This window comes from Carassius auratus, chromosome 27 (assembly GCF_003368295.1).
Source record: "Carassius auratus strain Wakin chromosome 27, ASM336829v1, whole genome shotgun sequence".
Taxonomy (NCBI): Eukaryota; Metazoa; Chordata; class Actinopteri; order Cypriniformes; family Cyprinidae; genus Carassius; species Carassius auratus.
The window spans coordinates 23,699,814-24,134,188 of NC_039269.1; the positions used below are offsets into that span (position 1 = coordinate 23,699,814).

Sequence of the window (434,375 nt, forward strand, 5' to 3'; positions counted from 1 at the left end):
TATTAGACTACATTTGTAATAAATCTGTAAAAAAAAAAAAAATGTTTATTAAACGGCTTCAAAATGATTAAATGTTTAGGCACAGGTCATTTTCGGGGTGCAGTCGTAGATCATTGTCAGAAAGATTTTTAAATCATTGAAGTTATGTGATTTATTTGTGATAGCATACTTTTATCAAATGTCAATAACCTATATACGCAGCTTGTTTGGCGACACGAGCTATCGGACATTTTTTATATTATTATTATTATTATTATTATTATTATTATTATTATTATTATTATTATTATTATTATTATTTTAAATAGGCCTAACGTATCGTTTCCGAAACAACAGGTGGAACCTTTTGCTGCGTGTGTGAAAAGACAAAAAATATATTGCTGTAGGCCCTGTGTTATGTAATAGGCTATTTGTTTTTAAGAAATTAAAAGGAATGAACTTAATTAACTAATTCTGTCGTTTCAAAAAGTACAAAGTTCACATCACAAATAAATTTTTACAACAGCAGTGACAGACAGCGGATTATAGTCTAATGAAACTTTTAATGATAACGCCATTCACAAGTTGAATTATTTTAACTTAATCTGAGGCTATCGACGGAGTTCTGTTGAAACCCATTGTATCTTTTAGTATAGCTGAAGTTTCTAGTTATATCTATGCATTACTGGCCGTGTTACATGTGTGCATGTTATATTAAAAAAATGCGATTAAAATAAAAATAAGAAGGTAATTGCAAACTGTAACTAATAGTAGGGCCTACTCAAAACAACAAAGTGGATATCATTGTGTAAATTTAATTAAGAGAAAAGAGTTGCAGAGGAAACCAATAATCACATCTGTCATTAATGCTATTAGTCTGTTACAATGTGTCATGTCTGCGCAATTCATTTGGCACACACTGAAGTTGATGGTGAATGTGTAGACTGACGGGGAACTGTCTGTGTCTCAGATCTGCTCGAGGACATGATGGAGAGCCGCGAGTGCGTCAACTGCGGCTCCATTTCCACCCCGCTGTGGAGACGCGACGGCACGGGTCACTTTCTCTGTAACGCCTGCGGTCTGTACAGCAAAATGAATGGACTCAGCCGACCATTAATTAAACCTCAGAAGCGTATGGTGAGCACCGACTCGATGAGCTACTTAACCACTCAATTTCCTGCCTATTTATTTCAAACAATAGCCAGAGGTTATCTGGGAACATCTTCACAGGTCTACTCCCATAATAAACGCAATTTTTATTGGCGAGACGAGTTTGCATGCATTGAACATTAATTGTTTAGGCTACAAAATATATATAGTATTGTAATATTTTTTATGTACATTTTTTCAAAATATATTTGTGCAATCGAACCCCTTTTTATTTTATTGTCTATGATTATTACATTTATTTTGCATTAAACATCAAGTTAAAAAAACGATTTAAACTAAATACATTTAAATAAATTAATTGAACATTAATTTAATCTGCCAGAAATGAAAAGCCAATGTCTATTTAATTCTATTACTTAGGATTCATGAATATAAGTGACTTAAGCTTCATCATGATCGATTAGTGATATTAATGTGATGTTAATTGTTTTTGTCCCCAGTCGTCTTCAAGGCGGATTGGCCTGTCCTGCGCGAACTGCCAGACCAGCACTACAACACTGTGGCGCAGAAACGCAGACGGAGAACCCGTGTGCAACGCATGTGGACTTTACACCAAGTTACACGGGGTAGGCTATATTAGATGATTTGATACTATTGAATATATATATATATATATATATATATATATATATATATATATATATATATATATATATATATATATATATATATATATATATATATATATATATATATATATATATATATATATATATACATACATATATATAAATTCTATTAAAACAAACGGGGGAAAGCCACAGGTTCCATTACTGTACTTTAAAATAGGATTTCATGTTTTAGGTGCCCAGACCCCTTGCCATGAAGAAAGAAGGTATTCAGACAAGGAAAAGAAAACCTAAAACCTTGAACAAAACAAAGGGATCATCTGGTATGTTAAATAACAACAACCATAAGAATAATAATGAAATAAATACTCAATTGGACGAAAAGTTCCAAGCTTTAATGAATAATCCCACCAAGGTTAGGTTTGTGAGAACTAACTGATTAAAATTATTCGCAGGAAGTAGTTCTGTCCCCATGACTCCAACTTCTTCATCGTCTTCTAATTCAGAAGAGTGCACAAAGAACAGTCCTTCATCAACGCAGGTGCCTGTAACATCAGTAAGTTCATATACCCTTATTTTATTGTATTTTTTGCAGCATTTGTGTAGCAAATATTCAGCATTTAAATGAGTCAACAATGTACCAAAACTTACAGCTTTTTCTGCATTACTCATGAAACTTGCAACACTTTGTGCTTTCAAGGCATCATGCAAATAGTCCATTTCATTAGAACGCCTGGTTTGCTTTTGATTTGTCATACTCACATTCTCTGGTTTGATCCAGGTCAACTCTTCAACGCTGGTGGGCCAAGTCGATGTTCCAGGCACGACGGGATCCATGGTGAAATACCCCGGCCAGGAGAGTCTGTACACTAATGTAGGCCTGACGTCCACAGCTGACGTGGCAACCTCCGTGAGAGGGGACACTTGGTGCCCCATGGCCTTGGCCTAAACCCTGGCATTATGGGATGGGAGCCATTTGCTGTCCTTCAGCTCTCTAGAACGTCCCTTAAAATCTGGCAGGGTGTGGGGTGTCATCTGTTTCTGGTCTGTGTTAGAGACTTGATCTGTTCCAAATACTCCCGTTTTTGTTTGACCCGTGGAATACTGGACATCCACGATGGAGATTACCTTTTCTACTCTGCACTAGAGGACGACGACTGCTTTAACACGCCTTTGGTACTCTCAGAGCACACCCTGCACCAGGAATGTTGCTCAGAGGAGTAAGCGGATCAAAAAATGATTTTTTTTGAAAGTAGAGTTGTACATATTAATGCTAACGGATACTTGGCCCATCTGGAAACACCAGGTTGTTGATTGGATTGTGGTGATCTGAAGAGAAAATGGTTGATCTGTCTGAAACTGGAATTGAAGATGAAGTGTCGAGGTGTTCTTTTCGATGAATGCAAACATATTTATGAAGCTACGGTTGTTCAAATAATGCATATATTTGTCAATAAAGATAATGTCAAATAGAGTAGGACTGAAGCCTTGCCCTTCCTTTGATATCTTTTGTTTCAAGCATCATGTTGTTGCAGTGGATGTTGCTCACTAATCTGCACACCTATGTGAAATTTAAAAGAAAAAATGAGAAAAAAAAAAAGCTCTTAGAAGACTTCACTGTTTTGTGATGGTTTAACACAGGGTATCAAAGATAACATGAGACTTGTAGTGTTTTGTTCGATTACACGTTTTCCTATCAAATGAAAATGGTCTAATCAAAATCCAAAGTTTGTTTTTTCGAACCTATGTGGAGAAATCCAGCTGGAGTAAATCATCAGCAAAGCATAAAGCATAAATAAAACGAACTTTATATCTCTGTTAGAACAAACGGCGCTCAGGATTTCCTTTTCTGTTGCATTTTTTTTTTGTTACAATAAAAAACTGCAAAAAAGTTTTGCTGCCATGATTTTGGATGTAATACTACCTAACCTATGACACTGATGTGTGAATATCAGTGCATATTGCTGTATATTTCAGTTTTTTTACTTACAGCGTGATACACTTCTCTGGTCACTGCTTTAGCTGATGAAGGAACAATGTTAAATCTGGATCTGGCTTTCACTATTTGTTGAATGCTTTAGAGAGTAGTGAAAGTTTCTTGTGAGTTATCTAAACTAAAAATATAATGCACAATGACAGTAATGAATGAGCTATCTAAAGAGTTTAATTCACCGATGAAAGAGTCAGTCTCAAGTGGTGCCTCTGATCTGTTAAACAGTTCCCCAACTACAAGTTTTCCATGTAAACATCTCATGGTTTTGAGACTGGGGGTTAAATGAGCACCAGAAGAGCCTTAGAGCAGCAGAGTAATTCCATGACAGTGACATTTTTGTGTCATAGAGACAATCTGTGAATAACACAAGAAACATTTTGCCATCATTGTGATTCTCCACTCTTATAACCTCTAGAATTATTTATTTCTGCAATGTAGTGTGTTTGTTAGAGGTGTTTGTTTATTTGATTTGAATTAACGTATTTGTATTTGACGGTTGTATTTTTTCCCCCCCCGCATAATTTCAGTTCCAAATTTATTTTGATCATTGCCATCCGGGTTAAACAGATTTATTTGTTATGGTTTTGTCTGGAATTATTCAAATTATATGTTAAAGTGTTTTTCCTGCTTTTTTTTTTCTTTTTTGTAGATTTTAAGGTTCAAACTTTCCATTTCTTATGAAAGGCTCTTCGTACTCAACCACTGGATCCACATAATTTGTACTTAATCAAAATGATTTTCCATTTTTATTGTCATCACCAGTCATGAAGCACATTTTTTATGGTAAAAATGTTCTTAAACCGTTGACTCTCCCTATTGTTTTCCAGTGAACAGAGTATTAAGAAGGACCTCATTGTTGGATTTTTCCTTCTTTTCATCACATTAGTTAATCAACACTGGAACAATAAATAAGAGCCATGACTAAAGTGGTTGTTTTTCCCATCCGTTATTTTGGTTGCATTCAAATTGTTTTAATTGAATCAAATATTAATCAATATTGCTTATTTTGCATTGATTTTCTAGTCGTTTTACCACTCATAGGCCAGCTGTTTGCTCATGGATAAGACTGTTTTTGTTTGTTGGTACACTGATGCAAATTAAAACTTTAGATATATTTTTATTTCTTTTGTTTCTTTTATTATAATCACATTAGTTTAGTTCATGAATGATAGGCAGGATCACAATATTGATCTAAAATGGCCAGACTTTAATTTGGGTCAGTAATGAACATTATCTCTGTGTAAAAATAAAATATTGTGTGACATGTTTGTAGTGCATCTGAAGACTTCTTAAGCCAGAGCTCAGCCGAAATGAGTTATTGGTTTATGTGAACTCTTGACATTTGAATGTGCTGATCTTTGCCTAAAGGTTGCACTTTGATGATTGATGACGTCTCAGCTCCGATAGATTGCATCTCTCTGATGTCATTTCTTGTTCTGTTTGTGATTCTGGTGAATCAAACCAACACACACGGCATGCTTTGACATACTGATACACCATGTTGACAACATTTCTTTAGCTTAGGATCACTGAAAGGATTTTATTCAGAAAGATCAGAAACCCAGAACAAGTTGATGTACAGTATTGTTTTTTTTTTTTTGTCAAAAATGTCTATTTGTAGAGAACATCAGTATAAATTATCATCTCATTTGTTTCCAATCTTTCTTTAGATTGTTCAAATTCTGTAAATGTTTCAGTTTTGTCTAAAATCGTAAATCGCTTTGTCTGTTTGTTGGTTGCAACACCAGCCAAGACTAGTATTTCCACAGAGCAAAAGTTGCTCCCTGCTGCCCTTCTGAACTACATTTGCCCTCTTTGCTTCAGAGAGAAGTACCAGCCACAACATTAAGCTCAATAACTCAGAAACACACTCCATTAATAACAGCTTTGGCACAGCCCAACAGAATTCACTTAGACTGCACTAACATCACATTACATTCCAGCTCCCCGATCCTGTCACCTACCGCTCCAGCGTTGATTAAGATTTATTCTTATGCATTCTGGTTATCTGCCCAGGGTGTATGACATATTGCTATGCTATGGGATCTGTGAAGGATTGCAGCAAATTCTTCTCTTTGTGATTGAGGGCTGGGAGTGGCAATCTGTGCCAAGACGCTCCATGTAAGCGCTGTTCTGGAGGTACAATTTGATATGGCATATCCCACTGCTTGTTTCAATATGTAATAACAACACACAGCAAAACAAATCAAATTATTTATGAGTATTTTGCCTCAGTATGTGTATGTGAGTATATGAGAGTGTATGTTTCAATTGTTGTCAATTTTTTACCTAAAGTGTCAAGTGTAAATATCTAAAAAGATACATTTAGTGGAGAAGAAACACTGCTTAAGAGCTGTTTTCAGAAATATCTTCTACAAAGCAATATTTTGTCTTACTCCACTGGAAGATTTTTAATTAAATGTTTTATGGGTAAACAAGTAAAATCAGACAGTACAGACAGACAAAACAAAATGTGGTAAAAATGCAGTATTGAAAACCTGATGTAAAAAGCAATGCTACTTCTCATGTAAAGTTTTAAGCTTTTTTTTTTTTTTTTTTTACAGTTTTTTTTTTATTTATCTCCAGAGCCAGAGCTCTTTTTTATCCATGGGATGATGCTTGAGACATTTAGCAGACACTTTTATCCAAAGCGACTTACAGTGCATTCAGGCTATCAATTTTTACCTATCATGTGTTCCCGGGGAATCGAACCCCAAACCTTGCACTAGCTTGCTTGCTAACGCTACCAGTTGAGCAACATGGAACACTATATATATAAATATATACTTTCATTTCACTTAAAAATTTGTTAGAACATTTTACAAATAATCGCAAATAAATGGCAAGTAACACATTGAATTAAATGTGACATTTTGAAGTAGAAAGATCAAAAAAAAAAAAATCTTATAAAATGTTTTATTTACAACTTAAGTGTAAATGTACCGTAAAAATGTTAATTGTTTAATGGTAAGTTCCCTCACTCTGCTGAACTGTAATATAGATCTCATGGGACATTTCATGGAATTTTCTGCAAATACAGATGATAAATACCAGTAAATATAATTTTTGAAAAGAAAAGGATATCTTATAATATATAGTGAAAGACAATTCATTGACATGATGGTTTTGAAATAACTATAATAACTTAGTTCCCTTTCAAGGGAACTTCAAACTGCGTCCTCTAGGGAGTGCTATGGGGAACACCTTGTCGTGACCCATATCTGAAGCATATTGAAAAAACACTAACAAGTTAGCCGGCGACAGCCTCTGACGTCACTATCGTAGTAAGCAGACTAAAAGCAGGAGAACACGTCATTCTCTTCTTCATCTTCACTGACTGTTCTGTTTGAAGTGTGCATCTGAAAGAACCGGTAAGAGCGAACTTTCTCTGTGTATCATGGCGACTACTAGCAAGCGGTTAGACAATGTGTGCATCTCTGTCGGCGTTATTTGACGCCCGATGACACATGCGATCTTTGCGTCATTTGTTTGGGTGAAGAGCACGCACGCAATGTCTTTGAGGAGGCAATCTGCGTGCATTGTGAGGGTTTTTTCAAAAGAAAAAGCTCTGCTCTCGTTCATCTCTCTTTGCGAGGGAAAAAAAGGCAGCCATCGGCTTCCCCTGGTTCAAGACCCGCCGCTGCTGAGGCACAGAGGAGAATGAGCTTGTGAGAATTTCAGGTGGATCTGTCTGAATGTTTAGAGAGGGACTTTCCCTTTCACACTCATAATGGCGGAGGACGAGAGAGAACCTCGGGAGGATGATGTTATATCTTTAACACTTTCTGATACTGAGGTTAGTGCTCTGCTGGGTTTTTTACCTAGGAAAAGCAGGAGATATTTGAGGATGGTGAAGAAGCTGAGGCTGAGCCTTCTCAAACCTCCTGCCCTGTAGAGCTGTTGGAGGTTATGGATCGTGCCACGGCACAGTTGGACTTGCCATGAAAGTGTGCCAACAAGGTGCTGCCGCCTTGATGAGAGTTATATTTCTGACCATAGCACTCCAGCTCAGGTGAGAATCCCATTTCTGCCTGATCTCCATAAAGAGAAAGAGTTTTCTTCTCGCACCCATCGGTTTCTGCATTAAAGTTGTGCCAACATCGAGGTGATGCGTGAAAGTGGCTATGAGAGGATGCCCTCTGTAGAAAGAGCTAAAAAAATTATTTCTGCGGGGGAGACATCCTCTCTTAGTCTTCCTCCTTGCCATCTAAGCCCCTTCAAGAAATACATCTCACTGAAATGGCAAGGTATACGCAGCAGCAGGTCAGGCTGTGGCTTTATTACACATGATGGTGGTGATTCAAGCATATCAGACTGATCTGCTAAGAGACCTGGATAGAGGCGAGGTGCTCCTCCCCCACCTGCAAGCAGGGGTAAGAGGAATTGTGGGCCACAAGGAGGTAAGCAGAACCTAAGGGATGTGATCCAGACAAGGCAGCGTTCTCGCCCGAATCAGAGCGATGGTGGGTGAGTGTGTAACCCTTTCCTCATATACTTGTGAATTAAATTGCTGGTTGTTATGTGTCTACTAATAAACTCTGTGAGTTTCCTTTGCAGTGCTCAGTTACAGTGTTTACACTCCACCACCCATCCGGCTTCATGTTCCGGTATTATGTGGCTGAGCTCACAGGTGTTTGTGAGATCCTCCTTGATCATCAGGCCTGGCACAGCACTGCAGAGAATTGCATGGATGTCTGGCCAGGTCACCCTGAGGGGTCTCCTGGCCGCTCAGTTGTGCTGTCGCATCCAGCGGGAAGTGGAGGTGGCAGTTACAGAAGTCTTCTTTTATATGCTGCCTCAGGTGATGCTCCCCTCGCCAGAGGTTTGTAAAAGTTGAGCTTGCCTCTCCCGTGCGTTTCAGCACCTCTGCGATGCTTAGGAACCTTTAGGTACACATTCAAAGCTCTGTGTACATTCTGAAAAACACATTGTGGTTAATGTGCATGTAAACACTTTCTAAAATCCACGTAAGTGGTAAGTGTGCAAGCAAGACACTTTCTGAAAACCCGTGCGGTAAGGGTTACACGCTCTGCCTCGTTTCTTGAGATGATTAGACCTTGGCTCCTTGGGCTCCATTCAGCCAGTGTGTATTTGTTTATACACTTCAAGCATCGCTTCCCTCAACATGAGGGGCTATTTGGGCGATTCTCATGGTAGTTTAGCAGGGCTCCCCTTTTCCAAGAAGGGCCGCCTGTGAGTGCGCTACTCTGAATTCGGAGTTCTCCTCTCATATGAGACTGAGTTCTCTGTTTTTTCCCCAGAGCGCTCCAGCATTATTTCCACAGATCGAGTTGATGACTCTCAAACATACTGTTTTGAGATGCACCATTCCATCTATGAGCTGCTCTATCAGAGTCCCATGAGAGCCCTTCCTTAAAACAGTATTTGAAAATCTATGATATGGTAAGTGTGCACGTGAAGTCTTGGCACCTTGGGCACCACTCCACCTATGTATCCTTGGATACCTACCTAAACAGGGTGTTGCTACTAGGGATCTGTTGAGACCGCTTATGCAGAAGCAAGCGGTAGCCCCTGTGTGACAGGCAAGACGTGGTATAAAACGCTAGGTTCTTAGCCATGTCCCTTTAAAGGAATCTTTCCTGATTCCAAGCCTTCAGCTCTAACCTGGACCAAGGCCCTAACGATTAAGTTGGGTATGTAGCTTAGGCCTTTGGCCGTAAGGAGTACTGTCACAGACAGCCGTCTAAACGTCCCAGGGGCAACTCCCAGCGAAATGGTAGAGTTGGTACTTAGTGCTCACCATGATCCTGACCTGCACTCCCCTCTGCACTCCCCATAGCGCCCCCTACAGGACGCAGTTCGAAGTTCCCTTTAAAGGGAACGTCTCAGGTTACGAAAGTGACCATGGTTCCCTGAGTAGGGAACGAGATATTGCGTCCTCTAGTTCCCTGCCATTCTTCGGACGCAAGCTTTGGATGAAGAAGTGAATGACGTGTTCTCCCGTTGCCTGTTTATAGTTGCACCAGTAGTGATGTCAGAGGCTGTCGCCGGCCAACTTGTTGGTGTTTTTTCAATGTATTGCTTCAGATACAGGTCACAACAAGGTGTTCCCCATAGCGCTCCCTAGAGGATGCAGTTCGAAGTTCCTTTGAAAGGGAACTAAGTTATTATAGTTATTTCAAAACCATCATGTCAAAGTCAAAGTCACCTTTATTTATATAGCGCTTTAAACAAAATACATTGCGTCAAAGCAACTGAACAACATTCATTAGGAAAACAGTGTGTCAATAATGCAAAATGATAATTAAAGGCAGTTCATCATTGAATTCATTGATGTCATCTCTGTTCAGTTACACAGTGTCTGTGCATTTATTTGCAATCAAGTCAATGATATCACTGTAGATGAAGTGACCCCAACTAAGCAAGCCAGAGGTGACAGCGGCAAGGAACCGAAACTCCATCGGTGACAGAATGGAGAAAAAAACCTTGGGAGCAACCAGGCTCAGTTGGGGGGCCAGTTCTCCTCTGACCAGACGAAACCAGTATTTCAATTCCAGGCTGCAGCAAAGTCAGAATTGTGCAGAAGAATCATCTGTTTCCTGTATTCTTGTCCCGGTGGTCCTCTGAGACAAGGTCTTTACAGGGGATCTGTATCTGGGGCTTTAGTTGTCCTGGTCTCCGCTGTCTTTCAGGGCTGTAGAGGTCCTTTCTAGGTGCTGATCCACTATTTGGTCTGGATACGTACTGGATCTGGGGGCTACGGTGACCTCGGAATAAGAGAGAAACAGACAAATATTAGCGTAGATGCCGTTCTTCTAATGATGTAGCAAGTACATCGGGTGGTATGGGAAGTTTTCCCACTTCCGGTTTACCTAATTAATGCAGCCTAAAAATCCTTTAACGGATTTGGATATTAAAAGCATATTATGTGTAGCATGTTATGTGTAAGCCAGGTTAAAGAGATGGGTCTTTAATCTAGATTTAAACTTCAAGAGTGTGTCTGCCTCCTGAACAATGTTAGGTAGGTTATTCCAGAGTTTAGGCGCCAAATAGGAAAAGGATCTGCCGCCCGCAGTTGATTTTGATATTATAGGTATTATCAAATTGCCTGAGTTTTGAGAAATTAGCAGACGTAGAGGATTATAATGTAAAAGGAGCTCATTCAAATACTGAGGTGCTAAACCATTCAGGGCTTTATAAGTAATAAGCAATATTTTAAAATCTATACAATGTTCGATAGGGAGCCAGTCCAGCGTTGACAGGACCGGGCTAATATGGTCATACTTCCTGGTTCTAGTAAGAACTCTTGCTGCTGCATTTTGGACTAGCTGTAGTTTGTTTACTAAGCGTGCAGAACCGCAACCCAATAAAGCATTACAATAATCTAACCTTGAGGTCATAAATGCATGGATTAACATTTCTGCATTTGACATTGAGAGCATAGGCCGTAATTTAAATATATTTTTGAGATGGAAAAATGCAGTTTTACAAATGCTAGAAACGTGGCTTTCTAAGGAAAGATTGCGATCAAATAGCACACCTAGGTTCCTAACTGATGACGAAAAATTTACAGAGCAACCATCAAGTCTTAGACAGTGTTCTAGGTTATTACAACCAGAGTTTTCAGGTCCTATAATTAACACCTCTGTTTTTTCAGAATTCAGCAGTAATAAATTGCTCATCATCCAGTTTTTTATATCGACTATGCATTCCATTAGTTTTTCAAATTAGTGTGTTTCACCAGGCCACGAAGAAATAAAGAGCTGAGTATCATCAGCATAACAGTGAAAGCTAACACCATGTTTCCTGATGATATCTCCCAAGGGTAACATTTTTAAACGATTTAAACATTTACATTACATTACATTTATTCATTTAGCAGACGCTTTTAACCAAAGCGACTTACAGATGAAGACAGTGGAAGCAATCAAAAACAACAAAAAGAGCAATGATATATAAGTGCTATAACAAGTCTCAGTTAGGTTAACACAGTACACGTAGCATGGGATTTTAAATAATATAATAAATGAAAAGAAAACAAATAGAATAAAAAATAGAAAAATAAAAGAATACAGCAAGCTAGTTAGAGGTCTTTACACATACACACACACATACATATACAATTGCATAATAAATTTAAAGAAAATAGAATACAAAAAGATTAGAAAGGTAGTTAGATTTTTTAAAGAATAGAATTAGAATATTGAGTGTTAAAGTTAGAGGGTCAAACAAAGATGGAAGAGATGGGTTTTAAGCAGATTCTTGAAGTTGGCTAAGGACTCAGCTGCTCATATTGAGTTGGGGAGTTCATTCCACCAGGAGGGAACATTTAATTTAAAAGTCCGTAAAAGTGACTTTGTGCTTCTTTGGGATGGCACAATCAGGCGACATTCACTTGCAGAACGCAAGCTTCTAGAGGGCACATAAGTCTGAAGTAACAAATTTAGGTAAATGGGTGCAGAGCCAGTGGTAGTTTTGTAGGCAAACATCAATGCCTTGAATTTTATGTGAGCAGCTATTGGAAGCCAGTGCAAATTGATAAACAGAGGTGTGACCATGCCAATGCACTTCCACTGATGCCAACAAAGTGTTCAAGTCTATGCAAAAGAATGTTGTGGTCAATTCTGTCAAACGCAGCCCTAAGATCCAATAAAACTAATAGAGAGATACACCGACGATCAGATGATAAGAGCAGATCATTTGTAACTCTAAGGAGAGCAGTTTCAGTACTATGATACGGTTTAAATCCTGACTGGAAATCCTCACATATACCATTTTTCTCTAAGAAGGAATATAATTGTGAGGATACCATCTTTTCTAGTATCTTGGACAGAAAGGGGAGATTCGAGATTGGTCTATAATTAACTAGTTCTTTGGTGTCAAGTTGTGTTTTTTGATGAGAGGCTTAATAACTTTGAAGTTGAACTTTTATTTGAAGGTTTTGGGGACATATCCTAATGACAATGAGTAATTAATAATGGTCAGAAGAGGATCTATGACTTCTGGAAGCACCTCTTTTAGGAGCTTAGATGGTATAGGGTCTAACATACATGTTGTTGGTTTAGATGATTTAACAAGTTTATACAATTCTTCCTCTCCTATAGTAGAGAATGAGTGGAACTGTTCCTCAGGGGGTCTATAGTGCACTGTCTAATGTGATACTGTAGCTGACGGCTGAATGGTTGCAATTTTATCTCTAAAAGTATCGATTTTAGAAGTAAAGTAGTTCATAAAGTCATTACTGCTGTGAGGTTGAGAAATGTCAACACTTGTTGAGGCTTTATTTTTCCGTTAATTTAGCCACTGTATTGAATAAATACCTGGGGTTATGTTTGTTTTCTTCTAAAAGAGAAGAAAAGTAATCGGATCTATCAGTTTTTAATCCTTTTCTGTAGGATAGGTCACTTTCCCGCCAAGCAATACGAAATACCTCTAGTTTTGTTTTCCTCCAGCTGTTCTCCATTTTCCGGGCTGCTCTCTTTAGAGTGCGAGTATGCTCATTATACCATGGTGTCAAGCTGTTTTCCTTAACCTTCCTTAAGCGTAAAGGAGCAACTTTATTTAAAGTGCTAGAAAAGAGAGAGTCCATAGTTTCTGTTACATCATCAAGTTGTTCTGAGGTTTTGGATATTTGGATACAAGGAATTTGGATACATCAGGAAGATAACTTCAAAAGCAATCTTTTGTGGTAGAAGTGATGGTTCTTCCATACTTGTAACAAGAAGTAGAATTTACAATTTTGGCTATATGAAGTTTGCACAGAACTAAATAATGATCTGAGATATCATCACTTGGCTGAATAATTTCAACACTATCAACATCAATTCCATGTGACAGTATTAAATCTAGAGTATGATTTCGACAATGAGTAGGTCCTGAAACGTGTTGTCTAACACCAATAGAGTTCAGAATGTCTATAAATGCTGATCCCATTGCATCTTTTTCATTATCAACATGGATATTAAAATCACCAACTATTAAAACTTTATCTGCAGCCAGAACTAACTCGGATGTAAAATCACCAAACTCTTTAATAAAGTCTGCATGGTGCCCTGGTGGCCTGTATACAGTAGCCAGTACAAACATAACAGGGAATTTATCATTAACATGAATTGTCTTTCACTATATATTATAAGATGTCCTTTTCTTTTTCCATTTCAAAAATTATATTTAGACAAGACAATGTGTTCCCCATAGTGCCCCCAAAAGGATGCAGTGTCTCATTCCCTACTCAGGGAACCATGGTTGCAATCAGTTATGCACATTTATGTTAAATCTTGTTGTTACATTCATGTTTAATGCATTATATTAGCGTTGTGTGTGTTACCATGATGGTGTTTTGTAATTATGTGCATGACTGTGCATTTTCTATATATTGGTATTTACCCTCATCTTGTAGATTCATCACATTTTTTATTTCTGTATATTACAGCTTAGAATGTTGCTCTTTTTTTACTGTAAAAGTCTAGCAACCACAACTGCTTTTTTTTTTATTATTATTATTTTTTTTTACTGTGAATATTGCTTTCAACATGTCAGCACCAAAGAATATTTTTGTTTCAACCCACAGCTGAGGGCAAGGTCTTCACAATACCAAACATGCTCTGAATATTTCTTTGTCTGTGAACTTGTGTACTGGTGAGTTTAGGACAAGACACACTGTATTCCTCAAAAATAAGTACACTAGCATTAAAAAAACACACAAATCACACCACTTGAGACTATAATCTGAATATTTATTCAGAAGGATAAGGAACTGACTTAAAATATATGGTCAATGATCAAGCATTCACATGTGTGTCATCTTGGAGCTTCAAGAGACTTTTAAGAGATTCGTCTTTTCATCTGGCCTTGTAGAGTTTCAGATGTGACCTGGAGAATCCAGTTTAAATTTCTAATTGTCTATTGCACTTTAATCAATCAGTTTTCACTTCACTAAGCACTACACTGCAGATTTGCACATTATAATGTTTCCCAAACACTTAGTTTCGCTTCTCTGATGTCCAGCACTGAACTCTGTATTCGGACAGTGAGTAAAAGGGTCAGTGTCACCCTCTCCGCTCTGGGGTGGAGTTGAAAGTCCACCCTGTGCCAGAGTAAACATGGAGGAGGTCTCAGGACGAAGAGCTGAGAGCCTTAGGCTGTTTGAAAATGGGTAAAGAATGGTTTTTCCCTAGGGGGAGTTACCCAACGGATCTCAGTGAGGCACTGTCTGTGTCCACAGGCTCCGGAAGAGATGGGATCACTGACGCAGCCCTTGAGGATTTCTAGTAAAATTCAGCCCAATTTCCAAATGATCTTTCCCTAAACAAACAGGACTCACACTCTGAAAAAGGAAATCCTGGGGATATTTCCTTCAAAATATGTGTAACAAATTTCTATGACATATTACAAAGGAATGATAATATAATGAATTAAATGAAGACATGGCAGTTGTGTGAAGTCTTTATTTTTATCACATAATTCTCATCACCACATTTTTTTTTTTTTTTTTTTTTTTTTTTTTTATAATGTGACAATAAATAATGTATTTCTTATTATAAACTATGGCATGTGTATGGAATGTGCATTGCATTTTAAAAAGGAAAATAATTAGTTAAAACATTAACAGATTTCTCTGCATTATAAACATATAAAAGTGTGATTGGTTTTTCAGCTAGATATGACCTTAGGTCCTGCTGGCAGATGCTGTAACTACATGATTGTGTTTTGAAAACAAAAAACAAAACGAAAACAATTTTTTCACTGACAAGTAACCAAGTAACCATGTAATACTGAAAATAATTTCTCTTGAATTGTAATTAATTATTATTATTTTATTTTTTTTGACAATCAGTTCCATGGCAAGTTTCCAGAACTGTATGCCCATGAAGTAAAGATGAAGGCCTTCAGGTCACAATCTTTTGAGGGGTCCCTGAGCCAGCCGAGCAACTAGATAAATAGGATTGCTAATGGATAGCTTTCTCTGGGTATTTTAGATATCCTTGGTTATACCTACAAAATTAGAATTTTGGCTAACAAAGAAGTTTGATGAAGTATGACTGTGGAAGGAGATGAGTGAGCGATTGAAGAAAATGCAGGAAGCGAATGTATTAGTTCTGTTTTTGTTTTTGGTGCTCCTCTCCAAATGTCAAATATGAGGAAGTCAAGGGGAAGGGAAATTAGAACGAACATAGAAAGAACTAGGTATACTGTGGAACATGAGGGAAGGGCAAAAGTACAGGTCTTTAGTCTTGAAGAGCGGAAACACAGGCATTTTGTCATAACTGACAACTGACTTCTGCATGGCCTCCAATGATGATATGGAGGATATGACACTTACACTTCCACAAGCTCTGTTTGCAAGGGTAATTGTGTATAGAATTTGTCCCATGAGGGATACTAACCTTCCTGAGAAGCTCTTAATTTTAGAAAGGCACGTCTCAAATAAAAACATTGCTTTCATTGTATTAGTACTTTTCTTCCACACCAGTGTGATTCGGAAAACTCCTATTGAAAAACCAAGACTGCTGTTTTTATTCTAACAATAATTTGCCAACACTTCAGCTCACTCTCATCTTAAATATTGAGAACATTAGAGGGTAAAATCAGCTCAGTCTCTGAGTTATGCTTCATTCATATTCTTAATGGATAGACACCAAGTATTGGACAGTTTATTAAAATAAATCAGCAATAAAAGCAATAATTAATGTTCAAATTGCCAGCATATTTAGTTTAAACCTTCAAATTCCAAAATACGTTACAAAATATGCATTTATAATCTAAAAAAAAAAATTGTATGAATGTAAACAGTGTTTTAAAAGTGTATTTTGTACAATAAGAATATATTTGATTGAAAATATATGAAATTTGTCAAAAATAAGAAAATATTTGTAACTGCTTATATCAAAAATATATATTAGCAATATAGTTTTTTTTTAGTATATTGTGTAATTTGACTTGCTTTTCTTTAAAGATTGCCCATTGCAAAGAAAACAGGGGTAGGTTTTTTTCTCGTCATTGTGCCAAACTAGACATGCTGTTTCCAAGAGTAAACACATAAAAAGCATGAAACAGAGATTACAGTAATTTTTGACTTGTTTTGAAGTCTCTGAGCACTTTTAGTTCGAAAATGCACTCATAGGCCAAAGCGCAGCAGTTTGACAGTCAGACGCACTAGCGGCTGTGTTTTCAAGAGTGATCCTCAAATGTTATTTTCCCAGTTTCCTTTTCACCTTCTTTCCCATTATTTCAGAACCGTGTCTGTGAGCCGCGCCACTAAATCATGAAGCTCATTTAAGTATTTTCTCTGAATACTCCAGACATAATCCAAGTTTTTTTGTAGGGGTTCACAGCGAGGTCACTGCTATCTCTCCTCTCCCACTAGCTCAACAGTCATCTCACATCCAAGAGGTTTGGAGCTGAGTTCAACACATTGGTCTATGGGAAACTTTGCTCGCCGCCAATTGCAATACTTCCCGGCGTATTTCTGTCGAAGCTCAAGCCTTTTAAAAACAACACAATCACTGAACTCATTGGAGCCCCATTTGAATCAGTTGCCTATGTGTCAACATACCAAATTCTAATCATTCTTAACAGGGGAAGGGGATTGTTGTCGTAAGCAAGCCATGCCTAAGCGGCAGAAAATGAGATAGATTAATCAATTGAAATGTAAATTTATTTAATCTTTTTTTGTGTGTGTGATCTTTTAAAGGCTACTGTTCTAATGATAGATAGTTAGGACGTGAGTGAGGTATAATCTTGTCTGATTTTGTAAATGAAAGAGTTTCAAACTATTGTCAATAAACAGAGCAGGACCTGAAGTTTTTTTTTTTTTACCGATTAATGGTGTATAGGTTAAAAACCTGTGTAACTTTTAAGATATTTTTTGGTAGCACTTTATTTTACAGTCCTGTTTCCCATGTACATACTATGTACTTATTATAGTAATTACAATAACTATGTAATAACTAGGTACTAACCCTGAACCTACCCCTAAACCTAACCCTACCCCATGTAGTTGCCGTATTAAATACATACACTGTAAGTACACTATAAGTACATGTAAGTACACATACAGTAAAATAAAGTGCAACCTATTTTTTTTTTTTTAACTCTTTGATTAGTTTTAGCATGTTAATAGATATATGACAATGTTCATGCATTTGGTCTTGGCAGACAAGATCTGCTAAAACACTGCCAGTAGATATATACAGACATGCTGTTGTGAGCATATAAAATATGCTGCTGCTGCTGCAACATGAATAGGCCTATATAGAAATCCTGTAGCAGATCTAGACAGGTGGTGCTGGGGGAGGTGGGGGAACTCTAACCAGCTTGTGTTAACTCATTTTTCTAAATTATGTGACTGCTAGCAGATTGCATGTAAAGGACCATATCTGTCTGTGCCATCTAGTGTCATTAATGATCTAAATACAAGGTAGTTCATCCAAAAGTTCATAATGAACGTCATCATTCATTATTCAATTTTGTCTGCAGAAACATATTCTATTTGTGTATTTAATGTCATTAAATAGAAAAAAAAAATAGTTACACTTTATTTTAGGGTGTCCTTGTAACACATTACTTGTACTTACTATTTTAAAAACGATAAATACATTATTACATGCAAGTAACCCTAAATGTAATATAACCTTATAGTAAGTACATGTAGTCAATCAATATTACTCAGTACTTAAATGTATAATTACACTGTAATAGGGACAGCTTAACATTTAGTGTAACCAATTATTTTTCTGCAAATTATCTCTTTAACACACAACGAACGGCTGCTTATTCCTAAATGGTTTATGAGATGACCAACTAATCTACAAATGAATAACAAGGGGCTCCTCTGTGCTCCGTATAAGCATGTTTATCACACTGCCAGTTACACAAAAAGCAGCTTTGGTTATTTGTGGCTCTTGCGATAGAGCTGTTTCTGTGTGTGAGATTCTAAGTTGTCCTATGCCCTTCTAAACTATCAGCAGTCCCCCGGGAGCCAATTATAAACTGATAACAAGACAAGAAACCAGAGTAAATCAGGGATGACGTAAGACAGGATATAGCTCAGAGAGACACACTTCAGGAACTATGGTAAGATACACACACAACCTGTTGGCTGCAGAGTATGGACACTTTTAAAACCCCCTTGTTTACAGCAAATCTTTGTTTTTTATCCAAATCTTATGATTTTATGATGTAATCATGCATTATTCATTTATAAAGTGTTATGTATTTCAGTAAGGTTCTGTTTTGAAGATGTGCAGGTTTTATCAACTATATATATATATGTAGAGTTTCTTTTTTCTTTTTTTTGTGCCAAGTTAGACAAATATACAACCTTTTCCTGGATCCTTACAGAGAATGACCATGCAGACCTCTTGGCCAAGGCTGCCTATTAATTACCCACAGGACTTAAAAATTTCCTGTTTTCCCCTCCTTAATTAAGCTAATCTGCCCTGAACTTTAAAGAGAGGAAATACCTAGAAATAGTTCCCAATTTTCAGCACATTCAATTATTTTGTGCCATGTAGCAGATTGCATCAAATCGTGTCAACGCAGAGATCAACAGTGCTTGATCCGAGGGGGAAATGATGTCTGTCATTTCTTCCTTTGCCATGAAGGGTAATGTGGGAATTTTTTCAGAAGGAACAGCGCCTGCCGTGGGCATGGCCAGTGCCCAAGTTGTACGTGCTCAAGGTCAGGGCCATCCACAATCGATCTCTGACCATTATGTTTATTATCATTACTTGCACTTACATAGTGAGTGTAGAGAAGAATTGTTGACTTATGCTCCCTGTTACTTTTCCTCCCTTATTCATAATGTCTCACACTTCCAATGAAAAGTCACTGGGTGATGATTAAAGAGGGACTTTCTTGTGAAAAACAGGGACTTCCTTCTGTCAACATAAAGCAAGAACATTTCTCCAACTAGTTCCCTCAGAAAACACCTGCTTAATTGACTATGACCCTCAGTTTTTTTTGTCCTCCCATTCTGACAACATTCTCATAATCACCAAAAAATCATTAGTGGGGTCTCCACAGCCTTTCTTAAATGAATTTCTTAAATGCAGTATATTCACACTTTTAAACTGATATACATCTCCAGCCTCATCCTTCTGTTACTCAAAAGAAAGTTATAAAAGACAGTAGGAAGGCACTTGTACCACACTGGAGTTTTCAAAGTTGAACAAAACAAGACTGACTAATACAGAATCCATTAATAATTATTGACAGCAATTTTTTGTCATCATCACACAGTACCTTTTGATTGAGGGAAATAACATTACAATAGCAGTTACCAATATCATTTTGTTTTGGTTACAGCTGCCATTAGTTCCACATTCTAGATATGCTCCAATGGAATTGGGATTTTCCAATCAAGGGTGTTCCAGCATTCCCGTTGTCCTACATAGGACAATGTCTTGGAAAATGGATTAATGGGATTGGTAGTTAGACTTAGATTGGTAGTAGGATCCTAGAATTAGTTCAAATGATTAAATAAGACTTCTGAATACTGCTTCATGAGGAGAACTTTATTCACATAATGTCAAAATGATTCACGTACAGATTTTTTGGTGGAAAAATACTTTGTCACTACAATAATTCACCTCAATACAAACAAGGTAGCATATGCTTATAATATCACAACATATTAAACCAAGAAACATATTAAGTTAACCACCTGGCAAACTTAAATCTTGAACTGCCAACGTTTAGAATTCGATAGGTACAGTTTTAAGTAGTTGGAAACTGGTAAATATGGTAATCCAGAAAACTGCTTCATTAGGGATCTAATACATAATACATAATTCAAATTCTATTCTGAGAGGTACAAAATAAAAATAAGAATGTGAACTGTGATGGCAGTGTGCACCCAGTCTGATGGTGGAAATCTGCTACGTTCTGTGCATCACAATTATTTAAAGCCTGCCTGCCCCCTACAGAAAACTGGCGGGTTATCACATCACTAACATTTATTTAACCTCTTTCTCCTGTGGAGAGCTAAAGAGGAGGGTGCAGTAGGGGCTATACCATTACATTACAGTCCACTAAAAATCTCCCATACAATATTCCTTGTCTACAATGATGCTTACTCTAACAGGTTCATGTTCGAGTACACAAAAACTTGCGGTAGCCTAACACAACATAAACATTATTCAGTTTGAATACAATGAAACATTGCTTTGCTGCTCTGTCCTAAACTGCAATTTCACATTTAGTTCCTTGCTTTCCACTGGGAGTCATACAATACATGAAACAGGAGGATGATTTCGCCACAGTGAAGGATTCTCATGTGCATTTATGTCGGCCTGTTTTGGAATTAACGGCAAAACTCCCCACTCCCACATATCCCTGTGTGCTTGCTGGGACATTTTTTTTTTCATCACTCACTAGCCAAAAAACTAAGGCTGATACCAAAATAAATAGTGGGTGTTTTGAGTAGACAGATTTTAGAGCTTTTAAATATGATGCTGTAAATATGAAAGAAAATGAGAACCATCATTTAAGTGTGGGGAGTTTCTCTAGTATGCTTTAGAATTGTTTAATTTGTTGTCCTAAAGCTCGGAAGAGAACTATTCAAGCCATGAGCTCCTTACGGAATTTCAGTTGGGATTTTAGAATAGCATTTGTTATTGTACAAAAGTTTCAAAATTGACCAGTCTAATATCCCATATAAATTCCAGAGGAAGCCCATAGCAAATGCAAAAATAGCCCTGTGGGTAAACGTGTAAAATTACTGGATAGCACTCCAATTTTCATGTCTTCAATCAAGATAGGTTAGTCTGAGTAGTCTTCATTTATAGTAGCAGTCCAATATAAACATAAAAACAATAAAATGATTTATTGAAGTTTTATATACACTGTAAAAAATAAGTGTAATTTTAACTGTAAAATTTTGTAAAAACGATACGGAAAAAAACTGATAATAGGTTAACAGTAAGTTCCCGTACTATATACAGGGAAAAACTGTAAAAGATCTAACAAAGCATTTAATGTAAATTTACAGTAAAATTCTGTTAATTATACAGCTTTTAGAAGTAAAAAAAGAACAAATCAATGTATAATTTACAGTCTAAAACTGTAAACTGATATTCCCAGAATTCCCTGCGTGACACTCCACGTTTGAAAGTATTTTGTTTAAATAATCATGTTTTTAAATAGTTCTTGTTATCAGTTATGTACATTTGAGCTTTATGTTACATCTTCTGTTGCTTAATGAAAGTTTTTTGCATTATTTAAGTATCACGTGTGTTACCATGATGGTGTTTTGTGTTTCCATAAATGTGCACCTTCTATATGTTAATATATACTTCTGCTTGTGGTGAAGCTACTTGTGATGAGCTTTGATACTTCATGTGGCTTTCTCTTATACAGTACCATCTTTATTATTATGGTGGTTGTCAGTATTTTCAAGATACAAAACAGATTTAATTTTGTGTGTTGTTGAATTTACTGGTTTATATTCACATTTTCTTGTTTGTAAATTACAGCTTTATATTGTAAAATTAACAGTTTTTGACGTAAATGTGTTTACAGTTTTCTGTATTTTTACAAAATTATTCTGGCAACCACAGCTGCCAAAAAGTTTTTGTAAAAACAACAAGAAATTTTTTACAGTGTACCTTATACATTAGAGAAACAAGTGCAGCCATCTTTAGAATTGGTCTTTTACAACCCGATCTCACGGCAATTTGTACATTTTTCACAAGGTGGCTTATTCGTACAAATTTATACGACCACACTCGTACCACACATACAATTTGCACAATTCGTATGAATTTGTACGACTGACCTTCACCTAACCCCACCCCTAAACCTAACCGTCACTGGGGTTTATACAAATCGTATAAAATCATACGAGTGAGGTCGTACAAATTTGTACGAATAAGCCACCTCGTAAAATACTTACGAATTGGCCGTGAGATAGGGTTGGTCTTTTAACTTACTTTTTTGGATTTACTTATTGTAGAGTTAACGAAAGTGGTAACACTATAGGGACTGATTTTCACTGTTAACAAGTTGCTTATTAGCATGGCTATTATTAACATGTTGGCTGTTTATTGGTACTTATAAAGCATATATTCTACATGACTATTGTACATCCCCAATCCTATCCAATACCCAAACTTAACAACTACCTTACTAACTATTAATTAACAGCTAATTAGGAGTTTATTGAGGGAAAACAAAGTAATAGTTAATGGCTTGTTAATAGCGAGAATTGGACATTAAAATAAAAAGTGTGACCACAAAAGTTATTTTGTGCCTTGTCGTGTTTGAAGCTGATGTCATAGCAAATGTGAGTAGACAGGAGGATGGTTCATTCATAAATGTGTACACTCTTACCTTCACACTGTGCAAATACAAACTGAAGACAGAAGTGAGCGCAGTGCTGAAAAGGGGCAAAGTTACAGTACATGAGGTCCTATGTCTATAGCTTTGACGATACCTTCATGCTAGCACACCACTAAAATTCATCAAATTTACTATTTTAGTACATGTACACATTAAAAGTTGCAATGAAAATGGAGTTTCAACAGATTTCTTTTTTTTATAGGACTTGGTTCCGTGGTTGACTGAATGGAGGAAGATATAAATGGCAGCTTGTAGTTGATTTTAAGAAAGAGGCAGGGTTTAAGTGGACTAATGGGGCCATGGAACAGTTTATTTTTCTCCCCATTCTACTGCACTACTTTCCAATGTTTTTCTAGGTAAACATGCACTTTAGACAGATGTGTTTGACCATTGTGATTGAGTCAAATGTCTTTAGAATTGCCATTCTCAAAAAAAAAAAATATTTCGTTTGACCCTCATTCCACTCACAGTGTATAAAGCTAAAAAGTGTTCTGTGTGAATAGCCTGAAATGACTGGAGAAGTCCAGAACATGTCACCAGAGAGAAGTCTGTCATTTCACATGAAGAGCAAGTTATCACATTTTTATTGAAAATATTGAAATCCCTTTTTCTTTACTGGTCAAAACATGTTAAAATAAAACGTCAAACCAATTGTTCACAATATCATGCATTTAGAAAAACAGATGGACCACCAATATTCATGGCTCGTCTACCACTGCACAAATCTATGCTAAATTTCCATAAAATACTGGACAGAAAATAACCCCTCGTCAAGCAATTTCATGGGGTCTTCAAATTCAGTGATCTTTGCCACATTCCAAAATTGTATGTTCTCTTTTGGAAATCAAGCCCCAACAGCCTTTTGAATGTCTGTGCCTTACTAAGACACTCACCTCTCGTGCCTTCCACTAGGCATCCTCTTGTATTTGTTTGGCTCTGCTCCTAAACACCTGTCACTCTGCTGTAGCACTGCGGTCCCCGTGTGAGGTCCCCTTCCACCGTCTATTGAACACTCTCTCAAGCAGAACACTTCAGCAGATCCCCCTGCCCTCCCATCCTTAATGGCTCAGTTCCAGGCTTTAACTGCAGGCTGCACAGGTCTCTAAAACATCAATGATTTGTTTATAATTAGCCCTGGCACCTCTTCGCTACTTAGAGAGTACTTGTTTTTCAAAAAGGGCAGGGGGGTCGGTTGATGGATGGGTTGAAGGTGGGTTGAAGAAGGGTCTTGAGCTGTAGCGAGGTTGGTCGCATTCCTTGCAAGCCTCCCGGAGTCGTAGCTGACAGGGCGATAGCGATAATAACCAAGATGGTCTTTTGGGGCTACTCAGCTGGGCCCTGCATTCAGTCACTCAGTTTGAGTATGCAGCAGAAGAGGACCTGAGAGGAAACATGGTGCCCAAGCCCGGCAGTCAGGAACGTTTATGCTCACTGGATGCTCGATTAATAAACACAGGTGTTTATATCAAGATGTGTGAGGTATAAATACACTTTGTGTGGTCCCTGAAGTTTACATGGCTGATGGGGTAAAGTACATCTTTGCACCCTCCTCTGATTGTTTACCAGCAAGGACAATATCCATGGGAACATTACACACAGCCTGTCAGCTTGGTAAATGAGCTCGTCTCTGGACAATTAATCATTGAGTATTTGGGACGTTTAACAGGATGATGTTTGGAGGACGTCACCTGAGATGGTAAATGCTATTAAATACATCATATGATATTTACATAGTGCAACTCAGTGCTCACTTTGTAATTGTGTCATATTGCATATAGAGAAGGCAGTAGAGACAAAACCAGTGTTAGACAAGCTATTCAAAAAATATAATTAAGCAACGAATTGGAAAACCAGTTAAGCTAAAATGAAAACTTACATGGAAAATACAACATAGCTAGCTAAACACAGCTTGCTACATTTTAGTTACTTATTGTTTTGACTTAGTTCATGCTGTCAGTGTTTGGGATTGATAACCACATTTACTTACAGGTGTGAGTGTGGAAATGTCCTGTTTACACAGCAGCTTAAATACTGTCTGTATGTAACATGCAACAGAAGTCAAGCACGAACTATTGGATAATACCACCTGTAACCAACAGTGACTAAAGTAAAACTGTACGGTCTTATAACACATAACACCACCAAAGTCCAGTAGAGACGCAAGTTCATCCATCATTTCTTAAAAGCAGATCATATGTGAATACCAAAATTGTATTTTAAGGTGTCTTCGTTACAGTTTAATTATACATTTATGTACTGAGCAATATTATTTAACTACATGTACTTACTATATGGTTAGGGTCGGGATTAGGGTTATTTGCATGTGATTTAGGCATATTTTATTGTTATTATAATCGTAAGTACATGTAAGATGTGTAACAAGGACACCTTAAAATAAAGTGTTACCCAGATAAATGTAATAGTAAGAAAATGCAATTCAATTACAGTTACTTATGAAAATGTTAACAACTACAGAAGGGGTTACATCTTATTAGGAACGAATGAGATCCAGAAGCTGAAACATAGTTCAACATCGGTAAATGAACTGTCCTTCTTATACTCCTGATGGCCACCTGTTTTCACTGTTCGAGCAGAGCCCCACAGCCCAGGCCCACAACACCCCCCCCCCCCCCCCCAATAAAATGAGACTTCAAATTAATATGCTATTATAATCATTATTTATATTATAAAAAATAATTTTATAGGGTTTCAACCATTAGTTGCAGAATGGGTAGGTTTTAGGTGTAGTGTGGTTGTCCTGGTTAGGTTTAGGTGCGGTGTGGTTGTCCTGGTTAGGTTTAGGTGCGGTGTGGTTGTCCTGGTTAGGTTTAGGTGCGGTGTGGTTGTCCTGGTTAGGTTTAGGTGCGGTGTGGTTGTCCTGGTTAGGTTTAGGTGTGGTGTCGTTGTCCTGGTTAGGTTTAGGTGCGGTGTGGTTGTCCTGGTTAGGTTTAGGTGTGGTGTGGTTGTCCTGGTTAGGTTTAGGTGTAGTGTGGTTGTCCTGGTTAGGTTTAGGTGTGGTGTGGTTGTCCTGGTTAGTTTAGGTGTAGTGTGGTTGTCCTGGTTAGGTTTAGGTGTAGTGTGGTTGTCCTGGTTAGGTTTAGGTGTGGTGTGGTTGTCCTGGTTAGGTTTAGGTGTGGTGTGGTTGTCCTGGTTAGGTTTAGGTGCGGTGTGGTTGTCCTGGTTAGGTTCAGGTGCGGTGTGGTTGTCCTGGTTAGATTTAGGTGAGGTGTGGTTGTCCTGGTTAGGTTTAGGTGTGGTGTCGTTGTCCTGGTTAGGTTTAGATGTAGTGTGGTTGTCCTGGTTAGGGTTAGGACTATTTCTTGTTATAGTTTTAAATAGATCTCAAAGTAAGTCTGATTTTGTTGGATGTGATTAAAAATAAAATTATAATAACCTTATTTAAATGATCTTTAAAGTCTAATGAGTACTACTATGAGGTTAACCCTGCCTGGTTTACGTGTTTGGATATGATTTAGAAAAGTAATCAAAAAGTAATCAGATGTAATCAGTTGCATTACATTAATAAAATAGTTACAATACTTATTTCATTTTGCATTACTTGGAATCTCTAATATGTTACATTTCCAAAGTAACCTTCCCAACACTTTTTATGGGGATGGGACATGTTTGGTTCACGTTAGTAACTGAATGTGGTTGTCACTTCCATAAAACAGCTGAACTGTGTATAACTGAATTAATAGCTCAAATACAGAGCAGACAACTTTATTCTGCTGCTCTGTGAATGTGGCCTAATTAGCAGTAAACCTGTTGTCATGTGTTTGATGTCTTCAATAAGAAGATTTACTTCGGACGGCAGAATAAATATTTAAATATGTCTTTTTCACTTATTTCTATTAATTACATGCAACTGGCAAAGTTATGGACATGGTGACTCACTGTCCTAACAAAAGGTAATGCGGGAGAGCTAGAAAGGTTCAAGTGTGAATGTACAATCCGCTTATCTGCTGGAAGAATCGCTCAAATGATTCAGAGAGTAAGTGAGTCATTTATGCTGGAACTCAGCTAATAAATCCAAACTCAAACTTTTGACCTTGATAATTCATATAAGTTTGATTAATTGAATTGAATATATATATATATATATATATATATATATATATATATATATATATATATATATATATGTGTGTGTGTGTGTGTGTGTGTGTGTGTGTGTGTGTGTGTGTTAACAGTATCCAGCATTAATTCTCTACTCACTGTCTACTGATAAAAGTAGTTAACATAATAGCTTTACTACTCTTAGTCATTTACACTAGCAATACACAGAACATTTAAATGGCCCAATTATTTCACTATATTCTCCAAAAAGAACATGACACAATTTATCTGTATCTATTGGGTAGTTTTACTATGTCTGTATCAATATAAGTCAAAAGCTGATGCCAAATGATGATAAATGTCATACCTAATGGCACCAGTTTGAAGCCTGTGTCTACAAATCCAGGAAACGAATCATGCCCGGGCAACTCCTTAGTGTATCGCTTAGTTTGTGTTGCCATGTAATCAGCTTTTTTTGTTTATTTAGCAGTATTTTAAGAGTAAAGAAGTTCTCATTGATTTAAATGTGAAAAAGTTTGAGTATTTTCATTTCGGGAGCATACCATGCTGAAATAATAGCATCTGAATGAGGGTTTATTTTCATTTCCATTCCACTTCCTTCCTTCCCATGGCAGTTAAATGGACATCTCACGTGTCACCTGTTGCTGAACTCTTACCTGTAGATGCCCTCTCACTCTCTTTCATCTAACAAGAATCTGTGTGTACAGTAGAGGTCACAGACACACACACCCTCACACCTTTCCGTGTAACGTAGTGTCGCATACAATGGTATATTTACCCGTGTTGTCTGATGCTTAATCAGGGATTAAACATGAAAGCGCAGCAAGTGTGAAGTAAATACGTTCAGGCTGTATTTGAACACTTCTAAGCTGTGGATATTAGTGTCAATACTGGTTTTTTCCAGCCTGCCACCAAATGTTTGTCTTTTTCCAAGAAATGAATGCAGTGGGAGGCTAGACAGAATCACTATCAGGAGCAAGGCACCATAGTAGGCGGAAAAGAAAAACGAGATAGTGGTAACTTTAAGTGAGTTGCTTTGTAATGGTGTCTGTTGGATTTGAGCAGCCACACCATGTTCCAGAAATGAGGAACTGTCACCTTTAAGCACAGATCAAAACAGCTTCATGTCAAGGATAGGAATTTTATTAACAGACTTAGAGAGTACAACTTCTTATACAAATACCTGCGCATACAACTGACATCTGGGGGGCACTGTAGCTCCCCTTTCTTTTATATATGCCACATATTTTAACTAAACAACTGTCATTTATAAGAGCCTATGACATACTTACCAAAAGGACACGTTTCTAAAAAATTTTACAGTTTTGTTGCTCAGTGGTAGAGCATTGAATTAGCAGTGCAAAAGGTTGTGGGTTCAATTCCCAGGTAACACACGTACTGGCAAAAAAAAAATGTATAGCATGAATTAAATACATTGTAAGCTGCTTTGGATAAAAGAGTGTGATAAATGTAATATAATTTTCTTTAGACACAGTCCGATGTGTAATCTTTTGTTATTTATCTTATGTTTTATATTGATGCTAATACTGATCCTAACGGAAACTGTTTATCTTTTTAAAATGATCATTATGTAATATTAAAACTGTTTATTATAATGTAAGAAATAACAATTTCCTGCCCTTAAATAAGATTTCACTTTATCTGATCTCATTAGAATTGGGGTTTTAAACATTTGCTTCACTTTGTAAGTGCATTACAATTTTGGCATGTTGAATACAGTATATGCATAATGTGTATGGGAGACATAGCCAGGAATGTTTTATTTTTCTTACTTCTCTGAACAGGCTTGGGAAAAGAGGCACCTATCTTGATTTTAATTTTTCTCTTCATAGCCTCTAGTATTGTAAAGTCAAGTTTTATTCCAAAAGATTTTGTTTCAAAATGTTCATGTTGATAGATGCAAGAGAGCGAAGTTGAAAAATTCCCATAACAGTTGGGAATCAAGTTACTTGTGTGCTGCTAATGTAGTGTAGACTTCAACAGAACACCCTCACAGGAGCTTTGTAATTCATTATCAAAACTGGAGATAAAACATGAGTTGGTTTTTAAAAGCACCCATTTGTCACAGTGATAATTATAAAAATAAAGCAGTTGTGTCACACCGAAATAGAAAGAAAAAATTCAAAATATATGTATCCTCACAGAGCCTTCCACTGTCTGTTTTTTTTTAAAGCATTGTCCACTAGACTAGAGGAGCTCTGTTATGGTTTATTCTGGTCCTCATTGCATCTCGATTGCATCTCGACCTAGTGGTTAATAGCATTTATGAGAGACACAGGTTCGAGTATGGTCTCCATCCTTCTTCTTCTTCTTCTCTTTACCTAAAATAAAAAGTGACAGAAGGACAAGAAAAGGTAACTGAAGTAAATTTTCCCTGTGACTGGGCTACTTTAGAATTTTGGACAAATTTGAATTATTCGTTATTATTGAATTATTCATTATTCGCAACGTTTGTCAATCTTATACCTTACACACACACACACACACACACACACACACACACACATATATATATATATATATATATATATATATATATATATATATATATATATATATATATATATATATATATATATACTTTTTTTTTTCTAATAATGCTTGTTTAACCTACCTTTTTCACATTTGATCTCTGCATTGGGGCCAAATTTCAAGATGCAGAGTTCTTGCTCATTCCAAATACTTCTGGCTGTTTCATTTAGGTGACACGTGTTGATGGTGTTAAACAATGGTAGGTTTACTCTTGGGGACTCTAAACACTTTCGGGTTGTGTGTCATTTGTCAGATGCTCAGGGAATTTGCTGTAGCAACATTACTTTACAGGGCCATGTGGAGGGGTTAGTTAAGGGGTGTTAACTATTATCCAGATCTATAATTTATATCTAAACATATCACATTCACTAGTTTTCGTGGTAATTAGCACAGAGGAGAGGAGAAAGTAAAAAATGTGGTGTAAAGCCTGCGATTGAGGAGAGAGTCCAGATCCAGCTTGGAAGAATTGTTAGTAGTGAGGTAAGCTGCTGTCGTGCATCTATTGTGTTGCTATTGGCTAGAATTCTCTGATCATGCTTCTTCAGTGGCTTCATAATTCTTTGTATCACATAGGCTTTATAAAATCCTATGTTTTGGGGTTTGTCGTGTACCAGAAACATACTTTGATAAGTTGAGTTAAAGGATAACCAAGCCAAATTTGTATTGAATTATAACAAATGTCTTTACTAAATGATATCATTGTGAAAAATTGAAGGAATGGACAAGCAAATAGGGAGGTAGGGGTTTTATACAGTGCACGACTAATGTGCATATAAGGGTAAATTATCTATTAGTGTCTCTTTATTTTCTATCCAGTGCCAGAACTGAAGAGTGGGAGGTTTGCTCAAGTAACTGCATAAAGTAAACATGCTGAATTCATAATGATTCACAATGAAATTATTGAAAAGGCAATCTTGCAGAAACAAAAAAACATAATAGAACTTCTAAATCACTAATTCATATTTTTGGACAACTACAGTACTTATTTGAAGTACATTTGGTATACAAGTGGTTTAAAAAAAATGGAACCAGCAAGAACCTAATTTTTGACTTAGATTCATCATACTAAAATCCTACTATACTGTAGATTACTCCCACTGTCGTGGCACACTTTATAGCCTGTCAAGATAATTATGTACAAATGCCTTGCAAAAGTATTAATTTTTTTTTCACTTTTATTTTATTTTGTTGCCTTTTGTTAAACTGCTACACTCTGCTGAAGCACGGTGGAGTGTTGCAGTGATGTTTGTTGTAATTTTTTCCTATCTCTATAAATAATCATGGAGCTAAACAAGCATGACCATCAGTTTCTTGATCACCACTCTAACCAAGGATCTTGTCCATCGATTGCTCAGTTTGGCAAGGAGACCTCCTCTAGGAAGAGTCCTGGTTGTTCCAAACATGTTCCATTAAGGATAATAGAGGTTGTATGCATCTGTGACTCTTCACTGAAGCAGAATTTTTTTTCTGAACTCTGCCCCAGAACTTTGTCTTGATACAATCCTGTCTCTGAGCCCTATCTGCACTTGTGCTGTTCTTTTGACCTAAGGGTTTGGTTTTCACTCGGATAAGCATTTTCAGGTGTGCCTTTCCAAATCACGCATATTCAATTGAATTTGCAACAGATTAACTCCACTCCAAGTGTATTAACATCTACAGTATAAACAAGATGAATTCTCAAGGCCTAAATTTCAAGTGTCCCAGTCTGAATACTTATGCAATGCAATCATTTCAGGTTTTTATTTTTAATAAATCTGCAAAGTTGTTGCAAACTATCTGCAAACTATATTAGTTGTATCCACCTTGGATCCACGGGGGTATAGTTTCCAATGGGCAGCAGTGAGTAGTGAACAAACAAGCACACCCATAACAGTGGAGAGCCATTTTTACTGTGGCACCTGTGAAGTAGTTGGGGGTTTGTGCTTTGCTCAAGGGTCTCACATCAGTCATGGTACAGAAGGTGGAAGAGAGTGCTGTACATTCATTCTTCCCACATAGAGTCCCTGCCAAGTACTGAGACTCAAACTCTTGACCTTTTGGTTACAAGTCACACTCTCTCACTATTAGGCCACAGTGAAGTTTATAGTCACCAAAGTATCTGTATTATTCTTTGTCCCTGAAAAGATTAGATTTTTTATTTCAGAGTTGCTTTGTTTTCTCAGTGTTGCTGGACATGTGCACGGGTCTTGTGGGACCTCTTTAAAAAATAATACCCACACCCCGGTACTGTGTAAAGTAAAAAAAATGTAAAAGCTGTCACATTGCCAAATGGTGATTTGTTCTGTTTGGACCAATTTCCTTATTTACCTTATTTAATTTCAGCTTGTCAATTTCCCACAGTTTTCAAAATACTCTGCAAAGGTTAGGGACAAATTAATAATCTCCCCCAGAACACAGTTCAGCTCACATAACATTAAGGAATAAACTAGGACTAGTCTCCTCCTTTGTTGAATAGGATTTTATTCCAGGTGGTCAAAAGAGCACATGAAATACAGCCACCTCTGATGAAGCTACTATTTTAGTTCCACTGTTTTCTTGGAATGCAGGTTTTTTTTTGGCTTCAAGGTGAACTCCATTTTGCCTTCAATCCCTTTTCGAAAGGCAAGGTAACATAAAGTGTCGTCAGTAGAGCTCCATTGCATTTTGACTAATCAGGCCACAGTGCTTTAAATAAACTCTGTGAAGCAGATGTACAGTAACTGCTGAAAGCCCAATTAGGTTCACTTCAAAGCAGTGTTTTCAGTACTTCCCGTTGGCATTTCAAGTTGTGCCAGTGCTTTCATCTTGTCCTGTGTCCCAACTGGTCTCAGCTCATAGACAGAGTCAGGAAGTCATCGGGAGCGCCTGCCACATTAATGTCCCAGGGACGGCGTGACTGTGTGACTAGTATCTTTGTAGGCTGGGAAGAGGATCCAAAGACTCTGAAATCTTAGATAAGACCCTAAAAGTCATGATACAGTGATTCTCTATGTTTGTACAATATGATTTATACAAAAATGTGTGATAAAAAAAAAGTATACATGAACATCCACCGCTAAAGACACATTTACAGTTACTGTGAATTTTGGAAGGCGGAATGCAGTATTTTCAAAGGGATTCCATGTGATTGGGAGTTTCTTGTTATGAAGAAAGATTTGTCCATGCAAAAGGTCTTAGTCTTAAAGGCTAGATGTATCGTATCAGGTGGATTTAGAAATAAAGCCCAAATAGATTTTAATTTAATTTAATTTAATTTAATTTAACATGCCCCACCACAAAAGAAAAAAAAAGTAAACCAAATAAATGCCTAGGTCTTTCATGATGGAACGGGCTGATGGTGCAGGCTGATGGGTTCTAACATTACTGATGATATTCATAGCATTAAACGACTTGGCACAAGCTGATTGGTTGTTGCATATGCAGCCAATGAGGTTACTGCTTTTACATAGCCGGTTAGCATCAATTTAAGCATTTTGCAGTATTTTGCATTAGAGTTCCTCTAAAACCCTCCACCTTCCCTAGCTCCACCTGTATATCTGCTATTGGTTATTTTATATGGTATTTCTGCAGCAGCAGTATGTATCAAACACTCACTGCACCGTATAGACATTTGTATTGGCAGTAGAATTCTCAGGTTATGGATTTGGATGTAAAAAACAAAACAAAAAAACTTTCTTTGTGGCTCAGGGCTCTATGGACCAGATTTTGCTTCTCTTTCCAGCCACATATCCATTCTCAACTGCAAGCGAAAGCTTTCTTCAGTTACTCTAGGAGCTCCAGCATGAGAAACTGCTGATGGAGTGTTTTCGAAAGTACTCCGACGTCGTTCTCACACATCTCCATCCATTAGTCCGGTAGGGAGAGGGGAAATGATGCGGGCCATCATTGTGTGTCGGCAGAGCCTGAGAGAGATTGCGGGGTCGTAGGAGGTGTTAGCGAGCCTTACGCTGCTGCCGTAGAGGAAAGCGCTGGCTCCACAGGGCTTCCCTCCTCTCCGCAGGGCCACGATAGGCTGGGTGGCAGGAGGGCCGATTGGAGGACGAGGCCGCAGCTGTGGGGGAGGGTAGCGGCTGTGCCGGGCTCCCTTCTGCCCTCTCTCTGACAGGATCTGGTCAGTGTCCTGCCGCTGAGGGTCACGGCCCAGCTTACGAACACAAACTTATCTTCCGTACATCTGCCGGGCCGCCTGCGCAGTCAGTCTGTCTCCACGGCAGGCTGTGCTCTCTTTCCTGGTTGGGGGATGCTTTGGTTGAGAAGAGCGACAGACAGAGGGAGAGGGCCAGTGGGAAGGGGGGACAGAGTGGGAAACCAAGGATCTAGACCCTGCCAAGACGCTGAGCTACATGGAAAACACGAGCTGCCTCCAGGGTAACAGGCCCACTTCTGAATTTCGGCAAACAAAAATAACTCCGGCGACTGGATACGTCCATTCCTCAAGAGCTGTGCACTTTTTTCTATCTGTCAGCCAGAATTCCCAGAAGCAGAGCAAACTCATTCTGGAAACTGGACTGTCTTTGAGGACTGCTAATTTGCTCTACTGTTACAAGAGAGGAAGAAACTCAATAATACTGTTTTGCCCCAGTTATTTATCATTCCTCTCTCCACAGATGGAGATGACCTTAGAATGACCAATGGTGAAGCTCAACCCTGGCCCTTTCGGTGACTTATTTCATCATTTGAGCGGCGTATGATTAAATTCTCATGACCTAATGCATTGTAGAATGCCTTGGAAGTGAAGTTAATGTTTTTTTCTTTCTATTTTTTTTTTCATTCTACTCCCACCCTTTCCTCAGCAGAGCAGGGGAATGCTGGCTGCGTCTGCCCAGGAGAAAATGACAACTTCATTAGAAGGGCTTGGATAGAGCAGAGAGTGGGAAAATAAATGACTGTGAATGGTGTAGATGGAGTGCAATGAGGCTAACTCAAAGGGGTTCTACCTGCCAAAACCTTGTCTGCCTAACCTTAACCCAGACGAGAGAATTAGAAGATGATGTACAGCTGAGAGTGTGCTATCTGATGGGAGGGGCGCTACAACAGGCATGATTTGGGTCTTTTCTTTTTTAGGAAGCTGTTTTGGTTCAAAGTGCTGGTTTTTCAGTGAGCCTTTGACACATGATGTTCATTGTTTTTTTGTCCATGAAAAGCATGTTTTAATTTCTAAAATAATGCATTTTTATTTTTCCACTGCTTTACTTTATTAAAATTTGAAAAACTTTTGTCCACCAAATCAAAGTGGTGCAATATGCAGAAAAATGAAGAAATAAATGAATAAAAGGTAAAAAGGAAAAAAAAGGTAAAAGGTAAAAGGTAAAAAAAAATTCTAAAGTTGACAAATATTTTTAAACTTTCTCTGTTCCATATTGTATGAAGAATATATTTTATTCCTTTTTTTACTTTTACACCTGATTTTGAAACACTTTTTTAAAAACTTATGTAAACGTGAAAAAAGAGCAAAAAGAAAACACAGAAGCCAACATGAATAATTACTTTTGTAATATCTTCCATGTGTTATGAATTACATTTTTTAAAGAATTTTCTTTTGTTATAGTAAACACTGCATATCACTGACCCACATTTTATACTACATTAAACAAGAATTAATAATAAAAAAAAAAACTGGAGACATTGTAAAAAACGTTTTTTTTTTTTTTTTTATTTAATTTAATTTAGATGTTCAGATCCTTTCTGTGGTACGTTGCATTGAAAATTAATAACTGTCCATTAATCCTTTAGAATTTTTGTTGCATTTTCATTATTTACTTCTCCTTGTTAAGTTTGTTCTTGTGCCTTTAACATTATAATAACATGATTGTCTAATATTTCACACGTCTGTTTTCACTTTTTATGATATCTCTGTTATGATCAATGACACTGAGCAAACATTAGGAGGTTGATTAACCTGGATTTCAGTCTATGGTGCTCAGGAATGCCACAAACAGGGTAGAAAAGGTTATTTGTTTCATGTTTCCTGATGTGAAATACAAGTTGGATAAGGCAGAGGATCAAGCTGTGTCAAAAAAGACCACTAACCACAGACTGCCCTGCATTTCCTAAAGCCCCTCTGACAAGACACTGTAGACCGAGCCATAAAACCTGTAGCACATCACTCACTGCTCATCCACTGCACCCTATCAGCCCTTCTTAATACTGAACACCATACGAAACATCTGCCCTGCTTTGTTCCCACTTCAGTAGGTCTTCCTAAAATGTCTAAGCACGTCTAAACTTTAACCAGTTAGTCTGTGTGCTCTAGACTGCTAAAAAACTTTATGATGCACCATATGATCAGACATCAGGTGATAAGCCCGGTGCATTGCACGTGATACTGAAAACGTTTGAATACTTTTCCTCCATGCATTGGATCTGCTAAACTTTATGATGGTTCCAGAAACAGCCGTAATGAAAAGTACTTTTACAGTACCAACAACAAAATGTCAGTTTAACAGATTTCATATTGTTTGTTCTCCACATCAGTGCGTTTCATGAATTATCGTAGCCGTTAAACACGGCTTGATCTAATATGGGGAAGCTATAATAAAAACGTCAAACCACTTCACAATTTATGAGTCATTTTAGTGAGCTATAACTAACACCTTGAACCTGTAAGCCGTGACTCCTTACAGACTTGCTAACATTACAAAAAGACCTCAAAAACAAAGCACAGGGGTGTTCCCAGCATGCATTCCCTAAACATTGTTCACTTCTCTGCTTCTAAGCATTGAGAGCTGGGGGAGAGGCTCGGATGAAATAGGGGGTGTTCAGGCTCAGCGTACATTCTGTCCTGGCTGCCTCTCTCAAGGCTGGCTGGGGCGTGTGCTGCGTGGTTTCCACACCGTCCGTTCAAGCAGGTGCCAGGCACGGTGAGAGGCTTCAGTCCTGCGGCGCTGACCCAAGACGCCCTCAGCCAGCCGTGATGGATTCTCTCCTCCTCCATACAGCTACATGTGCCAGAAGCATGAGCTGTAATGGGAGCCTCACATTCCTATTTATCAGTATTTGCGGTAAATGCATGCATGTGCGCAAACACAGCAATATTAAAGGGAAAGTTCACCCAAAATTCTGTCATTAAGTACTCATCCGCATGTCGTTCCAAACCCGTAAGACCTTCGTTCATCTTTGAAACACAGATTAAGATATTTTGGATAAAATCCGAACGTTCTCTGACCCTTGCATAGACAACAAGGTTACTACCATAATCAAGGTCCAGAAATGTAGTAAGGACATCAGTAAAATAGTCATCAGGGGTTCAACTGTAATTTTATGGAGCTGCGAGAATACTTTTTGTGCATTGTTTACACAAAGCAGAAGCAAGCACATGCGTCATGATACTCTCTCCAAATTGGTGTTATGCCACAGCATAAGGGATGAGATGGAAAATATTTTTTTTAATAAAGTCATTATTTTAGTTTTCTTTAAGCACAAAAAGCATTCTTTTAAATTTTTAAAATTAAAGCTTAAAGCTGAACCACTGATGTCACTATTTTACTGATGTCCTTGCTACATTTCTGGACCTTGATCGTTGTAGTAACCTTGCTGTCTATGGAAGGGTCAGAGAGCTCTAGGATTTTTTTCAAAAATATCTTAGTTTGTGTTCTGAAGATGAACGGAGGTCTTGCTGATTTTGAATGTCATGAGGGTGAGTAATTAATGACAGAATTTTCATTTTTGGGTGAACTAACCCTTTAACACAGTGACCTGATGTAAGTTTCGCCAGAGGCTCTATTTAGAAAAAGAGATCTTAAAAGTATAGGGCTTTTTATTAGCAGTCCCCAAGGGTTAACTTTTCTTATGTAGACTTGACATCAGACAAGCTAATGTTCCGTTTTAACATGTAGAATAATAAGATGTAGAATAATAAAGTTTTTCATTTCATCTGTGAAGGATATAGACATAATACTTTTTAGGTTATTGCCAGTGAGATGTGTTTTTAGCATCTTGCTACATAGCTGGTTGACACTAAGTTAGTAGCAAACAAATCTGAAAAAAAAAGCATGAAACATAGTTGCAAGTGCACTTAAAAATGCTTTATTTTGATAAGTATTTGCATGTGTGCTATATTAAAGGGGTCATTAACTGCATTTTTTTATTATTTTGCACTGTTCTCTCAAGATTTTTTCTATTTTCTGTCCTTTTGACCCCGTCATCAGAAACGCTCTGTTTGAATAGGTGTGCCTAACAAGCAGTGATGTAGAAACGGCTGTTGAGCATCTTAAGCCACACTATTACATCATAGAGTAGAGAATCCCACAAGCTGTCATTTTGGCAGACTGGCTTCAATATAAGCTGTTTTAGACTAACAAGAAAGTTTTGAGTTCTGAAACATACAGGATAGGACAAAGAAACTGTATATATCAAAAGATCAAAGGCATTTTCATGACCCCTTTAAAATGCTTATTAGATTATCGTTTTGTTAGCCTAGCATCATGTTAATGCCAATATCTAATGAACTCAATTATAAGCCATGTCTGGGTCTCACTTACAGAACTCTTTTAGTGTGGCTCAAAGTTGCTGCCTATGTTAGAGCATTTCAGTTTCATGACTCATGGGTTACCGACAAGGTGCAAATTTTTCCCCTAAATGGTAACAGATTTTAAAAAAATTATAAAAAAAAAAAAAAAAAAAACCCACAAGACTTGAATGCACATTTCAAGCTCAGTACTTGCTTAAATAAGTAGAAAGTAGAAAGGGGGTTATTAATGCAATAAATAAATGCAATAAATGCAAATTAAAAATGTTCTGTCCAGGCTGGACTATTGCAATGCCCTCTTGGCAGGTCTTCCAGCCAGTTCTACCAAACCTATACAATAAATCCAGAACGCGGCAGCAAGATTAATTTTTAATGAGCCAAAAAGAATACACGTCACACCTCTGTTTCTCAATTTGCACTGGCTTCCAATAGCTGCTCGCATAAAATTCAACGCATTGATGTCTGCCTACAAAACTACCACTGGCTCTGCACCCATTTACCTAAATTTGTTACTTCAGACTTATGTGCCCTCTAGAAGCTTGCGTTCTGCAAGTGAACGTCGCTTGATTGTGCCATCCCAAAGAAGCACAAAGTCACTTTTACGGACTTTCAAATTAAATGTTCCCTACTGGTGGAATGACCTCCCCAACTCAATCCGAGCAGCTGAGTCCTTAGCCATCTTCAAGAATCAGCTTAAACCCATCTCTTCCATCTTTATTTGACCCTCTAACTTTAACACTCACTATTCTAATTCTATTCTTTAAAAAATACTACCTTTGAACTACCTTTCTAATCTTTTTGTATTCTATTTTCTTTTCATTTATTATGCAATTGTGTGTGTGTGTGTGTGTGTGTGTGTGTGTGTATAAAGACCTCTAACACTAGCTTGGTCTATTCTTTTTTTATCTGTTTTCTTTTCATTTATTATATTATTTAAAATCCCATGCTACGTGTACTGTGTTAACCTAACTGAGACTTGTTGTAGCACTTATATATCATTGCTCTTTTTGTTGTTTTTGATTGCTTCCACTTTCCTCATTTATAAGTCGCTTTGGATAAAAGCATCTGCAAAATGAATAAATGTAAATGTAAAAATGCAACACTTTTTATAAGTCATTTTGTAAGTTTGTAAGTTTGTTACATTTGACATTGCTGAATTTGTATTTTTTTTTTTGTAGTCTCCTCATGCACACTACTCAGGTTAGGTTTAGGGGTTAAATTTATTGTAGTTATACCTACAAATATTTTCAAGTTTTCAAGTACAATTCATAAGAAATTGTAAACTCATACAATTTTATGAATTCCCAAGAGGGAATTCATGGCAAGGTACAACTGATAAATTATAAAAACTATCAACTATAAATATTCAAAGAATGAAAACACTACTACAAAGTAATGTGGCATATTCTTTTAATATTTCTGTTAAAATATATATATTTTGTTCACTATGCAATGCAAACCACTTTGTGTGGAATTAGCAACATGCTGAAACCAATATGCAGGAAATAATGCCATATAATAATACAGTCATAACTGTATCAGTGTTAAAAAATAAATTAATAAATAAATATGTAGATGTTATCTGTCAAGCTTATTTGTAAAATGTCATAAGGTGCTAATGTGATTATATTTATGAATTAATAATTACCTAGTTTTTACTGATTTTTTTTCACTTATTTATTTTTTATTTTTAAATACTGACCAAGCCGTGTACCTAAAATATGTTGTCACTTTTTACAATCTTGAAAATTATATAACAGAGGATTGTTGTTTAGAAAGAGGTTACACTTTGTTTTAAGGTGTAATAAATACATGGAGCTATATTAATTAACATGTTCCTACTATAGGTTAGGGTTCGGTTTACAGTGGTTTCAGTGTCAAAGGACAGGTAACGAACATGTTGTTTAAGATCAAACAGCTTTCGACAGAGATTGGAATGAAGGAATCATTGATCATTGACTTGCTTGTATTTCAGGGGAAAAGGTCATCATGTATAAATGTCAATGAAATGTATTACATGAATTTCTATAGGAGAACATATTTTTAAGCACTAAACCAATCTGACAGTTCTTTGAACACACACAGTACAGTCATCCCATGGCTGTGGAATGCACAGGTCTTCTTCCTCTCTACATGCTGACTCATAATATACTCCTTCCTCTTATACTGAAAGACTGCTGTTTTTGCCCACTCACTTGCGTGGGCTTTTCCTCAAAGTTATAGGCTGCTGTTACAGTAAACTTAGAGTCTATACACTGACCTTCCCAATGAACTGTTTTAACCTCAGACTTCCCCCAATAAATCCTCCATCATGTTTCCTCTTAGCCACCCAAATGTGGCCCCATTCTTGGCCCTTTATTGTTTCATCCAGTGTCCCCATCCTGCCATGCTTAATTTTACCTGAAATCAAAATATTCGCCAAACAGTAAGACAGGGTTGTGCTCTTTTCCCTAAAAAAGGGGTTTCTATGAAACAAGAGGTGTTTTTGTTCTACAAGTGTCACTATGTGTCCACATGTGTGCAGTCAGTGGCTCAGTGTGTTGTTTTCTTGAACGCAAAGTGAAAGTGGATGCCAGAACATCTCTTTTAAAGGCAATAGCTTGGATAAACAAATTTAGAAAACTGAAGTGCAGCGAGTGACATTAAATTAATGGAGCATGGGAAACATTCTGGGCAGATAATTTCTTGGAGAGGTCTGTGCTGTGCATTTTCACACTGAGACTACAGCTCTGTCCAAATCTTAGTCAGCTGCAGACAGAAATATATATTTTTTGTATTAATTAACTACATGTACTTACTTTATGGCTCGGGTTAGGATTAGGGTTTGGCTTGGGGTTACTTGCATGAAATTATGCATAATTTATTGTTATTAAAACAGTGGCCGAGACAGCTCAACATGCTGCAACTTAAGAAAACACATGCAAATTGAAAAAAAAAACATCAGCAAGTGAAGAAAACATCTTCATCAGTTTGACAACACGTGTGTTGCAAATCATCACAACACATGCATATAACGAAACGCGCTGCAAATACTTCACAACATTTGCATACAATGAAACACGCTGCAAATCATCACAACACATGCATACAACTAAACGTGCTGCAAACATTTCACAACACATGCATACAACGAAACGCGCTGCAAACATTTCACAACACATGCATACAACGAAACGCGCTGCAAATACTTCACAACACATGCATATAGCGAAACGCGCTGCAAATACTTCACAACACATGTAGCGAAACGCGCTGCAAATACTTCACAACACATGCATATAGCGAAACGCGCTGCAAATACTTCACAACACATGCATATAGCGAAACGCTCTGCAAATCATCACAACACATGCATACAACGAAACGCACTGCAAATACTTCACAACACATGCATATAGCGAAACGCGCTGCAAATACTTCACAACACATGCATATAGCGAAACGCGCTGCAAATACGTCACAACACATATAAATTAAGAAACGCTGCGAATCCTCACAGCACATACACATTGTGAAAAAATTTATGAAGCATTGCAAATTTATTTTCATTAACCTTGAAATTATATTTAGTTGAGAATGTTAAAGTTAGCCATCTTAAGTAACGTTTTACATTTAATCATGTAATTATTCAGCTTATTTGGGCTCATTTTTAAACACCAACTACTCCACTGACCAGTAGCCACTGCACGATAAACAAATCCAAGTTGGGTCCGACACTTTTTTAGGTCAGTGCTATTTGCAGCATGTTTGTTAATTGCATGTGTTGTGATGATTTGCAGCGCGTTTCGTTAATGCATAGGTTGTGAGGATTTGCAGCATTTCTTTATGTGTATGTGTTGTGAAGGATTTGCAGCGCGTTTGGTTATATGCATGTGTAGTGATGATTTGCAGCGCGTTTCGTTATATGCATGTGTAGTGATGATATGCAGCTTGTTTTGTTATTTGCATGTGTTGTGATGATTTGCAACACTTGTGTTGTCAAACCGGTGAAGATGTTTTCTTCATTTGCTGATGTTTTTTCAGTTTGCATGTGCTTTCTTAAGTTGCAACGTGTTGAGCTGTCTCGGCCACCGTAGTACATTAGTGGATGTAAAGTGTAAAACCTTTAAATAAAGTGTTACCTTTTTTTACAATGTAAAAGTAAAAAAAAAAAAAAAAAAAAATATATATATATATATATATATATATATATTTATTTATTTTTATTTTTTTACTTTTACATTGTGTTTCTTAATACCTTCCCACAAAATCCCCAGTACTCAATTGCAGCCATCCTTTAAAACCCCTGATTGATGCTGCCTAAGAAGAAAGTTGCCTATGAAGGCAATAGACAACAAGGCACCTCACTAGAGGTTTTGGAACACAGCTCATGTGTGCCAACTTTAGTGTCTCCACCAACTGCTTGCTTATCCTCTTCAAATGAATACAAATGAATGTTTTCATTTTGAGCCGAACAGTAAAGTATGTTATCACAGGCCTGCTTTCCTCCACGCAAGAGAATGGAAAACAAATACAGATTCAAACTGTTTTCAAAAATGCTATCCCATTATGACTAAATTGTTTTAATGTTGAAGTTGTGTGCAAGAATGATGTTGTGATTAATATGGTCAGCTCTCATCTGACAGCTTTATGGAGTGCCTCAGTTACCACATTCAAGAGGTCATGGACTCATATGTAACACATGATCATTAGACTAATAACTTACATCATGGAGAAATTTAGTATTGTTTAATTTTATTCTCATCAATGATGAATATTTTACATAATACATTTGTTATTATGCAGTTTAATTCCAGATGTTTTTCCCTCACAAACTGCCCAAGCTTCTTTTACACAAACTCTTTTCATAATTTTATTATAAGATAATGATTTTTACATTATTTTAAAATCAAATAATAATGATTCTAAAACTGAATGATTAACTATGAACTATTAAACCTTTAAGTAGAAACTGGTCAGTTGGAGTTGTTAAAATGATCTGATAATCTAATTTTCAAGGAATTCAGACTCATTCCAGGAACATGTCAGATTTGTGTGTTTTGGGGGGGCTTATATTGGGGGGAAGGTGGGACGGTTTCCTAAATGTTGAATGATCACATTGCAATGGCAATGTTTATATCACTAATAATATGATGCTTTACTGCTGCTTGATCTGAGTGTAAGATGAATTTATGAATTTGTGAAACAGTGAATTTGGTTTCATAAAATGTGTACATGATTAAAGGGTTAGTTCATCTTCATCTTCAGTTCTCTCGTCACAGCAGTTCAGTCGGTGGACTGTTTGAGTAAATGAATTACTCTGGGATATTGGTTTGTTTTAACTCTCTTGTTCTAAAACTCGTGTTTTAACTTTAGGGTGTTAAACAGCTTAAGTCATTTGTGTTAACAGCAAAAAGTTAACAAAAAAAGTTAACAGCTTAAGTCATTTGTGGATTACTGCTTATTGAAAACATGAACCGTTTAAAACAATTCAGTTTGATTTGGTGAACTGGTTCAAAAAGATCCGGTTACATTGAATGATTCGTTCGCTAACCAGATATCACAAACTGCTTTGTTTTGGACTCTCTCACAACAGACACGGAAGAGAAGACAATACTGAATAAAGTCATAGTTTTTGCTATTTTTGGACCAAAATGTATTTCCGATGCTTCAAAAAATTCTAACTGACCCTCTGATGTCACATGGACTACTTTGATGATGTTTTTCTTACCTTTCTGGACATGAACAGTATACCCTTCACACAGCTTCAATGGAGGGACTGAGAGCTGTTGGACTAAATCTAAAATATCTTAAACTGTGTTCCGAAGATAAACGGAGGTCTTACTGGTATGGAACAACATGAGGGTGAGTTATTAATGACATTATTTCGATTTTTGGGTGAACTATCCCTTTAAGAAAGGCCAATTATTATTATTATTTATTTATTTTACTTATTTTTTTAATCTAGTTTTTCAAGCATTTTCCAAGTTCTTAGAACTTGTACTTTTTGTATTCAGGTTTTATATAATTCAGAGGTGTATTTTATATCACTGTCAAAACTTTCAATTTAATGACATGAAAGTCTTTCAGTGGAACTATCAAATAAACTTAACATCTTCCTAATTTTTAAAGTGTACATTTCTAAAAAAAATTCGAATAAAATGTTCTTAATTTCTTCATTTTATTAAAAACAAATATAAATAATGTATATTTATTTATTCTAATATTATAATATCATACTTTTTTAAGGGAATCACTCCACATGACATTTTACAACATGTACATGTAACATGTATGTATATATATATATATATATGTACCATTATGTTCTTTGTTGGGTATCATATTTTTTACTATTATGTCTCATTTAGTAAGAGAATATGTTAATACTCACGGAGCAAATAAACATCTTAATTTTATTCAGAGGCCCAAACTGAAAAAAAAAAATTCAAATCTGGTACAGTTGCTGATATTTACATGGCCAAAGTAAAGAATATACATATCAGTGGTCAGTCATTGTGAATGAGATGATATATAAATGCTTAGTTTTATGATAAAAAAAAGGGTATTTGAGTACAAATATGCATTCTCTAAAATCCTCAAATATCCTATTTGATACTGACTTTTTAAATATGAATTTTCTTAAAAAATTATATATGGTTAATCAAGTAAATGGTAAGATAAAATAATAATAATACAAAAAAAATAATCAAATGAAATTATTAACAATATATAAAAGTATTCTTAAATTTACATCAGTAAATCAAAATCAAATCAAAATTCTAAAAAAAGTTTTAGAATGATATTAAAAGGATTTTTACTTGCTAAAAAATATGAACCACAAATCAGAAAGCATGCAATATATTTAGTACAAGATATCTCTCCAGTATTTTTGTTTCTTTAAGAGGACCAAGAAATGATGTATGATACATAGGCTTTATAAAGTAACAGTCATTGTATAAATGAATTGAATTTTCATCTGTCACATCAATAACCAATGTATTACTGAATAGTCTGGGAAAAAAGTATTCCATACACAAATTTTAATATTATCAATACTTTCCCAATATTTAGTCTCCACTCAACCCATCTCTGCCCAGAATGTGTCTTCAGCTAAAGTGGACTAATATGAATCTCTCCAGTTTGAGGGCCAGGCCTGACCTGTACTGTTGGCCCCCATGATCCTTTGTTTGGCAGACGCCTCTGCTTCTCCTTTCATCCTCCCTTGAGATAAATCCCTTGATGGACCTTCTCGACTATGGTTGAAAGTGCAGCGCAGCCGTCATACATCACAGTGGAGCTGGTGTGTTTGATGTGGGGCTGCTGTGGCCCTCGGGTGGGCAGGAGATAGACGTCCTCACAGTTCCCCCAAGAAACTCACTCATCAATTCTACAATCTGACCGCAGATCTCCCTCTGCCCAGCCACCTCTGCCCTCTTGACCACGGAGAAGCAACAACAAGAACGCTCAGCGTCAGACTGGGTGACGTTAGGGCAGAAGCAGCTATCCATCACTCCGATTAGGCTCCTGGAAGTATATAAATCACCACTTAAATTGGTATCTTATTAAAAACAACGTACATACATTTCTAACAAAACTGACTCATATCATGTGACTCCTACATTTCTTAGACACTCCCAAAACTATTTAAAAAAAACAACAACTTTATAGTCACATCACATGAATCACGTTTTGCTCCCTGAACCCAGCTGATAAGAACAGACTGATAGTTCTGATAAATCACTTTCACTTTCGGTTCCACAAGATCCCAGTTCTCCCAGGTTCATATTCCCAACCACCAGCTGTTAGAAAACCATCAGCAATATTTTCGTTCTTTTCTTTAAATCATAGTGAAGCTGTTGCCACAGCGTGTGCATCATGACTCACAATAAGGTGCCAAAATCACTTCAGGGGGAGGAAACCCCACACAAACACAGGAAGTGCTGCATTTCACACACAGGGACAGAGAGTCTGAGGTCTGTGCTCTGCTCCACTGATTCTGGGATATGATTAACCTGGCCGAGAGTTACATTATTGTTGCTCGTGACAGCGCAGCCTCAAAAAACACTGTGAAAAGCCGTGTTATTTTGGTGCGTCATGAGACTGAGGAAGTAATAAAACAACACCGAATGCGCAACCAATTGAGGATCTGTCAAATTAGGAATGAAAAGTGAAAGTCTTGTTTTATTGATGTTTAATGCTGATATTTGATTTTGTTTGTCCAACACAATAGTCTTTCCAACTTTTTTGTCTCTGAATACCATGGCTTATGTGCAGATTCTGGGCAACAACAACAACAACAACAAAAAAGGAAAAACAGCTTCTGTGATGAAGGAATTGCTAACGTATTTCTTTGCTTGAGTATCTGTCATTAACATGGTTAACTCAGCATGTTAGAATAATGTCATTGACCTGAGTGCTTCTGACAGAGGAAGGTTATCAGTGGGGAAGAATTCTGAGAAGATGACAGAGCAAAGGGACCACCCACTATAACTGGAGCATGGATGTTGTAGTCCACAGTTACAGGAATCTCCTTTATTTAGTTGGCCAAATTAGTAGACAATTGAGACTAGAAGTACAAATATTCCATGTAGTCGCCCAGTTTATACGAGCTCATAAAACTGTTTGAGATGGGAGTGTGTATATGATATAAAAACCACAATATTCCCAAACTGCACCACAGTGTGTTCACTTAAAATAAACCTTGTAACCCAGGGAACTGATTGAGAAATAATTCCTGAGTATCTGTTACAAAAGAGAAATTACCTTTAATCTCATATATTTCATCACAGGTTTATATCACCTCCCTCATTCATTTCATCACTGGAATCTAGCTCACTCGCACCATTATCTGGGTAATATATATATTTATTATTATTTTTTTTTATTATCTGAACTATTAGGCTAAACTCTGGAGCCATCTAGTGAACACTTTGAAGAAATCATTCTTTCATCTTCACATAAATTCTAGGCATATTGCGTGTAACTTGATTAACCACTAGATGGAGTTGTGATGTTGAAAACAACTGCTATTAAACGGAGTAGTTTTTTAGGGCAGCTAGTAAGTCACAGTCAGTGACCGTCTGTTATTGTAAGAAATTGTGCCATCATGTGGAGTTTCTTCATTTCAGCTTAGCTGGTTAGAAGAGGAATCCATAACACTCACAGTGTTTTATATTCATATGTGTGACGTTCAGTTACTAAATCACCATAGGCCACCCAGCTGGACAATCCAATTTTAAATATGCAATTTGTTTTGGAAACATGGATGCCAAACCAAGGTGGTCTGCAAGCTTCCCATTTAAGTATACTATGCTTGTTGAGTACTTTATAATGATGTTTTCTAACACAGTTGAGTGCACTCTTGTCATTACAAACACATTATAATGACATAGAAATTTCAATAGAAATGGCAGAAAAGTACCTATATTTTCGTTTACCATGAATGCTTGTGAGTACATTCAAGCTACACTTTTACCCTGGCAAGGGGACGAAGTTATGTAAAACTACCCAAGGAAATTCCAATACCTATTAAATGTTTAAAAGTCTTGAGAAGAGAGCAAGTCTATTTAAAGTTGTTTGAGGTGAATTGAAATGTTATTTGAACACACAACAGCGATGTCTAAAGGGACACCAAGACCTCGGGCTACCTCGGACTGTTCGTACCTAAGATGTTTACTTTTATGTAATTTTTTTTAATGTCCTGTCCAAGTGGCCCAGACGGGCGGAACAAAAATGAAGGCAAGGGGAAAAACACGCAGACTGTGTTTCAAAACGTGCTGAGCCGCCTGAGTAGACCGCAGTTTTAGCACCGAGAGCGAGCTCAGAATCCGTTCAGCTAAATGAACTTAACCGCTCTCGAACGTGCTGTCTAGAATTTTGAACTAAATTCCAAAAGCACTAACGTTACAAACTCTGTCTAGTTAGGCGACTCGCTATGTTTTGGAACACCGCCTTGTTCTCATGAATCCCCATTGGTCAGACTAAAGCTGCTGCTGCCACAATACTGCACACACGTGACCCAGGTTTTCTGTACACACACAGTAAAACACAGCAGGCACTTAAAAGCCAACGCCATGGCGCTTTGACCACCAATTTCACCCCATATCCAAACAATCACTATGAACCCTTTCCGTTGACAAACACGCACTATCCTACGGCTAATGGCGAGCGCGCTGCAGATGAAGCCCTCCAGTCTGGAGCACACACGGAAGCGCGTAATAGATCCACGACGGAGACAAGCTGCACTCTCATTCCTCAGCAACATCTCTCTGGACGGACGACCCGTGCAGGATGACGGGGAGAATCAGACCGAAGACGAGGACAGCTCCGGGACTAGACAGAGCCTGGTTTCTGCAGTGGGCCAGCAGGCATTGGCCGCAGCAGCGAACCAGGCTCTCAGCAGTGCCCGAGCTGCTGGTTTCATGGCTGGGATCACGGGTCCCAGCGCGGCCGCCGCCGCCGTCACTGCTACTCCTCCTCCGGCGTTCGAGGAGGATGCGGAGGGGGATGTGTGCGGTTCTCAGGTGCTCCAGTCCGTGTTCAGCTCCCCCTTTTCAGCAGTTCCGCCGGCTACGAGAGGGAGACTTCAGACGTACACTCAGGGAATCCTGCCTGTGTCCTACTCCAGGCAGTCCAGCCAGAACTACTGCTGTCTGGATGGAGGGCAGATAGCCAATTCTGCCCTGGAACTGCAGAGATCCAGGTAACCTTATGCACTGGGATGAGGACAGGTCATTAATATCAGTTATGCAGTATGGTGCTCCACGAATTATTAACATGCAAGTTCATTCGTGTTAATCAGTACTTACTTACATATGCAAATATGCACCAAACAAATATAATCCTTTAAATTTAGCTCACTTGTAGTATTGCATTTATATTGATGCATATAAATAATCTAACAAAAAAGGGAAACCAAGTGGCACATGAAAACAAATGATTTTAGAAATAAATGAACCTTTCTGAGTCAATTTATAAGCACTTTTAACAGACTAATGTTGAGTCTATTTTTTTGAAGATTTGTGAAGTCAATTCTTAAGTTTTACTTGCATGTCACCTCTGGTGTAGTTCCACGTCAACTACCACAAAGTGTCCGTCCAAATACATTTTATTCAGTATATCAATTGTATTAACAAACTTTATCTGCATTTCACCCGTGCAAGAAGTCACTAGTACCATCTCTAAAATAAAATGCAATTTGGGTTGGTATGTAGAATATTTCATAGAATTTCATTCATGCATTTTGTGGTGTGGGCCTGTCTGTGTTAAACATAGCTCTTTAATAATTTAAAATGATAATGCAAAATATTAATTGCAAAGTACAAACATTTGCAACTACGTTGTGATACGAACAGTCTGATATAAAGACACTTTTTTTAAACGAATGGCATGGCAACTTTCAGAACTATATTCAGACATAAATACTGTACATCACAATGTTTGTGTACAGTAATGGGTCCCACTAGGTGTCTTTAATTGTTTTAAACAGTGTACTTTTTTTATTTTATTGCAAAAGTGTTTCACAATGTTACTGTTGAGGTGGGTGGGATATAGGTATATTTTTTTAGAGAAATTCACATAGAAGCTGTTGTGAAGTGAGGGATTACCTAGAATTTATTGAATTGGGAGATTAGCTGCCATTGAACTAATGGCCCCATTAGACACATTAAACACAATCCCTGACAAAAATCAATCAATAAACTCCATTCAGACTTTTGTACAGTACATCACTCACTCATTAATATCCTAAGTGACCTGCATTCTGAGTGACACATGCCGATGACACAGTTTGCATGGCTGAATTTTTCAATTCACCTGTGCTTAACAAAACATTTTAACAAGAATTAAAAATATATTTTTACATTTAATATCAGACTTTTTTCCGCCATTGAATCACTGGGTGTTATTTAATCACTGATGTTTTTATTAATCACCTTTTTACTTGACAGCATTTAAAAAATAATCAGAACTTGTCAGAACTGTTTAAATGTAAAAACCTATTAATATGGCCCTTAAAACTCTTCAAAGCGTATTACTCTTCGAAATGTGAAGAAAAACACACAGCAGCCAGTATCTGTAAAGTACCAGGATCATATATTTAGCATGTTCATAGTGACAACTGTGTCTAATCAGAGATGAGCAGGTGGCAACACTGAAGTGTCTGCCAGGCACTTTAGTTTCAGTTCCAACCAACTTAACCACAACATTTCAATCTCAGCCAAACAGCCACAACACTGGTGTCTGTTGCTCTAACTGTTGCTTTATGAGGCATGCAAAGCATAACCAAATCTACAGTCATTAAGTTACAGTATATTTTACTTCCTCTTTCTAGCATATGTATATATAACACACACACACATTAATATATATAAACACACACACACACACACACACATACACACACACACACCTTCTGCACCTGCTTTGAGTGCTTTAATGTGAACATGAATGTGCTGTAATTTGAGACACTAGAGGCCATGCATGCAAGTTGGATGTCCTTTGTTCAGTTTTTTTTTTTTTTTGTCTTGGAGTCAGAGAGGCAGCAGGGAATGTTTTTGTGAATATAGATAGACAGTATGCAATGTTTTCTTTGGTGTTTGTAAGGAAAGAGTGACCCAAAAGGGACTTAAAATAGAAAAATTTATTTATTTTTCTCATGAAAATAACTGTTTTAGTGCTTCACTCTAGTACTGGCAGGCACTGGAATGACCTGAAACCTAATTCTTGCTTCATTTCACAGCAATAATTTGGTCTCCTGTTGGTTTAGTTGTGCAAGGTACTCAGAGATGGGTCAAAAAATGTCCCAACATCTAAATGAACTGGTTTGACTCCAGACAAATGTAAAATGTCTGAATTATTTTTAATATATTGGGTTACTTAAAAACAACAGTAATAATAAAAATAAACAAATAAATAAATAATATATAACGATTATTTTGAACTATTACTTAAAGAGAATGCGAGAACAGTATATTTGTAATGCCTATTCTGAAATACATTTCTCATTTAACTTCAAGATAATTTGCCATGTCTCAGTAAACTTCATTTGTTGTGAGGACAGTTGTATTACCACTCTAATCTTCCAATTCTGATCCAATGCACATTTGTACTTTTTATTAAAGAGTTAGTTCACCAAAAAAAAAAAAAAAAAAATTCTGTCATTGATTACCACCCTCATGTAGTTCCAAACTTGTTAGACCTTCGTCTTCTTCGAAACACAAATTAAGATATTTTTGAGAAAATCAGAGAGCTCTCTGACCCTCCATAGACACTGTAGGGCTGGGCAAAAACTTTTATTTTTTGATATATCGTTTTTTAAAGGACGTTGATTCAATATTGATTCTCAAAAGCCACAAATTAAACTTTTCCAGTATTTACTGTATTTCAGTACACATTTAAAACAAGATCTGGTTATATAATCTTATCATTACTCTTCTCCACTAGATGTCACATTTATTTACCTTTGAGCGATGTTACAATGGAAAGCCTGTCATTCATTCAGCACTTATCATGGTGGAGATACTGTAATGTAATGTAATGTAATCTTGAGAATCGAAATCTAATTGAATCTGGACATTTAGTCCAGCCCTAGTAGACAGCAATGCAACTGCAGTGTTCTCAGGTCCAGAAACATTGCAAGGACATCTGTAAAATAGTTCATGTGACATCAGTGGTTAAACCGTAATTTTACGAAGCTACGAGAATACTTTTGTGTTAAGTTTTGAGTTACCATCTTCTGCCATTTTGGAGAGTACCCCAGAATGTGATCAACGTAATCAGCATTGTTTACGTTCAGCACGCACATGCTGAGCATAAACACTGATTATTTTGATTACATTCTGGGGTACTCTCCAAAAGGGCCGGAAGAAGGTAATTCGGGGAGAAGAATTGTTTCTTAAATTATGTTGTTATTGTTTTCTTTGCACAAAAAAATATTCTCATAGCTTCATAAAATTACTCTTTAACCACTGATGTCACATGGACTATTTTACTATGCTACGTTTCTAGACCTGGGAAAATTACATTTGCATTGCTGTCTATGGAGAATCAGAGGGCTCTCAGATTTTATCAAAAATATCTTAATTTGTGTTCCGAAGATGAACGATGGTCTTAAGGCGGGCGTACACGGTGCGATTTTTGCTGTCGTACGAGTTTGCATGCGATTTTTTTCAATCGTGTGGAAATCGCGTATGCTCGTATGGTCGCGGCTCGTATCATTTGCGATGAACTACGAGCCGAGCAGAGTGGCTTACGGGGCCTCCCGATCATTTTTAAACATGTCTAAAAAGTTTGTGAGCTATCGGTTTGAATTCGTGCCATTTGTGCGGTTGAACGAGCCGATTTGTTGATTTATCTGAAGTTGACCAATCACGAACTAGGAAAACCACAGAAGACGAAGACGGCAGCGCCACGGCGAATGTGGGAGGATAAACTCGGTGAAGTCTGACAGGAACAGTGATCGCTGTATGTTTCTAGCAACGTATTCCAATGCCTTTTTAGTTCTCTCTCGCTCTCTCTCGCTCTCTCTCACACACGCATATGTAGTTTACAGGGACTCTCCATAAATGTAACGGTATTCTATACTGTTTATCCCCATACACTACCTCTATCCATCACGGAAAATGCATGTTTAAATTTTAAAGCCATTTGGTTTACGAGGGCACAGGAATTGTCCTCACAAACCATGTTTACATTGTAACACACACACAGGGTAAACAAACGTCCCAGTTTCCTATTGCTGAAAAATAACCTGTACGTGTAGGAAACAGTCACGGCTCGTATCAGTATTTTATATGCAGTTATGAGAGAGGGAGAGCAGTTATATTAGGCGTGTTCCACTTGATCACCTGTATGACATTAAAGTACTGCGAGAGCGATTCGAATGCATTGGATATGTGTGCTCTCTTATCGCTCTCGCGGTACTTTAATGTCATACAGTGATCCTTCTGTGCGTGCAGCGGTGCTTCAAGTCGAACGCGTCTATCGACTTCGTGCGATTGTTTCTGGAATTCGCAGGTTGTAAAATCGTGTCGTATATCATCTCGTCCGTACGATTTTCAGATAAACTCACTCGTGCCGTGTGCGTGGACATACGATCTTCCGACCATCCGAATTTGCACCGTGTACGCCCGCCTTTACAGGATTGGAACAACATGAGGGGGAGTGATTAATGACCGAATCTTTGGGTAAACTAACCCTTTAACAGTGGAGTGTATAATTTTTGAGCTAGCCAAAAAGAGTTTTATAAATAATGTTGGGTTTTAAACCGGTCTACCAAAATATCCATAGTTTACAATTGGTTGAACTAAATGGGTATTCCCACCCCAAAGCTCACTTCAATCATTTCAGTATGTCTCCAGAAGTCAACAAATAGCTAGCATCAAAAAAATAAATAAATATATATGTATATATATATATATATATATATATATATATATATTGATAATAATATCAGTAAAAGTTACAGTAAATCACTGTTAAACTTATAGTTCCTTTTGACACTTCACTCTTGATGGATATTATCTGAAATAGCAGTTTCTTCTTAGTTTTATTTTTTTCTCAGTTACGTACATTAGGGCTTTATGTTACAACCTAAGTTGTTAAATCAATGTTTAATTTAATGTCATATGTGGTATCATGATGGTTTTGTATTTGTGTGCATGACACAATGCATCTTCTATGAATTTTTTTACCTGAGCTTGTGGAAAAGCTATACAGCACTTGGGGTTACTTTTGAGTGTACATGCTGCCTTTTCCTTATCACTTGTGTTTGTGTTTTTATAAAGATACAAGGCTATTTTAGTTCTTCGGCAGCTTGTAGATCAAATCAGTTAATTCTCACCCAGAACACACAGCTCTGTTTTTCATTCAGTCCTCCAAGATCAAAGAATCAGATAACTTTTGAAATTGAGATGAGCTTTATGATAACATTATGGCAGTTAATTAAATATAGTATATATTTAAATTTTGTTTGTAAACTGTATTTTCATTCTGTAAAATGTATTTTTAAGGTGAATTTCTAGCAGCTATAACTGCCATTTTTTTAAAGTACATTTTTACAGATTTTTTGTTTTTTATAGTCATCTCTACTTATTAAGCACAGATAGGAGAAAGTATTTTAACATTACATACTTGTGCTTTAAACAGTGTAGGACTTGTTCTAAATGGGCAGCTGCTAGAAACAATCACAGGTTCCAGGCAGGATGCCCAGTCTCTGCCCTGACTCCCCCCGCCCCCTTCCTCCACTCCCTGCCTCTGACCTCCACTTCCTCTCCCAGACCCTCCTGCATGGGCTACCACTTTCCATTAGGAAGACCAAAACCTTTAGATGCACTGCCAAGAGCAGCCTGTGAAGAAAGAGTGTGCAATGTAGTTCTGTCTAATGTGCTGGCACATGCCTTCAAGAACACAATGTACACACACACACCCTATATGATCCTGCTCTTCAGGGCCTTCTGTTAAGCTACAGTCTGCCTTGATTGGTCGGGCCAGACAAAAGCATTATTGAAACTCTGTCAGGTCTAACTGTGTGAAGAGTGTGGTGTTATGTAATTCCTGAGCTCTAATTGGTGGCTATACATCTGTGCAAATAGCCTGTATCTTTCTGGTGCCGACTTTAATCTTGCCTCACAATGGCAATGTCCTCCAAGACAATTAAGTAGAGGGCTCTGAAATATTCAAGGGTATAGATTAGAGATTGACCGATATGGGTTTTTCTATAGCCGATGCCGATATTTAGCGGTCGGGGTCAGCCGATGGCCGATATGTGCTGCCAATTTTTAGGGCCGATATCTTGAAGTTTTCCCCTTCATTTGCATGCTAAAATGTCACACTAATAATAAGTGGATACACAACATTTCTAAACTTATCATCATTTGTTGAGCACTCGAACCATCTCTCGAATCTTAATTTTGAGCACTGCAATGGATTAAAATAAAAAATGTATCCAAAGTTAGCCAAATAAATAAAAAAAAACTGACCAAGTATTAAATATATAAAATGGGTAATATAGTTTTAGAGCATTTATCAGGCAGAATTCTAAGATTGAAACTTAAGTATACATTTAAATAAAATAAATACCATTTTATAAATAACATTTTTAAAATCAATTAAACTGAAAAATATAAAATGTTAAATATATAAAAAATAAATAATAGTAGAGATGCAAACACACTAGCAATCAGCAACATTTATGTTTGGTATAAATGACACAGAAAATCTAAAGTGCATTCTACTTTCAAACTTACATCGAAGTCTGTTCATTATTAAAATAAAGTACAAGTCAACCAAACATATAAAAGGTTACACTGGTCAATTTAAATAGACCGTAGTATACCGGTCCACTCATGCTCATGTGAAGAGGATGATCTTTTCCGTCTAGTTTACATTGAAAAAAATATTTTAGTTTAACATTCAGATACATTGTGAATATGGAAACATTTGGATATGTGCAGAACGAGATGTGAGCAGTAACCTCCAAAAACATCTAGCCAAACTCGCTCATCCTCGTATGCAAGCACGCATGCACTGTCACGATCTAATGCACTGTAAATGCCGGATTTTTTAAAACAAATAGGCCTAGCGGAATGCAAAAATTAAAAATCGATCAAATAAATTACTGGTCATAATACTTGCATAAAATGTTTCATGTGAAAAAAAGAGGTTCATTGACTGCGCAGCACAGCCACAAGTGCCACAGTTACGTTTGGGATAATTTTATTTTTAATATTATAATGTCATTTCAAAAGATTGCAATTGCATTTTAAAATACAACAACGAGCACCACAAAACCATTTAAAGAGGCGCATTCAGCAGTCTCCTTGACGGGAAACATTGAACAAAGTAAAATGGGGTCCTTCACATGCGGCAGCAGCATTTTCCACCACACCAATAACACAGGGCTGCCCTCCAACATGCCTGACTTTAAATCGGCACTACTAAACACGGATATCGGCCGGTGCCGATATATTAAAAAATGACAAATATCGGCCCAATATATTGGCCGACCGATATATCAGGCGACCTATAGCTGTAATTTACACCATAATACCGTATTCAATTTTGCTGTAGGGGAAAAAGGTAACTATATGCAACACGTTCTCACTTTTAACTATGTTGAGTCTTGGTCAGGATCACTTGGCATCGCATTTTGACACTCAAGGTACCCCTTTGGTGTAAGTTTTCAATGTGCAGGGTTCTCCATTGTTTTCAGTTGTTTGTCTTAATTTAATGGTTTGCATGCATTTTTTTTAAAAAGTGTAATAACTTAATATAAATGTATACTTTCATTAGATCACCTAAACGCACACGTAACCTAAGCCTACACACTACTGAACAATATAAAACACATAACAGGAAAACATAAGTCCAGTCACATGTAACATTATTTATTGCAAATGACAATAAACAAAAAGTATAAACAAGTCGTGTTGCATTCCAAGTCTTCTGAAGCCATACGATGTCTTTATGTGAAGAAGAATGGAAAACATAAGGTCTTAATCGCTGAAAATCTCATTCAAAGAAACACTCCGGTAGCATGTTGCAATCACGCAATTACACGAGACATACAAGAGCCAATTCACAACCAAGACTGACGTAAGGCTTCTTCTGCGACATTTTTTTAATTTGGACAATGACTGCATACAGGATCTATTTTTTCTTTTAACACGGATGAAGAAGGCAGTCGCATCTAGGTCTAATCCTCTCACAAATATGTCAGAAGACTTGGAATAGCAATACTTTTTAAATACATTTTGACAGTAGTTGTATCTGCTTGTTATACAGTATATTGTGTTTTATTGACGAATGGTAGGTTTAGGGGCAGGTGTTGGGTTACATGCTCACAAATGTGTAAATAGTATAAAACTGTTGTGAAAAATGTGTACAATTATGCTAAAGGGGTATCCTATGTGTCAAAAGTGATGTCAAGGGGTCCTGATCAAGCGTCAATATGTGACTAGTTGGAAGTGAGAATGTGTTGCAATAGCATTCTCTGTTATGTAAAATAAGTATCAAACATTTTCCATTATGGGGATTAGTGATCTGTAGCTTTAGGTTGGAAACATGTATCTAATTTACTTTTATTTATTTTTTTCCTAGATAGTATAAAAGTGTTACAGAACACAATTTGTTACAAGGCTTGGAGAATTGAACAGAAGTTAGTGTTAAAATACAGCAGCTAATAGCCAGGAATACACTGTGAATTCATTTTAGAGTACATGAATGTACTTTGTCCTTAATGTCATTGTTTTTCTTTTTCCACATATTCTAATTTATTCTTAACAAAACATGACATTTCCTCCCTACTCATTATAAGATATGTTCCATAACCATAAGTCATGTTTTGGATGGACCATGTCCTTTTCTTTTGTGTTGTGCGGTTAGCTGGCATTGCTAAGAGATTATGCTGGCATTTTTTCCAGTTAAATAAATGAAGTAGGAAAAAGTTTTAAACCAGGACTTTAAACCAGTATCGGATGTGGTAGGAATTGGCACCAGACAAATTCAGGCCAAGACATGATAAAAAAAAAACAAAGCATGGCCTGCTGTGGCTTGTTGCTCTGTTTTTATTCTGAGAGTTTTCAGAAACACAGGACTTTTACAGGATTATATCCCACAGGTTACTTAAAACAACGAACAGTGGTATTTTAAGGATTGAGGTAAAGGAAATGCTGTTGTGTAATGGCAAGCAGATGTGGCAGGGATAAAGGATGCCATGTATGTGAAAATGGCAAAAAAAGTTAGATTTTACTGCTGTTACAAGTCAGGTTCACAAACTAGTAACCTCATGTTTAGAAAGCTACTCTTTGCATGGTAAAGGCCCAATACAATAACTTCTGTGCTTTTACTATCATTGGATGATGATTGTTATTCATGCTATAGATGTGAGAATAAGTCTGAGAGAGTAAGAGAATAAACTGTGAGAATAAGTCTTTTATATTGCCTTATTGAGATTGAAAATCCTTTCATAAACATTAGACATGTTGTGTATTAATGTTTTGACTGAGGTAATGTATTTTTGTCTGGTCATGACCATTGTTTTCTTACCATTCCAATGGTGTAAAGCATTCTCACCCAGAACACACAGCTCTGTTTTTCATTCAGTCCTCCAAGATCAAAGATTCAGGCAACTTTTGAAATTGAGATGAGCTTTTGATGTTTTGATTCCTCCCTGTAAAAGCAAAATTAATCGTAATAGATTTGTAGTGTTTTTTATAAAAGAACACACTAAGTCTATAAACACACAGGTATGCAAGAACTTAAGCTTAACTTGTTGAAATTTGTTGAACTTGACAGTAGTTGAACTGAAATGGGAAAACTAGTTCCATCTCAAATGAGGTACTGTTCACTAACCAATAAACCTATACCACAAGAGTAATGTTGTGGAGTATATATATTTTACTAATATTTTACTGGTTTTCCATTTGAAGAAAATTACAATTAAAATGCACCTGGTGTGCTGAAGCTATCTTTCATTTCTTCAGGGAGACTGTGACTTGATTGCATAAAGTATGTGTTATTCCTTTTTTGTTGTTTCTTTTTTGCACCTGTAGTGCACTGACAATATTTTTTTTTTTTTAGTGTGTGAAAACACTATTTGCACGATGCACCTACTATACACACAAATACAGCACCCTCTTTTAACAATCCAAGAAATGACTCGTAACAGCAGTAAAATTTCACTTTATGCCATTTTCCACCCTACTGATGAATCCAAATACGTCATCCTTTATTCCTGCCACATCTGCTTGCCATTACACAACAGCATTTCTGTTACCACAATCTTAAAAATATACCACCGTTCATTGTTTTAAGTAAAGGTGGGACATAATCCTGTAAAAGTCCTGTGTTCCCAAAAACTCTCAGGATAAAGACAATGACATACAACAGTGGTCCTTATATGCACTTGAGTCTATTATTATTGATGCATAAACAAACTGTGTGTATGCTCTTGGTACACTGATTGCTATCACATTGCATTTTTGCACGAACACTTTTAAATATTCTCAAAATTCATGTCCTGCTAATATGTTAATTGTTGTTAAATGTTACAACATTCTATATAAATAATAAACAAATTCTAAAAATGTATTACTGTTTCCACTAAAGAAACAGCAAAACTGTTTCTTGAGCAGCAAATTAGCATAAATGATTTCTGAAGGATCATGTGACACAAGGAGTAATGGCTGCTGAAAATTTAATGTTACGTACATTAAACATATTCAGATCGAAAACAGATATTTTTAAATAGTAAAAATATTTTCACAATATTACTAACTACTTAGTTTTACTTTATATTAAAGCCTGGTTTCTCCCAAAGTTTTTTCCCAGTTTCTGTAACGTGATGGGTTTGCGTTGCTTGCCACTTTCGCCTTTTGGCTTGCTTAGTTGGGGACACTTACTATTTGGCAATAGTATTAACTTGACTGCACAGACACTATTGGATTAAAACTGAATTTAGCTGGATGGTAATTTTATTGTTTAAAGGTGAATTAAACTTGTTCCATAACTGAGGAGCATTGGACCATTATTGAACCAGACTGAATTAACAATGATCTGATTTCAGCTGAATATTGACTGTTTACTGTTGTCTTTTCAGGGATGCTTTACAGCAGAATTGAATACTGTTTGCATCACTGAATCATTATTTTACTTTTAATCACTTATAAAGCTGCTTCGAAACAATCTGTATTTCAGAAAGCTTAAATAAATAAAGGTGACTTGAGTTGAATGGAAAGAAGGATGAGCTTGAATGAACACTACATACAGTGTACTTTTGCAGTGGTCACACTCTTATCAGGTGTCTGTTATTGGTCTGATTTCAGAGCTTATTTGGCAGGAACACGAGCATTCCTCAGCCCACGTTTCCACAGATACAGGTCTCTGCAACAAGGCCATGCTTAACCTGGTTTTCAGTGCTGCTCTCTGCTTTTGAAAAGCAGATATGAAGAACTTGAGCTTAGAGTGTGTGAACTTTGAGGAAAAACTGCTTATTGATAATGGCTTGAAATAGAAACAAGAGTTGCTCATAAGGCTTTTTCTTAATCTCCCTGGTGTGTTGTACCATATCAGCAGACTACTAGATGTTCGTTATTACCTCAGCTTGTGAGAAGGAATGTGTTATGTGAAAGTGTAACTGAAATCTCTGCTGGAGCCATGGCTTATCCTCTTACAGGGGCTTGTTTCTGGAACATTCTGTGTGTGATCTCATATTACATCAAGAAAATAATAAAGCTGAACACTTGTGCTGCAACAGGTTTGGTATTGATGGGAAACTTTAAACTGAATTTAAAGTAATTTTCTACAGCCCTCAGTGCTGAGCACCAGTGTTGGGCAAGTTACTTTTAAAAAGTAATTAGTTACAGTTACTAATTACTTCTTCCAAAAAGTAACTAAATTAGTTACTCAGTTACACATTTTAAAAGTAACTAGTTACTTAAGAAAGTAACTATTGCGTTACTTTCAAGTAAAATTAAATTTTAAATGCTCAAATGTGACCCCACCTCTACCCCTCTTTAAAGGAACTTAAAATACATGTGCATGTTCAATTATTTATGATAAATCTGAATATAATAATGAAATGGACACTTAATACAATACATTATTAACAGAAATATGATACATTGTACACACATCTAAAAAAAATGTTGCTGTGGGACAAAGTGAGACTAGCCTCCAATCAAATGCCATGTATGTAGATATTATGTTTATATAGTGGATCAATAAAAATAACACGATAGATTTTTGGGAACTTTTGATATTTCCTTTTATTGTTTCTTTAATTTCTTGAAGGAAAAAGTAATGTCTATACTTCCATTTAGAGAAGGCTACTTTTGGATTATTTGGGCTCGTCGCCATACCTGTCTCTCGTTGACTGACTGGCTTGTGTTTTTCCTTGTGTGTCCTGTCCTGTCCGACTATGCGTTATGATGGGTTGTTCGCAATTCATGAGCGTTAGTGATGATGGGTAGTTCACAAATGAGCGTTAGTGATGATGGATCGACTCGTTCGCGAATGAGCTTTTGATGAGTCGTTCGCGATTCGTGAATGAGCCGACTCTAAGTTGAACTTCGGGAGCTGGCTCGCATATCTGAAGAGCCGACTCTATTTTTTCAAATTTAGCCTATAGATATTAAATAATTATGTAATAAAAATTGAAATATTATAGTCAAAGTCATTTAAAGAGCCGTTTGTGAGCCAAAGAGCCGGCTCTTTTCAGTGAGCTGAGTCAAAAGAGCCGAATTCCCATCACTACTATGCGTGCTTTCGAACACCCGCCCAACTCTACCTCTGATTGGCTTACAATGAAATTTTACTCTACCTCAGCCAATCGTCAGCATTTATGCGCTTGTCTCGTGCTCTGCCCACTAACCAAGGAAGAACAGTAAAAAAAAAGTATTTGCCTCTCGCTCAGAGATCTAGTTGGTCTGATAAAAAAAAAAAAAAAAACAGCTTCATCATCAGTTATAGTAACGCGCCGCATTTTTTGGCAGTAACGGTAACGGCGTTATTAAGATGAGAAGAGTAATCAATTAGATTACTTGTTACTGGAAAAAGTAATGCCGTTAGTAACGCCGTTATTTATAACGCCGTTATTCCCATCACTGCTGAGCACTCATTCAAGCTTTGTTTAGCAATGTGCTAAATTATAATAAGCTGGTTATATGTTTGACTCAATAAGTGGTGTGTGAAACTCAGCAGTTGCTTTTTTTTGTGCATAAGCCTCTTGTGTGATAAAAACTCTTGCTTGCATCATTCCCTTTTACCATTCCAATAAAATAAGCTTAGTTTAAATACCTTTATTTTGCTTAAGGAATATATGAAAATGTGAACTTTCTTCTAGAAATGTAGGATTGTGATATTACTAAATGGAGCACTAAACAAATCTTACTCTATTGTTCATTTGCAGGCGGAGACTAATATCCCAGCGTTCCTCACTGGAGACTCTGGAGGATATTGAGGAGAACGCCCCTCTACGAAGGTATTACCAGCAGGAACATATCTGTTTTGTGCTGAAACTTTTCAACGGCCAGAAGTGTTACCTGGTACACATGTGATTGTGACAGATTGTGATAAATACATTATTGCGTTGGTAACCCATCTGATTGTTCTTTCAGTTAACATTATGTAAACCTTTTTACTTTAAAAGTGATTTATTAAAAGTAATTGTAATGCTGTTCAGACTTATTTTTCGCATAGTTTATGTTTAACACAATTGTTTTATTTACTCTTTAACAAGCCTGGTCTCTTTAGACGTATTCTGATTTACTAACAGTGCTTGAAGTTAGTTACACTAGGATAAAGCTTGTAAATAAATAAATTGTTACGAGTCAAAAAAAAAAAAAAAAACACTGCACTTTGTTTCAGAGCAGCTTTACAGAAAATCATAATGTTATTGTTAAGAATAGTTTCTTAACGCAGCCTTATATTAAGCAGTTTAGATGATATTTTCTCTATTGTGTGTGTGTGTGTGTGTGTGTGTGTGTATATATATATATATATATAAATTAGGGGTGTAACGGTTCACAAAATTCACGGTTCGGTTCGATACGATTCACTGGTGTCACGGTTCGGTTCGGTACGGTTCGGTACGTTTTAGATACAGCAAAAAGAAAAAAATTGGCAGATAAATTTCCTTGATTTTTTAAAAATGTTTTATTTATTAAAACTAACAAAGTATGTTTTTTGTTGTTGTTTTTTTTTACATTGAACAATGATGGAGCTATTCTTTACCCATCTTCTATGGTGTTTTCTTAGCAGCATACTGTATAAAACAAAAACAGCTCCTTATAAAAAAAAACGAAAATGTTATATTGTTGTAGTAGTTATGAACAAATACAAAGATGTAACTTTTTATATGGAACTCTATAACTCTTTATATTGAGTGTGTTTTTACTCAATTCTCTATAGGGCTTATGTTTTTTGGAACAAAGCAGGAATTACGGTCTGGCTGAAATGGGCTCGTGAAGGAATGTTGTAACGGGGCTCAATTACATTAAGCATGTTCTTAAAAACCTGCGTTTTCCACTACAGCGTAATGTGCTCGCTCACTCAGTACGCGCTGAAGGCTCGTTGCAAAAGGGTCTTTCCCACAGGACGCGGTACGCGCTGCGCTGGACCCTGGGCTCAGCGTTGCCCTTCAGATACCACGCGATTTGCGCTGCACTATGCCAAGAGTAAAGTAGGTGGAGTTTTCAAAACTGCCCGTGCATACGTTCTATTTATAACAGTTCTTCTATCTAATAATGTGCAGGCCTGTTAATTGTATCGTACTGCTCAGGAAATTCCGACACAATACAGTACTAGTGCATTTTTGGTTTCCGTGCTTGTTTGGATGCCCCGATCGACTGGTAAAGTGCACCCAAACACCAGACCTGTTGGTTATTGGAGGATCTTTTATTTCTGGTCTGTTAACGCATTGGCCATTTTGGACTACCTTGTTGAACGCATCTCATTATATTAAATATATATATATATATATATATATATATATATATTTTCCAAATATAATTAATTAGTCCAACGAACCGTTCGGTACATAATGCGTACCGCGTACCGAACCGAAAGCCTCGTACCGAACGGTTCAATACGAATACGCGTATCGTTACACCCCTAATATAAATATATATATATATATATATATATATATATATATATATATATATATATAGCCATAAGAATAGCAGTATTTATTCCTCTAATGAACAGTGTTGATGCTGCTTTGTTTTATCTAGATGCCGAACTTTATCTGGTTCACCCCGACCAAAGAGCTTCAAGAAGGTCCACTTCATCAAAAACATAAGACAGCATGATATGCGCAATGGAAGGTATGCATACAGCTACCCAACGGCCCACACACAGACATCTCACAGAGAAATGCACCCACACATCAAGTCTTTCAGCAAAAGACTCCCCCTGAATTTATTAAAAGATTTTTCTTGGTTCTCTTTTTTTTTTTTTTTTTTTTTTTTTTTTTTAATTTGCACAAAAAAAAAATCCCTTTTTGATGACCTTTTTCCTGGAACACTTGAAGTTGTAGAACCTGGAAAAGGAAAGAATGTTTTTCGTTACTCTTATGCAGATGTTCATCTGTGTGTGTGTGTGTGTGCGTGTGTGTGTGTGTGTGTGTGTATGTGTGTGTGAGATTTTTATCTCTTACTGACCCTCTTGTATTTTAAATTGATAGTTGAAGCAGACACACTCTAAAACCCAAACATTTGGGGCATGTTTTTTTATTGATTCTAGAGTGTTAGCCAGATGCTCTCTTTTATCTGAATGGGATTTTGAATTGGTGTGTTGTGAAACAAGAGGTGTGACCAGCTTTGTTTTTTCTTTGGGCATTTGAGAAAATCCATAAAATAAACAGTTTTGCAGCCTTGCAATTAAGTCACTGACTTTTATTTTGTAAAGCTAACTGCAGTGTCTGATGTGGCTGTACTTTGATCCAACACATTGTTTTATTTATGCTTCAGTTATTAGCAGTTGATGAACTTCTAAAGGAAATATAAGCACTTGAAAAGCTTTGGCAGAATAATAGATTCTTAAATCCTTTGTTTGTTTGTAAACATGTTCAGTTCTTCTCAGATATCTCAGTCAGGTTTTAATTTACTTCAAAGATTGTTTTTATAAGCAATTTGACTTTCTTTTTGTTTTCTTCTGATCTTTGTTGGATATTTCTAGATACAGTCCTACATAATTTATGACATACTATTTCATGTCAGTTATTTACTGCGTTTCTCTCATCTTTACCTGTGGTCCTGACCTCTATATTGACAAAATTCTCTTCAATTAGTTTATGTATCGTTTTGTCTTTATAGGATAGTCCTTATCAGTGGCAGAAGATCCTTCTATAGTGTTTTTTCTGTCCTGCCCTATCGAGATTGTAGCCAAACAGGGTACGTATTCTTCAGCATGTAAATCTTCTTTTTATCATCATCATCATTTTTATCCCTTCACTTTCGAGCCCTACCATTTTTTCCCCCCTTGGCCTTATCAATGGTTCCAAAAATAAACATCCTGTATTCATCTTCTATATAATATGTTATATTTTACATAAAGTATATACACTGAATGTTGTTTTTTAACTATTATTTAGATTTTTTCACATAGTGTTCTCATTTATTCAGTTGTTTTTAGACTGTATGCACAGATTGTTTGGTATACATTTTGTATCATGCATGGCTCTCCTGATTTTTGGTAGTACTTTTAATTCAGAGAGACTGACCAACAAGCTTGTGCATGCTTTAAATAAACCTCACCCTTGAATTTAGTTTTTTTTTTTTTTTTCTTTAACTGGAGCTATACAGCTGCAGCTATACAGCTATTTCTTTGATATTTAAAAAATAACATTTCTATGCCTTTATTTCTAACTTCTAATGGGACGTTTTTCTTACCTACACCTTGGCATTGCCTGCTTTCCCAATGTTTAAAGCTGAAGCTTGTAATTTATTTCCGTAATACATTAAAATGGTTTCTCCTATGACTTTCTAATATGCAGAGAAAACTGTAGGTAAGCCATATGCAGGTTTGTTTATCTGAAAATTGAGAGCTCTGTGATGGTGCTTTAAAACACTTGTTTGAGTATCTTGAAAATCTACAGCTCAACCAATGGTGTTAATTTGAGGCGAAAACCTGTTAGAAAACAGTTTTTTTTTTTTTTTTTTTACATTCCATTTAGTGATGCTAATAGAAATTACACACGTAAGCTTTAACATAGTTTTGGCTTTTTTGAGGCCTGCTTAAATTTCTGTTTACGGAGTAAAAATGCAATTTAAACAGTTCAGCTTGCTTTGAGCATAAGAGTGAAGACACGTTGTTGGTTTGTTTTTAATGATAGCAACTTGAGGGAATCCCAATCATTGGATTTATTACTATCTGAGATTAGGCTCTGTAGGGGATGGGGTACAGTAGACCTGGAGTCTTGCTGTATCCGTATTCATATACTTTATTAATAATGACTTAATACTGAACGTTTAGATGTTGCACTGTTTCTTTCCATTATTCCATTCACAAAAAAATAAAAAAGTGTTAATATTAATGCTTTAACAGAAGAAAACTTGAATAATTTGTGATACAGATTGTGAAACCGTATATTAAGTGGACAAAGGGCAGCGTTAAATCCATTTAAATGTCCATTTAAAAGCTGATAAAAGCCTTGTAGAGATAAAAGCCTCTCTTTATTATGATGTATTGTATAAAAGTCCCAGACCACAAGTGAAAATGCATTAGTTCACAATTTGCATTATTTAATCTGAATATCGTCCTCAATAGGTGTATTATTGTTTTAATAATTTTTAAGAAGGAACATGAATGTCAAAATGACTCTTTGGTTAATCCATCTTTTGTTTCAGTGAAAGTAGAGCTGACATTAACTTCAACACTTACTTGTTAATATTCCAATGGAAGAAAGAAAATTAGGGGCCAGTTGCATAAACTGTTTAGACTAGTCTTAAAATTTTTGTCTTTTTTTTCAAGAATGGTCATAACTTCAGTTTTGAAAAGGTAGATTGGTCTTATTTGTATTGAAAAGTGTATTCCAAAATATATATTGGAAAATTATAGTTTGACCAACTGCTATTTTGTCAAACTAGTTCTTAAGACAGTCTTAACATGTTGACTAAGTTTATGCAACTTGGCCCCTGACTTTTTGGACATGGTGAAAAACTGATTTGGACATTTTGATTAGAATGTTAGTAGATAATTTGCTTAAGTGGTTGATTAAATTTGACCTTGAAATGCTGAATGCTTCTTTGTTTTTAATGTGATCTCCAACATTTGGACCCCCTTGTATATAGTATTATATAACTGAATCTGCTTAATTATGCATTCATTATGATGAATGGCTCATGGCAAAATTCAGCATGATTTATTCCATTGATGTTTTGGCTTGGCTGATTTGGTAGTAAAGTGCACAGTATTGACAGAGCAATCTAAGTGGGGTTGTCCTGGGTAGAGTGCCAAGTTTATGTTCTGCTAGCATCAGTGCCACCAGTGGCCAAAGAGTATTAGATGATCCTGTATTCCTGATTGAGTGCTAACAAACTAAAATACACAAGGTTTATGTCAGCAAACTGTGAGGTGAACTGATGATTAGCTATGGGATTTCTATAAAATGGATCTACGTGTTGCTATGAACTGTTCCTGAAAATCTGGTTTTGTTTTTTAAATATTTTTATGAAGACTCTCAATGACACCTGTTCCTATTAGTTCTTGCCTTATGCTTTTCCATTCACCACGCTACTTGAAGGGCTCCTTTGCATTTTGCCTATAACTGCTGTCTATCCTCATGGGATCTGAGATTATTGATGCATCACTGAACATCTCAAAAATACTCTGCGCTAATGCTAATATCTGTCTGTTGTCTACTGACAAGAGTCTGCTTCTAAGTCTGCACATCAATAAGTTATTTAGTTATGCTGTAGTATGTTTGGTCTTAACAAGTTTAGTTGGTATACAAGCAGCCAAATTAAAGTGGTCACTAGACTTGGTTGTTATTTTTATTTTATTTTTATTTTTTTTGCAGTGTTAATTTTTTGTATTTTGTTTCTCCACTTTAGTAATCCTTTATGCATTGACAAAATGTCAACATTATTTACAGATGACCTAGATAATATGGTTTGTATTTCTGGTTCATATCATCGCATGTCAAATATTTCTTAAATCCACAAGTACACTGCAAACAAATCATGATGTTAGCAGAATTCATTTAGATAAATAAGTTGCATCAATGAGAAAAACGTCCTAAATGACTAAAACACTTCTGCATTTACAATTTGTACATAAATGTGGCTTCTGGGTGCTACTAATAGTTTTGTAGACACTTTTTTAGCTATGTAAAGGTAACTGAAGGCTAAAGAGTTTAAAGTAACCATTTTATATTTTTAATTTTTTTGTACTTACACATTATTTCAGCTAGCTGGCAAGGAAACTTTTCTCATTTATGTTTTTTATATATATATATAAAAAATCAGCTAATCTTTATTTTGTTTCAAATAATTATTATTTTTTAAGGTTTTACTTTTAGTTTAACTTTATTTGACAAAAATAACCCTCGTAACATAAATTAAACCTTTCATAATGGTTTAATACAGCTGTTATGCAATAAAAAAAAAAAAAAAAAAAAACGTCTTACATTCCTGTCATTTTTGCAGGAAATCAAAAAGAATTCCCTAAATTCTTATTGTCATGTGAGAGGCTGAATGATTTTTTTTTTTTGGACCCTGAAAATAACCTTTACTGTATGTGCTATCTTAGCCATCCATCCATTCACTTTATTTACAGATCAGATCCTTTTTTACATCCTTTTGTAAATAATTATTTATACATACATTTAATTCAGTAAATAATGTTTTAAAATAACATTTACTACATTAAAGTTAAAGTGTATAAAAAGGAATTTAAGAATAAGAATTTAATTTGTACAGTATTTGGTTTATTAACATCAACAATGCTATATGAAGTTTTTTTTCTTCTTTTTTTTTTCTTCCTGTTAAAGTCAAACATTTAAAATGTTACATGTAATACTTCTTAAGCTGTATTAGAAATAAAATAGCCAAGCAGTGAGCACAGCAGTGGCAGTGGTTTAGCAGCAGGTGAATTATGTTTGTCAGTACAGACTCTGAGATGTGCTCTTGCCCCAGCAGAGATGTGAAGGCAGAAAGTGGACGCCAGCGACACCCCTCAGGTGGCATGAGTGCCAAGGAGATGGTGATCGGCTTGGAGGGGGTTGAATTGGGTGCAGATGGCAAGGTGACTGTACCAATAATTTATTTTATTTTTTGTTTCTTTAGTGTTATTAATTACAGATATTTAACTTTTTATTACAAAATCTGTACAATCTATGTTTTCTATGGAAGCCGGTTTCCCCCACTAAATAAAAAATAAAACAAGCTAATTTTGACTTTTTAATCTCACAATTGATTTTTTTTTTTTTTTTTTCGCGGAATTTCAAGTTTATATCACACAATTCTGACTTTATAACTTGCAATTTTGAGAATGTCAGAATAAATGTTCAATTCTGAGTTTTTTTCTTGCAATTCTGACTTCTCCTTTTTCCTTTTTTTATAAAACATAATTGCGTGTTATAAAAACAAAATTGCAAGATATAAACTGTTAGAAAGTATATTAAGTTATGAAGTCATAATTGTGAGTTTATATCTCAATTGCATTTAATAAAGTCAAAGTCAGAATTGCAAGATATAAAAAAATTGTGAGAGGAAAAAATCGCAATTACCGTGTTTTATTTTTTATTCAGTGGCAGAAACCAGCTTCCATAGTTTTCACCTTTCTTTCCTATTTGTATATTAATTTTATAGCAAGTTTTGTGCCTAGTAAAAATCTTGATGAATATTTGACTACAGTTTCTGTAAATGTCTATACAGACAGTGTCATACACACAGTTCCTTTATCCAACCAATGTCCTGGGTCGTCGAAACACCATCGACTCCACGTCGTCTTTCTCTCAGTTTCGCAATGCCAGCCATCGCAGCCTCAGCCTGGCACGTGCCAACAGTAACCAGAGTAGCCTTGATACTGGTGCGTGTGCCAACAACTTGTCATGGCTCTTTCACTTTGCCTCATTCTGCCTAATACGTGCTTGTTTGGTTTTAATGAGCATTTTGGTAAGACCTCTGTTTAATAATGTGTTATTTATTAAGAAGGCTTGAGAAGGTCATAAACTTGTTGATACAAAATGCTTACCATACAACTGCTTTTCTAAATGTAGTACAATATATTTATTAAGCAGTATATTTGTTTTGAGTATTATGTGATCTCAGCACATGTAAAATCTGTTTATTTGCCTTCTCTTTTCTCATAGGGAATGAACTGGGAGATTTGAGGGAGTATGACCCCAATCTCCTGGATGACCCTCAATGGCCATGTGGAAAGCACAAAAGAGTGCTTATCTTTCCTTCATACATGGTGAGTTATCACGTAACACAATGAAAGACTTGACCGATTCACGAGGTGATTTATATTAACAAATAAAATTAAATATTTTAATTCCAAGGATCACCAAATATGATAAAATATTTCCTTTCTTAAAAAAATAAATATAGCTAAATTTCATGTATATACTATAGATGAATCTATGCTGTTTAGTAAAAATAAATGTTATATTATTGGTACAAAAGCAAAATTTAAATATTAAAATATTTATTTGACATTCATTTAACAGCATATATTTTTAAGTATTTTTTAGTTTTTCTTATTACTATGAAAATAATGTATAAACATGAACATACATGTGACGAGTGGGGCGGGGCCGAGAGACGTGGGCACGAGGAGTGAGGCCAGGTGTAGTGATTTGAGATGAGCTGCACCTGCGCCCCACCACCTGGCTCGAGTCCCACGTAGGAGATGGAAGGATATAAAACTGTAACGATATAAACTCCATAATCATCGGGAAGAAGGAGGCGGGAACCGGCGCACAATGAAAACACTTTAATAATTCAAAAATAAACACAAACTAGCGCACCAGCCCCTCACGGCCGACTGGTGCGCATAAATAAAAAGCAAAACATAAAATAATATCCAGGCCTGGCCCTCTCTCCTCCTTCACGGTCGTCGATCCAGTTTTATATCCTTCCATCTCCTACGTGGGACTTGAGCCAGGTGGTGGGGCGCAGGTGCAGCTCATCTCAAATCACTACACCTGGCCTCACTCCTCGTGCCCACGTCTCTCGGCCCCGCCCCACTCGTCACAATACTAGGGGTGTAACGATACGCGTATTCGTATTGAACCGTTCGGTACGACGCTTTCGGTTCGGTACGCGGTACGCATTATGTATACCGAACGGTTCGTTGGAGTAATTAATTATATTTGAAAAAAAAAAAAAAAGAGAGAGAGAAATATAATGATATGCGTTCAACAAGGTAGCCCAATAACCCAAACAACGTAACAGGCAACGCCCCTGACACTCCCGAAGAAGAAAAAAACACCAACTTATATGTTTATGTTAGGCTACTCAGCCAGGCGCTCGCTCACTCAGTACGCGCTGAAGGCTCGTTACAAAATAGCCAATGCGTTTAACAGACTAGAAATGAGAAGATCCTCCAATAACCAACAGGTCTGGTGTTTGGGTGCACTTTGGATTCCCTTTAAGCTATAATGGTGATGGCAAGAGAGTGGTGGATAAAAAAACAACGGTATGTCGCATCTGCAACATGACAGGGTACACCAGCGGGAATACAAAAAAAAAAAAAAAACACCAGCGGGAATATCTGGGATATATGCGTCAGTACTATCTGGGAAAAGACGAAAAAAAGGAGAAACATGCACGCAGCAAACTATCCCTGCAGCATTTAGACACTATAGCTTACAGGGAATCCAACCCAAACACCAGACCTGTTGGTTATTTTAGGATCTTATATTTCTGGTCTGTTAAATGCATTCAACATTTTGCAACGAGCCTTCAGCGCGTGCTGAGTGAGCAAGCGCCTTAGGGGCCGTTCACATATCGTGCCTAAATACGCATGGAAAACGCTAAGCGCGTCTTTCTCCTCCTTTCCAAAGCGCTCGGGCAGAAGCGCTCATGAGGCGTCTGTCTTTGCTAAGCAACAATGACGTGCTCTCTCCATGAGACGCGGAAATTTCAGCGAAGGATAAATGGATTTGCAGCTCTAAAAATCGCTTGCAGTAGCTCTGCTACTAAATTTATTTCAAAATTGCTATCCATATACAACTATGATCAGCTGATCCTTCATCTTGGCTGAGCTCTCAACGTTGTTACGGGAAAGGATGAAGCTGATTGGTTGGTTCTTGTCACATGACCCGCGGTGCGCTTGCGGCATTCTGAAAAGTTGAGATGTTTTTACATTTTGCTGTATCTAAAAGTATCGAACCGAACCGAACCGTGACATCAGTGTATCGTATCGAACCGAACCGTGAATTTGGTGAACCGTTACACCCCTACACAATACACTTTTTAGTTGTTATTAAAATTAATAATGTTGTAGGGAGTGTGTTAAAATGTTACACGTATTTGCTAAACACAAACATTTGACAGCCCTAAAAATACACTTTTATTTTTTAATCTTCTTTAGCCCCTTTCACACTGCACGTCGGACCCGGCAAATTGCTGGAACATTGTCGGGTCGCCTTCTGTGTGAAAGCAAACACGTCCTGGGATTGATTCCGGCATTGAACCCGGGTCGAGGACCTAGTAACATTGCTGGGTTCAACCCGGGACTAGCGCTGTGTGAACAAAAGCCAGATCTCATGCCGTGTCGTAGTGATGACGCACGTTATCGCGCGACTCTTTTACCGGCTGTTTTGAAGGAAGATCAACTTTCGCGACAAAAAAAATATGTGCAAACTGTAATGAAGCAGAGATCAGATAGTTCCTCACTTTCTGCGTTGACGCTGAGATCGTTCGCCAGCTTCAGTGAAAGTATAACGTGCCTAACGTTTTAGATTCGTACATTACATGTCACGTCCTGATGTCACGTGCCGTTACGGGATCTTAACGGGTTGTTTTCTTTTCCTGTCTATGGTTGTGTGTGAACGCACGCACATATTCCGGGTAATCACCAGTAATCACTGGCAGTGTGAAAGTGCATAATCTAGCGACCCGAGAACAGTTGCCGGAACACTTTACCCGTATATTTGCCAGAATCGCAGTGTGAAAGGGGCCTTTATTTCAGATGTTTAAAACTAATCGGAATACATGAAAATAGAAACAAATGTTGATATAAATTAAGTGTATAGAAATATTAAATTAATATGGATAGCATAGCTGAGAAAATGTGGTCTTTTAATGTGAATTTGATGGGGAAATATTAACAGTAAGGATGGCTGACTTTTGATCGCAGCGTTTGGTATCTTAACAGATATGAGCACAGTTTGAGACATTACGTGAAACTAGAAACACATATGAGATGAAATCTAATCTGAAATCTGAGAAGCAGGAGACTATAAGAAACTTTTGAGATGCAAAGATTTATTTTCTATGAAAAAAAACAAGACAGGTCATGTCACATGTGGCTTTTATTGTTTACTGTTACAGACACATTTACAGTGTGAACTTGAGTCCCTAGTTGTCAGTTAATTAGTAATGAACATTGTGCAGCAGAAATACCAGACCGGTGACCTTGAAAAATGCTTGTCTTCCAAACACTTGAAGAAGGACTATGCCTTTGTTTGTCTTCATTATTTTTATTCATTCATTTATTTATTTTTGTGTCCTATTTGTTTCTGTTGTTGACAACTGTAATAACTAGCGTCTAACTGTGATTTTTATCATTCTTAGATTACAGAAAAATACATTTCCAATTCGGCTTTATTTTTTTGTTTTAGCATTGTGTAGTACAGTAGACACATACTTGAACTTAAAATCTCAGACGGTTCAGGAGACAGCCTTCCCCTTCCTTCCATTGGTTATTTAATGCTTGTAACAATCACTATTGTGTTCTATGAAGGAAAGTTACCAATGCGAATGTATAAAAGAATTTCCATGCACATTATTTTGAGATAAAAGAACAAGGCCTCTGACATTTGTTTTATTATATCATATGCAACAATAAACATCCATTATTTTGATTTGAAAAATTGGAAGTTATGGTTATTGTAAGCATTAAAGTGTAACTCTAGGAGCTCGATTGAGCATGGCCAAGAAAAACACCCATTTTGAATCTGCAAACCGTTTCCAGAACAAATCCAGTCCCCATGCTTTGAAACTGGGCAGTGACTCAGTGGAAAACCCTTGTGATACGTCTGTACTCATATGTATGTTTGACAGCCAGTCTCAATGAATTCCCCCACTTATTTCCAGACCACAGTCATCGAGTATGTCAAACCCTCTGATCTCAAGAAGGACATGAATGAGACTTTCAAGGAGAAGTTTCCTCACATTCGTCTAACACTGAGCAAGATCAGAAGGTAAGAATGTTGCTATCCAGTTCTTCTTGTGTTGATAAATCAGCAGTCTAGTGTTCATGCTAAGTATTTAAATTTGGCAGGGATGTACACAAAACCCTTGCATCACAACATCAAGTATTTTCATGGCCAATTAACACTGACATTTTTGAAATCTTGTTAATACTGAGTGACATGCAATACCGTTTTGAGAGTGATTTCATAAAGAGCCAATTATTGAGAAATGTTTTTTTTTAAGCAAAGCAATTTTGGACATTGTTTTATGTTTTTTATTTTTATTTTTATCGTACAATATTTTATTTGGAAATTCGAACAATTCATTTGAATTCGTTTTAAAATAATATTCATAATTCTTAAATGTTTGAATACACCTGTCAAATAAAATTTCTCAATAAATAAATCATATCTCAACATTGTTTAGGAGTAGAATAGAACATAACACTCAAAATGTATTTCTGGTTAAAAATAATTCAAAAGGATCATTCAGATTACATAAATGTTACATAATTTCTACGTATCCTAAAATATCTGAAACAATCACATTGCCAGTCCCTGGAAAGCAGTGAAGAAATGAAATAAGTCAGCAATTCAATCCAGATTTAATCCTTAACACTGGTCTTAATACTTTACAGAGTTAAGATTGCTTGTAATTTGGAATCAAACCAAACCAATGGCCAAATTAGTCACATGCAGCAAGTGTAAATACAAAAGAGTTTTGCCAGCTAAATAAAGCAGATTGTGCTTTCATAAACCATGAGATGCTAAGAAGAAAGGGTAGAATGAACTGGATGATATCAAGGGTTTCAACAAAGAGTTTTTGATGTATTTACTGTAACTTTGTACAATAACTTTTATAAATATTTAAATATTCCATAACATCTGAGTAACCTGAGGACTGATGAATTGTTGTAGCCTGAAGAGAGATATCCGTAAACTAGCTCAGGAGGTGTGTGGCTATGAGGAGTCCACGGTGGCCATGGCCTTCGTTTACTTTGAGAAGCTGGTGCTGCAGGGTAAACTCAACAAACAGAACCGCAAACTCTGCGCAGGCGCCTGCGTCCTCCTCGCAGCCAAGATCGGAGGAGACTTGAAGAAACACGAAGTCAAGCTTCTGATTGATGTGAGTTTATCTTTGCACAGACTCTTTGTGCTCCTTACCTGAAGCTCCCAAATCGAGGGACCTCGTGACCACAGCTTCTAGACAGATGTTATTTACATATCCAATGGTCCTTAAGACTGATGTTTTGTCTCCGAATAATGGCACATCTGACAAAATGAGCTCTCTTTAAACCTCATTACTGTTGAATGTTTCTGTGTTGTGTAACGATGATCTTGAATTGGTGTTATATAATGAGAACTCTTGATCTCTTCCTCTTTAGAAACTGGAGGAGAGGTTTAGGGTGAACCGTCGAGAGCTAATCGCCTTTGAGTTCCCCGTTCTCGTGGCTCTAGAGTTCAACCTGCATCTTCCAGAGCATGAAGTCATGCCCCATTACAGACGCCTTCTGCAGAACTCTTAGCGACAGCCCCATCAGGGTAGTCCTCCTTCTCTCCTGATCTTCTCACCCCAGAAACCCCCTATGCACATCCAACGTCCACTATCATCTCCAGATGTTGAAATAAAGACACTATTCCACTGTTCTCTTTTCAGCCAAAGTGACAACTCTATACTCCAAGAAGTTACTTTCTAAAGGGAGTACATTTTCCTGGACTGTTGATGTCTCAGTTTACTGAGGACATTTTAAAGTGTTCGGCTGTTTTCCACTTAAAGAGTTGTAAGCGTTAAAGAAATGGTAAACAATCTGTCATGATTTGCTCATCCCCATTATTCACTATTTGTATGCTGTTTTTCCCCCCTTGAAATGCCAAAAGAAAACTTTTGAAGAATCTTCATGTTGTTCTTTTCCATACATTTACAGTGTTCAGTGACAATGGCAGTCAAGCTCAGAAAACACATCATACAATAACTTTTTTGTGCAGAATATTTTAATTTCTGACGGATGGTTCATCCAAAAATTCAAATCATTCCAAATGTGTATACATTTCTAAGTTTTTGTCTATACAATGAAAGTCCACTGGGTCCAAGAAATTGACATTTTTCAAAAATATCAACTTGTGTTCCAAAGTGGTTTATAGAGTAGATGATGACAGGATTTTCATTTGTGTAAAACATCCCTTTAAACATTATTTACTGAAATAATCTCCCCCTTCACCAAAATTGTGTTCCATGAAAAAAGAACTGCATTTCAGTGTGAAAATTGCGTAAGACGAGTCGAGGTTGAGCAAATCATGATGGAACTTTTAGTAAATTTCTATCAAGTTTGATTTCTTTAGGTTACAGTATTCCTGAATTTTTTCCATTCTTCTCCATATTTCCTTAACACTCTGCCAAATCAGACTAATTTCACTGCACTCTCAGTTGAAAGCCTTAAAAAATAGTCGAATGATCCTGAACTCTGGCAAGTATGTGACTGTTTCTTATGTACGACAAGTGCACTTTTCAAGTCTTGTGAATGGCAGACCTTTATGGCATCTGCAGAAGCTGTAGGTGGAGGGGTTTTCATCTCATTTCTCATTTAAATTCATTTCAGCCAGCGGTCCCTCTGTTAGTGTGACCACCGAGCAAAAATATGTTGCAGACAGTTACAACGACATCTGTTGTGGGACTTTTATACAGTTCTTAAGAGGTACATTTGCGTACCCCATCGTTGTTTTTTTACCCTTGTGTGTTGACTTTGACAGTTTAGTGTGGTGTGGCTTGCTGCACTCATGGTTACTGTGGTTGTGCTCTATGTTAGAGTGGATTCTGAGCACATTTGTAGTGCTACACTTTATGAAGCAACATTTGGTCATACTGCTGATAATCAACGCTATTTTGCCGAGCTAGGCTCAACAGTGGCGGGAATATAATCTGTATGACTAATATGCTACGGTGTTGACTAATGCATGTACACCAAAGCAGTGTTAAACTTGCTTTTGACTTGTAAACACTTCTTTTTGAGAATATGTTTTGATTTGATGATTGTTTTAAATCTGTTTCCTCTGAACCAGATATTTTCTATCACCATTGGTGGTACAGTATTGTGTGTAAGATGAATTTTATCTCACAGTGCACGGACTGTGTTACTATATTCATAATCCCATTTTTTTATATGTAAAGTGTATAACGTTCACTATGCACTACTCCTTTCCATAAATCAGTTGTAAAGAACAGTTAGAGATTGATGCGAAATAAAAGCAGCTGAGAAGTATCTAATAGCTGGAGTTAAACTTTCTTTTAGAAGAGTAATGGCAAACTTGCATTTAACCATTTAACTCTAAAATAAATAATGCCTAGAATGTGAAGAGTTATAAAAGAACAAGATTTGGCCTTGTCAAATGCACTTTAGGATTTGTTAGCAAGTAACTGGGATGCCCAAAACAGATGAAACATTTGTGTAAATATGCTTCTTTGCTTGTTCAATAAAAAGCTACATTTTGAATATGTCATAAAATATTTTTTTTTATGTGTTCTCGATGCATCAATATAATTAATATATTGATATAACCTTCTTACTTGCTTAGTTAGACCTTTTAAATATTTTGCCTAATTTAGAGAAATTCTTTGGTTTGTTACATCATGAATGCTTTTTGGCTTCTGCACTTTGTTTATATGATCTCTATGCCTAATTTAATTCTTTGGTTGTAATCACAACAAAGTAATTTAAAGAAATCATCTCATTTATTATTAGGAGCTGGCTTTATTAAAAAAAGAAAAAATTGTGTGATTTTGTAAAATATACATAATAGGCCTTAAACCATGAAAAAACATGATGGGTTCGTTTCCGGTAAACAGGAAATGCTGTGTAACTCCATTCTTCATTTTTGACCACATGTTGAAACAACTTTAGAGAAGTTTCCCCAACACCCATCTTGGTGATTTTAACATTCATATAGACACTCTTAGCTTACATCATCTCCTTCAGCTGCTCTCTCTCCCCTACAAGTGTTATAGAGAACACTTCTACAATGGATTGTAGCGTATTATCTTACTGGTTATCTTGATACAGTATGTCAATACCACAGTATTTCAAACAATCACGATCTCTTAAACACCAGCTCCTCTAGCTCCTTACTAGGGACCACAAATAATCTTTTGCTTTAGTAGTCTGCAGTTTACCTGATAAATATATTTAAATGACATTTAAGTTAAACATGTTTTAGCCAACTTTACTTACTGAAGCTAATTTTGATTTATCAAATCTCAATTTTGATCCCTGCTTCTTACGTCACAAGAACAGTCTACTTCTGCAGATAACAACATCTACCCTGAACTCCACTTTCTTAACACGACTTAATGCTTAGAAAAGATGGCTACGCCCCTGAGTAGAAGAAAACTGTTGTTCCTGTGGCTCAGTGGTAGAGCATTGCGTTAGCATTGCGAAAGGTCATGGGTTCATTTCCCAGGGAACACACATACTGGTAAAATAATGTGTAGCCTTATATAAAAGCGTCTGCTAAATGCAGAAATGTAAATGTTCTGCTAATTCATGTTCCACAATAAAGAAGATTCAGTCAACTGAACTCAAGCTCAATTCCTTCTTCAATTTGCCACATTCCCTTGAAACATGCATCAAAGCAACTTGTGTTTGACGACTGCAAACTCTCTTATGTTATACCTCAACTGTACTGACTGCCAGAATCAACTTCAAGACGATTCCAATGGCATTAACTATGGTACTTCTAATCCTTCCTCAAACAGTAGCCAAGCCGATAAATACACTTGGTTATTCTGAATCAAGTCACCAGCCTCTCCCATCTGTCTACTTGACATCCAGTTCATCTATGAACTCCCAGACACAACAGAACATAGATGACTCCCCAGTAATATATTTCACACTCCATCTAAAATCAAAAATACTCTACACAAGTATGTGACAGCAGTCATTAAGGCTTGGCCAGTGCATTGCAAGTGTGTGGTTTTGTTACATATGTTGTTGTGTTAGTGTTGCAATAGAAAACCACTGTATTCTAAAGGAAAGATTAAGTTTCCTTCAATAGTCTGAGACGTAGTGTCAAGTAATTAAATACCTGTTGAAAACTTAACTTCCTCAACAATCAGAATCAGAATCAGAATGAGCTTTATTGCCAGGTATGTTTACACATACGAGGAATTTGTTTTCGTGACAGAAGCTCTGCAGTACAACAGAATGACAGCGACAGAACATAAAACACATAATAAAAGAATAAAAAATATAAAAAAAATACAAATAAGTAGATAGTGAATGACAATATACAAATTGGCAATTGTAGGCAGGTATATTTACAAAATGCAGTTATGTATGTACATGTATATTATGTGCAAAATTTAAGTGTATACTAAGTATGTGTGTTAGATAAATAAGTGTATGTGTATATAAATATAAAGTGTAGTGTGTTCGCAGTTGTTATCAGCTGTTCATAAGATGGATTGCCTGAGGGAAGAAACTGGTCCTGTGTCTGGTCGTTCTAGTGCTCAGTGCTCTGTAGCGTCGACCAGATGGCAACAGCTCAAAGAGGGAGTGTGCTGGATGTGAGGGGTCCAGAGTGATTTTGACAGCCCTTTTTCTCACTCTGGATAAGTACAGTTCTTGAATAGAAGGGAGGGTTGTACCAATGATTCGCTCAGCAGTCCGGACTACCCTCTGTAGTCTTCTGAGGTCAGATTTAGAAGCTGAGCTGAACCAGACAGTTACTGAAGTGCAGAGGATGGATTCAATGATGGTGGAGTAGAACTGTTTCTGCAGCTCCTGTGGCAGGTTAAACTTCTTCAGCTGGCGAAGGAAGTACAACCTCTGCTGGGCCTTTTTTACGATAGAGTCAATGTGAATGTCCCACTTCAGGTCCTGAGAGATAGTGGTGCCCAGGAACCTGAATGACTCCACTGTGGTCACAGGGCTGTTCATGATGGTGAGTGGGGGGAGAGCAGGGGCGTTTCTCCTGAAGTCCACGATCATCTCCACTGTTTTGAGCGTGTTAAGCTCCAGGTTGTTGAGAGTGCACCAGACAGCCAGCTCTTTTACCTCCTGTCTGTAAGCAGACTCGTCACCGTCCTGAATGAGGACGATGAGTGTGGTGTCGTCTGCAAACTTCAGGAGCTTGACAGAGGGGTCCTTAGATGTGCAATCGTTGGTGTACAGGGAGAAGAGCAGTGGGGAGAGAACGCAGCCCTGGGGAGCTCCGGTGCTGATTGTACGGGTGCTGGATGTGTATTTTCCCATCCTCACTAGCTGCTGCCTGTCTGTCAGGAAGCTGTTGATCCACTGACAGACGGAGATGGGCACGGAGAGCTGATTTAGTTTGGGCAGGAGGAGGTTTGGGATGATCGTGTTGAAGGCCGAGCTGAAGTCCACAAACAGGATCCTCACATAAGTCCCCGTTCTGTCTAGGTGTTGCAGAACATAATGCAGTCCAATGTTTACTGCATCGTCCACAGACCTGTTTGCTCTGTAGGCAAACTGAAGAGGATCCAGCAAGGGTCCAGTGATGTCCTTCAGTTGGGCCAGCACCAGTTTTTCAAATGACTTCATGACTACAGACGTTAGAGCCACAGGCCTGTAGTCATTTAGTCCTGAAATTTTGGGTTTCTTAGGGATGGGGATGATGGTGGAACATTTGAAGCATGAAGGTACTTCGCACAGCTCCAGCGATCTGTTGAAGATCTGTGTGAAGATGGGGGCCAGCTGGTCAGCACAGGATTTCAGACAGGCTGGTGTAACACAATCTGGTGCTTTTTTCCTTTTCTGCTTCCGGAAGACCTGGCGCACCGCATCCTCGCTGATCTGAATTGCAGGTGTGGGGGAGAGGGGGGATGCAGGAGGTGAGAATGGTGAGAGTGCTTGATTGGAGAGGTGTTCAGGATGGGTTGCAGGAGCGGTTAATGGTGTTAACTGTTGTTTGGAGAGGTGTTCAGGGCTGGTTGCAGGAGTTGTGAAGGGTATGAATGGTTGTGAGGGGAGGCGTTCAGGGCAGGTGATGGGTGTTCTTTCAAACCTGCAGTAAAACTCGTTCAGATCGTCAGCCAGTCGTTGATTCTCTACAGTGCTGGGGGGTGGTGTCTTGTAATTGGTGATCTTCTTTAGACTTTTCCACACTGATGCGGAGTCGTTGGAAGTGAACTGAGTCCTTATTTTTTCGGAATAATTCCTCTTTGCCACTTTGATCTCCTTTTCCAGTGTGTATTTAGCCTGTTTATACAAGACATTGTCCCCCTTCACGTAAGCATCTTCTTTGGCCTGACGGAGCTGTCTCAGTTTTGCAGTGAACCACGGTTTGTCATTGTTGTAAATTAGTTGAGTCTTTGTAGGAATACACATATCCTCACAGAAACTGATATATGATGTTACGGTCTCTGTGAGTTCATCCAGATCGGTGGCAGCAGATTCAAAAACACTCCAATCAGTGAGGTCAAAACAAGATTGTAAATCCTGCTCTGCTTCATTAGTCCATCTTTTTACAGTCCTTGATACAGGTTTAGCTGATTTTAGTTTCTGCCTGTAGGATGGTATAAGATGAACCAGAAGGTCATCTTATACCAATATAAGTAATACAAGTAGAAGATGCGTGAACACTACAGTGGAATCTTCAAGTTTACTCGGCTAGATTAACTGGTCCGCATGGACATAAACAGACTATGCTGATGCCAAAAATGATGTCATAGATGGTGCAAAGTATACTTCGGACTTTATATTATTATTATATTAACATGCAGAGTTCATCTGTCTAGTTCAGGGGTGTCCAATCTTGCTCCTCGAGGGTTAGAATTTAAGAGTATATTCACAAATTCCTTTTTTTGGTTAGATTGATTTGAACTCAAGTTTGTTTCCCCTCTTGGAGCGAATGTTTTGGGAAGGTGTGAATACATCAATCGCTCTTGTGTGCAGACCAAACAACAGTATCGAGACCAAGCTGAAGAAGTGGTCTCAGTCTGCTTCCAAATGAACTCTGGTTTGGTTGAATGGATGAACCAATGAATGGATGACCTCAAGCACACATGTGCTTTTCTTTACAATTTCTGGTTCACTAGCAAAAAGGGTAGTGTGAAACTGAACCACACAAAACAAAAAATAAATCAACATTGTATTTGGACAGGACTAAAGCTAGTGAACTAGCTGACTTTCCTGGTGTGAATACACCCTTAGTCCCGCAGAGTTTACCTCTAACCTGCCACAACACAGTTCCCTGGAAGTTTTTAGTACATTAACATTACATTTACATTAATTCATTTGGCAGATGCTTTTATCTAAAGTGACTTACAATTGAGGATTTACAAGCAATTTACCATAAGATGGCAATAAACACAAGAAGTGCCTGTTATACAAGGTTTCAGTCATCGTTCAAATTAGTTTAAAGCTAGGATAGTGATAATTAGATTACAGAAAAAAAAATGAAGGCATAGAATTTGGAGTTAAGCAGGTAATTTCACCAACAGGGCAAGGTGAAAGATAATTTCGTCTAGAGTGATTTTGTGCCTCTCTGCATTGGGACGAGCCGCCACTCGTTTACTGACCACAGGCTTCTGCCCATGGCTGTTCTATAGGCAAGCACCAATGACTTGAACTTGATGACCAGCTGCGATTGGTAGCTAGTGCAGAGAGATGAGAAACAGTGTGAAATGGGCTCTCTTTGGCTAACTGAAAACAAGACACGCTGCTGCATTTTTAGTCATTTACAGAGTAATCCTGAAGACCTTGATTAGATGGTTTATGTGTATTTAATTAAGACTGGAGCTAAACTCTGCTAAACTCTGCAGAACAGTGGCCCTTCAAGAGCAAGATTTGACACCTTTGTCTAAGAAATCAAATTTTTGAAGGATAAAATACATAGTGTGTGTCACATTCAATTGGGTTGCTTGTAGTATGATTCAACTTGTATACATGCTGGATGAAGCTGAGCTTAGACCCTGTGCTAGATGGCAAACTTTGTACTTGTATACTTTTATACAAAAGTATACTGTATATGCACATGTCCATTAAGTCCACAGGACTGAAAGGCAGGGCTCTCAAACCCTCCTCTTAAGCCCCTTTCACACTGCCATTCCGGCAAATACAGGGGTAAAGTGTTCCTGCAATTGGTCCCTGGTCGCTAGATTTTGCACTTTCACACTGCCAGTGATGACCCGGTATATGTGCGTGCTTTCACACACAACCCTTGAAGATCCCGTAACGACACGTGACATCAGCGTGTGACGTGTAATGTACGAGTCGACAATGCTAGGCATGTTATACTTTCACTGAAGCAAGCAAATGGTCTCGGATATGTTTTCGTCGCGAATGTTGATCTTCCTTCAAAACAGCCGGTAAAAGACTTGCGCGATAACGCGCGTCATCACTTCGACACGGAATTAGATCTGGCTTTTGTTCACACAGCGCTAGTCCCGGGTCGAACCCCCCAATGTTACTAGGTCCCCGACCCGGGTTCAATTCGGTAATCAATTCCGGGACGTGGTTGCTTTCACACAGGAGGCGACCCGGCAATGTTCCGGAATTGATTACCGAATTGAACCCAGGTCGGGCGTTATCGAGCGACTCTTTTATCGTCTGTTTTGAAGGAAGATCAACATTCGCGACTAAAACATATGTGCAAACTGTAATGAAGCAGAGATCAGTTAGTTCCTCACTTTCCGTGCTGACGCTGAGATCGTTTGCTTGATGTGGAGTCGGACAGTACTGTACTCAACTGTAGTAAAGCAGAACATTACTGCAATATGTTTGCAGATATTTAGGAAAAATGCTAACTTCACATATTTGTTTATTTGAAAAACAATGCTATAGCCAGTTATTCGCCTTTGAAACAAAGCAATAAGCCCCAAGAAGCCGTGGTTTACAGGTGAATTTATAACAGCTAAGGGGCATTGTTAGGCACAACGTGAACCAGCCCACTGTCAGTTTACCCAATAGAAGTTCAACATCCCAGGTCGCAAGCTGGCAGAAAATGGCTGCCACTGAAGCCAGGAAATGACCTCGGTCAGAGATTGCAAATTCTACTCGACCTAAAAAGTCTCCAAATCTATCTAACAAGCTCTGGTCTAGTGTTGTCTAGCTCTGCCCTTACAAAAAATACGTTTATTCAAGTGTGCTATTAGTATACTTCTTTTAAACTAAAAAATAGAGAAGTATGCTTTTAGTTGACTTTTTATGTACTTCTCAGAAATGGGCTCTATGGACTCCTCAGAAATATACTTAAATTTACATTTAAGCAGTGGCGGTTTCTCCATTAGGGCGATTGGGCGACGCAACACCAAAGGAAAGGGAGGGATTTTTTTTTTCTTTTACATTCAACCACAGTGTTAAACGCGTAGTATGGAATTTTTGGCCACCAGGGGTCACTCAATCAAAATAATAACATAAGACGTATTTTGATGACGTCGGGAAAGAGCGTAAGGCTCATGGGAGTTGTTGTTCATTGGAACACGCGCTCTGTCGCTCCCTATCATCACTCATTCTAACTTAGTATTTTGACAATCACGTCTTTTCGAAAGGAGAGATATAGACGGTTTCAACGGCAACAACATAAACAAACGTTACTGCTCATGAGCGCTTTTGTGGACCTAACTTAACTTCCTGTAGACTTTCAAAATAGAATCAATAACAACAGCCAAGTCCCTCTAGAGAAGATATTTTTTTGATAACAAACAAAATGTTTGCTGCGTGGATCAGGCGGACTTAATGAAAATGCAATTCATTATTTGCCAACAGTAGATGTTTTAAAGCATAGACATAAAGCGCGAGAAATAGAGGTTTCCCCAGTAACAGCTGTAAACAAAGCAGAGCTGGTACGCTCATACGCTGCTATCATATAACATATAACATGCAAGTCTTCCTTCAGAAAAACAGCGATATAAAAACACCTGTGCCTCGCTTTGATATTTAAACATATAAATGTAAGGAATTATTATTATTAAACGTGCAGTACTTAACGTTACTCAATGAAGCCTTTTTGAAAAAAAAAATCTGTTTTAAAATTGTGGTGAGTCTCCAAAAATAAATAAATGTATGGGAAAACACATCCCACAGCAACTGCGTTTGTAGATGGCACCGCAGCCAGACCGATATACACAACACAGACCGGAGGTTAACTTAGGACCAGGCGCGTGCGCCCAATGAAACCGTCTATATGAATTATGAGACCCCTATCAAATCAATATTCAATCTAGCTAGTAGTAATACATGTTAAAAAACACGGCCGCCTTTCGTTAATAATTATAATTACGTTATACTATGATATCGAACAAGTTAGAGAACTGCATTTGAAGCTACTTTATCCAGCTAGATATAGAACAAATGTAGATTTACATGAGAGCTAGTCCGTCTGCGTTTTACACAAGACATCATCGTTTCACAAAATATACGGATAGATAAAGTTAGCTGAATGGATGCATACCTGTTTATCAGAATGCACGCGAGTTCGGCATCTCTCTGTAGTTTCAGCTTGTCACGAAGCTCTCTCTATCTTCGAAATGCAACTCCAATATTTACCCGTGTCTTGTTGCTTCTCTTGTCCCAAAACCATCTCAGGTCATTTATTTCACCCGTGCGTTTGCGCTTCACAGAACGTGCAGGCAAAGCATAATCATGATCCATAACTAAGTTATTGATTGAGGTTTAAATACGAATATGAATATAAAATATAATAGTCTCAATCAAGGCTGCTACTACTTTTTCTTCTTCGTCTCGTCTTTGTTTCTAATCACCTTTGTATTTGGCGGTTCCGCAGGAAGTTAGATAAACTAGAGGGGTCAAAGTTTATATGACGCCATAGACGGTGGACAAAACGGAAATAAAGAAACGTGCCGTGTCTTCTAATTAAACTATAATTTTCTCCGGATTTGAAAGTTCGTGGAAACTGTCGGGATGATGTAAGTACACAACTAAAAAATATATATAACATAGATATAGTGATTTCTGCTATTTTTAAAGCATAAAAATTACATATTGCGCCTTTAAGCTAGCTTTCACTATTCTAGACTGTTTTTGCTGCCTCTAAATAGTCAAATCAGCGTCGAGTCACGTTCTGTGTAGTACCGCCCCTTTTTAGGCGATTTCTGTCAAACTGTGAAAATTGGCAATTAAAGAATTAGGACAACCAAGACCAAATTTAAACATCAAGTATCTACAAAGGGCGGGAAGTCGTATAAACAAGTATTTTCGAGGAAGTGGTATGAGCAGAGAAAAAGGCTAATAGGCTACGAAGTAGCTGATGCTTTATTCTGCTAATTAACAGCTGCATTTTGTTACATCGCGAGAGCCTGACGGACATTGCATTGACAACTACAGGTGTCACCGAAATGCATCATCTCTCGGAGAAGGTGAAAAAACACGAAAGAGCAAAGATGCATATGGATTGTAGGGAGCAGTGTAATATAAGTGAGTAATATAAGTAAGCAGTGTAATGTAAGTGAGGATCGTGATATAAATGAGCAGTAATATAAGCGAGTTGTGTAAACAGTGATTTATGTGACTTTAATTATTTCTTATGTAACCCTTATTACGAGGTAGTAATAACGTACATAGATTTAATAGTATAAAGTAGTCATAGACACAGCTTGAGTCATACCACACCAGAATGACAGTTTAGACAAACCTGTATTAAATTCACAGGGTGAAACATACATACAAGCAAAACACATTTATGAAAAATAACAAACTAAAATAATGAAGTGCGCACAAAAACAAAACAAAACGCCCTCGTATCAGAATCGTTGAGCTCAGTTCGTCCTCGGTTCGTTTTGCCTTGGTTGACAAAAGTTCAGTTTCACCGTTGGGGCCCTTTTTTTTCTTTTTTTTTTTTAACTCTGAGTTAGTTTTTTTTGTCCTACCACAACGAAGATGAAGAGGATGATCCAGGCAGTTCGTCTAAAGTCAGAGTCACAAACACGGTTGGCTCGCCACCCAGCCACCCGGACTGGGAATCTATGAATCTCTGGGAGAACGTCTGGAACGTGTAGATCTGTATCACTCCATGGAAAGGATCTCTGCACGATGTTTCCAACTCTTTACCAAAACCTGACCATTTTAACGGAATTCACTGCTTTTAGCTCCGTGATAACAGTGGATTCAGGCACAGCTTTCGTTTACACTCAAGCAGATAACGCAGCCTTCTATGCTCAAGTGCAAGCGCCAAAAGAACGTGCAGTGACACAAAACTAGAGGCGTAACTGTAACGGAGCCTAGCTGGCAGCTGATTGGTCAGTTCAGTACCTCATAAAATTCACCCATTGGCTCACTCACAAGTCCATCAAAGATACAAAATGAAAGTTAACCCTTTCGTGACTGGGTTAGACAGCTAAATAGGGTTTCTCATTATAAAACCTGGCTACACTCTCCCCCTTCGAACTCATGTACGTCCCTGTACATGGCAATGGTTGAACTGTTTGTATCTCAGAGTACAGGACAGAAGGATATGAGTTCTCACCCTCACTTAACATGTCAGCCACAGCTGTGGTTAACCCCTGAAAGAATGATTTAACAACTGTGACAAAAGGGTTTCCGAGTTCAGTATAGTCAAGTCTCTTTGACGGCTGACGGTTTCTCTCTGATCTCCTGACTGTTGTATCCTTTATTTCCTCTTCTGGTTCTTTACGGTTCCTCTCCTTTCCACTCTCTAACATGTCAGAGAACACTGGAAGCTGCTCAATTTGGATGTCATCATCAGGTAAGTTTTGTTCCTCCACAGGGTTTTTACTAGCAGGTAAGTTACTTTCGGTCATAACGATTTCATCCACTTGTTCATCAAGCATGACTTTTTCGGTAAGTAGGTCCTCAGTGTCATAGTGGTGACAGTTAGGGTCATTAAGTGTGAGAGGACTGTTTGAGGCACCATTGGACATATCAGGTGGCTTGTTAATCTCAGGAGTGCAATCAACATTTTGAGCATTTACAGGACTCTCAACAGGACAGTTGCTTGGAGGTTCAGTATGCTGTTTATCCTGCACAGTAGACATAGGTGGATCAGGCTGCACTAGACGGTCATGGACTGTGGGAAACTGAGCATTTTGGGGTTCTCTGAAATAGTAAGCAGGAATGATTTCATCTTCATCGTCTGAGAAATTATTTTCATCCACAGTAGGATTTGCACGGGTTGCCGGTCTGCGCCTTGTGGGCTGCTGGTCAGGCGCCTTATTGACCTCTGTAGACAAGTAACCACACGGAAAGAGTAAGTCCCTATGCAGTGTTCTCAAAGGACCATCCTGATTTTCAGGTTTGACTGTATAGACGGGCAGGGTACCTGCTCTCCTCACCACCACATGGACAATTGACTCCCACTTGTCTGAAATCTTATGTTTTCCTCGAATGCGAACGTTTCTGACCAATACTCGGTCTCCAGCTTCCAAGTCCGAAGCAGTCACATGCCTGTCATACCTCACTTTGTTCTTGCGTGCTATCTTTGCAGCATTTTCAATTGCTATCTTGTAGCTGTCTTCAAGTCGTGACTTAAGGTTTTGCACATACTCTGCGTGTGATGTTTGCTGACCCCCTTGCACTGGCAATCGAAACGCCAAATCAACCGGCAAACGAGGCTGACGTCCGAACATCAGTTCATATGGTGTGAATCCTGTCACCTCATTCCTGGTGCAATTATAAGCGTGGACCAGGGGTTTTACAAAATCACGCCAACGAGATTTTTCTGGGCTTTCAAGAGTACCTAGCATGTTTAGTAGGGTGCGATTAAATCGCTCAACGGGGTTGCCCCTAGGGTGGTATGGGGTTGTTCTTACTTTATGTATGCCGGCCACTCGACAGAGTTCTTTTATCGTGCTGGCAGAAAATGGCTGCCACTGAAGCCAGGAAATGACCTCGGTCAGAGATTGCAAATTCTACTCGACCTAAAAAGTCTCCAAATCTATCTAACAAGCTCTGGTCTAGTGTTGTCTAGCTCTGCCCTTACAAAAAATACGTTTATTCAAGTGTGCTATTAGTATACTTCTTTTAAACTAAAAAATAGAGAAGTATGCTTTTAGTTGACTTTTTATGTACTTCTCAGAAATGGGCTCTATGGACTCCTCAGAAATATACTTAAATTTACATTTAAGCAGTGGCGGTTTCTCCATTAGGGCGATTGGGCGACGCAACACCAAAGGAAAGGGAGGGATTTTTTTTTTCTTTTACATTCAACCACAGTGTTAAACGCGTAGTATGGAATTTTTGGCCACCAGGGGTAACTCAATCAAAATAATAACATAAGACGTATTTTGATGACGTCGGGAAAGAGCGTAAGGCTCATGGGAGTTGTTGTTCATTGGAACACGCGCTCTGTCGCTCCCTATCATCACTCATTCTAACTTAGTATTTTGACAATCACGTCTTTTCGAAAGGAGAGATATAGACGGTTTCAACGGCAACAACATAAACAAACGTTACTGCTCATGAGCGCTTTTGTGGACCTAACTTAACTTCCTGTAGACTTTCAAAATAGAATCAATAACAACAGCCAAGTCCCTCTAGAGAAGATATTTTTTGATAACAAACAAAATGTTTGCTGCGTGGATCAGGCGGACTTAATGAAAATGCAATTCATTATTTGCCAACAGTAGATGTTTTAAAGCATAGACATAAAGCGCGAGAAATAGAGGTTTCCCCAGTAACAGCTGTAAACAAAGCAGAGCTGGTACGCTCATACGCTGCTATCAGGCATATAACATGCAAGTCTTCCTTCAGAAAAACAGCGATATAAAAACACCTGTGCCTCGCTTTGATATTTAAACATATAAATGTAAGGAATTATTATTATTAAACGTGCAGTACTTAACGTTACTCAATGAAGCCTTTTTGAAAAAAAAAATCTGTTTTAAAATTGTGGTGAGTCTCCAAAAATAAATAAATGTATGGGAAAACACATCCCACAGCAACTGCGTTTGTAGATGGCACCGCAGCCAGACCGATATACACAACACAGACCGGAGGTTAACTTAGGACCAGGCGCGTGCGCCCAATGAAACCGTCTATATGAATTATGAGACCCCTATCAAATCAATATTCAATCTAGCTAGTAGTAATACATGTTAAAAAACACGGCCGCCTTTCGTTAATAATTATAATTACGTTATACTATGATATCGAACAAGTTAGAGAACTGCATTTGAAGCTACTTTATCCAGCTAGATATAGAACAAATGTAGATTTACATGAGAGCTAGTCCGTCTGCGTTTTACACAAGACATCATCGTTTCACAAAATATACGGATAGATAAAGTTAGCTGAATGGATGCATACCTGTTTATCAGAATGCACGCGAGTTCGGCATCTCTCTGTAGTTTCAGCTTGTCACGAAGCTCTCTCTATCTTCGAAATGCAACTCCAATATTTACCCGTGTCTTGTTGCTTCTCTTGTCCCAAAACCATCTCAGGTCATTTATTTCACCCGTGCGTTTGCGCTTCACAGAACGTGCAGGCAAAGCATAATCATGATCCATAACTAAGTTATTGATTGAGGTTTAAATACGAATATGAATATAAAATATAATAGTCTCAATCAAGGCTGCTACTACTTTTTCTTCTTCGTCTCGTCTTTGTTTCTAATCACCTTTGTATTTGGCGGTTCCGCAGGAAGTTAGATAAACTAGAGGGGTCAAAGTTTATATGACGCCATAGACGGTGGACAAAACGGAAATAAAGAAACGTGCCGTGTCTTCTAATTAAACTATAATTTTCTCCGGATTTGAAAGTTCGTGGAAACTGTCGGGATGATGTAAGTACACAACTAAAAAATATATATAACATAGATATAGTGATTTCTGCTATTTTTAAAGCATAAAAATTACATATTGCGCCTTTAAGCTAGCTTTCACTATTCTAGACTGTTTTTGCTGCCTCTAAATAGTCAAATCAGCGTCGAGTCACGTTCTGTGTAGTACCGCCCCTTTTTAGGCGATTTCTGTCAAACTGTGAAAATTGGCAATTAAAGAATTAGGACAACCAAGACCAAATTTAAACATCAAGTATCTACAAAGGGCGGGAAGTCGTATAAACAAGTATTTTCGAGGAAGTGGTATGAGCAGAGAAAAAGGCTAATAGGCTACGAAGTAGCTGATGCTTTATTCTGCTAATTAACAGCTGCATTTTGTTACATCGCGATAGCCTGACGGACATTGCATTGACAACTACAGGTGTCACCGAAATGCATCATCTCTCGGAGAAGGTGAAAAAACACGAAAGAGCAAAGATGCATATGGATTGTAGGGAGCAGTGTAATATAAGTGAGTAATATAAGTAAGCAGTGTAATGTAAGTGAGGATCGTGATATAAATGAGCAGTAATATAAGCGAGTTGTGTAAACAGTGATTTATGTGACTTTAATTATTTCTTATGTAACCCTTATTACGAGGTAGTAATAACGTACATAGATTTAATAGTATAAAGTAGTCATAGACACAGCTTGAGTCATACCACACCAGAATGACAGTTTAGACAAACCTGTATTAAATTCACAGGGTGAAACATACATACAAGCAAAACACATTTATGAAAAATAACAAACTAAAATAATGAAGTGCGCACAAAAACAAAACAAAACGCCCTCGTATCAGAATCGTTGAGCTCAGTTCGTCCTCGGTTCGTTTTGCCTTGGTTGACAAAAGTTCAGTTTCACCGTTGGGGCCCTTTTTTTTTCTTTTTTTTTTTTAACTCTGAGTTAGTTTTTTTTGTCCTACCACAACGAAGATGAAGAGGATGATCCAGGCAGTTCGTCTAAAGTCAGAGTCACAAACACGGTTGGCTCGCCACCCAGCCACCCGGACTGGGAATCTATGAATCTCTGGGAGAACGTCTGGAACGTGTAGATCTGTATCACTCCGTGGAAAGGATCTCTGCACGATGTTTCCAACTCTTTACCAAAACCTGACCATTTTAACGGAATTCACTGCTTTTAGCTCCGTGATAACAGTGGATTCAGGCACAGCTTTCGTTTACACTCAAGCAGATAACGCAGCCTTCTATGCTCAAGTGCAAGCGCCAAAAGAACGTGCAGTGACACAAAACTAGAGGCGTAACTGTAACGGAGCCTAGCTGGCAGCTGATTGGTCAGTTCAGTACCTCATAAAATTCACCCATTGGCTCACTCACAAGTCCATCAAAGATACAAAATGAAAGTTAACCCTTTCGTGACTGGGTTAGACAGCTAAATAGGGTTTCTCATTATAAAACCTGGCTACACTCTCCCCCTTCGAACTCATGTACGTCCCTGTACATGGCAATGGTTGAACTGTTTGTATCTCAGAGTACAGGACAGAAGGATATGAGTTCTCACCCTCACTTAACATGTCAGCCACAGCTGTGGTTAACCCCTGAAAGAATGATTTAACAACTGTGACAAAAGGGTTTCCGAGTTCAGTATAGTCAAGTCTCTTTGACGGCTGACGGTTTCTCTCTGATCTCCTGACTGTTGTATCCTTTATTTCCTCTTCTGGTTCTTTACGGTTCCTCTCCTTTCCACTCTCTAACATGTCAGAGAACACTGGAAGCTGCTCAATTTGGATGTCATCATCAGGTAAGTTTTGTTCCTCCACAGGGTTTTTACTAGCAGGTAAGTTACTTTCGGTCATAACGATTTCATCCACTTGTTCATCAAGCATGACTTTTTCGGTAAGTAGGTCCTCAGTGTCATAGTGGTGACAGTTAGGGTCATTAAGTGTGAGAGGACTGTTTGAGGCACCATTGGACATATCAGGTGGCTTGTTAATCTCAGGAGTGCAATCAACATTTTGAGCATTTACAGGACTCTCAACAGGACAGTTGCTTGGAGGTTCAGTATGCTGTTTATCCTGCACAGTAGACATAGGTGGATCAGGCTGCACTAGACGGTCATGGACTGTGGGAAACTGAGCATTTTGGGGTTCTCTGAAATAGTAAGCAGGAATGATTTCATCTTCATCGTCTGAGAAATTATTTTCATCCACAGTAGGATTTGCACGGGTTGCCGGTCTGCGCCTTGTGGGCTGCTGGTCAGGCGCCTTATTGACCTCTGTAGACAAGTAACCACACGGAAAGAGTAAGTCCCTATGCAGTGTTCTCAAAGGACCATCCTGATTTTCAGGTTTGACTGTATAGACGGGCAGGGTACCTGCTCTCCTCACCACCACATGGACAATTGACTCCCACTTGTCTGAAATCTTATGTTTTCCTCGAATGCGAACGTTTCTGACCAATACTCGGTCTCCAGCTTCCAAGTCCGAAGCAGTCACATGCCTGTCATACCTCACTTTGTTCTTGCGTGCTATCTTTGCAGCATTTTCAATTGCTATCTTGTAGCTGTCTTCAAGTCGTGACTTAAGGTTTTGCACATACTCTGCGTGTGATGTTTGCTGACCCCCTTGCACTGGCAATCGAAACGCCAAATCAACCGGCAAACGAGGCTGACGTCCGAACATCAGTTCATATGGTGTGAATCCTGTCACCTCATTCCTGGTGCAATTATAAGCGTGGACCAGGGGTTTTACAAAATCACACCAACGAGATTTTTCTGGGCTTTCAAGAGTACCTAGCATGTTTAGTAGGGTGCGATTAAATCGCTCAACGGGGTTGCCCCTAGGGTGGTATGGGGTTGTTCTTACTTTATGTATGCCGGCCACTCGACAGAGTTCTTTTATCGTGCGTGACTCGAAATCACGTCCCTGATCACTGTGTAACTTTTCTGGCATTCCATAGTTCACCATAAAGTTCTCCCACAGACACTTTGCCACTGTGCGGGCCTTTTGGTTAGGTGTTGGTATGGCAACCGCAAACTTAGTAAAGTGATCTGTAATCACCAGTATGTCTTTGGTCCCACTTTTTGACAGGTTCAGGTCCATACAGAGGAGCTCAAGGGGTCTGGTGGTGTTAATGTTGACCAAAGGCGCAGCTCTCTCAGGTAGTGCCTTCCTCCTTACGCACCTGCCACATGTTTTGACTTTTCTCTCCACATCCAAAGCCATCTTTGGCCAAAAGAATCTGGTCCTTACAAGATCCAGTGTGCGATCAACCCCCATATGACCCATGTGATTGTGTAGGCTGGTCAACACTGTGTCACGAAGTTCAGCTGGGAGTACAAGCTGATAAAAGGTCTGAGAGCCCACTTGGCGCCTCCGGTACAAGATGTTATTTCGGAGTTCAAGGCGATTTAACTCCCTCAACAACAGTGGAAGCTCAGTGAGTTCATGTCGCAAGGTTGGGGGTGGTTTTTCTCCCTGCTCGATCTGGGAAATGACATGCTTTATACTTTGATCAGCTCTTTGTTTACTCACAAGCTCTGTCTCAGTTAAGTGGGGGATAACTGGCAACCCACCAAGGTCATCTTCTTGCCCATAACTGTCAGGCACAGCAGTCGGTGAGATGGCAAGAGTTTCAACCAAGGCATCACCGTCTGTACTGACACTGTAAATGAGCTGTCTCTCACAGATTGCTTGCACAACAGCTTGATCTACTGCATCTATATTTTCTGGATCAGAGAGGTGACCCTGAGTAAACCGTCTTATGCGCTCTCTCTCTTTTTGAGATTTAAGATCATCAGCCAGCTCCCCATGAGGCCTGCGGGACAGTCCATCTGCATCACCATTTTGCTTTCCTGGACGATAGAGAAGTTTGAATGAGAAAGTGGACAGTGCTGCCAGCCACCTATAGCTTGTCGCATCAAGTTTTGCTGAGGTCAGTATGTATGTCAGCGGATTGCTGTCAGTAACAACGGTGAAGTGGTTGCCGTAGAGATAATCACTGAACTTTTCTGTCACTGACCACTTGAGTGCTAAAAATTCCAACTTGTGTGCTGGATAGCGGCTCTCACTCCTTGACAACCCTCTGCTTGCATAGCCTATGACTCGACACTGACCCTCCTGTTCCTGATACAAAACAGCACCGAGTCCAGTGGTGCTTGCATCGGTGTGGAGTACATAGGGCTTCTGGGGATCAGCAAAACCTAACACAGGGGCGGAGGTAAGGCTCTCAATCACCAGGTCAAATGCCTGTTGGCAAGCGGGTGTCCAGCGACTCCCAAAGACCTCCTTTGGGTTGCGGTACTGACCTGCTTTCTCATCTGACTTTAATTTCCTGTGAGAAGGTGGGTAACCAGAGGTTAGATTGTGGAGGGGCTTAACGATGTTGGAGTAGCCCTTAACAAACCTCCGATAGTACCCAGCAAACCCAAGAAAAGATCTCAGCTCTCGCAGGTTTTTTGGGACTGGCCAAGTCTTAAGAGCAGCAATCTTCTCTGGATCAGTCTCGACTCCATTCCTGGAAACTACATGCCCAAGATAACGGACTGACGTCTGGAAGAAGACACACTTTTCAGGTGTTAATTTCAACCCGAACTCTCTGAGGCGTGTGAGCACCTTCATCAGCCTTGCTTCATGCTCCTCTAGAGTCTTTGAGAACACAATCAAGTCGTCAATAAAGACTAGCACATCCTTTAAATGCATGTCCCCCATGCACTTTTCCATTAGTCTTTGGAATGTGCTCGGTGCATTAGTCACTCCCTGAGGCATTCGGTTAAATTCCCAGAACCCAAGTGGACACACGAATGCGGTCTTGGGTTTGTCTGCTTCCTCAACTTCGATTTGGTAATAACCAGACTTTAAATCAAGGACGGAGAACCACTGGGAACCACTGAGCACTGAGAATGTGTCTTCAAGCTTTGGAAGAGAGTATGCATCTTTTATGGTCTGAAGATTCAGACGCCTGTAGTCTATGCACAACCGGACTTGGCCATTCTTTTTCCTGACCACTACTATCGGTGACGAAAACGGTGACTCAGACTCTCTGATGACTCCTGCATCAAGAAGCTCCTGAATGTGTTTGCGAACAGCTTCGATGTCTTGTGGGTGTATTGGTCTTGCACGCTGTTTAAAAGGAGTTTCATCTGAGAGTTTTATGTTGTGTGCCACCTTATCCGTTCTGCCAAAATCCAAGTCATGTTGTGCAAACACGTCGGGCATGTTGTTGAGCTGCTGAGTGATGCGTTCTCTCCATTCAGATGGAATTGGGGACTCACTGAAATTGAAGTTTAAGTTGTGCTTATTGTTTGACTGAGCCTCTGGTGATTTTGGGAGGGGTTCTGATTGTTTTACTACACTGTGCACCTGTAACAAGATGCTCTGGTAAGCACTTATCTCTGCAATCGCACATTTAGCAGGAATGACTATATCATGGTCAGACTCATTACTGATGACTACTGGTAGCTTATAGGGCCGCTGCTGGGGAATGTCGACTAAGCTAGCGGTTACTAACAAGCCACCCGGCAAGGAGGGTAATGATGGCTGCTCAATGACTACAAACTTCTCACTCTGCAAACAACAACCTAAAGCAACTCCCTCAACTACTACAGTTTCACCCGCTGGAATGACTTTAGAACTTCTACCTTGCAATGTTACTACACTGGGTTGACTGTTGTTGGTCTGTTTTTGTCTAAGCTCAAGACATTTAAGAACTGCTCTATAGCCATGTGGGATTGGTTGATGGCATGTCAATCCGGCTTCGAAGTACATGTCATACAGTACATCCAGCGTATTGGTGCCTATAAGCACAAGAGACTGTGAAGTGGCTCGAATGTCAGGAACAACCAAAGCGAGTGTATTTACATCCATTGACGCTCCAATAAACTCTTTTGGAAAAGTTACAGTCATTTCTACGTAACCCAAGTAGGGTACGGACTGTCCATTCGCTCCTTCCACCTCCAAGAGATCATGTAGTGGCTTAATATCCTGCTCTGGAAAGTGCTGTTCATAAAATGACCGGGGGACTGTTGTTACTTGGGAACCCGTATCTAGTAGGCAGCTGACTTCTTCACCCTTTAGGTGGACTTTAACTGTACTCTTGGTACCAACCAACCCCTTAGGGAGTTTAAAAGGGTGGTTCTTACTTGAGTGTTTTAGATTAGCACATACTTCAGCCTTGTCTTCACCATTTACGTCTGAGGGACGTTGTTGACTCTCTTCAGTCCCTGTTTGTCCCCCAACAGGAACTGCTAGTCGTTTAAAGGTAAGTTGAGACTGTTTTGTGCGTCCCACAATTGCTGCTTCTCCTCTAACTTTTTTTTCTTTTCAGCTACTAAAGCAGAGTTTGCCCTGTCTGTGCAAACTGGGGCAATGTGCCCATCCTCCCCACAGTTAAAGCAGTACCAAGGCCTGGGTCTGTTGGTCTGCTTTTTCTTTGTCTGTTTTAGCATGTCTGTGTCAACACGATCAAGTTTTTGTACTCTGCCTGGACTTTTCCCTGCTGCTCCCCTGTTATCAGCCCCTTTTGTCTTTTTCTGTGCCATCAAATAGGTTAATTGGCTTTGTAAACTGGCTACTTGCCTCCCAAGATCCTCAATAACACTGAGACTGACCTCTGACTTCTCTCTTGACTCTGCACAGGCCCACGCACTTTGGAGCTGAAGCTGGCCACGTTGCCTGGTGGTGCCAATGTGTTTTTTCATGCGACTAGCTTTTGCTAACTGTCGGTCTTCTTCTGTTCTTAGTAACAGCAAGAGGTCAGCAAATGAAGGGGGGTGGCTTTTCTTCTGCTCAAGTTGCAGACAAGAAAGTAGAGAATTGTCCCAGCATCCTCTACAGAACTGTTTGAGTAGGTGTTTATCTACATCGGCCGGTGCAGCCCCACCCCTTCTCACAGCTAGGTTCAATGCTAATTGCAATCGATGAAGATAAGTGGAGGGTTTCTCACCCGGGTCTTGAAGGGTGTTCATAAACTGTGCAAAAAGTTCTTCCCCATCCTCAACAGTACCAAAGGCTGAGTCCAAGAGCTGCAGGTAAGCGATGGGGGGTGATCCAGGCCGTAGCCCTTTGACAACATCTGCTGCAGGCGAAAGTAGACATTCGAGTATTCTTCTTGAGATCTGAAGATGGGACATGCTAGGATCATTTAAAAGCAGTTCGATGTGTGAGCGCCAAGTGTCGTAATCAGCTTCGTTACTGGGTCTGGGAACTTTTCCAGAAAAAGAACGAAGCCTCATAGGAGATTGCAAGTGTGGGCTAACACCTTCACTCCTCACAATATGCTCAACCACCACCTTCTGTATCTCTGCTGGGTTTATGTCACTCACTGAAAGGGACGGAGCTTTCCCTCCATTAGTGAACAGGACTGAATCAGTGGCATTTAAGCGATTTCCTTCCCGTGGGGCATTCAAGAGTGAGACTAGGGGCTGTTGATGTTCAGGGGTAGGGGGTTGAAGTGTCACAACTGGGGTCTCGACATGTGAAGGGGAGACATCTATACCTACGGGTTTCATAGCTTCAATATCTTCACCAATCTGAGACATCATCTCTTTCAACACCTCCCCATAGTCTTTTCCACTTAGCTTGGCTAAGCCCTTTAACTCAGCTAGATACGTTTTTGTAGCATTACTGCCAATCTGCGTAGTGTACACACTGCTTAATGCTTTTACAACATATTTAGCACATGGATCACCCTGCACTGTGTGTGTGAATGGCAAAAGTGGCTCTAAGTTCACTAAAGCTGAACCGCTCGAAAACTCAATGATCAGGTTTTGGTAAAATTCTGATTTAGAATCATCAACGAGAATGGCTACTTCGATGGAACCGTACTCCCTAAGGAAGTCAACGACTTGCTCATCCTGATCTGCTACCTGTGTTACCCCACTAACGATCACTGAATTTGGAATTTTAACACCTGACTTCTGTATGAAATCCATTTTGCGTATTCTTTCAATATTGATATTCAATGTCTCTGGCTCCTGGCTGGCTCGCCAATAATGTAACCCTTATTACGAGGTAGTAATAACGTACATAGATTTAATAGTATAAAGTAGTCATAGAGGTTATCATAAATACGATTTGGACCAGAATCAGAAGACGCTAAATTGTTAAGAGCCTGAGAATTGAAGATCAATTAAAAAGGAATACCACACCAGAATGACAGTTTAGACAAACCTGTATTAAATTCACAGGGTGAAACATACATACAAGCAAAACACATTTATGAAAAATAACAAACTAAAATAATGAAGTGCGCACAAAAAACAAAACAAAACCCCCTCGTATCAGAATCGTTGAGCTCAGTTCGTCCTCGGTTCGTTTTGCCTTGGTTGACAAAAGTTCAGTTTCACCGTTGGGGCCCTTTTTTTTCTTTTTTTTTTAACTCTGAGTTAGTTTTTTTTGTCCTACCACAACGAAGATGAAGAGGATGATCCAGGCAGTTCGTCTAAAGTCAGAGTCACAAACACGGTTGGCTCGCCACCCAGCCACCCGGACTGGGAATCTATGAATCTCTGGGAGAACGTCTGGAACGTGTGGATCTGTATCACTCCATGGAAAGGATCTCTGCACGATGTTTCCAACTCTTTACCAAAACCTGACCATTTTAACGGAATTCACTGCTTTTAGCTCCGTGATAACAGTGGATTCAGGCACAGCTTTCGTTTACACTCAAGCAGATAACGCAGCCTTCTATGCTCAAGTGCAAGCGCCAAAAGAACGTGCAGTGACACAAAACTAGAGGCGTAACTGTAACGGAGCCTAGCTGGCAGCTGATTGGTCAGTTCAGTACCTCATAAAATTCACCCATTGGCTCACTCACAAGTCCATCAAAGATACAAAATGAAAGTTAACCCTTTCGTGACTGGGTTAGACAGCTAAATAGGGTTTCTCATTATAAAACCTGGCTACACTTATTAAACTGAAATCGAAGTAAAACATTTTTTTTTTTTTTTTTTTTTTTTTTTGGAAAACTACGTCCTGGCGTCAGTCTTCATTTGCTGCTGCTGTTAACATGCATATAAAAACATAAGGAGGGCAAGAGATGGATTCCTAATTTCAGTTTATTTTTAATTAATACTATAGTAGTTCAGTTCCCTTAACATCTTTAACTTGCTGTAAATTCATCAATTGAATGAGTGAACTATCCTCAATAATCGAGCAAACATGTGCCCCCCCTGAGAGAATGGCATGACAAGATGGTTTTCGGTGCAAAATAGATAATTTATTAATTAGCCAAGGATAATCCGTGCAAAGTACAAATTAATAATTAAGAAAAAAATACATGATGAATGCTAATGAAGCAGCACTAAAACCTTTGCAGATTAAACACAAAGGAAAATTGCTGAAACAGCTCTCTATCAACAATAGAATATAATGTTACAGAGTAACAGAGCAAACCACCAAAAAACCCTCCCTTCAATAAGGAACATTCTGCTTAAATACAGAAACTTCCTGCCAAACAGAAATGGAGAGTACAATTTGCACAGAGGAACCTTTGTTTCAATAATGTCTATTACAACAATGACATTAAAACAACCTCATCTTACTTAACCGAATAAATACCGTTAGTGCAACTTAAGCAAAATAATGTTACAAACATACATTAAACATTAAACAAAACAAACATCACAATCCCAACCTAGGTTATCTCCCCCCAAAATGTTATGACCGCTGCTATTATAAGCGCGTTTCGGGTTACGCGCACTACTTGAATGAGCAGAGCAGAGCAGAAATCAACGGGTAAATACAAACAATACCACAGAGCTGCACGTTTAAGTTACCAATAAACTGTCTGTAAAAACCATTAGACTCCTTGCGATTTATTACCCTTCAGCAAGTACTACAGTAAACAAAGAAATTGAACTTGCATGATATTACTAAATGTATGAATTGTGGAGTTGCAAACGCCCATAGCGAAATATAACAACATTTAACACTCACAGAGACATACTGAAATTGTGATGACGTCAATCACATAGGTTCGTCATCACACTTAACGTATTTTCCGGACTATAAGTCGCACCTGAGTCCGAAATCAGTCATGCTGAGGAAAAAAAACATAAGTCGCACTGGACTATAAGTCGCATTTATTTAGAACCAAGAACCAAGAGAAAACATTACCGTCTACAGCCACGAGAGGACGCTCTATGACTTCAGTGTAGACTACAGGAGCAGTGAGCATCAAAGAGCGCTCTCTCGCGGCTGTAGACGGTAATGTTTTCTATTAGTTCATTTCTCTCAGTTCGTGTCAAATTAATTTTGATAAATAAGCCGCACCTGACTATAAGCCGCAGGACCAGCCAAACTGAAAAAATGTGTGAATTATAGTCCAGAAAATATGGTACCCACATTAAAGTGTTTAAAAAAAAAGAGCGCATGAAGCTAGAATAAAAAGTTTTTGTTTACAAGCAGATAGCCTTTTCTTTCTTTGGATGGTTTGGATGTTCAGACATTCATATAACAAAATCTAAACAAGTTAAAACCTGAATAGGGACATAGAAGTATACTTAAAGTATGATGTAAAGTTCACTAGAGAATACCTAGAATATCAAAATCAACTGCGGGCGGCAGATCATTTTCCTATTTGGTGTCTAAACTCTGGAATAACCAACCTAAAATTGTTTGGGAGGAAGACACACTCTTGCAGTTTAAATCTAGATTAAATACCAATCTCTTTAACCTGGCTTACACATACCACACTAATATGCTTCTAATATCCAAATCCGTTAAAGGATTTTTAGGCTGCATTAAAGAGGGAAACCGGAACCGGGAACACTTCACATAACTCCCGGTGTACTTGCTTCATTATTAGAAGAATGGCATCTACTCTTATATTAGTCTGTTTCTCTCTTATTCTGAGGTCACCCGGATCCAGTACGTATCCAGACCAGATTGTGGATCAGCACCTAGAAAGGACCTGTACATCCCTGAAAGACAGCGGAGACCAGGACAACTAGAGCCCCAGATACAGATCCCCTGTAAAGACCTTGTCTCAGAGGACCACCAGGACAAGACCACAGGAAACAGATGATTCTTCTGCACAATCTGACTTTGCTGCAGCCTGGAATTGAAATACTGGTTTCGTCTGGTCAGAGGAGAACTGGCCCCCCAACTGAGCCTGGTTTCTCCCAAGGTTTTTTCTCCATTTAGTCACCAATGGAGTTTTGGTTCCTTGTCACTCTCACCTCTGGCTTGCTTAGTTGGGGTCACTTCATCTACAGCGATATCGTTGACTTGATTGCAAATAAATGCACAGACACTATTTAACTGAATAGAGATGACATCACTGAATTCAATGATGAACTGCCTTTAACTATCATTTTGCATTATTGACACACTGTTTTCCCAATGAATGTTGTTCAGTTGCTTTGACACAATATTTTTTGTTTAAAGCACTATTTAAATAAAGATGACTTGACGACTTAAAAAACATGAGTATACTTGCAATATGAAACTACTAAACTAGTAGTTTACTGAGACTATACTTCAAAGTGTACAAAGTATTTAATTAGAAAACTATCAGTATATGTAAGTTCACTTTTAGAATAATTGTAAAAGTTTGCTACTTTTATACTTAAAGTATACTTTTATATACTAGAAAGTGGGCCAATTTAGTCCCAAGGAGTATTGAAACAGTACAGTTACAAGTATACTACAAGAACACTGATTTTTTTATACTTGCTACATAAAGTATACTTAAAAATATACTTGGACTTTACTCAAGAATACTTAATAAAACAAACTTGAAGTATACTTCGTTTTGGTAAGGGTGGTCTAGTGAGTGCTGTTGCACAGATTCAGCACGTGCTCGACTGATATGACTGTGACTGGCTACAGTGATCATCGCTAAAATCTTAGCAGGAAATTGATGTTTTTAAAATTTCAGTACGGAATGGTATCGCGGTCTATGAACAAGTAAATTTTAAACACTAATAAAACAACTCATCACCTTACACTGTAAGGCTCATTGGCTAACATTTTTAGTTTCACTTGCATCTGGCACCCAGCATGAGCCTGAGGAGAAATGTCAGAAGAAACAATGCTTTCCATTATTTTGAATTTGGACTGTAGTTCCCATATTACCCACTAGCTGGTAGGTGATTTCTGAGAGGCTAGCTATGACAACCTATCTTTTAAAGCATAAGATCTCACCCTACCTGAATAATCAGTCTCCAAAGCCACACCTTCTCCAAAACACATGAACGTGCTCAGACAGGCCAGAGGCTTACCAGCGACATGATGACAGATGACGTTGGTCAAGGGTTGAATGCATCGCTGTCAGATTACCTCATGTCTCAATCACTGGAGAAAAAATCATCACAGTACAAAGTGCATAATGTTACAATAATAATGCCTTCCATTCTTACTTGGTCTGCAGGAGCTACTGTAAATGGGACATGTTGATGTACAGTATCATGTATCATGTCTGCGTGAACAGGGTGTGCAACTACATGCATTGACAGGACAGCCTACTGTAGCCCTTGGACTAAGGGTTCTGATTGGACAAACATTTTTATGGTCCTAAGCCTTCCACAGACAAAATGTGGTTGCACAGTGTCTAAAACATGCAGGACTAAAATATGAAACTAAATGGAACATTTAAAAGGTGTAGATTCAACAAAGATATAACAGTCTTGTCAACCTCACATTTCCAGCTTTCATGACTAGCCTTGCTCTTCCATCACGATTATTTGCACTTTCAAGCAACAGTGCCTGTTCTTGATGTTCTGTCTGGTTCTTAAGGCACACCCTTCACACTTGACTTATATTCTTAACGGCACGTTCTGGTAACTGGCACTGATAAGAAAACGTGCAAAACACAAATCCACTATTATTTTCAAAAGAATAGAAGTGTTTTCACCAGATTTCTCTTTACCAGATAGTAATAGATAAAGACATTTTTGAATGTAATGTCTGTTTATCACGAGTGGCCAGCTGATGTTGACAGATGTTGCAGAGATTAAGTCTGTTATTTGACAGGTGAGCAAACACTCCATTGTTCAGTGTTATGGCCTGATTTCATCAGCTTTCCTTTCATCCATAAACTCATAAATACAATAAAACCACACTATGCACATTAGCCAAAGGTGTAGGATTTGAACTACTTTTCATTTAATCCAAAAACATACTTCTATACTATTCAGAGAAAATGCTAAAAGCTATATATATATATATATATATATATATATATGTGTGTGTGTGTGTGTGTGTGTGTGTGGCGTATCCATCAGAACTTGCAATAAAATATAGTTCTTAGTTAAATGTGTGTAAATAACAAGTCACTAATAGTTTGTTATAAGAACTTCAGAGCAGCAGATGGGTTCTGGAAATGTTGTTCCCATAGCTCTGATGCAATCAAGAGAAAGGGTTTCAAGCAGAGAACGATTTCTGACACAGTTCCAAGGTAAACAAGGCCCGGTCGCTCCAGTCTCATGCAGCGATAAAAACAAACACACGGGCCTGACTGTGGACACGGTGTATGTAGCTTAGCCCTATCCATTCACCAACTAATTCCCCCTTCAGCCCGCAATAAAAGCCCTTTCCTGATTTGAAATTCCTGAATCTTTCCTGGGCACGCATCGGTCACCCTCATTGTGGAGAAATATGAGTAAACGGTTAAGGTATGCATGCGTCCGTTTGCTTTCTTTTCAAATGGTCGGAATTTTGGCTGAGGTGGCAATTTATCTCCTTCCTCTGGCCGCGGTGACTCTTGGTTTTACCCTCTTGGTTCTGCTCCATGTGCGTTTATAAGGCAGTTTATAAACGAGGAAGTGCTTGAAAGCATTTTCAGAAGACTTAATTGAATGTGGCTTTGTGAAGTTTGGCCAGAGGTGGCTCTGAATGAAACGACACAAACTGGTTTCCCGGGACAGCGCTGCTGATGGGCGCATGAATCTGATCCCTGCCTCCTTGCACTTGAGATGGCTCTCTTATTGGCTATCCAGTTCCTTTCTCTCCACTCGTGGCCTGTTCTCCTGTCAAATGACTCCAGTAACTGTGCTAATGATGCAAAAACGACACACTGAATTCCAGAAGCTTATTTATTAATGGTTCTGTGGCCCCAGATTACAGGTGCCGAATTCTGATCAATTGAATTTGGAAGAAGGAAAAGGTACAAGAATATCCTTGCAATTTGGTTTTGAATTACTGGTTAAAAATTTAAATAAAAGCAAGTACAAAGTGCATAGTTTAAACCTAATAATTGTGGATAATAATGTTGCTATTTTAAATACTATATTGAGAAGTCCAGCATGGGAGGGCGATTTTTTATTTTGATATCTGCAGCTTTTACACTTTATCATAATTAATAGCAGTAGTATTAGTATTATTGCTGTTTAAAGAATGAATCAGTTGGTTTTCAATTTTTACTTTAATTAAACCTATAGGGCCTTTCAAACACAGTTGAAATGTAAAATTGGTCATAGTTTCTTAAGACGATGAGTGGTATTGGTGAACATTGCCTGTGCAAGTGTAACATTTATATAATCAGCTTATGCAGAAGTGAAGTTTATGACTTTGCGTTCTCCTTTAACCTCTAGTTAACAACCAATAACAATGTTCTGAGTGACACCATGCAGGCCCTTTAGTGGCTTCAATGTATAATTATAGAAATGTAGAAATGTTACTTTTAGCTGTACATAAGTTATAGAATATGAGCGAAACATCTTACTTCCTGTCTACTGCTGTTGGCTAGTGAGGGTCTCAGAAGGGACAATCCTCAAGCTTACATTAAAAAAAGGGGAGAACCCGGTCTTTACTGTCAGCCTAAACCAGAGGAAATCAATATTTCATCGTCTCTCCACCACATGGGGCAAGATAGAAACATATTAATAAATGATGAATTGGCAACTAGTACGACAACAACTCCTCTTAGGAGGCAGTCAGCTCAGGTCAGGGACTGCCATAGCTTTTGTAATGCACGATGTCCAGTATGACTCGTTTTCAGTATTATTATAATGTTTGTGTTTTAACTGAAGGCTGTTTTCCATTAAAAGGGTGATGTTGGCATATCATAAAAGCTAAAAAAAAAATGTTTATAATGATATGCAGAATGGTGAATATGGAATGCATTTACAAAGCAGAGATATGTAGGTCATTATGGACGTGTGTAGGCACCGATGCATTTTTTCTCAGTTTGGCAGGTCAGATGAAAGCGTACGTACATGGCGCCACCACACGGTTAAAATAAAAACAGCAATTTGCAGAATACTGCCTTGGAAATCACCGAAAAAATAAAATAAAATAATATATATATACATATAGATAGATGCCTGCGTTTTCGTTTAACTGTAACTCGCATGCAAGTTTTCACAATTATATTCTTTTAAAAGTCTCCCTATGCTGAAGCGGACTTGTTTTACACAAGGGTGGACACAATTCCAAAAAAAAGTATATAATAAATATACACACACACACACACACACATATATATATATATATATTATAAATAAAACTCAATTTAATACAAATTAGTATATGTATTTTATTTCAAAAATTCTTCAAATCAAGACTGTTACCCATAAAGCACAAACTTGAAACTGTTAGAACATCCACGAGGCACACATAACCCAACTTCTTAAAAAACTATTACATTTTTAAACATGTCCATGTTGCAAATGCCAACCCCTGACAGCCCATATCAACCCAAACTCCTCTTTGTAGAAAATAACCATTTATTTGTATGCAAACACATTTTTGCCTTAGTCACATGTTGATTCAAAAGTGTTACGGTCCCCACCGCACTTACGAGGTACAAAACCTGTTTGAGCAGCCTTTCTAAAGCTACATTGTGTTAGTAATTGAAAAATAAGCAGGCAAAACACAAGGAATGTGAGTTTAAACCAAACGTCAGTGCCGAGGTGTACTTGCGTTTTGGTTAAAAAAACCTCAGGTTAGCCTAGTGGTTCAAGGCGCTAAACGTATGCTAGCACTCCCTTTCTTGGCATGTCAATGCTAGTTAATGCAGCACAGCTTCGCAAGTAAACATTTTAAAATGTACCACTGCATTCCATTTTCCCAAATTAGTTAACTAGCTAAGACTAAAGTGTGTTTAATGCTTGAAAACCACAGAGTTCAGGTAGAGCTAACAGCTAACTGATAGCCGCCTGTGTAACATGTCGTTCTTGTCATAGCATCACAATAAATCAACAGATTGTCCATTGTGGCTCATTGTCGACAGTTCTTTCATTATTTGTAAAGTAAATAAATGAAGCACACTAACAAAAAAATGAAAAAGAAAAAACACAAATAAATAAAAAGGATTAGTTATACATTGTTTTACACACATTCATCTGAAAACAATTTGCATTTGTTGTTTTACCACAGTGACTGCTGAGTTACATGTGGCTACAACATGTTTCTGATGTGATGAGACACATTTGAGGAAAGGACTGTCATCTTTTCCACATACAGACTCCACTTCACTGGATCACTTCAATACTGAAAGGATCTTCCAAACCGATTCTTCAGAGTTGAGGGTTTTTGGTTTATGTTGAAAGGGAAAGCTGTGAAAGTCCTTCTGTATTAAGTCTGTTGAAGTGTTACTAACTAGCATGGAAATGAAGAGCTGGTGCTGTCCACGGCCGTTCAGTTAGTAGATAAGCTGCTCTCTCTCTGTACCCACAACCCTTTTTCGAGCAGCCATGACTTTTGCCTTATTTGCCGATGGGCCTGTGAAAAGAAAGAGAGGGAGAAGCTTGAATTTCTTTTTCACATTTTCATATTTTATTTTCTGGCACAATCCAAATATTTGGTTTAGAAGACTTTATGTTGCTGGCTTCAGAAGTCTAAGTCTCTATGAAATCAATTTTTTCCCCCAACTTTTACAGGATTGCGTTTTTATTTCCTGTAGGGCTGCACGATTAATTGAATTCAATTGTCATGTGCATTTTGTTAGTAAAGCTGGTTCTGTAACCAGCAGTAAATCATCATCACATGCTTCTAGATGGAGCAGCATTTACTACACAGAGCTGTTGTTCACTGACAAGTTAAGCCAACAAAAAAAAACAATGACAACCAAAAAACCAACAACAAAAAGATTTTATTGCGCAATTATGAAATCGAAGAAAACATTCGCGATAGTGACAGCTGTTTGCGTAGTTTCTCAGTGAGCTACGGTTCTGTGAAGTAAATGCTGATCCATCTGAAAGCATGTGAAAATACCATATTTAATAATGTTTGTGCTAGTTCTTATACAGAATAAGGCAAGCAACATATTTCATAGTATTCTAAGCAGTGATAAAGGCTTTGCATTATAAATATAATTTATTTTAATTAAAAGTATAACAATTATAACTCCGATAAACCTTATGCTGTAATAATCATGTTTTTATTAGTCACATTGAATCAATAAAAGCAGTTAAATCTTTTGTTTATTCAGCTGCAGCGGGCTTTGCATTATAAATATAATTTATTTTAATTAAAAGTATAATAATTATAACTCCAATAAACCTTATGCTGTGATAATCATGTTTTATTAGTCACATTGAATCAATAAAAGCAGTTAAATCTTTTGTTTATTCAGCTGCAGCGGGTTCTTCTGCAAGACACAGCGCGAGAGCGCCCTCTGGCCTTCAGATGGAGATTTACTGTTGATCACAGAATCACGCGTTACTAAAAGATGCGCAAGAGAATCGCTGCTTCTGTTGAATCGCATTTTCAATTCCATTTCGATTTATTGTGCAGCCCTATTTTCCTGTATTTCATCTTAAAGGTAAAAAAAAAAAAAATTATCAAAAAGTGTCAAATTAAAGTCGTTTAACTTCAACAATTTATCAAAATGTAAACAAAAAGGCCCTACAGTAACATTATAATGGTTTAATAAAATTTTACTTTTTTTTCAAGCATGTCTAATCAATTGAATTAAGACAACTTTAACAATTAAATGGTTTAACATTTTGTAATTTTTTCAAAAACTGTTGTCGGTTTACATTTTTTTTTCCTGGACTAATGTAGTAATAAGTAGTAATAATTTAAATATCATTGTTATTATTACTTTAAAAACAATATTATAATATACAATAGTCATGTTTCATCAGTTTCTCCAAGTTGTAACTTATTTTGGCGGGAGGTCTTGAAGACCTTTGACCTTTCTATGAGTGTATCTGACAATGGTTTTAAGTGAAACGGTGACATTTTAAGTGTACGGCTATAATTTAGATTTAGTCATCCAAAACATAAATTAAGTGATATTCCACATAATAATATTAATTTCACTTGTAGAACAGGATTTTGAGACTCTCTCTGGCTATTCTGCACCATAGAAATCAAGGGGCTTCTTTTAGGGTATTTTTTTTTCTTTGTTCAAATTTGCGACTTTTTTTAAAACAAATATTGTGCTTTACCTGCATAACTGAGTAATACGGGCAGAAAGATGAGGCCGTGAGTGGCTCCTAGCAGGACTATTGAGAGATACATGCGGAAGTAGAAAATCTGGAAGATCTGGGATTTGGATAGGGCGAGAATCAGGATCCCACCGAATTTAGTGAGGGTGATGCCACTGAACACCTGTGGAGTCAAAGCAGCATGTAAGAAGATGCTTCACTGCACTCATAGATTCACACAGCTGCAGCAAACATCACTCACAGAGCTGCCCATGTGTGCCAGCGCCTCCTCTGCGCGATCCACCCTCGAGCTCCTGGTACTGACAGAGAAAGCCCTCACTATATGACTGCAGAACTCCACCGATATGCCACAACACTGCGAAGGAAATAGTTATGGTACATGATGTCAACAAGCATTGATAAAGTGCTTCAGTAATTAATGTTATACGTAGGTCACAAGCTTCAACAATCCTGTATTTACTGTACCACTATTCCTTCAACTCACCATGACAAGGTTGACCAATGAGACCGCGTTGAGGCTGATACCCCACAGCCACATGACTCCGAACATGTTGACCAGGATCATAGCAATGGTGAAGCACACCAGCACAGCCGACCACAGCTCAAAGCCCAAAAGCACCGTAGACACCACAAAGATGGCCATCAACGAAATACCAAGGTTAAAGGCAGCGTCATAGACGATCGTGAGATACTGTTCGTAGAAGACGTAGAATACGCTGTCCATGGGGGAGAAAAAATAAATACATTTATAGAAGACATAGAATACACTGTCCACTGAAAAAAAAAAAAAAAAAGAAATCTACAAACAGGTCAGGGGCCACAGCGTTTATTACTGATTGCAAGTGACAATCCTAATATGCATGCATGTGTTAATAAATAAAGATTTTGTATTACAACAATTCTAATAAATGTGACCGGTAACTGTAACTTATTTGGAATAAATGTGTTGAACTGACAAGCATACAGTTAAAAACATTTACACAATATCACCACTCTTAATGGAAGTAGGTCACGAAGGATGATTGTTCCTGAACATTCCACGCGTTTTAAACTGTTAAATCAAATCTCAAAAAAAAAATAAATAAATAAAAACAAACAGCAGCAAAATCAAGGAGAGTGAGATTTATTTGTTTCTGAAGGGCTTCACAATAAGGTTGGTTTAGAGTGTGTTTACCTGTAAGGAAAGACACTGTAAGTCTTGTTTTGTGGGCCGATGGCCTGGGTGATGTTGTCGGTAAGCTCTCGCGCCATCTTCAAGGCATCAATGAAGTCAGAAGATGTTTTCAAGATGCTGTGATAGCTCATGAAGTAGGTGGCACCTACGTCAGTGTTGTTCTCGAGGAGATCCAAAGCAGTGCTGTATGCAGCATGACCACTGTATGGGAAAGAAAGGAGCCAAAACAGAGTCAAAACAGAGAGTCCTAAACTTTTTTTGTGAGCTGAATTCACTTGAAGTGGATATAGGGAGATAGAGATAGATATAGATATATATATATATATGTACCCTAGATCCTGAAAGTATTAAATTAGCCAATTTGAGAATGCAATTTTGGCAAATGCTTGGAAATCTTGTGGAAAATACAAATAATACAAAAAATGGATCACTAAATGGATGGGTGGACAGGTACCGCGTGCATTAGATTTATGGGAAATCTGATCAATGGAAATTATTTAAACTTACCCTTTTCCACACTTGATATTTGGGATGTCTGAGAGAAACATGGGGAGGAAGTGCATGAATTCAGTACCATTAGGGTTCTTTTTCCCCAAAGAGGTCAAAGGTCTGCAGTGAACACAGCTCTTATCCACCACTGATGGAAGGAAAACATCAGAATTATAAAAAAAAAAAAAAAAAAAAAAAAGACAAAAATGTTAATTGTGTCATGACCTTTTGTTAAAAAAAAAACAAACAAACAAAAAAAAACTAATAGGTTTGGAATTGTGGGTGAGAAAAAGACAGTATTTTCATTTTTTGAAGCCATAATTTGATACAAAAAAATGCTTTGATTGTGATTGTGTGTGTGTGTGTGTGTGTGTGTGTGTGTGTGTGTGTGTGTGTGTGTGTGTGTGTGTGTATGTAATATATATATATATATATATATATATATATATCATGAAACATCATTTCCATTTAAACATGTTTAGGTTCAAATAGCAAAGAATAGTGTGATCTGTACAGTGACTTCTGAAGTGAAAATTCAATAACTTAAACAGCACTCTGGACCTTAAACAGGTTAAAACAGGTCTTAAACCGGTCCTCTGGGGCAGTGGAGGTCAGGGCTCTGTTGATTCGGTGGATAATGGTTTACCTGAAGCATTGCAGAACGCTCCGGTGGTGTTAAAATATCTGCAGCAGGAGGACTGCGGCTTCACCCAGTCAAAGTAGTCATCCAGCCAGGACGATGGAGCGTTGCTGATCTTAGTACTACATTAACAACACAAAATATGGCTTTATTGATCTGATAAAAGTTATTCAAAAGCTGAAAGCAACTCTTCTGGGAATTTATGACACTGACATGAATGGAAAAAGAAAGCAAAACACTATGCGTTTATTGCATGGTTATTATAGTTAAATAAAGCCCCCAAAAAATGGTCTTACTTGAAATACAATAACTAGGTTTTCTAAACTAGATAAGATGTTTCTTGGGAATTATAGTTCATTAAAAGAACGATTCTGTGACTTTTACGGCAGGAGACCTAGAAATGCAATGCAAGACCTTAAATGCAAATTTTCTTCAAAACCACCTCACACAAGCATAATTTTATTATATAATTTTTTTTTAAAGTATAAATGGAAACATGGCTAATGATACCACAATAAGACTGCTTTACTGAAAGAAAACTTTTTCCTCACTTGAAAGGTGCCAAAAAGTGTCACTCACTAGTTTTTCAAGAGCGATGCGGTATAAATTTGCTGGACTAGAGAGTTGTTGTTGCAGCCCACTCCGCCACACACCGCGTTCTGACCCTCTGAGGTTTTGTAGTCATGTCCGTCCTCTACCACAAAGTAAACTGGCGCCCCAGTGTGCAGGTACTCGCTCAGATTCCCGAAATAATCCAGCACATAGGAGTCCTGTATGTTCAAAAACACCTCTTTCAGGTTCTTCAGAATGCAAATATGTGTGAAGGGAAAGAATGGGTATATACGTACATCAGGCATGGACAATTTCTGATCAAGTCCAATCTCCACTTTATTAACAACGGCTATGCTAAATGACAGCATTCCCACAAACACAGCAACCTGCAAAATAGAATCAAAACTTGTGAGATCGCAAAAATGCAAAACTTGATCAAATCTAGGTTTATGTAGCTTAACTGTTATACAGCAGCAGTTGCATCACAATTATCCTTTTTTATTTATTAATACCATTTCTATTTTGTCTTGTTTCTTTACACTTACCACCAGGGGGCGCACCCAATCCTTCAAGATGAAAGGAGCATATATCTTCTTAAAAAAGCGGAACAGACAACCTTCTGACTTTTCGCGCTGTCCCTCAGGAAACTTCACACAGCAAAATATATCTGGACGATTTGCCTGGGAAACAAATAATAATAATAATAATAATAATAATAATAATAATAATAATGAAGAAAAGAAATTAAACCGAAGCATCTCAAATCACTACATATAGAAAAAAAGTGCTTAATAAAACTACTTTGGTTAATCATTCATTGTTTCAAATATTGTGAAATATAATCTAATATGAAACCTACTGCATATTTAACTTTTTTTCCTGTTCCTCTAATTCTGTTTTCTCACACAGACAGTACTGGTGTGACCTTTGACCTCTCACCTCTTGTCTTTTGATGTCCAGGCCGAGCAGAGACACAAAGCAGCTGATCTGCAGAAGGAAGTCAATGAAGACGGCCAGACCAGCGAATAGAGAGAACGTCCTCACTGCAGGCATGCTAGACAGACCACCTGGAGACATGTGCAATTCGGAAAACTACAGTCATCTGGGATAGTTTTATGTAGAAATAAATATCATTAATTTTCTAGAATAAAATAAATATAAAATAAAATCTCTAAGAGTTTGACAAGGACTCTTAATAAAAATGTGTTAATACCATACTGAAATTTGAAATAACTGTAACAAATCAAAACAAAACCCACGTTCTCATTCTAGTATTTATTTCTTATTATAATTGCAGTGGCATTCATCCCTTTTCATCTGCCATTTGTCAGAAATGTAGAAGTTAATCTGAGGATGATGGCATACCTAAAAAGAAAGCAACGGTCTCAGAGAAGGAAGAGAGGAACATGCTGGGAGCCACCTCTCCGAGGATACGTCCAATCTGCTGATGAAGCTCCTCTTCAGGCATCCGCTCATCCCTCTGAAGAAAAGAAAAATGGGTTACTTGGCAGTTTTGTGAAGGCAAACGATCTCATCCATCATCGATCTTAAAAACAAAACTACCATTTACAAACAGGAAGTAAAAGGTGCTCGTCTGAACTATTTCAGTGGAAGGAGTCAGCTGACATTAACAGTAGCTGGGTTTCCATCACCCTGCTTTTATGCGCATTTTGAAGTATCGCATCAGAATCGAGTGATGGAAATGCTAAATTTCTAATAAAAATGCCTGGATTCGTAAAAAAAGTTTTTTTTATGCTCACTTGACGTGTTTTTTGACTTGTGCAAAAAAGGGTTAATGCGAATAATGGGAGTTGGAAATGCATCCTGCGAATAAAAAAAACAACAAAAAAACATGTGACTTTGCACTATGGGACAGTAAATGTTGACTAACTAGCAGAGTGATCTTGTTCCACAGCATCTGAAATGTTGTTATGGTCATTTGAATGTTGTTCAGTGCTTTGACGCAATGTATTTTGTTTAAAGCACTATATAAATAAAGGTGATTGATTGATTGATTGATTTGGAAATGTCCGTGCAAAATTTGTCGTATTAGAAGAATAGAAGTATTTCTGTAAAATTGGCTCCCAGAACTGTTAAAAGACTGCGTTCCCAAACAGCAGCAACCACCTCCGAAAACAATAACCGCATTCATTGCGTTTCATCTGCTTGTTCTGATGTGCAAGTAATTTATTATTTATAATAATTATATTATTCAGTAGCTTCTCCTAATTTTATTAGTGATGTACAGTGGAAGTTTATCATTTTGTTCTCTTTGTGTGCTTTTTCACAAATGTTTTGTGCGATATTACACTTTCGCAACTTGGGATGGAAATCCAGCCAGTGTCATGTTGCAGCTGAATCTGCACGGAGGACGCACCACCCACCTGGTAGGTTTGTACAATGATGAAGATGTTGTCCACGCCCACAGCCAGCACGAGGAAGGGAATGACCTCAATGACAATAAGAGTTAGAGGGATGCCGATGTAGCTGAAGATACCCAGCGAACATGCGACTGAACTCAACACGATCAGGATACCGGCGATACCCAGAGAGACCTTAGAGTCCACCTGTGAAACGTGTACAAACGCAGAGTTTCCAATAATTAGGACATGCAAGGTCAGCCTAATGATGCTTGCACAGGTCAAATAAAAGATCATGGCTAATGTAGGGCTTAAGCATTGAAGAACAGCATAGCCAAGCACTGTAAATGTATATTGCTTGTATAAGCGCATAAGGTTTATACCATATTCTTTTGAATGAAGAAATATCTATATTAGTTCTGTCAAACAATTAATTGTGATTAAAATCGCATACAAAATATTCATTTTTATTCATATTAAATTATTTAATACACAAGCATGACATTTTCCTTAAATATATACATGCATGTGTACATAAATATACACGGTTCACATATATATTATGTAAAAAAAAAAAAAAACATTTCTTTTGGATACGATTAATTGCAATTAATCGTTTGACAGCACTAATCTATATACCGTATTTTCCGGACTACAAGTCGCACTTTTTTTAATAGTTTAGCTGGTCCTGCGACTTATAGTCAGGTGTGACTTATTTTTCAAAATTAATTTGACATGAACCAAGAGAAAACATTACCATCTACAGCCGCGAGAGGGCGCCCCCTCGTGGCTGTAGACGGTAATGTTTTCTCTTGGTTCTAAATAAATGTGACTTTTAGTCCAGTGCGACTTATATACGTTTTTTTTCCTCATCATGACGTATTTTTGGACTGATGCGACTTATACTCGGGTGCGACTTATAGTCCGAAAAATACGGTACTTCATTTTGCATCATTACCAAACTAACATTTCGAAATGCTGTCACAGTATCACAATTCAGGTTACATTTCAAATAAAAACATATGAGGGTCCTACCAGCACTGTCCAGAAGCTGTTAATGTGTCCCAGAGCCAGTGAGATGTAGACAAACATGATGACGTAGCTGATCACGATGGTGGTGACATCACTGCTGCTCTCGCGGTCGATCTCATCCTCAATGCTGCGCTCCGCACTGAATGAGATGGTAAGGTTGGGGTTGTCATAGTTCTTCACAAAGTCGATAAACCTGTAGAGGTATGGGCAATGGCGGTTACTCCAGAGTATACTGTATGTGACCACAAAAAAAGGGTTGCCATTCTAGAGCAAACTACTTATTTTCACATCTTTTTTTATAAATGATTTCGCCATAAGATATACTAAACAGAGAATTTAAATCAAACTTACGCTTTCTCCCATGCTAAAGCTTTGCCTAGTTTTTCTGTGTCATTCAGGTAGTTGTTGACAGGAAAGGTGATCACTAGAGCTGTGGCGTTGTTGTAATTATTTCCTATATATGAAACAGGACAAAACAGAACAAAAAATTAAGCTATTTTTAAGATTACAATGGAACAAAGGAAGCTAATATAATAAGCTAAAAGACAGACCATTACGAAAGTATAACTTACTAGATATGATTTGTGTCAAGAAAAACAAAATAAGAAAATTTTGATATAGCCAGTAAGAATGTGCTTCCAAAAGCACAGCCTCAAGTAGATGCTTGAGTTAAAAGTTCTAACAGAGCAGATTTGACTTGGGTTTTCAATTTTCTCTCAATTCACGATTTATGTTAGAATATATTTATATATACACACAGACAGTATAGATCAAAACTTTGGGGTCAAGTTTGGTGTAAGCATTTTATAAAATAAATAATTATTTCATTAAGCAAGGATGCATTGAATATACTGAATGCATCACAGTTTCCATAAAAATAAAAAATGTTAACACTGATAATAATAATCAATTTTTTCTTGAGCACCAAATCAAATCAGAATGATTTCTGAAGGATCATGTGATTTTAATTGCTGTTGAAAATCTAGCTTTGCCATCATCCCAGGAACATATTGCATTTTAAAACAGAATACAATAGAAAACAGCTACTTTTAAATTATAACATTTCACAGTATTATGTTTTTTCCCCCACAGTATTTTCTTTCTAAAAAACGGTTTATAAAGATTTGGTTTTGCTTTATCATTATAGGACAGTAATTAGACAGTAAGCGTAATGGGGGAGAGAGAGTGGGGACAGGATCTGGAAAGGTTCACGAGTCGGGACTTGAACTAGGGACTCCCGAAGTACAATATGTCGATGCACTGCCCATGAAGCTATTGGCAACAACTAAAAACATTCTTAAAGTCTATCTGACCTCAAAAAATAAATAAATAATAAAAAAAAAAAAATAGGATGCGTTTCCAAAATGAGATCAAAATGACATCTTCGTTCTATTGTAATTTGTTTATTTCAGTCAAACTAACCTTCATATCCACCAAGAGCAAGCCAGGGGAAAACTGGTCCTCCAAATGTACCCATGCAGGCATCATGGAAGGTGCTTGTGTCATCCAGGGACGTGGGAGAGCTAAAATAAAAACAAAAGAAACAATGAAAAAAAAAAAAAAAAAAAAAAAGGCATATTCAGAGTTCTTTCAGTTTAATTCAGGTTACATACATTATGAATAACAATAGAGAGCTGGAGGAAAATCATATTTTAGTATTTTGTATTTTTGCATTTTCATAGTCCTGAAGTTAATGGGTTTTTCCTAAATGCCGAATTAAGGTCTGTGGCCCACATTATTCTACAACACAAAAGCTAATATATATATATATATATATAAGTTTGAATTGCATTTAGGCTTTAAAATTCATAAAAATGAATTTTACTTGATACTATTGTCGTGATGAAGAAATAAGTCTAGAAACTGTTGAGCTTATTTTCTACAGGTAATCAAGGTAATACTACCGTCCAGGGTGTCTTACAAAATTACATCACCACTCTCACTATTAATAAAAATAAAAAAAAGAGCATAGCTCACCTGACACAATACATAAAGTGAGTGTGGTAGTCAAAGTAGACAAAGAAATCATCAGCATTCTTATGATTCAGGACTTCATGGCTGTTCTGGAAGTAGTTTAACACACTTAGGATGGTACAGTTGTCATTGTAAGGAGCCAGTGGAGAAACACAGATGTCTTTAAGAGTAACCGTCTCTCCCTTGTATTCAGCTGTTAGGTTTGTAATTTCTGTCTGAAGATCCAACACCTATGTCCAACAGAGCAAGAGTTTGATTGCATGTATAAAACTAAAAAAATATCATCAATGTGAATGATGCAACATGCAGTTTGAATGCGTTCAAAAAAATATATTTTATAATGTCTTCAAAAGTATTTGGACATTTCTGGTCACAATATAAAAATTACTTGCCTGACGGAGGATTGTTATGTTCAGAATCGAGGTGAAGGGGATGTCTGGTCCCAAGGTGGGTGAAAAAACGAATGATGCATTCACCGGGGTGGTGATGATGAGCTGCTCAGTGCGGAAAAATGGCCCAAAGTGCTGGTCGAAATAGTCCTTCTCCTGCCTGGCCCTACTGCTGGGAGACGACCAGAGCTCCACCGGGTTGGTTGTGATGCGCATGTAGGTCAGTCCGGCCGAGCAGATCGACACCAGCACCACGCTGGTCAGGATCACGGTTAAGGGGTGACGCACACACATGGAGCCCCAGCTGCTGAAGAGAACCCGGAGACAGTTCTCAAAACGCTCGCCCAGTGTCTCGCAGCACGTAGCATCACCTAAGAAATAAGGATGACATTTAATGAGGACCTGAACTGAGAACATCTCTGTTACACATAACCCACGTTTCCAGAAGGATGGAACTGAGATGTTGTGTGGACACGGAGTGACAGAGAACTTATTCTGTGTAAAACTGGTCATTTTGTTGGAGGTTAACATTATTAACAAATGCAATGAAATAAATATTAATTATAGCCAACAGTTTACACGGCAGCTTGTTGTAATGTAATTCAAGACTTGTAATTCAAATGTAATTCAAATGTAATTCAAGACTTTAACATCAGCAAAAATACAATTCCATATGTCCATGCAAAAAATCATACAATCAAAAAATAAATAATGTGTCTCAGATCATTATACTTAATTAAACTCACATTAGATTAGATTATATTCAACTTTATTGTCACTGCACATGTAAGGTACAAAGCAACGAAATGCAATAAGCATCTAACCAGAAGTGCAATAAGCAGTAAGTACAGAATTTACAAGGTCTACATCCGATTTGATATATATTTAAAATGTATATCAATAAAAAAAAATAATCAAACATTACTGTGCAATAATAGTAAAAGGTGTAAACGTGTGACAGGGTGAACCAGAGACCAACTGTAAGAGTTTATTTTGAATTAAATGTAAGATACAATTTATTACAGAATAACCAATATCAATAATGACCGAAACACTGCTCCTAAAATAGGACTTTTAATAATAAACAACCTCAAAATAAACCAGGACACTTCTAAAAAAAAAAAAAGAATAAAAAAAGATTACACTAAAAAAAAGTAAGTATTTAAAAACAATTATCATTACTCACAGCTGCTCATTCTGCATTTTTATAACCAACATATCAAAACATAAACATAATAAAATAAAAATCATAATTATAAAACAGAAAGTTCCAGTCCTTGACTCTGATTGGTTGAGCCGTGATCGGAGCTTAGGGATGCAGGATCATGATTTTTTCATGGCCGATTCCAATACCGATTTTTTACAAGCAAACTGGCCGACTGCGATACAGATTTATTATAATTTTTTTTTCTTTAAGCAACAAACAAGAAAGAAGGAAAATATGCATAAACAAGATGTTCATTTGGTATTTAACAGGCCAAACTGGCTTTTGGCTATTGAAAACAATAAACATAACCATCTGAAATTAACGGCTGTAACTGCACAGTAAATAAGAACGTATATTCAGTACAAACATATGGTACAGATATCAGCATTTAGCTTTTGTTTTTGGTTTTAAATTTAAAAAAGGTTTTTACCAGCGAGGCTAAAAAGTATGCTATATGAATAAATTATTCCAAAATTGTAAAATCAAATAATGTTGGTGGGAATAAAACAAAGATGCAAATTATTACATTCGTCCAATAAAAAAAAAATAATAATAGGGTAATGATTCACATTTATATTTTTTTCACTTGAGCCAATGAAAAATAAATAACTCAAGTATTGGCTCAAGTAAAAAAAAAAATATAGATGTGAATCATTACCCTAATTATTTTAATTGGATGAATGAATGGCTGAACGGCTGCCTGTGTCCTGCACACAGATTTCAAAATACTTCCACACAACTGATATGATAGCGAATGATTACAATGTAGCACTCGGGCGGGCACACTTCTGGAAAAAATCGGCCAAAAAACTGGGCCGGTCAACCGGTGCATCCCTATCGAAGCTGTTGTAAATTACTCTACAAACATACACCTTTGTTTACTTCTGTGTGTTGCTCAGCAACCAGTTTGTTGGAACCACAACTATTTCTGAGGAACTTTATTGTTTGGTGGAAGAATACTGTTTTTATTCATATCTTTAAACTTTATTTGCTGTATTTTAATCTGTGGAACCTTACTACGTACATGGAATAACCATTTTATAAAAGCAACAAGCCCTGTGAAGACATGGTTAACTGTGAATTTATAACAGCTAAGTGGGCTTTAAAGCACTCAGCCTGTGTCGTGCATAACAACGACCATTAGCTGTTATAAATTCACTGTAAACCATGGCTCCACAGGGCTTATTGCTTTATTCAACAGTAAAGCATAAAGTTTTGATTGCTCAGAAAGTGTAATAGAGAGATATGGCACTATCTCCAAAATCAAATCTTTTAAAATTAAAAATTATGTGATAAAATCACATAAAAATAAAAAAAGCACTTACCTAAGAAATCTGTGCCATCAGAGTTTATGGAGTGGGAGTGGTTGCTATCAAGAATCGGGCCATACTCAGATGTGATCATCCTTCTCCTGTAGTAAAATAAAGTAAAAGTAGGAGATACTGAACTTTGGCTAAATTTTAAGCACCCTGACTGAAATAGTCTGTTTGCCCCTGGCCTGATGCGTAGACCCACCATAAACCAAACACTATCTATTTGCATATTTCAAACAACAATCATGTATACATAAATGCATCCCTTATACTGTATATTTGATTAAACCTGCATGTTTCTGCTTAATAATTCAAGGAAATCAGCAGGGACCAGGGACCACAGACAGACACTAATGTTTAACACACAATACAAATTCTTTATTTTTATATTCAGTGTGCTATTCAAAAATGTAATCTACCATGACATTTTACTCACTGGTTTCATTTTCATCTGCACTGAACTTTGGTGTTTCAAGCAAGTGCATTATGAGTTTTGAGTGTGTGTTATGGTAATGCTACACTACATTTCACCTGTCAAAGTGAAACTTTAAATAGAAGTATAGATTCTTGCTGTTGATGCTGAATCATGAGGCTAAACACAAATAAAAAGCGCACCCTAACAAGCTTGCTTGTCTTTCTTTTCTTTTGTCTAAACCACTGCCACTTTAAGTATTCAAAATGTACAACAGCTTGTGCATATTACCATAAACTACCATTCATGGCAAAATACACTACGCATTTTCGAATCAAATAAATGCTTTCTGAACCTTCCCTCAAAAATGTCATTGATTTAGTGCATGTTTAGGTAGTTACCTGTAACACCATGCCCCCAGCACAATTCCAAAGAAGATGAGGAGGAAGGCTATATAAGAACACCACATGATGACGGCCATGGCGTCCATGCCAAGGATAATCCAGGGTGGAAGGGGTGAGGGGGGCACGGGTGTGGGGCCACACGCTTCACTGCAGTCCTGACATGAGCAGGGCCCCGAGCCATCATCCAGAGACTGAGTACAGTTAAACGTCGCGTTGTTCATTGGATTAAAACCTTTGACGGGTACATCTGGGGAGACCAAATATTTTTAAGACACATATTATACATTTTCTATGGAAGCCTGTTCCCGCCACTGAATAAAGAAAAAAAAAAGAAAAGGTTATTGCGAGTTTTTAATCTCACAATTCAATCTCAGAATTGCGTGGTATAAACTGACAACTGCAAGTCAGAATTGAGAGAAAGTCACAATTGTGAGAAAAACCTTGCAATTCTGACTTTTTTCCTCACAACTAAGTTTATAACATGCAATTCTGAGAAAAAGGTAGAACTGTGAGTTTGTATCATGCAATTATGAGAAGAAAAAAAGTCAGAATTGTGAGATAAAAAGTCGCAATTAACTTTTTTATTTTTTATTCACTGGCGGAAACCAACCAAATGTTGAGAATCTTTAAATGCTTTCAAGTACACTATGCAGATTTTGAGGTCACATTATAGTATGGAAGCAATAAAATGATTGGATTACAAGCAACAATTCTGCAGTTTTTATGTGTTCAATCTCAGCAAATGTGTTTGTGTGTGTACCTGAGAAAAACGGGTCAATAGCGAAGGGGACTTGGCCATTCTCAATATTGAACATGTACTTGATCCAGTTTTGGGGAGTACACTTGCTAGCTTCTCTCCCGCACAGGACATTGAGGGCTTTGATATTAGTGGAGGGGGCCTGAACGTCCTTGCAGGCGTTATACATGGCTGCAGAGAGACATAAAAGAAAAGGTTACATTTGTTACCTACAACAGTAGTTTAAAACAATGGTTAGTTACGGTCTTCTAATAATATTGGCTTTAATATAGGATTTTACTCATTTAAGATAAGAGTAAAAGTAATTTTATAAGAGTACCGTATTTTTCGGACTATAAGGCGCACCTAAGTATAAGTCGCACCAGTCCAAAAATACGTCATGATGAGGAAAAAAACATATATAAGTCGCACTGGACTAGAAGTCCGCATTTCCACCGAAATTACTCTGAACATTTGTACCAGGAACTTTTTTCCCCATGAACTGTTTTTATAGTCTGGTGACGTAGGTCTGCGTGCGTTTCGCAATACAAAGTATGCTAATTTTGGACGTGCATCCTCATTAGTAGGGCTGTTCAAAACATAGAATTGCACATTTCGAAATGCGAATTTTACCAAGGCAACCCTGCCAAAAAAACTTATATTTTAACCCCGGGAAGCAATTTTTAATCGGGGAACTTCCTGGAAACGCGATTGGGCTAGTTTTGGAATAGTTTTGGGAAACAACTGGGCAGGATTTGTTGTGAAAACCTGGCAACCCTGATCTGAACGCACCTGCTGGAGATGTACTTCTAATTACAGGAGCGTCTTTACTGATGAGATGCGCATGAAAATCGCATTCAATTTTTTGCACAGCCCTACTCGGTAGTTCAGACATTGTGCATCCGACTCAGGAGTGTGGTGTCCGCGACGATGCAAATCCGGTAATTCTGCCAACAGCAGCATGCTTGATAACATCAGTCAGCTCGCCTTGACTACTGCAATTTTCCTCACTGTACATTTACAAATAAAAAGAATTAGGATATCAAATACCACTGCCTCCTTTCATTTTCATTTAAACAAAATAATAGCTGCAGAAATGTACTTAGTCCAGGGATGGATATATATACAGCCATTACAAAATATAAAATATATCAATTTGCCTTTTTTATTTTCATTTTAACATATAGACAAATTAAATACAGACCAAAGATTTACCCAAAACGAATTATATTTTGTTTAACCACTAAAGAGACATCAAAGCCAGAGGCACGTATCAGAAGGACAAGCCGAGGTGAGGCTGCTCTCGGCAGATACATGAGGACTGAGTTCTCGCTGATCACGTCTCCGTAGATAAAATAGGCGCTGTCTTTATAAATAAACCAAAGATTTGAGTTTTAAACGACTACATTCTCGGCTGAAATACTTTTAAAATTCCATTTCATGACATAATAACAGTAATATTTTGAAAATGATCCAAATAAATGGTGGTCGAAATCACAATGCTGCATGCACTCAACCAATCAGGATGTTTAGCGCCCAAGTCCCGCCCCCGAAAGTTCCGGAACTTTGAAAAAGTATTACCTCACCAGCAGGGACTTTCTGAGGAATCTTTTTTTTTTCTTTCTTTATTTAGTTCCTGGTTCCTGCGGTGGAAACACACTGAGTACCAGCCCAAAGTCCCTAGTTCCTGGGTCAAGTTCTTGCGGTGGAAACGAGGCATAAGTCACATTTATTTAGAACCAAGAACCAAGAGAAACATTACTGTATAACGGCTGTAGACGGTAATGATTTTCTTGGTTCATGTCAAATTAATTTTGATAAATAAGTCGCACCTGACTATAAGTTGCAGGACCAGCCAAACTTTGAAAAAAAGATAGTCCGGAAAATACCAATGTGGTACCACATGGTCTGTTTACCATTTCTGAATTTAGGGGTTCACATTCAAGTAAGTCATTTCTGAATCATGTATCTGAAGCATCAGTAAATTTGTGATCTTCTCTCTAATCACGGTTCCTCACCATTGGCAAAGGTCAGGCTGATATAGTAGGACAGCTCAAGCACATTAGTTGTGCTTTGGTTAAATGGAGACGTGTCTGTTGTATTGAGGAAATCACTCTGTCTGGGACTGCAGGTAAGTTCACAGAACAGGGTCATGAAGTTGAAGAAACATGCCGGACACCTGACACACAAAAACAGAAACAACTTACAGCTTTTATGAAGGGCATATTATTTTACTGCCATAAACCGGGTGATTCTGTCACTGTTAACTGTGTCAGACAAGTACATGTTATTTGGTTTCAACTGAAAACGTGAATTGGATGAATAATTAACTTGCTCTGGACTCATTAATGGGTCAAAGTTCTTATGCCACACAACTATGTCAACTACAGTGCATCTTAAAAGATACATATCAGTCAAACCTGTCCAGGTACTGAAGGGGGATCTGAATATTGTTTCTCAGTGTCCTGAGCTGTTGGGTGTCACAGCAAACTTTGTTGTCCTCATAGACCAGTCCTGGGCACAGCTCCTGCAAACAGTGCGAGGTCACACAAAGGATTTTACTTTCAATTTAATCATTCTCTTAACAGGTTGTTAAAAAAGCAAAATAGAATCCACTTCTAATAGATACTAGGGCTGTCACTTTTGAGAAAAATCATTTTCGATTTTTAAGACATAAGGGTTGATTGAATCGATTGTAAAATCGATTTTCCATGTAAAAAAAAACAAAAAAAAACGCTGTTTCCTTTTTCAACGTCAGATTATGGACGAACATAAAGAGGGCGCTGGAAATGCACAAGTCAGCAATATTTCTTATTTATTGGCATGAAGCTTCGTGCAGAATAACAAAAAGCAACAGGAGTGCAACATTCTCGAAAAAATATATATGCAGAGGGGATGGCTGCCATAACAATAGAAAAATATCACTGCAGGCTTCAACCTGGCTGCATTTATGATTTAGGCAATTCAAAAATCTCCAAGATTATTTTAAATAATTCAATCTTTAAATGGACTTGAGAACAGGCCATGTGTGTTTTTTTTTTTATTGAACGTAACCAACACTTAGGCTAGGCGGCACTAGGCGGGCATAATGAAATGCGCAAAAAGGCTAGGGCCATTACAAATTTATTGGACAGGAAAACAAGTCGATCAACATTTCATCCAGAACAAAGCCTTTTTTATTCACTATATGTTCACCTGTTGAGAAGACACGCTCCGACCACACTGATGTCAGGGACACTCAAGTACAGCTGCGAAAGGTGGGGGTATTACTGCCAAATTTCCATCACAAAAGCCGGTCACTGTCAGCTTGCAATGGTCCTTTTCATAACTCATATGCGCGAATGAGGCGAATTCGTGTCAGCCGTGTCGCGAGACCTCCAGACGCGCGTAAACGCATCTTTACATTGACTTAACATTGAAATAATTTGCGCCAGACGCTCGATTCGCATTTGGTGTGGACGCAGCATAAGAGGACGCTTTCGATGTCACTGGGTCTTATAGGCGCGTAAAATTGCTGGTATTTTCTGTCTAGCTTTTGCAACGCCTACTGCACTTTCGGAATTCTTTATTTTCTTTTTCTGCTTGTTTGTGAGTTTTGTTACATCTATATTTTTTAATTGTTTAATTCTTTTAAAATTAATAGTGTACGTACATATTTGGTTAAAATCGATTCCCTATTTTCATTTTCAAAACTTTTTTTTTATCGTTGATCCGATCAATTGTGCTATCGATTTTTGAACTAAAAGTGACAGCCCTAATAGATACTGGTCAATTTGAGTGACGAAAAAATTAACAAAAAATGCTGTATACTTAAAAAACCTTCTTTTTAAATTTAATCAAATTTGATATATAGAATTAATAAAAAAAATCTTAATATTTAAAGATGAACACTCATCAAACATTCTCTTTTTCTTTAGATTTTGGGGTAAAATAGGACCTGGACATACGTTTGTGAACACTTGATGACAAAAACACTATCTCAAAAATGGAACAACGCTTACAATTTTTCTAAAGACAGACCCTCATTTTGGCATAGAAATTACACACTTCACTAAATCTTCAAATTTAGAACTCTGATTTCTTTCAAATTTTTTTTTTTTTACTTTTTTAACATCATGCCAGCATCAAGCATATTTTCATTGCAAACTATGATTAAATTACACACTGTATACAATTAACAAAAAGTAAAAAATAGGTCGATCGTTATGTGCATCTCGTTAGTAAAGCCGGTTTTCTAATCAGCGGTTAATTCCATCAGGTGCGTGATTTCACATAGAGCAGCTGTTACTACACAGAGCCGTTGTTAATAGAGAAGATGCGCAAATCACGTTAATTTTCAGCGTTTATTGGCGTATCTTCTCAGTTAACAACGGCTCCGTGTAGTAACAGCTGCTCTATGTGAAATCACGCACCTGATGGAATTAACCGCTGATTAGAGAACCGGCTTTACTGAAGAGATGCGCATTAACGATCGGCCGATCGTGATCGGAGCACCCCTACTAGATTTAGTAAAACATTTCTCTTACACTAGGAATTGTTTCATATAGCTAATTTCTGTGACATTCATCCCATTCCATCTGCGACATGTCATTAATACAAGAGGTTTGACATCACAGAGAGGAATCTGACACACAGGTTGAGGGCCTCTTTTCATTGATTCAGATCTCTCACTGCCTAGATTAGAGTATTTGTCCTTTTTGTGAGGTCTGACATGTGAGATAACAGAAAGAATCCCCTCTTCCAAAGGTCAAAGTGAAGTTTTGTTAAAGGGATTAAAAAAAAAAAAAAAAGAAGTCGGTTTTTGGTTTGGAAAGACCGGGTCAATAATTAATGACAACATTTTCATTTTTAGGTGAACTGTCTCATCTAAACACTATGAAAGGTCTTGAACAGCAGACTATAGGTTCTCTTACCTTTAGCAGGTCCTGTCCTTCCTGGTCAGATAAAGGTATAGGTGGGCCTGTGTAATTACAGTTTAACTTCTTCTCTGGAATTTTAGTGGAATTACCACATTCACCATACCAGATACAGTGCTGGCCATGCACCTGAGCGGACACACATGACAAAACAATTCAATAATACAATACAATTCATTATTTTCAGTCACTGAACCTATTTCTCAACACTTACGTCAGCTTTTAATAACTTCACACAGAGTGAGCACATCAGCAGTCTATGTGGGTGAATCGATGGATACATGAATGACTTTCAAATTACATTAATGTAGTTTTTGTCCCACTTCATGCTTCCTTTTGTTTGTGGAGGAGTAGTCATTGTATTATAAAGTGTAAACGGTAATCTTTCAGATCATCATCTCCCTGCTCCGAACGTGTGCTTAGCATGATATGTAACCACTGATATTTAAAATTAGATGTTCCTCAAAATCAGTTTTCTTCCCGTTTTCGGTTTCATTTGTGGGAGTTACTTTCAAGACTACAGAGCTTGTTGTCCTCTGAGATTTACTTAATTTCCTGAAGAGAAAAAAACCCCCCTTAAAACTCAAGTTACCACGTCACTAATCTAGGATGGCATCTCAGTGAAACCGGATAAGTGTACATTCCTCAGCGATTTCATCACTTGTGCAGTCCGTGATGTCACCCGGAGAGCGGGCCGTCGCCATCTTGACAGCGCGTCAGTACTTAAACCACACCCACCTAGTTCAACCGTGGTTATAATTTAAATGGATGAGTTATAAAAAAAAAAACTCACCCCCCCTCACAGTTGTAATGAATGGTCAAAATTTGCTATATAGACCAAAACCACTTTTTGAACCAGGCTGTAAACATGTTTTTTTTCTGCTGTAAAGTTGGGCATTTTAACATGGGGAGTCTGTGGGACTGACTCCCTTTTGCAGCCAGTCTCAAGCGGCCGGTTGTCACGCGTCTGTATTCAGAAGAACCGTACCTCCCACGAGCTGATTTACAATCAATGTAATCAAATTCAACAATGACGCACTGTGTTCAAGATCAACAACTATTTGATTTTAAATGGTAAACAGTACAAAGTGTTCCAAAGATAAAGGGTCAAGCATTTTTAGACCGAGTAACTTAGGCCTGCACAAATAATCGAATTTCTAATCGTGATTATAATTATGGATGCCACAATTACATAATCGTTGAAAGCGGCTTATGTTTCGTTTTCTTTCTACATGTTATCTTAAGGGTCTTCCCATTGTTTTAGTATAACATTATAATAACATTCATATTTTTGTTTTTTTAATAACTGTAAGAAGAAACCAATATGATGTTTATCTGACATTTGAGGCTTGATACTATATGAAAGCATTTAAGTTTTTTCAGTTAGTGTTTTCAGCTTGTTTATTTTCATACAAAAATATGGCATGCAGTTGCATCAAACAATGGTATAAACATCAATGTAAATTGTGATAATCGTAATTAATAAAATTGCAATTACAATTTCAATGGAATAATCAACATTTATGATTTTTGTCATGATCGTGCAGCCCTAGAGTAACTGTCTCTTGTTGTGCTGAACGGTCTCCACTCAACTGAAAACAAAAGAGTGTGACTGTGCATGTGACCGAGTAGTTGTGCCATCTCTTACGCAGGAAACTTTGGGACAGCGGAGTCATCATTTCTACCATTCCTTTTTCCCATTTGGTCTGTTATGTTGGACAGAAAAAGGCCAAAGTTATGACTCACTTCATGAAAACTATGAGTACCTGATACATTCAGAAACTATGCACAGATCACTCACATGAGAAATCCCCTACACAACTAAGGCTAAAATTTTATTGTAGAAACCAGTTATCACTGTTTACTAGTTGCTTAGTAGCATGCATAGTACTTGCATATTGGCTGTTTATCAGTACTTATATTAATGCATTATTCTGCATGACCATATTTTCGATCCATTAATCCTACCCCATGCCTGTGAAATAAACACTGGCTATTAAAATCTGACTCTAATTTTGATTAATTACTGTAAATTACTGATTATTAAAAAAAAAAATACTGATATATCTGAATAAGTCAACCCCTTCCAAAAAATGGGGCAATTGTAAATAATATTGCATTTAAGACATGCATCATGCATTATGAAAATATGGTTATTTGTCAGCATTATTTTCTATTTGACTGTTTAAGAAAATTGAAGAAGCAGAACCGTGCACCCAATATCAGTGAATAAAACAGATTCATATCAAATTACATTTTTGCAATGTTGTTGTAATCTGTTCGGTCTCAATGTCCAGCAATCTGTGTACAGGCCAAACAAATCTTTGAGAGTAGCTTATTTTTAGTGCAGGTCTTTCAGTACTTATTTTGAAAGACCAAGGGTATTTTTAGATAAGAAGTGAAAGCAGTTTCACAAACTAGAAAGCTTTTAAAACTGAGAATCTATTAGAAAGCTGATGCTATTCTTTGATATTTATGCAGTCAGAAAAAGGAAGGGCAAACAAATGAGCTCAGCTGAATCAACTGGTCAACAAACAAACACTATATTGTTTGTCTTAGGTTACTAACATTGAAGTGAGCAATAAGTATTCTGACTCACGGTCACTCACGTGAGCCAAAAAGATGTTAAATGACCACTACATTAGAGGAAAAAATGATTTATTTGGATTAATGGTTTCAGATTAGACGGGGAACGTTAAGAATTGGGTCAAAAAGAAAGATGTGACATTTTAAACGACATGAGATGAGACTTGGATATCATTCGCAAAGAAACAGCCTACATATATATTAAAATGAATCCTGTTTTATTGACGGAAAAGTTAAATGAAAGCAAAAGCACATGAATTTAAACGGATAATCCCGTTTGCATCTATTTTCAGTCAACTTGGAAGCGTTACTGAATCTCAAAACCCTTTTGTGCCAACTTACCAGCCCATTTTTTTTTGTCCATCACAAACCTAAAATTACATTCCAAAATTTGGAACGCGCCCAAAACGAAGCTCCCTAGACATGTGGCTCAATAGGTTATGTGACTCATCCAGGGTGTATTAATGTAAAGGCATTTGACTAATCCTAACCCGAAGCTGCTTAACAGAAAGCGCTCTTTCCATCCTTTAAAAACACCATGGCAGCAGTTCTAGTCTGCTAATAGCTGATCTTGCATGTTAGATCATGTGCTGCCATGTAAATCTGCAAAGACTGACAGATGATTCACATGAGGTAGCAAATCATATTTCCTCTGTCTGTCCACAACCTTCGACTGGAGTTTAAACAAGAAGAAAAGAGCTCGGTTTACTCCTATATAGATACATGACATGCTTTTAAAGCGAGCACAAATAAACATAATCGCTTTTGGTATTTGAAGAGACGTGTTCTGATAACTCTTGAAAACTGTCAGGCTGGCTCAAGTTTGTGCTAGGCTATGAGGAGATTTCGCTACGCTGACGTTAGTTACAGTCACAACAACAAATAATCGTCACACTTACCCACTGTGATAATAAAATTATGGTCCATAAAAGACAGAAAAACTGTTTTCTCCACGTTAGAAGCATCGCTCCTCTTACTCCTGAGCCCTTCTCTATAATAACTTTCATCTGTTCGGTTGAAGCGCTCTTATTTCCTGTTTTCAAACAAAGTCCTGCCTTCCTCTGACTGGATATTCGTGGGATTCAGAGTTGCTGCCACCTACCGGTCTAGCTCTTGTTTAATGTAGCGATGACATCTAGAGGCGGAATCTGAAAACTGCAACTAATATGGCGACAGTGTGGATCATGAATATTAATTAGTAACGTGACGTAGGTCAAACAGACTTAGTTGATTTGTTAAAGGCTAATGTTACGACTGGACGCGTGATTGACAATATTAATATTCATGAGCCAAGCCCGTTCCGTAGAATAGGCTGTCATGTTTTGAAACTATGTAATAAAGTACTAGGCCAAGTATTTTCAAAGAAGATTTATAGGGAAATTACTTCAAAATTTCAAAGTATATATATATAATAATTTATAATTATATATATATATATATATATATATATATATATATATATATATATATATATATATATATATATATATATATATATATATATATATATATATGTATATATATATATATATATATATATATATATATATATATATATATATATATATATATATATATATATATATATATATATATATATATATATTAAGAGTTTAACAGTACACAAATATGATCGTTCGGTACGTACCTCGGTTTTAATTATTAACAAACACTTGTTTTGAACTTTCAGAAGAAAAAAAATTGAAATAACATGTTCAGAACTTGGAACATTAGCAAAACATTCTTAAAGCATATTTTTGTTTGCTAGGTATAAGCCACCAAAACACTGGTTCTTTAACCTTGTATATTTTTCATGTTTGTGATCATGATAGTGGGTGATACATAACTGTTGAGTTCAATCAAGTCATGTCGAGTCTCCTTTATTTATATAGTGCTTTAAACAAAACAGATTGTGCCAAAGCAACTGAAGAACATTCATAAGGAAAACAGTGTGTCAATAGTGCAAAATGATAGTTAAAGTCAGTTCATCATTGAATTCAGTAATGTCATCATCCAACTCAGTTCAGTTTAATTAGTATCTGTGGAATCATTAGCCAAGTCAATGGTATCTCTGTAAATGAAGAGACCCAAACTAAGCAAGCTAGAGGCGACACCGGCAAGGAACCAAAACTCCATCGGTGATAGAATTGAGAAAAAAACCTTGGGAGAAACCAGGTTCAGTTGGGGGAGCTCAGACGGAATAGAGTGTAACATACATGTTGTTGGTTTAGATGATTTAACAAGTTAATACAATTCTTCCTCTCCTATATTAGAGAATGAGTGGAACTGTTCCTCAGGGTATCTAGTGCACTGTCTGATACGATACTGATGGTTGTATGGTTACAATTTTATCTCTAATAGACTTTATGAACGTATACCTCTAAGATCAATACTATTAGTAATAGTATTGATCTTAGAGGTATACGTTCATAAAGTCATTACTGCTGTGTTGTTGGGAAATGTCAACACTTGTTGATGCTTTATTTTTCATTAATTTAGCCACTATATTGAATAAATATCTGGGGTTATGTTTGTTTTCTTCTAAAAGAGACAAAAGCTAATCAGATCTAACTGTTTTTAATGCTTTTTCTGGATAGGTTACATTCTCACCAAGCAATAAGAAGTTTTGTTTTCCTCCAGCTGTGCTCCATTTTTCGGGCTGCTCTCTTTAGGGTGCGAGTATGCTCATTATACCATGGTGTCAAGCTGTTTTCCTTAACCTTCCTTAAGCGTAAAGGAACAACTGTATTTAAAATGCTACAAAAGAGAGAGTCCATAGTTTTTGTTACCTCATCAAGTTGTTCTGAGGTTTTGGATATGCTAAGGAATTTGGATACATCAGGAAGATAACTTACAAAGCAGGTTTTTTTTTTTTTTTTTTTGGTAGAAGTGATGGTTCTTCCGTACTTGTAACAAGAATTAGAATTTACAGTTTTAGCTATATGAAGTTTGCACAGAACTAAATAATGATCTGAGATATCATCGCTTGGCTGCATAATTTAGACACCATCAACATCAGTATTAAATCTAAAGTATGATTTTGAAAATGAGACATGTTGTCTAACACCAATAGAGTTCAGAATGTCTATAAATGCTGTTCCCAATGCATCTTTTTCATTATCAACATGGATATTAAAATGGCCAACTATTAAAACTTTATCTGCAGCCAAACTCTTTAATAAAGTCTGTATTATGATGGCCCTGGTGGCCTGTAAACAGTAGCCAGTACAAACATAAGGGAATTTATCATTAACGCTTGTTTTTCTGGATAATGTTATATGAAGCACCATTACTTCAAATGAATTATACTTGAAGCCTGCCCTCTGAGAAATCCTGAAAACATTGTGATAAATTGAAGCAACACCTGCCCTTTTGCCTTTTAGACGTGGCTCATGTTTATAACAGTAATCTTGGGGGGTGGACTCATTTAAAATAATGTAATCATCAGGTTTTAGCCAGGTTTCTGTCAAACAGAGCACATAGTTTATGATCAGTGATCATATTTACAAAAAGTGCTTTTGTAGAAAGAGACCTGATAAGCCATGTTTATCATTTGTTTATTCGTATTGCATTTGTTTTTTTATTGGTTGAACCTTAATTAAATTGTTAACCTTAACTTGGTTTGGACGTTTTTTGTATTTTCTAGTTCGGGGAACAGACACAGTCTCTATAGTGTGATATCTAGGTGAAAGAGTCTCTATGTGCTGAGAATTAACTGACCTCTGTGACGGGAGGCAGCTAGCAGACGGTCGGTTTAGCCAGTCTGTCTGCTTCCTGACCTGGGCCCGTTAGTCAAGTATGAACTCTAAGACTATATGCAATATTTCTAGAAACAAGAGCAGCACCACCCCGGGAGCGATGAAGAGTATCTCTTTTAAACAGCTCAGGTCTGCCCCAAAAGCTCATCCAATTGTCTATGAAACCTATGTTATTCTGCGGTCACCAAAAAGACAATCTGCTGTATCTCAAGTCGAACATCATTAGCGCCGGCGTGAATAACCATCTTACTGAATTTACGTTTAGTATTAGCCAGGACTTTTAAATTTGCCAAGATGTCAGGCGCTATGGCGGCCGGTAAGCAGTGGACTATGGTGGCTGGTGTCTCTATTTTCAAGTTTCAATAACTAGAGCACTTTTCATCAGGTTTCTCAGTGGGTGCGTCACTGAGTGGGGAGAACCTATTTTGATCAGAACAGAAGAACTGCCTATCACCCAGTTGCCCTGCTGCAGAAGCACTGTTACAGGAACCGAACAATGTACAGGACTCCCTGAGCTAGCCACATCCAAAGCAGTATCTAGAGACCTTACTGTCCTTAATTAAAGTTTGGATGCTTCTCTGTCAGCCTAACTATTTCCCTGCATTTATCACATGTGAATCCCTCATCTACGACAGAGAGAGATAAACTATACATGTGGCAAGCAGTGCAAATAACAATAGCAGGAGAAGCCATTAATCACCGTGATTGATGAATGATTCTTAACACAGTCGTTTGATGAACTTGTGAAAAAAGCTAACTATTCAACTCAATCATGACTATTGATTAGAAGTAATTATTAAAACAGCTTTGATGAAATTAGCCCCGATTAGATTGCAACTGATGGTATCACAATTAACAAGTACAGGCCAACTCTTATAAAACAATTCTTTATTGATTCGACTTATATAACAAAGGACAAGAAAGAACATCGTCACCATATTTTGAGAGCAAATGCAAATGATGAAAGCAAGAAAGGATAGCCAATTTAAGATATCCAACCACATTACTTTGTTATGTGCAACATAGCCATCATGGAGATCAAGATATGTTCTGTCTGTGAGATATATTTCAGATTCATTGAGATACTATTACAAAAGTCAAGTTAGGTACAGGAAGGTGAAAACACATGGACGAACAAACAGTAATGGAATATATGAGTGACCCCATATGTGATTTTTATGACAATGGATAAAATACTCCATTAGATACAATAATGCAAATGTCAGCCATATATTACAGACAGTTCTGTACAAGTACCAGTCATATGTTGGCCTTCGGACGAAGCTGAATCTATCCACACACGGATCACTGTCACAGCACTGTCCACACAGCCAACATTTCCAGCAAAATCATCTTAAATTTAACTCAAATTTGACTTTCATTCACAGCAGAGAGGAATTAAACAACCTCTGAGTTCAGCTTACATAGTGTTTCCGAAGAGCATTTGGACATATAAACCACTATTAAAGATAGCATATACAACACAATATTGAAACAAAGGGCATTTAATGCACATAAATATATCGCAAACACATGTCTATTAGGTTTTTGAAGTATGAAGTAGTTGATAAACCATCTTTCAAATGTTTAGGATCTGTAATATTTATTCAATGTTTTTGAGCATAATGCTGCACTTATTTGATCAAAAATACAGTAAAAACAGTAATATTGTAAAATATTTTTCGAATTTCAAATATCTATTTTTTCATGTATTTTAAATTGTAATTGTAATTCCTGTGATGACAAAGTTTTTAGCAGCCATTCCTCCAGGCTTCAGTGTCACGTGATCCTTCAGAAATCATTCAAATTTGGTGATTAAGAAACATAACTTATTATTATGACTTTAATTAATTGACTGTGACTTTTGATGAATTTAAACTTTGCCGAGTAAAAATATAAATTAAAATTTTCTTTAATAACGTCTTACTGAATCCAAAGTTTTGAAAGATGTCACTCACTTCAATATTTCGTATTTAATGCAATGGATTTTTAAAAGTGACTTAAGTGTCCAAATACTTGGGTGCAACTATATCTTTAAAAGTTTCATGATTACAGACACTAATGAGCGCAGTAAAATGGTAAATGTAATTTGTTTGCTCATTTCAAACGTTATTAACACGACTGAAACCAGATTATTTAAAAGCAGTCTTTACATTTGTTGACAAGCATGTTTCATGATATGCCATTTCAGCACACCAGCACGTTTCCACTGGCATCAACGTGGGATTCATATCCTGTTGTCACTTAAGACATTTGGAGAGAGCCACAGTTGTCCGATCCAACAAAGTCTAGCTCAAAACAAAAACATTTGAACGCTAGCCCACGTTATGAAAAGCTCTTTCTGTCCTTGACAACTCAGCAAAATGTTTGCTATAAATAAATGTCCTTCCATCTTTATCTACTGTGAAGTGGCTCGTTTGAACAGTTACTCTTCTCCATAATGTTCTAGTGCACTTCCAGCCCCATATATTCTGCATTTTCCGCAGCCGGCAGGTGGCCGTTGGTGTGTGTTTTGAGCTCCAGGGGGCAGAAGTCCTGCTGGTAGTCTGGGTTGTCCATGCTGTTCTGAGGGTTGAAGCCCTGTACGCTGAAGAACGGCTGTCTGGAGTGGAGCTGTGTGTGGGACGTGTTCAGATACTCAGGTGGGGCGGCAGCAGCAGCAGGGCTCTTAAAGCAGTTCAGGTACTCTTCCTCAGTTTCGTCCAGGGCTGATGAAGAGTGTGGAAGAGTGCGGGGAGGTCCGGGGTGTTGGTATATTGGGTTGGTCATGCTGGACATCAGGGATTCATCCTGGTTGACATATTCTGGGAAAGAGGACAATTATGGGGTTAAATACACAATTTATTCTATTGGTTATTAGCAATTCATTAAGATCTACTTACAAAAATACCCTGAGACTGTATTAGCATCTATTAAAGTTATTGGCACCTAAAATAATTTAATTACACTTGTGACGTATGCAGGCTCTTGAGGAAAGTGTTGATGAAAACGAATGAGAAAGAAGGACAAATGATATCCCAATGCTTTTACGTTTTGTCTTGCAAAGCCTATATGATCCCCCAGAAACTTTTTGTTTGCATGCAAAGGTTTTGTGAATGCCTGAAAACTTAGTTTGCTTGAGAAAGATTCGTGAGGGGCCGAAAAACTTTGTGTTCACTTTTACCCCACAAGAAATATTTTGTTTGCTCACATAACATTTGCTTTTTCCAGATAAACCTTTTTCAGTTTGCTTGCAAAATGTTCACTTTTCCCCAAAAAACTTCGGAAGTGTTCGCTTGGAAAAGTCTGGTATTGCTTAAAGAAATTTGTGAGTGAATGCAAAGTTTTTAGGGGAAAAGCAACACTTTTGCAAACAAACAAAAAGTTTCTTGGAAGAGCGCAAAACTTTTTACGAATGTACGCAAAGTTTCTTAAAGGAATGCAACACTATTGCAAACAAACGCAAAGTTTAACGCAAACAAAAACACCATTTCTCTTGGGATGAAAAGGCACTGAAATATAGTTTCTTCTTCCATATGCCTTCAGGGGCTTCACACAACCTTGCATGACTTTATTCTATATTTTGAAAAAGGCTACTCTTCACAAAATTTTTACATTCTGAGATTTGAAAGTTAAATTTGAAGTGTTTTTCATGAAAAGGGACTTCAAGTTTGGGCTGCTCCTAACGCAAGTAGTGAATACTGTACGTGCCTGACAGACTCACATGGCTCAGTAAATGATTTAATTTTAACTCTCCCTTTAATAGTACAAATCAGAGCAAACCAAAAGAACGCAAGATCAACAGTAAGCAACACTGAGGTGCCCATTTCACCATAAAATAAAATGTGCCTCTTTATGCCCTTTTTGTTCTCATTCAGCATAATTTAATTTCAGGATATTACAAGAGATAAGATGATGTTATGTCTCCCAGTATGTGATACAGTTTGAACAAGTTAAACACTTTAACTCTCTAAATGCTAAAAACAACAACAACAAAAAAAAACCTCTGTCTGTGCTTGTACCATTCCAACCTGGAGCGGGCTGGAAGTCACCCTCATGGAAGTATTCCGTCGGATCTGGGATGTAGCGCAGAACCATGCTGTTCTCCCTTCCTGGGAAACCATTCTGAGAGAAAATAAAAGTATATTACTTAGCAAGTGACATTTTGGTTAAACCGGTTTCATTTCCTGTAACCGTTAATAGGTGAATGGCTAGAAGATTTCAAAAGCACAGCTGGGTACACGTGTATAATAAGTAAACCTTTGTCTTACATTTCATTCAATATTTCTTCGGCTATGCAAACTTTTATGTTCCGGTTGATCAATTCTTATATAAAAAAAACCCATAAATCTTTCTAAAACTATGCTCATTTGAACAGAGCGTGTCAATATGTATTGTCTGAAAATAATTTATGGAAATTTTCACACAAATTCTGACTCTTAGTTGTGTGGCCAATAGGTAAATTTCATTAACAGTATTTATATTGTGTGCAATTTTCAATCGATCATTTTGTCAAATTATGAAAAACTAAATTAACTATGCATTTAGGATACAAAACATTTATAAGAAAAAATTATAAAATGTAATTTCCTCCACAGAATTTACAACAAAGTCTTGGTTCCAGTACATTATTTCATATCAACAACAAATAAATACATTAAATAACAATTGCATGAGAAATTATTTTCAGTGGAAAAGTTAAAGAAACACCATGGTGTTTTTGCAGTCTTAAAGATCTTAAAGATTTTCTTTTATTTACTTATTTATTTTTTGGTTGTGCAAGTTATTAGTAAGCAATGTGATACTGTCTTGATGTCTGAATTTTTGTCTTGATGGTTTTTGTTAATCTTTTAGTTCCTCAGGGCTCCATTTTGGCCCGTTCTGTTCTTATTATATATGCCTCCTTTGGGTTCTACTTTTATGGGGCATAGGGTGTGATTTAATTTCTATGCAGATGACACCCAAATGTATTTGCCCCTGAAGCACAATGACAAAAAAACACTTAAGGTCCTGTAGCTATGTGCCTGTCTTATATCGAAGTTATGGTTTTCGTAATTGTATTTATTTATTTATTTTTCTTAATGAGAGCAAAACAGAGGTTATTGTGTTTGCACTTTCAGGACTTTCAGGTGTCTCTGATTGTGATTTGGGGGATTTGGTCTACTACATGTAAATGGTCTCCTATATGTAAATCTTGTTTGTGTTATTTTTGATTCTGCAAAAAAACAGACAAATGCAGTAGTTAAATCCTTTTTTCACTTAAAATTGCAAAGACTAAGAGTTTCTCAGCTTTTTCAGAGTTTGAGAGAGTGATGCAAATCGACTTGACTACTGCAATTCTCTTTTTATTGGAATAAGCCAATCTAATATCAATCATCTTCAAATACTGTAGTTCAAAATACAGCTGCCAGATTCCAGACTGGCACACGGAAATTTAATTATATCTCCCCTATATTATGTTCTCTGAACTGGCTGCTGTTCCATTACAGAATAGATTTAAAAATTCTCTCAGACCTTCTGAATCTGAATACATCTGTTAGGTCTCTGAGGTGATCTTAACTAAATATTAAGTGTATACACACTTTTTATGTTTTTAACATTTATTTCAGTATGGTTTGTACAGCACAGTAGTCAGCTTGTATCTTTAAGTTTATACATAAAATTGGATTTAATTTGATTTGATATGCGTAACCTACCCCATTCCTGATCTGACAGTTCCCAATGCTGCTGTTGAGACTCTGAAACAAAACAAAAGTAACCATGTGTTTATTATTAACTCTTTAAAAACAAGTATATATTTGTAACATAAACCAAATACTTTTGTAAAATAAAATAAAAATTTGGCTAGTTTTTAACTAAGCTAGCTTGATTTAATTTTACTTGTGATTCAAATAATACAACCCCAACTGAGTGCAGCATTATTACATACACACATATACTGTAAATTGCAAAGCCATTAAAATAATTATTTGTAATGAACACATTTGATATGGGAGAGGCAATGAAACATTTAGCTGAACTTGTCTCCTTTTGAAGACCCCTGTGATTGGTTTGTAGTACTAACATGTGGTAATGCACTTTTTTTGTATTATTTCTAGTCGCTCTGTGTACTATGGTTAATCCATTCAACTGACATAAAAAGATGATTACTGAGGACTGGATAAATCTTTCTATTCATCACCATGTGCACAAAACAGGCCTGTACCTGTTATGAGGAGAACAGAAGCCAGCCTTAATTGAGGCTCCAGGACCATAACAAAACCAAAGTCAGCAGTTCACGCAAGAATGTCATAGGATTTCCTTTGCAAAACATGCTCATTAAACACAAGGAACTAGGAAAAAACACCCTAAATAAGCTACCATCTATCAGAGAAACTACAGCCTTAAATGGCTATGCCTCAATGACTGTGTTATATAAGACTCTGTCTAAACTCAAGGCCTTCGTTCTGCCAAAAATTTTTTTACAAGTGTTGCCCGCGAAAGCAATCAGACTTGAAAGGCTGAAGGAGCTTTGCACGCACTTAGCGGCGGGCGCGAGGCCAGGAAGCACTCAGAATGCTGAGGCCTGGCGAGTCCTCTTGGACAGACATGCTTTGCTTTTCTGCTGCGGAACGGTCATTAATCAGGAGGCAGCTGGGAGGAAGCGGGGGAGAAGGTGAAAAGACAGAAGGACAGTGGAACAGGAAGTGGGTGAAGGAGGCCAGGCCAGGAGACGACGAAAATCAGGCCAGGTACATACGCCTCTGCTATCTGAACTTTCTGTCCTTTTGAGTGGAAGCACACAACTCTGTCATCAGATTTGATATCGCCTCCAGTCACTAGATTACAGGTACAACGAGAACTGTTTTAAGATGGACTGTCCATAGAGCTATTGCATTGCATTCATTTAGTATTTAGTATAATTTAGAGGAAAAATATAATATAATATATTATATAATTGTCTATATATATATATATATATATATATATATATATATACACACACACACATACACACACAATATATATATATATATATATATATATAGGTTATAGGCTAGTATTAGAGATTTCTTCACTTATCGAAATTTTGTAATATTGGATGTATTTTTGCTGATATTCATGCATGCAATTAAATGTAAAATGTGAAACTGTTTTAAACAAAACTGAAAATGAATATTCATTTTTTATTCTGTAATTATGATGCTATGATTTTATTTTTATTTATTTATTTATTTAATTATTTAGTTTCAGTGTTTTCTTTTTTATTTATTTAAACAAAATTGCATACAGTTTAATATAGGTCAGTAAAAACAGTATTATTTCGAAATTTAAAACAGGTGGTTTTAAAAGTAATTTAATCTTCAGTGTCACATAATCCTTCAGAAATCTTTAAAATATGCTGATTTTCTGCTCAGGAAACATGTTTATCAGTGTTGAAAACATTGCGCTGCTTACTATTTTTGTTGTATATACTCATTTTTTTTTTTATTAATAGAAAGTTGTAAAGAACAGCATTTAATTTAAATAAAAATGTCGCTTATTTCATGCTGAATTTAATAACTTTCTCTGCTGAATAATAAAAAAACAATTACGCTAGCATATTTAATGTTTTTAATCTCTGTTCTGTAGGGCTGCCCTCAACTAAGGATTGTTCTGGTTGACTAGTAGTCGTTCATTTTAAGAATTCATTTACAATTATTAATAAACAATGCAAATCAAAGATATACACAGTTTCGCGCTCAAATTCACATAGAGTGAGATGGTAGAAAGCGCATTCTGTTTGCTTTCATTATTTTACAAAAGCGCAATGTTCTGATGTTATTGTGAGCGCTCACAAATAAACGTCTTTACAGATTCGAAACATGTATTACTCTTATCTGTAAGAGCAACTGACTGCACCGGCGCCTCCATCTGTCCTGCAGCGAGCACACAGCTCTACTCTTTTCCACAGACACTTGAACAGCCCACATTTCTCTATGTGAACATTAGCTTTAGTGGCCATGTACAGTTGCTGCTACATACATATTTCAGATGATAAGCCATATTTGTGGTGGATGAATGATAGGTGAGTGTTTTGATGTCCTGCCTGATGTACTGTCGCCAATGTGGATTTGCCAATGTGGATTAGTTTTTTTCTGCGACTAAGTGGTTAATAAAAGTTTGGTCAACCAGCCTCTTCTAGTCGACTAATGTCATCACTACTGTTCTGTTGAATTGAGAGAAATAATCATATTGGCTGTCATGTAATCTTGTACGGTGTCTTTAGCAGTTTTTTATATCGAGATTGAAACTGTAGATTAAAAAATGAGTTGGAGTTTGAAATTACTTGAATGTCTAAATGAGCTGAATATGGACCATGAGTGTGTATTACCACAGAATGGAGCAGCTGTGTGCGGGAGGTGCTGGGGCTGCTGAAGAAGCTGTGATTGGGCACTAAATACTCGTCTGCATCCACAGCTTCATCCAGCTCTCCACTCATCAGACTGCGGTAGAACTTGGAGTCAGAAGGACTGGGTAAATGCATCCGATCATCACCCTGCCAACAGGAAAAGACTCATCAGTGAACATGCAGTATGTGAGAAATTCTCCAGTGAAGAAATCAGATTTGTGCTTCTCTCACCTGAATGACGAGATAGCGGGGTGGGTCACGTGCCATTTTAGTAAACTCAGAGATGAGCTCCCTGAAGCGAGGTCTGCTCTCTGCATCGATCATCCAACCTGGATCAAATCAGTGATGTGATAATAAATGTAACGTCTCCTAACACCCTAATGGTATTATTGCTATTATTATTTATTATTCAAATGTACAGATATTAGATATTGGCTGACATTGAATTTTTTCAATAGTATATGCCTAAAATTAAGCATTGAAAATATTAATATTAATACATTTCATGTGTGAAAACCATTTATTAAATGGAATGAAAGTACTACATAGTACATAGTGGAATGATTCAAACTTACATTTGACCATTATCATGTACACATCAATGGTGCAGATAGGAGGCTGTGGAAGTCTTTCTCCTTTCTCTAGAACTTCAGCAATTTCACTTGCAGGAATCCCATCATAGGGCTTTGTTCCAAATGTCATCAGTTCCCAGACTGTCACACCTAAAATAGTGTTGTTGTTTTTTTAATAAGTGTCCTCTTTTACACTGAAATCTATGGAAGCCCTTTTCTGGAACTGATTTAAAAAAAAAATTTAATCTTTAATCTTGTGAGGTTTATAACCTCACAGTTGTGAGATATAAAGTCAGAATTGCATGTTTATAACACACAACTGTGAGAAAAAAAGTCAGAATTCAGGATATAAACTCGCAATTCTGAGAAAAAAAAGTCACTTTATTTCTTAGAATTGCAACTTTATGTCTTGCAATTGTGAGTTTATATCTCAGAATTAAGATATTTTTATTATTTTTTACTGGCAATTGCGAGTTTATTTCACGTAATTTTGAGAAAAAAAGTCTGAATTGCGAGTTTGTATCACGCAATTATGAGATAAAAAGTCGCAATGACCTTTTTTATGTTTTATACAGTGGCGGAAACAGGCTTCCATAGAAGTCTATTAGTAAAATAAAAAAAATAAAAATTTAACTTTATCGTCTGAAAAAAGCAAGGGCAAATATTTCTTGCATTAGATAACTGTTACTAACCGTAACTCCAGACATCACTCTGGTGGGTGTATGTTCTGTGCAGGATGGATTCAAGTGCCATCCATTTTATTGGCACCTGTTGAAGGACATAGATAGATGATCAAAATCTCTATTTTAAATGTTAGAATTGGAAGTGATCTCATTAGATGCATTCTAGAGATGAACATCTGATTGTTAGTAGTCCTAGCCTTATACCACTGAGACACTAATAAGGCCATATTCATCACCTCAATATTTTTTATGACATTTATTATATACACTACAGTATACATTTCTGTAAAGCTGCTTTAAAATGATGTGTATGGTAAAAATCTTTATACAAATAAATTTGACTTGACAATTTAGGGACAGTTTTAATCTAGTAAAATGAAAAACTGCTAAACTTCTGTTATCATGATCCACTTTCCTAAAAAAAGAAGTAACAGACCTTTCCACCATCTGCGTGATACTCCTTCTCATCGGCATTCAACAGCTTGGCCAAGCCAAAATCAGTGATCTTCACATGCTGAGGGGTCTTTACCAACACATTACGAGCAGCCAAGTCTCTGTGCACAAGATGACGCTCTTCTAGGTAATTCATGCCCTAATAAAAGTCAAAGAGTATTTCAAAAGATTTTAGTTGACATTAGTAAACATAATGATGCACTCCTTCAGGCTGGAATAAAAATTTACCAACAACAGAATAAAATGTATTAATATGGGCTTCATGACTGCATATCATCCCAAAAGCGAATTTAAATGTTATGATACAGGAGTATTTACATCTGGAACTTCAATAATGCAATCATGAAAAGACCAAGTGTTAAGTGTTTATGAGCCACATACAGAATCTTTAACCGATCCAAATGGAGCAATGTCATCATACAGAGACGCGTGGATAGAAATAGTGGAATAGTGTAACTCACACACTGCAATACTTCAATATATATGATCAGAAGTGAATCAATTTCTATTATTTGCATACATGAATAGTTTTTATGCACTTCACGTGTAAAAGAAGCATAATGACATACACAATGAATCTGAGAGCAAACTGACTAACCATGACATGAAAATACAACAACAAATGTAAATATGCTCTAAGGGAAAACGTAAATTAAACTAGGGTGCCCCATCAATCAATAATAAAATTAATTTTTGATCATCGTAATGAATCATTTCCTTTAAAATAATGAATTTAAAGGTGCACTGTGTAATTTTTAGCGGCATCTAGCAGTGAGGTTGTGAATTGCAACCAACGGCTCAGTCCCGCGCTCACCACTCCCTTTAGAAAAGGAAGCTACAGTGGCCGACGCAGGTAAAGATGTCATCGGTAAAGACAGCAGAGAGCAATGAGATTTCTTTACAATGGTAAATCAAGGACTTATACTGACTTAATTATTCAATAAATCAATGTTATTGCGTATGTTAATGTACTTGTTCATCATTTTGTCAGTGTTTTATGCGCAAAAACAACAAAATGACGAAATGCGCTCTTGAAGAGCAGTTTGTCCATTTAGGGCTACTGTACAAACATGGTGGCGACTTCCATGTAAGGGGACCCGCTGTGTATGTAGATAGAAATAGCTCTATCTAAGGTAATAAAAACATAATGGTTCGTTAAAGGTCTTTATACACCTCTGAAAACATATTTATATATATTATATTGCATTTCTGTAAATAGATCATGGTAAATATTACACATTGCACCTTTAAACAATATATAACAAAAATATATATATATATATACTGTATTACAAATTTATTAAAATACTTATTTTTAATAATTAATTGCCCATTAAATAGTCAATTTAATTGATATCTCTAAAAACATCTGTTTAAATCAAATGTCATTCATTGATCGATCACAATGTGTGGAATGTAAAACAAGTGTAAACAGGCTCTAAGAGGTGCATGGATAAATGAAAACAATACATGGATCATTAGAATTACTGCGCAAATGGATGATTTTCAAACAAAAAGACAGTCAACGGTCGGTATTCAGGAACATGAAAGTATATTTGAACAAGCTTTTCTCAGAATGTTAAATCAACATACCAACCATATCATACATTTTCTAGTCATAATCCGATCAAAGTTTTTTTTTTATTTTTATTTTTTTATAAATCGTATTCCCTCAAATAAAAAAAATCTATAAAAGTAAAAACAACAACAACAACAACAAAGAGAACAGGACCCAGGATGCCAATCAATTAACGAGCAATCAAATGAATTGCTAATAAGAAGAATCTGTGTACAAAGCATTATTAATAATTGTATTTTAAGTAATAAACAGTGTTGGGAAGGTTACTTTGGAAATGTAATAGGTTACAGATTACAAGGTACCCTATTTAAATTGTATTAAGTAGTGTAACTATTTCAGTTACTTTATTATGTAACTGATTACATTTGATTCTTTTTTGATTAGTTTTCTAAATTTGTAGAAAATGTTTTCAATTGTTAAATGTTTTAAACCAGGCATGGTTAACCGTATAGAAGAATTCTACACTGATTACTGTCAGACTTTTAAAATCGTTCATCAAGATTATAATACGATTATTATAATTGTAATGTTTTTCTCAGTAACTTTTTAATTTATTATTCAATTATGTACATTTGTTTCATGCAACTAGTTACTCTCCAAATAAATATAAAATAATTTATTTTAATAATAAATTGTAATGAACACATTCAATTGACATCTCAAACATCTGTTCGTCATCAAATGAAATGACTCCAAGGTTAGCAGAAGCGATGAGATTAATAAATAAAAATAATTAAAAGAAAAATCAATTTACCTTAGCAATCTGCACACACCAGTTGAGCAGGTATTGAGAGCCGATGTTGTTCTTGTTTTCTCGGACGTAGTCCAGCAAACAGCCGTAGGGCATCAACTGGGTGATAAGTTGGACAGTGGAGGTCAAGCAGATGCCGAGCAGACGACACACGTGAGGATGCTCAACGCTTGCCATCACATAGGCCTCCTTTAGATGCAAACAAATGAGGTCAGTATATACTGTACATATCATAAAGCAACAATGTTATAGTCCCTACAGACTTAAAATTAACAAATGAGGTGCCTTAAGTACATTAGAAAATATTTGAAGGAATGGAGGCCTTGAATTCTGAAGAAAAATGCTGCAGGAAAATCTAAACTTAGCAGGAACACTAACAATCAAACCCGGGGTAATAAACTAGATATTTCCTAGAGCTTAGAGCTGCCAATACCAACAACCTTTTCTTTGCAAAAAAATGAGGGAGTGGCTGGTCTCTATTTCAACCTCTTTTCTTTTTAATATTAAATGTTTGTGCAGATCGGTTAAATTTGAGTTTCTACAGATTCTCCGAAGGTTATACTGGGTGTTTACATAGATGAGCTATCTTCAAAGTGACCTTGAGAAGCAGCCTGCACAGCCACATCCTCACAATCAAAGAGAATACTGGAGGAAATTACATTCTTTGTGTTAGAAAGGTCTTGTTTGCCATTGCAGTGATTCAAAAAGCAGGAATTCCTCCTCCAGGTTGAAGTTTTATGTTCTATATCAACTCCACACACAACATCCAGTGGGACTTGGTCAGATTACCCTTTAACTCAAGGTTATGTAGGATAGATTTCAGCTGCACCCGTCACTGGAGAATAAGGCCTTTTCTGTGCAATCATTATCTTGACTAAAATGATGAAATGCCGGTTTTACTGTTTGTGTTTACTGAAATAATTAACTATTAATTGGCTCACACAGAAACAGCACAAATGCAAGACTTATCACATTATTGGCAAAGAATGTAGGGAAAAGTGTTTGATTTTAGTCAAATACACAGTTATCTTTTTAAATGATGTAAAAATGTAACACCAAAATTCAGACTCTGATACTCACATCCAAGATCTCCTGGTTTGCTTTGGTAGACGTGGCTTCTCGTAAGACCTTAATGGCAACAGGGATCTTCACACTCTCTCCTTCTGGAACCCACAAGCCCTGCAGGAACGGACACATATCTGTTTTAATATCTCATGCTGCAAACAAAGTAACACCCAGTGTTTTGTAACTGATGAGGTTTCACAGCTGAAATCATCTTGAGATAAAGAGATAACCTTTATTTCTACAGATCAACAACTAATTGTGCTTGTGGTTTAGAGAAAATGAAGAAGGCATTGTATGAGGAAAGAACGTAGCAACACGTTTTTAAATAAGCAACCTTAAAGGGATATTCCATCCCAAAACGACATTATTCACTTACCCCTTTGTCGTTCCAAACCGGTAAAAGCGTTGTTCGTCTTGAGAACAAAATGTAAGATATTTTGGATAAAAAACAGTTTTTACCACTTATGTTTGAAAGCAAACAATGCATCAGCGCAGCGTGGCGCATACTTAAATATCCCAAAATATAAAAGATCCCCAAATATCTTAAAATGTGTTCCAAAGACGAACAAAGATTTTACGGGTTTGGAACGGCATGGGGGTAAGTGATTAAAGACAAAATTTCAATTTTTGGGTGGAGTAAAATCTTTAAAAAGATAGCTCTTCCAGAACTTAACGTTCTGTCATCATTTACTCACCCTCATGTTGTTCCAAACCTGTATGAACTTCTATCTTCTCCTGAGCACAAAAGAATATATTTTGAAGAATATGGAATATTTTCTGTTCCCCATAATGTTTGGTTACCCACATTCTTTAAAATCTTATTTTATGTTCAACAACAGGAAGAAACTCGTACAGGTTTGGAACAGCTTGAGGACATGTAAATGATGTAAATGATGACCAGATTTTATTTTTGAGTGAACTGTCCCTTTAAATGGAGGTCAGTCACCTTATACACAGTGCCGAAAGCTCCGGACCCAAGCACTTTGATCTTCTTGAACTCCGTCTCTTTGAGGATGCGCAGCAAGGCCTGGTTGGGGGCTTTGCCACTTGGGGTCAGAGGCTCCACTAGCTGTAGAGACAAATAGAGTCAGGAAAGCTGCCCTCAACGCACAAACACATCCTGTCTTTGAATGAGTATGGGATGACATGGATCTGTCTGTATCTATGGAAGCTATTGCCTCATTGAACGATTTCCATCAGCATTCACTGTTGACACTACAACAGTAAACTGGCTTCACTGCATTGATCTTACATGGTTTCACCAAGCTCTGCCAGCTCTCTTACTTAAAGTCTTTGGTTGTTTAACAGTAGATACTCCGAATATTCAGATTATGGTTGTCTTGTGATCTGACCTCTCTTTCTTGCAGGAGTCGTCGTAAGGTTCTCTTCCTTTTGATGTGCCGTCTGCGCAGAAAAACAGCAACTCCTAGAGCCAGGATAACAAACGCCAGCAGACCTCCGACCACACCAGCGGCAATCATGGGCAAACCCGAGCTACAGACCAAAGGAACATTACTGAGTTGAACTTTCTGCAGTGGAAGATGGTCCTCTCTTGAGATGTCACTAGATCTCAGAACCCACTGAGTGGTTACGCTCTTAGATATTACTTAGATTTATACCATGTGAAGGGGTTTGTAGTTTAAAATGTTGAATTTTTTGTTGTGAATTAATTTGAATATGAATTAATTTGGTTGCACTTTATTTTACAGTATGTTTAATTCCATGTACTTATAGTGTACTTACAGTGTATTTATCTAAGAAAATTCTGGTAATACAAGGTAACTACATGGGTTAGGGTTAGGTTTAGGGATAGGTTCAGGGTTAGTACCTAGTTATTACACAGTTATTGTAATTACTATAATAAGTACATAGTATGTACATGCGGAACAGGGCTATAAAATAAAGTGCTACCATTAATTTATAGAAATATCTATGGGTTAAATGTCTTTGGATTTCTATTAAAATTTAGATTTCTAGGATTTTCTATTTTTTTATTTATATATTTATATATTTATATCCCTCCCCATAATTAGTAAGAAGGTCTCCAGTGGCATGGTGTTGTTTTTATTGTTTAATTTAATTATGTATTTATTTATTTTTTTATCATATTATATATTTATCGTAATTTATGGAAGTTAATTTTCAATTATTCCATAAATACATTTCTAATGTTTTCATTATTTATAATAACTAATAAGGCCAACTTAAAGGAATCAGGTGTGTAATTTATGGTGTTTTTTCATTTTAGTTCCACTTTAAATAAAAAATAGGCCTGTATATGATTTATAGACTTATATATTTATGGTAATAATAATACAGGATGATGCATCATCATCCTGTACAAGCGAAAATCATTTCTAGATTTATTACACTTCAGCAGAAAGGCACACTAATCTCAAGAAGGATATCTTCCTTTATTTGTCACCATATGCATCATTATTCCATACTGTGACCAAGGCTTGAGTATTTGGTACTATTTTCTAAAAATATGCAACATTTCACAGCCTCTTTAGTTTTTCAACAGAAATTATTGGGTTTATATGAGGATACACATTATGATTCTTGGGATATCCTGGAAAAGGGATGCATGCAGCAAAGCATTATGGGGCAGATTCTTACCCTTTGAAATCTTTGCAGTCCTTCAGATCAGGTCCAGTACATCTGCAATTCAAAACATAAATTGAATCAGTCACAATAAATGCAAATTGCAATCCCTGATGAACCTGGTTGAATTACACAAATGATCATTACATGTCATAACATTCAAATAAAGCATCTTTTACGATGCCTCACTCACCCCTGGGTGCAGTTCTCATGACAGGGCTGGCATACTCGCATCGCGTCAGCATATTTCCAAATGAGTACGTCCTTCTCTCCGGGTATGCCTTGTGGGCAGCGTGTAACACAGTGCGGCCCATCTTTGTAGTTTGCACAAGCTGTACATTTGTCAGGTCCCTGGACAAAAGATAGCAATTAGATGGCACACACAACTTTTCTACAGTCTTCATGTGATGTGAATTTAATGATGTGTCTCCAGGACACAACTGGGACAAAAAAAAAGAATAAACACTGTTTACTGACTGTAGAATATTTGGTATTGTTGAATGGGTTTGATACTTACAGGGCCGGTGCAGGTCAGGGATTCATTCTTGAGCAGACATTCAGGGTCACACTCGACACATGTTTTATTGACCTCATATTCACGTGGCTCACTGTATGGACAAAAAAATCAGTTCTGGTCAATATAGCTGAAATCATAATTGAACCAAAAAAATGCATTGCATGCAATTTACTAGCATATTGACTGTTTATTATTACTTATAAAGGACATATTAATGCTTTATCATATTCTAAATTCTCTTATGTAGAATGTTAAGAGTTAATAGTGACAACTGATCCCAAAACTAAAGTGTGACCAAATTAAAAAAATAATAGTTGTGCCACTTTTCCAGACATTTCCATGCCCTATTTCTATTTTCCTTTCATTAAAAGTAGACCAAAAAAAGTAAAGGATAATATGTAGTCAGCCGGCTATGATCACAAAGTAAACGAAGTGGTTTAATAAAAATAAACACATTTAAGATAAGGATTTAAATGTTTGCATTCAGAGACATGACCTGCTATTAAGCGTTTAAACATGGATAAACTGAGAAGGCATAGTAGAGCTCCCACTCACCCAGCCAGCAGGCTGCAGGAAGCCACACAGTGTTTTTTACGGGTGTAATGCTTACAGCTGAAGCACATAGTGGGACCAGGACCCCAACAGCCATCATTTGTGCACATCTCATCACACGTGCTGTTCTGATTCGCTGTAAAAGATATCAACACAAAAGATAAGGGTAACACTTTATTTTGATGGTCCCTTTATTAGAGTAGATTAGATTAGACTATTAGTACTATTAGAGTAGTAGTAGACTGTCTGCTTAATATCTGCTAACTCTTCGTTATGATGGTGTCCCAACAGACATTCTAAATTTGCATTTCAACTTATTCTAACCCTAACCCTCCCAGTCTTCTAATACTCTACTAACACTCTAGTGAGAGTTAATAGATAGGTGCAATGTTATTATAGTCAACAGAATGTGTTAAAGGGACCTTTGAAATAAAGTGAAACCAAGATATGTGTTTTAAAGTCAAATGTCTGTGAAAGAAAACATGTAAAACATTCTTCCTCAAAGAGAGAATTCTGGCGCTATTTACTCATTCACCAAACCTTTAAGGTTTTATTTTCTGCGGAATGTAGTTTTCGTTACCAGATTTTATATTTGGGAATACTATTAACTAGTTGCTTATTGGCTGTTTATTACCAGTGTTGGGTATCAACTAGTTATTATTAATGCATTACAATAAAAATATTGCTTTCTACCTGGTAACTAATTACTAATTACTAATTAAATTTAAATAAATAATATTACAGTTACCATCAATCAATCAATTACATCATTTACAATCAAATTCAATCATCCCAATTAATTTTCATTATTTTATATAAATGTGACATCACCGGAAGATGGAGAATATGGAGAAGCCCACATCATATAGCAGCTGGAAATACAGCCATTATTTGAATTTTGTAGGGAGAAAGGATGACCAAAACATCAATGTCACATGTAAATTGTATAGTAGTACTAACACTTTATCTACTGCGAATCCCAACATGTTTGAAGGGTTCTACCTTCTTGAGCCCTGTTGCAAATTTTACTATGTTGCTGCTTTATTTTGTCATCAGTTTGAGCCAGTTGTACTCTTCATTCATCTCTAACTTCATGGATTCAGATTTTTTGGGGATGTGATGGGAAAGTAATGTAACTAGTGATGCAACTAATTACTATTGGCCGGGAGTAATAAGTAATGTAAACATATTATTTTGAAAGTAGGAACTAGTAATGAGTAATATATTACACTTATTGAGTTACTAGGCCAACACTGTTTATTACTTACAAAGTACATATTAATGCCTTATTCTGCATGATCATATTCTACATACCTTAATCCTACCCAATACCTAAAGATAACTACTACAACTATCTACCTTACTATAAATAAGCAATAAATTAGGAGTTTATTAGGAAAAACTCTTAGTTAATAGCAAACAATAAGTGTTACTGAATCTTTGCACAGCTATTGTAAATTGCACTTCCGCTACAGTTTATAAGAACATCATTTATGGTTCCATGATGTTTCTGTGCTTTTTTAAGTTTGACAGATGTGGACACTATGAACTGCATTTGGAAAAGGACTGCACGAAGATTGTTTAAAAATTCTCCTTTTGTGTTTTTAGTTTGGAATGTGGGAGCAACTTGCAACAGAATTGTCATTTTTGGTTGAACCAAGCTGAAATTATTTGACAGGTGTTATTGTGTTAATTCATTACCGCAGGTGGCAGCATCAGCGTTTTTTATCATTTTGGCAGACTGTTGATCAGATTTGAAGAACCGTTTCCAGTGCTCAAGGCTGGTGTAGCAGAGATGCTTATTCTGAGCAATGACCACATCACCATCACTGATCTCCCTCAGCGAACGCAGGCCGAAATGTGTGATTTGAGTTTGGGTGACAGCGAAGCTGAAGGCCCCTCTGTGGGAGCAGAAAGGACATGGGGTGTCTTTCTTAACAAAACAAACAGCATGATTCATTTGGGAGCAACAATTTATCGTCATGTGTCAAAAATCTCAGAGATTGCTGACATATTTGAGACTGCAGTATTTTGACTTACTGCTTTTTTGTACGTCCACGGATGACCTCAAGGTTTTCAAAGGCACTGAGGGATGGCATGTCTTTCGGCCACTGCTGAATCACCAGGTAGCCTTGGAGTTAGGAGAGGAAGAATATCTTCAGGAATGTTTACGAACACTGAAGGGCTAAAGGTCCCCTACATGAAACACCATTTTAACCATTCCAAATGTATTAAACCACAGCATTCTCACCAGTGATTTCTTTTACAGTTTTGAATATGTTGAGCTTGGCCGGGTCCAGTCCTGGAGTTTTAGTATGCTGGTCACTGTTAATTATAGTAATAAGAAGGATTTAAGAGACACAAATCTAAATAATTCAAATATGTTTCAAAAATATTCAAAGTATAATTGTCTTAAAGCAACAAGGAATGGCACTAAGCAATGTGGAATTAAATCGTATTGATCAGAGAGCGTGAAACATCCTTCTCACCCGTTAAATGTCGTGGTGAGAATTGCAACACCTCCGCTGATTTTTGTGCAGTTTTCAAAGGAATCAATGTTGCTGGCATTGATTGACAGGACGTTGAGCAGAGGCCCCATTCCCAGCCCATTGCAAACTAGAGGGAAGGCAGGAAACATTCAATATTAACTGCATCTTCTTTCTTAAGTAAAGAAATAGCCATGAAGGCAATAATAAATTAAACTCTTATGCTACCAGTAAAAGGTTTAGACACACTTGACTGAATTTGTGCTTTGAATAAATGAAAAAAAAAAAACTTTAGTCCAAACCTGAAATGACTTTAGTTTGAAAACTAATTTAAATTAATCTGGTGTATGAATTTATTAAAACTAAATGTGTCTGTCAGCTACAAATGCAAACATAAAAGTACACACATTATATATATTTGCAATATTATGGTAGGACAGACGGCGAATAGATTAATAAATTAATAATAAATTACAGTTTTTACAGCATTAATTAATTAATTTATTTTTATTCTATTAAAAGTTATAATGCACCTAAAACAAGACTGATGTGTTTGCTCAACTAGAAAAAGAAATATAAAGAAACAAGCTGGATTTTTACAAAACGGCATATTCCTGAGCAGCAGTTTCAACTGTACCTTTTGGACACAGGCCATCACACTTCTTACATTTCCGAACTCCACCCGCATCCACCTCATAGGTGCCAGGGCTGCATGTTCTTACACATGCCCCATGGTCTGTTACGACATAGTTGTCTGAGAAAGAAAAAAAAAAAAACACCAAACCAACAATCACTCCAGAGTCATTAACCCCAACCAACCAAAGCAGCACAACACAGCATCCTTCTGTCATGGTAAAGTCGCTTTCTGAAATGTTATTCAGAAACCAATGTTGAGCAACAGTTAAAGAGTATTTATCTCTGCCTGGCATGTGTCATTTAGATTTTAACCCTGGTCCCCTCAAACATTTATCTCCAGATTGCTATAGTTCAAGATTTCTTTAGAATAAGATTTAATCTTAAGATTTAATTGTTTTCATTTGAGTTGCGTAAATCTGTGATGGAACTGATTGCATTGCTGCCCATTTTAACCGGGACACTCATGTGAAAGAGATTTTTAATCTCAGTCTTTTCTGGTTAAATAAAGGTTAAATAAATAAATTAATAAATCCCTTACACCCCCAAATTATTATTATTTTTTTGTCATTATTCACTCACCCTCATGTTGTTCCAAATCTGTATAAATTTCTTTCTTCTGCTGAGCACAAAGGAAGATATTTCTTAAAATGTTGGTAACCAGTTGACATTGACTTCTATAGTGTGGATGTAAAGGGCTACCAGCAACTGTTTGGTTATCAACATTCTTTAAAATATCTTTATATTGTGTTCACCAGAAGAAAAAAAGGAAAGGTTTGGAACCATATGAGGGTGAGTGAATGATGACAAACTGTTCATTTTGTCATGAACTTATTTTCTAACAGCTTGAATTCACTTGGTTATGGTTATGTGTTTTTCTTGAGACGACTTACGTGGGCAATTCTTGATGCACGTTGCTCCAAAACTGTACTTCCCGTCAGGGTTTGAAGCAAGCTGGTGGGTGTTGGGGTCATAGAGCATGAGCCGTGGACATGCGTCCTTACATGTCCCCTCATCCTGGAAGTCCTTACAGGCCTACAGAACACACAAACAACATTTCCCATGAGCGCAAAGTTTTTCATTGCCCCTGAGGTTACTTTTACTGCATCTGTACACTTCACTGGGAATTAATGTAATACTGTAATACTGTAATTTCACTGTAATACTGCAGACAAGCCTTGTACTGTTATTTAATCAAAATAAGTATAAGTGTTATAGTTTTTAACACATTCAAGCTGCTGTGAATTTCTCACATTTTGAGTCATATGACTGTCATTATTCACTCTGAATTACTTCAGTTCGTAATTATATCTAAACATGATTTCTACAGCTATGGATGACTTTACTAACTGTGTTTAGGCTTACATGTACAGTAGCATTCAGTTTGTAATGAAAGATTAATGAGTAAACAAGTGAATTATTAAGAAGCTAATCTTATTCTGTATATGTGTGGTTCTCACCAGGCAGTCGGTTGGTCTGGGTCCAGTGCAGCCAGCAGCACAATGTTCATTACAGCAGTCAATTGGTTTGGGCCCCTTACACCTCCCTGAACACTGCTCCGCACAGATCACCTTAGTCACTAAATATTACAGAGAGAGAAGAAACTTCACAGACCCTGACCGTACTATCTGTGTTTGCTAGAATTGAGCACAGCAACAACAATTCAATATTCTTCTGAAGAGTTTTCAAAACATTCCTCTGGGGGTCAAGTAGTGCTTTTTCAGCAGTTGTGAAATATAAGCCAGGCATCAAGTAAATAAACTAAAGAGGCGCATTAAAAACTCCTCATGAAGCAGAAATCCTAAATCGTTACTCCAGTGCATTTTGCAGTGGGACTACGGATTACTAACCCAGGGTTAAATATGTACAGTATGAAACATGTACAAAAAGATAACCCAGGTTTACCCTATCAAACCGGATCTAAAATTTCAAGTGTAAATGCCATAACTGAATTTGTTTAAATTAATAAATCTGATGCACTTGAGTAGTTTAAGAGCACTTACTTTTTTGGCAGTTTTGGGGACCAGGGCCCCAACAGGACCCATTGTAACAGCTCCGGTCACACTTCTTACCTGTGGGAGGTAAAGTAGAACATTCTCAGTCAAAATGCAGAATTAATTAGTACCATTTAATATACATGTACAAACTTCAGAGGGACATACAGTGTTCTGCAGAGCTTGGTTCCGTCTCTTTGATTTTAGGCTGGCTCTTCATGTTCAGAATATCAGTCCACTGGATGGTCTCCACGTTACATAAATGATTGTTACTGGCAAATTTGATCCCACCCTTCAGGATTTCTAAGAAAGTAAAATGACGTATGACAAACCTCACATTTGGAACATAGGTTTATTCATATTTTCCAAATATAACTTCTATGAGAAGTAATAAATATGATTCCCTCTACAAAACTAATGTGCGAAAGACAAAGCATTTAGGAGAATTTGTTATTCTAATTTATCAGGGAACAAACACACACACACTCACAAAGAACAGTTTTACATAACCACATACCAGTTAAGCTAGTCAGTGGCAACTCGTTTACGCCTTGCCCAATGCTGTTGTTGTAGTTCAGGAGGACAGCTAAAGCATATTTGTCGTCATAAAGAGAGTGGCCACGGATGATGCGTAGGTTCTCAAGAGGGATTCTGGGAGCCGTGTTGATCCCAATAAGAACATAGCCACCAACTTCTTGAATGCTCTAAAAATCAGGAACAACAACACAAAATAACATTAAACACAAACCTCACTAAACCTACAACACTGTAACTATATAAAGAGCTGTCTGGAATATCATATAGTTTAATTTTTTTTTAAATATGTCATGAAATATAAACTGGATTTAGCATGTATGGTGTACAGATGACTTACAATACAACCAATCACTAAGGTAACAATAAAAAACATTGATCATAGTGTTTGAAAATGGATATATCATACCCTGAGAAAGGACAGGTCATGTTTTTCGGTCATATATGTGATTTCCAGGTTTTCCAGAACGACGGTGCAGTTGCTGTACATTTTTACCAGAATCTGATAATGGTCATCCACTGTTCCCAGAAGAGTCAGTTTGTTGTTCGCTCCCTGACACACTTAAACACACAGAGAGAAAGAAAGCCCAATTAAATCCATCTGAGGCTTTACTGGGAAAAGTACAATACCAGCAAAACCAACAGAAGTAAAAATGTTATCTGGTGGTGAATTAAGTTTTCATTATTTTGGCAATTTGGTTAGCTGTAAAACCTCCCAACCAAAATCCCTTTGAATATCCTTTTGAACACACTAAAATTAGATTTTGTTTTCTTCTATTTATTCAATATTAAATACATGGGAAAGTAAATAAATCTCTCCTTCTTTTCTTCAGCAAGGATGCATTGACAGTAAAGACTTTCATTGTTGCAAAGGATTTCTGTTGAAAATAAATACAGTTTTTTTTTATATACTTTCTATTCACGACAGAATCATTTAATTCTTAATAGATAGAAAATACCTTCATTAAAAAAAAAAAAAAAAAAAATTATATATATATATATATATATATATATATATATATATATATATATATATATATATATATATATATATATATATATCCTCAGGAAAAAAATCTTAAACAGGCTTTCTACATACAATTAAGCAGCACAAGCACTTTCAGAAATGTTTCTTAAGCACAAAATCAGCATATTAGAATGATTTCTGAAGGATCATGTGATACTGGGGTAATGGCTGCTGAATATTCAGCCCTGCCATCACAGGAATAAATTAAATTTTAAAATATACTAGAATAGAAATCAGTTATTTGAAATTGTATTATCATAATATTATTATTTATTACAGATTTTCTTTAAAATAATCAATTAAAATAATAAACCTGTATTGTACATTCAAATTCAAATTAATGAATCAAAGCTTTGTACACAGTTTAGCAACAATTACAGTCTCGAGCCTTCTTGTGCATTTCACATTTGTGGAATTTTAGCCCATTTTGCAATGCAAATTTGTTCCAATTACACAAATTACATGGAGAGTGTCTGTAGACTGCAATTGTTAAGTCAGACCATAGGTCTAGGCTCTGGCCAACCAATTTCAAAATCTTTATTACACACAAATAAAAGGCTAAACTTATTGCAATAAATCAAATGAGGCCGCTGGTGTCAGAGCCAATCTGAGGCATGTACTGTAGGGGTCTTTTGCAGCTAATGAATCAGTCAGAATTCAGTGTAGGTGGGCTTTGTTTTAAGTGCACAGAGCGGCAACAGAAAGACTCAGAAAGGTGGGCCAAGATAAATAGTGCTCATGGCAGAAAGCTACTCTGAATGGTCCGAGTGCTTACTCTTTCTCTCACACTCATTTGGGAAAAACTGCTTTAACATTTATTCAGTCTGTTCTATACTGCTGCAGAGACTCTTAAGATTCTCACTAAAAGGCAAAAATTGAGGGAAGCCAGTAAAACTGTAAGGTCTTAATGGTTAGTCACAAAATTAATCATCAACAACTCCTATTTTGTACCACAAGATATCCCCAATGAGACAAAACATTTTAGCAGTTTCCACTAATAGATGCATCAGACTGTGAAATTGTGAATAATTACATTATCGCATATGTAATGATTATGTTACTGTGTAACGGAAGACAGATCCAGTCAATTCAAAAGTGACTTCACTTGATCAGATGCAAAGGGTTAGCACTGACTTGAAGGAAATTAGCATTTCAAAATGTTAGATAAGACATTTTGTATAAAAACATAAAACTGTATAAAAACATGGACGTTGTGTCCGTAATGCTCCAAGTGGGCGGAGGTGGCCATCGCCATCCTGGCAGCACGCCACCGCGTGTCACTCCCGGATAATCGAAAATGGACAAAGACGCGGGAGCTCGTTGCTGAATCCACACCATCCTAGTGCGACAGTGGTGACAGCAGCAGCAATCCACCTGTCACTCAAGTGGCCACGCCCTTAATTGTCTTTAAATTAAATTAATATAATTTAAACGGATGAGTTAAAAAAAATACACCCCCATTACAGTTGTCATGAAGGGCAAAATTTGCTTTATAGACCAAAATAGTTGAGAATAGATCCAGGCTGTAAGCATGTTTTTTTTTTTCTGCAGTAAATTTGTGCATTTTAACATGGGAGTTTATCGACTCCCTCTTGCAGCCAGCCTCTAGCGGCCATTTGACAAATTACAGTTTAAGTAGTTTCCGTGTTGCCTTCACAAGAGAAAGCGGAAGGTTGCCGCTTGGATGAGACACATATGACTGACAAAATAACCTCAACACAAAGACAAAACAATGAATAAACAAGTATGTATTAATGGGTCATGGTGGGCTTCTTGGTATAGTTTCATGTTCTCTCAGTTCTAGTCTTAGTTGTTTAAGTACATCAGTGTACAACAGATGTTATTTCTTTTTATTTCACGTTTATTTTATGAGCTGCTCATGTGTAAAAAAGCACAGTGCAATGCTTCACTAAGATCACCACAAGGTCAACTCTGGGTCCTGAAAAGAACAACTGTCAGTGCTAAGAAGCACTGTTGTGTGGGTGGCAATTCAGATCTTTAATAGGCTTAGATATCAGTGAGGCCAAACAACTCAACCAGTCTCAGGTCAAAGTTGTTTCTAGTTTTAGGATAAACTAGACGCCACTTTCAAAATGTATGTTGGCGATTTAGAGGAGCCAGCTTGAGATAAGGAGAACACGTCTTGAAGAATGGAGCTCTACAGTCACACAAGCATCTCTCTCTCTATTAACATTGAATGTATGAACTGTACAACACAATTGCAGAATTCACTCCTCCAAGTCTCCTCGGCAAGACTCATAGTATTGTAACTTTGATGAGGTGTTGACATGGATCAGGGGCAAGACTCGCAGCTGTGAAGTTGTTGGGTCGCATTCTGTAACGTGTCTCGTCTTGAAGGAAAAGCTAATGCATGTAAACAAGTGAGCGACAGAAGTCTGAAAAAGGTGCTTAAAAAGGTGCTTAAAGTGAGAGTTTACCCAAATCCCAAATATGAAAATTGTGTCATTTCGCTGGGTATTTATTTCTTTGAGTAATATATATATAACAACCTCTACTATTTTAGAAAACTAATTTCTTGATTGTGCAAAAGTATCTCCAAGTGTGACACATTTAAAAACTGAAACTATGGTTTATTTATTTACTTACAGGACAAACCTGTGGTCATATCTTGGCTTCTTTCATTTTGGTACATTTCATTTGCTGAATTGAAAAACAAGCAGATTTTTTTTATGCAACAAAGCTTATCTTGTATTTGACATACAGTACCAACAAACTGAAAATACTAGAATGTTCTCGTCATCTCATTCTCTCAATCTCGTCAAATCATCACATATGGATGCTTAGAAAGGACTCCTTGGCATTGGGTATCCTTTAAGCATAATTTTTCAACATGTAAGGTACACCATTACTTTTACTGAGAAACCTCTGGTGTCATTACAAAGATGCAAAGGACATGAGAAATGTATCATCATTAAATTATATACTGGGGTATATTACTGTCGTTCTGATAAATATAACATTAATTAAAAAAAATTAAACATGTTCTGAGGGCAAACAATTCATTTTATGTGAGGAACAAACCCAAAAGCGATTTGGACAATTTTTGGCAGCTAAAATAACTAATGTCAGTCAATTCTGCACATAAAGCACCAAAAGACTTGGTTTTGTGGTCAGTTTTTGCAATAAATAACTGTGACGATACTTTTGTCTGCATGTGGACGTGGGAACTGGAGCCCTACTTGTACTGTAAGTGGGAACTGGAGTCCTCCTTGGGCTGGATGTGGGGACTGGAGCCCTCCTTGGGCTGAAGCCGGTTTCTTGAGAGGACTCGGTGGCTGGAGCTGACACTGAAGTGAACTCCGGCGCTAGAAGCGACACTGGAGTGGATTCATGGGATAGAGCCCACATTCTATTTCTCCGCATTCTTCTGTTCTTAGCATATACTACACAGAGGTGAAGGAGACTGCTGCTGTCAGCTGAGGGGTTGAGAGTTAACCAGACCGGGGGGCTTGACAATGGAACCGCCGGCAGGCTTGACAGCGATGCGACTGGCGGATTTGAATGTGGGCTGGTTCTGGATTGGGGCCAGAATATTTTATACTCTTATATTGTGTATATATATAAAAACATAACATATTTTTCTTAAAAATATACATGCGTTTGTATTTCTATATAATAAATAGATACAGTGTACACACCTATATTATGTATGTTAACTGAAACTTTTATTTAATATATATATATATATAATTGAATGCAAGGAATTCTATGCATCTGGATTGTACAAGAAGCAATGGTGTACTCTTCAAAATTACACTAAAGGGGTACCTGGCCTGGTAAACAGTGACTCTCCAAGGGGTCCTGACCAGGCATCCATGTCTAACGAGTTGAAAAAAAACATGTTGCAAATACAAACTTCAGACTTGTTTAGAAGGATCTATAGTATACAGTATTTGCAAAGTGAATGAGGAACTCATGGTATAAAAAAGCAGTAGTTTACAAACTGCGGTTGAGGTCCCTCCAGTGGGCCTCAAGAGGATTCTTGGTAATCTGTGGAAATTGGTATTTTTTGTATTATTAGGTGACTTTAAGGGCTGTCAAAGTTAACTGTACAAGGAAGATATTTATTGCAAAAATTAGTAAATGAAAAGTAAATAACTATAGTGAGTTATTCAATATTTCATTATATTTTAGATGTACTGGATTCCACCATCATTATATACGGGTCTTTTTTTCATGCAAATATAGCTGCCAATTTATTTTAGGAAGAGTAACATCAGAAGAGCTTATATTTGAAACCCCTGTCACAGCGCAGTGGATAAGACACACGTCTGTGGTGTGGGAGACCTGGGTTTGAATCCACTGTGAGACATCAATGTGTCCCTGAGCAAGACACTTAACCCCTAGTTGCTCCAGAGGCGTGCGACCTCTGACATATATAGCAATTGTAAGTCGCTTTGGATAAAAGCATCAGATAAATGTAATGTAAATGTTTTACACCTTAAATCCTGTGAAATGTTTTCCAGAGGGAGTTTTGGTGTATATGCTCATTTGTACCCAACAGTTAAAGCAACTGGGCAAAAGTAGTTCTGAAGAATAGTGCTTCTGTTATGAGGAACAGCTTAGTAGGAAAAACTGTAGTTCCCTGTTCTCTTTTTTACTCTTACTGCAATAAAAGTGTGTTTCATAGACCAGAGTAAAGCCATCAGCCTACCGCCTACACACTGGACAAGATAAATTCATAAACAGAGCCTTAACAGTGTTATCTAAGACGGCCGATATGGAGTAACTCATTTCCTGCATCGGTCACAGGCAGAATGAAGGCTTTCTGAAGCAGATGACAGGTTGATTTCACAGGATGTTGCACAAAACATATGACGTCTTGAGACAGTAGAATGTTTTCCATTCATCCAGCATGTGATGAAAAAATCATGGCCAGAGGTACCTGAAGTCAATTTTTTCATCGTTAAAGCTTGAGTTGGCTTTCTTCTGGCAATCCTTCTGGCCCACTGCCATGACAGTAAAGGTTAGGTGTGGCTTTACCTAGGCTGGCTAATCTTCAGTAAGTATACTGTGTTCTTGTCCAGATATGATGTAACTGTGTGTTTCTTATTGCCACTGGCTGTAGGTGTGCTGAACTCCTAATGTGTTTTTTCATGCACTCACACTACAGGTTTAACACCAAGAACCTGAGTCATGTAAAACTTGTTGCAAAATACAAAAGAATTTTTTTTTACTGTCTGGTCACGCAATTTAAATACTCTTTCTTCAAGAGGGTGTGAGCAAATTTGGTTTCTTTAGCATGTTACTGCAAAATTATTCGGAAACGGCTTAAAAAAGGTTTGGGTGGTTACCATGACCAGTTAGATCCTGTTAGAGATTCTATCCTTCTTCACTCTTAACATGGGCGTAGAATATGCCCCTCCCCCACTATTAATAAAATGGAAATTCATCCCCCACACTTTTTCCGGGTAAGCTTGTTCATGTAGAGGTTTTCAATGACCAGTAATGAATAAATCTAGATTTATATTCGAAGACAAAAAAATAGTCTACGGATGACCTTGTTTTTTTTTTTTATCCAAAATGAAGTGATGTGAAAAGTGCTCAACACTCTCATGCATTGTATGTTTCATTCATACTCAAAGCCAGAGGACGCTCTCACGTAGAAAGTCCAAAGCGGACTCATAGAAATAATAACTTATGATGTACCAGGAAATCCCCAATATGGACAAAGCCATCTATGGCTGTAGCTGAGCTAAATAAAAAGCACAAACATTTCGACTGATAAAACATGAAGACAATAAACACACAACTGTGACAATGTCTGGTTTATGTGTTTTTCCAAGTCATCCCCAGGTAATAAATAAATAAAGCATATGAATAATAGTGTTAATTGAAATACATTCTTTCCAGTATAGGAACTATAAAATATATTTTATGGCTTATTCTGTGATGAAAATAGAAAAGCGTGTTTGTGGTATAAAACCAATCATAAAATGTGTAATTATAGAAGAAAATTTATTTTTATAGAATTCAAATGATTGGTTACTGACCAGCACTTCATTACATTTCTTAGCAAATTAAAAGAGATAAGAAAAACAACATGAAAATTATAAAAAAAACAAACAAAAAAACAACAACATTACATTAAGTGTGTCCATTTTCTTAGCATCACCAACAGTAACCTGTGGGCCTAAGAATTATTTCTGACATTTAGCAAAATATCGCAGGTCATGAGATTTCTTCATTGCGAAATACACTGAGCGGTAATCTGCACTATACATAATTAAAGTTTTTTTTACATAAAATGACAGTCTCATAATACAGCCTAAGACTCTTTACAAACATAGAATTAATTTGTAAAACATTTTAAACTACTGAATACACCTATAGAATAAATAGATAGAAATAATTTAACTAAAACCATTTCCAAGGAAACATAAGAAAATGGGAAGAGGTCATTTTCCCCTCACAAAATTCAGTATCATTACCTGGAATTAAATTATCTATTTAAGTCATGTAATTGAGTTACGAGAAAATAAAACCACAGTTTTAAAGAAACAGCAATGCTAAATAATTTCCAATACAATTAAATTAGCAATTATTTATTCCTAGGAACTAGGCATCTATAATATTAAAATCAAAACATATTTTTTCAAAGAACATTTTTTTTTTTTTGCTGCATCCAACTTTAATAACACTGATATTGTAATTAAAGTTATCAATAGATTTTTATTAATTTTCATGATATTCCAGTTAATTAATACAATTAATTGCAATTAATCACATAAAGGTGTATATAATATATATATATATATATATATATATATATATATATATATATATATATATATATTCAAATACATATAGTTTTTTTAGATAATCATATTAAATTAAAATGTAAAATTGCAAGCCCCAATAATTAAGATAACATTAATTTAGGTGGTTATTTCTCCCTAGAGTTCCTAATGAGTTACTGTATCAAGTTTATCTCCACTTTGGCTTAAAGCTTTTTCTGGAAGATTGATAGTGCGGAAGAGAACATATGTTTTTTTTTTCTCACAAGGATAAAGGCAGATGTTTTTGTAAAGTAATTTTGATGTCTCTGAATCATCCATCTTGAAGCTAGAGCTCAAGGCTTTAGGTTTAAAGAGCAGTTTAAACCCCTCAGGACCACTATCTGTTTTAATGAGCTAAATAAAGCTTTTCCTCAGCTCTTCCTGTGCATTAAGCCCACACTTCCCTCTCCTGCTAGGACAGAATTGTTTGATGCTCAGCAGAGGAGGTGTATTCTGCTACAAATGGCGCAATGTAAACAAAGATACCATCGCAACACAATGAAGGATTCTCAGGGTGTGGATGACAATAATGTATTCTGGGCCTTTAAAGCTCAATTCTGGATTCCAACTGGGATTGGCTCCAATGAATGCAATGAGTGGGATACAGACTCAAAACTGTGGAGATGTGGGGGCGTTCCAGATCAGGGACTTGAGGAACACACAGGAAAAAGATGGAACAAACAGAGACACACATCCACACAAAAACACCACCACTATCGTTTGAAAAAGTGGATGGCAATAAAACAGAGAGAGAGAAAAAAAATGCCCTTCTGACATTTCAGGAAGTTCCTTGTATGGGGTCAGTCATTGCATTACTCCAAACCCAGATGCTATAGTGGCCTCCGGGGAGGGTAGAGATAGCTAGAAAGTTCGGATTTGAGAGAACGGGGAAGAAAGACACGTGTTTGAACCAAGCCAGATGCAAAACACCCACAGAAGAGCCATGTATTTTATTTCACAGAATGTACTTTAAATGCATTATTGGCTTCACTAGCAGAAAGTGATACTGTGTTGACTTTATTACGCCCTCTGTACAGCTTCCTCCTCTGCTGCGCATGAGTATTCGGTGCTGAGGAGTAGCAAACTTAACAATACACATAACACTTGCTCAGTTGTTTAAAAGTACTATGCATTTTTCATTCAACAAATAGCTTTTTCCAACAAGTAGTGCACAGTGTGAGAAAATGCTGAAAGTCTGTTTGTCATGGGATTCAATTTTCAGTTTCGCTTGACACGATCATTGAGCGAAATAGTGGTGTTTCATAAGTGCTTCTCTGATGGCACGTTTTGACTGTTTTTATTTAAATGTTTATATTTCACCAATGAATTGAAGTAGAATCATCATTATCATTAGGACACTGGTATTAAAATGGCCTAATTTAAATGTTTGTATACCAGCTGGTTTTGAGTGTGGATTATTACATTAAATTGATTTATTAATTGGTTATTAAATTCAGTTTTAGTGTTTTATATAAAATGTTATTTTGGCGCATCACTACAAAAACGTAACACCCTATGCTGGACTTGTTTCTCATTCTCTCTTTCATATTTACTTTGGCAACCCGATCTTACGAGAAAAGTATTTCACGAAATTGGAATTTTGTATGATTTGAAAAGGTACTATTTGCAAAAAACGAAAATGAAAAAATCTCTATTCCCCATTATACAGCTATTAAAATAGTTTGGGTTTTTAATGGCAAAGTGGTCATTTTTATTTTGGTTTTGTTTATTAAGTTAATTTAGAAATATTTTTTGGAACATTTTATGTTTGTAAAATTCAAGTTTTTGTTTATAAAGGAACATCCAAGTGGCAGCTTGATCAATTTAGCCTTCTCAATTCAACACTACTTGCCTAAATAAACAGACATAAAACACTTCTTGCATTTCACAGTATTAATTTAAACATTTAACATAGACAAATGAACACTGCTAGGCACATATCCAAACGTTTGTGCAGAGAGTGGAAGCTAAAGAGGGCTCACTTGCATTTTTTTTTTAATGACAGTTAAGGAAACTTAAAAATAGGCTGTCATTTTTGCACATAAAGGAAAGCGTATATATAATTCAGAACTGCAAAGGATCTACTTGTATTTGTGTGCCGCACAATATCAACAAAACCTTGTGCTTTTGTTGTCTTGGCCTTGACCAGGAGCACTTCATAGATCTGATATATATATATATATATATATATATATATATATATATATATATATATATATATATGTGACATAAACAATATTTATTTTTTAAAGATAAGCTTAAATTGAATTAGTAATTCTAGGTAGCTTTTAGCTTGGAAAGATAAAGTTTTAAAGTAACTTCCCCAGCATGGAAGTTGCACCATGTTTTAAGTAGCAAAATGCCACGTTTGTGTATTGAAAAAATATCTTCCACAGGAGATACAATTTATGAACCTGATGGAAACTGTGTTCTTAAACATTGTTGTGTTTGGGTAATCAATTTAATCAGATGAGGGAACTTCATTCACCTCGCAAAGCATCACACTTTTTTTCTTCGAAACCTTCTGAGAGAGACAAATAAGGACCTAAACTAAAGCAAATGTTTATCTCTTTTGGAAAGCACTCCCTAACAACTTGGTGTACATCTCCAGTAACACTTTGCAAATCTTTGACTTTGTTTATCCTGAGGCCCAGGGCTGGAATTCTGGAGAAAAGGACCTTCTGAGCACCTAGTCGTAACATTAGCAATACATTAGCACGCTAGCATTTCGCATTTTCCTTTGTGGACTTGCGGTGAGATCACGTCTGCAGGATTTCACGCAACTATATCATATCATATTATTTACAATATTATTTTAAACCATTGATGCAAAATGTTTGCACGCTATGGACAAATACATAAACACCCTATTAGAAACATTATTGAACATTATTACTTGCATTAGGAGCCTAAAAGGCGGGTGAACATTCATCTTCTGCTGACCGTGTGAACAAAACGTGCCTATTCATGATACTCAGATCCGTTACCCATTGAGTTGCTAATGTGATCACTGGTGCCCACACAGTCATGGGCTTTATTCATCATTTTGGAAGAACCAGAGGGAGCCAAGAGCTGATTCATTTCAATAGTTGTCGTCTTTCTGTCCACAGATTTGATTTGTGTCTTTTTCTGTTATATATTCTTCTCAGAAAGTAAACACTGTGTCTGTGTTTTTATTGTAACAAAGACGCACTGTTCTCATTAGCGTCGGGCTAAGATCATTGACTGACTTATGACCTCTTTTGTTGCTGTGTATATGGCCAGTTATGAGTTGAAAGAAAGTTCTATCCTAATCCAGCCAGTAGTTCATTCCAAATGGTGTATGAAACCCAAAATTAGTGTTCGCAGGGGCATAATTATGCCATCATCCTGTCATAACCCTATAATATTAGATGACTAGCCAAAGTTGAGAAGGACATTATATTTTAATACAGCAAGCAGCTAGCCAGGGAGGTTAGCGTGTTTTTGACTTCAAACTGAACTTCCAGAAAATGTGTCATGTCAAGTAAGTGAAAAAAATGTTTTTATGAGGTTGAGTCAAATCCCTGGCAAATTTTTGTCCTTATTTCTTGGAGGGTGAGGTAATGTTCAGTAATGAATGTGCTAAATCCCAAGTCACACGTTCACTTATTGTTCCAACTCTAAACCAGAAACATACTCTATGCAAGTACACAGAAATAAGTTGAGCACTTCATGTGCATTTCTTGCATTATTGTGTCTTCAGTATTCAAGGGGTGGAGTTAGCTTCAAATATCTGTGCTAATAAACAGAATGTGTTATTATTCAAGAAAATGGGTCAGATTGCCCCATTTGAACTAACTTTTTTAGCAAGATTCTTATAAAACTGTTCCTGGACAGATATAATTTGATCTGAACCCACCCCCACAAAAAAAACAAATAAACATTACAAATTGACCATAGTAGATGTTCATGTTGTTGTTGTTTTTTCTACAGTGTTCCCTTGCAAAAACACTGAAAAAACAACACATACTGAACATTTTCTAAATGCAATGTGAAATTGTACCTTTTTTTGTGTGTCTTAAATTGTTTAAAATGTTTGGGGTCGGTAAGATTTATGATGTTTTTGAAAGAAGCTGCATTGATTTGTTTAAAAATACAGCGACAACAGTCATATTGTGAAATATCATTTCAATTTTACTTAAGTTTTTCTATTTTATTATGTTTGAAAAATGTATTCTTGTGATGGGAAATCTGAATTTTCAGCATCATTACTCCAGTGTTACACGATCCTTCAGAAATGTTTATGATTTGCTGATTTGCTGCTCAAGAAACATTTCTTATTATTATCAATATTGGAAACAGTTGTGCTGCTTAAGATTTTTGTGGAACCTGTGATAATATTTTATTTTTTCAGGATTATTTAATGAATAGAAAGTTCTAAAGAACAGAATTTATTTGAAATAGAAACCTTTAAACATGATATGTAAACATCTCACTGTAACTTTTTTATCAATTTAATGCATTCTTGCTGAATACAAATATTGATACAAGTATAATGCAAGAATACAAGTATTGTTCTTGTAGCTCAATTGGTAGAGCATTGCGCTATCAAGTGCAAGGTTGGGGGTTCAATTCCCCGGGAACACATGATAGGTCAAAATTGATAGCCTGAAAGTCGCTTTGGATAAAAGTGTCTGCTAAATGCATAAATAAAATTAATTGTAATAAAATAAAATCTTACCAAACCCAAAAATTTTATATTTTACTGTAAATAATATAAAGTGAAACTCCGCCTATGAAGTTACACCTTGACTGTAGGTGACTATTTGATTATTTGACTATTTGATCTATACCTATCAAGGCACCTTACACACACACACACACACAGAGAGAGAGAGAGAGATCTCTTTTATACTTACTACAGAAATACAGGAGGTCGCAAGAGCTGAGAGAAAGTGAACGGGCAACATGGGCAAAACTGTGGTCACTTTCCATTTTTCCTCTACAATGCAATAAAAGAGTCTACTACACTTTTGCTGAATAACCCACACATTTCACACATCATTCCAGCTGGAAAGAGGCAGCTGAAATTCGGGAATCCCCTGTTGCCCTGAACATTCCCAAATTGTTCTTTTATCCACAAACTACAGTTCAGCACACAATGAATCTCAGAAGTGACAGCTAACCACCAACTTCAGATTTCTTTGGGAGTGAAACATGAAACAACACACTTATCAAGAGTATTTGTGAAAATCAATATGTATTTGTACGAATATGTTTAATCTGCTGTCCTAACAACCTAGATTTTTCTATCATTTTAACAGATGTTCAGTCATGCAGAACAGGCAGCGATGTTTTTGATTATGGGTATGTGAGTGACCAAGAGGACAGCGCTCTGATTTAAAGAGTGTGAGTGCACTGGAGCACAGGGATGAGCTTCCTGTGTGCTGTTCCCAACTGTTACTCATCATCTACTCATTGTAACATTCTACATTTCACATTATGGCACACGTGGTTCTGTTCATGCAGATTAAGAATGACTCCCTTCCAGAGGCTTACGCACAAGATGGACTACTCGCGCTAACCGTAAAAACTATGTTGCGCAATAGCAAAAAAGGGTCTTGGCGTATTTTTGGCAAGCTTTCGCTAGAGCTGTGACCAATCAGATTTGTACTCGAATTCCAAAGGGGTTTAGATGACACATTAAGGAGTCACGTTTAAAATGCAGATTATGTGCCAAGAACATGATGATAAATCTCAGGAAATCTCAGGAAGTGAGCAAGACCCAGTCAAAATTCTAAAGACTAGTACTTAATATTTTCACATTTTGTAGCTGATGTCTTCTTTTGGTACTGAAGCTCATCTGGAGTTCACCGATGGCTTCGCAACAGTCATCTTTTCCATTGAAAACAAGGCATGCGCCAAGGAAGAGCTCTCAAAACAATGGCACTATTTGTTTAAAACTCCAATCACATCCTCAAGCGAGTTGTTTTAAGCCCACCCCCTCACTCTAAACTTAAAAGGGTCGAGCGGCCTGCCCCGTATCACTCAACTGGGCATTGAAGTTGGCTCGGAATAAACTTGTTCTGAGATAAATTCGAGACAAGTTGCTTTGAAACAGCCAGGCTTTCAATGGAGCAAAGAAAAATGAGATGATGTGTTGGGAGATGAAGAGGATACTTAAGAGTCTAAAACTGAAGAGCAATCATACTGCCAAAATCTTTGCGGTTTGAAGATCTTTCCACTGTGTAATCTAATCGAAACCCAGGCACAGTGTCTGATGATGAATGATGTGAGATTACTCTGTAAGGTTTCATATTTTGATTTGTAAGTGTAGCCTCATCTTTCTCCTTTAGACAAAGGCACAAAATCACTTTCCAGGGTGTTTTCTTTCACTGTTCCTTGGTGAAATGATCTTCCCTGACCCAACCCAATCCAGAACACCAAATCCCAGACTATATTCCAGAAAAAAAGAAAAAAAAAATCTTTCTTTATGATTTCATTATTGCTTAGTCCTTCCCTGTCCTAGCTTGTACTACTCTGAAACTTTACGATGCTTCGCTTGTTGTTTTCCTCATTCGTAAGCCGCTTTGGATAAAAGCATCTGCTAAATGAATAAGTGTAAGGTGTTTGTTAAAGGAATGTTCTAGTCTAGTATTTAAATAAATACAAATAATAATCCAATAAAAATTACAATAATACAAATATGGTACATAAGGAATGAATAAAGATGTTCACATTTCAAAAATTTCACATCGTTGCATTAAACTATTATTATTTTGTTGGACAAATGTTCATTATTTTTATAGTAATGACTAAATATTTATTAGATATGTTGGGTCCCACTTTATATTAGGTGGCTTTAATTCATATATACTGTACTTACATTAAGTACAATGTACTTTGCTTATATATATATATTTGCCGAACCAATTATCGGTCTATAATCCCTTCAGAATGACATAAATGCACAAAGGATTTTCTTGTTTGTTTTTACAAATCGAGTGATAAGTTCTAATAACTTTCTGCTGTAATCAATATGCCACAGATGATATTAATTGAATTCAAAGCATTCCTCTTTTGATTACTTTACAAAGTCTCCAAAATATCATTAACACTTGAAAGAGAAAACAAACTGTTTATTATTTCTCTAAATATAATTAATCTCTAATTGAATGTCTAAGTCACTCGCAACATGACATCAACTGAATAATTTTCTTGTTTATTTACATTGATGGTTTTCAGCGGCACAAGCAAAGAATGCTCACGTGTCATAACCGGATTACATCAGTGAAGACTTCAGAACAGATGTTCAACTTCGGCTGCAGATGCAGTGATATTTCCTGTGAAGAATGCTTCATGTTTCCACTGCAGTTACAAGATCTCAGACACCAAGTTCCAGCAGAGCACGTGACCCTTCGTTCTATCCAGAACACTGATGCAGATACGCATGGACCAAAAGACTACACTGGATGACTTGCTTTCAGATGTGCATGATGTTAACAAATAGGGAAGTGTAAAACCAGATGATAAAGCACCTAGTGGGTTTACATCAAAGAACATGATCATTTATTTTACGTTCAGACAGCTGGTGGACACATGGCAAATCCACATGTAACAAGAAATCGAATTCATGACTAAACCTAATTTACACCTTGTATAACAAGCTAGAACATTATTCAAGACTTCTGAACAAAGGAGTTTTTAAATAAAGGATCTGACTGTTGTGTGAAAGTTATATGCAGAATGTATGGTCTAGAAAGACTAATTAGGGGAAAATAAATGTTATGAGACAGAATCTTGCCTGAATTGTGTAAATAACCTATTTTTTATTTAGATTTGTTTTTGTAAACTACACTGTAAAAAAAAATGACATTAAATTTAATGGTAAAAGACTGTAAAAATGCTACATTAAACCTGTTAAAACTGTAAACGGTCAAACATTTTTTTGGAGTTCATGCAACTTGAGAATAGAATAGACTAGAATAGAATCATACAAATGTAAAAAAAAAAAAAAAAAAAAATCTTTTCACAAGTGGTCTTACTGTATTTTGGTCAGCTGGCTTTAAAATCCTAATACAGCTCAGTGTTCTGCTGGCGTTGTAAGGGGGCTTGGAATATGGTCATTGGCTGCCTAAAATTCCTCTCATAGCTTTGGCTAGCCACTATGAAAACAGCCTCTCTTGCATACATGACCTCTTGACCCGTTAAATATTGTGAATCCTCTAATCCCAGAGGTATGAGCATATAATAAGATTTACCAATGGATAAAAATTTCTGAAAAACTTAAAACAAGATCCTTAAATGAAATAGTCAAGGATTCCTTTTCAAAAATCGGTCTGACGAGAGAAATTAAATACATAAATCATTTCCCCTGGACCAGTCAGGGAGTTAATCTGCACTTGGACCCATTCCAAGCTTATCTCTAAGGAGATTTTATCATTGTCCCGAAAAGCCTCTACACCTATCACTAAAAATGATATAGCTGGATTGCTTTGCTCTGAGGCGTGTAACATCCGTCTGAGCTGTTCTGATGTCTACAGCTTTCTTAGCACTGGAAATACCCCTGAGCAGCAGGACTGGGTTCATTCGTTTAATTAGAAACTCTTTTGAAAGCCGTATGACAGCATGCAGCATCACTGGCTTGTGACTAATCTACTCCACTCCAAAACCTAGTGAGCATCCTATCAAGACACCATTTTTAAAGGCATCTTAGAAATACAGAGACTGTTACAAAAAGTAAACAACACAAGCAACAATATTTTGACATTGTAAATTAGCATTATCTGTCACCTGATCCAAGATGGCATATACGTTATTGGAATTTGATTATAAATTTATGAATTTAATTAAATATTGATATGTTTGTTATGTATTGATATGTATTATTATGATTATTAAATGATCACATTTTTAGTTTTCCAGCAAGCTAATGTCAAACTGTTACCGTTACTGTTACTGTGTACAGTAAGAGGCAATGTTCAAATTGTAAGCTTGGTAAAAAGCTAACATAAAACATTACTGGAATAAACTTTGAGTCATATCTTTTGAACAATTTACATAAGAAGAGTTTATATGCTTTTGATACGTCTAAAGATTGCTCCAAATCAGTCTCTTGAGGGGCTTCATTTCATTTAGGCTACACCCTTAGAAGGCAGTTGCCTACATAGGGAACAGACAGCAAGACAGTTTGGGACAGAGCTTAAGTCTGAGTAACATTGTTCTTTTTTTATTATTCATTGGCTTCCTGCATTTTTTCACACATTACTTCAACCTGTTTATCACATACAGAGTAAACATGACTTATGAGGAAATGTAGTGAAATCCTTCACCGAAAGCACTGCATCATAGGGCCTGACGGTTTTGAGAAATGGTCTGTCTGTATAATATAGTGTTACATACACTCCTCTCAACATTCAGCAAAAGAAATACCACTCTTTCTTTTTTTGTGAAATTCCACAAAATGAAGTGTTGCTTTAGTTATAGGATGTCAACCGTCAAGAACAGGCTTAATACCTTTTCAGGTCTGTTAACAGGTTCTGTCTTGTTCAGATTGGCTAGAACACCTGCAGTTTACCGCAAGCAAATTACACTATGGAATATCAAGGAGAATTTTGTTATTTTTTTAAATCTAACTACTATAAAGGCTTTGTTTATTGTCAGAAAGGAACTACACAAGAAGACCTGGTCATTCATAATTTTAAATACCTGGCCCATTTTACTTCTGAAATGTGAACAGGGTCTTTTTCTTGGCAGATTGCCACTATTCAATTGTTAACCTACATTATTTTTAACACTCAAATCTTTGCTTCATTGTGAGCCACTTCACTTTTCTAAAGACAAATGACAAAATACCAAGGAAAGCAGCCAAAAACACTCCACACCACAGTAAAATAACTTTTAAAAATAATACCAATAATACCGTGTTACATCAAGTCTTCTGACCTTATGCTTTATACATAGCAATGTGCTAAAACCACTAAAAAACCGTTTAGCAACCGCATGACAAAACAAACTATTATTGAAGTGGACAACTACCACAATTGTTTATAAAAATGTAATTGTTTTCCTCCAAATGCATAGAGCGCTGCAAGGATGATATATCTTTGTATGCCAAAACACTGCAACAAGTTCGCATTTAGCACTTCCAATGCCATAGTCTCGAAGTCAAGGGGTCCTTTAAATAAGTTTTGGTTAAATGCCTGAAACTAGGATGGTGTTTAAAGATATTTTCATGTTTCATTCTATGACAAAAAGGGGTAAGGCATCCAAAAATGAAAATTCTGTCATTAATTACTCACCCTCATGTCGTTCCAAACACGTATGACCTTTGTTCATCTTCAGAACACAAATTAAGATATTATAAATTGAGCTATTTGAACCTGCACGATAACAACACAACTGACATGTTCAATGCCCAGAAGGGGAGTGTAGTAAGGACAAGTTATTTCTGCTGTTTTTGCACACAAAAACTATTGTCGTAGTTTCATTATATCGGAAAAAGATCACCACAGACGTGACTATTATTAATGTTACACTGCCAGTTGGGAAATGAAATTATCTCAGTTAATTAAACTAATGATGAAGAACTGCACATCTCACATCTTTTCATTACTAGAGCTTACAAACAGGACATTTGCTATCATAATCACTGTATGTGCTTCTGTAAAATAGAAGAAATCCACAGAATGATTCAACTTCCTGCTCCCGTCAACACAGCATTAGGTGACTTACTCTGACTCTGTGCATGACTCTTATTGCTTAACTCTAAGGTTTGTTAATTTAGTGGATTATTGTGTTTCAAAGAGGACAGTGAGACAGGATAATAATCTTCTTTTACCGCAGCATTTACTGTAAAAGAGAGTAATACTGAAAGCGAAGTCATGTGTATGCACAGCATTATGCTGCCAACAATGGCGGTAAAGCCTGTTTCAAAGTCGACGCTAATTCATCGAATAAAGGTGCTGTTGTGTTACCCGCACTTGTCCCCATGGAAACGACAATGTACTCAAACTTGTTCCTGGCCTCACTGGTGAGGGCAAATTATTCTTTCTGCACATTCTCTATCTGTCACGTCCCATCCGTCTCATATTATGAAGAAGTACATTTTCGGACACCATAATCATGTCTTCAGTATTCGGGCAAACCTCTGTACACACATCTCAAGAAGGAAATGTATTAATTTGCCACTAAAAAGAATTTTAACACACAAGAGTCTAACTTTTTCAGTACTTTACAAGAATCTCATCTCATGTAATGGTTATATAATTACATTTGCTGGCACTAATGTTTCCCCGCACTGGCATGTATTGCCTAAGAAGTCATTACGAAGGGTTGCTGTTCTGCTTGGAGGATATCACCCAAATTAACCGACAAATTACCTAAAAGAGTAAAAGTGGGACAACTGGGATTAGATCCACTTTGCAAATCAACACATGCTGTGAGGCCTTGTGGGCGAGACATGAAGTCTCGCTTTGGCACTACCATAACGCACCTCTAGACCAAACAAACACAGCCTGACTTAAAAAAACACTTGTCCTCATGATATAAAAGAAATCGGGAGATAAGGTCTGCACATACCAAATCATCAAGGTATCATTGTATAAGGCGATAATTACCAAGAGCAGGGTGGATATGGAGCAACATGACAGATCCTGGTAAACACTAAATGAGCCATAACCTTGTTTTTTATGGCAAAAATACCTGAATTTTCAAGAGTATTTGTGTGAAAACATTAGTGGACGACTGATGTTGTTTTTTTAACTGCCAATATATAAGTATATATATATAGCCGATATAATTTTGTTTAATATCACTAAAAGAAAAAAATAATATCACTTTTTAAGGTAAGTGGTTGCAAACAATTTATTTTAGCTACATTTAATAATGATAAAAAATGTTGTAAGTTAATGAACTACATTTGTTTATTTAAATGTAGCAAAGATAAATAGATTGCAATCACTTACCTTAAAAAAGTTTGTATATTCAATCAATCTTTTTTCTTCCGTGTATTTAATAACTTTAAAAAAAGTGTAAAAAAACATGCTTATACTATAAATGACAAAGTATTTCTCACAAATAAACAATCATTTAATAAAAATATATATAAAAGGGAATTAAACACTATAACCAACAGGGCACTCAGTATTCTGGGAAGTTTATGTGCACTGGGATTCACATTTATTTCAAATAAAGCCAGGTAAAACTCATTTAACATACAGCACAGTAAAAATGATTGCGCATCTCAGTGAAGCTGAACTCTCCTCCTGTCCACATTAAATTCGCACAGACCGACTGTCACACAAAGAACATGCTATCACACAGGATACAAATGCACACTGCATAAGATCTCACAGCTGGATTCGACTAAGTTTGCAAGTTTTTCTTTTTTTATTAGATGTTCATTAGTCCTTCAAAGATTTTTTACCATTATGTAAATGCATAATTGCTAAATGCTGATGGCAAACCAGAAAGTATTATAATGTTTGCCTTTCTATTACTAACAATATAAAAGCAATCGTTATAATACTTTTTTGAAAAATGCCAAATATCTTCCGATATATCAGTCGACCACTAGAAAAAATGCCTGTGGAGGTTTCCATGTCAGGTTTCTGCGGAGCTTCTACCATTCACACATGTAGGGAGGTTAAGCCAAAAATAAGGTGAGCAAACAACACAGTGATCACATAAATGGATTAGGGCTGAAACAATTCCTCAAGCAACTCGATTACAAAGAATTATTGAGGCAAATTCCTACGTGTTTACGTGTTTTGATTTGAGGGCGCAGGCAAACGTAAATTGAACGTCGTGGGCAAGTGTGTCTATTGCAAGATAGAGCTGGCATACCACAACTAGGGCCCTATGATTTCTGCGATGCAGAAAACGTGGAGGGAATCGTGGAATCTACAGAAAACGGAATTTACAGTTTAACGTGGAATGGCACGGAATTTAAATATGTCTATTTAAATATGAATCCTTTATGAATTTAATTAAATATTGATATGTTTGTTATGTATTGATATGTATTATTATGATTATTAAATGATCACATTTTTAGTTTTCCAGCAAGCTAATGTCAAACTGTTACCGTTACTGTTACTGTGTACAGTAAGAGGCAATGTTCAAATTGTAAGCTTGGTAAAAAGCTAACATAAAACATTACTGGAATAAACTTTGAGTCATATCTTTTGAACAATTTACATAAGAAGAGTTTATATGCTTTTGATACGTCTAAAGATTGCTCCAAATCAGTCTCTTGAGGGGCTTCATTTCATTTAGGCTACACCCTTAGAAGGCAGTTGCCTACATAGGGAACAGACAGCAAGACAGTTTGGGACAGAGCTTAAGTCTGAGTAACATTGTTCTTTTTTTATTATTCATTGGCTTCCTGCATTTTTTCACACATTACTTCAACCTGTTTATCACATACAGAGTAAACATGACTTATGAGGAAATGTAGTGAAATCCTTCACCGAAAGCACTGCATCATAGGGCCTGACGGTTTTGAGAAATGGTCTGTCTGTATAATATAGTGTTACATACACTCCTCTCAACATTCAGCAAAAGAAATACCACTCTTTCTTTTTTTGTGAAATTCCACAAAATGAAGTGTTGCTTTAGTTATAGGATGTCAACCGTCAAGAACAGGCTTAATACCTTTTCAGGTCTGTTAACAGGTTCTGTCTTGTTCAGATTGGCTAGAACACCTGCAGTTTACCGCAAGCAAATTACACTATGGAATATCAAGGAGAATTTTGTTATTTTTTTAAATCTAACTACTATAAAGGCTTTGTTTATTGTCAGAAAGGAACTACACAAGAAGACCTGGTCATTCATAATTTTAAATACCTGGCCCATTTTACTTCTGAAATGTGAACAGGGTCTTTTTCTTGGCAGATTGCCACTATTCAATTGTTAACCTACATTATTTTTAACACTCAAATCTTTGCTTCATTGTGAGCCACTTCACTTTTCTAAAGACAAATGACAAAATACCAAGGAAAGCAGCCAAAAACACTCCACACCACAGTAAAATAACTTTTAAAAATAATACCAATAATACCGTGTTACATCAAGTCTTCTGACCTTATGCTTTATACATAGCAATGTGCTAAAACCACTAAAAAACCGTTTAGCAACCGCATGACAAAACAAACTATTATTGAAGTGGACAACTACCACAATTGTTTATAAAAATGTAATTGTTTTCCTCCAAATGCATAGAGCGCTGCAAGGATGATATATCTTTGTATGCCAAAACACTGCAACAAGTTCGCATTTAGCACTTCCAATGCCATAGTCTCGAAGTCAAGGGGTCCTTTAAATAAGTTTTGGTTAAATGCCTGAAACTAGGATGGTGTTTAAAGATATTTTCATGTTTCATTCTATGACAAAAAGGGGTAAGGCATCCAAAAATGAAAATTCTGTCATTAATTACTCACCCTCATGTCGTTCCAAACACGTATGACCTTTGTTCATCTTCAGAACACAAATTAAGATATTATAAATTGAGCTATTTGAACCTGCACGATAACAACACAACTGACATGTTCAATGCCCAGAAGGGGAGTGTAGTAAGGACAAGTTATTTCTGCTGTTTTTGCACACAAAAACTATTGTCGTAGTTTCATTATATCGGAAAAAGATCACCACAGACGTGACTATTATTAATGTTACACTGCCAGTTGGGAAATGAAATTATCTCAGTTAATTAAACTAATGATGAAGAACTGCACATCTCACATCTTTTCATTACTAGAGCTTACAAACAGGACATTTGCTATCATAATCACTGTATGTGCTTCTGTAAAATAGAAGAAATCCACAGAATGATTCAACTTCCTGCTCCCGTCAACACAGCATTAGGTGACTTACTCTGACTCTGTGCATGACTCTTATTGCTTAACTCTAAGGTTTGTTAATTTAGTGGATTATTGTGTTTCAAAGAGGACAGTGAGACAGGATAATAATCTTCTTTTACCGCAGCATTTACTGTAAAAGAGAGTAATACTGAAAGCGAAGTCATGTGTATGCACAGCATTATGCTGCCAACAATGGCGGTAAAGCCTGTTTCAAAGTCGACGCTAATTCATCGAATAAAGGTGCTGTTGTGTTACCCGCACTTGTCCCCATGGAAACGACAATGTACTCAAACTTGTTCCTGGCCTCACTGGTGAGGGCAAATTATTCTTTCTGCACATTCTCTATCTGTCACGTCCCATCCGTCTCATATTATGAAGAAGTACATTTTCGGACACCATAATCATGTCTTCAGTATTCGGGCAAGCCTCTGTACACACATCTCAAGAAGGAAATGTATTAATTTGCCACTAAAAAGAATTTTAACACACAAGAGTCTAACTTTTTCAGTACTTTACAAGAATCTCATCTCATGTAATGGTTATATAATTACATTTGCTGGCACTAATGTTTCCCCGCACTGGCATGTATTGCCTAAGAAGTCATTACGAAGGGTTGCTGTTCTGCTTGGAGGATATCACCCAAATTAACCGACAAATTACCTAAAAGAGTAAAAGTGGGACAACTGGGATTAGATCCACTTTGCAAATCAACACATGCTGTGAGGCCTTGTGGGCGAGACATGAAGTCTCGCTTTGGCACTACCATAACGCACCTCTAGACCAAACAAACACAGCCTGACTTAAAAAAACACAACAAAAACATGATATAAAAGAAATCGGGAGATAAGGTCTGCACATACCAAATCATCAAGGTATCATTGTATAAGGCGATAATTACCAAGAGCAGGGTGGATATGGAGCAACATGACAGATCCTGGTAAACACTAAATGAGCCATAACCTTGTTTTTTTATGGCAAAAATACCTGAATTTTCAAGAGTATTTGTGTGAAAACATTAGTGGACGACTGATGTTGTTTTTTTAACTGCCAATATATAAGTATATATATATAGCCGATATAATTTTGTTTAATATCACTAAAAGAAAAAAATAATATCACTTTTTAAGGTAAGTGGTTGCAAACAATTTATTTTAGCTACATTTAATAATGATAAAAAAATTGTAAGTTAATGAACTACATTTGTTTATTTAAATGTAGCAAAAATAAATAGATTGCAATCACTTACCTTAAAAAAGTTTGTATATTCAATCAATATTTTTTCTTCCGTGTATTTAAGAACTTTAAAAAAGTGTAAAAAAACATGCTTATACTATAAATGACAAAGTATTTCTCACAAATAAACAATCATTTAATAAAAATATAAATAAAAGGGAATTAAACACTATAACCAACAGGGCACTCAGTATTCTGGGAAGTTTATGTGCACTGGGATTCACATTTATTTCTCATTTAACATACAGCACAGTAAAAATGATTGCGGATCTCAGTGAAGCTGAACTCTCCTCCTGTCCACATTCAATTCGCACAGACCGACTGTCACGCAAAGAACATGCTATCACACAGGATACAAATGCACACTGCATAAGATCTCACAGCTGGATTCGACTAAGTTTGCAAGTTTTTCTTTTTTTATTAGATGTTCATTAGTCCTTCAAAGATTTTTTACAATTATGTAAATGCATAATTGCTAAATGCTGACGGCAAACCAGAAAGTATTATAATGTTTGCCTTTCTATTACTAACAATATAAAAGCAATCGTTATAATACTTTTTTGAAAAATGCCAAATATCGGCCGATATATCAGTCGACCACTAGAAAAAATGCCTGTGGAGGTTTCCATGTCAGGTTTCTGCGGAGCTTCTACCATTCACACATGTAGAGAGGTTAAGCCAAAAATAAGCTGAGCAAACAACACAGTGATCACATATATGGATTAGGGCTGAAACAATTCCTCAAGTAACTCGATTACAAAGAATTATTGAGGCAAATTCCTACGCGTTTACGTGTTTTGATTTGACGGCGCAGGCAAACGTAAATTGAACGTCGTGGGCAAGTGTGTCTACTGCAAGATAGAGCTGGCATACCACAACTAGGGCCCTATGATTTCTGCGATGCAGAAAACGTGGAGGGAATCGTGGAATCTACAGAAAACGGAATTTACAGTTCAACGTGGAATGGCACGGAATTTAAATATGTCTATTTAAATATGAATCCTGCATGTTCTGCGTGTCTCTGTTAATGAATGGAGCAGAAGTGTGTCTTCCTTTATTAACACACACTGAAGCGCGCGTGACGCTCCGGTAATTTCAGCGTTTGCTGTCTCACTAAATAAGGACGTGAACACATGAACAACACTTCATGAGCATTTGACCATTTGATTTGACTAAAACTAGCGTCACATCACATACACAGAACTGTAAAGGTACGTCAACCCGTCAAGATAAAAGCCTGGTTAAAGTTTAAGACAAGTATTTGACAGATATGTATTACTATTGTTCAGCAGAATGTACATAGCCTACTACAAAAAAAAAAAAAAAAAAAAAAATCACACATCATATCTTCCATGTTTTATTTTTAATAGTAAATCCCCTTTGTTAACCAAAAAGTTGAGTTTTAGTTCAATAATTAAAAGATACATTAAATTAATGTTTTATGTGTTTAATGTTTAATGTGCATCTCAGAAAAAGCTTTTTTTTAAACCCCAACTGAATGGCACTTAAATGCACTTAATTCATCTGTCATCTTTATTGTCATTGTTCACAGTACAAGTACAGACAGAGAAACAATGGGTACTAGTTGAATGTTTATTTTTGGTGTATGCATTGCATTCTATGCATTTAAAAAATAATATTTTTTTTTTTCTAAAAAAGGAAACTTAGTTGTTCATTTTAAGAGACCCAGGAGTCTTATTTTCTCTTGCATAATTAATATTGCACTTTAATTAAGCAAAAACACATTTTATCTGATTACTCGATTAATCGATTTGGAATTTTTGGTAGAATACTCGATTACTAAAATATTCGATAGCTACAGCCCTAATATGGAAATCTCAAGAAAGAGATGTGCTGCACTGTGATGAATGAACAGTAGGAGACTTCAGTGAATTGAAAGAGAGTAAATAGGAAAGAATGAAAGAGAGGAAAAAGTTCAGTTGTTCTCACAAGCCTCAGCTGCAAAAAGCCTAGGGCTGGGAAAAACTACATCCACCAAGGCCTACATCCTAGATGCATATCACTGCAGTTCCTATGCGACGTGCAGTTTCAGCAAGTTTACTGAAATAGGGCGAATTTGTGTCAAAGAGATTTTAAGGACATTTTCTTGATGTTCGACTCAAGATACATGATAATCAATTATGACTGGGATGCAAAATATATATGTATATTATCACAGAATTTTTACCATTCGTCCCCTTGGAATTATAAGGTTCTATCTGCGTTCTGAGTAGTTTTGAGATATTGAGCTTTCAAATTTTTGTGTTCCATAGACTTCTGTAGATAGAACCTTTTTGTTTTTTCAATAGAAAATCCCAAAATGTACACAACTTAAAATAAAACATCACATAATGTAAATAAATTGTCACAGAATAAGTATATGCGAATAACTCAATTTTTACAAAAATGTCAGATAGAACCTTATAATTCCAAGGGGACGCATTGTGTGCTGGGAATGCATTGATTTCAAGAAATTGTAATTTTCTGTCAAATGCGATAGCAACAGGAAATTATTTTGATGAACAATTTTCACACACATGCACAAACATGAAAAAAGTTTATAGAACAGTACGTTCAAAGTACATCACTGGGGGAAAATTGTTGTTAAAATTTTTGCTAACAATTTATTTTAAAATGTTAGTTAATTATCCTTTATTAGTAACACTAAATCAAACCTCAACCCTAAACCTATAGTAATTAATATTGCTCAATACTTACTAGTGCAATGACACTGCAATGAGGAAACATTAAAATAAAGGGTGACTAAATGTTATTCGTTTTCTTTTTAAAGTGTGACACATTTTTAATACAACTTTGCAACAAAGGCTAAAGCATATTATCTAGTTTGACATATTTTAAAAGAAAAAAATATTCAAGGGAAAAGCTACGAAGATGAAAGCAGGAAAAATAAACAAATTTGATGCTGCAAAAGGTCAAATAATAATAAATAAATCAGCAGGAGTAATCTTTTAAAAGACTTAAAAACAGACATTGTCTTAAAAAAGACATAAAAGAAGGCTCCACAGTTTAAATTTAACCTGGGTCATGGTCTAACCCTACTGCCTTTCGTTTTGCCTTCTTCCACTGTCCTATATAATAAAGCACACTGAACAATAAATAAAATAAAACAATGTTTTTGTCTCAGAATGTGCTTCTATTCTGCCTCGATAGCCATTCACTTGCGAGCAACAATACACTAAACAAAGCATGTAAACAAAGATATCAATTACAGTTCACTTCACAGACGTCTATGTTTTCACATCATGTCCTATACTGTGTTCTCACAATACACGTGTGTAGATGCAGTGTCACTGATAGCTGTATCACCTATCCCAGGGCATCTGTGGCCTGTTCGGATCAAGTGCTATATTGAAACGTGATCATCCAAGAGGACGCAAAAGGTTACTGAGAGGTGAATGTTTCACTTTGGCTGAAGGAGATTTCCTTACAAGCTCTGCCTTAAATGGAATGTTTTATGAACACAAGTTATAAATTATGGTTTGAAAAGTCGGGTTTGGAAGAGGGGAGTCAAAATTGTTCCCATTGCTTAAAAGGCAAAAACGTCTTAGTTGACGTCTTACAAGTACAGTCAGCAATACACCGACTACACGCTGTACAGCAGACATGATGAGTTTTCAATTGGATATTTTGAGGAAAAACTATTTCGGTATTCTAGGACAAAAGATATTCCAGTTTTCAAAATGGGCCACTGTCAACCACAAAATGTGGTTCAGATTCAATAAACGACGCTTTGTTTGCTCATGATTGTGCTAGTGTGCATTTTAGCGTATGTGCGTCAGGAGCTGCTGGCCTAGAACTGTCATCCTGTTCCTCAATGTTTTCCTTTACGGTTTGCTTTTTTTTCCCCTTTTAAAGTCTGCTAAATATACACTCCATGGAATAATAAATGGAAACCGCACTTTCCAATTCAAAGGGTCTGAGAACAAGCACCTGAACATCTATGCACAATTTAAAAAAATATATAATAAAAAAAATACACATTTCTCCCAGATCATCTGTCTGAGTGACTAGATACCAGATATGAGGGGTCCATCCCATATATACAAATATACCGTGGTCTTTTCTAGTGGGTAATTAAATGTGATGAGAAATCCTGTGGGATTTGCACAAACTGCATCTTCTCACATGAAGTCACACCCTAATGAGATGTCAATAATGAAAGGGAAAGTTTTCCCAGCCTGCATTCCAAGGACTCTTTCCACCATAGATAATGGAACTTGATAATGGAAATGCTATAAACTCCATGACGTTCAGGTGCTATGCACCATTTCCGGGCACATTCGTGAGTTTCCAAACGTAGTCTTCCCATGATCTGGCAAAGGTCATCGAACTAGCTTGAGAATTAGCATGCATGTTAACATGCAGACAAGGATTCTTATTAAGAGTTAAGAGTTATTTTTAGAAAAAAAGAAAGAAAGAAAAAAGAAAGAAAGAGCTTTTGTCACAGGTAATCACAGCGCTTAGATCTGAACAGATTCTGGCTATTTCAAGCTCAATCCCTTCCACTGCGATCAGCATACAATCAAACTGTCAGAGCTGCCACACGACTGTGAACTACAAAAGAACTCGAAGAACATGACACTTCTGTCACATAGCTCTTTCCTTTACAGCAGTCGTATGGAGAAAACGTTCAAAAACTGCAGTCTGCCTGAAGAAAACCCTCATTGTTCCCTGCCAAAGAGAGAGAGCCACTCCAGCAAATGAGGCACTGACTTCTTCGCCGGTTTTAGGTAACTGCTCAACAGTTTATCAAAGCAGGAGGCCCGTCTTTTTTCCGGCGAACTCATTTGACTTTCTCTGCAGCTCTCGAAACTCCAACTGCTTCACCAGATGTGATTTAGGGAAAGGCAATCACTGGGCAGAGGCATCAAGACCCTGAAACAACCAGCCTTCACATGCTGAAGGCCCCTTAGTAACGGACCATTTTTTACAATCGCCCTCCCGGGAACTCAATACGGAGTCATGAGTGGGCTCTGGTAACTCATCTTGAAAAAGCGTTCAGAACGGATGGTGAAAACTTAGTAGAGGCGGAGGAGGAAGTATGCAGGTATTAAAGGCAGGAAATTGATGCCGGGCATTAGGTTTTGCTGAGAGAAATCACAGCCGGCCGTCTGCAAAACCAATCACGAGGTCATGCAAAGCATGTGCAAACAGTGTGGGAGCTTGACGACAGATGAGGACAATGAGACAGCCAATCAAAATGGTGAAGAAATCGTAAGGTTTCAAGATGTTTTGCATATAATTACCTCACTTTATAGTGTAAACAATGATGTTGAAATCGAATAAATGTAAACAATACTGAAACAAAAACTCATGGTGTCAAGCATGTTTATTTAAGCGGTTAGAGACTTGTGTCAATGGGATTTGCAAAAATAACCATTTGTAGGCAGCGAGCAAAGCTCTTGTAAATACAGAAGAGATTGAGATTGCAGGGCTCAATAATAAAGACTGCCTGATGGGCCGTGTGAAAGACGCTCAGGACAGTTGACGGGTTTGTCACTGGCTTAATCAGGCCACTTTTGCAGCGTCACAGATGTTTTTAAGCCTTGTCAATCTAAACACTCAAGTGATTTTAAAGGGATCATTGGATGCCCATTTTCCAAGTTGATATGATTCTTTAGGGTCTTTCTGAAAAGTCAATTACATACTTTGGTTAACATTTCTCAATGGTAGTGTAAAAGACCCCTTTTGCCATGTTAAAAACAGCTCTTTAGACAGCGAACCATTTTGTTGCATGTTTCTTTAAATGCAAATGAGCTCTGCTCAACCCGCCCCTCTCTTCCATGGGGTGAAGAGCCGCTCATTGGCTGTGTCCAAATTCAGGGTCTACATCCTTCGGAGGACTCATTTGAAGGATGTTACGTCACAGCGCCGCGACGAAGGCTGTCCAAATTCGTAGGATCCTTCAAATGCGGCCCACAAATGCGTCCTCCTTTTCCCCGAATTGGAAGGATGGGTGTGATGGATCCTTTCGCGTCCTACCTATCCCATAATTCTTTTCGGCAGGACGAAGCGAGCGGTAGCGGAGTGGGGGAGGAGTATTATTTTCGATGTTTTTTAAAAACTGGCTTTTCAAAAATATATATTTTCAGTGGTTTTCTAGTTAGGCATTTTGTTTTAGCGTTAAGCATTTTTTTTTCATTTGTATGTGTAACAAGTTATATTTAAAAAAAAAAAAAGTTTACTTTCATAAACTTCTTCCTTACTGCCTGTGTGAATATCCCCTTACACACAGCTTATTTGTTAGTGATTGAAGCTGTTTTTAACGCTTCTAAGGACGAAAGAGCAGACAGAAGTGTTTATAAAGCTCAGGGGAGAGAACGATGAGCTCTTCACCCGCGTCTTGCTTAGCGCTGTCACGGTTGCTAGGCGACAGGATATGAGCAACGGGTAAGGGAGGGAACTGAAAGAAGGGTAGGCTGTCCAAATTCACAAACACCGACTTCCGGTTTTTGCGGTCGTCGGAGGACCCATCCTCCTTCAACCGGGTAGGAAGGATCCTAAGGAGGATGCAGACCCTGAATTTGGACACAGCTATTGAGAGACTCTTGACTTGCTCTTGACTTGTTCTTCCTTAGTTCTTCCTTAGCTTAGTGTCTTGTATTGCTCAGAGGATGTACTTCAAATATCATTTTTGTCACTTTGAAATACTGTAACTGTAAAATTTCCATCTTTGTCTATTTTTTATTTGTAATATAATTATAATTAGCAATCTGTAAATTGGTTCAAAATTTTCCTGATTTTTATATGGACATTTGTCACACCACATTAATATAGCCTATATGTCTTCTTTTCATTATTTCTCTGAATTGGGGAATATATGGATTGCATAATTGTGTCACTAATAACTAAAATAACTACTCTACATCTTTACTTCTTATGGAAAGTAGAACATTAGCTACTTGTGTGTTAAAAAGTCCTGTTTTCTAACAGTCGCTTGTCTGAGAGTGACGGCTCAATTGATGTACTGAGTTATAATAATGTTTTTTCTTGTTCTTTTCTGTCAAGATGACGGAAAGCGTTTTGAATTAGTCAAAGCTCAGCCAAATGGTGGAAAGTTTCCTGTTAAGTCAACCGCTAGTGTCGCAAGGCACCATGCTCTACCTGTTGAACTACAGGAAAGCTGCAGGCTCAAAGCATTCCTTTGCAATGATTTTTATTTGGTGAGGAGATGTTATTTAGCCCCCAGAGTGCAAGACTGAAAGAGAGCGAGAGACATGCTGCGAACGAGAGCAAGAGAGAGCGAGCTGTCATCACTATTAAGCTATATGACACTAGCAAACCAGTGCCAAAAACTGTTCCCATGTCAATTAACTGACCAAGATGTTCCAGTCAATCCAACTGCAAATGTTATTTACATTTATTCTTATTTGGCAGAAGATGCAATGAAATGATGCCTGACAGTTTACAGTCCTCCATCTTGGACCGTCCCGAGGCGGGGGAGGAAGCTAATGAGAAAAAAAGAGCAGTATCACATCTCAAATTCAACTCAAAATTAGGGGAAAACACGGTTGATGTATTTCCCAAGATCACTGGCTAAGCAGTTCATAATCCCAATGGAGAACACTGATGGTCTCCAACCATTACTGGAAGAACTGACAATGACGGCTTTTTGAAGGAGGATATGTGACTGCAAAGGGGACAATCCATTATGGTGCACTTTTTATCTGCTGTATGACAAATCAAAAGACTATTTATCATAAGAAACAAGTTAAATTGGCAGACCTGGGGCACATGGAGTGATGTGCATGCAACCAGTCTTTTGAAAATAACGTGAGCCTGTAATTATGAAAACGTTCTCTTTTGATACATTTTATAAGGTATCAGTGTTGGCAAGTATATCAGGGTGTTTTCAAGACTAAATCTAAATGGTATGATGCCTGAGGCCGAACAGGCAAAACACTCACAAGAGTCCAAAACAAATCCATTTATGACCTTCACGGTTAACAAGAAACAAATCAGAATTCTTTGAATGAATGGCAGAGACTTGAGATAAGGAATTAATTAAATAAAAAAATTAATAAAAGAAAAACTATTCTGTCATAATATACTCTGCCTCATATTGTTCCAAATCAGTATGACTTTATTCATTCAGTGGAACACTAAATTATTTTTTTTAAATGTCAATACAATGAAAATAAACATGGTACAACATTAGAACCCCAATAGTTGAGTTTTGTATGGCCTAAATAATTATTCAAAATATCTTCTTTTGTCGTCTATTTAAAAATGATATATGATAATGATATTGGCTATAACTAGACAACAGGACATGCATGTACTCGGTTTGTCAAACTTACACAAAATCCTTTATGTATTTTCCTTTCCACAGTTAAAAAAGTAGTTTTGTGTGATGAATTGAGTCGATTCATTCAAAAGCCATTCAAAAGATTCATTCAATGATTCATTCACGACTCAGAGTTCAACTCAATGACTTACTGCAGTGCTTCACATCTCTCTGGATGGGAAGATTATTGGTGAATGTCCTAAATTTCAGCCTGTTCTTTACAAAACTTTCATATGGCTTAAAAAGTTACAAAGAGTTATTTTCTATATTTTTATGGTGCTTTTGCACCCTGTTGAATTTTGAAAGCACCAGTTCCCTATTCTTTGTAAGTGAATGTAAGGAACGCCCATAGCAATTATTTTAATTCCTTCTTTTGACATTGACAAAAGAAAGAGAGTCATATGGGTTTGGAACAACATGCAGACGGGTAGATGATGACAGAAGATTCCTATTTGTGTGAACTATCCCTTTAAAGGAAACTCTTTAAGATCACGCTCTTACTCACTAGTCTAGAAAGTTCCTTAGCATGCCAACGACTCGATAAGGAATGGTACAACACGTGATGACTATTTTATTTAGCGGTTTTGGAATATTTGGGAGATCTGTCTTTTGGCTTACAAACACAAGCAAGTTGACGAATAATTGACTATATGGTGAACTATCCTTTTAAGTTTCTTGGTTTTTACTGCAGCAGATCTGCTGACATTTTAGAATTTCAGATTAAAATCCTTTGACTGCAATAAGAATATACTGAGGTGAAGAATGAGGGTGAAATACTAATTTAATTTATTCCTCTGGACTGTTAAAGAGTTGAACTAAAACATTTATAAAGGGGTAAAAAAAACAGCAATTTACCTTGTGAAAAGCATGGGGTTTGACTTTCCTAGACATACTGTTCACAAATATGCTGACAAACCCCATTCCAACACCTTTACTACTTCAAGCAGTCAAAGCCCCAGATCCAGAAAACACAACTAAAGCTCATCTCGCACGTATTTATATGCTTTAACTCTGAGTCAGCTCTGAGCCATCCGGATCAGAGCTAAGTGTCTGAAGACCTGTGAGCACAACTCTCTCAGGCCAAACTAATTTAAACATACAATGAAAACCAGTTTCGGGGGACTTTCCTTATTTTGGAATGAGTGAAGTCCAAAATAAATTGGAATAATACACAAGAAACTTGAGTTTAAAGAATATGATCTTATCCTCTTTGGAACAAGCTTTGATTTACAGCCCATCCCTTTATCGGAAGAAATGATTTTTTTTTCTCTGTTCTTCTCTGGCATTGTCAGCTTTGATGCTACTTTTATTTAGGTGTAAAAAATATACACTACAAAAATAAAAAAACAGAAGTTTTTGAAATAATTAATGCTCACCAAGGCTCCGTTTATTTGATCGAAAATACAGTGAAAGCAGTGCTATTGTGAAATATTATAGCATTGTAGGTTATATAAGTATATAAGCTGAATATTCAACTTAAATATTAAGCAGCAAAAAAAATTATAATAATAAAAATCAGTTTTCAACATTAATAATGATATAATTTTAAAATATTTAAAACTTGAAAATAGTTCATTTAAATTGTAATAATGTTTCACAATATTACAGTTTTACTATTAATTAAATGGAGCCTTAGTGAGCAAAAGACATGTCTTTCAACAACATTAAAACACTGCATTTATTCTTTTGGCCTGTGGTGTATGTACTCTACCCAAAAGAGTGTTTAACAGTTTCCATCCATACCCACATATGGCACTTTAGGTGACCACCTGAGAGACATTGTTCTAGGTCACAATGAGGCTGGACGCTATCCAGAGGTCAATGCCACACTATTGAAAGGAAAGACACACTTGAAAGTCTGCCATGTGGCTGGACTGATGACCAAATGTGGGACATTTTACTGCAAATTCAAATATAGCTCAACACGGTGCACCTTCAGAACAGCTTCTTGGAATCTGGGCCAGCAATGCATTTATCTAGTATTTAAAATGGGCAGTCTATGAAGACTAAACAGCTGTTTCAGTCTAAAAAATAACAGATAGCTGCAGCATTTCTCTGACCTTGAGTGAGGCACAACAGGGAGCCCGAAGACATTATAGGACGTCATGACTGTCCTCACTGATACTGTAATTCCTGTCCTCTAAAACAAAAGGGGCTGGAAAACCAGCAATCAGTGCAATTAAAAATAACAATGAGAAGGGTTGGGAACCGGGAATGGTTCTCATGCAGAACTGGTTCTGAACCGGTTCTGTTCTTTGAAAAGAACCAGAACCGTCAGCAATTTCTAAGTTTCGGTTCCAAAAACCATTCTGGTGCGACATGTGACGCTGAAGCGCTGTGAGCAGCCTTATAATATTCTTCATACTTCAGACCCTTTCTCTATATAATTTATATATATGGTAGTAGAAAGCAAAAGGTATCCAACTGTAGCAAACAATTTGAGTACCTTCAGCATGAAAATGTAACATCATTGATGATTGTCAAAACAGAACTTACAGTATATTAAAGGAAAGTGATTCTTCTCCTAATTGGCAAGGTGACTGTAAACCTGAATGAGTCCAAATGAGGAAACAGACTGTAATAAAGTGATTTGTGTGTGCCCCATCTGTCAGCATTGGCACAGTCGTGTGTTTACACACAGGACACCCCTGAGATTATCTCAATAATATGCAAAGTGGCATATAAACACACTTTAACTAACCTAATAAATGTGACAAACTCTGATATCTTAGACTAAATAAATGGGTTTAGTTCACTGAATTCATTTAAAAGAAAATGTTCATTACAATGAGCATTGGATCTACATTTTAAAAACATATATAGATAACCAAGAGAAAAAACAAGTGCTTTGTGTGATAAAATCTAAGTCAAATATAAGTTAAAACGACTGAATCAACTACATTTGGGTAAACCAACAGGGTCAGATCAAATAAGGCAACAATTATTTTCACTTTTTAAACATTTTTGACATACTAAAATTAAAATTAAAATGAAAGTGATTTAGATTTCATAACCATATGTTTACTGCACTTTTACTATCTCTTTTAATTTAATTATTCAGTAGAAATGTCAAAAGGTATCGAGTTGAAACATAAAGATGGAGTACAAAATGAAAGTCAAATGATACAAATGAACAAAATAATTTTTAGATCAAATGTTAATGTCAAACTGTGAAATAAATTTGAAACCAAAGTACAGAAGCGATTTCAACTAGATCTGACACATGTAACGATGTAATAACTGCAATCTTATGTAGTTAGGTTGGTTTAAAATGTATTAATATTTTGACTTTGAATGAACCCAGCCAACTGCAATGTTACCATGAAACATATTTTAGGTTGTCTGATAAAACATTGCAAGATTCATCCTGTTCTCTCAGCCTCTGCTATGCCATTTGAAATCATGGCAGTGCCACGCAGTACCGCAATATAAAGCAAAAAAAAATCACAACCTTATTAAAAGTATGGGGTGGGGTCATATAAACTAAAATCTGGGATGGTAACTGAAAGTTTGAAAGTTCAAACCCAAGGACTGACCCGTGAACTAAAGACACTCAATCTGAGGTTGTTCCTGAAGGAGCATTATCTGTGTCAGCTTCAATAAAAGCGTCAGTTAAAAACGAGGCTATTTAGTATCCAAGTGGAAGTTCTCTGTGGGACTGTGAGCACAAACTTCCACTGTTCCCACGCTGCCCGAGGTTTCTCAAAGCGCACATCTCTGAAGGTAGGCTACGTGCGCCGTTCCATCAAGCGTAGGAGCTCATTCTCTAACGAACTGGCTCAAAGATTAGGGTTTAACCTAATACAACAAGCCGTTTCACAATACTCCTACCTTTCTTTTCCGGCGTCGCGCAGAAGCTCCATGAGAGCAGTAAGGTAAAAATCAATCCGATCTCAGTTGGTCCTGCCATTTCTTCTGTGTAAAGCCTCTCAGACTTCACTCCATAGTTAGAAGGGCTCTTCTTTCAAGGGTTTCTCAATAATGTTCAAGGATCTTGCCTTCTTGTCTTCTTGAAAAAATTCCCTCGGCTTGGCTTGTAAACTTTGACAGCTCCTCCTCCGCGCCCGAGAACCTCGGCAGTGATAGAGGCGCGTTCGGCTGGACAGAGCTGCGCTCGTGACGTCAGCAGCAGGGAGGACCGTGCGCGTGCTGTACGGCGTTCGACTTCAGGTAGCTACTTATTGATCTCGAGGTTTGTGACATCATTCCGATGCCAAATGAAATCTTTAACATGCTGTCAATCTACAATGAGGACCCGTGGAGAAGAAACACAGTTTTGCATGGATTTTGCAAAGTGACAAAATGAATCAAAGCACAAGTAACGTTAACGTTAGTCCACTCTTGTATTTTCTCCGTTTCTCAATTTGATGTTATCAGATGTTAAATGCAAACACAATTTTTTTAAACCACTTTTGAGTCTTATTTCATGCAAAGTGATAATATAATAGCTCTTTCATTTTCTCTATTTCTATCAAGAAAATTATTCAATATATATATATATATAAATATATATATATATATATATATATATATATATATATATATATATATATATATATATATATATATGTTTGCCTGAATGCATTGTATGTTGCTTTGGATAAGCCGGGAGACATAGTCCCTCCAGCTTTGGATAAAAGCATCTGCTAAATTTAGAAATTTAATTTAATTTTTAATTTATACGCAAACTACCATTTTAAAGTTTGTGGTCAGTAAGGCCTGTATTTCTTATTTAAAACTAGAAGAAAATATTGTGAAATACTATTACAATTTAAAAATAAATGTTTTTTTTTATTATTATTTATTTATTAACATCTTCAAATGTAATTTATTCCTTTTTTATGGCAGAACACCAGTCTTCAGTGTCACATGATCCTTCATTAATCATTAAATCCTGATTTGGTGCTTTAGAAACATTTATCATCAACCTTGGAAACAATTATTCTTCTCAGTTTTTATGTCAAACTACTTATTTCAATTTTCATCAGCCCTGTAGAATTACATAAATCTACAAATGTCATTTTGAATGAATTTGTATTTATTTATTCATTTATTTATTCATTAATTTATATATTTAATACCTAAAAGAATGAAATTATAACAAGAATAACTGCTCATTCAAACCAGATTTGATATGTAATAATCATTTACAACATCAAGAAAAGGTTTTTTTTTTTTTTTTTTTTTTTACTTTTGCAACTTCTGCTGTCATCGTTGGTGATGGTCATGTATTATTTCACCCATTTAGGTAATTTCTAGCTGGTTAAAGTGATAGTGTTACAACTCCCCTGAGTTGCAACACTCAGTCTCAACTGTTTGTTTTAATGAAAAAACGAAATGCAATTGTTTCTCAGATTTTTCTCCAGAGAAAAAGAACCCAGTAAACTCAAGTGTCTCATTTACAGAAGAAATCTCAAGTTTCTCAGTTTCACAAACCATGATCAGATTTGCTAAGATATATGTCTATAACCAAAAGCCTGATTTGTCTGATTTGTCAAATACCTCCAAAGACCAAATGCTCCTGAAGTGTTATCCACATATAGGTTTGTAATTTTGATATTAAGGGGATAGTTCAGTCTAAACTTCAGTCAATCTAACCATTAAGATGTTCCAAACCTGTATATGTTTATTTCCTTTGTTGAACATAAAGGGAAAAGAAGATATTTTGAAGAATGTGGGTAACCAAACAGCTAATGGTCCCCACTGACTTCAGTAGTTCAGAAAAAAATGCTGTTTGGTTATCAACATTCTGTCATCTGTGAAAAAGCATCATCTGAGCAATGAAATATGTAGATGTGCCAAATATTTTAATACAACATTCATTCATTCAAGCCAATTTACACATAAGGATGACAGACAATAAGAACTTGAAAGTCATGATAACCTTACAGGCTGTAGGAGAGATTTGTAAATTGTCCTTTGACGTAATTCTGGGAGTCTTTTTATCAGTCCGGAAACCTCCCTTTTCTGTTGTGAATCGTCCATTGAGTTCTTTAAGACTTGACCATAGAAATGGATGCATTCATTTCGGTTGCCACAGTAGCCAGACAGTGGTGTGGAGATGGAAAGCATCCAGGAAGTTTGTGTTCCCAAAGGTCACCAAAGATCAACTGACCACAAAGAATCCTGTGTTTCCCACACAAACTCCATTCTGTCTTGAGTAAACTGACCTTTTACATCAATTTATTTAATTTTGTGTCTGAAGTTATGCACAAAAAAATAAGTTTAAATTCTTCTCCAAAATAAAATAAAATGAACATAAAAATAAATTAAATTAAATTTAAGAATCCTGGCAAACAAAAGCATTGTTAGATTTAACCGAATGGCACATTTAATGAATGTAATTTAACTGTTTGGTTTGAGTATTTGCTTCCTTAGAACGGTGATATAGAGCATCACTTTCAAATTATATAATTATAATAAATATAATAAAACCTTTCAGAGGTTTATGTGAATGTACGTTTGTGAATTTCTTTGGAGGAGTTTATTTGCAACACCTTTTTCATTTCAAAAGTTGAGATTGCATCCAGTCACCAAATTACTGTTTATGTGCAATACTTGTGTCCTGATTTCCAAACGCAGTAAGCCATGCAATTCAACTGGATTTCATGTGTTGTTTTGCAAAACAAAGCACACAACAAAGGAGTATAATCAAAAGAGTTCTTTTAATAAGCCACAGGCGAGAATGGGCACAACCAAATACAGATTCAAATGATAGCAGACAAAGGAACATAAGGGAACACAGACTTAAGTAATAGAAACTTAATTGGGAGAAGTGAAACAGGTGTGGAGCTAATTAAATCAAAAACCATAGAAAAAAATCACGGCAGGAGAACTGAAACACAAAAAATCTAAAGAAACAGATCTAAATCTAAAACAGATCAGGCATGTGAAACCGGCAAGTTGAACAGTACATTTATTTTTATTGTTAAAAAAAATTAACATTTATATATTGACTTTTATAACAAATTAGAGTGAATCTTACATTTTACATCTATAACCTGAATGCATATACCAATCTGTTGGAATGGCTCTAATAAGTTGTTTTAATACTAAATTTAGTTTCTTCAGGTCATGTAAACAACAACATTACCTGGGAAACAATTATGGCTGACATTAATAAGAGTTTCAAATTGGTCATTTCAGAAACCGAGAAGGCCACAAATCTTAATAATATCTCTAGCTAGACTGCATGGGGACAGATGTGAAAGACCTCATATGTCTCCGGTTGTTTTTATGAGCTAATATTGCATTATAGTAAGCTAATGCCTTGTTAAGTGGTTTTTTACACAGGATGTAATGGGTGTGGTTGAGTTTTGATTGATTATGGATGACAACGACAGGTCATCAAAATAAAAAAAGAGACCCAGTATTAGCATCAGGTGGGCTGGGGGTGGTTTGAGATCTATATTCTGAGTTAGCAAGTCTGTAGTGATTGCCACCAACCTGTTGCTGGAAAGTTCCATTGTTTTCGTCAGCCAACCCAACCAATGGAAAGAAGCAAGACTTAAAGTCAAGATAGTCAAGATAGGCTAAGAACACTCTGTCCTGTATGGAAATTTGCAGGAGTATTAGTATCTAGAGTTTTTAAAGGCCCAATCTAATGTCTATGAGGCTATATAGTGTATAAAAACAGTGTTATTTTTAGCAGTGATGGATAGGTATGAAAACAGAAGGATAATCAAAACCACTCCAATACAAACAATAAAAGTTTCCAGTGATATGAAATATCAGTACTCTACTCAAGCAGGAACGCTGCTTGTCCAAAAATGTTACTGGACTGGAACTAACTCTTGCATAATACAGCAGTCTATAAGCACATCTACAAAAGACAAAGACAATGACCATGAAGTCTGAGTTAAGCAGGGAGAGTTGTAACACTAATTTCCTAATTTTCTTAATGTTCCCAAAAAGATTGAACAAAATGTGTGAAAGCCAATATTTGACACTGTGAACATGACTAACATCAACACCATTACTTTTTTAAAATTATTTTATTTGTTGAATACTCTTTCCAAATTATATATATATATATATATATATATATATATATATATATATATATATATATATATATATATATATATAAAACATTGTGTGATAAACAACACACACAAAAAAAAAATCTGTTACAGGTGTTAAAGCAAAAAGTGTTGCTATCACTAGTTTCCTTTCAGTCGGTCACTCTCGACGTCACTTTGGTGATCAACGAATTGGGATATCACTTCAATAGACCAATCTACTTCAAGTGTAAACTAAACGAGCCAATGCACATTGGCATGCAATTATCTATAAAATTATCACAACGTGAGTATAGGAAGGTAGCAGGTGCAATGCATACAAGCTTTTCGGTAGGGCTTGATTGGAAATCTCCACAGTTTCCTGAGCCTTCTAGTCTGGATTATTGGTCGTTACGATGCAGTTGTGTCCTAATACCACTTCCAACCAGGCAGGACGGACTGCGCCACCCCTCCTGGGTCTGGATGTACACATCTGGCCTGTCCAGCGATGCTTACATGGCATGTGAAGAAGCTGCCTCCACTTCACATGCTATAGCGTTACTGCAGGTGCACCAGGCCAAGGCACTGAAGGACCTGCATGAGGGTGGTCGTGACCTAGAAGTTCTCAAAACTCCATACAGCTACTGACCTCATGCTATTCGGTCTGCTCACAAGACGTCTGACTTGGGTCCCTGTGTTCCACATCAACTGGCCCACTGCGGTTATGGCTGCGGTTCCATTGATCTCACATGCACGGTTTCTGGAGGCCTGGCTAGTACTACCCAGCCTGGGCTATGTGATTCAGTTCGCCTGCCAGGTTCAGTGGCGTCTGCTTCACCACATGGAAGATGACCGATGCTCCTGTCTCCTGTCTCCTGTCTTTCTCTGTATGAAGTTGGATTCAGTCGAACAAACAGCTAACCTCATAGAGGAACATGCGTGGTTGGTGCTCACCTGCTTGAATTCGTTCAAGGGCAGGACGGTGGTCCCACTGAAACTCACTGAGTCCAAGTTACACTGGCCTGTCGCCAAACCTTCACCCCAGATCTTACATTTCTCCGGTTAGGAGTGCCCCTGAAACAGGTCTCCAGGCATGCTGTGGTTCACATGGATGCCTCCACAACAAGCTGGGAGGCCATGTGCAATGGCCATAGGTCAGGGTATGGATGGGCCCCCGTCTGCACTGGCATATCAATTCCATAGAGTTGATAGCAGGGCATTTTGCTTTGAACTGTATCAAAGGGCACTTACGAGTCAAGCACGTTCTGGTCTGAATGGTCAACACAGGGACCGTTGTGTACATCCACCGGCAAGGTGGTCTGTGCTCCTGTCGCATGTCACAACTTGCCCGCCACCTCCTCCTTTGGAGTCAAAAGGTTCTGAGGTCACTCCAATTTGGAGACATTTTGAAGCGTCTCAGGTAGACGTTTTTGCCTCTCCAGAGACCTCTCACTGCCAGTTGTTCTACTCCCTGGCCGAGGGAAGTGTTTCCCCCAGGGAGACTTCTCGCACAGACGCTGAACAAGGTCAGGGAGGATGAGGAGCAGGTCTTGCTTGTGGTGCTTTATTGGTCCACACGGACCTGGTTCCCCAAATCAGTGCTCCTTGCGACAGCCCAGACTCAGAGATGGATTACCCTATGGCACTCGCGTCCAGACCCCTTGAAACTTAATGTCTGGTCCCTGGAGACACGCTTACGCCTTGAAGTGGAATCTGTTCATTGAGTGGGGTTCTTCCCAGCCCCCCCTCCATATCCTACAATCCAGTTAATGTTGGCTTGCTTAAACTACTCCAGATCCGTACTGTAGACCCTGTCAAGCTCCTCTGTCCCCTCAGCAGCCAGATTTGGCAGAGCATCAGGTGCCAGGCCTTCACTCGATGAATCCTTAAGAACTGGTAGAAGGCTGGGTTCCATATGTGATACCTAAATGGATCCCATATGTGTAAAGTCTATGGTATAGCCTCAGAGCCCGTGTTTCCCCGGCAGACTTCTGCCATTTCCAAGAGGGTTACAATCACCTCAAATTTTCCATATGCACCTAAATGGATGTTCATATGTGCATTTGCTCCCGAGAGCTCATTTAGGAGGATAGAGCTTCCGCAGCGTCCCTGTTCCAAGTGGAATGGGTACGTCTTCCCAGTGTTATCCAATCTCACTGAGTGGGTAGTGCTTCAACAATGGTGAATGGAACTACTTGTTGCGATTCCTGGCCTACACAGGGCACTGGAACGGGCAGCATCTATAGTGCTTTGGTAGGGAATTCCAATTTGTTGGTCACCGACCTGACATAAAGAGTATGGTATGGTACATAGGTACGTAAACCCTCGTTCCCAGAAGGAGGGAACAGAGATTTCACATCCCGTCACCACAGCGGCTGTACCATTACTGAGCGGCCTGGTCACCCACTTGGCTCCTCAGCGAAAACCTGGTATCCATGGCACCTGCTGCGTACTTATACTTAATTACTTATGCAATAATTGCATAACAATGTGCTTTGGCTCGTTAACTTAAGTAGATTGGTATATCGATGTGATATCATAATTCGATGGTCACTGACGTGATGTCTCCGTTCCCTCCTTCAGGAAATGAGGATTACCATATGTAACCGAGGCATTTCCGTGTATCTTTTTTGGTAAAATTAGTAAAATTTCAACTAAATTTTAAAATAGTGATTGCAACACATTTTTTTTTTTTATGAAAAAGAGCAGCATTTACATGCTAATAAAAAGTAATTTTGCCTTATTTGGGGAAAACACAGAAAGCCAATATCAAATTTATTGTCACTTTTAGCACATCACATGGCAATGGATTAAAACAAAACAGTTCCTCCAGGAAACAACATGTATCAACAATATGCAGACAATAGCGCAGGTAAACAGAGTAAATAACAGGCATTACATGACTAGGAATTTTACAGCTAGGTACGTATACTCTCAGAAGAAAAAAAGGTGCACATAAGCTGTCACTGGAACAGTACCATTTCAAAAGGCAATCCTTTGTACAATATTTACATCTAAAGGGTGCATTTTGGTACCTTAAAGGTATATTAGTGCCCTTTGAAAGGATAACGGCCCGTAACAAGTTTTGTCCCTTTTTTTCTGAGAGTGTATTATAAATAAAGTGTAGCAGCAGTGGGATGATTGACTATAAGAGAAAAAATATATATATACCTGTATTATTACTATTTCTAAGTGAAAATAGTATATGTAGATGATGGATTGACCATATTTCCACTGATTTCTGCAACTGCATTTTATAGAAGACAAACATCTAACAGACATTGCTAAACAAACACAATTTACCTCCAATTGTGCAACTTTATTTATGAAACATTCAAATGAGTAACATATGCACATATTCTGATACTACTTATTCAAAATAGCACATGTGCTTAAATTAAAAACAATATTCACAAATAGCTGTGTAATATGAAGCCCTGCTGCTACTTCCAATATATGGAAGAAAAACTGACTGTTTTTATAGTTGTTATTTATAGTTCTCTGTAATCACACAATCAGGGGTTTTTCATTATAGTGAGAGTCAAACAGATATTGGAAAAGCAAATTTAATCAGAGACATATGTGCGTTCTTCTCAATTGGAAAAGATTAAAATAGTAAAAGCTTATTTTAATCCCTCATGCACAGAATGATTGTCTCCAGGAAAGACCCTCCCCCATGATACACCACATGACCCTTGTAAAAGCCCCCAAAACATATTTAGGACTAAATTTAAGATTTGAACTGCATATTTCCATTCATCTGGATTACACAATAAACTAGATGTGATGCATACTTGTCAGTCATAAATGAAACAGGTAAAAATTCTGTAATAGTGCTAATAAACTAAACGTGTTGTAACTACACAAAAACAAATAAACAAAACAATTATAATTAACATTAAATTGAATTTGCTTCGACTGAATAAAGCTTGCACAGCTATATAGGCATATTTTTTTTACAATGTGCATATTTTTAAAGGTTAATTTTTTTCACAGTGAGCTGATTTCAAGCAACATGAATAAATACATTTGAAAATATGACAATTTAAATAAAATCAAATAAACCCAAGTAGTTCCATATGTGAAATCTGACCTGTTTTATTGATGTGACAAATATGCGTCACATTGAGTTTATTTGTTTATTTATGTTAAAACTGTGTAATTCAATTAATGGATTTTTAATATGCAATTCAAGTTCAGAAATCTTAATTCGTTAAAGTTACATTTTAGTTTAAAATTTAAATGGCATTTTATGTGCCTTATCAAGAGCAGAAGGATACTGAATAGATGGGTAGATGCACTGGCACATATACAAAGTTGTTGACATAAGGTGATTTACATACATTTGCACAGCACAATGCACTTATTTACACCCATGCACACATACACACACACACTCAAACACAGTCAGCAGGGGTCAAGACTGAGTTCAAGGATGCCATCTGGGTGACTGGGTGCACACAAATTATTAACAGCCACATTCTGTTGATGTTATTTTATTCTTTAATCATTTTCAGAAAGCCAACAAAGGACTAAACAATACATCTTAAGGTGTAAAGGTTTTTTGAGCTGGATTGTGCTCTTCTTTAAATCCTGCTCGCCGAGTCTCTCATCAGACAACGAGACAAGAAAGCAATTAAGTTGTTTATTGATGCAGAAGAGCGAATGTGTGATTCCACCGTGCAGGAGGGTCTCGCAAGCGTTTTTTGCCCGCTTTGATCTTGCATGAGGACATCCAGCTGGACAGTGAAGGAGCTGTCCAAATCACGAAGGCATACGGCTTAGACCGACAGATGAACAACAGTCAACAATGTAATGAGGTCAATTAGAAGGTTATTGCTCTTCTTTCTTTTCTTTTTTTTCTTAATAATCTTGCTCATCAAAGCATTATTTTAGGTGACACATATAGTCTACTACATCAACCTAACAGTGAAATAAACTAATTTCAAACTTTAATTGTTTTACTTAAAGGGACAGTTCACCCAAAAATAATAATTCAGTGATCAATTACTCAAACTCATGTTGTTGTAAACCTGTATGAATTTCTACTAAACCAATTGTGTACCATGATTCTTTAAAATTAGGTTAAGTTGGTTAAGATGTCACAAATTCACTTTTTTATTATTCTTTTTTTTTTTTTTACTGTTCAGTAGCATAGAACATGCTATTTATTCCTAGCTATGTAATTCATATTTAATAAATGATATGCAATTTATTATTTAACTTATGCCACAGCATACAGTGTGATGACATTTTTCAGGTTTGTACAGTAAAACACTGCTAAATGTGTTTTGTATAAACTGCAACTTTTTTCTGTCCAAAAATAAATGTACAGTAGCTTTTAACACATTTTTGTTCTGTTTTCTGAGTCATATGCTGTTCATCTATGTGCACTTTGTTTTACTGATTTTTGCCCTATAAAGGTTTGAAAATGACTCACTCCAGCACTTGCCATGACAAATGTTTAACACATTAAACCCAATCACAATAACTCAACCACAGTTCATTCAACCGTTCACTTCACAGTCACAGTCCTCTAACAAATCAAATGCTGTTTAGCAGTTCTGCTCTAATTATTAAGTAGACATTGTGATTTGAAGAACTGTGCCCATAACGCTCTGTTGAGAAGGCTGGAATCTGCTGTAGGCAGTACAAACGCAGAAAATAAATAATTAGAATTAATTAAGGATGGGAGTATGTCTATAACATTCCTTAGCAGCTGTTCTTCTCCTTAAGGCTGTCTGCACCCTACCTGTCAATCAAACAGAGCATTGTTACATTTAAAAGTCAACATTAAAGCAAAACTGACCCAATTTAATATGCATTTCTCTCATTGTGAACAATTCGTCAGTGTATGTTAATCCAAAGAAGGCAATTATCTTTAATTTAAATGTAATAAGTTATCCTTCCTTTTAAACTTTAAGTGTGAAAAGCAAGTACATCAGTTAACTCTTTTTTAAAGTAATTACGGAAATGATATACTGTACTTCAAAAGAATATACTTAAGTGTGAATTTAACACTGATTTTAACCCACTTAGTGTAAGTAGGACTTAAGTATATTTTATATGTAATTTTAAAATTACCATTGTCTTTGAAATATGGTTAAAGTGTACTGTCAAATAAATGTACTGACAAGCAAACATTATATGTTAATGTAATTTTATTGGAGCATCTATGTCATGCATTTAAATATATTTGTAATCGCACATTTATACATAAAACATATATAATATATATTAACTTTAAAACCCGGTTTCACAGAAGGTGCTTAGCTTAAGCCTGGACTAGGCCTTAGTTAAATTAAGTCTAGCAGCTTTTATATATAAAAAAACGACTATAAAAAAATGTTTTTAGTTGAGACCACTCAGACATGCGTTTTAGTCTAGGACTATCCTTAAGCCTTGTCTGTGAAACCAGGGGTATATGTTATATCAAATAAAACGTGAGTTTCAATTATAATAAATACTTGTGCTTTTGTATGTTAGTAAACACACTGAAACATAATTATTTAAAATGTATTCAAGAGTAAAACAAAAGAAAGAAAGAAACTTAAGTAAGTACTTAAGTGTGTTAAGAAACATAAACTTGTTATTCAAGGTTACTAATTAAACATTGCCCTTTTATTTCATTAGTATTATATTATCATATATATATATATATATATATATATATATATATATATATATATATATATATATACGTTCAATAATTAAGCAAACGTCATTTTCACAAAGGATGACCTTTCTGCTAATGATGTCAAAATACCAAAACAGCTGCCCTAGCAAACTGGCATTTGACACACTTTCAGAATCTAACCAATTCTGGATGGATCAAACATTCTACCTGCATTTATATTTCGTTTCGAATATAACTTTTAACTCTGTCACATTGCAATATACTCTAAATAATATAAGTACATTATAAGTAAAACAACACAATTTTAGAAGAGGAAATAACAGTAGAAGGGTCAGATATATTTTCTCATGAATCCACGAGAATGTCAGTGGATAATTTAAGATGAAGACAGATGTACACTGAGCTACATATATCAAATTAACCACTGAGAAATGGGAAATGAATTTAATGCAAATGTTCTTACTCAACACAGGCATTCTTTCTTCAGTTTGCTCTCTGTTGCGAACAGTGTGTTGTGCAAGGCCACATCAGACCGTTGCCAAGGCACACTTGTCATGGCACGCATGTCACCATGGCTCTTCTCCTGGTTAAACAATAAATATCTTCAACTCATGTAACTGAGTAAAGCTTTTTAAATACGTGGTGGATCAGCTTCACAAGTTCACTTCATGCACTTTAAAGCAACATTCAGTGCAATATTGCAGGTTCAATACATGTTAAACTCCGTTAATTTGCAGCATACTGTTAAATATCATGAAATCTTATTTCTGACTTGTCAATATGTTGAATGAATAAATAAATGGAGGTAAATGGAGCCAAACTGTAAAAGTTAAAATACTTACTTTTTCAATAGTATAGACACAAGATGTGTACAATATATGTTAACATGATTTTAGTGAGATACAATTTATTCTTCTATGTAAAGTTACTGTATATCCAACTGATTGACTTTATAATGTAATGCTATACACTTTAACAAACAGAAAATTAAAGGAACAACAGAATAATTAGGCCAAATGTAAATGTTTTATTAAAAAATACACAAGCTTCACATTTTGCAAATTCTAGCCCTCAGTGCATGATTTCAGTGGATCTAAAATACTTAAAAATACTGTGAAATTTATCACTACTGTTTTTAACACTAAATATAATTTGTGAAAACTGATTTCACTTAAATGTGAAGCTAAAATACAGCACTTTGCAAATAATTACACTTGGTATAAATGATCCAGAATACCTTTATATCAGATGTTTTAAACAAAAAAACAAACACAATATAACAAAACGATTTTGGCTTCTGGACATGGCTTGAAAAGCTGCTAATGATTATTGTGTTAATAATAAGTAGTTAATAACTGTTATAAACAATTGCATTTAAGTTTAGAATACAAACATTATTCATAAGTGTGGTGGAAGGATCTTGTGCATGTTATGTAGATGCTTACAATTCAGAGGTCAGTTTGTATCTTCTTTTTTCCCCCAGCTGAAAAGCAAAGCGATGCAACGCAATTTGAATAATGATACACACAGGGCATTTCTTTTGAGTCAAGAATTCTTCTTGAATTATTGTCATTCAATTCACAGCACATTTCAAGTGGCTGAGTGCAGCAGAGAGCAGTATCATAATAATTGGTTTGTTTTTCGGATCGGCTGATCAAACTAAATTACAGTGTTCATCACCGGCTCCTCACCAGCACAAACTCAGTGTGAAAATCAAAACCTTGTGCGTATTTTTAATTGAGCGCTATTAATACCCACAAAACCAGAGGCCGTCCCAGATGCCTCTTTATATTCACTCTTTAATGTGTGAAGCAGATGAAATCATTTTCCCATGACTGAGCTTTCAAGACCTGCCCGCCATTATTGGTCTCTGCTCTAATGCTGTAATTTGTCTTGTTGTTATACTGTATTAAATGCACAACATTTCCAAATGTTTTAATGCTTTATTTTGTTTTAAAGACTGTACAATTTTTATCAAAGTTGTGTTGTAACTTAATGTGTGTAATAATTTGTTTTATTATTATTATTATCCAAATAATGGTGACTGCTTAATGTGATTTGTCTCTATTTTGTGTTTTACTTGCTCTCTCACCACACACACACACACACACACACACACACACACACACACACACACACACACACACACATACACACACATTTTAACAAACTGAAAATAAATTTGTAAATTTCCTGATATAGTGAACCACCCCCATCTTGTGGTGGGCATGAAATGTCCACTGTCAAATTCCAGATGTACCTTTTAAATTTAATTTTTTTGTATTTTTTCTGCACAATGTTTGTGATACAAAGAGGAATATAGGAACATATGGCGCAATAACAATTCTGTGTTACACAAATAAAACAATTAATTATTTAATGTCTAATTTTTTTTTTAAATACCAAACAAGAAAGTTACTGATTAGTCATTGTATTTTATTGTATTAATAAGAAACAGCTTGCGTGTGCGTGTATCTGCGCGTGAGTGAGTGAGAGAGACAACATAAAGACATCATATACAGTATGTTCTCTAATGGTTATTTTTAGGTTTTTATTTTATGACCAAATACAAATTTTACCAGTATGTTCTGGTGACTAAAAATTGTAGCCGGGTAGAAACATTTCCATATACGTGAATATTTATAAACATATCTGATTAATTATTTTTGTATGTAAGGATTGTAAACCATACTGAATTAAGGGGGGGGGGGGGGGTGATACATTAAAGGTTTCAACCAGATATAGAAAATAATAATGGAAAAGATTGATCAATAATTTCTTGGACTATAAACTTATTTATTTATTGTTCTGGCCAGTACTTTGCAATCAGTTGTCTGATGTTATTATTATGATAGGCTATTATTAAACAGTAGGGTGCTTGACCGCTGGAAATACTGGCGCTGACCCAATTTAACGGCCGTTTGTCAGAGGCTACCGTCGGTGTCAGCCGTTTCAGCGTCCCGCCCACCTAAGACCCATTTTTACACCTTCATTGATCTGTGATTGACAGGAGAGAAAGAAGAATGAAGACAGAATGAATGGTGCCTACTAGTCAACAAGCATCACTGGCCAGTGAGTCAAAGCGCATGCGCAGTGCTTACGCTCTGGATGCTGCCCAATATAGAAAAGCAACCTGCCTGTTCGCCAAGGTAACGTTTCAAAGCAGAAGAAATGACTCGAAATAGTGCATCCGATATGCAAGATGGAATGTGTATTGCCAGCCAAGTGACACAATGTGCGGACGCTGATGTTTCTCCGCGCTCAGATGGTTTCATCTTCGGTCCAAAATGCCACTTGCTTAACTGACATACGAGAATAGAGACCTACATACTCATTGATAAAAGAAAATCAAGCGAATCTACAAATATGAACGGAACGCTGCTTAAAAAGCGAAGGCTGGACTGTGTGTACGCGTTGCTGCTGTGGCTCCATCACGCTGTGTGGATGTGCTGTTCAGCGGCCGAAGAGCATCATTTCAGCGCTGAGGTAAGACTGGCCCAACATCAGCATCAGCATCTTCAGCTTGAATCATGAACACAAACGCATGTGCTGAGAATACTGCTTTTACTGAAACCTAGAAGGACAATATAATAAATAAATCAGGGCAGCACTTGCCCAGAATCACACTGAATCACCTGGAAGATCGGAATGTGTGCTATGATATACACAGCTATTCTGTTCCAGTGTAGTCTAGTTTAGTCTGTACTCCGTAGACAGGAATGCAGCCCTGTTTCTGTTATTTCGGCATAGTACACAGAAATGCTATCTATAGTCTAGTCTGGTTAAGCCTATTCAGTAATTTGATGCACTGAAGAAGAAGAATGCAATTCTTTACCGTTCTGTTCTGTTATTCTGTACAGAGTAAAATGAAAAGAAGATAATAAAAATAGACTAGAGTAGAATGGAAGTGAATATGTTTTCTGTTTACTTTGAGTATGCAATTCATGTTTACCTTCTATTACAAAAAAGAATGAAGTAGAATATCATTCTTGTTTACCTTGTATTCTGAATTACAGAACAGAAAACTATAGACTTTTATTCCGGTCTACTTACACCAAGTTACAAAACAGAATAAAGTAGATTAGATTAGTAGATTCTGTAATACAAAGTAAACTGAAATTCTATTCTATTCTGTGATTTGGCATACTGAACAAAATTAATTCCTATTCTGTAATACAAAGCAAATTGAAATGTTATTATATTCCATATAGCCAATTCTGTTATTCAGTGTATTGAACAAAATAGAAAAGCAATCCTTTAATTATTAGATTAGATTAGAATAGAATGCTATTCTTAACCAGAAAAGAATAGAATGGTGCTCTTCAATAAAAAGTAACAGAAAACAGAAATGTCATTTCAGTCTGCTGTTAACAAATAGCCAGAAATTCCATCAATTATATTCTTCAGCCTGTTCTCTAAATGTGTGCTTGAGAAGCCTAAACATGAATTCTGTTTTATTCTATTCTCTTTCCTTTTGCTGATGGATAGAAATGCTAACTGAAGTATTCCTTTAAACATGCTTTTTACTTATTTGTGCATTGTTACGCAGTTTAATTCATAAGCTCTTAACAGTGCAGACCTGAGGATTGAGTGAGAGAGAGATCAGCAACAATCAGAGATATGGCTCCTTCCTCTGGTCCAAATCCATTCACTCAGAGATGACAATCACATGCCTTTAACTGGCCATGCGACAATCAATGGGGTGATAGGGGAAGCAAGACCTCCATTCACTCAGTGCTACTCAACCGCAGACTCTTGCGATAATGTGAAGCACATAAAGATTATGTAAGTTGCTTAGCAACTCTCCCCCAAACTCCTTTGGGCTGGAATGGGCACAAATGTGATGTTTAGTGCTGCTGGCAGCGCTGGTTGACATTGAGAGAATTTGTCACCCGCCCGGTTCTGTTTGGCTGGGAGGCGAGAGTTGTATAAGGTTCAGTGGCAGTGCATCAGCTCATGGTGGACATGGTATTGTCATGATAATATTGATGCTCTTTTAGAGCAGGCTGTATTGATGAAACTGTCTTTCACAAAATTACAGTAAGACCATTGGGACAGAGCCACCTGAATGCTAAATTAGTGCTCTTTGCTTTCTTGGTAACCAAAACCTCTTTTTTCATTTCATCTCTTTGCCACCCAACTCCTGTGTGGTTTTTTTTTTTTTCTGGCAGGGCTGCAGTGGTTGGCAGCAGTTGTGAGTTGAGTGCAAAGGTCAGTGGTCTTTGGGGAAGAAAGAGAATGTGTGTGAGATGAGTAATGACTGCTCGGAGGGGGAACCTCTGATCCTGAACTAGGAATAGACTAGAGAGATCAAGGTTCAAGGATTCAGCGGTGAAATCAAAATTGGGCCCCCATGGCTTTAATTATGCACGTCGTTCACATACAGGTGCAAATGTGCTTAGCTTAAGTTGATAACAACATTTCATGTACAGTAGCTCTGGCTCTATATGTGATTAATAGGGAGTCAGGGGTTGTTGCTATGTGCTATTGACCACTGAAATACTGTAAACAGTCATCTTATTAATGGTTAGGATAAGAGGGTGTGGGTTTTGTGGATAATAGAAGTGGACATAAAGTACAGACCTTAATCAATTTAAATAAAGTTTTAAATGGATTTGGGTCATCACGATGTCATAAACGGAGTAAAGTAGTTTGAGAATTATACTTCCGCCTGATAAACATTTGTGCTCTGGGTGAATATTGACTCACCCCTCCTTTTCTTTGAAAAAAAAAGGATACATGGAATCAACACTTTCATGGCAGTTATTTTTATATTTTGGTTGAATTGGTGGGGAATGCGTATCCATACAATCTCTTTTGCACATTTGCACATGCCTTCATGCTCACTTTTTTTTTAAAATCATGTTTTCATAAAAATGTAATTGTACAAATTCAGACAAATTCATCACCAGTTCGCCAAGATGTTAAATAGTTTTCTCTTGAATTTGTGAAAACGGTGTTATTTTATCTATATTATAGATCAGTTTGGAAGCACTAAATGGGCGTTAAAATATTTCAGTACTGTATGTATGTAATTGTGTTTTAGTGTAAAAATTATAATAAGAAGAATTTTTTAAGAAAAACGTTCTAACTAACATTCACCGTGTAATGTGTAACATTTTTGGTGGGCAAAATTTTAAAGATTGAGCTCAACTTGTTTTGAACATGAAATACTCTTTTAGACTGAAGAAGGGCATTAGAACCGGAAAACCTTAGCATTGATCTAGAAACACCTTGCATCATTTTACAGCCACCACATCAAGCTAAAAAAAAAACACTTAGCAACTACATAGCAACATCTTGGCAACAATCCACAACAACCATCATTGTAACTGTAAGCTTTGCATAGGCAAGCTCCAAAAATCTGTTTGAATATTGGGAGTAGAGTGCAAATAAACCCATTTTCAGAGTTTCATTGACTCCCGTTGGCCTAAGACCTGTTTCAGCTCATAATTCACAACGTACACACACTCATTTGTGTTTACAGCTGATTAAAGACATAGCAAATGGATAAAACGGTTGTCTGGCCCAGTAGGAAGCTGCAGCATGAAAAAGGCAAGGAGGGAGAGATAGAGACCAGCAAGAGAGACGTAGAGTATGTTCCTTGCTGCTGGTTAGTGGGCAGATCATGTATGTAGAGAAGCAGTACTTGAGGTTAGTTCTGCCACTGACCCCTAGGAAACTGATGCCGTCACACTCAGGGGAAAATATAGCAGCCTATTTGCATGAAGAATTGTTTCCTGGAAACAGTAGCACATTTTAAAATGCATTTCAGTATACTGACTCCTTTAATTGACTACATTGATTAGCTTTTGCTGCAAGATGCAAATGAGAGAAGTGTGAGAGATAGTGTGAATGAGCTACAGAGAAAGAACAAGTGAGAAAATACTGCATGGAAAGAGAAGAAAGACATGCTGCCTTAAAACAGATGAAGCTGTATCCTGATCCGTTTATATGAATGCAAATCAAATAGTTTAGAGTAAAATGTTAGTTATTTAAAGAGAGGTAAATGTTTAAAAAAGGCTACAGTAGAAATAAAACCTGTCTGTAAGTCTGTATAGTTTTTAGTCATTTTTATCTCAGTTTAAGGTTTAGTTATTTCAGTACATCAAGTTCATTTTAATTTCAAGTAATTATGTTTTTTTTTAATGGTTTTAATTTTTGTTTCAGTTTCAGTTTTAGTGATATAAAAACAGACACTATTAAACACACTGCAGTTAGAACACAACATTGTTACTGTATGTAACAAAGTTCGTGGGGTGGAAGGAAGAGGACAAAGGGGTCGGCGGGACTGCTGACAGGTTTATTTAAACAAAAAGAACTAAAAGATTGCAAACACCTAAACGGTGACTTTTATCTTGCCACTTCAACACGGCTTCCGTTTTACTCTTTCCGGTTTCGGTTTCGGTTTCCGGCTCGCGTCAGCAGTCCGTCTCTCTCTCGCTTGCTTCTGTCTCTCCTGGCGTTTTATACTCTCTCCACGCCAATTACTAGAACAAGAAACAGGTGATGATAATTTTTGCCCAAACCACTCACTTACCGCTCGTCTCCTGATTCTCTCTCCCGCTGCAGACGTCGCTAAACCACGCCCCCCCTGCCACATACCCCCACCGCCCGACTCAGGCCGGGGAGCCATCCGGCCTGCAGCCCCCCCCCCATTTCTGGAGAGGAAGTCGGCCACCGCCATCTGAACACCCGGCCTGTGGATCACCTTGAACTTAAAAGGCTGAAGAGCTAGATACCAACGAGTGATCCGCGCGTTGGTATCCTTCATGCGGTGGAGCCACTGCAGCGGAGCGTGGTCCGAACAGAGGGTGAACTCCCGTCCCAGGAGATAATAGCGGAGGGTGAGGACGGCCCATCTGATGGCAAGGCACTCTTTCTCGATGGTGCTGTACTTAGCCTCTCTCTTCGAGAGCTTCCGGCTAATGTACAGCACCGGCCGTTCCTCCCCCTCTATCTCCTGGGACAGGACTGCCCCCAGCCCCCTGTCCGATGCGTCTGTCTGCAACAGAAAAGGGAGAGAAAAATCAGGAGAGTGTAACAACGGCCCGCCACACAGAGCAGCCTTGACCTGAGTAAAGGCCTGCTGACAGGGCTCCGTCCACTGGACCGTATCTGGCCCCTCCTTTTTAGTAAGGTCAGTCAAAGGGCTGGTGAGGTCCGAATAATTAGGAATAAACCGTCTATAATATCCCGCCAGCCCCAAGAACTGCCTTACCTCCTTTTTGGTCTTGGGACGTGGACAGGTCGCAATAGCGGCTGTCTTATCAATTTGGGGACGCACCTGCCCATGCCCCAAGTGGAAGCCCAGATACCTTACTTCCACACGCCCAATCGCACACTTCTTTGGGTTGGCCGTGAGCCCCGCTCCCCTCAGTGACCGCAGGACAGCCCTCAGATGCTGCATATGCCGCTGCCAATCATTACTAAATACAACTATATCATCTAGGTAGGCAGCCGCATACGCAGCATGGGGCCGCAGAATCCTATCAATGAGGCGCTGAAAGGTAGCTGGGGCCCCGAACAAGCCAAACGGAAGGGTAACAAATTGGTGTAATCCAAACGGCGTTGTGAAAGCTGTCTTTTCTCTGGACAATGGAGACAAGGGGATCTGCCAATAGCCCTTTGTTAAGTCCAATGTCGAATAAAAATGAGCCGTGCCTAGCCGATCAAGCAACTCGTCAACCCGCGGCATTGGATACGCGTCGAATTTCGACACAGCATTCACCTTGCGGTAATCTACACAGAATCGGACTGAGCCGTCCGTTTTCGGAACTAAAACTATCGGGCTCGCCCAGTTACTATTAGATTCTTCTATTACCCCCATGTCAAGCATAGCGCCTAATTCAGCCTGAACCACTTTTCTCTTGTGCTCAGGTAAACGATACGGCCGGCTGCGAACTACCACGCCCGGCTCGGTCTCGATATGGTGCTGAATCAGGTTAGTACGGCCCGGTAGGGGCGAGAAGACGTCGGCGAACTCCGCCTGCAATTTTGTTAGATCAGTGAGTTGGGACGGCGAGAGGTGATCTCCACCTGGAGCCAGGGCGAAGTATTGTGGTTTGATATTCGCCTCTGGCCCGAGATCATCCTCTCCGCCAATCACCGTTGCCAACATCACGGATTCCACCTCATTCCATTTTTTTAGGAGATTGAGGTGGTAGATCTGACGGGAACCGTTCCTATCGGACCGTATTACCTCATAATCGAGATCCCCGACCTGTCGTGCAACCTCAAACGGTCCCTGCCACTTAGCCATTAATTTGGAGCTCGACGTTGGGAGTAATACAAGTACTTTCTCTCCCGGTGCAAATTTGCGTAACCTAGTTCCCCTGTTATAAAGCTGGCTCTGGCGGTCCTGGGCTTGTAACAAATTCTCCATTGATAGCCGCCCCAATGTGTGGAGTTTTGTTCTCAAGTCCAGCACATACTGAATTTCGTTTTTGCCCTGAGATGGTCCCTCCTCCCAAGTTTCTCTCAGTACGTCGAGCACCCCCCGAGGCTGGCGTCCATAGAGAAGCTCGAAGGGGGAAAACCCCGTGGAGGCTTGCGGGACCTCTCGCACAGCGAATAACAAGGGCTCTAGCCACCTATCCCAATTTTTGGCATCTTCGTGAACAAACTTACGGATCATGGATTTAAGTGTGCGATTAAATCGTTCGACCAGGCCGTCGGTTTGTGGGTGATAGACGCTAGTTCGAATCGATTTAATGCCCAACAATCCGTACAGTTCGCGTAACGTACGTGACGTAAACGCCGTGCCCTGATCGGTGAGGATTTCTTTTGGAACCCCCACCCGGGAGATAAGACGAAACAGGGCGTCCGCAACACTTTTAGCGGAAATGTTGCGGAGGGCCACCGCTTCAGGATATCGCGTTGCATAATCAACTATGACTAATGCAAAGCGATGTCCTCGTGCCGATCGCTCTAATGGCCCGATGAGGTCCATACCAATTCTTTCGAAGGGGACCTGCATTAAGGGAAGAGGGCGCAAAGGCGCTTTTGGGGCGGCCGGTGGGTTTACCAACTGACATTCCGGACAAGACGCGCACCACCTGCGCACGTTGTCATGAATGCCCGGCCAAAAGAAACGGGCCATGAGGCGATTTAGTGTTGTGGCCTGTCCCAAATGGCCCACCATAGGATTAGAATGAGCCGCCTGGAAAAGCATTTCCCTGCGGCCCTTTGGAATTAACAACTGGGTTGTATTTAATTTTGTCCGAGCGTCTTGGGTCACTCTATACAACCGGTCTTTTAAAATGGCAAAATACGGATAGGAGAGCGGGCCATCGCGAAGGGTCGACCGGCTTCGCCCAAGTCCAGGGACCGGAACCGCTGGCGGTGTTGTTCGGGCGACCGGCCGACCCGCTGGATGACGGCCCTCTTTAGGTCATCGAAGACCAGGAGGTTCGCCACCGGAAGTTGTTGGGCGGCCACCTGGGCTTCTCCGGAGAGCAGGGGAATGAGGCGCACCGGCCACTGCTCTCGGGGCCACCCGCAGGCCTCCGCCGACTTCTCAAAAAGCTCCAGGAAGGCCTCCGGATCGTCCTGGGGCCCCATCTTGTGCAGCGGTAGATGCATGGGCGCCGCGGGCGGCCCGGCGGCCTCGGCACGAACCTCCCGGTCGATCCAGCTCCGGAACCTCTCGCGGTCCTCCTGCTGGGCCTGGACAATGGCCTGGAAACGCCTCTCCTGATCCGTCCTCAGGTCCAGCAGGGCCTGGTGTTGTTCGCGGTGAAGGCCCGCGAGGGAGGCGATGATATCCGCAAGCGGCGTGGCGGCCGGACTTTGCATGGCGGCGGTGACGGTCCTACTTCCTCCCGGGTTTCGGCACCAGTGTAACAAAGTTTGTGGGGTGGAAGGAAGAGGACAAAGGGGTCGGCGGGACTGCTGACAGGTTTATTTAAACAAAAAGAACTAAAAGATTGCAAACACCTAAACGGTGACTTTTATCTTGCCACTTCAACACGGCTTCCGTTTTACTCTTTCCGGTTTCGGTTTCGGTTTCCGGCTCGCGTCAGCAGTCCGTCTCTCTCTCGCTTGCTTCTGTCTCTCCTGGCGTTTTATACTCTCTCCACGCCAATTACTAGAACAAGAAACAGGTGATGATAATTTTTGCCCAAACCACTCACTTACCGCTCGTCTCCTGATTCTCTCTCCCGCTGCAGACGTCGCTAAACCACGCCCCCCCTGCCACACTGTACTTATAGAATATATAAAAGCACACATCTCTATCTATGAAACGGCAGCCTCTCGTCAGATGTCACACTCAAGACATTATGTATTTATGATGGATTTTTCATCTTAGTGGATACACTCAAAGGTCTCCATAAGGAACACTGTTGTTCCAACGTCCTCCAGAAGGATGTTTTTCATCATCATCTCGTCATGCCCTTTTTCTGTCTGTCTCTGCCATCTGTTATAAATGTGACAGCAGCTTCTGGGTAATGATTATTTTCATGTTGTCATGGTAGGGTGAGATTGTGACAGGATGCAAACCACCACCTAATGACTCAGCAATTTGAACATCAAGAAAACCTGTCTCAGCCTGGCTCGCTTTTGATATCAGACCCCATGTTTTAAAGCACTTATTGCATGTGTATTATGGACATATGTATAGTCCGCTTTCAGCACTTCACAAAGGTTTTGCATCTCGTCTTTCTGTGGTTAATATTCACTGTTGTCAGATTCTGCAAATAGAAATAATCCATGTATTTTTAAAATGGAATCTTGTAATTAATAAAGCCTGTATTACTGTAAATAGTATACACACATTTTGGAGAGATCATTTGGCTAATTAGGGTGACATTTTTTTTTCTCTCCCAGTAAAATATTAATGTTCCCTCAACTTGCAGTGTTGAGTGTATTAAGCCAATTAGTGAAGTGGTTGGTGTACACAAAAGTAAATAATATGGTATTTCTTCTACCACTATACACGCACGTCCTGATTTTGCCAAGTTCTATGTGTTCCTAGGTCAACATATTTTGTTGACCCTGGAACAACATTTTACTCCAAAAATATATTCTTAACCATATCCCTACACCTAAACCTAACCTTAACCATGAGTAATCCCTAAGATCAGAGGAAATGATAGATGAATGACACTGATGTACAAGCACCAAACACTGATTTTGAGCGCAAACTTCACAAAATCTATAAACTGGTTCTTCAAATCTGATTGGTTAATCACAATGTTGTTCCAGGGTCAACAACTATGTTGTCCCAGGAACATGTCTCACTTGGTAAAATCAGGTTCTGCCACTATACACCACGATTTACACATGTGATTCAAAGACATCTGATTTCACCAGTACAATAGGACTTTATATATGAATATGAAATTTCACAACTTTCAAAGGTCTGTCCTGTGCACTAAAGGCTCTCTTCTCCACATCATGAGCAGACCCGCCCCTTACTACTGATTGGCTACAAGTTTGTTTTGCTTGTCTGCCCAAATCGTTTGTCTAAAGCGTTTTTGAAAAATCGCTTACCCCACCTTTAATAGTAAGAATTGGTCCCTATACTAAAGTGTTATCAAAAATTGTAAAACAAAATCATACATTCACCCGGCATAAATAATGTATGTATTGGACATCCAGAGACATTTAGTAAGATACAGAATTGAACTTGATATGGTTATGTCCTAATGGTACAGTATGTTATGTTTAAGAAATTATAGACTCTCATTCAAAAGTTTGGGGTCTGTAAGAGCAACATTGATAATAATAAGACTTTATAATGAGAAAAAGAATTTATTGAGCAGTAAATTAGAATGAATTCTGCACAAACATGTGATACTAAAGACTGGAATAATGGCTGTGCAAGAAACTACATTTTAAAATATATTAAAACAGAAATCAGTCATTTAAAATGTTAATAATATTTAAAAATAGTGTTGTATTTTTGATCAAATAAATGCATACTTGGTAAGCAGTAAAAAAGACTTCTTTCAAAAACATTTAAAGAAACACACCAATCTTCTGAATCGTATAATACTTTACATTGTATTTTATACAATTTGAACTAGACTGTAATTTTGTGTATTGCTTTCTTTTTCTCTTTCTTTCTTTTGTTCTTTCTTTGCTTGATGGGTCAATAAATAATTACACTTGAGAAAAGACTGGAAAAAAAAGAATAAACATTTTTTTGAGATCACTTGGCTCATACATATGAAATTCCTTTGGCTGGGGATGCTGGAACACCGTTGGACCGCAGAGAAGATGTTAGTTATACAATCATGTTTGCTAGATGCTCCATTTCTTACATATTAAGCCTGTTTTTCATCATATTGCTTTATTTCTGCATAAACATGAGTGTGAGAGTGTCTGTGTGTTTACCTGAAGAGCAATCTTGGTTTTATTTGACACACACTGAGTATATTAACGTTGCAGATTTTTCAATTTTTTTTTCTTTCATTGCCATTTTTAATGCGCATCAGTTTGGCTGAGCTCTGTATTTATAGCTTCACAAGAGAGTGATTACAGCACCCTGAGGATGACAAAGTTGCTTCTATCTATGACTCTTTATCACCATGGTTACACCCTGCCATACCAGACCCCTGCGGCTCTATAGCACATCTGTGCTTTCTTCACATAAATTAGTAATCAGCCCTTGTGTTGGTTAGAGACGCAGGATCTGATTAGTGCTAGAGAATCAATTTGGTTCTCAACCGATTTTGCTTTCTCATAAGGAGAACTAATCCTGCATAGATATACTAAAGAATATCACTTAATGACCTTTTACAAGATACATATACAGCACTAATATTGAAATGAATGTTTTTCTGTATATATACATATACAGACATTCATATTGAAGTATTGATTTATGTGGTGGCAGAGCACTAAAACGTTTAGTTTGCTTTTTGTTTATGGATTATTTCAAAGTATGTTTGACCTCAAGTACATTATCTTAAAAGCTCTTTCCAGCATAATGTTGTTTGGAATGAAATGATCTTAACATGCACCTTCAGAATACCACTCTTCTCAAATCACAGCTCTCTCATAGGTTGCATTACAACAGACCATTGCAGTTCACTGCAATAACAAAGAGAGTTCATTAAATGCTCACACTTAGCGCTCTCTAAGCATGCCTTTTGCTGAATTCAGAACTGTATGCTAACTTAGTACCCTTACTATTTGTATATGTACCCTTACTTGTCATATGGTGAAAGTAGTATGCTAAATTAATTCAGCCATTTAAGTCCTGAGGCTGGCAAAACTAATATCTCTTGAAGGTCAGTGTGATACTTTAAAACTGATAACGAATCTTTAACTGTGCTGGAAAAAAAAAATTCCCCTTAATAAACATGACTCATTTGACAGGCAAGACACTTTATAAATATTTTTGATCTCAAATATCATGCAACATCCCTTAGGAAAAATTACCCATGGTTAATATTCATGAGTGATATACAGTCAAAATTCATCAGTCATTTTACACCCTTGTGAAAAAGATGTACAAGCATACTTTAAAAAATAGTACATACTACAGAAATAGCATGCTTTATAATAATATATTTAGAGGTGCTGTATGTAGGATTGACACTGAGTGGTTGAACTAGGTATTGCTGTCCAAATTCATGTGTTTTCTGCAAACTGGCATCCCGGGATGCTGAAATACAATTGAGTAAACTGGCAGTGGGCAGGTTTCACAAACCCAAACAAAGATCGACATTCCGGCCCAGAACACATATTTTCAAAGAAGAATAACTGACTGAAGCATTGTTTTTCAGATAAAGGAGGCTGGCTCCAAAAGAGAGTCAGTCCCACAGACTCCCCATGTTAAAATGCCCAACTTTACAAAAGAAAAAAAAAATGTGTTTACAGCCTGGTTCAAAAAGTGGTTTTGGTCTATATGACAACTGTCAGGGGGTGTTTATTTTTTATTTTTTTATATTTCATCCATTTAAATTATATTAAGCCTTAAAGTTCTGCATAATTAAGGGCGTGGCCACTTGAGTGACAGGTGGATCGCCAATGTTGACACTGCTGTCGAGCTAGGTGGGCATGGTTTCAGCAACCAGCTCCCGCCTCTTTGCCCATATTCAGTGGCGACAGCTGTTTTTGAGCTTCAAAAACAATCTACTGATGATGTCACCGACAATACGTCCATGTTTTTATACAGTCTATGGTTTTGACCCACTTATGGAAGGAGTTTAGTATCTTCTTAAGTAATTTCATGATTACATCTATTGTCTTCATATGGCTAAAGTGTACTGTCAAATATGCACTGACAAGCATTTATGGTAAACTAAAATAAACTTTAATGTCATTTCTATTGAAACTTTATGTCATGTATTTAACTATATTTGTAATTACACATTTATAATGGTGAAGTTTATAATATATTCATATATTTAATTGTAACAAAAAAAGAACATAGTCATGAAAGTGCACTCTCTTTAAGACCACTTAAAAGCCCTTTAATTTCATTAATATTATATATTTTTAGTACAATACAATAGTTTAAGTACAATTTTTAATTTTTAACGACTTTTAATGTTTGAATTACAATACATGTGCACACCTTTTAGATACAAGGATATAGCTAATACAACTATAATATTTAGCCCAGTGTCTGCATGGTGAATCACACTTCTGCCGCTGTTTATGCAAATACAATATTGTTAATATTCTTAATAAACTATAATCATGTCAGTTATTTGCATGTACTGTTGGGCCTGGTTCATGTTAATCAATTGCAACGTTTGATTATATCAACAATTTTGTTACTTTTGTATGCCAAACAATTTTGGTATCATGTTGGGTGACCATTCAATGTCCAATAAACAATCTTGGTTTGAGACCAAAAGCATCTGAGAACCAGGATAAATTGAAATCCTGTACCCCCTAAACATGCAGGCTTCTTTACAAGGCATGTTTAGCCTCTTATTCTTTGTTTTGTTGTTCAGACTACAGCTGAGCCTTGGGGTTGAGCTGAGGACATGTTGTCAGGTTACATTTGTTCTGTCTTTTGCAGGCGTGGTTGCAGAGATATGGCTACCTCCACAAGACACAACCTAACATGGCTGTCCTGCGATCAGCCCAATCCATGCATTCTGCTATTGCTGCCATGCAGCACAAGTATGGACTAAACGTCACAGGGAGTCTAGACAAGCAGACAATAGAGTAAGTATTCCAAAGTACACATACAGTTAAACTCTGCCCTTTGTGTATGAAAATGCCAATTGTATTTTTATTGCTACATGGTTTGTGCAAAAGCTGTTTGACTCTGTAACATTCCAAATGTTACTAAGATGAAGGTCAATCCAAAAATGGCTAGGAATTGTCTTATCATAACACCACATGAGTAAACATAATGATATGCATTATGACATACATAATGACATTTAGTAAAAAAAAAAAAAAAAAAAACTCTATGATGTCACTCACTGTGCTATTATGTCAGGAACAAAGAATGAAACATTGAAACCATGTTATTTTAATTGCAATATTATTTTTTTATGTATCCCATTAAACTGTAATGGTGATTTACAAGGACATACAAATTGGCAGGTTTTACAAAATCTTAAATTTCAATAAAACACAAATTTCTGTCAAACAATATAATAAATCCAGCATCTATTTTCCATGCTATTTTAATCAGTAGTAAATAATGTTCACAAAAATGGGACACAAATGACACAGTTTCCTAAAAATGAGTCATCAATTAAAGAATTTCATTTTTGATTCAAATTAATCCCCTTGGACACCACAAGCCATTTCCAATCTAAAATGTATTGAGAACATTTTCTACTGCACTGTGTTATAAAGCATGATCGCACTCTCCGCTTGACCTTGAATTCCATTTTATTCTGCCTTTAGACAGTTCTTTTTATTCTGTTTGTATTTCATTTTATGGTTTATTGATGACAAGTTAAGATGAGGAACTGAATTTCACATTCAGGGACATAAATATGTTATTTTTTATCTAAACATTAGCAGGTTTGTACATGCTAATTAACGTAATCTGTAATGATGAAATGATGTGACTTGCAGTGAAATACAACAGCGGGTGATTTTATGATTTTGATGGCTATAATTTGGTGCTAATTGTCTGTGATATATGTTTTTGTGCTCCAGAACAGTAATCCACTGACAACAATATAGTAAACACAAGAACACTGATTCATTTTAAAAGTCTAATGAGTATTCTGATGAATGAACGCAGTTATTTTTAAATCCATTCAAACACGTGTATAGTAATGCCTTAAAGCAGCAATGTTAGCTAACCTAGATTTAAATGTGATGAAGGTCAGAAATGACCTCTCGCCTCATCCCTTTGCTCTCTTTTCTCCTCTAGCTGGATGAAGAAACCCAGATGTGGGGTACCAGACCTGCTTGGCGGCATATCTGGATCCCGCAGGAAGAAGCGCTATGCACTAACTGGACAGAAGTGGCAACGCACACACATCACATACAGGTTAGAGAGAGACACGATGCCTCTGTCAGTGTTAATGATTTAACAGTTTGGTCTATAAATACAGCACAGACATTAACAGAAAGAACTGTGAAATGAAATGCTCGAAATTTATAATGGAGCTTTAAATAAGTAGTCTTAAAGGGCCCCCAGAATATACAGTTTTATGAATGTCTGAACACGAATATGTCAAATGTAAGAATAGAGCCTCTATGCCTATAAATAAGTAAGTAATTATAAAATATAATTCTAGCTAGGGTAAGTAGAATTTAAAAAATTAAACAAAAAGCTGACAATAAAAAAAAAAATTCAATTCCATCATTGGCAGGAAAAGAGTTAATGTGAACTGTATCTTTAAGACAAGTTAAGGTTAAAGGGGCGGTACTTTTACATTAGGGACTGAAAAACTAAATTTGAATTTTCTACATGAATAATATCAAATTTCGAATTATATTTGAATTTAAAAGGAATAATTTCAGTTGGGGGGGGGAAGCTTTTGACTTCTCTCCTGAGGGAATAAGAGGGCACATCGCGCAAAATGTTATGCACATTTCTTCAAAGCGTAATAAAATAGCACGACTATCTTTGAAAAAAAATGCATAATGTTTAAAATAATATTTATAAACCATATATAATTTATAAAGTTGCTTAAACAATTAGAAAAAAAACCCCAGCACAATTCATGTATATATAATTTAATTCAAAGGACCAAAAACGAATCACAGTAGGCTATTTTCTTCATTTAAAAAGATGATATACAGTGCAGTGGCATGAGGAAAAACTGCCCTAAAGTCTTGAGACGTGATTTTTAAAAGTTGAACTTACATTTATTTTACATGGCTTTCTAAACATACCGCTCTCTTGTTCGAGACGTGAGTGCAACGCTGATAGATGTCCCTCTAGAAAATATGATAAACATGCTTTCGTGTGAACAGCTTGGTTTCAGTTTTGATGTAAACAACATCTTCTCCACACTGATGCTCTCGTTTTCCGCAATATACTGAATGAAAAACATAGCAGTGCTGCATCTAGTGAGTTCAACTGGCTAGGCTAACGAAAGCATTCAAATGCAATGACACGTACATCGTCGTCGCATTTCGTGCGCCACTGATAAGGCTGCCTGACAGCTGATGGTTCAACAGTTTTGCATTTGTATGTGCATCTTTTTTTTTTAATTCGACGAATATTTAAAATTAGATTTTTTTGACAGCCCTAATTTGCATATCATCTGACATCTTGTGTGAATACTGCTGTCTTTCTGATGTTTAACTTTAAAAATGAATTGTACTGAATTTTGACAAACCAAACCCTGATAGGTTGAAACAGACGGACCTGGCTCAAATTGTCCTGTCACTGCCATCCTATATGCTGCACTGCAGTGAAGACACAGCCAAGCATATAATAACCTCCAGCATTCACTCTTTAACCTTCAGGAAACATATTTGAATTCCCTGAAGATTACCTTCTAAAGGGCTCGGAGGAAATAGTGTGTTCTCTCACCTCAATTTAGACTTTCCTGGTTACAGCGGGCGATAACGGAAATGATTTATTCAAATCCTGCTTTTTTAATTGATGGGCCACCTATGCAAATGGAATGTAAATGAAGACCGGAGTGACTGGCCTCTATAGAGAAGAGTCAGCTGAGATTTTCAGGGCCTCTCAGTCTGTTAGAGGAAGATAAAGACTTCAATGTGGGGAAACTCAGCAGAGATGCCAGTCTAAGGGCAGTTGGTGCAGTTCACTTTGGAAATGAAAATGCTCCTTCTTTTTTTGGTGATATTAACACATCATAATAGTAAGGGTTTTTACTATGACATTTGATAGTGGGGGGTTTCAATCATATTAAAGGTTCTGATGTTAACATCTGATTAAATGTGGAGAACACAAACTCAAAACACCCCATTTATAGCACGCATGAAACAATGAATTGCTGGAGATACTACAGACGCTCTCGCAGAGATAAACTCATCAACATTATGCTAATAGAAGCACTTAGGAAGACAAATGAATTCAAGTGAAATACATAATAAAATACATTATTTTACCAAAAACAAATATTAAAATATGAGGTCTTTGTATGGATAATATAATTAAACAAGAACGCTTTTTTTAAAGTTGATAAAATAATAGATAGGGCATTCAGCTGTGGTCTGAGTTTTTAAGAGATTATAGCTCTATAAACTGTATAAACTTATAAAATAAGTGATACAAATAAGCTAGCATTTGAAACTTAATATGAATATTGTGCATTACTGATATAAAACATTATTTTTGGCTTTTTATAACTTTTATAACAACTTAACAAGGTTGTAGAGTTAAATATGCACTAAAATAAGTTACATATTCTGAAATTAAAGAAGAAAACAATAACTGATAATCAAAAACAAATCAATTGATCACCAGTGATCAAACTAATTTATGTTATTTTAACTTTTTCTACATTACAGTTTTCTCAAACTTGAAAAGTTTGTTTGGCCAAATTTAAGTTGGATTTTTATTTATTTATTATTTTTACAGTGTATAGATTATCACATTAAAATATCTCTTGGATTCATGATGTTCCAACAACAGAAAAAAAAAAGATGACAGATTTTTTTGTTGTTGTTGTTTAACTATCCCCACAAAAGCAATATAAAAACACCAAAAATAATGAGTAGAGTGTATAACAGTTAACTATTAAGAGTTTCTGTTATTGTTTCTGGAAACCACCTTAAAATAAGCTCACCTGCACAGTCATTGTCTTTATTGTTTGTTATGGGGCTTGTAAGCCCTGAAGTGCAACACTTTAAAGCACTGAGGGGTAATACGAACCAAAAGCAAGCCTGAAGCTAACCATAAATTGGACTTTGCCATTGCTTAGTGTTTATATTTACTAGTAAATCTTGTTTTTTTTCTTTTCTTTTTATTGTTTTTAGCATTAAAAATGTCACACCTAAAGTGGGAGCACGAGAAACGCATGAGGCCATTCGCCGGGCGTTTGACGTATGGCAAGGTGTCACACCGCTACGCTTTGAGGCCGTGCCCTACAGCGCTCTGGAGAGCGGCAAGCGTGACGTCGACATCACCATCATCTTTGCCTCTGGTTTCCATGGGGACAGCTCTCCTTTTGATGGAGAAGGAGGCTTCCTGGCACATGCTTATTTCCCAGGGCCGGGCATAGGGGGCGACACGCACTTCGACTCAGATGAACCCTGGACACTGGGCAACCCAAACCATGATGGTGAGAGAATGGCAGGTTAGGCCACATTTTCAACTTCAACAATAAACAAACCAAATGAAGTTGCTTGTTTCAGCAGGAATCTGAAAGTGACAGAGCAGCTAAATCATTAATGACATCTGGAGACTTTCACAAGCACCACTGAAAAAATTTATTACAATGTTTTACAGCTAAAGTTAAGAACAAATGCAAAACAAGACTCGCTTGTAAAGTAATTAGTACAATTAATTGCTGAACTGAGTGTGTTAACAAACTGTGCTGTAAACACTAAGGGGAGAATTCACTAAACTGCAGCAACACGTGTGTGGTATTTAAGTACGAACTCAACAATGTGTTCTTTAACCAGCTTAAGCAGGTAAAAAGTATCCAAAGAGTCATAATGATTGAAATATCAAACAGATTTCAGTAATCTTCTGCAAACAACTGCTGAAATCCATCTGTGCATGGTATTTGAGTACATACTTAAACAGCAGCCACTAAATGTATGTCAAGTTGTATTTGTTAACATTAGTTAATGCATCATGAACAATACTTTACAGCCAGTAATGACGATGATCAGGTTCTAAACCCATGCAAATAATCAACACTATCGTCGGTTGCACAGGGTATTCTTTCCTGAGTATGTCTTACATGTTGATGTTTGTGTGCATGTCAAGTGTCAGCTTTGTTCTTTATGTAGTATTTGTGTTGGTTGTACCCATTAAATGAGATGTAATCAGATCGGTCTCTTCACTGTGAGCTGCACTTAGAGGCACTCAGCTTTAATTACCTGGGCCGACTGGATGCAGAGAGCTTTTAAGATGCTCATCTCCTTTCACAAAATGTCTCAGGCAAGACAGTAATGAATGGGTGCGACTACATTCGCTACTGGCATTTTTACTGCCGCCTGCACTCAGGACCCTCGGCTGTTTTTTTTACTGCCATCTGTGATGTTACACGTGCATGGCATAATAGCTTCCCATGGTTTCAGGCTTCATTAGTGTCACCACAGTCTATATGGACCACACACTGTGTGGTTTTCTTTCTTTACATTAAGCCTGATTGGCATCAACATGTTATAAAATAAACAGCAATTAGGAGATTATTTTTAACAGGTCATTTAGAAGTGAATGCCTCCCATTCACTTCACTCACTGGTACCAGGTCAGACTGCACAAAGCTCTAAAAATGTATCATAAAAGCACCATAACAATAGTCGGGTACACTTTGTCTTAAGGTGTCCTTGTTGCAATGTAATTATACATTTAGGTACTGAGTAATATTATTTAACTACATTAACTTACTGTATAGGGTTAGGATTAGGGTTTGGCTTCATTTTGCACAATTTATTGTTATTATAGTAGTAAATTGAGAGCTGTATGTGAGGAACAAAACCCAAATTTTGATATATTCAGATGTTGTTTGAATCCCCTGTGAAAAACACAATTAAAAAAATTATAATAATAAGTTGTCTTTGAAATATGGTTATACTAATAAGTATACTACTGAATATTCTAACAAGCATTTATGGTAAACTAAAAAATACTTTAATGTAACTTCTTAAAACGTATATATGTCATGTTTATAAATAATTACACATTTGCAACAATTAAGTTGAAATTTACTACATTTATAATAAATGAACCATGAATGCTACATTAAATAACAAACTACAGTTGCAATTCATTTACATGTATGTTAGTCAACACATCAATATATGCACAAAAAGATTATTAAAGCAGTGATTTAAAATATACTTTGAAACTTTTAGTTTGACATTACAAAATGCAAAAACCGTGTCTGTATAAGTACATTTAAATAGCCTTTTATTTAATTAATATTCCATTATCTGCAAGTACGGCTTTTGAAAAAATTTTACCTTCTTTTTGAATTACACTACAAGTGCACATTTAATACAATGCCTAAACTGAAAACGATAGCTTACATAACATTTTCATTGATCACTAGGTCAGCATAGAAGATATTTCCAGTTATATTGTTGTATAATACAAAGCAATGTGGGTTCTGTTTTGCATTCTGTTTCCAAAGCTACTGTTTTCTGTCATGCCCACGCATTGTACACATGAACATTACAACATTAAGATGACTCTCAGATGAGGCACTTGAGTGGTGAATCATAATGCCAGATGCTTCTCAAAATAAGAGTACCAGCACAGCAAAAAACAAAGCAAATCTTGTGATTATATTTTCACTGTTGATTATATACTCCTTAGGTAATGACCTGTTCCTTGTGGCAGTCCATGAGCTTGGTCATGCTTTGGGACTGGAGCATTCTAATGACCCTACGGCTATAATGGCTCCATTCTATCAGTATATGGACACAGAGAGCTTCAGACTGCCTCATGATGATCTACAGGGCATCCAGAAAATATATGGTGCGTTTAAACCTTTTGCATATATCTGTTTACAGTAACACTGATCAAACTTACTGTTAAGGATTTGAATAAAATTGACAACAATAAGGCTGAGCCATATCATATTGACCAGGTTATAGAAATACTATAATACTGTAAATACTGTATGTCGTATGGCATAATCGCTTATAATTTTTCTATGGGTGGGAGATGATGCAACTTGAAAAATGTTCATTTGGTGCAATCAACATGGCCAATAAATGTAATTAATAATGATTTTATAGTAATAATAATAATATAATAATAATAATAATAATAACTAATACTTATTAAATTTATAAATGAATAATTTAAAATATTTGTAAAAATAAAATAAAAACTTTGAAAAAAAAATGATTTTTTAAATTATATATTGGTAACATAATGTTCCATTTGTTAACATTATTTAAAATGAATGAATAATGAAAAAGATTTATATGACATTTAATATGAAACATAAAAAATACAGTATTATGCCTAATTTTTAATGATATTTTTTTGAATCTTTGTTAATTTAGACATTTACTAATACATTATTAAAATCTAATGTTATATCTGTTAAGTTATATCTGATATTTAACCTTAACTGATCTAACAATAAAGCAATGAACCACTCACATACCTTGAAGAAGTGAGGAAAATGTGTTATTCCTCATCTCTCATGACATTTTTAGAGTCAGTACATTTCTTGAAAAGGGAATGGAAGTTTTACACAACCACTTGAAATACAAAGTGTCCATTCATTTATTTGAACTTGGCACATGAGATTTCAAATACATCTTTAAAAGATTTTTTTCTTTATTTGACACTCGTGTGATTTGAATTTTGTATTCATTCTGCAGGTCCTCCAGACAAAAACCCTCAGCCTACTAGACTGCTTACGACTGCTACGCCTCCTCGCCTGCACCTACCAACTGACCCCCGAAAGCATGACCGACAGGGTCGCCCCCATCGCCCTCCGCAGAAGTCAAAACCAGCCCACCCCAACTCCAAACCCAACATCTGTGACGGAGGTTTCAACACTTTGGCAATCCTACGACAGGAGCTGTTCGTCTTCAAGGTATGAATAATGAACAGCTTCACTGAGAATTAGAGAAGCATAAACTGTGTGTTTCCTAACGCCAGCACACTCTTATTAGGATCAGTGGTTCTGGAGGGTGCGAGATAATTCAGTGGTGCCTGGATACCCGATGCAAATTAACTACTTCTGGAGAGGTCTGCCTCCCAAGATCGATGCTGTCTACGAAAACAGCGAGGGGAAGTTTGTCTTCTTCAAAGGTAAGATGTTTTTTCCTCCAACTTTTAAATCTTTCAGACTAAATATAGACGTGAATATGTGAAGGAAAGAGCTCAGCTTTCAGGATCTACTAAGGGCATTTTCACACCTGGTTTGTTTGGAGTTAGTTTCAGAACCTGCATGGCATGTTTTCTGCCTTAGTTCAGTTCATTTATGCATATATGAATACAGCAGTTGCCCCCAAATCCACACCAAAATAACAGACTGAACGCAAACAATTTGGAAGTGTTGAGAAGACCAATGAACCAAGCTGTATTAACATTATGAACATTATTGACATTATGAATGATGGCTAAATTGACAATAAACCAGTGAAGCCAACTTCTCCATGAATGATGCTACAAGGGACATATCCCCATGTAGGGGACAGTTTAACTCACATGTGACTGGCAAAAAAATTACAAAATCCACAGCAATCTGACATGCTTTCAAATGCTTCCTTGTAAAAGTGAACTGAACCAAGAAGCAAACAATCTACAGATGTGAAAACAGTCATAATTATCTCTGGTTTTATTATTATTACAATAAATTATAAATAATAATACTATTATTATTACTAGAATAAGAAGAACATGTATGCGTTTTAAACACTAAAGGCAATCTTTTCCTTTTCTCTGCATTTCTGAAGGCAACCGGTTCTGGGTGTTTAAGGATACAACTCTACAGCCCACATATCCTCAGGACATTTCTCTTTTTGGCAGTGGGATGCCCACACAGAGCATTGAAACCGCTGTTTGGTGGGAAGACGTGGCCAAAACTTACTTCTTCAAAGGGGACAGGTCAGTTTTATAGCTTCTAGCTACAGTGTACAATGGGACCCAGTAGACACCGCTTTCACTTTACTGTTCCATAATGTCTGAGACCGTTTTTTCTGTCTCTGTCTACTATTACAGATACTGGAGGTACAATGAGGATATGAGAACCATGGACCCTGGATATCCAAAACCCATTACTGTGTGGAAAGGCATCCCAGACTCTCCACAGGGAGCCTTTGTGGACAAAGAAAATGGTGTGACACTGAAATAATCCTAGCTGGCAGTACAGAGCCTTGCAAAATACCCCAAACCAATTTGCTCATATTACAAATCCAATTTTGTAATATAGCCATTGCCTTTCACAGTACTGGAACTCACAATTAATTATTTCTATAATTGCATTTGTATTGGTGCCATGACCCGGTGGTTTACACATATGCTCAGACACATTGAGTTGTGACTATTTATGTAGGTATTATTATTATTACAGCAAATGCAATATGCTTAGTCTATTAGTCTATTAACATAAAAATGACCTAAAATTGTTCTGCATGTATTTAAAAAAAAATATAAAAAAAATTTTTCACAAAGTTAAATATTCAGTTTTTCCTAACTGCACAAGGACCAAAGTATTGGGACACACCTTTTAATAATCAATATTCCATGGTCAGCTGTGAGTGGTATTACTGGAAAGTGGAAGCATGTAGGAACAGCAACAACTCATGCCATGAAGCAGATGACCACGTAAAGGTCACCAAGTGCTCGGGTGCATGGTGCGTAAAAGTCACCAACACTCTGCTGATTATAAACTTCCACTGGCATTAATATAAGCAGCTGCATGCAAGCTTCACTTACCAAAATAATGTCAAGCATTGTATGGAGAGGTGTACGTTAACCCCAGAGAACACCTTTGGGATGAACTGGAAAGGAGACTGCGAGCCAGGCCTTTGCGTCCAACACTGGTGCCTGAGCTTACAAGTGTTCTACTGGATAAATTGGCAAATAATCTCACAGAAACACTCCAAAATCTTGTGGAAAGCATTCCCAGAAGAGTGGATGCTCGTATAGCTGCAATGGGAGAACCAACTTTATATTAAAGTCTATGTATTTAGAATTCGATGGCATTAAATGTCCCTTGTCAGGTATCCTATTTCTTTTATCCATATAAGTGTATATCACAACATATAAGTATACTGTTGAGCCACTAGACTGAAGAAATGCTCTACAACTCTTTCAATCATAAAATCCTTCCATAGTTTCAGGGTTGAAGTAATTGGTTCACTCTGGAGGACACTGTGTTGACTGGCAGAAGAATAGAAGTTTCTCTCAACTATGTTCTCTGTGCAAGTAGTGAGTCCTCACATGTGTCTTATGGATCTGGTGATCTCTGAGCTATAATTGGCCTCTCTGTGGCTTCGCTCACAAATCTCTTTGTTCCTGCTGAGTTTTTGAGGGACATCCAAGTCTAGGCAGAATTTAGGTGTATAATATCTACTGTGCTTCTTTATAATGGAACCAACAGTGCCAGATGAGACAGTCAAGCACAATTCATACCTATGTTTTGTTTAATTTGCAATGGCACAGGTACAGGCAGTTATATGGCAATGGTGTCTTTGTTTTTGTACTATGCATTTTCAGACCTGATAATATGATGACACTCTTGGAGTACTCTTGGAACTTGGAGTACCATGAACAAAATATATTATTAGTAACAAATAACTGACTTGAGTTTTAATATCATTAGATTTAAAATGTATTATTTTCAACTAAGAATAACACATAGTTATGTTTTCCAGAATGCGTAGTTCAATATGAGCTGTCTTCCTTTTCTCCTAAGGATTCACATACTTCTACAAGGGGAAGGAGTATTGGAAGTTCAACAACCAGAGGCTGAGAGTGGAGCCAGGTTACCCCAGGTCTATCCTGCGTGATTTTATGGGCTGCGACGGCTTACCTGCCGACCCCGACTGGGACTGGAGCCCTACAGAGGAAGAAGAGCCACCACAATATGACAATGATGACGTTGATATCGTACTCAAGCTGGAGAGCAGCGGTGGAGCAGAGAAAGCGGTGGCCATCGCCATCCCCTGCGTCCTGGCCCTGTGCATGATGGTGCTGCTCTACACCGTGTTCCGCTTCAAGAGGAAGGATACACAGCGCCACATACTGTACTGCAAGCGATCCATGCAGGAGTGGGTTTGAGAATTCAAGGTCCCACTCCTTCTGCTAAAACTATTTTCGTCTTAAAAATCCCTTAAAAAGGTCAAAAATCTGCTCATTTTGAGGCGCTGACTTTATGTTGGTATTTGTTGGCAGAAACGAAGGACGACATAAACGAACAGCATGCCAACTTCCTGCTCCCTTTGTCAGCCTTCGTAGATGGCAATGTGTCATTATTGTATGGTTATGGAACTCTGTGTGGCTTTGGCGGCCATTTTGGTTCCTAGAGTCCACTGCAGGAGTAAACTGTTACTCTACAAACCATAATTATGAGCTTTTCAACTGATTTGAGAATTATTTATCATCGGACTGCTGATCTAGATACTTCATAAAGGTTGAACTCACCTGTGTCACTCCGAATTACTTGCCTGTGTTGAAAAAACTGATACCCAAACCAAATATGCCCTTAGTGTCCAAAGAGGATTGCTTCATTCACATGGAATATTCTGAGATGACTGATCATTATTTGAGTTCCATTGGACTGCATTCATCTGCAGGTTAATTGGGATATATCTGCTTGGAAATCAGAAGGACCTTGACATATAACATCGGGGCTGCATTGCAATATTTCGTCGAATGCCTTAATCACATATTGAGTTTATTTTTCTGTGTGTTAATGTACATGTGCCTGTGTGAATGTGACCCCTTTCCATTCATTCCTTTGCTTATCACTGTTCTTTTGATGCACTACTGACTGATGGAGATCTGCAGTAAGATTCGTACGTGTATGGCTGGTGTCCATGTTCTGTGCTGTGGCATTTTTAAACGCAGCACAGAACATTAGACTTTTGGTTAAGTGCTTCCAATCCATTCATAGGGAATTTATTAAAGAGAAGAATACAGTTTAGCAGAAATACCTAATGAACCTTCCTTGAATCAGAATCAGATTATCAACCATATAAAAATTACATTCAAATGTTAAAGTTATATATAAAAACACTTATATTAGTGAAGCTTTCAGTGCAATATGTAGGCTTGATTTGCATTTCCTGAACAAAATACTTGTGCTTGCAAGGCAGCAAGGGAAATTTTTGGGGAAACGTAGCTTTTGAGCTTTGGTTCGGTGAATGAAGCTGCATCATCAGCAGCACTCATGTACCTTGTTGACCATGTTCAAGAACCAACCAATAATATAAGATAGTGTTTGAGGTTTAAAGCCAATGTTGACACGAAAACTGCATTGCCATATTCCATTCATTATTGTGCATGAACACAGTTGTTCACCCCATGCACACTAGTAAGTGTTCAGTGTCTCTGCTACTTTACGTCCCAATTTACTACCAAATTATATTTTATATTCAATGAATTTAACCTATAATAGAATGCACACTTTGTTTTAAAATCACACAGATTTGAGGCATGTGAGTTATTGAACAAGAATGAGCATCAAATACTGCTCCGAAGTACACATGCTCTCAAGTGGCCGAACAGGACAACGGTTAAAATAATCTGACTGTGCTGCTGATAAAATGTATACTATATGCATACACTAGTCTAGTGTATGCATTAAATCAGAAGTATACAATAAGCTTAAAAATAATGAATCCATATTTAATTTGACACAATTCAAAAAGATGCATTGAGGCATAAAAATACAATCTGTTCAATGGGCTGTACTCACTGTCAGTCATTCAGCTGTCAAAACATAGAAAATATCTAAAACATTTCCAGTGCAAACAAATCTATCTTTCACAGCATTTTTTAAAAATTGGGTCAAATTAAATATGCCTGACTAAGGTATTTAAAATACTGAAGATGCTAAGAACAGGCCAATGAGGATGCATGCTAATGTAGAAAGTTGGCCAATCCATATAAAATAAAGAATTAATAAATACTAGAAGAAAATGGACACAAAATACTGTTTTGTAATTCTATTTAATAATTTATATAATGATTATATAATCTATTATATAATTTAAAAAAGAAAACTGTTCATTATTATGTACATTATTATATATGTACCATATGAGTGGTCTGATATACAGCATTGCCATTTACTTTACTAATCAGAGTAGAAGCACAAAAATAGGTTTTATTACAGCGCTGCCTTGCAAACACCCAAAGTTTCCTTTATAAAGTCCAAACTTGAGTGGCTTAACCTTTTCAGTGGCTTACTTATTTCAGGCACAGGTTTGAGTTAAATCCCATTTGCTGCACAGCTAAAGGGAAGTAAGATAGTGTATACTGCAATCAGAGAACTAGCTTCACTGCTTATTTCTGCTTTCCATGTGAAAAATATTTTTTAGCATGATCATTTCCAGAGTGTATCCACCACTAAACACATCAGATGTTGCTGTTTGATATTCCTTTCAAGTGTTTCTTGGAATTGGAGTGATATATATTGTCATATGCCTTGTTTTATCTCTCGTTTTGATCTAGAATGGACTGTGGTGTATCTCGCCATGCCATCGGCATCAGCCTTCCAAGTGCACATGAATTTTCATGCGTGAACTGTTTTTTTCATTACAAACAGAAGAATATCTCTAGAATATGCCCCATTCTACCTTTGAGGTCGCTGAGTATTGGATGTGTATCTGAACATGCTGTGTATATATCTCATGTAGAGTCTTTATTACAGATATGAAAGGCACATTATGCAGTACATCAATAATAAGATATTATCCATTAATCGGATGTGGCGTGTGAATCATTCTTGTGAAATAATGAAGAAGTTAACAAAACGTACCAGGCAACCATAAGACATTCAAATGTAATTTATCCCTGAGATTCATGAAAGGTTGTTTGGATGATGTAATAAAAGAGTTATATATTAAATTTTGCGTGGCTCATGGAACATATTGTCTCTGTAATATAACAACTTGTAAGGGTGGACTTAATTGAGCAGTAAGATCCTAAGGTATATTTTTAATAGAAGTCTCTATTATTTCAATTGACTATGTTTTGTAATTTATTTCTGATGGCAAAGCTGCGTTTTCAGTAAAAATCTTTCTAACATGCTGATTTGGTGCTCAAGAAAAAAAAATCTTAGCATTTTTTTTCTCACATAAGCCATGATGCATTATTTCTAGGTTCTGTGAATAATAGAATGTTAAAAAATAATGTTATGTATTAGAAATAGAAATCTTTTGGTCACTTTTACCATACGGGTTTGCCCACTGTGTTCAAGAAATCAGCAGATATGTCTATGATTGGCTGTGTTTGCTCATAGCTACAAAAAGACACTGTAAATAGAAACCTTTGACACTCTGCAGTGCACAAACATGCAGTAGAGCATTTGTGTGACGGTGGGTAAAGGAAAGTCTGGAAGCAGATGCGAGTTAACAGATTTAATGGGAAGATATGAATATGAGTACACAAACAAACAATGATGATGAGACAACGACACTCCGTGGTGATGGTGAGGAGGTGAGGAATCCAGATGATGGCGGCGTGTAGGCAGCAGGAGAGGATGGCACAGGAACTGCGGGGAATGGAGCCTAAGGTAAGTGTCGTGGTAAGTGAGTGAACTTGCGGAGAGTGGATGAGGTTCAGGTTTCACAAGCTAATCAGTGCAGACGCGAAACACACAGATTTCACCACAAAGTGCAAACACTCCGTGATCACGGTTTACCAACCGTGACAGTACCCCCCCCCTCTCTAAGAACTCCTCCTGGAGTTCCCAGAAGGGCCTACCTGCTGATTGTAGTCATCAATAAGGGAGTGGTCCAATATGTCCCTAGCAGGTACCCAACTCCTCTCCTCCAGACTGTAAACTTCCCAGTCCATCAGATATTGGAATCCTCGTCCCCTCCGTCTCCAGTCCAGAATACGATTAACCGAATATGTCGGTTCCCCATCTACAAGACGCAGCGGCGGGGGAACCGGAGTAGGCTGATTAATACGTGCATAAAACACGGGTTTAATTTTGGACACATGAAAGGCGGGGTGTATCCTATTGTATGCAGGAGGTAGTTTGAGGCAGACTGTCAACGGACTAATGATTTTGGTGATAGTGAACGGGCCGATAAATTTGGGAGCTAATTTATTAGAAACGGATCGCAGAGGAATGTTACTGTTAGAAAGCCACAGTTTTTGACCCATGACGTAGACGGGAGGCTTTGACCGGTGGCGATCAGCCTTGGCCTAAGTGCGCTCCCTCACCCGGAGCAGAGTCTCGCGGGCTCTGGTCCAGGTGCGGTGACACCTCTGGACAAATGCGTGAGCGGAGGGGACCGCGACTTTAGATTCCAGACTGGGAAACGCTAGTGGCTGGTACCCTACACTACACTGAAATGGAGAGAGGCCCGTAGCTGACACTGGCAACGAATTGTGGGCGTACTCCACCATAGAGAGTTGTTGACTCCAGGAAGAAGAATTCTTGGAGACCAAACATTGCAACGTCCTCTCTAAATCTTGGTTGGCTCGCTCAGATTGTCCGTTGCTTTGGGGATGATAACCCGAAGACAAGCTAACTGACGCTCCTAACAATTTGCAAAACTCTTTCCAAAATTTGGATATAAACTGAGATCCCCTGTCTGAAACCACGTCTACCAGGAGGCCATGAAGCTGAAAGACGTGATCTAGAACAGTGACCGCTGTCTCCTTGGCTGTTGGTAATTTGGGCAAGGGAATGAAATGTGCCGCATTCGAGAACCGGTCCAATATGGTCAAAACGACCATCATGCCATTAGAGGGCCGCAGGGCGTTAACAAAATCTAGAGCGATATGGGACCAGGGTCTCGAAAGGACAGACAGTGGTTGAAGAAGCCCATCAGGAGGTTGGTTAGATGACTTACCACTGGCACAAACTGCGCAGGCCAAAACAAAATTGCGGACATCGCGAGCCATACGTGGCCACCAGAATCGTTGTCTAACCAACCCATTAGTTCTACTTATCCCTGGGTGACAAGCAACATTAGAACAATGACCACACTGAACAACTTAGGACCTTAACTCCTCCGGCACAATTAAACGGTTCGGTGGGCAACCGGACGGAGGCGTTACCCCTTCTAAGGCCGTCTTGACTTTCGACTCGACCTCCCATATGAGTGCGGAGACCACTAATCTCTCAGGCAAAATACACTAGGGAGTCACCGGGTGGGCGGAGGGATCAAAAAGACGTGACAAAAAATTGGGTTTGACATTTTTGGAACCCGGGCGGTACGATAGGGTAAATTCAAAATGACCAAAAAAAAAGTGCCCACCGAGCCTGCCTGAAATTGAGTGTTTTGGCAGTTCTAATGTATTCTAAGTTCTTGTGATCGTTCCAAACAATAAAGGGAACCCCTGAACCCTCCAACCAGTGACGCCATTCCTCTAATTCTAATTTGACCACCAACAACTCTCTATTGCCAATGTCATAATTATGTTCGGCAGGAGATAGTCAATGTGAGAAAAACGTGCAAGGATGTACCTTATCGTCCAAAGAAGCACGTTGGGACAACACTGCTCCTACCCCCACCTCTGATGCGTCGACCTCCACCATGAACTGCCGTGTGGGATCAGGGGCCACAAGGATGGGAGCCGAAATGAAGCGGTTCTTGAGGTTAGTGAACGCAGCCTCAGCTGCGTCCAAACACCTGAACGGAGTACTGGGAGAGGTCGAGGCTGTCAGAGGTGAGGCTAGTTGGCTGAAATTACGTATGAAATGGTGATAGAAATTGGTGAACCCCAGAAACCGCTGCAGGGCCTGACGGGAATCTGGAGATGGCCAATCTATCACAGCCTTAACCTTATCAGGATCCATATGTATTCCCTCGGACGAGACAATATACCCTAGGAAGTGAACAGACTGTGCATGGAATACGCATTTCTCCGCCTTGACAAAAAGCCCATTCTCAAGTAACCTCTGGAGCACTCGTCTGACGTGTTGAACGTGTTCCTGGAGAGATGAAGAAAAAATCATTATGTCATCCAGGTAGACATATATAAACTGATCTACCATATCTCTCAATACGTCATTCACAAGTGCTTGGAAAACCCCGGGCGAGTAGGAGAGCCCGAACGGCATCACCAAGTGCTCAAAGTGCCCTCTAGGGGTATTAAAGGCGGTTTTCAGTTCATCCCCCTTCCTGATGCGCACCAAATGATAAGCATTGCGTAAATCTAATTTTTTGAATATAGATGCTCCCTGCAACCTCTCGAAAGCTGAAGACATGAGTGGTAAAATATAGGTATTCTTAATAGTAATGTTGTTCAGCTCTCGGTAATCAATGCAAGGTCACAGAGAACCATCCTTCTTACCCACAAAAAGAACCCCGCCCCCGCTGGAGAAGAGGAAGGATGGATGAACCCAGAGGCTAAGGAATCAGAAATGTATTTCTCCATGGCCTCCCTCTCAGGAATAGAAAGAGAGTATAACTTGCCCTTAGGTGTAGACTTACCTGACACTAAGTCTGTGGCACAGTCGTAGGGATGATGCGGAGGGAGAGAAGCAGCAAGGGACTTACTGAACACTTCCTTCAGGTCCAGATACTCAACGGGCACATTTGGCAAAACCATGTTCTCCTTCTGAAAGACAGAAACAGGAACAACAGAACAAGCAGAACCCAGACAAGACTCATGACATCTTTCACTCCACAATGTGACAGTGTTAGAACCCCATTCCACTCGTGGATTATGTTTGGATAACCAGGGGTGACCTAAAACAATGGGAGCAACAGGGGAGTTCATGAGAAAAAAGGATATGATTTCTTGATGGTTTCCAGACGTGATCAGTGTGATGGGTTCTGTATGGTGCGTGACGGGAGGCAGTTCCTGGCCGTTGAGTGCTGAACTGAACTGAAGAATCAATGAAGTTACCTTCGGCTCCGGAGTCCAGAAGGGCGTGACACTCGTGATGTTGATTCTTCCACCGCAGTTTCACCAGAAGAAGGGTCGATGATATAGGTGAGGACTTCTCAGCGGAGATCCCACCCGATAGTAGCCTCAAATTTACTATCGGGCTGGCTCTTTTTACTGGGCATGAGTTGATGTTATGAGCAGAGCCTCCACAGTACAAACACAGTCCTTGGGACCTCCGCCGTTCCCTCTCCCTCCGGGACAGCCGAGCTCTACCCACCTGCATGGGCTCGTGATCGTCGACAGAACCGACCGTGTTCTCTCAACTCAAGCGCCCCCTAGGACTGGGTTGGCGGCCCAGGCGATTAAGCCTTGCGTCAACTCGTAAAGCCAGTTCACTGAGTCCGTTGAGAGTGGGGGGCAGCTCGAGGAGGAAGATCTCCTGCTGAACACGGTCGGATAACCCATGCAGGAATCTATCCCACTGCGCCGCCCCGTTCCACTGGCACGTGGCTGCCAGGGTGCGGAACTCGATGGAGTAATCGTTGACGGAGGAAGAACCTTGCCGGAGTTCCAAGAGACGATGGGCGGCTTCCCTGCCGGTCACGGCCAAGTCGAAGACTCTCCTCATTTCCTCGGAGAGAGCGTAGAACGGGGCACACACGGGTGTTGATTTTCCCACACCGCCGTCCCACATAAGGCAGCCTTGCCAGACAGTAATGTGAGTTTAAACGCTACTTTAGACTCTTCAGTAGCGAAGGTGCAGGGCTGTAGGGCGAAATGCATAGAACACTTGGTTAGAAAAGTTCAGCAAAACGCTGGCTCACCCACATAGTTCTCCGGTGCCGGAAGTCGCGGCTCTGGCCAGAAGTGGTCCTGGGGAATCTCCCGGGAGAGATTTGAGCTGATGGATCCGCTGGGTGAGCTCGGACACCTGTGCCACCAGCGCTCGGATAGCGTGTCCGGTGTTAGAGATACTCTCCTGCTGCTGATCCATGCTTTGACCACTGTGATGCATAAAATCCGTGAGGGTGTTGGTGCTCGCTGCTTCCATGGTGGTGAGATCGTTATGTGATGGTGGGTAAAGGAAAGTCTGGAAGCAGATGCGAGTTAACAGATTTAATGGGAAGATATGAATATGAGTACACAAACAAACAATGATGATGAGACAACGACACTCCGTGGTGATGGTGAGGAGGTGAGGAATCCAGATGATGGCGGGGTGTAGGCAGCAGGAGAGGATGGCACAGGAACTGTGGGGAATGGAGCCGAAGGTAAGTGTCCGTGGCTGAGTGAACGTGCGGAGAGTGGATGAGGTTCTGGGGAAAACACTGACATCCAACGCATACAACACTAAAGCCAGACGAACAGGGTAACCACATCAAACATGTAACAACAATCTCACAAACACAAGACGTGAGACAAGCCAATATATAGTGGATGAGTAATGAGTGGCAGCTGTTGCTGATGACAATTATCGGAGACGCCCACAAGCTAATCAGTGCAGACGCGAAACACACAGATTCCGCCACAAAGTGCAAACACCCCGAGATCACGATTTACCAACCGTGAAAATTTTTCTTTTATGCCGAAAATCATTAGGATGTTGATTAAATATCATGTTCCATGAAGATATTTTGTAAATTTCCTACTATAAATATATCAAAACTTAATTTTTGATTAATAATATGCATTGCTAAGAACTTTATTTGGACAACTTTAAAGGCGATTTCATCAGAATTTAGATTTTTTTGCACCATCATGACTTACTTGTGTACATGACTTACTTGTTTCAGACGAATTCAGCTGGAGTTATTTTAAAAGTTGTATGGTCTTTCATGCTGTTTGATGCCACTCAGCGGGTGTTGCACTACATCAGTCTTTGAGAAGTTTAATAAAAAGCTCATCCATTAAAAAAAGGGTCTCACACAGCTCCGGGGGTCGAACAAAGGCCTCCTGTAGCAAATCGCTGTGTTTTTGTAAGAAATGAATCCATATTCAAAACTTAATAATCACTTTAATCTAGCTTGCTCTCACTGTTGTACACAGAAGTTAGCAGTTCCAGGGAAATTATGTATGAGGTCAGCTTTGCTCCTCCACCACTCAGAAGTGATGAACGCGGAAACGCAGCGGAGAGATCATAACAACGGTCACTAATTAGAAGTAAAAAATGAGGATTTGTAAAGAAGAATGTCAGAGGATTTTGATACAAGCCAAGAAGAGACTGGATTTCCTTTGCTAAAGTAAGGAAAATTAGCTTCCTTTGCTCCTGTTAACAAACGTTGGTTTTCACAAGACTTACCGGAGCATGCGCTACGCTGGCCTCATACGTCATTCCTCGGAACTGCTTTCATTTTACAACAGTGAGTGCAAACAAGATTAAAGTGATTATAACAAGGCCTTTGTTCATGCCCTGGAGCCATGTGAGACACTTTTAGTTATTTATTTTTGCGCTTTTTATTCAACTTCTTATGAACCGATTCAGCCAAAAGCCATCAAACAGCTTGAAAGATCAAAGACAATTTTTAAAATAGCACTGACTGGATTCGTATGAAAAAAGAAAATCATATACATCAATGATGACTTCAAGGCGAGTTATTTATTTTTGGGTGAGCTAACCCTTTAAGACTGGTTTTGTGGTCCAGGATCACATATTTTTCAAATAACTGTCATTTTGACAGTTTAAACAGGCTGTCAGTTTTCATTTTAACCATCTTGGGCTTTATTTATATTTATTTTAACAAAGTATGGTTTAAAAGGGTAAGATTGTTAGAAAATGACTATAATTTTAAATATCATTCTTCTGTTTGAATGCATCCTTCTAGTGATGGCAAAGCTCTATTTTCAGCAGCCAACACTCAGTCTTCAGTGTCTGACCATCGAAAAAATTGCTGTGCCTGAGCTACATAACGGATTATGGAAACCTGGCAAAGTGTTTTATTCTACAGGATTCTTTAAAGATCAGGAAGTTTGAAGAACCAAATTTTTTTTTTTTAAATGGATGGGATTTTTTTTTAATTCTTGTTTATAATGATTTAAACTTACTGCATGGTGGACCTTTTCTCAGGACTAAACCATTTTCTTAGCCATTTTTTTCTGATTACTTTTAACCAGTTGGTCTCAAGATAATTGGATGTAGCTCCCCTCAAATTCACGATATGTGACACAAATCATATACTGTACATTTATCCTTAACAAACAAAATTTTACTTAAAAGTGTTTTGCCAATATTTGCTCTTTTTGACAGCTCTGCTGAAAAGAAAAAAAGAAAAACAATAGAATCCATCATGGTTTTTACTGGTTATAATGGGACTTGTATTGGTTTTAATGGTCATTGTAATTTGGTTTCCTTCTATTGGTGGCTTGTTAAAACCGCTAAATCCTAATGGAATGTGTCAAACAATACAGATTTTTTTTTTTTTGAATGGTTTTAATGATTAAAAGTTTTTTAATGGCAATTGTAGTTGAAACCATTCGAATTTCTGTGATAGTTTCTGTTTGTTATTTATTTATACATTTTTTCAGCAGGGTAGTTGTTTAAACTTACAATAGTATATTCATGTCATAGCATAGAAATAAAAATAGAAATAAAAAGCCTAATAATTGTTAAAAATCATCAAATCACGTAACCAGGCTGATGTGATGAACTGTCGATCATCTCCCCATTGGCTAGTCTTGACCTTTCTCAGGGTTACTTGCTGCATGACAAGTACAAAAACAATACAAATAATAAACCGCAGTTTACATTTTCAAGTGTTTTCTCTTAAAACATAAACATTTGGAAGATAATTTTACAACATCCTAATACGATCACAACTCATTAATATAATCTCAATAACCAACAATCCCACAGTTTGCTGTCTATAAAATATGTGTAGTAACAGAGTAAAACCTGCAGGTGGCATCATTCCACTATTTTCTGTCCCTTTTTTTACTGCATGCCCAATCACGTTTGGTAGTAGATTAAAAATAAAATTAGAATTATCAATGCCACTTTGACACATTTAAATGATCTTTGTTGTCTGTCTTCTCTAATTTTCATGCGTATTTGATTGTATTCCAACTGTTTTCAGCTGTGGTGATTCAAATAAAGCAAAACATAATTTCGTTGCATATACCACACTTACAAAATGTAAATATATTAATATAAAAACACACGTCAGAAGTAATTCACAGAGTATGAGTTCCAGACCTTTTTGTTCATGACACTGGAACAGGAAAATGTGGAGCAACTCTGGATTTGCCCAGAGCTTTTCTGCAAATTTGAGTTGCAATCCTCCATGACAGAGATTTGAGAAAGAGTGCATGAGATAACAATTGTCAAAGCTTTTGTTGCAGAAATGTCCAAACCCATCCCATCTGGAGTTTGCATGTGAGAGATTTCATAATTTGGAAAACAAAAATCCGCTATTTGATAGGATCAGAATAGAACTTCAAACTAAGAACCTGGAATAGGGGCAATAGGATTTAATATTTGTGTAAGCAGTTCGCAGTATTATAGCATAACACAGTTGGTTATAGATCACGTTACAGGGATAGATCACCCAAAACTTTCATTTTTCTGTCATTATTTACTCACTCTCATATTGGTCTTTGTTCTGTGGAAAATTAAAGAAAATATTTTGACAAATGTTTTGTTATTGTACCAAGGTTTTCCAAAGTATGGAATGACATGAGGGAGAATAAACTATCCCTTTAAGATCTTTTCAAAACATTTACTGTACTTTCTTGTAGATACCAGCATGCACTTGATTTAGCTGGTTTGTCCATGTGATGCCTTCCAGGATAAACAATGAAAAATCAACAGAAGTACTATGAAGAAGTTAACACCAGCACAGGAAATGGTGCTTTTGCCCTAGGCTGCATGTTTTCTGTTTTGACTTTATATTTGATCAAAAGAATAAAACAAGTCATTGACATTTATCTCTCTGAAGACTCAAGATCTTAAAATCTGTCATCTGCACAGTGGGTGTTTTATTCTTCTGAGGTTTGATATTGAGATGCAAAGCACAATTTCTCATCCCTTTCCTTCAAAGCCACGAGCCCACACTGAGAGAGCAGGGCTCTCCATAAATTAGTTGGAGGTCTTGCTGAGAGATCGCGATGGCGAATGAGGTGCTTTCAGTTCTTTTTCATACTTCTTTGTTGTCACTCAGCTTTGCCTCCACAACACAGCGGAGTGACTTATCTCATCAGCAGCAGTAATGAGAGCCCTAATGCAGATTTGCTGCATGCAAACCCATGTTCAGGTCCTTTCTGAAATGGTTAAACACGTTAATGCACCTTCCTTTTATATATCTACCTCTCTTGTGTTCATTCTATTGGGTAAGTTAATTAACACCCGTGATGATTTGTAGTCAAGATTTATCAAACCACTAAAGGTTAACCATTAACCAGTTGGCTGATAAAGTCAAAAGAGTGACGGGTCTATGACAAAAAGACACTTCAAAAAATAAATAGTTGAGAATATGTATAAATAAATAAATAAAGTAACTTGATGTAGTAAGCATCACAAAGACCCCCCACCCCTTAATCTGAGTGATATCTCCTCTAAAAGTATGATTAAAAAACATGCTATGTTGTAAATAACAATGTTTTATACTTCAAATAATTTTGAAAGTAGTAAAACAAAATGTGTTTTACATTTAGAAACATTTTGAGTCTCTCCCTCCCTCCTCACTTAAACATCAGATGAAGTGATTATTTTCTCTTTAATGCAGATGATGCAAAAGTATTTATATTTTGCCATGTTAGCAATAATCCCATGACCTGCTTGATGTCTACAACGAACATGGCCACTGTCACGGCGTGACCACAACAGCTTGACATTGTCTAATTTGTCACCGTCTCTCTGCTGCACTAACAGTAGTAAGGCTGTCCTCTGTGTATACCTATCCTTACAAGTACAAATTTATCTGGATTATTTGTGTCCCCTTCAAAAATTGTTCTTGAGAAATTTTATGTTTATTGTCCTCCCCTACTGTTAGACGAAATTTCTGCCTCTGCACAAACCTCAAGAATGGCAGCAATCAAGAAATTTAAAATAATGAGTGTAACAATGTTCGTTGTGTAGGAAGGAAGACGACAGGGTCGGCTGTTACTACTGACTGCTTTTTATTAAAAATAATAATAACAAAACAAAAGGGCATGGAAAATAACAACTGATAACAAAAATTCCATGGTCCAGGAGTGTATGAGTGTAGCAGCCAGCAGTCCTTCTCTCTCTTCCCTGCTCCTGTTTCTCCTGGTGTTTTATACTCTCCACGCCAATTACTGCAAGTAGAGACAGGTATTCGTTATTTGCGCTTAACCCACTCACTCACCGCGCGTCTCCTGACGCTCTCCCCCGCTGCAGGGTTCGCTAAACCACGCCCCCCCGCCACATACCCCCACCGCCCAACTCAGGCCGGGGAGCCATCCAGCCTGCAGCCTCCCCCCAGCCCCCTGTCTGACGCATCCGTCTGCAACAAAAAAGGGAGAGAGAAATCAGTAGAGTGAAGCAATGGCCCGCTACATAGAGCAGCCTTCACCTGGGAAGATGCCTGCTGGCACGGCTCCGTCCACTGAACCGTATCTGGTGCTTCCTTTGTAGTGAGATCAGTCAAGGGGCTGGTGAGGTCCGAATAATTACGCACAAACCTTCTATAATATCCCGCCAGCCCCAAGAACTGTCTCACCTCCTTTTTGGTCTGGGGACGCGGACAGGTCGCAACTGCTGCAGTTTTATCAATTTGGGGACGCACCTGCCCATGTCCCAAGTGAAAACCCAGATACTTTACCTCCACGCGCCCAATCGCACACTTCTTCGGGTTGGCCGTGAGCCCAGCCCCTCTCAGCGACCTCAGTACCACCCTCACATGCTGCATATGCCGCTGCCAGTCATTACTAAATATAATGATATCATCTAGATAGGCAGCAGCATATGCACCATGGGGCCGCAACACCCTGTCCATCAGTCGCTGAAATGTATATGACAATAACCCTTTGTTAAGTCCAATGTCGAAAAAAAAAACGAGCCGTACCAAGCGGGTCAAGTAATTCGTCAACCCGTGGCATTGGATATGTGTCGAATTTCGACACAGCATTCACCTTGCGAAAATCCACACAGAACCGCACTGAGCCGTCCATCTTAGGAACCAAAACTATCGGGCTCGCCCAGTTACTGTTGGATTCTTCTATTATCCCCATTTTAAGCATCACACCTAATTCTTCCTGAACAATTTTTTTCTTGTTTTCAGGCAAGCGATATGGCCAGCTGCGAACCACCACGCCCGGTTCAATATGGTGCTGAATGAGATTTGTACGGCCAGGTAGGGGAGAAAACACGTCAGCAAACTCTGCCTGTAATGTAGTCAAATCAATGAGCTGGGAGGGCGAGAGATGATCTCCCCCTGGGGCCAGAGCGAGAGATTGTTTTTTATATCCGCTTCTGGTCCAAGATCATCCTCTCCACTAATCACCGTCGCCAGCATCACTGATTCTCCCTCATTCCATTTTTTTAGGAGATTGAGGTGATAAATTTGACGCACTCCTCTCCTATCTGAGCTTATTACCTCATAATCGAGCTCTCCAACTTGCCGTGTGACCTCAAACGGTCCTTGCCACTTTGCAAGTAATTTTGAACTTGACGTTGGGAGTAATACAAGCACTTTATCTCCCGGTGCAAATTTACGCAAATTGGTTCCCCTGTTATACTGCTGGCTCTGTTTGTCTTGGGCCTGTCACAAATTCTCCATAGAGAGCGGCTCCAAAGTGTGGAGTTTTGTTCTCAGGTCCATCACAAACTGAATTTAGATTGAGAAGGTCCGTCCTCCCAAGTCTCTCTTATGACATGCAGCACCCCACTGGGCTGGTGACCATAGAGCAACTCGAAAGGGGAAAACCCCGTAGAGGCTTGCAGGACCTCTCGCACAGCGTCCTCCCAAGTGTCTCTTATGACGTCCAGCACCCCCCTGGGCTGGCGACCATAGAGCAACTTCGAGGGGGAAAACCCCGTGGAGGCTTGCGGGACCTCTCGCACAGCGGACAACAGGGGTTTCAACCATCTGTGCCAATTTTTGTCATCTTGCTGAATGAATTTACGAATCATTGTCTTAAGGGTGTGATTAAAACGTTCGACCAGCCCATCCGTTTGTGGGTGAAAGACGCTGGTTCGAATAGATTTAATGCCCAATAATTCGTAAAGTTTGCTTAATGTCCGAGATATAAACCCCGTGCCCTGATCAGTGAGTATTTCCTTAGGAATCCCCACTCGGGAGATTAAAGAAAACAGTGCGTCAGCAACACTATTAGCAGAAATGTTGCGGAGAGGCACTGCTTCTGGATATCGTGTTGCATAATCCACAATGACTGATGCAAAAAAAACGGGTCATGAGGCGATTTAGTGTCGTTCCTTGTCCTAAATGACCAGCCATTGGATTAGAATGAGCCGCCTGAAAAAACCTATCTTTAATTACTGCAAAATATGGATAGGTAAGCGGCTGTCCAGGATGGAGAGGCTGACCGTTGATGGTCCTGACCTGTTCAAACGCGTGTTTCAGTGTCTCAACCTGAGACTGCTCCAGGGAAAAATCATCGCGCTCCGAGACAATAATTCTCTCGATTTCACTCTGTTCCCCTGAGGCAGTACTCAGTGGTCCCGGTTCAGTCTCTCCCGCCTGCACACTCGCATCCCCCTCCGGTTCATTCTTTCCTCAAGAGGCATCCGTGCATAAAACCCCCAATAATTATTTAAACGCTGGCCAATTCGTCCCCAAAATTAACGGATGCCGGAGGTGCGGATTAACTGCCACCTCAACACTATGGTTTTGTCCCCTTAATTTGATAACGACTGGCAAAATAGGATACTGAACCACATTCCCATGTACACACCATACTTTAACCATGCGGCTCATATCCAATGCCCCGGATTGTATCAAACTTTGATGGATTGAGGTTTGGCAAGGAGTGGGTTAAGCAGTTGGCATGGAGGAACGAAGAGATTCACCGACCCCGGGGCACGCCACCATATGGTCCTCCGCGAGATCAATAGCCGACTCCAGCGACGTGGGGCGGTGGCACTGGACCCACTCGGCAGTTTTTCTTGGCAGCCGAGTGACGATCTGCTCCAGCACCACACAACAACCTCGCCAGGGAGGTTCCCAGTCTTCACGATCCACTCATCAACCTCGCCATCCGAGTGGAGAAGCATTTTCCCCTGTGACAACAAGCGAGGTATACTGAGACTGGTTCTTTCTCTCCACCCCCATCATTTTTTCTACATCCTTCTACTGGTGCAGAACCTGCTCCAGAACCCATGCTTCTGGGGGGGCTTACGTATCTTTCCCAAGGAAAGAGAATGGAGAATTTTGTGCCGCCTCTGTCTCTACTGTGGTTCCGACACGCATTTTGTGTCAACATGTCAAGTAAAAGCCAATGCTCGCCAGTAATGGGAGGGGTACTGGCAAGCGCTACTCCTCTGGTCCCTTCTCACAAGACCAACACTAACATCCCGGTACATCTGGACTGGCAGGGTTCCTCTGTCTCTACCTGTCTCTTCCCTGGGGGCGAGGGAAATTTCATTGACGAAGCATGGGCCTGCAAGCAAGGTATTCTTCTCATTGATCTAGAGGAGGCCACTTCCCTTTTTGCCCTAGATGGTAGTTCCCTTCTTCCCATCTGCCGTGAGACTGTTCCATTGTCTCTCACGGTCTCTGGAAACCATCATGAGACCACTTCCTTTTTAATTTTCAGTTCTTCTTTTTCTCCCATACTGCTAGGATATCACTGGTTAGTTCAGCATAATCCCCATATTAACTGGTCTAAAAGAACTTTTCTGTCATTGAACCATCGTGTCATGTTAAATGTCTTGTCTCTGCCATCCCTCCTGTTTCTTCCGTTTCTGTGTTTCAGGAGGAGCCAGGTGCTTTGTCTGAGGTGCCGGAGATGTATTGTGATCTGCAAGCAGTTTTCAGTCATTCCGAGCCACTTCTCTCTCTCCCCATCGCCCTTATGATTGTAGCATCAATCTCCTTCCCGGAACTACGCCACTATGGGGTAGACTGTATTCTCTGTCGATTCCTGAGTACGAAGCTCTTGAGAATTACCTCTCAGAGGCTCTCAATGCGGGTACCATTGTTCCCTCCTCCTCTCCTGTCGGCGCAGGTTTCTTCTTTGTGAAAAAGAAAGATTGGTCCTTGCGTCCCTGTATAGATTATCGGGGGCTCAATGACATAACGGTAAAGAATAAATATCATTTTCCACTTATGTCATCCGATTTTGAGATCTTGCAGGGAGCCAAGTTTTTCACAAAGTTAGACCTGCGCAATGCTTACCATTTGGTGCACATAAAGGAGGGTGGAGAGTGGAAGACCTCATTCATTACTCCTCCCGGGCACTTTGAATACCAGGTTCTTCCTTTCGGTCTCGTAACGCTCCCGCAATCTTTCAGGCACTTATAAACGACGTTCTTCGCGATATGCTGAATATCTTTGTCTTTGTTTACCTAGACGACATTCAGTTTTTTCACCCTCTCTTCAGGTTCATATTCAGCACGTTCGACATTCAACTTCTGATAGCAAGGTGCACACGTGTGCCTATTTTTCGCACTGTCTGTCGCCTCATGAACGCAATTATGATGTCGTTGATCGTGAGCTACTCGCCATTCATTTGGCTTTGGAGGAGTGGTGTCACGTTTATGTACGCTTGGTCGATCACGTTTTTAAACTCCATGGTTTACCCTCTGATACAGTTTCTAAAAGGGGCCCCCAATTCACCTATCAGTTTTGGAAGGAATTCTGCCATCTGATCGGGGCCTCCGCCAGTCTTTCATCTGGGTTCCATCCCCAGACCAATTGTCAGGCCGAACGGGCCAATCAAATTGTCTCGCTTTTAAAAATCCCGCGTCTTGGTCTGAGCAGCTCCCCTATTCCGAATACGCTCATAATTCTCTCCCCATCCTCCGCAACTGGTCTCTCGCCTTTCCAAAGTTGCTTTGGATACCAACCACCTTTATTGTCCTCGCAGGATTCAGATTCATGCGTTCCGTCTGTCCAAGCATACATTAAATGTTGCAGACGAACCTGGTAGAGGGTGAGGTCAGCTCTTTATCTTTCTAGGACTAGGATGTGCGTATCGGCGAATAGGCATCGCGTCAAGAGCCCCCGCTATCATTGCGGCCAAAAGGTGTGGCTTTCCACCCATAACCTACCTCTTCAATCCATTTCGCGGAAACTGGCACCTCGTTTTAGTGGTCCTTTTCGGATTTCTAAGATTGTAAGTCCTGTCTCAGTCAGGCTAAAACTTCCTCCAAATCTCAGTCGGTTCCACCCTGTCTTCCATGTCTCTTGTGTTAAGCCTGTTATACGCGCCCCGTCATGTCCTTCGCACCCTCCAGTCTCAGTTGAGGGCACTCCTGTTTATAAAGTCCGAAGACTTCTAGACGTTCGCCATCGTGGTCGCGGTTACGAATACTTAGTGGACTGGGAGGGGTACGGCCCTCTCACAGTCTTCCCCCTTAGGAATTATTACTGGCCTGATGTTTTGGCTGATTTGGCCTTTGTGATTATTTTTCAAGAGGTTTCTGTCTTTTTCACCCTACTGGTGGCTGCCTCATTTACCTTTTATTAAATAACCTATTGACTGTCATTTCGCTATTGGGTCCTCTCTGACCTTATAACAGAGGCAACAGTTATTTCCTATAATTGTAAAAAAAAAATCTATTAACAATACATTTTACAATTATTTAAAAATAATAACTTAATTGTTGCTTGAGTAATTTGAGTGTTATGGATTACTTGCAAATTATTGTTATGTTTTAATCAGCTGTTTATGCTCTCATTCTGATGGCACCCATTCACTGCAGAGGATCCATTGGTGAGCCAGTGATGCAATGCAAAACTTCTTCATATTGGCTCTCCCTTTGACATCCTTGATGGCTTGAGGGTGAGTACATTTTCTGCTAATTTTATGTTTGGGTGAACTACTCAACAACTGAAGTATTCTTGTTTCAGTCAGCTGAGGTGTAGCATTCAAACAGGTGTCTGTTTCACACCACATGGCAGAAGCCCAGTTATTTCGAACTGGTCTTGAAAACAACACACAATTTTTACCCATATGAAATGATGATTACTGCTACATACACAAAACTTTCACTCTTTTTGTGAAAAAAGTAATAATAATAATCAACTATCATTTGAGGTTTAATTCATGTATAGAATAGCAATGTTGCTAGTGGCTAAAAAGGGCTTTTTCTGGCCTGCTTCTCGCACAGATGTACGGGGAAGCTTCTGTCTGACAGTATACACAGCATTTTTGGCTCAGCACAAACTGAAGACCTCTCTCAACACTTCAGATGTGTTATGAGAAAACTGCACACTGATATGAATCTCCCAGTCTTGTGCCAAAGAATCTCTGATTTGCATAAACTGTGATGGGTCACAAGTCTATCAAGCAGAATACAGAGATTATGCTGAACTAATTCACACCCAAGGCTGCAGAACCGTGTCAGCTTTGAATAATCTTCTGCCTGATGCTTCCACAGATGTGTCAAGATAAACTTTATCCACCAATCAAAAGATTTATTTGCTCAGGTGAGATACAGAAGTTGGTCAGAAAATATAAACAGGCATCAAAGAGATGACTTATCTGCATGTAAATTTGAGTTTTAGGGGATGCACAAAAGAGTCAACACTTCATTTTTTCCCCCAAGATTTTAAATATCAAACTTTTGCCCAATGAATCACATCATCTCATAGAGTGTCGTCTAATTCACTGTGTTCACTGTGTATGAATTTTCAGACTATATAAAATTAAATTAAAATGTTACACTTTATTTTTATAGCCCACTTTAGGCATTCTACTAACTAAGTAACTTGGAACTGCATGTTAACTAACTCTCCGGTTAGTGACTGTTAGGTTAGTGTTAGTCTATTAAGTTGACATGTACAGTGGGTCCGGAAAGTATTTAGACCCCCTTAAATGTTTTACTCTTTGTTATATTGCAGCCATTTGCTAAAATCATTTAAGTTCTTTTTTTTCCCCTCATTAATGTACACACAGCACCCCATATTGACAGAAAAACACAGAATTGTTGACATTTTTGCACATTTATTAAAAAAGAAAAACTGACAATGTCACATGTAGAAACATAATTTCCAATTTTAACAGAACAAGTCCTATCCTGCAAATAAGAAAAAAAAAACACTTAAGTGCAACATCATTAATTCCAATGTAATCTCTAAGATGTTCTATTAAAACAGCATGATCTTTTGTGTCAAAAGCAGCCCTCAAGTCTGTACTGTGAATTGATCTTCCTACTCGCCTTACATTTCTCCCAATTGTCTCAGTTGCCCTTAATAAAAGTCACCTGTTTCATTCTAATCCTCTTTGTGAGTTTCCTTCCGTAACTGGGTGAGCTAGTGCACCATGGTAAAGATTTATCCACTCTTACTCCCCGAGCAGAAGGCCATGGAGGAGTATATTGAAGAGGCTTTACAACAAGGTCCTTCAACATCCCCTGCTGCTTCGAGTTTCTTCTTCGTGGCCAAAAAGGACAGAGTCTTGTAGCCTTGTATAGATTACCAGGCACTCAAAAAGATACAGGTGAAGTTCCATTATCCACTTCCCCTCGTTCCAGTGGCAATTGAACATCTCACTGGAGCCAACGTTTTCCTCGAACCTGATAAATGTTCCTTCCATCAATCCTCAGTGCAGTTCCTTGGATAAAACATCAGCAGCAGTGGCATCCAGATGGACCAGGGGAAGGTGGAAACAATTAAGAACTGGACCCGTTCCTACCACCATCAAGGAACTTCAGCGCTTCCTGGGATTCTCAAACTTCACAACTACAGCTCCATCACCTGTCCACTCACCAGTTTGTTGAGGAACAAGACCAAGTCTCTGTCCTGATCACCAGCTGCCACAGAAGCATTCCAACTACTCAAAGAGGCATTCACCAGCGCACCGCTCCTCATCCACCCAGACCTCAACAAACCCTTTGTTGTGGAAGTGAATGCCTCCACCACTGGGGTAGGAGCGGTGTTGTTTCAGCAGCAGAGGAATCCAGATAAACCCCATCCATGAGCCTTTTTCCCCACAAACTCAGCCCGGCAGAGAAATTAAGAAATCAGCAAAAGGGAACTCCTCACTATAAAGCTGGCCCTTGAGGAATGGAAGCAATGTTGGATGATGCACAACATCCTTTCAGTGTCCTTACTGATCACAAGACCTTACAATACTTGCACGATGCCAAGAGGGCTCAACCCCTGCCAGGCACATTTGGCACTATTTTTTTGCTTCAACTTTACCATTTCCTGTTGTCCAGGCCCCAAGAATATGAAAGCTGATGCTCTCTCTCAGCTCCATACCCCAGAGGAGATCAGTGAGGAAACGGAACCCATCATTTCCAAAGAACTCATCATAAGTCCCGTCCAGTGGGGCTTCAATCCTACCCCCTCCTTCAATGCTTCCACCGCCACTCCGTCGGGCTGTCCACCTGGAGTACAGTATTTCACCAGAGCACAGTGCACTCCCTTGATTCACTCCACCCACTTTTATAGACTCTACTGAAGTTCGCTATTCAAAGAAGTGCAGCGTCGTCAGAGAAACAACGCTCATCGCGGACTTCAAATGTGGGAAGTCAAGACTGTAGTGATGGGAAGTTCGGATCATTATACCGACTCAGACTTTTGAGTCGCGTTCAGCAAAATGAACGAATCTTTTTTCGAGTCATTTCGTTCATTTTACCAAAATGTAATTAAAATGTTACGTGTTACTTCCCCAACACATCTAGTACGCAAACGTTGATCACACTACAAACAACACAAAACTAAAATGCTATAAGATACAGAAATGATTAATTAATTCTTTACCTGGTCTTCAGTCTGTGATTAACTCACCTCTTGTCTGACAAGTCTTCGGGTTCAAATCATTTCTTAATCACGTGACATATCCATGCGCTATTTCTGTCACTGTTTTTGTAACTGTTTATTGAGGATCTGTGGTGTGTTATTATTTTAGAAATAAATAAAAACCTGTTATAAATATAATATTCATTAATTTGTCTTTTTGACTGTCTATCAGTAAATAAAAACTAGGCTATATAATAATATAATAATCCAAGTATTTATAGCCTAGTTTAATTTTTTTTTTTTTTGGGGGGGGGGTCACCTGCGGCCACCCCATTTGGAGGCAGTGCCCCAGCATGCCCCCACCACAGAAAATGCTCTAGACATGCCCCTGCCCAGGGGCCAAAAGCACCCTCTCGCTGCTGAAGGACTGCTTCTGGTGGCCTAACATGGCCAGCGATGTGAGAAGGTTTGTCCAAGGTTGTTCCGACTGTGCCATCTTGAACAGCCATCGCCACTTACCATCTGGCAAACTCCTGCTGCCCGTTTACATCTGCCCATGGTCACACATAGGGGTGGATTTCATCACAGACTTTCCTGCCTCTGATGGTAACACCTGTCGTCTTCTCCCCTTAAAGGGCCTTCCCACGGCAATGGAGACTGCGGAACTCATGTTTAATCACATCTTCAGATACAATGAAATTCCTGAAGACATTGTCTCAGACTGTGGACCACAGTTTATATCAAGGGTATGGAAAGCCTTTTTTGCCCTATCTGGAGTATTCAATAAGGACCATTGACTCATCTGGGCCATTTGTTAGCTGACACACATCTATAAAAATATTATACCGATGAAAAATCTAATGAGCTATCATACCTTCATTCCATGTATAGACATATGGATCTTGTAGGCTCTGATGGGCCTTTTTATTATTTTCTGTGGCTGCACTGTCAGAAACAATATTGACAACTATGTCTGTGGAGGTCATCTCATCATACACAGCAAACTGTTATCAATACTAATGGATTATAAAAGATATAAGAAAAAAGATGAACAGGACTAATAACAAGCCAAGTCAAGATCAGGAAAAAAATCAGATTACTGATTCTGCTAAATGGCTTTACTAACAGTGAGTGCAGGCTTTTTATATTTCACAGGGGATGAATTGAAACTGACATGAGAAGCTCACTGCTGTTTGGCAATTTGCAATGGGTTGATACATAATAGTCTTTCCTGCTCTCTCTCAGGACTAATTTTGTACATGAATCCCTGGTCAGAAAACTCACCAGGACCTGTCACTATTAGTTAGATCAGACTTGCGCACGGTTCAACATGCCACTTTAAAATCATGGATCAATGGTTAGAACAAGCTTATATGGTCACTTTGTTGCATACAAACTGGTTTCTTAATATGCAAAGTATGTTGGCATTAGTCAGTTGATGTGATTCTAATAACAAAGAATACAATTTAACTAGATGTATGATATCCCTTATGTACATCTGGCAAATAGTTTTCAATAGGATATTAAAAAAATAGTAGCAGGTCATATAAACATTGACACAAGCACAATAAACTAATTTAAATAAATAAATAAATAAATAAATAATAGTTCAACACGCTAAATTAATTTTCTAATGCATCTGCAGGAAAATGTGACATTTATGTGCCAGTCTAAGCAGGTTAAAGCTGTTTTTCCACCATGGACTACCATAGAAACACAGCAGTTATTGTTTAAACATTACATAGGCTGTCTAACCTATCACAAAAATAGTACCCTAGTGATAAATAGTTTCCAAATGTTCTGTTTCATAATACAGGCTTTATTTTTTGTTTAGGGCACTCACTTGAGTGAGGATGTATTTTCCGAATCCCGATTTCCACAAAGAGCCCTTATATAATAAAGTACCTCTCATAGACGTCAGTGAACAGAAAGGGGCGTGGCAAAAGAGACTCAAAGTTTAAAAACAGGCGAACTGTCTAAATTTATCCACATCTTCGAATTAGAGGGACTGCATTCGTTCGTAAATATTTGATTATTTATTAATTTCATTATTTCGCTTTGAACACCGTGTTTAACTCCGTAGAGGTAGAGGTAACATCAAGTCTCGCGTTACAAGTAAAATCGCGAGACCTTGTTGCTCCGCGCTGTCAGTGCTGCAAATTGGAAGTTGAACTTGCTTACAGGTGTTGTTGCTCACTTTATCCTTTATTGTTTATTATGAATCACTAACTGCATCACGTCGTGTGATTTAATAATAACAGCTAGTAACACTGCATGCTTATCGCCTGTTGTGGTGAACTTTTTAAACGATTGTTATTGAGGAAGTCTCGCTGCCGGTGTAGTTCTGTGTCTAATCTCAATATGCTTGTTGTTTGATGTGAATACAGTTGCGCGGTTATATTTATATACTCGACGGCACGAGCGTGCATCTTAATGCATGCATTTGTTTTACATTTGTGATTTTACTTGTGCATTCCGTATTTGGAACTCAATGGACTGCATCTCCATCAGCCCAAAGTCCGAACTACCAAGGCGTGGCTAACCCATACATACCTTATGAGACAGCCAAGATGAGTCATTTGTACAGCAGCCTACAGTTTTACACCAGCCAAGCATGCACTTCGTCTTCTTCAAGCATGCAATTATTTATTTCAGACTGACAGACTGCATACATCTGTGTTGCCAGTGCAACATAAACAGTGCTTAGCAACTCTATTTATTTTAACACCTGTAACCATTTGTTGGACAGGATCACAGAACCATGCCTGAACAGAGCGGTAAGGTCCAGACGGTGCTGGGTCTAATAGAGCCTGATCTCCTGGGCCGCACCATGACCCACGAACACCTTACAATGACGTTTGAGTGCAGCCATGTTCCCCCAGCACCTGGAGACGAGGGCCTTGCAGCTGCTCCCATTGAGATGAAGCACCTTCACTGGTTGCAGCAGAACCCGTACAGCCACCATGAGAACCTGCTGTTGAGTCAGGAGATCGAGGCGGTGAAGGAAGAGCTGTTGTGTTACCGCAAAGCAGGAGGAGGATCCATAGTGGAGAACACTACCACAGGCATCACCCGAAATCTGCCCGTTTTGCGGCAGCTGGCCAAAGAGACGGGTGTGCATATCATTGCTGGAGCGGGGTACTATGTGGACGTGACCCACTCTGATGAGACAAGAAAAATGACCGTTGAGAAGGTTTGTGTGTGTGTTGTAGCTACACTGTCAGTCAAACGTGTGGAACATTTATTTATTTATTTATTTATTAATTAATTAATAAGTCTCTTATGCTTACCAGGGCTATATTTATTTTTTTTTAAAAACACTGTAAAACAGTAATATTGTGAAATATAGTTACAATTTAAAAGAACTGTTTCTGTTTTAAAATGTAAGTTATTCCTGTGGTGGCAGTTGATTTGACATAGAAATCATCATTAAATAAATATTTTTTTTGTTTATCTTATCCAAAACATTGCAATTGTATTTAATCTTGGTTTCTACAGACAGACTAAAAGTGCTGCTTATTAATAATTAGTAAAGTAGTTGTTAGATTAAGGGATCTAAAATATGGTCATGCAGAATAAGGCATTAATATGTAGTTTATAAATACTAATAAACAGCCAGTTAATTGTAATATTCATGCTTATAAGCAACTAGTTAATAGCGAGAATAGGTCCTTAAAATAAGTGTTAATAAAAGTATATTTCAAATAAATGCTTTTGAACTTGCTATTCATCAGTGAATTGTGAAAAATAAAATGTATCATGGTTTCCACAAAAATATTGGGCAGCACAACTGTTTTCCACATTGATAATAAGAAGAAATGTTTTTTAGCACCAAATCAGCATATTAGAATGATTTCTGAAGGATCACATGACACTGAAGACTGGACTAATGATGCTGAAAATGTAGCTTTGCCATATCAGAATAAATTACATTTTAAAATATATTAAGATATAAACAGTAGTTTTACATTCTAATATTTTTTGTAGTTTTAGGAAATAAATCCAGCCTTTGAGAACTTCGAAGAACTACCTTAAAAAAATCTGAATTATTATGAACTTCTGACCAGTAGTATACATTGTAAAATTATTGATAAAACAGATGAACATGATTTGTTCCCATTTCTCAAATTTCTCATCTTTTTCCCCCTCAAGCTAACTGATATCATTGTCAATGAGGTGCTCCATGGCGCAGACGGTACAGATATCCGTTGTGGTGTGATTGGAGAGATCGGTACGAGCTGGCCAATCACAGAGAGCGAGAAGAAGGTCCTGCGAGCCACCGCTCACGCTCAGACTCAGCTCGGCTGCCCAGTTATCATCCACCCCGGACGAAACAAAGCCGCTCCTGGAGAGGCCATCCGCATTCTGCAAGAAGCAGGGGGAGATATCTCCAAAACAGTCATGTCTCATCTTGACAGGTAAGGAGACAAAGGGGGAAAAACTGCATAATGCATTCAAACACTTTTTGTTTATCTTGATAATCACAAATTGTATGTGTTCTGAAGCCAGAAGTAAAAAGCTACGCTCATGTGACTTCATCATCACAAACACAAAGCTTCCAACAACTCTTTCAGTTCTATTTAAAAAACATTCTATCTGAAAGTGACTCTAATGTGTGTCTCCCTTGTAGGAGCATTTATGATCCGCAAGAATTGCTGGAGTTTGCAAAGATGGGGAGCTACCTTGAATATGACCTCTTTGGCACAGAGGTGCTGAATTATCAGTTTAACCTTGATGTTGACATGCTCAGCGACAGCCAGAGAGTTCAGACGTAAGTATCTGCGTCCAGCAAGAACAGCAGCCAATACGTTACAGTAAATGGTTCATAAACATCTGCCTCTGTTTCCGGAAATCCGTAAATGATTATCTGTTATAAACATGCCAGTCTGCTTAATTGAGACTATTCATTTTATGTGAAGTCAACAGATCATTGAGAGTCATTTTGTTTTGTTGCACTAGCTTGGCTTTCCTGATCAGAGAAGGTTATGAAGACAGACTCCTCATTGCCCATGATATCCACACCAAGCACCGACTGACCAAGTATGGCGGTCATGGCTTCTCCCACATCCTGAAGAATATTGTTCCCAAAATGCTGTCTCGAGGCATCACTCAGAACCAGGTGGATAAAATACTGATAGAGAATCCTAAACAATGGCTGACATTTAAATAAACCAACCGCCTTAAAAGTCGATTTCCTTCCTCAAGTTAACATAACAAAAATTGATTTAAATTTTTATTGTTAGGAACATTGTTGTACTGTTGATTTTGGTGCTAAAATCCTTACTTTGGTGAGCATTAATTCATGTGCACTGTTAAAAATGAAGGTTTCAATTGAGGGTTTTTGTAGAAACACAATAGAAGAGCAATTATGGGATCCCCAAAGAACCTTTCAATAAAAAAAAAAAAATGGTTTTCTTCATGGGACCATTGATGCCAAGAAAAAACTTTTAATTAAAATGGTAAAGTTGAGACCCATAGCTCACATGTCAAGTTTAACACTAACTGGAATATTCAAATCAAATATTCACCAGTCTTCAATGATCAACGCTCTCTCAGCACAAACAAGTGGGTAAAATAAAAACATGACTCTAAGTCATGGAAAATAGGTGCTTTTGACTTAAATTGGATGAACTAGCAAAGAAAATATTAGTAATTACACTAAAGGAATCACAGCTCAGGGAATCACAAGTGGAACAGTACTAGTGTATTCAAAGGTCTGATGAAATATCCTAAATACATCGTAAGCTACTTTTAAGAAGATGGCATGTTAATTAATCTTTTTTTAATCCCATTTCCTTTTTTTTCCTCGAGGATGAAAAACTGATTTCCGTTTTTTAGTTTATAGATCTAGGACTACCATTTTACTGTCATATGTATTTAGTTTAGTGCTTTTAAAGGAATAGCAACATATTATAAATGCACTTGAGGTAATCAAGTGAAGGATATTTCATAGTTGCATTTGTTGATTGCTGTACTGCACTATTTACATAGAGCTTTTAGTTTTATAGCAAACTTATACACGCATGCAAATCATACAATATATTTTATTCACAATTATTTGATGACACTGCACATACCAGACAGTGGTAATATTTTTAAATGATGACATTTATATAAAACGGTACAGAACTGTGGTTTGAATGTGACAATTTGTGCATGAGGAATGAGAAATGATTCAGAAATGTAATCTGAACTATATTTCCGGGCTAATGGCGTGTGCTCTGTAACAACTTCTTCTGATCCGCCATGTGTCAGTGTAAGGTAGGCACATATGGAATGGAATGATGTCAAATGATTTTCTGCTTTCACTGCCAGTTAATCTCTCAATAAATATACTGCAATAATATGCGTTATGCTTTAAGATTTTTTTTTCTAAATCACAGTGATTTTTCTAAAAACTAATTTATGTGTAGAGGACGTGTTCTCATGCATTCAGTAATTCCTTCTCCTTCGCTCTGACATGAGTTGTCACAAGCTTGAGGGTTAAACTTTCTTTTGACCTCGCTCTGATGACGTGATGTCAAAATGAGGTACATCTGAAAGTGCAGTCCATGCCACGGCCGTTAATCGGCGTAGACCATGAAGCCTGAAAATGTGCTGTATTTGTTGTTGTTTCCCCCGTGCGCTTTGCCTCCATCTAGTTTAATGTAGATCTCATCTCCAGGCTCCAGGTGTAAGATCACACTGTTGCTGGCGTAGTCATAGTTCTGATCCGCATCCTGCGCTATTGCACTGGCACGCACCTGCAGGAAAAAGATGAAACCTTGTGTTAGATACAGTTAATATTTTATTAATCCCAAATTGAGTTATGACTCCATGTTAATTACAACACCTTAAAACAAAATTGGCCCTATGGACGTTAGCATTATTGCCTGAAGACTAGGCAACATTTTTTTTTAGAACATTTTTTGCAACATCTTAAGGACATTTTTTTTCTAATAAAATATGTCTGATTTATTAAATGCTATTGTCCTAAAGAGGACATGCTGGCTTTTTGCAATTTCAGAATATTATATGTGATTAGAACTTACATAATAACAAAACATAATGTTATTATGATAATACTGCAAAAGCAATAAAAAGATTAATATGATAACATGTTAACTGAGTAAAATTTGTAATATTCCAATAGTCAATCAGTCTAGTCGGGGCATAAAAAAAAACATTTTTACAAATAGTGTTCCATTACACACAAGTGTTGATTATTAGAAAATATTAAAAATAAATATTTAACTTAAAAAATAATTTCTTAAATATAAAGATTTGTTATGCATCAGTTGATGCATAGATTGATTTGTTGATTGAGGAATATATAAATGATGACAGCTGGATTTATGAGCTACCTGGTTATTCTTGCACAGATCAGCCCACATGCTGGTCCCGTCACCACCTCTCATTAATACGTGATACACGAAAAAGTAGATCCCCGGGATGGAGCAGGTGAATTTACCGTTCGAGGGGTCATAGTGGTTGCCCAAGTTAGTGACCACATCGTCAAACTTCAGCACCTCGTAACCCTCGTGTTGCTTCTTGAGTCCCGCGTAGAAGGCGATTTTGGGCACGGTGCTGTACGTAGCCGCGCTTATGACACCGGTGACCCCGGGCGGACCGGGTAATCCTGGTGGCCCCGGTTCTCCTATGACTCCGGGGGGACCCGGAGGTCCGGGTGGACCTTGCGGTCCCGCCTGACCCCTCGGACCGATCCGTCCCGAGCGCCCTGGCTCTCCTTTGGGACCGCGAATGAAAGTTGGGGGGGACTGATCCAAGCGGTTATCTGTCGGTGCTGATGATGGAGACTTCGTTCCGTAGGGATCGCACACCATGCGGCACGCGCCGAGCATCTCGTAGCGCGGGTCGGATCCCGCCGCGCTGACCAGCACCGGGATGAGAATGACCAGCACCAGCACCATGATAACACCCAGCACGCCCGTGGCGATCACCCGCGCTCTGACGCCCAGTCTCGACAGCACCGGGCGCACCTCGCGCTGCGATTTATGCGCAATCTTGCTCGGCACAGAAGGGACGCCAAACAAAAACGAACTTCCCTGCAGCTCCAGGGAAAGTCAATTAACTTCGTAATGAAGACGATATATCATTCCCCGAACTGATGAAAACGTCACCTGAACGAAGTTTTTGTTTGTTTACATTGAAAACGACGTTAAAGACTGGGAACACAAACAGAAGTGTGTGTGAGATGCATTACAGCCCTGCTTTCTCACCTGAGGGTGGGTGGTGGGTGGGTACGTCATGAGAAAGATCAGGAGAGAGAGTGCGCGCGCACGTGAGCTGTATCTTTAGAAAGATGCAAAGAGTCAATTTGATCCAATATCAATCCAAGTTGCCCAATATCAAAAAGTGACTTAAGACATGAAGTGAACTGTGTGTTCATGGTAAGGGTATTTTTATTAAATAGTTTATTTTAAAAAATTGTATGTGTGTGTGTGTGTGTGTGTGTGTGTGTGTGTGTGTGGGTGTGTGCTCTTGTTTTTGTGACATATCACATATCAGGACACAACTCTGTATAATGACATGGGTATGACACAGGTATTACAAGGAGAGGGTGACTTATGAGGACATAACCCATGTCCCATGTGTGTGTGTGCGTGTGTGTTTGTACAGTGTGGAACCAATTATTATTATTATTATTATTATTTTTATCTCAGCATCATTTTATTCAGGATGTATTCAACTGATCAAAGTTAGAGTTAAAAATACTAAAATTAAATTATATATATATATATATATATATATATATATATATATATATGAAAAAATGTAAAAATGTAGGCAATAAGCAGTAACTTTTTTCAACATTGAAAAAATAGGTATGTTTCTTTAGCACCAAATGAACATATTATTATGATTTCTGAAGTGTAATGGCTGCTGGTATTCCAGTTTTTCCATCAATGCATTAACCCTTTGCATCACCGAAGTTGATGTTTTTTTCTGAATGACATACACAAAAATATTGACTCATAACTCGATGACTGTAGCAAGGAGAATCAAAAGTATTGTTTGATAGAAAACTTTCAGTACTTTTAGTGAGAAAAAAAAACAAAACAATATATATATATGTGTGTGTGTGTGTGTGTGTGTGTGTGTGTATATATATGTGTATATATATATATATATATATATATATATATATATATATATATATATATATATATCATTTGGACATTCTCCTGCTGAGAAATAGCTGATAAAATGAAGGGAAAAATTGAGTGTTCAAGAGAAATTTTTCATATCTGTCTTATTTGACATTTAGTATCTCAGGACAGAAATAAGGTAGGAGGGAAATTCTTTTTTGATGATGCTCCCCAGCATGTTAGCTGTATCGGTTTTTGTGGTTGTGGTGATAGCATAAAGTATCCAAAAGTTACAGTATTTTGTAACAAAATAGGCCCTTTTGTTTAGCTCTTGACTCCCTGAAGGCATTTTAAAAACTTCCGTTTTCTGAGTGTCATACACAAAAATAATGAATCACAACTCCAAGACCCTAGCAAAGAGAGTCAAAAGGTAGGTATCATTTGATAGAAAACTTTAGAAATAGGTGATAAAATGTAAAAAAGGGAAAAGGGTCAAGGGAATTTTTTCATATTCTTATTTAACGTTTAATATCTCATGAAATTAATTATTATTATTATTATTTTTTTTTAATTGATCAGTAAATAACTTGGCACTACTTTGGAGTAAATCAAAGCAGCTACATGCATTGTAAAGCTCGGGCTCTGAGCTTTCAAATGATTGTGTTGATCAAGGCATGGTTTGAAAAATATGATTAGTAATATATTAGGAATATTAGTGTTTTTAATGAATTTTAGATCAGATAAATGAAGCAGTGATGAGAACATATCCCCAGCAGGCACAGGACATCAATATAAGATCAGGTTAAAGTTGGACATGATGTTGGACGGACATTGCATTTTGGTTGAGAATGAAAATCAGGTTGACATCAGAATTTGACACCAGTCTGACATTGACTTAACGTTGGATTTTGGTTACAGAACAATTATCAACATCAGCTGACGTCAGAATTTGACATCAAATTAACATTGACATTAGACATTGAATTGATTGCCCAAGAAAGCAGCACACAACATTAAGAGCCAAAGCTCTTAATTTGTGTAATACATGTAAATTGTTATTCTACTCATCCCACAGTAATAGAGTCTCCTAAAGTCTCTCTTTGCCCATAAATCAGCTAGAGAAATAAAATCAATTGCACCAATTCAGAGTGATAAAGCACCTCTAAAAGTTCCACACATTGTCATCTTGGACACTAATATCAATGACTCAAAATTAAGTTCTCAGCACCTCATCAAATTGAAGGACATTGGTAAGTTCATTTGCATATTAAGTCACTAAATTAAAGGGATAGTTCACCAAAAAATTAAACTTCTGCCATGTTCCAAACCTGTATGAGTTTCTTCTATTGAATGCAAAGGAAGATATTTTAAAGAATGTTGGTAACCAAACAGTTTAATTTTAGGGGAAGTCGTGGCCTAATGGTTACAGAGTCGGACTTGTAACCCAAAGGTTGCGAGTCTCGTACTGGCAGGGATTGTAGGAGGGGGGAGTGAATGTACAGCACTCTCTCACCTTCAATACCACGTCTGAGGTGACCTTGAGCAAGTGTGTGTGTGCACTTAGGATGGGTTAAATGCAGAGCATACTTGGCCTCACTTTTTTTTTCTTTGTTCTTTTTTTATTATGATTTTTTTTATAGTAGCCATTGACTTTCCTCCCCTTGTTATTAAAGACAATGGATCTTCATCTGTAAGGTAACCAACATTTTTCAGAATATCTTCTTTTATCAACAGAAAACAACATTCATACCGGTTTAGAACAAAGTGAATGACAGAATTGTAATTTTTGGGTGAACTATCCCTTTAAGAAAGTGTCTAAATAATTAGTCTTACCAACTAGCAGTTAGTTGAGAGGTAATCAGTCTTACTTTTTGGATTCAAATTAGACCAGATTATATTTTCTGTTACTCACTTAAAAGGTTAGAACCAATTTAAAATGGTTTATGCAACCAACCACAGGTATTTGTGAATGAGAGACCTATTATTGCTAAATTGTCTGTTGCTTAATGAAGATTGTTTTACTGTATAAAACAACAGCCCTCCATGAGGAAGTGCTAACCTGTGAAGTTTCAAAGGGTGAATTAAAAAAGCATGATCTTCATCCTATCACCTTTACTAGAGCATTTATGTTACTAGAACAATACTATAGCATTTATTTTATAAAGACCATCGTTGAGGTCCATGATATTCCCCAAATGTGTTCTCACACGTGCCATATATCTCATATAAAGAAGCATCATGCATTTGCATAAGAAGCTCACTGCTTCAATCACACCTCCTGAACTGTATGTACACAGACAGACACAGATGCACCAGTGCACACACCCTCTCTGAGTCAATGAGCACTTGTGTCCTGTCTTGTCCTCTCCAGCTGGCTCTCTCTGTGGCTTACTCAGTGTGTTTGGACCGTTACTGATAATCATGAGTCACATGCCATCTTCATGTGCACAGCAGTGCTCCAACAGACAAAAAACATGAAACAACTTTTTTTCCCCATAATGTTTCACGTTACTATTGTGAAATATATCTAAATGCATAGGACAAAGCAAAGCAGCTGTTCAGTAAACAATGCTCTAAATTCTTTACATGAAAATGAACAATTGAAAATGGAAAGATTGAACAAGATTATGCAGCTTGGACACTCAAAAGCAGACACAAACAGTGCAGATCTCTCAATGTTTCTGACATCTGTATAGGTGAGGACTTCTATTTCTACTTTTTTTGAGCTATAATAATAAAAGGGAAGGCTAAAGTGGCTGTGGTAAGGAAAAAATTCAACAAGATGGTAGGTACTGGATAGTCTCACATAGCCAGACCTTTGACTGTCAGCACAAAGTCTGATCTGTAAAAGTAAAGTAAAGCAAAGATTACTGGAGTATGTTTAATGCAATTACAGTCTCCCTATTTCAAAATGTGGTATTTAATTATTGAATTAGTCAAGTCAGAAAAATCTAAATGCACATTAGAAAGCAACAGAGTTATGCCAAAGTGCTGTACAAGAAAACACAATATATTAAAAGCATAATAGGAAACATGCATTACATGAAAATAAATAAAGACATTAAAATAGAAGCAGAGCAAACTGACAAATGCAAAGCAGACAGCAACGTATTTAATAAGTGTTAATTGTCATTTCCGTGTAATTATTTGTGAAATTTACAAGCAATTTATTAATGGAAATGCTTAAAAAAGTAAAACAATCTGCATTAAAAACACAAGAAAATGAACCGATACTAGATTGCTCCTGATTTCTAGGAAGTTATAGACCAGTATAGTCCATGTGATGACATGGAGAATAATCTGTTCCTATATAAAGTAAATGACATAGACTTGGAATATAGTGCAATATTTATTACATGGAAAGAACTTTTGAGTGGTATGAAAAAAGAAAAATCACCCAGAGTTATTCCTGTAAATGGGGTGCATTAGTCTGCAGATGCTTTTTTCCTCCATCATGTTTTCAAACGAACACAACGTGCTTCACAAGCCATGATCTCTGTCTCTTCTTGCTCTGTGATTAATTGCTTCTATTGTGGTCTTTAAGTTTGTCACTCGGCAGGTCTGTGGCACCAGGCCTGAGCCAGAATGGAGAGAGCAGATGAACAGAAAGGAAGAGTAGGTGCGACCACACCATCACCCCCTCAACGCATGGCCTCTTACTGCGCTACCACTCACTCCTGCCGAGGGATGATTAACTATACTTATGTAACCAGCCGTTCTTGACTTACTTTAGAACATTCACACACCCTATCAAGGCCTCATTAGGATTCTTCAAATTATAGTTTGTAACATCTGGACATGACGTTTACATGACATGACAGCAACAAAACTGACATTTCCTCTGCGTTTTTGAAAAGTTTCACATATAGACAACAACATTGTCAAATGATCCCCATTCACAGAGATCTGCGAAATTTACTAAAATGCTGCAATATGCATGCCAGACCAGTAGTTGGCGATGTGATGTTGTAAAGAAACACTATGTGCCTGCGCTCAAGAATGAACGAGTTAAATGCATACACATGACATACACATTTTGTTTTCACAAGTTAACATTTTGTAGGTTCCCCTTCATGCAGCCAAAACTACTCTGATGCCTCAAGGTTTGGACCAGAGATTGTCTTACTTTTGAGAGATGAGAATGTCTGTATTTATCAGGCGGCAAGGAAGTCGACCGGAAGTTGAAGTCGGCCGCCATCTTGTAGCAGAACTTCACTTGCGTTAGCATCCCATTGACCTCCCATTCATTTTGGTGTCACTTTGACAGTGAATAACTTTACATCTGAGGCGTTTAAAGACTCCCATTTGTCCATTATTTATTTCTAAAGATACACGACAATGTATAAAGGGCTCCATTACCTTCTATGTTACATAATGGCCCCGTAGAAACAGTTTTTGTAAAGAATAGGCTAACGATTGTGTCATAACCACTCGACTCTCTGTCGCATTACCGTACAGACAGGAGGAGAAGCTCGCAGGCAATTAACTTATTATGGCGTACTGGCATTACATTTTAAAATACTATACAAAATAATTAATCAGAATACTTACTCCTGCTCACTCACGACAAAAAACTCCCCGCTCAAGCTCGCCGTCTCTGCAAGATTAACGATGGCAGTTTGCACGCACAGCTACTAGAAGATTTACATCTGTGAGACAGGTTGCTGACGTCATCAAGCTTAGTTTGAGTCTATGCGTCAGAAACGGAAGTGCTAAAAATGGGCTTCACTTGTCTCATTGTTCCAATGGGGTCGCTGTGTCCATTTCTTTTACTGTCTATGGTATTTATTACTATTGAAGAAAGCGTAACAGTCAACTTGAATCACATGTGCCTCAATAACCAATCATATTACAGCCTTGACGTCACTGAATTTCAGACAGAGTTGTGCGTCACTCGATTGCCGTTAACAGATACAATAAGAATGAATGAGAAGTGCCATAAACTGAATCCCACCTGTCACAAAAAATCTGTGACTTCTTTTATAAAACAGCATAAATCCAAATGTACTGTTTAGTGTAAAACATGTTGTTGATTAGCAGATTGGCTGTTGATTCATTAAATGATAAGCTGTTTCCTCTAAAAGGCTGTTTATTCAGCATAGTGAAGCCTCTCCTCCATTGACATCCAGTTCTCTGGGTTCAGGCTATATCCTGAGCTTGGAGCCCTCCCTCTGGACAGCAAGTCAAATATGCTACTACTGTAATTGCTCAATCATACATGTTAGTGTGAACTTGTGAAACTTAATTTTCCTTGTTGCTATGTAAAGCATTCAGAAAGGCTTAATGATTATTCTTTCCTTTTAATTACAAGTGAAACTGAAGCAATGATCTGTGAGTTTGTTGACAGAGACATATGAGCTGCAGAGAGTGTTTCGGCACAATCGACAAATCTTTGAGTTCACCAATTTTGATCAATAGATCTAGTCTAGTATTGATCAATTACTCTCTACACTCCCGAGACAGCAGGGAGGCAAAGTATTGGATAACCTTGTTAAAAAAAAAGATATTTATCACCATCACCAAGGCAACTCTGATTATTTTCAATTTCATTCGCATTTTTAGTATCTAAATATTCATCCATCTATGTTTTTTCACAAGTGAGCATGTTACAGCAGACCACGGCCTCAAATGTATTCATGCCATTTTGGATACTTAGATCACATGTAAAAATCCACAATCAACAGTAACCCTATTTCTCATAACTAAAATTTCAAAAGCCATTTTTTAACCAACTTGTTCAAAGGTTATTTTTAGTGCACATATGAAGTCAGTTCTTTTAGGTGTTCAATCAACCACATGGTGAAGTTAATCACATTAATTAATGAACATGGCCAGTGTTAAAGGTGATGCATTACAAGTTACAGAATCAGATTACTTTTTTTCAAGTAAAGTAAAGCATTACTTTAACAAGAGAATAGCAAGAGAGTAACAAGTAAAATCTTACTTCTTTCAAATAAGTAATGCAAGTTACATAGTTGTCCTATTTATTCTTTGCAGAGACAGAGGCATTTTCTTCAGCCTGAGGCTTATTAATTTCATTTTTGGTGTGAAAGGGCCTTTACAGTTGCCAAAAATATAACTTTTGGGATTTCTGCTATTAAAAAGAAATAAGCAAGCCCAGCCCAAGTGAAAAATAGTAACGCTAAAGTAATATAATGCATTACTTCCCATAAAAAGTAACTAAGTTAACGTAAATATATATATATATATATATATATATTTTTTTTTTTTATGTAGTAATGCCATAATGCACTACTTTTAAAAGCAACACTGAACATGACCCTAACATCTGACTACCAAAGTGCCACAACATATTAACTTTTTGAAAAGATTGATTTTATATATATATATATATATATATATATATATATATATATAATTAATATTAAAATCAACCAAACCAATTTTGATTGAGGAGTTTCTCTTTCTAAGATGGCTTTCGGACGCAGCAAAAGCAGATAAAGTTGTCATTATCAACAACTATTTTCCAAGATGCAGTCACTGTTGTATCTATAGCCACTGGAGTTGTTTGTGCTTATGTAATGGGTGAACATGCTCAGAGACCCTACTGGGTGTTAGCTGCTCAGGACTGGCACACGTTCACACCATGTCTCTCTCCTTCTGCTGTCCGTGACAGAGGGGAAGCATTACTAATCTGCCACAAACAGAGCAACAGAGGCTCTCAGAGATGAAGGCCAGAGGAGATAAAGAAAAACATGTATGGATGGAGCTAGAGGATGCAAAAGAAAACAAACTAGCATATAAATGAGCATGTAAAGCCACTTTTGTTCTGCTGTGACAATGAGTGGGTCTTCTCCATACTATCATGCCTTGCATGGGTGAAATTTCCATGACAAAGTCTAAGCCCAAGCTTTAACTAAATCGCAATGCAGTACACATTTATTTGCGTCCAGGACCTGAAATAAATTCTGCAAACCAATCCATGTTATTCATGAGATTTCAAAATTCCTGTGGTGCACCATTCGGAGCACAGCCGTCTTGATATTTAGGCAGTGAAGATCAATTGGAAACTTATGAGAAGCTTGCCTCAAATTGCAATGTGAGTTTGAAAGGGAAAATACTCAAGTGTTAGGCTGAGGTGCCAGTTTTAAAACCCACTGAACAATAGAGCTACTGATTGCCTTTTGCTTTTTGTGACTGCGTATTGGAGGGTTTGTTCTCATAATGGCAAGAGCCTGACTAAATGCATGTCTTAATTGTAATGTTTAAAGGAACCACGCTGAGAATGGGAATGAAAGCAAAGAAAGTGACTAAAAGGTGAGACAGCATGAACGATGGAGGCTGAGGCAGCGTCTGAAATATAAAACAAAATCTTTGAAGTGTTTTTACAATGTTCCATCGTTTTGAAATGAGAGTGGTTAGACACACTTACAACCGTGCACATAAGTGCCGCACATTTCCGCTCTTATACAATTTAGTTCTCAATGAAAATTTGAGAATATGATGCAATTGCTAATGATTGTGCTGGTAAAAATGGATTTATTTTTCAATACACATCTATTGTAATGTGAAATAGGCTTGCATCAGGGACCCCTTACAGGGTAAAACATTTTCTAAGGACCCTTTCATAATAATTGTAACAGTGATTAAGCATATACAATCAAATTAAAATGTAACAATTCCTATTCTTTTTTTTTGTTAAACAAAGGGCTGCACAACAAAGGCCTACTGTTTAAATTAAAACATGGAAGAAAATTTGTGTGATGATTTCTTTAAAATAATGTTTTATTATTAGTAGTATAGTTATAGTAGTAATAGTATTCTTAATAATAATAATGAGAAGTGAGAAGTACATTCTACTGAATATTACTAAAGTTAAACTAAACCTTTATTTTTGATGGGTTAACATAATATTGTCATTATATGACAATAGTTTGATGAAATGCTGGTTAAGTTACTCAGATCATCTCTGGAGATGAAGTTCATATCCTTATGTGTGAGATTATGTGTAGATGAAACTGCACATCTGTGGCATTGTGTATCCTGTTTCAGTGTTTCCTTGTTATGTTTTTCTGTCGAATAGCGCCTGATTAGCTCAAACCTGTTTTCTGTTTCTTTGATTACTCCCAGCAAATATATATAGGCCCTCAGTTTCTTCCCTTCCTCCCTATTTCTTCATTGCTTTGTCTTGCATTGATGCTGTAATGTTGGTTGTATAGTTTAAATCACTGTTCTGGGTTCATCTTATGTTTTTGGAATGTACTACTATACAGCTGGCCTGTGACACCTACTGTATTTACACACAGACCCAGAACTTGTCGACTTCATATTTAAATAGGAGACTTTATGATTAATTGACACTAGTCCATATTGTTCGGTTAATTGTACAACGCTACTTTAGATTAATTCATCTGTGTTCTGCATTTTAGAGTAAATGATTTTTTATCATAGGATTTTGCAATTCCATCTACTTTTTGCATTTTCCAACTTGTGGAAATCATTGGAATAAAATTATGGTTTTTGGTCACTGGCCACACTTTGACAACCTCTGATCTATATCATCTCTACATATCTAAATACAAAACTGTAGTGTCCAAAAGTGAGGTCACTACTTATAACGACTTTAACAGGACTGACAATGGTATTGTCAGGTATTCTGCTGCTTTGTGAATGTGGTCCGTTTATAGTGGTCTCAATTCAGTATTCGGTAGTCAAGAACATTTGCTTTGATTCTGTTAGAATAGACCAACGCTACTTTGGCGTCATCGAAGGTTAACGCCCCTTTTTGGGGGAAAACAAACGGATTCCTGATACAGAACTCGCTCCAGGGACCTTTTGTTTTTCATTGTTTCTGATGTGTACAGGCCTGTCAGACACAATTACAAACAGATATTGTATAATAGTTATATTGTTTAGTCCTAGCCTGCGAATATTTGAAACTTAAAATCAGTTAACAGCCAAGGTAGCATGCCTAATGAGAGCTAACGTTAACTTTAACGCCTAACGTTAACGCTAACTTTTCCCTGATCCCAATGACCAGTTATCTTGCTCATGGAGTAAACCATATTCCTCTCGTGTCTTTATACCAATGGCTTTGATTTATTTGACTATTGTGGATGCTGAGGCACAGGGGTATATGATGATTCCCCAGGGGGAAGAGACACTTGCAGGCTATCTCTCCCTTGAGAGCTCATCGTTGCTAAAAAAAAGCTCCACACCAAGCCCTCTAGATTTACATCCACAAACATCCACGATGGTGGGGAAAGTATTCCAGGCAGTGGGTCCCCCTGCACACCATGGCGGTTTTGCAGGCGTACCAGGTTGACTTGCTGAAGTCCTGAGCATGAGTGGGAGCATCAGTCTTGGAATGATGCCAGAGCTACACCGAGCCATGGATCTGTCTCTTTGAGCAAACGGGCAAACCATTGGGCGTTCTATGGCTGCTAGGGTTGCCACAGAGAGACATCTGTGGCTAAACCTTATGGGCATCAAGGACAGGGACAAGTTGTTCCTCCTTGATGCCCCAATGTTGCCTTCCAGCCTATTTGGCAACCCCATAAATACTGTGTTCAGTAGGTTCCAGGAGGCCAAGAGACACACCGACCCACAGTTTGTCCTCAGCCATGCTCAGGCGTCGGTGCTGTCAGCCTCCCAGCCTTGACCCAGTCTGGTTCCTTTGCGGTAAGAGAAACAAAAGCAGAGCATGGTGAGTCATGTGCCCCCTCATAGTGACAGAAGGGATGAAAGAAATCCAACACAGAGTAGGGGTCATTCCTGGCACATTCAAGGACTGCTGGACAAACCCCACCCCGACTGGTGTTTCGGGGAGCAGGGGTCTCGGGCTTGCCGTGGACCATTCCAATCAGAAGATACCTGCTGTCTCAGGCAAAGGGAACGTTTTTTCATCCCTGGCCCCAGCTCTGGAATCTTCATGTCTGGTCCCTGAGTGGGACCAAGTAAGACATGCTGGGCTTTCAGTCAATATATTACATACAGTACTATTCTATATGGTAGGGCTCTCTGTACTAGAAGACGTTATGCTTTTTCAAGGGACAGGGTATAGTGACCCAAAATGTTTTTGGACAAGTGAATGATTCAGTTGTAACTACAATTGCGTAACAATTTCTAGGAATGCACTACAGTATGCTGACTGACAGTCTGGCTGTGTTTGAAATATAATACTCTCCGATTAAGGTACTCCTTTTGAACAATTTATTGCTTCGCAACTGTAAAAAAAAAAAAAAAAAAAAAAAAAAAACCTTCTATACTGTATGAATTTAATCCTGACATACTTCATTTGTCATTTTGCCATGTGTCCTGCCAGTGTCAGTCACTTCACAGCCATTCATTCTCTCCTGTGTAAAGTGTCCATTGGATGCACACTTCAGAATCTCGCTCGGATTGTGTCATTTATCACCACCTACTGGCAGAACAATTGAACCTGCAAAAAGAATAGCTAACATTGAAACAATACCATTGTTTTATGTTTTTAAAAGAAGTCTCATCTGCTTAGCAAGGTTGAATTTATTTGATCCAGAATACAGAAAAAACAGCAATACTGTGAAGTATTATTGATTCTTTGATCGATAGGAAGTTCAAAAGAACAGTGGTTAAAAAAGAAAAGATAAATTGTTATATTATATTGGTTACATATAGTATTTCTAAATTATTTCTTCAGTCAAAAAATTTGCCTGAAAAAAGTTCTAATCAAATCAAACTCAATGTTGTTTCAGATTTTTGCTTTGGTAAGAGATGCATGTTGAGAGCACAAACATAAGCTTGTTCATTAAAGATTTGTAATTTGCAAAACATTCTAAAAGCATGATTGTCTCGTGCCACATTTGTCTTTGAGCGGCTGGCAGATTAGATCTCTGCCTCTGCTGTTGCTGTCACTCCCTGTTAAGACAAGCACATCAAGATCAATCAGTAAGCAACAAACAGAGGCAGCATTTAGAGGCGGTCGTCAGGTGCAAAGACAAAAGGCAGCAGGCAGTACAAACAAGATGCTGCTTAATTAAAAAGCCAACTCTGCCTCACCACTGCTAATATGGACTGACAGAGGTCAGGGACAGTATAAGAGACTTTGAAGTTTGGATAGACTTACTAGTGAATAACCACTTTTCTTATCTTAAAATATGATTTTATTCTTCTGAGAAAACAAAAACTAGTTAAAATGATATCAAATGTCATTGCCGATTATAGCTTATAGCTTGGTAATGTTTCTGTGCAGCATAATGTTCACAGGCAATGTTCTACCAATATCTCTTTTTTTCTCTCTCCAGAACCTAATGTTGCACACTGTTTAGCATTGTGATATCCCTAATTCACATCTGTCTTCTTCTTTTGTTTCTGGAATTATTCCTCTACGTTTATACATTACAATCAGTCAGTCAAATGTTTGGAATATTTGCAGTTATATAAAGTTTTTGATAGATGCCTCTTATGCTCATCTTGGCAGAATGTATGTGAATTTTTTTAAGCAGTATTGTTGATAAATTTTATTGCAATTCTAAATACCTTTTATGTATTTCAATTTATTTAAAAATGTAATTTATTCAAGTCAAGTCAAGTCAGCTTTATTTATATATCGCTTTAAACAAAATAGATTGCGTCAAAGCAACTGAACAATATTCATTAGGAAAACAGTGTGTCAATAATGCAAATTGATAGTTAAAGGCAGTTCATCACTGAATTCAGTGATGTCATCTTTGTCCAGTTTAAATAGTGTCTGTGTATTCATTTGCAATCAAATCAACGATATCGCTGTAGATGAAGTGACCCCAACTAAGCAAGCCAGAGACGACAGCGGCAAGGAACCAAAACTCCATTGGTGACAGAACGGAGAAAAAACCTTGGGAGAAACCAGACTCAGTTGGGGGGCCAGTTCTCCTCTGACCAGACAAAACCAGCAGTTCAATTCCAGGCTGCAGCAAAGTCAGGTTGTGCAGAAGAATCATCTGTTTCCTGTGGTCTTGTCCTGGTGGTTGTCTGAGACAAGGTCTTTACAGGGGATCTGTATCTGGGGCTCTTGTTGTCCTGGTCTCTGCTGTCTTTCAGGGCTGTAGAGGTCCTTTTAGGTGCCGATCTACCATCTGGTCTGGATACATACTGGATCCGGGTGACTGCAGTGACCCTCTGATCTGGATACAGACTGGATCTGGTGGCTACGGTGACCTCGGAATAAGAGAGAAACAGACTAATATTAGCGTAGATGCCATTCTTCTAATGATGTAGAAAGTACATCGGTTGTAATGGGAAGTGTTCCCGGTTCGGGTTTACCTAATTAATGCAACCTAAAAATTATTTAACAGATTTGGATATTTAGAAGCATATTAGTGTGTTATGTGTAAGCCAGGTTAAAGAGATTAGTCTTTAATATAGATTTAAACTGAAAGAGTGTGTCTGCTTCCCGAACAATGTTAGGTAGGTTTTTCCAGAGTTTAGATGCCAAATAGGAAAAGGATCTGCCGCCCGCAGTTGATTTTGATATTCTAGGTATTATCAAATTGCCTGAGTTCTAAGAATGCAGCGGAGGTGCAAAACCATTCAGGGCTTTATAAGTAATAAGCAATATTAAAAAATCTATACAATGTTTGATAGGGAGCCAGTGCAGTGTTGACAGGACCGGGCTAATATGGTCATACTTCCTGGTTCTACTAAGAACTTTTTCTGCTGCATTTCGGACTACCTGGAGTTTGCAGAACAACCACCTAATAAAGCATTACACAAATCTAACCATCAGGTCATAAATGCATGGATTATCATTTCTGTATTTGACATTGAGAGCATAAAACGTAATTCAGATATATTTTTGAGATTGAATAATGCAGTTTTATAAATGCTAGAAACGTGGCTTTCTAAGGAAAGATTGCTATCAAATAGCACACCTAGGTTCCTAACTGATGACGAAGACTTTACAGTGCAGCCATCAAGTCTTAGACAGTGTTCTAGGTTATTACACACAGAGTTTAAGGTCCTATAATTAACACCTGTTTTTTCAGAATTTAGCAGTAAGAAATTACTCATCATCCAGTTTTTTATATTGACTATGCATTTAATTCGCTTTTCAAATTGGTGTGTTTCACCGGGCTGCAAAGAAATATAGAGCTGAGTATCATCAGCATAACAGTGAAAGCTAACACCATGTTTCCTGATGATATCTCCCAAGGGTAACATGTAAAGCGTGAAGAGTAGCGGCCCTAGTACTGAGCCTTGAGGTACTTCATACTGCACTTGTGATCAATATGATACCTCTTCATTCACTGCTACGAATTTATGGCGGTCATATAAGTATAATGTAAACCATGCTAATGCACATCCATTAATGCCAACAAAGTGTTCTAGTCTATGCAAAAGAATGTTGTTATCAATAGTGTCAAACGCAGCACTAAGATCCAATAGCACTAATAGAGAGATACAACGACGATCAGATGATAAGAGCAGGTCATTTGTAACTCTAAGGAGAGCAGTCTCAGTACTATGATACAGTCTAAATTCTGACTGGAAATCCTCACAGATACCATTTTTCTCTAAAAAGGAATATAATTTTGAGGATATTTAACAAGCTTATACAATTCGTCCTCTCCTATAGTAGAGAATGAGTGGAAATGTTCCTCAGGGGATCAATAGTGCACTGTCTGATGCGATACTGTAGCTGACAGCTGAATGGTTACAATTTTATCTCTTATAGTATCGATTTTAGAAGTAAAGTAGTTCATAAAGTCATTACTGCTGTGATGCTGGGAAATGTCAACACTTGTTGAGGCTTTATTTTTCGTTAATTTAGCCACTGTATTAAATAAATACCTGGGGTTATGTTTGTTTTCTTCTAAAAGAGAAGAAAAGTAATCAGATCTAGCAGTTTTAAATGCTTTTCTGTAGGATAGGTTACTTTCCCACCAAGCAATATGAAATACCTCTAGTTTTGTTTTCCTCCAGCTGCGCTTAATTTTCTGGCTGCTCTCTTTAGTGTGCGAGTATGCACATTATACCATGGTGTCAGACTGTTTTCCTTAACCTTTCTGCTTAACCTTGCGTAAGCATAAAGGAGCAACTGTATTTAAAATGCTAGAAAAGAGAGAGTCCATAGTTTTTGTTACATCATCAAGTTGTTCTGAGGTTTCGGATATGCTAAGGAATTCGGATACATCAGGAAGATAACTTACAAAGCAGTTTGTGATGAGTGGGGCGGGGCCAAGAGCTGTGGGAAAGGAGTGAGGCCGGTGGAGTGATTGGAAATGAATGACACCTGCGACACTCACCGGTCTCGAATCCCATGGAGGAGATAGAAGGATACAAAAGTGGAGCGACGACAGTGAAGGACGAGAGAGGACCAGGCCTGGACTTTATTTTGTGTTTTGATTTTGTTTGTGCGCGGCAGTTGTCCGTGAGGGACTGCAGCGCTGTTTGTTGTTTATTTTGTAATTAAAGTTTGATTGTCCGCCGGTTCCCGCCTCCTTCTTCCCGGTGATTGTGAAGGTTTTATTGTTACATTGGTGCCGAAGCCCAGGAGGAAGGAGGGCCACGCTGCCGAAGATTCCTCACCGCTGGGGTTAACCCGCGGTGCCAACGAGCAGGCGTAGCAGTCGGGCGCCAGGGACACTCGAGTCGGTGGGCTGGAGTGAGGAGTGTCGTGCCGTACACCGGGGGCCGTCCAGTGCCACCACCAGGCACCGTGGAGGAGATCACCCAGCTGGTGGAGGGCCAAGCGGCAGTGCGTCTGGGAACTGTAATTTATTTTTATTTTTTTCTCCTCTCTCATCTCTGTCGCTCCTCATCCTTCCATCTCCTTTTCTCTCACCTAGTCTGTCCTACCCCCAGGTTCCCGCAGGTCACCGTGAGTGGTCCTGTATACAGTATACTGTATACAATAAAACATTGTTATAAATTGAAGCAGCGCCTCCCTCTTTGCCTTCTGGATGCGGCTCATGTTTATAACAGTAATCTTGGGGGGTGGACTTAAAACAATGTAATCATCAGGTTTCTGTCAAACAGAGCACATCTAGATTATGATCAGTGATCATATTATTTAAAAAAAATTGTTTTTTGTAGAAAGGCATCTGATATTCAATAAGCCAAGCTTTATCATTTGTAGAGCTGAAACAACGAATCGATTTAATCGATTAAAATCGATTATTAAAATAGTTGTCAACTAATTTAGTAATCGATTCGTCGTTAAATAAATTTTATTTGCCATAAGCGGCTCATTTCGTGCATATTTCAAATCTGCGGTGACCAAAGTGTGGCAGTAATGAGCCACCGGAGGTTTTACTCAGCCAGTACAGCAGGTGAAGTAGCGAATAGCCAATAGCTGGCCTCGTTTTATGTCACGTGCTTCCCGAACAGCGTCTCTGCAGCATTCAGCGGGAAGTGGGAGTACTTTACTTTGAGCCTTCAAAATGAAGAGTAACCTGTAAACTCTGCACTACTGAACTGTTTAAGGGGCCGTTCACATATCGTGTCTTTTGCGTGCTCAAGTTCGTTATTTCCTATGTAGGCGCGCAGTATGCATATCTTCTCATAATGGAAGCGACGCGGTCGCGACACGCACGCGGTGCGATGCGCCCGATTTTCCAGGCGCGTCCACACCGCATCCATTTATCCTTTGCTGACATTTGCGGGTCTTCAAGGAGAGGGCACGTCATGGAGAGAGCACGTCATGGTTGCTTAGCAAAGGCAGACGCTTCAGGGGCGCTTCTGCCCGAGCGCTTTGGAAAGAAGGAGAAAGCGGCGCGACTAGCGTTTTCCACGCGTTTAGGTGCGATATGTGAACGGCCCCTAATAATTTTATTTGTGCAGATTCTCCAGTACAAGGTTGTTTGCAAATGTTTAGTCGTAAAAGCTGATAACATTGCTTTTTAACAGTTAACATTTAAAGCTTTACAAACATGTTATGTGATCAGTTTGTCGTTTACCAGTTCATAATTCAGACTTGCAGCCTAATTATGACTGAATGAGAGAGGTAAATGTTTGAGTATATTTCAAATGCACTTCTTTTCTAAGTATTCACTGCTCTTTTTCACACAGCAGGTTTTTTGTGTGTCCCAATTTTTTTTTTTCTGGACAACCTTCTGATGGATTTTACTTTAAATTGTGAGTTCCATTCAGGTTTCATGCCATTGGCACTTTTTTTCGAAGGATTGTTTACAATTTCACAGCATAAGCTATAAAGCTTTTTCCCAGTAAATAATAAAATACAATGCACTGCAATTTTATTCTGTTTTATCCTTATACTTCGTGAAAATATGTTCTCAAAGATTCCTTAAGCTTTGTTTGGGATGTTAAACTACTTTAGGAGCTCTAAGGACTGCCATGGTGAAAACAATATTTGAAATCTCCTTGTGAATTTTGCTAGAGTATGGGTCAGTGTTTTGATTGCAGAAGAGTTCTACAAAGGATTACTAACATAATAAAACAACTCCAGGTATATTTTTGATGAGGATATGACAATGCAAAATGGTTAAAATCTCTTAAAAATCTATGCTGAATGATAAAGACCCTTTATTAGTAATTTACTTGGGGAAAAAATGGAAAAAACTAAAATATAAGTACATAAACCGATTAATCGATTAATCGTAAAAATAATCGACAGATTAATCGATTATCAAAATAATCGTTAGTTGCAGCCCTAATCATTTGTTTATCTGTATTGCATCGTTTTTTTATTTGTTGAATCTCAATTTTTGGTTCCACAAAGAACCTTTTGTGCTGATGTTAAAGGTTCTTTATGGAACCAATTAGACAAAAAGGTTATTCTATGGCATCGTGAAGCACCTTTATTTTTAAGAGCATAGCTTATTAGAAATAGATCTTAAGAAATATTATAAAACTGAACACAAAAATAATGCCTGCTGCCATCGCAGCAAACAATTACATAAATTCAAAAATAAACAGATTTTTTTAAATTGTAATATTTAACTTTTTCAGTTTTGCTGAGCGTAAAAGAATATTTGTCATATATATATATTTTGCACACACACATATGCACAAACATACATTTTTGTTTGGAAACACTGGATTAAAATGGCTGTGGAATATCAATGCAGCACTTATAATCAGAACATTTCTCTGATGAGGGACAATTAGCTTTTCAAAGTTCTGAGATGTGAAGTTCTCAAAGCTCATCTCATCCCATTATGTCTCTTAACTCATTAACAAAATGACACCATCAAAGAATGAAGCAGTTGGCCCTCTCAGTAGTGTGTCTTTGTGTGTGGGAGAGAGACAGAGGTGTTACAAAACAAGGCTTCAATTCAAAACATGATCAAGTGTGAATTCTGTGGTGGTGTGTCCTCTAGTGGTGAGGAGTTTGTGGAAGAAAAAATGTCTCTAACCCTTAAAACAGCACACGCACAAAAAAAAAAATGTTAATCCATGTTGTATTATATCTGCCATATAATCACTTTGTTATTTACACATACAGCAATATTGTAGCATACATTGATTCATGAATGCATTAAAAACTTAAATGGCCACAAAGCACTGAAGGGAAAAGTGCAAAATCAGGTCAATGCCCATTATTTTCATTTTGCTACACACGCATCATACTAACATACATCATACACCATACCACATCGAGAAGATCTGGACTTGTTCAGGGCCGTTTTTTTTTTTTTTTTTTTATTCATCGTTTTGTAAAAGTTTTGTGCAATCAGAAATCAAGTCTTGCCATTTCTACCCACTGCATGTTAAAAGAGTACTATCAAGTGCATAATTATAGGTTTATGGTATGTCCATTAATCTTTAACAACAAGGCAAAGGTGCAGATTAGTGTTCATCAAGGCTCAAGTGATTATTTGGCCACATTCTGACCAAACATTAAGTGAAGATTTTTAGTTGTGATAGAAGGGCTGTGACTGTTCGAGTTGAACTGGGTCAAGAATACTGCTGGGTGAATTTCTGATGGAATTCCTTCAGTTTGTTGAGCATAATCTTGAGCTTGTCTGTCGGAGGAAGGATGGTCATCCTGGTGAAACAAAGAAAACAAAGTTGAGTTTCTTTTAGCAAATATTGCATTTAGCATTTAATATATCAATTAAAATGTTTGGACTATTTGCAAAAAAAAATTATTTGCTTATTAAAACAGCACGTATGCATATATAAATACATTTAATTTATTTTCTACAAATTCATCTACAAATATACCATTTTTATTTTGTATTTTTTTATCAGCCCAATACTTCATGAACTACAATTTCTCAATTAATAAGAGCCTAATAGCATGCATAATAAAGTCGGTAACTCGGCATGAAATAAAAATCTGTTTATTAAAGAAAGATACAGTTATACCTATAAGTTTCATTTGTACTTTTTTTCTTTTGACATAACTTGTCCAGTGAAACCTCTCAGTCTCAAACCAAACAACAATCAAAGGATAATTTATTCCTGCTATACGTTTAATCCATTTCACACAGATCTGTCACAATACAGGGAAAAAAGATCTATTGTGACTTCAGTTTCATCACAAGAACTAGAAAATTTAGCTTAAAACTGTTTTAGATTAAATATAGCACTGCAGGACACTGATGTCACTGCTTGAGATGTCATGTCATCTATCCATATGTTGTGTGTTCGCAATTTCTTTCACAAACCATGAGAAGAAAGTTCAAAACTCTTGAGGACACACACACACCTGAAGTGATAAGTGCCTTCTCGTTGACCAAAACCACTGCCAGGAACGAGACAGATCCCGGTCTCCTCCAGAAGTTTCATGCAGTAGAACATGTCTGGAGCCTGGCCCTTTGCCTGTATTCACACACACAGAGCCATGAAGCAACTTAATCAGGCCAAGAAGACATAAAGAACACATGACACAAACTGACCTTGGCTTCGTTGATGGCACGCTCAGGTAGGGTGATACGGGGAAAAGAGTACATGGCTCCCTGCACAGGGTTACAGCTGATGCCAGGCACTGTATTCAGAATCTCTTCGGTCAGTTTGGCTTTTTCAGCCAAGGCACTCAGAACAGCTGTTCTTTCCTACACGAGACAGAGGAAGAGGACTAAAAAAAGGGAAGAAGACTGGGATACTAGCCAATGTGGTTAATTGCATTAAACACAGCTAATTGGGAGCTCCCAGCCTTTCTTGTAGAAACAGAGGAAACACTGTACAGCATTTAAAAGCTATCTCAAAGTTCTTAACTGAATACAGACAAAGGAACCGAGCAACTGACCATCTTTTCTTTCATATTTACAATGATAGATTGCTTATTAATGAAAACCCTGTCATCATCTACTTGTGCACTTATCATTACAAAACTTAATAACTTTTTTTTTATTTGACTATTTTCAAATGTTATTTATTCTTATTAACTTAATTCTCAGCAGCCATTCAGGTACTCTAGTCTTCAGCATCACATGAATAAATCATGAAAAATGCACATGAATATGCAAAAATGTATTCTTATTCGGTGCAAAAAAAAAAAAAACTAGTAATTATTAATGTTAAAAACACTTATGATGCTGCCTTATGGTTTTTGACCATAGTGTGTGTGTTGTATGTATGTGTGTATATATATATATATATATATATATATATATATATATATATATATATATATATATATATATATATATATTTTTTTTTTTTTTTTTTTTTTTTTTTTTTTTCATAACCAGAGTCGTACACCACCATGCTAGTTTGTCTGCTTGCTGTGGTAAAAATTCAGCAACATTGACAGAGGAAGGCACCTTGATGAAGGTTTGGTAGGAGGGTTCTCCAGGCTGAGGGGAGTTGACCACCAGATCCATGAGGGCTTGTCCGGGTACAGGCGGGCACAAACGCACTGAGACCAGCTTGGTAAGCTGAGCCTTCACCTCTGGGTCCATGTTGATAACCTCCAGGTATCCCCCTCGAAAACCACATCTGAAAGAGTTTGTTTATGAATGTTAGAAAACCAAGTACATTGTATGGACCGGGTGAATTCAAACCATTAACATATCACGTATCGTTTATTTCAGCAGGGTCAGATGTCGCTCCATACCAAGTCTGTGCATTTTTATCTGACATGACAGCGTGATAGACTTGTACTCACTCTCCCATGTAGCACTTAGACGTGGAGTGGAATGATGCCAGCTCAAGTTTGCTTGAATACTCTGGACCCATCTCAAACAGCACTTTCTTGAAGGAGTGAAACTCACAGCCCTCCGCATACACATTATCCTGATATACCTATGAAACCGAAAGAGTTTGATAAATATTTAGTGTTTTTTTAAGGGAATATCGTCTTTAACCCTTCTATGAATGTTAAGCCTTCTCTGCCTGGAGATGCTGATGCTAGGGGTGCACTTGATGGGAATACAGATTTCATAAAATGATATAACATGGTGTAAACCCCACACTTTAACTTACCTCGTCAGCCATTAGAAAGAGGTTTTCTTTGGCTGCAAATCGGATTACATCTTCGATACATTGTCTGCTTTGTACCTGACCTATTGAAAGACAGAATGCAAAGAAATAGTTTCAAAGAGAAATAATTCAGAAAACAACCTTATTATACCATGCAAAAATAAAATTTTAATTAAGAGTCGTATGCTCTCCAAGGTTACAAAAATGTAGTGAAAACTAAAACTGTGAACTATTAAAACACCTGTTTTCTATTTGAGTATATTATAATGTGTAATGGCTCACCAGTGGGGTTGCCAGGGTTGATGATGCACAGTACACGGGGGTTGCAATGCTCCCTGGCTGCCTGTAGAGAGCGCTGTAGCTCACTAATGTCTAGACTCCAGCACTTCTCCTCATTCAAGTAGTAATTGATCTGAACAGCCCCCAGCTCTGCTAAAGATGCGGAGTACAGAGGGTACTGAGGAATCGAGATCATGACCCCCGTCCGTGTACGACCCTCCCCAGCGGTCAACAGCTTTAGTATGGTCTAAACGACAACAAGAGAGAATAAGACACAAGAAGACCATAAGAAACAAGATTACATTTCTACAATAGTTGCATAATGCTGTTTTGGGGGTCTTGTCATGTGGTTTCTCATTGGTTGTTTAAGAGTGTAAGACTATGGGACTTTTTTAATGTAACAATCTTAAGTGTGATAATTAAATTACATTAAGTGAATAATATATAAAGCTAAATAAAAGATAAATGTTTTTTTCTATACTAATAAGAACTAATAGGTATACTGGATATAGCAGAGCAGGAAACTGGTGGGCTGTTTCTTTAATTGCATACTGGATGACTCGGAGTATACAAGTTCAGTGTACATAGAAGTGTGTTTGTGTTTGCCTGACGTACCACAATGCCGTCACTGGCTCCCGTCGTGAGGTAGATGTTATCAGGATCAGACGGAATACCGCCGTCACGACGCTGTATGTAGTTTGCAACATCGTGTCTCACACAATCAATGCCCTGACTGCTTGTGTACGCACCTGAGAGACGGAACAGAGCCAAGGGAGGTGTGAATATGAAAATAGCTCTTCACAAAACTATATAGCCTAAAAACTTCAGTGACAGCGACTGAAATCTTTAATCAGTGACATCTTGACACTGGGTAACACCAGGAGTTAACAATTAGTAGTTAGAGTTTAGTTTATAATTAAGACTTTTGGTTAAAATGTGCATATAAACATGTATATCCTGTAACTGATCAGCACTTTTTTTCTTCTTCTGTGCAACACAAAAGATAACAGTTTTGTGTCAACAGGTAAAACCAGCTGAAAGTCAATGGGGTCCAAAACAAAACTGGATCCTGCAGGTTCTTATTGTATGAAAAACAGTGACACTGTGAGACTTTTTCCCCCTTCTTCTTCTTTTGTAAACTTGATGACAATTTTCTTTTTTGAACGAACTATCCCTTAAGGTTTTTGATTAAAACTGACCATATTTACTTTATTAATACATATTTCATAGCCTTACTGTAAATTATACCTCAGTGAACTGTGCACAATATTTGGAAACAACTTTACTTTTCAGAAGACATAACCAAGGCCTTTAGCTTTCCTTTCCAAAAGAGACCACTGGATAAAAGCTAGAACCTCTCAACATTTTTTTCCTCAAAGAAATATCTATTTTCTCTCATAAATGTATCACATTACAGAAATAAAATAGGCTGTCATTTCATGTTAACTTTATATATGTGTGCTTTTAAACAAAATGCTTATCCAAAGGTTGTGATATTTCACATAGTCTTACACATTATATGAGATCATCTGCATGTGTGATAATTATTTAAAAAAAATATTGGAGATAATTATTGGAGACTGTTGATATTTGATATTTCATGCAAACTCTCATTATACACACACATCACATACCAATGCTGTTTCCTCCACATGATTGCAAAATACGCCTTGCTCGATTTTTGGCATCTTCTGGAAACTTGTTGTCATCAAGCAGCTGTGGGTAAGTGCACAACGCCATCACCTAGAGAAAACAAGAAACTTATCAGGCTACAAAAAAAAAAAAAACTAAAACCTTGGCTATGTACAAATCGGTTCATCAGAAACTGCTGACTTTGGTTAATGCATGGAACAGCTGAAAGCGCAGTGGACCTGAAAGTGTCTGGAAACGTCAATGAAGGAGTAGATCATTCATTGAGACTCTTAGTCAGCAAAAGAAGAGAAATCACATACCTGTCGGAAAAATGTGATTGGGCGTTGGCCCATAGCGTGAGCATCTCCGATGTTTGCTTTAATGACCTCTTCAAAAGGCTTCTTGACCCCCTGTAATAGAGTAAAAAACCAGACTTTCAAGTCATTCCAAACACACAAAACTCACACAAAACTCATGCAACTTGGTTTGAGAAGGCGGTTGACAAATGAAAACAATGCAATCTAAAACATGCTCAAAAATTTAAATGTTTGTAATCCTCCAACTGGACAGAATAAAAGTTTAAAGGGAATATCTGTTTAGGATTACAATCAAGGTTAGGTGCTTCTACACCCTTGTTAATCAGCTATCTTTTCCCACTGATTTTAGGAATAAATTATGGGTAGGGTTAGGTACAGTATAGGGATAAGGATTGGGTTAAGTCTATATTTTTGACAATAACGTTGATCAAGGACCATCTAAAGATGTTGATCCAGGAACATGTCTTACTTGGCAAAATCACGGCGACCTGCAAAGTGACAACTGTAGCGTCTGGTATAGACACGGTGAGTGAAGCTGAGAGCAAGATATTCCTCATTCGTATTTTCTACATTTAGCTTTTGAATGACCAGCACCTCTATGGGTCTGTGAGACTTCATCTACGGCTTTTCTCTTCTCCTTCACAAACTGATCCATCTCCCATTCTAAGTTACGTTCTTTGGCTGCTTATGGTTTTATTTCTTTTCTTTTTCTACTGATGGCTTTGAGAACCCCTAACTTTAAGAACCCCTGATGTAGTGGATGCTATATACTCTGTGGGGGTCTTCTGGCTACTGAATTCCCAAAGCAGTGTTTTGTCACTTCACTTATATACTAGTCTTCAAATCAGTTGTAAAACTTTAAAAACCTTTTGGTTTGTAAGGTTCTCATGACCCAGAGTCGCACCTGGCTGGAGACAGATAAACATTCTCACAGACCCTGAGGGCCAGAGCTTGCATCAGCACAAACTGTCTTTTGGAATCAGGATTTACTCAAGATGAAGAATTACTCAGTGAAGAATCAGCAATGAAAAGGCATGGACAAAGTAATTTTTGCGCCTGACCTTTATTGAAAATGTATTTGTAGGAGTTACCCTTTAAAATACAAAATTTATGGGAGGACAGTATTAAAATGAATCACGCAATGCGATTTACTAATGTCAAATACTGGTATGTGCACCATTATTTAATGCCCCCCGCCTGTGTCTTAAGTAGATAACACACACTTGATGTTTATCTGGCTCTGCTTTGTGACTATGCTAATTTGCACTGTGCTTGGTATGCTACATCCCATTGGTCGATATGTAAATGAGATGTTGCATCTGAGTTCTTTGATGAGTGCGTTGTCAGTAAATAACCTGCAGTAATTGCCACGACCATCTGCGCTGTTTTGGTATTGCGATCTCGCACTAATTTTCCTGTTTAGTAAATCTGGCCCTAAGCGTAAGGGAACTTTTTTTCACAGGTTTTATCATTCACCAGAAAAATCCTTAAATCTGATTGCTTAAAAAAAGAAATAGCAGATCCTCCTCAATTGTGCAAGATGATTTTTGTAATTTTTACAACCTCTGAAATCATCTGATCAGCAGAGGGTTAAAATGCTGTTTACGTGTCTTATCTGGTAAACAAACAAGCGGCAAGGGTCAGTGGTACTGCTGACGGCAGGGGTTCACCCAGTCCCCTTCTGTGTCCCATTCTTTCTGTATACATTTCAAAATCACTTAGACTGTGCAGCTGAAGCCTCACAAACAACCCCCGTCGCTCTTGCTGCATGCTGATTGGAACACACAAACACCTTGTTTTTTTCAGATATGCTGTTCAAGATACTGTTGTTTAACTTTTTTTGTGACATGTATTACTTGGTTAAGGAAATGATAAAAGGTTTCAATGATCAGACACATGGAATGAATGTGTGTTCAAACACTGAATGTGAATGTGTGGAATAAAGACATCACCATAGGAAAGAGACATCAATTATATCTCTTCAAGTATCTCAACTGTTGCTCCTACAGTGATGAAATTAAATGGAGACAGGGCTTTACCCCATATGTGCCCCCTGTAAAGTTTTTATATCTGCCAAGGAACCAGTGTCTGCAATAAGTCACAGTTCTCAATATGAAGATTTATAATCATTGTCTGAATTGTGTAGCCAGCAAAGGGAGTTATGAGCTAGTCAGCATTCCTCAGCTGCCTTTTGAACTCTCTATTGGTATTTGATAAGAGTTCTTTGGTAAATCAGCCAATTACTCCGCTATTGCAGTTATGAAGTGTAGAAGTAACAAATGTGTGAATGCATTAATTTCTCATTATCTGTAAGAGAGAGACTATCACACACCCTCGAGACGATGCTAATAGGCTGTTCTTGCAACTTTTCAATGTGAAGTGGTCAAAACCCTTCCCATTTAAACGTGTTAGGAATATGAACTCTTACAGCCAGAGCAGGTCCTCACAAGATCAGCAGGAATGTGCTCCCTGAATCCAATCTCATAGCACGTTATACAATGTATCAGACTTCTAGACAGTCAGACTTCTAGATGTAACGCCGAAAACTCGGAAACTATCAAAGAGTCGCATTCAAATGCAGCATTTTAATAATATAATAACAAATGTACAAGAAACAAGGAAACCACAAATAAGGAAAAGAGAACTAAACTGGCACGTAAGCAGATTGTACGAAGTGAATACACTTCAAAAATCCTAACAAAACCCAGATGTCAGCTGATAATCCTGTCATTTATCAATAGGCAAGCACAAATCTCAGCAACACCAACAACACAAATTATGTAGAGCTATAGAATACAGTTCACTTAAAAATCAAAAAGAAAGAGAATAATGGTTGCCAAAACTGATTTTCCAACTTTCTTAAAAATATTTTATTTTGTGTTCCACAAAAGAAAAAGGGACCATTTTTTTTTTTTTTACCATTTTTTAATGGTAAACTCGCCCTTTAAAACCCCCAACATTAACATTTGAAAACATGTTTTTCTCTTTCTAAAACATATATATAGTTTGTAAATTTGTCCTTTGAATTTGTGATGGAAATATTTTATGTAATGGCCTCAGAAAGAGTCAAAAGGGTACGATCAACCTAAAATGTTCTTAAAAGTTCATACTAAGGATGCTTAGATCAAAGACTCTCTGCCTCTATGATTAAATAATCTTTACTTGGCCAAAAAGTGCTTAAAACAGTAGAATGACAAACCAATGACCAGATCAGTCAAACCAATTATAGTGAAGAAGATTTGAGTGACATTGATTTTTACTCAACAACAAGGTATAAATGTTCATGTATCCTTCTGTTCAGGGAGTCTCTCTTTTGGTTGTTGTGACCAGTGGGCTCCCGGCCGTGAATAAAACTTTCATTCCTGAAACGAGCATCTTGGGTGTGGTGTCTGCTACACAGCGGAGGAACAGAAATACTAAAGATTCTACACTAAAAAGACCACCGCAAAGACAGCAATAGTGTTGGGCTGAGGCTGTAATACTCTGAGTTAGTATTAAAGATCCTGTGTGAGACCAGCGTACAGTGGAGAAGTCTGCTAAAGAACAGTGTGTTCATGTGAGTTTGAGGTATTGATATAGTAGCTTCTTGAAGGGACGCCATCACCCTACTTCAGGGAAGTACTGTACTGTATTTTCTGGACTATAAGTCACACTTTTTTTCATAGTTTGGCTGGTCCTGCGACTTATAGGCAGGTGCGACTTATTTATCAAAATTAATTTGACATGAACCAAGAGAAATGAACCAAGAGAAAACATTACCGTCTCCAGCTGCGAGAGGGGACTCTATGCTGCTCATTGCTCCTGTAGTCTACACTGAAAACTGTAGACGGTAATGTTTTCTCTCGGTTCTTGGTTCTAAATAAATGCGATTTATAGTCCAGTGCGACTTATATATGTTTTTTTCCTCATCGTGACCTATTTTTGAACTGATGCGACTTATACTCAGGTGCGACTTATAGTCCGAAAAATACAGTAAGTATTTGGGGAATTCAAGGAATAAGCTCAAAATACGTTATTATATTAACAACTGGTAGCTCCACGACACACTGTACACACAAACAGTGTATGAAAAGAAGCAACCTTTCGATTGCTGTGAGAAATTTATTTTCATAATTTTTCATATTTGCTTAAACTGTACAATGGACGGGGATCACATTAACACATAAATAATAATTTATAATTCATTTAAACTAAATGGATTCAGTCAGCCTGAATAAAGAGTGTGCTTGTCACTGCGTGTTTAACTTGTATCACGCCTTAACATCTTAACAAAAGGCAAGCAGTACATGCCAATATTTTTGTTGTTTCATAAAAACCATTCTTGCAAAAGTGTTCCACATGCTATGTGTGGGATACAAAACAAAGGCTTAGTGCTGAAATTGTACGTGCACTTTATTATGGCTCTTTCATTCTCTCACATGTCATCTTGTTCCTCAGGCTCCAGCTGTCTGGAATTCAACAAACAACAGCAGCGCTCCCAGGAGTTGGTACGGACGGGACTAGATTTCAAGCGGCACATCTGTTTCTCACTAGGGCGAGACTGATTCTCTGTCCAATAGATCTACCAGAAACTCCCACCTCCCCCAAAAAATACCAAAAGCATTATTTCCCAACCCTTAAACTATTGGTCGCAAAGCGGAGATAATTGTAAATGGCAGCCAATCAGAGGTAGCTGTGCGTCTACCGCCCCTTAAGGAAAGACAACCTTTAATCCTGTTTAAACAGAGGGTAGATAGTTTGTGCTGGAAGGAGGTTTCAGACCTGTAAAACTGAGTCACACAGACTTTTTCAGTGTGAAACATGAGGGACAGTGGGTCAGATTTCACTAAGCAATTGTTATTACAGCTGCCCTTGCCCCACATTAACTGCATGCCATTCATTTAGTCAACATATGACTGATGATCTACATTCCAGATTTACAGCAGAATATGCATTAAAGATCCAGTGCAGGATAAACCAATTGTAAGGGTAAAAGGCTGTTTTAAATTCCAATGTAAAAAAAAAAAAAAAAAGATTGATAGTGTGCGCTGACTTTTCTCTTTTTTTCTGGTTGTACACCTGTTTTTGTTATTTTTTGTGTACACCACCCCACCCTTCAGAGGAAAGAGGTAATGGTATCTGCTGCTTAAAAAAAATTAACATAACATAACATATATTCTAAATACTAATACCTAATATACATTTCTGGAATGTGTTGAACATTATGATTGATAATCATTTCTCTATTGTTCTCTATTCTGTAATACATTTGGGATGTAACTTTGTACTGTTGTGTTTTTTTGTGGAAGTCACCAGTTTCGGTTCCAGCTCCAGCAAAAACCCGCTGAGGATATTATTTTAGAAAGGTTATTCAAAATGTTCTAATGAAAGCAGTCATTTTTTTCCCCTTTATTCATGTAGATCCTATTGTAACAGCAGGACATAATGAAGAGTTACTTGCAGGAAATTTTAGGGAAATTTTCTTTTCAGGGAAAGAAGATTTAGTGTTTTCGGTCAATATTCTATAATGAATTTAGTTCACTTTTAGGAGTATGCTAACATATATGGACCCAAAGCTAAAAGCCCTAGACTAAAAGCATCATAACTAAATTCTGAGTTAATAAAATCCTTAGACCATATGTTCTGTAAGAGCTATACAAAAGATCACTCTGTCAGTATCAGGAACAAATAGCGATCTTAAGAATAAATGCAAATGATTTGGTGTTCGCTGTTTGATAATAAGCATTTACATACTGTGTACTTTGCATCTCATTACAGTATAATCACACACTCATTCTCCTGCTCCTGTGCCCCTGAAACATTCAGGAAACATTATGTTTGGACTTTCTGTGGCTCTGGGCATCGTAGTCCACTGTCCTGCAGAGTTTAGCTCCATCCGAATTAAAAAGAGTCATATAATTTACAAGTAATCCAGAAGAATTTGGTTTCATTTTTCAGGTGCATTTGATTAGGGTTGGAACTAAACTTTGCAGGACAGTAGACTTTTGAGTTGCTCACCTCTGACGTAAGTTCATGTAATTTGTAACTACATGGATGCTATACGTATACTTGCTTTTGCAATATTGTAATATTCTACATACCAATAAACCTTTGCTGAGAGAGAGACAAAGACAAACAAAAAGACAAAGAATTGTAGAGTGAAAGAGATTGCATCAGGTAAATTAGGGGAAGCAAGCTGTGGGAAGCCAAAGAAAGATTTGTACAGTATTAGGTGAAGGCCACCTTTGTCATGCATGTCTTTCCCAGAAACCTAAAACCAATACCCCTGACAGCGGGTGCCAAGACTAAAACAGAGTGCATATTCTTTCCCAGATCAAAAAATCTCCCAAAACACTATGCTGAGAAAACATCTTGGCTGCATTATTATAACATGAGATTCCTGGAAAACAGTTAGCAGTACTGAAAAAAGTACAGTTTTTATTACAGCAATGAGAGAAGGATGTTGTGATTGAGCTCTTTCACAATTTATTTACCACTGACACCTTTAATTGAGTCTGTTGACTTATTGGTCTTGCAGTACTTGTTCCTGCAGTCTCTAACCGTGTGTGTGTGTGTGTGTGTGTGTGTGTGTGTTTGTGGATGTTGTCATTGTGACTGCCAGTACCTTGCATCTGAGCAAATGCCTTTTGTATAGGAGCACATTTATAGAAATTATTGAGTGACAGTTATAATTTGTATAAAACTGGATTAAATAATTGTCACAATACTGAAATGGTTATTTCATGCTTTTTTTTAGATTATCACGGGTTTAAAATGTAATTATTATTTTTATAATGCATTTTCATGGTTTATGATTGAAGGTCTGGCTCTGAGACAAGGAGCATTAAGACATTTGGAAAAAATCTAATGACCAAAATAACTTTTGTAAGCTTTAAATAAGTGATGAATGTGGTTTGAAAACAATGATTTTCTGGTGAGAATGTGTGTTAAATGTTAGATCTGGAAGAACATTATCCAGCTTCAGCAGTTGTTTTGCAACTGTGTGGCAACAGATGTTTGAAATCTATTATAATTTCCATGCGTGTTAGTTCGTGGAAGGTGCAGTAGTTTACTTAGATACAGCCACCAATTTAAAGAGTGAAGTAAAGACTTGACAAACAGAGATGTTCTCTGTTCCTATGACAATCAGTGGACATGACCCCAGAGTTTAAAACTACTCCCAGAAACTAGGATTGCTGTCTGTAGCCATAACTAAATGAACAATAAATAGCTTATGTATATGCTCCGAGAGGGTTTCGGTGCACATGCACGTTAAGAACATTTATCAAGTAAATTTAATTTGCTTTACATAGTAAAATTGTTCTTTTCGAAACCACACTACAATGTAAAACCAAAAGTAATTTGTAAAAGTAAATTTTCACAATAGCTCATCAGCTCACATACGTTTTCACTTTAGAGCGGGGTGATAGTCAAATAAACACACACCCTGCATAATTGTTACCCTGATATGCTACTTGTATGTCTTGTTTCCCAACTGTGCGCATGAGAATTACGGGATGTTTGCTGAATTTGCATCCTGGCATATCATAAACTTCAGCGCAATGCTTCACTTTTTTGGCGAAGTTGTAATGAATACTGCTCGTACCTCTTTTAGCTCCTTCTCGATCTGAACCGCGCGCTGAACGATTGGTCCGCGGACCGCGTAGTCCACCTTCTTCACGTTGGGGTTCATGGTGTCAACGGTGAGCACTTTCCCCCGAAGCGGTAACGCTCCGTTCTCGGACATCTTCGGTTGTAGATCCTCGCTTTGGGCCGCCTGGAATGTAGAAAGATTTCTATGGGGAGAAGAAAGGGAAGCCAGTGGAGAAAAGTTCAGGACCCGGTCTGGAACCTTGGGGTACACCGCCGCGAACGCCTCACATCTTCCCCATTTCAAAACACTCACGGTTCTGTTAGATAACATTTTTATAAACAGTTAAAAGCGCCACAGGTTGACTTAACGGATTAAGAGGTAGAGCTTAAAACTGGGTTCTTAAACTTTCGTTATCAGCGCACGTTTGCTGTTATACGCGTAGTAAACCCTACAAAGAGCTACCTTAGAAGACCTTTGGACTGTAGATCAGATAGTTCAAGATTTCAGAAGAAGCACAAGTAACTGCTGACCCCCACTATTTCCCCACGCCTCTTTCTCTCTACAGGGCTCAAAAACAGTACATTCAGTGTTTCTCTGGTTACTTTTCCATGACTGCCTCTTTTTAAATGGGAAGTTTTATAGCCAGTACCTCCTCCCGACAGTGGCTATATTACGCACCAGAAGTGTGGAAAGGGAAGCCTCCTCGGTTACCGAGACGACAGACAGAAACGATCAACCCGTGTGAAGCGTCTGAAGCGGCTCCAAACTTTAACCGGTGTAAAATTTGCCTTCACAGTGAACCTCCTCCCATTGATCCAAAAAACTGAGAATAGAGCACGCCAGCTCCTCCCATGAGGCTCTGTGTGTCTTGCAAAAGAGATTCATGAACAGTGATCACATTACAGAGTTATGTGTTCTTTCAAAGAATTGTTCTGCAAAGGCACCGGTAAACTTTTGGAAATAGTAGACCAGTTAGATAAAATGGCATAATGACTTTTAAAAAATGCTAAATCTAATTAGTTGTCATGTGATCAGGGACCACGAAGCTCCAGACAGCATGCTCTTCATTATTCAACCACTTTGGTCTTATTAGACTATCGAAAGGGGGCTGGGGGTTGGATAAACAGGAGATATCACAGGATATATTATTAAATGTTTTACAATGGTGTTGATTTCATACAAGAAGTAAAAAGTTAATTCATATCTAAGTTTAGAGATATTCTGCTCACAGTACCTCTCCATGAAGCACCTCCAGCACTGCAAATTTTGTAAGTCTACCTCATCTATCACACCTGATTCAACTCATCAGTTGATTATTGGAGACTGGTACTTCATAGAGAGAGGTTCGAGTACCACTGCTGTAGAGAGTGTGACATTTCCCAGTGGGTTTCATGCAATTACCATCTGTTCCCCAAAAAGGTGCAAACAATCATGTCTAGGAGTTGATCGATGTAAGTTTCAATGGTTAACTCCAGTCCACACACTCCATGTATTTTCCCAATGTCAAGTATGCATCTTACTTAGATGAATCTTTAAAAATTTGATATCTTTGAATTGGCTGCGTAACTGGCATAATATATTTTTAATTGACTGATAATAAATTGTTACATTGGATTTTATTCAGACTTATTCTGACATTATTTTCTCAAGTAGATTAAGTGATAACGTACTACCGCAAATATGCGTTCAGGGTTAAGTGCATACTAGATCTCGGGTTAAATTCAGAATGGGGCACATCAGGTGAGATTCTAGATTTCTAACTAAATCCTTGACTTATAGATAACTTATTGATAACCTCTGATTATTGTTTGAGCTTTAACTAAGCTGTTACATGGGTGACTGTGGCTAAACTGAAGCAATGGTAAGCATGTGACCTACTAAATAGTAAATCTAATTTCAAAGACATAATAAAGTGGAGTCAGAAAAAGATAATAAAATGGAGTCAGATTAGAAATTAACTTTGCACACTAAAAAGACCAAACACGCAAGAAACCTTCAGCCACCATTGGATACCTCCATTGGGCCAATTGCATGATACAACGGTATATCATCTTTCACATATTATTTTATAGGACATTAGTGGACAAAATATCACACTGAACAGCTATGATTTGATAAATCTATTTATATATTCACTTAAATAAAACTGTATATAATATAATTCATAAATTGTACTAACATCAAGACTTAAGTTTGTACATTGTCTTGCTGAATCAGTACATTTATTCAAGGAACAGATATCTGAATCATTGCTGACTGAATTACAAGCAAACTGTTTCATACAGAGTTCAATGATTAGTCAAAAGAATTTGATCTAGTGACACATTTAATTGCACCCAACTCAAGCATAAGATATTGCAGCCATAAAAGCATGATGGTGACAAGCAAATGATGTCATGAAGTTGTACCACATGCTTAGGAGCGGAAACATGTGACCAACCACATTCAGCATAAAACAGAGAAGAATAAACTAGTCCCGATGTTTTCATTTCCTCATCACACCGCCCATCAAGCCTAAGAGGTAATCTATAGAAATTGTGCACATGTCCCTCGTCCTTTATGCACAACTGCCAAAGATTAATTCATGTGGATTCTGTGATGAAATATAGCCCCAAAATCCATATATTACTTTAAGTCACAACAAAGGAAAACTTTTAAAACTGTTCTTTAGAAACTAAATGTGTTGTAATAGTATTAATACCATTTCAAACGGGACAAAAAGGTAAACAGTGGCACAGTGAACAGTAGCCCTCCAGTAAAAGTGTTTATAATTGTATATGCATTTGTACAAAGACTAATGATGACAGCTTAGAGGTAAGAATTTACTATTCATTTAACTGCAACAGATAACCTGTAACTTCCCTAATTATGTGGTTAGAAGCATTAACAGGCACTCAGAGTGCTAATGAAGATTAATAACAACAGATGAAGTTAGTGATACAAGCCAATGCCTGCTACTCCTATACTGTGATATAATGTCTGATCTAATACTCGAGCTAGTTTTCCAGCGAGACAAGGGATAGGCTGTACAGTCAGGGGCACCATAGACTTCCATTGTGAATGCCTTTCTATCAACACATTGTCTTTGCAAACTGAGGCATGTCACAGATCTTAACTGGTATTTATCGCGGATTATCCCTTTATTAGAGCAAAGATAATGAAGAAATGCTTGATATAAAACATGCCATATTTATTTTTATTCTTTTTAGCCTTATATAGAGCTTATTGGCTGTATACTTCAAGGATATTTCAGCTTTGTGTCGAACAGACTGCATTGACCTTTGACTTGAAGGAGTGACTCAGGGAAACTGTTTTCTATCTATTCAAGACATGATAAGTTGAATTTGTTAATGGATAATTATTTATGAACCAAATAACAAGGACTAGGACTTTAGTTGCTGCAAATTTCATACCCCATAAAAAAACAACACACACCTCTTCTGACAATCATACTGATTATTACATGTTTTACAGAAACCCAGGACTGGACTTCTATCCTAAGTGCGTCCAGTAAAAACAGCTATGCTTCCTTTCATCACATCATGCACATTCAATTTATTTTGTCACTATCCCTTTTTTAGATTCTCAATTGTTGCATGCAATTGCAGATTAACTATTGTGCAGGCCGTAAAGGACAGTGCTATTTATATTTAAAATAAGGTGTAAACGTGTAATTACAATGTTCATTGCAGCAAAACTCACACCCAATATCCTCTCTTTATTTAACCTGCAAGTGTTTACTTCCTTTCCATCACCCACTCGTTTCAAAAATAAAGATCTCTGTTCTTGGAACATAATATGATTGGACAGCAGGGGGCGTGGTTACACAGATTTCTGCTAATTTTTACAACAACAAAAAATGTGGTTCAGAAATAATTATGATGAATGCAGAATAATACAGAATGGTTTTATTCCATTGTTGGTGCTGAAACATGAAAATATAACTGCAGCATAAGGAAACAAAAAAAATCTAAAGATGCATATGTATAAATTCACACAACAAATTCAAACATATTATAAAACGAATTTGTTCACCAGTGTCATTAAGTGAAAATTCACATAAACAGCTTTCGAAAAATAATGTTATGTTGGTCCTCATTGCCAAACACAACTTCCATTCAATGTTTCATAACAACACAACAAAGTATGTGTATCACAGTGTGAACGCTACACATAAACAGTTATACAGTAGTCATTAAGTGCTTTTGAGTCTATATTTTGATTCACTTTCTAGAATCACATTTGTTTATATCCATTTTTTTTTTTTATCCAACTCCTAAGTACTTAAACAGTGACAGTAAAGGAATATTAGAAACACTTTACAATAATATTCAATTTTGTTAACATGGTTAATAAAGTAGGTATCACTAACTAACAATGAATAATCCTTTTTATTCCTTATGCATACAGCATGTGTATGCATATGTTAATTTATAAATCTGCTGTATTGTTCAATGTTTAATTTATACTATAATCTCCTTTAAAAATAAAACTGTATTAGTAGATGCAGAAATAACATTACAGTAATATTAATAAATGGCTTACATAGTTCCTTGCTAGTTCAAATTGAACCTTATTATAAAGTGTTAACAAAAAGTCTTCTTTTGATTAATATACAACAAGGCATGAGCCTGATGCCAGTGCCAGTGACCAGTTAAAGGGATGGTTCACCCGAACAGAAAGCTCTGTCATCATTTACTCACCCTCATGTCGCTCCGAATCTGCATGTCAGTGACAAAAGAAGATATTTGGAAACATGTCTTGCCATTTTCTCTCAATGTAATTCACTGATGTTTAGAAAAATTTTATTGTATGGACTATTTTTTGAAGATTTGGAAGGACAAGAGGGTAAAAAAATGATGACAGTGTTTTAATTTTATGTGAACTATTCTCTACTATTAATAATGCTTGAGCTGTTCATTTTTGCAAATCCAGTGAATCTGGTGCCTGGTTAAGTAACCCATACATGTCCAAACCAGTGCTCTAAAAACCAGTTGCAGCAGTAATCGCTGAGAGAGTCTGTGTAGCCACAGTACGCAAGGCAAACGTGGGCACAGAGAGATCCATGAGGAGGAAGAGCTGGTGTTGGGAACTCTGCAGGCCATAACACTTACACTCATCTGTGACAAGGTAACACTGCACAGGGACGTGGGTAAAACCCTGAGAGAAATCCTCTGAGGTAGTCAAGGCTGACGAAACTGATGCCTCCTGAGGGTTAAAATATCGAGTCATGGCAAACGTATAAAAAAGACGGAGGAGCTCCAAGCGCCTGCCTGACGAGAGGAGAGGCGTAGCCTCCGAAGGAGCGCCACTGCGAACCCGAGGGCAGACGGTGACGGCACGGCGAGATTCACGGTTGATGAGGAGAAGCGCCTGGATGTCCCAGCGAAGGCTAACAGACGGGGGAAGAGTAGAATGTTTGGCCTGCTCCAAACAGCTACGCAGGTTCTCCACAAAAGTGGACCAAAAACGACCGATAAGCTCATTCTCTGCCTTGTATAAAGAGGGTTTGGGGCCACAGAGGACACACACGTGAACTCCAGGCAGTAGTTGGAAACTGAGTAAGCGAATTGCGACGGTAGGACTTCCTTGGGGAAGGAAGACGGGGTAGTCACATGAAGATGCGCCGGAGAGCGAGTGCACCAAGACTGAGAGCACAACAACTTCCTGGGACGACAGTCGAGACCACCACTTCTCCGTGGCCTGTGCCACACGGCCGTGCACCAGCAGACAGCCAAATTCACTCTCCGCTGCTTGTGTAAAGGAGTCTAGGGCTTCCTGAAGCAAGCCTGAGTTGGAGAGAAGCAAACAGTCAGCGCACTGCGTCAGATCTCCCATAAATCCCTGTTCGTCACTGACGCGCTCCAGGAGTAGGTCAATCAGGCGGTAGCATGAACGCAACTCCCGTTTTAGCCGCTCCACATTGCGCATGTTTGCCAGCTCGTCCTGTCCCAGGACCAGGACCATGCAGTTCCACACGTTCTCCAGCAGGCGGCTCAGCTGCAGCTCACTGATGGCAGGACCCCCACCGCAGCTCACCGCAATCAGCATCAGGCTCTCCTGAAAGACCCCCCAGACCACACGGCTCCCTCGATCTGTCTCACAGCTCATTAACTGAGCCCCATGGCCGGCGCCAAACATATGGACACCATTTAGGGAGCCGATGATGGAAAAGGGAAGCTGCTTTGCGGAGCCTCGTGAGAACAGAGGGACCCCACTGGTGGATGTGAGGCACAGAAGTTGGAGGGTCTCTGCTTGCAGCATAGTGAATGTAGACCAGGATTGAAAGTAGCTCTAAACACCAATCAGTGATGAAGACATCTTAAAAAGCCTTTAGGTGCACAAAGACAAAAGAAATGAACACATTAGATCTTCAACATTGAACATACTGCAAAAGACAAAAAGGTGGCATGACAACTGTGCGCGGTGAGATGGGGTAAGATGTCCTCCAGTCCTAATGTGCTTTATTTTTTTATTCTAACATGTTTAGCATGTGCAGCATGATGATGCAACAGCCAATGTGGCATTAATGGAAACTGATTTCCAGAATCCAGAATTTTTATTTTAGTTGTTGTCATAGCAAAAACTGTAACAATATTCATTGAATCTTTTAGCAACTTATAAAAGAGGACAATAGAATTAAAAAAACATTATAATACATAAAAAGAAAACAAGTAGATAGAATAGAAAAAATAAATAGTGAATGCTACGGTTTGAGGGTTAGAATTTTAATTAATAATAAAAAAAACAAGTAGATAAAATAGAAATAGAACATAGAGTGCTAGTGTTAGAGGGTCAAGTGTAGATGGAAGAGAATGTGTCTATAGCCATTTCTGGAAGAAACTCGAGTTGGACGAGTCATTCCACCAGCAGCGAATGGATAAACTAAAAGTAATCCCACCCACTTCTTTAAAGAATGTATTAACTATGTTTATTAATATGTAGGTATTAATGTTAATACATAATTATATATTTATTATTAAAATATATATTAATTAATGATCCTGTTCATTTTATATTATTTGCATTTAATATGATATAATACTTTATATAACATACTAAATCAATTGTGCCATTGTGTTTTGTCAATTTAGCTGAATAATTGTATAACCGATGACAAAGCAGAACCCCAGTAAAAGAGATTAGTCTTAAGTACATTTATTTTATGACTTATGTAAATGATTATAAATATATGTACATGTTTAATTGCCCATATTTGAATTGAAGACACGTGACAGTCTATTTGAGACATTATGCTTTCTAACTCAATGCACTCAACAGGTTTTAATGCATATCAAAGATAAGTATATCTGAAATATATATTTGACTCATGTAATTAATAAATAATAACCGGCGAAATCCACAATTTTTTTTTAGATAATAATAATACTAGTCACAAAACTTGATCCACCAAATCCCTCATTAACTAAAAGGGAAAAACACATTGAGTTTGCCCCGGGCAGCATCTTAATGTTCCCCTTTACTAACTGGAAAAGCTGGTCTTCATGTGGTGAAGTGTATGCTAGCGTCACACATCTGCGTCAAAATGACGAAATTATTTTTGCTTGTGTATTCTTCGTCAGTCTTAATTGTGAACAAACCTGCTAACGTTGATCCACGCCGAAACATTCACAGCCTGCTGTAATACGCGTTAGTTCGCATAAGTTTGACCAGAGGTTTTTCCACACACAATTAAGCCGCTAATGACTTGAGTAGACAACTGCTAATAAGAAAAAAAACAATTCAATAATGATCTTGCCTGACTTTGAGAGTTGTAAACTTCACGTATCCACAGCAACATCTAAGCGGTTCCGCTCTTCTTCGCAGCCAATGAAAGTAAAAGATAACTGGTGGCTCCATACCGCCACCTTCCGGAGACTACATGTGAACGCAAGTACAGTCTATAAAACACTTCACGATCTTGTTGTTGGTTCCGTTTAGAATTATTCAGCACTAAACTGCAAATATACGTATGGCTTACGCTGATTTAACATTTTATTTTATTTTATCCCTCCTGAACAGTCTCACTTTAAGTACAAAACTCTTAATATTAAATAATCAACACCCTCTTATTTTCAATAACACTTGGATTAAGTCAAAATCTGAGGGATTATATTTATTATTATTATTATTTTAACAGGAATTAGCAACCAAAAATGGAATTTAAGACATGCCACAAGCCACAATTATTCACTGGCATGTTTAGAATTGTGGGGGGAAAAAATCAAATCAAATACATTATTATTATTTTTTTTTGTACATTTATAATTTAAATGGGTCTTGCTACTGTGTTCTTTTTAAAACACGCAAAGTATTGTTTTAACCATGCCACAAATAAAAAAAATAAAATAAAATATAAAAACTGAGATCAAATCAAAGCAGTATATTTAATGCCACTTATTATAAAGAATTAAATGCTTAGTTCATACCAAAATGAATGAATTTCACACCTTGAAATGCAATCAACTCTGTATTGACTCTCATTGTGTGACTCTTACACTTGACAAGTCAAATGTAAACCACTGGATATCTCTGAGTGATGCTGTTGTCTTTGGCATTGCTTAAGCATACGCTATCCATCTAATCAAGCCAAAGAAAGTAATTAATCATTTAAACAGTGAAGAAATCATGACACAATGTAATCAATCACAGTCATGGACGGGACTCCATTTTTCCTCAACCGCACAGACTTCAGTCAGCAAATTTCTGGTGAGAACATGGTTTGTTGTTTTTAGTCCTTTTAAGTCAGTATAAACCGCTGAAAGATGGTTTGTTTCATTTAACCTACTAGACTCTTATTTCCTCAACTAACTGATAATTCTCACACACACAACGCATGGCATTTTAAAAACATTTTATTTTAGTCCAGCTCTTTTCCTGTTCCTCTTTACGCCATCATAGCATACAGTATATAGCATCATCAGTTCTGAAAAAGCTGAATTGCTAAGCCTCATTTCTATCATGGTAAACAGTACCACAATGACAAGAATATGTGCCAGAGAACTAAATTATTCCATATTCAAGAAAGGAGGAGGCAGCTATTAAATTACAAAGAAAACAAGTACAAGAAAAGTAATTCAATGTAATTTTACATTTGTGATTTAGATTTGCTGACTGGCTTTTCATTCGTAATACTTTATCCTGTGCAAACTACAAAATGGCTGTTTTGGGGGTCCCAAAAATCCAACATAAAGACATTAAATAATTTCTGCACAATTATTTTAGGAATGAATGAGAAATCAAGAATTACAAATCACATCGCTGCCTTTTCAAGATTTTTACATTACATCAAGGTAGATTGACAGAAAATAACATTACAATTGATCGGAATGCAATTTTATGGCTTTTTGATTTTTCTTCATTAACAAGGCACCAGAGAGGAATGATAGGATTGTTGCACCTCATAGAAGATAAATCAATAAAATCGGCAAAAAGCCTTAAAGAAAGGCTCCTTGGCAGAGTCGCAGAACTGGCAAGGAGTGGATACTTGAGACATCACTGGTCCTCTTTACATACCCATCCGGATGCTCTGAATGATCTGGAATATTGCTGAGGAGAAGAAAAAAAAAAGAGTGACATTACAGAAAAGTTGAGGAGGAAGTCAATCTTAACATACATTTTCGGGTATATAATGGGACATTGCACTAGTGGATATCTAGGTTTCTTCCCGCTTTTGTCTCATAAAAGTAAAAAGTATTCTGAATTTCCAAAAAGGGTGTTATCTCTAACAAAGCAAATCTTATTCTTTTGTGGATCGATTCAAATAAAAAGATTGCAAAATCACCCAAGCAACAAAAGTGAGGGCAAGATGACCAAAAACATGCAACGCAAATATAATTTGTACAAAGCTAACAGATTCTTGAAGGCAATGAGTAAAAACTCTATGAGAGCTGAAGGCAACTCAGAAGAATGTGCCACTTCAGATCTGGATGGTGTGGTTTATGACGTTGTCAAAAAGACTACATCTTTAAAGCTATGTCTCAAAGCCTCCAAGCTGGCAATGAGATCCACTACCTTTCCTGTGAGTACTTAAGCGGCTGTTGGAAATGTTTTTCAATGCGGTTTCCAGAATAGTAACACCTGCAGATCCACGTGTTGCACCCAGTGAAATCAAGCAGATAAACTCATGCTATCAGTCCGGCCTTGTCCATGTAAACAGTGTGCATTATTATCTCAGCCTTCACTACAGTGCAAGGTCTCACAGTGTGTGCCAATAAATGAGTGGAGGTCCGCTTTGTCTGCCTACCTTGGGCTAAACAAAAAGTACAGCATATGCTAGTATAACAATAAAATACCATCTAATGTAATGCGTTTCTCATTTGATGTGGATGTGACAGATCACTCGTTCATGTATTTGTGTTGGTTACTCACCTGAACCACAGACAACAAAGATGAAGAGCGCCAAGAGCCACGGTCCTACCGAGACTTTATCATCACTGACGTTTCTCTGCGTGAATTTACAGTCAGGTCAGATGAAAATGCGCATTTTCGTTGTCATTTAATTGTAGTAGTACAGTCCGATTTAGCTTTATTAAGAACCACTATTTTACTGCAAAACTAGTAACTATTTATATTAATAGTTTAATCAAACGTCTTAGTTTGCAATCTGTTAAGTTAATAAACTACATTAAGTTAATTTGACTTCTGTTGATACGCTATCGAAGATCACGAAGAATTGCGTTACCGAGGATTTGACGTTGCCTCTCTGGGTGATGTTTTTGCTGTGTTTCTCGTTGGCCATACGAATCCTCTGTTTGGCGACCATCGTTGCAGATGCTGGTGGTTTGTGAAGTGAGCTGGAGACGGTCACAAATATGACGAACACAAATTAGTGAGGATGAAAAGAAAACGACGTCGATTTTTGTCTACGTACCACGTACCCAGAATGTCAGCTCCGCCCACACCGGAAAAACGCAAATGGGCTGACGCTCGGGCCGCCCAGCTTTTTGAAAAGAACGTTAACACGATGTTTGCTAAAATTAGCTCTTAACATTTTGTGTCAGCCTTGCGTAGTGTGTCATAAAGCTTGTTAAACCTTTCTTATCGATAATACCTTAAATTGGGATATATATCTGGGATTCATGCACAGTGTATGTGGTATTCTTATTAAGTTACATGCCAGTTATATTTGGTTTAAAACAGCCAGTAGTGTAACATTATTTCTATAGCAACTACTGATTTATTGTACAGGAATTGTCTACTAAAATGGACAGTTCTCACTCAAAGTTTTCATTTGTGTATAAAAAATCTTATTTGTGTATTAAAAATGTAATTAATACGATAATTTGACATGTGATAAAGAAAAATTATATCAAAATAATAGTAAGTATTTATTTAGTTTCTGTCTTTTTTCGAGATAGATAGACCTACAGAAATGAAAAAAAGAAGAAATTATTCACAATTTTATGTTCAATTTTGGCTCCTTTGCGGGGAAGAGACCAGATTAATTACACGACCAAATTCCATTGAGCGTGTATCTGAAAAGATGATGTGGGAAAAGCTTTTTAATATTATAATTATTTTATTTAAAAAAAAATGGAGTAACGACCCGTTCCAAAGAACCAAGACGTTCTTTGTCCAAATGTGTAAGCCCACGTCGAGTAGTCGCCAACCAATCCCAGTTTGACTTCCTGGATTACCCGTATGAACCTCAGTACACCACTTCCTGCCTTCAGTTCAGTGACAGTCACAAATCGTGGTGGGGAAGATGCGTTGGTTACCTCTCTCGGTGGTACTGTTATGGGCCTGTTCTCTTTACAGTGCCTCTGCGGATAACAATGGCGTCAAGAAAATGAAGGTGCAATTTGCCACCGGTCCACTTCTCAAATTCCAGATCTGGTGAGTGAGAGTTTGGCCGTTTTTATGTCGCTCGGTCCCCGGAACAGGCCAACCAGTGTGACATTGAGTGTGTTGATAGTAACGTTAGCACATCGCGGCTTGGCGTGATTAACCCTGCAGATGTATTAACCACGCTTACTGGAAAGTGTATTGTGACAGAAGCGTGAATTTGTCTCATATGGCACTAGTTGTGTCGCATATAACCTTAGCAGGATGTTATAATCGCCCGTTAATCCGGTATTGTGCTCATTTTCGACACCATGCCGAACATTACCCTCGTTGAAATCGCTACTCGATTGCCTAATCCTAACCCCTCCCCCACACCTAACCCTAAACCTACCAATGCCAAGGGTCTAATAATTTGAGGATTAGCCAGTAAATGTATATATCTGCGTGCTTGCCTTAGTCATTTGAGACACTGCACGTTTAATAAGGCAGCTTTTATGGATTTATAAAGCCAATTTGTGTCTGCTATAACATATAGTTTCCAGTGGTGAGCCATTTATCATAATCTGAAATGGAAATCATTGTATACATAGTTACTGCGCACTATTTCATGTCAGAGTGTGGTTGTGAACCAAAGGCTCTGAGGTGTTTCTTCATCGTCTTGTTTGTTGTCTGCAGTGTCTCCTGAGGATACAAGCGGGTGTTTGAGGAGTACATGCAGGCTCTGTACCAGCGGTACCCAGACATCCGCATCGAAGGAGAGAACTACCTTCCTCTGCCTGTCTACAGGTGACTTACAAACCACTTACATGTCTGTCCTCATGGCCAGTAATTTAAAAAAAGTGTTTGTGTGTATAAACAAGTGTGTGTGTGTGTGTGTGTGTATAACACAAATACACACGCAATCACACACCTTTGCAAAAGATTCATCATTGCTTGTACAGTGTTAACTGGAATTACAGCTTTTTCCCTTCTGCTTACAAAATCTGCATTCATGTGCTCACAGTTAAAATACACTAATATTGTGAAATGGTGTTACAATTTAAAATAGCTGTTTTCTATGTATTTGAGCAATGTATTTAGCATCATTATTCCAGTCTTCAGTGTCATGATCCTTCGAAATCATTCTAAAATGCTGATTTGATGCTCAAGAACCATTTTTTATTAACAATGTTAAAAACAACTTAATATTTATGGAAAAAAAACATGATATACTTCCATTTAAATATTTATGGTAAAAAAAAACTTTGTATTATGCATATATGTATTATGCATCATAAGGGACAGTAAAAAACAGTGTAATGTTACAAAAGATTATTTCAAATAAATGCTGTTCTTTTGAACTTTCTATTCATCAAAATATCCTGAAAAATTTTTCCACAAAATATTAAGCAGCAAAACTTGTTTTTAACATTGATAATAATGGTTCTTATTGAAAACCAATCACCTGTAACAATTTAACGATAAAACTTCATTAATTAAAGCTTAAATGTTCAGATCATATATAAATGAAAATGTCCGAATTAAATCTTATTTAAAAAAATTAATGACTGGTACTGGAGACGTTGTTGGTAATTTATGGTGCTTTTCCACTGCATGGTAAGGGGTCAACGGTTCAATACGATTTCAATACAACAGGGGAAATTTTTTATTTATTTTGAACAGACAGTACTATTTTGTTTTCACTTAGATGTGAACTTTAAATATTATTACATTATTTTAAATGTATATAATCTGCAGTACATACAAGGACTAAATTCTTAATTTATTTGATTTAGTTTACAGATAACTCAAATGGCAGAAAGTGATGTCCTATTTGTTTTCTTTATTTTACAAAAGCTCAATGTTTTGTTTTCATTGTGAGTGTACACAGATAAAAGCACACCTTTATACAGGGATGCATTATTAATAAGACAATAAGTGTTTAAATTTGATTTAGCAGGTTTAAGGAAATGGTTGAAGTGATTGTGCCGGCATGTACAGACTCATACACCCAAAACGCATCAGTTCTTGATAGCACAGTTGGTACGTTATCAAAATAAAATGGAGTTAACCAAAAATAGGTGCGACCGCCTCTGTCACCGATGGAACTGAAGTACAAAGCCATTCATTTACATAACAAATAATAGTTTAGCATTCCGATACGATGCATTGCAAATATGGAAATAGTATGGAATATTTGGATTTTTGCTGAATGAGAGAGGTACAAAGCTCCATTTCACAAACAGTTGAGTGCACAAGCCTTTAAAGTATACTACTTTCTCAGTCTAGGAGAGATGCGTTCAGAATCAACACATGGTCACTGTCTAGTAGGCTATGTTTTCAAATGCACAACCCTCAGCATTCACTGAACTTTTGTTGGCGGCCGGTTATCAAACAGCGTTGCGTTGCTGAAAGCACCCCCTTCTGGATTGGTGTGAATTGCCTTTATTCGTTGTAAGGCATCATGCACCGAACCGAGATGGCCGTACTGTGATGGTTAGGTACAAAATACATGTATTGTTCCACCCGTAGTCACTTCCTGCATCACTGAACTTGCAACACAAAAGCAGAAGAACCACTAGATTAAATCAGCACAGCCAGAGAAGAATCAAACGCAACCGTTTTGAACGAGTGCACCTTTTTTAACAACCAAAAAGTTTTGTTCTCTGTTGCAGAAGTACAGACATTCCTCTCGTTTACAACAGAGGAGCGGATCAAGCGAGAGCTTGATGGAGATACGTGGAATGAGAATTTATTTTCTTTTAGGAGTCTTGGCAGTAGAGTCGGTGCAACTATAACGACATGAATAATCCCGCCCACTCTAAATCGATACTAAACTGCAGTGGAAACGCAAACCTTGCTGTACCACGCAGTGGAAAAGTGCCATTAGTGTTTCTGTAAAAAAAAAAAAAAAAAAACACACAAATACTGCTAATTCAACTAGTGTATGTGTGTGTGAAATGTTTATTTAAATAGAGTCTCTCTCTCTTATTTTTTTTCTCTTCCAGGCACATTGCTTCCTTTCTGTCTATGTTTAAGCTGTTGTTAATCGGCGTGATCATTGTGGGCAAGGATCCATTTGCTCTATTTGGCATGCAGGCCCCAGGTCTCTGGGTTTGGAGTCAAGAGAACAAGGCAAGTTCTCATACTTTTCCTGTTGAGAGATTTTCATTTGGTGGTTTAGATTGTAGTTCTTCACTAAAATCTGTTTGGGTAGTATGTTCCAAATACAAACTTTTTCCCCATGGAGCTCATTATTCTGTAACTTTGTCCCCTAAGTGATGTTTGTGGTTATAGGAGAGAATGTAATACACTGGGACCAAAGGGCAAGCTCTCATGTTAATGTTCACCTGACTGTTTCTGCGCTGTTTCTGAAATGTAGGCATCAAAGTACATAAAAAGTACATGAAAAATTTTAACCTTCAGCGTTCTTTGATTTGTTTCAATTTGAAAAAGTGTCCACAAAAGTCCCATACATACAAACCAACTAGCTGTAGAAATGCTTATTTTTTTATTTTTTTTGTTAGATATATGCCTGTATGATGGTGTTCTTCTTCAGCAATATGATCGAAAATCAGTGTATGTCTACGGGTGCTTTTGAAATTACGCTCAATGGTAAGTGTATTTGATTAAAAAAATGGTATATTACTATGTTAATGTGTTAATTAGTATTTTTATTCATGTAATATTTGTTAATAACAATATTAATAGTCATTTATTTTATTTTTGGTATGTATTATATAGTATTTTGCCCTTTTTTTTCCTTTATGTAAAATGGGTTGACTGAATGATTTTATAGTTTAGAAAATACTTATGCCCCCTTTCAGAACAACATAATCTGTTTTAACCCAGGGAATTCTTTTTTTTTTTTTTTTTTTTGTGTGGAATAGATGCACATAGAAAATCTATTATGCAAGAAGTTATTAAAGCAGAAGAATTAGAGTTGCTCTCTGTCCGTTAGACTTGCTAAGTTTGTGGATGTTTTTAAACAGAAGCGGTGTGGCGGTAGCCTAATTTGGTGGTTTAGTCTGGCGGAAGTTAGAAAAATGATGTTTTACTATGGTAGCACTATTTTGAGGCATTTTTTTTCTTGGTTAGATGTTCCAGTTTGGTCCAAGCTGGAGTCAGGCCACTTGCCTTCCATGCAGCAACTAGTCCAAATCCTGGAGAATGAGATGAAGATGAACGTGCACATGGACACACTTCCACACCATCGCTCGTAACCTTGCCTCTGATTCGCTGATTGGAGCCGGTGACCCCTCCATGTATGTTTAACCATCATAGCCCTACCAAGTATTAAATTTACTTCTATTATTTAAAATACTGTCTTTTGTTTTAAAGATTTCTATAATGTAGTAGTTTTTGACACAAAGATAGTCTAAGATAAAATAAATATTACTACTATCTATAATGTGTGCACCGGAGTGGGCAATGTACAAATTATGGGCATTTTAAATCATTTTCCAGTGAGCTACTACCTAATTTGAACTGTAAATCTATTGTCATAAGGTGGCAGCAGCTGCTGTGTATACAGGGCCATAGCTGGGGTTTGCGGGGGTCCGGTGCAAGTTTCACCGGTGGGCCCTGTTTGAAATTGTGTGAATGTTGTTTAATTAGTATTTATCAAGTTTGTAGGTGTCCAGGTACAGAAACTGAGTAATCAAATGTAAGAAGCATTACATAGTCTTTACTGTATACATTTAAATATAGATTAATTCTTGTTAAAACTATCATGGGTGATGCGGGGAAAAATATCATATCATGTTTTTTGTTTTTTGTTTTTATGGCAATATCACGATTTTATCACAATTCTTTTTCACGTTGATTTTACTATTTTGAAAGTTGTCTGAGCATCACAGCCAAACTAATTTCCCTATTATAAAGACAAAGTAGAAATAGAAAAATGTAAAAAAAAAAAAAAAAAAAAAATAGAATGTCACATATTTAGGCAAAAGACGGCGAAGATAAAATTCTTTGTTCTTATTTTTTTTAATCTTTTTTAACAAAGATAAAAGAATGACAAAGATACACATTACAACTACACAACCCTCTACATTTTGAGTAAATCACTTGCATATGTGACTAAATCTTCATTATGGTGACTAAATGATGTCTAATATTAGCCAATGGCTCAGATTTCACTCGCTGTATGTGAGTCGGAGGCCAAGTATAAGTTTAGCACAGATATATTTCCACTCGTGAACACTCGAGTCGCGAGCTGACTGAGGGTTTCAGAGTTTCGCACAAATCGCCTTTTTCTCTCACACACACGTAGAGAAAGAGAGAGAATTGATGCACTGCATTTAAAAAATATTCTTTGTTTTATTTTCCTGTCAGAATAACGGCATTCCTGTTTTTTACAAAAACACTGAACAACAAAAAAAGGCCACCACTGGTCCAGTTAAAATGTTCAGTTAAAATGACTAATTTGCCTTCAAACTTGGTTATTAAGTTTACTATTAATTACTGATGTTCTGTTATTAAATAATACTTGATTATTATAAAACTTGACTGAGTGACTAATGTTAATAGTGTACTTTCAGATATATCCTTCAAAAATGAAGTTAACCACCGTGTCCTCAGCGATCTATGGTGACTCCTATGTGCGTTGGTGCATCCCAACACGCAACACTTCTCACTCAGGGCTGTGTACATGCTGATAGGGCAGAGAACGTCACAAATAGGTTGGACTTTCACAGACTATGTTGTCATAGTAGTGAGAAACCTGGAACTGCTTGTGTGGAGAGACTGTTTATGAATTATTGGGATTATAAAACTATGAATGGGTGGATTTTTACCATTCCACACACTGCTGCCACACAACAGTGTTCAAACCTTTAAGAATCTCTATAGGATTCCATAGGCCCCTCTAGTGGCTGTAATCATAAAATGCAGTTGTCATTTTCCCCACCAGATGGCATCAGAGACACCCAGTGACCTAGGCCCTGATGGATCATCTTGTTTTAAATGTGAAGAAATTATTATTATTATATTTTTTTTTTTTTTACCGGCCTTTGTGTGTTCCCTGGGAATTGAACCCACAACCTTTTGCACTGTAAATGCAGTGCTTTAATTTGTGCCATTTTAAGTCTTTGGGTCATTTAGACCTATGAGGGACACTTTTGTAATAGGTTCAGGAGGGATGGATGAGGGTTAAAATACAAATAAAAAAAAACTACTGACACCAACATTTTGAACAGTAGTTTAATAGTTAAGTAACTTTTTTATGAAACCGTGAGTTAAAGCAGATGATATTGCATTTTCCCACTTTAGCTGAATTAATTTACTCTGTACTTTTTCCACATTGTCTTTCAGTTCTGTGGTGAAGCTCTCCTACGGTTGTGAGGTGACGTTTATGAAGGTTTGCTCTGAAAGTAGAGACTCTACTAGCGCACGCCCGATGTTCTGTGTTCTCCTCATCGTGCCCCTCGGAGATGCACCACCTACAGATGCTGGTGTGGGATCTGCGGCAACAACAGTGGCCATATAATTATTGCATCCCATCTCTTGTACAATAACCATTTGGTTCAAATCAGGATATATGTTCACAATGACTCCAATTTTCATTTTAGTTCAGTTAGCTCAGTCAACAGAATTTATGACGCCATGTTTTTCTTTCACATCCTACTGTACTGCTAACTCTTGGTCTTTGTTTTATTTGATTAGTAGATATGAGAAGCTCCTAACTTATACACCCAACCCCCATCATGATTATTTAACAACTAAGTAACATTAATTATATTTCTTAGCCCTGGATTTTATATTGCTTTGTATAGCTTAACATGTTTACTAAAAGGAAAATAAAATTGAATCGAACTAAATATTGTTGTTTATTAGGAGAACAGACTTTCATGTGCTTTTTACAGTCTTAAAAAATGTGCAGTACTAAAATTAAAAGTCAATTTTGATTTCATGTGGACTTTAATAGCTTTTCAACGTGGAGGTATATTTCTATAATTGGAATAATAAGAACTTGATTATATTGCAATACCTATAATTTTTTGAAAATGTTGCATTAACAATTACAGTATGTTGGGTACTAGTAAAACATTTAGGTCAGTTTGTGTAATGTTGGTTAGGTTAAGATAATGTTGTAAATTCTCTCTGAAAAAGGACTAGTCTAGACCTAGGCTTAAGGCCTGTTCACACCAACGATGAGAACTAAAAAGTTAAATGTATTTTTAATTCTATGAGAATAACAAAGTCCACACCACAGCTCTAACGATTAACTTCGCAACACAGAACAACAATTTAGTTAAATTCATTTTCTGAACAATTTTTTCCAGCTAATGAAGGGTAAAAACCGTATGCTTAGAATAAAAAGAATCATTCCTTATGTGGATGCAGGTACACTTGTTACAGGTTGTCTGTTTCAGGTGTGAATCAGTCTTCATTATCTGATTGCGAAGAGAACCTTAGAGGTAGTCCATCCAAAAATGAAAATTAGTTTTTCCCTCACCCTCATGCCATTGCAGATGTATATACATTTTTCTTTCTTCACATAAACATTAATAAAAACTAAAAAAAATAATGTTTTTAAGTCCATATAATGCAAGTGATTGAGTGCCAAAATGTTGACACTTGGAAAAAAAGAAAAGCAGGCATCATGACAATGATCCATACAACCCCAAAAGATAAATCAACATCTTATGGCCAGCTTTTGTATGCATATTCACATACACCCTTAATTACTGTTGCATCATGTTTTCATGCAGTAAAGAAAAGCAAAGAGGACACTGACAACATGACGACAGACAAGAAAGAGCAGGTTACTTTTGGAATAAAATGGTCTTTCAATATTTCTAAGAAATTCAAACGATAAATACCATTTTGTTGCTTTTTGATGTGTCGTGACAGATTTCTGTAGCGCCTCAGTTCAAGCGACACGTGAACCGATCATCTCTTCCTCTTTACTAGCTATAGCGCAAATAAGAATGAACATCAGAACCTGTCTGTTTGTCAGACAATCTCTCAGATTCAGCGTTATGATTTGGTTAGATCGCCTGTCGGTCAAACTCTGCAAAGTGTGAATTATTTTGGAGATGATAATTTTGTATGAATTTGTACAATACATTTTTTTTTTTTACAACATAACTTTCACTGGGGCAGACCATACGAAAACGTATGAGGGGGGAACGAATTCCCAATGCAGATTTTGAAACCTTTTGTAGTTGGTTGTGTGGATTTGCCACATTGACCGCAACAGAAAGCTGATTTATGTTTGAAAGTCACATCTGCACTACTACTAAACGCTGACAAGGAGGATCAGAATTTTACATAAAAATTCACACCTTTAGTCAAGTCAAATTACTCTCGCATGTTTTGTATGCTTTTTCAAGCATGTCAGTTCATGGACAGGCCTGCAGACAGCGCTGGATAAAGGCCTTGTCTGGCTCTTCCATTTGTACTCTGTGGCTTAAACTCCTCAGCCTTCGGACCAGTGAGTGGAGGAAAGGTGGAGGTCTGACCCGCAGGTGTTTTGGGCTGGATGGGAATGTTTGGCACTGCTGCAGCCGTGTCAAAGCCATGTGAAGACCAACCCTGCATGCCAGAAGTACCAGATCCTCTTTACACACGAGGACTTGAGGAGGTATGTTGTGTTCTCTGGACTATAAGCAAAGACATGGCAGAGACAATATTTAGCAGGTCTGAGTTGAGTAGTAAGTGTCTTTAAAATTGGAGATCAAGTTAAAAAGACAAAACTTGTGTACTTTCTTACCAGCTCGCAGCTGCCTACTCTGAATCTGGCTTGCTGTCCCGAAGCAAGGAATGACACGAACACCAACTGTTGACCAAGAACTCGAACCCCTATATTTCTGTTGAGCGACAGAAAGAGTGGTCTCAGAGGTGTTGGTGTTTGAGCCTTGTCTGTCCAGCTCCATGTTCTGATCCTTCTCCCACCTTCATCTAGACTCAGTCCACCCCAAGCATCCATACTCAACCTGCTCCACAGGAAACAAGAGCCACGCGGTTATGCCATTTGTGTTTACTTAATTAACTGAGAGACTTTTAACCTGAGGGATTATTACTTTAACTTTTATAACTAAAATGAAAATTCGGACATAATTTGCTTAACCTCATGTTATTTCAAACCAACATGTCTTCAGTTCATCTTCAGAACACGAAACTATTTTATTGAATTATTAAAGATACTATTAATATTCTCTTATCTACTTTGTCCATCCATTAACACCCAATGAATCCAAAACTTTTACACTTTAAAAAGTACAACAACACTTGACCATGTTTGAGCTTCTGTTTTCTTATAGTTAGAAATAGTATAGCATAAAAACATCTTTGATTGTGTTTCTGAATAGAAACGTGGAAGTAACAAGTGACATCATTCACCCTCATGTGACTTTAAACCTGTATTACTTGCTTTCTCAGAAGACAAAAAAAAAAGGTTGGTAATCAAACAGTAATTGAAACATTTCTCAAAATATATTTCACAGAAGACAGAAAATCCTGCAGGTTTGGAATGACATGAGGGTGAGTAAATCTTGACAAGATGTCCGTATTGAACTACCACTTTAAGTGCTTCAGACTCTCCCCTCTTCAGTTAGATCAATAATCAGTCTGCTTGAGACATTGAGATCTGTATCAGTGTAACAGGAATCAACCCTACCAAATGCTGCCATTGCTATGGTAACAAGTGGCTCTGCCATTAGACTGAAAGAGGGCTCTGACTGGACAGAGAGGAGTCGGTGTGTCATCATGTATGATACAGATCCTTTCCTTACTGCTGAGAATGATGAGAGCCAAGTTTCCTGAGGGATAGCTGTAGCCATGACAATAAGGACAAACAACAGCAAGACATAACAGACTATATAAACATCTTTAGTTTTTAACGATTCATTGCACCAAAAAATAGCAATTTTGTGCAGTTGCTAATATTTACCAGATCAAAATGAAGGTGCAAAAATGATCTGATCTGGTCTTTATAAGAGTTAAGTTATATTTATATTAAAATAAATATCAGCAGTCACTATATCTCCCAATAATGTCTTGAGATAATATTTAAATGTTTAGTTACTTAGCAAGATACTTAGCACAGTGCCGTTGAAAGATTTTTGCCGCCTTCCCGTTTTTTTTTTATTTAATTTTTTTTTCACATTTGTCACACTTTAACCAAGCCCAAACTAAGTGTAATATTACACAAAGATAACCTGAGTAAATACAAAATGCTGTCCAAACCTGCCTGGTCCTATGTGAAAAAAGTGATTCTAATCTAATATCTGGTTGTCCCACCCTTTGCAGCAACAGCTACAATCAAGCGTTTGCGATAACTGGCAATGAGTCTTTCACATCGCTTTGGAGGAATTTTGACCCACTCTTCTTTGCAGGATTGTTTTAATTCAGCCACATTTTCGAGCATGAATGGACTGTTTAAGGTCATGCCACAGCATCTTCAGATTTAATTCCAGACTTTGACTTGGCCAATCCAAAGCCTTCATTTTTTGTTTTTATCTTGAGCCATTCAGAGGTGGACTTTGCTGGTGTGTTTGTGATCATTGTCCTGCAGCATAGCTCAAGCGCGCTTTAGCTTGAGGTCACAAACTGACAGCTGGACTTTCTACTACAGGATTTTCTGATAGAGTGCAGAATTCATGGTTCCATCAATAGTTGCAAGACGCCCAGGTCCTGAAGCTGCAAACCACCATGTTTGACTGTTGGTATGGTGTTCTTTTCATGAAATGTTCTGGTTTTATTCCTGATGTAACGGGACACACACCTTCCAAAAAGTTCAACTTTTGTCTTATCAGTCCACAGAGTAATTTTGGAAAGCTTTTTTCCCTTAATAAATGAAATCACCATTTAAAAACTGCATTTTGTATTTACTTGCATTATCTTTGCGTAATATTAAAAATTGTTTGATGATCTGAATCTTTTAAGTTTAACAAGTATGCAAATAATTAAAAAAACAGGAAGGAGGCAAAAACTTTTTCACTGCACTGTATATGATTAAAGCTCTGTTTTTTTAGGTGGGGGGCAAACATATAATGCAAACGCAATGAAATTTGATAATTTATAGATGTACAAATAAACGCTCCACTGGATGTGTATGATTTTCTACAAACCCAATTCCAAAAAAGTTGGGACACTGTACAAATTGTGAGTAAAAAAGGAATGGAATTTACGAATCTCATAAACTTATATTTAATCACAATAAAATATAGATAAAATTTAAATTAAAATTAAATTTATGCATTTAGCAGACGCTTTTATCCAAAGCAACTTACAGTGCATTCAGGCTATCAATTTTTACCTATCATAACATAACATAACAAAATAACATATCAAATGATAGATAACATATCAAATATAACATATGACATATAACATATTATCAGTATAGATAACATATCAAATGTTGAAAGTGAGACATTTGAAATGTATTGCCAAATATTGGCTCATTTTGGATTATATGAGAGCTACACATTACAAAAAAGTTGGGACAGGTAGCAATATGAGGCCGGAAAAGTTAATTGTACATATAAGGAACTGCTGGAGAACCTATTTGCAACTTATTAGGTCAATTGGCAACATGATTGGGTTAAAAATAGCCTCTCAGGGTGGCAGTGTCTCTCAGAAGTCAAGATGGGCAGAGGATCACCAGTTCTCCCAGTGCTGCGGCAAAAGTGAAGCAATATCAGAAAGGAGTTTCTCAGAAAAAAATTGCTAAGAGTTTAAAGTTATCATCATCTACAGTGCATAATATCATCCAAAGACTTTGTGCATATGGGTCAAGGCCAGAAAACCATACTGGATGCCCGTGATCTTCGGGCCCTTAGACATCACTGCATCACATACAGGAATGCTACTGTAATGGAAATCACAACATGGGCTCAGGAATACTTCCAGAAGACTTTGTCGGTGAACACAATCCACCGTGCCATTTGCCGTTGCCAGATAAAACTCTATAGGTCAAAAAAGAAGCCATATCTAAACATGATACAGAAGAGCATGCATTTTCTCTGGGCCAAGGCTCATTTAAAATGGACTGTGGCAAAGTGGGAAACTTTCCTCTGGTCAGACGAATCAAAATCTGAAGTTCTTTTTGGAAAACTGGGACACCATGTCATCTAAAGAGGACAAGGACAACCCAAGTTGTTATCAGTGCTCAGTTCAGAAGCCTGCATCTCTGATGGTATGGGGTTGCATGAGTGCGTGCTGCATGGGCAGCTTACACATCTGGAAAGTAACCATCAATACTGAAAGGTACAAGTTCTAGAACAACATATGCTCCCATCCAGACATCGTCTCTTTCAGGGAAGATCTTGCATTTTCCAACATGACAATGCCAGACCACATATTGCATCAATTACAACATCATGGCTGTGTAGAAGAAGGATCCGGGTATTGAAATGGCCAGCCTACAGTCCAAATCTTTCACCCATAGAAAATATTTGGTGCATCATAAAGAGGAAGATGCAACAAAGACCTAAGACAGTTGAGCAACTAGAAGCATTCCTATCCCTAAACTTTAGCAACTTGTCTCCTCAGTCCTAAAGACATTTGCAGACTGTTATAAAAAGAAGAGGGGATGCCACACAGTGGTAAACATGGCCTTGTCCCAACTTTTGTTTGATGACATGAATTTAAAATCAACTTATTTTTCCCCTTAAAATGATATGTCATCTATGTTGTATTCTGAATAAAATATTGAAATCTGAAAACTTCCACATCATTGCATTCTGTTTTTATTCACAATTTGTATAGTATCCCAATTTTTGGGAATCAGGTTTGTAAAAATCATGCATAAATAATAGTAAACCTAAATGGCTTGAGTCCAGTAAGTGTTCATCTTTAAATATTACTAACAATATAAAAGTTATTCTTACATATACTTACACGTACAAGATCATGAAAGACTCATAAAACACAACCTGAAGGGGGACAATTTAAATCATACTTAAAGGCCTTTTACTTACTAAAAAACATGAACTATCAATCAGATGAAAGAAAGCATGTATTAGATTGTGTACAACGGGTTTTTTGATCATGTTCATAATTTAGACCTTGGAAATTTGTGCATCAAATATGGTACAGTAAGTTACAAATATTTATAAGGTAAAATAATAATGAATGAGCATATACAGCTGCATTCACGGTTCAAGCAGCTATTGCTGCTTTAAAGGACTTATTTCGTATTTCACATTATCAAAAGGATACAAAACTTGAGCAGAAGCATCTGGAAACACAGTGAGAAATTTATTTCCATTAGAGTAGTACTTCTCCAAGAAACTTGAATTAGACTGAAAAAAAAGAGACCAGAGCGTTTAGTTCAAGCACATGATGATTCAACTTTCTAACACGGTAAATAGCAGTCATTTACCTGGTGATGAGTTAAACCAAACTGAACTGACCCCGGATCAGAAGACCCATGTGTCCATAGTCCAGAGGTCTCGTCCACATACGTGTACTCTTTAAATTTACAAACATCCTCATTAGGTGGACAGTTAGAGAGCCGGAAACTGATGACTGTTTTATCATGAGGCACATCTGGGAAAAGAAACCATTCATTTACCTCCTCAACATCTCTGTAATATCAAATTACAAACATTTAGTTGGTGTTATACATTACATCTGATACATTTAGCTGTTTTATTATTTTTTTTTTGTTAATGGTCCATCCATAGTCATCCTGTCCAACACATGTGGATACTCACTGTTGTGTGATGCCAATAAACTGGAGTGAGCATCTCTGTCATATCTCTGCATCTCTCGCTGCTGCTGTCTGAAACTAGGCCAAAGGTGGGAATAAACAAGTAAACAAAATCATTTAATTCTGTGAAAGCACATATTAATATTATGATTAAGTTGCAACAAAGTAGCCTATATTAAGAGATAGCCTATATTACATTATTTACAGCCTTGAGACATGTTTTTATTGTACAACACAAACCTGTGTTTTGCTCTTTCTTGCGCTTTAACTTGTAGCTCTTCGTCCTCAGTGATGAAGGGGTCATCTAGGCGAGCAGGTCCACTAGTTCTTGCATCAGAACGTTTCATGGCCAGATGCTTTTCATGGACCACAATCTCAAACAACTCTCTGTATTCCTCACAGCAGAAGTCCTGAAGTCCAATTAGACAATAATAAACTCAAAGGGGGAAAAAAGTGCTAAAGCAGTAAGTGTTAGTGTCAGCTGCATCCTTTCTCAAGAGACCAACCTCTCGTGTCTCTGCATAAACCGGATCCAGAGGTGGCCAAGCTCTCGAACCACAGAACTGACAGCATATTGGAGAGTCCAGTTGCTGTTGGGGCTGGGTAAAAACATCAACAATTTTAGAAATGTTACACTTTTACCATGGCAGTGAACAAATGAATGGCTACCTGAGGACTGTACATCCTTTCCTTGGACTCTCTTTTGTATCTTAGAAGTCCTGGAAGACCACGACAGAGATCTGGAGAGGATTCCAACGCCTGGAAATACTCTTGATCCATCTGCTGGACAGTACAGACCATAAGGGTGAACAGAAGTAGAGAAAAATCATTCATTTTTTTAAACACTAAAAGCAGTTTTCTTGTTGTACTTAAATTTGGTACACTGTAAAAAAAATAATAATAACAAAATTAATTAAAATGAATAAAACTTGTTTAAATAAGGATTATTGAAGTCTGTTTTAGAAAAATGTATACTTTATTTACTAATTTATACTTCAACATTTCATTTTTAATTCAATGTAATATGCAGTTTTTTATATATATATATAATTATCAAATTTACTAGCCTGAGTAAAAACTTTCAAACTCTGCACCATTATTTATTTATTTTCAGTCTAAGTGATCTCTGGATAAAGATTGCAAATTGTAAAGAGATTACAAAGTATAGGTTTCCACAATGTAAACAGTTTTCCTTGTCTGGAAATATCATAAATGCTTCTTACACAATCGACGTAATTTAGGAGTGAATCCACCACTGCCGAATCAGCATCTGACAAAGTGAAAACAACTGCTATAGTATTTTCTTTGATACACATCGGGTAATATTCTTTTCAGTTAAATTGGTTCCCTAAATTCAGAATATTAAATCTCTTAATCATATCACACTGATGAGTTTAAGAAAAGTTAAAAAAAAGTTTAAGAACTTAAAAAGCACACACGAAATCAACTTAGACTCTAAATTCAAAACAAATTCTGCAAAACATGAGGAATTGATATTCTCACCTTGCTGAAAAGTTCTCTTTTGATTTTCCATATCACACAGGTATCGCTGGGAGCATGTGTTGAATATTAAAATCGCCCTGATTATATTTTACCAACAGTTTCTTATAAATCCCCCTTTTTTTATTGAGTAGAGAAAACATACAAATTTCTAAAGTATGAGATATCTGTATTCCTCGGTCACAATTTATCTTCTGAAAAATGATCAAACCTGAGGTGAGGAATGTTTAGACTGGATTGTTCCACAGCAGTGCATTGAAGGAATGCACTCGGTGCACTGTTGATGGTATCCATGGATATTTGAGAGCTCTTAGGGGAGTTGTCCAGCCTGTATCAAACGCTGTGGGAGAGCATATAGAGTTCAGACAGACCTGAGTGTCAACACAGAAGCACACTGTTGCACTTGTGTCTTGGTATAAATCTTTGCACAACCAGTATGTTCATAAATAATAAATAATACATTCATAAAAAGATCAATAATCAATCATACATTTTGTTTTCTCTCACTATATTTCTGTGCTGTATAGATTGGGTTAGTGGGGGTGGTAACAAGAGGCAGGGCTGGACTGGGTTCCTTTTCAACTCCCCAACATTGACACCATCAAGGGGAAGAATAAGCGCTGCCTAGTCCAGGAGGAGGTGAGAGCAGTGTTTGAGGAAGAGAGAACCTGCAGAGCAGTAGGAATGGGGCAACAGGGTGCCTGGACCAGCTGTTATGGCTGGCTTGTAAACCGCAACATTATGAACCACAATATTGGACTGAACCCAATATTTCAACAATGAGCCAATTTATCATCAAAATATATAAATCAAATAATTAAACAAACACAAACTAATGTAAGCAATAGGTAAAAACATGCACATGTGGGTATTAAAGGGATACTCAACCCCAAAATTACAATTTTGTCAATCACTTAGCCCCATGACGTTCCAAACCCCTAAAAGCTTAGTTTGTCTTCAACAGTCTCCTCTGTGTCTCTCAACGTCACTCAAACTACATACGCTCTTCTTTTTCAGCTGCCACAAAGATGCGATGTTTCTACATGTATTTATGCTTTGATTTGAAAGAAAACATCACATCCTTGTGGCGCGGCTGACACAGAAGAGAGTAGTTTGAGTGATGTGAAGAAACACAGAGGAGACTGCTGACAAAGGAATTGTTCAATAAAGCCATTATTTGTTTTCTCCACTTACAACAGTATTCTTGTCTCTTCATAAAGTTACGGTTGAACTACTGATGGCAGATGGACTATTCTGATGATGTCTTTCATACTTCTCTGGACTTTGACAGTGTAAATTAGCCTACTTGGCAGTCTATGGGACAGTCACAAGCCTCCTAGTTTTCATCCAAATTATCTTAAATTGTGTTCCGAAGATGAACAAAGCTACCGTTTTGGAACCACATGGGGGTAAGTTATTAATAACACAATTTCCATTTTGGGGTGGAGTATCCCTTTAACAAAAAGGGGGGGGGGGGGGATCCAAATGCAAGAGAGAGAGAAAGAGAGAGAAACAGGGGCACCTAAACAAAAAACACAAGGATACTTTTGTATATATATATTTTTTTGTCCAACACGGCTGATTAGGAATCAGTTTCACCTGTCCTCCATAATTTGTCTTTAATTATTCACCGTTTTATGTTTATAGTTACTTAACTGACTAAAATTGGGGTTGCAAACCTTTCTATATATGTTCATCGTGGCTAAGACAATAAACTATTATAAAATATCACCTTATCAGTCAGCATTTGAACTGCTATATATATGTGTGTGCATGACTTTGCATTACAATTTTTTTTTCATATATATCATTACATTATTCAAGTCAGTTCAAACGCAATGCCTGCATGTAAAGTTGTAATCCGGCAAGGACGCAGCAAAACAATATACCTGGACCCTGGTCAGGGTCTTGGCTAAGCATGCCTCTCGCAAAGTTGTTAGGAAACGAAAGGGCAATCACGAACACCTGGTGGCGCATTTTAGGAAATCCTGCAAAGTCGGAGCGTCTCATGCACTTCGAAGTGTCCTTTGTGCACTTTGTACGGAGTACACGCACTTCACTTTAGGGAACATCATCAAACAAAAATGAGCATGCTAATCAATGCAATCAATAATCAATAATCAATCAATCAAACTCATATAATGAGTTTGCGGGCGGCGGTGAACATTGCTGAAGAGGAAAGTTTTGGTTTCAGAGTATTTTCTGTTTCAATACGTTTATATAGTTTGTTTTTGTAGCGGGTTCATGGCATAATCTGATTTGTGACTGGATCAAAATGGCAAATTATAGTGGATTTTTTGAAGATGAAGATATGCAGATGGGTTGGGAAAAGGGAGGAGGGAGAAAAGAGTTTAGGACTAGTCAGATGACAAATAAAAGAGCGTTATAAGAGGAGGAAGAGAATCGATAGGGGAGGAAAAAGATTATGATGGATGAATTTAAGATCATTCTTAAATTTAAAGTGGGGAATGAAATTTCATGAGTTAGCCCAAACACTCTGACAACTGGATTGAAGAAAGCGATTGGGGAAATAGAAATGGCGAAGGTGTTACGTGATGGGAGTCTATTGGTGAAATGCAAAAATGCTGAGCAGAAAAATAAAACTATGAAATTGCAAACACTATGTAAAAAAGAAATAGTGGAGAAAATAATACTAATTGGTGAGAAAAGAGGAACTAAGGGAGTGATAACAGGAATCCCCATAGAAGAGAATCTGGAAGAACTAAGAAAATTGATTAAAGGAGGAATGGTCACAGAAATCACTCGAATGCAGGCTTTCAGAAATGGAGAAAAAACTGATAGTGAGTCTGTACTGCTACAGTTTAAAGATGAGGTGCTTCCTATGAAAGTGATGGTAGGATATATGAGCTTTAACGTTAGAGAATATATACCTCCTCCTTTAAGATGTTACAAATGTCAGCGGTATGAACATACTGCACATGTATGTAAAGGGAAGCAGAGATGTGGAAGATGTGGAGGAGATCATGCATATGGAGAATGTGGGAGTAATGTTACAATAAAGTGTTGTAACTGTGGAGGAAACCATACTGCAGCTGTGTATGTGAATGTGAAGGGGGATGTGAAGTCCGGAAAAAGGCAGTAGAGGTTCAAAAAGTAAAATCAAATCAGAAAATAACATATGCATAAGCTGTGAAAATATGTAATAAGGAAAGAGGAATAGTAGACATTGATATGACTAAAGAAGGAACGAGGTCAGGGCAGGAAAACACAGGAATAGTAATGGATAGGATAGTGCTGTTCTTAGCATATGTCATAAATTGCTCAGAACAAGTAAAAACAAAAACAGAGAAAATTAAAATTATAGTTAAGGCAGCAGCTAAGTTCCTTAACATGAAAGATTTGTCATGGGAAAAGATACACGCTGACCTTAACCAGGGAGAAGGGAACGCAGATACAGCTTCTCAAAGCATAACTTAATGTTGGTAGTCCAATGGAATGCGAGAAGTTTGTTAGCAAATGGATATGAGTTTAAGGGATATATTGATAAATTAAGGAAGAAACCGGAAATCAGATGCATTCAGGAAACATGGCTTAAACCTAATCTGGATTTCATTATTAAAGGTTATAATACCATACGTGAAGATAGAAGAAATGGAATTGGGGGAGGGTGTGCAATATTCATTAAAGAGGGTATAGTATATAGGAGGTTAAAAACAATACAAGAATTAGAGGTAATAGTTATAGAAATATGGAACAAGAAAGAAAACATAAAAGTGATTACCTTCTATAACCCATGTAAAAGAGTAGAGAGAGTTCAACTAGAATTAATACTGGAGGAGTGGAGAGGGGAAATTATTTGGTGTGGTGATTTTAACTCACATAGTAAGGTATGGGGTGAAAAAGAAGATTTGAATGGAGAAATTTTAGAAGAGATAATGGATGAAAAGGAATTAGTATGTCTAAATGATGGATCTGGTACAAGGATACATTTAAATAAGGGTACAGAAACTGCAATAGATCTTATGTTGGTGTCCCAGACTTTGGCAGGGTTAAGTAGTTGGGAAGTAAATAAGGAAAGCACTATAGGGAGTGATCATTACCCTATATTTACAGAAATTGGAATAGAAAAGGAAATGCAAATGGAAGTGAGAGTAAGCAGGTGGAAATTTGAAGAAGCGGATTGGAACAAGTTTAGAATATTGTCCGAAAGAAAATTAAAGGAAGTTAGTATTAATCAAGGAATTGAAGATTTGAATGAAGAAATAAGTAGTATTATTTTAGGTGCAGCAAAAGAGTCGATACCAAAAAGAGGAGGCAATAAAAGAAAGAAAATAGTTCCGTGGTGGACGGAAGAATGCACAAAGGTAATTAAAGAAAGAAATAAGACATTTAAAATCCTGAAAAGAACACATAACTTTCAGAATTTAATTGAATATAAGAGGAAACAGGCTGTATAAGGAAGACAATAAAGAGAGTTAAGAAAAACTTCTGGGGGAAGTATTGTGAATCTCTAGGAAGAAGCACGCCATTAGATAGGGTGGGTATGATTAAGAGAATGTCAGGAAATAAAAGAGAGTATGGTTATCCTATAATGAAAGAAGGAGAGAAAATAATAGTAGAGAGCAAAGGTAAAGCAGAGTTACTTGTGAGGACATTTGTTAAAATACATAGTAATGGTAATTTGAGTAATGAGGAAAAGATACAGAGGGAGAATACAATAAGAGATAGTGTCAAAGCAAGACAGGATGATGGGGACAATGAAAGTACCATAAATGTGATGTTTACAATGGGTGAATTGAATAATGTATTTAAAAAATTGGGAAATACAACGCCAGGGAATGACCAAATAAGTTATTGTATGATTAAAAAGTTAAGTTATGAAAGTAAAGAAATGTTATTAAAGTTGTATAATAAGGTTTGGGAAGAGGGTTGTTTGCCAAAACAGTGGAAAGAATCAGTTATTGTCCCCATATGTAAACCAGGTAAGGATCCGAGTTTGGCAGATAGTTATAGACCGATTGCTCTGACATCACAGGTGGGAAAAATTATGGAAAAAATGATAAATGAAAGATTAAAGTATTATTTGGAGACAAAGGAACTAATAAAGGATTACCAGAGTGGATTTAGAAAGGGACGAAGCACAATAGATCCAGCTATATGTTTAGAGAGTGAAATTAGAAAAGCCCAAATTAATAAAGAAAGTATAGTTTCTGTATTTTTTGATGTTGAAAAGGCATAAGATATGTTGTGGAAACAAGGATTAATGATTCAGATTTTTCAGTTGGGGGTAAGAGGGAGAATGTATAGTTGGATCAAAAACTTTTTAACGGATAGGTGGATCGCAGTAAGAATAGGGAAAGAATTGAGTACAAAGTATTTAGTGGAAAATGGAACTCCTCAAGGGAGTATAGTTAGTCCAGTTTTGTTCTCAATTATGATAAACAAACTGTTTAGTGGATAGATCTATAAGTGTTTCTTTATTTGCAGATGACGGAGTTATGTGGAAAAAGGGAAGAAATGTAGAATATATAGTGAGGAAGATGCAAGAGGCAACTGGAAAAGTAGAGTGTTGGGGAAGGGAATGGGGTTTTAGGTTTTCTGTGGCAAAGACCAAAGTAGTATGTTTTTCACAAAGGAAAAATCAAGAACAGATTCAACTTAAACTTTATGACAAAAATCTAGAGAAAGTGGAATGTTTTAAATATCTCGGGATATGGTTTGACAAAAAGCTAAAATGGAAAATACATATTGAGAATGTTGTTAAAAAATGTAAAAGAATACTAAATGTAGTAAGATGTCTGAGAGGTAGAGAGTGGGGAGCAAGTAGGACTTCATTGAAAGCAGTATATATTGGTTTAATTAGGTCAGTTATTGATTATGGATGTACAATTTACCAGTCTGCATCAAGAACATTATTAAAAAGGTTGGATGTGATTCAAAGTCAGGCGTTGAGAATCTGTTGTGGTGCTTTTAAAACAACTCCAGTAGCAGCATTACAAGTAGAGATGAATGAGATGCCTTTGGATATTAGAAGAAATCAGATAGCATTAACGTATTGGGCAAATCTAAAAGGGCATAAAGAAAGTCATCCGACTCAGAAGGTGTTACAACCTTGTCAAGAAAAAGAAAGACAACTGAGTGAGAGCTTTGGTTGGGTAATAGGAGATGCAGTCAATGAGATAGGGATAGGAGATATGACGGTAAGCCCCATTGTGCCTTTATCCAATGTTCCTCCTTGGCTATTAGGGGAATTAGAGGTAGATATGTACCTTTTAGAGTTTAAAAAAGTAGTATTGACAGGAGTCAAGTTAGTAGATACCTAGGGGAGAAGTATTCAACGTTTATACAGATGCATCAAAAACAGATGATAATCGAGTAGGAGCTGCGTTCATTATACCAGAAATAAATGTTATGTTAAACAAGAGAGTAAATGATAAATTGTCAGTGTTTACAGGAGAAATGTTGGCCATTCTCTTAGCACTTGAGTGGGTAGAAAATAGTAAAACAAGGAAAGTGTTGATTGGATCAGATTCAAGCAGTGCATTAAATAGTTTTAAGAACATGCAGTCGGACGTGAGACAGGACATTATGTTGGAAATAGCCCAAACTGTTTACAGAATTAAAAGAGTAGGAGTAATAGTAAAATTCATATGGATTCCAGCTCATATAGGGGTAGACAGAAATGAGTTGGCAGACAAATATGGAAAAAACGCAACCAAAAAAACAGAGATAGATATGGTAATAAGTTATAGTAAGGCGGAGGTTAAAAGTATAATCAAAGAAGAAATGAGGAAGAAGTGGCAGGAAGAGTGGAATATGGAAACAAAAGCGAGAATGTACTACAATATCCAGAAGAAGGTAGGAGGAATGAGAGAAAATAATAGGAATAAAAAGGAAGAGGACATTATATCGAGAATGAGATTTGGACATACTGGATTAAATAGTACGCTTAAAATAATAGGGAAACATGAAAGTGGGATGTGTGAGGTCTGTAATATTAGTGAAACCATAGAACATGTAATTATTAATTGTGATAGGTATAAGGAGGAAAGGTTGAGGCTGAAAGAAAGGTTAAGTAAAGAAAAAATTAGATTTGAAATGAATTAAATTTTACAACTGAATTCAGGGCATGTGGGGTATAGAGCAATATTTGATTATTTGAATAAAACAGGGCTCATTAGGAAGATATGAATTTAGTTGTCTTAAAATATTGGAGTTAATAATATGTGAATGGTAAGGTATTAAAAATTTATATTTTTATTAGATATTAGATGTTTATGAAGTTTTTTATTGGATTTTTTTGTTTATCTATTTCTTTATTTAAAGTAGTGAGTGAAGGCTATTAGGATCCACACTCCATTTCAGAAGGTGGCGGTAATGCACACTTAAAAGTTGTTTGCCAACCGCCAATTTAAAAAAGAAGAAGAAGAAGAATGCCAATTAATGTCTTTGGGATCATTAGAGAATCCCAGACAGGTGACTTTGATCAGGGTTGGAGCTAAACACTGCAGTGCACTTGACCTGCAGGGCAACATTTGAGGAAGGGGGATCTAGTGAATCTCGCGTAATAATCAACTGGAACAGGCAGGGGCGTAGCCATCTTTACAGAAGTGAGGGGGACAGAAAAAAAATATATATATATATATTAAAAATGTAATTTATTCCTGTGATCAAAGCTGTATTTTCAGCATCATTACTCCAGTCTTCAGTGTCACATCCTTCAGAAATCATTCTAATATGCTGATTTGCTGATTATCAATATTTAAAACATGAGTTTTTTTTCAGTATTCTTTGATGAATATAAGGATCCAAAGATCTGCATTTATGTGAAATAAAAAGCTTTTGCAACATAATGCACTATATCATTCAAAAGCTTTGAGTCAATATAATTTTGTTTTTTGGAAAATAAATTATAGAAATGAACACTTTAATTTAGCAAGGACTCTTTTGTGGGTTCGAGTCTCAGGCCAGCAACACCACTGCTTACCAGACACCGCAGCATAAATGATGACCACTGCTCCGGGTTTGTTTGTTCACAGTGTGTATGTTAGATGGGTTAAATGTGTGACTGGAGTAATGATACTAAAAATTCAGCTTTGAAATCGAAATATATCCAAATAGAAAACAGTTAATTTAAATAGGTTAGTAAAAATATTTCACAATTTTTCTGTTTTGCATTACTTTGGATCAAATAAATGCAGGCTTGGTGAACAGAAGAGACTTATTTAAAAAATATTAACAAGCTTACGGTTCAAAAACTGTTGACTGGTGGATACTATATGCAACTTAAATTTTTCTCTAATTTCTAGCTTTTTAATGGCTTAGGAATCTATAACTGCTGGACAATAACAAATAATAATGATTTGTTTATATACTAAAAACTTTTTTTTTTTTTTTTTATCACATAATAAGGCAGAATAGTTTATATTCTGTAATAAATGCTATGTCAGTTGGTACTGCATTGTTCATACTTTATCACCTGCTGGAGATTACTTGAAAAACCACATATTGTTGCAATCGTATGTTTAATGTCTTCGTGTTTGAAAAAGTTTCTGGGCTTTTTTTTTTCTGTGTAAAAACTGTTTTCATACAGCGATAGCTGGACGCTTTTGCCCATATTAGGAATTTCCTGAAATGATTTTCTGCGCGAGAGCGCCCTCCGGCTTCCAGTATGAATTAAAGTTTCATGAAATGCTCACTACAGGAGTGTTTGCGCTCTGTGATGTCTATCTCGCTGTATTCTGGGTCCGAATAAAATATAAAATCATATGCAGACTATCCCGTCTCTTTGAGTTTAAATCTATATTTATTCACACCAGCTCTTGAAAACCTCTATGAGAACATACTTGACCGAAAAAGTGCGGGGGACGAATTTCCATGATATTAAAAGTGGGTGTCCCCCGCGTAATCTACGCCCCTGGGAACAGGTGATTTGAATTACGCGTTAATTTATGGACCGTGCAAGTGCTTAAAAGCAGCGCGGTGCCACACGACATTTAATAGACGCATCACATGCTTCACGCGTATGTGCTACAATGGTATCTTGGAAAATATGGGGAAGGTTGTTAATTATGCAAAGTTCTTTCACGTGCATTACTTTAATAAACTGCATTAGTCTGCTACAGTTTTCTGGAACGGAAAAAACGAACAATGAAGGTAGCGCAGATTTTTCAGAAGGACAACTTATGTCTGACTACAAGGGATATTTTGTGCCTTTAGCTGATGTCCGTGACAACACCGGAGTTTCAGGTATGTAATTAACGCATGGTTTAAAATCGGTATATTTTATCCACTTGTTTTTTAAAACTATAAGTTTCAGGTACTCCGTAGGTCTGTGCAAAAAAATCGAATGCGATTTTAATGCCCATCTCTTCAGTAGTAAAGACGCTCCTGTAATTAGTATATCTCCAGCACGTGCGTACAGAATGGAGCAGCATTTACTACACACAGTGCCGTAGTCTACTGACAACTAACACAAAATTGCTTTCAAAATCAAAGAATGGCCTACTTTTTTTTTTTTTTTTTTTTTTTTTAAATCAATTTTGTGTAGATTGTCAGTGAATTACAGCTGTGTAGTAAATGCCAGCCAGTGTTGCCAAATCTGGGGTTGTTTGTCATGTCCGCGGTTCGAAGTGACAATACAAATACCGTGATATTTTGCCCTTAAAATGCGAATTTTACCAAGGCAACCCTGCCAAAAAACGTATTTTAATCCTGGGAAGCAATTTTTTATTTATTTATTTTTTAAATCGGGGAGCCTCCTGAAAACGTGATTTGACTAGTTTTGAGAAGCAACTGGGGAGGATTTGTTGTGAGAACCTGGCAACCCTGATCTGAACACACGTGTTGGAGATATGCTTCTAATTACAGAAGTGTCTCTACTGATGAGATGCTCATGAAAATCACATTCAGTTTTTTTGCACAGACCTAGTGCTCAGAAGAATCTATTACAGGGCAGCTACTCCGTTCTTCTGAAGCAGCCTGGGATGCCATGTCTCCAAAGTTGAGGTGTGGTGACGATCTTGTGAAGTTGCAACTCAGTGGTCCAGAAGTAGCAAATGTTGAACTCTGTCGAGGTAACTTGAAAACTAATTATTTAGAGATTTAGACACCAATTATTTTTTCAAATTGTGCCAATCTGCTTTTCCTATCTAAACCCTACAAGCATTGATACAAAATGGAAGTCTTTTTTTTTTTTTTTATATATATACTTTAATTTACACCACAGGTAATGGGGATCCTGTTCCACTCACTCAGTTGCCACCTCACTGTGGACACACTGCACTTGATTATGCAGGTCTGGTCTATGCTACTCCTTATGATGGATGTGGTGTTGCACAACAGGTATAGTTTTCTCGGTTCCATTTAGCATGAAAACTGTAATGTAGACCAACCTGAATGTTCATGATCTCTTTCAGGGAGAGCATTATGTGTTGCAGATACAGTGGCAGGGGAACTCTGCAGTCATTTCTTGTCCTATGACCTCTACCACTGCAAATGAAACCTTCCTGGGACCGCATCCTCCTAAATATCTGAACATTCTTCTGCCTCCCTTCTCTCCTGATACACAAAGTCCAGAAGCACCTCCAATGCCACAACTGTCTGATACTGAAACCCAGAAACCACCACCTCCTGGTTACCCTCAAGTGTATCCGCAAGGGTTTTGGCCTTTCCCTCATTATCTTTATCCTGGAAGGGTTTATTCTATAGCCAAGCAAACTGGGAAACTTGTTACAACTCCCCAAACACCAACTGAAGAGCCTCAGCCTCCCAAATACCCCCAGGTGTCTTGGCCTTATCCTGGTTACCCTTCTGGTGACCAGAAACCTAGTTCAATGTCTGGCTCTAAAACCGAATCCGATGCACCAGCTGAAAAGCCTGATCTTCCCAAATACCCCCAGGGGTCTTGGCCTCATCCTGGTTACCCTTCTGGTGACCAGAAACCTGGTCCAGCCTCTGGCTCTAAAACTGAATCCGATGCACCAGCTGAAAAGCCTTATCCTCTCAAATACCCTCCCGGGTCTTGGCCTCATCCTGGTTACCCTTCTGGTGACCAGAAACCTGGTCCAGCCTCTGGCTCTAAAACTGAATCCGATGCACCAGCTGAAAAGCCTTATCCTCTCAAATACCCCCCCGGGTCTTGGCATTATCCTGGTTACCCTTCTGGTGACCAGAAACCTGGTCCAGCCTCTGGCTCTAAAACTGAATCAGATGCACCAGCTGAAAAGCCTTATCCTCTCAAATACCCTCCCGGGTCTTGGCCTCATCCTGGTTACCCTTCAGGTGACCAGAAACCTGGTCCAGCCTCTGGCTCTAAAACTGAATCCGATGCACCAGCTGAAAAGCCTTATCCTCTCAAATACCCCCCCGGGTCTTGGCATTATCCTGGTTACCCTTCTGGTTACCAGAAACCTGGTCCAGTCTCTGGCTCTAAAACGGAATCGGATGCACCAGTGGAAAAGCCTTATCCTCTCAAATACCCCCAGGGGTCTTGGCATTCTCCTGGTTACCCTTCTGGTGACCAGAAACCTGGTCCAGCCTCTGGCTCTAAAACTGAATCCGATGCACCAGCTGAAAAGCCTTATCCTCTCAAATACCCTCCCGGGTCTTGGCCTCATCCTGGTCACCCTTCTGGTGACCAGAAACCTGGTCCAGCCTCTGGCTCTAAAACTGAATCCGATGCACCAGCTGAAAAGCCTTATCCTCTCAAATACCCCCCCGGGTCTTGGCCTCATCCTGGTTACCCTTCTGGTGACCAGAAACCTGGTCCACCCTATGGCTCTAAAACTGAATCTGATGCACCAGCTGAAAAGCCTTATCCTCCCAAATACCCCCAGGGGTCTTGGCATTATCCTGGTTACCCTTCTGGTGACCAGAAACCTGGTCCAGCCTCTGGCTCTAAAACTGAATCCGATGCACCAGCTGTAAAGCCTTATCCTCTCAAATACCCTCCCGGGTCTTGGCCTCATCCTGGTTACCCTTCTGGTGACCAGAAACCTGGTCCAGCCTCTGGCTCTAAAACTGAATCTGATGCACCAGCTGAAAAGCCTTATCCTCCCAAATACCCCCAGGGGTCTTGGCATTATCCTGGTTACCCTTCTGGTGACCAGAAACCTGGTCCAGCCTCTGGCTCTAAAACTGAATCCGATGCACCAGCTGAAAAGCCTTACCCTCTCAAATACCCCCCCGGGTCTTGGCATTATCCTGGTTACCCTTCTGGTGACCAGAAACCTGGTCCAGCCTCTGGCTCTAAAACTGAATCCGATGCACCAGCTGAAAAGCCTTATCCTCTCAAATACCCCCCCGGGTCTTGGCCTCATCCTGGTTACCCTTCTGGTGACCAGAAACCTGGTCCAGCCTATGGCTCTAAAACTGAATCCGATGCACCAGCTGAAAAGCCTTATCCTCTCAAATACCCCCCCGGGTCTTGGCATTATCCTGGTTACCCTTCTGGTGACCAGAAACCTGGTCCAGCCTCTGGATCTAAAACTGAATCCGATGCACCAGCTGAAAAGCCTTACCCTCTCAAATACCCCCCCGGGTCTTGGCTTTATCCTGGTTACCCTTCTGGTGACCAGAAACCTGGTCCAGCCTCTGGCTCTAAAACTGAATCCGGCGCACCCGCTGAAAAGCCTTATCCTCTCAAATACCCCCAGGGGTCTTGGCCTCATCCTGGTTACCCTTCTGGTGACCAGAAACGTGGTCCAGCCTCTGGATCTAAAACTGAATCCGATGCACCAGCTGAAAAGCCTTACCCTCTCAAATACCCACCCGGGTCTTGGCTTTATCCTGGTTACCCTTCTGGTGACCAGAAACCTGGTCCAGCCTCTGGCTCTAAAACTGAATCCGGCGCACCCGCTGAAAAGCCTTATCCTCTCAAATACCCCCAGGGGTCTTGGCCTCATCCTGGTTACCCTTCTGGTGACCAGAAACCTGGTCCAGCCTCTGGCTCTAAAACTGAATCCGGTGCACCAGCTGAAAAGCCTTACCCTCTCAAATACCCCCCCGGGTCTTGGCCTCATCCTGGTTACCCTTCTGGTGACCAGAAACCTGGTCCAGCCTCTGGCTCTAAAACTGAATCCGGTGCACCAGCTGAAAAGCCTTATCCTCTCAAATACCCCCCCGGGTCTTGGCCTCATCCTGGTTACCCTTCTGGTGACCAGAAACCTGGTCCAGCCTCTGGCTCTAAAACCGAATCCGGCGCACCAGCTGAAAAGCCTTATCCTCTCAAATACCCCCAGGGGTCTTGGCCTCATCCCGGTTACTCTTATGACCCTGTCAGGCCAAAGCCCATAGATAAACCAGCTTCAGCCATCCCCACTGCTCCCCAATCAGGCTTGCCAGCAGCAACCCAGATTCTGCAGCCCCCAGAATACCCTGGTCGTCTGTTCCCTCCGTATAGTGCTTACCCTGATTATCATCTTTATTTGCAAAAGTTTTTTCCACGATATCCAGTTATGCCTCTCAAAACACCTACAGCGCCATCTATAACCCCCACTCCTCGACTCTGTCCTACAACTGTAGCTGTTGAATGCAAACCCAATGCCAACTAGGTGCCCAATATGTCACCCGAACAATTATACCTCCCATTTCTTTACTTATGAAAAATTCCTTCATGCTTCAGTTTGTGGACTTGTCCCATGAAGTTTTGTTATGAGGACTGAGGCAGATGCTTGAAATTAGACTGGTAATGTGCTGCATGTGGCTTCCTTTGAATTTAATGCGAATACTGCAAAGTGATTCCTGCTCATGAACATGCTGGTTTTCTTTTTGTCATAATTGTCTTAAACCATTCAATAAATCAAATGTGCTCATGCCTTTTTCTCTTGTTGTTATTTTAAATCTAAGGTGATTTAAGTAGTGTGTTAAATGGAACCCTGTAAGGTGAGTGCTGATAGAGGACATGTCACAGAGCAGTAATGGTTTGATATGAGATTGGAATATCTAGAGTGAAACTGATCCCAAAACCCTGATCTAGTACAATGCCTCTTTTTGGAGCATGCGTTTCATTGTGAGATGCTTGTGCTCCTCCTCAGCATGCTTGCTTGCACCCTCCCCCCTCCTTTCGTGTGATGCTGATCTCAAGGGTGTAGCTCAGACACTGCAGTAGAAGGTAGGGCTTTGCTGCTGCACTATACAATGTGCTGAAAGATGGTGCACCAGGAGAAATGTGTTTACCAGGTAAGATGGGTCAATCTGTTTTGTGTAGCGTTGTGGTGTGTGTGTGTGTGGTTTTTTTTTTTTGCACATTTACGAAGCCGTTTCTTTTGAGGTGGTTTTCAGATTTCTTTAAATTTCTGTTATTAAAATGGTTACACGCTGTGTTAATGCTTTGATTTAGTTCAACAATAACTGAAAAAAAGGTGCTGCTTGAATTGGAACTAATTCAAACCATTGCACACAAGGTTGTTTTTATTTTTTTTGTATAGATTGCTCCATTTGCTTGAAGTGGCAACCTCTCCCACTAATGAAAGCATTTTTTCTAGCTCTTATGGTTTTTCAGATCGTACTGGAAACCTGGTTTACAGATTGTTAATTTTGCGTCACAAGAAATGCGATTGCAGCTTTTCAATTGCCTCTGTAATTTGAGTGCATCATGAATCAGCCTCTCCTACTGTGCTTCCCTTTATGTAAACGTTAATCTCATTGGAACTGCAACCTGAGACAAATTAAACTTCCAGGGATCTAAGAAGGGTAAGCTATTGGGTTTCGCAATAGTAAGCCTTTATAAGTACTGTGTGTGTGTGTATGTGTGTGTGTGTGTGTGTGTTTTTTTTTTTTTTTTTTTTTTTTTGCATCAGAAGGCAACTGTTGCCATGGCAATGATCCACATGTAATATGGAGATCTGAGAAGACATGTTCTTGCCAATATAGCATCATGCTGTTCTGTATATACCCATCTAAAAGAACATTATCCACCATCTAACAGCACATTCTTTTGGCTGGTGTTCAGTTCAAACTGGAAATTAACTTATCTGGCTTTAATGATGCTCTTTAAAGTGTCTTTTACATATTCAGAAAATATCAAAAGTGATTCCTGTAATGTTTTCAAAATGTAATGAAGGAAAAAATAAATAAAAGCTGGAGTGTAATCAAAACATTCTTGTATTGTGTGCATATGTTGGAGCGCCTGAGCTCTTCCTTCACATGTACTGCCTCTGGGCCCCCCCAGTGATTTTGGCTAAGTGCAGAGTCTGAATTAAGATCCTACACTCCAATTCATGCTCTTTTTCCCACAGCAAAAACCTCATGCCCTTGAAATCCAACACGTTATTTAAACTCTCACGAGCATTGAGTAGCCATAGCTATATGTAAGTGCATGACATCGATTTTAAAATGCCACCTCAAATATTCCTGGATGTGAGGTAATCTGTGGCCTACATGCTGGGCATTCTCTTCATTTATTGAAGTAGACTGTGTTTTCATCAGGCCCAGAGGAATGAGAGGGAATCCATTAGGCAGAAGCTGGCCCTTGGCAGTTTCTATGACGACGGACTGGTAACCTTTACTGGCTGCAGCAAAAACTGCCTGTCCTCACGGTCAGTGTGTGTGCTTGTTCAGTGGGTCAGTGGTGTGTCTTATGTAATGTGGAATTTTTTTTTTTTTTTTTCGACTGGTATGTATCGACTGGTATGTCACCGTGTACACAACTGCTCAAAAGTTTGTAATGGTCTCTTGCTCCCCAAGGCTACGTTTACTTAAAAACATAAAATCTGGAATATTGAGAAATTTTATTGCTATTTAGAATGACAATTTTCGGTTTTCTATATGTATGTGTTTACTCTATAATGGAAAAGCTGAATTCCCATCATCCGTTACTCCAGTTGTCAATGTCACATGATCATTCAGAAGTCATTTTGACATGCTGATTTGGTGCTCTGCCATTAATAACTGTATTAATAATCAATAAAAAGTCATGATTAAAAACCCAATTCAGGACTTTTTGATAGATATTACATTTAAAAGAATAGCACTTGTTTAAAATGGAAGTCTTTTATAATAATCGTCTGTCAAGTTTTAGTTTTTTTGGAAAATCGTATAAGTTTCCACAAGTATTAAGTATCAAAAACTGAAAGTTCCGCTCTGCCATCACATAAATTATTTATTCATAAAAATTATAAATGAAATAAAAACAGGTTAAGTTGTACTATTTAAATCTTACGTTTTTTACAGTATTTTTTTTATTCAATAAATGCAGTTGTTTTTCAACATTTAAAAAATCTTAGGCCAAACCGATCAAATAAAAACAAAAATGTGAAATTTTATTTTAGAGTTCAAATGTGTTAATCTCTGCATGTCAAACATACAATTTGTTTTCAGCATTTAATTCATGTTAACCGGAGTAGTCGGCTCCATTTTTCACTTGACATCCGAGTCTGCTTTGTTTCCACTGTTTGATTAAAAAATGTTTGACATATAAAAAAAAATCTATTTTAGTCTGCCGTGTTTAATGTTTGGAGCACTTTGGGGAGGAAGAAATGGTGTCTGTCGACTTGACACATTTTCTCAAGAATAACACTGGGTGGAAATGTAGACCGTGCTAATGTAGAGAGGAAAAAATGTTGTAGAGGATGAAAACATCAGCAATTAATATTCAGAATGTTCCTGTAGGAATCTGCTCCTTACGAGATCAGGGTTTGTAGTTGTCACTTATGCTATTGTTTATACCATCCCCTAGTTTTATAAACCTTTCCATTAACCCTAAAAAATAAAAACAATGCAATGAAGTGCAAAATTCAAAACACCGGTAAATCATCTTTTTAAATATTTACTATGTTATCTTATGTGTGGTCCAAGCTAAAAGTGAATGCTACACCATTTTCAGGATTATTTTTATTCATCTTTGTTCTGCCTTTAAACTGAAAGTAAAACAAATAGACCAACATAACACTAACGCATGCCTTGTATAGTGCTTTATATTTAATCTTTCCTAAACCTTTATTAGCATAGTTACTGTATATAATTTTTTTTAGTTCTTAATAAAGACCAAAACCTCTTACCGTTTATTACTTATTTTATATTATGACTTTATTGCATCACAAATCCATGGACTGGCCATGTTTGTTAGTGCAGTTGCTGCTTCAGTTTCTTTTCTTGTATTGCAACTCGTTTCAACAAGGTTGCTAGAAAGCTAAAGGAAAGTCCAAGAAGCATTACAGTTTAGGTGCATACAGTATTTTCCCATACTACACTCCACAGCATGTTTCACAGAGTAATTTTCCACCGCATATACCCTTATCTGTACAAGAGATCCCACAGAACCAAGGTTCATTCCAGTCTACAGAAGTGAACTCTGACACTGAAGACATTTCTATGTACAGGCTTCACTTGAAGCTTACAGCCAGTGTTTTCGTAGAATACTATTAACCACAAACTTCTACTGCAACCGAAGAGAAAAGTCTTATGCATAACTTTCTGTGGGAAGTGCATCACTGTGGTTCACAAACTCTAAAAATAGAACTTTCACTCTTTCTCTTTAAAATAAACACTTGAGATAGTCTTTACTGAAGAGTTATACTTCACACCTCTTATCCCTGGAATAGCATGGAAAGATTACTAGTCAAAATGCATTCTAATGAAAAGCAATGAAATAAAAAGTTCAACAAATTGATAATTGAAAAATATCTCCCTATAGGTTACAGAATGGGGTGAATCTACAGATGTGCTTTGTGAATGACAGCAGCAGTGACCGGGACAGTGATGCAGAAGACAGCAGAACAGAGACCAGCTTGGACACACCATTGTCACCTATGGTATAAAGCCTAGCCTTTTTATGATTCATTAAACAAAGTTCTTCTAGATTTGGGAACTGTGATTTAAAAAAAAAATAATAATAATAATAATAATTTTTTTTTGTTTCTGTCTCCCTACAGAGCAAACAGAGTTCCTCTCTGTCTGACCGGGATACAGGAGAGGAAGACCTGGACTCAGAGGATTCTGAATTCTGGCGCTTACAGCGGCGGCTGCAGGAGGAGGCCCGTGTGGCTCTGGCGCTGGCCCGTCCCATGGCCCGCATGCAGGTGGAGGTGGAGAGACAGATACAGCTACACCGCAGGTCCCCCGTGGCAGACCTGGTCAGTCACACAAGTGTCCGAGAAGAGTGCTGCGCTGGGTTATCCTCGCTGTAGTGTTCAGAAGGGCCTTAACCTCACCTCCAAGCGCTTGCTAACAATAAAAAACCCAATACATTCCACTTCACTTAACTTTGTTCTTGTGTTACAGTTACCACATCTGCCACACATCAGTGAGAGTCTAATTAAGAGGAATCTGAGGCCTGTGGACCTGAGGGACATGAGTCTCGGTCAGTTACAGGTCATCACCAATGACCTGCACTCTCAGATACAAGGTAAAGAAAGCAGACAGAAATATTCAAAATAAGCACAGAGTTTGTATTTTGTTTATTTAAAAAGAAAAAAAAAGTATGAGATTAAATTGATCAGGCAGTCAAAATGTTTCAAAACATTTCTATAATGCAATTCTAAAAAGACCAATGTAAAATAAATACACGCATGCGCGCACACACAGACGTGTATATACATGTATAATATATACACGCATGTATTTTAAAGAATGTTATCATTAATTATTGTAACTATTTAATTTATATTAAAAAGTATTATTTTATATACAATTGACAAAGACGACAGTAAAGACATTTGCCATGTAATTCTGAAAATAAGAACATTAATTAGTTAATATTTTCAACATAAGAAATGTTTCTTGAAAAAATTATTTCTGAAAAACCATGTAACCCTAATGACTGTTGAAAATTCCATTATAGGAAATTTTTTTAAATAGGGAATTTTTATATAAAAGCAGATTTTAAAATGGTCATAATATTTCACAGTATCACTGTATTAACTGTACTGTATTGGTGAACATTTTTTTTTTTTTTTTTTTTTTTAACTGACCCTAAACTGAACAGTTGACCCTAAACTGAACCATTTTTTTTATACACGCGCACACATCCTTTTTTTTTTTTTTTTTTATTATTATTATTTTTTTTTTTTGTAGTTATATGATGCAACATCTAGAAAGACAAGTCTTTGTAGTAATGGCAATAAAGTTGTTGATTTGACTTGTAATTACCGTTGCAGGTCTGAATGAAGAGCTGGTTCAGCTGTTGCTCATGAGAGATGAACTACACATGGAACAGGATGCCATGCTGGTAGATGTGGAGGATCTAACCAGGTTAGGCTGTGACCCATTTAAAATGCAGCTTAAATTCGAGCTTGCATTAAGGTTGGGATGAGTACACATCTAAAAAAAAATTTTTCATATTTTTGAACAGGCATGCACATAGCCAGCAGAGGCACATGATGGAGAAATCTGTGAGCAAAGGTAAAGCAGCTTGCCACAGTCGCTGTGATTCTCCTTTTTGAGGCAAACACCACAGGGTCTAACCTCTTGTGTTTCACTATGACAAAGCAGTGTACTCCCTACAGACCCTTTTTTTTTTTAAACCAGATGTGTTTTTGTCTGTTTCCAGCTTTGTGTGGATGTATGTTAATTATACATGCTGTAAGTGTTCATGCATGCCCACACCTTAGCTGAGGGTTACACACTCACTTTGTCGATCCTTCGTAATGTATAAATACAGAAAGATTCACTGAAAGGTCTGATCTTTTCCTGTATAAAATATCTGTTTCCATGATACTGAATGTGAATGGACCTTATAGGAAACAACTCTATAGGCTAAAGGCTAGTTCACCCAAAAATGATGTTTGTTATTATTTACTCAACCTCATGTCAATTTAAACCTTTATGAAGTTTTGCACCGAATATTTCTGAACTGTTTTTCCCCATACAGTGAAAGTCAATGGGATGCGAAACAATACTAGACCCCATTTTGAAGTGTTTTTATTTCCACAGAGGAAGGAAAGTCATCCACGTATTCGTTTTTAGGTGAACTATCTATCTATCAGTTAGTAAACTGCTTCTCTGTGCAGATTATTGCTGGATTCGCTTATGAACTTTTTGCAGTATCTCTCCTTCAGGATGAATAAGTTTACTCTATTTTTACTCTGATGCAGTGTTTGCACTGGCTGATCTGCTGTGTATGGAGCTCTCCTACCTAAAATGTAACTAAAAGTGAATATTAGGATGATGGTATTTGTTTGAAGCTGCCTGGTGTGGTGGTAATTAATTGTGTTCACAATGAACTGTTAGTATCGGTCTTTTAGGAATGTCTATTTTACTTACTTTTTCATCCAAATGTGGCATTTCCGTTTCACAGATGTAAGTGACACAACATGACTGAAATGTATATCTTTGTGCACCGAACTGTAAAAGGAAATTATGAACCAATAAATGACTTCATATGGGCCAGAATGAAATGGAATTAGAGTTCTGTTGTTATTAAAGGGATAGTTCACCGAATACAAACAAAATGAGGATTTGCAAAGAAAAACGTTTGTTTCTAATATTACAAAAATTGACATTTTTCTTACAAGAAAGCATAGATTCATGTGGGGCATTTTTATGATTGGTGGATAGACTTTATTGGACTTTGAAATCTCTGCACCCCTTCACTGCCATTATAAAGCTTGGAATTTTTTTTTTTTTTTTTTTGTTTTTTTTTTTTTTTATAAGATTCCAATTGTATTTACCTGGAAAAGAAAAATACTTTTTTCATATTTTGTCATATTGAAGTAGGATGGTTTGAGGGTGAGTGAATCATGGGGTAATATATTTTTTTCTGTGAACTATCCCTTCAAGTTCTAACTGTTTAGCAAAGTCACAAGGGATGAAGCACTCAACACCAAGTGTCATTGTGGTTTGTATATGGTCAGTCCCAAAAACGAAACCTGTTAAAATTAAAAAATGCAATAAATAAAAATAAATGTGTAAAAAAAAGTACCTCTTTTTCTTTAATTTCACTCATCTAGTTTTTGTACCCAAGATCTACTCAGAAGTGGAACAAAATATTTAGTGCCTCAGTGAAAATAGCACTTTGTCCTGAAGTATCAGCATTTGATATCTGAACTGAGAGTTGAGTAGTTGTCAACTTCCCTTTTGTGGCCAGATTACACAGGTCACCACCGCACTCCCGCTCTCTCCCCTTGAACCTATTGCCACACTATTACATCATTTTTAGGAGATATGATGTGTCTGCTCAAATGATCACAAATAATAGGGAAAATAAAACCGTTAAGTTGTTTTTAGTGGATATTCCACTCTTGTCCAACATTGTGGCCTACAAAACCAATAATATGTGAATGTATATGAATTGGAATAAAATTAAAGAATAAATAAATACATAACACTTAAAATAAATAAAATGAATGTAACAAACTATGAATGTAAGGGCCCATCTAGTTTCTAAAAATGCAATGTACAATACCCAGGTTAAACCCTGTGTGTGAGGTATTTCCAGGAACAGCAATGTGTTACTTGTAAAAAAGGTCAAGCCATGTGACGTTTTGATGTCAGTCTCTGTTAACACTTTTTTTTTTTTCTTTTTCTTTTTTGATGAAATATTTTAAAAGCATGAGACTGGGAAAGCTTGTAGTTTCATGCTTAAATCATTGTTCACATTTCCAGGGAGATGAAATGTGACATTCTAATTGTCCAAATAAAGGAATATTCCAGTTTAATGCAAGTTAAATGCAATAAAAAGTAAATGGGAAAAAAATGATGATTAAAAATTACCATAAAAATTATGACTTGTTCCTTGTTTTCTTAGGAAGAAGAAAAAGCAGTTTTATATTGTGTAAGGAAAGTTATTCTTTTCAGTCATTTTATGATTTTAACACATTACAGCCACTCTTAATTATTGAGCATGCTATTTTAACATTCACAGATAGGCTCAATTAACTTCCATTTTAAGGGTCCAATACAATATTGACAATATTCCTGACGTTTTACATTAAATACTAGGCTATGATAACATTCCACAAAATTCCTAGGACCTTACATCTCTTAAACGCCCAGCTTTCTTTTAATACTTCTTTTGCGTGTTTCTGCAAAATGTTTACTATGACTGTAAACGAGAATGCAACTAAAAAAATGCATGAAATTGATGGCGATGAAAGGGGTTTTACTAAATAGAAAGGTTCTAGATTTGTATCCCGAGCACACACTCGAACACAAATCGAAACGTGCGTTAATTCCCACGCATGCAAGCAGTGTGTCCTAAACTCCAGAGCTCAACATGTGTAATACCACGGAAATTACAAAACACATGGGTAGCAGGTTATTTTCATTTTAGTTAACAGCCAGTTTTGAAAAGGAAACTCCCTTATCTCCAAATGATTTATAAAGCAAAAATCCTGATCCTGAGCATTAGAATTTGCAAAAGTTGAATGCAACAATGCTCCCCAGGGTCTGGACTTGTAAGTATTAGTATTTATGATTTGAATCTACAAACGATTTCTACAAGTTATTTTATTTCCACTAAATGAAAGATGTATCCTATTTCGATAATATGTTGTGAAATGTGATATTTGGTTACAGATTTGGCCGTGTGCTTTGCTTTGCTGTGGCAATGCAGCATCGCCGGTCCGCTCGTAGCCCGTCAATCACCGTTGCGCCTCACCGGAACGTGCAACGTCCTCGCGCGCTCTCTGCTCTGGAACGTGTCAGCGGTGCTCGAGATGGTGAGTGTCACTCGGTAAAGCAACACATAATTGCTAATGGTGTTGTTTGAAGTCTAATAGCCTGTTGATTATCCGCTAACAGGCCCACTTGTTCAGCGGGTTTGACTGCACACAGCAGAACGCAGAGGTGCACATCAGGACACAAACGGTTTCTGCGTGCACACCACAGGTAAGAGAAGAGCGTCACATTAAAAATGATATGAAGATGCTGTTCTAATGGAGTTTAAGTATTCAGTGAAACTGTAATGAAATCATTATATCGCAGTTATCATAAATATTCATGGCGCAAATAGTCATATCACATAAGTGGACAGTTACAGTAGAATGACATGTCCATTAACTAAAAAAAAAGGGTTAGATTGCCAATTTATAAAATAATATTTTAAGTAGGCGTTTTAGTAATATTCATCACTTTTATTCATTTTAAGGATCTTTTTGCCTTCATTAGTTCTATTGGTCCTGAGATTTTTATAAAAAAGTACAAATAGTGAATAGTCATAAAACAAAACTTATATTATTGCCGTTATAGTACTACTACTAAACATACTAATAACAAAATAAACAATTAAAGTAAACGAGGTAACATTTTATTATATATGGTGTCTTTGTCACACTTCACATGTGCTTGATATTATAATAACAATCAATTATGCATAATTATACTAGTTAAATGTATAATTACACTGTAACAATTATACCTTAAAATAAACTGTAAATACTACTAATCATAATAATAAAAACTGAAATTGCTGTTATTGTTTAAAATAACTATAAAATATAAAAGTCCAGCTGATGATAGGGTCTTGTTTGTGAAAATAAAATTGGTTTATTTAAAATGATATTGATTAAATGTTGTCAGTGGAAGCCAGTGAAATCAGCTGCCTCAAAGTCCTTTATTAGTAAAGATCAGTAAGTTTTCTGATGAAAATAAATAGCCATTGTATTAAAAAAACATTACTTATTCTTTCTTCATCATAGTCCATTCTTGATTGCTGAATTTCAACATAGTCAAAACGTCACACATTATATTGTTTCCACCCAACAGAACTCCAACTGCGCTCACAGTGCTGATCTAAATATTGACGAGGTAAATATATAATCCATTTTCCCAGTTCTTCTTTGTTGGCTGTGTATCCTTCTGTAGATTACTGTCTTTTGTCTGTTATACGGAGATACCTACAATGACATATGTCTTTGTAGAATGAATGCCTACAGAGAATTCTAGAAGATCTCCACTACTATCGGGAGACATTTAGAGCCTACTCCAACTCAGAGCTCACCAAATCTGTAGTTAAGAGCATTGATGAACTCATGCAGGTAAACACAAACAGATTTCTATAATTACTGTTGATTGCAAGGCTCTTTTTCACTTTCTTTTTCTTATTTATGTTGTAATAGAACTGCTTCTCTGTCTCTGCGATGGACAACTCTCCGGCCAAGGTAAAGCAGGTTATCATTTATTGATGTTTTACGTGCATTCCTTTGGCCTCTGTGATACTCTTGTGTTTGACTTATGATTTCGTATTTTTTTCAGGCGTCCATGGATCATCAAAAATCTTTTCAAGAACGACTGCAGCTGTGCAAAGTCCTAAAGGGTTTCAACCTTCGAGCAATAACAATAAATCGTGTTTTCAACTACATTTTGTCAAAGTAGCAAACTAGCAGTTGTCACAAGCCGGTCTCCTTTTCGTTTTAAGGTGTTATAAAAAGCAATGATTATTTATTAGTAAGTTATTTATTGTATTTAAACATTATTTATTAATGCAATAATGTATGCTATTTATTTTTTTGTCAACTTGATTTGTTTCTTGTTGTTTTATTAAAGGTCACCATGCACTTCAGTAAAACCTTGTTGTAGTCATGCTTGTTTAATACATAATACAGCAATAAGATGTAATCATTCAGGTTATCCTTTCTTTCTATGTTAAACTATCACTGCCATATTCAAACATATGTATAGCATTAAAGCATATATTATTTGGTAATTGCTTAACAGGCTAACTACTAATATACTAACATCCTCTCTACTTCCATATACCTTTTGCAGTTTCATCATCAGTGTGACCAGATATTGAGAAATTTTATTTTTCTTTTGGTTTCATATACAAGCCAGTGCTTAATGACCACAAAACAATTGCTGTCATTACATAAGAGGAAGTTTCCAACCACTGGATTACTACTTTGTAATTCCAAGAAACATTTTCAGTAGTATAACACAATTTCAGAAAATTGTTATTTCATTCTAGCCATAAAATAGAGAGAAAAAATAGTGATCAAAAAACTTTTTTTTTTTTTACTTTTTTTTTAAGGTGCCTAATAATAATAATAATTAAAACAGGGATTTAGTGAAAATTAATATGAACAAAATCATCTGCAAATGGAGCTTGGACTGCTCTATCTGATTCTTCCAAATAAATAGTTCTTAAGCCCATTTTTTTTTTTTATTATTAGTTTGAGGAGTTACCAAGTTTGAGTTAAGTGTTTCTAGCACTGTGCTCACCTCAACTGAAATAACATCAAACTGGAACTCAACTTCGTGCTACAAACAAACAAAAAATGATTAGGGTTTATACAACTTTATAGAACAGTCTTAACATTTAAATAGCAGCATTCTGCAAAATAAAAAAAAAATAAAAAAAATAATAATTTTACAGAGTTTTAAATTATGGGAGGCACTTTTGGTTTGGGGGAATTCCACTCAAAAAGACCAAAACAACCATTTCAAATAACAAGGCTGGATTATCTGTATCCATCAATTTGAAGGAATGAGATGTAAATTTTCCTTCATGATGATATCATATTCATATGTCAGGAGAAAAACGCTATGCTTGGTATTTTGATGAGTATACCAAGAACATCCACAAAGAGCTTTCTTTTTCCTGATTGTTTTCCCCTTTCTATTTCACTGTAACAATATATATAAAAAATAATAATAATAAAAAAAAAACATGTACTGAGAATTTGTGGTCTAATATAAAATATATCCCATGAATAAATAATTGAAGAGTCTCTCATTTTTCTGTCAAATACTCATACCCTTTCCAGGTTTGTTTTCACAGGGATGCTTTAAAATGTGTGTTTTTTTTTTACTTTTATTTAGGAGTGTTCACTGTATTGTTATTGTCTTTAAAGAAATTAAATATAATAAGTGCTGCATTCGACACCATAGATCATGACATACTCATAGATTGATTACAAAACTATACAGGTATTCAAAGTTAGGCGCTAAGATGGTTTAGATCCTACCTGTCCGATCGCTACCATTTTGTTTATTTAAATGTGGAGTCATCTCATTTATCACCAATAAAATATGGAGTGCCACAAGGATCCGTCCTAGGTCCTCTTCTATTTTCAATATACATGTTGCTCCTTGGTAATATTATTAGAAAATATGGGATTAGTTTCCACTGTTATGCTGATGATACTCAGAAAAACTGCATTCTTCCATCTTAGAAACATTGACAAGCTGTGAAATATGTTACCTGTTTCTGATGCAGAAAAGCTAGTTCATGCATTCATGACTCTAGACTGGACTATTGTAATGCACTTCTAGGTGGTTGTCCTGCATCTTCAATAAACAAGCAAAATGCAGCAGCTAGAGTCCTTACCAGGTCAAGAAAATATGGTCATATTACTCCAATTTTACAGTCTATGCACTGGCTACCTTTTGAGTTCTGTATCAGTTAAAAAAATATAATATAAGTAATATAATTACTTACCTTTAAGGCCCTTAATGGTTTAGCTTCTGCGCACCTAACTAGCCTTATACCACGTTACAATCCATCATATTCCCTAAGGTCATAAAACCCTGGACTTTGGTAGTTCCTAGGATAGCAAAGTCCACTAAAGGAGGTAGAGCTTTTTCACATTTGGCTCCCAAACTCTGGAATAGCCTTCATGATAATGTTCAGGGTTCAGACACACTCTCTCTGTTAAAATCTCTTTCACCAAGCATTCAAATAAAGCCTCTCAGAATGGACCAGAACACCTGAGAAGAGATGATGCTGACCCCTCAGAGGACCTCAAATGATGCTAACCCTGAATCAACAAACAGAACTAACAAATATTGCTAAGTGTTATTGCATCATATAATAATTGCTGTTAATAATGTTCATTGTCTGGCTGACTGCGTCTTGTATTAATTTTTCAGAAAAATCCTGTCATATGTACATAAACTAACAGTCACCACTTATAAGCTACTACTAAATATTGTAGAAACTTAATTTTCTGTAAAGTTGCTTTGCAATGATTTGTATTGGGTAATGGCACATATCGGGATGGTAGGGAATGAATCAGTGGATAAGTTAGAAAAAGAAGCATTAAAGAAAATCTTAGTGAGTGTTAAGGTATCTTTGGAAGAAATGAGATAAACTATATTATTATAATATTGTAAATATAGTTTTATGGAAGACACAGTAAGGAAGAAGTAATGATTTCGGGACACGGGACTAAATTCATCACTTGATTTAATGGAAAAGCATGAAAATGGTATGTGTGATGAATCTGATGTTTTTGAAACAGTAGAACATGTGTTTTTTAAATATAGTAAATACGCTCATCAGCATAACAGTCTTTTTATCCATATGAGGAACAGAACAGTAAGCGTTGTGGACCTTCTGGGAAAGGGTTTAAGTGATAACCGGATATTAAAGGTGGTTTTAACATTTTTAGAGCTTACAGGACCAAAGGATGTGCAGTTTTTGAGGATGAGGATCATAACGCTTCTTCTACGCTGTCAGATTTTCCTACCTCCCACTAAAACAGTGGGTAGTACAATTCCACAACGAAAAATGCTACTGTAAAGTTATGGTTTATTAACGTCTACACCTACCACAACCCTAATCATACCCTACAGTACTGCAAATACAGTAATTATGTGTTATATTGGCGGTTGTAGCTAGAAGGGATACAGCTACAGGAAACCAACAATAAATATATTATTTTCTACCAATTAGATTGTGTTTTTATTAAAGTCTACACCTACCCCAACCCTAAACCTACCCTTACCAGGCACGTGCACAGGTAGGGCTCAACCTGTGCAGAGCACATGCCCTTTTTGCCCTTACACTCCGAAGTGCCCTTTTTTTGGTGGTGTTTTTATTTTATTTTTATCAATGCTATTGGTCACCCTTTACGTCTGTTTGTCTGTTTTACAAATATAAAAAAAAATTATCACATTTGCACACATTAACTGGTCAAAAACTATATATTGTTAAGTAATACAACAACATATAATTTGTTTTTACCATCGGAAAATCATAACAGCTGTTTCGTACTGGAACTTACACAAAGCGACGACTGATCCTCGTCACCTAGATAACATACATTTCTAAGAAATTTCTTCTTTGATTTATGATTGCTGATACACTTAATTTATTTACATTCAGGCTAATCATGTTATGGTATACTCTCCGCTCGTCCTCACATGTATAAAATGTAGTAAAACATGGTTTTACCATAGTAATGTAGTAGTAACTAATTTTTTTTTTTTCTACAGAAGATCACTGTGAAATCTTTATATTTTATCATGCAGAATGTAATTCATGATTCATTCCAAGGCTTCATTTATTTGATCCAAAATACAGCAAAAACAGTAATATTGTGTAATATTTTTACAATTTTAAATAACTGTTTTCTATTTGAATATATTTTAAAATGTAGTTTATTTTTGTGATCAAAGCTGAATTTTCAGCATCATTACTCCAGTTCAGTACTCTTCAGTGTCACATGATCCTTCAGAAATGCTTTTCACTGCAACTGTACTTTTCACACCATTTTTATTTATTTTTTCATTGCTGCCTTATTTTAGGGAAAGTGTAGTGAATAAGAGACCTTCAAGAGACCAACATCCCTGGTCCACCACAGTATCAAATTTTTGCCAGGTAGGCGGATGCATGTTGGATATGTTATAGTAACGGTATGGCTATAGTCTCTTATAATCTGGAATTGAGTTGGACATAATTACTTAAATTAGATTTCAAAAAGGTTTGTCAAAAATACTTGACTCATTGCTCACATTCCCCTCTTCTCAATGTCATTCATAATCATGTTAACCAAATAATACAAATTAGCTTATAAAACCAAACAGAATAGCTAAAAAAGAGAATATATATATTTTTTTTTCTTTGCAAAGTAAATAAAAAAAAGTGCATAAAGTTCAATAAAAACATTTTTTGGTTTCTGTTTGGTTTTATAAGCTAATTTGTATGTTTATGTATGAGTCAAGTATTATGTATGAGTCAAGTATTTTTTTTTCTCTATAAATGCAATTTAAAAAAAGAGGGAGTACACAAGAGCAATTCACAAACACAGGACCACAAATAATACTGACAAAAAAACTTACTAAATAATCTTGATATAAAAAAAGGGAGGGGGGTGCCCTTTTTCAGTTTCAGCACATGCCCCTCAAAAGGTCAGTGGACTGCCCTGACCCTTACAGTAATGCAGATACATTAAATATCGTTGTTTAGCATGAGATAAAGGACGCAATATTGATGTGCGCGTGCGCAGTAAACCCAGGTAGGAAAATCTGACAGGGTAGGATAAAATGTCAGGACATGGGCTCTGATCCTCTGGGGTGGGTGGGGTGGGGCATCACAATTTTTATTTCTGTGCGCAAGATATACAGTAGGTGGCGGTAATACTCCTAAGGAGTGAACGGCTATTGAACAAAAAGAAGAAGAAGAAGTCCTCAACGCTTTCCTTCTGTCTGTCACATCCAGGTTGCACGAAGCTAACGACCATCGGAATGAAAATGTCGTCGTCTTTATTCAACATTGCCCTGGTTTCTTTTATATTGATTTTTATTGCGTCACATTTCGGAGAGGTGTTTGCCGATGGCAATGGACGAGGTAAAAAATCTCTATAAATTTACACATTTGATCAAGTAATCCCTATCAACGCTAGCCGTGCTAACGTTAGACCCGGAACGCGGATCTAATTTAACGTTAACTCCCGATTGACCGAAATAAATCTCAGAACTTTCTCAGTGAGGCTGAATGTCTACTGCTAAAATACAATTTTATATCTATTCCTGTATAAGTGAAAGAGTATGTTTTCTTCAAAGTTGAGCTCACAATAAACTTCAGTAAATGGGATTTTGCATTTTAAATAAGAACAGTGATCATAAATGATCAGATGTTATTCAGATGTAAAATGATGCACTTTGACTGACCTGCTTCTGTCATTGCATTGTTTTATTGGACAAAAGACCATGATGAGATCTTTGATCACAGGTGCATTGTTGCAGATGTCTTTGTTCTGTGGTTGTGTTCAAACAGGTTCACTTGTTCCTAACCGGATGTATCATGTTAAATATCTTTAATGGACGTGTATGTGTGTATTCAAGGATTCGGGGACCATATTAACTGGCGGAGCCTTGAAGAAGGGAAGAAAGAGGCAGAAGCAAGGTACGTATGGTGTAATCTTGTCCTTCAAATATCACTTGTGACGTTGTAGTTTAGGTATTTCAATAAAAGTTAGGTCTATGCCAGACTTAAATCTGGTCAGGTTCAGGCTCTTAACCCTATAAAGCCTGCTGTATCATACTTAAAAAATAAATTTCAAAGGACTAATCAACATGATCAAAAATTTGCTTAGTAATAATAATAATAATAAAAAACTACTACATGCTTCATGTCATCTAAATGGTAGGATACTATTTTTTAAAGACAAATAATGTTGTAATGTTTACTGACTAACTAACAAATGTTGGTAGATATGGTGACTATATATAGAACATTATCTGCATTTTTTGCAGTTATCTATACTGTAATATCTCATTGATTCACATCATAGTCTATTTGAATTTCATTTTTCTTTTTGTACCATTTCTCAGTTTTTTCCATATTCTCCCTTATTATACTATGTAAGCCTTAACAGCCCAGTGTATAAAATGTGATACTCAACAAATAATAATATATTTTTTAGATAACTATTTGGTGTTTGCAATTTTTTTTTTTGTTTTTTTTTTTTAATTAACAGGATCCCTAGGATAATGGAATTATGTTAAGTGGTTTTTCATGAGGCACTGCCAGTTATCTTGTTGTTATCTTAAAACGCTTTTGAATTAATTGTTTTAAAAGTGATTTAACATGTTATTCTGATCTTGCTCCAGTGGACTCCCTCTTATGGTCATTATTCACAAGACTTGGTGTGGAGCCTGTAAAGGTATGATATTTATAAATATATAAAGGTTTGTGTGTGTGTGTGTGTGTGTATATATATATATATATATATATATATTAGGGTTGGGCAAGTTAACGCGTTTTTATCGCGTTAACGCATTCATTAATTAACGGTGACAATTAGTTTATCGCGCGTTAACGTACTTTTTATTTTAAAAGTCCGTTGCTCACTGCGTTTCAGTACACATTGCTAGACTGTAATAAAACAACCGAATACAACACAAACCATGGGTCACAGGAGGGGTGGGATGTTTATCAGTAGGCTACTGGCTGCTTGTGATGAGCTACAGCAAAACAGAAAATCATGTCCAGAGTCGAATTCCATCTGGTTGGAATGTCTTGTATAGGCGACTCCTTCTTTTGTCTAAGTTCAATTTGTTTTGTTCTAATTCTGCAGCACTCGCTGCACTGTGCTTAAAATGGCCCACAACCTTTCTGAATTTGGCCAAGACGTTGTCAAACGCGTTGTTGTGCAGAGATACTGTGACAGAACGCTGGAGACTGTGCGCGAAGCAGAGGACATGTTCAAAAGGCAGATGTCTCGCAGCAGCTATCATATTTCTTGCGCTATCTGTGCTAAGTGTGCTGACTGTATTTGAAATGTCCCACTGCTGTACAACAGGAATAAAATGTTTAGCGCACGTTTCAGCAAAATGTCTCTCTTTATCATCTCAATACAAATCTACTTATTTGTATTTTTTGTATTTTATATTCTTTTATTATGTGTTTTGTGTTCTGTCGCTGTCATTGTGTTCTACTGTGGAGCTTCTGTCATGAAAACAAATTCCTCGTATGTGTAAACATACCTGGCAATAAAGCTCATTCTGATTCTGATCTGAAAATGTGAATGACCTTGTGTGTCTTAGCAACTGGCTAGGTGTAGATGAGTAAGTAAATGTAAAGTTGGAAGAATGGATAAATGAAGTTAATTTTGTCCACTCAACCTGCATTACTGAAAGATTTTTTAATTTTTTTTATTTTTTGGACTGAGATTCTCAGTCTCTTAAAGGAGATTGATGTTGTTGCTCGGAAGGGGCCAGTTAAAATGTTATGATTGAGGTTCTGGACATAATTTATATATTTTTATTTTACAAAATAAACAAAACTTTAATGTTTTATTTAATAAAACATTATTTTTTTATTTATACGTTAATGTTATATTTAATTTGATTACATTAATGTTTAAGTTAAGATTTACAAGAAATGTTAACTGCTACTAACTTTTAACTGTTGTAAAAAAGCACTTTATTTGTTTAAAGCTTTGACAAACAAAATTTTATTGCACTTTTGTTCATACAGCAGAACTTTGAAAGAATAAAATTACACAATACACTACTCTTATTTTCATTATTGAATTTTGTGCATGCTGCGATTAATCGCGATTAATCGCAGAAAATCATGCGATTAATCGCGATTAAAATATTTAATCATTGCCCAGCACTAATATATATATATATATATACACACACACACACACACACACACACACACAGGTGTTGGTCGTATACTTGGAATATAATCAAATTTTGATTTATTTCAGTAACTCCATTCAAAAAGTGAAACTTGTATATTATATTCATTCATTACACACAGACTGATATATTTCAAATGTTTATTTATTTTAATTTTGATGATTATAACTATTAGGGAAATCCCAAATTCAGTATCTCAGAAAATTAGAATATAACTTAAGACCAATACAAAGAAAGGATTATTAGAAATCTTGGCCAACTAAAAAGTATAAAAATTAAAAGCATGAGCATGTACAGCTTTGCCTGAATTACTGCAGCAATGTGGCCTGGCATGGAGTCGATCAGTCTGTGGCACTACTCAGGTGTTATGAGAGCCCAGGTTGCTCTGATAGTGGCCTTCAGCTCTTCTGCATTGTTAGGTCTGGCATATCGCATCTTCCTCTTTACAATACCCCATAGATTTTCTATGGGGTTAAGGTCAGTCGAGTTTGCTGGCCGAATATGAACAGGGATACCATGGTACTGGAAGCTTTGGCACTGTGTTTAGGTGCCAAGTCCTGTTGGAAAATGAAATCTGTATCTCCGTTTGTCAGCAGCAGGAAGCATGAAATGCTCTAAAACTTCCTGGTATACTGCTGTGTTGACCTTGGACCTCAGAAAACACAGTGGACCAACACCAGCAGATGACATGGCACTCCAAACCATCACTGACTGGAAACTTTACACTGGACTTCAAGCAACATGGATTGTGTGCCTCTCCTCTCTTATTCCAGACTCTGGGACCCTGATATCCAAAGCAAATGCTAAATTTACTTTCATCAGAGAACATATCTTTGTAACACTCAGCAGCAGCCCAGTCCTTTGCAGGTGTTTTTATTTATTTAGCTGATTAGAGTGTGGCACCAGGTGTCTTCAATATTGAACCTTTTCACAATATTCAAATTTTCTGAGATACTGTATTTGGGATTTTTCTTAGTTGTCCGTTATAAACATCAAAATTAAAAGAAATAAACATTTGAAATATATCAGTCTGTGTGTAATGAATGAATATAATATACAAGTTTCACTTTTTATGAATGGAATTAGTGAAATCAACTTTATGACATTCTAATTATATGACCTGTGTGTGATTTTATATATATATATATATATATATATATATATATATAATTAAAGGTTGTGTTTTTGATGCATGAATGGCTTATTCTGTTATAGGGCTGTGCAGAACCTGAATGCGATTTTCATGCGCATCTTGTCAGTAAAGGCACTCCTGTGGTTAGTAGTATATCTCCAGCACGTGCATTCAGATCAGGATTGCCAGGTTTTCAAAACCAAACCTGCCCAATTACTTCCCAAAACTAGCTGAATCGCGTTTCATTGTGGGCGATTAAATACAAAATCCAAGTCCGCGGGTTGAAGCGACTCTAATACCAATAACATCATGTTTAGCCCCTAAAATGCAAATTTTACCTAGGGAACCCTGCCAAAAAAAACGTGTATTTTAAGCCCGGGATGCAATTTTTCAAAAAGAAGCAAGTGGGCAGTATTTGTTTTGAGAACCTGCCAACCCTGATCTGAACACACGTGCTGGAGATGTACTTCTAATCACAGGAGCGCCTTTACTGACGAGATTCACATGAAAATCGCATTCGATTTTTTGCACAGCCCTATTGTTACTTCAAAGTGTTTTAAAGATGATTAATGATGTTTTATAATAATGTTATGTTTTCAAAATAACTTTAGCATTAAAGCCCAAGTTTGCTGAATCAAAGGACATCTCCGAGTTGGCTCACAATTTTGTCATGATAAACTTGGAGGTAAGGAGCTCCTCTTCACATTATTTATGTTATGCTTTTGACAAATGCATATTTTATTTCCATCAGAGAGGGTTAAGGGGGTCAAACACCAGATGAGAAGTGCAGCGCCACATCATGTGCCATGTCTTTAAGATTCGAACACATTGTTTTCTATGAATGTATGCACACCGGTGGCGCCATCGGCATCTGTCCATAGTGCCCAGCTATGAATCAGGATGCTGTTCAAATTCCTGCCATGCAACAGAGCTCCATCTTCATAGTTTTATGTTAAATAAGCTAGAAAATGGGCTTGTGCGTATAGAATGTGCATGTCAGGTGTGCGATACCTAGAGATGTCCTAAATGCAGTGCAGCTCTTCTCGTCTGGTGAACGACCATCTTTAGATGATTATAATGTGTTTTTTTTTTTTTATATATATATACTTTTTCCCTGTAATTAGGGGTTCGAGCGTATAGACCAAACCATAAGGCCACAAGTGTCTAGGACATTTGCGCATCTCAAAAAAAATGGCCGCCACTGGCCAAACAAAGCACCTGTTGGACAAGGTTAACGGAGGTTGATTGAAATGACCCTGAAGGTCTGTAAGAAATGTGAAAGAAATCGGTCACTAGATTATTTTTATGGCTCTGTAATCACGTCGTTTTACTATAAAGGGGTTATTTAGAAAAGGGGCATGGCCAAATAAACCCAAAGCCTATAAATCCTAAACGAAAACTCAAAACTTGGTCAAAACATGTCAGATGTATCTTTACAAGAATGCTTTGTTTCATGGAGATTGAACCATAGGTGGCGCTATAACATTTAAAAAGGCCTTAAAAACCATATTTCTATAGAAAATTACCTCAAATTGTAGAACATGTTCATATATTCACACAAACAATGGATCTTCACATCATATGATAGATCTCCTCATTCTGGACAACTTTGCCTTTGGGACTAATGCTGTCAATCAAATCATTCATTAAATATTGAGATTATATATATATATATATATATATATATATAACTACTTTGTAAACTAGTCCTAGGTTTTTAACTCAAAACCAATAAAATAACTGCAGTACAACTCTTTAGACTCTCTAGGTCAATAATTATCAAAACATTTTGAACAATTGCATTATAACCAGGCCATTTAATAATATGGCCTTGTTATAGTGTACCCAAGTGTAACAGAATAAATATTAAAAAAAATCTCTAAACTTCATGAAAGGCTAGCATGTGTCTCATGATTGTAGACAAGCTTGCAAAATGCAAAATTGATTGGACTCAGACATTAGTTGCCTCTATAACAGTTAACAGGTGAAAAAGTAAATTTAAATGGCAAAATCCATGGATTTGCAATTTAAACACTAGATATCAGCAGAAGACCATCAATTGGCTCATTCTGCTCATTAATATAGCTTTACAGGTATGCCATTTGCATTCATGTATATAAATTATAAATTCACAAAGATAACATTCAAAATCACATTATGACAATCTTTACCACTTCATTCACCTGGAGGAATCGCATTTTGCAATCATGCCACATTATAATTAGGGCTGTGCGATATGGACCAAAAAAACCTATCGCGATTTCTTTGATCAATTTTGCAATTTTGATTTTAATCACGATTTCGACATACACAGACATGCTTTACAGTCATAAATGCATTCAGTATGAATTTGAAACATATTTCCAAAAGAAAAAAAAATTAGAGCTTTATCAAAAAGTCAAAATAATCACCTAAGTGATTAAGCTATATTATTTTCTTGTATAATTTTTTTTATTTTTATTTTATTTAATTTTTTTGATTGAAACCACATGTAGTAATAAATACATATATTGTCTTGTCAAGTAAGTGTGTTATTTTATTTCACATTCTGATTACATGTCCCATGTGGCTATAGGATGAAGAGGAGCCAAAAGATGAGGCCTTCAGCCCAGATGGCGGATACATTCCAAGAATACTTTTCCTTGGTAGGACATATACATAAACCGCCCATGCAAATGCACTAGTTTAGAACATCAACCATTGATTAAATGTAGACTCTTCAATTTTTGTGGTGGTAGTAAGAGTCAGTCATCTTATGGGTGTGGAAAAGTTTTTACCAATAACCAGAAGAATATGATCCCTTTTATCCCGGTAACCATGGGACAGTTGCAGAATTGCAGAAACACATTATGGTTAAATAGTGTGATTCCGCAATAGCATCAGTAGCATGACGTTTTACTCTTGTGTGATGCTACATCCACACCTGAAGGTGTCAGTAAATGATCAAGGTGACTACAACATGGATGAAAAAAATATTTTTTTCTTCTTTTGTAGATCCCACTGGTAAAGTCCACTCAGAGATCACGAACAAGAATGGGAACCCCAACTACAAGTACTTCTACAGCAATGCAGATCAAGGTAAGAAATTCTAAAAAAAAAAGAAAATTTTAAAAGACACACACACACATTTTATTCATTTATTATTGCCCATGTTTTTAGCAGCGCTGTTTTTGGAAGCACCCAAAAGATAAACTCCCATAGATAAACTTGTGCACAATTGAGCAGAATACATTTTTCGATAAGAAAAAATGCGCATAAACTACGCATTTAGCTAATTTATTCCTCCATGTGCATCGAAAAAGTCATGTGACTTTGCATGATGGGATGGTATAACTTGAGTTATCTCGCTGCACAGCTTCTCAAATGTTATGGTCATTCTGAAATCCCTGAGCAAAGTCTGTCGTCAAAGTATGTCTGTATAACTGTCTTACATGACTGCGTTTTCAAACAGCAGCATACAGCTCCAAAAGCAATGACTTCATTTATTGTTTTTGTTCTGCTCACTATGAGGTGCAATTTCTTTTCTTTTTATAATATGAAAATTATTATATTAAGTGGCTTCTCCTAGTATATATATATAATTGGTTTGAGAGCGTGGTACACTGATGCTTCATGGGAGTGGGCGGAGCTTATCGTTCATTTGGCGCAATTTGATCACGGCGACTTTGTTGGAAATTTCTTTACAGCCTAATGGGTAGTGCAGTTTTTCACTAGGGATTCCATTTTTAAAACATAACTTCAATTATGCAAAGTGGATGTGTTGACAAAAGCATATATTAACAAAGCTTACATTAACATAGTCATATACATTAACAAAGCTTACAGTAGGTCTGCTTTTACAAGTTAATGCTCAAAATGAATTTCCCTATGGAGAAAACAAATTGCATTTTTACTTCTGGAATCTGACTGTTGCACTCTGTAGAACAGCAACATAATAGTTATGACGTAAAATTTGGCTCAAATATTTTACAGTATATAAAAAAATGTTGCTGTCATGCATAATATAGTGCATTATTTACATGATCCATAATGCAATGTATTGACTTGATCTGTTTCTGAAATGAATAGTTTTTGCTGGCTTTGCTTCTAATAGCAAACTTTCCAATGGCTATGCAAAACAGGGCTGACTGTGTGTGCAGTCTTAATTTGAAAGACAAATGAGATTTTAGGTGCAATGTGAACAAAACGAGCGAGATGTCTCTTGACCACACTTCTCTTCTGTGTGCAGTTGTGGCTAGCATGAAGGAAGCTCAAGACAAGCTGACTGGCGATTCCTTCAGGACTGCTCACATTGAGGATGAACTCTAAGAAGGGCAGAAGCGGCATGGAAAGATCTCAGCCAGAATACTGCATCCCCTTGCTGGCCACATTAGATCCATCCGTCCATCCATCTCCAACCTCAACTCCATCTGTAATTTAATTGGATCTGCTATAGCACAAGACAAGCTTCAAAAATGAATGAATTTATAATGCATTCACGGATTACATTTTAAAGCATCGCAGCTTGTGGTGGATTGGCTTATTACTTTGAGAACCAAAGCATACTTACTGTCCATGTTACATAAAGGGTGCTAAATGTTTTTTTTCGTCTAGCATTTCAGAAATTTTAAGCTGACGTGTCCATATTGATTACTGATGTTGAAAACAATCGCCCCTCTTGACTGCATTCTTAAGGCACATTTCTTTTGTTAAGAAACATGCCAGTAAGGCAATTCTCATGTGCTTCCAAGCCATATCTTGCAAGCTGTGGTAAAACTGATCCAGTTACCCGGTCACGTTTCTGAAGAGCTTTATAATCCCTAAACTGTACCCACCCAACTAATATGATGTATTATGTAATATTATGTTTTCATGAGTGTACCAGTTCTATTATGTTAAAAGTTATTAGAAATGCTAACAGTGTCTCTGAAACTTGCCAAGTTTTAGTCCTCAATACATGGAGTCGCCGTTCATTTTAAAGACAGATTTTTACTATTGACGATACCTGTGAATTAATGCCTGTAATGTGAACTGGTACTTTTTTTCCTTTTTGGGATAGAGAGGCAATTGTCTGTCTTCGCCATATTGTATTTTTTACCAATATGTAAAATGAAATACAAATAAAGTTGATTTAATATTCGAATATAGTTATTTCAGTGTTTTAGGTGTGGTGTTGGCGCAGTGGACAAGAAACATGACTTTGGTGTGAGAGACCCGGGTTCGAATCCACTGTGAGACACCAATGTGTCCCTGAGCAAGACACTTAACCCCTAGTTGCTCCAGAGGCGTGCGACCTCTGACATATATAGCAAATGCAAGTCGCTTTGGATAAAAGCGTCAGCTAAATGAATAAATGTAAACTTGCAGAGTAGAGTCAAATCTATTATATTTAGCAATACGTTTCCAAAAGGTACTTTATGGATCGAAATATCACCTGGTCTAATAAGTGCAAAACTAAATTACTGGCTGCAGTGTGTTAAAACTTGACTAAAATGAACCCATTTGTTTCATATTTAAGGATCCCTAAACTACTTTTCAAAGGACTTTATATTTAAAGCTTTCTTTTTCTTTAGGATGCATTATGTTTACTAAAAGTGACAGAAATGTTGTTATAATTATACATGTCTTTACTATTTCAAATAAATGCTGTTCATTTGAACTTAATTCTCAATACATGCAGCCTTGGTGAAAAAAAAACACCTTAAAATATCTTCCAGGCCCCATTTTTTATTTTTGGTAGTGTACATGCATCTCAAAACTGTGTTTCATTGGTATTAAAGGATAACCATTTGTATATTCATATCCTATTTCCACATTCTAGAGCTGTTTTGCCTGATGATTGTTGCTACAGCAGGGGGCAGTCATTATCCAGACAGTCCACTGTGTTCCACTGTGTCAAACCCCAGTGCAAAAACACTAATAACATTCTGAGCATAATTCAGTGCTGTTAAATAAGACTTAAGTGACATGCTGTGGTTTGAATCATAAGCTCACAATGCAGTTTAATTCTTCCATTTTCACCTTTAATAAATGGATAAAAACAGGCAAAGACCAAACCTGTGATTTGAACACAGAAATTGTTCATACAAAATTACATTGACGACACAAATGTGAAGGCACACAAAAACAAACATCTATCATACAAATTGATCCCTTATGGATTATTATTTTCATTATTTTTTTTTACAACAAACTAATGACAATAAAATCAACAATGTGACCAATTCATTTGTAATTCTTTTTTTTTATTAACTGGTTGGCACTCTTTTTTATATTTTGAGTTGACCGCAGTATGACAATCATCTACTGAAACTGCAATTTCTCAAAGTTTCATCACTTTATTAAATAAATTAAAGTCTAAAATAGCTCTAAAAGACAACTGATGTATATCCATAATTCTATACAAAAATTCTCTCTATGCAAAAGTGTTTCAAACATCACCCTTTCTCTGGCCTTTTTTTATATATCATAAACTCCCGCTTCACCTACAAATGCTAAACCACAGAAATAAATTCTGCTTTAGAATCTATTATTTGAAGGAAAGTACAGTGGTGAGATTTACTATTACTTTTTATTTATTTGTAAAAATATTTTAGTCAAATCACGTTAATTAAAATGTTCGGCATGCTAGCTATAAACTGCATGACTGAACAGGATGCTCTTGATTTCAGCTCAGTTTTTTAATGTGTGGTGGTGTATTAAAACCGTCCCTGTTTAGCGTCACCGATGGCTCCCCAGACGTCGAACACAAACTCATCTGGGAAGGCAAAGTCACCAAGAGCCTGATCCAGAGCCATGGCAAACTCATCAGGGTTCTTCTTATCTCTGCCCACCTCGACCATTGTGGCGGCTGAACAGAAGTGTGAAGGAGGATACAGTCAACTCGTTTTGCAAAACTTAAAGCCCGACACATTTTAATAATATTTGTTAATTCAGCAAAAGTCATTGGCACAACGATTTTACCCAGATTTTATTTTTAAACAATTATTTTATATATATTATTTATTTATTTATTTGAAATATAATCAATGTAGATGTTAAAAATGTATAAAATGCACACTACAATTCAAAAGTTCTTTTCCTTTTTTCTTTCTTTAAGAAATTAACGTTTATTCAGTAAGGATGCATTAAACTGATCAAAAGTGTCAGTACAGGCAATGTTTAACAAGATTTCCATCTCAGTGAAATCCTGTTCTTTTGAACACTCTCTATTTAACTAAAGACTATAAAATAGTATTTAACAATATTACTGTTTAAACTGCATTTTGTTCAATAAAATGCAGCCTTGGTGAGAATAAGATACTTTTTCCAAAATGTTAAAATATCTTACTGACCCCAAATCTTTCAATGGTAGTGTATCGTCTTAAAACACACTTTTATAAATAATAATAAACCGCACTTACACAAGATATGCAGCTCAAAGTGCTTCACAACATATAATGCAGGCATGACAAGAAACACTGACAATACAATTACACACAATATCAACAGAAATAATACTAAAAACAGCTTTAAATTCACAGGGTGGAATGTTTGTTAAAATCTAATCCTAAAAATGATCTTATAAAAAAGGGAGATGAAATCTCACCTAATTCAGTGTCTCGAATGCCCATGTAACTCTCAAGAAGGTCATCCACTTTCTTCACTGCCTTTTCTTCAAACTCTGAGGGCTGTGGAGTAAGAGAAATGCTTTAGATATACTCCTCAACTGAACGTCATCATGACTCTTAATACTATCAGTGACCGTGTTATTACATATGTTTCTGTTTCCACCATCAAATATGAAAAAAGGCCAATTTTATCTCAAAATTCTTCTGAATTGAGTTTTTGTTGCACAATTCGGACTTCATTTTCTGAGTAATTAATTTTCATTTCACAAATCTCTACTTTTTCTCTTGAGTTTGTATCTTGCAATTCTATCTTTTCTTATTAAAATTGTGAAAAACGTTTCAGATTTGCGAGACAAAAGCCAGAATTGTAACATACAAACTGAGAAAACCCAGTTACCATCTCCTCGACTGTTGCAGGACCCTTGGAGCGCAATCTGAGGGTTTCTCTGCCTGTGCCTATCTTGCCGTCTCCTGATTTGCCTCCGCCTCCTCCTCCTCTTGACCTTGGTTCAAGCATCTCTGCCAAGCGAAAGAACATCATTACATTAAATCCACATTTATCAACACAGTAACGTTTAACATCTTCAGAAGCAAAAAGTAGTAGATGATGTATACTTTAATGTTAAAAATACATTTCTGTATTGAGAATATAAATGGGATTTTTCAGTTCAGAAACTAATGTTGCACTCTACTGTCTAGAATTTATTTTATTTTTTTCATACACCAGTTAAATAATGTTAAAAACCAGAATTATCCAATACTTCAACAAGAATGAATGACAAACCGAAGGATTTCTTGGGCTCCACGAGCTTGATGGTGAAGGATTGATCCTTGGGGAGCTCCTTCAGCATTCGCGCCACCTCAAAATGCCGCATTCCAACAATGTTCTTTCCATTAATGCATTCGACATGATCTCCCACACAGATCACCTTTACCCCATCCACCACGCTACCATCCTTGATACGCTGCCAAATGCAAAAACCGATACGCTTCATATTCATTTAATAATAGCCTTTGTTAACATGTTAAAGTAACAACTGAACAAATGCATTTTTGGCATACTTGTAATTTAACCATAACCAGGCTTAAAATAATATGTAAAAAGAGTTAAAAAAAATGGGTCTAAAACTCAACTAACACTTTCCAGCATTAAAAGTAAAACAGCATGTGATCTTACAAACACAGGATGGTGTTCTTCTAAATTAAATGATTAACTTTCTCAATCAAAGCCAGGATAAAAAGAGATTAAATATCACTTTTATTTGTGCACCGGGGTATTTTACAATTTACAGAAAATCATAAAATAGTCTTCAAGCAATAAATTAGTTTACTTTCAAAAACATGCAAATTATTATCTGTACATGGGCAGTGCTAGTACATCAAGCTATGAGCACTGCACTTGGAAAACTAATTCCACTGCTAAAGGGGTGGCATCCCAAAATACCACTCTGATCTAATGAAAGCGTCATTGTGAGTCTACCTTTATAAAGGCGTATCCAGCTCCATTGTCTGTGATTGTGAGCCCAAGTGCCTCCTCGGCTTTGTACACCTCCACCTCTTTTTTGAGCCCTTTAATATGAGCGAAGATGAAGTCCTCCAGTCCTATCTGCCCTCCCAGCAGCTTTTCCATATCAATTTTGTGGGTGTTGAGAGTGCAAAACAGGATCTATTGTAATACATCGAGAGAAGAGTTTCAACTACAATGAGATGGCAAGTTTTAAAGTCAGGACAATGAGAACATTGAGGGTTTATGCAAATGTTCTAAATTTAGTTTAGTAGCTGATCCCACGGCCAGAAATATAACATGTTCATTTGACGTTTAAAGGGGTCATGAAATGATGAATCAAAATGTTCCTGACATTTACACGCATAAAATATAATTCTAGATTAAAAGCATACTGAAAGTTTCAAAACTCAAAAAGTTAGTCCCCAGTTTAAAGCTTTGCTTACATGACAACAAACTAGTGGAAATTGTAAAAATGTTTTTTTTTTCTTTTTTTTTTAAAGCTTTTTCCTTTGAGCTTTTGAAAAGTTTTATGTACAGATGACAACATTGTCAAAACGATCCTAGTTCACATGGATCAGTGAAAGTGACTCATTTTTGGTTTTCAACATACCCATTAAATGTGCGTCATTGATGTATGTATCTTAGAGGTGTTTTGAACAACTCGTAAATGTCCATTAATCACAAGAGCAATACTGCTGTTTCACGAGTTCACCCTTACATAAAATCTGAAGGCGAATATTAGGCATATTTTGGCGTGCTGTCCTGGGGGAGGGGTCCGGGCCCGGAGCATAGCCCAAAACCAAATAACTCCCCCTATCCCTAATTTGGGATAAATAGATTACAAGTGAGGAGGAGGGATGACGAAAAACTGTCGTGGGACAGGAGCTAGGAAGACTGGATATATATACGCTTGTGTGCTATTTAAGATGATTAGCTTAATCATATGCACCTGTGCCAAATTGGATGATTATCTGATCGTGCTCCTCCCGAACTTTGTTAATAAACCACATTAGGTAAGCAATAAACTTATATATAAATTAAATAAATAATACAGTAACTTTTATATTTGGTGCAATAAACGTGTGTGTATATATATATATAAAAATAAAACCGCATTTCATTAACATCACATCATAACTTGTGACATGAAAATATGTTCTTTGATCATTTTTGTCTTTAATGAGAACAAAACATTATAAAACAATTGAATGCATTTCATGACCCCTGTAACTTCACCAAACATACTGTAACATTTTTAAAAGATAACTCAGAAATGGAAATCTGCACTGAAGTATTAAAGCATTGTGTTCAATTACAAAGGCACTGAAATAATTGTTTTCTTTCCTCCAGCCTCAAAAAATGTTATGATGAAGTCAACATAAAATTTTTGTGAGTGAACAGAATGCTCAGGGAATGCAAACATTTTGATTGAGAACGTGACAGCATTGACATATTCAATTATATTATAATTTTTTTGCTTGCATTTTTGCATTGCTGTGAAAAAAAAAAAAACTGTGGGTAACACTATTTTGATAGACATTTTACAAAATATAAGTAACTTTGCAAATTGCAACTGCATGCCAACTATCAATCTTTAGAGGACTACTGGACTGTCTGCTTAATGTGAACACTGTATTGTGATGGTCCCAAACACACACTCTACTGACTAGAAGTATAACTTTGCATTAACTATTTATACTTAGTACTGTAGTATGTTTAAAATGGACTATTGAAATCAAGTGTAACCAAACCCTGCATTCACCGACAAACGTTCTCTTGAAAACCTTTCCAGAGAACCTCTCCAGAGAAACTACAAAACATCTGCATTTTCTCACTAAAGTGTTGCATTCCTCTGACACTTCGCTTTTACTCACAAAAGCATTGCAATACAGTTTTTCCTCCGACCACAAAGGTCTCTCTCTTTCTCTCTCTCTTTTTTTTTCTTGTGTTCCTTTGAACCCTGTGTCCAACATAAATATTACATTTCAGAACACAGAGTGCAAAAAGAAACATCTCATTACCAATATAATTTCTTGGTATTGAATCAAAAGGAATTAAAAGAAAATCTATCAGGACTGTACTTCTTCAGAACCCCAAAATTATGTTACAACATGTCCAGAGCATTATCTTAAAGATTGCAACATATATAAAAGGACAAAAATAACTAAACATTAATTTTAATAATAATATTAATAATAATATTTTGTCCTGTAAGTGTTTCATTTAATACAGTAGGATCTTTTTTTTATTTTCATTTATGATCCAGCAATGATAGCTTTGGATTGTTTCCAAATAAAACTGATAAAACTGGAATCCTGTGCACCCTAATATTAATTTCACTGGGTATTACAGTTTATATAAAAAAAATCTTATTTAGAAAATGTACATTTTTTTAGTTTATAACTTAACATTTTACAACATTTCACAAAAAAAATCGTCTCTTAATCAATGGAAAAAATGTGAAAGAAGTGCAGATTAAAGGAAAAGATGCTTTTAAGATAATAGTTTTTAACATCTATTATGCAAAAAATAAAAAATACTGTCATATACACAATTTTATATTAATGCAAGAAGAACTTCTGCTATTGGTTAGGCTATTTGCTCTGCTGCCCAGGCCTTTCCATGATGCTGTCCATCCAATAACAGTGTCTGGTTGACCTCCAAATGCAGATATCCACACAGACAGATGGGACTGGAGTCAGTCATCTAGAAATCTGGCATCATGTCTTTCAACGAGACTTCCTGGCAGCAGCAAGGAAACATGAGACCTGGTAACCTGAGACCCCAGATTTAAGGTTCACAGCTGATGAGTTGGGCCATTCAACACTCAGTGAAAACTAGCAGTATTATATAACAAGTCAATAAAGACTATTTGTTTCATGATAACCTGATTGTATACATGTACAAACGCACATTTTCTAAGTAAGGACAACCTTTGGACACAATCTGATGAGAGACGTACAGTAAGAAAAAAGATCAGTCCGTATCAGCTCTTTATAACAACCTTTGGTGGAGCAGCCACTCCAACAAAGACGACTTGTTTTCTCCCCCTTTTGTGCACTGCGGGCACTTTGGACACACATCAGCTGACATGCATACAAGACTGTTACCCTGGTTACCGGAGCCTATCAAAAGGCCTGGGATTAAGAGGGAGCTTTTGTAGGGACACAAGGGGGGAAGGAGAGGGCTGTTGGCTAGTAGACGGCCAGCTTTGCTTTGCCCTGGCAGTCTGGGAGGCAGATCTTTGTCATGTCTGTGGGTGGACTTACAGACACCTACACTGCGTTACCAAGGCTGCGACTGACATCACGCTTCCTCTTACACATCACACGTTTTTAGAGACACAGGACGTCCTCAGCAGCTACGCCGTGATGTACCCACCCACTTCAAATGAAAATAAAAACCTCCTTCAACTGGCAAATGTTTCACCTTCAATACAAGGCACACCCACAGACAGGATTCCGACAGGCCGACCTTTGCAGAATCGCATTCTTCAGACAAGCAGGAAGTCAACTGAGCCGATCAAAACAATCTTGTCAGCCAATAAACAGGATTATAGTAATCTACTACAACACCTCTGAGGAAATAAAAGTGGATTGTGGGACAAATATCCATTTTTGGTTGGATAAAGAGACGGATAGGTCTGTTTCTTTGACAACCAGGTGCAATTTTTGGGTCTTGGCGGGGCAATCTGCTCTAATAACCATGAATAAAAGAGCGGAGCCTAAAGATTAAGTGGGCATTAATATGAGTCCAAAAAAGAACTAATGTGATGTATGTAATGGGTTGGGGCTTTGGAAGATTAACAGAGTTTAACAGGTCAAAACTCTGAAGCAGCCAGGTTTAACACTACATGAATGTTTTTGTTGATGAGGTGAAGAGAATCATCAAATCATTCATTACAACAACTGACTAACCAGCTCGCTTAAAGATAAATCCATTCACAACAGCAAAATAAGACTCGTCAACATTTTTCCATAGGTAATCATTAACATTGCTGAGATAAAGGATGCTTTCAAAACGTCCCTGTTAATGCCCTGTCAGAGAAGAGTGTCGATCGTGCTAGGGAAATTCTCAATTGGGTCAACTTTGTTTTTAACATACTTAACATGACACCTGTTACAGAGAAAGTTTTCTAAAAAAATAATACATTTCTGTCATAATTTACTCACTCTCATTTCAAACCTGTATGACCTTATTAATTTATCTCTACAATTTTCAGTTTCAGACGTTTTTGTCCATACGATGATGTCCAGTGTGGTCCAAAACAACACTGGACCCGGTTTACTTTCATTGTATGCAAAATATTTTTGAAAATAACTTCTCGTGTTCCACAGAAGACATAAAGGTGTGTAAAGACATTAAAGGGGTCAATATGAAGATTGATGATGATTGGAGTATTACTAGCTGTTCGTGCAGAGATAAGATACCTAAAGTTGCAAAGACTAAAGTTTCAAACCCAAAGAGATATTCTTAATCAAAGTTTAGATGCATCCTTGCCCTCCTAAAACGGCTTGTTTAATCATGACCCACATGTCTACGTCCCTGTGTGGAAAGAAAGAAGATGTAACTTTTATTCTCGCTGTAACATCAGGCGTCATGTCGTGGAGATACTGTTTCGCTGTGAAAGCGAAAATTATTTTTTTGGCCTTTCAAAAGAGGACGTGACTAGAAATCAGTGATTAAGTTGTATTTACAACAAATATTCAGATGTGTGCAACACATTTTATGGAGGACTGTTTCCTGATCTTGGGAGAGCAGACTACAATGCCGTCTGTTCTGACTCACCTTCTGTAAGTATAGTATAGACCAAAAGTTTGGACACATCTTCTCATTCAAAGAGTTTTCTTTATTTTCATGAATATGAAAATTGTAGATTTACACTGAAGGCATCAAAACTATGAATTAACACATGTGGAATTATATATGGAATTATATACATAACAAAAGTGTGAAAAAACTGAAAATATGTCATATTGTAGGTTTTCTTCAAAGTAGCCACGTTTTGCTTTGATTACTGCTTTGCACACTCTTGGCATTCTCTTGATGAGCTTCAAGAGGTAGTCACCTGAAATGGTCTTCCAGCAGTCTTGAAGGAGTTCCACGAGAGATGCTTAGCACTTGTTGGCCCTTTTCCCTTCAGTCTGCAGTCCAGATCACCCCTAAACCATCTGGATTGGGTTCAGGTCTGGTGACTGTGGAGGCCAGGTCATCTGGAGCAGCACCCCATCACTCTCCTTCTTGGTCAAATAGCCCTTGATGCCTTCAGTGTGACTCGACAATTTTCATAGTCATAGTCAAGGTGTGTCCAAACTTTTGGTCTGTACTGTACGTTTACATATTTAAAGGATCTGGGGCCTGTACCATGATGGCAGCTGAACAAATTCAGAGTTACAGGATTAGTTTTGAGTTGACAAAACCAAACCTCTCCATACCGGCTTTGTTGGTACCATGATGCTGATCATCAACTTTCTTTGTCAACTCAGGCTTTGATCCTGAGTTTGTGGAGCGCGTGCACATGAATATGTGACATCACTGGTGAACAGCCAATCATGGCCTTGAAATACAAAGCAAGTGTGATTTACTTCTCGCGAGAGACCCAGCGAGATTCAAAACTAAATGTTAAAGGTTTTGCTAAAGGTTGAGAGATTGATGAATATGACAAATTTAAACATCATATGGAATATGAAGGAGGACAAATAAAATAAATTATCTTGCTTTATCAGTGAAGTCACAAGTGAAACTCGTTAACTTAGTTTACACATTTGAAAATATATAGTGATAGAGACTCGAACATGTAAGGTCGGATTTTTTATTTTTTAAATAGTACAATCTTTTGATCTGTATCTTATCTGTATACATTACTATTCAAAATAAACGATTTATAATAACTTTTAAAGTAAAATTGCTTGTGTGTAAAAGATAAATAATAATATGAATCACAATACTTATATAAATCATAAAAAGACTCAGTAATTTTCTATTATTATTATTATTATTTTTTTTTATATAAAGCATTTGTGACCTTTAATTTGGAGCAAGATAAACTAGAGTGACTGTGTCAGACATGTGTCACTTCTCTCACATCTGATTGGTCCAGCTTCAGTTTGAGATCTCTAACCCAGAACTTAACCTGCCCCAGAGCAGGTTAGCTGTGGAGTGTAAGTTACTATGGCAATAAACGCAGCTAAAAGCCAAGCCACTTACATGGTACCTAAAACCCAGGATTGGTGCAAACTAAACTGAAACTTACCTGGCTAGCCAAATATTATTCCCTGCTGATTATTCAAACGCAAGTTTTGAGCAGAGTACAGTAGCGCTTGTTGTTTGTCCTTTTCCGATTACAAATGCAGACATGGTTTTATGTTTACGCGGCATGATGAACGCAATGCAAAAACAGTATAAGTCATTATAATCCATAAATATGTTCCCACTGGATGCAACAAATGGCTCGTTTGTAATAGGTTTTATTGTTTTTGTCTCATCCCGCCAGTGTTCTGACTGGGACACACATCACAGTATGGCAAGGGGAATAACATTTCGGTCACGTGCTTGAGGCATTTGGCCAATCACAATGCACTGGATGACTGGCCAATCAGCGTACACCAAGCTTTTCAGACTGATGAATCTTGTAAAAAATGATGCGTTTAAGAAATGCGGGACATAGAGGAGAAACAAAAATATACAGTATGTGGAAAATAATTTGTTTTTTGAGCCTTAAACCACATAAACACATTGCATTACACCTTATACACAAAATAATTTCCTTTTTAGCAACATCATATGACCCCTTTAACATTTCTGGGAGAACTATTTTATCATGGTAGCCAAATAAATGGCATGTTTTCTGCAATTTTTTCATTAGCTAACAATCCCATCCAACAGCTATATTATAAAACGGGTTTGTTTAAAATACACAGACTGACGTCTGAAGTTAGAACATAACCATCTAAACGGGTTTTAATAGAGGTGCGACTGAAATTGTGTTGTGTTTGAATACATTCCATTCAGCTGACAACAGCAAGTACATACTTGAAGGACACGTTACAACACTGATAAATTATTTTCCTTATAATGACCCTGACTGGGATCAGCCTTCGCTTTCAGGGTGACAAGTATTGCAACATATGACAAGCAGGTAAATAATGAAAGTGAGAGATGAAAATGGCAAATACATGCACGAGGAAGACAGTGTTGAATGATTTATGAATAAATGCTTTGAAGGGACAATATTAGTCAATATATCAATAAAGAGTTTATGTGAGGTATTGTTTCAAATTCTTATTACAGTTATGCATCGTCTACTTTTGAGCTTTGTATTTGTCAAACCGTAACATAATTCAATTCCAGTTAAAATATAAGTGACGTTTTCAGTTTTACTTGAGTAAAAGTACAAAAGTACTTGATTTATTCTCAAAACATTAAACATAAATAAAGTATCCGTTTAAGTTACTGATAATTCAAGCATGCAAAAAAAGTGAAAGTGCACCATTCATTATTTAAAAATGAAGACAAACTAAATCTTTACTTGTGTGCTAGGTTGAAAATATAAAAAACACTGGGGAAAATATATTCACTGATTAAAATTACTGTCCACCACTGGTGATTCTCAATTATGTCATATGTTATATAGTAAAGAAATTCACTGTGTCAGGACACAGTTTTATCACACTAGCGTAAAGGCAGTGCAGCAAATATTAACTTCATGCGTAAATACATCAATTATTTGAAATATGACAATAATAATTCTTAATCACCCCAATAAGAATTCATACACATTTAAATATTGTGGCATATCTATGTATATCCATACATGTGTCTATCTATCTGTCTATCTATCGCCAATAAGCTCTTGTGTCATAAACCATAATGCTAGTAGCTGCTGGCGTGGGTGGGTGGGATATTTTCTAGATATGACTAGACAAAACTTTGTGTAGTTCAGAATGAAACATGAAATATTTTTGGTGATTTTCCCAGAATAAATAGACATTGTTTTCTATATTAGCTTCTTTCAGTGCCACAAAAGTCTTTAACAGACATTAAGATAAGTAGATTTTTTTCATATGCAAAGCATAAAATGCTCCACTGCCAATTTTAATATTTCTGCTGGGCTTTACAAAATTCACCTTACCATACCACATACCTTATCACTGAATAATTCAATGCTGTCGTATCTACAATGGATGATTCTGTCTATGAAGCGTTACAGGAATCTAGATTGTACATATCCTCACTGGAGGCCATTGTTAAAACTACAGTTTACATGAAAGTGTAAGTTGATGTCACACAGAGATCGACTGTGTGTACCTGCCACACCAGATAACACTGATCCTAATCAACATTGCTGCAGTCTGTCCAGCTTTTTAAAAGCACAGGTCTACTGCTAATTCACAAACAACACAACAATCAACCTACACTTCTAATCCATTGATACTGCAAAACATAGAAAGCAAAACCGACTGTTGAGCAGACAATGCAGTGTCCATACAGCAGCCCCTGCATGCAAATGCTAAACAAATGACATGTTAGCTCCATGAATGTACACTTGAGTGAAGTCACGCAGTCTAGCATGTGAAACAAGAGTTCAACTGCCATATAATAAACAGACTTTGACCAGTGAAGTTCTGTAAAATTAGATGAATGTATTTTTACTCGTATTAAACCACCAACAGTGATGGCTGAGAAGTTTTTCTATAGTCTGCCAAAAGGAGTCTCTTTGTCACATTAATTTTGCATAGGAAGGTAATGAATGTTGTACATGCGTTAACATGTTAACAGAGGGCAGTCTAACCTGATCGACACTGCCCTTTTAACCGAGTATAATTGTTTTCACGAAGCCGACAAGGGGAAGGTTTGAATGCCTTGGGTGATACGATATTGGGGGTATTTTAAGTATACCAAACAATCCATAAGACAGCACTAAGAATCAACAGACAAAACATGAAAAAGAGTAATGAAATGCTGCATAGTATATGCACTAGTCCGCTCCCTCCATCCCTGGGGAGACTGGAATGATTTAATGTGTTAGGGTTGTGCCCACTGTAACAGGATGTGAGGGACTTCCTCTGAGGACCTGCAATAAACCCACCATTTCAACATGCAAATAATTAATGGTACATTTCTAAAGAAAATGTGCTGGATTGAGGTATCAGCAATGGTTAAAATTCACAAGGCCATTTAGTGATTTGTATTGAGATTATTATAAAATCCTTTAAACACCACACTCTTGACAGGTCTGGCCAAACAGTCCGGTATTAGTCTGACTGGTTTTTAGAATGAACCTAAATGCTAGTAGAGTAGAGGAACCATTCTAGGACTAGTAGAGGAACCATTCTAGGACACTTTGTCAAATGAGGACCAACTGATACACGAGAGGCCAGACAACACTATTCACTGACGACACTATGAAGAGTAACAGTTTCAATTACATCCAACAGGATTTTTAACACCTGATGCATTAGGAGAATATTTTCTTACTCCATTACTTTTCTATTGATTTAGAAAGTATGCACTGCTTTTAAGCATCCAGAATCTAATACACTGATCTCAAAAGACTATAAAGCTATAACAACTATTTTTAATCTCCAGTAACCAAACTCCAATTTTCTGAACCGTCTAAGTTTCAAATACCTAATTCAAGAACTCGGATACACCCTTGGAAAAGAAAAAAAAAACCTAATTAAAATAAATCATCCAGTAAAAATAATTACACACATTCCCAACCCAATCCTGAGAAAACAATTATTTTACAGGGTGGTGGTTCCATGTGAATTTGTAAGAAATTTGTACAAAAACATACAAATATAATGTGAATTTTAAGATATGACTATAGCCAATTCACCATAATGTAAAACATTTATAAATTGCAATGGGAGTTTTGGCATTTCACCTTAAAGATTTTATTACAAATAGTATAAGCTAAAAGTAAACTAGGCTATGTGGTGCTTTTAAAATCATGTATATAGGTCAATGTTATACCACTTATCATTTTTTATATAATCTACTAGTAAGCAATTATAGTAAATAGTAATGCGCATAACACAAATATGAACTATGTCAATGATTAAATTAGAAAAGTTTTTTGAAGAAGCAAATTCTAAAAAGAAAGGGAAAGAATGTTGTTGCTTTTATTCTAAGGATAAAAAAGAAATCTGAGAGGTCAAATGAATTAACAATAAGAAAACTTATTGGTATTTATGACTTTTGTATTCATGATGTTTGCAAAAATGTTTAGCCTTTTTAAAATATTTGCATTAAAATTTTGTTTATAGCAAGTTTCACCACTTGGGTGAAATTAAGGTCTGGGTAAATTATTTTAGAACTTTCTACTTGATGATACCCACCACGTTTTCCCCAAGACAGTATGGATGTATATAAATTTATAAGAAATTGGTAAGTTTTAAACTAGATCTTTAAAAGATTTTCCTTTTTATCATATCAAATACACATATTTGCCATTGACCAATTTTCATTATTTTAGAAAAATTCCACTTTCACAATACAACCTTTTTTTCTGAAAACCAAAGCTGGTTATCATCAGACAAAAATGTCAACGACGTCCCGCGAGTTTCAGTTCCCTGTACCCAGAAAGACGCACCTTACGCAAACATCACCAGGCACTGTAGCTCACGAGGAGGTTTTTGATTTGCAAATTCATTTCTGACTCACCGCCTGCGTAATGACTCGAGCTCACGCTGAGATTTTGTACAATATTTAACAAGTTGACATTTACCTCATCCGGTTGTAAATTAAACGCTTCTGCTATTTTGCCGTAAAGCTCTTTGACGTTCGTGAAGCCCTCGATCCGGCCCGTGGGACTCCCGTGCGCGAGCTGCGTGTGAAACACCAGTTTCGGTCTCATGCTGGCAGGTGGAGCAGGCAGACCGCCACCGTTCACCGCGGGCTTCCCGACACCTGCGTGTCCGCTGACCTCTTCGTTTTCCACTAAGTTCGAGCTTTCCTTCGACTTGTTTTTCTTTTTCCTGATTCCCAAAGGCATGTTCGCTCCTCCTGTAAATCCGTATGGAGAATGAAGTACAAGGGAACGGGACAGCTAAAGCATTGAAGGACGGATTTCAACCTGTTGAATGTGTCCTTTTTGTTCCCGCTCTTCGAAACCGAGACCTGGGGTTAAAAACGGCAGTACTAAACGGATAATAAATTAGAAATAGACGGTATGCTGGTCTACTGTAAACTCTCTTGCAGTTGAGGGGCAGACAATGAACAACTCTATGGCCGAACGCACGCGCGCAACAGGACGCCGTGACGTCATCCAGAAACTCATTTACCTGGCTCAGGTGTCAATTATTTTTTATTTTTAAACTCCAACCGGTGAAAGCAGATGTAGATAAACACACGCCTACCAGTAACGATTATTATACCATAAACAGTACTAAAGATATGGCCTTCACATTCCTCTCAAAAGTCAGATTAAGTAGCAGTTAGGCTACAGTGGTGTAGAAACTATAGCTAGATAAACAAAAGGCTACTAATTTTGAATTTCTAATAGGCCTACTCTATTTCGCACAGTAGTGTGTAAATTATTTTTTACATCTTCGTGCCATTCACTTTTAATAATTTAGTCTTATTTGCCATAATTGTTTTCACTGAGATTTAAAATCTCGTTTCTGCTTTCAGAAATCATATGCATCACTGATACGATGACTAATTCTGAGTAGCAAAGGTTGCTGACTGTTTGAACCTTATTCCCTTCATGTAGTCTGGTTTTAACCATGTGGCGTCCTCTGGCGGATATTTCAATGAATCGCATGTACAGTAGTTGAGGGTTCTGCACCTCCTACAATTTTATTCAATTGTATCATAAAGATTTAAGGAGAGACTATCAACACAATGCACTAGGAGTAGTCAATGTAAGATAAAGTAATTCTAATAATGCAAACGCTTTCCAAACTTTCCATGAATAAACATGGTATGCTAAGAACCAACAGCACAAGAAACCAAATTTTTGGTCTCTGTCAAAGACAGCTACATTATGTGAGTCCGTTGCTCACATTTAATAGAATCTGATGAATCAGATCTTAAAAGGCATTAGTAGAGTCTTGCTAAATATCACAAATGAAGGCAAGTATCCATGGCACCATCACAGTTCACTGCATCATTTACTAAAATTATATATCATATTTATCAGCATTTAGAAAGAATAACAGTACATTATCTGTCAGTACAGATGGGATCTACTTGTATAAGGCAAACAAATAGATCTGTATAATTTAGTCTGTAAAACACTTTTTTTCAATACTGCACAATTCAAATAATAACTTTGTAACTAACTGGACACCGATTGCACTTTGAGTTGGCACTGTCACTGACATTCACAAGCATGCAACATAATTCATGTATATGTATCAGATATATAACAAACACACACATATATTTAACACACATTTAGATAAAAAATAGAAATTGCACATTCCCAAAATCTGATTTGTCATATATGAAGGGGACTGAATTGTTCATGTAGAAATGTCACAAAAGTCTGTCCAAGCTCACTTTATGAGACCGGTAAGTGTCGTTTCAGGACATCCTTGGCATTAGATGGCAGACTGTCAGGGAAGTTCACATCAAACTCCACAATAAGGTCCCCTCTTTGTTCCGGGTTCTTTGGGAATGGCAGTCCTTGTCCAGCAATGATCTTCCTCATGCCAGGTTTGACAACATCAGTTATCTTCATATTGCACGTTTTACCATCTATCGTCGACACGGTGACAGAGCAGCCACACAATGACTATGAGCAAAGATTAGAAAGGATAAGAAATATTGGTAACACTTTACAATAATATTCTAAATAGTATTCTCTTAACTTTAAATATGCTATAAGAGAAAGAACACATAAAACCAGTATCATTAGTATTAATAACTGTTCATAACTGCATAACTACTATAGGAATATCTAAATTTGACATTGTTCTCCATTCATAAAAAATGACTGACTATGTTTTAACGGATGCCTGCTGCGAGACACTTTCAACTCTGAGACAGTAACTCTGTAACTGAATTGAACCTGCTTTTAGATATGCATTCGTTTAGTTTAATCTTTCATATACTATACTGCAGATATTATGAGCAAAAATACATCCCAAATATGTCCCATCCAACAGCCTGAAAGCATATTTTACTGGTTTGATGGCCACTCTGTGTCTTTACATATACAGACACAGGCACTGTCATCAATGATTCTGTCATATATGTCCATCTTGATGGCCCTGTAACAGTTTAAGAGAGCGAGCTCCTTTCCTGGCATCTCACAACAGCTGATTCCTGTCCAAACTGCATTATGTAAGAGACAAGATTTCACACAAAGAATTTGACATTCCTTTCTTTCTAGCTAGGCAAATGTATAAAAGCTTGCCTTATACAATCCTGCACATATTAGATAGGTCTATAGACTGTAAAAGTGTTTATATGTTTTAATTGACACAAAATTGTACAGTAAAATCATGTTAACTGGCAATTTAACAAGCTAAACTGTACTTCTTACTGTACCTACCTTAACTGTGGAAAATTTGCTTGCATTTAATGTGGTTAATAACAGGTATACATTTAATGCACGTAGGCCTAATTTTACTGTAAAATACTGTTTAAATTACATTTATTGGAAGTAAAAATAATGAATTGCCATATAATTCACAAGGTGAAAATCTATATTATGTATTTTTTTATTATCTACAGGCTATATTGTCTTTTGGAGTCAGATAAATGGATGGAAAGAGGGATACACATTTACAGTCATATGAATAAACATACAGACAGACAGACATAGATAGACAGACATAGATAGATAGATAGATAGATAGATAGATAGATAGATGACAAATTTATTTTTTAAGGGGCATTCTCTCACCTGGCGCAAACTGACCCGGACCGGGTACACGATATCAGACCCCTCTCGGCGAAAGTGGGCGTGGGGCTTGTCTTTAATGACAAACACAATATCGGCAGGAATAGTACTAGGCGTTTCGTCACCCTCGCGTGGAAACGTGATTTTGGTTCCCTCTTTCCACCCACGCTTGATCTCAATAGTGAGGATTTTGTCCTCGGTCCTCAAGGTCCGGCCGTCTGGATTCAAGCGCTTGCGTGAGATTTTCATGCGCTTGGTGCATCCGTGGAACACCTCCTCTAGAGACACCCGGAGCTCGTGGTGGATCGCGGGGTCCTGTTTTCTGCGCGGCGGGCCGCCCTGACCAACGTGCCGCTCGCGTGGAAATCCATTTATGTTAAAACTCGTGAAAGGACCAAAGGGGTCATTTCCGTCCACCTCCATGTCATCGTCATCTCGTCCATTGACTTTCCTGCCAAAAAACATCTCGAAAGGATTGGCTCCCCCGAAAAACGTGGCAAACGTCGCGTGAGGATCTCCATGGAAGGTGTAGGTGAAGTTGCCTCCTGGCCCGTCGGTTGCCCCTCCACCTCCTTTAAGGCCTAAAATGCACAGATTTTACAAAACACACGTTTTATTTCTGGAAAACAAACTGAGGAAGATATAGGCCACAGGGGCCATGAGGTTAAAGGCTTTAATTACTATGCATCCCACTGCAGAATGCTTAATAAACAAACACACATAAATCATGCGCACGTCAAACCAGAGCCTAATTAATATCAGCGGTGACATATGCAATTTCGACGCTTAAATACAGAACATATAGAGGCTTTTGCTGATTTTAAATAGCTGTTGTGTTAGTAGGGTACTGGAAAGGAAAATAAACCATATGGTCAACTTTGTATTGATAGGCTATACTGTTCGGTAAATGTCCCGAGAATCCGTTTTCATTACTTGTACATCCGATAGGCTACATTTAAGAGATTAACAGACAGAAGGATTAAGCATTCACATTTTCGTTGTTTTTACGGATATTACAGAGATGAAGCAAGCCTACCCTCTTCGCCGTACTGGTCATATATTTCTCGTTTCTTTGGATCACTAAGAACTTCATAAGCCTCCGCGACCTCCTTGAATTTCTCCTCCGCGTTGGCTGTCTTGTTTTTGTCAGGATGCCATTTCAGAGCCTGTTTTCTGTATGCTTTTTTGATGTCGTCGTCTGATGCTCCTTTCGCGATTCCCAATATTTTGTAATAATCTTTGCCCATTTTCTCCTATCCGCTTCCCGGGGATCCGTCTGTCTCTTGAAAAAGACAATGCACCGTCGTGGTTACCGTGTCAAAGCCTGCCTCTTTAAACCGTTATGATCCTGTCGTGTCTGTTTGGAGGCGGTTACTCAGCGCTAAAGATTGTGTTATTTTACCCTCTTTAAATAGCCATTGCTCCCTCCCCTGTACCACTGCAGCTCTGGAATCAAGAGTGTGCTTTCTAGAAGCTGAGGCACGTCATTTCCCATTTCAGATCCATCTAAATTCACTCGAGCACGAGTATCTATCTATCTATCTATCTATCTATCTATCTATCTATCTATCTATTGATGAAGCTCATGGGAGGGCATTTTAGGGGCTGGATATTTTATAGTTCATAATGTAGGCTACATTTCAGTAGGTGATAATGTTATTATACCAACCTTGAACCACTTAAATCTGATTTGTGCCTTAAAATATATTCACAACATTATAATAATACACGTGGTAAAAAAACAAACAAAAAAACATCTGATGACTTGATCTCTTGATGAAGTTCATCAAAGTTGGACTTTCCATGAACACCGGCTAATAATAGACAGAGCACAGAGTATTAAACAAACACAAAACTCTACCAGGGAAACGTACGTTAAAAACATTACTAAATAAACAGCATAAATCAAATATAATCTATCTATCTATCTATCTATCTATCTATCTATCTATCTATCTATCTATCTATCTATCTATCTATCTATCTATCTATCTATCTATCTATCTATGTCTGTAACCTGACTCAGTTGTTTTTTTATTGTATGTCGATTAAAGAAAACCTGATTTCAATTTAGAAGCCTTTAGACTAAAACAATAGTAATAAAATGAAATAATAATAATAAAACAATAGCCCTCAAAGTCAGACCCAGCATTTCTTAACCTATGCTAAAACTGTAATACTACAATTATGTTGCAGCTAGTAATCAAAGTTGCTATGAATGCAGGCTATTAGACGTCATTTTCTGAAAATAGATGGAAAATATGAGATAATAAAAGGCACCTCTCTAAGAATAGTAGTTCGATCTTTCACTGGCAGGTGGTAGCCTGCCAGAAAAAGATCCAGTTTCCTCCCCATCTCAACCTTCTCCTCATTCAGACCTGCTTTGCATACTTGAAGCAATCTTTGAAAAAATATAAGATAACGAGTCTAAAACAACATACAGGAAATAACCAGTAATAACCATGTTTGGTCTAAACAATAGGCCTACTGACTTGACTTTACAATTTTGACTGCACTTCTTATCCATGTAACAGCGCCACAGTTCCATCTGCTGGTTAGCGTCGGTATAGCATGCATTTTCCCTGTGAGGTGCTGATTCAAGACCACCGCATTACTCCATTCTCTGGCGAGAGATGTGACTCAGCATTAGAGTAAATAAGGTGAAAATACAGTCATTCACCACAAATTAAACTAATATACTTAGGCTACTTAAATCTATTTCCGTATAATTTAAATACGACCGTTTTTCTCTTACATTGGATAACAATACTAACCATGGATCAATTCCGCGGCTTATTTGATAGACTCGACAAGAATAAAGACGGGTTTATATCTACAGAGGAGCTGCAGAGTGAAATGCGAAGGATAGGTGTGGAACCAGTTTGTGAAAAGGTTCAGGTAAGACTTCTTTGTGTGGAATTACATACTGACACATTTGTAGAGATGTAGCCAAAAGTATGCATATGTATCTCGATTGCATTATTGTCAGTAAATACAGTTCTTTCGTTTAGGCTATCATGTCCAGTTATGACCAAAATGAGGATGGACGTCTAAGCTATCAGGAATTTCTTATTTACATGATGGACAAAGAGAAGAAATGGAAAATAGATTTCCATGCCCTTGACAGAAATAAATGTGGTAAGCTGTCTGTGACAAATATAATTTTTTTTTTGTTTGAAACAGCTTTATGTTTTATATCTGGTCTTTGTTTAGAAGTGTAAAATGTGCTATTTGTGCACAAAACAATGTAACAAGAAAGTGGAAAAACTTTATTTGTATAATCTCTCTTTTTACATAGGATCCATTGACCTGGAGGATATAATGTCTCTGTTTAAGGAATTAGGTTTGGTCATATCAAAACCCAATGCAAAGCGGATCATTCAAATGTAAGACGCCTGATGATGGTGTTGCCTTCACATTTGCAATATTTTACCAAGTCACAAACATCAAGATCACCCCATGTGTGTTAAATGAGGCAGATACTTTGACATATAGCCTACAGGTTTATCAAACTATCAAATGACCAAAGCAGTTTATTTCCTGTTTGCACCATGAGAAGATGATGGTGCATCAAACCTCTGAAACAACAGGCTAGTAAAGTATGTTGACATAAAAATATGAGAAAGATTTTTGGTACATATTATCTTTGAGGTGTATAGTATTAATATATGAATTCACATATAGTCAGTTTTGTTGAGGGATAATGATGTAATACTGGTAGCACCAATATAAACATTTGGTGATGTATGTTACAAAAAATATGTTAATGGTTGTATTATTTTGTATGTTATATGAGTATTTATATCATTGTTGCTTAATGGCTATTTTATGCATAATAGTAAAATTTGAATGTTTTAAAATAGCTGGGCTAAGATATATAACAATTTTTATGAGTGCAGGAAATTTATAATTTAGTACACACATTATCCCATCGCAATTTAGCTTTTCCAATAAATAAATAAATAAATAAATATATTATTTAATTTGGTCTACTGATGACACATCATTTGGATATTTAAATGTTTGGGGAAAAAATAGATGAATTGGGTTAAGTTAAATGCATGACATGCATGCATATTTGTATTGATTATGTTATTAATAAGCTAGATTATTAATGTGAAATTCTGATTGTAATTAGGATGGATGAAGACAACTCTATGACGGTAAACTGGGAGGAATTCCTCAAGCACGTCATCATTAACCCAGCAGAAAACATTGGAGAGTTGGTATCTTCCTGGAAACATAACCTGGTGAAAAAACAGCTTTTAAATACTTAAGAAATTCATTTAACGTCATAATTCACATAAAAGGAAAGTTATCTCAGTATTTAATCATCCCCAGTGCCATCTCTGATGTGTAAGACTTTATTTGTTCTGCAGAACACAAACAAAATATTTCAGCTTCAGGAGTGACATTTAGGTGTGTTCACTCCCAAAAGTGATTAAATTGCCTCGGCATTCACTAATTTAACCAATGGAGCCGTATGAATTATGTTTATACATGTGCTTTTTGGAGCTTCAAACGTTGTATGTAGACTTTGTGTGGAGATTTCAATCTAAAAATCATTGTGTTCTGCAGAAAAGTTGTACATAAGTGGGACACGAGTAAAAGATGAAATTGTCATTTTTAGCTTAACTATTACTATTTTGCATGTATACATTTAATCTGCAATGTCCATAAGCAGGTTTCTAAAAGGATGTTGTCTTTTTAGGTGTTTGATGTAGGAGAGAGCCGCTCTATGCCTGTTGAGTTAACCCAGCAGGAGACTGACCTGTCTATCTGGGGGAACTTTATATTGGCCGCAGGTTTGGCAGATGCTGTGTCTAGAACTGTGACTGCACCAATAGATCTGTTAAAGACACGACTTCAGGTACTTTTTGTTAGTCATGACAAAAAAAAAAAGATACTATTAAAACTGAACTGAGCTGGATGATGACATCATTGAATTCAATGATAAACTGCCTTTTTGCTTTATTGACACCCTATTTTCTTATTTAATGCTGTTCAGTTTCTTTGTTACAATCTATATTGTTAAAAGCTCTATATAAATAAAGGTGACTTGTAATTCCTGGGGTTATGAAACCCCGCTCTGGAACAGGATTTATACATTGTATAAACGTTTCAGCATTTATGGGGGAAAATATTAAATGGTGATGGAAAATGCATAAACTGGAGTGAAGAAGATACTCTTTAGTTCTTATCTCTATTCAGGAAAAACTGGATTAGCAGTCGGCAATATATAATGTGAAAAAGTGCTTTGTGCAAACAGGTTAAGTGATGCATTTGTCCAATCAATGACAGTGCAAATAAGATTTGAACATGGATAGGAATAAATGTTAGCTGTGAATGTCAGCATATGAACACTCAGGATTAATTTTAAACCCTAGAGTTAGTTAGAGTAAAGCCTAATTGTAAGAGATAACACAAGTGTTTACCTGGGGTCCAGGATGACCAAGGGTTAAATATTTCAGAAGTGAAAAGCCATTTTGGTTGTAAAATCAAAGGAAATAAAGTATGATTAATAAATAAATAGTCTTAGTGCAACTAAAGATACACCTAGTGTACAAGAAATGATGATGACACTGTAATGTAATGTTTATTATAATGTATTTCATGCATTTATGTGTGTCTTTATGATGGAATCACTTATTGTTATCCTCAGCTGTAAGTCATTTTTGATAAAAGTGTCTGCTAAATTAATAGATGTAAATATACATTTAAAATGTATGTTTACATATAGGCCAGACAACCCAGACGAGCAGGGTAAAAAAGTTAATAGATACTGTCAGACTTCCCCAGCCGAATGATTTCATTAAGAATTGCAATGTCATATATATATGTCATCATACAATCATACAATGTCATACAGAAACGCTAATTTTGAATTTTGTTAGATCTTTTAAATCAAAAGTCTCAAGAAAAGTACACTCAGAGGAATTCTTTAGTTTAGAAAAGGTTTTGTATTTCAATTCAATTCAGTGTAATCACAATATATTTAATTTGTAAAACTGCGAGCGTCTGATCTGACAATAATAGCCTAAACAGTCCAATTTGCCAAACAGGTTTTTGGATCTAAAGCTGTGTCTCTGGGATTCCGAGAGCTGCACACTGGAGGTTTTAGATCCTTGTGGCAAGGAAATGCTGTGAATGTTCTTAAAGGAACACCACAATCAACGCTTCAGTGCTTCATCTATGCCCAGGTGTGCCCACACACACACACACACACACACACACACATTCGCTCACATGAACACAAATGTTCAAACATGAACATTCTTTATCTGACTGTCCTTACAGATGAGGATGTACACACTTGGCGAGAGGGACAGTCTTTCAGTCCACGAAAGGTTTGGTCTGGGCTGTGTGTCAGGGGCCGTGGCACATGCTGCGTTCTACCCCTTAGAGGTATCACAGTGACACAACAGGTTGGAGTTCCTTACTGTTAGAGGTGTTGTTTGTGAAATGTTTGTGGAAGAAAGTGTGTAGTTGTCATATCCGTCATCATTTATATCTAGAAGTTGAACTTTTACAAAGAATTTCTCATGCAATAACCAGTAACACTAAGGCAATAATCCTTGAAGTCATAATTCAGCAATAATCAGTTGTAGTCATAATCTTTTCTTTCTTTTTCAGAACACAATTGACACATTGAGAAATATTCATATCATATTACTTTCTAATTTAATTTTCAACAAGGCAGGATACAACAACATAAAGATCGAATATGGATGCAAATTAGTTGTATAACTGATTCTTTATCTTTGTGTTGCATTATTTTCATGCTTAATTCCTACAGAGAATGATGTGTAATGTAGCTTTGTTACACAAGCCTGTTGCCTCATATAACAGCTAAATGCACAGCAAAGGAAACTGCTACATTTAATCGTCTGTAATTGTTACCAAAAAAGAACACATAAAGCATAAATAATGATTTTGTTACTTGTAATAAAATAAATGTTAATTAAAAAATGCTGAGAACTTATGTAAAAGATAATAAATATAGACAAGAAAGCCAAAGCACAACTAAAACCTTAACTGATATTAAAATGAAAAACAAATAAATAAAATAAAATCATATTCAAAATATTAATACAACTATTATAATAGTATCTCACAGTTTCTAAAATGACATTGTTTGCAACAAAACATTTAAAATAAGAAACGGCATGTGCCTTGATTGCTATAATTACACTTGAAAGAAATAGTCACAACAAGTTTTCAAAGTCACAAGTATGCCAAATAAAGTCATAGTTCTGAAACATTAATTCACAATTATGAAAGATAAAGAGTCAGTTGTGAGATATACAGTGAGATGTACAGTCACAATAATGAATATAGTCATAAAAGTGGTCACCTAATTCCTACATACAATTACGTTCGATATTATAGTCATTTTCATCAACAGGACATGGAATGCATTCAAACTGACTAACATCCACAATTGTGACTAATTAGGTCAACACTAATTTGCTGACTCATTTTTGAATTCTTCTCATGGCAGGTGTTGAAAGTTAGACTCAATCTCCAGACTGGTGGTACCTACAATGGAGTTTTGGGATGTGCCAGGCTGATTTACCAGAACGAGTCTGTGGCAGCTTTCTACAGAGGGTTCAAACCCAGCATACTCTGCATGATCCCTTATGCTGGAGTGGAATGTGCAGTTCATCAGGTAACTGTACTGTCATTTTACTACATTTTTACTGCACTTTTACTAAATATTATTTCACTGTAATAATATAAATGATTATTGCCACTTCTATATAAGTAATAAAGTAAGAAAATGTTCAATTATAGTGATTCATTTCAGTCAACTTAAACTATTAGATTTTATTCCAATCATGAATCAGTCATTAACATGAAACTTTTCTCCTCTGGCAGTCAATAATGAGCTGGGTTAAACACGATTCAGAGCACTTCAGTGACTCCAAGCTCTTCCTCTTCAGTTTTGCAGCATTTGCATCAGGACAGGCCACCAGTTACCCTCTTGCTGTCATCCGAACTCACCAGCAAGCTCAAGGTGAACGTTAACCTGAACTGATGATAATTACTTAAATAAATGTCTTCTGTGCTGTAGAATCATGTACATTGTTATTTTCCTCATCTTAGAATATAGCTCTCAGTCTTGTTTTAGAGCACTAAATACAGTTTCTGTTCACACACTGTAACACTTTAATAACACTGTTTGTTAACTTGTTAGCATTTTCAATGATGTTTAGACTTCCCAGTGTTAAAAGTGGCTACTTTTTAAACATTTTAGACACTCTCTCTGTGGTGGCAAGCATTATTCAAAGATTTGAGGGCAAAACAGCAAAAAGCTTGACCTTCAGTTGTTCTTTCATACAGAGAGTATTCAAACTGGTGAAGTAAGCTCAAGGATACTAAATAGTATAAATATAATTGTCAGTCCCAGACTGTGCAGATGTGTTTTACAGCATTTGTCTTCTGAATTTCTTTAGCATTTACAAATTATTATTATTTTTTGACCACTTTATTGTTTTCTTTTTCCCTACTCAATTTCAGCTTTCTGTTCAAGCTCACAGAAGCCTACAGATGCTCTTCAAGGACTCTTTGGAATCTATGAGAAATATGGAGTCAGAGGTTTTTATAATGGAATGGGTGCTAGCTTTCTAAGAGCGGTTCCTTGTGCCTTACTGAATTACACCCTGACCTCAAAATTTGAGATATTGCTTTCTTCATTGTTATAATGTTGAATAATGCTTCAGGAATTATGTCATGAACCTTTTTTATTTATTGTTTTTATTCATTTGAATTATGTTAGATTACATAGAGTCTTGGGTTATCTATTATGGTAACAACTTATGACTATGGTATCAGTATCTTAGTATCACATTTCAAGTACACAAGCACAGTATCTGTATTGTGCATTCATATTTGCAGCACTTTATTGGGTAAATATGTATTTCACAGATTACAATATGGTTTTTTGCCATGTTTCCAACCTTCCTGACATCAGAAATCTTTATTTGCTTGCTGCTATAAACTTAATCACTATATAGAACCGGTGTTAAATTGTAAGGCATATTCAGCTTTATAAAATCTGGCATTTTTTTCCTTTATTAATTTATATTTCCTTTTATGCTAAGCTCCATATGCTAATAAATTCCATTAACACCCTTCCTGGATGTATATGAATGTTGTTTTACTCTGTATAAAACCTGTTAAAACAGTACTCAGTCTACCCTATCAATATCTGTACTGAATGAAAAAAAAAAGAACCAAACTACAGGTATGAAAGTTGGGTAGAGATGCAGTGAGCTAGTGAGAACAAAATGAGCCCTCCCAAAAAAGAGAGAAAGACTTCAAACTTGTGATCTAAACATTTTGTAAATATTAAAGGAATAGTTCTGCCAATAATGTAAATTAATTCTTCATTGGAACAAATTTGGATAAATTTCACATTGCACCACTTTACTCACCAATGGATCCCCTGTAATGAATGGGTGCCATCAGAATGAGAGTCCAAACAGCTGACAAAAAAATCACAATAATCCACACACACACACACACACACAGAGAGAGAGAGAGCGAGAAAGAGGACATAGGTGAGCCAAATTTTTTAGCATGAGGACATGAGCTTAGTGGTTTATTTTTTACATACCACCAATAGAAGACAACAGTATACCAGAGACCCACAGGGGACTATTAAAGTTTCCATTAAAGTGCCCATATTATGTGTAATAATAGGTTCATATTTTGGTTTTGGGAGTCCCCAACAACAGGTTGACATGCAAGGTCAAAAAACACTTTCATTGTCTTATAATATGGATTTATTTTTACCTTACTTGCTCAATGACTCCCAAACTATTTTTAACATTTTTTTTTCAAACCTCTCCTTTGGGTGATGCTAATCTGTGGTGACTTGACCGATTAGTGAGGCGCATCTGCTTGCTCCAGCTTGTACTGGAGAGGCAGATCTTGCAGTGTCGCCTGGTACTTCAGATGGAAAATGCCTGGCTGTAAGGCGCAGAGGAGTCTCCAAAGCAGGACGGCCCCCTTTGGATGGACATTGGGATGTGCTATACTCCTCTAGCAGCCCTCTCATTAGGTTCATCCTGAATTGCATGAAGGTGAGTTCTTTCCCTATTGATAGTAGAGCACATCAATGTGGAGATACATTAGGACTTGCGTTTACTGACCTAATAAACTCTTTTGGAGTCAAGCAAAAAGGATGTGTTAATTAATAACAAATTTTTTGTGTTATGGCTAGTTCAACTCATTTTGTGTAATTTTAAGTTGATCATCCCATTGGCTCAACGAACTTTAATGGGTATTATTTTTAGACCAATTACTGCAAAATCGGACTTTGATTTATGTTGTTTGAAATTCGTTATAATGACCATTAATGTCTTTTAAATTACGTGAAATTATTTTACCATTTTACCTCTGATTAGCCATACAACAAGCCGAGACAACTTTTGATCAGGCATTTAAAACAGCTACTGTCTTGGTCCTATAGGTGTCGATTTCTCATAACACTGCCATTATTTGTTTACAACTGTCAGAGTAGAAGCCTTCTAAATTTACGAGGCATAAGCTCACCTACTCCTCCCGAAAAAAAAAAAAATTAACTGGCAAACTGGCAGAGGAACAGACCTAGCAATATCTAAACATTGTGTTTTCGATGTGAATAAAACCTCATTATATGTTTGAAAGGTTACTTTATAGAGATCAGTGTAAGATTCTAAAATACATGTAGTTTTTGCTATTTATTTGTGTGACTGTAATGTAATTAAAAATATATAAAAAATGAAATAAACATGCTTAAAAACACTGAAGGTGTCCGTCTCTGGATCAGTGCCAATCAAAGCGGGAAAGCAGATTTAAAATTCAGCAGCTGATGACGTGACACATTTAAAAGTTCTAATCACACCCGTGTGATCGTACGCGTCAAAGGCCTTTGCACACTGTAGTCCAAAATTTTTGCAGTTGAAAAATAAATACAACCTCAATTTGTGTCAATCATGTTTACACACTGCCTCCGAAACTTTCGTCCATCATAAAAATTTTTTGCATCGTCTGCATTTTCACATCAGTAGCATGCATTTTGATAGGAAAGGGTGGTGAATACGAGAAAATACGAAAAAACTAAAAGAATGCATGCGAAAATTTCTGACTCTTTATGCAAAGACCTTAATTCTGTGTTAGTGCTAGTTTGTGAACAGCATTACCAGGGAAACTGCTATTTTTCCCGAACCTAAAGCAGCACCTAGTGGCACAGGATTAATTAGCATTTTCATTCAGTCCAACACGGAAAAAAAAAACAAAAAAAACAACCAGTGGGCGGGTAATATAGGTGCTGATCATATAATTAGAATATCATCAAAAAGTTGATTTATTTCACCGATTCCATTCAAAAATTGAAACTTGTATATTATTTTCATTCATTACATACACGCTGATATATTTCAAATGTTTATTTCTTTTAATTTTGATGTTTATAACTGACAACCAAGGAAAATCCCAAATTCAATATCTCAGAAAATTAGAATATTGTCAAAAGGTTCAATATTGAAGACACCTGGTGCCACACTCTAATCAGCTAATTAACTCAAAACACCTGCAAAGCCTTTAAATGGTCTCTCAGTCTAGTTCTGTAGGCTACACAATCATGGGGAAGACTGCTGACTTGACAGTTGTCCAAAAGATGACCATTGACACCTTATACAAGGAGGGCAAGAAACAAAAGGTCATTGCAAAAGCGGCTGGCTGTTCACAGAGCTCTGTGTCCAAGCACATTAATAGAGAGGCAAAGGGGATGAAAAGATGTGGTTGAAAAAAAGTGTACAAGCAATAGAGCATCACAGTCCCGCCCACAGCCGGAAGTAAGAATTCAATACAATTTCTCCATTGAGAGTTGGGGTATAAGCCATAAAAACATAAGCATACATGGTAGACTTAAAACCAGCTACGGCTATACTAAGCGATAGTATATGCTCATATAAACGCAAAAAGTTCATGGGGCACTAACTTTGTTTTGAGATAAATGCCTTTTATTCGCGATGTCTTGGATACGTACTTCATTACCCACAATCCTGAACAATCCCACAGTGATGCATCTGATTGGTGGAACTCGTGTAACTGTCTGGTTAAACCCTGCGAAGGTCCTTGAAGACTGAAGATCATTAATAAAAAAATAAAATAAAATAAAAACCTGTGTTGAATTTGGGCTTTTTTCAAGGAGGAAAACCACTTCAGATCAGGTCATTTAGTTGAGTGTAGCATGTCCGAGGGTCAGCTTGTGGGTTTTGTAAGGGCCAGCATGAGGGACAAAACCTACAAAGTTTTGGTGAGTATTGCAGAGAGGTTGATAACGATAGATAGCATTATCGTCCACTTTAGCTAGGCCACTGTAGCCTTCATATGGTATGAGTCATATCAAGCATTTTATGATGCCACTGTCAAAACAATATTTAGCCTATAAACATACCTCTTTGTGCATTTACTGAACATTTATGTAATAATTAATGGTAACTACATGTTTTGATGACTGAGCGGTGATTGCAGTCAGGTACAAAGCACTGCACCATGTTGCTGATGTTATCGTTAACCGCTTTCACACATGCACACAATATAAAATACACGATACCTATATAAAACACTATTTATTTACACGATTAATACTGAAAGAACTGCTATTAACTTCACATTCACTATATAAAATAAAATTCACTGGAGGAAAAAGTTCGCGTGGCCGTCGTCAGATTTGGAAGTCGCTCAAAAGGCTCTTTCGCGGTTGTGGCTTCAGTCGAATTCAGTGATGCGCGGTGGTTTATGGGATGAGTAGTTCCTTCGCTCTGAATGAAAATATGTACACAGTCTTGTACCTTTGCCTCTTTTTTTTCTCTTCGTTTTTTCACTCGAAATGATATGCTGTATGCTTATGAGTTCAGCCGTAGCTGGTTATCCTCAGACATGCTCTAAAACTCTTTAGATACAGATTTTTCCAAAAGTCAATGGGAGAAATGAATGGGAAATTTACTTCCGGCACCTAAGCGCTCTCGGGCTGTGGGTGGGACTGTGATGCTCTATAGAGATAACTGCACGCTGGAGAAGAATGTGAAACAAAACCCATTCAAAAATGTGGGGGAGATTCACAAAGAGTGGACTGGACTGCAGCTGGAGTCAGTGCTTCAAGAACCACTACGCACAGACATATGCAAGACATGGGTTTCAGCTGTCGCATTCCTTGTGTCAAGCCACTCTTGAACAACAGACAGCGTCAGAAGCGTCTTTCTACAAAAAGGACTGGACTGCTGCTATGTGGTCCAAAGTTATGTTCTCTGATTAAAGTAAATTTTGCAGGTCCTTTGGATATCATTGTCCCAGAGTCTGGAGGAAGAGAGGAGATGCACACAATCCATGTTGCTGGAGGTCCAGTGTAACGTTTCCACAGTCAGTGATGGTTTTCGATGCCATGTCATCTGCTGGAGTTGGTCCACTGTGTTTTCTGAGGTCCAAGGTCAACACAGCAGTATACCAGGAAGTTTTAGAGCATGTCATGCTTCCTGCTGACCAACTTTATGGAGATGCAGATTTCATTTTGCAACAGGACTTGGCACCTAAACACATTGCCAAAGCTTCCAGTACCTGGTTTAAGGACCATGGTATCCCTGTTCTTATTCGGCCAGCAAACTCGCCTGACCTTAACCCCGTAGAAAATCTATGGGGTATTGTGAAGAGGAAGATGCGATATGCCAGACCCAAGAATCCAGAAGAGCTAAAGCCCACTATCAGAGCAACCTGTGCTCTCATAACACCTGAGTAGTAGCACAGACTGATTGACTCCATGCCACCCCGCATTGCTGCAGTAATTCAGGCAAAAGGAGCCCCAACTAAGTATTGAGTGCTGTACATGCTCATACCTTTCAGTTGGCCATGATTTAAAAAAATAATTTTCTTTGTATTGGTCTGAGATACTGAATTTGGGATTTCCCTTAGTTGTCAGTTATAATCATCAAAATTAAAATAAATAAACATTTGAAATATATCATTCTGTGTGTGATGAATAAATATATAATATACAGATTTGGAGCGACTTCCAAATCTGACGATGGCCACGCAAACTTTTTCCTCCAGTGAATTTTATTTTATATAGTGAATGTGCAGTTAATAGCAGTTCTTTCAGTATTAATCGTGTAAATAAACAGTGTTTTATATAGGTATCGTGTATTTTATATTGTGTGCATGTGTGCATGTATAACATACAAGTTTCACTTTTTGAATGGAATTAGTGAAATAAATAAACTTTTTGATGATATTCTAATTATATGAGCACCTTTAGGCCTATGCTAATGTTTCATGTTTCCGTTAGCGACCCTGCAACTGTCTTTCTTTTTTTCACACAAATACTGATTTAAAGAGTGTTTCAAAAAAAGTTGTTCATATGCACACACGCACGCACACACACACACACTACAATAACGGTGATGTCAGAATAGTACAAACCTTGTTTGAGAGACCTTTTATAGGCAATGGTGCACATTTCCAATCTCATTTCTCTAAACATTTGTTTTCATTGTTACCATCACTATGCAATGAGCAGTTTGTTAGACACATAACTAAAACTTGACTTATAAATCGATGTTTCACCTAATGGGCTGTCCGGACCCTTTTAATTTACTGTAGCCTACGTAGGCTTGTTTGTACAGTAGCTTGACCTTATCAAACGTGCCTGACTGACGAAAAAGCAGCAGTTAGTCTGCTGTGTGTAATGTATGCCACAAGAGGACAGCATCCACAAACCGGTTTTAATTTATCGACGCAAGCCGTTCTGGTTACGTGGCCAAAGTGACGTCGCCAAAGTTGACGTTTCACCAACATGGCGTCGCAGCAGAATGAAGTGGATGAGCTGTTCGATGTGAAAAACGCATTTTATATTGGCAGCTATCAACACTGCATTAACGAAGCCCAGAAAGTAAAGGTGAGTGTCCTACAAAATAAATATTATTAATGAGACGAAAACATTTCCTCAAGAGTTTTATGTTCTTGAGTATGTTTGTTAGCTAGCCACTAATTCATTATAACTTTTATGTAACGTTAACACTTAACGTTAAAGTTACCTGTTTAAATATTTAAATTAACAAATGACAAACAACCTCGTGTAACACTGTTTATATTTCTTTCAGACGTCAAATCCAGAAAAGGATGTTGAGAAGAACATTTTCCTGTACAGAGCATACATTGCTCAGGTAAGTTAAGTTCATCAGTCTGTTTTGATGCTGCTGCTGTGTTGTTTTGATGTTGTTCGGAAAAAACACTTATTAGAAACACACATTTATATTGATTTGCATGTTATAGTCAGCTACAATGTCTTTTTTCCCACCTGTCATTAAAAATAACATGGCTGTTCCATCTTTAGAACAGCAAACACAGTAAACAATGTCTTTTTTTATATATATATATAAAAAGGAGTTTGAGAAGTTCGGTTAGTGCTGGATATTCATTATATAGGATCATAAATAATTAAGGATAATCATTACTTAAGTGGTTAACTGATGATTTCTGTCTCAGAGGAAGTATGGTGTGGTACTGGATGACATAAAGCCCAGCTCCTCTGAGGAGCTTCAGGCTGTCAGGATGTTTGCAGAGTACATGTCCAATGAAGGCAAGAGGTTTGTGCAGTCTTTTTGTCTTTATTTCAGCAGACTGTAGTTATATATAATTAACAATTTTGAAACATACAGTTTAGCTATTTTTCTGTTATTTAAAAACATATCTTTGTAAAACCTGCAGAAGCCTTGGATTACGCGGTTATCTTAAGGCAAATCTTATTTTTTTTAGGGATGCAATAGTGGCAGAACTGGACAAAAAGATGGCCAAGAGTGTTGATGTTTCCAACACCACCTTTCTTCTGATGGCGGCTTCAATCTATCTGCACGAGATGAACACAGATGCTGCATTGCGTACCCTGCACCAGGGAGACAGTCTGGAGTGGTGAGTTTCCAGAGTTGGCAGTTTCAAAATTTCTTGATTTAGGGTGCATTCACGGCAGGAAATTTCGCTAGTTTACTTGCTTTGGTCCGGACCAAATACAATGTTGATTTTTTGTTTTTTTTTGTTTGGTGCGTTTCGCTTTCACACTGCCCTTTTTTCAAGTGAACAAGAAACTGTAAAGAAAACCACACGTGTGCTTGAGTCATCCATTCATTGGTTCATCCATTCAACCGTACCAGAGTTGGTAGCAGACCGAGACCACCTCTTCAGCTTGGTCCCAGTACGGTTGCTTGGTCCGGACCAGAGTGAGATTGATATATTCACACCTGCCCTAAATCTCAGCACCACGGGGCAAACAAACTTGAGTTTGAGTCAATCAAACCAAACAAGACAGGTGTGAATACACCCTTCATCTAACACACAATTACAAATCTATAAGTTGACTTTTTCTATTTCTCTTATAGCATGGCCATGACGGTCCAGACACTTTTAAAGCTGGATAGAGTTGATATGGCAAGGTATTTCTTTAATTTATTAATCTGAATTATTATTATAGTTTTGTATGCATGCACAGTATAAATTATATATGCATATGTTTTTTCATGAAATATATATAAATGACATAATATGTACAGTATTGTTCAAAATAATAGCAGTACAATGTGACTAACCAGAATAATCAAGGTTTTTCCTATATTTTTTTATTGCTACGTGGCAAACAAGTTACCAGTAGGTTCAGTAGATTCTCAGAAAACAAATGAGACCCAGCATTCATGATATGCACGCTCTTAAGGCTGTGCAATTGGGCAATTAGTTGAATTAGTTGAAAGGGGTGTGTTCAAAAAAATAGCAGTGTGGCATTCAATCACTGAGGTCATCAATTTTGTGAAGAAACAGGTGTGAATCAGGTGGCCCCTATTTAAGGATGAAGCCAACACTTGTTGAACATGCATTTGAAAGCTGAGGAAAATGGGTCGTTCAAGACATTGTTCAGAAGAACAGCGTACTTTGATTAAAAAGTTGATTAGAGAGGGGAAAACCTATAAAGAGGTGCAAAAAATGATAGGCTGTTCAGCTAAAATGATCTCCAATGCCTTAAAATGGAGAGCAAAACCAGAGAGACGTGGAAGAAAACGGAAGACAACCATCAAAATGGATAGAAGAATAACCAGAATGGCAAAGGCTCAGCCAATGATCACCTCCAGGATAATCAAAGACAGTCTGGAGTTACCTGTAAGTACTGTGACAGTTAGAAGACGTCTGTGTGAAGCTAATCTATTTTCAAGAATCCCCCGCAAAGTCCCTCTGTTAAAAAAAAGGCATGTGCAGAAGAGGTTACAATTTGCCAAAGAACACATCAACTGGCCTAAAGAGAAATGGAGGAACATTTTGTGGACTGATGAGAGTAAAATTGTTCTTTTTGGGTCCAAGGGCCACAGGCAGTTTGTGAGACGACCCCCAAACTCTGAATTCAAGCCACAGTACACCGTGAAGACAGTGAAGCATGGAGGTGCAAGCATCATGATATGGGCATGTTTCTCCTACTATGGTGTTGGGCCTATTTATCGCATACCAGGGATCATGGATCAGTTTGCATATGTTAAAATACTTGAAGAGGTCATGTTGCCCTATGCTGAAGAGGACATGCCCTTGAAATGGTTGTTTCAACAAGACAATGACCCAAAACACACTAGTAAACGGGCAAAGTCTTGGTTCCAAACCAACAAAATTAATGTTATGGAGTGGCCAGCCCAATCTCCAGACCTTAATCCAATTGAGAACTTGTGGGGTGATATCAAAAATGCTGTTTCTGAAGCAAAACCAAGAAATGTGAATGAATTGTGGAATGTTGTTAAAGAATCATGGAGTGGAATAACAGCTGAGAGGTGCCACAAGTTGGTTGACTCCATGCCACACAGATGTCAAGCAGTTTTAAAAAAACCGTGGTCATACAACTAAATATTAGTTTAGTGATTCACAGGATTGCTAAATCCCAGAAAAAAAAAATGTTTGTACAAAAAAGTTTTGAGTTTGTACAGTCAAAGGTAGACACTGCTATTTTTTTGAACACACCCCTTTCAACTAATTGCCCAATTGCACAGCCTTAAGAGCGTGCATATCATGAATGCTGGGTCTTGTTTGTTTTCTGACAATCTACTGAACCTACTGGTAACTTGTTTGCCACGTAGCAATAAAAAATATATTAAAAACCTTGATTATTCTGGTTAGTCACATTGTACTGCTATTATTTTGAACAATACTGTAGCTTAAGATTTTTTTTACTTTGATTTAATGACTTTATATATTATTAAATATATTATAGTCATGGATCTATTATGTTGCTCATTGTGTCCACAGAAAGGAATTAAAGAAGATGCAAGACCAAGATGAAGATGCCACTCTGACCCAGCTTGCTACCGCTTGGGTCAACCTTGCATTTGTGAGTGTTGAAGTAAATGTCGACGTCCCTCATCTAAAGGCTGTGAAACACCAAGTTGGTTGTTGGCCAGTGTCAGGCAATCGTTGAACATCTGTCAGCCCAGTTTTTATGTGTGTTTGCACTAGTTGGACCACCATTGGTGGCTTTTTGGTCAATTGAGCATATTGAAATGGAATGGTGGCCTTTGGATGTGAGAGATCACTCTTATTGGCTGTTCAGGTTAACCAAACAGTGCATGAGAGAAAATAAAGCAAAAGCCTCTTCTCGTTTTACTTCAGCATTCCAGTATGCAAATGTTTACATAATGACATAACCATCGGTGATGTAAGCAACCGAAGACCAACTGACCATCATGATTCATATCTGATGTAGTATGCAAGTGCTGCATTGTTAATGTTTGTATATCCTTTGACAACATAGCATTGTAAAAATGTTAGTAAAGTTTTCACAATTCTTTTAATATTCTGGACAGGCCCTAAATGCTATTTGGCTCTTGACTGTTGTCTTTGTGGTGTGTTCGAATGCAGCTTTTTGGCCCAACGTGGTTGGCTTTCATTGCATCTATTTCTCTGATTTCAGCTTGATGTGTCACAGCCTTTATTGTGCCTGATTCATTACTGCATGTCTTTCTAAAAAAAAAAAATGTTGTTTTAGACTTTCATCAAAATGTAATAAATTGCTTTTCTTCTAAATGCTTTTTTCTATAAAATCTCTGCATATGGCTGCTTGTTCAGTTTTTGCTGAATTCTATATTGTTTTTTTTTTTTCATTCTTTTTCTGCCAACAGGGGGGAGAGAAATTGCAGGATGCGTTCTATATCTTCCAGGAAATGTCAGACAAGTACTCGCCCACACTGCTGCTGCTGAACGGTCAGGCTGCAAGTCACATGGCTCAGAATAAGTGGGATGAGGCTGAGTCAGTACTACAGGATGCTCTGGACAAAGTAAGAACCTGGATTTCAGCACAGAAAATGTCAAGAAGTTTTGTCTTATTTGACAAGTTTGACAAGTGTACACTGTCTTTTTGGTTGAATCCAAGGCCTTCAAGCTAAGCAAAAAACTCAAACTCAGACTATATTAGAAATGCTATCCTGAATCACAGTCTAATCAGGGCATAATTTTTTCTGCTTGTCTGTTGACCTATAAAAGGCAGCAATTGGTTGCCTTGCAAGGAAAATAAGCATTCGTGGCTGAAAACTGGAATTACTATTGAAATTGAAAGCAGAACTCATTAAGATGTGGTTTATATTGATTATTCAGTGAGCTGGCTTTGGTCCACTTTTAACTGCGGTGAAATGTCACGAACTGTCCTTTATCTTCTATAGGACAGCAGCCACCCGGAGACACTCATCAACCTCATTGTGTTGACACAGCATTTGGGCAAACCTCCTGAGGTGAACTTCATAAATATAAATGTTCTCCGCACAGTCAGCTACAGAAGCAGTGGGATGTTAAGATGTTAATATTAACACTATAATCTGCATGCTTCAGAGTGTATGCAAAAGCATTTTATACCCCCGAGGAAGCATTAGTTATATAAAGGATTGCAGAGATGTTCATAGTTTCTTTGTTTCTGCGCAGGTTACAAATCGATATTTGTCTCAACTGAAAGATGCACATAAGTCACATCCATTTATTAAAGAATATCTTGCTAAGGTAAGCTTGTTTAATGTGATACAGGACACCTTGTTCTGTTTTTCTTTTCTGAGATGGCATTACTTGAGTAACTGTGAAAAAGTTAAGTACTAAGTTTAATAAAGACATTGTAAACTCAATTATGTTCCCACAGGAGAATGAATTCGACAGACTTGCCATGCAGTACGCCCCCAGCGCCTGAAAGAACTACGCAGTTTTAATATATGTCTCCTACAATACGCCACAGTACTATTTCTCCTCTTTACACCTTTTTAATGTCTTTAAACAAAATATTCAACTGTTTGAGATTTTTGTTTGCTCCGTCTTTTTTTGACATGTCAGAAAACTCTACAAGCATTCCTGTATGATGGTTAAATAAACATATTTATCATACATACTGTGGTGGTGTTGTGTTATTGAATGCCCATATCAGCCAGAGAACTTTGACCACATCATAGCCAATGTTGTTCCTTGCCAGGCAATTGGCAAACTAACTCAAAATCCCACCTTGAAACACTCCACAACTGTCACCATAGGCCAATTCTAGTGTCTTTAAGATGGCATGATTCCACTATGACATATTGGCTGATTACTTTCCTGCCTCTTTTCTCTTTTTTAAGAGTGAACCCTGCTTTATATACAAAAATGTATTCATGGGGCCTCTCCATGAAATCCATTTCAAACACTACAAATACAAAAAGAAGTAATTTAGTAGCACAGAAATGGACTTGTACGCATCTACACTTACTAGCAGATACTTATATTGCAGATCTTTGACCCTTTCTGAGTTGCGCTCAAAGGGAACAGCCAAAGGTTGAAATCTGACTATCTTTCAAAATTGTCTTCAACTACTCTTGGCTCAATTTCTCACAGACGAACGACAGTGATTTAGAAGGTTCATCAGCAATGAGAGCATTTAACTGTTAGGAGAACATCGCAAGCTTTCCACCCTCATATTTTGGCCTTGCAATTCTACAAAAAGAAAGAGAGCACTTATGAATGTATGCATAAAATAAGAATAGTAATGAAAATTATTTCAATACATATAATGTTGTATGGTTATTCCATGAATAGAAATATTGTCACCTTTGCTAAAATTTCCTCATCCAGCATGTACTGTTCCTCCTCTGCCTCCCAGATTGTTTTCATCCATTGTTATTATCAACATCTGTTTTAGTGAGTGAGAATGTGTTTAGAGTTTTACCAAAAAAAAAGTGCAAAGTGTGTAACTAACTAAAATACTTTTTCAAAAGAATGATTTATTCAATGGTTTTATGTGTTTGAACATTTAGCTCAGAGAATGGGGTTTGGTGTTTTAGCAATTCAGAAAAAAAAGCAAAGCGTGACCTTAATTGTAAAAATAACAGAAAGTAGGCATATGCTGACTCAGTTTGTCCCAATAAAGAAAAAAGATATCTGTCTTTCTTTCTTTTTTTTAATCAAAGTTTCTGAAGGAAAATCATTTATTTTATCAGGTAATTCAAATCTGGTCCCAAAAATAGTCTGCGAGTTGCCCAAAGATAATTTCCTTTGTTTTGCTGACATCTACGACTTCTTGCATGCCTCATTCATCACTGATAAAATACAAACAATGGTGGTGTCATCAGTAAATGTGTTGATGCGGTTGCTGAAATGGAAATGCAGTCATAGGTGAATAGTGAGTAGCCTGATATAGAGCTGAGACAGCAGCTCTGCGTAATACAGGTGCTCTGAAAAAATATCCTTTTAGGATTTGCTAAGGACAATGTTTTGTTTGCAGATCAGTGACAACTTTTCTACCAAGGACATTATTTATCTCTGTTTATTTGTAGTTATTATATGTTAATGGATATGAATGCAAATTGGGGTCCAGACATCTGAGACCTGAACACAGCTTGATTCATTACAGAGAGTGTGATATGAACTATGAAGACCAAGTCAAAGATGAAGTTCAATCGGCTGACAGCAAATTGTTTCTCGTTTTGTTTTGCTTCCATTGTTCTGAGATACCCTGATCTCATATAAGAATGACAGCAAATCAACCCCACTCCCCAACCAAACCGAATTATTTTAATTTTGTGCATTTAACATTTTCATCTTTTCCCTTCAAGTTTATTAACAATGACTATACAAAATAAGAAAAGCTGATGTAACTTTTAACTTGCAACATTTTCGACTTCATTGTCACATTTTAACATTTTAGAGTAACAGTAATTGAACAAAGATGCAGTCTCAGAGTTACTACAGTAATAATATGTAAATAAATAAATACATTAAATTTATAAAATAATAAATCTATATATAAGCAGCCCACGTTTTAAAGCAATATCACAGTTTAATACAAGTTGAGGTTAATCAGCATTTGTGGCATAATGTTGATTTCTGCACAAAAAAAAAAGAAGAAAAAAGATTTTGACCTATAATAATATATATATTTAATGAAACTCAATTTCAAATGTTAAATTGGTATTTTAAATTGGTATTTGATTAAGCAGACAAAGAAAAAATTGATGTTACAAATGCTACATGATTATTTTTTTATACACCTATTTAAAACAGTAAAATAATTAATGTCACACAATCCAAAATAATTTCATAAACACTGAAGTATAACAATTTAAAGGGGGTCATATGATGTTGCTTAAAAGAACATTATTTTCTATATTTGATGTAATGAAATGTGTTTATGCGGTTTAAAGGGTTAGTTCATTGAAAAATCATAATTATGTTCTTAATAACTCACCCTCATGTCGTTCCATACCCGTGAGACCTCCGTTTATCTTTGGAACACTGTTTAAGATATTTTAGATTTAGTCCGAGAGCTCTCAGTCCCTCCATTGAAACTGTGTGTACGGTATACTGTCCATGTCCAGAAAGGTAAGAAAAACATCATCAAAGTAGTCCATGTGACATCAGAGGGTCAGTTAGAATTTTTTGAAGCATCGAAAATACATTTTGGTCCAAAAATAGCAAAAATTACAACTTTATTCATCATTGTCTTCTCTTCCGTTTCTGTTGTGACAGAGTTAAAAACAAAGCTGTTTGTTATATCCGGTTCGTGAACGAATCATTCAATGTAACCGGATCTTTTTGAACCAGTTCACCAAATTGAACTGAATCATTTAAACGTTTCGCGTCTCCAATATGCATTAATCCACAAATGATTTAAGCTGTTAACTTTTTTTAATGTGGCTGACACTCCCTCTGAGTTCAAACAAACCAATATCCCGGAGTAATTCATTTGCTCAAACAGTACACTGACTGAACTGCTGTGAAGAGAGAACTGAAGATGAACACCGAGCCGAGCCAGATAATGAACAAAAGATTGACTCATCGGGTTTTCTGATCACCAGTAGTTCTTTCGGACAGTTTGATTCAATAAACCGGTTGAAGAAAACAGTTCACCGGTTCTTTTGCGCTCAACGTAATGGCGTCATTGGCGATGATTCATTCAAGCCTTCAGTTTACCCACGCTCATTACACTAGCAAAGAAACAGTTCAGAATCATTCATTGTGTCAGTCTGCTTCACGCTGAAACACACATGCGCTGTATCATCTGCTCCTCGGTTCTCGAATAGGACGCGTCTGACAGAAACGGTTCTTGACTCGAGAAGAGTCAGTCTGTTGTTCGTTATCTGGCTCGGCTCGGTGTTCATCTTCAGTTCTCTCTTCACAGCAGTTCAGTCAGTGTACTATTTGAGTAAATGAATTACTCTGGGATATTGGTTTGTTTGAACTCAGAGGGAGTGTCAGCCACATTAAAAGTTAACAGCTTAAATCATTTGTGGATTAATGCATATTGGAGAAGCGAAACGTTTAAATGATTCAGTTCAATTTGGTGAACTGGTTCAAAAAGATCCGGTTACATCGAATGATTCGTTCACGAACCGGATATAACAAACAGCTTTGTTTTGAACTCTCTCACAACAGACACAGAAGAGAAGACAATGCTGAATAAAGTCGTAGTTTTTGCTATTTTTGGACCAAAATTAATTTTCGATGCTTCAAAAAATTCTAACTAACTCTCTGATGTCACATGGACTACTTTGATTATGTTTTTCTTACCTTTCTGGACATGGACAGTATACCATACACACAGTTTCAATGGAGGGACTGAGAGCTCTCGGACTAAATCTAAAGTATCTTAAACAGTGTTTCAAAGATAAACGGAGGTCTCACGGGTATGGAACGACATGAGGGTGAGTTATTTATTATTTATTTATTTAACATAATTATGATTTTTCGAGGGAACTAACCCTTTAAGGTTCAAAAAACATTACTTTCTACATACTGTACATTATTGTTTCTCCTCTATGCCCCGCCTTTCTGTTTTTTTAACAAAGCTCATCGTTCTGAAAAGTGAGGTGTCATCTGATTGGCCAGCTATCCAGTGCGTTGTGATAGGCCGAATGCTAAAAGCGTGTGACAGAAAATTTGCACCCTGTGCCTTACTGTGATGTGTGTCCCCGTCAGAACACCGGCGCTACAAGACAAAAACAGTAAATCCCATTACAAACGAGGCAGTTGTTGCATCCAGTGGGGACATAGTTACGGATTATAATGAATTATACTGTGTTTTTACGCATTGCGTTGTGTTGCATCTTGCTGCATAAACATGCATTTGTGATCGGAGAAACGACAAACAACAAGCTCTACTCCAGACAAGCGGTTCTCAATACCAGTCATCGCACTCCCCATCTCTACATATTTTGCATGTCCCTCCGTTAACACACCTGATTCAGAAAATCAGCTTGTTAGAAGTGAGCTGTGTTCCCATTTACATGATCCCTACTCAGTGTTCATTGCTCACTACTTCCTGAGCAGGGGAAGTCTGTTGAAGTTCGGAACATTCATTTACGGATTTGAGCTGTGCAACGTCTTCACACACGAAAAAAGTGTCGCGTCATTTACCCCTGTAAATAAATACAATTTAAATTCACGTCTCACACATTTCAGTTCACATTGAATGGAACATATACGCCTGCTTTGAACTGGAATCATGACAGAATAACCTTTAATTGTCCATTTCACAGGGCACTTACTTTCGAATAAAACAAACATCTGAAGTCATAAGAGAAACATACAAAATGTGCAAAGCAAGTGGTGCAAGGACTGGAATTGACAACCGCTTTTCTACACTGCTCAAAACTTGCGTTTTAATCATTAGTGGCAAATCCTTTACATATATAAACATACTTACAGACGGTGAGTCAGAAAAGCATTGTAATCTACTCTTCCAGTATCAGGAAACAGTCTACCATAAAATGTGCTGCACACACTCGAATATTTGGATTGAACTGTTCTGAAATAGTGTTGTAAATACAACTTAACCACTGATTTATAGTTGTGTCCTCATTTGGGAAGGCCAAACAAAGTATTTTCTCTTTCACGATGAAACATTGTCTCCACAAAATGGCACCGGTGGCAACAGCAAGAATAAAAGTTTATGCCTTCTTTCTTTGCGTGAACATTTTGGCGACGCTATTATGGAAGTAAAATAATGACAAATGTCTTTGAAACAAAAAAGCATGCTGAATAGCACTAACTGAAAAATAATGCATTGCATTAACAGTACTTGCATTTTAATGCCTTGTATTTCCAAGGATTCCATTTTTAGGTCCTGAAATTTAACATAGTTGTTCGTTTCAGCTGTGAATATTTCAATTAAAAATATTTCACACACCTTTTCATAATTAAAAAAATCAATAATTAATATTCACGTTCCAGAATTCACTTCCAAAATATTCAATCGGTTTAAAAATACAATGTATAATATTCGACAGGCAAATTTCGGTCCATTTTATTTCACTTTCCAAATTCGCTTCCACAAATTCAGTGGTTAAAATTCGGCAGATAATTCGCCCTTTCACATCCGGGAGCTGCAGGAATAGCAGTAGAGCACAGAGGCATGATCTCCATCTCCTGTCAGTCGCTCACCAGCAGGAGGTGCAAGCGGCTGCTGTTTAAGACCAAAGCAACAGGTGGATTAAGTAATACAGTTACAAAAACTGATCTGCATAAATGGATCAAGCGCTAAGCTGAAGTTTTGATTATCGGGGCATGTGGAAAAGCTGATTGTGTGAATGTGAATGTTTATTTCAACATCTTTGCCTTTACCATAGACTGTATAAAGGCTGTTACTTGTAGCCTAAGCAGCATTCTCTACCATAAAGGAGATTATAATGGGATTTTACCCAACGCTGAAGTAAAGAACTAACATTACATCTAAGGAAGACATATATTGCTTTCGCTTGTTTAGCTTCCGTAACTTTGTGTCATGGCTTGTGCGTTGCTGTGCTGTAATACTGGGGATCCACTCACGTCACACTGCAGGATTCTCCAACGACGAGTAACGCTTCTCAATCAATACTATGATATAAGACCTCAGATCTCAAATTACACTTTATTGATGATTATGCAAACTATATAGACAGTTAAGCAGATATAAAATATGAACGAACGCTCAAGATTTCCCTCAGAAATCTGTTAAAGAAAATAAACCTGGCTCAGCGCACAGCGATTACATTTACATTTATTCACTTAGCAGACGCTTTTATCCAAGTCACTTAATAAGAAAAACTCCGTGTTAAACTTTAACGTTAAAAAATTAACGTCTTTTATTGCCTCAAGATATTAAATTCGGCATCTAATTAATACAATATATTACTGTATATTATGTATATTTCATCATATGAGCACAGAAATGAGCCCCACAAACCAAAAAGTTTCACCAAATATTTTTTTTTTTTTTTTTCGTAAAAAGAAAACCAAGCGCAGTAGTTTTATGTTTGATACTTGCTGTCTATTCGCCTAAACTGCTTTAGGGACCATCTGCAAATTTACCTCAAAATTTTACCTCTAAATTCGAATTAATCAGTTTACACTAAATTAATTATTAACTCAAACTGACTAAATATATATGGCCAATAACTTATTTATCTTTGTATGGACACTACACAAATATTGTTTAAGAAAAAAATAGTAAGTCAGTCTTGTATCTAGCAATGTACAACAACTGAAAAACCCTTTCCAGGGATCTTTAATATGTAAATAATTGTATACTGTAAATATATGAGGGGAGGTACAGGCAAAATCTCACCTGTAGATAATCACTATGAGAAACACAAGATTTAGAATTTGACAGTACGTTATTTAAACACATTGGACCTTTTAACCCAGTCAGTGAAATTGTCAGATGGTCCCTTAGGTCCCTGCTCTCTCCATGAAGACGCCTAGTTTTTTTCTAGGTGCGTCCGCACCGCATCAAGTTAAAAACATCTAATTTTTTCAGAATACCGCAAGCGCACCACGGGTCATGTGGCAAGAACTAACCAGTCAGCTTTATCCTTCCCATAACAAAGTTGAAAGCTCAGCCAAGATGAAGGAACAGCTGATCATAGCTGTATATGGATTGCCATTTTGAAATAAATTTAGTAGCAGAGCTACTGCAAGCGATTTTTAGTGCTGCAAATCCATTTATCCTTTGCTGAAATTTCCGCGTCTTCATGGAGAGAGCAGGTCATGGATGTTTAGCAACGGCAGATGCCTCAGGAGCGCAACTGCCCGAGCGCTTTGGGAAGAAGGAGAAAGCCGTGTGCCTAGCGACGCGTTTTTAAGCGCGATATGTGAAAAGCCCCTTACACGTCATTGGGGAATCCTGGAGTGTGACGTGAGGGGATGTAATGTTAGTTCTGTACTTCAGCGTTGGGTAAAATCCCATTATAATCTCCTTTATGGTAGAGAATGTTGCTTAGGCTACACGTAACAGCCTTTATACAGTCTGTGGTAAAGGCAAAGATGTTGAAATAAACATTCACATTCACACAATCAGCTTTTCCACATGCCCCGATAATCAAAACTTCAGCTTAGCGCTTGCTCCATTTATGCAGATCAGTTTTTGCAACTGTATTACTCAATCCACCTGTTGCTTTGGTCTTAAACAGCAGCCGCTTGCACCTCCTGCTGGTGAGCGACTGACAGGAGATGGAGATCATGCCTCTGTGCTCTACTGCTATTCCTGCAGCTCCCGGATGTGAAAGGGCGAATTATCTGCCGAATTTTAACCACTGAATTTGTGGAAGCGAATTTGGAAAGTGAAATAAAATGGACCGAAATTTGCCTGTCGAATATTATACATCGTATTTTTAAACCGATTGAATATTTTGGAAGTGAATTCTGGAACGTGAATATGAATTATTGATTTTTTAATTATGAAAAGGTGTGTGAAATATTTTTAATTGAAATATTCACAGCTTAAACAAACAACTATGTTAAATTTCAGGACCTAAAAATGGAATCCTTGGAAATACAAGGCATTAAAATGCAAGTACTGTTAATGCAATGCATATTCTTTTCAGTTAGTGCTATTCAGCATGCTTTTTTGTTTCAAAGACATTTGTCATTATTTTACTTCCATACGCTATTCATATCTTTCCACATCGTGACGTAGATATGTGGGGGTGTGTTTAAACAAGGCATTTTAGGAGGGTGTGGATGAGTCTTAACTTTTATAAAGAATATCTCTTTGGGTTTGAGACTTTAGTCTTTAAAACTTTACAGATCTTCTTTATGCACCAAGAGCTCGTAACACTCCAAAGAGACAGGAAAACTTTGCATCTATATTATTTTTATTTGCATTTATTTTGGTCAGTATATGAGCAGTACAGAAGAAATCTATACTCTATCTACCACATAACAGAAAATTACATTAGGCCTATGAATCCAAGTTCTAGTGAGGCACTTAGAATGGATGCGAATATAATTTTTGTAGGATAAAGCAAAAATGTGGTGCCATAATTTTCTAAAAATACTTAAATATTAAATCTTTTTTTTTTTTTTTTTTAGTTTTAGTGGTTATCTTGTCATGGCAACAAAGGTTATAAGCATTTTTAAGTAAACATATATTGTTTGCATCTTATGGTACTTTTGAAACAATAGTTATTTTAATGTTTATTTACATTGTGAGTATCTCACTGTAACCCTTATTTAAAGCAAAAAAGATTCAAAAGTGAAGATTTACAGTATGTCTGTGCTAATCAACATGAAGTGCTGGTGACATAACTTAAGAAACACACACATACTGTACATCAGAAGACAAGGATGACTAAACGACCAAGTGGGTCACTATATACTCCTGTTATTATGTTTACCATCCTGACCACCTGGATGCTGCCTGATAAAAAGTCAAGTGCCAAGTTTCAGATAGATTTACTCAGCTCCAGGAGTTATAAGGCCAGTTTTGACATTTATAGTGTTGAAGGTGGACATTAAATCAGTACACACATCCCAGTAAATGTATGATCAGCTCAAGGGCTGTTTGCAAGGTTGGAGAAGTGGTGTCACTGATTTGTTTATTCAGTATGAGACTGTATTGGGTCCAAGGATTCATGGATGATGTTGTCAGTAGAAGACAGAAACTAACCACAGTTTTACAGTACTTACAGTAGTCTGTTTGAAACAGACTGAAAACTCAGGGTGGGTCAAAGAACTCTTGAAAATGTCTGTGCAGTCTGGATCCAGATGCTTTGGATAGGTTTTGAGGAATTGTGGTGAGATGCCTTCTAGTTTCATTACTTGTTTAACCCGCAAGGAAGGCAACATTCTCTGATTTCACAGAAATCATTTTGTTGCTATGAAATGATATTACAGGTGATTCATGCATTTTTTCTTTGCTTGGCACTAAGGTTTCAGAAGTTTGATTCAGTAGTTAAACAGTTAAACACAGTAAAATAAGAGTTCCTACCAGGTCAAGAAAATATGATCATTTTACCCCAATTTTACAGTCTCTGCACTGGCTACCTATTAAGTTCCGTATCAGTTACAAATAATTATTATTTACCTATAAGGCCCTAAATGGTTTAGCTCTTGCATACCTAACTAGCTTTATACCACGTTACAATCCATTACGCTCCGTAAGGTCACAAAACGCTGGACTTTTGGTAGTTCCTAGGATAGCAATGTCCACTAAAGGAGATAGAGCTTTTTTGTATTTAGCTCCCAAACTCTGGAATAGCCTTCCTGATAATATTTGGGGTTTAGACACACTCTCTCTGTTTAATTCAAGATTAAAAATAGTGTTATAAAATTAGTGTTCGTGTATCTCAATTGGTAGAGCACATGATAGGTAAAAATTGATAGCCTGAATGCACTGTAAGTCGCTTTGGATAAAAGGATAAAATATCATTTTTTTAAAAACACATCTCTTTTGCCAAGCATTCGAATAATGCATCTCATAATTTGTGACTGCAGTTATATCTGATCAAATGCGCATTATTATTCTTTAGCTTGGGTTAAACTAATTAATTTTACTTGGTTGGAACAGCTATGCTAATAATAATAATAATTATTCATTACATTTTTATTGCTCTTTTCTAGGCACTCAAAGCACTTTACATAGACAGGGGGTATCTCCTCATCCACCACCAATGTGCAGCATCCACCTGGATGATGCGACGGCAGCCATATTGCATCAGAACGACCACCACACACCAGCTTACTGGTGGAGAGGAGACAGAGTGATGTAGCCAATCAACAGATATGGGGATTGTTAGGAGGCCATGATGGTCAGAGGCCAATGGGCGAATTTGGCCTGGATGCCGATGTCACACCTCTACTCTTTTCGAAAGACATCCTGGGATTTTTCTGACCACAGAGAGTTAGGACCTCGGTTTAAGGTCTCATCCAAACCGTGCTTGTTGACAGTATAGTGTCCCCATCACTACACTTGGGCGCTAGGACCCACACAGACCACAGGGTGAGCACCCCCTGCTGGCCTCACTAGCACCTCTTCCAGCAGCAACCTAGTTTTCTCGGGAGGTCTCCCATCCGGGTACTGACCAAGCTCAGCCCTGCTTAGCTTCAGTGGGAAACCAGTCTTGGGCTCCAGGGTTATATGGCTGCCGCTAATGATGTCTCTATTTGTTTCTCTGTTTTCCAGGGATTTACACAAGCTCCAGTCTGGATACAGAACACCTGAGAAGAGATGATGCCAACCCCTCAGAGGATGCTAACCCTTAAACAACATACAGAACATAAAAATACTGCTATAAGTGTGATTGTATCATACAATAATTGCTGTTAATAGTGTACATCTTCTGGTGGACTAAGTCTTGTATTAATTTTTCTGAAAATTTCTTTCATATGTACATAAACTAACAGTCACCAATGATATGCTTCTACTAAATATTGTAGAAACTATAATTTTTTGTAGAAACAAAGTTGATTTGCCAATGGTTTGTATCGTAAAAAGCACTATACAAATAAACTTGAATTGAATTGAATTAATTCAACAACAATTATGGAATTACAGTATTTTTAATGACAAGAAACACTGGGGCAGCCTTGGATGGAACTTCTGGGACAGCAGTAATATGAATCTCGAGGCATCACTACAGTGGACATGTTAGGGATATCAGTGAGCCTGTTGGTCGTGATAGGACCCTGTGGGAAATTTTGGTATCGGGGTGGCCAATACAATTTGGGTTGTGTTGTGAGGAAGCTCTGGTACTGCAGTGACCAAGACAAGAAGCTCTGGAAATGTAACGGCTGCATTTCCAGGACCTTCCAGGCTGGGACAGAGAGCTGAGTGACCAGGGCAGCTATGAAAGGATACATTGAGACAGGAACCACTGTGGTGCATGTGACATGGGCCTCTCTGACCAAGTTGGTTCTAAGGCAGCAGCGAGTGGAACATTTAAGGTGGCCATGACAGGAACCTTTTGGACCTGTTCATTCATGGCAGGAAGTTCAGGGACTGTAATGCATTTCAAGCAGCAATGTGAGTCAGAACAGATTTTCCTAATCAAGTTATTTTGCAAGCTGTAAAAATGTTCACCTCAAATCATAGCTCCATATGCAATCTTATCCAAAGACGCTGGTGACTCAATTCAGCCATATGAATGGGACCTGAAACAAAAACAGAATTCTTTTTTTTTTTTTAATTCTCTCTCTAAATTTACTGCATTTTTAACAGATTTGTTTTGGAAATCTCATTCCAATTAAACAACAGACCAGAAGTGGGAGAATCCTGCTCCAGGAGCACCAATGTCCTGCTGTGTTTTGCTCCAATACACTTGCCTGGAAGTTTCTAATATTCATGAAGACCTTGATTGGTTAGTTAGTGTTTTTGGTTTATTTAGTTAAAGTTTGACATAAATTTTGCAGGATAGTTGCCCTCCGGGAGCAGGACTGGACACCCTCCAACAGACAAAATACTGCAGTACATGCACAAAAAGTGGAGGCATCATTCTTAAAATATGAACATTCAAACTTTTACAAATTATTTAAACATATTTCATAAATTTGGCAAATCTAAAACATCAGTCAACAAACACTGTTCTCATTATTTTCCTTCATTAGATTAAAATTGTTGGTTATGACAGCAAGCCATATGGTATTAGCAGAGTTTAAGTTCCAAACTACAGGTTTGAAGGCCAACAGTTGATCTTTTCAGCAGGACCTCACACCCAAAGTCAGTCTGTTTTGATCTACTATTATGTAATGATCAGGGTGGTCCTGTCAGTCCAGCAGCTTAATGATGGGAGGACAGCTTGAGGGTCTTTACTGTCAGGGTCACCTCTAGAAGAAATGATTCAGGATGAACAGGCTAATGAGATGAAAATACCATTTTTATGATGGTTAGATGGAAGTGGTTTCTCAAATAAGGATTTAACCCGGTCTTTAACAAACTGAAGGCTGTTTATTCATTTAGATTATTGTAATGTTATTGACATTTATCTAAAATATTATCAATTGAAATCCGTGACAGATTGCAGCCTACATGGAAGGCTGATGAATTGCAAATCCCCTGTCTTTGCTTCAAATTTCAGAGCTAACCGAAGGCCATCCTTGTAATGTGTCCCTTCAGAGACAGAGCCAAATCCACCTTCCTCATATTATTACCAATGCCAATGTTCCAGGAAATGTGGTCCATTGAAAGTGATTTTTTACACTGTTTAATTATATAATAAAGCAATTTCCCACAGTGTGAGGTGCTACGTTGATTCTTATATTTGTAGATTACTTGTATATGACTTAATATGAATTTGTGGCGTGGTGAGTCGGTGGATACTGAAAATGTTACGTCAAGGGGAAGCGACTTACAATATTAATTATAACCAGACTACGCCACGATGGGAATTTCACCCAAAGATTTTAATCAAACCACCTTTTAAAAGGGCAAACACAGGTTCGTATCACCAATTATACACGAGTCAGAGACAGAGGTAACAATATAAAATAATTTTTATTAACAGTTAAAACCAATATTAAAATAGGCAATGGAGCATTTGGTTATTCAGCCCAATGGGCCACCAAGAGAAATTTAATACAATGCCAAAAGGCAAGGGGCTGGAGCTTACCACAGGACAGCGGCTGACCAGACCACACCACCTATAAGTGAATCACGGTGTGCACACACACACACACACACACACACTTGGAGACGCACCACAACACACTAGGAGGAATCACTGCACACTGTGACGGGGGTGCCACCACCTAAAATAAGCTGGTCCTCTGCCCTGGGGCCCAGACCCTGCCAAGACAAAAATATGATATATATATATATAGATCAAATAAACAGTTTCCCTAAAACTAGGTTAATGAAACAAAAAAAAGAAAAAAAATACTTTTGCAAATATAAAATCTGCAGTTACCTCTCAGGGAGATCACAGTAACAATATAAATGAATACACAAGAAAATCTAAATTTAACAGATCCAAATATATGAAATAAACACAGCCACTGGAGAAGAGCAGGTGGCCAGAAAATGAAAATCACAATATAATCAAAAAAAAAGAAACAAAACAACAATATAAACTGGAAACAGGACAGCAATGCAGCTGTAAAAGGACACAAGTGCCTCGAATGAAAAGCAGCTACTGGCTTCCCCAAACCTAAACACAAAACGAGACTCTGTTAGATTGGTTCTCTACCATCCCAATACAGGAACAGATTAAAGATACCTTACCAATCGTCAAGGAGATTTGAATAACACAGACGACAGGACTCTTACAGCCAAGGCCAGTGTAGGAATTAACAAAATTACAGCAGCTGCATTAGGTCTCACAGCTGAGAAAGGGGCAAGTTATCGTTCTTAACTTTTCAGTTGCTATTAAATGTGCGTCCTGAGTAAACTACACAAAACATTCATCCTACCGTCATTAAAGTCTATGCACGGCTTGTTTACATAGCCGCACGGCAGCAATCGCTGAATCGAAACCGATGCTCCAAACTAATTGCAACCTATAAACACACATGAAAACTGTATTAACTAAATAACGGAGCCACAGCCAACACACTAGAAGCGCTTTCTGCTTACCTTGATGTTTGCTAGTGCCAGGGAATGACGGAAGTGCGGAAGTGACGGAAACGCGTTACCGACGCAACAATTCAACAGGTGACGTATCGCAGATAGCACATCATTTACCTTTTTATAGCCTGTGAGCGCCCTCAATTGGCTAAACACGGCAGGTGATGTAACAACTGCCACATCTACCCCTCCATTTTGCATCGGCGCCACGACGATGGACTAAAAAAAATGGAAAAACCTTTAACCGCATCAACTCCAAGGCCTGAACAAAGCTGAAATAGAGTTAGAGATAGTCTCAGAACTAGCATATACTCCATTTCTCTCTTCTCTTACAGCTTGAGGAAGATGATGAGGATTTGAATGCTGACCTGCCCCAGTTCGGCCAGAGCGCCGAGGTACTACCACCACCTCATTCTGAGAACCTTCTGATTCTACTGGGACAGCACTTACAGGAGGAATACCTGCTGATGACAACTCCTCTTGGATCCCCGGCTGTACCAAGCGCCCCACATCTCGAGACTCCGTTCCTTGAATAGTCTGAGGAGTCTCAGGCACCAACATCACCAAATCAGCATCTACCTCTTCGTACTCCTGAGGATCCTCTTGGTTCTCTACACTGCCAATGCATTGCTCGACAGGCAAAACCTCTCGCTGAACACAAGCCTTCAACAGAGAACGATGCACTCTCCTTATCTTGCTCAGATCTGTAACCGGTGCAATGATATAAACTACACCTCCCTCTTCGGGAGGGCGGACCACCTGATAGATCACTGAACTCCATAAGTCCTGGATCTTATGGCGACCCCGCACTACCTTATCTCTCAGGTAGACTAACTGACCTTCAGCCAAGGGTAGATCACGTACATGCTGGTCATGCTGCCTCTTCCGACGATCTGCTGCAGCCTTCAGCCGTCCCCGTGCCCCCTCAAAGGCAACCTGCAATCGCCTACAATGTTCCACTACCCAACTGTGTACACTTCCTGCAGCAGGTTCGGGCACCCTACCTAGCAAAAAGTCTATCGGCAACTGGGGTTCTTGACCAAACATTAGGTAATATGGGGACTCTCCAGTCACCTGGTGCGGAGTGGTGTTGTAACAAAAGATAACTTGAGACAAACAGGACACCCAGTCTCTTTTACGAGAGTAAGGCAATGTTCGCAACAAATTATACAACGTGCGATTAAATCGCTCGCATTGTCCATTACCGGCTGGATGGTACGGGGTGGTACGAGATTTCCTTACCTGATAAAGCTCGCAAAGCTGACGAATTAGCGCAGATTCAAAGTTACGGCCCTGGTCTGAATGGAGGCGGCCTGGGACACCAAACTTGTAAAACCACTCCTCAACCAGGACTCGTGCCACAGTCTCAGCCCTTTGGTCGTGAGTAGGCACTGCCATAGAAAATTTACTAAACACATCAGTCATGACTAATATGTTTTCTTGGCCAGAGTATGAAGGTTCCAGTACCGTGAAGTCAATGGCAAGGACTTCATTAGGCCTTGAAGCTAATAGGTGGCCCATGAAAGCACGTGCTACTGGCTGATTATCTTTAGCAAGTTGGCACCGTTCACACTCCTGGCACCAACGTGTAATATCAGCCAGCATATTTGGCCAATAGCACCGCTGCCTAGTCAACTCACTGGTGCGTTCTACCCCTTGGTGTCCATGCTGTTGATGTAACTGTGTCAATACCTCATCCCTTAAAACATCAGGCAACACTAATTGGTAACACTCTTCACCTCCGTCAGGGCGGAATGTCCTCCGATACAAAACTCCTTCTCTTGTTTCTAATCTATTCCATTGCTGGAGAAGACTCAAAACTGGTTTATCTAGCTGTCGCCGCTCTGCTGACCCTGGTCGCTGACCCCGCTCCCAGAACTTTATTACCTGGCTGATAACAGGATCAGCCTCTTGCATAGACCTCAAGTCCAAAGCAGAATAACCTGGCAAAGCACTGACGGCCCTCACATCTGCCTGAACTGCAACTCCTACTCCTGTGCCAACGGCCTGCCGCAGTGACTCAGGAATGGTCACGCCAGCAGCTAACTCCTTGACTTCACCCTGGATGACTGGGTTCTGGCGGGAGAGAGCATCTGCATTACCATTACTCCTTCCTGATCTATATCTTACCTCAAAGTTAAATGCAGCCAGCTCTGCAGCCCAGCGCTGTTCTGTAGCGCCAAGCCTTGCTGTGCCCAGGTGACTCAGGGGATTATTGTCAGTGAACACAATACACTTGTGACCTAAAAGATATTCCCTGAATTTTTCAACCATGGCCCACTTGAGAGCGAGAAACTCTAGTTTCATTGAGCTGTAATTATTCATATTTCGCTCAGTGGGCCTTAAACTACGACTGGCATATGCTATAGGTCGAACCTTACCTTCAAATTCTTGAGAGAGGACGGCACCCAGACCCCCATGGCTGGCGTCTACTTCTAAGATGAAGGTTTTAGAAAAATCTGCATACGCAAGTACTGGGGTAGATGTTAATTTCCCTTTCAGGTCCTCGAATGCTCTCTGACACTGCTCTGTCCATGCATTAGTCAAACTCTGCCCTCTTCGTTTACCTGCCTTACCTCCGATCACTTCAGCCACCAGCCTATGCAGGGGTGCTGCCAATTTAGCAAATCCCTCCACAAAGCGCCTATAATAACTTGCAAAGCCAAGGAAGGTACGCAATTCAGACACCGTCTCAGGGCAACGCCATTGTGCAACAGCCTCAATTTTACCCGGATCAGTTGCTACCCCTTGCGCAGATATAACATGCCCCAAGAACTTCACTTCAGGCTTGAAGAAAGCACATTTCTCCAGCTTTGCCTTGAGTCCCTCCTTCTCCAGGCGACCCAGGACCATCTCCAATCGGTCCAAGTGCTGAGCTACAGAAGAGGAAAACACCACAACATCATCCAGGTATAACAATAGAGACTGGCACCGTTGATCACCAAATAGTCGCTCCATTAACCTTTGGAACGTGCTTGGGGCATTACAAAGGCCAAAAGGCATACGGTTCCATTCAAATAATCCAAACGGAGTACAAAACGCAGTCTTTGACCTATCTGGTTCTGAGACTGGAACCTGCAAGTACCCGCTGGCTAAATCCAATGTAGAGAACCAACGTGCCCCAGCTAAGGAGTCCAAAGTCTCCTCGATACGAGGCAGGGGAAATGCATCCCTTCTTGTCTTGGCATTTAGGTGACGGTAGTCCACGCACATGCGCAGACTACCGTCCCTTTTTTTGACCAACACAATGGGCGAAGCATAAGGACTGCAACTTTCCTGCACTATTCCAGCCTCCAATAGCTGGTTGATATGAGTTTTTACCACCTCATACTCTGAAGGAGGAATTCGTCGGTACCGTTGACGAACTGGGACATTATCGACCAAAGGTATGTCATGAGATATTAAGCGAGTACAACCTAGATCGCCCTCATGACCTGAGAACACCGTCTGATATTTCTGCAGAAGGGCTCTAACTTGGCCCTGCTCTGGACCTGACAACACCGATAAATCAAGGGATTCGAGCTGATGGGACAAGGAATGAGCACCCGCTACACTATGAGACTGAACTGTAGCAGCTAATGGCTTTTCCTCACTGATTCCTGTTGGCAAACTGACCATATAAACCTCCCTCACATTACCTACCACTGTGGTAGGGCGAAGAATTACCTCCACTATGCCAACATTCACTACAGGAACATAAACTGTCCCTCGATTTACCCTTACCAAAGCAGGTGATGCTAGAAGACCAGCTGGAAGGCCTGACTCAGGGGGCTCAAACAAAACAGTACTGCTGGAGTCCAAAGCTGCACAAGTGGCAGCCACCAGCTTCATTGTACCACCTGGGATACGACACACCCTACGTCCGCGTACACGCACACTTCCCACATGAACAGAGCGTTTCTTAGCACTTACCTGATGACAATATTGCAATGCACTAGACACATCAGGCAGTTGTGTTATCACAGGTAAATCAAAGAGAGCGCTGCCATGTTGCCCAAAAAGCTCCTGATAACACCGGCTAAGGATGTTCATCCCCAATACCCCAGGAACATCCAAACTCATGCCACCAGGAGGATCCCGAACAACAAGAACACCACACCCGATGACCAACCTGCCACAAAATTCCACATCTAGCTCCAAATATCCAACATACGGAATGCTAAGCCCATTAGCGGCTCGAAGCTGTAACCATTGACAATTTTGAAGGCGATCCTGACCCCACGGTTCAAAATGTTGGCGGAAACAGCTTTCGGTAATTGTCGTCACCATCGAACCTGTATCCACCAAGCAAGGTACCGAAACACCCCCCATAAGGGCGATAACATGTGGACAAGATGAAATCAAATTAGAAACTGAACGATGTGTGGCCATTTTACTTGAGTCAATTTCTTCCCCACCCAGGCTGTGACTCCACAACCTGGTGGGAACTAGTTTTCCGACGGTCTGGGGGAAGGAGGACGTCTATTCTCAGCGGTGGAGCGGCCAGCAGTAGGCTGGGGAGGGGGCGGGAACCGCCGTTCCCCATCACAATCACGAGCAAAATGGCCTGGTCGTTGACAGCGCCTGCATATAACTGGGCCAGTACGAGGGGAACGATTATGTGACGTTTGGAGCCGGGCAAAAGTTTGGGTGAGCTGATTTAGCTGTTGTTGTTGCTGTCGCAACATTTCTCTTAATTCACCGAGCTCTGACTGTGGCGACGACCTAGGAACTTCAACCGTTGTCCCACCCCGTACCCCATACTGAAGTCCATATGCTAGCGGGACAGACTGACTACGCCCTCTTGCCCCCCCAGGCATCCCCTCTTGTTCCCACCTAATTGCTTCGCCGCGAACTTCTAACAAACTAATAGTAGGCTGGCGACGTACTAGCTGCTTCAATTCTCGTCTTAGGGCACTATCCGCGACATGCTCAACAAATTGGTCACGCAGCAAGGTTTCTGTATTAAGGATGGAATGCGGGGCCCGATTCTTAACCCTTTCCAACAGGCCCATAAGCACAAGAGAAAACTCCAACAGAGTCTCGCCCTCTAGTTGCTTTCTGGAGAAAAAGGCCTCTTGTAACGCTACGTACGACTGAGAACAACCATAAAGATCACGCAGTGCTTTAATAATCTTATCAGGGTCCCCACGTTCTAAATCAGAGCGATACCTGATCTCTTCTCGAGCCTCCCCCTCCAAGTGGTCAAACAGAAAGAAGGCTTGGTCTGCATTTGACATATAACGTACCCTCATGCATGCCTGTGCCTCCTCAACCCATTCATCAATACTCAAACCTGATTTTCCATTAAACTTTGGGCACCGTCGATCTCGTGGAACAAAAACAAATCGTTCAGGTGCAACGGCACCAGGGGGTTGAGGGGTAACAGGCGGAACAGTGGAGGTACTAGGCAGGGTGGCATCAGGACCAGACAACCCAACTGGTGCCTGTACCTGCCGCAACAGTGCATTATCAGCTCTCAGCTGCGCTACCAAATCCCTCAATTCTTGTAATTCATCCTCCATTATTGGATTTTACCTTTTTTTTCTGACAGGAACACTTACCCCAGAGAAGAAAAGGCCACCAAATGGAGCTCTGACAGTACACGGCTGCCCTGTTTCCAAAAAAACCAAACAAATACAGAATATACAAGGCACACAAAATAAAGAAACTCAATGTCTCTGACTCAAACTATGGTGAACCATGCCGACTACGCCACATGTGGCGTGGTGGGTCGGTGGATACTGAAAATGTTACGTCAAGGGGAAGCGACTTACAATATTAATTATAACCAGACTACGCCACGATGGGAATTTCACCCAAAGATTTTAATCAAACCACCTTTTAAAAGGGCAAACACAGGTTCGTATCACCAATTATACACGAGTCAGAGACAGAGGTAACAATATAAAATAATTTTTATTAACAGTTAAAACCAATATTAAAATAGGCAATGGAGCATTTGGTTATTCAGCCCAATGGGCCACCAAGAGAAATTTAATACAATGCCAAAAGGCAAGGGGCTGGAGCTTACCACAGGACAGCGGCTGACCAGACCACACCACCTATAAGTGAATCACGGTGTGCACACACACACACACACACACACACACACTTGGAGACGCACCACAACACACTAGGAGGAATCACTGCACACTGTGACAGGGGTGCCACCACCTAAAATAAGCTGGTCCTCTGCCCTGGGGCCCAGACCCTGCCAAGACAAAAATATGATATATATATATAGATCAAATAAACAGTTTCCCTAAAACTAGGTTAATGAAACAAAAAAAAGAAAAAAAATACTTTTGCAAATATAAAATCTGCAGTTACCTCTCAGGGAGATCACAGTAACAATATAAATGAATACACAAGAAAATCTAAATTTAACAGATCCAAATATATGAAATAAACACAGCCACTGGAGAAGAGCAGGTGGCCAGAAAATGAAAATCACAATATAATCAAAAAAAAAAGAAACAAAACAACAATATAAACTGGAAACAGGACAGCAATGCAGCTGTAAAAGGACACAAGTGCCTCGAATGAAAAGCAGCTACTGGCTTCCCCAAACCTAAACACAAAACGAGACTCTGTTAGATTGGTTCTCTACCATCCCAATACAGGAACAGATTAAAGATACCTTACCAATCGTCAAGGAGATTTGAATAACACAGACGACAGGACTCTTACAGCCAAGGCCAGTGTAGGAATTAACAAAATTACAGCAGCTGCATTAGGTCTCACAGCTGAGAAAGGGGCAAGTTATCGTTCTTAACTTTTCAGTTGCTATTAAATGTGCGTCCTGAGTAAACTACACAAAACATTCATCCTACCGTCATTAAAGTCTATGCACGGCTTGTTTACATAGCCGCACGGCAGCAATCGCTGAATCGAAACCGATGCTCCAAACTAATTGCAACCTATAAACACACATGAAAACTGTATTAACTAAATAACGGAGCCACAGCCAACACACTAGAAGCGCTTTCTGCTTACCTTGATGTTTGCTAGTGCCAGGGAATGACGGAAGTGCGGAAGTGACGGAAACGCGTTACCGACGCAACAATTCAACAGGTGACGTATCGCAGATAGCACATCATTTACCTTTTTATAGCCTGTGAGCGCCCTCAATTGGCTAAACACGGCAGGTGATGTAACAACTGCCACAATTGATTTGTACTTTTAATACATTTGTACAATGCAGGACTATTTAAATTAACTGTAAAAAAAAAAAAAAAAAAAAAAAAGATGATCATTGCCCCTCTATAGTACAGCTGATGTCCTGTAGAGAAGTGATCTACAGAGAGGAACGTCAACCGAAAGCTTGTTTTAATCAGTTTGCATCTTATGTATACTATTAACATGTTTCCAAGAATCTTTAAAACTCTGTGATCATATTACAGGTTTAAATTAAGCTTGTCTTTATTCTCTCTCTCTCTCTCTCTTTTTTTTTTTTTTGGCTTATTTAAACTTTGGTACTAGTGATTAATTTTGATTACTATTTCCTAAAGCGGTCGGTGGCAGTGGTTGTGCTTTCTCTTCCGGTCACCTGGGGGCAGCATTTATTGCTTTCATCCCACTGCATCTCTCTACAAGTTTACATTTTAGAAATTACTTAACCAAAACTAGTACTTTGGTTGTTTGCAAACATACTGTAAAATATTGATGTCAAGATTTCTAACAGAGCAATAATAGTATAGCACAGGAACTCTGTTCCTGGAGGTACATTATAAGGAGGAACACTATAAATGTATCCTTTTATATTTGTTATCACTCTATATTCTATTCCAATAATTTGTCTTATTTACATGAACAGCCTATTGTGTCGAATATGATAAATACATACATTTGAACATGATTTTTCGATGGATAATCAAGTAATCCTAAGAAATATTAAAAAATAAATAAATCTTGAAATATTACTCAAATAATAATTAACTCTATAAAAGGTATTCTTAACTCATTAAATATAAAAAGATGAAAAATTGATTGTTTTTCACTTATTTTGAACAGCTTTTATAGTAGAATGCTTTTTATTGACTTGGAAACTTTCTTTGAAAGTCTTTAGGTATGAAAGTAAATCTTACTGAAAAGATTACACTCACACAGACATTTGTTCAAATAGATAAAGATGGCAACCAAATGTGGCATTTATAATCAATCCATATTTAAAATTTAAATGAAACATTGAATAACTACTTGGTTTGAAAAGCTTTTAAATTATTTACATGATATATATGATGATCGTTTTAGATCTGTTTAACTAATGTACTGTATTTTGATGGATGTGTAAGTGAATACTGTCATGTAAATTGCTTATAAATTGATTGCCAAATAAAAATGATTCACTCAAGCAATTCATTCTAAAACACTGATTTATTCAGGGTTGAAACACAACTGTGTGTTGCTCAGAGGTGTGATTCATTTTACTTTGGCCGCATTTGGAAATATTTTCAGTGGAGGAGAAAAAACTGAAAATGAATTAATAAATCAATAAATAACCACAGCCCTGCTAATACTGGAACAACTGCATTATGCATTCTGTTCACAGAAATTACTACTTCTCTCCCAAAGCTATAGCATGAGTTAAGAAGACTTGGACTGACTGCAAAAAGATTGCTTCTTTTTAGAAGCTTCGGTTCCTATTCATTTCAGTTACATAAAGAAGTGTGACTAGCGCATTATTCAAAACTTATTTTTGCATGCCGGTTTGGAACAACATGAGGATGAGTAGAGGATGACAGAATGTAAATTTTGATAAACTATCCCTTTAATTGTTGTGGATGGATTAGGGATGCGGTCCTAATTAGTGCATAAAACACTTCAAAGCAATGTTCAAAGTGAAAGATTTACCCTCTTTATTGGTTAATCTGGTTAACCACCATCAAATAAACAACTACTTCAGGCTACAGAGAGTTTAATAATGCCCTCAGTCTGAATATCCTGACAAGTATGCAATTTTCATTTTATCAGTTGCATGATAATGCATGTTTATCTGTTAAGTTTATCTTTTTAGAATAAACAAGGGGTTCATGCACAACATATATATATATATATATATATGTTCTTTTTTTTGTGTATATAATATATAGTTTTAAACCCAATGATCATTTTGAAGCAATATGCTGACAAAATCTAAATCTAAAATTAGGGCACAGCCCGGTGTACAACTTTTTCTCATCTAGTTATTACGTGAGCTTTTCTTAAATCTTGCCTGAGGCTCAATTGTGTTTAACACAGCTTCTCTCTGGGATACATTAGAACAGCACACATACAGCCATGCAGGTCAGCTTTATGTTAGTTCCTGGTTTTGTTTGTTTCCACTGATCATTAGGTCTCTAGGTTCAGTCTTAAAATAATATTTCCTTCTGCATGTCTTATTCTGTACATTTCAATTTGTGCTTGCAATGTTTAATGTTGAATGATATTTTTGTTATACGAGGGGTAATGGAATATGGAAATTATTATGATTCTAATTTTAGTTTGATCAATTCATATTTTAATATGCTTAAAAGCTATATGCTTTTGTTTGCAACCTGAAATTATGAAAAGCACTGTGCAGCCAAAGAGAAAACTGGAACAAGTCTATGCTAAAACTAGTCTGTCTTATGATTTAGTAGTCTAGGCCACATATTCTCAGTGTGGTACCCAGAGATATCATTGAAATATAAATATAATATAAAAAATAAATTAATGTTAAAACATTTAAAAAAAAATTGCAAGGCAGCTAATTGATGCCTTGTTTCATTTATTTGATCAATTATTGTCCATTTTTGTCTACTTTACATACAGTTTTTTTTTCTTTTAGGTATAGCAGGCTATATATTTTAATTGAAAATTTTAAGTTGTCTATTTACCTGTATGTAAGCACAAAAGCACTGTTTAAGGTTTTGGAGATGTTCCTGAATATTTTTGGAGTAAATCACTACATCATCAATATAGACGAAACAACACTGACCAATCAAGTCTTGTAACCCTGTAAACATCAACCTTTGAAAAGTGGCAGCGGCAATTTTTAGGCCAAACGGTAAATGAAAAAAACTCATATTGGACTTTCTTGATTATAAAAGCTGTCTTCTGGATGCTGAAGATCCAAAGTGCTGAAGACGCTTGCTCCATACATGGATTCAAGAATATCTTGGATCTGAGGCATAGGAAATCCATCTAGGTGGGTTTTAGAATTCAAATCTCTGTAATCCAGACAAAACCTCATGCTACCGTCCTTTTTCTGGTACTAAAACCACAGGAGCAGCCCACAGAGACGTGGATGGTCTTATGGATTATAAGACCATCCACGTCTCTGTGGGCTGCTCCTGTGGTTCTCTTGCTAACATAGATGCTCTTTCATCATCAATAAATTGCTGTTTACTCACTGGCACAGGATAAGCTGTCACGCTGTCTGGTCTCTGTTTCCCTGGGTGTCCACTAGTGGTCTCACTTCCCCATAGGCACCTCACCGTAGGCACTACAATTCCCACTAGCCTTGTCCCTTCATCACAGTAATTGCACACCTGTTAATTGCACTCAGGTGTCTTCACTTTCATAGTCATTATCCTGCCTATTTAAACCGTTCTGTTTCTGTTTTTGTCATGGAGTCCTTACTTTCCTTGCGTTCCTAATCTTCGAGTTCCTGTTCCTGTTTGTTTGTTTCTGTTTTGGACTGATGTTTGGTTACGACCCCGGCTTGTTTTGACTCTGATTTTGGATAACCATATTAAGTTCCCGTTGACCCTCCAGAGTTGAGTCAGGTTCCCGTTGACCCTCCATATTCGAGTCAGGTTCCTCTAGAGTCAGGGCAAGTCACCGTTGACCCTCCAGAGTCAGGGCAAGTCACCGTTGACAATCCAGAGTCAGGGCAAGTCACCGTTGACACTCCAGAGTCATGTCAAGTCACCGTTGACACTCATGAGTCAGGTCAAGTCACCGTTGACACTCCAGAGTCAGGTCAAGTCACCGTTGACACTCATTAGTTAAGCACTATCACAGTTAGACCTCAGGAGTCAAGTCAAGTCACTGGTGATCTTCAAGGACAGAGTCAAGTCACCATTGATCTTCATTGACAAGGTCTAGTCACCAGTGTTCTTCATGGGCAAGGTCAAGTCACCGACTATCTTCATTGGCAAAGGCAAGTCACCATTGATCTTCATGAGCAAATGCATGTCACCAATGATCTTCATGAGCAGAGTCAGGTCACCAACGATCCTCATGAGCAGAGTCAGGTCACCAATGATCCTCATGAGCAGAGTCAATGATCCTCATGAGCAGAGTCAAGTCACCAATGATCTTCATGAGCAGAGTCAAGTCACCAATGATCTTCATGAGCAGAGTCAAAGGTTCCATGAGCAAAGTAAAGTCACTGTTATGATTCCTAGGCAAGGAACGCAACAAAATCAGGGTGACGCCACACAACCGCTTAATTTGCAAAAACAAACATTTATTAAACTATAGAAAATAAACATGAAATGTTTATTAGTCAGTATAAGTGTATAGTCAGTGTGTCAGCATGCATGTAAGTGATACAAATGTAACAAATTCAAACTAACAAAACCAACGAAAGATAATGTCCAAAATCCGATCTAGGAAAGGCGGATTATATGAAAACTCCTCGAGTGCGGCGGTGGTCTCCCGCAACTTCCATAACCCTCGAGAACACCGGTAGCTCCATGAAAGGCAAACAAACGCCAACAAATACCAAATCTCTCTCCGCCATCAGTTCAAACAAGTCCTTTTAACAGAGATTCAGTGCAGGTGCAATACCACGTCATCCAATCTGCCAATCACCTGCAGCTCAGACAAAAACACAGTGACTCACTGAGACGTCACACACCCCCCTTTAAAAGATCCTGTATCCCATGAAAAGGATCCTCACAACACCAGAAAATGTTTTTTTTTCTTTTTTTTTTTAAACATACTTTCCTTTTAATCTATTTTTTCATAGCATCCGATCCACCAGTACAATCATGTTCTTACAGTCATCTCAATTCTTCTTGATTGCTCACCTTACCCCCAGCAATCTGGATCCTGAAAGCAAATTAAGGAGACAAAGAGCACAGAAAAACAGAAACAACTGCCCAAACATTACTTTTATTCAGTGTGATCAGGAGCACGAGATAACGCATCTGCCACTACATTATCAGAACCCTTGATGTGTTTTACACTTAAAGTGTAATGCTGTAAAAAGAGAATCCAACGCATCAATCACTGACTCAAGGACTGTAGAGAATGTAAAAATGTTAAGGGGTTGTGATCAGAATAAACCTCCACAGGTAGTCCTCCCCCCACGTATACATCAAAGTGCTGAAGAGCCCAAATTAAAGATAAAGCTTCTTTCTCTATCACAGAATAGTTCTTTTGGTAAGTATTAAACTTACGAGAAAAGAAACTTACTGGATGATCAAGTCCAGTCTCGCCTGTTTGCAACAAAACAGCCCCAGCACCAATCTGGCTTGCATCTACCTGTATTGTAAATGGCCTATCCAGCCTAGGAGCAGTGGTTAACAACAACTTAACATTGGCAAAAGCTTTCTTACAATTTACACTCCAAACAAACTTGACGGAATTCTTGAGCAAATCAATGAGCGGGGCAACAACAGTTGAAAAGTTTTGGCAAAATCCTCTATAATACCCCACCATACGCAGAAAACGCATCAGCTCTTTCTTGGTTGATGGGGGAGGGAAATGTTGAATAGCCACAATCTTGGCTTGAATAGGACGCACCTCACCTTGGCCAACTTCTTTGCCCAAATATCTTACTGTCCCCTTGGCAAACTCACACTTCGCCAAGTTAACCGTAAGACATGCCTCTGCCAAACGGGTCAAAAGAGCGCGAAGATGTATCAAATGTTGTTCCCATCTGTCACTGAAAACAATAACATCATCCAAATACACCGCACAACCTTCCAGGCCAAATACCACTTTATTCATCAATCTCTGGAAGGTTGCGGGTACATTTCGCAGGCCGAAACTCATAACAGAGTATGAATATAATCCAGATTACAAAATTTGCAGTACCCACTTGATCCACACAATCCTCCATTCGAGGAAGTGGAAACGCGTCAGGTTTAGTAATAGCATTCAACTTACGGTAATCAGTACAAAATCTGTAGGTAAAATCTGGCTTCTTCACCAACAAACATGGTGAAGCCCAACTGGAGCAAGAAGGAACAGCGATCTCATTCTCCAGCATATACCGAACTTCAGATTCCAACACTTTCCGCTTGCTGATAGGAACCCTGTAAAAACGCTGACGAATAGGACGCGCATCTCCCACATCCACATCATGCTGAATCAGATGCGTACGGGTTGGCAAATCTGCAAACAAACTAGGTAAATCAAGCACCAACTTTGTCAATTCTGACCTCTGCACATGAGATAGATGCAAAAACAAAGCATCCAGATTTTGAAGGGACTCTGAATTCTTTAGTCGGGGAAGCAAAACACAGTCTTCAGGGACATTCACATCCTCCCCTCCCTCTACAGAAAAAGGCTGATCATCATCAAGAGAGGCACTAGAAACTGTGACAACTGGACTAACTGGTTGAATTTCAGAATTACAAGAATGATAAGGCTTAATTAAATTCACATGAAAACACTGCTTTGCTTTTCGTCGATCTGGAGTTGCAATTTGATAATTTTGGTCAGTCATTTTACGAAGAACTGTGTATGGACCAGTAAATCGTGTGCAAAAAGGAGATCCAGATGAAGGCAACAAAACTAACACCTGATCACCTGGTGTAAAAACATGACATTCTGCCCGTTTGTCAAAGTGCTTTTTCATCTTACTCTCTGCTACGACAAGGTTTTTCTGAGTACTTAAACCTGCCAAAAATAAACGTCTACGAAAACCATTCACATATTCTAACAAGTTTTGTGGAGGATCATCTTCACCCAGTCCTTCCCTCAAAACAGACAGAGGACCACGTACACTGTGGCCAAAAACCAGATTATTTGGGCTAAAACCCAAGCTCTCTTGTTGTACTTCCCTAGCTGAAAGTAATAACCAGGGTAACCCTTCCTCCCAATCACGGTTCAACTCCACACAGTAAGCATGCAACAATGCTTTCAATGTTTGGTGAAACCGTTCAAGCGCACCTTGGCTTTGAGCGTGATATTCACTTGATTGATTATGTTTCACATTGAGCACTCTCAAAATCTAAGCAAACATACGTGAAGTGAAATTGGTCCCTTTATCGCTTTGAATAATCTTGGGTATCCCAAAAATCGAGATGAATTGGGTTAGAGCTTTCACAACTGCTTTAGTAGTAATTCTCCTGATAGGGTAAGCTGCCGGATACCGAGTTGCCTGACACATCACAGTCTGCAAATAAACGTTACCTGATTTAGAAGTAGGTAACGGACCCACGCAGTCAATTATTAAATGTTCAAAAGGCTTACTTGTGACAGCTATAGGATATAGAGGCACTGGTTTTCAAAGTTTGATTCGGTTTGCCTGTTAACTGACACGTATGGCAAGTTTTAATGAAGGCCGAGATATCCTTCTTCAAGCATGGCCAGTAGAACTGTCGCAAAACTCGGTCATAAGTTTTATTTACTCCTAAATGACCTGCTAATCCCCAATGAGCAACCTTCATTACCATCTCACGGAACGGTTTTGATACGACTACTTGAATTACAGCTTCTCCAATCAAATCTTTCTTACAGGGAACATACTTCCTCAAGAGTAGCTCCTCTTGGACAAAATATCCACTGACAGCACTTCTTACCTCTTGCGATGAAACAACATTCTTAAACAACTGCTGTAACCCAGGATCATTCTGTTGGGCCATTACCAACTCACTATTAGAAATAGGAGAAAGAGTAGACAAACCAGGCACTTCTCCACAGACCAACACTGAAGTCAAGTTTACTCTGTGGAGTGGAACAGAAAGAGTGTTTAAACCAATCCCCTTGATCAAAACATCCCTACCTTCACTTGTTACATCAGAAAAAGGCAAGACAGACTGAAGAATAAAAGATTCAGAAGATCCTGTGTCTCTTAAGATCTTAACCGGGACTTTCTCTTTTGACTTGGTTAAAGAAACAAAACCCTCTGTAATTAAAGGTGCAAAGTGGTTTTCAGTCTTTGACTGGCACACTACCTTCTCATCCATAGAAGCACTATGGTGAATGTCATTAACTTTTGTAGTCTCCGTCATTAACACAGGACTAACATTAACATTGGACTTCTTTTGACTAGATTTCAATTTTGCGGCCAACACCGGACACTTATTTTTCCAATGTCCAATGTTGAAACAGTAATTGCGTACTAAATCTCGGTCAGGTTTCCGACGACCATTTTTTGAAAAAGTTGGTTCAAATTTCCTTGATGCAATTCTATTTTCAGCGAAGTTACCATAGTGACTCCCTGATCGGTCTTCTCTATATGCAGTTTTATGAGTCAAAATGTAATCATCTGATAAGACTGCAGCTTCAACCGCATCATGTGGCTTCTTTTCATTTATATATATAGCAATATGGTCAGGCACAATGTTCTTGAACTGTTCTAAAATAATAAGGTCACGTAATCTCTCAAAGTTATCAACATTGGAAGCAATGCACCAACGATCAAAATGAGAAACAAGTTCTCTTACCACCTCAGAATGCGTTTGGCGGTCACCTTTCCTCCAGTTCCTAAAACGCTGGCAATATGCCTCAGGAACTAACTCATAAGCTTTTAGGATTGTCACCTTTACCTTATCATAATCCTTTCGGTCTTCCATCGGAAGTGCTGCATATGCCTCCTGTGCTTTGCCTGTAATCACAGTTTGGAGCATAACAATTCGGACAGCATTTGGCCAATTCCCTTTTTCAGCAATAGTCTCAAACAAAGAGAAAAACACATCAGGATCATGTTCGTTAAATTTAGTTAGCAATCTTAAATTACTGGCCAAGTCGAAACCACTATAATCATTTCTCTCACCACGCTCTAAGGATAGCTTACCTTCCTTTACTAATTTTAAACGCTCCGCTTGCAACTCAAACTCACGTGTTGATTTTTCAGCCTCTAATTGTTTCTGTGCAAATTCTATTTCACGTTGTTTGAGAAAGTTATCTGTTCTTAATTTGTCAATCTCAAACTCAAATCGCTTAGTTTCCTTGACCAATAATTTATCATGATTCTGTTGTATTTGCAAAATTTCTTTTCTTTGTTCAAAAGATAACCCTGAAAAAATATCCATCGGATTTCTCTCAACCTCGTGTTTTTTTCTGTGCGGAAATGATAAAAAAATTGTTTTCAATCAACCAATTTCTCACAATAGAACAAAGTTCTTTTTTTTTTTCGTTTATCTATATCACCAATTTTAAAATGCTCTACAAGTTCCCACAACTGTTGTTTCACAAACAAATTCAATATGTCCTCTGATGGAGCTTTAACAAATTCTTCAACGGATGCCATATTTAAATCTTAGACTTTTTTACTAAATGAAAAAGCCAGTGCATTAAAAACAACAGCTACAGATAAAACATTTGTCCACTCTCCCCTTCTACACTGCCTATCCACACACTAAACTATTACTATGCCTAATCTTCGTGCAGCTTTCAAGAGTAAAGCGACATTAAACACCATATACCTATAGTTTCAAAACTGAGCAAAACAGCCCAATTTGTTACCACGGCGGTGTGCTTCACCCAAAAGCCTACACAAAAATAAAAAAGGCAAAATAACAAACCAACGCAAAGCGTTGCTAATACCTACTGGGTAAAATAAACAATGTTTAATCTATACCCATTATAATAATGCACTTACCTTACATGAGGACTACGAACTCTTGGGACATTTTACCTATAAACTCAAGAGTTTAAATTATGTGCATCTCCAAAATAATGCAAATACAAGTTCAATACCTTTATTTGTCCCCCAGTGGGGCAATTCGTTTTACAGCATAGGAGCACACAAACTTACAAACACAAATACACATAGTATAATAAAAAATAAAATAGATATAATGCACATTCTGATCAAATAAAAAATAATGTGTAAACTACCTTACCCTCCTAGCATTTAGAAGAGAGACAGCAGACGGAACAAAGGAGTGTTTAAATCTGTTTGTTTTGGCAAATGGGAGTCTGAGCAATGAACCTGATGGTAAAAACTAAAACTGTAGATATAAAGGATGAGTGAAGTCATTCAAGATAGAGTTTGCTTTCTTAAACAGCTGTTTTTCGTAAAGATCCTGTAAAGTTTCTTGTGGAAGCCCTATAATTTTACTACTGACGCTAACAACCTTGTTCAGTAAGTTCCTGTCTTTTACCTTCAAGGATTGAAACCAACAAACAAAGGAGAATGTAATAATAAACTCAATAAAAGAACGATAAAACAAAATCATCAAAGTATAGTCAACCTGGAATTTAGATAGTTTTCTAAGACAAAAAAGACGCTGCTGGCTTTTCTTATGGATCGAGTCAGTATTTTTCTTAAATGTCAGCTTGTTATCGAGGAAAGTGCCTAAGTACTTGTAAGACTCTACCGATTCGACTGTCTGACCATCAATCACTATAGTGTCAGGGGAAGGCTGAGCATGTCTAAAATCAATGCACATATCATTTGTCTTTAAAACGTTTAAGGATAAAAAAGATTCCTGACACAATTTTAAAAAGTAATCAATCACAGGACCATGCAAAGTTTCAGTGCTATTCAACAGGCTCACTATGACTGTGTCATCCGCAAACTTCAATATATGACGGTTTTCAAAACTACTACAACAGTCATTTGTGTACAATATGTACAGCAAAGGAGAAAGAACGCACCTTTGTGGTGAACCAGTAGATGTTACAGATAGATCAGAAAATTTGTCATTTACTCTGACTCTTTGCGTTCTGCCTGTAAGAAAGTCCAAGATCCAGCCAACAATACTACCTTCTAGACCAAAGTTATCCCTTAGTTTCTGAATTAGTAGATGAGGCTGAATTGTGTTGAAGGCAGATGAAAAATCAACAAACATCAATCTGATATTTGAGTCGTTTGGACTGTCAAGGTGCTTACAGATGTAATTCAACAGAGTTATGGTGGCATCCTGAACACCTCTCTTGGTCCTGTACGCGAACTGCAGGGGATCCATTCGGTGTTCAGTAGTTTTCAGCAGTTCAGCTTTGATCAGTTTTTCCAGTGACTTCATCACTAATGAAGTCAGGGCTATAGGCCTAAAGTCATTTAATGATTTGGGATGTTTAGATTTACCAACAGGGACTATAGTCGACTGTTTCCACAGATTAGGCACCTTCTGTTGAGACAAGGATAAATTAAAAATATAATTAAAAATCGGGCCTAATTGTACAGCACAGTTGGAGAGTAATCGACTACTGATATTATCTGGACCAGCACTTGTTCTTATTTTACAGTGTTTAAATAGACAATGATTTACTTGCCCATTTCACATTTTACCTCAAACGGAGCACCAACCAAATTAGCAAAACTATATCTACATTTAAATCAAACGAATGCGCATTTGTTTTCATACAATTAACAAATTTTTCCGGACGAGCCCCCATTTGTAACAAATTCAAACTAACAAAACCAACGAAAGATAATGTCAAAAATCCGATCTAGGAAAGGCGGATCATACGAAAACTCCTTGAGTCCGGCGGTGGTCTCCCGCAACCTACATAACCATTGAGAACACCGGTAGCTCAATGAAAGGCAAACAAACGCCAACAAGCACCAAATCTCTCTCCGCCATCAGTTCAAACAAGTCCTTTTAACAGAGCGTTGATTCAGTGCAGGTGCAACACCACGTCATCCAATCTGCCAATCACCTGCAGCTCAGACAAAAACACAGTGACTCACGGAGACGTCACATCACCAATGATCTTCATGAGCAGAGTCAAGTCACCATTGATCTTCCTGAATCCAGTCTAAACTCTGCGGAACTACCAGAGCTTCTCCACGTCTCTGCTGAACTACCAAAGCCTCTCCACGTCTCTGCTGAACTACCAGAGCTTCTCCACGTCTCTGCTGAACTACCAAAGCCTCTCCACGTCTCTGCTGAACTGCCAGAGCCTCTCCACGTCTCAGCCGAACTCTCTAAGCGCTCGACTGATCCTGTCGTGGCCACGGAGGCCACCTTTAACTTGTTCATGTTCTCTGTTTCAGACTTGCCTATCCAGACTTGCTCTCATGTATCATCGATCCCACTGTGGTGGTCTTCTGTGCCGCCCTGGTGGGCTTCTGTCTCGACCGCACGGCTGTGGTGGTCTTCTGTGCCGCCCTGGTGGGCTTCTGTCTCGACCGCACGGATGTGGTGGTCTTCTGCGCCGCTCTGGTGGGCATCTGTCTCGACCACACGGTTGTGGCGGTGTTCTGCTCCGCCCTGGTGGGCTTCTGTCTCGACTGCACGGATGTGGTGGTCCTTTGCGCCGCCCTGGTGGGCTTCTTTCTCGACCGCACGGATTTGATGGTCTTCTGCGCCGCACCCTGGTGGGCTTCTTTCTCGACCGCACTGTTGTGGTGGTCTTCTGCACCGCCCTGGTGGGTTCTGACTCAATCGCATGGTTGTGGTGGTCTTCTGCGCCGCCCTGGTGGGTTTCTGACTCAATCGCATGGCTCCAGTTCCACCTTGCTCCACCCTGGATTCCTGCCCTGTTGATTCGGCCCTGGGCCACTGAACTTTCTGTTCTCCCCTGGACTTGTGTTTTGTTGTTGTCTTTGTTTTTGTTTTTCGGCACTTCCTGTCTCTGTTTCCCTATATTACCTGGCCCTCAGTCCCTCCCCCTGGTCCTCCAACGGTCCACCTCCTTCCTGGGCTCTTTGTTTTTGTTTTGCACTTCTTGTCTCTGTTTCCCCATTTTACCTGTTACCCCCCTATCAGGGGGTAGATCGGCCATCCTTTGCTCTTCCATAGGTCTGCGTTGCCGTCTATGTACAGATGACACATTGACGAATGTAGGATGCAACCGCCCAGTTGATTCCTGTAATCCAGTAGTCGCTGCTCCTTATTTCATTAATGGTAAGACCTTTACCTTGATGTTTCATCTTCTCGTAATAATAAGCAATAATCAACCTTGTGATATGATGATCATTGGGTATGATTGCAGGGTTCTTGATTAAGTTGGGAAGAGAGGAGTTGCACAGCCTCCCTCCCACCCTGAGGACACCAGCGTCGTGGAGAAAAGCATCAAGAGCATGTAACGGATTGTGATGTGGTAGAGGGATCCCTTTGCTCAGCCGTTTCAACACTTCATGATACACATTTTTCTGCATATGTTTGATTAAGCAATGTTCTGCCTCTTCTCATTCTGTTACAGAGGTGAGACTGTTTGATCTGTTTGAAAAGCCCAGGTCCTTTTCAGGGGAGCCGAGCTCCCCTTAGCTCCCCCGTAATTCGAACCCTGAATGAGACTCACACATTCAGTGGTTTTGGTACTGAGCGCTAGAACACTCCTGACCTCTGGATCTCCGACGGTTAACTCTGATACTTCATCTGCAGCCAACTTTATTTCCTTGTTCCATAGGAACTTGGGTCCAGTGAGCCAGGTAAACGACAAAAGCTCACTGGCAGTTAAGCCTCGAGAAGCATGGTCAGCAGGATTCTCGCTTGTTGGGATATATCTCCACTGTTGTGGGGCTGAGCTGAATCTTCTGAACCCGATTAAACACAAACGTGTGAAATCGTCATGCTTCATTTCTTATATAACCTAAGACCACTTTAGAGTCAGTCCAGAAGAACACTGGCCGTAACCCTTCACACTGGCATCAGAGAAATGATGCAGCTCTGTCTTTGAGACCCTTCCAAATCCAGCAGGTGAGTAGGTACGGGATACGGTGAAATTATCTAAGTTGGTTAGATCACTTCTCCATTGTTCCCGTTTTGGGCAAAGCTCGTCATTGAGAGGATCGTCCCAGCCAGTGCCTCGTCTGCACATCTCCTGGAGAATGATCTTCGCTTTGAGGATGACTGGCACCACAAACCCAAGGGGATCATACAGAGAAGCCACTGTAGATAAAATGCCACGTCGTGTCGCTGGTTGTTTCTTAAGACTGACATTAAGCCTAAAGCGGTCAGACTCCACATCCCATTGAATCCAGAGAGCTCTCTCAAGTGGCAAATCATCAAATGCTAGATCCATATTCTTCACATTGATGCTCGTTCGGAGTGTGGTATACTCTCTAATACCTTTCTGTCATTAGACACAAACTTATGTAGTCTGACACCAGCCATGGCGCAGAGTTCAGAGCTTCCCTGGAAAGCTGAATAGCATCTTCAGTGTTTTCAACACTTGCGAGCCGATCATCTACATAAAAGTCCCTCATAACAAATCTCGTGCCTTGAGTGTAGATGTCGCGATTCTCTTTGGCTAGGTGTTTCATCCCATACTTAGCACACCCCGGAGAGGAAACTGCACCGAACAGATGCACTTTCATGCGAAACTCGCTCTTCTTGCTTCCACCAAAGAAAACGCAAGAAATTGCGATCAGCTTCGACCATATGAAACTGATGGAACATCTTCTGAATGTCGCACATCAATGCAATGGGGTGCCGTCGGAAACGGATGAGAACTCCACTTAAGTTGCTCAACATGACAGGCCCAGAGAGGAGGTGATCATTCAAGCTTTTTCTTTTGTATCTGGCTGAGCAATTTGAACACTACACAAAGTTTATCTGGCTTCTTCACATGATGCACACCATGATGGGGAATGTACCTTGTCTCTCCTTCACTCCCACCATCCTTGACCTGCTCAGCATCTCCGTTTCCAATGACTTCCTCCATGAACTCAACATAAAGCTTCTTAAACCTTTCATCCTATTGCAATTTCCTTTTAAGGTGAAGGAGGTGTGTCATAGCGGAGCCTTTGTTGTCAGACAAGCTGGGTCTAGTTTTAAAGGGCAGAGGCATCTCATAATGGCCATGTATATTTTTCCTTATTCCCCCATCCAGTATGTTGAGGAATGTGATGTCGTCTTGTGACACAATTTTGCTGTCATTACTGCCATCTTTGAAGTCAGACTCTAAAATGCGAATGACGTCGGTAGGAGTTATCGGAGGTAGCTCCTTAACTGTAATTCTGTGACACAAATGATGTGTGCTCAACGCATCATGGGTTTGTAGTGAGCGCCCTACAATACTCCATCCTAAATCCATCCTTTCAGCGTAGGGTTCCTCTTCTTCTCCTAAAAGGACTTGCATTGGTGCCATAGCTCTTGAGCAGTTGTAGCAAATCAAAAGACCTACTACATATTAAGTACATTAAGTTCAAAAATAATTATTACTTATTTACTCTTTCCTTAAGAGTTAGTTACAATTTCATAACAAATAATGTTAAAGGATAATCAAACCCATCGGTGCTCGGACTTCTTTGGTTTCTCTCTCTCTTTCTCGGTGCGCAGTGCTATGTAGGTCCATGTAGTCCGTGTCTGTCGAGGGCTGGCGGTCACACGCTGCTTTCTGGAGGGAAACAACAGAGAAACAATAGCCGAGTCTTTGGAGACATATCTTACCTCTCTGTTCGTTGGTGCAGCTTATAAAGCCTGGCTTTGATGGGCTGCAGGTGTGCAGCTGTGTTTTGGTGGTGGGCCGCGGTTCGGAGAGGATCTCCACCACCTTCTTCTCCTGGGGTCGAATGAGGCCGCGGCCCACTTAGTAGCCGAGGTACTTGGCTTCGATGAGGGCCAGGTGACACTTACGGGGGTTGGCGGTCAGCCCAGCCCACTGGAGTTCCGAGAGCACCTTTCGCAGCTGCTCCAGGTGATCCTCCCAAGTCTCAGAATGTATGACCACGTCATCCAGGTAGGCGGCCATGTAGGCTTGGTGGGGTAGGACCCGGTACTGCCAGTGGCCGCTAGGGGTCAACAACGCCGTCTTCGGCTTTGCTTGCTTGGTTAAGGGGACCTGCCAGTAGCCCTTGGTGAGGTCGAGGGTCGAAATGTATCGGGCCCTTCCCAGGCGGTCCAACAGCTCATCAACCCGCGGCATCGGGTAGCTGTCAAACTCTGAGACTTCATTCAACTGGTGGAAGTCATTGCAGAAGCGGAAGGTGCCGTTGGGCTTCAAAACCATGCCGATGGGGCAGGCCCAGGGGCTGCGTGAAGATTCAATGTTCCCTAACATCAGCATCTCCTGTACCTCTTCCTCGATGGCGTGTCGCCAAGCCTCCGGAACACGATAGGGCTGCTGTCGGATGATCACTCCGGGTGCTCTGCGGATATCGTGCTTAGGTACGTGGGTCCACCCAGGCTGGGGAGAGAACACATCGGTGAACTGACTGACAAGGTGTTGAACCTCCAACTTTTGGGCGGAAATGGCTGAACATTGTAAACTTTCCCTCACATCCAAAAACACACTTATTTGGAGACATTCTCGAACAAATTCTACGCAGAGCTGCCGACGATTTCCCGATGAAGCTCGTTGATGGGCGCGGTCTCGCTCTCATCTGGTCAACGTGTGCGCGGGTGAGCTTTTCTGAGAGAAATGCTCATTTAAGGAGTTACACTATCGTCTACGTCATTAGATCCACGATCGAAGAAAAACCCCCAGCCAAAACTTGTACCAACCCGGAAGTAAGATTTTCGGCACAGAAATTCTCCATCAATCATCCAAATTATTTGTTAAAACTTTGGCCATGTTTAGCATGAGAATTCATCTCTTTAACACTATGAACAACTCTGAATACACAAAACACCATTAAAGCCCCCCTTTAAGACCGATGAAAATAGTGGTTGAGAATAGGGCTGTGCAATGATATGTCTTTGAAGAGGTCATAGCTGTGTTTTATGGCATCACTTCAGATGTAAATTAATAAAGAAACTCTGTCTCTCTAGTAAAGGTAGCATTATGTCTCAGAGCCTTAATTTCTTTAACCCCCCCCCCCCCCCCCCCCATAAAAAAAAATTAATGTCTACAGCCTTTTTCAAGCTGCTAATGGAAATATTTTGAAAATATCAGCATTCCCAAGCATTATTTTATAATTAAATGCTTGAAGAGCTAAATGGATAGTTCAAACAAAAGTGAAAATGTAATAGTTTTTCTACACTGTTAGACCTTACCAGGTTTTTTTGGAGTAAAATACTGGCAACACTGTTGCCAGCTAGTTGCTGTAATGTAATCTTTAACAGTAACTAACTGGCAACAGTCTTGCTAGTATTTTACTGTAACTGAACCATTACGGTGACTTACTGGCAACAGTGTTGCCAGTTATATACTGTAAATAAAGAATTACAGTGAATAACTGGCTGGAGTGTTTGCAGTTATTTACTTTAATTACACGAAACCACTCAGTATAATACTGCATATAAATTTACTGTATATAATATTTGATTAACACCAGAATTACAATATTTTAATTTTTTAAAAGAGAATGCATATAAAATGTTCATACAAATATATTCTATTAATTTGGGAAAAACAAATAAATAAAATGAAATATATCACAAAATTAAACAAATCAGAACATATACTAAAATGAGAAAAAAAAACACAAAAACAACCACATTATCTATAGAATTGGCTAAATAACATCTTACAACATCAGTAAAAATTATACAAAAAATTCAAGTATTCTTATTTCCTTTACAACATAATAACAAAAGTAAAATAAATAAACAACAACGCCAGTGTATTTTAGTAACTTAATTAATCAAGCATATTTTCAATAAAAGCAAATTAATGAATCAATATTTACAATAAAATTATAACAGAATAGAAATAATGTTTTCTTCCTTTACAGTATTACACACACACACAAAATATGTAGTGACAAAATATATTAACCATTCACCATTGACCCACATGTTGTTCCAAACCTGTAATAATTCAACAAAAATTAAGTTACCAGTTTGACTTTGTAATGAAAGTCTTAAGAAATATTGCTTTTGCTTACTTAATTATATGTTTTCTATGAAAATTCGGTAAGGTTCTGCAAAAATGTATGTGGATTCACATTTTGAACCTTTCTTTTAACTGTAGACCCAGTTTTGCGGCTGAAAAAAAAATGAAAAAGAAAAATAAATATATACCTGTATTATGAGAACCAAGTACAACAACAAATACATATTGGCAAAAAAGATATTCCTTAAATAAAACCATGATTGGACATGATGTTTTTAACACTGACCTTTGAATAAGCTCAAGTGTGGCACTGGCTGACTCCTGCTACTCAATATATAAAAAAAATAAAAGCAACCAAAAAACGCAGAGAGTGCTGCAGCAAAATCCAGCTTCTCTTCAATGCAATGTGTCACTTTCCCCTCAATGCTGACCATCCACTTGAGGTTAGAAGTTTATCTCCTGAAAAAATGAAAAGTCACCATGAAAACTGCAAAGAAACATAGGTTGTTTACTATATATTTTATGCTTACCAAGCATGATGAGCCTTGGTGTGGCTGGTAGGGTTTGCTCAGTCTCCATTGACATCTTGGTGGAAGTTTCCTTGAAGACAACATAAAAAAAAAGATTACTCAGCAAAAACGTAGGAATATTCCCTTTAAAAGGGTTTATTTTAATAGATTTATTTAATTATTTAAATAAAAATTAGTGCATAAAAGGGAGTGAGCAAACTTTTCTACCATCTCATATGAATTTGCAAGTGGAAGCACAGCTCTGAAAAACTACAAGCCACAAATGCACACCCTAGGACCTGACAGTGGAGGTTAGCCTGTGGATGCCTATGTATAACTTTATCTTGTTTTTGTGACTGCCTATGATTTCTGTGCATATGAGGCCTAAACGAAGAGAATTTCTTAAATGTACAAGGGCACTTCTGCATTCCACAGGCATATTGAAAATTTGCTCTATGTTGGTGTCTTTTTATATGTGCATAAATAACACTTAGCTGGTGGAAAGGCACATTGCACAGTTTGCATCTGTACACTTTGGCAAATGTTGACTAACCAATTAAATGAATAAATAAAACATTAAATTGAACAACTAAATAAATAAAACAATCTGAGATGGTAAATTTTTGATCAATTCAATATTTTGCAACACCAAGGGATGTCACTCTAAGTTTTGAGGAGAGGCTCAAAACTCAGCTAACCATATTGCATTCTGGAAACAAAGGAAGTCCAAGAACAAATAAAAACGATTTAACTTCACATAAAGTATTCTAGAAACCACACTTATATTTGAACAGTTTACTTACTCCTTGTGTAAGGTTCCATTTTAAGGCTTAAAACATGAAAATGTCGCAACTGGTTGACTAACAATGCACGCTGAAAAGTAAACAAATGACTTGACCACCAGGCTGCCTTAAAGAGGCAACACCTTCACTTTTAGAATAAGGCAGTCAGTGCATGTGTATGTGTGTGTTAATGCATATTGCATAAATCCTT

At 37.6% G+C, this 434,375-nt stretch overlaps 20 protein-coding genes and 2 long non-coding RNA genes across 33 annotated transcripts in view; 13 read left to right on the plus strand and 9 right to left on the minus strand.

Moving 5' to 3' along the window:
• gata6 (GATA binding protein 6) overlaps positions 1-4,637 on the plus strand; it is a 6,480-nt gene extending 1,843 nt beyond the window's left edge. For all 3 annotated transcript variants that reach the window (XM_026206785.1, XM_026206787.1, XM_026206786.1), the window contains exons 3-7: positions 950-1,116; positions 1,590-1,715; positions 1,954-2,041; positions 2,174-2,274; positions 2,500-4,637. In XM_026206785.1, coding sequence (XP_026062570.1) covers positions 950-1,116; positions 1,590-1,715; positions 1,954-2,041; positions 2,174-2,274; positions 2,500-2,667 — 650 coding nt within the window. In that variant the 3' untranslated portion in view covers positions 2,668-4,637. The remainder of the gene's footprint in view (positions 1-949; positions 1,117-1,589; positions 1,716-1,953; positions 2,042-2,173; positions 2,275-2,499) is intronic.
• Positions 4,638-47,991: 43,354 nt separating this feature from the next.
• On the plus strand, positions 47,992-77,435 carry cables1 (Cdk5 and Abl enzyme substrate 1). Of its 3 annotated transcripts, XM_026206788.1 has the most exons (11): positions 47,993-48,776; positions 59,899-59,952; positions 61,983-62,054; positions 63,808-63,900; positions 64,891-64,968; positions 68,716-68,821; positions 69,454-69,607; positions 69,891-69,994; positions 73,846-73,952; positions 74,862-75,069; positions 75,329-77,435. In XM_026206788.1, the coding sequence occupies exons 1-11, from the start codon at positions 48,235-48,237 to the stop codon at positions 75,467-75,469; spliced, it is 1,659 nt and encodes a 552-aa protein (XP_026062573.1). In that variant the 5' UTR covers positions 47,993-48,234; the 3' UTR covers positions 75,470-77,435. The 3 variants fall into 3 exon arrangements, with proteins under 3 accessions (XP_026062576.1, XP_026062573.1, XP_026062575.1); XM_026206791.1 differs by lacking the exon at positions 64,891-64,968 and having other exon boundaries at positions 47,992-48,776; XM_026206790.1 differs by lacking the exon at positions 59,899-59,952 and having other exon boundaries at positions 47,994-48,776.
• A 28,677-nt stretch (positions 77,436-106,112) lies between these two features.
• npc1 (Niemann-Pick disease, type C1) lies at positions 106,113-130,234 on the minus strand. The gene is made up of 25 exons (XM_026206792.1): positions 130,070-130,234; positions 126,582-126,713; positions 124,089-124,195; positions 123,687-123,847; positions 121,693-121,860; positions 120,930-121,179; positions 120,129-120,214; positions 117,600-117,967; positions 117,211-117,437; positions 116,656-116,756; positions 115,585-115,687; positions 115,237-115,426; positions 114,226-114,408; positions 113,207-113,321; positions 112,781-112,908; positions 112,387-112,521; positions 112,138-112,227; positions 111,869-112,059; positions 111,296-111,411; positions 110,668-110,797; positions 110,161-110,361; positions 109,471-109,702; positions 109,228-109,341; positions 108,987-109,149; positions 106,113-107,313 (listed from the first exon to the last, which is right to left on the minus strand). Exons 1-25 carry the CDS (start codon positions 130,175-130,177, stop codon positions 107,234-107,236), a joined length of 3,879 nt encoding a protein of 1,292 aa, XP_026062577.1. The 5' UTR covers positions 130,178-130,234; the 3' UTR covers positions 106,113-107,233.
• A 4,992-nt stretch (positions 130,235-135,226) lies between these two features.
• egfra (epidermal growth factor receptor a (erythroblastic leukemia viral (v-erb-b) oncogene homolog, avian)) lies at positions 135,227-191,989 on the minus strand. 2 transcript variants are annotated; one of them, XM_026206794.1, is made up of 28 exons: positions 191,723-191,989; positions 156,111-156,262; positions 155,685-155,871; positions 155,336-155,470; positions 155,177-155,245; positions 154,634-154,752; positions 154,067-154,208; positions 153,178-153,294; positions 152,544-152,670; positions 152,306-152,379; positions 152,095-152,185; positions 151,756-151,955; positions 150,058-150,190; positions 149,503-149,593; positions 149,179-149,336; positions 149,001-149,042; positions 147,734-147,875; positions 147,328-147,450; positions 146,397-146,495; positions 145,320-145,505; positions 142,970-143,125; positions 142,543-142,618; positions 141,854-142,000; positions 141,510-141,607; positions 141,261-141,425; positions 138,604-138,645; positions 136,939-137,032; positions 135,227-135,732 (listed from the first exon to the last, which is right to left on the minus strand). In XM_026206794.1, the coding sequence occupies exons 1-28, from the start codon at positions 191,799-191,801 to the stop codon at positions 135,374-135,376; spliced, it is 3,603 nt and encodes a 1,200-aa protein (XP_026062579.1). In that variant the 5' UTR covers positions 191,802-191,989; the 3' UTR covers positions 135,227-135,373. The 2 variants fall into 2 exon arrangements, with proteins under 2 accessions (XP_026062579.1, XP_026062578.1); XM_026206793.1 differs by having other exon boundaries at positions 136,930-137,032.
• Positions 191,990-205,246: 13,257 nt separating this feature from the next.
• mmp16b (matrix metallopeptidase 16b (membrane-inserted)) lies at positions 205,247-230,593 on the plus strand. Its single transcript, XM_026206795.1, has 10 exons — positions 205,247-206,014; positions 218,514-218,662; positions 219,837-219,956; positions 222,869-223,173; positions 225,383-225,544; positions 226,405-226,622; positions 226,702-226,840; positions 227,488-227,638; positions 227,753-227,868; positions 229,452-230,593. The coding sequence occupies exons 1-10, from the start codon at positions 205,895-205,897 to the stop codon at positions 229,814-229,816; spliced, it is 1,845 nt and encodes a 614-aa protein (XP_026062580.1). The 5' UTR covers positions 205,247-205,894; the 3' UTR covers positions 229,817-230,593.
• A 22,833-nt stretch (positions 230,594-253,426) lies between these two features.
• pter (phosphotriesterase related) lies at positions 253,427-257,727 on the plus strand. The gene is made up of 5 exons (XM_026206807.1): positions 253,427-253,565; positions 254,132-254,575; positions 255,535-255,800; positions 256,013-256,153; positions 256,342-257,727. The coding sequence occupies exons 2-5, from the start codon at positions 254,144-254,146 to the stop codon at positions 256,550-256,552; spliced, it is 1,050 nt and encodes a 349-aa protein (XP_026062592.1). The 5' UTR covers positions 253,427-253,565; positions 254,132-254,143; the 3' UTR covers positions 256,553-257,727.
• Positions 257,728-257,818: 91 nt separating this feature from the next.
• On the minus strand, positions 257,819-259,581 carry c1ql3b (complement component 1, q subcomponent-like 3b). Its single transcript, XM_026206811.1, has 2 exons — positions 258,726-259,581; positions 257,819-258,125 (listed from the first exon to the last, which is right to left on the minus strand). The coding sequence occupies exons 1-2, from the start codon at positions 259,290-259,292 to the stop codon at positions 257,946-257,948; spliced, it is 747 nt and encodes a 248-aa protein (XP_026062596.1). The 5' UTR covers positions 259,293-259,581; the 3' UTR covers positions 257,819-257,945.
• An 18,211-nt stretch (positions 259,582-277,792) lies between these two features.
• gpt (glutamic--pyruvic transaminase) lies at positions 277,793-291,407 on the minus strand. 5 transcript variants are annotated; one of them, XM_026206798.1, is made up of 12 exons: positions 291,258-291,407; positions 290,592-290,781; positions 283,010-283,099; positions 282,692-282,800; positions 281,673-281,806; positions 281,061-281,304; positions 280,782-280,861; positions 280,465-280,601; positions 280,121-280,295; positions 279,254-279,409; positions 279,064-279,176; positions 277,793-278,397 (listed from the first exon to the last, which is right to left on the minus strand). In XM_026206798.1, the coding sequence occupies exons 2-12, from the start codon at positions 290,730-290,732 to the stop codon at positions 278,307-278,309; spliced, it is 1,470 nt and encodes a 489-aa protein (XP_026062583.1). In that variant the 5' UTR covers positions 290,733-290,781; positions 291,258-291,407; the 3' UTR covers positions 277,793-278,306. The 5 variants fall into 5 exon arrangements, with proteins under 5 accessions (XP_026062583.1, XP_026062585.1, XP_026062582.1 ...); XM_026206800.1 differs by having other exon boundaries at positions 290,592-290,762; positions 291,258-291,389; XM_026206797.1 differs by having other exon boundaries at positions 290,592-290,895; positions 291,258-291,377.
• LOC113045998 (uncharacterized) lies at positions 279,335-295,115 on the plus strand. Its single transcript, XR_003276047.1, has 3 exons — positions 279,335-279,468; positions 281,646-281,647; positions 295,104-295,115. It is a non-coding gene; the product is annotated as an uncharacterized LOC113045998 (long non-coding RNA).
• Positions 285,917-287,651, plus strand: LOC113045999 (uncharacterized). Its single transcript, XR_003276048.1, has 2 exons — positions 285,917-286,573; positions 287,444-287,651. It is a non-coding gene; the product is annotated as an uncharacterized LOC113045999 (long non-coding RNA).
• A 129-nt stretch (positions 295,116-295,244) lies between the features above and the next one.
• fuz (fuzzy planar cell polarity protein) lies at positions 295,245-297,055 on the minus strand. Its single transcript, XM_026206806.1, has one exon. The coding sequence runs from the start codon at positions 296,841-296,843 to the stop codon at positions 295,563-295,565; it is 1,281 nt and encodes a 426-aa protein (XP_026062591.1). The 5' UTR covers positions 296,844-297,055; the 3' UTR covers positions 295,245-295,562.
• Positions 297,056-299,419: 2,364 nt separating this feature from the next.
• zgc:92744 (RAMP4 domain-containing protein) lies at positions 299,420-301,487 on the minus strand. Its single transcript, XM_026206814.1, has 3 exons — positions 301,264-301,487; positions 300,951-301,026; positions 299,420-300,128 (listed from the first exon to the last, which is right to left on the minus strand). The coding sequence occupies exons 1-3, from the start codon at positions 301,342-301,344 to the stop codon at positions 300,088-300,090; spliced, it is 198 nt and encodes a 65-aa protein (XP_026062599.1). The 5' UTR covers positions 301,345-301,487; the 3' UTR covers positions 299,420-300,087.
• Positions 301,488-302,218: 731 nt separating this feature from the next.
• Positions 302,219-309,251, plus strand: LOC113045994 (thioredoxin reductase-like selenoprotein T1a). The gene is made up of 6 exons (XM_074559817.1): positions 302,219-302,417; positions 303,042-303,152; positions 305,354-305,480; positions 305,873-305,960; positions 306,444-306,610; positions 308,661-309,251. The coding sequence occupies exons 1-5, from the start codon at positions 302,287-302,289 to the stop codon at positions 306,566-306,568; spliced, it is 582 nt and encodes a 193-aa protein (XP_074415918.1). The 5' UTR covers positions 302,219-302,286; the 3' UTR covers positions 306,569-306,610; positions 308,661-309,251.
• Positions 309,252-310,603: 1,352 nt separating this feature from the next.
• On the minus strand, positions 310,604-317,998 carry LOC113045985 (glutamate-rich protein 6). Of its 2 annotated transcripts, none has more exons than XM_026206803.1 (11): positions 317,515-317,998; positions 317,235-317,281; positions 316,681-316,791; positions 316,518-316,610; positions 316,252-316,421; positions 316,016-316,089; positions 315,682-315,848; positions 315,519-315,601; positions 311,971-312,123; positions 311,065-311,287; positions 310,604-310,954 (listed from the first exon to the last, which is right to left on the minus strand). In XM_026206803.1, exons 1-11 carry the CDS (start codon positions 317,543-317,545, stop codon positions 310,694-310,696), a joined length of 1,413 nt encoding a protein of 470 aa, XP_026062588.1. In that variant the 5' UTR covers positions 317,546-317,998; the 3' UTR covers positions 310,604-310,693. The 2 variants fall into 2 exon arrangements, with proteins under 2 accessions (XP_026062588.1, XP_026062586.1); XM_026206801.1 differs by having other exon boundaries at positions 316,681-316,794.
• An 8,460-nt stretch (positions 317,999-326,458) lies between these two features.
• LOC113046465 (basic proline-rich protein) lies at positions 326,459-331,025 on the plus strand. Its single transcript, XM_026207313.1, has 4 exons — positions 326,459-326,721; positions 327,426-327,548; positions 327,701-327,816; positions 327,891-331,025. Exons 1-4 carry the CDS (start codon positions 326,508-326,510, stop codon positions 331,023-331,025), a joined length of 3,588 nt encoding a protein of 1,195 aa, XP_026063098.1. The 5' UTR covers positions 326,459-326,507.
• A 464-nt stretch (positions 331,026-331,489) lies between these two features.
• Positions 331,490-337,813, plus strand: LOC113045997 (schwannomin-interacting protein 1). Its single transcript, XM_026206815.1, has 7 exons — positions 331,490-331,653; positions 332,902-333,011; positions 335,108-335,225; positions 335,346-335,546; positions 335,695-335,818; positions 336,570-336,663; positions 336,764-337,813. The coding sequence occupies exons 1-7, from the start codon at positions 331,624-331,626 to the stop codon at positions 336,852-336,854; spliced, it is 768 nt and encodes a 255-aa protein (XP_026062600.1). The 5' UTR covers positions 331,490-331,623; the 3' UTR covers positions 336,855-337,813.
• A 1,971-nt stretch (positions 337,814-339,784) lies between these two features.
• On the plus strand, positions 339,785-341,895 carry LOC113046466 (uncharacterized). Its single transcript, XM_026207314.1, has 7 exons — positions 339,785-339,806; positions 339,928-340,070; positions 340,153-340,239; positions 341,116-341,157; positions 341,271-341,387; positions 341,469-341,510; positions 341,605-341,895. The coding sequence occupies exons 1-7, from the start codon at positions 339,785-339,787 to the stop codon at positions 341,722-341,724; spliced, it is 573 nt and encodes a 190-aa protein (XP_026063099.1). The 3' UTR covers positions 341,725-341,895.
• A 4,844-nt stretch (positions 341,896-346,739) lies between these two features.
• txndc12 (thioredoxin domain containing 12 (endoplasmic reticulum)) lies at positions 346,740-355,979 on the plus strand. The gene is made up of 7 exons (XM_026206812.1): positions 346,740-346,921; positions 347,419-347,479; positions 348,187-348,239; positions 351,472-351,545; positions 353,436-353,505; positions 353,855-353,938; positions 355,089-355,979. Exons 1-7 carry the CDS (start codon positions 346,819-346,821, stop codon positions 355,166-355,168), a joined length of 525 nt encoding a protein of 174 aa, XP_026062597.1. The 5' UTR covers positions 346,740-346,818; the 3' UTR covers positions 355,169-355,979.
• Positions 355,980-356,547: 568 nt separating this feature from the next.
• On the minus strand, positions 356,548-371,217 carry gipc2 (GIPC PDZ domain containing family, member 2). Its single transcript, XM_026206809.1, has 6 exons — positions 370,689-371,217; positions 359,930-360,115; positions 359,234-359,414; positions 358,847-358,968; positions 358,428-358,509; positions 356,548-357,689 (listed from the first exon to the last, which is right to left on the minus strand). Exons 1-6 carry the CDS (start codon positions 370,953-370,955, stop codon positions 357,538-357,540), a joined length of 990 nt encoding a protein of 329 aa, XP_026062594.1. The 5' UTR covers positions 370,956-371,217; the 3' UTR covers positions 356,548-357,537.
• Positions 371,218-371,735: 518 nt separating this feature from the next.
• Positions 371,736-375,318, minus strand: dnajb4 (DnaJ heat shock protein family (Hsp40) member B4). Its single transcript, XM_026206808.1, has 3 exons — positions 374,851-375,318; positions 373,818-374,395; positions 371,736-372,701 (listed from the first exon to the last, which is right to left on the minus strand). The coding sequence occupies exons 1-3, from the start codon at positions 375,059-375,061 to the stop codon at positions 372,468-372,470; spliced, it is 1,023 nt and encodes a 340-aa protein (XP_026062593.1). The 5' UTR covers positions 375,062-375,318; the 3' UTR covers positions 371,736-372,467.
• Positions 375,319-376,341: 1,023 nt separating this feature from the next.
• Positions 376,342-382,933, plus strand: slc25a24l (solute carrier family 25 member 24, like). Of its 2 annotated transcripts, none has more exons than XM_026206804.1 (10): positions 376,342-376,712; positions 376,826-376,952; positions 377,113-377,200; positions 377,953-378,064; positions 378,526-378,684; positions 379,877-380,014; positions 380,112-380,219; positions 381,316-381,483; positions 381,693-381,831; positions 382,335-382,933. In XM_026206804.1, exons 1-10 carry the CDS (start codon positions 376,590-376,592, stop codon positions 382,517-382,519), a joined length of 1,347 nt encoding a protein of 448 aa, XP_026062589.1. In that variant the 5' UTR covers positions 376,342-376,589; the 3' UTR covers positions 382,520-382,933. The 2 variants fall into 2 exon arrangements, with proteins under 2 accessions (XP_026062589.1, XP_026062590.1); XM_026206805.1 differs by having other exon boundaries at positions 381,758-381,831.
• Positions 382,934-388,597: 5,664 nt separating this feature from the next.
• cope (COPI coat complex subunit epsilon) lies at positions 388,598-394,239 on the plus strand. The gene is made up of 10 exons (XM_026206810.1): positions 388,598-388,755; positions 388,961-389,023; positions 389,346-389,446; positions 389,616-389,768; positions 390,233-390,286; positions 392,127-392,208; positions 392,996-393,151; positions 393,533-393,601; positions 393,789-393,863; positions 393,997-394,239. The coding sequence occupies exons 1-10, from the start codon at positions 388,654-388,656 to the stop codon at positions 394,042-394,044; spliced, it is 903 nt and encodes a 300-aa protein (XP_026062595.1). The 5' UTR covers positions 388,598-388,653; the 3' UTR covers positions 394,045-394,239.
• Positions 394,240-434,375: the final 40,136 nt, after the last annotated feature.

What these genes read in the sequence shown, in the direction of transcription:
- cables1 (XM_026206788.1), top strand. Translation starts at nt 48,235, where the DNA reads ATGGCGAGCGCGCTGCAGATGAAGCCCTCCAGTCTGGAGCACACACGG. An exon ending in CCAGAGTAGCCTTGATACTG is followed by an intron (nt 69,608 to 69,890) that starts GTGCGTGTGCCA and finishes CTTTTCTCATAG; the next exon opens with GGAATGAACTGGGAGATTTG. An exon ending in ACACTGAGCAAGATCAGAAG is followed by an intron (nt 73,953 to 74,861) that starts GTAAGAATGTTG and finishes GAATTGTTGTAG; the next exon opens with CCTGAAGAGAGATATCCGTA.
- npc1 (XM_026206792.1), bottom strand. Translation starts at nt 130,177, where the DNA reads ATGAAAGTTATTATAGAGAAGGGCTCAGGAGTAAGAGGAGCGATGCTT. An exon ending in AGAAATTGTCCATGCCTGAT is followed by an intron (nt 112,060 to 112,137) that starts GTACGTATATAC and finishes TTGAACATACAG; the next exon opens with GACTCCTATGTGCTGGATTA. An exon ending in CATTGGTCAACCTTGTCATG is followed by an intron (nt 109,342 to 109,470) that starts GTGAGTTGAAGG and finishes TTTCCTTCGCAG; the next exon opens with TGTTGTGGCATATCGGTGGA.
- egfra (XM_026206793.1), bottom strand. Translation starts at nt 191,801, where the DNA reads ATGGCAGGACCAACTGAGATCGGATTGATTTTTACCTTACTGCTCTCA. An exon ending in ATGACCTGTCCTTTCTCAGG is followed by an intron (nt 155,872 to 156,110) that starts GTATGATATATC and finishes CCTGATTTTTAG; the next exon opens with AGCATTCAAGAAGTTGGTGG. An exon ending in GTGCATCAAGAATTGCCCAC is followed by an intron (nt 153,295 to 154,066) that starts GTAAGTCGTCTC and finishes TTTCTTTCTCAG; the next exon opens with ACAACTATGTCGTAACAGAC.
- mmp16b (XM_026206795.1), top strand. Translation starts at nt 205,895, where the DNA reads ATGAACGGAACGCTGCTTAAAAAGCGAAGGCTGGACTGTGTGTACGCG. An exon ending in CTAGACAAGCAGACAATAGA is followed by an intron (nt 218,663 to 219,836) that starts GTAAGTATTCCA and finishes TTTCTCCTCTAG; the next exon opens with CTGGATGAAGAAACCCAGAT. An exon ending in AGGAGCTGTTCGTCTTCAAG is followed by an intron (nt 226,623 to 226,701) that starts GTATGAATAATG and finishes CACTCTTATTAG; the next exon opens with GATCAGTGGTTCTGGAGGGT.
- pter (XM_026206807.1), top strand. Translation starts at nt 254,144, where the DNA reads ATGCCTGAACAGAGCGGTAAGGTCCAGACGGTGCTGGGTCTAATAGAG. An exon ending in GTCATGTCTCATCTTGACAG is followed by an intron (nt 255,801 to 256,012) that starts GTAAGGAGACAA and finishes TCTCCCTTGTAG; the next exon opens with GAGCATTTATGATCCGCAAG. An exon ending in GACAGCCAGAGAGTTCAGAC is followed by an intron (nt 256,154 to 256,341) that starts GTAAGTATCTGC and finishes TTGTTGCACTAG; the next exon opens with CTTGGCTTTCCTGATCAGAG.
- c1ql3b (XM_026206811.1), bottom strand. Translation starts at nt 259,292, where the DNA reads ATGGTGCTGGTGCTGGTCATTCTCATCCCGGTGCTGGTCAGCGCGGCG. An exon ending in ATCTGTGCAAGAATAACCAG is followed by an intron (nt 258,126 to 258,725) that starts GTAGCTCATAAA and finishes TTTTTCCTGCAG; the next exon opens with GTGCGTGCCAGTGCAATAGC.
- gpt (XM_026206796.1), bottom strand. Translation starts at nt 290,909, where the DNA reads ATGTTATCTAACAGAACCGTGAGTGTTTTGAAATGGGGAAGATGTGAG. An exon ending in CAATCACATTTTTCCGACAG is followed by an intron (nt 282,801 to 283,009) that starts GTATGTGATTTC and finishes TGTTTTCTCTAG; the next exon opens with GTGATGGCGTTGTGCACTTA. An exon ending in TCTTTCTAATGGCTGACGAG is followed by an intron (nt 280,602 to 280,781) that starts GTAAGTTAAAGT and finishes TCGGTTTCATAG; the next exon opens with GTATATCAGGATAATGTGTA.
- fuz (XM_026206806.1), bottom strand. Translation starts at nt 296,843, where the DNA reads ATGCTGCAAGCAGAGACCCTCCAACTTCTGTGCCTCACATCCACCAGT.
- zgc:92744 (XM_026206814.1), bottom strand. Translation starts at nt 301,344, where the DNA reads ATGGTCGCCAAACAGAGGATTCGTATGGCCAACGAGAAACACAGCAAA. An exon ending in GAGGCAACGTCAAATCCTCG is followed by an intron (nt 301,027 to 301,263) that starts GTAACGCAATTC and finishes AAATTCACGCAG; the next exon opens with AGAAACGTCAGTGATGATAA. An exon ending in CTTTGTTGTCTGTGGTTCAG is followed by an intron (nt 300,129 to 300,950) that starts GTGAGTAACCAA and finishes TCTTCTCCTCAG; the next exon opens with CAATATTCCAGATCATTCAG.
- LOC113045985 (XM_026206801.1), bottom strand. Translation starts at nt 317,545, where the DNA reads ATGGAAAATCAAAAGAGAACTTTTCAGCAAG. An exon ending in GATGCTTCTGCTCAAGTTTT is followed by an intron (nt 312,124 to 315,518) that starts GTATCCTTTTGA and finishes TCATGGCTACAG; the next exon opens with CTATCCCTCAGGAAACTTGG. An exon ending in CATAGCAATGGCAGCATTTG is followed by an intron (nt 311,288 to 311,970) that starts GTAGGGTTGATT and finishes CCTGTGGAGCAG; the next exon opens with GTTGAGTATGGATGCTTGGG.
- LOC113046465 (XM_026207313.1), top strand. Translation starts at nt 326,508, where the DNA reads ATGGTATCTTGGAAAATATGGGGAAGGTTGTTAATTATGCAAAGTTCT. An exon ending in AAATGTTGAACTCTGTCGAG is followed by an intron (nt 327,549 to 327,700) that starts GTAACTTGAAAA and finishes TTTACACCACAG; the next exon opens with GTAATGGGGATCCTGTTCCA. An exon ending in GATGTGGTGTTGCACAACAG is followed by an intron (nt 327,817 to 327,890) that starts GTATAGTTTTCT and finishes GATCTCTTTCAG; the next exon opens with GGAGAGCATTATGTGTTGCA.
- LOC113045997 (XM_026206815.1), top strand. Translation starts at nt 331,624, where the DNA reads ATGGTGCACCAGGAGAAATGTGTTTACCAG. An exon ending in AAAAACTGCCTGTCCTCACG is followed by an intron (nt 333,012 to 335,107) that starts GTCAGTGTGTGT and finishes ATCTCCCTATAG; the next exon opens with GTTACAGAATGGGGTGAATC. An exon ending in GGTCCCCCGTGGCAGACCTG is followed by an intron (nt 335,547 to 335,694) that starts GTCAGTCACACA and finishes CTTGTGTTACAG; the next exon opens with TTACCACATCTGCCACACAT.
- LOC113046466 (XM_026207314.1), top strand. Translation starts at nt 339,785, where the DNA reads ATGCTCCCCAGGGTCTGGACTT. An exon ending in GCTCCCCAGGGTCTGGACTT is followed by an intron (nt 339,807 to 339,927) that starts GTAAGTATTAGT and finishes ATTTGGTTACAG; the next exon opens with ATTTGGCCGTGTGCTTTGCT. An exon ending in CTGATCTAAATATTGACGAG is followed by an intron (nt 341,158 to 341,270) that starts GTAAATATATAA and finishes ATGTCTTTGTAG; the next exon opens with AATGAATGCCTACAGAGAAT.
- txndc12 (XM_026206812.1), top strand. Translation starts at nt 346,819, where the DNA reads ATGAAAATGTCGTCGTCTTTATTCAACATTGCCCTGGTTTCTTTTATA. An exon ending in TCCAAGAATACTTTTCCTTG is followed by an intron (nt 353,506 to 353,854) that starts GTAGGACATATA and finishes CTTCTTTTGTAG; the next exon opens with ATCCCACTGGTAAAGTCCAC. An exon ending in CTACAGCAATGCAGATCAAG is followed by an intron (nt 353,939 to 355,088) that starts GTAAGAAATTCT and finishes TTCTGTGTGCAG; the next exon opens with TTGTGGCTAGCATGAAGGAA.
- gipc2 (XM_026206809.1), bottom strand. Translation starts at nt 370,955, where the DNA reads ATGCCTTTGGGAATCAGGAAAAAGAAAAACAAGTCGAAGGAAAGCTCG. An exon ending in CTGCAACAGTCGAGGAGATG is followed by an intron (nt 358,510 to 358,846) that starts GTAACTGGGTTT and finishes CTTACTCCACAG; the next exon opens with CCCTCAGAGTTTGAAGAAAA. An exon ending in CATTCGAGACACTGAATTAG is followed by an intron (nt 357,690 to 358,427) that starts GTGAGATTTCAT and finishes ACTTCTGTTCAG; the next exon opens with CCGCCACAATGGTCGAGGTG.
- dnajb4 (XM_026206808.1), bottom strand. Translation starts at nt 375,061, where the DNA reads ATGGGCAAAGATTATTACAAAATATTGGGAATCGCGAAAGGAGCATCA. An exon ending in TGACCAGTACGGCGAAGAGG is followed by an intron (nt 374,396 to 374,850) that starts GTAGGCTTGCTT and finishes TGTGCATTTTAG; the next exon opens with GCCTTAAAGGAGGTGGAGGG. An exon ending in TCCGGGTCAGTTTGCGCCAG is followed by an intron (nt 372,702 to 373,817) that starts GTGAGAGAATGC and finishes CTTTGCTCATAG; the next exon opens with TCATTGTGTGGCTGCTCTGT.
- slc25a24l (XM_026206804.1), top strand. Translation starts at nt 376,590, where the DNA reads ATGGATCAATTCCGCGGCTTATTTGATAGACTCGACAAGAATAAAGAC. An exon ending in CAGTTTGTGAAAAGGTTCAG is followed by an intron (nt 376,713 to 376,825) that starts GTAAGACTTCTT and finishes TCTTTCGTTTAG; the next exon opens with GCTATCATGTCCAGTTATGA. An exon ending in CTGCGTTCTACCCCTTAGAG is followed by an intron (nt 380,220 to 381,315) that starts GTATCACAGTGA and finishes TTCTCATGGCAG; the next exon opens with GTGTTGAAAGTTAGACTCAA.
- cope (XM_026206810.1), top strand. Translation starts at nt 388,654, where the DNA reads ATGGCGTCGCAGCAGAATGAAGTGGATGAGCTGTTCGATGTGAAAAAC. An exon ending in CTTGGGTCAACCTTGCATTT is followed by an intron (nt 392,209 to 392,995) that starts GTGAGTGTTGAA and finishes TTCTGCCAACAG; the next exon opens with GGGGGAGAGAAATTGCAGGA. An exon ending in TACAGGATGCTCTGGACAAA is followed by an intron (nt 393,152 to 393,532) that starts GTAAGAACCTGG and finishes TATCTTCTATAG; the next exon opens with GACAGCAGCCACCCGGAGAC.